At 51.1% G+C, this 493,608-nt stretch overlaps 33 protein-coding genes, 1 long non-coding RNA gene and 6 other non-coding genes across 72 annotated transcripts; 18 read left to right on the top strand and 22 right to left on the bottom strand.

The window, feature by feature from the left end:
* Window positions 1–5,425: 5,425 nt before the first annotated feature.
* ITGB1BP2 (integrin subunit beta 1 binding protein 2) lies at window positions 5,426–11,013 on the top strand. 2 transcript variants are annotated; one of them, XM_039378153.1, is made up of 11 exons: window positions 5,426–5,875; window positions 6,116–6,165; window positions 6,264–6,320; window positions 6,910–7,058; window positions 7,193–7,305; window positions 7,548–7,606; window positions 8,469–8,539; window positions 8,764–8,866; window positions 9,275–9,394; window positions 9,844–9,906; window positions 10,592–11,013. In XM_039378153.1, exons 1-11 carry the CDS (start codon window positions 5,524–5,526, stop codon window positions 10,841–10,843), a joined length of 1,389 nt encoding a protein of 462 aa, XP_039234087.1. In that variant the 5' UTR covers window positions 5,426–5,523; the 3' UTR covers window positions 10,844–11,013. The 2 variants fall into 2 exon arrangements, with proteins under 2 accessions (XP_039234087.1, XP_027581916.1); XM_027726115.2 differs by having other exon boundaries at window positions 5,756–5,901.
* Window positions 11,014–12,428: 1,415 nt separating this feature from the next.
* LOC113990367 (rho-related GTP-binding protein RhoG-like) lies at window positions 12,429–24,933 on the top strand. Of its 4 annotated transcripts, none has more exons than XM_027725746.2 (4): window positions 12,429–12,487; window positions 14,661–14,744; window positions 15,871–15,926; window positions 21,715–24,933. In XM_027725746.2, the coding sequence occupies exon 4, from the start codon at window positions 21,736–21,738 to the stop codon at window positions 22,309–22,311; it is 576 nt and encodes a 191-aa protein (XP_027581547.1). In that variant the 5' UTR covers window positions 12,429–12,487; window positions 14,661–14,744; window positions 15,871–15,926; window positions 21,715–21,735; the 3' UTR covers window positions 22,312–24,933. The 4 variants fall into 4 exon arrangements, with proteins under 4 accessions (XP_027581547.1, XP_027581595.1, XP_027581573.1 ...); XM_027725772.2 differs by lacking the exon at window positions 12,429–12,487 and adding an exon at window positions 12,720–12,810; XM_027725754.2 differs by lacking the exon at window positions 12,429–12,487 and adding an exon at window positions 13,141–13,247.
* Window positions 24,934–26,263: 1,330 nt separating this feature from the next.
* On the top strand, window positions 26,264–55,951 carry TAF1 (TATA-box binding protein associated factor 1). Of its 4 annotated transcripts, none has more exons than XM_027725723.2 (40): window positions 26,264–26,393; window positions 27,292–27,409; window positions 27,969–28,085; window positions 28,822–28,941; window positions 29,377–29,618; window positions 31,557–31,775; window positions 32,213–32,431; window positions 32,601–32,802; window positions 33,083–33,196; window positions 33,523–33,690; window positions 35,081–35,208; window positions 35,315–35,422; window positions 36,259–36,432; window positions 36,528–36,701; window positions 36,796–36,900; window positions 37,872–38,072; window positions 38,938–39,079; window positions 39,830–39,960; window positions 40,481–40,561; window positions 40,970–41,119; window positions 41,247–41,366; window positions 41,522–41,697; window positions 42,476–42,717; window positions 43,923–44,130; window positions 44,416–44,581; window positions 44,750–44,961; window positions 45,205–45,313; window positions 45,518–45,616; window positions 46,347–46,524; window positions 47,796–47,863; window positions 48,256–48,378; window positions 49,441–49,533; window positions 49,609–49,693; window positions 50,216–50,283; window positions 50,366–50,482; window positions 51,529–51,654; window positions 52,890–52,988; window positions 53,228–53,378; window positions 54,175–54,352; window positions 55,355–55,951. In XM_027725723.2, exons 1-40 carry the CDS (start codon window positions 26,268–26,270, stop codon window positions 55,569–55,571), a joined length of 5,874 nt encoding a protein of 1,957 aa, XP_027581524.1. In that variant the 5' UTR covers window positions 26,264–26,267; the 3' UTR covers window positions 55,572–55,951. The 4 variants fall into 4 exon arrangements, with proteins under 4 accessions (XP_027581524.1, XP_027581534.1, XP_027581506.1 ...); XM_027725733.2 differs by having other exon boundaries at window positions 29,545–29,618; XM_027725705.2 differs by lacking the exon at window positions 51,529–51,654.
* Window positions 55,952–56,654: 703 nt separating this feature from the next.
* OGT (O-linked N-acetylglucosamine (GlcNAc) transferase) lies at window positions 56,655–80,711 on the top strand. Of its 2 annotated transcripts, none has more exons than XM_027725555.2 (22): window positions 56,655–56,843; window positions 60,340–60,490; window positions 61,428–61,671; window positions 63,190–63,258; window positions 66,284–66,400; window positions 67,750–67,829; window positions 69,247–69,442; window positions 69,656–69,796; window positions 70,039–70,139; window positions 70,329–70,482; window positions 70,587–70,688; window positions 70,971–71,150; window positions 71,704–71,862; window positions 73,578–73,667; window positions 74,246–74,371; window positions 75,094–75,264; window positions 75,376–75,492; window positions 75,595–75,762; window positions 77,684–77,836; window positions 78,526–78,778; window positions 78,973–79,096; window positions 79,618–79,941. In XM_027725555.2, exons 1-22 carry the CDS (start codon window positions 56,807–56,809, stop codon window positions 79,790–79,792), a joined length of 3,108 nt encoding a protein of 1,035 aa, XP_027581356.2. In that variant the 5' UTR covers window positions 56,655–56,806; the 3' UTR covers window positions 79,793–79,941. The 2 variants fall into 2 exon arrangements, with proteins under 2 accessions (XP_027581356.2, XP_027581350.2); XM_027725549.2 differs by having other exon boundaries at window positions 56,720–56,843; window positions 60,310–60,490; window positions 79,618–80,711.
* Window positions 80,712–80,780: 69 nt separating this feature from the next.
* Window positions 80,781–92,277, top strand: GCNA (germ cell nuclear acidic peptidase). Its single transcript, XM_027725573.2, has 10 exons — window positions 80,781–81,040; window positions 82,742–82,788; window positions 84,065–84,116; window positions 84,495–84,568; window positions 85,086–85,508; window positions 86,533–86,704; window positions 87,284–87,428; window positions 88,841–88,976; window positions 89,904–90,108; window positions 91,037–92,277. Exons 1-10 carry the CDS (start codon window positions 80,790–80,792, stop codon window positions 91,287–91,289), a joined length of 1,758 nt encoding a protein of 585 aa, XP_027581374.2. The 5' UTR covers window positions 80,781–80,789; the 3' UTR covers window positions 91,290–92,277.
* Window positions 92,278–93,086: 809 nt separating this feature from the next.
* BRCC3 (BRCA1/BRCA2-containing complex subunit 3) lies at window positions 93,087–98,750 on the bottom strand. Of its 2 annotated transcripts, none has more exons than XM_039378141.1 (8): window positions 98,610–98,750; window positions 97,754–97,873; window positions 97,076–97,163; window positions 96,313–96,401; window positions 95,801–95,856; window positions 95,425–95,556; window positions 95,048–95,091; window positions 93,087–93,625 (listed from the first exon to the last, which is right to left on the bottom strand). In XM_039378141.1, the coding sequence occupies exons 1-8, from the start codon at window positions 98,712–98,714 to the stop codon at window positions 93,393–93,395; spliced, it is 867 nt and encodes a 288-aa protein (XP_039234075.1). In that variant the 5' UTR covers window positions 98,715–98,750; the 3' UTR covers window positions 93,087–93,392. The 2 variants fall into 2 exon arrangements, with proteins under 2 accessions (XP_039234075.1, XP_027581386.1); XM_027725585.2 differs by having other exon boundaries at window positions 93,087–94,091; window positions 98,610–98,748.
* A 342-nt stretch (window positions 98,751–99,092) lies between these two features.
* On the top strand, window positions 99,093–106,969 carry CMC4 (C-X9-C motif containing 4). 4 transcript variants are annotated; one of them, XM_027725647.2, is made up of 4 exons: window positions 99,093–99,112; window positions 99,385–99,439; window positions 104,334–104,401; window positions 105,530–106,969. In XM_027725647.2, exons 3-4 carry the CDS (start codon window positions 104,344–104,346, stop codon window positions 105,697–105,699), a joined length of 228 nt encoding a protein of 75 aa, XP_027581448.1. In that variant the 5' UTR covers window positions 99,093–99,112; window positions 99,385–99,439; window positions 104,334–104,343; the 3' UTR covers window positions 105,700–106,969. The 4 variants fall into 4 exon arrangements, with proteins under 4 accessions (XP_027581448.1, XP_039234095.1, XP_027581458.1 ...); XM_039378161.1 differs by lacking the exon at window positions 99,093–99,112 and having other exon boundaries at window positions 99,133–99,439; XM_027725657.2 differs by lacking the exons at window positions 99,093–99,112; window positions 99,385–99,439 and adding an exon at window positions 103,134–103,151.
* Window positions 99,379–106,969, top strand: MTCP1 (mature T cell proliferation 1). 3 transcript variants are annotated; one of them, XR_005562312.1, is made up of 7 exons: window positions 99,413–99,439; window positions 101,587–102,669; window positions 102,776–102,946; window positions 103,100–103,151; window positions 103,233–103,415; window positions 104,334–104,401; window positions 105,530–106,969. XR_005562312.1 is itself a non-coding variant. In XM_027725620.2 (4 exons), the coding sequence occupies exons 1-3, from the start codon at window positions 102,562–102,564 to the stop codon at window positions 103,145–103,147; spliced, it is 327 nt and encodes a 108-aa protein (XP_027581421.1). In that variant the 5' UTR covers window positions 99,379–102,561; the 3' UTR covers window positions 103,148–103,151; window positions 104,334–104,361. The 3 variants fall into 3 exon arrangements, 1 of the variants encoding a protein (XP_027581421.1); XR_005562311.1 differs by having other exon boundaries at window positions 99,379–102,669; XM_027725620.2 differs by lacking the exons at window positions 103,233–103,415; window positions 105,530–106,969 and having other exon boundaries at window positions 99,379–102,669; window positions 104,334–104,361.
* A 1,038-nt stretch (window positions 106,970–108,007) lies between these two features.
* FUNDC2 (FUN14 domain containing 2) lies at window positions 108,008–114,492 on the bottom strand. The gene is made up of 5 exons (XM_027725599.2): window positions 114,454–114,492; window positions 113,903–114,053; window positions 112,515–112,590; window positions 111,454–111,588; window positions 108,008–110,767 (listed from the first exon to the last, which is right to left on the bottom strand). Exons 1-5 carry the CDS (start codon window positions 114,470–114,472, stop codon window positions 110,690–110,692), a joined length of 459 nt encoding a protein of 152 aa, XP_027581400.1. The 5' UTR covers window positions 114,473–114,492; the 3' UTR covers window positions 108,008–110,689.
* Window positions 114,493–117,667: 3,175 nt separating this feature from the next.
* Window positions 117,668–140,260, top strand: F8 (coagulation factor VIII). Its single transcript, XM_027725529.2, has 26 exons — window positions 117,668–117,838; window positions 121,421–121,545; window positions 121,826–121,948; window positions 122,413–122,625; window positions 123,255–123,326; window positions 123,677–123,784; window positions 125,256–125,477; window positions 125,747–125,981; window positions 126,100–126,274; window positions 127,232–127,325; window positions 127,547–127,758; window positions 128,059–128,209; window positions 128,358–128,567; window positions 129,649–132,376; window positions 132,646–132,811; window positions 133,628–133,834; window positions 134,113–134,341; window positions 134,438–134,620; window positions 134,825–134,941; window positions 136,154–136,225; window positions 136,515–136,600; window positions 137,084–137,239; window positions 138,038–138,182; window positions 139,045–139,193; window positions 139,496–139,672; window positions 139,864–140,260. The coding sequence occupies exons 1-26, from the start codon at window positions 117,687–117,689 to the stop codon at window positions 140,017–140,019; spliced, it is 6,663 nt and encodes a 2,220-aa protein (XP_027581330.2). The 5' UTR covers window positions 117,668–117,686; the 3' UTR covers window positions 140,020–140,260.
* Window positions 140,261–144,869: 4,609 nt separating this feature from the next.
* MPP1 (membrane palmitoylated protein 1) lies at window positions 144,870–163,742 on the top strand. Its single transcript, XM_027725514.2, has 12 exons — window positions 144,870–145,052; window positions 151,461–151,601; window positions 151,943–152,021; window positions 153,007–153,092; window positions 154,288–154,356; window positions 157,122–157,318; window positions 157,592–157,698; window positions 158,545–158,625; window positions 159,180–159,260; window positions 159,607–159,809; window positions 160,128–160,202; window positions 162,385–163,742. Exons 1-12 carry the CDS (start codon window positions 144,945–144,947, stop codon window positions 162,559–162,561), a joined length of 1,404 nt encoding a protein of 467 aa, XP_027581315.1. The 5' UTR covers window positions 144,870–144,944; the 3' UTR covers window positions 162,562–163,742.
* Window positions 163,743–164,137: 395 nt separating this feature from the next.
* On the bottom strand, window positions 164,138–174,479 carry DKC1 (dyskerin pseudouridine synthase 1). 2 transcript variants are annotated; one of them, XM_027725493.2, is made up of 15 exons: window positions 174,424–174,474; window positions 174,211–174,272; window positions 173,839–173,925; window positions 173,238–173,329; window positions 172,645–172,829; window positions 172,099–172,163; window positions 171,399–171,525; window positions 170,900–171,030; window positions 169,796–169,939; window positions 169,250–169,370; window positions 168,081–168,199; window positions 167,251–167,354; window positions 166,751–166,817; window positions 165,985–166,143; window positions 164,138–165,508 (listed from the first exon to the last, which is right to left on the bottom strand). In XM_027725493.2, the coding sequence occupies exons 1-15, from the start codon at window positions 174,437–174,439 to the stop codon at window positions 165,440–165,442; spliced, it is 1,548 nt and encodes a 515-aa protein (XP_027581294.1). In that variant the 5' UTR covers window positions 174,440–174,474; the 3' UTR covers window positions 164,138–165,439. The 2 variants fall into 2 exon arrangements, with proteins under 2 accessions (XP_027581294.1, XP_027581302.1); XM_027725501.2 differs by lacking the exon at window positions 164,138–165,508 and adding an exon at window positions 166,567–166,630 and having other exon boundaries at window positions 166,064–166,143; window positions 174,424–174,479.
* Window positions 166,932–167,063, bottom strand: LOC113990598. The gene has a single exon (XR_003541675.1). It is a non-coding gene; the product is annotated as a small nucleolar RNA SNORA56 (small nucleolar RNA).
* Window positions 167,702–167,777, bottom strand: LOC113990577. The gene has a single exon (XR_003541667.1). It is a non-coding gene; the product is annotated as a small nucleolar RNA SNORD83 (small nucleolar RNA).
* LOC113990584 lies at window positions 168,794–169,040 on the bottom strand. Its single transcript, XR_003541668.1, has one exon. It is a non-coding gene; the product is annotated as a small nucleolar RNA SNORD17 (small nucleolar RNA).
* Window positions 170,591–170,725, bottom strand: LOC113990594. The gene has a single exon (XR_003541674.1). It is a non-coding gene; the product is annotated as a small nucleolar RNA SNORA36 family (small nucleolar RNA).
* On the bottom strand, window positions 171,120–171,195 carry LOC113990589. Its single transcript, XR_003541673.1, has one exon. It is a non-coding gene; the product is annotated as a small nucleolar RNA SNORD83 (small nucleolar RNA).
* On the bottom strand, window positions 171,749–171,995 carry LOC113990603. The gene has a single exon (XR_003541676.1). It is a non-coding gene; the product is annotated as a small nucleolar RNA SNORD17 (small nucleolar RNA).
* A 706-nt stretch (window positions 174,480–175,185) lies between the features above and the next one.
* On the bottom strand, window positions 175,186–176,867 carry LOC113989900 (40-kDa huntingtin-associated protein-like). Its single transcript, XM_027724870.2, has one exon. It carries the CDS (start codon window positions 176,849–176,851, stop codon window positions 175,781–175,783), a length of 1,071 nt encoding a protein of 356 aa, XP_027580671.1. The 5' UTR covers window positions 176,852–176,867; the 3' UTR covers window positions 175,186–175,780.
* Window positions 176,868–177,517: 650 nt separating this feature from the next.
* Window positions 177,518–184,956, top strand: TRMT2B (tRNA methyltransferase 2 homolog B). Its single transcript, XM_027725809.2, has 12 exons — window positions 177,518–177,966; window positions 178,696–178,750; window positions 179,216–179,335; window positions 179,745–179,844; window positions 180,396–180,466; window positions 180,906–181,052; window positions 181,192–181,286; window positions 181,815–182,029; window positions 182,160–182,261; window positions 182,410–182,529; window positions 182,803–182,902; window positions 183,688–184,956. Exons 1-12 carry the CDS (start codon window positions 177,806–177,808, stop codon window positions 183,812–183,814), a joined length of 1,413 nt encoding a protein of 470 aa, XP_027581610.2. The 5' UTR covers window positions 177,518–177,805; the 3' UTR covers window positions 183,815–184,956.
* Window positions 184,957–185,936: 980 nt separating this feature from the next.
* Window positions 185,937–189,676, top strand: TMEM35A (transmembrane protein 35A). The gene is made up of 2 exons (XM_027725820.2): window positions 185,937–186,388; window positions 189,142–189,676. The coding sequence occupies exons 1-2, from the start codon at window positions 186,269–186,271 to the stop codon at window positions 189,526–189,528; spliced, it is 507 nt and encodes a 168-aa protein (XP_027581621.1). The 5' UTR covers window positions 185,937–186,268; the 3' UTR covers window positions 189,529–189,676.
* A 2,493-nt stretch (window positions 189,677–192,169) lies between these two features.
* On the top strand, window positions 192,170–207,848 carry CENPI (centromere protein I). 2 transcript variants are annotated; one of them, XM_027725964.2, is made up of 21 exons: window positions 192,170–192,245; window positions 193,035–193,389; window positions 194,092–194,229; window positions 195,183–195,301; window positions 196,501–196,608; window positions 197,763–197,811; window positions 198,128–198,174; window positions 198,834–198,923; window positions 199,358–199,486; window positions 199,740–199,895; window positions 200,156–200,276; window positions 200,484–200,572; window positions 200,894–201,011; window positions 201,111–201,175; window positions 201,646–201,731; window positions 202,152–202,287; window positions 202,474–202,598; window positions 203,786–203,834; window positions 203,987–204,220; window positions 206,063–206,104; window positions 206,941–207,848. In XM_027725964.2, the coding sequence occupies exons 2-21, from the start codon at window positions 193,155–193,157 to the stop codon at window positions 207,070–207,072; spliced, it is 2,268 nt and encodes a 755-aa protein (XP_027581765.1). In that variant the 5' UTR covers window positions 192,170–192,245; window positions 193,035–193,154; the 3' UTR covers window positions 207,073–207,848. The 2 variants fall into 2 exon arrangements, with proteins under 2 accessions (XP_027581765.1, XP_039234107.1); XM_039378173.1 differs by lacking the exon at window positions 192,170–192,245 and adding an exon at window positions 192,304–192,329.
* A 9,004-nt stretch (window positions 207,849–216,852) lies between these two features.
* DRP2 (dystrophin related protein 2) lies at window positions 216,853–245,468 on the top strand. 2 transcript variants are annotated; one of them, XM_027725920.2, is made up of 24 exons: window positions 216,853–217,279; window positions 225,019–225,172; window positions 229,105–229,238; window positions 230,046–230,202; window positions 231,099–231,219; window positions 231,686–231,954; window positions 232,450–232,596; window positions 233,136–233,214; window positions 234,374–234,434; window positions 234,819–234,880; window positions 235,150–235,224; window positions 237,157–237,358; window positions 237,578–237,663; window positions 238,325–238,482; window positions 238,618–238,784; window positions 239,102–239,213; window positions 239,596–239,732; window positions 239,996–240,061; window positions 240,824–240,889; window positions 241,183–241,326; window positions 241,964–242,201; window positions 242,337–242,457; window positions 242,604–242,690; window positions 243,480–245,468. In XM_027725920.2, the coding sequence occupies exons 2-24, from the start codon at window positions 225,065–225,067 to the stop codon at window positions 243,497–243,499; spliced, it is 2,817 nt and encodes a 938-aa protein (XP_027581721.2). In that variant the 5' UTR covers window positions 216,853–217,279; window positions 225,019–225,064; the 3' UTR covers window positions 243,500–245,468. The 2 variants fall into 2 exon arrangements, with proteins under 2 accessions (XP_027581721.2, XP_039234092.1); XM_039378158.1 differs by lacking the exon at window positions 225,019–225,172 and having other exon boundaries at window positions 217,177–217,279.
* A 586-nt stretch (window positions 245,469–246,054) lies between these two features.
* Window positions 246,055–250,275, bottom strand: LOC113989893 (aryl-hydrocarbon-interacting protein-like 1). The gene is made up of 7 exons (XM_027724841.1): window positions 250,180–250,275; window positions 249,374–249,553; window positions 248,987–249,175; window positions 248,735–248,911; window positions 248,476–248,617; window positions 247,797–248,045; window positions 246,055–246,125 (listed from the first exon to the last, which is right to left on the bottom strand). Exons 1-7 carry the CDS (start codon window positions 250,273–250,275, stop codon window positions 246,055–246,057), a joined length of 1,104 nt encoding a protein of 367 aa, XP_027580642.1.
* A 536-nt stretch (window positions 250,276–250,811) lies between these two features.
* Window positions 250,812–256,485, bottom strand: TAF7L (TATA-box binding protein associated factor 7 like). Its single transcript, XM_027726104.2, has 11 exons — window positions 256,351–256,485; window positions 255,328–255,406; window positions 255,032–255,165; window positions 254,533–254,659; window positions 254,266–254,324; window positions 253,196–253,268; window positions 252,680–252,796; window positions 252,377–252,565; window positions 252,163–252,275; window positions 251,796–251,855; window positions 250,812–251,228 (listed from the first exon to the last, which is right to left on the bottom strand). Exons 1-11 carry the CDS (start codon window positions 256,414–256,416, stop codon window positions 251,184–251,186), a joined length of 1,062 nt encoding a protein of 353 aa, XP_027581905.1. The 5' UTR covers window positions 256,417–256,485; the 3' UTR covers window positions 250,812–251,183.
* A 75-nt stretch (window positions 256,486–256,560) lies between these two features.
* On the top strand, window positions 256,561–260,531 carry LOC113990410 (magnesium transporter NIPA2-like). Its single transcript, XM_027725834.2, has 5 exons — window positions 256,561–256,694; window positions 256,795–256,851; window positions 257,883–257,973; window positions 258,120–258,280; window positions 259,219–260,531. The coding sequence occupies exons 1-5, from the start codon at window positions 256,571–256,573 to the stop codon at window positions 259,833–259,835; spliced, it is 1,050 nt and encodes a 349-aa protein (XP_027581635.1). The 5' UTR covers window positions 256,561–256,570; the 3' UTR covers window positions 259,836–260,531.
* TIMM8A (translocase of inner mitochondrial membrane 8A) lies at window positions 260,327–262,734 on the bottom strand. Its single transcript, XM_027725848.2, has 2 exons — window positions 262,530–262,734; window positions 260,327–262,051 (listed from the first exon to the last, which is right to left on the bottom strand). The coding sequence occupies exons 1-2, from the start codon at window positions 262,650–262,652 to the stop codon at window positions 261,890–261,892; spliced, it is 285 nt and encodes a 94-aa protein (XP_027581649.1). The 5' UTR covers window positions 262,653–262,734; the 3' UTR covers window positions 260,327–261,889.
* A 99-nt stretch (window positions 262,735–262,833) lies between these two features.
* On the bottom strand, window positions 262,834–273,942 carry BTK (Bruton tyrosine kinase). The gene is made up of 19 exons (XM_027725117.2): window positions 273,645–273,942; window positions 271,282–271,462; window positions 271,059–271,157; window positions 270,741–270,809; window positions 270,113–270,194; window positions 268,561–268,689; window positions 268,387–268,454; window positions 267,730–267,911; window positions 267,402–267,464; window positions 267,087–267,141; window positions 266,677–266,759; window positions 266,440–266,567; window positions 266,215–266,289; window positions 265,699–265,870; window positions 265,223–265,439; window positions 264,522–264,586; window positions 263,919–264,037; window positions 263,640–263,797; window positions 262,834–263,527 (listed from the first exon to the last, which is right to left on the bottom strand). Exons 1-19 carry the CDS (start codon window positions 273,845–273,847, stop codon window positions 263,456–263,458), a joined length of 2,220 nt encoding a protein of 739 aa, XP_027580918.2. The 5' UTR covers window positions 273,848–273,942; the 3' UTR covers window positions 262,834–263,455.
* A 269-nt stretch (window positions 273,943–274,211) lies between these two features.
* Window positions 274,212–277,472, top strand: RPL36A (ribosomal protein L36a). The gene is made up of 5 exons (XM_027725448.2): window positions 274,212–274,436; window positions 274,688–274,793; window positions 275,474–275,541; window positions 277,193–277,315; window positions 277,400–277,472. The coding sequence occupies exons 1-5, from the start codon at window positions 274,227–274,229 to the stop codon at window positions 277,418–277,420; spliced, it is 528 nt and encodes a 175-aa protein (XP_027581249.1). The 5' UTR covers window positions 274,212–274,226; the 3' UTR covers window positions 277,421–277,472.
* An 856-nt stretch (window positions 277,473–278,328) lies between these two features.
* On the bottom strand, window positions 278,329–284,607 carry GLA (galactosidase alpha). The gene is made up of 7 exons (XM_027725207.2): window positions 284,433–284,607; window positions 284,067–284,241; window positions 283,083–283,260; window positions 281,492–281,583; window positions 280,464–280,625; window positions 279,677–279,874; window positions 278,329–279,483 (listed from the first exon to the last, which is right to left on the bottom strand). Exons 1-7 carry the CDS (start codon window positions 284,594–284,596, stop codon window positions 279,220–279,222), a joined length of 1,233 nt encoding a protein of 410 aa, XP_027581008.1. The 5' UTR covers window positions 284,597–284,607; the 3' UTR covers window positions 278,329–279,219.
* A 4,928-nt stretch (window positions 284,608–289,535) lies between these two features.
* Window positions 289,536–300,592, bottom strand: LOC113990062 (glycine receptor subunit alpha-4). 6 transcript variants are annotated; one of them, XM_027725134.2, is made up of 10 exons: window positions 300,293–300,535; window positions 297,859–297,992; window positions 297,416–297,483; window positions 296,482–296,705; window positions 296,289–296,371; window positions 295,976–296,116; window positions 295,681–295,895; window positions 295,242–295,391; window positions 294,319–294,423; window positions 289,536–291,840 (listed from the first exon to the last, which is right to left on the bottom strand). In XM_027725134.2, exons 1-10 carry the CDS (start codon window positions 300,373–300,375, stop codon window positions 291,547–291,549), a joined length of 1,497 nt encoding a protein of 498 aa, XP_027580935.1. In that variant the 5' UTR covers window positions 300,376–300,535; the 3' UTR covers window positions 289,536–291,546. The 6 variants fall into 6 exon arrangements, with proteins under 6 accessions (XP_027580935.1, XP_039234055.1, XP_027580949.1 ...); XM_039378121.1 differs by lacking the exon at window positions 297,416–297,483 and having other exon boundaries at window positions 300,293–300,592; XM_027725148.2 differs by lacking the exon at window positions 294,319–294,423.
* On the top strand, window positions 298,399–301,754 carry LOC120322534. Its single transcript, XR_005562300.1, has 3 exons — window positions 298,399–298,830; window positions 298,994–299,100; window positions 301,122–301,754. It is a non-coding gene; the product is annotated as an uncharacterized LOC120322534 (long non-coding RNA).
* Window positions 301,755–312,485: 10,731 nt separating this feature from the next.
* On the top strand, window positions 312,486–319,682 carry PLP1 (proteolipid protein 1). Of its 2 annotated transcripts, none has more exons than XM_027725337.2 (7): window positions 312,486–312,620; window positions 314,915–315,101; window positions 315,560–315,821; window positions 316,627–316,795; window positions 317,011–317,084; window positions 317,186–317,251; window positions 317,644–319,682. In XM_027725337.2, the coding sequence occupies exons 1-7, from the start codon at window positions 312,617–312,619 to the stop codon at window positions 317,713–317,715; spliced, it is 834 nt and encodes a 277-aa protein (XP_027581138.1). In that variant the 5' UTR covers window positions 312,486–312,616; the 3' UTR covers window positions 317,716–319,682. The 2 variants fall into 2 exon arrangements, with proteins under 2 accessions (XP_027581138.1, XP_027581147.1); XM_027725346.2 differs by having other exon boundaries at window positions 315,560–315,716.
* Window positions 319,683–325,735: 6,053 nt separating this feature from the next.
* RAB9B (RAB9B, member RAS oncogene family) lies at window positions 325,736–329,531 on the bottom strand. 5 transcript variants are annotated; one of them, XM_027725288.2, is made up of 3 exons: window positions 329,494–329,531; window positions 327,998–328,062; window positions 325,736–327,129 (listed from the first exon to the last, which is right to left on the bottom strand). In XM_027725288.2, exon 3 carries the CDS (start codon window positions 327,094–327,096, stop codon window positions 326,491–326,493), a length of 606 nt encoding a protein of 201 aa, XP_027581089.1. In that variant the 5' UTR covers window positions 327,097–327,129; window positions 327,998–328,062; window positions 329,494–329,531; the 3' UTR covers window positions 325,736–326,490. The 5 variants fall into 5 exon arrangements, with proteins under 5 accessions (XP_027581089.1, XP_027581099.1, XP_027581115.1 ...); XM_027725298.2 differs by having other exon boundaries at window positions 325,736–327,176; window positions 329,494–329,526; XM_027725314.2 differs by lacking the exon at window positions 329,494–329,531 and adding an exon at window positions 328,768–329,295.
* Window positions 329,532–339,243: 9,712 nt separating this feature from the next.
* TMSB15B (thymosin beta 15B) lies at window positions 339,244–340,707 on the bottom strand. The gene is made up of 3 exons (XM_027725487.2): window positions 340,600–340,707; window positions 340,163–340,267; window positions 339,244–339,749 (listed from the first exon to the last, which is right to left on the bottom strand). Exons 2-3 carry the CDS (start codon window positions 340,260–340,262, stop codon window positions 339,712–339,714), a joined length of 138 nt encoding a protein of 45 aa, XP_027581288.1. The 5' UTR covers window positions 340,263–340,267; window positions 340,600–340,707; the 3' UTR covers window positions 339,244–339,711.
* A 5,281-nt stretch (window positions 340,708–345,988) lies between these two features.
* Window positions 345,989–359,652, bottom strand: PRPS1 (phosphoribosyl pyrophosphate synthetase 1). The gene is made up of 8 exons (XM_027725222.2): window positions 359,587–359,652; window positions 358,870–359,088; window positions 356,292–356,475; window positions 355,850–355,948; window positions 354,016–354,140; window positions 352,106–352,279; window positions 351,098–351,257; window positions 345,989–348,062 (listed from the first exon to the last, which is right to left on the bottom strand). The coding sequence occupies exons 1-8, from the start codon at window positions 359,592–359,594 to the stop codon at window positions 347,970–347,972; spliced, it is 1,062 nt and encodes a 353-aa protein (XP_027581023.2). The 5' UTR covers window positions 359,595–359,652; the 3' UTR covers window positions 345,989–347,969.
* An 8,691-nt stretch (window positions 359,653–368,343) lies between these two features.
* FRMPD3 (FERM and PDZ domain containing 3) lies at window positions 368,344–426,633 on the bottom strand. 4 transcript variants are annotated; one of them, XM_039378120.1, is made up of 15 exons: window positions 426,615–426,633; window positions 396,843–397,005; window positions 396,503–396,605; window positions 396,098–396,143; window positions 394,751–394,855; window positions 393,605–393,712; window positions 392,925–393,056; window positions 392,267–392,386; window positions 392,001–392,137; window positions 391,086–391,209; window positions 390,349–390,438; window positions 389,258–389,437; window positions 378,785–378,929; window positions 373,570–374,394; window positions 368,344–372,752 (listed from the first exon to the last, which is right to left on the bottom strand). In XM_039378120.1, the coding sequence occupies exons 2-15, from the start codon at window positions 396,991–396,993 to the stop codon at window positions 369,883–369,885; spliced, it is 5,136 nt and encodes a 1,711-aa protein (XP_039234054.1). In that variant the 5' UTR covers window positions 396,994–397,005; window positions 426,615–426,633; the 3' UTR covers window positions 368,344–369,882. The 4 variants fall into 4 exon arrangements, with proteins under 4 accessions (XP_039234054.1, XP_027580897.1, XP_027580902.1 ...); XM_027725096.2 differs by lacking the exon at window positions 426,615–426,633 and adding an exon at window positions 425,736–425,818; XM_027725101.2 differs by lacking the exons at window positions 396,098–396,143; window positions 426,615–426,633 and having other exon boundaries at window positions 396,503–396,647; window positions 396,843–396,910.
* A 30,423-nt stretch (window positions 426,634–457,056) lies between these two features.
* DNAAF6 (dynein axonemal assembly factor 6) lies at window positions 457,057–467,640 on the bottom strand. Of its 2 annotated transcripts, none has more exons than XM_039378126.1 (7): window positions 467,373–467,640; window positions 465,551–465,656; window positions 463,785–463,851; window positions 462,905–463,010; window positions 460,969–461,065; window positions 460,090–460,175; window positions 457,057–457,837 (listed from the first exon to the last, which is right to left on the bottom strand). In XM_039378126.1, exons 2-7 carry the CDS (start codon window positions 465,641–465,643, stop codon window positions 457,702–457,704), a joined length of 585 nt encoding a protein of 194 aa, XP_039234060.1. In that variant the 5' UTR covers window positions 465,644–465,656; window positions 467,373–467,640; the 3' UTR covers window positions 457,057–457,701. The 2 variants fall into 2 exon arrangements, with proteins under 2 accessions (XP_039234060.1, XP_027581240.1); XM_027725439.2 differs by lacking the exon at window positions 467,373–467,640 and adding an exon at window positions 466,080–466,322.
* On the top strand, window positions 467,631–474,277 carry RBM41 (RNA binding motif protein 41). 2 transcript variants are annotated; one of them, XM_027725188.2, is made up of 7 exons: window positions 467,631–467,774; window positions 468,522–468,638; window positions 468,750–468,942; window positions 471,095–471,299; window positions 472,624–473,000; window positions 473,548–473,695; window positions 473,944–474,277. In XM_027725188.2, the coding sequence occupies exons 1-7, from the start codon at window positions 467,767–467,769 to the stop codon at window positions 474,099–474,101; spliced, it is 1,206 nt and encodes a 401-aa protein (XP_027580989.2). In that variant the 5' UTR covers window positions 467,631–467,766; the 3' UTR covers window positions 474,102–474,277. The 2 variants fall into 2 exon arrangements, with proteins under 2 accessions (XP_027580989.2, XP_027580984.2); XM_027725183.2 differs by lacking the exon at window positions 467,631–467,774 and having other exon boundaries at window positions 468,439–468,638.
* Window positions 474,278–475,119: 842 nt separating this feature from the next.
* NUP62CL (nucleoporin 62 C-terminal like) lies at window positions 475,120–481,610 on the bottom strand. The gene is made up of 12 exons (XM_027725125.2): window positions 481,223–481,610; window positions 480,051–480,439; window positions 479,514–479,624; window positions 478,947–479,075; window positions 478,670–478,774; window positions 478,180–478,288; window positions 477,883–478,027; window positions 477,437–477,486; window positions 477,175–477,309; window positions 476,380–476,491; window positions 475,615–475,681; window positions 475,120–475,341 (listed from the first exon to the last, which is right to left on the bottom strand). Exons 1-12 carry the CDS (start codon window positions 481,507–481,509, stop codon window positions 475,250–475,252), a joined length of 1,731 nt encoding a protein of 576 aa, XP_027580926.1. The 5' UTR covers window positions 481,510–481,610; the 3' UTR covers window positions 475,120–475,249.
* Between the last annotated feature and the right edge of the window lie 11,998 nt (window positions 481,611–493,608).

Genomic DNA, 493,608 nt, shown 5'->3' on the forward strand with positions numbered 1-493,608 from the left:
TTAAATTAGGGTTTGGTCATGTAGGTACTCTTTAGTAGGGAAAGATGATATAATCACTCTGGAGCTTTGATTGATTTACCCCAGTCATTGGATGGCTTTTAATTAGCCTAGAATGGGATGATAAGCTGTATTGAAGAGAGGCTGCAGCTGATGCTCTTTGTTTCTTGTTTTGTTTTCCACATTTGGAAGCATCAGCACTACTTGCTGGCTTGCTGAGATGATAGGCATTTAATGGAGATTATCAGGTTGATTGTGAAGTGAAAAACCACCAAACCCTTCATACCTGGATCATTTGCTAGGACAGCTCAATATTGCAAAATGTCAAATAAAGTGGTGAGAATGCTGATTAGATTTTCTGTTGCCCTGGGAGAGAATGGATCTGTTTGTCTGGAATGAAGCTGTCAGACGTTTATTAGTCCCATGGCTGCTGGGTAAGTACATTATTTAATTCCAAAGTGTGAAATACTAGGAGAAGAAACTGTGAAGTTGCACCCAGGTGTCTGCAGTGTCTCTCATTGTCCTGCCCATTGCTCAGTTGGTTGGTGAGTGAGCAGCCAAAGGAGAAATCACTGTCTCAGGGAAACAGCAGAGCTCAAACATTCAGCATCACTCTGCTGCTGTCTCAGTCCTGTTCAACTACCTGATAAGGGTGGGTCTGATTACTGCCTTTCCCTGGGAGGAAAGGGGTGTAAAATTATGGGGAGGGAGGGATTTAGCACTGCTCAAAGCCCATCTAACAAGGTTTGAGAGATCCAAATTGAAGATCCAGTGACAGCAAAGGAAGAAAACTAAACTCTGGTGTGAATGCTAGAGGTAACTATTCTTAATTTGCTTTAAAGGAGGAGACTGAAAACCTGTGGCTGAGGTTCCAGGAAGGGAAATTGTAAAGCAAACCATTGCTAAGGTTTTCAGAGGCATGTGGCAGGGACACACTGTCTAGTGCAGAAGCATTTGCAGCTGGGCAGGCAGGGCTGCCTCACTCCAGAGCCATTCCTTCCTCTGCTGGGGCACTTTGGGTTCTGGTGGCAGTGCCTGTGTCAGGCAGCCAGTGCAGCTCCAGAGGCTGGGCTGTGCACAAGCACTGTTGGGATGTGCTGAGGTTCAGCCAGTGTGCAGAAGGGAATGCTTTCCTCTGAGCGCTTGTCCAGAGTGGTGGCTACTGTGTAGTTGCAGACTGATGCAATATTTTAACTATGCTGAAGAGAAACCTGTGCCTTTTGCTGTCATACCTTGTTTAAAACACAGTTCTGCAGTATCAGTTCATACCAGACCAAGGACTGAGGAGCAGTTTGGTTCTTGATGGTTTGCTCTTAGCTTTAAATCCCCATCATTTGTGGACTTCAGAAGTTACAACTTGTGTTTTTTGCAGCTTCCTCTTAATCAGTAGTGACTGAGTTTGTGAGAATCAAAGATAAATCTGAAAAATCCAGCTGGGACCTGGATAACTTTGTCATATCAAACCAGTAGACAAAACATTTCAATTTTTTTTTCTGGCACGCTGCCTCTCTGGAGCAGCTGCACTTTATCACAGAAAGCTACAAGTGGTGGGATGTGCTAAACTACTCCGGTGAGCTACCTGTGGGGGCTGAAAAAAGGAAGATGTGATTTCCTGTGGCCTTGCTGAAATGCCACATTCGTTCTCTCTTTTGTCTTGGTCGTGATTTGGGTACCTGGTTGTCACTTGAATGCCAGAGGTAAGCAAAAAGAGCAGAAAAAGTGGAGGGGCACAACGCTGCTTTTAGGACATTTTCCCTCATTACAGCCTGGCCACTCTGTTCTAAGTGAGCTCACAGTGACCTTGCTTTTAAGGCAAAGGAAAACATGGAAAACCCCACACTTGCTGCCTGTTCAGGCTATTTCACGCAGCAGATTTTGATTAGGGATGCTGGCTAATGGCAAGAAAATTGAGTCTTGGGGGTAGACTGAGCTCTTCTTTTTGGACTGGTTACTGTTGGGGACTAATTTGCACTTTCTGATGAGGAATATTGCACGTGTTTCCAGAGTGAGCACTAGAGTGAATGAGCTCCTAGAGGAGCAGCTCAGCTCCAAGGAAACTGAATTATCTCTGGAGCAAGATACTGAATTACAGAGAGAAAATCACCATCAGGTGGGTAGCTGGTTCCAGTTTGAAGGTGTAATTGTTCAATGGACTGGAGAGTTGGGGCAATAGTCCTGTAATAACCCAAGCTGCAGAAGGACAGAGTTCTTGAACAGAGAGATGAAGATTGCCCACGTCCCCATTTCTGATACTTTTCTGGTCGTTTTCAAATTTGATCTCTGAATTGTTGAGCACAACCAGTGCAGACCTCTTGGACAACAGCTGGTACTTAACTCCTCAGCAGTGCTATCAGAAGAGTGGCTGGGCAGAACTTCTGATGTAGAATTGCTCAGCACATATTCTTCTGAGGAAGATTTTCATTTCCCAAATAAATAAAACATTAATCCTGCCTGCTAGCATACAAAGCAGTAATATGTTTGTCAGGGATTTTCCTTCTCCTAAGCAGCCTTTTGTATGGAGGAATTACTCTGTGCTTTAGAAATGCAGTGCCTTCCTGCTACCCTGGCTGCACAGAGCATCCTGAATGACTGAAGGGTCAGGGGTGAGCTGGGTTTCTTTCCCTGGAGGCATTCAGCAGTGTTCTCCTCAGGAATGTGAAGGGCTGTTTTACACTGACCCAGATTGTTCAAGGGCAAACACATTAAGCTGGGTTTGAAAATAATTTATTCTTTATTTTCTACCTCCTTTTTGTTCTGTTATATATGAAATTAAGTGTACATGAACCAAACAGGCTCTATTTTTAATTCTCAGCTGGCCCATTCCTTGCAACCTGTTGCAAAGGTGTTGGTCATGATTGTCCCTGCTCAGCTGACTCATACAGTGACTTCTGCTTTACTTGGAGCTCTGCTCAGGAGGAAGGTCACACTCAGCAGCACAGCCCAAGTGCCACTGCCAAAAGCCACAGCTTCAGACAAGATGCTCTGTGATGGGTGTGCAGTCCAGCCTGCTCTTAGCCACCTGAAACTCATCTCTTCCTAATTTTTAAAGCACCAGCTCCAGCAGAGCCTCGAGTCTGCTGGTGACCAACTGAGCAGTTCCCCTGGAGCTCATCTTTGTTTCATGAGGGATGTCTTGTGTCTGCCTCCCAGGCTGCACCTCCTCTCCCTGTCCTCTCTGGGGAGCCTCCCCATGGGCTGGGAGCCGTGGACACTTTGGTTTACCACCTGTCACTGTGCTGTGTTCTCAGCAGGTTCTGTCTTTCCAGCCACCTTGTTCCTGCAGACATTTGCCACAGTGCAGCAGAGGAGCTGGGGCAGAGCAGTTGTGCTGCTGCTCCTCGGGTGCCAAGGGGGTCTGTTCAGCCTCGGCCCCCCCAGGTACCTGCTGGTATCTCTGCAATGTGTGTGAGCCACATCACCCTCTTGGTATTCCCTCTGAGGTGTGCAAGGTAACCCGAGCTCCAGATCCTCGCTGGCACAGGGATGGTGACAGCTGCAGCCCTGCTGACAGCTCATGGAAAGGACAGGGACATCTGAAACCCTAGAGCCCCCAGCACTGCAAATTCCCCTGTTGCAGGCCTCTGCCCTGGGTCCCTAGCCACCCTTCTCTCCTCAGCAGAGCCTCTGGATGCCAGCAGCATTTTTTTACCCACCTTTGGGACTGTTGGGTTAGTTATTGTGTTCTGAGGCAGTACAGTGCCTCGAGGAGGGTATCAGCTTGAAGCCATTGAGCTCACGCTGGTGTGAGAGCTCCTCAGTCCCCTCACATCTCCCTCCCAGCTTTTGGGTGGATGTGGGTTTATACACAGGGCACCCAAGTATAGGGAGGTGTGACAGTGATACAGTCCTTCCTTCCAGTGGGGCTGGAGGTGAAATAGCAGGGCAGTGTGAAATAAGTCTGGAGTAATTTCCCTGGTAAGCTCCAGAATTTCGATGGCAGTTCACTCCATCTCTGAACTTTGGAGATCCCCTTGGGGTGACAGAAGATTCTTCAGACTGCTGCAGGGGGATTAAGTAGGTTAAACAAGCATCACAAGACAGGGTTGGAGTTGCATCAGCCATGGCAGACCCTGGGAGTTTCCCTCTTGTACAGACTCTTTGTGCAGCTTCTGCTTGCAGGAATTGCCCTTTGCACTGTCTGACAGTGCCAAGGACTTATATCAACCCTAGTTCCTGAACAGAAATGGTACCCAGGTGCTGTGTGCTCCTGGAGGTCCAGGCAGCACCCAGGAAACAGCTGTGTCTGCAACCAGGAACAGCAAAAAGAAAATATTTGGTTTAGATGCTTATAGGAACTAAGTAAAACCTTTGATCTCAAGAGGGTTTCCTGTTTGTAGAGGAAAACCCTTAGGTCCCAGAACAGGAGCAGGGAGTCTGGGCAAACCCCTCCTGGGTACAGGGGTGCCAAGTAACATTTTGCGCTTTCCTGTGATGACAGTGATCTTCCAGGGAACAGTTTTCATCCCTGGCATGAGCTCAAGGAAATATAGTCAGGTCTTGGTCTTTGTATGTGTCCTTCCCCCACCCCCACCCCCAAGGTCAGATGAGAACACCAGTGGGTATTGCAGGAGGAACTGTTTGAATGCTCACGTAATTAATGTATTCTGGAGATGGGGGATCTGAGATGCTTGTGATTGTCTGTGGTGCACATCGGCCTGCAAAAGGGTATAAAATGCTGCTGCAGTCTGAGCCAAGCGGGCAAACTGGTCTCCTGAAGTCACAGGCAGCTTCTGGGTGGTGTTTGTCTCTCCTATCCCCTGCAGGGACACCTGCAGGGTATGTCCAGGGCAGAAATGCCTTTTGAGATAACACAGAACATGCAGAACACTCACTTTTGGAGGGGTGAGTGAAAAATGCTAAGATCTGGTCTAATACAGAGATAAAATCCTAAAGTACCTCCATAGGTGCTTTATTGCTTTTTAATTGTCAATTCTGCAAGGCTAAAGACCTAGCCAAACCTGCTTATATTATAATCCTTTAGACACAGACTATGACCTAATCTGAGACTAAGTGGAAGGAGCCTCACTGAGACTTCTCTGAGAAATTTAGAAAGCGAGGGGATCTCACTGAAGCTCAACAGGAGGGACCACTCCTGTATATACTATATTTTGTAACAGATGTTAGAACTGTTATTTAGATAATGCATTGGCAATATTTAGATATTGTATCAGCAATAGATCTCACCATAATCACCCATAAAATCACTGTGTCCTACTTCTCACACCTGGCCAAGAACCTTCCCTTGACTACTCTGTTACACCTGGGCTGCAGAAGACCCCACATCGAAGGATATCTTCACACAGCCTTGGTCTGCTGGTGCCTCTGCTTAGCAGGTGGTTGTGCCTTTTGGGGCCGGGGGAGATCAGCACACATTTTGCCCTGTGACTCCAGGAATTCTCTTCCCATCTGTTTCAGGAAACTTTCAGCTGCTTCTATAAATGCTGAAGAAACTGAGCGCAGTCGGTCCAGAGGAGCCGTGTGTGTGAGTGGGGTGGTGCTGATGCCTCCACGAGGGATGCCGGCAGGATGACAGACACTGGGAGGACCTCTGCACACCCCAGGCCACCCTGCAGTGCCCATTCCCTCTGCTGGGCACCGGGCCAGGACAGAAATGCCTTTCGAGATAACAGAGGCGCCAAGCCCCATCAGCTGCTCTGTCCATCTTTAGCCTGCTCTCCGGTTACCAGCCACCTCCCACGGCTGCCTCCAAAGATAGGCAAAGCCACCTCCTGGAGCCTGGGCTGGAAACCGTGGGGAAGCAGAGGAGGGATCACAGGCAGGGATGAGCCTGGTGGGATTTCTGTGGAAGGAGTGAAGGACGCCGTGAGTTCTCCCGGACGATGGCTTTGCTGTGCTACAACAAGGGCTGCGGGCAGAGGTTTGATCCTGAGCACAACACCGAGGGTGAGTGGGCCCATGTGCCCTGCACCAGGGGGAGTGGGAACGTGTGCTGCTTTCCCAGTGTGTGGCCCTGGCTGCCATGCTGCAGCTGGAGCTGCCAAGCCCAGCACAAGGAGCCCACATGGCAGGAGCTGGCTCTGGACCTGCCGGCTGTCACGGGTGGCTCGTGGGCAGGATCGCTTCCCCTGAAAGCTTTTGCCTGGTTTTCCCTTTTCAGACTCCTGCCTGTATCACCCAGGTGTCCCCATCTTCCACGATGCCCTGAAGGTGAGTGGGACTGGAGCAGGGGCTGCAGCTGCAGGGGCTGACCTTGTGCCCAGCAGGGTTGCCCACACCTGACCAGCTTGTCATCTCCTGCTGCCTAGGGCTGGTCTTGCTGCAAGAAACGCACAACAGACTTCTCAGAGTTCCTCTCCATAAAGGTGAGCGACCCACCAGCCCAAATGCACCCAAATGCTCTTCCTCCATCCTCTCCTCCTGGCCCCTGCCCTGTCCTGTCCCATCCCCATCCTCTACCAAGGCTGCCCCTTTTGCCCTGCCAGCCAGGGATTTCCTATCTGCTTCCAAGGAGCCTGCAAGCAAGGGTGCTGCTCCCAAAGTGCAGGGAAGGTTCTCCGGCAGAAGGGTGCTGGAAGGGGCTGGTATCCCCCACCAGGATCCTGTAGGAGGAACATAAATGCCCAAAGCATCAGCACAGCTGAGAATGTCTGAGTGGTCCTGGGGGAGTGAGGAGGCACCAGAGGCCTGGGAACATGGAGGAGACTCCTGCTGCCATTCAGCTGCCACACTGGGGTGCAGCAGGGCTGAGACCTGCCTACCATGGCCCCAGAGAGGCCTCCACACCATCTTACCCCCGAGAATTCCCATGGACACAGCCCCTGCCCTGGTGTAGGGTCAGAGCCCATCCCTGCAGGACACAGAGCCCCCAGAGAGTGGAAACTCGCAGGGTTTGGGAGCAGCCACCATGTTTGGGAGTACAAAGCAGTCATCAGGCTTGCCTCTGATGTTCAGGGATGCACAAAGGGGTTTCACAGCAAGGAGAAGCCCCCTGAGCCTTCCAGCCAGGGGGAGACCTCAGATGAGCCGAAGGCCAAGCCAGCAGAGGAGCTCATCTTTCAAGGACCAAAATCAGCTGAGAAGATGCTGCGGGAAAGACCAAGGTGAGATAGGCTCAGCTTACAGCGTTGTAAAGCTTCTGCATGTGTCCTGCCCCGCTGCTTCCTCAGGAGAGGCAACAACACTTAAATTGCAAAAAAACCCCAAATACTCAGCCTTTGCTGCTGCTGTTTCCCAGCTCTGATGAGCCAAGACAACTGCTGCCCATTAAAGTATCCAGGTCTCTGGAGCAAGCACTGGAGAAACTGAACCTGTCCTCCAAGGACAAGACCCTGGAGAGCAGTGGCACAGGTAGTGATGAGCTGTTGGATGGCAGTGGGGTTGCACATGGCGAGCTCAGTGGAGGTTTTGCCTGATGGGTTCAGTGCTGGGCCGTGGGTGCTGCGTGTTCAGCCGCCTGCAAACCCGCAGAGCTGGGCCCTGGGTGGGGCACTGCAGTGGGCTGTGCTCGGTGGCGAGCTGAGCACGGGGCTGAGGGGGGATCAGGGGGCAGGTGAGGGTGGTGTGTGTGTGAAGCTGTGCTGCTCTTGCAGGGGAGGTGGCTGCCCAGGTGACAGCTGGCACCAGGTGCAAGAATGCAGCCTGCAAGGCGGTGAGTGCCCGGCAGGGTCCCTGCTTTGCCCTCCTTTCCCCATGACCAGGAGCATCACGGGGCTCATCACCCAGATGACACCATCTGGGTGCAGGGCAGGGTGTCAGGTAGGTGGGAGGTGGCAGTGCCCATCTGCTCCATAGGCTCATCCCGTCCTTGCAGTGGCTGCCTCTGTCACCTCCCAGCCACATTCCTGCAAGAGGCTTCCAGATTGGTGGTACACTCGTGTTTCACTGCTGCCCATTGCTTGCAGTGAAATATCGCACAAAGTCAGGATTGGGCGTGTAAGTAAAATGCATTTAATTAATGCTGCACAGCCCACTTTGTGTCTTGCCCCAAGGCTGCCTCGTGTAGCACTGCCTGCCTCGAGGGAGGGGTGGGAGGGCTGGAATGCTCGGGAAGCAGCAGAGCTGGAGCAAACAGGAGCGAAAGGCAGGAGGTAGATGAGGACATGAGACTGACATGCTCTGGGAAGGAGGGGAAAGGACAGGATGGACAAATGGCCCTTTGCACCTCACAGTGAGTTCTTGTGATGTCCAAACCAGCCCCGGGCTGGGAGCTGGCTGCGTTTGGGAGAGGGTCAACAGAAGGGCTGCTGCCAGGGTCATGGGAGTGACACTGTTGTCCCAGGAAAGCCAGGGTGGCTGCCCTGCCAGCAGGGAGCGGGGATCAATGCTGGGCTGCTGGCTGAGTGTAGTCCCAGAGTAAGTCTTCACAGATGCTGGGCCTGGCAAAAGGGTGATGTTGGGCATTGTGCTGTGCCCTCTGTGTGTATGGGCATCGATGAGTGAACACCTGGCTGTGCCACGTCATGCTGTGCCACAGGCACAGACAGAACTGTCCTCTGCTTCTCTCTCCACAGATCTACCAGGGCCCGGAGAGTAACGCAGAGGTTTGTACGTTCCATCCTGGCGTTCCTGTCTTCCATGAGGGGTAAGAAATAACCCTTTGCCAGAGGGCAAACTCACCCTGCTGAGGGCTGAAAGTGTTGCATTGCAAGGTTGTGTGGCCTCAGCAGCGCAGCCAGGGCAGTTGTGGGTGATGACAGGGGGCAGGAGGAGCTGTTGGTTACAAGACCCTCTCCCTCCACACCACACTGTGGTCCCCGGTCCTGCTCCTGTGTGCACTCCCCACTCAGGTCACCCTGGTCTCCTCAGGATGAAGTACTGGAGCTGCTGTGGAATCAAAACAACGGACTTCAGTGCCTTCATGGACCAGCCAGGCTGCAGCAGAGGGTGCCACTGCTGGACAGAGAAGGGGGTAAGGACAGAGAACTGCAGAAAACTGAATTTGGTTTGAGGCTTTCCCTCAACAGCAACAGCCCCTGCAGTGCCCTCCAGACTGAGTTTCCTGATTGCACACAGCACTTACGAGCTTGTTCTAGAGTGACTCTGGAACAAGAAGGGGATGTCTCTGATCTTAACAAGTCCTGGATCAACCCTAAGCACAGCACAGATGTCCCATGTTGCATGGGACAGCCTGGCAGGGGCTGCCCACCTATGCATGAACCACCTTCCCTCAAAAACCTGCACGAAAGGCAGGGTTGGGTCTTGCTCAGCTGATGCCAACCTCAACCTGGAGGAGATGTGCAAAGGAGCAGGGACATCCCCTCTGTTTGGGGTGTGCCTGAGCTCCAGCCGTGCCGTGATGGGCTCCTCTCCTCGGCAGGACAAGAAGGGGGTGCTGTGCCGGCAGGACTGGCACCAAACCAGCAGCCAGGTGGTGGTCACGGTCTATGCCAAGAACCCCCTGCCCGCCCTCAGCAGCGTCAAAGCCAATCGCACTGTGGTGAGTGGGGCCAGCAGAGCTGGGGTGGGGGAGTGTCATTCCATGGCACCACCCGATTCTGATGAGCCAGGAGCCAGCCAGGGGCCCGGTGCTCCTTGATGGCCTGTTGGACTTACTACAGGCAGGGTTGGCACTGCCAGCCGACCTGCTGTCCCTGAACTGAGAGCCTGGTGGCTTCACTGCTGCAGCAGCATCTGCCTGGCAGCTCTGGCTTTCAGCCTCACTGGGTGGCTTTGCTGGCCTTGAATCACCCAACCTGTGACAGAGGTGAACCTGGCACACTCTGAAGGGAGTGAAATGTTGCCAGGTGCTGAGGGGATCACCAGGCCATCACACTGGAGTCAGGATATGGGATGCATTATGGTGCTGAAAGGAGGCTACACTGTCTGGGGGAAGAGCTCTGGCAGTGCTGTGCTACCCACTCAGATCATTTTCTGTTGATGTTTCAGATTGAGGCTCATGTCATCTTTGAAGGGAATAAGATTTTCCGGGCAGAACTGGAGCTCTGGGGGGTAAGATCCTGTTTATTTTGATTTCCTTATTCCAGCAGTCTGCATGGGGCTGGGCTGCAAGGCTTTGAGGCAGCCTGGGCTTGCTCTTGGTCCTGGGCTGGGTTGCCCAGGTATGGGCATTTATAGCCACCTCTGCTAGGAAATGCTTTAAGGGTTGTGGGGAGGTTGAGGTGGCTGCACTGATCAATGGACTAAGATCAGAGCTGGAGGTCAGATCCCCCTCTCCCCCTGCAACCCTGCTGTGAGTTGCAGGCAGGCAGCAGCGAGAGGGGAGAGACTGATTTTTCAGCTGCTCGCTGGCTGGGGAGGAGCAGTGAGACTCAGGAATTTGCATGTGCATTTCTTGTCTGTATTTCTGGTGCGTGCTGCCTGTGCCTGCAGGCAGCAGAGGGCTGACAGGTGTGGGTATGGCTGTGTCTGAGCACAGCTCGCTGCTGGGGAGAGGCTGTGCCGCAGCTGCGCATGTGACTGTGGTGAGCTGAGCCCTCCTGAGCTCTGTACCAGCACTGTGGTGCTGCTCAGACACAGCAACGCGAAGCTGAGCTCAGCTGCAGCCCAGGTTTCTCCCTGCACACAGGGAGAGATTTCTCTTCTCCTCTGGCAGGGCTCTGCCACTATGGGGAAAGACAAGCATGTGCTGCCTGCCCTCCCCTGCCCCGCTCACTGCACCTTTCCCTCTTTCTAGACCATCGAAATACAGAAGAGCTTTGTGAGCATGGTCCCAACCAAGGTGGAGATCACGCTTTGCAAAGCCAGCCCTGGCTCCTGGGCCAGGCTGGAGCTCCCCCAAAGCAGGTTGCAGCCCTGTGGTGAGCAGGAGAAGGAGGCTGCCAACGCAGAAGAGCCTGGGGCAGCGCAGGAGGAGGACTCTGATGACAGCTTGAGCTGGTCGGAGGAGGAATATGAAGAGCTGGAGATGGGAACACCGAGCAGCTGACAGTCCAGTGCTTCAGCAGCTGAGCAGTGCTGGTTCCTGAGCTGCTGGTGACCTTGACACTGCCTCCAGAGGAGCAGACCTAACCCTGGACCGTGTGCAGGCTGCAGTGTGCCCTCTCCCCTGGTCAGAAGGAACAAGTAATAAACACCCAGAGCAAAGGTTGTACTCTGAAATCCCTGACAGGCGCTTAAGAAACGTCAGCAGGCCAAACCCTGCCTTCTGCCACTTCCTCTCCCGTGTCTGGCTGGGGCAGGACAACAGAAGGAGCTCCCCTCTCTGCACCTCAGGCAGCCTGGGCCAGGTGTCCCTTGGGCCCGGGTGCTCAGAGCTGGGCATCCTGCCTGATGCTGGCATTCCTGGGGGTGCTCACAGCCCGGCATCTTGCCTGACCCTGGCGCTTCTGGGGGTGCCAAGTCCCGGGATTTGCTGGGTGCGACCGCCCTGCCTCTCCCTCGCCCGGCGGTGGGGAAGGGAGCCGGGCCTTGGGGGTCTTTGGGAGGGCGCTGGTGACTGTGGACACAGGGGAGATGCCATCGCTGCCTGCGGTTCCAGCGGAGCCGTGGCGTTCCTGCAAAGCCCGTCACAGGCGTGACAGCGCCCGGGGCGGGGGAGGGCGATACCGCCCGCGGCACGGGACAGGCGGAGGGTGCGGGGGCGGGGGATCTCCGCGGGAGCCGGGCTGCGAAACAGCGCCGGGAACGGGGGAGGGAGGCGGTGCAAGCCGCGTGCCGCCTGCACCTGAGCATCCAGGCATAAAGACCCAAAGGTATCAGCCGCACATTGTATAGTCTTGTGTAGAGAAAGCAAAAGCTATCACTGAGTTTTACAATTCTTTTTAAGGAAAGAATTATTCTTGTTGAGGATGCGTGATGTACATTCGTTGTTCTTTACAGAGACAGTGAGCAGACATTGGAATGGGCTGCCCAGGGAGGTGGTGGAGTCACCGTCCCTGGAGGTTTTAAGAAGAGACTGGAGGTGGCACTTAGTGCCATGGTCTGGTTGACAAGGTGGTGTTGGGTCAAAGGTTGGACTCGACTATCTCAGAGGTCTTTTCCAAGCCGGCTGTTTCTGTGATTCTGTGACTGTGCACACACAGAGACGCGTGCTCTTATTTCCTATTCCTGCTCGTGGAGATTAAAGCGAATCAACTTAAGAAATCATTGAAAACCCGGATCCAAGCTATATTGGGATGAACGCAGAATCAGAAATTAACGGCAGATGCTGCGCGCGGCGCGCAAGGGGGCGGAGGGCGGGGGTGTACGGGAGCGTTGGCCCATCACCGGGGCCGGGGTCGGGACCGGGGTGGGACTGTCCCGGGGCCGGGCTGGGGCCGGACTGTCCCGGGTCGCTGTCCCGTGTCCGGGCGGTGCCGGGTCCGGACTGTCCCGGGTCGCTGTCCCGTGTCCGGGCTGTCCCGGGTCGCTGTCCCGGGTCGCTGTGCCGTGTCCGGGCGGTGCCGGGGCCGTTCCCGGGGCCGTTCCCGCTCCGCCGCCGCGGGCGCGGCCGCTCCGGCTCCCCCTGGCGGTGCCCGCGGGGCCGCGCAGGGCGCGGAGGGCGCGTGCGCGCGGCGGGCGCGGGGCGCGGCCGGGTCGAGGGTCCGCGGGCAGCCGGGGCAGCGGCGGCGGCCGCCGGCACCGCCCGGAGGTGAGAGCGGGCCGAGGAGCGGGGCGAGCGGGCGGCGGGGGGGGGGGGGGGGTCCCGGGGAGCCTCCGTGGGGAGCGGAGGGCGCGGCGGGGGAGCGGCCCCGGCGGGCCCCGCGCGCGTGTTCCCGCCCGGCGGTGCCGGAACATCCTCCGCGTCCGGCCCCGCTGTCAGCGCGGGGCGGCGGCCCCGGGGCCACCGCGGGTCCCTTCGCCGGGAGGAGAGGCGGATTGCGGTACCTGCCCCGCCGGGAAGGGCGAGCTCGGGAGCACCGGGGGCATCGCGCCCCGGCCGCGTGGCCTGGTGGTGCCCGGGGGTGCTGGGAGGTGAGATGCGCGTCCGCACGCCGGGCGCTGAATGTGCTCGTCGGGGGGCCCGGAGAAACCGGGGAGGGGTTTTTAAGCAAACCCTCCTCCGGTGCCGTTTCTCGGGGAGCGGCCCCGTGACCGGTCGTGGTTTTGCCCGTTCCGCGGGGAGCGGAGGTTGGGCCGCGCTGCTCCAGCGCCGGGCTGATGCTCATCCGTATCGGGAGCTCCGCCGCAGGCTTAAGGCGACCTCTGCTCCCGGCGAGTGTCATAAAAAGTTGGCACGGGATGAGTTTGCCTCCGGAAAGGTCTCTTCTTTCACTGCCGAGAGTGGATTTTTCTGGGAGGGATATAAGAAGAGTCGTATTTGATCTGCCTTCTAAAAACAAATTGCTGTCTCGGGAAGAGCAGGGCAAAGTAGCCACCTGAAATATTTTGGAGGATGTCAGGAGTCACAGGTATTGTCTCATTTAGCAGCCTCAATCAGCTTAATGGCTCTCCTCTGAAGTCCTATGAACTTTCAGTTTTTATAACAACCTGCACCGAGGAATTCCTGCTTAACCTCAAACCCCGAGAAGCAATGCTGCTTTTTATTTGTTCTGAACTCCTCTCCTGTGTTTTTTTTTTTTTTGTCCCTTTTGCTCCTTTTTTTTTTTTTTTAAGAACCAGTGAGTAATCACTATCTGTTTACTCTTTATAAACACTTGTGATGCCCATCATAATCTGAGTTATGAAAAAAGCTTTAGGTACTTTAATTTAAGCGTTCTTTATGTGTACCCCATACTTGCAACATGTGTCCTGTGCTGGAGTGCAGTACTCCTTCTTTAGCATCATTAAGCTCTTTGCCCCAAGCTTATTTTTTGATTTTCAAAAGCTCACGTTCTCTTCCGTGTGAGATGTAAAGTACATCGCTCAAAGGCACGGTTTAGGGCCAGTTTGCTGCTGTTCAGCTGCACAACAATTTTCCTATAGGGAATTTAAGATTATGAGACATATTTGGCATTTTAGCTTGCTGTTTCCATTAAAAAAACCCCTGCTTTTGAATGTTCTTCTATGGAGGAATTTTACAGAGATCTTGGAAAAATAATAAATATGCAGTTTGCAATTAGTAAGAGGAAATTGAATGTGCAGTTTGATTTGCTTACGTGGTGAGGCTGTGATTCTTTTGCAGTCTAAAGTGTTTTCACTCAATTTGGTGTCATGCCTTTACAGGGAATATTTTTTTGCTTTGCTGTATGTGCCTGTAATGTGTAAATCTGTCAGACTGCTGAGAAACTCCTTAACTTTTGCTCACATTTTAGAACTGCAATACATGATGCAAATGAGACTTGGCAAAAATTGCAGTATTGTAGTGCACAAGCCATGATGATAACCACAATGAGTGCATGTGTTAACTCTGATCTTAATCACAGCAAAACTCTTTAAAGACACTTTTGAAAACTGTTATTGATTAAGCAAGTGCGTTTTTGTTTGTTTTGGGTTGATTTTGTTTGTTTTTTTTTTCCATTTTGTTTTGTGTGTTTTGTATTTTGTTTTTGTTTGGGGTTTTGTTTGTTTCTGTTTGTTTTTTTGTGGGTTTTGTTGGGTTTTGTTTGTTTTATTTGTTTATTTTTTTGTTTGTGTCTTAACACACCCCTCCCCCCAGTGAAGGTTTCGGGTGGAGGAGGAGAAATCAAAGAAACACAACCCAATGAAAAGTGTGTTGGGGCTTTTTTTTTTTCTCAAGGAAAGAAGCTTAGATTTTCCTGGTGTAACATTGCCCTTTGGATACAACAGTGGCTTTGTTACAACCCAGAGTGCCAGCAAATGCCAGGTGACAAAACATGATAGGGAGACAGACTAACAGTTTTCTTTCTTTCCACCTCAAATAGGAATCGAGGATGCTTAAACTGGATTTATCATTCATCCTGCCACGAGCTGCTTAATACACCTCTTCACCCAGCCTTATGCCTGAGGTACTGTTTGTTTGTTTTAGCCCACAGTAAGGACTGAGGCTGTGTCAGAATCTACAGAAGGTAGAAAGGACATTGTGTCACTAAGTTTTGATGAACTGACTGTGATCCCCAGGACCTGTGCAAGTTGCTTATGTCACCCAGCAGACAAGCAGTGGATGTGGGCACAGAACCCTGCAGTCCTGGCTCCTGTTCTGACACCTTTGCTGTTCTCGCCACTGGAGCTCGTCGGGGTCCCTTGTGCTCAGATAAACTGTGAAGGGTCCCTGCCTGGATGAATCCATGATTCTGTGGGTGGCAGGAGGAAAACCAAGTTTAATACTCAGGGGCTTTTGATTATGGCAGGATACATGTCACATTCCTACACTGGGAATTTCAGATACCTGCTGAAGTCTTGGTTTTTAGCTCCTGTGACTGTGCAGCTGTACCTTGTTGCAGTGTTGTTTCATCAACTGTGCAGCTGTTTCATGACCTAAACCTCTTTTAAAATATTAATTATCCATTAAATATAATCTTAGATTCATAGAATTTAAGGTATTTGATATTTAGTCACTGATATTATTGCTCTCCTATAAAATTTGGAGTATGAGTGCCTGTAGTAAGAGTGTTGTTGCACTGAGGTTTGTGTTGTTGAGGTGCCAAAATACCTCGTGCAGACCACTTTGTTTTCACTGTAGTTCCCTAAGAAACATGGCTTACATGGTAAAGCTTATCTGTGTTTCATCCCTGGGAAAAAAAAAAATCTTTAAATCCATAAACCAATTTCAACCTAATTTGACAGGGGTAGAGGTTTTAAAAATATTATTTGAAAGGTTTTGAGCGGTTTCTTTTATTTCTTTGAAATAGCTTTCTGCGTCAAGAGGTGTAAGGGCTTTGTAGCATTGGCACCGAAGGAACAACCAGTGAGAAGTGCACTGGTGTAAGGCATCAGCGACATGTGCCTGGAAGCTGAATTTCCAGGCAGAGAGCTCTGCAGAAAATGAGCCTCCTCCATTCTGTTGTTCGTGTGGAGCTTGGGTGGTGGAGTGCACAGTTCCTGCTGTGCTGCTGAAATCTGCCTTGGCTTGTTGATTTTTTCCCCCCTCTGCTGCCATTCAGGTTGTTGCTGAGCGTTTTGTTTCTCTTGCAGGTAAATGGCAGGACAGAAAGCGGTGTGAAAACTTTGAGAGGCGCTGGGGAGTCCAAGTAGGTCATTCGTTGCTGAAGGATATTAGGGATGAGGTCTCCTATTTAACTTTTTTTACTCCTTCTTGGCATGCATTCTAAAAGTCTGGCACTTGTCCATTCCTTTGGCACTTGCCTAAAACAATGGCGAGTAAGCTGAGCTGTTGTGGAATAGTGACAGAGGCTTGATTAAATTGCTGAGAGCCCCTTTTTCTTCCCTTTTAGTCTTGGTGGGTAAGCTGCACATGTGAATTAACTCCTTTGCGTGGGTGAGGGTGGTGTGATACACTTGGAGCTGCCTTATCCACCCAATTCTTTGTTGAAAGTTTCTGCCTGACTTCATGTTTCAGGTGGACAGTGAATCGTCTCTGATCTAGTTTTTGTTACTGAAAGATGAGCAGTTAAGTTGTTTATTTTTCCTAACTTCTGCTTGCCCCGGTAAGACAGGAGCAAATGTCTGATCCAGGGGAGGGCTTGGTCAAATGTGGTGGCTGAGCAGAACGACACAGATCAGTACAGCTGATTTCAGCTGAACTCCTGGTGCATTTTTGGCTCGGTTTTGGCCAAAACGGGGCCGTATCCAAACTGTAAAGAGAGATAGGGAAGACCTGGCAAACTCAGTGAAAGTGAGTTTATCAAAGAGCAGTATCAAAGCTAAAATCCACCTAACAAAGAGGTTAGCATAGCAAGGGCAGAGACAAATCCTACTAAGAAGTAGTTTCTCTGCCAAGAGTTTTTAGAAGTGCAGGAAGTATAAAAAGCATAAATCTGGAGAGCTACAGAAGAACTTGGGTTGCTGTTTCCTGTCACTGTATTCCCCCTTCTCTGAGCATGCAGGGAACTTTCCTTCAGAAGTGTTGAGGGGAAGATCGAGAAGTTTTTTCTCTCCCACAAAAAAATTGTGATGCAACGTGAAGTTTTTCTGTGGTTTCACTTGTGATGGGTTTGTGGGGAGGGGGAGTGGGATCCAAATCGTGAATTTCCCCAACAGATATTCACCTGGGTGTTAGGAGAGCAAGCTGTCCACGTTAATGATACCAGAAAAGACTTAATTAGCTCAGAACAGGAGCAGCTCTCCAGATGATGTCTTGACACGCCAGTTGAAATCTTGCACATTCCAGAGGAAGTGCCAGGTGTGCAGGCAGTGAAGTCAGACTTTGCAGCATCTTCTGAGAAGGAAACTAACCCAAACAGGGAATGCCAGTTTTCTAATTCAAAGGCACTGATGGACAAGATAGAAATAACTCTCATCTGCATATTTTTGCACAACACTTCTGTGTGGGGTGATTTTTTTTTTTTTTTTAAATAATTATTATTTAATTTGAAAATTATTCCCATTATGCTGTAGCTGCTAGAACCTTAGCTGTAATAAAAGTACTTTCTCTGGCAGGACTAAGAACGCAGATTACCTCTCACTACTTTGGATTTTCCATTCACTTGCTTCTCTTGTTGCATAACCTTTAAACTTGGCTTTGAAGCTTGTGCCCAGCTTTCTGTTTCTAAATTCTTAAGTATTTTTTTTTTTGATGTGTTGACGTGTTAATCTGTATTTTGCTGTTTTTCAGTTCTTGTTACTTATTGTATGTGGAGTTTTTCTTTCTAAAATTTCCCCAAAAATTCGTTAGAAGGTCACCAGAAGAACCCCAAACAAACCCTAAACCAATTTTCCTACTCTTGTTAATGTTTGTTGGTAATTTTGTTTTTGGATGATGGGTTTTTTTTCAGTATATATTTATATTTAGATAGCATGCAGTGCCAGCTTGAAGGGTGCCATGCAAATTTGAACCCCAGATTTTTACAGTCTTGGGAGAGTTTTCTTGCTAAACAGATTGTTTACAAGAGAAACTAAATTGAGACTTCATATATTTTGGAGAAAGCAGTACCTGGATTTAATAGAAAAGGCCTGATGGAGGTAATATTAGTTTTCTTGGTTGTGACTTATATTAAAAAGATCTGTGTCTTCCATGTGTAAATCTTTTACCAAGCTACACCCGCTCACAACAGACAGGTTTCTGGAGTGTAGTGTCTTCTTTCTACTCATTATTTTTTGATTGATTTATCTAAGTTTTGTGTTTCAGTACAAATATTGTGTGTTCTGGTGCATGTTTGTTTTTCTGTATTGCATGTGCCACACGTGATTCCTTTCAGCTAGAGCAACCTACTTTAAAGGAGCCTTTCAGAGAAATACACTTAAAAGCCTACAAGCTCTTTAGTTGTGTTTGTGTAGTTAATACTTTGCCTGATGCTTTGGCGTGTTTGCATGGAGTTATTTCCTACTGCAAATGCTGCTCTTCTAAAATCCCAGCCTTAGTGGGGTAATTCCAGGTATTAGTTCTGTGAAAGAGCATTTATGTTCCAGGCCTTTTTGTTACATTATTACCAATTTCCAAATTGAAATCCGTAATAACCTCTTAAATAAAGCCCCAACAAAATAATCTTTGGGTAACACACTTTCATGAGACATTTTAAATCAGGTTGTGTTAACTGCTGGTGGTCTGGGGTACTTGTAGCTTTGTAGTTTATCAGTTCATAAAATGCCTGTACTGCCTGGCAGTGCTGGTGTGATGACCCTCCAGACAGTGCCTGTTGTGTTCAGGCTGGATGCAGTTTGGGGATACCCTGTCATTCTGTGGAAAGCTCTGGACAGAAGTGCTTAGAGATGTAAGAGGTGCAAGCACTTGGGGGAGCTTTTGGTTTGTGTTCTAAGGAGAGATCTGTTTACAAGTCTTTGCAACTTGTTTACTTTAGAAACTAGGAGTTGGGCGTATAAAAGGCTTTGTGTTTTTTTGTTCTTCATGGGACTCTTGTTGCTAGAGTTGAATTTTTTGTTGCATGTGTCCAGCTGACTTAGTCCTGCCATCCCTGTGATGTCACTTGTTATGGACTAATCAAAATGAATCGTCTGTTGCACAGATAATTCATTTGGGCAAAAAGCCTTTGCTCTGGGAGCAGTGGTGTTGGTCACCACTAAGGGTTCTGGCAGAGCATGTTCTGGCACTTCAGGGGTTTGATGTCAGTGCAGGAGTAAGCTTTAAAACCTGCTCTGTGTGCTGCAGTCCAGGGACTTGGGCAGCAGCAGCAGCGTGTGGTGATTCATTCCCACCATCTGCTGCCACTGGCTTGGTGGTACCTTCACAATCGATTGTGGTTTCATCCAGTTTAATAAGTAGTTCAACTCCTCAGCCTTCTTCAGTGTGTGATCACAGCTGAGGAGGTGCTGTGCTACCGGGGTGGGAAGGGGAAAGAGGGTTTGGAAACTCCCGGAGGCGGATGGAGGGAGTGTGGCAGTGTCTGAAGGCAGACTGTGATCTGCCCTACACCGAGTCGCTGTTGCATCATCAGGTAGAACAGTGTTACAGTGTTAAAGTACGTCTGCTCTTTTGTCACTCAGACCCTTTGTGTTCAGAAATACTGTTGTGTGCTGCCATTAATAGTGTTCAATCTCGATTAATAATATAATGTCAAAAATGTTTAATTTGTAATGTTTTAAATAATTTAGTATTAAAATGGGCTTCAACCTTGAGGTTTGCAAAATGCGAGTTTTAATTTGGCACAACTTCCTTTTTTGGTGGTTTTGGGGTTTTTTTTGTATTTCCCCCCCCTTTGTTTTTTTTTCTTCTTTTTTTCCCTCCAGTTCTGTTAAATTCCATTCTTGGTGCAACTGTTTTGGAATAATATATTCAGTCCTGCCCTCAGCTTTTGCTGCTCAGTGCTGTTCTTCATTTTAGTGATTACCTTTATGCAGTTCCATACATATCTCTCTTTACATTTGACTGGAGCCCTGAAATGGGACGACTGATTTTTTTGATCTGCGAAGAAACTCGTATGTATGCTCTTCTGCCAAAGCTCAAAAGCACTTGCCAGGTTTCATTTCAGGTGATTCATGCTGTTTTAGAAATCTAGTTCCTGCCATTTTCAAAAGGGATAGTCTGCTTCTGCATTTTTGTTTCCCTCCAAATTTTTCCCCTCCAATGTCCTGCCGGGTTTCTGCACTGCTTCCCACCACTGGTTGGTTTTCAGCAGTGCCTGTTCACACACACTGATCCTTTCCTAAGCACTGTGTGTTGTAGTGGCCACAGTGGTTGTCACTCGAGTTGCCTGTTGCAGCTTTGTGCCGAAGCTTCAGGTAGTCCCATTTTCACTCAGTCCAGCAGAATCCTGTGTACTCCCAGTGGGAACACAGCAGTATGTGGAGACAGATAAAGACTTTGTCTGAAAGGACAAAGCTGAGACTTGAATGATAATGAGTTGTTGATTTGTTTGGATGGTCTTAAGAGGAAGTTGGAGGGAGGGGGTTTCATGGCTGTTATAAGTGACTTACTTCACTTGCCGATTTTCCAATATTCCCTTTTATTCTTTGATGGTGTTGGAACTGAGATCCTTCTGGAATATGCAATCAGAATAGTTTAGTTTGGGAGGAACCTTTATAGGCCATCTAGTCCAACTCCCTGCAATGAGCAGGGACATCTTCAACTACATCAGGTTGCTCAGAGCCCCATCCAGCCTGGCCTTGAAGGTTTCCAGGGATGGGGCATCCATAGTTTCTCTGGGCAACCTGTGCCAGTGTTTTACCACCCTCATTGTGAATAACTTCTACCTTATATCTAATCTAAATCAACCTTTTCTTAGTTTAAAACCATTACCCCTTGTCCTACTGTAACAGGCCCTGCTAAAAAGTTCTTCCCACTATTTTCTTCTGTTTGAAACAGTGTATTTGCTGCTGGTTGCAAGTTGAGGATTCTGATAGTCCCTCAAAGGCATTTGGGTGAGAAGGCAGAGGCAAGTTCCTTCTTGTTCAGACTGGCTGTGGAAGCTCCAACGTACAACAAATGACTGCTTGCAGTTCCATGCTATTTTCAAATATAGTTTAAAATTAATTGTGTTTCAGACTGTATCACTTAGATTATCAAACCTAATCTTCATATAGCAGGAAAGGGATAAGGGAAACTACTTAAAGTGTCAGGTATCTCCTGTGTAACAATTCCCCAGTTTGCCTAGGAATGCTATTTTTTACAGCATATACTTTTCTCATGCTCATTATTTAGAGGACACCAAGTAGCTCAAGCCTATTAAGTTCTGCTTGTTCTGTCACTGATTAGTGAGAGTAATCTGTTCTTGGCTTCTTTAGAAAAATTCTTTATGTAGTCTAATCTGGGTACTATGGCTAGTTATATTTCAAAGAACAGCTTTTCTTGAATATGCTGCTTTTGAACCTTTTATCTGGTGTCCTCTAAGTAATGCAGTTTCTTGAGGTCTGATTGATCTGAGTATAGTGAATTATTATAGTAAACAGTTGCAGTGCAGCCCAGCAATGAATATCTTGGTTTAGCATATAACTTTTGGATCTTTCTTTGTGGTAAACTGTTTAGGCAATGGACTATGTAGGCAAGAAGTGTGAATCTTGGAGAGTGTGTGTGTACAGAGGTGCATGTGTGAACCTAAAAGGACAGAGTATCTTGTTACTGGGTCTGAGGTCACGATCCCTTTCCACTTGCAGGTGCCTCTAAGGGCTTGTCCTTTTGCCTGTGGGAAACAGTCTGGCAGTAAGGCAAGACTGTGGGAATTTGGCTAATTTGTACTTACATGGTTGGAATGCAGCCAGTTGTCACTTAGCTCTCAACTCTTTGCATCTCCATTTCACTATTGTCTTCCTAGCCCCGGGAGCTCTTTAGAATGGCTCGAGACACTGAATGTGTGTCAAGCTGTGATAAGAAATTGTTAGCTATATTAAAAACACTTGCTAAAGCTTATCTTTAAAATGGCCATCGTTGAGCGTGCTTTTCCTGACTCCTTTTCTTGCTTTGTGCAGGACTTTGTTTCTGGGTGAAGGATGCAGACTATAAAGTGCGTGGTGGTCGGAGACGGCGCTGTGGGAAAAACTTGTCTCCTCATCAGCTACACCACCAATGCCTTCCCAGAGGAGTACATCCCGACTGTGTTTGACAACTACAGTGCCCAGATGACTGTGGATGGCCGGACAGTCAGCCTGAATCTCTGGGACACTGCAGGCCAGGAGGAATACGACCGCCTGCGCACGCTCTCCTACCCTCAAACTAACGTCTTCATCATCTGCTTCTCCATTGGCAGCCCCTCTTCCTATGCAAACGTGAGGCACAAATGGCATCCCGAAGTTTCTCACCACTGTCCAAATGTCCCCATTCTTCTAGTGGGCACGAAGAGAGACTTGAGAAATGACCTGGAAACAGTTAAAAAGTTGAAAGAGCAGAGCTTGGCTCCCACCACCCCGCAGCAGGGGACTTCACTGGCTAAACAAATTGGAGCAGTCAAATATTTGGAGTGCTCAGCATTGAATCAGGAGGGCGTTCGGGAGGTGTTTGCTGAAGCTGTCCGTGCAGTTCTGTATCCTGTGACGAAGAAGAACACAAGAAAATGTGTCTTATTGTAGTCACCTTGGGTGATGGATGTTGCTGTTGACTAGAATCTTGGAGGGCTTTCTAATGAGTTAAATTGAAGATTTGCATCTTGCACTAACAGCTCTAAGCAGAAATCGGTTATACAATGAATATTCTTGCAGTCTTACTGCTTCAGGGAAACTGAAACAGAACAGGTTTTTTTTTTTCCAACAGAGAGGTCAAATATCTACTTTATTTCTAAAGTTCCAGTCTCCAGCAGCTTCTCCAGGGATCACCTGGGTTCTGTCCTTATTTTAGCGGAGGAAAATAAAAGAGGAGGCTCCTTTGAAGCCACTTCTTTACTAGATAGCCATCAGTTACTAGGTTTGCTGAAAAGCACCAATTCTGATAACCCCGCTTTAAGTCTAGCCGCTGCTTTTCCCATCCTTTATTTACTGATTGAATTTGTTTTACAAACAGAAGGCCGGTTGTTTTATCAATTTAAAGCTTGAAAACAATTTGTTTACTTGCAAAAATGCCTGAAATATTACTGAGATTCACCTTATAATGAACTGTGATCATTTATATGAAGAGTTAGTGTAAGGCACGATTAATGCAATGAGCAAGACCCAGGGAATACCTGCAATGATTTTATTAACAGAAGCAGGAGCTGATTTTTCCTAATGTAAGGAACTTAGAAAAATGATGAATCACTCAAACGAGTGATTTTCATAGTTTTGAGTTGGAGAAGTGGTAGAGTAGTTTAGATGCAAGTCTTCCATAAGCTTCTAAACTGAGATTTTATTTCACTGTCCAAAGAGACATTGCACCCTGAGAATAAAGTTTTAACAGTTACCTTCCCGGGATGACTGAGATATTTGGGATGACACTTCTCAAAATGAGATTTTCAATGTAATCTCTCTGATGAATCCCAGAGACTTGAAAGCAGCTCTTGAGGAATTAATTGCTTCACTTCTTAACGTTCTTGGGGCCACCACCTGAGATTTTTATGGCAAATTCCTGTGTTGTTTTTTTCTGTGAGAACACTGACAGAAATTTTGGAGGTTCTGATTACAGGAGCCCGCGTTTCTTCCTGTTGTCAGTTCAATCTGTAATGGTTAGCCAGTCACTGGATAGGATTACCTGGGCAGTTTTTTTTTTCCCTCTCTACTGGATGCTCAGTTTTTATGAACTCTTTTAACTGAAGTTCTATTTACATACTTTTTAACTTTCTTCAGCAGCTCTAGTAAGTGGCAGCTGGCTTTTATTTTCAGGATGTGCACTGTTCTTTATGTGTGGTTCCGGGACCAGCTGAGGAGTGAGCGCATGAAACCTTCCTTAGACTTAACCTTCCAGCTCGATGGTATGAAAGCAGCATGCTTCAAAGATACTTTGTGTGAAACCAGTGGTGCTGGACTGGGCTTTGTTGTCTGAAGTTGACAGTGCTGTCTTTGTCTGGCTGCAGCCTCAATTGGTCATTCAGAACTTGCTTTCTTGTGATTCCCACACATGCAAAACTGCACTGGTGTATACCCTGGTCAGAAAAAAAGTGCCTCGTTTTAGCAGGATAACAGAAAATACATCCACAAGGTTGTGAGGGATCTTGTGTTAATTTGAGCTTGCTTTATCTGATGCTGGCAAAAATACCAGGTGGATAGAAATGTTTTTATTTGCGCCCTTATTCCACTCTTTGAAGAGGATGTGCCTTTCTTCAGCTGGTGTAGCTGATGCTGACGCTAACTGCAGTTCTTGTTTATCTGACGGATGCTCACTCTGGTACTGCTTTAGCCATTGATTATAAATTGCAGTTAATCCAAATACTGGTACCTGTGGTTAGTGAACCAACACCGAGTTCCAAACGTTGCCTGAGCTCAGGCAGTACCAAAACCCCCCATTCTGTGGGATGTTTGCAGAAGCCCTACAGACTCTGCATATTTTTCTTCACCAAGTGCCATTGCCTGGAGTGTCTTTGCGTCTTTTGCACTTGTAGAGAAAGTGCTGTTCCAGATGTGGTTCCTGCCACAGTGCCCTGAAGGCTCTGAGGGTATAGAGTATTCTGTGAGATAACCTCTACTTACCACGTTCTGCCTTTGCTTTAGCTGTAGGCCTTTAGTGTGGGCTGGGCTTGCAGGCAGCAATTAACTCTGTGCCTTGTAATTCAAGATTATTTTCTGTAGGTAAATTTCAGTAACTGAGTAAATAGATTTTACCATGTTTAAAATGTATTTATTTAAGCCAGTGCACATGGTTTGTTTTAATGTTGGTCAGACCTAAATCAACTGTCTAGTTATCGTGGTGCAAGCCCTTAACCTTTGCTTTATTCAGAGATGTACTTTAAAAAAAAGTCTGTGACATGTTTGAACTAGTCTTAAGAGGTGCCTGTTATTGAAATTAAAAGTCTACTTTTTTTTTTTGCTACATATATTTGCAGTTTTGTACTGAGGCTACTACTGTTTTAAAAAGTTTTTACTTTTTTACATACTGAAATCTTTTAGTTCTGTGTCTTTTGTGGTTGTTCCTAACTGGATTACAAGAATTTTGTGGAGAGGAAATCTTGTGAGAAAGTATTATTGCACAACCCTTGCCCCCCTGTTTCTGTAGGCTCACAAACAGCCATCCTGGTGTGAACTGGAAAAGAGTATGGCGAGATAAAATTCAACTGCTTAATCAATTTATTTGAATCGGTTGCATTATTGATTGCATTATACCAGAACACTTTATGCCCATTTAGATTACTTAGTAAATGGATTGCACAACAGTACTGAGGAGAATAACACGGTAGTCATGAAAATGAGCAGAGAGTGAACTTTGAACACCATCAAAAGGTTTTTACTGGCTTTGGAGTACCTGGTTATTTAGATGCTTTGTATTTCTGTCACTTCCTGCCAGGAGTAACAGTCCTGGCTGACAGCTGGTTTCTTCCAGCCTCTGCTTTTCCTGAGGATGAGCTTCAGGAGCTCAGGAATCCAGTGAGCTTCTCCATTCAGTGGGCATTCTCCATTTCTGATCTTCCTGCCTTTCCCCCCCCCTCCCTAACAATTTTTGGTGCATTTTATTGTAAGTAGTCCAGTGCTTCAGTCTACAATCAGTTCTGTTTCTCCCATGTTTTATTTTTCTTCCGTTGACAAATACAGACTTCGCATCATCCCATGGCTGGATTTTGTCTTGTTTTGGGAGATCAGAAAATCCGGTTAAGCTGTGTGGGTTTCCCAAACTGTTCAAGATCCTTCAGTTTGTTACTGAGTAGAGATGCAGTGTGTATATCTTAATTCACAGAAGAGGCTCACTGCGAAGAGACAGGTTTTAATCTTTCAGTTTGTGAATGATTTCTGAAGTACTTGTTTTTTTTTTTAAATATAGCTGAAGCCGAGCAGTTCAGGAATTCTGTGTCCAAAGGATGTTACGAGGTGTGCTTAGATGTGGAAGTGCTTTCTTCGGTTTACAGCTGTAGCTATTTCTGTGAGTTTTAAGCTAGAAGAGCCTCACCATGCTTTGTTCTCACGTGCTAAACCTCACTCTGTAGAAACCTTGGTGCTGCTTGGGCTGACCTGGAGAAGAGGATGGATCTCACCGGGGTCCCTGGGTGGGCGGCAAGGACCACCCGCCACCAGCGGGAGCCCAAGACTCTGAAGTGTGGCACTGATACGTACACTGGCGACTTGATTTTATACGATAAAATAACTTGTATCACTCTAACAGTTTTAAAGGATTTTTTTTCCCCCCTCTCTTCACTTTTAAATTATGCACTGCAATAAACCTTTCCCCCCACCTCCGTGGCTTGTCGCATTAACTCGCCCTGCCGTTCCGTACCGCACCTGTGCTAAAAGGCAGCTCTTTCCTGCGGAAAGCCGGTTCCCAAAAGGCCATAAAGAAGGAATTTTTGGGACGGGCGGAGCGCCCGCGGTTCCCTGCGGGGCCGCGCGGGGGCGCTGCGGGCGGGGCCGTTCCCAGGGCGGTGCCAGCCCCGATCCCGCCCCGGCCCCGCTTCCGTGTCCGGGTCGGCGCCGCGATGTCGGACTCGGAGAGCGAGGAGGATGCGGACGGCGGCCGCGCCGAGCCCTTCTCCCTGGCCGGGTTCCTCTTCGGCAACATCAACGAGGCGGGGCAGCTGGAAGGGGACAGTGTCCTCGACAAGGTAGGGCCGCGTCGCTGCGGGGGGACGGGCGTCAGCCGGGCTGAGCCGGGGTGCCCTAGGATGTGCCGGGGTGCTCGGGGTGCCCTGGCATGTACCGGGGTGTACTGGGGTGCTCGGGGTGCCCTGGGATGTACTGGGGTACTTGGGGTGTTATTGGGGTGCTCGGGGTGCCCTGGGATGTATCGGGATGAGCCGGGGTGTACCGGGGTGCTCAGGGTGCACCAGGAGGTAGCAGAGCGACCCGGAATGTAGCGGGGTGAAATGGGGTGACCCAAGGTGTACTGGGGTGTTAGGGGTGACCTGGAATGTACTAGAGTGAGCTGGGATGTACAGGGATGACTTGGGGTGTACTGGGGTGCTCGAGGTGACCTGGGATGTACTGGGGTGAACTGGGATGTACTGGGGTGACCTGTGGCGTACTGGGGATCTTGTGGTGCACCGGGGTGTACTGGGATGACCTGGGGTGTACCGGGATGAACAGGAGTGACCCAGGGTGTTCCGGGGTGCTCAGGGTGACCTGGGATGTACTGGGGTGAACTGGGTTGTACCGGGGAGACCTGGGGTGCTCGAGGTGCACTGAGATGAACTGGAGTGACCCGGGGTGTTCTGGGATGCCTGGGGTAACCCAGGATGTACTGGGATGTTTGGGGTGACCTGGTATGTACTGGGGTGCTCAGGCTGTAGTTGGGTGTTCGGGGTATATCTGGGTGTGCCGGGGTGCTTGGAGTGATCTGGGATGTACCAGGATGACTCAGGGTGCTCAGGCTGTACTGGGGTGCTCGGGGTGTCTCAGAGTGTCCTGTGGTGTTTGGGGTGGGCTCCGGGATTGGACCCAGCTGGCAATCACGGGGCTGGCCTGGCCTTGGCTGCTGGAGCCTCCCAGCTCTGGTCTCCCCAGGAATCCAAGAAGCACTTGGCTGGGCTGGGCGTGCTGGGACTGGGCAACCTGATCACTGAGATCACAGCCAGCGAGGAGGAGAGCCCGGAGAGCGAGGGAGCACACCTGGATGAGGAAGGTTTGGCACTGGGGTACCTGGGGTTAAAGAGCTCTTGCTGGAGAGAAAAAAATGCACCCGGCTCATCAGGGTCTGCAGGGAATATCATGGTGTTACCTGGTCAGAGGGCCTCTGTCAAAGGCCTTACCTTCTGCTTGTCAGACTGAATGTTATGGTATCTCCTGATCAATTTTACGCTTGTTTTCTTTAATTTTTGTAAGTTTTTTACTTGTCTCTCCTCCTTCACAAGTAAGTCTGTGTTTGCCCCTGTATTAGAGAAGCCTGTTTAATACAGTGATATAGCGTCTCTTTTTTAACTTCTGAACATGCCGAGCAGTTTCACTGAGTGATGGGTTTTCCTTGTGCTAAAGTTGTCTGCTTCCCAATCCTTAGGGGAACTTCAAAGCTATGGGAGTTTTGGTTAGAACGAGGGGAAAGGTACTCGGGTGGGAGACCGAATTTTTTCGTTCCTCTAAGTAAAGGAAGCAGAGGAAAGGATTCATATGTACTTAGTGAAGTCTGCAGTTAGTAATATATATTAGGGTGAAGTTTTGTGTGATGAGGTTTCTCTTCTCCCTAGGCTGGGTCAAGAGCACGGAAGATGCTGTTGATTACTCAGACATCACTGAGGTGGCAGAGGATGAGAGCCGCCGGTACAAGCAGGCGATGGGCAGCCTGCAGCCAGCTCGAAGGCCAGGTAAAGAGGGGATCAGCATGACAGCTCTACCTCTAGGAGGTGTTATCCCCTGCAGAGAATACCTAATATCTGCTCATATTTCTTTAAACTGTGTTCTTATGTTTATGCAGGAGGTCTAGTGCCTCTTGGAGTTACTCAAAGATAGAAATATGGTCCTGCTTCCTAAGAGAGTCACCTCAATTTCTTTCTCCTGCTTTACTCTTTTTTTTTTTTTTTTTCTGAGTTGACTTTCTGCAGAAGGCACTTTGGTTCTTTTGTTGGTCCCAGGTATCTCTATCTGGCCTGGAACAGACTTTCAGAAACATGGTGCAAAAGCTAAATCTTTGCATATTCCTTAAAGCTGCCTTACCCTTAATCTTTCTGATGACATATTGTGGTTAGGGACACATAGGTGATTGGGACTTTTTGACCACATTTTTCTTCTGTAATAGCTTTATTTGCTCTGCAGAGTGTGAACAAAAGGAGGTGATAGCAGAATATACATACATTTTAAGTGCTTCAGTCATCTTTATGTCAGTTTATCTTTTTCCCTCCTTCTCACTCTTTCTTAAACTTTCATCTTGCAAACGAGCTTGTGCAGGAAGCTTAACTAGTAAGAGTTTTGCATCTAGTTGCAAGATAAGAATGGTGTCCTTGCCATCAGGTTGGGGCAAATTTGAGATACCATAAGTGGAAAGGGTGCCTGGTTTCCTTTTATTATCTGCTTAATAAGTAGTCCTGTCTCCTCCCTGATTAGATGAAGATGAGGACGATTACGATGCTGACTGTGAAGATATCGATTCCAAGCTGATGCCACCGCCGCCACCACCTCCAGTACCTGGAAAAAAAGAAGATGAAAAGGATGCAGCTGCCACTGGTGAGTGAGGACTTTCTTCTTCTCTCTAGCAATGTGAGTGTCTGAAGGAGGCAAAGGCTGCTGTGCTGCAGCTCGTTCTGCAGCAGGGACCACACGTCATCCCAGCCCCGTCTGCAGACTGCGCCTGAAGGTGAGTGTTTGTCCTGAGGTGTGATGTTACAGGGTGGTCTGAAATGTAGGGTGAAGTTTTGTATTGTTGAAATACCAATATTGACCATGAAACTGCTTTTTTATCTCATCCTCTCAGTTGTGGCTGGGAAATGCACCTGGAACGCTTAGGATAAAATGAAAGGTTAAACCAGAATGGTACTGATAACGTCTGCAAAGGCTTAACTTTTGCATAAGTTGGTATAAACAGTAGATGTGGCATTATGGGGTTATGCTAGGGGAGAGGGAGGAGACCTGTTTGTTTATAAGGTGCTTGTTCTATTGTAGTATCTGAAGATGGAGACGGTATCATTTTGCCCTCCATCATTGCTCCTTCCTCTGCTGCCTCCGACAAGGTGGATTTCAGCAGCAGCTCTGATTCTGAGTCAGAGATGGGACCTCAAGAAGCCAGGCAGGCAGAATCCAAGGAAGGCAAACTCACACTTCCTCTTGCAGGAATCATGCAGCGAGATGCTTCCAAACAGTTGCCAAGTGTTACAGAGCTCTTCCCAGAATTTCGACCAGGCAAGGTATTGTAAGAGATACGTGGAAGAGATGTGTGTCATGTAAGCCCTCTAAATATGAATTGTACAGTACTAAGGGTATGTACTAAGTCATCACATATTCTTGCTCACTCAATACTTCCTTTATTTTCTGTGTGCTGTTGCTTCCAGATTGCTTAATATTTAATACTTTTCCTGCCATTTGCAGGAACCTCTTAAAAAGCACCCTGTAAAATCAGGGCGTGAATGTTTTCCTGTTCTGTAAGACCACAGGCCTGTTGATTTGATATTTTGCCAGATTATTAAAAACAGTGCTAATCTGCCTTCTTTCTGGCTTTTCTGGCAAATATTTACTGCTTCTCTCCTGAACTTGGTGTGCTTTTCCTGAAGCATTTTGTGATCTGTATAATTTATTTAATTTTTCCCTCAAAACTTCTCAGAATATAAATCAGAAATCAGCTCAATAGCAAGTTGGGTGAAAGAGTGCTTGGGTTTTACACAAAGCATATTCATTACAAGACTTTCCTAAGTGCTCACAAATAGAAAATGTAGTCAACGTATTTCAGTAATTAATTTGAAAGTTTTAAAGCTGTGAAGAGGAGAGGAAAGGTAGGAGGAGAAGGTGGATAAAGATGAGCTTATAGCTGCCAAACAGATGGTTGTGACCAAGGGTAACTTGGTTCTACGTGTGTCCTTGTCTGAGGAGCTGAACAATTTGCATAATTAAATGTCAGGTGAGGCTCCAGCACAGAAGTTTCCCTTCTCTTGGCTTTTGCAAACTTGATGTTTCCTGTGCTGTTATATTTTGTAGCAGTTGTGTTCATTTCTTTGATGCTCAGCCTGTTATGTCAGACTTCCTTAGTGCTGAACTTGCAGAAATCAGTGCAAGCAGTTAATGCTGAGCACTTTTCCTAATTAATTAATGAGCATGAGAGCTGGCAAAGCCTAAAACCCTGTAGATTTTGCTGTGAGGGTGGGTTGATGTGCATGCTAATGTAGCATTGTTTTTCTTGAGAAAACCCCTTAAAGTAGCACATGCAGAGGCAGACTTTTGTGTTTCATTAAACTGTTAACAGCTTAATTATGTCTGAGACCTTTGCCCTTTGTGAAAGGTCATTGACACTGGACAAAGGGTTCAGAAGTAAATCTGGGGGAGTTTTGGGAAGAAGGATGACATGGATGTCAGCAGTGATCATATATGGTGGAGTGATCATATAAACATTATTTCCTTTGGGGATTAGTGTAACAGATAAACAGGGAATATCAATAGGAAGACTCTGTAAAAGTCTTTGGTTCTAATTCCTGTTTCCTAAATGTCAGTTACAGAATAATGCTTTTCCTCTTTACAAGAGAGCTTAGACTAAAAAACTTGTAGTGCTTTAAAACCAACAGTCATAACCATAGAAGGAACACAAGAGGAAGTTCGTCATTGTCATTAGTGCAGGTTTTGGAGGAATGCAGTATAGGGGAACTACATTATGATATATTATGAAATAAAAATAAGGGTATTATTTCTGGACTCATTTATCTGTTTTCTTAAGAAATCTCTAATTTATATAAGTCTCTTTTAGCTTGTCTCTCTTGCTAATAATTTTATCAACTCTTCTTCATCCTCCGTCTTTCTGAAGATTGTGGGTTGTTCAAAATGAAAATCAATTATTTCCAGGTGGTATCTAACCACATGCCCACTATGTAAAGGCAGTCTTTCTTCTCTCCAAGTTTCTTTGCGTTTGAAATTAAGAATAAATCCATTTGAAAATGGAGGTTCCATCAAACAGATCAGAAATTTTTTTTCTCCCGAGTGTAACCAGGAGACTGTGGATTGCACTGGGAACTGGGATTGCAGTACAGGCCAAGCTTCTGAATTTCAGAGTGCTCTCTTTCATTACTGTTTTTCAGGGGAGGGCAAGGCAGACAGTGTCTTTTTTTATTTCCCTCTAATTCTCTTGCTTTTTCCTGATTTAGGTGCTGCGTTTCCTGCGTCTCTTTGGCCCCGGAAAGAACGTCCCGTCGGTCTGGAGGAGCGCCCGGAGGAAACGCAAGAAGAAGCATCGGGAGTTGGCGCAAGAAGTGCAGATACAGGAGGGTGAAGTTGTGGTTGAGAGTGGAGTGGAAGGAAAATCTCCCTGGGAGTATGAGTTTGCTGCTCCTCCCCCTCCTGAGCAGTGCCTTTCAGATGATGAGGTGGGATATCTGAGACTTAGAGAGGGTCACCAGCTAGTGCTGGGGGTAGTGGTGGATTGGACAGCGGCTTGTAGAGGAAAGAGCTGTTCCCTCAGAACAAAACTGGAGAACAGAGTTGGCTTGTATTCCAGCTGTGCAGCAGCTCTTCTCCAAACACTAGTCAGTGGCTTCAGGTGGTTGCTTCTTACTGAGAAGGCTGCATCTGTGGTACAGGATCGATAGGAGAGCTTATCCTCTTTGTGTCAAGAAGAAATCTCTGTGTTCTTGGAAGTCTAATTGCAGAACATTCTTAAGGCAGATAGTAAGTATGGCAAAGAACTTCTTAGAAATGCTTTTCTTCTACGAGGATAAAGCTGGGAAACTTGGAAGGAAGAAGCCTCTTACTGACACTTAGATAGAGCATCCGTGTAACCATTCCCCCCTTTGCTGTGCTCCAGATTACCATGATGGCACCCGTGGAGTCCAAGTTTTCCCAGTCAACTGGTGACATAGACAAAGTGACAGACACAAAGCCCAAGGTGGCAGAGTGGCGTTATGGCCCAGCACAGCTCTGGTATGACATGCTGGGCATCCCTGAAGATGGCAGTGGATTTGATTATGGTTTCAAGCTGAAAGAGAAGAGCGAGCAGGAGGTTAAAGGACACACAGATGAGGGGGTGAGAGGGGAACTGGGGGGGTGTATGTGGGGATTCCTGCACAGTGAGAGTTTGGTGATGGGCTGGTGGACAGTTGTGTGCCATGCAAAATGAGACTTTGAATTTTCCTGCTTTAGTTTGAAAGGATGAAGGCAATTCAGGTCTTCCAGCAATTATTATTTCCTTCCAGGACGCAGAGTCAGCGAAGGAGAAGGATGATCTGCTAGCTGATGAGCACTTCCTTATGGTGACACAGCTCCAGTGGGAGGATGATGTCATCTGGAATGGAGAGGATGTCAAGCACAAGGGGACTAAGACACAGCGTGCCAGTTTGGCAGGCTGGCTGCCATCGAGCATGACTAGAAATGCCACTGCATACAATGCCCAGCAAGGTAATCAGTGGTCTGGTACGAATTTTACAGCGGGTAGTACAATTGTACATGGGCAATTCCATGTCTCAAACGCAGAACATAATTCTTCCTGTCAGGGAATGATTTTTGGCAAAATCACAGCTCTGCTCAGAATTCTGAGACTCTCAGATTCCTTCCAAAACCAAAGTGGGCACCTTCTGTTAAAAAAAACCGAGCCCATACCAACTCTGGCTTTTTCTCCATGTGGAATACCCGAGCCTCCCACTCAAGCTAACCTTACTTTTGTTTTCCTTTTCCCTAGGTTTGAACCGCAGTGGCTCTTTGCTCAATTCACCAATTCCACTAGCACAGAAACCCAGTGTAGCAGGAGTCCTGGGCATAGCAAAGTGCAAAGAAAAGGCCCCTGAACAGCAAGGTAATGAGGATATCAATCTTTGCCCGTGAATAGCTGCATGTGACTTGTTTCTGTGGTAGAAAGGCTACTTGTTTGCTCTAAAATTTCTAGAGACTTTATTTTATTTTTGGGGGTTGTGTTTCAAGTGTTGGTAAAGCTCAGACTTGGAGCTCTATTCCTCTTTGCTTCCAAGATGTGTTTTCTTTCGCCTTTTTGAGGTCCTGCCTCAGAAAGCCCTGAAAGATGAGGAAGGTTGAGGGAATAAGATGTGGGGGTGGGCTCTGAAATAGTGCTCTGCCAAGGCTTTGTGTAAAACTCTCAAGGGTTCTACCTTATGATTGTTGCAGTTTCCCTGGATGAAGACAAGCCCTGGTACTCTATTTTCCCAATTGACAATGAAGAGTTGGTGTATGGTCGTTGGGAAGACAATATCATCTGGGATGATCAGGCAATGGAAACCTACTTGGATCCCCCCGTCTTAACACTTGATCCAAATGATGAAAACATAATTCTAGGTAGGTTTGTGGCATCCAGAAATTTTGACCCAAATGGGAAAAGACTAGGGGAAATGGAAGCCAAGGGTTTATAATCACACTGTAGTGGAAGTAAATGGACTGGGGCAATACTTATGGCCTTTCTTTGCTCTGGCTTTTGAAGGTAATTTGCAAGTAATCAAAGGCTTAAGCAGGAGGCAGCAACACTAATAACTTTTAATGATGTGCTGTATGCTTCCGGCTTCCAAGTTAAAGGCACTAGCAGGAAAGCAAAAATTAATACCCTGAAACTTAAATTTAACTTAGTTCATCTGACTCTTGATGTGTTTTAGAAGTGACTGTCTTAATTTTGCTGGCATGCATGTTGGTAAAGAAGTAAACCACAGACTAGCCCATGCCATTCTCATCATTGCTTATGTTCAGAGCCTGAAGAAACAGATTCCTTAAGCCTCTTTCAGACTGCACTAATGCCACACGGGAGCAATGGCATTGTGTAATACCACTCATCACTTTTTTTTGCTGCTGCAAACTGCCACTGAGTTTGATTTGAATGTGTGATTTGATTTGAAATTTGAATGAATGCCTGAATAAGGATATTGCTACACTTTTATATAGCCTGAGTTGCATTTTCTTCCTCAGGAAAAGGGGTTAGTTCTAAGAATCTGAATTTGTGTTGATTGGAAGACTGGAATACACCACAGAATTGCAGATGTTTGTATAAATAGTAACAAAATGAACCCATAGTTATTTTGCACAGAGTGATCTGTGCAGAGAATTGATAATAGCATTTACCAAGCCCCTGTCACCAGGTCCTGCTTCTCGTGTGAAAATCTTACTTGGAGGATCCACATGTCACAAATTGCTACCTTTTGAAATTCATACTGCTTTCCTGGAATTTTTCAGGAATCCCTTTTGGGTTCAGGTCCATACTGTTTTTGGATTGAGACTCACTCTTGTGTTGTATGTGTGTGGGGAAGAAAAGGATTATTACTACACGTAGTTGGGAAATTACTGGCACTCTTGTCACCTTGACTCTCAACTCTTGAGAACTCCTTTGGCAGCACAGATGCTCTTTTTCTTGTTCTTTCATCAGTTAGACTATTAGTAACTTTGTGTTGAGCAGTGGATACCCCGAGCAATCCCCACAGTCACCCTCATCCCACTCAAATCTACTCACTACTGAAGGTGGTAAGGGAGAGATATAAGCATGGAGCTTTTCTGTGTTTTTTGAGCTTATTTCATATTAACCTGCATGGAGGAAAAGGGGGAGGAGTGTAGAAGGAGGGCAGTCACCCCAGGAACTGAACAAAAAGGTTGAAATATCTGGATCAAGAGGCAGCACAGTAGGAAGCTAAGGTACAGAAAAAAAAGGAAACAAATGCCCTACGAGCGAAATTGTTTGTGTTTTTAGAAATTCCTGATGAAAAGGAAGAAATGACTTTGAACTCTCCATCCAAGGAGAACAAGAAAGAATCTTCTCTAAAGAAGAGTCGAATCCTGTTGGGAAAAACAGGTGTGATCAAGGAAGAACCACAGCAGGTCAGCATGAGCTTTAGCATCTTGTAGGCTGGGAATGATGAGGAAGGAGTCATTTTGGTTTGGGTTTTTTCTGACACCTCTTTCTCTGTGTTTAAAATTGAATTAGAATATGTCTCAACCAGAGGTGAAGGATCCCTGGAACCTCTCCAATGATGAGTTTTATTACCCCAAACAGCAGGGACTTCGAGGAACCTTTGGAGGCAACATCATTCAGGTAAGTCACAGGGATGTTCACTTGGAGTAGGAGGTTTCTAGCTGAGAGTATGATTTAGGATTTGTAGACAAACAGAATTTAGATTACAGCAGGTCAGTTAAGTGTTCATGAGACATATTTTTAATGTTGTTCAATTAAAATTAGGAGTTTGAACTAACTTTTCTTGATTGCCCCATCAGAGTGAGGTTTAGGTGCTGGATTTTGCTGTTTCCTACTCTCCATGCTTTTGTTAGGTGTCTGTGTAGTACTCTTTCTGAAGCAATAATGGGAGGGGGGAAAGAGGTGCAGATCATCAAGAGGTGAGGCTGTACTTCTGCTACTAGTGTGTGTTTTAATTTGGATATTACAAAAATAATTTAGATTCTGGTGAGTTTGAATTACTGCTCGCTGACCCTGTGGGAAGAGGTGATATTTTTTTTCTTCCTTCATTGTGGTATTCAGTGACTTCTTCTAAAACCTCATCTGACTCCAGCATCTTCTGTAATGGGAAAACTGTATGTAATTCCAAATGAACTTCTCTCCCATTGATAGGGATAATGGCTTTACATTTAGTTCCTAATTAATAAAAAGATCTTCTCATTGGGTACCAGTTGAAATAGTAGAACTAAAGTCACCTCTGTACACAAAGAAAGTATATATGAAAAATATATGGCATTAAGCACTTTCTGTCAAAAGGCAACATGTATGATAATTGAATTTCAGTGCACTTGTGTTACTGCTACAATACCTCAAGGTATTGCTGGGTTCTGTTAGGTAAGGTGTAACAGGGTGGGAGGATGATCTTGGTTTTGAGATGGTGCATGTCACTCCTAACCCAGATTCTGTTCCCGTGTTAGCACTCCATCCCAGCAGTGGAGCTTCGCCAGCCATTCTTTCCCACCCACATGGGTCCCATGAAGCTCCGGCAGTTCCATCGGCCTCCCCTGAAGAAATACTCCTTCGGTGCCTTGTCCCAGCCAGGGCCCCACGCTGTGCAGCCTCTGCTGAAGCACATCAAGAAGAAAGCCAAGGTACAGTTATTTCTGTCTCCCTGGTGTCTGCCGGGGCTCCCTGGGCACGGCAGATCCGCTGGATGTGCTGTTGCCCTGCCCTGTCCCTGGCACAGATGAGGGAGCAGGAGCGCCAGGCCTCCGGGGGGGGTGAGATGTTCTTCATGCGCACGCCGCAGGACCTCACCGGCAAGGACGGGGATCTCATCCTGGCTGAGTACAGCGAGGAGAACGCCCCTCTGATGATGCAGGTTGGCATGGCAACAAAGATTAAAAATTACTACAAAAGGGTGAGTATGCGGATCTCGCTGCTGGACAGTGATTTTTCTTCCTCTGCCTCTCTCTCTCTCTGAGTCCTGACTGCACCTTCATTGCACCTTGCAGAAACCTGGCAAAGATCCAGGAGCTCCAGACTGCAAATACGGAGAGACTGTTTACTGTCACACTTCCCCATTCCTGGGTTCTCTGCATCCAGGCCAGTTACTGCAGGTGAGAAAAGCAAGCATGAGAATAGAGATAAGATGAATTTGGAGTAATAGGCAGAGTGCCTATTACATGCCCTATTTATTCAATCACAAATAACACTCAGCTTCCAAAAAGACCGGATTCTTTTTTATTTCCTGTTTACACTTCTTTGTTTACTGATAGTAATTTAGTTCTTAGCTTTCTTTTTTAAAAAAAAAAAATCTCTATTGTAGGTTTTTTAAAATTGTTGTAAGGAATGATAGGAATTGCAGGAACTGAATCTTTGATGCTTTGCTTAGTAATGGCATTAGAAATACTGTTAGAGAGTACTGAGTGGAAGGCCAAAGCTGCTTGAATGTTGGGGATCTCAGTAAGCAGGTGTCTTGGAGGGGATAGAAAACATGGATTTATCATGGTCCAGGATCTGTGAGCAAAATTTTATGTGTACTTCCTGAGAATTGCACTGCTAGTTGTCTGTTTGATGCCAGTTCCACTCAGTCTAGTCTGTCCTTGGTGCTGGTTTAAACTCATTTAAACCTTTAAATGCTGAACTCTGCTGCTCTCTGCTTTTCTGGTTAGGTTCTTACAACCTCCTTTCCTGGGCACAGTCTTCAGTCCTTGCTGTGTTGCCTTCTTCCATTCCCAGGCTGTCTGTGTGTCCTGGGTTGGTTTCCATGGTTGTGTTGTTCTGCATGTGTGTTCTTTCTGTCCTTTTTTTAAGTACCTCCCTAAAGGTCCTAAAGTACCTCTAAGGGTCCAAAGAGCCCTTCAATCTCTTTGTGCATTTGTTCTACAGTTTTTTTATGCTTTTGTTCTTCATCCTTGGCTATTCTCTGCATAAACAAGGAGAGTTCTGAGTGCACATCTACACGGATTGTGATATAAATGATGGTGTACCCTTGCAATGAATTCTTTTTTTCTAAGATCCTTTTTGTAGATTGAATTACAGGAAATTTGATCAAAACTTGACTATCAAACTTTATTTCTCTCAATAGGCATTTGAAAACAATCTTTTCCGGGCCCCTATTTATTTACACAAGATGCCTGAAACAGATTTTCTGATCATCCGGACACGACAAGGATATTACATCCGAGAGCTCGTGGATATTTTTGTAGTTGGTCAGGAGTGCCCACTTTATGAAGTCCCTGGTCCCAACTCTAAACGAGCTAACACACATATCAGAGATTTCCTGCAGGTATGTGACAAGAGGCAGTTTGGGGATCTGGGGGATCTTTGGAGAAAGCCCATGGCACAGGCCTCAGGTGGACAGCCTTGATTTGGGAAGCTCATTGTCCTGCTATGACTCCCTTTGTTTCTTAGTTTTGTTGTGAGAGCACTTCAAGAATTGCATATAAACTATACATTTTGGTTGTCATTTAGCCAGTGATTTATAACATGCTGCTTCTGTTTAATTACATCCTATCTGATAAGTATATGATAGAGGCTTTTTATTAAACAAAACAAAAGGTTACGAGATTATATAAAAGTGTAGGAAACTGAAGATGTTAGAATGAATTGGAAGTGATTGTGCTGTATAAAATTACAGTTACATGGGTTTTACTAAGAGACAATTGAGAAATCTTAAAATTAAGAATCACAGTCCTATTACACAGCACAGAATTAGAGTTGCTTCATAGGCCTTTGTTGATTCCCTGGATCTTGTGGCAGTGCAGCTTTGCGACTGTCCATGAGCGTTCAAATAACTATCCCCAAATTCAGATTTTGGAGAAAATCTCTAGTAATTTGCTGTCAGTTTAACTCAAAACTATAACTCAAGAGGCGTTTGCAGAACAGGAAAATCCCTGCTGTTCACAGGTTAACATTTCTAATGTGATAATACAGAACTTCAAGACAAATGTTTTTTTTCCACATCTCACTCTCAAAAGTAGCTGGACCTGAAGCAGACGTGTGGCTTGGAAAACTTTACTATAATAAATTTATGAGAAACAATGGGTTTTCAGTAGGAAGTCTGAAGCAGCCACTAGAAATATCATTGCCTGTGCTGCCTTTGCAGGTTTGTTGTCTTCCTTTGGGCGTCACAGATGAGTCTTGTTTTGCAGGTTTTTATTTATCGCCTCTTCTGGAAAAGCAGGGACCGCCCTCGGAGGATTCGGATGGAGGACATCAAGAAGGCCTTTCCCTCCCACTCCGAGAGCAGCATCCGGAAGCGGCTCAAGCTTTGTGCTGATTTCAAACGCACAGGTATTGAAACCTTTCTCTGGGTGCTCAGCACCTCCCTGCTGCTCTTGCAGTTCCACACAGAGCAGATCCATTTTTGAAAACGTCCACTTGAAGAACCGAAATGTAATCTGAAAGGGGTTTTTTTTGCTCCAATTTTTATAAAAGTGCCCTTTGTTTTGGCACAATTGTGCTTGATGCTGAGAAGTGACTACAGTTCAGACATTTTTAATAACCCTTTGGGCAATGATTTACTCATAAAATAACAACGTACAGCACCAACACACACACATTCCTTTCCCTCGGTGTGTGGCTGTGTTGTTTTGCAAGCATGTACATGCACATAAAAGCTTGTCCCATCTTTGTGAGTCCAGCAGTGCTCTGAGAACCTGACTTTTGTCATTTTTTAATATGCAGAATGTTAAGCAGATGGTAATACAAAGCTTTTTGGGCAGCCATGGGGAAAACTATTTTGAGGCAAGGAAGTGAAAGGTGCATTTAATGCTTTTGGAATGTAGTTTATACATTGAATGAGCATGAATGTGTGAGAATTTGCTTATATAACAGTTGCTGAGTTTAGAGGGCATTGATTTACTCAAACACAGAGTGAAAAAAACCTGTCACTTTTAGTGGTCCTAAATGTCACAGATTTGTCATGCTTGCTCCTTTTGCCAGCCTTGCAGCAGGGTACCAAATCTTGAAATACAGTTAGGACTATGATGGCATCCAGCACGTGTGGGAAACCCCTCAGTGTTTGACCTGTGCATTTTTCAGGGATGGACTCAAACTGGTGGGTTTTGAAGCCAGATTTCAGATTGCCAACAGAGGAGGAGATCAGAGCAATGGTGTCCCCAGAGCAGTGCTGTGCCTATTACAGCATGATTGCAGCTGAGCAGCGACTGAAGGTAAATGGTCCTGACAAGCAGTTCTGTGAAGGTTGAGGTAACTCCTGCCTAAAACTGTTTTTGCTGTGAAGTAGGCAAATTAGATCCCTGGCTGTTGTGCAGCTTGCTAAGTTCTCTGCTGCATAAAAAGGGAGTTTAGTTCTTAAAGAGAGAGACACTCTGTTCTTACCACCTATTACTTATGCATTGAATTAGCTGTTTTCAAAAGTAGCAAAGGAAGGTATAAGAAAGGGCCTATGTTTTTACCTGGCCTGTACAGCAGAAAGTAACCAGTAAGTGGCTGTGAGAGAGACTGATTATTTTTCTGAAGTTGAGTGCAGTATTTAGTTATGGAATCTGTGAAAATACTGGGCAGTTTGGCATCTGTGGCACTGTGGGTCACAGTGAATCTTACAAACAACCATCCGTGGAAGTGTGCTTGTTGAGCATGACAAGTCTCCACAGAGATGCTTCCAGTTCTTTGTCCAGTAACCTTTATAAGACTTCAAGTTCTCATTTTTTCCCTAATATTTCTCTGCAGGATGCAGGTTATGGGGAGAAATCCTTCTTTGCACCAGAAGAGGAGAATGAAGAGGATTTCCAAATGAAGATTGATGATGAGGTACCATACATGAGTGTGCTTGCCAATAGGTAAATCTGCATGGCCGGAGAGAAACGAGGCCTTTATATTGAAAGGGCATGTTTAAAGTAGGATTCAGTGGTTCAAAAGTTCTCACAACTTTCCTGGGAACTTTGCTGCCAGCTTATACCTGTCTTTGGGGTATCCTTTGGGGATCCTTCTCGCCAGGCCCTTTCGGGACTGGGCTTTTTGCCTCAAATGCCTTTTGTGAGTTAGCACTTCGGTTATTCATTGGAGTTTTGTCAGGGCAACCGAAGGATCAAGAAGTGGAATTCACTCTCATTATGTCAGTTGAGAAGTTCTCAGTATGACTGGAAGAGAACAAAATTAAAAGCTTGGAATTCTCCACGGGTGGAGCAGGATTCTGACTGTTTCCCTCCTCGCTGGCAGGTGCGCACGGCTCCGTGGAACACCACACGAGCCTTCATTGCTGCCATGAAGGGCAAATGCCTCCTAGAAGTGACTGGTGTCGCAGATCCTACTGGTTGTGGTGAAGGATTTTCTTATGTCAAGATTCCAAACAAACCAACCCAGCAGAAGGTACAGTTCCCAAGGAGCAATAACTGGAAAGTCACGTGGGAGAAATGGAGGGAAGAGAAAATACCACATGAGCCTGGGAAAGTCTGCTATGTGATGACATTAATAGGCTGAATCTTTCTCTGAACAGGATGATAAAGAGCCTCAGCCAGTGAAAAAGACAGTGACTGGGACAGATGCTGATCTGCGCCGACTTTCTCTCAAAAATGCCAAACAGCTTCTGCGTAAATTTGGAGTCCCTGAGGAGGAGGTGAGCGTGCACCTGGAGCAGGTTCCAGACTTCACTAATGGATTTAGCAGCTGATGGTGGAAGGGACATACATGTTTCTACTCTGCCCTGGTGTGGAAAGGAGCTGAGATCCACGGTCAGCTCCCTCAGCTGTGTGTCTGCCTTCCTGTTCCCAGATAAAGAAGCTGTCCCGGTGGGAGGTGATCGATGTGGTCCGTACGATGTCCACGGAGCAGGCTCGGTCAGGGGAAGGTCCTATGAGCAAATTTGCACGTGGCTCTCGGTTCTCTGTGGCAGAACATCAGGAGAGATACAAAGAAGAGTGTCAGCGCATCTTCGATTTACAGAATAAGTAAGTTCTTATCTGATGTTCACAGCCTCGAACCCCACCCTGTCCCCACCTTAGAAGTCCAGCACTGTGCATGCCTGGGGCTCACTGATATGTGGTGGTGTAGGTGTTGATTCACCTTTTTGGGCCCACAAAATATAGCAGTGAGAAAGAGTCCTCTGGCTGTTAAATAGAAACTTAAGGGTCAGCCTTACTCCTCTTAGTCCTTCTTGCTCTCACAGACCTTTTGGAAAGGTAGAATAAGTTGCATGGTCTGCCACTGTCATGGTTTGAGATATTCTGCTGTTCCACAGATCAGTAGTTGACCACCCTATTTCCTTTCTTTCTTTTTTCTTCCCTTTTTTCTTCTTTTTTTTGGTTTTGTTTTGTTATGAGTGGTTTGCCATATCTGCCTTGGGTAGCAGCTACCAATTCTATGTCCTATTCTTTAGAACTACCAGAAGAATTTGTTTTTATTATTATTATTTGTAATTATTGCTTGTTCTGGCCCAAGACCTGAGAGTGGTGAGGGAATATAGTACTGTTGATGAAGAAGAGATCAACTTGTTGGAGAAGATTGGCTTGGAACAATTTGATCTTTTAGACATGGGGATTACAAGGAGAACTGAGAAAGGAATATATTATGCCTGTTCTTGTAGTAGTAATTCGCAACATTTAATTTTCAAGCTTTTGCATCATTTTTACCTTTTGTATTTCTGGGAAGGTGACAGGCTGGTTTTTTTATTTTTTTATTTGAGTGAGGGGCAACAGTAACTGACTTTCAAGGTGCCTCCTGTTTCAGGGTTCTGGAATCCACTGAGATCCTGTCAACAGACACAGATAGCAGCTCAGCTGAAGACAGTGACTTTGAAGAGATGGGCAAGAATATTGAGAACATGTTACAGAACAAGAAAACTAGTTCTCAGCTCTCTCGGGAAAGGGAAGAGCAGGAACGGAAGGAATTGCAAAGGATGCTTCTGGGAGAAGACAGTGGCAATGACAAAGAGAGGGGCAAAAAGGACAGGAGAGACAAAAAGGGGCTGTGTAAGTAACTGCAACCACCAGAATTGTGCCTGGGAAGGGATTCAGAACTTTGCGTCAGGGTGCAAAATGTGCTGACCTGACCTCTCAAGAGAGTGTGGATTCCTTACAGAGAGAATGTATAGACATAATTATCTGGGGCTTCTCCCTCTTCTCTTGAGCAGAAAATGCATGTGAAGTGTTTTCTTTGCCCTATGGCTTTTGTTTCTTTTGAACTATAAACTTACTCTGGTATTTATTTAGATATTCACTGCTGCATGCAGTGAATGCTTTTTTTCTTTGGGGTGGAGCTGTTTTTCTCAAGATGTGTTCACAAATAGTTCCTGCAACCAGCTTATGGTTCTCTAGTTGGATCTTATGTGTAAACACAGCTCTGTATGTGAACAGATAGGCACAGTCTGCAGCTTGATAGCAGTGTCTGTTACACCGTGGGCTGTGTCAGAGTCTTTGGGGGTGATTGGGCAGCTGCCAGATTTGGATCTCCTGCAGATGTGTTTATTTTAAGTGCATTCCAGCAGAGAATTTGACATGTCCCCAGCTGGCAGGTAAAATGTTTGACCTGTGAATGAACTTCTGTCTGTATGACAGTGCTCATGACCACATGAGCATGTGTGTGAGCAAAGCTGGATCAACGTTATTGTTGCCATTTATTCTCAGATTGGGAATAAATCACTAGTAGATAATTACTGGAATGCTTTAGTAAGGGATATGTGGAACACTTCCTGATGATATATCCAGTGTTATTTTGAACAAAACCTCTCAACCAAAATTATGAATGGTGCTGGAAGGGTTCTATGGTCACATGAGGCAAGGCCAGCTCACTGACTGGAATACTCCTTGGAAAACTGGATAATAGCTGACCTTCAGTTTCTTCTGCCAGATGTCCATACCTATGATGGCAACCACTATAGTTGATCTTCAGGGCCATGTTGCACTTGCCTTGCAAGTTATACTAAAGCACCTGTGCGTCCTTGTTGGCTGTAGATGTTTCTTCTGGCTTTACAATCCATGTGGATAATTCAGTGTTTGACTTCTGTTTCACCTTTATCCACGTCACGATAAGAGAACACGAACAAGACTTCTGTTGCTTAGGTTTTCCTTAATTTGTGTCTTGGAAGTTTTTAAGCCAACACTTGTCTGCTGTATTTAAACAACGATGTTTCTACAGCGTGGAAAAAAAGTTAAATAAAACTCTCTTGTGGCATCAGCTTCAGGAGCCTCGGCAAACTCTCACAAGGATGATGACACTGCCTCTGTAACCAGCCTCAATTCCTCTGCCACCGGCCGACGCCTCAAGATCTATCGCACGTTTAGAGACGAGGATGGGAAGGAGTATGTGAGATGTGAGACGGTCCGGAAGCCCGCGGTCATCGATGCCTACTGCCGGATACGGACCACCAAGGACGAAGAGTTCATGTAAGGCCTTTACGATCTCTTTTTTTTTTCTCCTCTGTTTTTTTTCCCCCTTTTTAACTTTGCCTGTACACTGTTTGATTCCATTGGCAATCTTGTTTAAGTGAAGAAACGTAGAATTGAGTGTGGAAGCCCGGCGCTGTAACTGTGGAGAGAGAGATTTAATGTCTCTCCGTTTGGAGGGTGTTATGAACTTTGTGCAGTGATAGACCTGGCAGAAGAGTACCTGGTAAATCATCAGCTAGGCTAAAAGAACTTCTGTATTTTTATTTTTTTTCCCCCACCCAGACGAAAGTTTGCTCTGTTTGATGAACAGCACCGTGAGGAGATGCGGAAGGAGCGGCGCAGGATCCAGGAGCAGTTACGGCGCTTAAAACGGAACCAAGAGAAAGAGAAACTCAAGGGCCCTCCAGAAAAGAAGCCCAAGAAAATGAAAGAGCGTCCAGACTTGAAAGTAAGCACATCCATACATAAAGCATGCCAGAAAGTCTTGGGTGCTGGAGAAGTTTCCTGTTCTAGTGATGTACTAAAGGTCTCACTAGGGGATTTTAATGATACTTGGCCTCTAAACTAGGAGCTCACGTACCAATTCTGATCTGTCACCTTCCTCATACTTTTGCAGCTGAAATGTGGAGCATGTGGTGCAATTGGGCATATGAGGACTAATAAGTTTTGCCCTCTCTACTACCAAACAAATGCCCCACCTTCTAATCCTGTTGCAATGACAGAGGAGCAGGAGGAGGAGCTGGAAAAAACAGTCATTCACAATGATAATGAAGAACTCATCAAAGTAGAAGGGACAAAAATTGTCCTGGGAAAACAACTGATTGAGAGGTAAGGGAAGAAGCAGAGATACTGATGAATAATAAGAAAAAACAATTTAGAGCTTAATGCAGAACACTCATGTATATTAGTCACAGCAATAAAGTGACAGGGCTTTACATAAACTGTTACTACATAATTTTGATTGTGTATTTGGTATTAAGGCAGATGGAACCAGAGGCAATACTGGGGGACAAATGGTCTTGATTCACAAGAGGGCTGGAGAAAGTAGGATGCTTTTTTCTTTGTCCCTAGTGCTGACGAGGTTCGCAGGAAATCTCTGGTCCTGAAGTTTCCTAAACAGCAGCTTCCTCCAAAGAAGAAGCGGCGAGTGGGGACAACAGTTCACTGTGATTATCTGAATGTGAGTGAAGGTGTTACTGAGCTGATTGCAGCAGCTCTTATTTCCGTTTGTACCAACTGGCTGGGTCCTTTACTACTCCTGTGCAACCCCTGAGTGCCCAGTCACCTGCCCAGTAAACCAGTAAACTAAATTGCCTGGGATTTCTGTGAGTAAATGTTTTGCATCTGGTAACTGCCTTCATTTTTCTGCCTCTCATTTCTTCAGCGTCCCCACAAATCCATCCACCGGCGGCGAACAGACCCCATGGTGACGCTGTCATCCATCCTGGAGGGCATCATCAATGACATAAGGGATCTTCCTAACGTAAGCTTAAGCTATGGCACCCAAAACCTGCGTCTTAAGCAATGTGGTTGAAGTGGGTTCTGTGTTGTAGACACCAGAATTGGGCCAGGCTTTTCTCAGGTGAGGGGTGTGCCACCCCTGTCCCCCCTGCCCTGCACACACACAGGTGGTGTGCAGTATTTCCAGAATTATCTCAGCTCAGAATCTGTAGAAATCTGAGAATCAGTGCAGAAAGTAGCGTTGGATAGTTTTGTGTGGACAAATATTCAAAGCTGGGATGTGATTGTTTTTAAGACTTCTTTTTTTTCCCCAACAAAACCAGAACAAGATGCATGAAACTTGATGTAGCAGTGTGTAATGCTTTTTTTATATATGTGGCACTGGAGAAAATTTGTACTTCGCTCTTTCTGACCATATTTTACCAGAAACTTGCAAAATCAAAAGATTAAATGGAAGATTTGAGTTGAAATGAGATTTTTAATGTCTAGTCTCTTGACTTTCGTGCTGCAACCAAAAATACCATCTGAGAATTCTCTGTGAGATTTTTTCCTTCTTAGAATGGTGTTAAAGAACATTTTGTAGAAGAAAGTGATAGCCACCGTGGGGCTGAGCTTGTTATGTTTTCCCTGGTTCAGTAAAAGAACTGATTGTTTAAAGGTTTTATACATTAGTGCCCCTTCAGCTGTGGAGGGTTAGCTGGTTAGCTGTGCTAGCACTGTGTTAATAATCATTTGTTTCTTGTCATCCTCAGACATACCCCTTCCACACGCCTGTGAATCCCAAAGTTGTCAAGGACTATTACAAGATTATTACCCGGCCCATGGATTTGCAGACCCTGCGTGAAAATGTCCGTAAGAGGCAGTACCCGTCCCGGGAGGAGTTCAGGGAACACCTGGAGCTGATTGTGAAGAACAGTGCGACCTACAATGGTAAAAACACAGGGGAGATTGTGTCCCTGCTAATACATGGAGCTGTGGAACTTTTAGAAACAACAAAAGCAGCGGAAAAGTGGAGTAAATTCTCTGCCGGATGGCAAAAATGAATGTGTGTTTTTCCAGATACACCTGAAAGAATATATTAATGTTAGTGAACTAATTCATAAGTGAAAAAGAAGTGGACCCTGGCATGTAACAATAACTAACTGATGACTGTGAAGTAGTAACAGAAGTTGTTATGGAACTGTCAGTGACTGGAGGCACTGCTGCATGTATTAAACTGCACTGAGGCAAAGTCCTGTCTATCTCCTTTATAGAGGGTGAAACTAAGCAAAACATTGTTTTCATTCTTTATGGAATGAATCTTTCAATACAAATAGGAATAGTTCACACCTGTTGAATCCAGTGCCTTGGAGATGCAGCTTTGAGTGGAGTTTACTGCCATGATTTTGCATATTTTGGTCCTTAGTTGCAATAAATTTTCCCCATTTGGGAAGGTCAGGAAACTAGTTTAAAGAAATGAATGAAAGCTAGTTTAAAAAAAAAGCATAGATTTTGCAGTAGAGCATGTATCTGCTGGGGGAAAGTGCTGATTCACTGAGAGTCAGCTTTATTCTGACTGCTGATAGAAAAGTCTTTGCCCAAAATATATTAATTCAACAGATATAAAAACCTCCCAGCTGCACTGACTCTCTCTGGGCTGTGCAGCATTGTGGGTGACGCAGACAGCACTGGGTTTGTGTCTTTACTGCTTCCTTTATTATTTTGACAGTTAAATCCCTGATTTATCCTAATAAATAAGCTTTATTTTTTCACAGTTCTGTTGCAAATGCTTGTTTCCATGTCTGAGGAATCCTGAAATTATTTAAAGCTGTGGGGTTTTGAATATTCTTAAAATGTCCACCTTGGCTTCCTTAGCAGTTCTGCTTCACTGACTGGATTTAGTCAAGGAAACAGAAATTTCATGATTTGTACTGTGAATGTTTGGCAAAGGTGGAGGGCTTGGAGGCCAATCTTCCACAGGCACAGCTTCTTTCCAAACCTTAACAGAATGTGTACCAGAAGTGTGGATATTTGCTACAAATAACCTTTTTTTATATAAAATCCGTGCTAAACTTTAATAATGGCGTGTATTGAAAATATACTCGAGGATGTAGTCCCAGCTGTGCTAGAAATACAACCAGTGGTGCTTTAGGAGTAAAGGTGAAGTCATGTTGTGACATGGGCCTTTCTAATCAGGCTGTACTTGCTGTGTGTGTTTGCAGGGCCAAAGCACTCCCTGACCCAGATTTCTCAGTCCATGCTGGACCTGTGTGATGAGAAGCTGAAAGAGGCAAGTCTTGTGAATGAGTTGTGATCAGAATGGAGGGGGAGGGATGGTCAGGGCTGGTCGAACACTGAGGGTAGAGGATGTGTACAGGCAAAACACAGGGCTTTGGGGAGAGCAGTAGAAGATTAAGGGAACTCTTCCTCCCACCACAGGACGTATTTGGAGTTTTACCATTTTAAACAGTTCCCATTGGAGTCTTTCTGAAAAAAACAGATGCTTGTTTCTTCCTCTGGTTATTTTATCTTGTATGTAGGCTTATATCCTGGCTGTTATCCCCCCATTATTTACAAGTGTCTTCATAAAAAGGTGATTCAGAGTCTCTCTGGGTCAGAGTGTCATGATATAACAGTTACTGGTTTAGAGTCAGCCACTGATGTCCCCTGCTTTTATTGCAGAAGGAAGATAAACTGGCTCGATTAGAAAAAGCAATTAACCCCCTCCTGGACGATGATGATCAAGTGGCCTTTTCCTTCATTTTGGATAACATTGTCACTCAGAAGATGATGGCAGTTCCAGATGTACGTAGGTTGAGTAGACTGTGTGTGTGATGTGCAAAATGTGCTGATTTATAGTCCTGTGACTGTATTTACATTGTGGTTGGCAGTGCACTGCAAAATAAAAGTGCTCTGTCAGGGAGCTGCCCTGTGGTATTTGACTGGCACTCACTCCCTTCACTGGAGCAAAGGTTCTAAAGTGAATGCTGCTTTTTTTCCTGCTGCTCTCACTTCTGGACAGTTCCTGTGTCAGCCTCCCTTTAGCATGAAATCACTGATTTTCATGGTCGTTATGAAACATACTCTGATGCTGCTTATAGCATTTGCTTTGGTACATCTCAAAGCACTCTGCAAAGCTGCAGTTTTCAGGTGCAAATGAAACATAAGCTGATTCCTAGTTGATCAGGTTTACCCAGTGTTGTACTAGTTTGTTAGTGTTAAAGAAAACCCCTTAAACTTACCAAATAAAACTGCAGACATAAGGATTTTAGTGTCACTTATCTATAATGTGTCTTGTGTCTGGATGCAGTAAGGAACAAGAGTCTGTAGTGGTTAAATGAATGAGAGAGGACTTTTACAGAGGACAGGCATAAACTTTGCTGGTTACATTCTGTCGCCAAGTTGTCATTTCTGATGTTTAGAAACAGATTTTAGAGTTTTTCTATGCCATCATACCGTGATGAACTGTTTAACTGGTTAACTACATAGCCCCTGTTGTAAGATCAGACCTAGGTTTATATTCTTTGTTTGTTGTACAAGCAGTGAGTGTTCTTGCTGGACACTGCAGTTATGTTGTGAAGAAAACAGTGATATTAAATAGAAAATTCTTTTGTAAATTTATTATTATGTGTTACATGTTCGTGCTGTCAGACAGATGTCAACAGGCCTAGTTAAAAATCCAACTGGTAGATCTTTTCTCTGTGTCCCTCCTGAACTAAACTATTGGATTCAAGATGTCTTTTAAATACTTTCCATATATTGTGAGTTTTAATCAGTTGTGGAGACTTGCTTTATGACATTTGTCGCTCAAACTGTAAAAAATTCTACACAAAAGCTTTATCAACCTGCCTATTTTCTTTCTTTCAGTCTTGGCCATTTCATCATCCAGTTAACAAGAAGTTTGTTCCTGATTACTACAAGGTGATTGCAAATCCAATGGATCTGGAGACCATCCGCAAGGTGTGTAGCCCGAACTGTGCGGCCACTTGAGAGATGTTTAGACTCAGTTACTTACTGGGTGACAATCTCTTCCAGAATATCTCCAAACACAAGTACCAGAACAGAGAGACTTTCCTCGATGATGTTAACCTCATCCTTGCCAACAGCATCAAGTACAATGGTAGGTGGTGAAAATAAGGCTTCAGCTGCCTTTTGGACTTAAATTAATTCATCTGGGTACCTGTGCTGTCAAAGTGTGTCGAAGCCCAAAGCTGTGAATCATGAACTTGATGATTGTTTTCCTTTCCTGCTGAGAAAAGAGAGGCTTAAACAGGGATGTTTTCACTGTCACACGAAGCTTTATTCGCCACCTGGTATAGAATGGGGCACTTATATTTGGGGAGGATGTTCTACTTGTTCAGTACACATCTCTGCTTCACTGGTTTGTTTCTGGGGCTTTCCTTGAGGCTGACAGGCTACAACATTCCTGTGTCCTAAATCATGCTTTTAATCCTGGAACAGACTGGTTGTGCTGTGTTAGCCAAGTGTGAACCCTGCTTTGTATTTCTCCTTACATCAGAAGGTGCTGGGATTCAGGAGCCTGTGTGGTGGGAGCTGTGTAACCAAAACCAGTCTTGCTGTCTTGGCAGCTGGAATTAAACAAAGATCAGAAATGCCTAAAGAAATCTGTTTCTTCCTACAGGGTCAGACAGTCAGTACACAAAAACAGCCCAGGAGATTGTGAACATCTGCTATCAGACTTTAGCTGAGGTATGTGGGCAACTTTACTGGAATATTTTTGTATGTTTGAATTTTCTGTTCTGCAACCTTAGCGAGCTTTTTTTGTTCTTAGTACGATGAGCACCTGACTCAACTCGAGAGAGACATCTCCACTGCTAAGGAAGCAGCACTGGAGGAGGCAGATCTGGAGAGCCTTGATCCAATGACCCCTGGTCCCTACACCCCACAGGCAAGTGACCAAGCAAAGCTTTCACTTCTGTTGTTTTAGTTTCATCTCCTGGATGTTTGATCCTGAGGCTCCTCTTTGTTTATTGTTCTCCATCTGTCTGCAGTCTGTCTTTTAATAGAGTACCTTGTTAGGTGGTGTGCAAGGTTATTTTTTAAGAACAAGTATGAGAAGTGGTTCTGATGCTTCAGAGGGTGAGATGCCTAAGACAGAGAAGGTCATTTCCTAAGCAAGTTGTAAAACTGGTCTAAAGTTGAGCTCTGGACTCAGGTACAGCTGAGTGTTGGTTGGAAGGCTGTGCAAGTGTAACAGTTGGAAACCCTCAGGAGACAAGCAGTGGAAAGGTAAGGAGAACATGAGGAAAAGACATGGATAGTTTAGTGCTGGGAAGAAACCAAGGAGCTGTTATTGTGGTGTTATTGTTGGAAAGGCTTATTGCTGAGTGAAGAAACGTACTGATATGGTCAGTGAAGTACAACTCTGCCCTCATTGCTGGGATTCTTTACATCTCTTTGTTCCGGTTCTAATGGAAAATAACATTTTTTAATCGTCATCATTATTTATAGCAGAAATTGTGTCAGGTATTTTGTATGTGTTACAGATCAAGTTGGCAGCACAATTTAATGCTGGGCTGCTTTTTCAAAGTTTGCAGTTTGGCAAAGTTTTGTAAGCTATTTAGATTTTTTTTTTTAAGTAATTCTTCTTATTTCGAGCTGTTTGGTTGTTTTTAACAAAACATCAGTAAAAAACTTCCACCAGGAATGAGAAGTTATTTCCTGAAATATAAAATTGCCTTTGGAATTTGCCTAGTAAAGTAGGGCATGTCATTCTAGTGTCTGAGATGTGCCTTTTGCTTTTTTGGAAAAACTGTTGAAGTTCAGAAGCCTCGGGAAAGATCTCTGTGCTGATAACTGGATGATAAAATGCAAATGTTGTGCTACAGGAAGACAGAGCAAAGCTTTCTTTGTGTTGTTCATCCCAATTGTAGACCAGTAGTTTCTCTATTCTGTGCAAGAGAATGTTGTCTCCTGTTTCCACCAATACTTTAGCCACCTGACTTGTATGATACCATCACTTCTCTCAGCCTGTCACGTGGTGCCTCATTCTATCAAGATGAAAGCAATTTGTCTGCTATGGACACTCCCATCACTACCCCAGGGAAAGGAGCAACTCAGGTCAGAATCCTCCATTTTAAAATCCGATTGGAGAGTTGTCTTGTCTGAGCAAATTACGAAAAGGAGGCGACGATTTTGTAGGAAATGGGACAAAAATCAGGTTTTCCAGGCAATTTCCTTCATTTTGACTGCTCTGAAGGAAAAGGAAAAAAAATTGCAGAGCACTGGGAACTGAGATACTGCAAAACGAAGTATAGAGAATCAAAAGCTGCAAAAGAATCTGCCTAAGGCCAGGTATTTGTTTGCTTCACTACTTCTGGAAGTGGAAACCTGGTGACTCATGCTACAGAGGGTTAATGTGCCATCCCCTGTTGATTCTGAATAGGGAAATGGTGAAGGATAATCTACAGATTCAGAAGATCATAATTAGATCATTATGTTTGCATACAGTGAAAATAGGAGCTAGGAAGAGATGGTTGCCACTGTAGATACCTTATAGTTGTAAAAGGGAAAAAAAAGTAGACAGGTTAAAGGTATTAAATCCTTATAAATGAACTCATCACATTAACCGCAGAATTTTTTTTTCTTAGCCTTTATTCTGTATTGAACAAAAAAAAATGTTGGAGGAGGGGGAATAGCAGACGGAGATGCAGTAAAATGACCATGAAAATAAATTACAAGGAGAATGAAGAGGGTTAGGGGCCACGGGACTGAAGGGGGTACCAGAAAGGGGGTGAGAGCTATTCTGAAGAGTGCAGGCAAAGAGAACTTGGTTGTGAGCAGTTCTGTCTAGTATTGTAGCCATGTGTAGCTCTGTAAATCCCTTCTAGATCTGGAAGTCTTCAAGCTTTCTGTAGACAATTTATAGTCTTTGGGATAGAGTCTGCATGTCCTCTGTATCTTGGACTCATGGTGTCTGAGGGAAGAACAGGAAAGAGAAGGGCAGGAAAAGATTTGTTGGAAACTGCTGTACGCTTTTAAAATACATTATGAAATTTTAAGAGCTAGTGGTATTTTCCAGAAATAGCTGGTTAAACAAGGAACTCTGGTGCTTTGAGGCTGGAGATTCCTATTTCAAGGATGAGCACATCAGGTAAAAGTGTGTGGAGACTGTGTGCTCTCTGATCTTGGAATAAAGAGAAAAAGAATCCTTGCTCAGAGAGTGATGCGCATCCATTTTTCTTTTTGTCTTTCCCCTCCCGTCCTCCCACACCCATCTCTGTGGCCCAGATGTCAGTCACACCCCCTGGTTGATGTCCTTCCTCAGTGCTGTTGCTATTTGTGTTCCCGTTCAGATGCGCCAGGGGCGAGGAAGGCTGGGCGAGGAAGACTCTGACGTAGATATTGAAGGATTTGATGAGGATGATGATGGGAAGCCTAAGACTCCAGCCCCAGTGAGTATATTCACAGAAACCCCAGCCACAGTCCACGTGCTGACTTGCCTGCCGTGTCTGCCACCCTGAGACACAGCGGTGCCCGTTCCCATGGCCAGGCTCTGAAATGCAGTTTGGAAATGTTGGCACTGTGAAAAGAGGGAACATTTCAGGGTGGGCAGCGTGGTAAATGAAACACATATGCTAGAAGTTGGCAGCATGTTGTTGGATCTTCACCATCCCTGTTCTGTATGACCCAGGAAGTGGAAGATGCAGATGGTGACCTTGCTGACGAGGAAGAAGGATCAGCCCAGCAGCCCCAGGCCAGTGTCCTCTATGAAGACTTGCTTATGTCTGATGGAGAGGATGATGATGATGGGAGTGATGAGGAAGGGGACAATCCTTTCTCATGTAAGTGTCCTTCTTTTATAAAAGGTTGAACAGGAACTGGTTGTTCATTAACCCAGCTAATCTCGTGCTTCCACGACAAAAACATGCAGTAGAGAGCACAGAGCATAATTGGGATACACAACTGGGTGGTTTAGTGGTCAAAAAGGGAGACCAAAGGGGCAACATGAGAAAACTGGGTGAGCGTGAGTGGAACAGAAAACACAGTGGAATAGGAATTTACTCTGTAAGTACAGACACAAAAGAAAGCAGAGTTAAGACAAGATCTTGTTGGTTGTATTTCATAAAGTGAAACTGCAAATGGTTCTGAAAAGACTGGGAGTAAGATTTGGTGTGCAGAGCCAGGAATGGGAAGTTTAGTAAAAGCACAACATTTATTTTGATATGAAACAGGGTTGTCAAATGCTACTGTTAAAACAGTGTTATCAAGAACTGGAAGAGGTGTACAGAGGTTCCTTCAGACTGTTTCTGTTTTACTACAGACTTGTCATGCAGAAAAGCTTATAATGGTATTTAGCAATGACTTCTGACAATTATTAAGGGGGAAGAAAGGGGAATTATTCCAAGTAGACAAGACAAAAGACTATTGGAGTAATGGTGGTAATGAGATTGCTTTGGAGTAACATTAGAATTGGGCACTCAGTAAGTGGTATCACCTCCCAGATACCCTTCCTGCTCCCTTGTGGAGACACTACTTCGTAACCATTCCCTACAGTCAACATTGCAGCCTTTCAAAGACAGTAGGTATGGACCTGACAGAACAAACCTCCTATTTGTGACTAAATGGTTTATTGCACAGCTATCCAGCTGAGTGAGAGTGGCAGTGACTCAGATGTGGAGCCCAATGCAGTGAGACCTAAACAGCCTCATGTTCTCCAAGAGAACACAAGGATGGGCATGGACAATGAGGAAAGCATGATGTCTTATGAAGGAGATGGTGGGGAGACATCTCACGTTATGGAGGACAGCAATATCAGGTAATTAGAGCTGAGAACCTTTTTAAAACAATTCCTAAAACCCCTTCTCTTAAAGTTTTTTGCAGTGTTTGTGATAAAAAGCTGAAGAATATTGCACATCTTTTCTTTATTTTGTGACTGTTTTTACTGTTGCAACCATAATTGCAATTTGTTATTTATTGCCTTGGTTCTGCTGTTAGATTTTCACTGATAAAAATGTTAGTTAAATTTAAAAAAAAAAAAAGTTCTTTCTTGTAAGTTAGATGATTTCCTGTACACAGTGGTTTTAGAAAGCAGAGCAAATAAAGGTTTTTACAAGTTATCTGAAACTGCAAGGTGGATTTGAAGTTAAAAGATGATTTAGCTGATTAAGTTTTTTTTCCTTTCTCTAAAAATCTCCTGACTTGAAATGCAGCTGCTTAGTTGGAGTCCAAAAGAATAGGAATATGCATATTCTGTATTTTGGAAGGAGTTCCATTATTGGAAAATTACAGCAATATCATCTTTATTTTTTTGCATTCGAGAGAACACCAACCTACTCTTCCTTCTCTCTGGGCATTTTGTAATGTCAGTTATTTGATTCTCTGTTCTCTTTCTACTTGGGGAATTCAGTCCCTTAATGCTGTTATTGATATTTGCCCAATTAATTATTGTACAGATAATTGTGCTGGCAGGCAATGGTTAGTCCAGCCCAGGACCTTGACAATAGTCAGCAGGAAATGCTGGAGAAGATGATGAGAATGGGCTGTCTGCCTTCTGTCTGCAGTGAATGTGACACATAGAAGGTGTTGGAGGGATCTGTTTTTCCTGCCCTGAGTATATCAGAGTGGGGTGGGGATACTTGAATTTCCTTGGAGAACTTGGTGCATGTTTTTATTTTAGAAAGCTGGCCAGTGGCAGAACTGAAGTGCACAGCAGTTCTGAGTGTTCACAGAACTTCAAGCCAAGGAACTTTTACAGGAGTTAAATACAGAATTGTTGGTACCAGCAGCTCATTTGAAATCGCTCTCTTCTTTCTTCTAGTTACGGCAGCTATGAAGAACCAGACCCAAAATCCAATACAAGAGACACGAGTTTCAGCAGTATTGGAGGGTATGAGATCTCAGAAGAGGAGGAGGAGGAGGAACAGCAGCGCTCTGGGCCAAGTGTGTTAAGTCAGGTCCATCTGTCTGAGGATGAGGAAGACAGCGAGGACTTTCATTCCATCGCAGGAGACAGTGACCTGGACTCAGATGAATAAACTCCCTTTCCTGAGATGCTGGCTGTCCTGGGCCACTCTTGGCTCCTGAATGTCTCCTGTCCCAGTTTGGTGTAAGGAACAGTGTAGCGTGGACTGTGTTAATGAGCAGATTATTTTTTTTTAATATAATATTTTAATTGGTTATAAAACATGTTATGTGATGGAGTGAACGGTGAAAAATAAGCTTTAGACAAACATGTCCTGCTGAAGCCTTGGCTTGTTGTAGCCTGTACGAGCTCCAGCATCCAGATACAGTTCAGTGTTTATAGATGTAAAACAATTCCTCAGAAATACTGGCCTGTCAGATACATTCATGTCTGTCAGGGAAAAATAAAAGCTTGCTCAGAATAAAACACTTGCTGTTGATAAACAAGTATAAAGCAATTTTCACTTCGTAAAGGGGAGGTTTTTCTCTGAGAGAACAAATACAGTGTCTGACATCTCACCCCTGACTCGTTTTGATAACTGCCTGACTACTTTCGACACTTCCCAAACAGCTGCCCTACTTTTAAGTGGCAATTAGTTCCAGAAATCAGAATTTGGTAATTTGAGGCCAAGAGACCCCTCACTTTCAGCCACCCGGGAAAGCACGTGCAGACCCCGGGGCTGCGCGTGGAGCCGTGGTGTGGCTGGCAGAGCCCATGGAAGTACACCCTGAACTGGGGTACAGACGCTTCTGCCGCTGTCCCTCTGCCGGTGCCCGGGGAGTGAGTGCCGGCGTCCCCGTAAGCTCCGATGCCCCCGGTGGGCTCTGGTGTCCCCATAACCTCTGGTGTGCCTTTTAAGCTCTGATGCCCCTATAAGCTCCGGTGTCCCGGTGGGTTCTGGTGCCCCGCTGGGCTCCGGTGTCCCCACAAGCTCTTATGCCCCCCCCGGGCTCCGGTGTCCCCACAGGCCCCGGTGCCGCGGGGCCACGTGCGGCCGTACCCTGTGCCGGGGGGGGGGTGGCAGCGGCGCACGCGCAGTCCCGCCGCCTTTGGCGCAGCGCTGTGCGCGGAGGGATATCGTTCAGGTCTCATAGAGTTCCGGAAATCCCTCCGCCGCGCCGCTCGGCGGCGCTACTCCGGCTCCGCCCGGACTATTTCGCGCGGAGATAGTCCCGGCCGCGGCCATTCGGCACCGCCGCCGCCGCCATTTCGGGTCCGCCGCCTCAGCGCGCCGCGACCGCGGGCAGCTCGGCCTGCCCGAGCGCTCCTTCTGCCGCCGCCGCCACAGCCCCGCCGGGCTCCGTCCCGATGGCGACGTCCGTGGGGAACGTGGCGGACAGCACAGGTACCGTGGGATGCCGCGCGCCCCCCGCGGACGGGCGCGCCGGGGGCAGCGGGGGCCGGGCCGTGCCCTCGCCCCCGGGGCCGCTCCCCGCTCGCCCGGCGGAACTTTCCAGAAGCGGCGAGGCCGTGGCTGCTCCGCCGCCGCCTTTGTGCGGGTCTGTGCGCATCCCCGGGCGGAGGGGCCCGAGCGCGGCCCGCGGTGGGCGCTGCCCGTGGGCAGCCCGGGAGCCGCTGCCGGGGCGGCGCGGGGAGGTGTCGGGGAGGTGTCGGAGCCGCGGGCCCGCTGCTATATTTATGTCACGCTGTCAGGTGACTGCGTTAGAGGACGAAGCAGGGTAGAAAGCCTGACCCAAAAATGTGTGCTGGGTTCTTCAGAATCGCTCACTGCACTCAGGCAGGAGTGATCTAGCGGAAGGTGTTCTTGCCCACGGCAGTGGAATTGGAGCGGGATGATCTTTAAGGTCCCTTCCAAGCGAGGCACGTTCTGTGATTCTGTGGCACGGCCGAGCACTAAAGCGCGTTTCCGAACAGTGAGATAGCGTGTTGTAGCTGGGAGGGATCCTGCCCTAAATTTAGTTTACAGATGTAGAACTTCAGGGACGGAGGAGAGGAGAAATCTTTGTCTGTACACCAAGAAAAAGAAGTGTTGTGCTTACTGAAAGGATGAAAGGACAACACAGCTTTATCCCCCAGATTTTTGGGGCTTTCTGTATCCAGACAGGAGGAGGAGTATGGAAAGCTGAAACGATGTCTGGGGAAAGGAGGATTTTTGGAGAAAGAGACGGGATCCAGTGCAGAGACAGGGATGTGAAGAGAAACGATAGTGATATGGGAAAGTGCTGCAATACGGTGTTCCATTGCTCTTTAGCCAGGACTGTGTGTCTGGTCAGCGAGGCTGCAGCATCCTTTGGTAGCCTGAGAACGACACGTGGGGAGCGCCCTGTGCTCATCCTCACCACTGCCACCACCTCCCACAGGGAGGTGACCGCCGCTCCTCTGGGGACCTAGACTGGACCTAAACCTAAGCTTGAGCACGAGGGTATGGCAAGTGTTTAGGACCGTGCTTCTAGCGGGGAAAATGGCCTTAGGTATGTTCGCGATGGTTCTGTGCAGGTTTTTGTTTTGCTCGTGTTCTCTAGAAGCCTCAGGGAAGGTCGTTGTCACAGCATGTGCTAGACTTTTCCAAGGTCACAGTCAAAGCATGCAGCCCGAGTTAGCCCAGGTACCGAAATTCATTTATGCAGGACTCCATAAGGGTTTTTCCTGGCTGTGACTCTTCGGTGCAGTTATTTTCTTTACAAATGGATTCAATGAGCATCCGTTGATGGGCTGCGTTATGGGTACAAGTTATTGCATAACTTCTTCCAGCCCCTGTTAAAAGTTGAGCTCGTTCTGAACTTTGTGGTGTGCCTGTCATCTTCCTGCTTTTCAGTGAACTCCTTGAGGATCATTCTTGAAACACTCCCTTGGAGGTAGATTGCCAGCAATTTTACACTGAGTTTACTGTTTCTAGGAGTGAGCTGTGGGTTTTTTGTAAATAGAGACGGTTGATAAATGAAAGAACACGTTAGTGTTTCTCTTGTTTTGTTGCTTTGGTTAGCAGCTCTGATTCCAAGGTGTTAAATACAATATTTCTGCACCACCTGCTTTCCTGCCCTGAGAGCTACAACTTCAGTTTGACTTTCATTTGCTTAAAGTTGGAAAAATGTAGCATTTAGTTAATGGTCGGAAACTTCTTTCCAAGTGGTCATGAGTATCAAAGTGTAAACTTTTGGTGGTGGTTGTTTTTTTTTGTTTGTTTGTTTAGCTTTGAAATTTAATTACACAATAGAAATTTTAAGAGGAAATTATTAAGTTCACGAGACATGCTCTTATTCTGTCTGGTTTCCCTGTGTTTGTGCCATCAGCAGAACTTGAAAATACACACACTGCCAGAGGGGCTAAACCTGATAACAGCAGAAGGACAGAGCAAGGAACAGTCTGTTGGTGCTCCAGTATCATTATTATTGTCAGCACCATTTATAAATGGTGTGGTTTGCAACCACGATTCAACATTCTCGTGTTGAATAAAAGTTGTATCTTTTTATCTTTGCCATTAGGTTTAACCAGAGACTGAAGTCCACTTTGCCCTTATTCAGGCTTTGGAAACTGTTAAGATAGGCTCCTAGAAAACAGGAATCTAATCTGGATGAAGATACTTGGTCACTAATTTGTCAAGTGTCTTAATTGAGGGGCTTTGCTAGTTCCAATTTACCATGAAACAGTTGTTACCACTGACAGAGACAATGGAAACATTTATATGTTTCATTTAAATTCAGAATTTTAGAACTCAGTAGGTCCAGGTGGGAAGTGTTTCATGAATGGAATTAAGTGACTGCAGAGTACTGGAAATGCCAGGCTTTAGGAGGAAAAATGAGAGATACTTGCAGTAATCAAACCTTTTGATAGTAAGAGCTATTGGTATAAAGATGGAATTGGAAGACCAATAGTTCTTTCTAGGATGAATGGTTATATTTTTTTTCCAAGCTGCACTTGTTTGTATTTTAATGAAGGATCTTACTTTGTAAGAAATAATGTATTTTTCACATATAAGCTTGTTTTGTCTAAAACAGGTGGTGTTTTATTTAAGTATTTTGTTCTCCACAGTTGGGTATTAAATACTAAAAGCATTTTGTCACTCCTGTTCCAGCTAAGCCTCCAGGAGCAGTAACTCCTTTCCTGTACCCTGCCTGTTTAATGGTTCCTCCTGTAGGCCAGTTGCATAATCATTGAAGTGTGTGTTTGTCTCTCATCAGATATTGTTCCAAGGCCATTTTTTTTTTCTGTGAAGAGATTTGACTCCTTAGAGAAAGTGTAGGAGTATGGAGGATTCAAGGAATGGTAGCCATTCCCCCCCCCCCCCTTTTTTTATTTTTAGGGCTTTCAGTACTCACATCAAAACTTTATTTTGTTAAGTCCTTTGAAGTCTTTGTTTCCTGTCCTTCATTTCCCTATTAAGTTGTTAGAACTTATTTTTAACATTGCAGAGCATAGGACTTGCAGTCTTGGGGGACAGTGAGGAGAATCATTGTTCTGTTAGCAGCACTTCCACTCTTATGAACCAAAGTACCATATCATGACAGGAGTCTCTTTAAAAGTATTTCAGAATACAGGAAAAGGACTGACTTACAGATATTCACAGACGTTACAGTCTGCATTTTCCTGGTTATTAGCTGACAAAGCCATGCACCTGTACAGATAATGTTAAAAATTCCGTGGTAAAAGATTGGTGCATGAAGATTTGAGAGCTCCAACCGTCACCTGCCATGTATTTTATATAATTTCAAACATTTTCATCCTTCATTTGTGTACATTTTTTTTCATTGTTTTGTTTTGCTGTTTTTTTGTTTTGTTTTGTTTTGTTTTTGTTTTGTTCCCATCATCTAACTTTTTGTTTTCCCCCTCTAAATGTTTTGGTGACTCTCCAGAACCAACGAAACGTATGCTTTCCTTCCAAGGGTTAGCGGAGTTGGCTCATCGTGAGTATCAGGCAGGAGACTTTGAAGCAGCAGAGAGGCACTGCATGCAGCTCTGGAGGCAGGAGCCTGATAACACAGGGGTGCTTCTGTTACTGTCGTCCATTCACTTCCAGTGCCGCCGACTGGACAGGTAGGGCTCTTCCTTTCTGAATTTTGTGATGGTAAGAGAAATACGAATTGAACTCATCAGCTTTACAACAAACAGCAGGCCTTGCCAGTATTCTTGTGTAATTTCAATGTTGTATGTGTGAACATCAGAGCGTCAGCCACACTTGTGTGTACTGGCGGGATTTAATGTTCATTCCACCTGCTGTATAAGTTTGTAGTTTGGATTTTGTTTGGGTTTTTGTTTGGTTGGTTTTTTTAAGTTGCAAAACTGATTGTTGGCTGCAAAACAACGTGATTAGTAAAGGGGTTTTGTGATCTGAAAGTTGTCCTCATATTCTTCCTGCTTTCCCATTCCTGATCTTGCTTTCTGTGCCTCCAGCATTTTGAGCTTTACTTGTTCTAGCTGTAAGTTCATGTTTGCTGGTGAAGGAAGTAAGAACTTTTGACTAGACCTGTTTTAGATAGGCTTCTGAATGAAGTTGTTATAACAGCTCAGATATGGAAAAATAAAATGGGTGAGGATATGACAGAATTTTGCATGTAAGCTGTGCCCTGCTTCTTGAAAAGAGCATCAAGTGGAACATAGCTTAAAGCATAAATACATTGGAAGAGGCTTCACAGGATTCCTGTAGTGTTTTCCCCAAGTGTGTTCAGCTCAGGTTTGGTGAGGCACTTCGAACCCTTCTGACTGTCAAAGAGAGCTGTCCTTGTTCAGTCAAATCTAAAATGGGAACCAGGGAGATGAGAGTTTAAGCTGGGAGCATAAACATACAAGACAGCTCTGTAAGTCCAGATTTGTTGGCTGTGTGTTTGGCTTGCTTAAGCATGAATGTTCATTAGATTAACTAGATAAACAGACAAAACACTGAATGTCAAGGGTGAGTTTGTTTGGGTTTTTTGTTTGCTTTGTGGGCTTCTTTTTTTTTTTTTTTTTTGATAACTTGTCTCATTTTCTCCAGGTCTGCTCACTTCAGCACTTTGGCTATTAAACAGAACCCACTGTTGGCCGAAGCATATTCGAATCTGGGCAATGTGTACAAGGAACGTGGACAGCTGCAGGAGGCAATTGAACATTACAGACATGCACTGCGCCTCAAACCAGATTTCATTGATGGATATATTAATTTGGCTGCTGCACTGGTAGCTGCAGGTGATATGGAAGGAGCAGTACAGGCATACGTGTCTGCCCTTCAGTACAACCCTGTAAGTAATGCTTTATTTTATAGAAGTCCATCCTTTACTACTGTCCCAGGGCACAAAAATAGCAGCTTTCAAAGAATGAACAAATGATAACCCTTCCAGTCTGTAGACCATGAACTCAATGATCTAGTTAATACTTTTCTTAAGGATCTTTGAAAGGCTTCTGTCACAAAAAGTTTTGTATTGCAATATATTGCAGTAAGGGCTGCTGTTGTACACTTATCTGTATTGTTCAGACAACAGAAAAGCAAGGAATTTTTTTCTCAAGTCAGAAGTTTCAGTGAGTGGCCTCATATTTAGCTTTGTGTGCTTTAAGGTGGTATTACAGTGAGACAACCAGTCCTTAGATGTGAATGTGAGATCTTGAAAAATTGTCAGGTATTACTTTAGCCCAAAGTCAGGGACTTCATGGTGATGAGAATTTCCTGTGTTAGATTTCTGTTGTGGACTGGTTTATAGAAGCCTCCTTTTTAAATTTCACTGGCTGAAACTGAGTATCTGTCTGTAAGTAACTCCTATAAGATTGATCTGGTGTTTGGATTTTTGGTTGTGACCATTTCAAATTGACATTTTTAGTAAACATTGTCTTGAACTGCTTTCCTCTGTTTATTTTGCATGGTACTCATTAAAGGTTTATAGTACTGCTCAGCATGTTGAAGGTATCTGCTTGCTGTTTGGTCATGCATTTTGACAAAAAGTACTTTAAATGCAGCATGGGTCTGGTGTGCATCTGTCATTTTTTCTTAGGAAAAGCAAATGCAAACCCAGTCCAGCAAAAGCTCAGAATCTTATTTCTCTGTGTTCTTCACCCTACCTGAACTTGTCTACCTTATTATGCTGAATTGTGTGACCAGTTGCTTTCATGCACTGGTTAGAATAATGTGAGATGGTGGTTTTTTTGCAGGAGTTGAGTTTTGTTTAGGTTAGAAAATGGTTTTGTTAGTGTTGACAAAATGTCTCCATTCTCTGTGGTCTTTACTGCTAGATAATGCAATTGCAGCCTGTGCTTTCATTTCAGACAAATGAAAGAACAAGAACATGTGGCAGAGCTGTTGAAAATGGATGGATTAGTGGGCAAAACAGAGAGAAAAACTGCTTTAGGGATACAGAAAGCAAAATCACTTTACATATCTATTTAAAAGCCATAACACTAATGGTGTGTCTTAAGAGTACAGGTTTAAAGTCATGGTTTGGGGGGGGGAAAAAGGTACTTCAAATACTTACATATGGCAGAAGGACTTAATCTGCTGGGGGGGAGCGTTTGTTTACGGTTTTCTTTTACGTTTCTGTATAAAGAGGATTTGTACGTGAGATTACTTTTTTAAGTCTTTATAGTTTATTTTTACAGTACTAAATTCAGTCAGATTGTGTGCTGTCTGAAAAATAATTTACATTTGTGATGTATTTATTAAGAATTTAAAATAAGCTTTAGTGGACTGGGTCATTCCTTCGCAAGTTCTTTGTGAAGACCTGTGGGGCCTTTGAAGTCCTGAAGCTGATGGTGTGACTTTGATTTTTCAGGACTTGTACTGTGTTCGTAGTGACCTGGGGAACCTGCTCAAAGCCCTGGGTCGCTTGGAAGAAGCCAAGGTAGGTGTTGGGTAGAATACATGTAAACGTCAGTGTTTTGAACACTTGAACTTTGCACCAAATCTTCAAAGCTGCGTTGATCTACAGACAGTCCGAGAAACTTCCGAAAACTGAAGGCACTGAAACACCCCAGAGTAGTTGCAGGGCAAGATATGGCATGTCCATGTTTAAAAAGTTGGTTTAAGTCAAGAAATGGAAAATTACCAAGCCTTGCTGCTGAACTAGACTATCTGATACCATTCTGAAGTATTGGGCAGGGGCTCCATCATGCTTTCTTCTGGAAATAAGTAACAATCCTTCAGATCTGAGGCTTGCCTGCTGGTGCCAAGCAGAGAGCCTGTGGTTAGCTCCAGATCCCTGTACGATGCAGGTGCTATTGAAAATGCTGCTCTTCTAAAGTCCTTTGTGGCTTGTAAGTGGAGAAGAAACTTATCCAAATGTTACCTTGTAATATTGGCTTTTAAAGATTTTTATTCTTTTAACTTTTCCCTTCCCTTGATAGTGGAAGAAAGGCTAGTAAATAATCAATAGCTGCAGTATGCGACACACACCACCCCCCTACCCCCACCCCCCAATATCTTTTCTTCATGTCTTCCCTCTCCCCTCCCCCAAAATAAAGAAATCGGAAGGACAAAGCTGGTTTGTTTGGTAAATGAACTGATCAAAAGAAAACTTGCTGTAGTGGAAAGGTGGCTTCTAGCAGTCGTGCGTTTCCTAAACTGAGAATTCGAACACCCAAGATGAGTTTAAAATTCTTGGCACGTTAAAATTCGGATTGCAGAAAGAAATTGTCTTGTTACAAGCCACCTTACGCGTCCGCGCTGCAGGGGTGAGGAGTGTGGAGAAATCAGAACCCCTCTGGACTCCACGTCTGTCACTCCAAGCCCCACGCGCATGCTCAGAAGTGGAGTGTATGAACAGCGTAGCTGTCTGTTTGGCTGCAGCACCGTTTGGGGAGGGGTGGCATCTTTCTGGGGTAACGGGGAGTGCAGGCTCAAAGTTCAATATTGTTTTGATTCCTCTGAACAACTTGGATGCGTGAACCATCCTAGGGCAGCCGGATTGATTTGGTCGGATCCAGGTTGAAACCATTTCTGTAGCGGCATTCGGAGTTGAACAGTCTTTGAGACACTTGGTTCTCGGCCCACCAAGCGGACAGCTAACATGAATTGCACTTCACTGCAGCTTTAGTGTGACTGGTATAGGCCAAGACACTGCGCCTGCCTTAGGTTGCTGACTTCTTTGTTTCAGAGCTCTGGAGACACCCTAGTTTGAAAGTGTTATTCCGTTTTGTGAGAACTTAATAAACGAGGAAAAACATCTTGAGTAAATTGCAACGTGTTTCTTTGGTTATCAGTCCATTTGAAAGATCAAGCCAGCAGATTCCTTGCAGTTTGAACTAAAATTTAATTTCTTTGTAGATATTTCAGAGCCTTTCTTCCAAAAAAAAAAAGTCCCTGCTGTATGCAATTGCCCGATTAACCCTCTCCCTTCTGCATGTCTCCCTTGTTACAGACAGATTATCCTCATTCCCATGTGTTAAGACATATCCAAAAAAATGCAATTGCTTTGTTGAACTCTTACTAATGATCTTGTTTTATTTTCTCTCTTGTTTTTGGTTTTTCACCACTGATATTGTATTTAGAAGGTTTCAGGTGGGTGAAACCTCCTATTCCATGCGTAAGGTGCCTCGCTGAAGGGAGCTCGAGGCCTGGATCTAGGGCAGACACACACCTCCTCCTCCTCTTCCAGCAAGGAACGCACCGAAAAGTCACATGATGAGAAATATGGTAACGGGTTTGTAACTGCCACAGCAAAACCATTTGCCTCCATGCCTGAATCTTCTGTCTTGTGGCTTCAGAAACAGCTTAAAATATTTAATTACAAGCAAGTAATGTAAGAATATTTTATACTATTAGCCACAAATTCTTTCAAAGAAATAAAGTAAAAGTAAATTAAAATATTTTTTAAAGAAATAATTGGAGATAGTTAATAGTAAAAAAAAAAGCTTCTAACTCTTCTGGTTGTTCATTTTTTTCCTTTTTTCTTCTTTGTTTGGATTGCAGCGTTCTGCTCTTCTGATGATGCGCTGTGATCCTGCAGTAGCGCAAAGGCTGCGCAGCGGTAACGCGCATTGCGTGCGATTACAGCCCCCGTGAACGGTTGACTGGATGATTAATCTCGGATCGGGCGGCCGCCCGAGCTCCAGGCTGTGGCCTTTTGGATGGAATTGGGTTCTGACGCATTTTAAGAGTGCAGACACCAAATTTAACAAGCAGAGGTGGTTTTTTTTTGTGGGCCTGTCTGGTAGATTAATGGTTCTGGTTGGCCGTTCACTGCACCTTGGGGCCATCACTAGAGCCAAGCAGTTCGCAGCGATAGCGTGGCGCCGTGCTGGGTAGGATGCGCAGCGATTTCTTGCGCTTGCATTACAGGGACCTAAACCTTCATGCAATCCTGTCATTTGAGGTTTTGAAGCTGCAGGTGACTAAAATGCATCTGGAGAAACCGGGAAACAAGATACGGGTTGGGCATGTCGTCTCGTTTGACAAGGACACTTAGAACTGTGGAGTGGCTCTATATTTTTTAATATTTTTTCTGATTTTTTTTTTTCCCCCCAAAGTAGTTTCTGTCTGATTTAGAGCATTTCACAATTTTGCTCCCCAGTGGTGTTATTTTTTTGCGTGGTAATTTTTTGGTTTTTACGCACTTCAGGGTGGCAGATGGTTCTGGCGAACGACTTGAATTATTTCTAAGATGATTTCCGTGGCGACCTGGTGTCTGAAGGAACGTTTATTTGTTATCAGCATAACTGAAAAATGGTGGGCTTGCACCTGGGTTTTGGTTTGCGCTGGCGCAGGATCAACAACAGTTTGCAGCGCATTAGTTTTGGCGCAAGCTAGCCTATACTGCAGGGTCACTTTTGGCTGGTTAGAGAAGGCATACTAACAATTGTTTTTTCTCATTTTTTTCTTTTTACAAATATTCCCCTCCCCTTGTATCTCTCTTCTTTAACTATTCCAAGGCCTGTTACTTAAAAGCAATTGAGACTCAACCAAACTTTGCAGTGGCTTGGAGTAATCTTGGCTGTGTTTTCAATGCCCAAGGAGAAATTTGGCTTGCAATTCATCACTTTGAAAAGGTAACTACCTGAGGGAGTCTCAGCTTCTCTGATAGATTTTAATGTACATGCAGTTCTCTGCTTGCAGATAATAGAAATGTTTTGGTAGTGGAGAACTGTTAGTTAACACCTTATGTTAACTGGTTTTTTTACTTGCTGATGTTTCAGATTCCCTGTATGCTACTAGAGAGAAACATTTAGAACTGCCCTAGGACTGCACACATGTCAAATATGAGAAAATTAAGTTGTTTTTCAGTCCTTTTCTAGATTAAATTTTTTAAAAATCTGATTTGATGGTAATAATGTTTTGCATGTTTCGTGTGTGAGAGGAAGAAACAACTTTGTGCTTAAAATCACTTTTCATTGTCATTTTTGTTTCAAGTATTATTGTCCTTTGAGTAACTGAGAACAGTTTAAGTGACACAGGAACTCCTCCAAGGTTATTTTTTACCACTGTTGTTTCAGACTTTTCTAGATTAATGTCATTAACTAATTGTCTGATACCTTCCAGTTAATATCTAACTGGCATATTAATTCATTTTGTACTGATCTCTTAAGTTTCTCAAGTCCTCTAAAACTGGATTTAAGTTGTGGCAACAACTGATATTTATCAGGCAACTTCCTGATATTTATGACTTAAGATCTACAAAAAAAATTTTATCTGCTCAGGATTTTTTTTTTTGATCTCTGTCTAGTTCATGATAGATGATGAAGTGTTTTAATGTGGAGTTAATAGTTCCCATGAGGCTGTAAGAGTGGGGCTTGTCAGATATTCACGTCTAGCTTAGTACTGCAGCTTCTGTAACTTCATCATTTCTTAAGTGGTTTTTTTGCATTTTATTAGTTTTGAAGAGAGTGAAAATGTTTTAGTTAAATGGATACAGAATTTTCCTTGCACACATGATGTATTTGCTCTTGTTCTGGTGAAACTTGTCTCTGTTGTTCTGCACTGCTGAAGTTTTAAAATGCTGTCTTACTTTGCAGTAGATAAAGGATATGGTTAAGGTTTTTTAGGTTTTTTTCCATAAAAACAAGTTAAAGGCAACATAGCATCAACAGATAGGAGCGCTAAGTAGGATCAGCCTGGTGTGAAGTAAGTGCTTATTAGCACTTTATTCTGCAGTAGTTGCAGTTGACTAGGTAAACAAAAGAATAAATTTGAAGGTAGTAAATGCTATGACAGATGAATAACTTTGTTCTATGATTGGTTTATATAATTTAAGTTTTTCTTCCTTACTAGGTAATTGATGAAGTCTTAGATGCTTACAGATTGTGTTTATCAAATTTATAAAAAACCAACAAACAACTGAGTTTCATAGAGAATGTTTTTGTGTTAATGCTCAAAACTGTCACTTCAAAAATATTTTCAGGCTGTTACACTTGACCCAAATTTTTTGGATGCTTACATCAATCTGGGAAATGTTCTGAAGGAGGCAAGGATATTTGACAGGTAAGCAGATCAGTACTGTTGCTGTCTCAGTGGCGTGTCAGATGTATCAAGATACAGATTATGTTCCTCCTGCAAAGTATCTTTGGTCAGGGGTAGCAAAGACTTCAGCTGTAAGCTGAGCGAGCAAATGGCTTTGAAGTGCAGACAGACTGGGCTACTGGAATTTAATAAAAATAAAAAACATCCTGTGGAATGTATTCTTTCATGTTGCTTTTTGTAGTTGATACATTGTCAAAAGTGAGAGTTTCTGATTCAGCCTTGAAATTAAGATTGAGGAGGCTGAAGATGTCCAAGAAAGGCACGAATGCTTGAATTCTTTGTTTTCATTATGTGACTCAGGACATGATTTACAAGTGTGTCTCATCTAAACTTTCCCTACTATGTAAGACAAACTGAAATGCTGCAATTCAGCTCAGCATCTGAATGAATATTCTGTATTTGTGACGTGTTGGCATCGTGTTACTGCCTTGGGTTGCAACACTGCTCCTGTCTTGTTGAACTAACTTGTTCTGAGACCTCTAATCTGATACATGAATCTTCTGTTTATGGAAAGAGATCCAGACTGTGACGTTCACATGCAATGTACCATATTGCATCTGTTAATTGGTTTATAATTTCTGGTAGCTGTGGTTTGTGGCCCGAAATTTAATAAAAGCTTGCAGGGAACAGGCTAATTAATTATATCCAGTTGCACTGCATGCAGTCTAAATCATTCAGTGATTTCTGATGTAACCACCAATTAACGGGCCAAACAGGGGCATGTTTCTTCATTTTAGATTTTACATCACCTTTTGATTATTTACTTACTGTGTATACTGTTATGATTTTCCTAGAAATTTGAATACTTCAGCCATTTATATAGTGCTATAGGAGCATATAATTAAAGATCTCTCCTTTGAACAAAGCGACTTTTGAAGTCTAAGTAAATCATGGTAGGTTAGTGCAGAGAATAAAGGCATGATACCGTTTATCTTGTTATAGTCAAATAATAAACTGGAAAAAAATGGAGCAAAGGAAAAAATGTTTTTCCTATTAATGCAGAACGTTTAAAAAAGATAGATGAAAACTTGTTTTCCTGAAGACTTATGTTGTTCACTATGCGGCATCAAGTTGGAAGAAGTCATTCTTGTTTTACCAAGTATTTCTTCTAGTCTGCCAGTCATTACAGAATTCAGCCTAGCTTTGAAATACCATAAAAAATGATAATTCTTTCCTTGATCAAGCTTTTAATTCAGACAGTACTCCTCTGTGTTTTTATTAACATCTTAACAGGACGGATATGTGTGTTAATGATCCGTCTCCCTTCAAGTTCGGGGCTTTTCTGGAGGTCATTTTTATAACAAGGGTAAATATAGTCAATATAATCTCTGCTCTGTGGATGATTGTTCACATTCTCTTTGTTATCTTTTTGTTACAGAGCTGTAGCAGCTTATCTCCGAGCCTTGAGTCTGAGTCCAAACCACGCTGTTGTGCACGGCAACCTTGCCTGTGTGTACTATGAGCAAGGCCTGATAGACCTGGCAATAGACACCTACAGGAGGGCTATTGAGCTCCAACCCCACTTCCCTGACGCCTACTGCAACTTGGCCAATGCCTTGAAGGAGAAAGGCAGTGTAAGGAGCACTTTCTTCCTTTTTAAAATCACAGTGAATGGTCTTTTTTTAGATACCAGCTTTATTAAGATGGGATGCTATCCTCGTTTACTTAGTCAGTAGGAAGAATAATTCAAGAAGTCTCCACCTTGAGCCTTAAAAGTGATTGTATCATGACTTCTCACAAATAGGGCTCTTACAATAAGTGTTACCATATTATCACTTTTTTTGAAGGTGGTAGAAGCAGAAGAATGCTACAATACAGCTCTTCGACTTTGCCCCACTCATGCAGACTCTCTCAACAACCTGGCAAACATCAAACGGGAGCAGGGCAATATCGAGGAAGCTGTCCGTCTGTATCGGAAGGCTCTGGAGGTAAAGCCCAATGTGAGGGAGAGCTGGGTAACTCCAGTTGGGAATGTGTGATAGGACATAGGGTTTTTTCCCCTCTGTGCTTCTAAGTAGAGGACTTCCTGCTTGGAGACCTGAGTTACAAAAAAATGTAAGAAAATATATGAAATGCGTGTATAAAAAAGAAAAGTAATAACCGCACAAGTATTTTTGTTATGGTCTGCTGGTGGTGTTTAAATGACAGTGTCAACTTTGTTTTCTTCCAGGTATTTCCAGAGTTTGCTGCTGCACATTCAAACTTAGCAAGTGTCCTGCAACAGCAGGGAAAGCTACAGGAGGCTCTGATGCATTACAAAGAGGCTATTAGGTAAATGGATGCTCTCTGTAATAGTCCCAGCCTTTCCTAACAGGAAAGTGCCCCAGATATATACAGAAGGTGACTTAGAGTAGCGTGTTTTAATTCATGTGGTTGCTCTGCAAATCAGAAAGTCTGGGTATGGTTTCTCGTTGGAGAAGGAGCTTTTCTTGTTCATGACATATTATTTTTACTTCTCAGAATCAGCCCCACGTTTGCAGATGCTTATTCTAATATGGGAAACACTTTGAAGGAGATGCAGGATGTTCAAGGAGCTCTGCAGTGCTACACCCGTGCCATTCAGATAAACCCAGCTTTTGCTGATGCCCACAGCAACCTGGCCTCGATTCACAAGGTAGCACATGTGAATGATTCACTCCTAGAAAAGTATGGTGGGGCACTGTGAGTTGCTACCCTGAGGATATTTTTACCTGCTGACTCATCTCTGTGTCTTTGCAGGATTCAGGGAATATACCAGAAGCCATCGCCTCTTACCGAACTGCTCTGAAACTGAAACCTGATTTCCCAGATGCCTATTGCAACCTGGCCCACTGTTTGCAGGTGAGGGACATGAGGCTTTGGTTGTAATCCTTAGGATTCCTCTGCAGCAGATGCTGAGCTTGATCACACGAATCAATTACTAATTTAAATGTAAAAGGGTTAGACTTAAGTCTTAAATCAGAAGCTAAGATTATACAGTCTTCAATAGTAACTACTTCTCACTTCCCATTTTTGGAAGAAACATTGGTCTCAACCTGTGAAACATCTGATACAGATAAAAGGAAGCTGTTGTCCTAATATTCTTTAAATTTTTCTTTTTCTTTTTTCTTTTTTTTTTTTTAGATTGTCTGTGACTGGACAGACTATGATGAAAGGATGAAGAAGCTGGTTAGCATTGTAGCTGATCAGCTGGAGAAAAACAGACTGCCTTCTGTCCACCCACATCACAGCATGCTGTATCCCCTTTCTCACAGTTTCAGGAAGGCTATTGCTGAGAGACATGGAAATCTGTGTCTGGACAAGGTAGGAAGTTTTATACAGGCCTGTTGTGATAGAAGTGCTTTGTGGCTTTGCCTGTTCATACTCAAAATTAAATACTCACATAATATTAGCTGTTGTAAGCTTTCTGAGTCACTGACATGTAAAGAGATGGGACAAAGTGTTGCTCATCACGTTTTCCAAAGCACACATGAGGGGCATTTTTGAAAAATGGAGGGAGTAAATTACTCTTCCCTGACAGCAGCTTCAGGCAGCTGTGTGAGAGTATTGATTGGTCAGTTCCAGCATCCACAGTGCTTGGAACCTGACCTTGCCTCCAGTGAATCTTTGCTGGAACATGTGAGCTTTTGTGTTTGATGGGCTCTGGGATTTCCAAGTGCAGTTGCTTTAGTGGTGATAGCAGCAGTTATACAGAGCAAGACTCGACAGTCCTTGAGTATTTGTTGTGATTCTGCTTTGGAGTACTTCATGTAATAAGGCCAGTTCTGCAAACTCATAGGGGGTTTTTTGGTCCCTCTGTTTAGATTTCGGTTTTGGTTCCTGAGTTTGTAAACAGTTGTGTTTGTTTTCTTGACAGATTAACGTTCTTCACAAGCCACCATATGAGCATCCCAAGGATTTGAAAGCCAGTGAAGGTCGACTTCGTATTGGCTACGTGAGCTCTGATTTTGGAAACCATCCAACCTCACACCTAATGCAGTCCATTCCAGGCATGCATAACCCAGACAAATTTGAGGTAAAAACCACAAATTGCATATTTAAAGCTTTAAATATGGCTGTAAGTGGCATTTTTTTTTTCTTGGTGTGGGCAATTAAACTAGGAAAGGGCAATTTTTGTTTCTTGGGGGTTTTTTATGGTTTAAAGAGCTCTCCAGCCTGAGTCATTCTCCTTTACCAATTTGAAGTGTTGTTTAGAAGGTAGGCAGATTAGGTACTTGTCCTTGAAATTGCTGTAAGTAGGATTTGTGGCTCATGGAAAACTTCTTTAAGCTTCAACTGCTGTTCTTTGAGTAAATATCTTTCAACATCAAGGTGCTGCTGCCTGATTACTTGATTTACAGTTCTGCACCTGGTTTTTGTTCGCTCTCTGCTGCTGTGTTTTTTAAGTGCATTTTAAGTAGGATTTGTGGCTCATGGAAAACTTCTTTAAGCTTCAACTGCTGTTCTTTGAGTAAATATCTTTCAACATCAAGGTGCTGCTACCTGATTACTTGATTTACAGTTCTGCACCTGGTTTTTGTTCGCTCTCTGCTGCTGTGTTTTTTAAGTGCATTTTTCTCTAGGGTACCTGAGTCACAAATGTGAACTTCAGATTGGTCTGGTTACCTCTTTTTCAAAGGACAGTGACACATGATGCTTTCTGCAGAAGGAGAATATGCAGTTTAGTAATGCTGAACACAGTCACGTCTATATTTATGTGGGTGTCGTGTTAAGGGATTGAGTCTGTAAATAGAACTCATTTCCAGTTACGTTGTTTGTCCCATGACTGTCTAAAATGCCTCAGTTTTGAGCTCCTGTTTTCCAAGTCACACAAATTTGCTTATTTTTGTGAAAGGTTGTTAAGTATTTTCTTCTTGAAAAAGTACTTTTTATTAATCTTTTTGTTTGTTCTGTTTTGGAGCCTTTTTTCCCCTACCTTCTTGCTTCTTTCTGGTCATGAAGTCTTTAGTCTGAAATTTTTGTGGCAAAACTACATGATTGAATTGTGACTAGTAGGTTTTTTCCTGAAAGAATTAAAGTGGTGGTCTGAATACAAGAGATGTGGGGAGAATGTCCCATTTAACCTTGAATCAGCTCAAGACAAAGGCCTGTCTTCCACGTTCTAGGTTTATAAAACTGTACAGAGCTTAATTTAAATATTAAATAGTTATCTATTATTTTATTAAGACCATGCTTTTACCTTGCCTGTTAAATTCTCTGCATATTGGTTTTTGTTTGTTCTGTGTCTGTATGCTCTTTCATATAGTCTGTCTACTGTCTGTTTTTCAGATACAGTCGCAGTTTCTTAATTGGGAGAATTAGTCACTGTTAAAAAGCTTCCCCACAAGGCTTGTCTGTTCAACCTGAGTCATAATTATGATTTTCACTAATTAAAAATTCAGAGGTGTCCTGTAGAAGGCATTCTTAAAGAATTCAATGCCTGTGCAAATCTGTCTGTTAAAATTACTTTTCCTTGCACTGATGAGAAGAATGTCTATGTGTTTGTGCAGGGTGCAGTGCCATACTCTGGCACCAGAAGTAGGTAAAACTGGACCCTGGTTCAAATGTGTTGAAGAAAGGCTCAGTGTCTTTTTTTATTTATTTATATCTCAGCCGGCAAATGCCACACAAATTAATATGATTTGTATGAAACTAAATATAATTTAAAATTGCAATACCTATGTTTTATAGCACAGGTATTTTGTGTGCAAGCTGTTGCAGATACTGAATTTTTGGTGCCTCCTGTTCTAGGTGTTCTGTTATGCCCTGAGTCCTGATGATGGGACAAACTTCCGTGTAAAAGTGATGGCTGAAGCAAATCATTTCGTTGACTTATCTCAGGTGAGCTTTTTTTGATGCTAACTTAAATTCTTCTAAATGAAGAAAGAGATCAGCCTGTAGTTTTGAGATTTTTGGTTGCAATCATTTCTTGAATTAGGCTGATGTTAGTCTTGAGAATTTTGGAATTTGTAGATGTATTGGTGTTAATGCCTTACCTGGGAAAGAGTGGTGATTGTGTGACTTCTGTGATTATTCAGTTTTGATAGTGTTACTTTTTACTAACTCCTCCATTAGGTCTGAAGATAATAGTCATATATAAATGTCATGGATAAGTCAAGATGTCACTTGCCCTGTGTGAGCTTTGATTATTAATTAGCCTTACAGGAATGGTGGGGGGGTCTGTGCTAGTTTTATAACCTCAGTTTCAAGCCTTTAGCTTTTGTTCTACTGCTGCTGAGTTTTACTGCTGAGTTGAGGACTTAAATGTCTGTAAAACCAGGAATTACAAGATTTAGTCTCACCTAAATTAAATTATGCAGTTGACATCTATCTGTTGGTACACTGGTGACTAACCATGTTTATTGTTGAAAGACTGGAAACAGAAAGAACTTTAATTTATGTATTTGTTTATTCTTCAGATACCATGTAATGGAAAAGCAGCAGATCGCATCCATCAGGATGGGATACACATTCTCATTAACATGAATGGCTACACCAAAGGAGCCCGAAATGAATTATTTGCCCTGAGACCAGCACCAATTCAGGTAACTCAATCATAGGGCTCTGCATCTCCAAAAACACCCCCTTGAGTACAAAGAGTTTCTCTTTTTCTGTCAGAATGGAACGAACGCTGAAGGCTCGTGTTGATTAGTAGGCAAGAGAGACTTGGGGCTTAGAAAATGCAAGACAAATATCATTCTGTTTAAGAACAGCAGTTTGGGGCTTTTTTATGTGCTTTATGGACAATTGACAATGTCCTGAGAGAGGACTCCTTAATTCTGGGGTGTTTCTGTACCACTGCCTCTCTTGCCATAGTGAGAACAAAGAAAGGGTATTTGAAGCAATTGATTGAGTTGTTGGGTTTTAATCTCTTTAGGCTTAATGAAATTCTAGTTACCATAAGTCAGAATCAGAGTTTCTTTTTTAGACTAAGCATTTTCTGAAATGCCTGTGGAAGGAGAATGGGAGCAACCTGAATCAGGGTCAGTCTAGATTCCAGGAATTGTCTCAGCTCAGAGAAGCTGTAAGTGCTGATGGTTAGTGTTCTGGATCCTTCAACTTTTGCTTGAGGGATCAATTTTAAAACATACTTGGACTGTTCACTGTCTTGGTCATGGAGTTTGGAGGTAGTGGTTGATTTTCAGTTGATAAAAAAGAAGGAACTTGAATCTGTAGGTGGAAAATTTAACTTGAAATTAATTGATTTTAGACTTCCTTTATGTTCGCGACGCACCTGAAACTGTAGCCTTGCTTTCTTGTTTTTTAGGCAATGTGGCTAGGGTATCCTGGAACCAGTGGGGCATTGTTCATGGATTATATCATCACAGATAAAGAAACTTCCCCAGTTGAAGTGGCTGAGCAGTATTCAGAGAAATTAGCTTACATGCCAAACACTTTCTTCATTGGAGACCACGCCAACATGTTCCCCCATCTGAAGGTACGTTGGAAGACAGGGCAAAAAGCATTTTTCACAGCTGTCTTTATAAAATGGCACTTATATGGTACCTGGTTGGGGGTTTAACTTTTTTAAATCATTTTTTTTTAACAGAAAAAAGCAGTCATTGATTTCAAGTCCAATGGTCATATTTATGATAACAGGATTGTTTTGAATGGCATTGACCTGAAGGCTTTCCTTGACAGCCTCCCTGATGTCAAAATTGTTAAGGTGAGAGCTGCTCTTGTCTGTGTACAGTGTTAGGGACTGAAGTCCCAAGTTTCTGTGTACAGTCTGAAGTCCTCTCTCTGACACTTGTGCGATATGTTGTAGATGAAGTGTCCTGACAGTTGTGAAAATGCCGATGGCAATGCCGCCCTCAGTATGCCAGTCATCCCCATGAACACCATTGCAGAAGCTGTCATTGAGATGATTAATCGTGGGCAAATTCAGATTACTATCAATGGATTCAACATCAGTAATGGATTAGCAACCACTCAGGTGAGGCGCTTCAGGACACTGTTCTCTTGGGGTTTATGTTATATATGTTTTAACGTAATAAGAAAGAAATGTGTCCGAGCAAATGTGTCTTCTGTCATGTTGATTTGTTTAGTTCTCATATTGAAGAAAACTCATTATAAGCCACAGATGTACTGGAAGATGATCTTTCCCCCCAGAGATACAGGAATTGTATCTAGAGGTATCTAAAGTCCAAAGAAATTAATTCTTGTTGCATAAAGACGACATTTCATTGTTTGAACGCAAGATTTGCTTTTTGCCCTGCAGCCTCCAGAGATTTGTGACCTGCTACTTAGTTTCAGTTGTGTTTTTCCTTTAGAAAAAAAGTTGCTGAATAATAGAATAGAGTCAGAGTTATTCCACTGTATCTCAACAACATTTATTCATCTCCTTACATTTTTCAGAACCGTGCACTACATCACCACCTCTCAGTGCTTAACAGTTAATGGGATTTTTATGACTGCTACTGGTATTGTTTAACACTTCTTCCTTTTTAGAAATACCATATTCTGACACTGGCATAACTCATTATCTTGTGTGCGTTACTCAGTTTACAGTCTCTCAGGAGAGACATCATTTGACATCCTTTAATGAGCCCTTTTATTACTGCTGCTCTATCCATAATCTCCTGCCTTGGTTTCTTTTTGAGTTCTTTTGTTCACAACTGAGACTTTTCCTTTGAGTTGATAATATGTTATGTCTTAGTTTGGTCAGTAAGCTTATTGGCATTTTTTTCTGAAGTTCTTATCCTCATAGAGAATTCTTAATACTCCACCACCACAACGAAACACTCTAAGCTCTGTCTGTGCACTCTTAAAACAGAACTTCTATCTTTTCAGTCACACTGATTTAACACTTCTTTGTGCTGATATCAGCTGCTTTTTGGCATAGTTTTTACCAACTTCTATTGAGCTGTTATCATGTGCATCTTCTAATGGAGTCAGTGACAGTGAGTCATTGTCATTCACATCAGGTGTGTCATCAGTGGCTGCCTGCACTGCCACTACTCTAAATTTTAAATACATACTTATGAAAAACGAGTATTTAGAGAAAAAGGCTCTAAGTAGCTGTGTTGTCTGTCTCTACCGATATTTTTATCTAGTTTTGATGCCATCACTGCATGTCATTATGAAAAATTTAAAATCATACTTCCATTTTACTAATCCTCAAGACTATTGCATGGTATTTTGATTATCCCATCTTCATCCTCTGCTGGTTTTTATTAGCATATTCCTATTCTTTGTGAACGCTGTAAGATCTGTGCTTTCTTGAAAGTTTGTTGTTAACTTCCCTAATTTTTATCATTTCTATTATTTTCTTGTCAGATAGTTCCTTACAGTCCAGCAGTTGCATATGAGTCTGTATCTTTAGTCTTGACTATCTGTTCTGTGCCTGTTGTCTTTTATCTTTAAAAAAAAAGGAGCACCCACAAAAAAAACCCCAAACAGAACCTACCCAAAAATAAACCACAAAAATCCAAACAAACAGAGAAACACCTTTGCTTTTTAATTCTGTCTTTAAGTATTAATTTCATTCTTGATCTCACAGAAATTAAGTTACCTTAACGAGGGTAGATTCCATTTGTAATGCCTCTTTATATGATTCTTCTTTCCAATTATTCCAGTTACTTGGAATTTCGGGGAGATATAGGAAGGGCATGAAAATGCCCAGTGTTTTTTGCCTTGGTGGTTGCAACATTGTGGCATCCACAAGCGTGTACACAAACCAGTTAAATTCTTGCTGTGGGTAAGTAGACAATTTTGTTTTGTATAATAAAACCAAAGATATGCTTACAGTAACTTATGATGCTAACAAATGTTGCAGTGTCTCAGGACAATTCCACAGGGTATGCTCTTGTTTTCTGCAATTTCAGCGTTTCAGTAGCTGTTTTTCATTCCTTTAGATCAACAACAAAGCAGCCACTGGTGAAGAAGTTCCACGGACTATAATTGTTACCACCCGCTCTCAGTACGGCTTACCAGAGGATGCTGTTGTGTACTGCAACTTCAATCAGCTGTATAAGATTGATCCTTCCACCTTACAGATGTGGGCTAATGTGAGTATCTGGGGTTAATACGCTTCTGGAACAGCAGTTCTGTTCAGGTTAGAAGAAACTTCATGCAAGTTAAAACTGTAACTTTTCCGTGGAAAACATTGACCCTGAGCCGTTTTGAATCCTTACAGTGCTTTTGTTGCAGGTCTTACTAGAATATAGAATTTTTTAGATTTATTTCAAATGATATCTGTGCATCTAGTCAGTGAGAACTTATGTCTTGGACAGCTTGAGTATGCTGGTTCTCCATTGTGAAATAATTTTGGTCTTTCTTAATCTCTACATTTGAGTCATAACTGGCCTTGACAGTTGGTAGATTGATAGATCTAAGTGGAGAGCATCTCTGTCAGATTCCAGCTTACAGTGTATTGATGAGAGTTACTTGGGTTTTTTTTTTATATATTCCATAGCGTTGGCCTATGAATAAATGAGATAATAAATTTCAAGACTTACTCCAAGTACTGCCCTATGAACTGTTGCTCAGAGTTGCTGTCTCTTCCAGTGGGATTAGGAGTGCAATCCTAGTGATTCCATTCAAAATTAAGATCTGTTTTATTCCTGCTCTTATACCTCATATTAATGTACTGAATGACTATGCCTTCCACTGCCGTTTGGTATGTGGTAATTTCTTGTTCAGAAAAGTAAATGTTCCTCTCTGAGCTTCCTGTATTTGCTTCTTATTTTTATTACAGATCCTAAAAAGAGTCCCAAACAGTGTGCTGTGGCTGCTACGTTTCCCAGCTGTAGGAGAGCCCAATATTCAGCAGTATGCACAAAACTTGGGTCTGGCCCAAAACAGAATCATCTTTTCGCCTGTTGCCCCCAAAGAAGAGCATGTGAGGAGAGGGCAGTTAGCTGATGTTTGCCTGGACACCCCGCTCTGTAATGGGCACACAACTGGGATGGACGTGCTCTGGGCTGGGACTCCAATGGTCACTATGCCAGGTAACAGGCAGGAAACCTCCACTGAACATGTGGGTTGGAATATTGGTAATTTTTTAATAACAGCAAGCCCAGCAAACTTTGCCTCTTGTGGAGGCAGAAGGAAAGTAACTCATGGTGTGGAATATGTTACTTAATAAACTTATTCCTGATTGGTTTTGTTGGTTTTGATTTGCTCTTTGTTTTCTTCTTTTCAGGAGAGACTCTTGCCTCACGAGTTGCTGCCTCACAGCTCACTTGCCTGGGTTGTCTTGAGCTCATTGCAAAAAGTAGACAGGAGTATGAGGACATTGCTGTGAAACTGGGAACTGACCTGGAATAGTAAGCAAGCTTGGACTATATTTGGGCACAGTGCTGAGACATCAGTAGTTTTAATCCTGCAGATATTTTACTGTTTAAAGTAGCTGGGCAATCCTCTGCTAGAGATGTCTTGTCTTGCACTTACTTCAGCTTTTACAGTAACTTAACAGCACTCCCAGTTGAGTTACAATGCTGCCTGCTCTGAAGAAATGTGCAAAATTGTAAAAAGTGCAATATAGTTCACCTTTAATTCTTTTTAAATTTGAAGATTCGTCAGTTTGTCACTTACTGCAAGTTAAAATCACACTGTAAAATATTACTGCAGTAGAGGTAATGCAACAAGTAATGTCCCAGCTCTTGTGAGTTAAAGTGGTTGTGCTGGTCTGCATCAGAAATGATGAGGGGATAAAACAGTGGGGGAGCAGCTGTTTTTGGAACAGTTGTACAGGTAGTTCTGGGTTAGCTGAAAACAGTAGATTGCAGAATTAAAACAGTATTATGTAGTGTTTGGAACCTCCCGTGACTGCTTTCACTCTTTGCAGCCTGAAAAAAATCCGTGGCAAAGTCTGGAAGCAGAGAATATCGAGCCCTCTGTTCAACACGAAGCAGTACACGACGGACCTGGAGCGGCTCTACCTCCAGATGTGGGATCACTACGCTGCAGGCAACAAACCTGACCACATGATCAAGGCAGTGGAGGCCAGTGAGTCTGCATGAAGGGAGACTGCGTGTGCCCACCCGGAATTCTCCAGGAACTGAGCCTCTCCGACACTTGTGCAGAGACAGCGAGCTAAAAACTGTGCATTTCTACTTAATCCGCCTGGTACTCTGTGGCTGAAGTAATACATGATGGTGATTAAAGCACAGCCAGACTTATTTCTTGCATGATAGGGAAAGACTCAATAGAGCCTGGGATCGTTTTATTCCATGAGGAATTTGGATGGGATTGAGCCGTGTACATGTGAGCCTGTGTGTATGAGTGACAAAGTGGTTGCTGGGGGAAGTTTTGAACTGCCCAACCAATTACGATGCCATGGATTGACTTAATCTTCCTATGAAGCTCTCTCCTTTTATGTGGATTGGGAATTGGAGCATTTTAACATTTGATTTTGGGTAGTCCTGTTGGTATATATGTGGTTCTCCCATGACAAGATTTCCAGCTAGCGAGTTGCTCCCTGTGTTAATTTCTAAACTGCGTGGACTGAAAGGGCATATGCGCTGGTGTAGTCTTTTTTTATAGGTTTTATAAACCACTTGAGCCTATATCAGCCTTTTAATGTTTGACCTCTGTTTTGGAGCTCTCTGTAATGTGTTGGTTAAGATAAGGACTTTTGTTTTGTTTTGTTTTTTAAGCTTCTCCAATAACTCAGCTAATTGGCTTCATGATGGCAGCTCCTATTCTGTTGGAAAAAACCAACCAACCAAACAACCAAATTCGATTTGAAATTAATCCTCCCCACAAGTGTTTGAGGTAAACACAAACTGGTGCCAAATACAGATCTTTCAGGAATGATTGTTAATTATGTATAGGGGTGCAGTCCTAGGTACTGTAGCAAAGACTTTAAACAAATAAAGAAAAAGAAATTTAAAAAAAAAAACACCACAACAGAAGAATAAAGCTTTGGTTTGCCAGTTTGACCGCTGTGACAGTGTTTGTGTTTTGCGGTGCCGTTCGAGGGGCGCGCTGAGGCGCGGGCGGCGCCGCCCTGTGCGCATGCGCGGTGCCCCGGAAGCCGTGAGGGGCGCGGGCGGTTCGAGCGCGATGGAGCGGGCGGAGGGAGCGGCCCGGGCCGCGCTGGGAGCGGCGCCGCCGGCACAGGGCCCGCGGGACCGGGCAGGGCGGGCACGGGCCGGGAGCGGGGCCGGGCAGGGGCAGGGCCCTGCGGGCTCGGACGGTGCAGCGGCTACAGGCGAGCGGAGCCCCGGGAGAGCGGCCGCGTGGAGCCAGGGCCGGCGGGGCGGAAGGTGAGCGACCCAGCCCAGGAGTCCACGGATCCTGCCCTGTTTTGGTTAATTTGTATAGAAATTTTTTTTATATATATGTTCTATATAGAATGTATATGATATATATATTCTATTTTTGTATATTTTATATACATTCTATATAGAATATACATATCATACATTCTATATAGAATATATATATAATATATATACACACATATAGAAGCGTATATATGTATATATATTCAGTTATTTATATTTATATATTTTATGTATTTGTATATACTATATATTATTGTGTATTATATTATACATATTTTATATAATTTTATATGATTTTATATATAAAAGAAATATATATGTTATATATATACACATATAGAAGCGTATATATATGTATATATATTAAGTTATTTATATTTATATATTTTATGTATTTGTATATACTATATATTATTGTGTATTATATTATACATATTTTATATAACTTTATACGGTTTTATATATAAAAGAAATATATATATAATATATATAAAAGAAATATATATATACACATATAGAAGCATATATATGTGTATGTATATTCAGTTATTTATATTTATATATTTTATGTATTTGTGTGTACTATATATTATTGTATATTATACATGTTTTATATAATTTTATATGTATTTATATATAAAAGAAATATATGTAGTTTATAGAAAATATATTATATATATATAAGATATAGTGTATGTATATAGAAAATATACTAGACTAAATTATATAGTGTGTGTATATAGAAAATATACTAGACTAAATTATATAGTGTGTGTATATAGAAAATTTACTATATTATATGTTGTGTAATATATAATGCGTAATTTTATGTACATTATTATTATATAGTATATTTTGCATAGTATATGTTATACTATATTATATGGACAATATGCTATAATAATTATTTATAGTGATTTATATAAATTTTAGATTACGCCCCCATTTGTTCCATGGCAGTTGGTGTCTATTAGCACGTTTCACAATTACAGTCTTTAAAGTTTAAATAGCTTTAATTAAAAGAAGCTGTCTTCCTGTTTTTAAGCAAATTGCTTAGTGTGTTTTCCAAGTTGTTGATGTTTGGTGGTTGGCAGAAAATGAAGTAAATAATTTGGTAAGGGGAGCGCAGCTTGCCTCGACATTTGTGTGAGGATTGCAGGCTGGTGGTAATGCTTCCGTTCTGCCTCTTGAGAGAGCTTTGTGAGAGCTGCTGCACTGTGTTAAATATTCATGGCAACCACATTAGAGTGCATTTCATACACAAGCAGCTGATTACTCATCAGTGCGTGCTTTCAGCTTTCAGCCTTACTGTAACACACTTCTCTCCCAGATCACAGACCATGTGTGAGATAAAAACAAGCTTTCTATCCTTTCTGTCTTCTGATATCCAACTCGAACTGAAAGAAACGCAATATCCTAAGCCTGTGCCTTCAAATGGTTCAGTGTTCCAAATTTTGAGGATTGATTGCTACTTACATGGAACGTATATGGTTGCTAGAACTTATATATTAAAACTTATAACATTTCTGTTTTAAACAGTTAAAATAGTTCAGCCTATTTGTGATGTTCAGTGTTTCTTCCAGTCCATATTTGATTCTGGGTGTTCACAGGTGTTTCAGGCCAGTGGAGATGCAGATCTACTTCCCACTGACCTAATGTTCTGCATTTCATTTTTTGCAGCCACGGCCTGTGCTTGTCTTCCAGCAGCGATGAGGAATTTGAGACGTGTAAGTCATAGCACATGTCAGTTTGTTTTCTGGAGTATGAGAAGGACACATTTCTAGTTATAGTGGAGTGTTTTTACACGTTATTTTCTTCCACTGCTTGTGCTGCAAAGTACATTCTGTCCTTGCAGTGCAGTCTTGGTGGCTATATGCCACAGGGAGTGTTTTTTAATTTGCCTCAGTTTTGGGTGCTTTTTGCCTTGCATTACATTACTGTTGTTGCCTCAGTTTTATCTGTTCCCTGTCACTCACTCGCTTTCTTCTTAGTCTACAAAGCATCTTTGAATAAACCTTTTCTCTGAGTAGTTACTGTTCTAAACTACTCACAATTCCTTCTGACCTGACACAGCTTTTATTGCATTAGTCTTAACCAGTCAGAGGGATGTTGTTGAGTTGTCACAGTGGCTCAAGGTCTTGGTAAGATAGAATTGAATACTAAATTGTACATGGTGGCTTCTGTGGTGCATAACCAACCAATCTTTTTGTTCAGCCTGTGCAAACAAATGGTAACAGCCACTATAACTATCACTGTGTGCTGGAGTAGTTAAGTGCACACTGGTTGGGTTTTTTCCTGTTGCAAGAGTTCTGTTTAGCTCATTTGTTTGCTGGACTAATCATGGCTCTGCCACGTCTCAGTTTCAAACTGGTAAGTAATTTATAGGTTTGTAAATCTTGCAATATGTTCTTCCTTATATATTTAACAGAGATGGTAGAATTGCTAAGGCAGTAAGTTGTACTTGTTTATTTTACCCTTTGCATATCACTGCTGTGCTGGTCCAGCTGCATTTGAAGCAGGTTTCTCATTGCTTTGGAGTTCCTGCTGTGCTCCAGCTCAGTGCCATGTGAATGATCTTAAGATTGTCAGGCCTTACTACCAGCTAAAGCAAAATGTGCTGTATATAGATCCTGCACTACTTCTAGACTTCTAAGTCTGATAAATATTTCCATACTGCCCATTCATTAGGTCATTTTTCACTTTTCTGTAATTTTTATATTTGACAGTCTCCTCCTTCCCCTGGCTTCTTTCAGGGAGGCTGCTGAGTGATGTGCCACCTGTCATGGAAGGGGGCTGAGAGAACTACTTGGGGCTCGGAGCAGAATATTTGCAAAGCCATTCTACTGCCATCCTGTCACTGTAGTGCCAGGTGTAGGAAAGACTGAAGTGAAAATATGTGCCAAGAGAAAAGTTTGTGGTTTTTAAAGACTTTAATTTTTACTAGTTGCAAACTTAAAAATGCCTAAGAAAAGAAATTTCCTAATTAATCTCCTCTTGGTTTAGTTTTAGCCAGAATGAAAACTCCCAAAAGTGTTCCTAAAAAGGCAGATGCAAGGTGGGTGCTGTAATTAATTACTTTTCTGTATTCATAAAATAGTTTTCTGTATCATATTTACTAATCAGAATACAAGAAAAACAATGAAAAGTTCTAGTGATTCGTGGGCAGATCCCTGTATAGGAGTGAGTGTAGAGAGAACTGTTATGTGTCCAGTCTGTATGTTCAGGACAGAGATAAAAATGGGATGTTTGGAGGTGTAAATGCTCCTTTGCCATTCCTATTTATGGATGTAGTTGGTAACATTTGTTGTGAACGATAATGTTATATTTGGAGGCTTTTTTTGGGTTGCTTTTTTAGTAGGGCAGATTTACTCTTGCATTTTCCTCCTTTATCCTACCTTTTTTCACATTTGCCTTTTTTTTTTTTTTTTTACAGTTTGAAAAACTTCATTGATGACTCAGATGATTTCTTCTTGGACTTTAAAGCGAGAAAGAGCACAAAAAAGAATGGCAAGTAATTGTGCAACAGCAAATATGAAGTGGGAATTTTAATGAGTGGAAAGGTGACATAAATCTCTGAGAGAGCTGACCCCTGATCAGGAGGGGCAGGATCTCTTTCAGCTGGTGTGAATGTGAACCCTGAAAAGTGTGTGCCAGCTGCAGACTGGGAAAAGCTGTAGAAAGCCAATGGAATGGTGTCTGGAGGGGAAATGGGTGAAGCAAAATGGACCAGAAGCATCACTAAAAAAAAGTCACCTGTAGATCTGATGTGATCCCTTAATCTTGACAGGACAAATCTGGGATGTCAGAAGCACTGTTTGTTGGCAGGCTATGTTATTTTAATACATCTTTCAGTGACTTTTCATGTAGTAAAATGGTAAATGAACAGGGCAGAGTAAAGCAAATGCAGAGATACCTCTCTATTTGTATTTTCCTGTCTTTCAAGGGATTTTTTTTTGTGTTAAGACAAATGCAGGTCTCCTAAATGCAACTGCCAAAACCTTAAGCTCTTTCTTTCGGATTGCAGCACCAAAGGATCTTCAGACCCCCAGGAAGTTGATGAGTTCTGGAAAGAAAAGCACTTGCTGCCAAGAATTGCATTATGGAGAGAGTTCAAGTGACACTGAGGATTCTGTCTTTGTAGAAAGTCCTTGGCTTGACCACCAAAAAGGGGGAGTAAAAGACTGGAAAGAGAGTCAGAGGTGCACAAAACTTTCACCTCCACAAAATCTGAAAGAGTCAGTTTCCAAAGGCAGTCCAGATTTGCCTGTTAGAAGGAAAGAAAGAAGCTGTGAGAAGAGCACAGAAAATAAATTGCCCACTGTGGCAGTAGAGTCAGACAGCTCAGATGACAGCTTTGAATCGTTAATGGAACGGATAAAGAAGCAAAGTCTGCCCCAAAAACCAGTCTTAGGCACAAATAAAACCATCTATCAGCCCAGTTCAGCAGGTAAGCAGTTGTTCAGGGCTAACTTGCAGTGGTAGTGCTGATTGCCTGACTCTTCCCATTTGTGTGGCACAGACTTCTGGGAGGCAGCCCAGCACCTTGCAGCTGGATTTGGTGCAATCAGAAATTAACTCCTCTGAGCGTTCTGAAAAGTCACCCTGTGGTGTCAAGGTTTAAGGTTTTCACTATTGTTTGTTCTTGTAGGCATTTTTAGTTTTAAATATTATTTTTAAAAATTATAATTTATTTTACAAAATTATTATCTAACTGGTGGTATTGAATTATTCTGATTTTTTTAATGTATGATACTTAATGTGAAGCTGTCATTTCAGCTTTAGGACTGAAATTTTCAGCAGTTCAGAATGCTGTTCGTTTAGTATTTGGATTTATACTTGACTCATCTTTTTTTTTAAAAATACAGTTTATAATGAGAATTTCCTAAATCAGTACCTCCTCCTCTCCTTTGACAAACTGAAATGAGCCTCAACTGAAAAACTGAAAAGGGGGAAAAGGACTGTTGCTGAGATGAGAGCAGATGAAAACAAATGTTTTTCTAGAAAAGTAAACACAGGGTGCCTTTCTTTCTAACAATGACTGGCCAGAGCAAGGAGACCTCTGGAAGAGGATCATATACAGCACAGAAATATGCCCTGGGAAAGAGCAAATTTTTTTTAATTGGAATATATCAATTATGTTCTATAACATTATAACTCAGGAATTATGTTCTATAACACATAACTTAGGAATGCCTGAGTGAGGTCACAAATACTTTTCCTTCCACTTCGTCCTTGCTGAATGTTTGAAAGTTTGGAGTCTGCCACTCCTTCACTGAATGGTAATATTTGTAGTATGTAACAGCAAATTACCTTTCCATCAGTTGTAAAAACCTTTGCCTTCAAGTGTGCACAGCAGGAGTTTATTCTGAGGTGGAATATTTGGCTTTTTCAGTGTTGTCAGTGGGTTGCTGGTGTCTGTGCTCCTGATTCTTGGACAATGTGTAATCCTGTGACTCTTTCTGTTGAACTAGAAAACATCAAGCCACCCTGCAAAGATGCACAGCCTTTGAAAGGGGAGGGAGTCAAGATACCAAGGCCAAACTCCACTTCAGTTGCAGAAATATCTTCCGAGACAAGGACTCCTGCAAGAATTCCTGGGAATGAATTGGTCAGTTGCTCACAATCAGCAAAGACAGATAGAAGGTGAGTGTTTCTCCATTTTTACTATGTTCTAGGGCATTTATAGATGGACATCCTTTGCCTAGGGTGATGTAGTGACTCCTCTGGTACATAGAAACTTCTGCTACTAATCCAGCAATTATGAATGATTAAGTAGCTGGAAATCAAAGTTTTCAGTCTCCAGTATGACAGGGAGAATATAGCTGATCTCTGCCTAGAGGAATTGATGGCAAATATATCTGACAAATGTCAAATCTTCTTTGTAAATGTTTTCTTGCTATTCCTTGTCTTGGTACAGCCCACCTCTAATGTGTTGGCCCCACAGATTGTATATATCCAGCTGCTTGCCTCTGAAAATATATCCAAACTGATTCTATTAACAAGATTGTCTTGATTTTTTTTTTAACCTCTCTAACTTGCAGAATTCATGTTTCTTTTTCTGTATGTGGATGCAGCTTAAGCTTTTCAGAAGAATGCATTTCTCATTTCTAACAGCTGCCTTTATTGTGCCTTCTAGCCATGTGCTGTTTCCTTTGGTCATTTTATAACTGTGTTTACCAACACAAAACCTTCTTTACAAAAGCTTTATGGCTTTTCTTGCAGGCTCAGGGTATGCTCAGTGCCTGGTTGTTTCTTGCAAGATCTTTCAAATCCCACTTCCCACTACGTGAAGTATTTCAAGAAGAATAAAGAGGAGCTGGCACAGAAGCTCTACAGACTGTTTAACAGCACCATCTTTGATCAGAAGGTTGGTTTAAAACGAGAATTACTATTCTAAAATGCTGGTTAATATGTCACACCTCACTTCTTGATGTGATTGCTCTTTATCCTCTTCAGTGCCAAACATTATAGTAATGTCTTATGTTTGATTTAGCTCAGGCGATTGCTCTGGAAGGGGTTTGCCACCACAGTGATGCAGCAGTTTTCAGCGTGGCTTTGCTTTCCCAGCTGTAATGGATGGAGCACCATCCTTGAGTCAGCAGTCTGGGTGGTATCCAAGAGTCTCTGATGGGAGAAGCTGCTGTATGAGGGCCCTTGGATCAGTTCCATCAGATCCTTCTGTTTCCATGGCCATGTCTGCCTTTCTGGAACAGATTAAAAAGGTGCTTATCCTTTGAATAACAATTTGCATGAGCATAAAGCTTCAAGTTGTGTTTCAAATTTAAGGTTAAATTTCAGAGAACTGCTGTCTTGGCCTTCACGTCTGTTGGGATACTGGGGACCCTCCACTGGTGAAAAACACCCTTGAAAGGAAGGATGCTGTCCTCAGTAATTCCAATAGAATTTCCTTCAGGAAGGAAAACGTTTCCCTGCAGATGAGAAGATACTGTTGAGCTGACCAAGGGCAGGCTGAGGTCATGATTTCACATAAAGCTGAGCTGAACAGGTTTATTATTGCTGAAGGCAAAATATCTGACAGCCCTGTGCCTGTGCCTGTGCTGTTGAAGCCTTTACTTAAGCTCATTAATTTAGATGACAGAAAACTGTTAGTAAAAGAACTGAACTAACTAAGATAGATATGATGAGGGCTTGCAAAATCAGGGGCAGCACAGAAGATAAGCAAGGGGGGATTATTCACCCTCTCATGGTGTTAAGGGGCATCAAATTAATTGCAAGTTGCAGGTTCAGCACAACCAAAGCAGATGGTACTTAACCTGTAAATTATTAAGTTGTAGAACTTCTGATCATAGACTACTGTAGATGCTAAAAATACTTATGTATTCTTAAACATACACACTCTTTCTCCCCAAAACACCAGAAACCCACTCTAATGGATATTTAATAGAAAAGAACCACCTGTGGCTTAGTGGTTAGCAGTTGGAAAGAGGTACTTTTTTCTGAAGAGGAAATTGTGGTTTATGCCTGTCCTGTCCTCGTATTTCTTCTTAAGCAGCTTGTTTTAGCCACTGTTGTAGGTAGAACAGAGGAACTAAGGGACTTCTGGTCTCATCCTGCATTGTGGAACTCCCAGTGTTGGTTACAGAGACACTGATTGTGAGAATAAGCAGCCATAGGGGGTGAGTTTGCATGTTAAGTGACAACAGTGTTAGGAGCACTGAGACATCCTGTACCAGCTTTGCAGCAAATACAAGGGGAAGCCAGAGGGCCAGAAGATAAGAGGTAGAGAGGGCAGATTACATGTCCTGTTTTGTTTTTCAGTTACCAGAGACAATGGAGATAATCTGGAATAAGAAGATGAGAAAAACAGCAGGATATTGTGTGACAGGGCAGACAGGTCCTCAACAAAAGCGTTACGCTCGCATAGAACTTTCTGAGAAAGTCTGTGACTCTGCAGGTGGGTAAAAGAACAATTATGTTGATTCTCCTTTAAGAAAGCAAGTTCTAGAGATAAAAACACTAACCTGAGGCCTAAGAGACCTGGAACTGGACCCTGCTTTGAAATTTCATATTACCTTGAATAAATAAATCCATTAATTGATGGATTTATCCACATTCCACAGCACTTCTAAGAGGCTGGGCAAATGTACAAAACGTGAGAACAGAGATGTATTCACACTAACTGCAGTATTTTGTTTATGTTTCTTATTGATTTGAAGACCCATAGGCATCATGTTACTCTAATTCTGTATGTGCTATAGTGGCAGTCTAAAATCAGACTTCTTCCATCACAGCCAGCCACCTTGTTGGTAGTATTTAAAGCTGGAGTAAAGACAGGTCAGGGCCAAATTAACTTCTGTTAAGTGGTACTGTAACTGTTTTTTCTCCCTCATCCCTTCCTAGTTTGGGGAAACAAATCATAAAATGGTTTTAATTGAAAGGGATCGATAAAGGTGTTAAACAGGACTGGCCCCAGCACTGAGCCCTGGGGAACACCACTGGTGACCTGCCCCAGGTGGATGTAACTCCATTCTCCACCACTCCCTGGGCCCGGCCATCCAGCCTGTTTTTTACCCAGTGAAGAAGGAATACACCTGTCCAAGCCATGGGCTGCCAGTTTCTCCAGGAAAATGCTGTAGGAAACAGTGACAAAGGCTTAACCAACCAATGAAAAAAACCCCGAAACACATCAGGTGTGCAGGGAAGTGCAGGATGCTGAATTGGAGCTAATCACAAAGCTGGAAATGCACTAAGTAAAACCTTGCTTTGGAGCATTTTACCAAGACGGTGGTAGTTCTAACCTCCAAAATAACCCTTGCATCTTAGTAAGGCTGTACTTCCCCACACCTGACTGACCTTAATCTTCTGTTTGCTTTCCCTGCAGATCGCCTTCGGGACACGCTGATCCACGAGGTTTGCCACGCGGCCACCTGGCTCATCAACGGTGTTCGTGACGGACACGGGCGGTTCTGGAGGTTCTATGCCAACAAATCAGCTGTAATTCATCCAGAGCTGCCAGTAGTAACACGGTGCCACAGCTACGAGATCAACTACAAATTCACCTACGAGTGTGCTCAGTGCAAAGCTAAGTGAGTAATGTTTTGATGTGCATGTGACCGTGTATTCACTTTCTCTCTAACTTGCCAGTCTCCTGGGTCTAGAAATCATGGGTCTCTTAAACTGTGAAGCAGTTGGGATACTCTGAGTTACTTCATGTTTCCAGAGCCCACAGAACCTCACTGTGTGATTCCCACATGTTTGTTTCCAGGTAGTTTCAGTTCTAGTTCAGAGGTCAGGACAGGCAGAAATGTCTCGTGAGTACCACTGGTGATGATGGAGGGTCTTTGGGATGTATGTCCCTCAGCTTTGAAGGAACAAGTCCCCATAAAAACTGGGCACAGAATGTGTGACAATTAGATCCTACGACAAAGTATCAGAGGAAGCTTTCTAGGGTTTGTATCTTGATGATTTTGAATTAAGACTAAAAAAAAGCAGCTGACAAGTGTTATTATTATTATTATTGTACCACTCCATTCCCCAAAATTTAGGGGCTAAATGCATGCTTAGAAAGCATATGTGGCATTTTTTTTACCTCTCATGATCATGTGACTCCCAGAAGGAAACAACATTTCACATATGGAATTTTCTTGAGGTGTTTGTTAGGACTGTACAATGCATAAGTTGCTTAGATGCAACAGAGCATGGAGAAGGATTTTTGGTGATGGCTCTGAGGAGAAACTCCAAGGGACAGTTGATATGTGGGTTGTGGAGGTGTTTGCAGATGTTGTAGCACTTCATACTCCTGGGCTGAGAGTAAAAGAGACAGAGGGAGGGACCAAGCTCAAAAGGCAGTGGAGTAAGTTCTAGGGTAGAGATGTGCAATACAGATTTGATTGTTCTGCTGTGTGAAGGGGGTACTGTTTGCTCTTCTCAAATACTGGCTTAGAAACCTGACCTGAGTATCCAGGCAGAAGAGAAAGGAGCCCTCTCCCACAAGTCCTGACTTTTCCCTTCCAGGATCGGCCGGCACTCCAAGTCCCTGGACACGGAGCGGTTCGTGTGCGCGTTCTGCGGGGGGCGGCTGGCCCTCAGCCAGCCCCCGGGCAAGGGGGGCACTCCTGCCAGGACACAGCTCACACCCTTTGCCAAGTATGTGAAGGAAAACTACGGACTGGCCAAGAGAGAGCAGCAGGGGCTGAGCCATGCAGAGGTCATGAGGAAACTCGGTGCTGATTTCGCTTTGAAAACCAGGCTTGATGATTCCTTTTAATATCTCAATAGATTTCCTTACTTGATGCCACTTAAATTTTGTATATAGAGTAGTAAATGAGTCTAACGTGAGTCTAAGAATTGTTTCAGAGGATTCCAGATAATTGTAATATTTTAGTGCTAAGTACTTCTAATAAAGACCTTAAGGCCTTTTCTAAAATGGGCAAGAGTGAGCAAAAATGATGACAGCTAGTCCAGGGTGATGCACAAGTCAGGGTATCCTTAGACTTCAGAGGAACACCACCTATGCCTGGGAAGATACAGTTCCAGGCCCTTTGGGCCCAACTCACTAAGTTTGGCTGGAATTTTCTGAGCAGCACTTACCCATAGTGCTCCACAGCATGTCTTCAGTGACTCCAGTGAGCAATGGATTTACTCTTCTACCTGGGTACCTGATATGCTGTAGGCTCTGTGTATATGCTGAGAAACTGCTGGGTGTGCATCTGTCTGGGATTGCCAGGTGAAAGAAAGTCCAGGCCCACCAGCCCTCTGATTCTATCTGAATGACTTCCAGGCAGGAAAAGGGGCAGACTGGAGTTGGGCTTCAACAAGGGTTCAGATATTCTCCCATGTGGAGTCTCTTGAGTGAGTGACCCTTGGCTGGTTTTGTTAAAATTAAGTGGGTTTTGTTAAATTCATTGAAATTAGTGGTTAAAATAATGTTAAAATTAATGGTGGCTTAAATCTCTTAGAAGAAGTGAGTTTTTACAAGGCCTTCTGGCCCTGAGACTGAAGCTCTTTGATTGAAAATGTGAATGCAATGTACCTCAGTCATTGAGATTTCATAGAAACTAAAATAGATGCAAAAGGTCAGGGTAGGGAAAGCAAATTCAAACACTTTCCACCACAGAAGGGGGAGGTCTAGTCAGATGATTTAAATCTTTCACATAAAATATGACTGAATGTGTGTCTCCTGTATGCAAATTGCTCAGGGAATGTAATACTGAATAATCAATAAATGCTAATGTTGTACCAACTGTGGCAATGAACTCCAGGCTTCGTTTCAAATTAATCATGGCTGTATAGTTATACAGAACCCTGGTGCCAGCCCAGCTTTACTGGCTGGAGAGCCAGGCTGTGGATCAGCACAGCCCTTCACTTCCTTTTGTCATTGGGATTATGATTCCAACCATCCCCCTTCCAGCTGTGCTTTGGGAGATTGCACTGGAGGCCCTGGGCTGCTCCCAGGAGCTCTTATCAAGCCTAGGGACACTGAGGCACCACCCTCTCTCCCCAGCAAAGATAAGGGTAAGGAACACTTGAACTAGAAACCAGTAACAAAAACAACTGCACAAACCCACTGACTGTTCAAAAACTAAGGAAAATTACTATTCACTGCACTTTTAAGGGAAAAAACAGTAGTGAGTGTTATACTTGAAAGTTCTACTCTTTGGGGATTGCCAACAGAAATGCAGAAAGCTTAAAAAGTCAAGTCTGACAAAAGCATTGGGGTTATGGGGCTTCCAGATCTGACACCCTTTACACTGCTCATCAGTGCTGGCCCTCTCTGACAGGGAGTGCCTCTCTCCCAGCTCTTACTTTCATTCTCCCACAGCAAGAGTCCAGACAATGAGCTGTCAGGAATTGAACAATGTTCCCTGCAGTAATGCAGGCAGCTCATTTTCATCTGTCTGAGTGTGTAAGAATTTAAGTTAGAACCAAGGAGCTGAAACAGGAATTTTAACTGTGCTTTGCTCCTTTGCTCACATGAGACAAACTTCACAAAACAGAACACAGGAGGATGTACATGATACTCTGGGGGATACTCTGAAATGCAACAGCAAGAACATTTAAAGGATTAGTTCAACAACAGCTATTTTGTTCCAGTCTTAAGAGATTTTTAACAATTAAGTTCAGCGTATAAGAACGACAGGCTTGTATATCTACCAGTTCTCTTCCCAGCATCTTAAACTTCTTCCCTCTGGGGAGGAACCACAGTCCTGTCACTGAAGCAGCAGAAACAGCTGATTTCGCAGAGAACCTCAGTGCTGGGCTCACAACAGCATTACATGAAGAGAGCAGAGATGGACCAAAAACTGCAGGCACTGGCACTTCGTAGCATTCATTTCATTTCTACTCCAAACAGCTCTAGCTTTGGAATTCTTTATTTGGTTTGACATATGCTGAACAGATCCTGTGTCAAAGTTCTTCCAGGTCTCTTTCTTCCCAAGCTTCCCTCCCACCTCTTACCTGCCTGGGTGGATGGCCAGCAGTCCAGAACATTACTAGATATAAGATCATGGTCAACTGAAGCTACTAAAAGAAGGCAGAAGTTGGCAGCATCAGATATGACTGCAGAGACACACTTTTCCCCTCTAACCCTCCTGTTCCAGGGTCCTGGAATACATATAAAGCAGTAAGACTTCTGTCAAAATATAGAGAAGGGAGAAACAACATGTTCCCTACGTGTGCCCTCCAGAACAGGAGTCTCTTCAGGTGCTGCCCAGCCCCCCCACTGCAGCACCTGCAGACACAGCCCTGCTTTGCTCCAAGCTGGGGCAGACAAAGTCCTTATCCTGGAGACGTGCTCTGTGCTGCAGGAGAAGAGGCACAGCCTTCACTGTAAGGCAATGCAGGGCCACCCTTCAGCCTGGAGGAGGTGGTGTAGACTTTTTTACATGTCTCTTTTCTGAAGGGTCTGCATTTCCTCCTCACTCTAAAGCAGCGAGTTCCTCCAGGAGCTGCTCTTTCTCCTGCTGCAGCTCCTGCACCCGCTGTTTGTTCTGCTCCAGTCTGTCCTCCAGCCACTGCAGGAGGGGCCCACTGATGGCAGACATCTGGCTGCAGAGGTTCTTTGTGAACACTGCAAAGAGCAACCACACGTCATGCCAGGGCAGCACACAACACACTCAGTGTGCTACAAACCACCCCAAAGCCAACAGTGTCACAGACAGCCAAGGAAACCTTCCACCACGCTGGCCCTGCCAACCACACATCCCCTCAGGAACGTCAGAACCAGCAGCTTGATAAACAGGGAAATGCTATTGCAGTCTGAGCCAGGGGAGGGATGACAGACCTGCAGCAGAAATCTGGAAACCTGCACACGAGTCATCACTGCTGCTAATTAATCTCTAAATTTAGAGGAATCAAAGAATGCCTCATCTCTTAAACACGTGAGAATGGATAATGGGATAATTATCTTGCAACAGAAGTGGGATTGAGATTCACCCTGTGACACTGGCAAAAGCAAAGGTGTCACATCCACACAGCTCATATGAAGTGCCAGGAGACGCAGGCGTGTGTACAGCTCAGCCACACAACACTGTAACTCTCAACAAATCCCAAATCCCCCTTGCTGTTCCAACAGAAAAAATAACCTAAAGAAACCAAACTCAGAAAACCCGAACAATCCTGAAGTCTGTTGTAATTTTAACCAGTTCTACAAAGGCTGAAGGACACAACAGCATCCATGGACCCCAGGATTAGGTTATTTTACAGCTTTTGATGTTTTCCTATATATAAAGTATTTACTTTCAGTTCTGTTCCTTAACTAGATTTTATGTAACAAGATAACTATCTCAGGGAATTCTCTGGGTTATACAGTCTTTGTGATTCAGAGTGTGGCAAGGGAAAAAAAAAGCTATTATTTGTACTTTTCTAGCTATTTACAGCGGCCTTTTATGGCAAAGGGAGGAGTGTTATACATGTGTAGTCTAAGGCCCCCCAAACTTAGAGCCAAACCAAGCCCTGCTCAAGACTCCACTGTTTTGACTCTGGGAGCAGCACCCTGGATTCTCACATGCAAAAAGGAATCCTTACCTGAGCCATTATGGATCTTGGTTACAGAGTCCAGATGGGTGAGGCTACGACAAGGAACAGAAAGCAGGTCAGGGACAAGCCAGGGAACTGCACATTAAATCCAGGCTGCAGAACCACTGCCTGCTAGTCACTGCCCACACCACAGGTGCCTCCAAGTCTCCTCACCTGCTGCACATTCACAAGGACAACTGACCTGTGATCACAAAATCCCACATTCTGCTGGTAACCCCAGCCTCAGTTATTCAACCAGTTCTACAGAGGCACATGAGCTGCTAATCCTTCTCATCTTCTACAGCTTTGCAAAGGTTATGGTGCAGCAACAGTAGAACATGTCAGCAAACACAGTCCTGGAGAGGTGCAGACCCCAATGCTGTTACCTGTGAATTCTCCTGTAGGCATCTTGCTCTTCTTGGCAAAGGATCTTGGGCAGCTCCACAGCTGATTCCAGACACACTTTCCCAATGGTTTCATGGGGGACAACATGAATAGGAATTTCAATCCTTTCGTACCTGAAAGAGATTCAGATACAATTAACTTCAAAGCAGCAGAGAAAAAACACGACTTTTACAACCTACCACAGTCTGTCCAATACATGGCAGAACTGCATGTCCACTTTTGGGAACACATGCCTAAGTTGGCAGCCAAAGGGAAGCATTTTATACACTTGTCTTATTTTAATTATAAGATGCTGAAGCAACTGGGTGGCCAGTACTGACAACATGTTGCACAGAAAATTTCTTCTGCTGTACTCACTCTGAGCTCTTCTGGGCCTGAATAGACTGGAAACAGGTATAGAGAATCCTGCCTGTCTGAGAGAGACAGCAGAAAGTCACATTTCAAGTGCAAAAACCCATCTAAACCCACACATTCCTTTAGGAAGCAGAATATGCTTTCAAACAGAATTACAACAGGTTGAAAAGGCACAGACCTTTTGCTGTGACTGGAATGCTGGAGTTGCTTAAAGCAGACACTGACAAACCCTCTAATGATAAAAAAATCTGAAGCTACAGCTGCCCACTGGTCCACCTTAGTGTACACACAGTGTAGCAGCTGCTGCAGCCCCCTGGGCAGGCTGTGGGGCAGCACAGAGGATTAAACACTTGTTCATTTGTCACTGTCACAATCCAACCACCATTCCAGCTGGGCTTTTCACGTGCCCTCAGCAGAGCTCTTTCCTTCTTGCAGGTGCACTCAGGGACTTCAGTTTTGCCCTGATGCTCCTCACGAGCACTTGGAGGGTTTGATGCCATTTTTAAGTTTCCTACCTTGGTGTTCTTGTCCTCGATGAAGCAGGAGAAGATCAGCCCTACAAAGCCTTGGTCCATCATCTGATACATGGCCTGTGTACGGACATCTGCAGGCACAGGAATGAGAGAATGAGAACTGCACTGGTCACCTGGAGCAGTGGGAAAAGGTTTGCCACCTTTTGAAGGGTGATCTGGAATTTGGTAACAAGCGTCACAAGCTTTAAGTCCTTATTCTGAGTGACTAAATTAAAAAAAAAATTGATCCAATTTAAAATGTAATTAAATAGCAAATCTTAAAATACACCAGGTGAGTTCACAAAACCAGAAATGATCTCAGGATCAGCCTGGTGCCACAGGTCTCCATAAAGTCCAGCACATACAACATACTCGTACACTTCTTTCATAGAACTTTTCAGTGTTGCATTAACATGCCCAGATGTCAAAAATCACCACAGTAGGCCCAGAATTCCCACAGGTTTTTTTGCTGTTCCCCACACCCTGGGTCTGGTTTTTCTATCTGGAAGAACAGTAGCACCAGCAGTAGCTGCTCTGAGTCATGTTTGAGTCCCTGGGGCACACACAGTTATGGGGCTGCACTGACAGAGGCCCCTGGAGCCCACCCAGACAGTCTGGTCCTACCAGGGAATGTCTGAGACACAGAGTCCTGAACTGCTGGAATGTGCAGCTCTGGAACTTGTGAATCCCACAATCAACCAGTTGGGAGTTCCACCCAGACCCCAGCTCAGGGCTCACCCAGACCCAGGCTCAGGGCTCCTCTTACCCACGTGTGAGGGCCAGACAGTGATGTGGGGGTGGGAGTGGTACCAGCCCACCACCCTCATGGGACGTCCTGTCATCTCAGCCAACCTGTGTGGGAGTCAAGGAGCTTTTGGAACCAGCAGAGCAAAGGGAAGGAGTTTTTTGTACCAGGAAAAACAGCAGAGTTTTTTAAAATAGCTTCTCATCAGCCAACAGAATGACAGGTCCCTTTGGAGGGGTGACAAGACACGTGGCAGGGAGCTGATGGAGCCTCTTCCCCAGCACCCTCAGGAGTCACTGCTGAAGAAGCAAATTGGATTTTGCTTGCACGTGGCAGTAGAGAACATTTCAGCAGCTGAGCAAGCCAGAATTCCCAAGTGTGTGCAGAGAAGAGGCTCCCCAGTGCCCCACCTGGAGACCTGCTGACCTTTCATCTCCCACTATGCCTCCCTGCTGGAGTGCCACCCTCCCCAACAAACACACTGCAGAGTTACTTGTCACCAAACACACAGAAACGACAAAAATTTCATAACACAGCTCCACTGCAAGTGCTGGAACCAACTCCCGGGAAAGGCAAGTGCCAGCACAGCCCTCCCAGCCCAGCAGCTGCAGGAGGAGCAGCTGAGAGCTTCAAGCCAAGCAGAGCAAGTGTGAACCGCAGCCCATCAGCAGAGGTGTGAGGGGAAGCACTAAAGGATATCTCTGCTTCGGTGGAGGCAGCTGAGAGCTGCTCCGGGGAGATCTCCACGCGGTCCTTCCTCTTGTCGGAGCGGCGCAGGATGATCACGGAGTGGATGTGGACGATCCTGCTGGTGTCCACCTGCCCACGGAGGGAGAGCAGTCACTGCCCTGGCAGGGAGACACCCACCCGCGGGGCAGGGCCGGTTCTTACAGGGGCACACGGAGAGGGGAAGCTCTCCTGGCTCTGACTGTCACACTGAGAGCCGAGAAATAAACTCTCCAACCAGTTCGTTGGGTTAGAAAGCCGACATTCCTTTACTCAGCGCTCTTGGGAGCGTGGGGATAACTTCACGGAAATGCACACCCAGCAACTAAACAGAGCAGGGTATAGCCACGAAACTAATGCATATTCATCACGCTAATACATATTCATCACATTTCTGATGCATATTCATCACGCCTCCCGAATACATGCATACGTGCCGACTATTTCACTGGAGTAATTTGAATATGACTTGGGGTCTTTTGAGGTCATACGGGAACATCCCGTTCCCCAAATTTCCCTTTTATGGTTCTAGATCTTCTAACGAATCTTCTCCCCTTGAGAGTATCTCACACATGCGGTCAGGTCATGATGCGCTTCTTTTACCGTTCTTTGTTCTCAAAACTAAGACATCTGCTAGCAGCTATTAATTACTGATACGGGTAAATAAGGCAACAGTAACAGATGTAGGGGGTTAACGCAAAGGTGCGTTAATCCCTGGTATTTGTCCTAAGCACTACACGGTAACCACAGCAAACACTACGGTGCTAAAGAGCCCCAAAGCCGCCGGGCAGCGCCTTCTCCCGCCGCGCCCTTCCCCCCGGGGCGGTACCTCTCCGATGCAGAGCCCCATGACCTCCTCCTTCTCGGTGCTGAGCGCGTGGTTCAGGCACACCAGGAACGCGTCCGCCTCCAGGTGCACGGCCTGCACCGCCATCTTGCCTTCCCCTCACCGCCCCCGGCCCCGCCCCCCGTGCGGCCGGGCCAATCGCAGCGCCGCCCGCGGGCCCGTCCGGCCAATCGGCGCGGCCCCCGCTGAGGCGGTGCGGCGCGGCGGAAGGGCCGTGCCGCCCACGGGAGCGGCGCCGCCGAGGTTCCGCCGCCGCCCCGCGCGGCTCCCAGTCCCCGCGGCGGGGCCCGGGGGCGGGCGGGGCCCGGGGGCGGGCGGCGAGGCCAGACCGGGGCGGGGCCTGGCCCGACCCGGCCCGGCTCAACGCGGCTGGGCTCGGCGCGGGGTCCGCCCCCCCGGGGGCGTGCGGGGAGGCGGCGGGGTGTCGGGGCGGGGGAAGGCTTAGCGCGGCGCACGCGGCGGCGGCGGTCACGGCGCGGGTGCAGGTAGGTCATGGCGGGCCCGGCCCGGCGCCCGCCGCACACCCACCCGGGGCCGCCGCACAGCCCCGCCGGCACGGCCCGGCGCGGGCAGGGGCGCGAGGGCTCTGCCGATGTGTTGCGCCACCACCCTACGCCCCTCCGGCCCTCCTTGTTCGCACCGCCCCCCGCGCCCGCTCCCCGGCCCGGCCCGGCCCCTGCGCCTCTCACCCTCCCCGTGCCTCTCCCTGGCTCCCCCCGCATTATGTCATCCTCTTTTTGTTTCCCTGTCTCTTCAGATCCCACCAAAACTCGACCTGCCCTCGCCGCGCGGCTGGACAGCCCGGCTGGTCGGTGAGCATCCGTACCCTCAGTAGGTCGGGTGGAGCGCAGTGGGGGCAGAGGGGCTCGCCCCGGGCAGAGTAGAGTGCAGACCCCCAGCAAGAAGCTTTAGAGAGTGCCCACATCAGCAAACAGCTCACCAGATGCCTGACTTGTTGCCAGAGCCGGGCTGGGTGTTTCAGGAGAGCCCAGCACCCTTGGAGCTCCCCGGGGGAGCTGTCACACCCCACCAGAAGGCCGGGCTGGGCAGCTTTGCTCTGGGAACTGTAACTGTGTCAGCAGCACCTCTCCTTGCTACCCAAATGGCAGCTGAACCTTTCTAACAGTCTGACCCAGTTACCTTTTGAAACAGAAGGTGATAAAGGGTGCAGTTTGTTCAGCACACTGAGCTCCAGCTCTAGGGTGGCCCAAGCAGCGTCTGGAGCAATTTCTTTCACTGTTTTCATAAAAATATTTTAATGTACCCGATTTAAAAGCAAATAAATTGTCTTCACCACAAGCTGCAGTCCTCCTTCTGGCCATTTTCACATTTATCTATATATTGTGTGGCTCAGAAATCCACCCAGATCCTAGAACAGCATTAATCTTCTAAGACTGATGCTGAGATGGACAGAATACCTGCCAGCATTATTCCTCTCTGCAGGGATCAGGCTTTGAACCTGCTCAAAACAACCCTTTAGACAGCTCAGCCTTCTGCAGTTATGTTGATGGGAACATTAAAATCTCTGTCAAAGGATGATGATGCAGTCCTGCAGATTTCAGCTGATTGGGTTTGTGTTGAGTGTGTTGGGTTTTTAACAGATTATGAAGCAAGAAACCCGAGTTTAAAACTTGTTTAAAAGATAAGTAAGCTCACTTCTCCTTCCACCTATGTCTTCCTTCAGGCTTTGTTGCTGCTTTCTGATAAAAGCTGCAGAAAGAGGAGTTGTGTGTGTGTCCAGGTGCAGTGTCTAAGTGTGTGCTCGTGGCATCTCCTGTTTCTGTGGTGCGTTTGGGTGCTGCAGACAGGCCTGTCCCACCTCAAACCCCAACTGACGGTTCTGCCTGACCCCAAGATTTTCTCTGTGGCACTAAGTGGGCCAGACTGGGCCTTTGAACTTTGAACTCAGAGCTGTGGAGTTCTGGGGAAAACTGGGACAAATCAGGTGGGGCAAAGGGCGAACCGCAAATTAACCTCTGCCCATTCTGCACAGTGTCCTCTGCACGAGAGCTCGTTCTGTCCGTCCTGGGTCTGTCACCGCTGCCATCCTCATACACAGTGAACACAAACATGCATGTTGTGCTTTAGCCCCCCTACCTGTAGTTCAGCCAGGCTGAACCAGGTTAGTATTTGGATAGGAGACCTTCCAGGAGAGTTTACTTGCAGTAGGAAGCACAGTTCACTTACTGAGTCATGTTTTTCTATTACCGGAGTCTTGAGCCTTCTGGTCCTGGGGATGATGAGCTGTCGAAATTCCAGCAATAAAGCAAGTTCTTGAGCATTTTTGGTCATGATGGAACTTTTGGCAGCTTGCTGCAGAGTAGGAGAGTATCCTGGCCAAATTCCACCCGGGGTGATTACATTCAGCTGACTGAAAATGAGCAGTGGCAGTTGCTGTGTTTCACTGCTGGGCAGAGTGATTTCCACACAGGGGTTTAAATTTGTAAAGTGACTTCAGGTAAAGCAGAAAGGACAAGACTTAAAGAAGTGTCCCTTTAACCCTCAGAGCTGATTCCTGAAGGCCTTGTGAGGCTTCTCATCCTGCTGTCACATTTCTTTAAATGCCAGTGGTCCAGCTGCTGGGGCATTGCTTGGAATGGCTGCCCCACGTCACAGGATGGTCTTCAGAACAGTGGTGCTTTGTAGAGTGCACATTCACATCCCCACACATCAAGCAAGGAAACAAAACAGAATGGGAGAAAAAAGAAACCATAAAAGAACATTCAAAGTTTTCTTTGTTAGGAATGAAAATACTGTGACAGTGCTGTTCAGGCTGATCCGTGGTTGGTGTTTTGTTCTCAAGAAAGCTGAGTGCTCCTTTGATTCCAAAAAGTAGAGAAACACTGATGTGAGATATGGAAAGCAACATGGACTTGTATTTCCTGTTATATATGTAACCCAATGTATAACAATTTTTTTTTTTCTCTCCCTGACTTTCCCTCCTTTATTTTGTACCCAGATTTTCTTGCTCCTGGCTGAAATATGCCTTATAACCTTACAAGTTTTCAGAAGACCACTGTGTTTCACGGGGATAAAGAATATTGCATCTGCTTCATAGCAGGAGGATGTTGTATGTGTTACAGCTTAACTTTGTTCTACTTTAAACCTAGATAAAGGATGAAGACTGTACCATTTTGATTACCTCCTCTAGGGCTCAAAGAGAACCATTTCCCCTGCCCTCCATTTGCTAATGGCTCAGCTTGACCTCACTGGCACACAGATAAACGTGCTGCTAAACAAAAAATCCAGTAGCAGGAACCACCTCAATGCCCAAAGCTCCTCTGCCCCTGCTGGTGTTGGAGGCTCTCTGTGACCAGCTAAAAGCCGAATGACAAGAGTCTCCAGAGCTGCTCCTGTGAAGTCTGTGTGTGACTGGACAGTGCTGCCACCCCTGTGAGAGATGAGACCAAGACCCTGCACGGTGATGGCTCTGCGAGCTCCAGCTGCGAGAGTCGTGCACACCGAGCTCCATGCTTTGTCTCCAGAGTGATCTTCATCCTTAAGCTCATCCCACTTCTTGTCACAAGATTTGCTTTTGGAATTTAGACCACCACTATTTCGCCCCCCCACACCCCCCCCGTTTTGCACAAAGACTGTTAATAGGACTGTTAGTGGAATGAGCAAAGCCAGTATTCACAGGGTCTAACTCCGTACCAATAGCACCTTTTGCCCCAGAATGCCTTACAAATGCCACACAGCACCCGTGCCCCGGTGTACAACTTGGCCTGACATTTCTCTTGGCTTAGGCACCACCTCAGCCTCCCCAGCTGACTTTTAGGGACGTTTCAGGCCGTAGCATCTCCTCCAGCGAGCCAGGCACCAGCTGCGTGTCAGGTCCGGGAGCTCTCCCCGTGGATGTGCTCGGAGCTGACGAGGCCATGCGCGCATCCCGCGGGCTGAGGCCGTCCCGCTGAGCTCCTGCAGTGCCCGAGGGATGGCAGAAGGGGGGGAGGCCGGCGCTCCTCCCGTCCGGCTCTGGGTGCGGCGCGTGGGGGTTTACTGCGATGAGCACCGCAAAACCTGGCTCGTGGCTGCGGAAGAGGCAAGTGTGTGCTTTGAGCTTCCCGGTGGTTGTGGCATTGCTGTCTCAGGTGCCTCTGCTGCGCTGCCGGTGACTGATTGTTGCTCTGTTTGTTGCTTTCCCCCAGGAGGAAGGTATGCTGAGGGCTCGGATCCAAAGAGTTCAGGTTCCCCTGGGTGAGGCGCTGCGACCCAGCCAGCTCCCCCCATCCCGGCTGCCTCACATGTGGCAGCTGTCCCAGGGTGAGCAGTACAGGGATAGTAACTCTCGCGTTTGGGAGATAGAGCACCATCTCATGGTAAGGATGGTGGCAACAATAGACCATAGTCATGCCTGTTTGTGAAGTCGTTTGAGATCCCTGAGGGACGGCAAAGGACTGTTGTTTTGTTGAAGTCCATTAGCTCAAGCACAGTTACTGTAGACGTATTGAACTTTTCCTTGTCACTTACAGCTTGGTGGTGTTGAAGAACTGCTGCTTAAACTCGTGCCTGGGGATTAATCTGGTATGTGCAGACATTACCCCTGCTTTGTACTGTGCACTGTTTACTCCCGGTCTTTCTTTAATATGAATTTTTGTCTTTCAGGAGCAGTGGCTCTAGGAAGATGCCATTGTCTGTTTTGTACAATAAAAGATTCTCTCTCCACTGAAATGCAGCCACCTCTGAGGTGGAAGCAGTTAAACAACACACAGCAACATCACACAAGAGTTTAGGACAGGCAGTGAAGAGGAGTATTGTGACCAAGTGAAACGTCAGGGGGAGTTCTAGGTAGGCAGAATGTAATTGCCCCAAGTGGAGTTTGGCCAGGATGCTGGAAATAATGCCCCAGTGATACTGAAAAGTGCTGTGGGCTGGTGATCTGTCAGAAATTGGAAAGGCAGCAGCTCCCTGGCTCTGAGCAGAGGCTGAACTGTGGCTCAGAGGGAGCTGAACTCCCACCACCACTTCCAATGAGAGTGGTGCTTTCCTGTTGAGGTCTCCCATTCAACTGCTCGTACCACCAGCTTTTGCTTGGCTTTGTCAGAGGATCACAGTTACAGGTGTCACAGCTACAGAAAGTCAAATTGAGTGTAATCCTGCTTTCTAGGGATTTGAACAAGGTGGAGCTGCCCTCCAATCTGGTGGTGGGATTTTTTGGACAGAAGGAGGGAATTTCCTGGAACAAACCAAAAAAAGCCCTCCTTGTTGACTTTATGGGGCATATACATCTAAGTTTTGTTGGTTGGTTGTTTTTTTAAATGCCTTCTCCAGCTGTTGTTCCATGACTAACACTGAATCCATGGTTGTATAGAGCTCACAGAGAAGGCCTTCCCTTAAATATGTGGTTTAGTATAAGGTCTAGAGACACAGAACTGTTAAAAACCAGTCAGACGTTAATTTGAATCTTTGCTGGAATCTTGGTGATCCAAGTGGAAAAGACACATTGTGACCAGAGAAAAGAAAAAGGCCTTTAAATGTAGCAACATAAACCTTCCCATATTCATTGTCCACATTATCATCTTTTAGCCTGACACAAAGAGTTCTTGTGTATGTTGGCTGTCATCTGCAAGCAGCAATAGATGTTTTCTGAATGGTGACCGCGGGGGAAATTGGGACCTCTTGAAAGCTTTGGCTTTAAGACACTGTCTTCCCCCCACCCCCTGAAAAGCACCTTGTTTCTACAGTAACATTTTCCTATCATTTTAGTTCTCTGAACATGTCCAAGAAGGATCCGTGCCAGAAACAAGCCTGTGAAATACAGAAATGCTTGCAAGGTACCAAGTGTCTTTTTATATTTGGTGTCCTGATTTTTGGTGGAACTTAATTCTTTTTACTTAACCTTGTTGTCCTTTCACCCTGAGAAGGAAGGAAGCACATTAGGATCACCCGATTGCAAAGCAAACAAAATTATAATGTCTGATTTTAACAGAATTGCCTTAATTGTAACTAATGAGACCCAATTAGTACAAAACAGATAGTTAGTAATAATGTGCTCAGAGTGTTTTCCATGCTGGTGGTGAGATCCCAGGTGTAGTCCTGGGACTCAGCTCTGGGCAGGGGGAGTTATAATAAAGCTCTTGTAAGAGTGGTTAGTGAGGTAGCAGTTGGATTGTGTGAGAAGACTGCAGAGCTGCTCCAGGGGGCATTTTAAGAGCAGGTCAGACAGATACCTGTCAGGAATGGGTTGAGTGTATGTGATCTGTCCTCAAGGGATGAGATGGTCTCCCTCTGGAGACCCTTAACAGCTGTTTTTTATTAGCTGAATGTTTGCAGGGGTGAGGGATGTTCTGTGACGATCTGTTTGGGGACCTGGAGTTGGGGAGAACAGGTTTTACTTGCGGAGGACAATATTTTCATAAAATGTTGGTTGCTTCTTGGAAAAGGGTTTGCCTTTTGGAATGAATAAGAGAATGAATAAGAGAAAACATTCCTCTGTGCCAAGGCAGCTGAGCCATATGGGAAAGAGTTCTTCCTAACTCACCTGGTGGAGCTCTCAGCACATTATGCTGCTGTTGCTTCTTTTAGTCTTTTAAAAGTCAGTGGTGGGGGTGGGGGGCGAGGCAGCTATGTAGTGGTTGTGGAGCTCATCCAGGGCAGCGTGGGTGGCTCTGCACGCCCTGTGTTCCCAGGCAGACAGGCAGGTGGTTATTAACTCAAGCCAGACTCAGCCTGCTCACATCCCTGCAGGGCTTCTCTCCAAGAGCCTTTGGCCAGAGCTTTAGAGAGCTCAACCTAAAGAGAGATTTTTGTAGAGCAGAGAAAACGATGAAATGCCTGTAAGCAGCTCTTGCTTGTCAGAGAAACCTGCTGCCCAGCAGCTGAGGAGCTGGGCTGGGTGTGTGCCCTCTGGGAACAAAGCCTGTTCCTCTCTGCAGACTCAGTGTCTCCTTCATCTCTTCCAGCGAACAACTACCTGGAGTCCAAGTGTGAAACTGTGCTTCAGGAGATGCGGAAGTGCTGCGCCCGGTACAGCCAGGGCAGATCCGTCTGTTGTTCAGGGTTTGAGAGAGAAGAAAGGGAGAGACAGAAGTTTAAGGTGACTTCAGAAGGAATTCCCCCACCACCTCAGTAACACAATGCAGCTCCAGCGGGTGCTGGAGCATGGACTCACCTGCAGAGCTCGTCTGTGTTTTTTCAAGCCTTCTTTAGACTTTCAGGAGAGCCAGACTGCTCCTAGAACACACCGTTCGGCACACCAAAAAGTATAACAGTACCAACAGATGGCCTGGTTAACAAACTGTACCTTCTATACGAAAACATCATCTATGTTGCCTCTGCATCACACCTGTGAAAAGTCAACTCAGTGTTTTTAGAATGCTTACCTTACTCTGATCCATCCTTGCTCTTAAAATGGAGAATTGGAACCAAGTTATTCTGGCTCCTGGAGCGAGAGGTACAGGAAATGAGCTCAGAAGAGTGAGTTTAAATGTGACACATGAAACAAGCCCATCTTCACACAACAAAGGTATTGCTGCCATCATGCAGTAGTTCCAGACAACGTTTGCCTGTCCAGTGGTTTAAGCTCAAGAGTGGGAATCAGGTCTGATGATTGTTCCTAAGTCTTGCATAGATCATGAGTGACTACAAGTCACTTTGCCTAAGTGCCTCCCTTTGCCACTGGGCAGACCTGTTTATTTTATATTTGAATTGCCTACACGCTGCTATTTGCATGACAAAGATGTTACAGGAACATTATTTCAGGGATTGCTACAGGGATAGGATATTTTTTTAAAAAAGCAATATTCATTTGAAAGATCTGACTGTTGATACAAAATTTATAAATTATGTCTAATTGAACACCTTTTAAGCAATATGTTATGAACCCAGTCTAGTTCAACCTGCTGAAACCCAAAGGCCTGTCACAGAGCCCTGGGCTAGATCCAAGAACTGACTTAGGCGCTGCTTACTGAACAAGCAGTTGTAGGCACTGGTTTTCCACACAGCATTCCAGACTCACCCACAATCCGGCTGTGTCTGGACCCCAGGAGAGATGGCTTTTCCAGAAGCTCTCACCCATGCAGCAGAATTTCCTGTGACCTGTAGGAAGAGCTCAGTAGACAGGTTCCTGCACCGCCCTTCAGAGCTGTCTCGCTGTCCCCTGTAGCAGGAGTCCAGGCACCTCAATATCAGGCTCCACACCCACTAGGCCCTAACTCTGTCATTAGATCTAGCCGTCAAGGACTTTGTGCTGTGAGCAAGTACAACTTACTTATGAAATACAGCTTCTATAAACAGACCACTGAGGTCTAGGCACAATAGTGTGTATTGAAGCCTAGAAGAGCAAACCATCTGTATTCACTGACTCTGAAATACCATGATACAAAATAAACGACTGGAACAAATTGTGGTCTCGGCTTGGTTGGTTTGTTGGGCAGTGTGGCTGCCAGAGCCACATGTGATATCATCATGTTTAAATAGAAGCTGCGTGATGTTTTTATAACTGGGGCTTAAGATCAGAATAATTTAGGGTTAGTCTTCCCTTCCCACTGCCCTCCCCGCCCCAAAATAATCCCTTAAGACCAAACAGGGGGGTTTAGTACCCTTGAAAAGTAGGGGAAAATTATGACAATGTTGTGAAGCAGCTCAAATGCTGACAAGTAGCTAATTTTTTTCATTTTGCCCTACCCGAGCAGGAACAGTGAAAAGAAAGTCACTAATAGAAATATATATTTAGGCTTCCGTTGCACCCATGAAGAAGAAAAAGCCTTGCCTCCATGCCCATTTCTAGTTGGGTGGAATAAACTTGCTCAGCAGAGGCTCTGAACCCAGGCTGGCAACAGAATCACCTCCTGCCCTAGAAGCATCCCACTTCTTGGGAATATAGGTGATTGGTGCCAGGATGATCAAGGCAGCCCATGGTTACCCACATAGAAGAAGGAAGGCTGGCGGCCTCATTTATGTTGGAAAAGACCTTTAAGATCGAGTCCAACCCTTCCCCCAGCACTGCCAAGCCCATCACTAAACCCTGTCCCTGAGCACCACATGGGCACACCTCCTAAATCCCTCCAGAGATAGTGACTCCACCCTGCTCTGTTGTGCAGCCTGTGCCAGGGCTGGACAACCCTTCCAGTGAAGAAATTTTCCCTGACATCCAATCTAAACCTCTCCTGGCACAACTTGAGCCCATTCCCTCTTGTCCTGTCACTTGTTACCTGGGAGACTGACCCCCACCTGGCTCCAGCATCCTGTCAGGGGGTTCCGGTGGCCACAATAGTTCTGGCACAAGCCAGGACGCTGTTGGCCATCTTGGCCACCTGGGCACATCCCAGACTTCTGCTACTGGACTGGCTGTAGCTGCTGCCCTGAGTCAAGCACAACACACAGAGTGAGACAAAAACATGCTGGCTCCCAATAATCCAACAGACCTCGCACACAGAAGCTATTAGAGCAAAACTGTTTAATAAAATATCACTTCAACAAGCATTTACATACAATATATAAAACCACTTTAAAAGCTTAATGTGTTTGAAATCTTCTCGCACTGTAACAGATGTCAGAAGTTGTTTAAACAAGACTAGAAGGAGCAGGAGTGGGGAGGGGAGGGACACCTCATCTTGGCACCTGCAACAACAAAAATGCACCCCCACAGAGGCTGATTCAGCATCAAAGCTTTTGAGTGTGAGCCCACAGCATGAAACAGTGCCAGCCACGAGCCCAACACTGGCACAGCAGAAAGATTTGCCACATCCCGATGTCCTTGTCCACTCCCTGCCTACATTCACAGCAAACTCAACGAGAACTTGCTACTTGTTTCTCCTTCCAGCAGCAATTGAGGCGTTTTAGCTCCCCCTCTGGGCCATTTCTCTCCGTAGCAGCAAACTGGGACTCCAGAACCCAGTACACCCTTCCCTAGGGCTGGGCAGAAATAGTGACTTATTTGAGCCTGGAAAACATTCCTAAGGTCTGTTAGTGATTTGCTTTGAGCTTTGTGGACATCAGTGCATCTCAGAAGCAGCTGTGCTATGCCGCCCACCCAGTTAAAGGGCAGCAATGCTGTTTCCCTACAGGAACAAGGGATACCCTGCAAGACAAATGTATCCATTCATGAACACCCATTCCCGCAGGTACTACAGAAAAAAAAAAAACAAACAAACCAAACCCCCAAAACCACCACCACCATCTGTCACTCCACTGCCAAACACCAATTTACTGGAGACCTACTGGCTGCATCACATCATCCCTGCAGTCCTGGATGGCTTTTAGGAAGGCCATGGTTAAAAGGATGTGAGCCCAGATGCTCCCTCATTCTCCTTGGCCACATGTGGCAGGACAGGAGCAAAGACACAACCTGTGTCTCTTGGTTATCTGCAGCCTCTTTTCAGATTCTGAAGGAGAGAAAACCTCAGTTTAATCACTGTGTTGCTACCCTGACACTTCAATCAACAGAGCTGAAACAAAATTAACAACTGCAAGTGCTCATTCCAAAACCTCTGGTGGAAGAACCCATTGTTTCAGCTCTTCCAGCAGCTCTCAGGGGAAGATCCCATTTCCAGCCATACTGAGGGCACCAGCAGCAGATCACAAATGCATCACACAGCACTGGAAATGGGGTGCAGCTGCTGAGCCAGGTGCTGCAAACCAATCACCCCTGAGTGTCACTGTTCCCAGCGTTTCCCATTGAAGGATGGGCTGACTTTCCCATAAAACCCCACGTTCTGGGCCAGAACTCCCACATATACCTGCTGGAGGACATCACCGTGCTGGCCTGCAAATCTCCATGCCTGCAGAATACCTCGGAGGGATTTCTGTTTGTAATTTTCTCTTGTGGAAATTCTAGTAGAGTTCTGCTCTGCACACAGCTGCACTGGGCCAGGCTGTCCAAAAACAGCTGAGCTCTGCACCTGGCTGCCCCATCACCTGCAGGAGAAGGGCTGCAGCTGATGGAATTAAGCAAGCAGCCTTTCTTGTGGAAATGGCAAACACAAAGAAGAAAGGAACATAATCAAGGCAGAAAGTATGCAAATGAGCCACTCCCACAAGACTAAAACCTGGTTTTCCCAATAGTTTTGTCATTTCAGTTGCTTGCAGAGGCCAGGGAGATGGAGTGTGTGCTCTGCAGAGACAGGTAAAGGACTCAGCTCCAGATTTCACATCATCCCCCTGTTCCAGTAGAGCTGGCAACCCTAGCCCAGTACAACGTACCCCAAGCAGGGATGCATTTCCTGTCTACCACCCTGCCTCACATGGTTACACCATTGCTCTTCAATGCCAAAGTGACCAGAGAAGGTCATGGCAGACACAGAAACACCAGTCAGAGGCCCAGACAGGTCGGGCCTGCTGGAAGGAGAGACTCTCAAAGGCTGAGCAGTCAGGTGGCAAATGAGAAGGTGCTCTACAGCACAGGGAGCTTGGTGGCTTTCAGAATGCATGATGAGGAAAGGGCCTGGAGACTCAGTTTCCATCAGCAGTGCAGTGCTGCAATTCCAGTATGGGGAAATTTAACAGCAGAGAGGAAGCAGAACAGCCATCTGTGCAGTGCAATGGCAGGGGGAGGGCAGGAGAATCCTTATTCACCTGCCTTGGACACAGCTCAGGCTGTGCCCTGACACTTCTGCATTCGCCCCAGGACAGCCAACCACATTTTGGATTGCACAGACCACCTGTGTGCAGAGGGAAGCACAGGTTTTCCAGGTACCAGGGCAGGAATACTGAAAGCTAAACGGTGAACAGCTGACAGCTGTTGTGCACATATACTGGCAGACAAGTGTGCATGTAAGAGTCCTGAGCGCCTGTGGAAAGCACATTTAAAAGATTTCTCTGCCACTACATGTTTATGAGATTGCAACTCATCAGAAAATTTGGGACTGGGCATATTCGGTGGGGAAAGGAATCATAATGATACACTGGGAGTCATAAGCTTTCAGACTGATCCCAGCACACTGACAGCCCAGACTGATGAAAAATGTGGAAATCAGAAGCAGCGCTGTAAGAAATAAGGGCTGGAACCTGTGAGCAGAAGGGACTGCGTCTGTTGGCAACATCCTTTGACTTCTAAGTGAGAGATAACAGTAGTACAGGAGGGGAGGGGAGGTTGGGCACGAAAGGAGAGTCGAGTGCAGCTTCTAGGATGCCATTCCGATCAAGAATCCTCCAGCAAACCCTCCAGTCAGGATAACATTCTTCTTTAGAAATATGATCACCTAAGCAGGGCAGAGAATAGGCAACAGTGTTCAACAACAGCAGGTCACCCACCTACCCTCCCCATAAGAAGAAATCCCTCAGGCTCTTTCTGTTCTTCAAGGCAAGTGATGCTCAGAGAGATGCCACTGCTCAGGTTTGGGGAAGTATCCAACCTAATGACCTCCCCTTCCCTCTCACCAGCAGCCTCCCCAGTGCCCAGCACAGGGGACAGTCACTGCCCTGGTCCTGCTGCCACACTGTTGCTGGCACAGGCCAGGTGCCCTTGGCCTCCTTGCCCCCCTGGGCACACACTGGCTCATGTTCAGGTGCTGTGCACCAGCTCCCCCAGCTCCTTTCCCCACGGGCACTTTCCAGCCACTCTGCCCCAGCCTGGAGCTGCAGGGGGTTGTTGTGACCCAAGGGCAGGACCTGACACTTGGCCTGGCTGAACCTCATCCAGCTGGCCTCAGCCAGGATTTAACTCCATTCCCCACCACCCTGGCAATCCAGCCAGTTTCTCCAGGAGAATCCTGTGGGACACAGTGTCAAAGGCTTTACTAAAGTCTAGGTACACAACACCCACAGCCTTTGCCATCTCTCCAGTTTTGCTGCCATGCAGCATCCTTGTATTTGCATAATGAAAGATCCATAACAGCTCAGGAGTCAATCCTGTTTTCCAGCACAAGCCTTGGGAGAGTTGTCTCACCTCATCCACTCTGCTTTTCACTTCTGGAGGCATTCTATTACCACTGCTGTGAAATTTCAGCTGCTCCTTGGCTTTGTTCATGTCCCGTTGTACCAGATTCCAGTCCACTTTGATGTATCCTGTGTGGTTTGCAATCTAGAATTTTGAGGATTGGAAAGAAAGTTCCTGTATGACCATTGCTAAACAGACCCCCTCACCCACTCACGTTCCCTGACCTCCCACACACTAGTCTGGTGGGCACATCAGCTTAAAAACTGGACAGATGGCCACCCCTGGAGCTGTATAAACTCTCCTGCAACATCTGTCTCCCACAGTAGTCCCCAAACAGCAGGGCACACACTGCAGCTCAGCCTGCTTCAGCCTCTATTCTCTAACACAAAGCTGGCATCACCTCCCCCTCACAACTGCCATGGATATCGGTGGGACTCTGCAGTTCTCCTGCTGCTGTGGGTGGACACAGCTATTAATAGCCTGTTCCTCTCAAACTATTTTATCTGCTCAGGGTGATTCAGCACTGGAAGTCCCCCTCCTCAGAGCAAGCTTTTCCCTTTCAGCAGATCAAGCAGAGCCACACACAAAGAGGAGCAAACAGGTAAGTGCTGAACAGGGCCTAAGAGCTGCTCTGCCTGCTGCAAGATGTACGAGCCAGATGCCCACATCCAAGCAGATTCCCTCAGTGCCAGGGTTATTAGAAATCAGGAGAAGTGGCTGAGGACAGAGAGAGACCTCTGTTTTCTCTCCTCTTCCCCAGTGCTTTACAGAGAGCTGTGCTGGCCAGACTCCTGAAGTAGCCAGGTTGAAGGAAGCATGTCACAGATATGGATAAATCCTTGACATCCAGGGCTGTTCCTCAGTGGATCTGCACCTTTTAGCAATCCTGAAGTTTATGCACATTGATCCTGCTTTGCTGCTGTATCCATGTGGTCTGGGGAACATCCTTTGACATCCACAGCCACACAAAGCTCCTGGCAGAGTGGCCCCACATGTCCCAACAGGCCTAGACAGCCCTTCATCCCCACCAGCACAGTTCCTGGAAAGCCTGGACTGCTGTTCATACACACCTGAAGTAGGAAAAAGCCACCTCCCACCGCTGTCGCTGCCAGCTTTCCGACTTTCTGGAAGACGAATCCAGTACACCTGCAAATCAACCAGGATCCAGTCAGGAGAATGAGACACCAAACACACACTCCTTATCATGCTTCCCACAGGCAAGACTGCCTTTGGCAGGAGTCACCCAAGACTTGGAGACAGATGAACAGCAGAAGAAACCCATGTGCAATCAGAGAGAAGGATTTGCACCCGGTCAAAAATTGATGCTTTATAGCTTTTCACTTCCTGCTGTCACAATTCAGCCTTTTGCAGTTTGATTTTTATCTCCTCAACACCACCCTTCTCCTGGAAGAGAGACATGTTTCTAATCAGAAACATGTGATTTCACCAAAATCAGCAAGTGATTTCTGGTTTTGTTTTGGGCTTTTTTTTTTTTTTTTTAACCAGTACCATCTCTGAAGGGAAATTAGGCAGCACATGTGCTGCTCCATGACAGACCATGGGGAGCAGATCACTAGAAAAGCTTCTCTGTTGCCCAAACAACTGCTTGCTTTTCCTTTTCATTTCTTAGAAGAGGAGAATGCTGGAACAAGCAGACAGCAGTGGTCTAGAGCCATACTAGTCTCCAAAACGGGTTACATGCTCCCAACATGAAAGGCATTACCGCAGCCACCAGAACTCAAGCCAGCACCACTCATGCAGCAAAGGGCTGGGGTGTTGTATCACCCAAACCAGACTTCGCCTGGAACACAGTTCCCTTACCAACACTGCAAACACCACAGGCACCTGCCTTTACCCATTTTGGAATACACTTAGGGAAGGTACAAGGGAGAGGTGGCCAGCTCTCATTTCCATCAGAAAATGAAGTTAAACAGTCACCCTGGTGTCAGGTGAAGGCAACGGGCATGCCAACAAGCAAAGCAGTGTGAGTATACAAAGTTTTCAACTCAAACAATGGTGTGGGAATGAAGTTGCAAACAGAGCCACACTCCATCAGCCCCAGAACTTGCTACAAGTGACATGAAACCCTGGGAATCAGGACCTCAGGGAGGTTTTAATGCAGATGCCTGAAGCACCTCCAGATAAGAAGGCATCCTTGTTCCAAGAGGTTCATATCTGCTTGTCCTAAATTCAACACCAGTACCTTATGCTAGAAGTTAGAAAAAATTAAAGACTGGTGCAATTTCCCTCCTTAGGAGACAGTCTCAGTTCTTCAGCTCCAAGTTAGAGATAGCTTTTAAGACGTCCCTCAGCTCAGCAGACCATGCCAGGCTGAGCAAGTTGGACACCTGCCTCCTCTGAATGACTGCCAGATGGCCCCCTTGCACCTGTCAGCGTATTCCCAAGAGCCCAGCCAGTGCCTGCCTGGAGTAGCAAGGGCAACCCCAGCACATCTTACCATCCCGTGACCCCTCCGATCACCAGCTGCGTGGCCACATTGTATTTCTCAGCGCTCGACCCCGAGCTGGGGCCGAAGATCTTGCGCCACCAGGGCCGGTTTTTGGTGTACTCCGCCAGGTCCAGCACGTTGAACGAGTCGTCCTTGGCACCTGCGGGCAGCTGGAGAGGCTCAGTGCCGGGACCACCGTGCCGCAGCCCCTGCAGCCGCCCCGGGGCACGGGACCCGCGTCCAGCCACAGCTCACGGGGCCTGGCACTGCCCCGGGCTCTGGGGACTCACGGGTCCCTCAGCCCCCCCAGCCCCCGTCCCCGGGATCCCTCACGCCCTAAGGACACGGCCTGTGCTGGGGGCGCCGTGCCGGGAGACCCCCGGGCCCTCAGGCGGGGCCAGGCCCGGCACCGGCACCGCCGCGCGGTGCCACCGGGGACGGCCCGTGCCCCCGCGCTGGGGGAGCCCGGGGACCCGCTGCCAGGGGAGAGGGGATGGAGGGACCCGCCGCCCCGCGCCATCCCCGGCTATTCCACTCCCGGTCATCCCGGCCCGTCCCACCTCCGCCCGGCACCGCCATGACGCCGCCGCGCTCCGCGCAGGCGCGGGCACGGGCACGGGCAGGGGCAGGGAGCGCGCGGCACCGGGAGCGCGCGCGGGGGCAGCCCGGCCGTGGCCGTGCGCGGGAGCGCGCCCCGGCCTCGGCTGTGCCCCCACCGGTGCCCCGGGGTGTTCCCCCCAAAGGGTGTCTCCTCTAACGCCGCAGCAGCATCACCTGCCCCGGAGCGGCTCCGAGGGGCCCCTCGGCCCCTTGGAAAGTGAAAAAAAAAAAATAGTTTCTAGTCGGTGAAATCGTAGGATCATAGAATCAACCGGTTTGGAAAAGACCTCCGAGGTCATCCGGTCCAACCCTTGATCCAACACCGATTTCTGAGCCATTACCTCACTTGAGCTCTTGTGGAACAAAAGCCACCTACTTCTCAGCTAGGAGGCAGCTGCCCAGGGAGTAGAAGAGGCAGAAAGCCTGAGACACAACAGGCAAAAAAAAAAAAAAAAAAAATCCTCGTGGGGAGAGTGTAACCCCACTCCTGTGAGGTTAACGGAAACCGGTGCGTGAGTGGGAGCAGGAGTGCAGGCAGTGTGGGACTGGTGGGGGAGCAGATACTGTTCTAGGAACCAACAACACTGTTCTAGGAACTAACAGCATCACTCAGCTGCACTGACGTTCCACTAGCAAACATCCCACTGACAGGCAGGTGGGGACGTGTCAGGAGTTGCGGCAATATTGCACGTATTTCCTGCACTGTCCTGATTAGGCTGGAGCAGTGTGTGCACACTCAGACCCGAGTGGTGGGGCAGCACGTCCCTGGACACACAGGCGTGATGTCCTGCACACACGCAGCCCGTGGGGCCGCTGGCTGCCCACTTACCAGGGCAAGAGCGGCCAACTAAAAATGGGAAAACGGGAAAAATGGACAAGCTGAATGTGGTGCAGGGACACCTTTGGTCACTCCCTGGGGCAGCATCCTCAGACTCAAGGCTTTGCCCCAGTGACAGGCTCTTGCTGGATCGTGTGGGCTCCAGCTTGGCATGCTCTGCTGAGGGGGAGCCAAGCTCCCTTTGAATGTCCAGCTGTCCTTGGCATGCTCTGCTGCACACTGGCTCTCATGTGCCTGCACAAAGCTACTCTGTCTGCAGCTAAGGCCAGGATCTGGGCCCCCTCCACAGATTTCTTCCAAGTGTCCAGTTTCACACCTGGATTCCCTTTCCACAGCCTTGAGTATCTCAATAATATTATTTTCTTTCTGGTCCCCTGGGGTAGACCTCATCTCTCCAGTTTACTCAAATGTCTCTGGGTCAGGAACATGGACCTGCCTCTCTGTAGCTGAAAATGGTTAAACTCAGCAAGTCAGCACTTGCCAGTGTCACAACCATTAATTCCTGACTGTGTCCAGGCCCCTGCCACTGCAGCCTCCAAGGGACACTTTTCCACACAACCCTCTTACCTCCAGTACTGTCTACTCTTCTAGTTCACTGCAGCAGGACAGGTGATGCCAAGCACCCTGGGGCATCCCCAAGTGTGACACACCACTTGTTTTGTCCCAAAATGCTTGCTGAAAAGAGTGGGGTGGATTGTTGATGACTAAGAAAGGGATCCCCAGGCTGGGCATGGAGCCAACCACTGGTGCTCGAACTGGAGGAAATGTGTTTCTTGCTGGCTTTTTGCCTCCCCAGGAGCTGGGTGGATGATGTGGGGGAAACACTTTCTACCCCGAGTCCTGGTGCTCTCTCTGCCAGCCCCTGGGTGAGCACAAGGAGCGGGAGCAGCCTCTTGGAAGGTTGGGTTTTAGCGTGGGCTGAAGGGGCTCCCCCCGGTTCACCTCGCTGCTGCTGTGGCAGCTCTGGCCACACACAGATGCCCAGGATGGTTTTCCCCCTTGTGCCCGAGGCTACCATAAGGAGAGTGGTGGGAAGAGAGTGGGTGTCCCCAGTGAGGTGGTGAGAACTGGCCTTTCTGAGGGAGGGGGGCAGAGAGTGCTCGCTGTGGACATGGGTTGCTCCTGCACAGTAAGCCTGTGGGACTGGGATTCTCAAAGTTGTTCCCAGGCTATGCTAGGCTACATGGGGCAGGGGGACATGAGGGAATGTGTTCCTGCATCTGCTGGGATTGCCCCAGACTGGGGGGCTCAGCTTCTGTCTCCTGTCCCATCCCCTACCTGTCCCACCTGCCCCATGCTAAGGATTCATGTCAGAGACCCTAAAACTCCCATCCCTCCCCTACCTCCACTGTCTCTCTCCATTTCCAGTCACCAAGACCTGTCACATGGATGCTTCTGCACAAACTGGGACTGTCACCAAAGGGGTCACCACCCCTGGTGCACTCCTGCTCTCTCACAACTTGATTTATGGGACATTTCCACGCCTCGCTCTCCCAGTGGATGCTGGGACCATCCGGGGCGTTCCTCCTCATCTTCCTGCCTTCGTGAGCCAAGGGACAACCATGTGCCAGTGCGTGTGCCTGAGCACACGTGTGTGCATCGAGGGGGGAAGGGGATTTCCTGGGCTTTTAAAAAGAGGTATTGAAAATTTGTGAGTAAAATGAAAGAAATTTGCAAAAATGTTTCAGTGCCAGCTTCTCTGGGCTGCAGGACCCTGGGAGGGGAGAAGAAATGTGAGGTGAAGCTGGTGGGAAGGGGATTCCCTGGGATCACCCCAACCCTCTCCCTCCCACGTGGCTTGAAGTGAGGTTGTGTGGCTAAATCATCACTGCCTGGGGTGAAGGGATCCCGGGGACAGGGATAACCCCACGTACGTACGTGCGTATGTGCATCCCTGGCAACCCACTCTCCTCAGTGGTGACAGAGAAGGTGAGACCAGGCAGAGACCACACCTAAATTCTACTTCCTCTGCAACCCTCCCTTTCCTCATCTTGCTCCCAGACACAGGCCAGGACACGGAGCCAGCTGAGTCCTGCAGCGGAACTTACCACTGTGCTTGCCCTCCCTTTCCTTTTGTTTTTTCCTCTCCTCCTGTCACTGCCAGAGGAAAAGTGGGAGAGTCCATCACTCACACACTGCTCTTTGCACTAACCTGCTCAAGAGATTCCTCTCCTGACATCTTTGAGAAACTCTCCAGTTCTCTGAGTGAGTCTGCGGGTGCTGGCTTTAAATCATCATCTCCTGTGGATTACAACAGCTGGATGTGAAGATAAAGGCTTTTCTCTCCTCTTTCCTTTCTCGTTCCTTCCTTTTCACTTTTCCTCCCGAAGTCAGAGCAGTTCCCAGCCACGAGGCATGATGCTGGCAGGAGCCCTGTGCAGCCTCCTGCTCCTCTGCCTGGTTGAGGAGGGTACCAGCAAAGTCAGAAGATACTACATTGCTGCAGTGGAAACCGCCTGGGACTACACACACAGCAACCTGCTGTCCGTGCTGCAAGCGCCTGCAGGGTAAAGCTCTTTCTATTGCAACTCTAGAACTCTGCTCTGGGTGTTCTCCCACCCTGGCTTGGACTGCACTGCGAGCTTGGGTCCAGGCAGGTACATGGGGGGAACTTGGCAAGGTGGGTGCACTGAGCTGCTGGCACAGCTGGGAAGGGGTGGTGTGATGGGGAGTCGCTATGTGCAACCCCGAAGGGGGACTGGTGGAATTGAGAAAGAAGAGAGAGAGGTAATACCCGCTCTGCACTGCTGTTCTGCATTGCTTTATATTAATGCCATTTGCCTGTGACCCTTTAAAGGCTGTGTTAGGAAACAAGAGCTGGTGTTCCAGCCTGTGCTTTCTCTTCTGCTCTGCATCATGGGAGCTTTGGGAAATGTGAGGGGAGATGGGGACCTGTGCCTCCCTGCCTGGGGACTGCAGAGGAAGGTTGGCTGTGCCCCCTCAGAGCAGCAAAGGCTTTTGACTGTGTCTGCCCGCGGTAAAATCCAGATTTAGTTATTTACATCTCTGTGTACATTACATTGCTGGGGCTGAAATTTTTCCTTAAGGAACTGAAAATAATTTGTAGTGTTTGGGCAAAGAACAGTGTTTGTGTACAGTGATAAGAGGGAGGAAGGCATGGTGGTTTTGCCCATCTACTTTGGAGAAGGAAGGAAAACTGGTAGTTACATTGCTCAGGCATCAGGATGGTGTTGTCTGGAGACACAGCTGGCCGGGACACACGTGGATGTGAACGGGCTGTTCTGAGCTCAGCATGGGGAGTGGAGCAGGATGGCTACATCCCCTGTGGGTCAAGCTGTGCCCATTCCCTCTGCCCTGCAACATCAGCCCATGGCCCCCTCTCAGACCCACACTGGCTAGAGCAGTGGTGAGCTGTGGTCAGGCACTGGAAACCAGGATCTAGGGATGAGCCAGGTCAGCCTGACCAGCTGCTGTAGTCACTTTACTAATCACCCCTACTCTGCTTTCACTGATATTACACTATGGTAAGATGATGACTTCACTCACAGTGCAATTCAGCCCTGTGGCTTTCCATTTCAGCACTGGCTTTAGTGATGCACTCGAGCACTGTTTCTGACCCAGAACTGACTCAGGGACCTGACTCCTCCTGGGAATAAGCAGGGCATTGGCAGCAGTCTGAGGTCACTTGTCCTTCTCTAAAACAGGGGAAGATAACTTTGGCTTTCTCAGAGGGATTTGATTGTGCGTTCCACATCAGGGAGGCAGAGTATTCCTGGGCAGCACAGGCTCCTGGGGAAGCCATGGTGGGAACCAGGGCTTGCTCTTCATGGCTGTTCCCAGCTGGATGTCAGAACCTTTTCCCTGGCCCTGTAGACTCAGCCCAGTTCTCCAAAATGTGGGGAGGGCACAGAAAACCAACCAGACTGGGGAGAAGGGAGACCCAGGAGTGAGCCAGGAAAGCATGGCAGGAGCAGAGCTGCCACTGGAGCTGTGTGTGGGGTATCTTCTGCTCCACCCATTCTCCCTCACGGTACCAGCATCTCATGGAAACTCCTAAAGGTGCATCTCCAGGCAGGACCTCCAAAAACCTTGTATGTATGCAGTGGTTTCTCTGACATGCTTGTAGAAAGCTCTGTCAAACTAATGGGCTGCAGCACGCCAGCCCAGAGCTGCTTATGCCTTCCCCATGATTTCAGTTTCTCCTCCTCCCAGACACAGCCCTTTCAGCAGGGTTGGAGCCAGAACCAACATATCCTGCAACAGCCCTGGGGATCTCAGCTCAGACTTGGAGCTGGTGGACACGTAGCAGCCTATTCCTGAGCGCCTCGGCAGCGCAGGATGTCCCCCAGCTCCAAGAGATGAACAGATAGTGTGGCTAACAATGCTGATCCAAGGAGCCAGAAACTTATCTCCCTGCCTCAGCTTCAGCTGCCCTTTGGGAAGGAAGTTCACGGGGACCCCAAGTGCAGACGACTGGCCAGAAGCAGTTGGATCAGATGTCCCTGTGCTGAACTCTGCCTCCTCATCCCCTGTGGGCTCTGCCATGCCAGCTGGGACTCAGCACTGAGCTTTGTTGTCACTGTCTCCTCCCAGCCATGTCCCTGCATGCCAGCAAAATCCCTCTGGCTCCAGAGAGTTTCTGCCTTGTTTACTGCAGAATTAGCAGGACCAGACCCTCATGTCTCAGGGAGGCATTTTCAAATCTGGGCTTTCTGCGAGTTAGAGATTAAGGCAAAGCTTCCCGACAGTGGACAGCTGAGTGCCAGCAATCCTGCAGCACAACTACCTCCAGTGTGGGGACACCCTGGAGAGCAAAGCTGGGTCTGAACCCTGCTGCCATCGAGCCAGGAATGATAATAGTTTGTAGGCAAAGTCAGCTGAATGCAGTGGCACTGCTCGCTGGGGCTGTGTCTGCTGGGGGCCTCCTGCCATCCTGAATGTGGGGTTATAGCTGTGGTGGGAAAGGCAGGAGCTGGATGGGTGTGTGGTTTTTGTGGGCATCCATCCTGCTCTGCCCCTGGAAAGGGAGCACCCTGCTCTCCCCACAGCACCCTCCAGCTGCAGGTGGCTTCTAGCCAGTGGTGTGAGAGTGAGTGTGTGTTGACTTTTCCTAAATTTGAATCACTCTGTCTCCTTCCTCTTCTGCTTGAGCAAGAGTCACAAAGGGAAACACCGCTGGAATGAAGGCTTAGTCAGAGCAGGAGAGCAACCCTCCCTGCTTCTTAAGTGGGAAGAAAATACCACCTGGATTTTGCTCCAAACAAAACAAGGCTGGAAGTAGTCTCTGTGCTTACTGGAAATGGTCTCAGTCCTGAGGCTGATAAGTCAGCCTCTCAAATCCTTGAAGAAATTCATGGCTTTGCTATCCTGATAAATGTGCTGGATTCCTTCTGGAAAATGAATTTGTTAAGCTGCTTACAAATAGAAAGTGGCTAGCAGAGATGATGGGATGTGAAATACATTCAAAGCTCTTTTATCTTCCTGCTGTGAAGCCTATTTTTCAGGGGCTGGCTGTAAATCCCAGTTTGGGCAGAAAAGAAACGAATGTGGGGACATTACTCAGACACAGAGCAATCTGCCACGACCTGCCATGCAGCCCAACACAGTCTGTTTCCTGGGGGGAGCTGGGGGGGAGCTGGGGGGCATGTTACAGTTATATATGATGTGATGTGTCAGCTACACCTGAAGGGGATGGGGTGGGAGGTGGCTGCATGGCAGAGGCCACTGTGGCACTGCTATTGCAGCACTTCCAGTGCTCTGTGTGTCACTGGCTGGAAAGCACAGAGCTGGACAAGGCTTGAGGCAGGAGACTGGCAGCAGTGCTGCTGCTGCTGTGCCCTCTCCCAGCTGCAGCTGGGTACAGAATTGTGCCTGTTGCCCCGGTGTCTTCTTTCATCATGACTAACACCATGACATGAATCACTACCATGCTGTCCCCCCTGAGCCGAGCAAACCACTTCCAATCACACCTGGGGATTGTCAGGAAATCCAAAGGACACAACAGGGTGAGCAATCCCTGGGGCTGGCATGACACAGGCAAGCTGGTGGGAAGGGGAGGAATAGGATGGCTCTTACCCATCCCTGGATGGGGCTGTGCAATCAGCCTTGGCTTTTCCTTCCTCCTGCAGCATTTCGGGGAACGCAGGCCCACGGCCCCCCACACCTGGTGTCCCTCCCCGCTACAGGAAAGCTGTGTTTGTGGAGTACCCCGATGCCTTGTTCATACAGCCCAAGCTCAAGCCAGCGTGGATGGGTAAGAAGCAGCGTGGTGAGCCCTCGCTCTCCCCGACAGCGACCAAACTCATCCTGGTTTGGGTGCTGGCAGCCCTTCAGCCAGGATTAGGGAAGCACCTGGGTAGAGTCCCAGTGTGGCAGAGCTCCTGGGGGTGCAGAGAGCCTTGCTGGAGCCAGAGCAGTCGATGCTGCCATGCTACATGAGGGACAGCCGCTAACTGTGCAGGTGGAAAGTCAGGACTCTCTGGGGCTCATGGCAGGCTGTGAGCTGCCTGACCTTGTTGTCTTCCTTCCTTCAGGTCTGCTGGGCCCCACCATCCGAGCAGAAGTCTATGACACGGTGGTCATCACGTTTAAAAACCTGGCCTCCCGCCCCTACAACCTCCACGCCGTCGGGGTGTCCTACTGGAAGGCATCGGAGGGTGAGTTGGGCAATGGCCACGTGCTGCAAGCCTTTGTGTAGCACCTCCTGCTCTGTCAGGTGTGTGTCCCTCCCTGACCCTCCTATTCATGTCCCTCTATGAGGACAGATGGTCACAGAGCCTGGGGGAACAACATGACCAAGCCCAGCCCAGAAATGAGCTGAGATGAGCAAACCTGTATCAGTTACAGAGGTAACAGATAGGCTAAACCTGAGGTTGGATATTTAGGGCCAACCTGTGCTGTCCAGCATCAGGACAGGTGGTGGATCCACAGCCCAACAAGTGAATCTCTGGCATAGCTCTGCTCACTGCCCTGAAACAGCCACTGCCTGTGGGAGTCAGTCTGGCTCCAGGGGCTGGGGTGGAGGGGGGCTGTGCTCTGGGTTGGAGGAAGAGGCATTTCTGTAGCCATGGTGTGTTGGGGATGAACCTTCAGTGACATCTGGCCATTTCTTTGGTTTTAGGTGCAGGGTATGAGGATGAGACCAGCCAGACAGAGAAGGAGGGTGACAGGGTGGATCCTGGGAAGACACACACATACATCTGGGAAATCCAGCAAAATCAGGGTCCAACAGAGGATGACTCAGCGTGCCTGACCCACTCCTACTCCTCCAACACCCACAGCGTGAAGGACATCAACTCTGGTTTGATTGGAGCCCTGCTCGTGTGCCGACCTGGTAAGGGCAGCACACGTAATGTGTAAGGATGGGGACAGGTCACAGGGCTTTGTCAGAAGAATTAGAGGCAAGTTTGTATTGGCCGGGGTTCAGGATCAGGTAGGAGAGGGGGAGTACACCTGGGACACTGCCTGCTCCACAGTACCTGTGCCTGCTCTCCTTCCTTTCTTCCTTCAGTAAACATGGAGGTGATGAAAACCTGACTGTTATTATTTGCTGGGCACAAGAAGTGTGACTGGAGTAAGACTGGTCATCCCTGGTTGAGACATCCTGGAGGTAGTTGTCCAGACACCTCAGTAGTCACTGGAAATGAGTGGGCACGAGTCACCTCCTCACAGGGCACTGTCTGCAGGTTCCACTGACTCACCAGGAGCAGTTTCTCCACTGAGTGAAGTCAAAGGGAAGGCAGCACAAACTGACCATCTGATGCCTTCTAGTGGCAGCTGCCTCTCAGCCATGGGCTTTTGGGGACAGCAAGGCTGGAAGCAGGGCTATGGCAGTTGTGAGATGTGACAAAAGCAAACCATAGCCTGGCCTCGATTTACCAGTTCTTGGAGGGCACAAAGGGAATTCCCTGGGGAGCCAGGCACGGTGCTTGCTGACCTGATCCATCCCGTTGCATCTCGCAGGGACCTTGTTGAGCGATGGGAATGAGGACGTGCAGAACCAGTTTGTGCTGCTCTTCGCAGTGTTCGATGAAGGTAACGACTGACTGGCTGTGTCAGACCCTGAATTCAGCCTGGGGTGTTTGCTTTGCCGTGGTGTGAGTGCAACTGCTCAGCACCCACACCTCCTCCCAAGGGCTTGAGCCCCCCATCCAATGCAGTCCTGCCATTCCTTCTCTTCCCTGGGTGCAGGGAGCTTGCAGCCCCCCCCAGCTCTGCCATCCCACGCCCTGACCTTGTTCTCATCACACAGGCTAAAGCTGCAGGGAGGTTATGCCCTGTCACGTGCAATGGTCACCACCATATCCATGCAGAGCCATTTCTCTTTGAAGTTTTCTTTGAAACGCTCTCAAGTGAAAGCTGACTGCATCCTCGTCTCTCCGCAGGGAAAAGCTGGTACTCTGAGCCCGGCTCCCCTGCAGCTCCTCAGCCCCAGGCTCACAGCAGGACAGAGCTGCACACCATCAATGGCTACATCAATGGCTCACTGCCTGGTGAGTCCTGGTGGCCAGGGACAGGGATGGAGGGCATGGAAGGTGGAGCCAGGTCTGTAACCTCGAGACGGCTTGTGAAAGGGTGTGAGAAATTTCCAGGTGATGGATCTGTTAGGCTGTGTTCACCCCAGAGGGACTATTACATCTCATCTCCTTGATATGCCTTGCCCCTTTACAGTGGAGCAGGAGCTGTTTCCAGCTGTCTGTGTTGCCACAGCTCTTTGGAGGTCTCAAGGAGTAGTGCTGGTAGCAAAGAGTTTCATCTTTTATAGCCCCATGAACAAGGCTGGAGGAAGCATTGAGGGGAAATTTCAACTCTCACTAAAAAACCTCTGTGAGATCTCAGGAATAGAACCACAGAATCATTCAGATTGGACCGAACAATGCCGAGTCTACCACTAAACCATGTCCATAAATTGCCACATATACAAGGCTTTTAAATACCTAGGCAGCCTGTTCCAGTGTTTGACAACCCTTTCAGTGAAGACATTTTTCCTAATGTCTGACATAAACCTCCCCTGGTGCAACTTGAGGATATTTTCTCTTGTTTCTACAACAGTCCTTGTGGATCCGTGGAGCTTAAGAGCTGAGTAGATCTCATTGTCAGCTACTGTATCTGCACAGTGGGTTTTCCCTGGAGAAGGTATCCACCTGCACACCCCTCTCTGGATGTGGGATCTGGCCTGAGAGGTGTCTGATGGAGAGCTAGAAATGGAGAGCTGAGGGCCTCAGGGTGGAACCTCCACCCAGTTTCCTCTCAGGTCCCTGGGATCTGTTCCAGTCACCTTTGCACTCAGTGCCAAAAACAAGTGCTTAACTCTGTATTTGTCTTTTTTTGGCTTCAGCTTCCAGGAACTTGTTATTCACTTTCCTGCTAGATTACAGAGCCCTTCAGCACACATCAATTTCTCCCCAAGAAAATATTTTTAAAATACGGTCAAATTCTTTCCCATTTCCTAAGCACACTGAGCTCTCTGAGTGTCTCCGAGGAAGGAATTTTCTCCAGCTCTCAAATAATCCTGGTGACCTCTCTCTGCCCTTTGTGGTATTTCAGCTACTGCTGGGGATGTGCTGGAGCCTTGCCCCAGATCCAATATTTTAGTGTCAGCTTTGCCAGTGTTGTGATCAGAAAAATGATTCTCCTTTCCAGTTCCCAATTTCCCTATTTATAGAGTCAAAGAGCACATCTATGTCTTTTGCCACTGCATCCTATTGTGAGGTCCTATGAGCACACCTCCCAAAGGCCTTGCCAAAGTGTCCCACTCTAGTCTTATCTCAGGAGGGCTGATGAGACTTGTGCCTCTGTTTTGCTCAGACAGTCCACGCTCATGTATGAACAGCTTGAAGCCAGCACCTTGCAGGGCATGGGATTCTAGTCAGCTGTGTCAGACCCTGAGTCCATGACACCAAGAGTGGGAACAAGGGGTAAACACAGTGCTGACTCCTGGGTGCTCTCCTTGTCTGCTGGCAGGTCTCACACTGTGCCTTAAGAAGCAGGTCCACTGGCATGTGATCGGGTTGGGCTCTGGGCCAGAAGTCCACTCCATCTTCTTTGAAGGCCACACATTCCTGGTGAGAGGCCACCGTCTCAGCAGCCTAGAAATCTCCCCTGCCACATATCTCACAGCCCAGACCATGCCAGGAACAGCTGGCTGGTTTCGGATGTTCTGCCAGATACCGTCCCATCAGCAAGGTAACCTCATTCTACAAGAGCTCGGGGGAAAAGAAGTTCAGGGGATGTCCCAGGCTCAGGGTTCTGTGCAGTGCTGCAGCCCCAAGGCCCCTCCTGCTCCACAATGCTATATCCAGCTGCAATCTGGTCCATGACCTGATGGCAGGAGTTGACCCATGTGATGGCCCATTTTATGGGACAGTAGTGGAGAGGATCTCCCAAGCAGAGCCTGGGGAATGCATGCCTGTAGCACCAATGTGACCCTTTCTGCCTGGCCTGTCTGAACCCAGCTGGCATGGAAGCCCTTGTGAAGGTGGAGGAGTGTCCTGTGGAACGCCTGTTGAGGATGGGGATGCTGTCAGACGAGCCAGAGGACATGGATTACCCTGGAGAAGAGGAGGAAACTTTTCATGTGATCCAAGTGCGCTCTTTTGCCAAAGACAAGCCTGTGACCTGGACTTACTACATTGCAGCCGAGGAAATGGACTGGGACTATGCCCCTGTGAAACCAGTGTCTCTGGACAGGTGAGAGTGGGCATGTGTCCCCACTATCCCTGGAAAGCTTGAGTGATGGAAGGCCTTGCTCTGTTTCTGACAGTGTCCCACATGTGGCTGTTTGCTCTTTCTCTGCCTTTGCCTGCAGAAACATCTCGAGCCTGTACCTGGAGCCCGGCCCTCAGCGCATCGGTTCAAAGTATAAGAAGGTGGTGTTTGTGGAGTATGAAGATGCAACCTTCAAGAAGCGCAAGGTGTCAAATCAGCTTGACAAGGGAATTCTGGGGCCTGTCATTAAGGGAGAGGTTGGAGATGAGTTTAAGGTAAGAGACGTACTGCTTTCCACCAACAGGGACTGTAAGGGGAAACTTCAAAGCTTGATGCTGTTCCTATAATTGGAACTACTACCTGGTTTGTGGCTAATGTCTGGCAGAAGTCCTTGGGGTGCCTTCTCATGTTTGGTAATGTCCAAAGCTCACCAGAAAGGCAGATGTTACTGGTAGCTAAAGCTAAATACTCTCAGTAAGATCAGCAGAGATACACAGGATATGGCCCAGTTCCTTCGCTTGCAGGTGTCTTAGTATTTGTGTGAATTAATCCATGACCCAGCATCTTCCTCTGAGGCAAGGGTGTCCTCTCATCCTCCACTCTTCTCCATCTGTTTGTTGTTACTTTACAGTACTGGGGGTTGTCACTTGTGCCTCCCCAAGTGCCTCTACTGATCACTTGACTTGTTTTCTGCTAGGAGGAATGGGATGGTTTCCATGATATTCACATTTCTGCTCCCTTCCTCAGGTTCCCTGTGCAGTTGTGGGCATGTTGCAAAGCCCTGACAGAACTATTTAGAGAAATAAATGAAGGGCTTCATGCAGTGAAGTGGAGAGTACTTCAAAGCTGTTTGCTGATGTGCATATTTAGTGTCCTGGTCCTCTGAGGCCTTCTGGATTGACCTCTTCTGGTCCTATGTTTCTTCTGACTCATATAAAGTAACAGTAAAGACAGACACTTTCTCTTTAATAAATCTGGTATTTTCATACCCTCCCTAAAATGGTCACCTCCCAGAAAAATGGACAGTTTAGACTCACCACGGAGAAATAGTAGTTTCTTCTATTCTGACTTTGTGATGCCAGACACGTCTGTGTTCCTCCCTGCTGATCCTTGGCAGGCAGCCCATCCCAGGGCACCCCTGCCCAGCATTTCCCTCCCTCACTAAGAGCAGCCTCAAGGGCTCACACCATTCAGAAATCATTAAACATTCCTGCTGGCTGTGCTTATTTCAGATCGTGTTCAGGAACCTGGCAAGCCGACCGTACAACATCTACCCTCATGGCCTCACCAGTGTCAGGCCATACTATGCCAGGAAACCCTCTCAAGGTAAGACATGTGCCTCTGCATCCTCCCCCAGTCCCTGGGTCTCCTTTGGCCAGATCAACTTTCCATACAGTCAGTGTGCCATCCTGGAGTGGGCACAGTTGGCTCACTATGCAACTTGTGCGGGCAGGAAGCCTTTCTGACCTCTTCTAAAAAGGGGGATCACCCCTTGCAGGAACAGCCCAAGCTTAACTCATCTGCTCTTGGTTTCTGTGTGTTGCCAGTCAAAGACGTGAAGGACATTCCTATCCCCCCTGGCCAGTCGTTCACCTACAGCTGGAGCCTCACCCCTGAGGATGGGCCAACACAGGCAGATCCTCGCTGCCTCACCCGTTTCTACTACAGCTCCATCGACCCCATCCGAGACACAGCCTCGGGCCTGATTGGGCCCCTCCTGATCTGCTTCAAGAAGTCCATGGATCAGAGGGGAAATCAGGTGGGTCCTTCCTTTGTTGCCTCAACTGCCAGACTGAAAGGCTGGAATAAATGCAGTGAGTGAAATATTCAGGTAAAACCAAATTTGTCTGTCCTGTTCTCTTCAACCCTACCATCAGTCCCAATTCCTCTGCCTTCCCCATCCTCCCTTGCATGCCCCTTTTCTCAAATCTGGACCTTAACTCCTGTGAAATAGTGGTAAACTCTTCCCCATGCACCCAGGCTAAGACCTGACAGCTACACTGGGCCATGGGGGTGCTCTGATCAGACCAGGAATAGTTTCTCCCCTCTCCCTTTCCAGATAATGTCAGACAACACGAGGTTGGTGCTGTTTTCAGTCTTTGATGAGAACCACAGCTGGTACTTGGAGGAGAACATCAGGAGGTTCTGCTCTGACCCGGCCCACGTGGATACCCAGGACCCACAGTTTTATGCCTCCAATGTGATGCACAGTGAGTACTGGGCCAGGGGCTCCCTGCAAAGCCCCAGCAGACAGAGGCTCATCCCTGCCCCAGGGAATGAGCAGGGGACATGCAGCAGCTCAGCAGCCATGGAGGGAATGGGGTCCTTGTGTAACGTTTCACCTCTGCCTTCTTCCAGCTATTAATGGCTTTGTATTTGACAACCTCCAACCAAAACTCTGCCTGCATGACGTTGTGTACTGGTATGTCCTGAGTGTTGGGGCACAGACAGATTTCCTCTCCATCTTCTTCTCTGGAAACACGTTCAAGCGCAACATGGTCTTTGAGGACGTGCTTACCCTCTTCCCATTTTCTGGAGAAACAGTCTTCATGAGTTTGGAAAAGCCAGGTTAGTAGCATGGGCTATTCTATAAACCATGGGCTGTGCTATCAACCAGCACAGCAGAGTTCAGTGAGCACCTCCAGCCAGTTCTTTGGTACCTGATTGCATTTTGAGAGGTCTGAGAGCAAAGGGAACCCTGAAACATCCTGGAACAGCAAAGTGAGAGGCAATGACTAAATATTTCAAAGTCTAAATTAAATAAATTAAATTACTGTGTTTTACTTCATCAACAGGGTGTGTTAAGGTCACACATGATGCCAAGGCTGGCTGCAGTAACTTGAACCTGGTGGACATTTGCAACCTTGGCTCCAAGCTCAGAGGTCAAGAGGAGTGGCAGTGCTGTCCTGGCTGTGGGTTCAGCTGCTGGTCACAGCAGTTATCTCCACACTTTTGCAAGGACAGAAATCAGAGCCATGGGGAAGTCCTAGAAAAGATTTACTTCAAAGTTCAGTTACATTTCCCCCCACTCAGCATTTTTCCTTAGCGTTTGCAAAAGCAGTGTTGTCAACCGTGTCTTCACTCCCAGAGGAAACACAGGATTTACCATGTGATTGCAAACACTGATATGATGGTCATGAGCACTGCTCCCCGAGCCAAGCTGTCAGACACCCCAGGAAGTGTTCTAAAAGCCAGCCAAGCATTGCATCCGTTCGAGCTCTGGTATTTGCCTGCTGCTCAGAAGCAGAGAAGCAGCTCAGCCCTCTCCAGTGTCAGAGCCCACTTATCACACACCTCACCCACTCTGGGTGCCTGCTTGCTGCAGGGAGCAAACACATCGACCAGGGATGTGAGCAAGAGGCAGCCTCTCATTTCTCTCTCCTTCAGTGGGAGAGACATGGTGACTGTGTTTGGGAGAGGAGTGTATTTGACAGCACTGGTATGTCTTTGGGGGTGGATTATGGTGATGGTGCTGTGAGTCCAGCTGTAAGATACTCTAGGGACTATGAAAACACAAAATCACTACCATGAACCAGAGGCTGCTTGAAAATACAGGTTGCACTAGCAAGGGAGCAGCATGGGGGTGGCACCTCTTCCGATTTCCCACTGCGGTGAGCTGATGGTGTCCTCTTGTCCTCTCTTGAGACAGGTGTCTGGACACTGGGGTGCCTGAATCCTGATTTTAGAGACCGAGGGATGCATGCCAAGTTCACGGTCTCAAAGTGCCAGTATGAGCAATACCCTGAAGAGGAGGATTATGTGTATGCAGATGAGGAGCAGGACGCCTTTGAATTCCAACCCAGGGGCTTCTCTGAAACAAAGAGGTGGCACAGGCCATGTGTGAGCAAGCAACTGAACATCACCTCTTCCAGCAATGAGACAGAGAAGACAAGATTGTGCTTGACGGAATCCAGACCTGGGGCCCTCCTGAGCAGCGGCAGGACTTCTGATCCCTCTTCTAATGGCACATCAACATTTTTAGGAATGATGCCAAATCCCCCTGATATTTCCATGTCTTCTTCAGAGACAAATTATGAGCCAGTGTCCTATGAATCCTTCCTGGAAGATGAAGAATCATCAAAAATCATCAGCCAGGGTGAAGGATTTGGAGCTGTCCCACCTGGAGAACCCTTAGTGAGTGTCAGTGGAAGGGTCCATGGTACTGTGAGTTCAGAAGAAGGTCAGCAATGGCTGCACCAAGCCATGCCAGCTCCAGAAGATGCTCTGGCAGGAACGAACATGAAAAAAATCTCAGAGGTGCAGGAGCCAGTAAAAAGGACGATGGTCCAGCCTGGTGGTATGAGAGAGATCCTGGAAGCAGACCCTCAAAAGACAACTGCTCATGCAACAAGCCTCTGGGACTCAATTGCTGCAAGCAAATCTCCTCTTCAAGAGAGCAGGAGCTCATTTCACCAGAATGACCTGGAGCACAACCTGAGACTTCAAGACATGTCTTCACAGGGTGCTGAGGACAAGTTGCTGAGAGGGGTTGATAAAATATCCTTTAATCTATACGACTCAGAGGAGACAATCAATACAGAACCAGCTTCAAATATTGATCATAACTTTTCCTCCACACTGACAAATTCTTCTGCATCTTCAGATGAGACAGAACATAACAGGACTTCTCATGCTGTAGCTCACAGTCACACCATAGAAAGCAATTATTCATCAAATGCTCTAGATGCTAGGCTAGAAAAAAGACCTGACAAAGTGATTTCGCAACGCTTTTATGAATCCTTAGAAGAGAAAAATGCTTCTTTCTCAGACAAACCTGTACAAGAAGAAATCTTCACAGAGGAGGGTAACTCCTTGTCTGCAGAAAGTGGCACAGAACAAGAAACCCGTGAACTTGCCAAAGGCACAAGCCTTCTAGACACCACTTTTGCACAGACCAATGACCTTGAGCCTTCCAGCTACATAATGACAGAAGAGAGGGATGAAGTAATCTTGGAGGAAGTGTTTCAGGATAATACAGCTGCTAAGGAATTCTCAGAGCAGGACAGTATTACCTTTCCTCAATTGAATGTTGTGGTCAATGACACAAGGCCATTCCCAAACGGTTTCTTAAAGACCCGTGAGCAGTTTCTGGGACACAGAGCTCCAGCCACAAGCATGAGTGGCCCTGACTGGAGACCTCGACCAGCCAGGTCACTGGGGAGCAGAGGCTTGGTGCATGGTCTGGGTCTTCCCAACACCAGGCAGCCCAGCAGCAGGAAGCCCCTCTCTGATGTTAAGAGAGCAGAGGAGGATCTGGCCAGCCAGACCCCTGAGACAGCAGTGAATAAGAAAGCCCCAAAGGTGTGTGGACCTCATTCTCCTTTTTGCAGCACTCACTTCAAAAAGAGGTCTCTGATATCAAGTGACACCTCGCCTGAGGTGATGGTGGCCCAGCAAAGCCTGGAAGAAAAATCCAACATGGTTGAGAGGAGACTACCCCTGGGTAGGGATGCTCTGCAGGCTGATGAGGTGTCTCCTGAGGGGAGGCCAAGCACAGATGGGGGTGCACGGAGCAGCAGTGAGGGGGTCCAGCGTGGTGGATGCTCCTTGCCCACACGAGGAGCAGTGGGGACTGAGGTGACAGTGGCAGGAAGCAGCCCAGAAATGCAGGTTGCTGCTGAGGCTGCAGACCTGGCTTCCAATTGGGACCCAGTCTCCCTGGGGGCAGCGGAGTACACAGGGGGCTTTCAGAGCCCAGCTTTGGCTGAGCTGCAACCAGGCAGAGCTGCGGTCTGGGGTGCTCCTGGGAGCGAGCAAGCTCAGGGGAGAAGCAGGATGGAGGAAGAGACAAATTCTGTGGAGCAGCTGGGTCAGTTCAGTCCTCAGTCTCAGCAGACCAAGGCCAATGCCACAGAGGACTACGTGCCTGAGAGAATGTCTGGGCAAACCCCAGAAGAAATGCCTATGAAACCAGCCTTGAGAGAGAACTGCTCGCTCTCTCCAAGTAATCCCCCTCACAATGACACTGCCAAAAAAGCAGCCCAATATGTGCAAGACAGTCCTCATCGATGCCAGGTGCTCGGTGGGGAAGATGTCCTCAGAGAAGCAGGGAAGAGAGGGGCCCAGGGCCTAGGAGAGCCCAAGGAGGATGGTGAAAGCAACAACATAGCTGGGGAGAGGAACCATAGCTCAGGACATAGGGAGGAACCAGCTCTGAACAACGGGAGCAATTCCAGCCCCTCAGGGTCAAAGGCTGCCAAGTCAGACTATGATGAGTACAGTGACACAGAGCAGACCATGGAGGATTTTGACATCTACGAGGAAGACGAGCACGACCCGCGTTCCTTCCAGGGGGAGGTGCGGCAGTACTTCATTGCAGCAGTGGAGGTGATGTGGGAATATGGGAACCAGAGACCCCAGCACTTCCTAAAAGCAGCGTAAGTGTGATTGTCCCTCATGTTTTCCTTCTGCACTTCATGGCATGGCTTGATGCATGAGCTGGCATGTGCTGGCAGGCAGGATCACAGGTCTATATGGGTACAACCCAGCCAAGCAGCCCAGGGGGAGGATGCTCCCAGCACCTCCCCTGCACCCTGGGGACTTCTGGAACAACAGAAACATTGAGCTTCCTTGTAAATGGCTCTGTATCACCCCTGCCCTGTAGGGACAGTATCACCTGACTTACTTACCTGCCCTCCCCCCACAGGGACCCCTGGAGCAGCAGGAGGAAGAATTCCTGGAGGTACCGCAAGGTGGTTTTCCGGGAGTACCTGGATGATTCTTTCACGCGGCCAGCGCAGCGGGGAGAGCTGGATGAACACCTGGGCATCCTTGGACCATACATCAGGGCAGAAGTTGAAGATGTCATCATGGTGAATTGAAAGTTCCTGTTTCCTACAAAACCATAAATCCCCCCATTGCTGTCTGTGCTCAGCCAGAGGGGGTGCTGAGGTGGGCCTGCAGGCTCTGCAATGCCCACGGGTTAATCTTCAGGGCCCAGGGGCTGGAGCTGTTGGCATGTGGATGGCACCAGACTGGGAGGCAGAGCCACCATTCAGAGGGACCTCAGTGGCTGGAGGGCCAGCAGGAACCTCAGAGTTCAGGTGCAAAGCCCTGGACCTGAGACAGACCCAGTCTCTGCAACAGCATGGCCTGAGCAGCTCCTGGGCTCCATGCAGAGCCTTTTGGGTGAAGGGGTTGCAGAAAGCAGGGCTCAGTACAGCTTTTTTAGGTGCTCTATGTGGGGGCAGACTTGGGCTTCCTGTACCACCAAAGGTCCTTCAACACCCACTTAAGAAAGAGGTGGAAGGCTCTTCACTGGGCTCAGGACTTGTGTGCCTGGAGGAGTTGCCCAGTTCTCAGGAAAATCTTCATCAGGATGGATTCAGCACCATTGGGCTCCAAAGACAGTGGTGTAGCTGACCTTGCTCCCACAGAGCAGGGAGAGGGCCTCATCCTGCTGGCATGACCGGGATGTGCTTTCCAGTGGGGATCACACTGCACAACCACAGCTCGTAGTTCAGCAGGGGTTGGCCACTGCGTGGGGACCAGGTGGGATCTGGGCACCAGGGACTTGGCTACCTCCTTCCCATCATCTGGCTGGGCCCATCCCCAGGGTCCAGGGCACCCTCACGGCTGCATGCAGCCCCCTCCCACACTGCTTTTCTTTTGCCTTCCCTCCGGTGCAGGTCACGTTCAAGAACCTGGCCTCACGACCCTTCTCCTTCCACTCCACACTGACAGCCTACGAGGAGACGCAGGGCACAGAGCAGCAGGGTGGGGTGGTACAGCCCGCTGAGGTCCGGAAGTTCTCCTGGAAAGTCCTGCCCCAGATGGCACCCACCATGCAGGAGTTCGACTGCAAGGCCTGGGCTTACTTCTCCAATGTGGACCTGGTAGGTGGGAGCCTGCTCCATGGGGCATCCCAGGAAGGAGAGATGGGCAGCACTCCTGGGTCCTGGCTGCGTGATTGAGACATTTCCTTTAGGGCTATGCCGAAAGCAGCCTATGGCTGTGTAGGTTCTCAGGTGTCTAATGACACCTCCCCTCCCCTCGTCTCCTCTCCATGCCCCAGGGAACCCAGCATGTCCTTCCCACCCTGCGCATGCCTCAGAGTGGGATTCAAGCCAGGCCAGTCTCTGAGACAAACTCCTATTTCCCATCTCCCTGGCAGGAGAAGGACCTGCACTCAGGCCTCATTGGGCCCCTGATCATCTGCCGCCGTGGGGTGCTGAGCCTCATCTTCAGGCGGCAGTTGGCTGTGCAGGAGTTCTCCCTGCTCTTCACCATCTTCGACGAGACCAAAAGCTGGTACTTCCCAGAGAACGTGGAGAGGAACTGCCTCCCTCCCTGTCGCATCCAGCAGGACAGCCCTGACTTTAAGAGAAACCATTCCTTCCACGGTGAGGATCTCGCCCTTGCCCTTTCCATCCCATAATCTATATTGGGATGGAAAAGCCCCAGAGCCTCAAGCCACTGCTGACCACTGCCTTTCCCAGCCATCAATGGCTACGTGAGTGACACACTGCCTGGGCTGGTGATGGCTCAGCAGCAGCGGGTCCGATGGCACCTCCTGAACATGGGCAGCACTGAGGATATCCACTCTGTCCACTTCCATGGGCAGCTGTTCAGCGTCAGGACCAGGCAGGAGTATCGCATGGGAGTCTACAACCTTTATCCTGGTGAGAAGCAGTGCAGGCACTGTGCACCCCCCACCTGCCAGGGCTTCGTGTCCGTGCCCTAAGGAAGTGCCAAGCCTGCAGGGGGGGATGCTAAGGAGGGGGACTGGTTCTGGAAGTCTGGCTTGTGTTTGCACTGCACTTGGCACTGTGGCACTCCACTACAGCCAGTAAGTCTCCTCTGCTCTGTTCTCCGTTCCTGACTAGGTGTCTTCGGGACATTGGAGATGTGGCCCTCACATGCTGGGATCTGGCGGGTAGAGTGCAAAGTGGGAGAGCACCAGCAAGCTGGGATGAGTGCCCTCTTCCTCGTGTATGACTCGAGTGAGTGATCCCCCTTGAGCCCTGACTACCTGCTGCCACAGCCAGCATGTGTTTGAGCTCCCTCTCCCACATCTCTCAGCCTTTCTCCTGGGGTGACCCAAGTGGGATCTTCTGACTTTTCACTCTGAAAGAAAGTCAGCGCCTCAGTCCTTGCCACCCTGCACAGCCCAGCAGAGAGCACAGTCAGGGACACAGCTGAGGTGAGGGCTGGGAGACCAGCCTGCAAATATTTAGGCCCAGAGCTCTTGTTTTCCAGAACTGAGGATCCCTGGGTCCCCTGTAAAATGCACTTAACCAAGCTAGTGAATGTCCACACTGTCAGTCAGGTACAGTGCCCAACTACCTAACCATATGTCAGGAGGTAAACTGAGGCATGGAGTGATGACAGGAGGCAGCAAGCAACACTGCCTGACCACAGGCTGATCTGATAGAAACAGCCCAATGAGCAACTGCAAAATCCACAGGAAACCTCTGATTCCACCCCAGAACAACACGTTTCTAACTCACCATGAGTAAGCACTGGGGGAAGTGGTGGTGTGAGAGTAGTATTTTATCACACAGTGACAGTCTCTCTCCTGTTTCTAAAAGAGCATTAAATGTCAGCCAAAAAATGTTGCCATAAGTTAAAAATCTGCTTAAGATGTTGAATTCACGTTTTCCCCAGGAGCATTTGACACACAGTGGAGATGCCAGGATGTGACAAGTCGCTAATAATAATGATTATTATAAGAGACAAACATCCCTGTGCTCAGCACACCAGAAGAGAGACACACAGAGAGAGGGGTGTCAGGTAGACTTTCCTTTAGCAACGTGATATTTGTTTTTAAAAGACACTGCCTAGCAACAAAAAGGCCCGGGAGCAAGACTTGGGTATAAAGAAGAGACACTTGTCTGCACTGCTGGGACATTAGGATGTGGGAATGAGAGGTCATGGACTCAGGGGTGGGAGTTTGGCAAGAGGCCGCTGTGACTGATGCTGGGAACTCTCTGCTGCTGACGTGGGGGTCAGCAGCAAGAACTTTCAGCACCCCTACAATGCAGGGATGGATGTGGAGGCATCTGAAATGTTGTGAGAAAAACAAGCCCGTGAGCTCCTGGAGGCTTGAAAACCTCCCTGAGCCTGGAGGCTGCTACCCAGCCTAGGCTCTTCCTTCAAAAGCCTCGTTATCTAATCAGCTCTCCCTGTTTTTCGCCCTCCCCTGTTCCCTGCAGACTGTCGGGATGCCCTTGGTCTGGCTTCGGGCCGCATTGCAGACTCTCAGATCACAGCGTCGGGGCAGTACGGTGAGTACCTGCAAGGAAGACAGGTGAGGTCAGGGCAGCTTCAGCCAGCACAGCTCATGTGCTTACCTGCCCAAAGTTCTACTACACTGGGTGTCCAGTAGAGTCCTTCCTCCATCCATGCCCGTGTCAGCTCAGGACATGGGGGTGCCTTCCCACATGTCTGGCCCATCGAATCAGTGCTCTGCCACCCTGTAGATGGCTACTAAACTCTGAGGTGATCCTCAGACTCAATCCTGCGGGTGGACTTGGCAGCTCCAAGTGCCCTCATGTCTGTGCTCTCTCCTTGCAGGGCAGTGGGCTCCTCACCTGGCCAGGCTGGGTAACACTGGCTCCATCAACGCCTGGAGCACCGACCGCAGCAACGCCTCGATCCAGGTGAGAGGGGCCCTGTGTCTGGAGGCACCACTGGGGGCATTACAAGGGCATGCTCGTGGCTGATGCACTGTGCAGGACTCATACGGATGGCCAGTGTTTCCCCAACTACATCCTATTGTTTCCCCCTCCCTTTGGGAGGGGAGCACTGAGACACTAATGGCAGTCTGGTCGTGGTTGCTGCTGGCCTGGCCCTATATCCATCCTTGGTGCAGCAAAAGGACCACTTGGTGGTCCAGCTGCATCACTGGGTTGTGCAAAAATCCCCCAAGGACCAAGTGAGAACAGCTCACCTGTCCAAACAGCTCTCCCCTGCCCTCTCCCAGCTGTTGTCTGACTTGTGCCCTTATGAATGAGTGTTTTAATTGGTTTCATAACCAGTGCTCAGTTATGTCAGGAGGAAGCAACATCACAGGTTTATAGTGCATTGCCTGAACATGGCTTGGGTTTGCCACCAGAAGTGAATGCCTGACTTTTCATTCCCAGGTGGACCTTTTGCGTGTCATGATTATTCACGCCATAAAAACCCAAGGGGCCCGACAAAAGTTCTCCAGCTTCTACGTCTCCCAGTTTGTTGTCTACTACAGCCTTGATGGGCAACGGTGGAAGGCATACAAGGGAAATACCACCAGCACCCAAATGGTAAGTGAATGGGTCTTGAGGAGGGTGTCCTCCCAGAATGAGGCCCTGGGATGATGAGGACTAGGGAGCTTTGTACACGGGGCAGAGATCTCCTGAGCCCCTGAGGTTAGGGCAGGAACAGAGAACATTCAGTGCCTGGTAACTGGATTGCAGATCAGAGATCTGCAAGGGACTTTCTGTCTCATTTTAAATTGTCTAAACTATCTCTTTCCATGATCCCAGGTAACTCTGAGATCCACTGCTTAGTGTTATGTTGCATGTTACTTAGAGCATAGGCATAAGATTCTGCCTGAATACCTTTTTCAACTTTAAAGGCAAATTTGGCTTTCTAAAAACATTGTGTAGATGATTTGGAGAATCAGTAGACATTAAAAAAAACCACAACCTAAATATGTATAAGCTGATCATTCCATTGGGAGAACAAGAATATCCAGAAAAGCTTCTGTTGTGTACACCAGCTGTGGCTAAAACTTTTCCCAGGTTCAAATGTTCCAGGAATGGCTTTTTTCCTTCTTTTTCTCCCCTTCGTTGGGTGAAAATATAAAACCAAGTTCCTTTTTACAGACCCTAAGTTTATCCTCCTCCTCTTCTTTCTCAGTGGTTCACCCCGATTTGGCCCACTCACACTTCTCTGGCCTGAATCACAACTCAGGTCATTTCCCTGAGCTACCGTTCCCTGTAAGGATGGTGATAAGACACAGGAGCGCCAGACAGGATTGTTCTTCTCCCCAGAAACCCTTGTCCTGCCTAGCTCTCTTTCCACTGGTACGACAATCCTCCTCATCCCTTTTCCTGCAGAGGTTCCTTGCAAATGTGGATGCAACTGGAGTGAAAGAGAACCGCTTCAACCCCCCGATCGTGGCCAGGTACATCCGCGTTAACCCCACTCACTCCACCGTCCGCGCCACGCTGCGCATGGAGCTCGTCGGCTGCGACCTCAACAGTACGTCCCACCTCCACACACCAAGCACCAAAGCTGGGGGCTGATCTGATGGGGTGCTGGGGGCTGATCTGATGGGGTGCCGGGTGCCAGCTCCGTGTGCTTCAGGACTCCCAGGCAGTTGTGGAGGGGGAAGGAGGAGACTGGAGATGTCGTTGAGATGTTGAGGGAACAAAGCTGGAAAATCTCATTATGGTCTTAGAGATAGCAATTTCAGAGGGAGAGCCTGGGGCCAGCTCTCACCATCACTTTTTCCTGAAGCATCAGAAACTTCCAGCAGCAGCTAAGCTGATAGCTGGGGAGCTGCTGCCTCAGTCTGGGGGAGCAGGGAACAAGCAGGGACAGATGCTATTTGCTTTTCCTCTGGTTTTGCCACTTCAAGGCGAGATTGCTCTGGTCAGCAGTGGTGCTCTGGCATGCTTGCTTTGGCTTTGCACGCAGCGGGACCCTGCAGCAGCTAAAAGCAGCAGTGGCTGTGCTGTCACCCCATGCCCCAAACCTGCCAGCCTGCTCTGAATCACCTGTACCCAGGCACACCTGATCACACCTGTGCAGGGTCTCTCCCTTCCAGGTATTCTTGTTCTTTCCCTGGAAACAGGTTCTCCTAGTGTCTCCTTATGCAACAAACTCTTCACATTCCTCCTAGATAAAATCTCCAGGGAGAAAAGAAGGTGGGACTAGTGGCCAGAGCCATGCTGCACACAGGGGCCCTAAGCAGTGCAGGGACCACGACACTGCAGCAAGACACAGGAGAACCTGTTAACCAGGGAAGGTGCATGGAGGGCAGTTGGAGCAGTGAGCAGGCAGAAGGCATCTCTATAATGGGTCTGTTATACCCCTGACCAGCATTGCTACTCTCTTCCAGGTTGCTCCATGCCTCTAGGAATGGAGAGCAGAGGGATCCCTGACCAGCGTATCTCCGCATCCTCCTACAGCTCCAACGCCTTCTCCAGCTGGTCACCCTCCCTGGCCCGCCTGAACCTCCAGGGGAGGGTCAACGCGTGGATGCCAAAGGTAGCCCATGCAAGGAGACACCCAGGCAGGCAGCTGGGATCCCAGCTGGCAGGATGGGTGCTTGCAGCCTCTCCTAGTCAGGGCTGTGTGGGAAGTGTGTAGAGCCACGTGCACCGTGCAAGCTGCCCACTCACAAGCAGGAGAGTTGCCACACTGATTTAGCACCCAGCAGGTCCAACCAGATGTCTGGTGGGGCAGGTGAAGCTCCGGGCTTCATATGCAGGGCCAGCTCAGCTTCAGCTGCAATGAGTGTGTCTTTCTCATTGCTGCTGAAGGGTTGAAGGCACTCTGTCCTTCCCCAGAGCAACAGCCCCAGAGAGTGGCTGCAGGTGGACTTCGAAGTAACCAAGAAGATGACTGCAATCATAACCCAAGGTGCCAAAGCTGTCTTCACCCACATGTTTGTGAAGGAGTTTGCTGTCTCCATCAGCCAGAACGGCAAGCACTGGAGCCCAGTCCTGCAAGATGGCAAGGAGAAGGTAGGCAGAGCTGCTCCATTGCCATTTCTGAGGCAGCAAGCACAGACCTTGGCACCAAACATGACCTTTTCTCAAGAGCACTGAGCCAGGCTGTGCTTTTTCCTCCCTTAAAGCGTTCCAAAGGGTGTTTGATCACGTCCTTGCTATTCCAGCAGAGGAAAGCACATCCCTGGTTTCTCTCTCCTCTCCAGATTTTCAAGGCAAACCAAGACTATACAAGCACAGTGACGAACACCCTGGAGCCGCCCCTCTTTGCCCGCTATGTGAGGATACACCCCCGGCAGTGGCACAACCACATTGCCCTGCGAATAGAATTCCTTGGCTGTGACACTCAGCAGGAGTACTGACGGCTGCGGGGCCAGGCATGGGCAGTGCCAGCCCAGGGACTCACATCCCAACAGACACTGAACTCACCAGGGCTGGAGCCAGCCCTCCAGGGTCCTGGATGGCTGCCCCTGCTGCTGGGGAAGAGAAGTGCTGCAGAGCTTCACAGTGGCTGGCTCGTTATCTGCGTTTTCCTGTCTCTCATCTGCCAGATGCCATATACTCAGATGTAATGCTAAAGAATTAAACAGTAATTTTCCAGTATCTCCCTGCATTTGCTCCTCTGCTCCAGCCTTGGAGTCTCTGGGGACTCAGTCAACACTACCAGCAGCTAGTAATTAATTAGCCCCAGAGCTTCTCAGCTTCGTTTTGCACAAGTTCCTGCTGCTCCGGGCACAGTCCTGGAGGAGGAGGAGGAAGCAGCAGAGATAAGGACTGGGGGAGGATGGGGGAGGAGGCCCTCCTCCAGGCGCCAGCATCCATTTCACAATCGGTGGGGATCAGCGGCTTGAGGGAGGCAGAGCTTGCTTAACCTGACTCAGCACTGGGCTTTGGCCCTCCACTTCCCTTCCTGTCCTTTCCATAATGCCCCTTGCTGCTGTGACTGGCTGCCATCACCCTGCTGTCTGTCGCTGCCTTGAGCAAGGAGTTCTCTGGGTGCCTGTATCTCCCAGGGACCTAGGTGGGACATTGACTGGTGGATGAGCTGCCACCTTGACATAATCCCCAGCACGGTGTGCCACGGGCCAGAGCCATCTGCCCACTGCTGGTGGCTCTCCCCCTCCCTGGGACCTGCCCCACACAGTGGCAGAGATTTCCCCTCCCAGGAATGACAGTGAGAAGGGGGATACTGGTTCCTGCCTCATGTCTCCTGTGGGGTGGGGACCCTTCACAAACATGGCCACCCCACAGAGGCACAGAGCACCTGGTGGGCTGTGGAGAAGGTGTGGGGTCGTGCCTGTTGGGCAGCACATTTCTCTTCCACAGCAGTGGCAGTGTTGCCATCACTGCTGGCTCCCCAGAACCTGCACCAACCCACCCCTAGTGCTGTAAGTCCTCCCTCTGTGACAGGGAGCTGGGCGGCCCTGCAAAACTTCTGGCAGCTGGTGTGGGTGGGAAACAGGGTTATGAGGGGGCTCTGGAGAATGGCAGGGGTCAGCTGGGTGCTGGCTGCCATCACAGTGGGATGGGCAGGATAGATGCACCAGCTCAGCATCAGCCAGTGACTGCCTTGGGAATTTCCAGAGCGTCTGATCAGAATCAGGTACTCTCTGCTCACACCTGGATGAGATGTGGCCTGCAGAGCTCCCAGAAGAGCTCTGTCAGCAGCACAGACGACGGTCGTGGTGGGGACACCACAGCTGTGCCATGAATCAGGGCGGTTGTGTGAGGAATGGCTGCTCTGGCCCACCCAGCCTGCCATCAGCTGCACTGGGCTGGCTGTGGGGAACACAGATGCTCCCATCCATGGCTTGTGTTTGGAATAAGTAGGGACACACACTGCAGATCACCCCAGGGATGTGATATGTCTGGGAACCCACACCCAGTGGAGATCAGAAGCTGGTGTCTCAAATAAAGCAACCTGAAAAAGCCTCATGTATCTTCCAGGTTCCACATTGCTGTACATGGAGCCTTTGCTGTGGCCCTGGCAGTGATTACATTACAGCCCAAGCAGGAGATGCAATCACCCTTTGGCTTAATTGCATTCTGACAATAACCAGGCACAGAGGTGAGAAGAGGCTGCCTGGCAAGTGCTGGCCTGAAGAGAGGGATTGGAGCCATAAGCTTCTCAAAGGGGAACATCCCTGCCTGAGGCAGAGTAGCCTTCAGCCTGGGAGGACAAAACCTGCCACCTCAGGCCCTTCTCAAGACCACCTTCTTCAGCTCCAAGGCATCTCCATCTCTCCTGAGCACAGTGGCCAAGGACAGCTGGCTGCAGTCACTGGGCCACCACCCCAGGCACATGGAAGACCTTGATGGCAGAGAGAACAGAGCAGAGACATCATCTCAGACCCAAACAGCAGCTGGACTGTAGGCAGAGACCCACACACACTTGCTAAGGATCTGGCCCAGTCCCCCATATTCCAAGGCTGATACCCTTGGATAGGAGCAGACATCTGCACCCTCTGCCCATGGCCAGGCTGGGCCTGACCGGCTGAAGCACAAACAGTCCTCAGGGTCTACACCAGTGGATGCTCAGGATCACCCTGCCACCAGAAACAGGCTACCATGTCGTGGCACATTTGTCCAGTGACACAGGGTTAGATCAGAGGAAAAGCTGTGGGCACCAGAGCCCCCCTCTGCATAATTCTCAAAGAGGAAACACGGCAGAAATCTCTGCAGGTGACAGAGCAGCCTTCGCCAACCAGCCCTGGGCAGTTCTGGATGTTCTCCAGCCAGCCAGGAAGCAGCAAAGGGGCTGTGCTGAGCAAGAGCCCTGGGAGAGGACTGTGGGCAGGCAGGCAGATATGTCAGAGCCTGCCAAATTCTGGCATCTATTACTGTAAGGATGTCTTGACATTTATCTCATGGGGAAGGGAGACCAGACGCTCTTTCCTCACAGCACGATGCAAATCTGAAATGCATCACATCCTCCCCCAGCCACAGACGTTTCTGTGCAGGGGAAGGGCTGGACCAGCACGAAGCCCTCTGCCACTGGGCCACGAGGTGCCCTGCCTAATCTCCATCCCACAGAGAGCCCTGCTGCAGTGGGGGCTGCCTGGTCAAATCCTCCCAGACCCTGGGGATCTTATTCTCTTTCAGGGGTCAGCTGTTACATCTGCCTGGGCTGGGTGATCTGATGATGACACAGCTTTCTGGTGTCTCCAGGAAGACAAAACACATCCTGGCCATCTCTTTCTATTATAGCCCGAGCAGAGACTATTTTGCCATCCAAAATGTGTGAGGTGTTTCAGTGCTGAGCCCCAGCCAGATAAGCCACGGGCCATGGAAGTTTCTGCATCTGCCTCCTCTCGTGCTGGATGGAGAGCTCTTGTGTGCAGCCCCCACCTGAGCCAGACGTGGGGGATGTGTGCAGGTACTGCAGCTGTGCAGGTGGGCAGCATTCTCAGAGGAAGTTGCCAGCACATAAGAGAAACAGGCAGCAACATTTTGAAGAGAGCACCTGAGTGGGGACTATGGCTGATAGGGAGCAAAGCAAATTTGGGCAAGCACATATGTTACATATGTGTATATGTATTCATATATTTGTACATATGTATTCCCCATATGTAACCAAGAGAGAATGAAGACTTGGACTTCCTTTTTCTCTCTGTCAGATGTCTCTTGTCACATTTCTCCCTCCTACTATGTGTTCCATGATTAACTGCAGGGCTGTCTCTATCTGTTGCCTCCTACTCCACATTGCTACCAGCCTGTTTCCAGCCCATGAGTGCAAGAGAAGCCTGGTGCCAAGGTGTCCTGCCCCCGGGATGTGCTCAGGGAAGCACGTTTCAAAGCCATGCCCCACCTATCCCACTGGGTGTCCATGCTTCCCCTCTCCTCCTCCCAGGCCGCCTCAGTGCTGGGTAAGGATGCTACAAAGTGCTCTACAGGCACTTCTTGGTCAGCTGGGCAGGGGTAGGAGAGATGAGGCTCCAAGCAGCATCTTCCAGCCTAGTGGGCACATCTATTGGACCCGAATGCAGTCAGGCACCCTGTGATTTTTCTAGCCCCCTGACCTAGTCCATTATTTTCTCATCCTAATATGACTTTACAAGCTTTCCAGGGAACCTTGCAGACAAAGTCTGGGCCACAGGTTCCACCATGCACAGCTGCAAAACATGGTCCTCTTAGCTGTCTTTCTTCTGCTCCTGACTCCCCTTATCTACCGCCACCGCAAGCCTATTGTGTGATTTGGTACACTACTGATATAGAACTTGCTTAGCATCAGGAGCTAAGTTTAATGAAGATTTAGACCACAAGCTGTGGATTTCCACCCAGATATGCTGAACTTTTACCTAGTTAAGTAAAAGGAGGCTGCAGAGCTGGTTTGAGCTGGAGGATAAGGAAGCAAAGAAGACTGCCACCATTGTCAGCTGACACAACAACCTCTAGATTTCCAGGATCCCAGGGATGGTGTGAATAATCCTTTCAATGATTAACTTAAAGAATATTCCAGCAGAATTAACTTCCCATCCCCAAATAAATCTCTGACTTCACCCAGACTCGGACATCAGTAAGACTTATTAGTGAGAGCACAAATTTTGAAGCAGCCTTTCCCACTGTGCATAGCTCACAAATGCAGGGATTTGCTATCTGACCCATGCAAGGGCAGGGATTTGCCATCCGAGCCATTCAAGTCTCAGGTGCACAAATAGGTGGAAGACCCAGAACAGTGCAAGGAGAATAGGGCTGTCCTTTCTGCAGCACAGAGAAATCCCCTGCACACTGGCAGAGCCCAGGGATGACCGTCGGTTTGGGAGAGCCAGGTATGCACCAGTGCTCCTTTGGAGAGGTGCTGCCCATGCCGTGCCTCTGCTCTGGCCGTGCGAAGAACAAAGCCTTTCCCAGCCCCAGCCTCCCGCCCTGGTTTTGGGGAGAGGGGCGCTGCCACCTCCTCCCCAGCAGGATCCCACCAGCGTCCAGACTTGTCAGCACCCCCGGGGCAGGCTGAGAGCCCTGCGAGTGCTTGGGCACGACCAGGGGCTGACCCGGGCCGGGGGCGGGCACGGCACGAACGCGATGGGGGGACACTTCCACGGGGGAAAAGCCCGCGGGCGGGCAGCGAGGCGGGGCCGGGCGGCAGCCGGGGGTGCGGGCATACCGTGCCGCGACCCTGCCAGCGCCGGCCCCGAGCCCCCGCTCCCGCGCCCGGCCCGCCCCCGGCCCCGCCCGCCCGCCGGCCCCCGCCGCACACGGGCGGAGCTGCGGGCGGCCCTGCTGGAGCCGCGGCCGGGCCGGGCCGCTCCGTTCCGCCGTGCCGGGGCCAGCGGGACCGGCCGCCGCGATGACTCTCAAGTCGGGGCGCAGCGCCGGCGGCGGCAGCAGCAGCATGAGGACGGCGCTGTCCGATCTCTACCTGGAGCACCTCCTGCAGAACCGGCCCAAGCCCGAGGTGAGCGGCCCGATGCGCCCCCGGCACCCCGCGCCTCTGCCTCCCGCCGCCCCCATCCCCGCGCAGGGACCCCCGGCGCTCCCCCCTTCCCTGCGGGCCCTTAGCCCAGCACCCCGCGCCCAGCTCAGGCCCGGCGGGGATCCCCCGGGGGTCCCGCGCCTCCCCGTCCCTCTCGCACACGCGTGGCCCCAAAGGCAGAGACCCCGCCGTGGGTATCCAGGTGCGTGCCCTGCGTGTGGCGTTGGTGGTCCCCAGCACCCCAGGAGCGGGGACGCTCGCTGGGGGACGCGGGGTGACACGGGGAATGGTCAGCCGGCGTGGCCGGCACAGCGTAGCCAGGCAGGGAAGAAGGAGCCGGGTACAGGGGAGGAAGGCTCCAGCATCCTGCCACGGAAGAGATTGTGCTTGTTTTGCTGCAAAGTTGTAGCTGGTCTGAACTGGAACTGCCTGTCACATGAGCTGATTCAGCTGCTCAGAAACCTCCAGGTCCACAGCACGGGCTGGAGGAGGGTGGTGGGTCTCTGCCCCAGAGAAGAAGGATGCAATCAGCCTTTCTCACACCTACCCCGGCCAGGGAGTGAGCCGGTGGTCGCATGCACCCCACCTCCAACAGAAGGAGAGCAGACTGCAACAGCCGTCTTGGTTCTGCTGGGAGGGCTCTTTCCTCAGCTGGTGTCATTTGGGGTAGCTTGGGTGCAGCCAGGAGAAGGTCAACAGTTCCCGGTGCTAAACAGCTGGTGCTTTCTCCCAGCTTTGAGCAGACATCTCTGTTGGAACCATGGCATAATGTGCCTGGGCTGAGGTTTCCTTGCAACTGTGGGGAGCCTCTGAGAGCAGGGAGGAAATTTCCCCGAAGTGCTGTCCTTGGCCCATCCTGTTGGACACTAAAGCATGCAAAAGAGGCTTGTCAGGTCTGTCTCACACCAATGGCTTGTCTGCTTTCTATGGTTCAACCTTGGCCAGGGTGCTTTGAAAAAAAAATAGGAAAAAGAATTTAAAGCAAAGTGTCTGGACCAGGCAGCTGCTGAGAGGAGCTCTCCCATCCCTCTGCCTGCAAGATCCAAGCAGAGGGCCTACCTGGCTGCAGGCAAAGCCAGGATAAATTGCCAATGGCAGCAGGGCATGGAAAATGTCAGAGCTGCCCTACAGCTCACTGGTGTTGCGGTGGGGATAAAGAGAGAGATGGTGAACTGAGATCTGCCTGAGGTCTCTTAAAAGGAGCTCCACAGGGCTGGCTCCCAACAGGGTACCATGTCCTGAGCTTGCCGGTCGCTCCCATGCTCCTCTCCATGTCGAGTGTGCGCAGAGACTGTGCTGGCCCACTGTGGCTGAGGGCCCTCTGTGGGACACCAAGATATTGCCCAGCAGCAGCTCTTGGGAAGGGTGCTGGAGTCAAACAGGGTGACCGGAAGGTTTCTCTTCTCCATTTTCTCTGATAGAGCCACGTGCTGGGAAGTGCCGCCCTGTGTTTCTCGTGTGGTGGCAGGGCATGCAAAACATGGCAAGTGGAAGCCATGGTATTGCTAGGAAACAAGCCAAAGCCTCTTCTCTTGAGCCTCACCTGCCTGCATGTCTTTTCCTTATCTCCTGATTGGCAAATACACACTTACCAAAAAGGTGTGGACTTTATTCCCAGCTGTGTCCCTGGTTGGCAGGGTGATCTTGGGCTTTTCCCCTTATCATCCGTGACTCAGTTCCCCAGCTGTAAAATGGACAGCAAATGTGACCTTTGGGAATCTGGTGGAGAAAAGAAGGGTACTTGTAGAGAATGCTGAGCTTGAGGGTGCAGAGGGAACACTGCACTTTCCTCTGGGCAGCAGTTCCAACAAGCACCAACTCCAAAGCAGACTGAGGCCACAGTCCTCAGAGACCAAATCCTGAATTAACCACAGGTAAAACTCGCTTGGAAGCTGAGCTAAACTTCTGCCTATGAGCAGTGAAGTGGGGAGGGCTGGTTCCAACTTCTTTATCTCAAATGTGTTTTGTCAGGTTGCTGTCTGTAACAGCTACAGGGGAAAAGCTGTTTTGCAGGGCTTGTTCAGGAAGGTGGGGATGGAGTGGCTGGGCAGCTCCTCCTTCTGTCAGTGTTGTGGTTTCACTGACTGTCTCTTGGAGGTGACCGGTTTCACAAACACATCTGGAAGGCTGTCTCAGCCTTTCTGGTGAGAAGATGGTGCCTCAGCAAAATTTACTGTGCTTCCTTGAAAATCTGGCCCACCTCCATTGCAGCACTCTGTGATTTGGAGTCAGTGTGAGGGCATGCAGAGCTGGCACCTTCTGGCTGCCATGACTGTTTTGTATCCCTCTTATTTCTCTATTCCCCTTCCTACAGAGACCTGTTGGTGTTGCCAGACCTTTTCCCAGTGTCAGCAATTTAATCTTGTTTGGTTTAAATGTTTGTTAGTTTGATTTATTTTTTTTTAACCTCAGTCATATTACTAGAGGGGGTTTTAGATGAAGTTGCTCCTGTGGTTGTGCTGGCAGACCTGAGAAGTCAGTAGCTCCTGGCAGAATCAATTACTTCTAAATGTCCACGTGGCTGTTGCTCCCCAGCCTGCTGGAGTAGCCCTAAAGCAACTCAATTTTTTTGCTACTTTGCTTTTTTTTACCCATTGCTGTGGTTTTTTTAAGCTGTGCTGAGACTGAGATGCACACATCTGCTGGGTGGTGGGGAGGCAAGGCTGGAGCACTGGAGGATGGGAGGAGAGATTGCTGGGTCAGGACATCTTTGCACCAAGCAGTGCCCCAACCTCCCTGCACGCATCCAGAGTGATTATAATGTGAGGGGTGATGATGGATGGAGGGAGCTGGGATTTTGTTGCTCACTGTGGACAGCAGAGCGTGTCTCCCTGCCAGCCAGGAGGGCAGTCCCAGAGAAACCTGGCTCCAGGCATCCTTCTTGCATCCCAGCTGCTCTGCTTTGAGGCCCTACTTGGCAAAGTCAGCATTACTTTTCCTTCACGTACTTTCCAGGCAGCCCTGTTATTCCAAGGCTACCTGGTACCAAGTCTCTTGGTTAGAGCAGCAAGGAGAGCCCAGGAACCAAACCTCTGAACGTGCCCTTTGCACTACAGTGCTGCTTTCCCCAAGTGCTGCTTCAGCCTCCTGCAAACAAGCTGCCCAGTTAATGTTTGATTTGCCCATGGTGTGCAGCCTGGTGGAACCAGTGCAGCAGCAGGAGCAACCCTGGCAGACAGTGCTGACCCCACTGGGGGACAGGATGCCAAGCCCTGGGGTCCTCACCGTGTTCCTTGTTGGTAAAGGCTGCCCAAGGAACTGGAGCACTTCCCTCCACCTTGAGACAGAGGACAGAAATACAGGGTCTTAAAGAAAATGCAGGCAGGGAGCTGGGGTGCACTTTTTTGACCCACAGAGCTGGTGGCTCCTCTGTGCATTGCCACCCGGAGCAGGATTTGTGCAGGGTGCCAGCTGCAAGGCACACCTAGGGCTGCTGGGTGCTGGGCTGCCCAGCACCCCTATTGCACAGCCCAGCCCCCCAACATCCTTGCCCCAGGTCTGCCCCAGGGCTGGCCCAGCAGTGACTGAGCCCAGGGCTGTGGCCGCAGAGCCGGCTCTGAGCAGCACCCACGGATGTTTCCTGTGGAGCAATGCACAAGTAGCAGAGTCTGGCCGGCCACCAGCGTCACTCAAAAGGCTCTTGAGGCCACAGACCATGCTGGGCCAAGTCAGCCAAGAGCGTGGCAGCTGCCAGGAGAGTGCAGGGTTGGAGATCCAGCCAACCAGCTCATGTGCAGGGAGCATGAGAGCCACACACGTCTCCTGATTCTGTTTGCTGAGTGCCCAGTGTCAGGGCTGGAATCTGCCACTCTGTGGGTCCTCGTTGTCCTCATCAATCAGGCATTTCCCCATCCACTGGCTGCCCCATGTCATCAGCAGAAGCCCATACCACCCCAGCATGGTTCTGGGGCAGAGAGAGTGGCTGGAGGACCTTTTTGAGTTCAGAGTTGCCATCAGGTGACTGGTGACCATCCCCAGGCACAGCAGCGAGTCTCTGGTGACAAGGCTTGTTCTCAGGGAGTCACTAGGGTGACACTGGTGCTGTGTCAGCATCGAGGACTGAGTGTTTTCTCCAACTCTCAGCAAAAAGCAAAGGTCGGGGCCAGGAGGCTCAGCTGACTGGGGTGGTGGGGATGGGAACTCCCAGTGCTGGTGGCAGACTGTGCTGTGTCCTGGGTCATTTGGCTCTGCTGAGCCTAGAGGTTTGGAAACAGGAATTGCATGGTCTAAGACTTTCCCAAGGCATGACCAAGATAAGTGTGATCTGTGCTGACTCCAAACACCTCATGGGCACTTTGGCCTTGGGTAGGGTCAGAGAAGGTCCTCGTCCTCCTGTTCCTCCTTGCACATGCTGGCTTGACAGAGGTGGGACAGCTGGCAGAGAGCTGAGGGACAGCTCTAGGCACTCACTGCTGGATCTGTTCCTCTGCCCTTCAAATGGTATGGTAGCAGTGTGCCCTGCTAGGGCTGGCGAGCCTGTCTGGAGGGCTGCAAGTTGCTCTTCCTTCCACCCTGTGAGTCCTTGGCCTGGGTGCTGCTCTGGGCTGGGATTTAGCCTTCTTCTCCATGTTTAAGCCACTGGCAGCAGGAGCTCATGTGGTTGTCTTTTTCCTCTGAGTGGGAGGTTGGTTGGCACTGTTAGGAGTTGGCTTAAAAATAAATTACGTGTCTTCCCTATTGCTTCATCAAGGGCACACAGCTCCCTGAGCCCTTCCCATCCTGACCCAGCCCCACCAGTACCCTTTCATGGAGACTGTGACAGTGACTGTGCCTCCGTGCTGGTCCATCCATCTCTGCCAGCATCTCTCCCACTGTTCTGACTCTGCTGCACCTTCCTTTGGCTCCTTCCCTGCTTTCTGCCATTGCACAGAGCTGGATCATTGCCTCAGCCCAGCAGAATTCCAGCACATCCGTACCAAAGCTAATTTTGTTGTGGTTTAGTGCCGTGGCTGCAGCCCAGCAGCAGCTGCTCTTCACCTTGGTTACATCCACACGAACCTTCCCATGGCCTGACCAGATCTGTCTCCCCCCTTGGCAGGATGGGGCTGCAGCTTCTCCTCCACTCCAGGCTGGGTGTCTGTGGTGGGACAGAGTGAGCTGGGGCAGTGGGGTCAGGCTGCCATTCCCCAGCTCCTGGCATGGAGCCTCTGGCCTTGATGCTTGGTTGGCAAGTCAGGATGTGGTGGGCGAGGTGTTGGCTCTGCCTGGCTGGGCATGGCAGGCTATGGTGCTGATGCAGGACTGAAGCCAGTGAGGACCTTGCTGGGTGTCCCTGCAGGTTTGCTGGCCGTGGCTCCCAGCTCGGGCACTGCTGGAAGGGGGGTGCAGGCTGCAAACTGGGCAGCAAGGCCAGCCAGGAGGGTTCCTTGTTTTACATTGTGGGTGTAAAACACCCACACTGCTGATGTGGGAATTTGAGCGTGCTGACGGAGTGGGGAGAAGCTGCAGATGGGTTTTGCTGGGCCAGCGCTGATTTGGGAGAGGCTTGAGGGAAGTCCACTGCACTTGGGGCCAAACAGGGACATCTGTGAGCTGTGCAGAGACTTTGCTCAGCATGCCTAAGGGATTGAACAGGACTGACTGCCTCAGGCTTTCTCAGGCTGGGAGAGAGAAGCTCACTTGGCAGGATCCCTGCTGCATGGCAGGGTGGGTTTGGAGTTCTCTGCCTGGGACCCTGTGCACTCTCCACCTGCCTTGGTGCCAGCACCTGCTGGAAACCAAGAACAGAGGTTTCCTTATGACTGAAAGCCCCTGCTTAGCTTCCCTGTGCAAACCAGCATGAAAGGACCTGTAGCTGGGAGTTGGGAAGGGAAATGGGATGTTTCTGGCTGCCTTCAGTGCCTGAGTGTGTATGTGGCTCTGCACCATGTTGGTTGCCCATTGATGTAGGTGAGGAAAGGTTGAACTTGTGAACTGAGCAGGAGCAAAGCCTGGCTCCAGTTCTCAGGGGTGAGTCCCAAACTGCTCTGTTCACTTGGGGAAGCTGTCCTGGGCTTTATGCTCTGCAACAAGCTGCTTGTGGGCCAAGTACTGCTGCGACACAAGGAATGTTTGTGACTCGTTGCTTCAGAAGATGATCAGCTGTGGACTCTCCTGGCTTCTGCTACCTGTAGCTTTTCCAAAGTTTTCTTACCTCCTGCCTTTCCCAAGCTGGAAAACTGCAGATTAAGCCCACATCCGCATCTTCAAGGGTGAAGCTCTTCTGCTCTTTTTCTTTTCTCGCTCTTCCTGTCCTCTCCTCCAGCCCATTCATCTCCTCCCCTGTGCCCCACGTGTGCCACAGGCACCCGAACACGGCTGAGCAGCTCAGCCCCACAGCAAGGATGCAGCATTCCCAGGCTGCACTCAGGTGGAGCCCCCTAAACCATGGTCTTTGTTTTGCCCCGACAGGCCATGACTCAGTCCCCAAACGCCATGACCGAGGACATTTATACCAACGGCTCAGCCCTGGGCAGCCCCTCCCACGGCAGCAGCCGCGAGGTGCGGAAGATACGCCTTGTCCAGTTCGAGAAGGTCACGGAGGAGCCCATGGTGAGAACTGGCAAGATTCCAAAGCTTGATGGCCCCCAGGGGGGTGGAGGGGCAGGTTGAGCTGTGCCAGGGGGTTGGCCTTGTGGGAAGCAGATCACTGGAGACCTCGGCCACGTGAAAAAGGTGCTGGACGCTGCCTCCGGCCTGGGGACCCGGAGTGAGCCCCGTCAGAGGATGGTGATGCTTGTGCCAAGAGGAGCTGCAGCAGCATGAGCTGGCCAAGCAGGGTCTTCCCCCAGCCACTGCGCAGCCCACCATGGACATGGGCCTGGAGAGGACTTTGCTGAGGGCTGGGGAGCTCTCCCCTGCACCGAGCAGTCATGGATTTTCCTGTCTTCCAGGGAATCACCCTGAAGCAAAACGACAAGCAGAGCTGCATGGTGGCCAGGATCTTCCACGGGGGAATGATTCACAGACAAGGTAATAAGGCCTTCGTAGAAGCAGTGCATGGGGTGCACGTCTGCAGGTGGTTTCTTTCCATGTAGCAATAAGGCAGGTCCTCAGCACTGCTGGCTTTCCCCTGTGTCATGGACATCTGTGCCTGTTCCTCCGCTAGGGATGTGTCAGGAACTCACTGATCTCTCTGCATGGTTGTCATGTTAATATGCTCGAGGTTTTGGGCATAAATAAGGGATTGGGGGAAGGGCTCTCCCAAAAAGGAACTAGAGACTGTCTGTCTCGTGATGGGATCACTGTAAGGAGAGATGGAAGCTCTTCCCATTCCTGAAGTGCACAGGTGGGATGGGCATGCTGTAGATTGGCTCTGCAGGCCAAAAGAAGGTGCCAAAAGAAATAAATAGGTGCTATTTTCTGGTTTTGGGTCTGGCCAAGGAGGAATGGAAATGAAATGTTCTCTGCTTAGAAAAGGCCTCTTTTCCAGTCTTGGATCCAAGTGGGAAGTCTGCGCATACTGCTGCCAAAGTATGACAGGAACCATTCCAGTAACACTCCTGGAGCCTGATTTATAGCAGTATATCTGAGGCTGTAATCTGCCTGGGTATATAAACTGAAAACACACACAGTCAGGAATGCTTGTGTTAAGGGCCCTGTGAGAAGGTTGTCATTGGCTTAGGTGAGGTACTTGGAGCTGGATTTGAGTAACTGAAGCAGGTGCTTTGACCAGTCTAAAACACTGAAGGACACATAGTGGAAAGCTACCTGATGACCTTCAGGCTGGCTAAGTGTGTGTCTTGGGTGGAGGGGGAAGAATTCATTCCCCTTGCCCCTTAGTCCCATGTGCTTGGGTGACATGTGTGGCTCCAGAAGCACTGGCCAGGCAAACGCTGCAGTGTCCTGGCCACAACTTGCCCAGGGGGTTGGAGGGCTGGTGGAGCTGTGCTGTTTGGGTTTGGTGAGCAGCTCTTGTCCCTTTTCTGCACTTTCATGTTTCTCACGTTGCTGACAGGCTCCCTTCACGTGGGTGATGAAATCATAGAAATCAATGGGCAGAGTGCGAGCAACCACTCAGTTGACCAGCTGCAGAAGATGCTGGTAGGTATTTGTGTTTGACAGGGCTGTTCCTGGGAAGGACCCCTTTGGCCTGCATGCTGTGAGCATTCACCCCCTCCTACATACCAGACCCAGCACACAGCTGCCTGCAGCTTTGTGATGTGGCAGAAACCACACTGCATGCAGCCTCGGTGGTGTCTGTGCTTGCTGCTTGTTTCTGGCCTTCTGAGAGCAGCAGCAGCCATTGTTGGCTGGGTCCTTGACGTGTGCTGATGTGTGGGGGGCTTGGAAAACCACCATGGAAGCCACCTCTGTTTGCCAAGGCTGGTGTGCAACTCCAGCCCAAGGCCTGGCTGCTCTTGCAGACCTGGGCCACACATGCATGTCATCTTGGTGCCATTTGCCTGCTGCTGAGGTCGTGGTGATCCTGCCAGGCCCTTGCTAGAGACAGCTTTGGACAGGGCCTCAGGCTTGCCTTGGGTTCACATGGGGGCCGTCCCGATCCATGCCCAACATGTGGGACCTGGTTGGAGGGAGGTGGTGGTGGTGCTGAGGACACCCACCAGCAGCCCAAGCAGGAGGCCTGGCCCTGCTGCAGTGCCACAGTCCTCTCCTGTCTGATGGCAGGATGTCCCTGCTCCAGACAGCGGGACCGAGGAGGAGTTTATCTTTTCCTCTCAAGAAGGGAGGTTGGCCCAGGAGGCCCCTCCAAGCCTCCACGTTTGATTATCTCCACGGGGCCTTGTAGGTCGTGACACATGTGAGGCAGCAATGCCTGCGGCAGACAAGAGAGTGCTGTGCCTTTAATGTCACCAGAAGGGCCAGAGCAAGAGGCCAGCACGGAGGGAACAGATGGAGGGGACCTGGTGGAACCAGCCTCTGTCCCAGGCTCCTCACTGGGGCAGCCAGGCCAGAACTGGTGCAGATCTCCGTGTTCATTCTGGTGGTGCTTAGCAGTGCCCACAGCCAGACCCTTGTGGAGGTGCTGGTGTCACTCCATGGGAATGGGATAAGTATGGCAAAGCTGTGCTGCCACAGCTCTTAGCCCAACCCCAGCAGAGCTGTTCCTAACCAGGCTGTGGTGTCCCCCAGCATCACAGCATGGCAGGGAGCACCCAGGAGCTTTGCCTTTGCAGGTCCTGGCACTCAGCACCTCCCTGCACAGGTTGGTGCTGTTGAGCTGTCTCCAGACACCACCACCTCCAACTCTTCTTTCTCCCCTTCCTTTGTTCACTAGAAAGAAACCAAGGGGATGGTCTCGTTAAAAGTCATTCCCAACCAACAAAGCCGCCTCCCTGCTCTCCAGGTAAGTGCAGCCTCCAGAGCTGTGGGCAGTGCTGGGACACAGGGTGGGGCAGGGTGGAACCAGTGCTGGGGAGGGAGCTGTGCAGAGCCACGGCTACCAGGACAAGGGGATGGCTGCCTTGTCAGCTTGAATGAGCTGCTGGAAGCTTAAGGGACGTATCCTGTGCTTACGTTGCTATGAAGGAGCAGATTTTGGCCCTGTGTGGGTGTATTTACCCGATGTGCATGTAGAAACACGGGCCTGGGATGCAGTGTGCAGTGTTTGGGGATGGGAGAGCAGCAGCACGTGCACACCAGGGAGCACGTGAGAGTCTCTTCCAAAGCCGTGACTGTTAGAGCTGTGTCCCTGTGACAGGGGGGACACAGCAGCCCCTCCAGGGGCAGCACCAGGCCCTGTGCTCCCTGCTACCACAGCCCCAGGAGGGTGTCGTGGGCCCGGATGCCTCCAGCAGGTCTGTGCACAGTGAGTGGGAGGCAGGAAGCAGTGGGGGGAAGGAAAGCAGCTCCTTGTGCCTGCTGAGCTGGGGGCTGTGCTGTGGTAGGGGACAGACAACTGCCTGGCTTTGGCTTTGAAGTCCTGCTGTGGCTGAAATAGAGTAGTGGGGAGGGCTGGGTCCTCTGCTGAGACTCCAGTGCATGGTAGCTGGGATGCTGTCCTGTCTCTGGGTGCAGGAGCCAACCCCAGTGCAGACCCCCTGGCATGGACAGGCAGGAGTGGGAGAGGAGTGTGAGCTGGATGGTGCTGGGATGGGCTGAGGGAGCCCATGTCATTCTTTACCCAGAGAAGCTGAAGTTTCTGAACGTGGTGGCAAGTAAAAATTGTTCCTTGCTCAGCCCATGCCATCCCCAGTCCAGCTCAACCAGCCTTGCACATGTGTTTATTAAACACTGGCCCCTGTGTTCCCTTCCCTGCTGTCCATCTGCCCTCCCTGGCCTGACCCAGCCAGCTCCAGTTGGCCAGGGCAACTCAGTGCCAGGGGAAAAGCTATTTCTGAGAAAAAGCACAGAGTTGCTGGCTCACCTGAAGGCTGGCCTGGCTCTGTCTATCTTGGGGTACCAGTGGGGAGCAGAGAGCTCCAGGCAGGTGCCTGGGCAGTCCTTGTGTGTTCGTGTGGATGAGCAGTTTCCTGGTGCCAGGGAGTGCTTGCAAAGTAAGCATCAGTCCTCATCTTGAGAGGAGATTCCACTCTTATTGTTTTCCATTGTGAGAGATCTCATGCCACAGCTTGATCCATATGCTCTCTCCTGGCAGTGAAAGGGAACCATTGTGTTGTGATGGTTCTGTGCCTCCAGAGACACTGCTGCAGGATGATATACTGTGGGAAATCGTTTTAGTGTGGAACAAGGACAGCATGGTCTACTCTACTCAGGGAGGAGGACTTTCCAGGCCTTGCCTGTGACATCTGAGGACAGGACTGGCATCACTCCATGGGATATCCTTTGCCCCCTTACTACGCGCTGCGTTTCTGGGATAAATAACTTGCTAGGGTTATGCTCAGGGTTCCCTAAACCCTGCCTTTCACTCCTCATCTGCCATACCCTGCCTGGCTTTTGCCCCAACCCTAGTCCTGAGACAGTCCTGATCTTCCTGGGTGTGCTGGCCAGAGACAAATTGCTGCTGCAGCAGCATTTCACTCAAGAAACAACTCATCCAGGCACCAAAGAGCAAGGGGCAATGCAGAACACACTGGGGACACGTGTGGTTTGCCCTTCTCGTGGGGTAGGTGACTCTCATCTATTCTGCTGCTCTCTGAGCCTGTTCTTCCCAAACAGCCTCCCTGGAAAACAGTGTCCATGTGTGAAAACCACATGCCATTTTTCTCCTGACCTTGCAAAGATGCTTGGAGGCAGCAAGAGCCCAGGGATGTCTGTCTGCCTGCTGGCTTCAGGGGGGCTTGAGGCCAGGGGAAGGCAGTGGGGTGGGGTGCCCCAATGGGAGTAGGAGCTGCAGGTTCGCTCCCAAAGAGCTGAGCAAGCAGAAGGGACAGGGAAAGTCTCACTTTCTCACACCTTCTTGGTCCCCAGGGCTTCCCTCAGGAGGGTGCATGGTGGCCTGGGAAGCAGCAACAGCTTGTTTCCAGTTGCAGCTGTGATGAATGTAACTTTGCAAGAGTAGCTGATGCTGAAGGGACTGGGACAGATCAAGGCAGGGATGGATTCAGCACTGCAGCTTTGTCTCCCTGAAAGCCTCATGGCACACAGGGAGTGCCCAGTTCTGGGAAAAGGCCAGCACAGAGCAGCTGGGGATTGAGCCATGGCCTTCCCAGGGGTCCCCAGGACATCATATTGCAGGGTGCACCATTGTGATGTCTCCTCTGTGCTTGCCCCTCTGCAGACCCCAGTTGTGCACCATGGCTCCTCTGCAGCTGGCTCAGCTCACCAGCACTGTGCAGCACCCGGGGCACTGCAGGGAGGCTCCATGGCAGGGTTTGAACACCAGCTGTGGACAGTAGGCCTGCCTAGAGCCCTGTCACTGCCTCCCAGTAGGGCCAAGATGCCATCCTTCTCCCTCCCTCATCCACCCCCAGCACATCTCACTGCAATTCTGTGCCCAAGAGCTTCCTTCAAAGCTTTGTGCTTCTCCTTTCTCTTCACCCAGCCTTGTGGGGCCTGGAAAGCAGCAGGGGCTGTGGTCCCTCCTGGAGCAGGGACCTTGTGCCTGGAGCCATCTCTGCAGTCACCGTTGGGGAGTGCAAGGTGGAGGCAGGAGCTGGACACGACCAAATTCAGGGCCATGCTGACTCTGGTCTGCTCTCTTTTTTGCAGATGTTCATGAGGGCACAGTTTGACTACGACCCCAAAAAAGACAACCTGATCCCCTGCAAGGAAGCAGGACTGAAGTTTCAGATCGGTGATGTGATTCAGATCATAAACAAGGATGACAGCAACTGGTGGCAGGGCCGGGTGGAGGGCTCCTGCACCGAGTCAGCAGGACTCATCCCTTCTCCAGAGCTGCAGGAGTGGTAGGTGCCTGGATTTGACCAGAGGGGCTGGATCTTGGAGTGGAGGTGGGAACAGTGACCGTGTGCTATCAGGAGTTTGACTGTGATGGGTAACACCAGTGTCACTGCTGGGACAAGGAGGCAGATGTCCCCTTCATCTGCTGCAGGGTGAGCCTTTGCCTGTCCCAGCAGCCGACCTGCTCCTCTAGCCTTTGCATGTCTGAGGGACAGTCCTACTGCTTCCCCAGGGCTGGGGTGACAGCTGGGCCGTGGTGGTGTCTCCTCTCTTGGCAGGCGCGTGGCGAGTGTCACCCAGCCCAGTCAGAGTGAATCCCCAAGCTGTAGCCCCTTTGGGAAGAAGAAGAAGTGCAAAGATAAATACCTGGCCAAGCACAGCTCAAGTAAGTGTGAGCAGGGCAATGGGCTCCATCCCCAGCCCTGGGGGATGGCATCACTACTGCCTCTGTCCTCTGTGGGAGTCAACCAAACAGCCCAGCTGTCTTGGCAGTGGAACCTCGGAAGGATACCCCACAGCTGTCAGCTTTTTTGAGTCCCTTCCTTAGTTTTCATGCCCCTCAGGTGGCCACAGCTGTGTCCCCATGTAGTCCATGAGGCCAGGGCTGGCTCAGCACCAAGCTCCCGTGCTCTCCTGTGTTTACAATCCCTGGCACTCCTGGCTTTGTGAGTCAGGCTCCTGGGCCTCAAACACCACAGCCTGCTGAACACAGGGCAGGCAGTGGCTGTGCTGCTGCTTAGCTGCCAAATTGTATCCCTGGTGGGGCAGGGAACTGACCCTGAGCCACCCGTGCAAATGCCCTGAGCTGGCAAGGGTGGGTGCCTGAGGACATGCTGGCTCCTAGCCCGGCCTGCAGCTCCAACCAGCCACAAACAAGGCTGTAAATCACCAAGATAAATAAAGCTTCCCCAGCAACAAGCTCCCTGTAGCATCCTGCTGCCTCTCCACCCCCCTCCCAGGTCCTGCTGTCCTGAGCAAAAGCAGCCCTGGCTTCTTCTTCAGCAGCTGCTGGTCCAGCTCCCCAGTGCCCACTCTGCCCCTCACATGGTGCTTGCTGTTGAGGCTGCTGCCTTTTCCCCAAGCAGCCAAACATGGGTGAGCTCCCAGCCCAATCCTGACCACTCTGTCCATTCTGCCCAAGGACCTGGCTTTGGTCTGACATGCACAAGGTCCTGTTTCTGTGGCCAACCCAGCTCTGACCATTCCATGCCTTGTTTCTCCTCCCTCCCAGTTTTTGACCAGCTGGATGTTGTTTCATATGAGGAGGTGGTGAGGCTGCCTGCCTTCAAGAGGAAGACTCTGGTGCTCATTGGTAGGTCTTGTCCCAGGCATCCTCTGCAGCACAGGGGCTGTGTGGTGGGTCGCAGGGGAACCAGGGGCTGGGGTAGCATGGCCCTTCAAAACCTAGTGAGGTCTGGGGAGCATTTCTTCTGCCTGCAGCTGACCTCCTCCATGCAGCATTGTGCATGGTCTGGCATCTGCACTGCAATGCTGAGGTGGAGTTAATTCAGGCGTTTGCAGCTCCTCCGCATCTTCATGGAAAATCTTTATTAAAAGCAGCTCTGGTCTGCACAGCTGCACTAAAGCAAGGACTCCCACTGAGCTCTTGGTGGTGGACTCCACAGGCATGGGCAGCCCACCATGTCCAGCTGTGCTGGCTGCTCAGTGGGCAGCAGCCCTGCCTCCAGCTGGGGCTGGAGGTGAGCATCCCCAGGGCAGGGAGAGACTCTTCCAGGGCTGGAAGACACCACAGACCAGCTTAGAAAGCACATCCTGGGCCCAGGCCAAGCTCTGCACCTTTCCTCAGAGCCAGAGCTATGGAGTCTGCTCTGAGCCTAGCTCGTGTCCATCTCTCTGTCCATCCAGGGGCCAGTGGCGTGGGCCGTAGCCACATCAAGAACGCTCTGCTCAGCAACAACCCAGACAAGTTCATGTATCCACCCCCATGTAAGTACCCAGGGCACAGCACAGGATGCATTTCCTCTCACCTCTTTGATCCAGGACCTTCTGACAGCAGATGGGAAGTGGGAGATGTTTCTCCAGCACCACCAAGCCCCTGAAGTCAGGGGCTCCCACACGGGGCACTGCAGGGCTGCTGCCACCCACTCTGCTGAGACACCTCAGTCAGTCTTCTCATCTCAGTGTCTGTCCTTGGGCTGGCTGAGTTCCATTCTTGTCCCAAGTAGTAAAAAGGGATTAGTACAGCCTACTCTTGAGGTATGCAGGGCCTCCATGCCTGCTCCACTCCCTAGTCCTTCTGGCGGCCAGCACTCACCTCTCCCTCCCTCCCCAGACACCACGCGCCCCCAGAAGAAGAATGAGGTGGATGGGAAGGACTACTACTTTGTCTCCACTGAGGAGATGACCCGGGACATCTCAGCCAATGAGTTCTTGGAGTTTGGAAGCTACCAGGGAAACATGTTTGGCACCAAGTTTGAAACAGTGCACAAGATCCACCAGCAGGACAAAGTTGCTATTTTGGACATTGAGCCCCAGGTAGGGAGCAGGGGAAGGGGTGGGCAGGACAGGGGCTGCCACAAATTGAACTCCCTTTGTGCTGGCTGTGACCGTCCCTGCCTTCCCTGGTGCACTGTCCACCTGCCCTTCCCAAAGGAAAAAGCCAGCGAGTCCTGGGGTGGCATTTCCCTTCCCAGAGAGGGCATTCACTGGCTGTGACACACACCTGGCTGTGACAGCAGGGCCACAGCCAGGCTGGTGTGGGCAGCATGAGGAGTGGGGGACAGCAGCCTTGGCTGTGCTTGCTCCCACCCTGGGGAAGGGCACGCCCTGGTAACTACACCCCTCTCTCCACAGACCCTCAAGATCGTGCGCACAGCAGAGCTCTCCCCGTTCATTGTCTTCATTGCCCCAACAGACAAGGCAGAGGAGGTGAGTGGCAGAGGGTGCCAAGGCTGTCCCCCTCCTGTCCCCCTCCAGCTGAGCTTACCAGCCTGTGGCAAGGGGGATGAGCCCGCTGCAGCAACCCAGGGCTCTCCCTGCTCCACATCAGATCCTTCCCGTCTGCTTAGATTTTGGTGGTCCAGGAGAACTCAGACCTGAGAAACAGGAATTCCTGCAGCCATAGACTCCCTGTCTCTGACTGACACTCCCCAGCAACCATCACCCTTACAGCATAATCAGCCTCTAACACTTAGTGGGGAGCACAGCCCAGCACGAGGGGCAGGGTGATTTATCCTCCCATCAGCTATGCAAATGGACACACAAACAAAGGCTGCTTTCATTCTTTGCCTCATTAAGATGCTGATCTCTTTAACGTTAGGATGAAAGCAACAATGATACCGCAGTTAACTCACTCAGCGCCAAGCATGAGGATGGAAGTCACAGGCTGCCACTTCCCAGGAAGCCCCTTAGATGCAGGGAGCAGTGCTGCCTACCCTGCCCAGCCTGGCAGGGAGGTGGGAAGTGATGGGACAATGGAAACCCAGAGCTGTGCTCCTCCTGGACTCACAGGCAGCCAAGGCCACCTATCCCTTCCTATTAAATTTGGGTTCCTAAAGCTTAAGGTACAGGTTGCAGGGAGGGTGTTTATGCATCCTTCAGAACGAGGATTGTGCAGGTATTTGGAGGCACATCAACTTGCAGAGGGTTGCACAGCCAGATGCAGCAGGAAGGGGGAAAGGTGGGAAAGTCTCAGAGCAGAGAGGGCCTGCTGCCCTCACCTCGTGCTGTCACCCACCGCTGCCTCCAGCCAGAGGAATTACATCCTGCTGCAGTAGGCAGGGCCAGCCCTGCTGCCAGGCACTATTTATAACCCTGCAGCTCGGCTCACTGTTACCAGAGGGATGCAGCAGCATTAATGTGACCCAGGAAAGCTCACATGACCAGGCAAACTGCTCATTGCTCTCCCCCCTCCACCCCCAAGAGCTGCCAGCTTCATCCATAACATAGAAAAAATTAATTTTCTAAGAATAGAAAAATATTTTCAGTAACTCTTTCAAGATGAAAGTAGCTAAGAAGTTATCTCCTTTTTTTTCCCCCCCTGGGGTAATTGTTAATTACATTTAAAGTTTGTCAGTGTTGAACTGAACACCTTCAAGACAGAAACCTGCTGTGCCTTCAGGGAAGGTGTGGTATTGCAAATCTTACATCTGTAATATGGTTTTAGTGCTGACCACTAAAGGTGTCAGTGCTGTGATTCATACCAAAGTGGCCTAACAGAAAAGGGAAAGACATTGACTTGGTCTGATTTAGGTCTATTAGTATCTGTTGAGGTCCTTTTAATCTATTAATAATAATTATGTACTAGATATAGTAACTAGTAATATAATCTAATATTATGTTTAGGTCTATTAATATCTGTCTAGGTCTGTTTAATATCTTAATGCATACAATTATATAATAGATATATCATAATTAATATTACAATCTAATAATATCTGTTTAGGTCTGTTAATATCTGCACACAGCAGAGCTCAGTGAGCACTGCACCCCAAGCTCTCCCCCTGCTCCCCAGGCACAGAAGCTGCCTGCCTTTCAAGATCCATTAGGGAAATATGTAGAAATTGCCTGGAATTCATTGTTGGGGGCAGAGCTGCCTGTAGGGGTACACTCCTGGGATGCCCCTACTATCCAGGCAGGAGGGGGCAGGCAGCTTTGCTTTTACTATCAAAATAAAGCACTAAAAAACAGCCAAAACCGGTAGAGAGAGGCTGGTAAAGCTCTGCCAGCTGGTGCTGTTCTGTTGAAAAGCCAGTGGGAAGGGAGCATCCTGCAGGGATTCTGCTTCCAGCACAGCCTGAGGGAGGCCTTGAGCTGGCTACACTGCCCAGCACAGCCCTGAGCACCCTGCTGCTCCTGAATTCTTCCTGGCAGCTGCCACAGAACTTTTTAAAGGTAAACAGGAGACCAAGCAGGTTTGGCCTCGCTCCAGCAGGTGACCTGATGCTCACAGCATTGCATGGGAGTTCAGCTAGAGAAACTCAGAGATCCTGGCCTGTCAGATGAGCTGAAACGATGCTCTTTGCTCTGGTACTTCCCAACTACAGTTCTTGTTTTGGTGGGAGTTTCCCAGTTGGGATGGGCTGTGAAATTCCTCTCCTGTTTCTTGCAGTCTGAGGCTCTGCAGCAGCTCCGGAAGGACTCGGAGAGCATCCGGAGCCGGTACGCACACTACTTCGACCTCTCCCTGGTCAACAACGGGGTGGAAGAAAGCCTCCAGCTGCTGCAGGAAGCCTTTGAGCAGGCCTGCAGCTCTCCACAGTGGGTGCCTGTCTCCTGGGTCTACTGAGAGGGCAACCAGCCCCATCCGCTTCCCATCAACCATCCTGCAGCCATGGGGAGAACCCTCCTCTGCTTCCCCCGGTCCACACACAGCCCAGCACAACTCCCTTCCTCTGCTGCTCCATGGACATCGTCTCAATTGGTTGACACACACACACACACAGAGGGTGCCCACATCTCCTCTTCTGGGGGAAGGAACGCAGGACAGGGGCTGCCTGGGGGACAGCCACCTCCCATGGCACTGCAGGGTAAGTCAGTGGCTACAGCAGAGCCCAGGGCACCCCGTTAGCTCAGAGCACAGCTCCCTGCCTCACCAGGCAAGGGAAAGCACAGTCCTGCTGTAGCACCCACCTGATCTTCTCTGCACCAGTCCCAAGGGAAGTGGCAGGACAGGGGCTTTCCAGGCAGATGTCTTCTGACATTGCAGGAGTGCACACAAACAACCCAGACCCCTGCCTGGTGTCCATGAGGCTTCAAGGAAGCCCCACAGCTTAGGAGACCTCACACAGACAACCTACAGCCAAGGGTTTCCTCTCACTAACAGGGAAGAGTAGAAAAAGGCAGGCATGGATTTGATGGATGTGGCATGGAGCACCCACCCCCAGGCAGGCCTCACCCTGTGTTCCAAGGCTGGGGTTTTCTGATTCACCCTGTGCAACCATAGGTGTAAAAACTCACTCTATTGAAATTCTCACCGTGCAGCTTGGATTGTTACAGCCTGGCCAGAGAAACTCAGCAGCATCTGAGCAAGTCCCACAGACCAAACCCCAGAGGGACTGTTCAATGGGTAAATTACATCCAGCCACAAGTATCTGTTGCATGCAGTAGAAAAGTCTCTACAAAGATCATCCAGGCATGTTTTCCAGTCTAGGGTGTCTCGCACTCTGTATGCAAACATGAAAGCCATCCTCACCACGGGGTTCCTCCTGCAGGAGTGCACTGATGCACAACCCCCCCCCCCACGTCTGGGAAGTATCACTGTGCCTCCTGGGCAAACCACAGCCATCATGTAGGTGAAAATCTCATTTGTGTGTTCAGCTATAGGGGCAAGGGGAAGGTGGTTAAAAAGTCTTGTGCAATTTTTTTTTTTTTAAGAATGCCAAAAATAAAATCTATGTGCAATAGGGACCTTCGTTCTGATCCACTGCAGGGAAACAATGAGCAGCAATAAATGTGCGCTGAAACATTGCCATGGCTGGTGTTTTACCTCTTAGGCTGGGCACCTGCTCATGGCTGGTGCTCTGTTCCCACCTCCCTGACCCTAAAACACACTCAAGATGAGGCAGGCCAGGACCAAACAGTCCCTCCAGGCACCATGAGACCTCTCCAGCAGCTTCACAGCAGCACAGGCAAAGGAACGGAGAGAACACCCAGCTTCCAGGCACGTGCCCCAGGTGGCTTTTGCCAAAGTGGAGGGTGGCCCCATGGCACCTCCAAAGTCCTGAACAATGACAAGACCCCTGTAGAGATGGTCCACACCATCATAACCATTTCTCTGCACGTGGGAAGCTGCCTCCCCTCCCCATGAACAGACCACTGACCTCTTAAGAGGAGCCAGATGAGCGACAAAATAACACGGTTAAAAACAGGACTTTTATTTTTTATGTAAAAAAGAGGAAATAAAAATGGACCTTTTTTATTTTTTTTTTCCTGCTCAGGTTCTGACAGCCACCAGCTGCTGTCCCCACTGCCTGCATTTATCTCCAGCTATGGAGGGGAGGATAGACAGTTAAAAACAATGAATGAGGTTAAAAGTCACAGAATCTCTGCGGGGATGAATCTCAGAACAAAGCAGCCTGGATCCTTCCCCATTTAAAAGGAGCTAAAATCCTGGCACACTACCCCTGTGACTGAGAGATCTTTGACCCCCAGTAAGCCATTCCAGATAAGGAAATTAGGAAAAGTCTTTCTGAAACTGCTTAAGCCCAACACCCAATGCCCCTTGCAGAGCTGCCTCTGACCAAGCTTTTCCTGACAAGGACTCCAGTCCCAGTAGCCCTTTAGAAAAGCACACAGGCCAGTCACCCCCTGGTCACCCTCTGTCCCTCAGCAACATCCCCACTTTTAGCCTTCAGAGCACACTGGGCATCAAAACCAGGAAAGGCAACCCAAAGCCCTGCAGTTGCAATCCAACAAGTGGGTAGAGAGGAGCAAAGAGCCAGCAAGAGGTACACCCTGGCAAGGGCACTGGGTTTGGGGATCAGCTGACAAGCAACAAGCATATCCCTGGGCAATACAGCAAAAAGGAGGAAGTAAACGTTTTAACGTTTACCTTTTGTGAAAAAGGTAAAAAGAAAAAAGAAGGTATTGAAGAATATCTGGGTGGACTATTTCATTTCATGTAGGTCAAGCCAAGCTTGTGGTCAAGTTAAAAACAAAGCAGAGCCTTTTCAATAACTGATCTGACTGTCCCCATCCAAACCCATTCAGATGGGCTGTGACAAAGTCAGTCCTCCAGGCACCAATACATTCATGTAACTGTCAGGTAACAGTTTCAGCCTTGGAAGAAAAGGAAGAGGCAGTACTAGAAGGGGGAGAAAGATTATTCCACCCTCTAGGTGAAAACAGACATCAAGTAAGAGCTAGAAGCTACAGCTTCCCTGAAGATATCACTTCTATTGGCATCACGGTGCTCAGCTTTAGAGATCAACCCAGTGCAGGGACAGCCAGGCACCCCACTCCTCTGGCAACCCTTAAAACAGGATGAAGAGGGGCACCTGAGCAGGGCACATCCTGGGCAAACACACCCGCTCACTCATACACAGCAGAAAAGAACCTGGAGCTTGCTGGCCCCTCTGCCAACACAGCCAGTCCTCCTCTTCCCAAGGCCTCAGATTCCTCCTTCCTTAATGATGAGGTTGCCTGCTTTGGACAGATCCAGTTGCTTACTCAGAGCTCTCTTCGACCTCCTTTTGTTTCTTCTTCTTTTTCTTCTTGGTGCTGATCTCACTGGTCTGTGGAGAGGTTGGAAAGGTCAGGAAGAAATCAAAAAGGAATCCCTCACTGCTCATTCCAGGAGGAACAGCCCCACTCCAGAAGCACTGCAGGCTCCCCATTGCCACAATGCTCCCTCACCACCATAAAAGCACTCAAGCACAGACTGAATGCCAGCACCATCCTCCACCCAGGGCCCACGACAGGGCACTAGAGCACAGAGGTGGCCTGGCAGGAACCCATCAACTGTCCCAGGGCTGCTCACCCCATCCCCGCCCCACTGCACATCCACTCCCACAAGCCTCACCTGCCCTATCTCCCAACAGCCATTTCAGTCTACAAATGCACCTCTGTAAAACATCTTTCTCTGCTCTGGGAGCCTGGCACTTTGTGGACATGCACAGCAGGATGCTGATGTGTTTATCTTGGAGGTATTTGGGACACACAGCAACCTCCCCCACATTTAGACCACACCACGGCAGCACCCATTACATACCACTTCTATTTGCTCTCCCCCGCTCTCGGCTGCCTCTTTGGCCTTCTTCTCTTTCTTCTTCTTTTTCTTTTCCTTTTTGCTCAGCTCCTCTGGTGGAGGGGTGGCAGGGGACGGGGGGGTCACAGCTTCATCACTTTCACTCTCCGACTCTCGCTTCCTCTGTTGGGGGACACGTTGTCAGACACACCAACACCTTCCAACGGAGCTCAGGTGAGGGGAAAACTGTTTGCAAGCCCACTGCAGTATTTTGCCTGATTCAATCCAACTTCAGTTAACAATGCTTTGGGCAGGTAGGGTGACCTGCAGACTGTCAGTGGCCCCTCCAGCATACGCTGTCCAGGATTTGCTTCTGCCAGTATTGCACCCTGTACTTCTCAAGGTTTCCTGTATCCCAAATATTCATGTAAAACACTGCTTCACCTTTTCAGAGGCATGCAAAAGCCCTGACTTAGGGAATTTTAGATGCAACTCTTGCATGGACCTTTCTGCAACTGTCTGTAGTCTCCAAGAAGGTTCTCTGCACTCAAAGCACAGAATCCCAGAGACAAACACCCAGGGAGGGTAAGGCCTTCAGGAGGTCACCTTACAGCCAGCTTGTGGGCCACTGCACATGTGGAGGGTCTAGGCTCCCACAACATGGAACACCCTGTGAAACAAGCAGCACACAATCCATCACCCAATACAAACTGCCTAAAGGAAGTGGTGCATATCCATTCTTCATCAGGGCCCAAAAACGCTACAGCCAGAGAGCACTAACGATACTCACTTTTGAAGCCTTCTCCAGCTCTGACACAGGTCGGTGATCAGCAGCTGCTTCTTTCTTGGAAGAATCCCTGAAAGGAAAGATGCCCAGGCTGAACAGGACAGTTGTTGCCTCACGCTGCTCTGCACATGTACAAACCCTCACAAGGGCTCCACAACCCACCCCAGGAGCTGGGTGGGGAAGTTGGTGTGGGGAAGACCTGCAGCCTGCACCAGGGCCAGCTGGGCTGGGCAACAGCAAGGCCTTTCCCATTAATTTAGCAGACTGACTCCCTCTAGAACCACAAGACAGGCTAAAAAGGGATAACTGTCTGCTCGGGCACTTTCCTTCCGACACTGCCCAACATCTGCAAGAAATGCAACTGCACCACACAGGTCAGGACAGCCAACAGCCCTGGGCCAAGCCTAACGTGTTCCACGATCAAACAGCAGCACCCAACCCTGCCCTTGCTGCACAGTGTTCCCCTCTGAACACCACGAGGGAGCCACACACCCTGTACCCACCTGTAATCCACATACTCCTTCTTCCAGGAATCTGGTGTGTTCTCGTTGGGCTTTCCATGCTTGTCCAGCAGACCCTTCTGGATCATCATCTTCTTCTGACTGGCCTGAGAGCAAAGTACAACAAGTCAAACTGCAGCTCCAGGTAAGAAAGATCCCCCTGGGGCTTCAGCCATTCAGCCTAAGAGAAGGTAACCCAGGAACAAGCCAAGCCAACAACTACAGCGTGCTTAACGCTTTTCCAAGGACCTTCTAATAAGTCACACAAAACATGCCCTGCACAGCAGCCTAAATCTCAGACCAAAGGCATCTTCATTAGTAAATAAGGAGCCAATGGAAGTTCCCACCCTTCCTGTTCTTCAGGCACAATTTAGTGTCTCACAAGACAGTTTGCATTTAAACAGTGTTGCAGCTGCACCAAAAGGAAAAGCAGCTCCTTGCCCAGCCCCTCCAGAGCCATCAGCATGGGGTGATAGATGAGGGTCATCTTTGCACAGAGTGCTAATGCCATCCACTTCACATCATTTGGCTCTTTACCAGAGGAGGGCTGGTGCTGTACAGACCCAAGGAGCCCATTCCTTAACACCTGCAGTGGCCCCAGCTGGACCTGGAGCAGAACTGCCCAGGCTCTGTTGGGAGGGAAAGCCTTGCTCCCATCACTCCCTGGCACCAGGAAGTGCCACCCCCATGGCTCCAGAAGGCTGCAGAATTACAGGAAATCCCTGAAGAAGACACAGGCACAGCTCTGCCCAAGGGGGACCCCAGAGTCCCACATCCCACCAGCTGGGCTCCCACCACTGCACTGGGACAGACTGCAGCCCCACACCACTCACCTTGGGGCCCAGACCCCATTTTCGGGGATATGTGTCTCTCTCCATGATCACTCTCTTGATCTTTGCTACGATGCCATGGTCACAGGTAGAAATGACTGCTGTGGTCATCAAGGCAATGGCTGCAGAAGCAGGCAGGGAGGCCATTAACTCTTTAATAGCAAGACTATCAGCACAAAGAGGACCAACACCCCCCACCAGGGCTGTCTCACCCCAAAGACTCACTGGAAGCAGGTTCTGGACTAACACTTCCACAAGCTGCCCTGCTCAAAGGCAGCAAGTGTGCCAGCCATGGAGTAACAACACCACTCCCAGGCATCTCAAGGAACCACACCACCACAGGAAGGAACAGAGCTGGTCCTTTGTCAGCTCCCAAAGTCTTGCAGAACCAAGCTAGAGGAGACTAATCCTACCAATAATTTATGTTTTTCGCCCCAGGACCCCAAGATGACCAGAGTGCAGGCAGTACAAAGAGCAGGGTTGAATGGCCTGGCTGTGTTAGAGCTCCTAAGGCTCCTCAATCCCATGGGTCTGGACAGAGCATGGGGCCATGCAGCACTGAGCACCATCACTGCGTGTCAGCACCTGTCACCTACACAGCTTCTCTGAAGGCCCTTTAAAGGGCACCCTTTGAAGTCACTGCACAAAAGGTGAGAGTTGCTGGAGTCCCTTTGCACTGATCTGCTCAGGTAGTGTGATGTGCCAGGTGGCAGCGTGTGATCAGACACCATCCCTCGTCCCAGTGAGGATGGAGCCCCCCAGAGAGGGGCTCCAGCCCTGCCAGCACTGCTCCCCTCCTGCAGGCAGCCAGCCACACATCACAGCAGCCCCCAGCAGGACACTGGGAGACTGCAGGATGTCTGGAGGCTGCGCAGTACCCAGACCCTAGAACAGGAACCGGGGTGCTGCAGGAGGGCAGCACCACTGCACTCAGAGAATGGATAAACTGCGTCATCACCTCACACACACAGCACACCTGAGCACCACACACAGCTCATGAACCCTTCACACCCTGCCCAGGACTGACTGTGTCTAAACATCAAGTGCCTTGGGCTCACAGTCCCCATTAGGAAGCACTAATCAAACCTTCTCTGCACGGGGACTCATTCACTGTCACACAGCCTGGTATTTCTGCAGTTAGCTGGGCACAAGAAGAATGAGGAGTTTCATACCTAGGCAGATAGCTTCTCCTTTCGTGGTGATGACAACAATCTCCTGATTAAGCTCAATACCATCTTCATACCTCAGAACACCAGGCAGCATGATCTTGGCTCCATAGCAAATGGCATTAACCTGAAAATGTAGAGAACAGGAGGGCTTAAAGCTCTTAGAAGAGTAAAAATAAGGTAACGAGTGCCTCTAATTTTTAGCTTCTCATTGTCATTACCATCCCAGCAATAATACCCCTAACTATTTATTTTTGTCCACTACGTAAAACTTGGGAGCTTTGGAAGAAGCCAGCAAAGCATGTATCACAGTGGGTGAGGCAGATCTCTCATAACCATCATCCTCCTCCTCAAGGGAGGAGAGCAGATTCTGTCACTTAATTCTTGGCTCTTGCATCTCACTGCTGATCTGGCAGTGGTTCTCACTGGGTTCTACACAAGTCACAATCAGGACAGCATTGGACGTCACACGGCTCCTGGTTCCCCACATTAAATGTGTACAAGTCAAGAGGACGCTGTGCACTGTCAGCTGGCCCTGCCTCAGGAACTCACCGCACTGTCTTTCATGACGAGCCTCTTGTGTGAAGTCAGCAGCTTCTCCAGGGGCAGGATGACTCTCCTCAGGTAGCTGTCATCCTTGTTGTTGTCGTACTGCCACTGTGCATCCAGTACGTCGTGCATGGTCACCATGTTGTCCTGCCAAGACACAACCCCTCTAAACTCTCTCACCAGCCACCAACTTGAAACACCAACACATACACAAAAAAAGCAGCTAAAGTCCAACAGCAAACGTGCTGAAGGGAGTGAACAACAGATGAGATGCCCAACTCAAGCATTAAAATGCATTCTAAAAGAAGCAAGAGTACTTTCCATCTGGAGCTTGAGGGTAGCCTGACTTGGGCTACCAGACTTCAACCTTCCTAATCTTAGACAGCACTTGGATCTAGTGTACAAGGTCTGTCCACAGGAAACTCTAAAATACGACCTAACGCAACTTCCTGGGACTTCTAGACAGTCCAAATTAACCAGCTCTTCCAACTGTGATATGGAATAAATCTTGGAAGCAGCTGTAAGCACCCAACACTTGGAATTCAGAAATGACTGCCAGTGATTACAGCTGTGCTAAGAGCACAGATGGGTGGGGAAGCACTTGCATTTTGATACTGCAGCTTTGCAAAGAGAGAAATTAGTTCTGGAGGATCCATCTATGACCTGACTGAAAAGACTGTACAACCATTCAAGATCACACTAGGCTGCATCTCCCAGGCTCAATCCAATGGAACACATTCCCTGGGCTGTGCCAATGCCAAGCTGACAGCTCACACTCCTGAACCTGTGGAATGTGTGGTTTGTAGGCTGAGAAACACAGGTGACATAAAACAAACCTTCAGTCACCACGGTGCACTTCCCAGTCACTCGCTGTCCCAAAGTTTAATTACCAGAACAGGAGCAACATCCTGAACTGAACTCAACACTTTGGTTACAGACCACCTATGGAAAGAGCTCCCACTTTTCAGGGGCTTTTCACAAAACTCCTCCCAGCAGCCACGTGCCTAAACCTCCTCCTAACACTGTAAAACTCACACAGTTCCAAGAAATCCTTCGCAATTCTGATCATTTCAAGGGGGCTGGTTACAGTGAGAGCTGCCACTCTACCTTCTCTCCCAGGACGCCCGAGCGGACTCTGCGGAGCTCTTGCATCTGGCCCCCCACACCCAGCAGCAACCCCAGGTGGACACACAGAGTCCTGATGTACGTGCCTGCTTCACAGCTCACCCAGAAGATACCTGGAATGGATGACAGAGGAGTATTTAAAGCTGTCATCTAGAAATGAACCACATCCTTTAAGAGAAGCCGTATTTCCAATCCTTCACAGAGCCATCAGAATGGGGTGATAGATGAAGGTCATCTTTGCCCTGAGAGCTAGTGCCATCTAATTGACATCATTTGGCTCTTCCATGAAGGATGCAGCAGTACAAGAAACAGATGGGATTTGCTTCTCAGCACACAAAAACAATACATGAAGCACTTACTGCTTCATGTGGGGAGAATTTAGGTCTTAAGATATCTGCCAAGAATACAAAGCAGCCCATTTCACAGAAAATTTTATCAGCTGCCAGCTTAAGAGGAAGAAGGTAGGAAAGCCCTGTTTTACCTAATCTTCTCTCAGGATCATACTCCACCAGCTTGCTCTCATAGATAGTTCTGACTCTCAGTTGTCGTTTGACAGCAGCAATGAGGGGTGGTCGCTGAAACAATGCGCCTGTCAGAGTTTCTACTGCCTGAGGGAGGAAGGAGAAGCAATAGCTCACACCTGTGCCCAAAGGTAGGAGCACCTTGGAGACTCCAGCAACCATGACCATTCCCATGAGTAAGAAAACACAAGGTTCATCATAATTTGGTGACGTCATATTTAATAAAGCCAATCCAAACCTGTGATGTGCTCAAGATGCCACCCCAGCTGCCAGTGAGCACAGCCAGGCTTTTCCCATCAGGTGGCAGCGTGTGATCAGACACCATCCCTCGTCCCAGTGAGGATGGAGCCCCCCAGAGAGGGGCTCCAGCCCTGCCAGCACTGCTCCTCTCCTGCAGGCAGCCAGCCACACATCACAGCAGCCCCCAGCAGGACACTGGGAGACTGCAGGATGTCTGGAGGCTGCGCAGCACCCAGACCCTAGAACAGGAACCGGGGTGTTGCAGGAGGGCAGCACCACTGCACTCAGAGAATGGATAAACTGCGTCATCACCTCACACACGCAGCACACCTGAGCTCTATTCCTACCCCCTCATCTCCCACCAGTGCCCAACACTTTGCATGCCAGGTGTCAGCATGGCTGAGAGCACGGGAGACTTACCCTGGCCAGCTGAGCCTCACTCTCAATTGCATTGTGCAGCCGAACAATTCCCACATACTCTTTGCCTGAAAGAATGACAAGAGCAGTCAGGAGCGGCCACTTGCATTTAATGTTGACCTCCAGGTCCACACTCCCTCAAAGCCACATGTCCCCAGGGCCCTGAAATCTTAACAACCACCTCTCCTAGGAAGTTTATTCTGGAGCCGGTTATTCTTCCAGGGAAATAAACCTAAGCTACATTTATTTCTTCACCAATTTTTATTTCACTGGACTGGTAAGAGGCTGAGGCTGTAAGTTCAATTAGCACATAAAACCTTGTCAGAAGTGTTTTCGCTGACTTAAAACAGTACAAGCCCCAGAGGAGCAACCAAAAATCACTTGTGACAGCATGGATGTGTCCTCAGTGGCTCAGAGTGACATGCAACCCTTGAATTCAAGGCACTGAAGGCCAAGATCGGCCCTTTCAGTACTGGAAATCTCCACTTTGTCTCCAAAAGCACTTCACACGTCCCCAGTCACTGTAAATGGCCTGGGCAACAAACATACCTGCGCTCTGCTGAGATTTGACCAGGCGTGTTGCCCTCTCAATGCACACAATGAGGCACCCAGTCACCTTAGGATCCAGAGTGCCACTGTGTCCGGTCTTCTCCACTCGGAGGATGCGCCGGATCCACGCAACCACCTCATGAGAGGATGGATTGGAAGGTTTGTCGAGGTTAATAAAGCCAGACCTGTAGTGCAAGATGGCAGAGAGCAGGGGCTAAGCATCGGGGCAAACACAGCAAGAGTGCACACACTGAGCTGCTCCGTGCACAACAGGTGATATATTCCATGGTCAAAGAGTTCTCTTCTCCCCTGACTGCTCTATACTTAAAAGACACCAAACCCCAAGCAGTCTCAAAGCCTAGCAGGCCAAAGGACTTTTCCAAAGACCCCAGAGAGTTCCTCAGGCGTTTGCATGTTCATCCATAGACCAGTCACAGCCCCAGAAAAAAAGCAAACTTCACATCAGATGTTCACTGATTACTGGCAAGGCCCTGAGTCAAGCAGAAAGGTACAAGGGAAACCCAGACAGAAAACGTTTTTAAGGTATTAACTGTGAAAGAAAAATAAACTACTCTGGCCCTTATTACACTCACCTAACATAATCAGAAATCTCTCTCTTCAGAGGATTAGCACCGGAAGGAAGAGGTGTGTAGTGTGCTGTCCTCACATTTAACTTGTCAAAGTTCTACAAAATCCAAGCAGAAGCAGAAATTACAAATCTCCTTGAGCTCACCCTGGTTTCAGCACTGCTTTCCTACAATACATCTCCCCCAGGCACACAAGATCTGATTTGTAAATGTCAGGGCCACTTCCAAAATCAAACACACCCAACAATGAAACCACAATGTTTCACAGAAAAAGAAACAAACGAATCTTGCGCAGAAATAGATGGGAAAGCAGCAGAACACACATCTTTACAGCAGAGGATAAATCCAGTATGCCCCAGAAACTCAGCACAAGCAACTTGGGAGTCTATACACATCACAAGCTATGGTCATACCCAAATAAAAAGCTCAAGAAATCTGGCACGGTACACTTGTAAAACAGGCATGAAAATGATACTGCTGGTCAGACTCGATAACACGATTTCTGCATGCAGTGGGGTTACACAAAGCAGCAGTGCATTTCCACGGGCAGAGGACAAAAGGAGCGGGAGCAGGGACGGACCACGAGGCCGAGCAGAACCCGCCGTACCTTTAGCAGCAAGGGCCACTGCGACGTGTCCAGCTGGGGCACTCGGGACTCGGGCTTGATGAGAAAGTCCTCCGTGTGCTGGATGTCCTGGGGGGGGGGGCGGAGTTCACCGGGATCAGAGCGGGAAAAGCCGGCGGGCCGCGTTCCCGCCGCCTCCACGCGCCCGCTCCACGTGGCCCGGGAGGCTCCGCTGCCGCATCCACGTGGGGCGGCCGCGCTCCCTGCGGGAACGGCGCGGGAGAAACCCATCCCATCCCAGCCTTACCCACCCTCCCCATCAACCACCCCACCGCGTCCCCACGGATGGGTCTGGGGGAGCCCCCCTCGGCACCCCAAACCCGGCCCGGGCAGACCCCCGCCCCCGCCGCTCACCGCAACATCCTCATCGGCGAGCGCCCGCTTCTCCTTCTTCCTCTTCTTCTTCACGCTGGAACCTGCGGGAGCGACACGCCGGGAGTGAGCGCGGGGAGCGGGGCAGGCCCGGGAGGGGAAAGGGGGAACGGCGAGGGGAGGGGGCAAAATCGCCCGCAGACCCTTCCCCCCCGTGTCCGCCCGGAGCCCCCCGCCGGTCCCACCGCTGCGCACCGTCCCCGTCCGCCATGGCCGCGTGGTGTCCCCGCCGCACGCACCGGAACGGCCGCCCCGTTCCGACGGGCTCGCGTCACCGGCCTCGCGTCACCGGCCCCGCCCGCCGCCCCCCTTCCACCGCCCCGGCGGGGAGGAGCATCCCCGCCCGGCAGGAGCATCCCCGCCCGGCGCCGCCGCCGCTGCCATTCACCGCTGCTACTCAACTAGATACAATTCTAGTAACAGTTTCGTCTGCCCGAATTTAAAAAGAGAGGGTCATAGAATCAACCGTGTTGGAAAAGACCTCCGAGATCGTCAAGTCCAACCCTTGATCCAACACCGCCCTGGCTACCAGATGATGGCACTAAGTGTCACATCCAGTCTCATCTTAAAAACCTCCAGGGATGGTGAGTCCACCACCTCCCTGGGCAGCGCATTCCAGTGTCTGATCACGCTCTCTGTAAAAAATTTTTTCCTAATATTCAACCTAAACCTCCCCTGGCAGGGCTTAAGACCGTGGCCTCTTGATAGCTGCCTTGGAGAAGAGACCAACCCCTATCTGGCTACAGCCTCCTTGCAGGGAGTTGTAGAGAGTGATGAGGTCTCCCCTGAGCCTCCTCTTCTCCAGGCTAAACAACCCCAGCTCCCACAGCCTCTGCTCATAGGACTCACAGGACTTGTGCTGTTCCTATGTACTTTTTGCCACACAGATTTTTACTTTGTTTCCCTGACAGACAGAGACAGCACCAGAAAAGAAATAAGCTAGCAGTCCATTCATCCTTTTCGCCCTCCACCATTACTTTAATTCTCAAATTCCCTCAGCCATAGTGGAGTTGCCACTGTGCAGGCTCAGTTCTTTGGGTTACCAGATGTTACACAGAGACTGACCTCAGGCCGCCACCATCAGTCCCCAGACTTGCTGGTCAGCGACAAACTCCCTTCACCCACCACAAAATGCAAAGCCTCGTGTTGGCTGCAGCATCTATTGTTTTCAGGAGGGGAAAAAATTAAAATCTTTTTTTGTGTTTTTGTTGGGGTTTTGTTTGTGTTTTGTGTGGGCTCTTTCATTTTCTTTAAAAAAACCAACTACAGAAACATTTGATCCCCAGATGCCCAAATCCTCCAACACACACAAACTGCAGCCAGTCCTTTAATGCACAGCCTCGTTCTGCCCCGAACTGGCCCTTCCGCTTCGGGATTACACTTTTTCCAAGCAGGACAACATCTAGTACATACAGTGAGCAGTTTACTATGACACAAGGTGAACACATCTGCTCATCAACCATGGCTTGAGTGCATTACAGAGTCGGTATTAAAAATAAATAGCGGGACAGTCCATGTTGAAGCGACCAGTCCGAGCAGTCCCTGCAGGTGCTCAGAGCCCCTGCCCGGCGGGGCTCAGCATCTCCTGCAGCACCAGGTGCAGCAGGTGGTTCTGCTCGGCGCTCAGCAGCGGCCACAGCTCTGCCTGCAGTGCCTTCAGCGCCTCCACGTCCTTCTCCTGGCATGCCAGCACGGCCGATTGCAGCAGCAGGAACAGTTCTGCCGGCAGGTAGCTGGCGGCCGGCGGTAGCCCGCCCGCCCCGGGGCCGCCCGCGCTGCCGGTGGTGCTCGCCCCGCCGTCGGGCGCCTCCCAGCAGTACTGCTCCAGCGTGCGGGCGTGCTCGGGCAGCAGCTTGGCCGGCGGCGGCTGCAGCAGCAGCAACAGCAGCACCCGCGACACCTCGCAGCGCGCCAGCACGTCCAGGAAGGCACCTCCAGGAGCCGCCCCGGCTCCCGCCCCGCCGAGCCCGGCCCCGGCCAGCGCCTGCGCCCGTGTCAGCGCCGCCAGTGCCCCGGCGTAGTCGCGGGCGAGCAGAAGGCAGGACGCGCGCTCGGCCAGGCAGCGCAGGGCCTGCAGCGGCAGACGGGCGGCCCCCAGCAGCTCCGCCGCCCGCTGCAGGGGCGCGGCGGCGCGGGCGGGCTGGCCCGTGTCGCGGAGCGCGGCCGCCAGCTCCAGGCACGGCCCGGCCGCCAGCGCGGGCTGCCCGCGCTCCAGGTGCAGGCGGGCGGCGAAGGCCCCGCAGCTCTGCGCCGCCGACACGTGCTCGCCGAAGCCGCCGCGCAGCCCCAGGCGCTGCCGCAGGTCCCGCTCCTGCCGCAGGAAGAGCCGCGCGGCCTCGGCCAGCGCAGCCGCCTCGGCGGGGCCGTGGAACAGGCTCTGCGCGCAGCGCGCCACGGCCAGCTGGCACCAGGCGGCGTAGGGCAGGCTCTCCTGGGCGCGCAGCTCCCGCGCCAGTGCCGCGAACTGCTCCGCCGCCTCCGCCACGTTGGGTTTGCGCAGGAACCGCCGCCGCAGCTTGGCCGACACCAGCCGGTACCGAGATAGGAAGTCGCCGTCGCCGCCGAGCCCCGGCCCGGAGCCGCCCGGCCCGGCGGGGCCGGAGCCGCCGCCCGCCGCCAGCATCGCCCGCTCCGCCGCGGAACTGACGCGCCGCCCCGCCCCGCGCCGCCGCCCAATCAGCGCCCGCGCCGCTGTCGCGTAACAGAGGGGCGGGGCCTGGAGGAGGCGGGGAGGGGGCGCGGCCACTGCAGACTGCGCTAAACACGATTGTCCCCGCCCTTAATAGGCGTGGTTAAGACGGGCCACGCCTATTAAGGGCGTGATTCTGCCCGGGGGGCCCCGCCCCGGGTGCGCAGCGGGGCTGAGCGGCGATTGCGCCCCCTGGCGGCCGGGCGGACCCGCCCTCCTGTCCCGCCGCCGCCGCCGCCGCGGAATCGGAAGCGAGACGGGGATGGGGCCTGGGACGGGGGTCGGGATGGGGACCGGGATGGCGACGGGCTCTGAAGCCCCCAGATGGGGCCGCAGCAGCCAGGCTCAAACAAGAAAGGTTGACCCAAGTAGTACCAAGTGGGTGGGTGAGCCTCCTGGCCGAAGGATGTGTGGGTGCAGGAATTTTAGGTGAGGTCAAAGGGATAAGAGAACTCTTGGGGTCCCTAAATAGATAAACCATGCCTGACTCGGGAAACCCCCAGCAGCGCCGAAAATATTTGATGCCCGAGAGGGTTAAGCGGGCATGTGAGATCACGTGTGCTTGCCCGCTTCCTGCTTTTCCACGACCATCCGCAGGAGGCACGGCCTGAGAGAGGGGCTGTTCCCGCTGTCCTGACGTCCCTACACGTGTGAGCACACGTACCCACCTGCACCCACCCCGCCAGCTGAGGTGACACGTTCTGCCAGACATCCCTCCCGCTGCCTCCCCAGCCCCGAGCATCCCACCGGACAGGCTCGGTGGCGGGGGGCACTCCGCTTTCAGCGTGTCCCCAGAGAGCTCAGCACAGCCACGTGGTTGCTGTGACACGGGCACCGTGTCCCACCCGTGTCCCACCAGCACACGGGTGAGGCCCCTCGCCCCCCACCATGGCTCTGTGCTGCCTGTTGAGACCCCCGCGCTGGCACCTCCGCCCGCCGCCGCTCGCCCTGCTCGGCCCGGACCGCAGCCTTCGGACAACGACAAAGGGGAAAGGGAAGAAAAAGGCCAGGGAGGGCTGCAGCCTGCCAGATCCGTCCTGGGAGGAGAGGTACGGCTTTCCCAAAATGACCGAACGCTCTTCCGAAGCGGCAAGTGAGAGCGGTGGGTTTGGGGTTTTACCCTCGTGCAGCTCTTCCCAGTAGAAATAGAAGGGTCAGGACTCAGCTGTTTTTTCCCGCGAGTTTGGCCCGGGGATAGGAATAATGGAAAAGACAAATGGAAAGGTTTAAGAGGAAAGGAGCAGACAGGTTGCCACAGTGGCAAGCAAAAAGTGATAGTCCGTTTGATTTGCAGTTCTCTGTCTGAAAGTAGTTGGCACTGGGTGCTTTTGGAAGCAGCTCCAAAAATCCCAGTAACCAATACCAGCAACTTATCCAGCTGTGGGGTGATGTTCTCCATGGGCTCAGTGAGTCAGTAGTTGATGGATAGTTATGATTGTTTGAACCACATCCACCTCACCCCTTACTCTGCCTTTTTTTTTTAAATCAGCTTTTATGTGTTTTGTTCTTACTTGTTCTGCCTCAGATAAAAGTAATGGCAAGTTCTGAGGTTTTTCTCTAAACAACTGCTGTGTGGGTCAGCGAGGGGTGGGCAGCTTGAAATTCCCTGCCTGCTCCACACAAACTGTGCATTTCTCTCTGGTTCACTGGGAGTTTGGGTGTTCACAGCCAGCTCTGTCACCAGAAAGTCCTGTCCGTGAAGTAGCTGTCAGGGATGTTATGCCATGGGTATCAGGGGGGAGTATCTCTGGGCACTGCCATGATGTTGTGCTTTCCAGGTTAGCAAATGCAGTGACTCCACTGTGGAGACTTCCCTACCAAGAGCAGCTGCAGGTAAGATGTGCTTACACATATTTTTCTTTGCTGTGTTGCCCCGACTGCCTCTCCTATCCCCTTAAGCAATAGCCCTCATCATCTTAATGCTGTAAACTCTTCAGACCCCATTTACTGCTGCTTTAATCCTTCACTTATGGTGAAGGATAGAACTGGGAGGTTCCTTATGGTACAGAGTATGGGCACTTGCACAGTGATCCTGTCCTCTGTGGGACAGCTGGTTCACTGGGGCTTCAGGTTGGACCAAGTGCTCCAAGGTCAGCTCTTGGGGACCATGGACACGGGATTTTTCCCTCTTCCTGTTGCCCCAAGCAGCTTTGGTGATGAAAAGGGCAGAGTTCCTCTGGGGCTATATTTTCACTTGCAGTATTTCCTCCTGTTGGACTTCCCAGGGGTGGGTGATGAAGAGCTGCCCACCGTCATGTGGTCCTGTGAGAGTGTTTCTGGCTTAGAACTCCTCTGCAGGTGAAGTATGAAAGCCAGAGGAAGATTTTGCAGACACTGGCATCTCGTCTTGAGGAGCTGGGCATAGATGCACAGAAACCTGGTGGGCTCTGCTGTCCTCTCCAGCCTGTAGTCCCTTCTGTGAGTATCCTGTGGGAATGCTCTCCCCTCTGAGCCACTCACAGCCTCTCACTCAACAACTGAAGAGCCTCATGGTAGGCATTATTTGCTTGCAGAGAGTGTGCCTGTGGCAGTCCTTGCTAGCTTCTGCTTTGCAGCCTGTGATTGCCTGAGAGTGAAATAAGCCCAGTGCTTAGGAACCCTTTTTTTTGTGTCCAAGGCTGCCCTGATAAACCTGTCACCTTTCTGTCACAGAGAGCCATTTCTTCCTCCCCAGGGGAAGTACTGGGCTTCTCATGCACAAGCTCCATTTCTGTGTTTTGCACATTCACGTGTATCTTCCCATGTTGCCAACAGAACAGGGCAGGGTTTTGGCTTTCCTCCATTACTTTTAATCTAAGGCTTTATTTTTTCTTCTTTTCTCCCTCAGCCCATCATTAATGGCTACCGAAACAAATCTACTTTCTCTGTGAACCGAGGACCAGATGGGAACCCCAAAACTGTGGGGTTGTATGTAGGAACTGGCAAAGGTCAGTGCAGGACAAGAAGCTCAGTAGAAAACTGCTGGCATGAGCTGGGCTGGGGCAAGGCTCTGCTTGAAAGCCTCCTCTCAAGTTAGAAGCCTGAATCCTTTTAACACCTCAGTTCATTAGCTTCTTAAGAAATACCAGCTCCTAATTTGCAAAATACAACAGGAAGGACGATGGATGGGGCATCAGCCCCTTTAGGATTTAGCTTTGTTATTCTTAATTATGCTGTTCCCACATTTTTGGCATGCTCCAGGAGCCTGTGCTGAGCAGGAAGAACATGGAGGGATGTGCACTTCCATAGGCAGCAGAGCAATGTTGAAGCATTTGCAGTGCATGAGGCAGTTTGGTGCTGTGCAGTGAAGATGTGAACACTGTGCTCCTTGCAAGGGGCACGTGGATACCAATTTTTTCTGTTTTCTTCTTTTTTTTTAAATTTGTACCATGGGAGAATTCAGGGGAAAGGCCTCTCCAAAGTTTATCATGTTTAGATGGTACAGTGGTTTACTGTTCCCTGAAACAGAACAATTAAATACCTGTCCATCTCTCTCCAGCAAGAAATATTGTCTGTGTGAAAGCCAACCACATGAAGAACATGCCCTCAACACACAAACAAGTAGCCCAGGTAAATAAAGAAGTCATGTCTGTCCCCAGACTGTGGAATAGAGGGACTGCAATAACTCTTGTTTGGGAGAACATTGTAATTTTAGTTACTCCATGTTTTCAAGTTCATATTCCTGGTCTGAAAAGTTTCATGCCTGACTCTGGTTGATGGAGAAGTACTTTTTTAAAACTTGCATCTTAATATTGCAGCTTCTAAACTGTTCCAAAGAATGAAATTAATCAAATGAGAACGAATTCCTGCCAATCTATTAAAACACATAAGAACTGCAAATTGAAATTGTTAAAATGTTTTGTCTTTCAAGAGCCTGGAAAGAGCTTTCACTTAGTCTATTGAAAACAGAGAAACCAGATCATGCTGGTGGAAGGGCTGCCTGTCTTGGGGGTTAAGACCAGGGCAGTTGTCTTTGTGGTACTACAAATGCCCTTTCCCCTCCCCTCAGTGCTATGAAGAGTTCATCTCTCGTTCCCCCCTGGACTCCTGCATCCTCTTCCATGAAGGTGGACACTGGCGGGAGCTCGTGGTTCGTACCACCAGCCGTGGCCACACCATGGCCATCATCACTTTCCACCCCCAGGAGCTGGGCCAGGTGAGTATGTGCAGGACAGAGCCCATGGCAAGAGGCACATCAAATACCCGGCTCACCTGAGCCTTCTGGGTGTATCCCTGGGAAAAGGTGTCTAATCAGGTTACCCAAACAGCAGGTTTTCCTTTCTTGCTCTTAACAGGAGGCACTGGCTACTCAGAAAGCACTGCTCAGGGAGTTCTTCACGTGTGGACCTGGAGCAGTCTGTGCCTTGACTTCACTTTATTTCCAAGAGAGGTATGTGTCTTGGCACAGAGAATGAGTGGAAACAAAGCCACCTCCTTTTTATCTCCCTTCTCTGATCAAATTCAAATTCTATCAGTTCAAGGAGTGCTTAAAGAGAATGACAGATGTTTGGATCCCACATAAAGATATGGCTTTAAAATGGCCCCATCTTTTTTTTTCCAAACCTGTAATACTTGAACACACTGTGGCTCTACCTCATGGGAATTAGAAGACTGGCAAACTAAAGTAAAAGCCTACAGTGACTTTTCCAAGACAGTAAATCATACTAGAAGCAAAAGTGGGGAATAGACCCAAGGACTGCTGCCTTCTGCTAGGTCATTTTGATCCTTTTAATGAAATCTAGGCTGTGCAAGTCACAGATCCCTTACAAAGAATCAAAATTCTTGATCTTGTTGAGAGGCTCCCACAAAATAGAGGTTGCCTGGGGAGAAAACCATCCTCCCCTGCCCACGAGCACCCTGGGAATGGCAACCAGCTCTCTGCTGCTTTCTAAGAGCTGTTTTTTGTGTGGTCTGCCAGCACCATGACACGCTGCTCCCACGAGCAGTCTCCCTACCAGCTGCTCCACGGGGAACCTCACATCTTTGAAGAACTGCTCGGCCTGAAGTTTCGCATCTCTCCAGATGCCTTTTTCCAAGTGAACACGGCTGGAGCAGAAGTTCTGTACCAGGCAGTTGGGAAGCTCTGTCAGACTACTGGGGACACTGTCCTCCTCGACATCTGCTGTGGAACAGGTGAGTAGTGGCCGTGTGAGCCCAGCTCCTAGGGCTGGTGCTTTGCTGGTGCCAGAACTGATCCTTGCTGTGTAAAGTCCTGCTTCTTCAGCATGAATGTACAGGGTATTTTTGTGTCCCGTGTTTCCAGGCACAATTGGTCTCTCTCTGGCTCACCAGGTGTCCAAGGTCATCGGTGTCGAGGTGGTGGAGAAGGCAATAGAGGATGCTAAGTGGAATGCAGTGTTCAATGGTGAGTTCAAACTCGCCGTGGCAGAAAGTTTCAAACTAACTGCTGAAAAATCGGAAGTAGTAAGTGAGCGGGGGGGACCCTAACACAGCAAAGGGTGGTTCATGTTATACCTAACACTTGGTGGGACTCTGTTCTTTTTGCTTCCCAGGGATCTCAAACTGTGAGTTTCACAGTGGGAAGGCAGAGGCCGTGTTACCACAACTCCTGGCATCGTGGGAGGATGCCCGGCCGCTTGTTGCTGTGGTGAACCCATCTCGGGCTGGCCTACGTGAGAGAATATGCTATTTATTTTTTTATTTTCATCTTAATTTAGTAACGATTTTTCTCTCATCCTTCATCCCTCTGGGAAGCAGAGGGATTTCTCCCGCTGCTCTACCCTGCTTAATGTGCTAAGCTATCAGCAGCATGGGTCTGAGACAGAACATGGCAAAATATGTGTCTCTTTTTCCCCTGTATTTTCGACAGTTCAGGGCAGTTCTGTGAGGCTCTGTGTGCAGTCATTCCTCCTGGGTCACTGGGAAAGCGGGGTGTGTTTTTGCAGATTACAGGGTCGTGCGGGCCATCCGGAATTGCAGGACCATCCGCAGGCTGCTCTACATCTCCTGCAAGCCAGAGGGTGAAGCCATGAGGAACTTCCTTGAGTGAGCACTCTCCTCCCCTCCACTTACCTTAGTGACAGACCCTATTATGTCCAGACAAGGCTTGGGAAGGTTTTTGTAGTGGTTAAATTTTGCTGGATGAGTTCTGCAGGTGAGATGCAGGACTAAGTGCATGGGCAGGAGGGGTTTATGCCTCTGTGTTACTTTGGGTTTCCCTGCAAGCTGCACTCGCTGGTTTAAGGTAGGGGGGTATTCTTTGGGTTTTACATACAGCAGGATGCATTATTGCATCAGTGAGGAGTAGAAAACAGTGCAAACATGTTATAATGGCATTGTGCAACCTTCCCCAACAAAAGAACGCATCTGGATGTGGGATACAGAATCCACGGGGATCACTGCAGGAAGGTTGAGCCCTAGCCAACAAAGTGAAGCCAAGGGGATTAGTCACCTGCTTCGGGTTACTCATGGGGCTTTATCTGGGGTAGGCCTGTTTGCAGGTGATAAATCTGTCTGCAGGTGACCATGAAGGTAGTGCAAAACTGAAAATTGCTTCTTAAGGGTATTAAGTGTCTTTCAGCTGGGATGGCTTGTGAGAAAGGGAGCTTTAAACTTGCCACTGGCTTTTCAGCTTGTCCCTGAGGTTTTCAGAGCTGGTTTAGGATTCAGTAGTGGTGGTCCCACACCTCAGCCAGTGTCAGCTGCAGACTCTGAGGGACATTAGCCAAACAAACAATACCCCTTCGGTGGATCTTCTGTGCTATTGTGCTGCCAGTAATGGTGGGAATGGTTCTGCTACTGGTCTAAAGGTTGCTCTTTGCTTTCCACAGGCTGTGCTGCCCACCTGACCCACGGAAGAAGCTGACAGGAGAGCCATTTGCCCCCGTGTTGGCAATTCCTTTTGACCTGTTTCCTCATACTGTTCATTGTGAGCTGGTGCTGCTGTTCACCCGCTGACAGGGAGGCAAGTATGCCAGCTGTGAGAGCTTGGGAAGCAACCTCCTACTGTGCTGGAGACTCGAGTCAATGGAGTTAGGATTTTAACTTATTTTCTGGATAGGTTGTATAAAAATAAATAATTTTGCTTTTTCTCTTACTTTGGGTTGCCTAGCAACACTGTTCTTTAAGGAACCACTTGGATTTCTGAGGTGAAAAGGTTCTCTGTAGCATTTCATCACCCTTCCTTCCCCTGCAAACCTGTTCTTGGGCTGCTGGTTAAAGCAGCCTGAAAAATACACTCTCCCTGTGTTGAGGAGTATGCCCAACTTGGTGTTCAAGCTGCAAATTGTGCCCTGGGTGGTGGAAAATTGCTGGAGCCCCAGGCAAGGAACACAAAGACCATGGGGTGGGTGGCTCCTCACCCAGACACTCTGCAGAACTCAATGAACAATGAGAAGACCCCAGACCTAATTTTCCATTGGTCAGAACTGTTGTGCAAGGGCCAGGAGATTTAGGGTGTAAGGGTATGAAAGCCCAGGGATTCCTTTGTTGGGGCCCTTCCTGGAGGCACCAGCTCCAGCTGTTGTTATGTTGCTGTGCCACAGTTAAAATACTTAAAGGATCCAGATGTCTGGAAGCTCTGCTATGGGAAACTGGGGTCGATCCAGTGAAGGGAACTTGTCTGATTCTGTCAGTGGAGTGTGTAGGGAGTTAAGGCATCTGTGGGTTCACTGGAACCACTGATGCAAAGGGGCTTTGGTCCCAGCAGTGACATTCTGGGCTGATGTGAGTGTGATCCCAGGAGTGGCATCTGAAGGGTCAGACAGGAAAGGTTCCATAACACCTGGTATTGTGGGTTTCCACCATCAGCATGTGAATACATGCAGTAAAATCCACTGCATTTTCTAATACTGCCATGCCATTAGTTCTATGCCTGCTTCAAGGATATTCCAGGGCTTTTTCAAGTTGATATTGAACTGGCTATGAAGAAACCGTAGGAACTAGAAATCCTCATGCTTCAACGGGAATATGTTGACTTCCGGGGGTCAGGGAAATATTCCTGTATAAGCTTCCAAACCCAATATTGAATCACTGTCAGTCACGTGGATAAGTTGGAGGCAATGAGATTTTTCTGTAAAATAAAATGAAAAGAGAACAGATTTCAATGTCTCTCCTTTCACAACTGCCTCCTCTTCTCCACTAACACGTACCTAAATATGAAGTGCCCTATGAAAATGTCAGCAGCAACATTTTTCCTCCTCAGGATGTTCTGCAATAGCTAATTAAAAGGATTTCTTGTGTTTTGTACTTGTCCTGTCCTGCTCACTGTGAAGCACAGTGTTATGTGAAGTTCTCTCCAGCTCTTCCAGAGATGTAGCTGCTGTAATGGGGAGGGAGGTGTGAATGAGCAGTTCCCTTGCATTTTGTAAATTCCATGAAGTTTTGAATCAAGCCTGATAAACTCCTAAGGAAACAGGGAGAGCTGCCTGTATTTTTCATACTTTAATTCCAGTCCTAATGAAACCTGAGCTTGGAATAGTAACAACCAGCAGTTCTCAAGCCACGGGGGCTTAAAATAGATGCATTTAGGACTTGAGACTTATTAAACCAGTGTCCCATGAGTGTAAGATTCTTGCACACTGTTACAGCCTCTTGCTTTCGTTTTATACCAAAGGATGCAGTATTCCAGCAGTTCTGTGTTGTGTAATTATACCTTGGTTTCTTGCTGCAAGATCTGAATAGATTTCTGCCTAGCCTATGGTTTGATCAAAAGGAAATTTGTTGCAAATTGCAGGAGAGAGAGAATGACTTTAAATCAGAAAGTAACAGAAGATCAGAAAACCTTTACAGTAGCCTCTGGAGAGCTGAACATATACAGGACAGGTTTTATCTGCAGTGGAGGTGGGTGACACAAGTGGCTTCACCTTCCCTTTTGGGCATCTGGTTCCAGGAGAACCACAGGGACAAGACATCTCTTCTGCTTTCCTGGTGCAAATACATGAAGCAATATGTTGTTTGCTGTGTATGAGCATCTGGATACCTGGAACTGAGAGCTGTCTATGTACAAGAGACCCCTGGCCGCTTTTCCTCCACAGCACGTCCCTCCTGTGCCCTCTCCTAACATGTTCTTGTTTTCCCACTAGTGAGCAACTGTGCTCTGCCTTTGGCTGCAGTCCCACATCCCTAGAACTGGCTCAGTTTTGGCTTTCTGTGGGCGATTTATGGAACATGCAAGGAAACAGAGGATGACTTGCTGGCAGGAGCGCTCCAGGTGCTGGAGCTGCCTTGGCTCCGGCTGCAGGGCATTAGGACCCAGGGGTTGCCGAGTGGAGGAGGCTGAATTCCCTCCCGCTGTCATCCTCCTGCCTCTGCAGCTTTATCCCTACAGCCTTCAATGGTGACGGACTCCCTCCCACCCGGGCTGGCAGCCAGAGCCAGAAGGCCTCGCTAGGACCGGATCCCTGCAGCTCTATGGCATCTCCCAGGACTATCACCATCGTCGCCCTCTCGGTGGCCCTGGGGCTCTTCTTCGTCTTTATGGGGACCATCAAACTGACCCCTCGGCTCAGCAGAGATGCCTACAACGAGATGGTGAGTCGGGCGGCGGCAGCACGGAGTGGGGGGGGCATCAGGGCTCTCTCCCTTCCACCCTGCAGCGGGAGCAGTGGGGTACACAGAGGGGGCCTGCCCTGGAGCCCCGGGCGATGGGCAGGCGAGGGGAGAAGCTTTTCTTTCTCCTCATTTGATAGACATGGAGAGAAGCCAATAATACGCAGTGCCCAAGATATCCTGGCGGCCCTGTCCCTGGAGAAACCTCTGTGGATAAGGATGGGGAGGGGAGGCAAGGAGGACGGGGTAGTTCAGCACACTGATGCCTGCAAAAGGTGGGGGCACAAGGGTCCCTAAAAGCAAGGTCTGTAGAAGCACCAGACATGCAGCAGGCAGGGACAGCTGATCCCTGGGAGAAAACCTACCCCCTGGGTGGGGGGTAGGAAAAGCAGATGCCTGCTTTGGCAGCCAGCTGTCCATCCTCACGATTCTGTGCTTTAAAGCAAGGATTTAAAGACACTGACTGTCTCTACCTCACAAGACTTGTGCTGGGATTAATTCATGATTGTGAAATGCTTTGAGATTCTTAGCTGGCAGAGGGAGATATTATTAATAGTCATCTCATTATTCTTTTTAGCCAGGGAAACGATCCTCTCCACCTCTTGCCTAACAGGAAAGGGGTGAGGAGAGGACGGAGAAGTCAGTGTGTGTGCATTTCTCACCTGGTGAGCTGGTTGATGCTCCTCTCTGCTCAGGCCCAGCCCTGCTGCAGAGCTTTGCCAGCTGAGAGCTGCAGGCAGGTGAGGGACTGGCTGCCACATTTTGCTTCCTTGTCTACGTTTATTTATTCTCCTGCCCCCCTCCCTTTTCCCCATTATTTATTGCAGTAGTTGAAAAGCATTGGTTGAAAAAGCATTTTTGTGTCCCTATAAAAATAGTGCTGGAAGTTTCCAGCACATTCTGTTCTCTCCCTTTGCTCCACCTGCCCAGCTGCTGCTTTTCCTTAGCTCTCAAATAACATCTGAATAGCAGTGCCTTGTCTGCAGCCCAGCATCGACATCTCACAGAGGAGAGTCCCCAAGAAGTAACTCATGAGCAAGAGACTGAGATAAAACACCCAGAAAACAAAGCCCTTAAGCTTCTGCAACAGAAAAAAAAAAAGGCACAGACTTTAGAAGCGTTGCAAAATGCTTGCTTTATAAAATATTCTGCTTCTCTGTCCCTTTCTGCTTTACCAAGAGTCAGGCCTGCAGGTAGGAAAGATCCCTGGTTTTATAAGGAGAAAGCAGATATTCAGCAGCACCATTATTCTTCATAGCCCATATTGTCCATATTGTCACATATTCATGGCTCGTTAGGCTCTCCTGCCTTTGCTGTGCTGCATACCCTGGTGGTCTGTCATGCCATGGAGACAGTGGAAACCTGACCTTGCTAATCCATAGGGATGGCTCTTTGCCCCCAGCAAATAGAGAACCTCTGTTACCTACCTACAGCACCAAACTTGCAGTTTTTCATTCAGCAGAGAACACAGTAGTTTGTCTATTAAAATACTCTGGGACATGCTTATGGTACATTTCTTAAAAAAGCTGTGTTTTTTTACAACTGTTTAAAAATACTCTGCTCTGAGGTTTTAGTCATTGATGGTTTAAAATTCATCCTTCCAATGCATACTTAATCTTAGATTATTTTGTAGCAAAACTGACAACACTGTATATATTTTAACCACACATGAAGTGTCAGATCCTCCCAGAAGGAAGCATCAAAATCTACAGAGAAGTGAGGAAGTTCTGTGTGCCCATAATGCAGTTTTCCAAAATCATAGGGAAGTAGATGCACAATTTATCAGTGCCTGTGAGAGCAGAGCAACCCTGCACCTGAGATTTGGTTTCCATTTCCCTCTCCCTGATTAGAAAGCAGAGAACACAACAGCAAGAATACCTGCAGGGATAGTATACCCAAGTGTAAGTGGAAATAATTTCAGTGATGACTCAGAGCTTTATTAAAATATATATAGAAAAAGGAAATACTTGATTGCAAAATAAACAAACAAAATAATAAAAAACCCCTAAACAAAACAATAAGCCCACAAGCACCTAATGTTCAAATGTAAGAACCTGAACCTGTGTAAGGACAGAGGTTGTCTTTTTCCAAAAAAAGTGAGGCAGCTGTGTAAGCAAGTTGAGTCTTGCAACTTACACTGCTTCTAAATCCAGCATAAAGCAGGGAGCAAACAATGTCAAATGTCAGCTTGCTTTCACCTGAGGAAAGAAAGGATCATAAAGCACAGGCTAGGGCTGGTGAATCTCAGCTTTGATACGTAGTCCCACATGAAGATTGCACTACTCATGAACACTGGGATATGGTAAATTGCTTTGAGGTAAAAAGAGACTTTTTTATGCACTTGGTGTGCCTTGGCTTTGCTGAGTGTGTTATTGAGTTTTATAGGACAAACTACTCTTAGAGGTTCCTTTTTATAACAACATGGTTCTGCACTGCTAATTCTAGGAATCATAACTTCAGATTTCATCTGGGCTGGTCATAGTTCCAAAGAGGGGTGCTGTGTTGCAGGACTGTTTTCCAGCAAGGAGACAACATCTTATAAAGGGGGAATTGCAGGTTGATAGTTTAATATCCCCCCAACGGAAGCTTTACAGATTGGGTATTGCACCAGAGGGGTCTGTGATGTTTGAAGCCATCTTTGGGTCATATTGCACATCAGTCTCTTTCAATGGAAGTCACCTTGGCCTTCATTTTCTCACATGCTGGTGTCATACCCTATGACTGCTTGATTTCAGAAACGAGCCTACAAAAGCTACGTGCGGGCCCTGCCCATGCTGAAGAAGATGGGAGTCAGCTCCATCCTCCTCCGCAAGACCATCGGCGCCCTGGAAGTGGCGTGTGGCATTGTCATGACACTGGTGCCTGGTCGCCCCAAAGACGTGGCCAACTTTCTCCTGCTCCTCCTCGTGCTGGCTGTGCTCTTCTTCCACCAGCTCGTGGGGGACCCCCTCAAGCGCTACGCCCACGCCCTGGTGTTTGGGATCCTGCTCACCTGCCGCCTGCTCATCGCCCGCCAGCCCGAGGAGCTGCCGCCCGAGAAGAGGATGCTGTCGGTGAACGGGGATGAGCAGCCACTCATCCACGAAGCAGCTCCCGAGAAAGGCAAGATGAAGGTATCCTAGTTGAGTGCATGTGAGAAACACGGACCCTCGAGGCAGCTCTCTCCAAAATCACCCGGAAAAATTTGGTTTTTATTTTAAACCTATTTGCGTTTTTTTTTTTTTTTTTGTCTGTCTAAATAAAGTTGCACTTGGGGTCTGAGAGATACAAGGTATGTCTACACCGTAGTCTTGCTTTTGCTGCTGCCCTGTAATGTAGAAAAACACAAGCAGCTTTCCCGGGGACAGCTTGGAGGCAGTCAGCAACCTGGCTGGAGCAGTGCCGGCCGCAGCAGGAGCTGCAAAACCAGCCTGAGACCCTGGGCAGAGATTTGGGTGGGCAGTCAGGCTGCCCTGGCACTGCTGCAGTGGGGAGATTAGTCTCTGAGACCAGCCCCGAGCCCCAGACCTGGCCTGGAGGCTGCTGCCTGGCAGTCTGGAACAGCAGCTGGGCAGGACATCACCAGTGTCCCTGTACTGGCCTGTGCAGCCCCACCCACACACCTGCATTTCCTTTTCCATAGTCAAGGGGCAAAAGGGACCCTACTGTCCATAAAAGTGCAGTTGCTTGTGTTGGAGAGAGGGATCCCTTCGCTTTTGCTGCCTCTGTGCCCAGTCCTTTCTTTGGACTGGTCATCCAGGGAAAACGTGAGATGCTCTGTTTGCATCTTCCTTGATTTCCATGTAGAGGCTCTAAAACTGGGACAGTGGCCTGATAACAGTAATATTTTGCCTGCTTCACATGAGGCAACGGCATCTCTTTATCCTTCTTGGCAGAGAGTAATGATCCCTGGAGAGGGGATGGGGAGCAGAACTGCCCAAAGAACTCCAAAATATCTGTCCGATGTCGGCAAATAGCATCGTGCTCCCCATTTCCTTGCAAGAAAAAACCTTTTTTCCACAGCTACTGTGACTTTACAGAATTGTTGTTTATTGCTGGTAGATGAGGGTCTGAACAATTCCAGGTACCTCATTGCTCATCCCACATACAGCCTCGGTGAGCTGGGAGAACTGTTACCAGAGCCTGAATCCCTGTGTTGTATCTGAAATCTTAGAGTGTCATAAGGAGCATGTGTTACCTCTGAATTTGTCTGGTTTTCTTAATGTTTGTCTGTTTTCAGTTTTTCCTTATTTTTTTTTTAATTATTCATGAAAATAAACTTTTTGAAATTTGGAGAAAAATGTCTTTACAGAAACAAATTTCTTTTTTTGAGAGACACGTCTGAAAACACCTCCATGTGGTCAAACACTGCACCTAAAATGGGCAGAATCATTTCAGGCAATTTGAGAGAGAGACAAGGCGATGCCTCGTTGAAGGCAGCTGAACACTATTTGGCTACATATTAATAATAACAGATACTTAAAGGAGACATTTGGATATTTTAATGAAACAGTCTCAGATAAATTTTGCTACAGTGTAATGTGGCCCTGAGAAAAGGTAACTCCAATAAACTGTTAACGTTGTATCTGTATAAAAATTGATGAGGGATGTTCACATGCAGTTCTCTTCTTGAGTTTGCTGCTGAAGCAGATGCAGCCCCATATATATATATATATATATATATATATGCTGAAAAAGCCTTCTCTCAGAGCCCCGGAGGGACTAAATTTCTCTTATCAGATGTACACCCTGAGCAAAGGAACCAAGAGGCCACCTCTGCTACACAATCTCATCCTCACAGACTACCTCAAGGTCATCCCAAATAGATACAGAATTTGCTTTACTCCCCTGAAGACACTTTATCTGCCATGCCCTGACTGGGGTTGTTAATCACATTTTAGCTCAAAACCAACTCAAAACCACCCCATGATGTGTATTTCCTACACAAAGTCCTCACAATTGAGCTGCTGCAGCTCTTTCTCCAGTCACTTCTCACTGAACATCCAGCTCAGCAAACCTTTGGGAACAAGTATTGTGTTTATATTTTGTGACATTCCTCACCGAAGCCTGTACGGATGCCCCAATAATACATCATCCCATGGAGGAAACCCTATCACCGCAAAAGCTTCTGACCACTGAGTGAATACTACAATACGTCCCCTCTTTTCACATTTGCAGCGAAATGAGCGGCTGACCTGCAGCAGTGGCTGCGTGGTCTTTGTTACAGAGGGAGCCGGGACTCTCCCTGCAGCCCAGCAGCAGGAATTCTGTATTTCTCTGTGGCGGCCTGACCTCCATCACTGCCCCCCAGCAGGAACAAGCTATTTTTGGATGCTGTCAGCCATCTGTGCTCGATAAGAACTGCTCCACTCCTTTTGTAAGACCTCGATGCTAATTTACTCTTTTCTTTTTTTTTTCCTCTTTTTTTTTTTTTTTCCATGTTTTTATCTCCGAGTCCATAATTTCATTTCCCGGCCAGCCTCATCCAAGCGTCACTGCTTAGAGCCTCGGGGTTACTGGATCACCTCCGCGCTCGCTTTATATGTGCCTTTTCCCCCCCAACTCCTTTTTAGGATGTGGGTTTAGGGCTAAACTTTGCACCCCCATGGAGGAGGGGACACCCCAGGACGGGCCGCACTTCCCCTCACGGGGATTTCCCGCCCCTCCCGCCGGGCACGGACCGCGCATGCTCAGAACCGCCGGGGGGGGGCGGGCAGGAAGGGCGGAAGCGCCGCCGTCATTCCCGCCCAATGCGCATGCGTAAAAGGCGGGGCGGTGGCGGGCGCTGCGCACGCGCGGTGTGGCGGCCGCCAGGTTTGAACGGCGGGACGGTTGGAGAGGCGGGAGGAGCGTGAGGGGGGTCAGTGCCGGGGGCGACAATGCCCGGGGGGGACAATGCCCGGGGCGGACAATGCCCGGGGCAACGGGGGCGCAGTGCCGGAGGGTCAGTGGCCGTGCCAGCGGTGGTCAGTGCCCAGGGCAGCGGGAGGGGCCGTGGCCGGGGCTGGGTCAGGCCGGGCTGGGCTCCCTGCTTCCCCTCGGAGGAAGGACGCTCCGGGAGGCCCGGGTGTCCCGGGGGAGTCGCGGTGGTGGCTGAGAGAGGGGCGCTGGTGCAGGTGGAGAGGAGGGCGAGGGGTGTTTTCCAACCCTAGCTGCTCGGTAGAAAGGCTGCAGAAGAATCCAATGTTTGCGAAATAGAAAGATAAGTGTTGTTATGATCCTTTAAAATCTGTACACAACCTTGCAGGGGATCATGGCTTGTTGACTGATGACACTGACATGCACAATACAAGTAAGGAAAATAAAAATGCGCAAAACAAACTGAGGAGAAAACTGTTGGTTGTGTTATTCTATCTTTCTGGTTATGTTAATTTTTTGGCTCACAACGCTATCTAAAATTTTATCAGGTCATTTTTAAATTGAAAGGAGCTTGTGTTAATTTTTTGCCTTGTGGATTTTTTTCTTCCTTTTTCTAATGTAAGACAGAATAAAGTTTTGATACACTGTTGTCTGTGCATCTTCTGAGTATATTGTCTGACCTGTTGGAGGGCAGTCAGCTCTAAATTAGTTCTGCTGCATTCAGTCTAGTGTTATGCAGGATGCCTCTAAAACCTCTTTGTCAGGAAAATAAATGTTTCTTTTCTTGCAGGGAACCAGCTCTCTGATGTTCTTCAGCTGTTGGAGGTTGATCTCTTTTCTTGCCTAGTGAAGGACTGGATCTCGTGACAAATGAGGAAAATTCTCCAGTCTCAGCTGGGAGACTGAAAAGATGAATCAAATACGGAGTTCTAGGACCTCAAAGCGGCCTCTGGAGGTTGACCATAAAAGCCAAACTGATCTCTCTGCGTGGCGAAAAAGAGAGAGAACTGACCCTGAAAAAAGTTCCCAGAATCATCAGTCTCTTGGAGGTCAGAAAAATGATATCAATCAGAAAAACGACGTCAGTGGGAAAAACGACAGCCAGGAAGTCTCCCTGGAGAAAGCTTTGAGCTACTTTGAGAAAGGTAAGAGCACTTTTAAGGTTGGCTCTCTAAGACTGAAAACATAATAATTACATTCTTAATAAAAAGAATGATAATAATATAAAAATAATCTATTTTACGTCTGGTTTTCCTCTTCAATGCCTGAGCTATGTAATATTTTTTTAATGTATTAAAAACTTTCTGTCACTACTATGTAAAAAAAAAAAGGAATATCATAGAATCATGGAATGGTTTGGGTTGGAAGGGACCAAACTCCTGCCATGGGCAGGGACATCTTCCACTATCCCAGGTTGCTCCAAGCCCTGTCCAACCTGGCTTTGGACACTTCCATGGATAGGTCATCCACAGCTTCTCTGGGAAACATGTGCCAGGGCCTCACCACCCTCACAGTAAACATTTGTTTCCTAATACCTAATCTAAGTCTACTTTCTGTCACTTTGTATCTATTCCCCCTTGTCCTGTCACTACATGCTCTTGTAAAAAGTCCTTCTCCATCTTTCTTAATAAAAATAATAATTTTAAAGTAATCTAATTTTACTTCTGTATTCCCTCTTTAATCCCTGGGGTATGTAAATGTTTCTTTAATGTCTTGAAAGTTCTTCCCCCTCTTATTACTGTGTAAAGAAAAAGGAGTATACGTAGGGGCAGTTCAGAGAAGCTTAAAGCTCATTTTCGTTTCGGAAGTTGTTACATTCCCGTGTTTGTCTCATTTGTTTTTCCTAGTTCAAGGCCGTGTTTCCCTGAGAAACAACAGTGCTCTGCAGAAACACTTGGCTGCTGTGGAAAGCATTGCCCTGCAACAAGGGCTGCCCCCTGAAGCTTTTGAGATACTGTTGAACGTGGTGCTCAGTGGCAAATTTGGTAAAACCTTTATGTATTGCTGGTGTATCTTCTGTGAACGTCTCCTTCCCCTCCAATCAAACCTGCTTCAGATAATGTGTTTGTGGTGGCTGTATTGTTGGGTACTGTAGTGTAAAATTAATTTTTCTGGCATGCCTTGGTGTAAAAAACTAACCTCGGTTCTTGCTCCAGAGGAGTGGTGCCCAGTTAAATATTATGGCTTGTTACAGATTTTGTTTTAAATTTTTTTCCTTTGTTCATAATTGCAGGTTTCCGAAAGGCTTGAATTGTGCCCTCACCAAGCATTGTGTTTTTTCTTTGCTGTAATTGTTTGTGTAGGTTTCACTTCCCCAAGATCAAAATAACTAAACAAACTGACATAGTTGTGTCAGTGAAAGTTGCTAAAATTAGGTTGTCATCCCCACAGTCAATTCAGCAGTCAGTGCAGCCCTCGTGCTGCTTTCTTAGAAATGTTGTTCACCATTTATACTTCTAAATAATGAAATATTAATTGGAAAAAACCCTAAACTTCTACCTCCCTCCAGGTCAAGGGGAGCACGCGGAATTCTTTCCCCATTATGCAAGTAGTTTAGTGCTTCTCTTCGTTTAAAATGATCAGCTCATCTCCAGATCTGCTGATCTTTGGCTGACAGTCCCATACCCTTTTGCTGAAGGCATTGGTTGTTTAATGTTAACAGAATCTGTGTTACTTTTGGTTGTCTTGCCAGGAGTCTGAAGACTATTTCAATACTAAAATACTCAATATTTTATTTTTTTTTTGTCAAGCTGGGAGAAATACTTCTCATAATTTTTTGAGGTATTGGTAAATCCTTACCAGGTTCTTGTACACTGTTACTTTGAGCAATGAAGCTCTGAATAATTTTGTCCAGAGGGAATTTTGACCTAAGCTGCAAAACCACATCTAGGAACTTGGTACAGGAGCACCATCTTATTTGAAACTGTTTGTTTTTCAGCTGACACAGTGAATACTCGTTTATTGAAGAGCCTGATCCCAGCCTCAGTAATACCAGAAAATTCTGTGGTTACAGCTGTGTCTTGGCTCTGTACCAACAAATCCTCAGGCAGCATCCAGGTAACTTAGTAAGTGCTGACAATAGTTATTGCTTCTGCACAGGAATGATAAGACCGGGTTATTTTCAGGGAGCAAAAATCCCGAGGGTTTAACGTACATGGTCTTACACAAGATACTGTCATTTACCAAGAATGGCAGAGACACCCATTGCTGGAACAGCAGCAGGAACCAAGAAACATTTTATAAGTGTGAGTGGAAAGTTGCACAGTTCCTGCTTGGCTTGAATCTATGAAGTCCTCAGGAATGGTTTCTCCACCACCATTTCTGTGAAGTACTTCTGCTGTGTGAGGCATTCTTCAACTTCAGCAAGGTATCCCTTAGGTTATGTGTACCTTGCTCATGACAGCGTGGCTTAACGTTAGCAAAAGTTTGTTTTGGTGTTCACATAGTCTGCTCAAAGGTTTACATCACAGAACCACAGAATTTATTTCCATCGTAAAGTCATTGAGGTTAGAAAAGATTTTTAAGACTGTAGAGTCCAACCATGTGTTGCCAAGTCCACCGTGAAACCGTGGTCCTAAGTGCCACACCTGAACATCTTTTAAATACCTCTAGGGATGGTGGTTCAACCACTTCCTTTGGTATCCTGTGCCAGTGCTTGGCCACCCTTTTGGTGCAGAAGTCTTTCCTAATACCCAGTCTAAGTCTCCCCGGCACAACTTGATGCTGTTTCTTCTTGTCCTATCACTTGTTGCTTGGGAGAGGAGACTGACTCCTACCTCACTTCAGCCTCCTTCCAGGGTGTTGTAGAGTGCAATAAGGTCATCCCTGAGCTCCCTTTTCTCCAGGCTGAGCTCCCCCAGCTCCCTCAGCTGCTCCTCTTAAGATTTGTGCTCCAGACCCTTCCCCAGCTTTGTTGCTCTGCTTTGGATGCCTTCCAGCACCTCAATCCACTCCTTGGTGAGGGGACAACACATATTCAGAAGTGTTTGTTTCCCATACTTCGTGCACTGGTGTACAGGCACTTCAGCAAGGTGTTGGAGTGTGCCTGTTTCCCAGGAGGGCTGCAAGAGGACACCCTTGGCAGGCTTTCTTCCACAGCTGAATTATCTCTGAGCTGTTGTTCTTCTGAAACTCCCTGGTTGTCCTTGTGAGTGGTTTGTATCCTTACTGATTGTGTCTCTGGAGTTGGCTACTGACTACTTTTCTTTGCTTTTGCCCATCACTTAAGGTAATAATGGCTTTTTTCCTGTCTGCAGTTGCTTTTTTTAAGGTGGCTGATCACAGTGTTTGACTTCATTGATAACAAGGAACAAGTTAATGCCCTCTATGGTTTCTTCTTCTCCTTCCTGCAAGATGAGAAGCTGGTAAGGAGAGCTGAAGAACATATGGAATTGACAAAATAAAACCAAGTGTTCATTAGTGTATTAATGCTGGAATTAGTCTGGTTGTTCAGAGAGAATTTTCTAATGGCTAGAACTTTTCTCTTTTTTTTTTTATTTGCATTATAAGGTTGCTGGGTAATTTAGATCCCTAAACAGGGAAGTACTGTAGGATTGCTGTGGTCTGACTGTTTAAACAAGAATTGCTATTTTGTGTCACACAGAGGTTGGGGATATATTCTGTCTAAATTCTCAAGATTAACTGTGGTGCTGCAGTCTGTGGGATTGTCAGACAACAGCAGGTAAAGTCTCCTGCTCCTGGGAAGAAACTGGCTTGTATACCTTGGGCAAAAAGAAAAAAAACCCAAACTTTTAGAGCAGTGTTTATTTAAGGGTGATGTTCTATTTAATTGAGTTGAAATGTAACTTAAATGAGAGCAAGCATTCAGGAAATTTCTGCTATATGGCAACTGTAAAATCCAGGTAATGGAATTTTGAAATGTTTGGATTCAGTGCATATTGAAATGATCTTGGCAGTCATGTTAGATATGAAATTGTTAATATTCTTTCAGTTTAGGATATTTTGTGGTTAAGTTCCCCAAATTCTGAGTTATATGGTTTGTAAAGTTGTTAATGGTTTTAGGTTAACTTTAGTTATAATCTTTTCATAAAACTGGATTCAAGTTCCAACGGTTTAAAATAGCATTTTGAGGCATGATGGGTCAGTTGAGAAGTGCACCAAGAGTTGGTGTGAAACTAATTTAAAGCTCTTTTACAGCCTCAGCTGTAAATAGAAGCTCTAAAACAGTATGTTGGTTGAAAAGTGCCTTTCTTTTTGAAAGTATCATTGTAGTTTTACCTCTGACTCTTGAAGTTTCTAGACCGTCTTCCAAAAGACACCATCCAAGCTTACTGAATAGCTTGGTTACTGCCAGATAAAGTTTCTAAATGAAAGGGACATAAGAGACTGTAAAAACCAGGCTGCTTCCTAAGGGAAGTGAGGTGTGCTCTGCCCTGGGGGGGCTGCAGGGATGGCTTGAGGCAGCCAGTGGAGTGACACAACAGTGTCCTGTGAAGCCTGTGTGATTTCTGTGTGTCCTCCAGCAGCAGGAGGGTTCATTGCTACCTTTGCTTTGCAGTGCCCCTACATCTGCCACGTGCTCTACCTGCTGACCAGGAAAGAAAATGGTGAGTTTCTCAGCTATAAGAGCTGGAATTCCATTTTGTTTCTGATTTTGTTTGCTGGTACTGCCTTTTCTTCCAATGCAGCCACTGCACTGGTAAGCCAATATAGTGCTTTTAAGGCAAGGAAGCACGAGTGATAGTTCAGGCAAAAATTTGTGTAATACTTTCTGAACTAGAAACCTGTCTGTTAGCCTAGAAATAAGAGTGATTGGTTCTGCTTGCTTTGTCACGACTTCATGATAAAAGTGATACTGCATTTTTGCTCAGATGTCTGATACAGTGTTTTTTAAATTCTTTATATTATTGATTGTATTTCCAGTCAAGCCTTTTCGGGTTAGGAGACTGCTTGACCTCCAAGCAAAAATGGTGAGTTTATTTCAATTCTTGCAGAGTTTGAACTGTGGTTAATAATGCACTTTGTAAGACTAATACCCTTACAGGATGGAGAAGAGTGACTGGACTTGGAATTGTAGGTTGTAGTCTTTGTAACATCAAAGCTCATCTCTCTTGCATGTGCATCCCTAATTTTCACGTGTGTTTTGTGAATTCTTGCAATGATATGCACAAAGCTCTTTGTTTTAGAGCCAGGTGTGGTGAAATCTCTGAAGCAAAGGGCAGCTTCATTTATCTATTGCAGTCCTTAATTTTGTATTCATCTTCCTTTTGCAAGTGGTATCAAAAATGACTGAAAAATATAAGATTGTAGAGGGTCTTGCTCTTTTTTGTAAGAAAAAACGTGCTGTAACATGTTTTTTAGACAGCAGAAAGACTATTTTTCATAGTTTTGATTGCTAAATTACTTTTTTTTAGTTATGCTCTTTCTTCAATCCCCTTCTTATGGTGTTTCATTGACACAGTTTCTGTTCTTTCATTTTCAGTTATTCATCTGTGCTTACTCACTGATATGTAGCTCTAGAAATTTAGCTTTTACTCATCACTGGGTTTTTTTGCTTCTAAAATACAATATTGAGTTTCTGTATAAAAAACATACCCCACGTTTTCCCTCTTGTTCTGCTATTTGACAGGGAATGCAGCCTCACCTGCAGGCTCTACTATCACTTTACAAACTCTTCTGTCCAGAACTGGTGACCATAACTCTTCCCACAAAAACAAAGGTAAGGAATTAGATTTAGTCTGTTTGGAACCAGTACTTATGATAGTGTTTGTACTGAGCTTTGCATTTAAGCTAGAGCACGATTTAGTGGTGAAGATGAATTCTATTTCCTCTTCACTGAGTAAAATTAGTATAATGTATACTTGAGATTTAATCTATGAATTGATGATTGATTTGAATGAAGATTATAAGACAGAAGTGTTTTATCCCTTTTGAAAAAGAACATAATTTCAGAAGGAAATAAAAGCCCACTACAGTTGAACTGTAGTCAAAATGTGATGAAACTGAGGAGTGATAAGAGTTCTGTTCTGTGAAAATCTGTCAAGCAGATTGTCTCTACATCACTGTGATGCTGTTTATCAGAATAGAAACGGATCTTTCTGTTGCTTTGTCTTAGTTTGGCTTCTTGCACAGATGTCTGATTTCTGTTTCCAGACTTACTTCAAGAGTTCAGAGGGCCCATGGAAAGCAGCAATGAATGCAGTAAGGCAAAGAAACCAGGGAGGCACTCCCCTGACCCAGGCAGTGTTTTTAGGCACAGCTCAACCTCAGTCACGAAAGAGGGTATGTTATGGGCCTAAGGTAGACCCTAGAAGGTGCCAAGCAGCATTTTTCATTATGAATATTGGTAAATAATGGGAGTCTGGCTTTATTTCAGCACTGGGAAGGGTGGGAGTACCTATTCAGAAATGCAGCATTCCCACTATAATGAAAGCCTGGATACGTTTTTTTGTAAAACAGGGTCTTTCTGGGAACACTGTTCCTGAGTGCACTCAATTGCATTGAAAGCAGAGTCATTGCTATGCATTTTCTACAGAAATGGAATACTCAGTTGGTTCTACCTGCGAGCAGTGCAAGTAATTCAGAAGTGGGCACGGAAAAGTACTGTGATTTGTTCAGTACAGATGAGACTTTTCCAGTGGAGCAGCTGCAGACCTTTCCTCAGCTCCTACAAAATATCCACCATCTAGAGGTGAGCTTCAACAAGGTCTTGAAAAGCTGAATGAATGTTTTGAGAGATCAAAGGATATTCTTTATTCCTTGTTTATGTGTGAATAATGTGTGGACTACCTGGTTCTAACACAGCATCTGACCCAACTGAGGGTGATGAGTTCTGGAGATGGTCTTGTTGCTGGTAAAAGGATTGGACAGCTCTGATAGAAGGAGATTCTCTGGCAGTTTGCTGGTGTAAGTACTGAATAATTCTTTTCTTTTCTTTGATTTCTCTTGCAGTTTCCTTCCCAGATGGGTTCAGTGCTAACAAACCCTTTATTACTTCACTACATGAATTGTGTCAGAGATGAATCTATTTACCTGAGGCTCTACTATTGGATGGGCCAGATGCTCCAGGAAGGTAGGAAACTCAGTATTATCTTGCCATGCTAGGGAGGTAAAGGATGTCTGAGGGCTCTCATTTTTTAGTAATGGTACTTTACTATTCAGATTTGTAGTGACAATCATATGATGTTAAAGCAAATACTGGAAGAGAACCGAAATTGGTTTCTCTTTATGTTTTTTCTTGCTGTGCTTGTATTCCAATACAATATTCTCTCCTGTTTAGAATGTACCTGGTGTGTGGTTGATAACACAAATGAAACAGAATTCAAGAGCTTCCTGGAAACTATCTACAAGGCAGAATGTTTTTTGCAGGTAAGTGCATGTTTTGTGGAAACCAAGGGTTTCACAAAGCCTTCCCTTAAAGAACTTCTGGGACTTACCAGTTTCCTGTAATATTTCTGAGGAGTGACAGTGTCTCAAGTAATAAAAATACCTATACCCATGGAAAGTCAATATTCTGGAAATGGCCTTGTTTTCTGCAGGAAAAATAATTTGAGAATGATAATTTGGATGTCCTGGCAAATTGTATGGCAGGAAGGAGGTGTCAGCCTCTTTTTTCCTTCAGGGTGAAGTAGCATGGCAAGGTGCAGGCATATGAGGTGAGTTTCTGAATGTTCCTCTTCTGCTTTGTAGGAGGGATTTCCTGCCTGTGAAGAGTTCCTCTGTAAGAGCCTTCCTCTCTGGGATGGCTCCTGCTGCCGACCAGAAATCCTCAAACTTGTGAGTTGGATCCCCCTCAGCAGTTCCCCTGGTATGTGTTGCAGATCCTTTGGGTGAGGTTGGACACCGGGGATATCTTGGGGGATAGAATTTGTTCACCAGTATCATACTGCTTTCTCATTTGTTTCAGAAATTAAGTCATATGTCTATGGTCCCCTGGCACAGCTCTTTTTCACATCATCCCTTTACTTCAAGGTAATTTGAGTGAATACAATGGCTGTTTACTTCTAGTTGATACTGCTCTCTGCACTTGTGTTGGGTGTAGCAGACTAAGGGATTGGATAGGAAAGTTCTTTTGGGGAAGTCTGTGCCCAAATGAGGGTACAATATATTCTTACAGCTTAACTTCTTTAGGAGTATGAGTGCCTTAAAGATATCTTCTTTTTTGACTGGGACATTGGAAATAAAAAGAACTGACAGTACACAAAATAATTGTTTCTTTTATTGCAATTTTAACTCGGTATTTGAAACTTGCATTCTCCAGGAAAAGCTCAGTAACACATCCATTCAGTTCTAGGGGATGTGCAATTATCTCACTGCTCCTGTTGGTCCTGAGAAATTCTTGGTACCTTTCCTTGTATATGTCAGTTCTCATGGTGTTTTTTGTTTAGTACTACTTGCTTACATAAATTGTTATCACCCTGATTTCTTTTTGCCTCTTGCAGTGCAGTGTCCTTGAGAGCCTGAAGGAGCTGCTGGAGAACTGGTTAAATTGCAGTGTGAATGATATGGATCCAGAGTTTCATTCTTTGTAAGTTCGTCATAAAAAAATGCAAACCATGTTGTTTGCATTGCTCACCAGTGCATTTAGATATATATTCTAGCTCTATCACCCAACATGAAGACCAGCTAGAAGGTTGATAACACTGTTATGATTCTGCTATATTGTAAGCTACCTTGTCAGTCTTGTCCTTTGTCTTTAAAAGTACTTCTGTTGACACTGAAAGTTGCAATGCCCAGAATTCAAAATCCTCCTAAGGCTGACGGCTGGGTCGTGTTTGTAATGGTGTTGATAACAATGTTACTGGCTGTATTGAAGAACAAGTGTCTGTTGCTGAGTGTTGGGTGGGGCAAATGCACAAACTTCAGTTTCTTTTCACTACTTTTCCACGTTGCCCTTTGTGAAGAGGTGTATGTACTAATGTTGTGTTGTGTCATGTCATTGCTGCAGGAATACCACCCTTTCTGGACTAGTGAACATGGTGACTGACCTGATCCACTTTGTTGGACGGCTGTCTACTGTTGGACTGCGTTTGGAAAAGAATTCCACGTTATTGCTCTTCTTCATCCTGGATTTCTATGAGACTGTGTGTATCCCAGTCATTTTGGCTTTCTTTTGAAATTCTCCAAGGCTTTTTGTATTTTTTTAAGCTAGAGCATAAAAACATCTTCCTCATTATAGTTTACAGAACTTTGTGGTTAAAAGCAAGAATAGTCCAAATAACCGTTACTTTGGCAGTAACAATCAGCCCAGATGTGCTTCATTCCTGCAGGTGTGTGACATGTACCTGAAGTACAACCTGCCTTTGTTGATATTGCCTCCTGCTGGGGTTTTCTACCCAGCGCTGCTCAGCATGGATTCTGTCACCTTGAATCAGCTCTGCTACATTATGTACAGGTACTACAGCAAGTGTGGGCTGCAGGGTCTCCTTGTCTTCTCTTTCAATCTTCTGGAAATGAAATTACTTTAGTGTAAAATCTGAAATCTACTTTTTCTTACGATGCAAGGCAAAGGTGAAAGTTCTGCTCGTGCCCAGCTTTCATGATTCAGGATTTTATAGCTGTAGTTACTATTCTTTTTTTTTTTTACAGTCTGTTGCCCAAAATAGCAGGATTCTGACTTCTTTCCCAGAATTATTTCTGTATCTTTGATATGTGGAGGGGAAGAAGTTCCCATATTGTTTTCAGAGAACTTAAGCCAGCTAGCTGGAATCACAAGTAGTAACTACAGCTTCTTACTCCTATGCTTTGACCACTAAACTTGAGCTTTTCCTTACAAATTCTGTCATGTGCTGAGTAGGAAGCACTTCTGCCACCTCCAGACTCTGTGGCAATTTGGGACTGCCTTGTGCTGCTGGCAAGTCCAAAGACAGCACTGCTTAGTGCTCTGCAGGATCCACCAAGGCTGTGGTTCGTGGCCTTGTTACTTCCAGTGGCTGCATCTGAGGAGAAGAGTAGCCAATAGCTGACAGCTGGTGCAGGGCTTTCCATGTGGCTTTTTCTCTAAGGAATCTGCAGGGTAATTAACATGACAGGATGGTCTTGAGGAAATAAGAGGAGCTAGTGCTTATTATATAGAGCAACTGTCAAGTTGCATTACTTCCAGTGACTTCTGTTTCTTTGCTTAGTGAATGAAAGTCTGCCTTCTTAAAAACACACTTGAGTTTTTCTGCTGATTTTAAGGCTGAATGTCCATTCTTGCATGTTGCCTTTATGAAGGTGACTGTCCCAGGGAAACCGGTCATGTCTGAATCATTTAAGAGATTAATATTATCAGATGTGTCCCTACTCTACCTAGAAAGAGTGGGCCTATGCCAACTGATAAAGTCCCTTTGAATTCTTTTTCATGTCTCTCTTTTTTTACCAATAAAGTTTGATCTCTCTCGTGGCAGGAATAAGTTTTCTTAATACGTTCCTTCAGCTTTTTTGAATAGAGGCATGTAAAAATTTACAGGCTTCCAACTTTCTCTTATGTTTTTTTTTTTTTTTTTTTTTTTTTTTTTTTTTTTTTTTTTTTTTTTTTTTTTTTTTTTTTTTTTTTTTTTTTTTGTTTGGTTTTTTTTATTTTATTTTATTTTTTTTTAGGTATCGAACCAACTTGGTGGCTGCAAAAGAAAATGAGGAGAGTAAAAAGGTATTGTGGACACATCTGTTGTGTGCTAGAACAGACCTTAGCAAGGAATTGGGTTGAATGGAGGGGAGGTGTATTAGTGGCATTCTTTTAAGGGCTGAGGGAACACACAGCTGCTTTGAGGATGCTGTTCACTGATTTGTTTTGTCCCTCAGAAAATACTGCAGTTCAAGTTCAGTAATGAGACATACAAAGAGTACAACCAGTACATAACAGCTATGGTGGGCTGCCTGTGGACATCCACTGTATTCCAGAAGGATACTCATCCTCAAGGTCTTCGTATGGATGAGGAGCTGCTGAACAAAACTCTAGTGAAGGATTTTAAAACCAGCTTTAACATTGTCTACCACCCAGCCATGTTGGGCTATTCTGTCAACTTCCTGAAGGAGGTAATGGTATAGGCTGAGATTTGGGCCTTTGAAGGCACCAAATGTTCTGTCTTGACAGCTTCTCTAGAGCAGTGTCTCTTGGTGTCCTGGCTGACTTGTGGAGCCAACTGAGCTTTCAAAAGCTGCTGTGGCATTCTGTGTTTGTGTCAGATCAGTGGCACCATCTGAATAGTCTGTGTGGTGTGAAAGCACGAATGTAGCAGTTTTGGATATGAATTTGTGCTTAGGATCATTTTGAAGATAGAACTAAAATAGCTAATCAGTGAAATAAATGACAATTCAGTAAAAGCTTCCCAGTAGTGCATCCTGCCCCACAAAATAGGGAGCGTGACCTAAGTATTTAAACTACAGGAAGTCAAGAAATACATAGTTAAGTTGTATACAGCTGTTCACTGAACTTCTTAGCAGTGCATTCTGGCTCTTGTGGTAGCTTTTAAGAATGGCTTATTAAAACAGAAATGCAAGTAGCTACTTCAGGTAATATAATCTTTATTGTCTGGTGTGAGTTCTGCCAGTAGTTGTCTTGAATTAAGGGTGCCATCGTGTGTTCAGTGCAGCTGCTGAAGAGTGGGGGGAGCAGCTTGCCAGAGCTGTTGTTCTGAGATGTGTGCCCTGCTCCAAAAAATCAGGTCTTATAGGCTATTCAGGGGGTGCATAAAGATGCCATTTTGTTGTGAGAAACCCTGGCAGGCTCAAGGCCTGCGTAGGTGTGACTCCTGGAATGAAGCAAAGGATATCTGAGGGTAGAGTTGAAGCAAAGAATGCTGGTTAGGAACACTGCACAGTGCTCAGTGTCCTGAATCGGGCTAGTTTGTCTCTTACTGCTGATTAAACCCCAGCTTTGCCTCTGCCAGAGGAGGCTATTTTATTTTTCTTATACACAACTTCTTTTCCTTGGTCTTTCTCATATCCTTTGCTCACATAATTTTTGTTCTGAGGCTTCCTAGAATCGTAGAATATCCTGTGTTGGAAGGGACCCACAAAGGATCATCGAGTCCCACTCCTGGCCCTGCACAGCACAGCCCCAAGAATCCCGCCATGTGCCTGAGAGTGTTTTCCAAATGCTCCTTGGCACCCTTGGGGCCGTGACCACTGCCCTGGGGAGCTGTTCCAGTGCCCAACCACCCTCTGGGGGAAGAACCTTTTCCTGAGATCCAGCCTAAACCTGCCCTGACACAGCTTCCTGATTCTTCTTTGGAGGCTTTGCACACTAAAAAAACAAACCCACAAACAACCATAAAGCAAAACAAAAACCCCCAAACAAAACACTCCAAACTAAAATCCCCTAAAAAAAAACCAAACACCAACCTCCAACCCCCAAAACCTTCTGGTGGAGAAACTTTGCATTTTTCCTACTGCAAAACTAAGAAATATTTTGCCTAGCAGTGGTCACAAATGTGTTTTAAGGCAGGAGAAAATATTATTTAGGGGCAGGGTCACATTTTCCTCAGCACTGTGGTGCTGAGCACCAGAGGGCACTGCTCTGCAGCACACTCAGGGAACACAAGCAGTAGTCTGAGTGTCACTAGGTTCTCTTGTCTTGCTCTTTCTCATTGTTGGGAATTACCTTTTTAATGTTTTGAAGGGGAAGCTTTTGCACTCGTGAGAGACAGTGGTTAAGGATACCTACAAATATTCCCTGTTGCTGTCCAGTAGTGCTGCAGCACAGGGCAAGAGGGTCTAGATGTTACCTTGCCACTTAGGGACAGAGTATGATGCTGGAAGGCCCTTCTGAAGCATGATTAAAAATCTCTGAACTCCTTTGCACACCTAAGCAGAGACCCAGCAACGCTGGACATGCTTTTTATCTGACCTGATATTATTTTATTCCTTCTCCTCAAGATTTGTCCGGAGGATACCACCTTGAACTTCAAATTAATTAAGGTAAGATTTCTTGTTTTAGTGAAGTGAAAGCAGGCAATTTCCAGCAGGTATGTAGAAGAGGATGAGGTGATAATATTCACCAATTTCACAAATGCTCTATAAAAATTTTGAAAGGGAAAAATTCCAGCTGTAGGCTTTGATTCAGTCTCTTAACAGGGCCAAACAAGAGGGCATCAACACCCGAGAAGTTATGTATCTGCCCATCTGTGGCTAGCGGGCTGAGATTTTATGTTTCCTCCATGACTCAGTGCAGTATCAGCACAAAGCTGTTTATTGTTCTCTGCAGGCTCCAAAAAAAGTTACATTCTTGGTGCACTTGGAGCAGAATTTCTATTATCAATGAACTTAATTTTAAATTTCTGAGACAGGTATGTAGCTTTGTTACAGCTTTGAGCAGGAATCCTCTACTGAGCAATACAGTGGCAATTGGTTTCCTTTCCTGTATCACAGGGTACTTAAAACTTGATCTGGAGAAATCACCACTAGTGATGGAAGGAATGCTTCAATATCCACATTCATTTAGTTCCTGACATCTTCCCTGTTGATCCAACAGACTCTGCTCTTTTCAGAACGGGGATTTGTAAACATTTTCAATAGTAAAAAAAAAAAAAAAATCACGATTTGTCATGTTCAAGCTAAGAATGTGTGTTGTGTAAGTTTGGGCATTTGGGAACAGAAGGTACCCACAGCTGAACAGGGGCATTTACGGATGTTGTCAAACAACACGTGGATGTTGTCGGACTGTGGAAGGCAATGTTTGCAGAGCTTTTCAAACTGGTCTAAGAAAGAGACAAAACTTTGTCCTGCACATCTGACTATCCTTTCTGGTTTTGTAGGGGAAGAGGTGGGACTGGTATCTGGAATATCTCTACTCACAAGGTTTGGAGGGCCTGAAGGTCTTCATTGAGAGCAGCATCAATCGTGTTTCCCAGGCCTCTCGCAGAGAAGCGGAGAATGTGGAAGCGTGACCCTGGGACTCACTGGAGCTCTTCTGTCCTCTGGAACAGATTAGCAGAATCTAAAGGACTGTGCCACTGGTTACTTCCTGAGGGGAAAGAAACAGAGCAATTACTCTTGTAGTGACATTTATTTTGTGAAAGTGAAGACACAGAAGGAATGCTTAGGCTGTCTCTTGTCCCTGCTGAACTCTGGTGTGAAATTGGTGAGCTGTATGTTATGTCCCATTCGTATTTATCATCCTGTTTTCTCTCTGTTGGAGTATCTCCTTGAGAATCAGACATTTTCCATCTCAAAACTGCAGTGAGCAATGCTGCTTCATTTATAAGTAATGTTGATCTCTGACCTGATTTGCCTTCCTCAGAATCAGGTAACTCAATCAGCCTTTAGGGGTACTGTCTACGTGTTGGATTGGAGCAACGTGTGTTTCCCAATTCCCTGTTGTACCACGTGTGTACTGTCTTCTAGCAGGCTGAACAAACTGACCTTCCTGAAATTCATTTTCATTTTGAAGCTTCAGAATGGACTTTTTGCCAACATTGCTTATAATGATGTTCTAATGCAGCTGGAAAAGTCGGTGCTCAGTTGATGGTTTGTTGATGGTTTGAGGACTTGTACAATATTGCCACCAGTTCACCATTTTCTATTGGTAAGTGCAAATGTAGCTTTTCTTTTTGTGTTTTTAGCTCTGTAGGTGTTGTGTATTATACATGTACTATATATATAATTTATAATATGTCAAATGTTTCCAACGTACCACTTTAAATAAACTCTGCCACAAAAGTATCATCTCCTGTCATTTCATTTTAACACTGAATAGCACTTGGGAGAAGCTGTACTGAGGTTTCCAGAATTTGAGTGAATGTTATTTTACTGTGGTAAAACGAGGTTGTAACCACTTGAAAGTTGGGTCAGAGTATATTGAATTTTGCATTGTGAAATCTGTAGTTTGTGAATTTGTAGTAAAGGAATCAGTCCTGAGAGTGACCCCAGAGCCACTAAAGATGTGTTTGGTTCCTTCATCCTCTCAAAATCAGACTGTGGTTGAGTAACACAGTTCTCAGCTCAAACTGATGGTCTGTTAATACGCCCTTTCTCATCCATCTGTGTTATTCCAGATAGTGTAAGTGCTGCCTGCTAATTTTTGTCAAGAGGAACAGATCTTCAATATCCTGATTATATTTTCTCAACAGGGGACGCTTTACATATTACAAATTCCTCCAAGTGGATATGTTTCAAGACGTGGCCCTAACATATAATGAGTTTTATAATTTTTCTGTGAAGCTGCCTTCAGAAAGGTGTTAGAAATGCTATTTCCACTTATGCTGGAAAGCCTGTGCTCTGTGTTCCCCAAGGACAGCTTAATCCTTAGCTTTTATCCTTAAGATACTGACCAGACTCGTACTTCCACACTGTTGTACTGGGATTCTCTATAGGAATAAGGCTAGAAAACAGATGAAGACATGGACCCACTCACAGATCTGTGTATGGCAGGCTCAGTCAGGGGGGAAAGGAGCAGGTACAGAGCATCCCAAAGAATCATTAGCCAGGAAGACAAGGCTTCATGTTGCCTGGGTGCTGTTTGAAGTTTGTGGAAGGAGCAGAGCACTGGCATTCCTGTCAGACTGGCAGGTGCTGCCAGAGGCTTCATTTCACTTGTGAGAGATGCTTAGATTCTTAAGAGTGTGTGTGATGTATGTAAATGTATTTAAAGGAGCTTACAGCAGAATCCTTCAGGATATACTGAGTATTAGGTAGTTGTTGGTCCCTTATCCCTCAGATAAGTTTTCCCTTGATGTTGGTGTTTGGTTGAGAAAACATAAGATCACGTCATGGGAGACTTGTTACATCACAGGTCTTTTATTATACCCTGTGCTATGAAAGAATTTAAGCAGACTGTGCACAGTTTTGTCATTCAAGTGTGCAGACTGGACACTTATAGCTGCAGAATTACAGTAATAGGACAGATAACTTTCCTTTACTGTCAGCTTTGTTGGTCAAAATGGCTGTTTAAAATCCTTGCCGCGCAGCAATGGTGTCTGGTATCATTGGGCACTTGAGAGGACTTCTAGCCTCTCTGTGTGCTGTGGCAGCTCTTGTTATTTTTGACATTTGGACATTTTTCTTATAAATATCTAACTTCACTAGCATTGCACTTGAATGGAAGAATGGCCTTTTTAGGGAGGAATGATGCTACTGTACCTTTTCTATTTTCTGGTGGTTTGTTTTCGGTTTTTTGTTTGTTTTGTTTTGTGGGTTTTTTGTTGATTTGGTTTGGTTTTGGTTTTGTTTCCTGCTTGCTCTTTGCATTCTAATCATCATGGTAAATCTTATAAACCATTTCCTATCACAAGCACGTGCTCAAGGACTTGGCTGACCACAGCATCTGCTCAGAGCACAAAACTGGAGATAGTCAAGACCCATTCATTTCCTGGTAAGTGACAAATGAGTGACTCACCTCCAGTGCCTGTTTCTGCCCATTGTAAGGTGTCAGTGGATGTAGACAGTGAAATTGTAGAAGAATTGTGTTGTGGTACTACATGATAGAAACAATGCAGGCTGAAAAGTTCCTTTAAGGGTCACATGTTGTCAACCAGCACCCCACAGAGTATTGAGGTTTAGGTTAGGCCTGCAAGCTTCCTCGGAAGGAGTGATATTCCACACAATTCACTAGAAGGAAAGTGTATTATTTCATATGACTTGGGTCTGCTCTTGAGTGTGTGTTTTCTTTCTAGAGGATGATGTTTCGAGATCCAAATTTCTGCTGTTGGCTGGGAATGCTGGTTTGTGTCCTGTCTCCCCATGAGAAAAAGTTGTTGAGAAGCTCTACTTTCTGTCTGTCCTTCCTTGTCAGGAGGCTTCTACAGGCTTTTGGTGTAGGGGGTTTGTAATATTACAAGCCAGGCCATGGCAGTGGTTGTTACAATTTAACCACATCCTGTAGCATTACTAGTAACCTGTTCAGATGCTTTCAAAAAGTGAGGCCTTTCCCTTTGGAAAAATCTGAGTGAAATCAGGGTATTAGATAGGATTTCAAGGTACAGGGCCAGAATCCTATCTGGGCTAAGTAGGCCCAGCTCCACTAATTTCTAATGGATCTCTGTTGAGTTGTACCAGCTGAACATCTGGTCCCCAGTTCACACAACTGAAGCCATTAACCCCTCCCTGTCAGACACATTGGCCTGAACATTATGCATCTGAAAATACAAATGCCTTGGGCTACAGTTAATCTGAATTCTTTTTTCTGAAGCCATGTTTGTTTTGGGTTTCTGTTAATCATTATTTTATTTTGGGATGAGAGACTCATTTGTGCATCTTAGAGCAACAGAGTCTGATGCATTTCAGAGAGCGCTTGCTCTGAAAGAGTTAATAATTTCAACCTGTTTTCGGCTGAAATGAAGAAACTGGTTCCTCTGTATCCCTGCTTTCTATTCTTTTGTTGGCCTACTTCCCTCTGCTTGCATTTTGCATTCCTAATGCCATGAATAAATCAGGACCCAAGGATTTAGAAGGTGGTACAGCTGTAACCACTCAGAAAATTGAATCTATGAGGCTTGTACCGCAGCTCTAACAACCGCCAATATATGTGCTCCTGAACTCTTCTAACAACATTTAGTTGGTACCAAAATAAAATTCACTTTTGCCTTTTTTATGTAATGTTTAAGATTTTTGTGCCTCTACCCAGTGTCTCCTCACTTGGTTCCCTTTGTCTTTTAGTCAAAGCTCAGTAATAAGCCCTTCAGGGCAGGGTAATCTCCCCCTGGCTGCTGTGACAAAATGGCTTATCACAAATCTTTGCACACAGGAGACAAGAATAAGGGAAACTGAGGGCTCTGACCTGGCAAAGGATTCATTTTCTCTACAGTCACAGCACAGTGAAACTCCTGTCTGCCTGTTGTCCTAGATCCTCTGATAACTTGTCATTAATAATACACACTGGACTGATTTTATTTGTAGCTCTGTGGCTCCTGAGAGTGTGTGAGGGAACTCTTCATGTGCTTTTTAGTCAGAGGATGCATCCAGTCTGGGTGGAAAACAGCAGATATTAGTAACAAGCTTGCTCTGGAAGAGGAGTATCTTAAAAGAACAAAGTCCTCAAGTATTTTCTTCTAGGAAAGATGATTTATGTTGTACTGATAGATTTCCCTCACTGCTGTGCTTTTTAAAAGAAAAGGAATTATTATGATCTGACTGAGGTTTGATTTCACCAAACCTTGTTTTTGACTGAGAATGCCTTTTATGTCTTTCTTAGCATTTGGTGACGTGGTTTTCAGCACCGGATTCCTGAGAACTTTATCTGTTAGACCTGTCCAAGTAACTCCCAAGTAATTATAGTTGGCAAGGGAGGTGTTGAATTACATATATAAAGTTTGGTAAGGTGTGTATCTTGTGAGGATGCCTCTCTGCCTCTCAGTTTCCTGTCTTGTAGGAGTAAAAAGTCTGCATAACAGAGGGTAAGATTTTTTTTTTTTTAAAAGTGCCATAATCTCCATTTTCAGGGTCGCTACAGTCTTGCACAAATGTGGAAAGTGAAACAGTTGATCTTCCAAAAAAAAAAAAAAAAAGCTGCAGGTGCTTCCACAGACTCTAAATACTGTTTTAACCTTGACAGCATTTAGAAATCTGTAGGCTCAGACATGATCCCTTTCTGCAGCTTAATGAGTGAACACGCACCAGGCAAGCTGTGGTACCTGCCAGAAATGTGACACAGAATGGGCTGTTCCAGTCCAGGCTGTAGGTGATGGGATATTTCAGTCACTAATGTGGCTGAGCTCCTGAGCTTCAGGCACTGGATTTAGGCTGCAAATTGCCTCAGATACTTGGAAAAATTTTATTTTCTGCCTGAGTCATTTGGGCTCTTCCTTTAAAGAATTCAGGGATAAGCTTCTTGTGTATAGGTATATTTTTATATGCAACTGTATCCCCGTGCAGTTTGACTTGCTCTCCTCCACTGTCTGTGCTGCCTGTGAGTCTTGTGTGTGATCTCTGCAGGAGGAGGCTGCTCTCTGCAGGTTTTCTCCCAGCCCTCTCTCTGGAGTCTCCAGGCCTTCATGGTCGGTTGTACACGGATCACTAAGCAGTTTCCTTTCTCTAAGGGCACCTCTGTTCTATGTCGAAGTGAATCTTCAGCAGCTCCTGTGTGATTTGCTTTCTGCTCCTTTGTGTGCACAGCCCAGTAAATAAGGAAGGGGATGGAAAGCACATTGTAAATGTGGTGACAGCTCTTGAAGAACGAAACAGTCTCTGAAAGCTGCCTGTCTGTCTTAACCCTTCTCCTGCATAGTTTTACTTTCTTTTCTACCATTTTCTCCTTCTTCTTTTCTTTCTCCATCTTTCTCCATCCCTCCCCCAAATTCTTTAACACTCTTTTCACACCCACTCCTTCCTTTTTGGTGCTTGCTGCTCTGACAAGAGTTCCCCTCTCCCCTATGACCCCCATTTCTCATTCAGGGGGGAACTGTTTCAATGCCTGTTCAGGAGCAAATGAAAAGGGGGATTCATTCTGTTTCTGAGTGCATGTCAGCTGTCTGCTCGTATCACTTCTCTGCCCATTCTTCTCTCTAACCCCAGGTACCATGCATTTAGAAAGCATCCTGCTGTTTTTCTAAATGCTTTCAGCAGGGTAGAATCTGTTCTGGGAAGATTTTAGTGCTTATTGATGCCAGCAAAGGAGGGGCAGTTTTTTATTTGACATCAGTTGTTTAAACAAACAAACAAACAAAAAAGGAACAATATCCAGTCAACTATTCTTAAGTTCTTCTCAAGCTGAATTTAGGGCCCTAATTCTAGTTTTGTTCCTGCTTGTTGAAGAGAGGCTCTTTGTGCTGTGCTCACAGGCCTGCTGGCCTGACTAATGTACTGGAATTGATGGGCAGGTCTGTCCCTTTGTGCAAGATCTGTTCCTTTTGGCTTTCCCTTCACAGGTGGGCACAGCACAACTATTGAGATCAATGATCCTGCATCAAAGCTGCTTGGATATGGACAGCTGTGTGAGAGTCCTGTCTGTTACTCAATTAAGGGATCCAGATGAGGGAGCCCTGTGGCTCAGGAAAATGGGAATTTGCAGGCTCTTGGGGAGGAACAGGATTTCTTCAAGCCATGAGGGACCTTGTCTTGGCTCAAAAGCCTTTCACCAAACTCTTCTCCAGCAGCTGGATCCGCAAGAACACTGTGGGTGTATGGCTCTAGAGAAAGTGTTCTTCCTTTTGGTCTCTTCCTATATTCTCCTTTTAGCAAGGATTTGCTTCCATATATATTCTTAGTCAATGTTTAACTCTTTTCTTTGGTGTAGGCATTTGGGGTTTGGAGGCTGTTAGGATATCAATGACTTTCTTTCTGCATGCAGGAACTTCACAGCCTCCAACAGCTTCTCCAGCACTAGTTCAGGAATTACTCTATAAGGCTCCACCTGCTTCTCTGTTGGGAATGCCAGGTGGGTTCTTCATCAGAGGTCCCTTGACAAAATGCTGCTGTGCTCTGTACAAGGCAAAAATCAGTTGGATACAGTTCTGTGATCGTACTCTGACCTACTGCCTTCCTTGCTGCTGCTGCCTCCTGCTCCCTGAAGCCTTTCTTCACTTTGCATTCCCCGTGTGTGTTCCTGGCCGTGCTCCATAGGAGACATTTTTGAGAACTTATTCCACACTGGTAAATTGTAATCTACCTTGCCCAGTCTACATTCTGTGTTCCTGGGCAAAGCATCATCCTCTAAGATACTTCTATTGGGATAAATTGGTAAATCTGAGCTTTACTCAGAAAAGGAAAGAATGTAGCAAAATTTCCAAGGGATAGTAACAGCATTTCCTCTTCTGTGCAAGAGGGAAGGTGATCCTTCTGTTTCAGGAGATGTTTCAAAGGAGGGAAGAGAGAGTGCGCATTCCCTGTGACAAGGACTATTTTAGAAGGGAAAGTTAATTGGTGGGAACTTATGGGAAGCAAAAAAGTAAAAGTAATAGCCTTTAATTGTATTGAAACCTGAGGTGTTGCATTGAAAGTGGGAATGCCAGAATTTTAGTTAATGTTTTTATTGGTTGGTGATGCAAAATATTTAGTGTTATGGATGTTCCAGCTTACAAGTGATTAATAATGACTTTGCATATAAAGAATGTAGTAGAGACCTTAGGGTGAGACCAGAGACAGCCCTTACTTCTAGCTTTTTAAAATTTTCAAACTAAAACCACTGTCAGTATATATATGTATATAGGTCACTTTCATGTTCATGCCTTATAAAACCTGGCTTTAATTTTTGTGTTGATACACTGGTTTATGTATTTATGTTTGTCTACTGTGTTTAGCATGGTGCATATAGAGATGTCCCTGATGGGGAACATCCTAAAAAGGTACATGTATACGATTTAATAAAACATGAAACGTCTGAAATGTTTTGTTAGGCAAAGGCATGTGATAGGTACCACTGTATCTTTTGGAAGCTGGGCTCTTGGAGTTCCTTGGGAGACTTTTTAGGATTAAGCTCTCTTCAGAACCCAAAGCACACCAAATTTAGCATCTCATCTCAAAAACCTTCTCATACACTTAAAAAAGTTGTAGTGTTTATGTGAAAACTGTGATTAGGACAAATCTGAGTTTGTCTCCCTGATTCCCTTAGAGCTCTGAATTCCTAGTTATATCCTTATACCCCCGTTATATCCTTAGAACCGTACGGGGGGACCTGGGAGGGCGTTCCCAGCCATGGAAGCAGCTCTCTCACCAGAGATTCTGGTTTGTCTCACAATTTAAACTAAACTGACACAAGAGATTTTGGTTTTTTCCTGCTGCATTTTGCTATCCTTAAACCATCAATAATTTAGGATGCATGTACTGCAAAGCACCTTGTTTTTGTGGTTCATGCTGTCTGTTAATGCCTCTGTGCTGATGTCTGTCTTGTGTGCATGTGCAACGGGGCTTGATATGTTTATCCATGTTGTCACGTCCCTTTTAGACATTGGTGGTGACAGATACATCCTGCCACTGGATTTGGCCGTGTCTCTCTGGAGAATGGTGTCTTTGGAGTTGCCTGGATAGCCCTTCCACCGCTCTGTTATTTCCCCCCTTGCTCTCCTTACTTAACCCAGGACTTATTATTTGTGTGTTTGTATGTATGAACAAAAATAGCCCAGCAGAGTCTCTGCTCATTTTTGTCTTCCTATCCATATCTATTTTTTTGGTCTAAATACAGCTTTTCAGACTGGGTTTTGTTGCATCGGTACAGCTGTTGTGGAAGCAGCAGCTATTGAAATGGCTTTTAAAAGCAGAAGGTGTCTGGAGTGGGTACATATTTTTGGGTTGGTACTTGAAGTATTCAGTGTTGCTCCTTTCAGGACCAACTATAAAGAGGTTGCTATTTAAAAATCTCCTTTCAGTGTAGTTACATGAGTTCTCTGTGCATCTTGCCTCACTGTGTGCTGATGGGCTCTGCTCCTGACTTCATCTACCCAGGATGAAGGAAGAAGTTCCTCAGGGTCAGCCACACACCTGCTGCAGGTTCCAGCTGGTCCCATCAAGAGGAGCTCACTGTTTTTTTGAGGACTCTTTCAAATGTATTTTACTGAAGACCAACTATATTTTTACTGCCTTCTCCAGGTTTCAGTTGGTGACCTAGAAAAGCTTTTTGGTCCGTTCACATCCACCTCCCAGCAATGGTGTGGCATCAGAAAGTTTTGCTCTTCAGGTGCCAAAACTGGCTCAAGGGTAGTGCCCCCCACACCACACTGGGCACAGCACTGGGCAACTGAGGCAGGTTGGGCACAGTCACTCTGTGCAGCAGCATTTCCTGACCACTGTTCCCCAGCCCACAGGAAGCCTTGTGGCTCTGCAAAGAGTTTGCCAGTTGTGATTTCCACAGCTGAGAGAGAGGTGGCTTGGCCAGAAGTGATTTTCAGGAGTGTAGTGGGATTGTGAAGCTGTTACATGTCCATTTGCTGGGTCTGAACGAGCCAAGTGAACCTGCATTTTGGGGTTCACCTGAGGTGGGGAATGGAAAATGGACAACGTTCATAAACAGCTCTGATATTTCTGTTTAACATGAATGTATGAGTAGAAAATTAACAACCTTAATCTGTCGACTCTGGGGGAAAAAGCACTAAGGCTCATTAGAGGTTTTTCTGACAAGGATCAGGAAAATAGTGTTTCCTAAGTTTTAATTTTCCCATGGAGAGGCTGAGAAAGTCTAGTGGTTAAAACACAAGGCTAGCATCAGGTTGGAATTCTCTTTCTAACCAAGTAATTTAATTGTCTCTTCTTGTGTTATATGAGAATAACATCAGTGGCAATTTGAGTAGCTTGAAATCCTTGGGTGGAATGATCTGAAGAACTGTAAACTGTTATCTATGAACCAAAATCCCAACTCTGTGTCTGCCTGTGTCCTCAGCCAATTTAGCAGCTCAAGTACTTCTGTGTCTTGTGAGCTGAGACAAGATACCCTGACATTTAAAAAAATCTCCCCACCCCAGCTTGAAGAATCGTCTCTTCCTTTACTTATTTTTCTTTTCTAAGAAGAATAGGAAGCATAAAATGAAGTGGTTATGCTATTTTTTTTCCTCTCTAACTTTGATTTTTGAAATGGGCTATTTTTAAGTTATTAAATCTTATGCCAGATACCCAAATTGTGGTTAAGAAAGGAGGTGAATGTGTCTGGCATTTTCCAGCACAGGCAGGGCCATATCCAACCTAAAATGAGAGCTGCCAGCCCTGGGAGGCGGTGGGAGATGTCGGCAAGCAGCGGGCAGCGTGTCTGAGCCCAGCAGCCCGTGTCAGCTCTCCAGAGGTCAGACCACAGCGCTTTTTGCGTTCGTACATCTCCTCATCTCCCCTCCTCCCTTTTCTTTCTCCCTCTCCGTGTGTATTTTGTCTCCTCCTCCCGTGCGTGTCTGTCTTTCCATCCCCACTCTTCTCCCTCCCCTCCCTCCGGATCGATTGCTGGCCGAGATCTCCAAAGGGCCGGGCACTTGGTGGGATCGTCCTTGTTCCTCCCGTGTTTTGCCGAGTCAAGGGTATCTCTTCGGAGGCTCGGGGAGATGCTGTTCCTGGGGATGTGATTGCATAGCAACACAGCAGCCGGGGCGGTGGAGGAGGAGAGGCAGGCGCGTGCAGCAGTGCTCAGCCCCAGCATGAATCCCTGTCACCGGGGCTCCTCTGCTGATTCACACAGACAGCCCCTCTCCCCGCTCCCGAAGCCCGGTGGCCGCTGCCCCTGCGCCTCAGACCTGGTGGACTCGGAAGGTAGGCCATGACAAAAATTTGTTTCGCGCTCAGATCCTGGCTGGGCTGGAAAAGGGGGAAAATATGGACAGATGGTTAACCTCGGAAATACGCTCCTTGGGCGTGTGCGCGTGTGTAGATCCCATCACAGCAACGCTGCCCATGCCTGTGCGGGTGAGGAAACTTGTAGAGAAGAAGAGAAGGGTGTCAGGGTGGGAGCAAGAGAGGTGGCCAAGACCATTTCCACAAGGGAGAAACTGGAGACCAGTTAGAGATGCGGATTCCCAGAGCAAACAATAGTAGCCGGCATCCCGGCTTCACCGGCTTTGGTGCTCTGCACACTGAAGGCTTATTTACCCTGGCAGTGTTTCCGCCTGAGCTGAAGGACTGCTCTAGGCAGGGTGCGTGGTGGCCTTCCAGCATCTTCTTGGGAGGGTTAGACAGCAGGACAAGGCAGGGACCCAAATATTTCTAGAGTAGTAGGCAAGGATCAGGCTATAGTCCCAGCTCTGCCCTTTTCATTCATTACCTTACACAGTCCAGCCTTGCTCCTTTATGTGTCCACCCTCCCCTCCCCCAGCTTCTCCCCACTCCCTTTCACTCGTTGTTCCTCCTCCTCCCTTCTCAAGGTCTTCTCTTGCCACCACTGACTGTCCCTTTGATGCAGGCAGCCCTGACCGACTGCAGAACTGCCTGCAGGAAGCACGGGACCTTTCTTGCTCCCCAGGGCTCAGCACTCTGCCTCTCTCTCCATACCAGACAGGGTAGCCTGGGCTGTGGTTTGTCAAGGCTTAGTGCCACAGATTATTATGGGTCCCCAGTCCAGCCTGTTCCCTTCAGTCTTCCCTCTGGCACAGCATCCCAGCTGGTGGAACTGGCAGCATTGTGTTTGTGGGGTTTCAACACTGAGACTGCCCATGTACAGTGACAGGGGTGTGGAGCAATTACTCCCACACTTCTAAATGCCACTCTGTCTCTGGGAGAAACCAATGTTTGTTTGGATTTTGGTTTTTAGTGTCGGGGAAAAAAAAAGCCGAGTCAAATTTTTGTCAGTCTGTTTTCCTTCTGCCCTAATCCAAGGTTCTCCTCACCTCCCTTCCTGCGCCTGTCACCGACCTGTCTGGACCCCTGAGAATTATTGTTTGATTATTCTCTGTAATGGCCTTCCCTGTCTGACCAGAGTACCCTTGTTGAGGAAGCTGTGTGAGGTCCCAGCTACCAGGTTCAGTTGTGCCAGGAGGGTTCCTGTTTTCCTGGCACTTGTGTGTAGCTCGTGTGCCTGCCGTGGCTCTGGTGCCATCTCACATCCTCCCCTGCCAGTTCCCTGTGCTGAAAGCTGCCTTCTCTGCTGCTGTGGGAGTTGTCCAGGCAGGGCTCTGGAGATGGCACTCTGGACAGGGACTAGACTGTAGCCATGCAATTTCAAACTATCTCATTTTGCAGCACTGTGTCCGGGAACGTGGGTGCCTGGAGTGCTGGGATGGGAAGGTGTTGGAGTGGGTGCTGTGATGTGATGCTCTGTTTAGGTCCTCTTTCTCAGCTGAAGAAGCTGAGAGGAGGACCTTGTCTCTGTGTTAATACCTGAGGTGGATCAATGCTGCTCACTAAAATTGGCCAGGACTGTAACTGTGAATGGGGGCTCAGGCTGGAGTGGCTCTTTGCAAAACTAAACAAAGTGAGATAGGGAAGGGATTAAATGAACAGGTTCAAACAAAAGCCCTGAGTTCTGCAGACACACGGTGAATTTCTGAATATAATCACATTTTGAGAAATGTATTCAAGGCTTCCACTTTAGCCTGCATGCCTATAATAAAAGCATAAAAAAGGAATTTTAAGTCTCATGAAGCAAGACATACTGACCAGAAAATGTTCAGTCTTAAACCCCCTCATTTTCACAGGTGTATAAAGATGAAACTGATCTTTTCAGAATTGAGACAAAAGAGCTCCATCCCATTTTCCTCTGTTGTTTCCCTTAGCACAAGAATAAGGTCACTGACACATCTCAAGCAGGGAAAAGAAATGTGATTTCATGGGGCATACAACCTGCTCATAAAATTCATGGCCTCAGAAGCCCAGAGAACCTGGTGCTTCGACTGGGAGTTTATCATAAAGACAACCCTGAGGGAAAGGTGTAATATTCAATTTAGAGAAATTGGTACTGGTTTTATACTGAGAACGAGAAACAAAGTGCCAGGGAAGGCAGAAGCCAGTGCAGCATCACCTGAGCCATCCCCGAGTGGGGAGTGTGCTCTTCCCACTGTTGTTGATCAGTGACACAGTGTGGCAATGGGGGCTGTGCTTTTCACAGTGCAGCAAGTCTTGGTTCCTGCCTCCAACAGCAGGGAAGGGAAAGTTCAGGCGCTTAGAGGAGAAAGACAAGACTTGAGATTTTTAGTGGGTGTAAGTTGGCAGGATTCAGGGCTACAGGAGCCAAGTTTCTGAAGAAGTGTTTTCAATTTTTATGGCTGGTCCAACCTTCTTTCAATCATTAGGCAAGTTCTTGCCCCCTCCCCATCCCTTTTGTGAGGTTGCTCCTTCCCCTTTTCCTGCTCCCTTTGTCTGTCAGGTCAGTCGACAATTTTTTCACTAGTACAACGGAGCTGTTGGCTCACAGCTGGGTCCTCTGGGTGCTCGAGTCATTATCCTTTAATCAAAGGAGGAGAAGAGATGGGAAGAATTCCTAGGAAAAGTGAGCTTTGGAGAGAGCAACTTAAAACCCAGCTGGGACTCTGAAATGATGTGTGAAAGAAATTTAGATTTCAGTCTTCCTAAATAAATTCCCGTAAGATATTTTTAAGCAGAGAGAGGGGTAGTCGGTTCTGCATGGCTGTGTTGTGGGCATACACCCACACTCACCTGGTTAGGTGGAGACATCATCATCACAGTTTCCCAGTGCAAAATGAACTGGTGAAATTTTTCAGCTTGAGATTTTGTGTGAACGTGCATGTTCTGTTGCTTGGGAAGATGGAGAGTGACTGAGCCAGCAGAGGAGATGCTGCTTCTTTATTAAGACGTGTGGGACCTGCTTATCCCTTGAATTAAAATAACATTTTGGCTATGAGTTAAAAGGCTAAGTGGTCATTTAAGAAAGCAACTCATTAGATGGGACAGTCCCCCCTCCACCCACCCTCAGTGATTAAGACATCTTTTGTGCCACTCACTACCAGACACAGCAAAGATTTTATGTTACTTCTTAAGGACAGGTGATTAATCCAAGGACCCTTCATTCTAATTAATAAAGGGGACCAGGTTCTTTGGCACCTGGGATTTTTAGCCCTTGGATGAAGGGGTTGAAAATGCCTGGCTATGTGAAAGACAGCTGATAGTCTTTTTCCCCTTTTGTTGTACACAGGAGCACGTAAGAACCAGGAGAATTTTGGTGTTTTTGTTTGTTTGTTTGTTTTTGTTTTTTGGTTGTTTTTTTTTGGGGGGGGAGTGTGTTTGGGTATCTATTCCTGGTTTGTAAAGAGATGGAAATTAAGGACCCACACTCTAAGAGGAAGTTGTGTTGTTTGTATGTTGGTCCCAGTGGGAGAAAGATTTCTCTTCCTTCTCTCTCACCAAACCCTGACCAGTGGGGCCTTGGGAAGTAGGTTGTCTGGCCCTTGATCTCAGGCTTAAACTAGTTACTTACATGTGCAGAAAAACAACTTTTGCTGAAACAGGATGTGCTATTGGGCAGTCCAGGGAGTCCTGCTGTCTGACAGCCTGGGAATGCTCCCTTTGTTAGCGTCCACACGGGAGCTGAACTCTGAAATATCCACAAGCCTCCCACCTTCCCCCTTAAAGGACACTGAGCATGCTGAGCTGAAATGTTATTACTTCTCTTGTACAGTAAGTTAAACAACAACAAAATCATTAACATTTCCAGCAGCAGGGAACATGCTTGTATTTCCATCCCCCTCATGGGATAAAGGCTGAGCTGCCTTGCCTCAAAATTTTCCCATATTTTTTTCCTTATAGGCCAAGATCTGAAGTGGAAAGTTTCCACCCGGAAAGAATGTTTTGGAGGAAATTAGCAATTCAAAGCATAAGCTTGGTGATCAAGAGACCTCTTGACTTATATGCTGTATTTGCTGCTGTTAAATGTAGTAGAGAGCCAGAAATTCAACATCTGATGTTAGACTCTACCTTCTGTGTCAGGTTCCTAATCCTGGGGTTACCTTGAGCTGCAGCGGGAATTCCCCTGATGTTTGGGAGAGTTTGGATATGGGTTTGTGTCAGGAGGATTTTAAACAAATGCAGCAAAATTGCAGAATTAGACTGTGCAACACATGCACCAGTGGCAGGCTGTCACCTTCCTGTGGGCTGGGATGGAGAGGAGATGCTGCAGGAGATGGGACACAGCCTCTCCAGCCAGCCAGGGTTGCTGTAAAGCAGGAAGAGAACAGAGACCCCCGAGCAGAGCAGTGAGTTGTGTGGTAGAGCTGAAGCAGAACTGGCTGAGCAAAGGCCATTCCAGCTGCCTTTGCCAGACTGCCTGTAAAGCAGGGAGTGAGGCAGGCTCTCCAGTGCTGAATTTGTAACAGATACAGTTCCTGCAGGAAGAGGAAAAAGGCAATTATTTTGGTTTTAATACACTCTAGTGCCCAAGCATTCAATTGTTGAAATGCAGTGTCAGGATTCTGGGCTTTCTTATTTTTCAACTAAAGGATCGTGGTCTCAGCTAGGCTAAATAGTGGTGGCTTAGTTACTAAAATGTTTGGAAGCCCTAACACAGCACTGTGAAACATCTAATGCTTCGTTTCTTAAGGTGGGCTGAGAGCAGAGGCAAGTGTTGGGTGCTTTTAATGTGGGAGGATGCAAAAGAGTATTATATAATGAGGCTGCACCTGATCCTTCTGAGGACCAACCTGACCACCTTTGGGTGAGGATCCTCCAGTGAGGATCAGGTGAGACACACCAGTGGAAAAGGTTTCACTCCTTGCCCTCTCCACTGTGTGAGTGCAGTGCACCAGTGCCTGCCCCGTGGTGACTCTAAAACTGCTTCCTGCAGTGTCCTCCTGTGGAAATTCTCACCTGCTTCTACTTACCTCGGCCTTGATGTTTGTTCTTCTTGCACAGAAATGTGTCCAGGAGACCAACTTTGCTTTATAACTGTTTGGACAGCCTGACCTGAGTCCTGTGAAGGAGGATTTCCAACTCCTTTTCAAGTAGAGGCTTGTACAAGGCTACAATAGGACGATAGTTTTAGTTGTCAACACCTAAATCTGTTTTGATTGATGTCCTGCTGGGGTCTCCAGCACCAACCTAAAGCAGAGTGCAGAGGGTGAATGGGGGTGAGGAGGAGGCCAAGTGGGTCACAGGTGTGGTTCTTGACAGATATAGGCATCAGCAATAGGCATTTAGCCAGGAAGCACCCACAAGATATCTGCTCCACGTGCTGCAGTGCCCAGACACAGTGCTATAGTGCAGCACTAGAGCAGAAGTGCAAGATTTGAAGCTATTTTGTGTCTTGACAGAAAATCAGAGCAGATCAAGAGCATTTCTGCTCTCCTGGTTCCTGTAACAGCAGGGAATTTGGCAAGGGGTTGTATGAAGCTGCTGGTTTGCTTGCAGACGTGCCTCTCTGTCTGGTTGTCTCTCTCTCCCACCGAATGTCCTCCTTTGTGCTGGCTGCTGTGCAGGTCAGTTAGTTCCACATTACTGTGGGTTCTCCACCTCTGGGCTTTTTCTTTGTTTTTGCAGAGTGGCAAAGAGCAGATGAAACATTACCATCACTGCAACTTCATTGCAATGGGCCACAGAAGAACTGAGGCCTCAGGAGGGCACCTGCAATGAGATGACACAGAACCTCACTGGCAAAAGCCATGGGTTTCCCACTCGTGGGGAAGAGCTCAAAGGCATTCCTGTGTTAGGCTTTGAGGCAAAATAACTTTTCACGCCTTGAAAATCGTGTCTCTGCTATGCTGACTGTCACCCAGAGGTCATTTAGAGGAACAGAGCCCATATAGCACAAGCACTGGAGGAACAGGGTGTGGTGTTACCTGCTGGCAGAAATCACCCACTAAACCCTTGGAGTTGAATGAGGTGAATTTGCCCCAAGGGGCTGCGGGGCTTTGAAGACCCTGGGTTTTGTAATTATTAATGTGTCCTCATGATCCCCTGCCTGCATGAGGAAAGGAGCTGGGTGAGGGTGTTGTGATGCACAGCCTGTAGCGTTTATTGGTGCAAATGGGCGGGAGGGAGAGAGGACAAGACCTTGGATTGCTGGCATGTTGGAGAGCTCAGCACAAGCTGTTCTGCTGGAAAGGGAGAGAATTATGGCTGTAAAAAACTGCTAAGAGATTAAAAAAAAATCATAACAGGATAATCTGTTCTTTTAATGTGTGTAATGGAGGGGAGAGAGGCAGTGAAAGCTCAGGCAGGAAGAGTGAGGGATGTGAAAGTGTGAGAGATGGGCAGTGTGTGCCAGGGCTGGAGGGCTTTCTCCTCACCTGTCTGTCCAGTGGGATTGCTGGCAGTGCAGGATGTGCTGCCTGCTCCTGCCCTGCAGGGCCAAGCAGGAAGATTCTCAGCTGTCCAACTGAGTTGGGTGTGAAGGACCCAACAACCTTCTTCCATCAGTGTTCTGCCTGTGCCTGGAAGCCACCTCATCTCCACTTAGACATGAGGTCTGGCTGCTGGGGCAGGGGATTGTTACCTTCTAGAAGCAGGAAAGCAATCACTGAGTTAGGCAGTGGGTTGGACAGGAGGCAGCACACTGCTGTGGACCCATCACAGGCAGTTTTGGTCACTCTTGATTTGCTCATCTGACCATGTGCTGAGTCTGGGCTGGGTGAACACCCTGTGTGGTGTTCACAGATTTTGTATGTGAGGTCTCCATCCCTCTGGGAAAATGTTGGTGCTCAGCTCCTCTCATGGTGCTGCCACTGGTCAAAGGTAGAGTTGTGGGATTGTGCTCCAGTTGCAGGAATGTCAGATTCAGGTAAATACTGCCTTCTCTGAGCTTTATTTCTTATGGCTTTCTGTAGAGCTGAGATGATGCTGGCAGTGAGATAAATCACTATTTTAGCTTATTTTATTCAGAGTCCAAACAACAAAAACCAGCAGCGTTGTGACCAGAGGTTGTATTTTCAATCTACAGAATAGTCAAGGGGCCACTGCTAACTGGCTTTGCGGGTCATACCGTTCAAAAAAATGGACATAACAAAAAAGGGAATTTTAGAACTTGTAATGAGTAAAATCTCATAAGGAGATGTAGCTGATAGTCTGAGATGTGTGTATGAGATGCATGAGGCTGAGTGTCTAGGCAATTTGCCTTCTGAACATAAAAGAAAAAATAATGTGTTTGGAAATATTGTCTATTATGGGGATATGTCTATTATATCTAAACATAATTTGTTGTCTGGGATTAAAAACCATAGCACTGTACCACACACTAGGGAGAAAATTAACTCTAACCCAACCAAAACTAGAAGAGAGGTAATAACAGTGAGATCCTCTCTTCCGTCTTTTCTGAAACCATAGACATCTTGTGTAGTTCAAAAAATCCAACCCTTTTTAAAAATGCATAATATTCTGTGGGGCTTAATAACAGAGTATCAACACAGCAAATTGCATAATCAGGTGCAAAAAAAAAAAAAGAGTTGGACATTTAGGTGAAATAATATTGCAACATTAGGAGAAGTATATTAAATAAAAAGTTGCTTCCTTTTAGTCTCCAGCTGCCGCAAAAGCAGCGCTCCAGGCAGCTGGGAAGGGGCTCAGCTCCACGAGGAGGTGCAAGCTGACCCAGGGACTCTAATGCTGCTTTTCAGGTGCTCGTGCCCAGAGTTGCCTCCACCCCCATGAACATCAGTTCTGATGCAGCCCCTGGTGATGCAGGAATGGCTCTATGTCCTCCCACGGTGTCCTGAGTGGCACGTCCCAGGCCAGGCGCAGCACAGCAGCACTGCCCCCCCGCTGTCTCAGGTAAGAGCTGGCTCTGGGAGCCTTTCACGGCTGCGAGTTTCTGTGGGGCAAACCAGGGCCTCTGTTCCTGTGGCAGGGAAAGCTGTCGGCCCCAGCCTCCTGTGGGCTTGCACTTAACGGGAGCGTGAGCTCTCCTTGAGCGTTCCAGCTGCGAAGTGCTGCCCAAAGTAGAGGAAGAGGGACAACCTGCAGAGCTGCATTTCAAGCTTCTTCCAAAATAAAGAGCGAGAGGCTGCTGTTAACAGCTCTTACGTATTTGGTTGGTTTTTTTCCTGGAAACTTGGAAGAATGTCAGCTTTGGCTGAAAATGCAGATTTCTAACCTTCCTGGTTGCAGAGAAGAGGCTGGAAATGAGCCCTTGGTGAATGCTGTAAGGCAGAGGAGGAGTCTGATCTCTTTCCAGTCTGGTTATCTTGAGGAATAGAGAGTGTGCTCCCACTGTTGGTTTCTCTCCTCCTTCCCCAGGGTCTCTGAGCCGACAGACCAGGCTCCTCACTGGAGGGAAGGAAGGTCTCTGGGGATCCCTGGGCAAATGGCAGGAGTGAAGAACAGAAAGGTGTGCTGGCAACTGTCTGCAGAGCTGCCTGTGCTCTGCACTGAGCTGTCATGAGCTGGTTTAGCACCTTTAGAGTGAGGAAATGCTGCCTCAGCTCTGCCAGAGAACGGCTCCCACTTTACCTGTAGCTGTTGGCCCCAGGGTACCTCTCAGCTGACTGGAGACTGATGGACAGTGCCAAAGTTTCCCTTGGGTGCTGCCAGTGTTATTCCCAGGACAAATGAGGTCCCAGCTTTGCCTTTTCCTGTTTCATTGTGCTTCAAACATGGAAAGCAAAGGCTGATGCTGAGGCTCCTCCCTGCTGTGGTGGCCATCAGCCTGGCCCCATCCTGCCCCAGAGAGCCTGGATCTGAGGGAAGAAGGTAGAGCTGTCTCTGGAGAGGCTCCAGGATGCAAGAATGAAGCAGTGGGGCAGGGTCTTGGTAGCTGAGTCAGGGCTTATTGGCTCCAGGGTGGCTGTTATGGTGCTGCTGCCCAGCCAGTGCATGAGTGGTTAATAAAGAGCAAATGAAGCCCCCTCCTCTGCCTGGGAGCTGGTCTTGCATCTCTTGGGCCTGAGAGGTGGTGAGAGGAGAGAGGAGGAGCTGTGCTGTTCTTGGAGAGAGGGACAGCAGCAGTCAGATGTGCAGGCAGGGAAGGAGGGGAAGAGAGGGAGAGATACAGGGAGCTTTTCTTTCCCTCCTTGTAGGTGGAAGAGAGCATGGAAACAATTCTGGGCAGCAGGACTGTGGGGGACATAGGAAGCCAGCCCAGAGCCTTCTGGCAAAAAGAAACTATTTGCACCCAGTCCAGACTGGCAGGAACATCTGTGCTGGCACCCATCACTGTGCTGGGGCATGAGGGGGGGGCATCTTTGTCCTGGAGCATGTGGGGGACAAGGAGGGCATCTTTTGTTTTGTGGGATTAGGTCTCAAGAACGTGACTATTTACCTTCTGGATAACCAAAGCTTGCTGGGACCATTTCCTGGATAAATCTCTTTCCTGGCAAATACTCCTGTGTGCTCTGCATGTGCTCCAGCATCTGAGGGTAAAGTCTCTGCTGGTCACCCCATCCCAGCCCATGCCCTTGCAGAGAGAGTTGTTCCCCAGTGCTGGCACCAGTGACTCTGCACACACCTGATTTCCCACGGGGGGGTTGCCCTATAGTGGGCAGATATCTGCCCCCTTTGTGCTTCAAGGGCAACCACGAGGTTAAGGCAGGTTGGAGGCTGCTGGAATGCCACTGGACAAAGCTGGGATTGAGGCTGGCTGTGAGGCACTGCCGCCCCCCTGCACATTCCTGGGGGGTCAGTGCTCGGGGCATCCTGCTCTGCTGGGCATCCAGTGCTTCCCTGCTGCCCTCCTGGGTGCTGTCTGTGGCACCCGGAGGGCTGGGGGGCAATGCTGGTTCCTTTGGAGAAGCTGGGGGGCCCTGCAGCGGATCTGTGGCTGAGCACAGGTAGATGCACTTGCCAGAGCCTGCGTGAGTGTTCTGCACCCAAAAATAAAGCTCTTCAGGGGTGGAGGGGGAATGTGGGTCCAGGCTGCTGCTGCTGCTGGGGCTCTGGGGAAAGAGTGCTTAGGGGATGCTCAGAGGGCAAGCACTGTATTGTGCTGTACTGGGCTTTGTCCTGGGGAAGCAGATGTTCAGCACCTGCACTCTGCTTGGTCACTGCCATGGGCTTATCTGCTGGGCTTGGTCTGTGAGTCACAGGCTCGGTGGGCTTTTAATTTCTTAAACAAAGCTGGAAGGACTGTGTGATCTGCACAGCTGTGTTGCAGTTGCCCTCACACCTGGGTAGAGCTGCTCCCCTCCTTTGGTATCTCCTGGGATAGAGGGGAGGGCTGGAGCATTCCCTGGCACTGCTGTGGGACTGACCTACTTCAGTGCCGTGAGGATCTGCACATGCAGAGTATTGATTTTTCTATGTGCAAGCAGCAGTTTTAGCTTGAGTGGATTATTATTCATGGCCCCAAGAATCCTGTGAACTCTGTGGGTGATGGTTTTCTCTGTTTTCTTGGTGCTCCTAGAGTGGCAGGATGGGGAGGCAGAGAACAGCCTGTTAGATGTTTTTGGATGAATCAAACTTAGCACCAGTCCTGGCAATCATTTGATTTCTCTCTGAGAACTGGTGTGGAGGGGGTATTTTTAGCTGTGCAGCCAAATTCCTTGTCTGGTGATTTTAGTTCTGCCCCTTGTTTTCCTCGGCTTGGCTGGATCTCTCCTCTCGACACCTCTGTGAGCCCTCGGACAGGACAACTGACAAGTAGCTACACATTCCCCTTGGAAGAGCTGCTGCTTTCCCCCAGAGGCAGCTGCCCTTGTCTGGCAAAGGAGTTCCTGTTGTATGCTCTGTTTAGAAAGCGCTAACACAATTAATTATGGCTGATTAACCACCTGGGGCTGATTATCACAAATGAACTCCAATATCGAAGTAGCATTCGATCGAAACGCTGCCGTTTCCCCAACAGAACCCATCGTTGTCTCACTTGGGGAAATGTGTCCATGTGTTTTGCACAGGGAATGATGTTTTTTGGAGAAAACCCTCTCTCACTCACTGAGTCCTATGTGAGGTGCTTCTAGTCCTGCTGGTGTGTATCATCACCAGCAAGTGCAACTGTGTCTTCACTGCCACTGTGAGCAGGGATAGGGCACAGCGCTCAAGGCTTAGGAGAGGATTCCACCGAGGATTTGTTGTCCAGGGATCAGCAGCCCATTTTCCCAGCTGAGTGGCGCAGTGCAAAGTGTGCTTCCTTCGAGTGGCTGGATTAGGATTTGCTATCACCTTCTCCATGGCTTTTTGGAGCACCCTTCCCACTACTGCTCACTCTGGAGAGGTGTGGAGGAGAAGCAGCATCTGTGGAGGAGAAACGGCTTCCCAGATTTGCTGTGCAGGAAGGGAATATCCTTGAGCTTCTGTAGAGGAGCAGGTGGCAACTCCCAGTATTGGGGATGACATAAAGGAGGTTGGCAGATCCCCTTGCTCCTTAGGAACAGAAGGACCAGTCTCCTCTCGAAGCACAGAAGCCCTGTATAGCATGGAAAAAATCATCATTAGCCCTGCAGGGACTGTGACACATAAGGACCAGCTCCGATTTAACAGCTAGCAGTGAGCTAAGCTCATTGCTGGATAACTGAGGAGAGCAGGAGATGTGCAGTAAGCCCTTCCTTCAACCTTTGCTCTTAGTTCTGCTGGAACTGGCGCTGCATCCTTCCTCCGGGCACAACCATGGGCTTCCTGGGAGCTGCTGAGAGACCACTCAAGGAGCAGGGCAACCCCTTTGTGAGTTGAAAAATGAGTCAGGGTCAGGACAGGGTGGGGTAGGTGCCCCCAGGCAGGTACCCAAAGCCCTGGGCAGTGATGTCTGGATGCAGCATGGTTCTGTTTCTGCCCAGGTTGAAGCCTCGCAGGATGGTGCAGGACCTTCGTGTGTAACCCCCCGGGCTCCAAGCAGTGCTGCCGGGCCCCAGGCCCCTCTGGAGATGAATCTTTGCTGGAACGAGATAAAAAAAAAATCCCACAGCCTTCGGTAAGAATCCCTGCCTGGAGCAAGCCTGGCCTTCCAGCCTTGCCTGCTGCTTGTGTTTGTCAGGAGGCTTTGGAACTTTTTCGCTTGATGAGCCACATGAATTCACAGTGACCTTGGCTCAGTTCTCCCTCCTGTCCACAGACTTCTGAATATTTCTCCTTACGCTGAAAAGCATCCACTCTGTTTCCACCCATCCCGTCCTCTCCTCCCTCCCCTCCTTCACTTCTCCTTGCTTTCTGCTGCTCCCTCTATCCTCTGCCATCTCTGCAGCTGGTCTCCTTTTACCCCACAGCTTTGCCTCCACACACTCTGTACTTGTTCCCTTGCCGGCAGCCCTTTGCACTTCCACTGAGGGGAACATGCCTTCCAGACTGTCAGAGGTTGCAGCTCCACAGCCAGCATGACAGAGAGCTTAACTGGGGCGTGTTAATTGTGTCCTGCCTTAATCCAAGGCTCCTGGAAGCTGCCCAGACATGTAAATGCCAACCCAAGCCCCCCGTGCTAGCCAGAGCACAGTTCCGACCCACAGGCGAACACAGAGTGACTCTGTCCTCTGCTCTGGGCTCCGGAGTGAGGAACAGCTTCAGGGTTTCCTCTCCCCTGTGCCTCCATGTTTCACCCCACTTGGCAGTGTAACATCTATGCTGCCTGAGGGTCACGCACAGCCCGTGTTAAGGTGTGCTGACACTCACTGGTGGGGTCCTGGGGGTCCCCACCCCACCATGGTGCTGTGCCTCCCCTCTCCAGGGAACCCGCTCCTCTCCTGTCTGTCTGACTGCCAACTCACTGTCCTTGCTCTCCTACCAGGGCTCGGCTGGAGGCCTTTTCTGACCACAGTGGGAAGCTGCAGGTGCCTCTCCAGGAGATCATAGACTGGCTGGGGCAGAAGGATGAGGAGCTCTCAGCACAGCTGCCCCTGCGGGGCGACGTCCTCCTGGTGCAGCAGGAGAAGGAGACGCACGCGGTACATCCCCTTGCACCTCCCCTGCCACTGTTCTCTGCTGGGATGAGATGAGGGTGACTGGAGGGAATTGCCTCTCACTGGCCTCTGCTTTTGGGATCCTGGGGTTTGAGAAAGCTAGTTGGTCTAAGGGCAACCCGGTGGTTGGGACACGAGTGATTCCTGCAGTAACACATTTTCATCATACCTGAAACTGGGGTAAACACAGACAGATCAGATTTTCCTGCTCCCATGATCAGAGAATTTTCTTCTCCCTGCCGGTGGCTGTTGGATTATAGTTGTTTTTACCTTGAAAACAAAAATGAACTGTTTATTGTTGTTACCCCTCATCCCTGCTGGAGCCACTTCCCTGGTGCTCAGATAGCCCATCCAGCAGACAGCACTGGTGTGGGAACTGCAGTTGGAGGGGAGGAGAGGACATCTTAAACCAGTGTGCCTCTGAAGTCTTCCTTGGTAGATGTGCTGCTTTGAGGCATCCTGCTGTTCCTCTCCTTGCTCCTGCAGCAGCTGGACCTGTTGCTGAACAGCTGCTGGAAGGACTGTTTGCATGGCCATGCTCTCACTGCGTGAGTGAGGAGTGTCTCCAGTAGTGCCTGTGAAAGCACCATAAATAAAGCAGTTCCCCTTGTGCAGCCCTGGCTCAACACAGCCTTCTGGGCTGGCTGTTCTGCCTCCCCACTCCAGCAAAGCTGCTGGCCAAACCTCTGCAGGGGCCACCTTCTGGTAGGGGGTCATTCCTTCCCTGAACAGCAAAAATATTTCTCTTAATGTTAACTTCTGTGTCTCCAGTGTGATTTGGGCCCTGGGGTGAATAAATAACTGCTGCTTTTGGCAAGGGGGCAGCAGGGCACAATTTTCTGTCTCAGCCTGCTGTCTCATCTCTGTGCTCTGCTCTCCAGGCGTTCATGGAAGAAGTGAAGTCTCGGGGACCATACATTTACTCTGTCCTGGAGTCAGCACAGGCTTTCCTTTCCCAGCATCCATTTGAGGAATTAGAAGAACCAACTTTGGAAAGCAAAGGTCTGTGGAGCTCCCCCTTCCTCGTTCTCTCATAGCACAGCTCCTCCCATGCTGGAGTGCAGGTGGTTGGCACAAGGAGGCACATCAGTGCTCTGCCTCACACCACCGTGCCTCAGGCTGCTCCCAGTCCTTTGGCTGAAGGTCAGGCTGGCACAGGGCAGTGTCACTGTCCCTGGCGAAGGCAGAAGCTCATTAGACAGCATCAGATGTGCTCTGGGGCAGGGTTTTAAAGGGCAGCAGGGCTTCTCCCTGTGAGGAGCAGTGGGTACGAGTCTGTGGGCAGGCTGGATGCCTAGGGGAGCTAGTGCAGAGATACTATTATTATTTGTTTTCCCTCCCTCTTTCCAGTTTTCCCTGGATTTTTTAATCTTCCATTTCCCCGTCCTCCCTCCATCTCTTGCCCCGCTCTCCTCTGGGCTGGGGTCTCATTTTTGCTCTCTGTTCCCCTTCTGCTTTGCCCTCACAGATGTCTCTCCCCGGCACCGGATCCAGAACATCAGCCGCTTTGTCTGGAAGCAGGCGAATGTGGCCAGTGAGCTGTGGGAGAAGCTCACGGCCCGGTGTGTGGACCAGCACCGCCACATTGAGCGGACGCTGGAGCAGCTGATTGAGATTAAAGGGGCCATGGAGGAGCTCAGCACGACCCTGGACCAGGCTGAAAGCGTGCGTGAAACCTGGGAGCCCATCGGGGACCTCTTCATTGACTCCCTGCCAGAGCACATCCAGTCAACCAAGGTACTTTAGGCTCTGAGAAGGCTCCAGCCTTGGCCCCAGAGGTGATGAAATGCTGCTTCCCAGGAGGACAGTGCTGCCCTCCTGGACTGCTCAGTCCAATGTAGCCTCGTTACCTGGGATCTCAGGGGCCAAATCCTCCCTCCCACAGCTCCCTCACTTTGTGAGGGTATTTTTGGCCCACAGTGTCCTGAGCAACTGGCTTTGCTGAGTACCTTGTCATGGCCTTACACAGGCACAGTGGCTCAGCACAGATGATTCATTGTCCCCATCCCAATTCTCAGGAGATTTGAGTAATCTGCAGCCTGGTTGTTTTGGTCTGTGTTTTTTTTTCCCTTGTTAAGGTATCCTGTGGGAGGGTTACTCAGCAGTGGCTTGGCAGCCACTGGCCCACCCTGAGCTTGTAGCAGAGGAATCAGATCCAAGTTGTGACCACTCACCTGCTTCTTTTCCTTCTTCCCCTGCTCTGTGCCTGTTTCCCTGGGCATGGGATTCCAGCTGTTCAAAGAGGAGCTCTCCCCTATGAAGGATGGGGTGAAAGTGGTCAATGATCTTGCACACCAGCTTGCCATCTCAGATGTCCACCTGTGCATGGAGAATTCCCGTACCCTGGAGCAGATCAACACGCGCTGGAAACAGTTGCAGGTGGGAAGGAGTCAGCACCAAGCACTGCAAGTAAACCATGGGCGGGAGGATGGTGGGGAAGGGTCGCCACTGCTGAGCTCCAAGGATGATAAAGTAAGGCTTGGCATAGAAGGGATGTTACAGCTGGTGTTCCTAGTGGATGAGAGATCAGTTCAGTGTGAGGAAAGCGGCTGGTAAATCTGTAGAGGTCTTGTTCAGGAAAAGGCAATGGGAGGAACAAAAAATGCTGAGGAGAATCAGGGTCTGATGGGTGGAGGGAGTTGGGAAGTGTCAGTACCAGCTGTGGCTGCTTGGATGTCTGTGAAACTGTGGATACAGGTGATGTGTACATGCACATGAAGACGTGCCCCGTGCTGCCTCACCCTGGGGGAGGAGGTGTAGAGGGCTCAGCAGACTGGGGGATGCAAAACCCAATTAGGAGAGGAAGGAAGAGGACCTGTGTGCCGGGGCATGTCTGAGTCCACCCACAAGCCTTCCTGAATGGGTCTTCAGGAGCTGCCTGATGGATTGCCATTGAATTATTCTGTCCACTTCTCCAGGCCTCCATAAATGAACGCCTGAAGCAGCTCCAAGATGCCCACCGGGACTTCGGACCAGGCTCCCAGCACTTCCTGTCCTGTACGTGAGCGGGTCCTCCTGGCTTCCTGCCTTGAGGCTGCCTCTGCACAGTGGTGTGGGCTGTGGCACAGGAGAATTGGGTGCAAAGTCCTGTTCCTGAGCCCAGGGCCACACATACGGCTGCAAAATGGCCCAGGCTGGTGCCTGATACACAGGAACCAAAGCAGGAGGCATCTCCCAATGTTAGCACTGTGCTACCTCACCTGGTGGGATCAAGGGCGTGACGTGAGCACAGAGCTGTGACACTCACAGCAGCATCTCCCAGGTGATACTGGGGCTGTGTCAGCCTCAGAGACTGGGTGGCCAAGACAACAGATGGCAGAAAAAGGCAGTCCCCCATATCCCGTGTTAGTCATTTGGAGGCTAAAAATGTGCCTGTTAAGGTGGTTTTCATTCATGTGGTGAGGCAGAGAGATGCTGTTTCTACAGAGCAGAGCTGCTGGCTGACAGACCTGCCAAGGATGGGCAGCAGGTTGTGCTCCAGAGCCTGTCCTTGGAAAGGCTGAGCCCTGCAGGGTCTCCAGATGTCGGTGGGATTTGTTGGCCTGTGTTTCTCTGCAGACCACATACTCCCATCTGAAAGAAGGAATGACTTTTTCAGTTGCAGGGATTGATAAGCTGCCTGTGAAAAGGGAAAATGTAACCGAGGGCCATAAAAGGGCTTCCATCCTCTAGATAACAAACATAGGATGGGACATAACTGTTATGGGATGTGTCCTTATCTTCCCAAGATACTGCAGCTGACACACAGAGTGGGAGTAATGGAAACAGCTGATGCTTTGGGTGCCTGAGCCTGGCCACGACAAGTAGTGCTGTGTGTGTGCACCCAAATCCCACCTGCTATGAGCTCTGCCCACTGGTGTCCACAGTGTTGCCTCAGGCATCATCAAAAGCATCAGGAAGTGTCTGTTCTTGAGTTATGAGCTCAGCCAGAGAGCGAGCCCCTGTCTCAAGAGACAAGATGTCTCTAACAAGACCAGCAGTCTTGTGTTTCTTATGAGCAGCATCCCCTTGCCTGCACCAACACCCCCAGTTGGTGATTTGGGAAGGCAGAGCCTCTTCAGAGGCACCCACCTGTTGGCACAGTCCTACTGGGTTGACATCAGAAACAGCTTGGAGGAGTGTTTGGTGTTGATCTGACACGTCTCTCTCCTTGCAGCCTCTGTCCAAGTCCCCTGGGAACGAGCCATTTCCCCCAACAAAGTGCCATACTACATCAAGTGAGTGTGCTCCCAGTCACAGCCTTCTCTGGCCTGGTGGGAACAGGAACTGGGGACCAGTTAGGGGTGGGGGGCAGTGAGAAGAATGTTCTAAGCACTGACAACCAGTGAGATGTGTTGCCCCCAGCCTGGTAGAGCCTGGCTTTCCCTGCTTACAGAGGTTCCCAGATGAGAGGGAACGCTGTCTGGAAAGGGAGGGAGCTGGTAGCAAGTGAAGGCATCCTTCTGTGGGCATCTTCCATGCTGCTGTCCTGGGGAATGTGCTCAGAGGGGTGCAACAGCCCCAGTTTCCACTCCCAGCACCAGCCAGGTCATTTCATAATCTCTCATGGCAGCTGCTTGAGTGCCAGCTTGACTCCTGATTTCCATCTGTTTCTCTTCCAGCCACCAGGCCCAGACGACATGCTGGGACCACCCAAAGATGACAGAGTTGTACCAGACGCTGGGTAAGGAGACTGTCACACAACCACTCAAGTAGTACCCACCTTTTTGCAGCATGGGGTGCATGTGAAATCCCCCCAGGCCGCCCTCCCACCTCTGGCACAGGGTCCCCAAAAGCAAAGTGACTCCTTGCCAGACTCTGCTCCTCATCCTCCTGCACGTAGTCTGCTTCTGCTGGTGGGGCTGGTGCCTGGGAACTCCAACTGCTGCTTCCTGCCCTGGAGATAAGGATGTTGCCCCGTGGTTTCATTCTCCTTTTCCTGTGTTATTGCAGCGGATTTGAACAACATCAAGTTCTCGGCGTATCGGACGGCCATGAAACTACGGCGGGTGCAAAAGGCCCTTCGATGTGAGTGTGGGAAGGGTTTCCCTCCTGCTGCCTCTCCCCCTGTGGAGGCATTAAACTAACACAAGCTTTTATCAGTACATCAAAGGCAGGAGGCACCAGGGGGCAGGGAGCTGAGGTGAGAAACCAGGAAGAGCAGTTCACAGCTGGAAAGCCGAGCAAATTCACCAGTCTGTGTCAGTGCCTTTCTTTACAGGCTTAGGGTGGAAATGTGTCAGAGGCAGGTGTTAGTCCAAGGGATTTGAGAACAAAGTGGTCCAGCTCAGATTTACAAAGCTGTGGGATCACACAGGGGCTCACCAAGTAGCTCAGATCGAGCAGAGAGAAGTCATGGATGTACCAGAGAGCAGAAACCAACCACGCTGGCAGGGGCAGAGAGGGCTTCACTGCTTGAAGAGGAGGAAGGGAGCCAATAAACTTGAAGTCTACGCTGTTGGTAAAAGCTGGGGGATTAATAGCCAGGTGAATATAATGCCATAGGAGTTCAACACAATGCCCAGCTCTCCCAGAGGGAGGTGCTCCCCGGAAACTGCTGAGGAGTTTCCGGGGGAGTTGGCAAGCAGGCAGAGGGGAATCTGATAGATGCAGCATCCTTGGCTGCTTGGAGCTTTTGACAGGGCCTCTCACCTAAGTCTCTGTCAAAATTAACCAGCAGCAAGATGAGGGGGTTTTTCCTAAATTAATTGTTCCTGACAGGGAAGAGGTACAGTCGGGTCCCGTGCTCCTTGACATCTTGGGAAAGGCCTGGAAGAAGGCAAAGAGTGAGGGTGAGAGGAGGTTGGATTCTCAAGGGAGTTGAACCCTGACTGTAGAGTATTTTCCTGATGTTGTGGTGAGCAGGCTGTGCCATATCTGGGGACATTTGGGGCTGGTGTAGTACAAATGGAGCAAAGCAGCAGTTGTCTTTTGCCATCCTGTAAAGGTGTCCATGCAGCAGCGGCTACAGAAACACAGGGTGTGGTCAGAAAAAGGGCAAAGAACAAAGCAGAGCTCTTCCACATGCTGCTTGGGCATCTTTGGTTGTGCATCTTTTGCATCTTACCTGCTGTGTTGGCTCCTCCTCTCCAGCCCAGAAATGACTTGAATAAGTGCTCCTTATTCAAGACATACCTGAGAAAAGGGCAAGGAAGTTGTCAAGACAGCTTCCCCATGGCAAGGAGTTTGGTGGAGTGGCCATGTAGGAAAGAGGCAGTGGGGGACAGATCAGAGCCATGTGCAGTTGTGGGCAGTGTGGACACGAGGGTGAGCAGGAGCAATTCTCACTGGCATGTGAACTGGGGGTACCCAGTGCAAGTCTAGCAGTTTTGACAGAAGAAGAGAGGATTTTTCCACAGAATGAAGTTAGAGTGTGGCAATGGGTTCTGAGATCATAAGTGGTCTCGGAATGGAAAGACTTTCTGGAAAGAAAGATTACTGGCTGCTAAACGCAGTAGCACATACAACCTGCAGCCACAGAGATCTGAAAGCAGGGCAGCCAGGGTAGCTCACGCTGTGCTAGCCCTGTTTTGGGTTTGTGCCTTAACTCCTACACCCTGTCAGAGCTGGAGACAGGACTGATCCACCCCTGGCAGCTGCTGGTAGGGTCTGTGAAGCTCTGTGCCCCCTCACCTCCCTACACCAGCTCCACAGGGACATGGCACGTGCTGAGAGCTTGGCTCTGGGTGCACAGGGCTCTGCACAGAGCCTTCCATGGGTGGACACATCAATGAGGAAAGAAGGTCACAGAGAATGGTGGCTCAAGGTGGAGATGTAGTATTTTGGGAGAGGTTTACAAACAGGAGAGAAATTCTAGGAGCTGTGCCCATCCTGCCAGCATCTTATCTGCTGCTGTGGGACTCACACTGCCCCAGGTCAGTGCAGGGCTGCCCCTCTCCCCTCTTGGTTCTCACTTGTCCCGTTTTCCCCTCTTTCCCTCTGCCCGTGCTTTCTGTGCAGTGGACATGGTGACCCTGGCAACAGCCTTGGAAATCTTCAACGAGCACGACCTGCAGCCCAGCGACCGGGCGATGGACGTGGTGGAGGTGATCCACTGCCTGACCGCCCTCTACGAGCGGCTGGAGGAGGAGCGGGGCATCCTGGTGAACGTGCCCCTCTGTGTGGACATGAGCCTCAACTGGCTGCTGAACGTCTTTGACAGGTACCACTCCCCCAGGGCTCCCCTGAGCTGTGGGGCTGCCACGCTTGGAAGGAGACCTCTGTGCTGCTCCTCTGGCTGGGAGTGCTGCCAAAAACGCTCTGGCTGTTAGTGAGGGGGCTGCCTGGTGTGCGCTTGCCTTGCTGACCCCCCTGAAAAAAAAAACCAACCAAACCCAACCTCCAAAGCATTTTCAAACCTGTGCGATATCTCTCCTTGCAGTGGCCGCAGCGGGAAGATGAGGGCTCTCTCCTTCAAGACAGGCATTGCGTGTCTGTGCGGGACAGAGGTCAAGGAGAAGTTTCAGTGTGAGTCCCTTGTCTCCCTTCCCCAGAAACTGGTGTGGAGTAACCTGGGAAACCAGGAGTGCTTCTGTTTTCTGGTTTAGACCTTCTTTGCCCAGGAAGAGCAAAGAAACATCTTTCCTGCAGTGACTAAGCTGCTTGCATCGCCACCTCTCCCTCCCTCCCTGGGCCTACGCCACCTAAATTAGGAGGAGGTTTTTTTGCAGACTGACTGGTGCTGCAGTGTTCTTGCTTGTATGGCACTGTAAGGAACAGAGCAGAAAAGGCACACAGGCAACAGTTATCCAATACTTCCCAGAAGGGGAAAAACCCGGGGGTGCATGTTGGGGAAGTAGGTTTCAGACGAATTAAAGGGAGCTGCTCTCCTTGCTGCATTTTAGCCCTGGTACTCTGCCGTGGAATATTGTGGAGGAGGTGGCATAGGAAGCACCAAGGGATTAAATAAAGGGATTGGGCCAATTCATAGAGGACAGGCTAGCTGTGGCTGTTAAAGAAAAGAGGTGTGTAACCTCTGTCCCAAGAAGACGCTAAACCCCTGGTTATTGAGAGCTGGAAGGATAAGGGTAAAGGTTATTTCCTCTTATTTGAGCTGTCTGCTGGAGATGGTCAGATGGGGTGTGGGATCAGCTGGGTATCAGCCAGGCTGTGTCTCTCCTGCCCGCAGATCTCTTCAGCCAAGTGGCCAACGCTGGGGGACTGTGTGACCAGCGGCACCTCGGTGTCCTGCTCCACGAGGCCATCCAGGTCCCACGGCAGCTCGGGGAGGTGGCAGCGTTCGGGGGCAGCAACGTGGAGCCCAGCATCCGCAGCTGCTTCCGCTTTGTGAGTGCAGGGCCACGGCCACGCTGTCCCTCCGCAGCAGCCGTGCTGGGGACAGGCTCACAGGGGTGCAGAGGGACCTGCGTCCCCCACGGCTGGGTCCTGGCTCTGAGCAGCCCCTTCCTCTGCCTTCCCCAGAGCAACGGGAAGCCTGCCATCGAGGCGTCCCAGTTCCTGGAGTGGGCCAACCTGGAGCCACAGTCCATGGTGTGGCTGGCTGTGCTGCACCGGGTCACCATGGCCGAGCAGGTGAAGCACCAGACCAAGTGCTCCGTCTGCCGGCAGTGCCCCATCAAGGGCTTCAGGTAGGGTTGTGATACGGGACATGGGCCCCCAAGGGGAGGGCATGGTGTCCTGCAGGAGTGAGCTGAGTTTGTTCTGTGCTGTTGGGGAACCTAGAGCTCTGCAGCCAGCAGTGTTTTGGGCAGGGGAGACCCAGGGTCAGCTAAGGGAAAAGAGCAGGATGCTTTTCTGGGACTTCAGCCATCAGCACCGTGGGTCACTGGGATGTGAGAGCAACACAGGCCACCTCTGTGCCCTCCTGCTGACCTCTTCTTGGGCTTCAAACTTGCCTGTTTTTACTGACTTCCACTGCCTCCCTATGGCCTCTTGGCCTCTCCAGGTATCGGAGCCTGAAGCAGTTCAATGTGGATATCTGCCAGACTTGCTTCCTCACCGGCAGAGCCAGCAAGGGCAACAAGCTGCACTACCCCATCATGGAGTACTACACCCCGGTACGGAGCTGGGCAGGGCTGGCAGAGTCCTGGCTCAGAGCAGGTCTGCACTGGCAGCAGCAGCCTTGTGATGTTTAGGCTGGTACAACACGAGAAGTGAATCCCTTGTATAGTTTTTTTATCCCTCTGCATGCTGAGAGTTGCCTGTGTCCCTGTTATTCTGGGGCTCACGGTGAGAGGGATGCACAGCACCAACCAGTGTCCAGCTTGGCTTGTGCCAGATCCCATGTCAGCCTGACAGATCTTCCTTCCATGTGCCCTTAGTGCCTCTTCCTCTGTGGAGCTTGTCCCCAGTCTGAGGGGACTTCTCTACTGTAAGAGCTGACCTGTGCTGCCCCACTTTTCATTAAGTAGCACTTTTGTAATGTTTGTGTCTCTGCAGACCACGTCCAGTGAGAACATGAGAGACTTTGCCACAACGCTGAAGAACAAGTTTCGGTCCAAGCAGTACTTCAGCAAGCACCCACAGAGGGGTTACCTGCCTGTCCAGTCTGTACTCGAGGCTGATTTCTCTGAGACGTGAGTTGGCTGTGCCCTGGGCTGTGTCTTTTGACCCAGCCTGACAGGTGGGCTCCATGGATGGAAGGAGCATTTCAGCTGTGAGACAGAGCTCCCATGGGCAGGCTGGAGGGGGCACTTGTTCCGGGGATGATACAGCACCTAGTTCTTGAAGGAACAGAGATGTCAGTCTCCCTCTCCAGCCTGTCCCAGGCTCTTCTCAGCCCAGTTGAGATCAGGGCAGCCTCTCCAAAGCCTTGCTGACCAGTGTGCCTCTCTTCCAGACCAGCCTCCTCCCCGATGCTGCCACACGCCGACACACACTCCCGGATCGAGCACTTTGCCAGCAGGTACCACCACTGGGCACTGCGGTCACACCAGGGCATGGAGCATGACTTCCATGGGTGTGGAGGGGTTTGGGGGCAGATGTATGGTGAGCTCTTGCTGCTTGCAGCCCCTTCCACCCTTCCCAGCATGCTGCACCTCAGGCAGGGCCAGGCAAATCTGCCTGGGACGTGGCTGATGCCAAGTAAATTGGCAGTAAAGACCATGCACCTGACAGGAGGTGTCGAAGTGATGCAGCAGCTTCCATGGACTGTCCTGTTCTTCCCAGCACTAGCTGCTGGTTGGATTCTCACCAGGCAGATCCCTCAATATCTTGCTCTGTCTGTGTGCTCCCAGTGCTGCTTGCAAGCTTCCCATTGCTGCTGCCTTGTGGTTTGTGGTGCCTCTGCCCTCGCCATGGGGACCCGAGGAGACAAGGAGTTTGTACTTGTAGCTCATGCCCCAGGCTGGACCTGGAATGCTTTCACCCCTTTCTTTTGCTTATGAGAGCAGAGGCTGAGCTTAGTAGGAGCTCAGGGCACAGCAGCAGCCCTTTATTCCAGAGACTGTCATCAGAGCAGCAGTGTATTTTTGTTTTCTAAAAAGAAAAAGCTCTGTAGAACCTGTGAAGAGGGGCAAACTGGTGCAGGCCAGCTGGGAGACCCTGCCAGAAAGGGGTCTTGCAGGGGATGAAATAAGGAGGGTAAACTGAGCAGACATTCTCTGTGGTGTCTCACCCTCAGCAGGGTGTCTCTGACCATATCTCAACCTTTTCCTCTTTCCTCTAGGCTTGCAGAGATGGAAAGCCAGAACTGCTCCTTCTTCAACGATAGCCTGTCCCCTGATGACAGCCTGTGAGTTCTGCCTCCTTTCCCCTCTCACCTCCTGATGAGTCAGAGCTCCTATGGCTCCATCCATGCTTAGCCAGGGCACAGAAATGCTTTCCTTCCCAGTCCCTTTGAGTAAGAGGCTCTTGGGCACCCCCAGCTAGCCAGGGATGCCGAGCCACTTCTGAGCTCTAGGCCTGGAGCAGCCAGAATGAGCTCCCCCACATGAAACCACCTCCCTGCAGGTCCTTCCCCGGGGGCACACAAATCCCATCAGACTGATGTTCTTCACTAAGCTCTTTCTCCCCTTGCTGCAACAGGGATGAGGACCAGTATCTGCTACGCCATTCCAGCCCCATCACTGACAGAGAGCCTGGGGGCAGCCAGCAGGTTCCAGGAAACCTCAACATGGATGACAAGGGAGAGCTGGAGCGAATCCTGGCCCACTTAGAGGATGAAAACAGGTAGAGGCACAGGCAGCTCTGAAAGTGGGGCTCATAGCCTAAGGAGGGGAAGGGACTGGAGAAGCCTGGTGAAGCTGAGTGGAGAAAGGGAATAGCTGCTGGATCTGTAGGTGGGGATTGGAGATGTTGAGTGGGCTGCTTTGGAGGGTGTCCAGGCTAACACATAGGAGCGCTCAGTGAGGGTGTACACTACAAGGAAGGAAAATAACTCTTCCCCAAAATGTTCCTTCTCACATCCCCAGAAGCTGTTCCCTTCCTGAACCACAAACTGGTTGAGTTGAGCTCAGGGCACTCTGTATTTCATGTCCCTGAGCCCCTTGAGAACAGTGGTGGTGCTGCTGCTCTGGACCACATGAGGTGAGGTTCTAGGCAGGGCAGATCAGCTCAAGAGGAGATGATGCTTTCCCTGCCTTTGTTTTCAACCTCTTGGGAAGCATTTGCATATGTGTTTGTGAACTCCCCGAGTGGGGCAGAGCCGCAGACAGGCTGCCCTGCAGAGGAGCATCCTGATCCTCAAGCTTCACAAGCGGCAAAGGTTTGTCTCCGAGTCGTGGGCCATCCCCCGTGTGCAGCTGCCGGGTGTTTCCAGCACTCCCTGGGAAGGAGCGTGGTGATGCTGACACGGACTGTCTTACAGGATCCTCCAGGGAGAGCTGAGGCGTTTGAAGTGGCAGCATGATGAGGCAGTGGAGTCTCCAACCTTGGCTACAGGCTCCCCTGAGTCAGTGCAAGACCCACACAACGACGAGCTCCTGGCGGAAGCGCGAATCCTCCGGCAGCACAAGAGCCGCCTGGAGACCCGCATGCAGATCCTGGAGGACCACAACAAGCAGCTGGAGTCCCAGCTGCACAGGCTGAGGGAGCTGCTGCTGCAGGTGTGCTCAGAGCAAGGATCTGGGACCTTGGGGCAGGCTTTGCCATATCAGAGCTGTGACAATGGCAGAAAGGGATGGTCACAATTGGGGGAAGAAAAGGACAGGGGACTATAACAACCTCCTTTCTCACTCCAGCCTCCAGCAGAGTCAGATGGCAATGGCTCAGCAGCATCCTCCTTGGCTTCATCTCCACATCAGTCTGAGGGAAGCCAGGCAAAGGAGAAAGAGCACAACACCCCTGACACCGAAGCTGCAGGTGAGGATTGGGTTTGGGCTGAGCTCCTGGCCCTGTTCCCTTGGTCCGATGCTGGGGGATGCTGCTTGCACCCTACCAGAGTACTGGTGGTGAGGTGGCTGTCCAGAGAGCCTGCTTACACCCTCCTGCCCTCTTTTCCACTGCAGATGAGGTGGAAGCCAAAACCCAGGAAGTCAGCATGTGCCTGGAAGACATAATGGAGAAGCTGCGGAGCGCCTTCCCCAACTCTCGAGGTACTTGAGTGAAATCCTCCTCTCTCGCTTCTTGCTGCTCCCTCAGATGAGGTTTTCCCCACAGAGCCCTGCCCCGATCCCAGCTTCCCTGCGACAGCTGATGACCCCCAGTGCTTACAGCCAAGAGCTCTGCTGCTGCAGCGCTGCTGGGACTGGTGCGTGGCCTGGGAGCAGAGAGGAGGAGGAGGAGGAGGAGGAGGAGGTTTCACACCTGCAAGGAGAGGCCATCAGAGCTGCCAAGAGTATGGACCAAATAGATGCCCCCAGATGAGGTGCAAGGCAGCCTCCTGCCCTGCTGAAAACCCTGCACCCTGCGGGGTTCCCCACCGTGAAGATGGACAGACCTGCCAGGATCCAGCCTGTAGTGATCACTTTGAGCCACCTCTTGGCTTCCTCCCTGTCCAGACCCCTCCAGGAGAGGTTGAGGCCCCAGTTACCTGGTGAGATGGAAGCGATGATGCAAGCTCTCCTGACTGCTCATGGACAGCTGTTCCCAGCAGGGTTGGAGACTGGGGGATGTGTGTGTGGAAGGCACTCCACTCACCCAGTGGGTTTGGGTGTTGGTCATTCTGCTCGTTCCCTCTTGTGCTCCAGTCCAGGAGCAGCACTTGGTCTTTCACCTTGGGGAGACAGCTTGGTGCCAGCACTAACACGAGGTGGTGGTCTGCCCGTGCAGACTCTTGCCCACTTCCCGCCATCCCCGAGCAGGATCCTGCTGGCTCTGTAGCAGCCCCCTTTAAGCAGGTGGCTCTGGGTCCTATTTTCCTGACCTGTCTATTTCTCTTTCAGGTATGACCTCCCTTATCTAACACCTCCTGTGAGCCAGAGGCTTTTCCTAACCAGCTACCTGGCTGCTTTCCTCCCCCTCCTCTCCCTGCCATGCTCCCTGTGCTGCAGCAGGCCTCGCACAGACTCCCTCTGAGCAGGTTGTGCAGGATGCTTGCCAGCTCCAGAAGATCTCAGGGGAACATAGGCCATGCAGGAGTGGGACTGTGGGCTTCCCAGGAGGCTGGCTTGGTCACTTGGCCACAGTGTCCGAGCCTGGGTGGAGTGGTTTGGAAGAAAGAACTGAAGCCATGAAAACTGCCTGTCTCCCCTGGCACCCAGGGGTTGCTGCCTTTGCCTGCAGCGCTGAGGGGGATGCAGAGCTCAGTCTCCCACTCTTCATTTTTCCCAGAAGCCTCCAGGTTTATGGGCACCAAAACACTCCTGGAGCCACCCAGTTTTTAAAATAACTCTTTATAACAGCATCCAGCTGCCAGCCTTATGGTTCAAGCTCTGCCACTCAAGGCTCTACAGCCAGCCAGGCACGTACCACCTGGAGAGAGTCTGTGAGGTTTATGGAGTAGGGATGAGTCCATGTTAGAGCTTCAGCCCAGCTAGTAGCCTTATATTGAGAGGGTCTTTATAACAGAGCCTTATTGTTTAATGTGCATATATTTCTATATATTATTTATATATTCTGTACTTAAACACTCTCATGGACTCACTCCATTAAATTCTAATACTGGAAGTGTAGCTGCCCTTCACTTTCAGACCAGCCCAACCTGCTCCCCTGGGAACCAGCACCTTCCCTGTTGCTGGTGTTGCAGCAGGGCTGCTGCGAGGGGAGCTCTCGGAGGGCTGGTCCCGCAGCAGGCTCTCCATCCCACCTGGTTTCCTGGGGATCTGTGCCTTTGCCGTGGCACAGAGAGCCTGTCCTGCACAGACCCAGCTCCATCCTTGGGGAGCCTCAGCTCCCGCAGGAAGGGGTTTCTCCAGCTGTACTCCAGCCCTGGGGTTGGTCTGATGCAGGTGCACAGCAGGACAGGTAGGGCACCTCCTTTCTGCCCCCAGGGAGCAGCTGCCTGGCTGCTGTCCCTGCCTTTGAGCTGAGATGGGGGGCTGAAGGCCCCTGTTGGAAGCAGGTGAGTCCTGTGGGTCAGTGGACGGGGGCTGTTGTGCAGGCTGGCAGGGCAGCTCGGGGGTGGGGGTGGCTCCTGGTCCCAAAAGCTCCCTCAGACTGGCTGTCTGGCTGTGTTATGTCGAGAAAGAGGCAGAGTCAGGTGCTGTGGGGTGACCGAGAATGGGGGCTGAGGTGGCTCCGGTGCTCTGGTGCCAGGACAGAGACAGGGCTGTTGTTGCTGGCTGGGATGGGATGCAGTGGTGAGCTGTTTTCAAGGAAGCTGGGACCAGGGCAGTGTGCTCAGGTCCAGGGCTGTGCAGTTGGCTTCAGTGTGCTGGCAGAGACGAGAACAGTGCCCACACCAGGGGTGAGGTGGTGTGAGCCTTTATGCCCATGTGTTCAGCATGTTGTGTACAGTGTCTGCTGGCAGTGGCATGGGTTGCTGTCCTCTCACAGCCGGGTGAGCGGCAGGAGGGCAGTAGCAGTGGTGTTAGGTGTTGGTGTTAGGCTGGCTTTGGGCATGCTGTGTGTCAGCATGGTGAGAGGGACCACAGGCCAGCCCCTGAGACCTGGCTGGACCCCTCTGTTATCCCAATGGCAGGATGGGTGCAGTGTGGGGAGGAGAGAGGTTTGGCCTGAGGATGAGGTGAGAAGTATCCAGCCTGGGGGGAGCTGGAGAAGAAAAAGGGGGCAGAGCTGCATGTCCCAGTGCCAGGTGTGGGGAGCAGAGGTGACCAGGTTGGGCACTTGGGCTGTGTCTGGGAGTTGGGATACGAGATGGGAGCAGGCTGGCTAATGTTCTGGTAACCATGTACTGTGGTGCTGCTGTCCTCACTGCTTTGTGCCATCTCTGCTCTGGAAAGAGAATAAATTTGTATTTATACTGAAACCTGGATGAGTGCTCTGGCCTCTTCTATCCATGCATCTCGTCTGAGTCAGCTCCCATTGCTGTGCCACCCTGGCACAGCTCCTGCAGGGCTGCTGGGACACAGCCTGCACTGTCACCCTGGCTATCAACACCACTTGAGGCAGAAAAGAAGATGAGAGCAGGGCTCCAGGTTCCCCAGACACAGGTGTGTCCCCCAACCACCTTCTTGGTCCTCTCACAGCAAGGTCTGTCCAGAGCCATGTGGCACCTGGGGGCTGGGACAGGGCCTGTGTGGGGACAGTCCCTCTTTCTCATCCAGGAACTTTTGCTGTAGGAAACCCTTCAGCCCTGGGAAGGATGTGGGACAGCAGTGGGATGCTGGGCAGGCAAGGTAGTCCTCTCCTTCCATACTTTCTTTCTGGAGCTGCATTAAATCTTCAGTGCCCAGAGGTGTCCGGGTGCCTCTGCCCTGAGTGCTGCCCGTGTTCACTGTGCCCAGTGAGGAGCTCAGGTGAGGAGCAGCTCAGGGTAAGGCTGGGGGCTCTCAGGCCCTCCCCACTGTGCAGGGTGCAGCCCAGACTGATGGTAAAGCCTGGACAGGACTGATACTTTTATAGCTGGACCTGCTCCACCCCTGTCTGGAAGGGCTGGCGGTGCTGGGCAAAGTCCTGATACGGTGCCACTGCAGGGAAGTTTGGGGACACTCACACAGGAGAGATTCAGGAGCTTAAATGGGTGTGGGTGCTTAAATGCAACCTCCTTAACTGCCTCTTTCAAGAATAACACGAACTGCCCCATCCCTGTGCCACGGGCTCCAGGGCAAGGCGGGAGGTGTGGTCTATGATCAGGGAAGCCGGTCACGTCCAGGAACAACTCCAGCACATGGTGCCAGGGAAGAGCTTTTATTTCTCAGCCAGCAAAGCTCCGTGGCGCCCAGCTGAAAGGCGCTGGAGCCCATGAGTCGGGGCAGGGGTGCAGAGGGCACTGCTGCACAGCAGGGACAGTGGGCTCAGTGATGGCAGGGTTAGGACAGCATTGTTCCCTTGTCACTGCTGGGCCAGACCGAGCCCCAGGGCTCCCTCTCAGGGCACAGAAGCCCTGCTGCCTGTGCTGTGTCTCCTTGTCAGTGCTCTAGCAGCCTTTCCCCCATGCAGGGGTAACTGGCCTTGCTCATCACTGCACTGCCCACTGCCCCCTTCTCTGGCTGCCCCAGAGGTGAAGCTCTCTGGGGGGATGTTCCCTTCCCCAGCATTTTCTCATCTGCTGCCTGCTCGCTGCTCCCTGCAGCTTGCCTCTTCCAGAGCCTCTCCAGGTGTCTCATCCTCCATGTCCTCCATCTCTGGGGACCCCTCAGCTGGCTCCAGCCCCTCACTGGGAGGCCCCGGCTCTGGGGCTCTGTCTGGCTGAGACTGAGCTGCACTCCCTGTGCCAGCTTCCTCTGTCCCACTGGCTCCTTGCTCCAGCCCCTGCTCAATCCCTGCTGCCTCTGTCCCCCCTGATGCCCCACATTGCCCTACACCCAGCCTTTCCATCTCTGCTGATAGACTCTCTTCCTCTTTGTCCTCCTCCACTTTTCCCTTTGCTACCTTCTCTTCCTCTCTCTCCCCTTTTCCCTCCTTTTCTTTTTCCTTTTCCATCTCCTCTCCCTCTTGCAATTTCTCATCTTCCTCTTTTGCCCCCCTCTCTCCCTTCTCCTGCCTCTCCTCTTTTTCTTCCTTTTCTTCCACCTTCTCCACCTCCTCTTCCTCCAATTTTTCATCTTCCTCCTCTGCCCCCTTCTCTACCTTCTCCTCCTCCCCCTCCTCTTCTTCCTTTTCTTCTTCCTTTTCTTCTTCCTCTTCTTCTTCCTCTTCTTCTTCCTCCTCTTCTTCCTTTTCTTCTTCCTCCTCTTCTTCCCTTTCTTCTTCCCTTTCTTCTTCCCTTTCTTCTTCCCTTTCTTCTTCCCTTTCTTCTTCCCTTTCTTCTTCCCTTTCTTCTTCCCTTTCTTCTTCCCTTTCTTCTTCCCTTTCTTCTTCCCTTTCTTCTTCCCTTTCTTCTTCCCTTTCTTCTTCCTCTTCTCCCTCCTCCTCTTTCTCATCTTCCTCCTCTGTTCCCAGGCTCTCTGGCTTTGCCCCACAGGTGCCCAGCTTTATGTCTTCCCCCAGTCCTGTCTGATCCCTCGCTTCCACCTCTGCCCCTGCAGGCTGTCCCTGAGCTGCTTCTCCTTCTGGTGCCACCCCTTCACCCTCAGCCCTGGGGGTCCCTTGTTCTGCTTGGGCAGCCCCTGGTTGTTCTGTTCCTTGGGTCCCTCCATCCCGCTCCCCCTGCCCAGGGCTCTCCTGAACCCCAACCTCCCCCTGAGGTGCCCCATCACCCGCCTCCCTGCTCTCCCTCCCCTTGCTGGCCCGACGACCCTGGGACGACTGGAAGAGCCCCTGGTAGCGCTTCCGATCCTCCACATGCTTCTTCCTCATCCTCTCCCCCAGCTGCTTCAGCTCCTTCTTCACGGCGGCCGCCATGGAGGGGTCAAGGTGAGCCACACGCATAAAGTCCTCCCGCGCCTCCCGCTCGTTCCAGACTGCAGCATGAGCCTTTGCCCGCTTGAAATAGGCCTTGGCATTGTCTGCCAGGAGAGAAGAGCCCCCAGTGGGGGTCCTGCAGCTCAGGGCCACCAGCCACGGGAGCTGGAGAGGCCCTGGGAACCAAGGGACATGAGGCACGAGGAGCAGGGGGATGTGGGGTGAACACACCTGTAAGGGAGGGTAGGGAGACCTGGGCAGCAGGGCACAGGGGGTGCAGGAATCATCATGGAAAGGGGAAAACTGGTGTGGTGGTGGTGGTGGGGGACCTAGAGGTGCCATTGTGGGCAGGGGAAACCAGGGTCGTGGGCACTGTCACAGGCAGGGGAAACTGGGTTCTGCAGTGGATGTGGGGATCCAGGTGACATAGGTACTATCACAGGGAGAGGGACATGGGATGAGCATTGCCACGGATGGGGGATCCAGAGGACAGAGTCCCCGGGAGCAGAGGGTTGGGATGCAGGGCACAGGTACCATTGTGCTTCTGGAGAAGCTCCGTCGTGTGCTCCAGCACCTCGTAGTACTCGCCGAGCTCCAGCTGGCACTGGCAGTAGTTGAGCACCAGGGGTGTGACCAGGCTCTCCAGCTTCAGCCAGTCATCCTCCCATGGCTTCTCCTGCCCCGGGGAGAAACACTGGGTGCTTCGGGGCTATGGTCATCCCCTCCCAGGCACCCAAGACCCACAGGGAAGCGCTCTGAGGCACGACCCAGGCAGGGTTGTCAGGAGGCTCACCTTGGCCTGGAGGTTCCTCAGGCAGATCACAGCCTCCTGGTACTTGGCGGCCGCCTGTGCGAACTCTCTGCGGAGGACGAGGCGATTGCCCTCGCTGTGCAGCACAGGCACTGCTGCCAGCTTCTCCTCCTTGTTCATGGCCCAGGTGTCACGCTTGTACGCTGAGGGCTCCTCCACCTGCACAGGCGGGAGGAGTTGAGCTGCCTGTCCGGGCCGTTCCCGCTCTGGCAGCCATCCCTCCATCCCCCTTACCCGGAACAGCTCCATGATGAAGATGAGGGGCTGCGGCGTCCGCTGCAGCTCGTCCAGGTCAGCATAGCCCGTGCTGTGGTAGTCAAACATGTTGCCCATGCCACAGCGGTGCTTCTGCCCTTCCAGGGGGTCCCGTCCCTCTGTGATCCTCCGCATGCCCCTGGAGACCAGGGCATACATGCCTGTGTGCTGCAAGGAGGGGGAGCACTCCGCTCAGTGCATGGGCACAGTCTGTGCCCCTTCCTCTGGGGCAGCCCCCCTGGTGACCTGTGGCTAAGTGACACCTGTGCCCCCTGTGCTTGCACCAGACAAAGCTGGAGCACCTGTGGGATGCACGGTCCTGTGCCCTGGCTCTACAGGAAGGAGGGAAATGGGCCCCTCACTCACAATGATGTCGCACCAGAACTCTGCCACCTCCCCAATTCTCATGGAGCTGAGCAGCGTCTCCCATATCTCCAGCTTGAACATTTTGCCCACGATGATCTCCATGGGCATTCCAGCTTCCCGGCTGTCATCGATCACCGTCCGCTCAAAGTTGTCCTTCAGCGTCTGGAAGTGGAAGGTGAACTGCCCCGGAGAAAGCCCAGTGTTCAGTCCCCTTGGCAGTCCCAATGACCTGAGCTGTGGGGTCAAGCCTGCTCCCAGCAATGTGCTGGTTTGACTGGCAGCTCTCCCCGTGCAGCAGGAGGTTGTGACTGCTGCCCACTTGTCCGAAGACAGCAGGCGGATGGTGGAGCATCTTAACGCCCATCTGTGCTGCTCCCTATGGATCCCCCTATGGAGAGCCCAGTACAGAGGGTGCTCTCGCAGTATGCATCAGGACCTGGTGGAAACAACAGTGATCTGCCCATACCCAGGGTCTGGGGAATCTCCCAAGAACAACCCACTGGCCCACTTCACTCCTGCTTGAGGAGGAAAGGCAGGAAAGGCAAATTTCAGCAACTCATGGGGACTGCTGAGCTCTAACGGCACCAGGACAGAGGGAAGAGGTGTCACAGGCCCAGTGCAAGGTAAGGCCGTGGGCAAGGTGGCTGCCTGTGCCCAAACCAGCCCTTCCTACACTCTCTTGTGAGGGGTCTCGCTGTACTCCAGACCTGGAGCTCAGCTTACGAACTGTAATGGGCAGGACTGGTGGTGTCAGACCCACTCCCTCTCCCAGGGCCTTGGGGGAACAACAAACAAAGACAATTTACCTTGCTCCCATCCTGCAACTTCGGCAGCTCCCCATGGCCTCCATGCAGAATCTTCTTTTTGACCCCTTCCACGTTCAGAAGGTAGGTTTCCTCCATGGCTGCTCCTGCCAGCCCCCAGGAGCAGCTCACAGGCACGTGCACGTGAGCACGCTCTTGCCCTTCTTGAGCTCCACGTCTTCCTCAGGCTTATCTCTCTTTCTTGGCTATCTGGACACAGCTGTCATCTCCCAGGGCTGCTGCTGACCTTTCCTTTCTGTGCAGGGGGCAGTGCTTGGAAGCCTTCTCCCTTTCGCTTGCCCTTTGGGTTGTGAGAGGGGTGTCCTGCCGTAGCACACACTTGCTGAAGCCCCCGGTGTCCTCCGTTGCCTCCTGTAACCACCGTTCTAATCCTCTTCCCACCCTGTCAGGTTAATCTGGGATTTGCCTGCCTAGTCTGTGAGGAATTACAGAAACTCCCTGTTTAGGAGGCCCTCGTTCCTCCCCCAGAGTGATGGCGCACAGTCACTTTTGACCCAGCCCCACACGGAGCATTTTGAGGAAGGAGCCCAGCAGTGTCCCAGAGGTGCCCAGGAACAGCTCCCTGCCAGGGGCTGTGTGTAGCCAGACCCTCAAGAGACCACACAGGAACAGAGCAGGGCTGGAAATGGTACTTTATTAGAGTTTGCTTAGAGTTTCCTCAAACACAAGAACAAGCTCCTACCAGGCCACAGCCCATCGAGCCCCAGATTCAATAAGATGCAGAAACCAACACTGTGCTGTCCCAGGGTGATCAGTGAGTATTTACAGTAAATCCGGTGCTTTGGCTGCTCTCACAGGCACAGTCCAGTTCTTCAGCTCCACCAGCCAAACCCAGCACAATGGATGCGGAAGCAGCTCTGGACATGGAACCTCTAGCACTGCCCAGCACCACTTCTGGCAGCAGAAGTGTGTGAGTAAAGCAAAGACTTCAGCACGGCAGGTGACCACCACTTTCAGCTCTGCTCACAAAGACCCAAGCCCACTCCTCATTTCTCCATGAGGGACTCCAGCTGCTCCTGCAGGGATGCCATCTGGGAAGAGGGAGAGAGGATTACAGTCAGGCATGGCTGGGACTCTGGGCAGCCCCAGCCTCAGCATTTCTGTGTTCCTGCAGATCTTCTACCCGTGCCAGTGGCTGCTCTGCCTGTGTGTTGCCCGGAGCTGTGCCTGGGCACCTCTGGAACAGAACTGGCACTGCCCACAGGAACTTGGGAGAAAGAACCTCCTGCCTTGGTACCTGGCTGGAACAAAGCTGCCCAGGCAGGAAATCTGCCAAGAGTCTACAGCCACTGCCTTTCTGGTACATGGATGCCAGTGGGTCTGTGTGTCAGCAATCCTGGCAGCTTTAGACTGCTGACTGGACATGTTTTGGCTCACTGCTCCTTAAGAAGGAAGGCTGCAGTCAACCCACTCCCTGTATCTCCTTGTGCCTCAGGAAGCTCCATGCAACTACAGGTGAGGTACAACCCCACCTGACCTGTAATACTGGAGTTCTCAGCAGCTGATGTGGTACAGGATTGGGGAAACTTTGTCAGAGGCCAAGCCTAGAACCACGTTGTGCCCCAGTACTTTCCACTCCACTGTGGGAGCTTCCTCACCTGCTGTTTCTCTCGCTCTTCCTGTTGCTTGAACTCATCCAGGACAGCCTGGAGACGGGTCTGTAGAGACAAACATGCCAAAGCACAGTTACCAGTGAGATCTCAACTGAATGGGTGCTGGCACAACATGTCAAGTAGTGCAGCAAGCCCCAAGCTGCACTGACACCCCCTTATCTCCTCCACTTCCACAGACTGCTTTGCTTCCACAGGGAAATGCTGGAGTGTGTATGACCACACCATAACTATTTTTAATCCAGCATGCAAAGGCCCCTGGCTTTTCCAGGGCAGCAGCTAAATCAGTCTGCTGGATCTAATGGCAAGCCAGTGCTAAGCAGAGGACTTGAAGAGACCCCAGAAGAGCTCTCACCTTGAGGGCCAGGTTCTCCACTTTCATGATGAGATCCTCCTGGCGCTTCCTCCTGTCTTGAGTTTCCTGGAGTTTACTTTTCAGATTGTCAATCTGTTTCTGGATCCCCATGGCTGGAAGGGAGAGTGAGCTCACACCCAGAGCAGCAGCAGAGCTGGGCAGCGCAGCCTGCCTGGCATCCCAACAATTCTGCTGTGCTCTGCCACCCACTCACCAATCTGGTTGGACCCCTCATTCTCCTGCTGCTGCCCATCAGACTCATTCAGCTTGTCCTGCAGCTGTCTCTCCAAGTCTTCCTCAGTGTCCATGATGTTCAGGTCTTCGTCGTCATGATGATCCCTCTCATCTTCGTCCTCGCTGCTGCTGCTGATATCATTAAATATCTCCCGCAGTTCATCGTGTTCTAGGTGGGGGAAAAAGAGTTAAAACACAGCTGATGACCTCCCAGCACCCTCTGCCTGCCAGGGACCACATTACTTAGTAGGTAGGAAGAAAACAAGAGCCCTCCCCACTGCACCTGAGGAGCCGTGGCCTTGCTTGTGTCCCGACATCCCTGGGGAAGAGATGTCCAGGCTGGTGAGTGAACCATGGTTGTCCACTTCTTTTGTTTCATCTTCAGCAATGACTTCCCAGCCTGACAGCAGGAACAAGTGAGTCAAGGGAAAAAGAGGAACGTGGAAGATGTGGTATGATGGAAGAATGCTAAAAACTGCAGGAGATCACTGCCCCTTCAGCAAGTCTGGCCTTGTAGCTAAGGATACCCAGGATGAAACACCCCAGACTCCTTTTTTTGATGACTTCTCCTCTGCTGTTATTACAGTTCCTGCTCAGCACAACAAGAAAGATCACCATGAGGAAACAATAAGCTTTGAACATGGCAAAGATGGGGCTCCCAAAATTCAGTGCCTCTTGTGCGCTTATCTCCCAGTCTCCCCCACCCACGCAGAGCTCAATCTGTCTGTCCTTTCCAGAACCCCCAGGTCACACAGTGTCCTGTCCCACTCTTGAGTTTTTTTCCCCACTGAAAGGATACGGACACTGACAGCTTCGGCATCGGTGCTCAGGAGACGCTTCACCTCTTTTTCCACATCAGGAGACTCAATATACTGGGCCAGAGAGGGGAAAGAGAACAGAGACACTGCTAAATGCCTCGTGCATGTTGCTGGTGCGGGTCAAACCCAACCCTCCACCTCTGGACAGAGCCCTGTTTCAAGGCTCCCTTTTCTTAGAGTTTTCTGCTCAGCATTTGTTTATGCTCAACCAAGAAGTAATTTGTGCACCCCTAAAACAATCCCTCTTTTTTCTGTACAGAGCTCCTCGGTGGGTTGTGTGCTCTTGTTTTTCTGCTCATACTACTTATGAAATAAGACTGTCCATGTGTATGCAGAAAGTCCTTGAGGTGTTGATGGTCAGCTCAACTCCTTCTGATCTCACTCAAAAGATGGTTTACTTTTTCACTTTTAAATTAATCAGGAATCTTCTGCTGTGATCTCTCTCCTGTGGGCTATAAGAACATCTCAAGTAATTTGTTTCCCAAATGTCATGCAAAATCACACTCCATCCTGTTCTCAGAAACTGCAAAGGAGAGAAGAACAAGTCTTCCCAGCCTCAGGGTGCTGCATCTCTCCAACACCTTGCCTGGCTTGTGCATATGCACAGAGACAGTCTCTGAGCTCCATCTGTTGTCACTCCCCCTGCTGAAGTGACAGTTGTACTATTTGTAGCACTGCCTGTTGGGGAAGGGAAAGGGCCAGGCAGAGAGAGAAGATTGGGAAAGCAGGAATGAGTGAAGCCTCATTTCCATGCGAGTCTCCCTTCCTTTCCTCTCTATGAGCAGGAGGAGATATGCTATGGCAAGGCAGCCACAGGAATGAAGTCCAGCAGCAATGCTGCCCCTCAGGAGCATCTTGGAAAACATGGAGGAAGCACTCAAAGAAGTGTTTAAATTTACTACCCTCCCTTCACCCTCATCTCAGGCAAGAAAACGTGCAGGAATGTTAAGAAATCCCATGTTTTCTGGACCAGTAGACAGTTATAGCTCTAATGTCTCTGCCTTCCCATCCCTTGGGTATTGCATCTGCATCTGTGTGAGAAGCAACTCACCTTCTTCTTAGCTGTCTTCCGGAATCGCCTCTTCCGCACGTTTTTCAGGGGAAGAGTGACTGTGACAGAGGAAACAGATTGCATGTGTCAGGCAGATGGCCCAGTGAGGGAAGTGCATGTCAGAAGGGAGGAGACCCTTCAGCAGCAGAGAGAGCCCTGGAAATGGAGCAGCAGCACAGCCAGTACCTGGCAGCTGTGAGTACCCTGCACAGACGTGGGGTATTGAGGTGGAGGAGTTTGGAGGGGTTTGGCACAGTCTCTACTCACTGCCATGGTTCCATATGAATTTCTTCTCTCTGTCCTTGTCCTTCTTCTTGTTTGCCTTGGGGTCAGTGCTCACAGTCTGCTCTTCCAAAGGGGGGTAGAGATCACCATCCACGGTGCAAACAAGCATCTGGAATCCCCACAGAAACGCAAAGGTTTATCGTAAGGCAAGGACACGAGGATGTGAAGGAACAGCATCTGCCCACTGAATGTTGTGAGCCAAAGGGATTCAGGGGCGCAGGGTGTGGGAAACACAGTTTCACACCCAGCTCAGCTGGACACAGCAGCAGTTAAGGTGTCACAAGGACAATCGTATTTCATGCTCTAGAAATGAGGTTTCTAAACACCAAGCGGAATGGGGAATTTCAAACTGCTAATACTGTGAGATACAGAAATTGGCCAAGTTATACTGGATGTCCAGCTGCCAGAGTGTGCAAGGGTTCTCCTGGGGAGGGGAGCAAGGAATTAAGCTGTTGGGGCAGGCAAGAAGGACAGCCCATACCTGGCAAATATCCGCTGTCTTGTAGAAGGTTTTCTTGTCGATGGTTTTTAAGCTCTCGATGATGCAGGGCAGATCCACCAGCTTGGCTGCCAGTGGCACCCGGTCCACACGGACAATCCCATGGCGCCCATCCGCTGTGGAGAGCCATGGGAACAGGTCAGTGCTGTGGCTAAACAGCCACACTGGGCAATACATCCCCAGGCACAGAAACTCCAGAAGACAACACATGCAAGTGGCACAGCTTCACCTGCGGACAGCCAGAGGAGGTTTAAGATGCCCTGGTGCTGCTCACTCACCGTGCAGCTCAATGGTGAGCCTGTCTTTCAGGTTGACATTCCCGGACTGGACCGCTCGCCGCACAGTGGAGGCATATTCCTGGCAAGGTTGGACACACTTACTTCAGGAAAGGGTGTGCTTCCTCCAAGAATCCCCAAAGGCTTCTGCACAACCCACCCAGCTTTAAACACCTGCCAGCCCCATGCAGAATGGCAACTGAAAGAGCCACGATGACAACTGCACCCTCCTCCCAACATCACGTCAGTCCTGTGACTTTGCTGCTCCTGGTGCTCTCCATAGCCCTGGCATGACACAGTGGTGTGAGGGCCCTGACAGACACACCTGCCAGAGCAACGTAGAGTTGGGGAAGTTACAGCTCCCTGCACCAAGCCCTTGTGGTCTCAGCAGGACAGTCACAGAATCCCAGAATGGTTGGGGTGGGAAGGGACCTCTGGAGATCATCCAGTCCAACCTCCCTGCCAAGGCAGGGTCACCTGGAGCAGGTGACACAGGAAGGCACCCAGGTGGGTTTGGAATGTCTCCAGAGAGACATGTCTCCACGACCTCCCTGGGCAGCCTGTTCCAGTGCTCTGCCACCCTCAATGCAAAGAAGTTCTTCCTTGCGTTGAGGTGGAACTTCTTGTGCTTTGTTTTACGGCCACTGCTCCTCGTCCTGTCGCTGGGCACCACTGAAGACAGACTCTCAGCTTCAAGCAACCTAACCAATATCATCGAGGCCACTTACAGCCACAGCAACTGTAGAGCCAGCACTTGCTAAGTCTCCACAACCTAATCCTCTCGGTTATCTCCCGAGCCTCCTGCTCTGTGTGGCAGGAGCTCCTCTCCAAGGGAGGCCTTGAAAAACCCGTCCAGAAGACTGGGAGCGGGCCACCTCGGTCCCAGAGCCTCCAGCCCGCTTCCACGTCCCTGGCCGGACCCGCAGATCCCATCGCTGACTCGCCAAGCCCCCCCAGACGCGGCGATCGCCGGGCAAACGGGGCTGAGCTCGCCGTGACCCGCGCCGGCACCGAGCGGGCTCTCACCGGCGGCAGCCGCAGCACGAACTGGCTCTCGAGCTCGTGCGGGGCATCGTCCTTGCCCTTGCTCATCCTTCCTCCTCCAGCTCGGCAAACGAGACGCGCTCACCCCGCCGCCGCCGAGGCTCCGAGCCCGTCCCCGTTCCCGCGGAAGCCGAGCCCGGTGCCCGCCCCTTCCGCTCCATCCCCGGCCGGTCCCCGCCCCGCCGGGGAAGGCGCCGGGGCCATGGGGGCCGGGTTCGGCCTGGGGCTGGGGCTGGCCCTGGCCTCCAGCGCCTTCATCGGCGGCAGCTTCGTCCTGAAGAAGAAGGGGCTGCTCCGGCTGTGCCGCCGCGGCCGCGCCAGGGCAGGTACGGCCGCTCCGGGCATCGCGACCTGCGAGCCTCGTGTGTCGCTTCGTCCGTGTCGCTTCATCTGAGGCTTTCCTGTTTCTCTTTCTTCCGCACTCAGGGCAAGGAGGGCACGCGTACCTGCGGGAATGGCTCTGGTGGGCAGGGCTGCTGTGCAGTAAGTACCGCGCTCACCCCGCGGTGAGACACGCTTGTGACAGAATGGGTCGTGGCAGGGGCCTTAAGGACCACGAGCAGGGACACCTTCCGCTAGCCCAGGCTGCTCCAAGCCCCGTCTCACCTGGCCTTGGACACTCCCAGGGATGGGGCAGCCACGGCTTCTCTGGGAAACCTGTGCCAGGGCCTCACTGCCCTCACAAGTAAAGGATTTCTCCCTGATATCTAATGTAAACCTGCTCTCTGCCAGTTGGAAGCCATTCCCCCCTATCCTGTCACTACATGCCCTTGTAAACAGTCTCTCTCCAGTTCTCTTCGGGTACTGGAAGGCCACAATTAGGTCACCCCACAGCCTTCTCTTTTAAGAGTGTTTATGGTTGTTTCTAGTCACTTTCATGTTTTATTATGATGGTCATTGTTTGCTTGATTTTTATCCAAGTGTCTGAGGATGATGTTGATCTAATTTTAACTCTAAAATATCCTTAAGTCTCGTGCATTACCAGGTTTCTCTGCTAAGCAGGACCTGAGGAGCTGGTCTAGCTGGGTTGGGTTGAGTGCTTCTGAAGTGGCCTGCACAGAGAATGTTGTGATAACAGAACATCCAGCACTGTTTGATGCTACAGCAATTTCAGCAGCTCCACTTTACACCTTTCAATGTTAAGAACCAACTGTACTTGATTTACCCTTAAAAAAGCTGTAAAAGCAGTTCCAGGAGAAGAACACCTCTTAGAAATACAAACTCCTTTCAGCTTTGTGGCTGTTGTGGCAATAGTTTCCTGTGGTTGCTGCTTGCTGTATAGGCACATGTGACCAAGGATCACCATGCATAACACTGAGCCTTCCCTTCCCAAGAGAACGTGTGTGGGGCTTCTGGTTGTTCTTGCTGGTGCTGTTCTTTCCCAGTTGCATGACATACCTCAGAGAAACACAGGATGCTCAGGTGGAAACCGAGGCTTTTCTGACCAGACTCAAACTTGTATTATGGTAAATTGCTCCTACTTCGATGCTCACCCAACAGAATTTCTCTTCCAGTGGGAGTTGGAGAAGCTGCAAATTTTGCTGCCTATGCCTTTGCCCCTGCAACACTGGTAACTCCGCTGGGTGCTCTAAGTGTCCTTGTTAGGTAAGCAGCCTCAGAAACACCCTCACCTCACCTACTACCCCTGAGTGACGAAAGCAGGTGCTCTGCTTTCCTTCCTCTCTTCTCTCAGGTACTCCCATCTCTTGCCTTAATTAGTTTTGAGTGGATTTTTTCTTACTATCTTTCAGTGCAGTTCTGTCTTCCACCTTCCTCAATGAGCAGCTGAATGTTCATGGGAAGATTGGCTGCATCCTGAGTATCCTGGGCTCCACTGTGATGGTGATCCACGCTCCGCAGGAAGAAGAGGTTTCCAGCCTGGAGTCAATGGCAGAGAAGCTGAAAGATCCAGGTACTAAAATAAAAGGGGTCCTGTCAACTTCAGGCTCAGAACTGACAGTAGAAGGTGGGACACAACTTGGCTAGATTAGTAAGGACTGAACTAAATGGTAATGGAGGTGTTTCTTGTCCTGCAGACACAACTGGAATCATTAGCAGTTACCAAGTGGGCTTTTTTTTTTACTGTCTATGAGGTATAGATGCAAAAATTGAAGAGCAGGGGTGGAGCTGTCAGCAGAAGGGGTTGGCCTGTGGCAGTGCCAGGATAGGAGAGGGAATTCCTGGACACAAGGGTGGCAGTGGTGTGGCTGAGGGAAGGCAGAGGAGGACCTTCAGGCAAAGATGAATGAAATCAATGAGTTACATCCAAGATCAGGTAGTCTTGGTGCTTATGTCAGAGGGTAAATCAAGTTGCAAGGCTTTGATGTGGGCAATAGCACAAATGGCAGAATAAGCCACAAGAGATGGAGGGAGGAAGGAAGCACAGGCAGAAGAGCAAAGCAGAGTAACAGGTAGATGCTGCTGCTCATTAGAAGGAACACTCTGGCAGGGCCTCGCACTCCTGTTATGTGGCACTTTCCTTTTTATCACACCACAGTCTCCAGAGTTCAGCCAGGGCTTCCCAAGCCTTCTGCCACCCTCCTGAGCCTCCTGCAGAACTGGTCAACAAGCCTCCCACCTCTGCTAGTGCCCTGGAGCCTGGCTGTGCCCCTGCCACTACCAGCATGGGCTATATCTGACAGCCTGACTTGTGATTGCACTGTAAAGAGCTGCTGCTGGCTCTGCAGCTTTGCTCAGGCTGCAGACTGACTCTGTTTCCCAACCCCATTCCTTTCAGATGGAGCCAAAAAGACAGACTGATGGGGCAGTTACCCCGTCCTCTGTCTCTGCTTGCTGTCCAGTTACATCTGTCACTGTGTTCTGACAGAGCTCTTTCATTCTTTCCCCAAGGATTCATTGCATTTGCTGTTTGTGTCCTGGTGAGCTCCCTTCTGCTTATCTTTGTGGCTGGACCCCGTTATGGACAGAGCAACGTGCTGGTTTATGTTTTGGTCTGCTCTGCCATTGGCTCACTGTCTGTATCCTGTGTCAAAGGCCTGGGCATTGCCCTCAAAGAACTGTTTTCTGGGAAGCCAGTCCTGAAAGAGCCACTGGGCTGGGTGCTCCTGGTGTGCCTGGTGATCTGCATCAGCATCCAGATCAACTACCTGAACAAAGCCTTGGACATTTTCAACACATCTGTAGTCACACCCGTTTACTACGTGCTGTTCACCACAGCAGTCATGACGTGCTCCACCATCCTCTTCAAGGAGTGGCAGCACATGGTGCTGGACAACGTCGTCGGCTCCATCAGCGGCTTCCTCACCATCGTGTCTGGCATCTTCCTCCTGCACGCCTTCAGGGACATGCCCTTCCCCCCCAGCCTCCTGCCCCTCTTCCTGCAGCCAGGCAGGGCAGACCTACATCCCCCATGGAGCAGTGCAGACAGACACCAGTCCTGTCAGCACCAGCCTCTGCTGCCCTCAGAGGACAAAGGTTCTCAGAGCGCAGAGGAGGAGGAGAAGTGAAAGCGTGTGAGGATGCCTGTGAACTGCTGGCTTTCTGCTCCCACTGCCAAGGCTGAACATGCTGCCTCAGCTGCTGCTGCACTAGCCCGACCTGGCAGTCACCCTCTGCCTGTCCCAGGTGCCACATGGGTGATGTGCCACTGACAGGAGTCTGGCAGAGCCAGCAGCCTCCTGTGGCTCCAGACAGGAGCCCTGGGAAGCGCCCAGTTCCTTGGATCCTGTGCTTCTTCGCTATTCTTTTACGTGAAGAATTGATCTGCCCTCATCAGGACCCAGAACCTGGCTGTGCAGAGACCTGCAGCACTAACACAGTGCTAACCCTGCATGGCAGACCACACCTCTGGGGAGGCCTTGTAGCATTTTTTAAAAACAGGATTAACAGCTACAAAATGATCTAACATGGTGCTAAGGTTGCACAGAGAGAAGATGGATGTCTGGCTTGAAAGGTGACACACACAGAATAGTAATTAAAGATTCCTCTGTCCAAGTACTTGTTTTGCTCACTCTGCTAGAATTTATTTACAGATTCACATCCAAGAACAGAATACAGCCCAAACTGGGAAACTTCAGTGGTGCTGCCACGTGCTGCTGTGGCTCTTCAGAGGGACCAACCTCTTCATGCAACATCTGCTGTGCAGGTTGATGAAGCACCTGCTTACTGTATTCTATTAAAAACTGATCTGTTCAGTTCCTCAAGTGGTGAGTGATACATTTGTACCGAGAGCTGGGCTAGCTGAAAGGTGTGAAGAATCACAGGGGTAGGAAGAACTCTGCGAATGCTCCAGAGAAATTCAAGTTAGGACAGGAGAGGGAACCACTTACTCTGGGAACCTAGTCCTTAGCTATTGAGGTAAGTTTCTGAAAGATAACCAGACAGCTGTGTCCTCACTGATGTGGGTTTATATCAGCACAGCTGTTTAACACATCCTGAATTTGTTCCCAGGAAGGCTTGCTGGCCACAAGCCACTCACAGGTGCTGTCCAGCCCCAGGCTCCCCAGAGCCACACTGCCTTCCCAGAGAGCGGATCAGTTGTTGGTTGTTTTTCCAGTTAGAAGCTCCTCTTTGTGTCCTGGGGGCAGAGGTCCAGAAGACACACCCACGGGCCTCCCACCAGCGACCTCCACAGGTAAAAGTGCACGAGGTGATAAAGCAGCTGGTTAGTTATTTCCTGCTTTCAGTCTCTCTAAAGAAACTACAGGACAGCAGGAGCTGTTAAACCTTTAGGGAAGAAGGGGGAAGGCCACAGACTCTCCCAGAAACAGGTTTGATTCATGGGACCAAATTAATTCAGCAACAAATCACAATTCAGAAAAAAACCCTTCTAGCCAAAGACAATTATGCCCTCTTCCTATTAATTTTACAACAAACAGGATCACTGGGATGGAGGGGGAGTGACAAGAAGGCCAGATTTTCCATTCTCAGCCGTGATCTACCTGAACAAAGGAGAATCTCATGTTAAAAATTGACCCAGTTATTATTTATTACATTACCCAGGGAAAGCAGTTAATGGAGCAAGTCAGCATCGACAGAGTTGTGCTGCAGTGTGAAAATTGGTCACTTGGGCATATGAATGATTTACCTACGGAAGCCTGACAGTATTTTCCAGCGGTGACACTGCCTGGGATGATCACTGTTCCCAAGGAGCTCTTCTGGCTCAGGTGCCTGTCCCAGCCTGGGATGGTGCCTGGGGGGATGTCAGCACGTACCCAGGAGGGCTGGTCTCTGCAGCACTGTTTAAGGCAGCAACCACAGGCTGGCCTCACCCAGAGCCCAGCTTCACATCAGCACTGGAAACACCCATGGAATGAGCATCACCACCCCTCTCCTCAGCCGAGGGGGCACGTCCCAAGTGCAGGGTCCCAGCACAAAGGCAGCCACCGGGAGCGGCACATCACCCCGGCATGGAGCGTCCGTGTCTCTGTTGTGGGCTCTCATCTGGCTGCAGCTTCCCCGAGATGGCATTTAATTAAATCCTAACCCCCTGAGCTGATCCTGGCTCCTTCGGGAGGAGTGGGCCTGGGCCAGGCCTGGCCTGGCAGGGGCTGGGTCCAGCTCAGTCGGACAGGCTCTCCGAGAAGGCCGACTTGGACTTCTGCGTCTGCTCCAGCCGGTTCAGGATGAACTGGCTGGTGTCGATGAAACGCTCCACGCAGTTCACGAAGCACGTCTCGGCCCGGCTGTCCAGCTTCGGGCCCGGCTTGTCCATGCACTTCTCCTGCACACAGGACCTCCTGTTGGTCCCGGGGGCACCGCAGCCCGACCCTGACACCCCCTGCCCCCCCTGCACCGGGGCCGTGCCCCCGGGCATCGCCAGCCCTCGGACGAGATGGCGTCACCCCCCTGCTCGGGATCCTTGTCCTCCCGGGATCCTCATCCCCTCGGGGTCCCCATCCCCTCGGGATCCTCATCTCCTCGAGGTCCTCATCCCCTGGGGGGGTCTCCATCCTCTCAGATCCTCATCTCCTCGGGAGTCCCCATCGCCCCGGGATCCTCATCCTCTCGGGCGCATCTGACAACCCCCTCTCCCTCTCTCCCTGTGCTCACCGGGCCCGGGACCGCTCCCACGGCGGTTCCATTGTGTCCCCATCAGCCTCCCCCTCCTCCCCCCGGCGACACAGCTCTGCGCGGCCTCCCAGCCCTTCTGCCCCACCAGCGCGGCCGTGTCCCCGGAGCCGCCCGCGCCCCGCCCGTACCCAGCACAGCTCGGTCATCTGGTGCACCAGCTGCTGGAAGCGCTGCTTCTGCGTCTCCACCTCGATGAAGCGCTGGAGCTGCGGGTCGGCGCCGCCCAGCCCGGCGCCGGACGGCGAGTCCATGGCGGCCCTGGAGCCCCCCGCTGTCCCCGCGGTGTCCCCCCGGTCCCTCCCGGTGCCGCCGCGCCGCGACCTTCACGTGCCGCCGGTGCCGCGCCCGCCCCTTCCGCCCGCGCCGCGCGTGCGCCCCGCGCCGCGCGCGCCCCCTGCCGGCCGGGAGGACCCGCGCAGCCCGGACGGGATGGGGGAGTTTATTGTCCATGAGCGGGGGAGAGTGGGATGGGGCTCCGGGGACGGCATGGGGCTCCAGGGGTGATGGAGCTCCGGGGGTGCGATGGAGCTCTGGGGATGTGATTGAGCTCCAGGGCGGTGACAGAGTTCTGGAGATGTGATGGAGCTCCAGGGATGTGACAGAGGTCTGGGGTGTGATGGAGCTCTGGGGATGTAGTGGAGCTCCAGGGAGGTGATGGAGCTCTGGGGCAGTGATCGGGCTCCAGGGTGGTGATGGGAGTTCCAAGGCAGTGATGGAGTTCCAGAGTGGTGATGGAGTTCTGGGGATGTGATAGAGCTCCAAGGCGGTGATGGAGTTCCAGAGTGGTGATGGAGTTCTGGGGATGTGATAGAGTTCCAAGGGGGTGATGGAGTTCCAGGGTGGTGATTGAGTTCTGGGCATGTTATGGAGCTCCAAGGCAGTGATGGAGCTCTGGGGCAGTGATAGAGTTCCATGGGTATCCCCGGACTCCCCCGGGCCCCAGGTCCCCCCGTGCCGTGTCCGTGACAGCAGTGCCGCGGTGCCACCCGGCACACGGGTCTGTCCGGGCGGGCAGTGCCAGCGCTGGGCAGGGCTCGGCGGGCGGTGCCCATGGTCAGCACTCCTCGTCAGCGATGTCCAGGATGCTGCCCAGCAGCGCGGTGAAGGTGGGGCGCTCCTCAGCCTTCTGCCAGGCGAGAGGGGAGCAGTGATGGAACCGGGTCTGCCCCTGCACCCCGGGGAGCCCTATCACCCACCGGGGCGGCTGGAGGGGGTCTCTGGGGGTGGGATCCACTCACCTCGTGCCAGCAGCTATACATGATGGCGTAGACCCGCTCCGAGGCCGCCTGCGGCCGGTACAGGCGCAGGCCTTGGATGACGTGCTCCGTTGTCTCGCTGTTGTTAAACCTCTCATAAGGCATCTTCCCCAGGGAGTAAACTTCCCACATCAGAACGCCTGTTGGAGGGAATGGCAGGGAGAGCTTGTGGCATGGGAGCGCCTGCGCCTGACCCTAGTTTGCAGGGGGGTTCGCTGCTGTTGGGGTGCTCTTCCCGAGTCATTAATTCCATGCTCTTACCAAAGGACCAGACGTCAGACTTGCTGCTGAACTTGCTGTACAGAAGCACCTCAGGAGGAGACCACCGCACTGGAAACTTGGACCCCATGGAGCTTGTGTACTCGTCATCTAGAACGTACCTGCAGCAGATAAATGGATCAGGGTGCCTGCCTTGGTTTTCCCATTTCACTCCTCCATGCAACCCACCAAGCCCGAAAGGAATGGGCAGCTCTCAGAGTGACAAGGGGTTTCAGTCAGCATGGGCTTCAGCAGGCAAAAATCTCCCTTTGCAAACAAATGTGTGCTAGTGAAGATTGGGGAAGGGATAGGGTGGCACAGAGGCACAGCCAAAAGGGGATGTGGGGAGAAAGCTGCAGCCAGGAGACTAGAGGTGGGGGAAAGAAGATGCAAAGAGGAGGGGGAAAGGGCTGGGGTGAGTAAGAAAGGGACAGTGGAAAGTGAAGAGGCAGAAGCTTGAGCCGGGCAGATGAAACAGAAAGACAGGAGAAGACAATGGGAGAGCAGAGCTGGAGGATGTTGGGAGCAAAGACTAAAGTGAAGACTAGACTGAAGGAGGAGATGGGGGATTGAGGCAAAAAAGTGACACAGACATGTCTACCAGACCTGGAAAGACCAAAATCTGATACTTTCACAATTCCTTGGTCATTCACCAAACAGTTTCGAGCAGCCTGTGGACAGAGAGATAGAGGCAATTACTCCTGCCTGATATTGCCTCTCCCATCCCCCTGTACCAGCTGAACTCATCCCCACCCACTTAACACTTCACTTCACTTTGTCCTGTAAGTTCACCTGGGTGGGGGCAAGCTACAAAGTCATCAGCCAATAGAGCAAAAGAGGCCTCCAAGCATCCTGTTTATCTGTGGAGGAGCGACTTCCCTCGTGGGATTTTCCCTGAACAAAGCAGCACCAGGAGATCAGGTATGGCAGGATGGCCAGTTGGCAATGCTAGCCCAAAGCCTGACAAACTGCAGGCCCAGCTTTTCATGGGGGTCAAGAGGAGGTCTCTTTTCATGTCTGAGCCAGTGATGCCTGTGCTACCGAACACAAACCCTGCCCCAGCCACAGATGCATTTCACATCTCCTGGAAAACTATCTAGTCCTGCCTTTTCTGCAATCTCTTCCTGCCTGCAGGGAAGGGACTGCAGAGCATCCCACCCATGGGTGGGCAGGGAAGCTTAGAGAGGTGTTCTGCAGAGGAGGCTGCAGAGCTGCCTCTCCTCGTATTGATGAACTATCTGGACCCTGTCCAGGACGCGCTGTGGCTGTTGCTAAGCTGGACGTGTGCCCTTCAGCCACAGCCCTACCAGGTCTCGGTGCAGGAACTGCTTGGATTCCAGGTACTCCATAGCTTCACAGACATCCTTGCACATCTCCAGCAGCTCGGCAGGCTGGAACCGCTGCCGAGTTTCCCTCAGGAAGTTCAGGAGGCAGCCGTTGGCCATGTACTCCGTGATGATGAAGATGGGACGCTGCTTAGTGCAGACCCCGTAGAGCTGCACCAGCTTCTCATGAGACAGGTTCCTGTGTTGGGGACAAGGCAATTCTGAGCATCTAGAAGGCCAAGCAGCAAAAGAAGCACCTGTGAATAAAGAGAGTTTGGGAAGGGAAGGTGCTCCAGATCCAGCTGACAGTGGAAAAACTCACTAAGGAATCAACACAAAGTCTCAGATGCATTTTGCAGAGTGTGGCACTGCCCAGGACTGTCCCTGACACCACCCAGGAGTGCAGCCACTCTGCCAAGGTGTGCCCAGCACTGACCTGCACTGTGCTCACCACTTACATCATGACTTTGGCTTCGTCTATAAACTCATCCTCTGACATGGAGCCCTCCCTGATCATCTTGATGGCGACGTCGTACTGGCCCCTCCACTTCCCGTACTTCACCACTCCAAACTGCCCCGTGCCGAGTTCCTTCAGGAAGGTCAGATCCTTGGGGTCGATCTCCCATGACCCTAGGACAGAGTGTGAGCATAATGTGGCTGGAGGTGACCTCTCCACAGGGTGCTCCCAGTCATCTGGTCTAGCATGGCCAAGAAAAGCTCACGAGCTTTTGCTCCCTGAAAAACCATCCACAAAAACATCCACAGAAGAATCTGAGACCTGTTCCTCCATGGGATGGGGAGCAAGGTAGATTGTGGGGTCTCTTGGTCAGTACTGTCACCAGAGGGCAAGGGAGTGTAGAGAAGTGATTCCTGGGAATGCTATGAGCCCTGCTGCCATGGAACAGCCAGGATCCCAGTCCTGGAAAATTGCTGCCAGTAGGGACAGACCCTGCAGCCAGCCCAGGCTGGCTTACCATAGCCAAGGCCAGCTGTGGAAGGGGCACTTTTCTGGTGCTGGGACACGGGGTACTTCAGTCTGGATATGAGCCCTGAAAAACAAAAACGTGGATTGCCACACTAGGCTTACCTGCCACATTCCAACAGGGAACACGAGCCTCCTGCCTTCAGCACAGGAAGGTGAGGGTACCATGGTGTCAGTAAAAACACTGCTGGCTTCAGTGTGTCTCCCTAACACTGACCTGCAGAGTTGTGCTGGTGGTATGTGATGAGCTCTGGGATGCTGTTGAACAGGTGCTTTTCTGCCAGGTAATACTGGTTCTGGGGGGTGCAGCACACCACGTAGTGGCGGATCGTACCCTGGGGGTCTCTGGAGAGAGAGTATGTAGGGTCAGTGGCATGGGGAGGACAGGCAGAGGGTGAGGGTTGCCTGGGGGAGCCCTCTGAGGGAGGAACAAGCTGTTGTGAGATCCACTTACACAGAGGACTTGGCATAGACGGAGACAGTGTATTTCCCTGTCTTGCTGGTGGAGTCTCGGACGATGAAGCCCCCTTCCTTACCCTAAAACAGAAGGGGGAAAGGGCACTGGGTGGTTGTTGGGAGGTGTGACTGTAACAGGCAAGACTTGAAGTGAGTGAAGATCACAGCATGGCTGGAGAAGGTGCAGTGAGTCAGAGGAGTCCTAAATCCAGTCTCTGCCTGTGGGGCCACCTCCTGAAGTGACTGCTCAGAGGAGGTCATGTTAGGATAGAGATGGTTCTTGGGGCTGTTGGGGCAACACTCCCTCCCAGCACAAGCCAGGCTTGGTCCCATGCTGGGCACAATGTGAGAACAGCCCATGGAGGGCTGGTGTGTAGAACAGACCCAGGCTCAGGAGGCAACACTTACCTCCTGTTTCAGCAGTTGCTCTGCTTGGCTCCGAGTGATATTCTTTGAGTACCACCTGAAACAGGGACACAGCCATCAGGGAAATCCCAGCCACCATTGTCCCCAGCCTAGTCTGACCCTGGCCCAGCCAGGAGAGGTGGTGCAGAGAGCACCATGGGCCTGCCACGGGGCTGGAGGCTTCCAAAGGGTGTGCGAGAGGGAGAGCGACCCAGCCAGGCTGGGTTAGCAGAACTGAATGGAAAGCTGAATGGAAGAACTGAATGGAAAAAGTCTCCAACCAAGTGCAACTTGCCAGGCCCCCGTGCCTTCTCTTACTCAAAGATCTCCAGGGAATTGCTGGTTTCAGTGACGTAGTTGCTGGGGATGTATCCTTCCCTCCTGTAGGAGAAAAGGGGCTGGTTACACACTGATGGAGGAGGCCAAGGGGATGGGGTGTTCCTGTTCCAGGAGGCTGAGTAGAAATGGGCTTAAAAACCTTGATGCAACCCCATCTTTGTTCATGTCTGGGCAGGGCTGATAGCCCAGCCTGCTTCAGCCTCCCTCACCCTCCTCCCTGGGGAGGCCACAGGTGGGCAGGCAGGGATGTGTTTGCCCACCAGTGCCTGGGCACCAGGCCAAGTGCCAGGGCAGTGGAAGCTCTTACCCGTTCTTGTCTAGGGCTTTCCACCAGGGCAGGTGGCTCTCCTCCAGGATGAAGTACTCCTCTCCCTTCTGCAGCTGCAGGTCCTGCGCATTCATCGGCTGGTAGTTGTAGAGGGCCACCACCTTCTTCATCTCGCCCGCTGTGCTGGGGGCCGGCTCGCGAGGCAGAGGCTTCATCACCATCTTCCCACAGAGAGGGGGAGTGTGGGACGTGGTGAGGCTGGCAGACACACCGGGAGAGACCCTCCCCAGCCCTGGCAGGGCACTGGGCTCAGGCCAGCTCAGTGCACCATTTGTCTCAGCTCTCACATGTCTCCTTCACCACTTTTTATCACAATATTTCTTCATGCCTTCACAAAAGGTAAGTGTTTTCTCCCTGCGTTTTGGCTTAACCCATGACTTCTCCAGCCTACATTAGGGCTTTATCCTCCCAGCTGCCCCAGGGAACCTCAGAGTTGAGATCATTTGACTTTCCTACAGGCCTTTGAGTTCCACCCCTTGCTTCAAGCTCCTTCTCCCTTAGGACACCACCTTGTCATCGGTCCCCAGAGCTGAGTCCTGTACATCTCTAAGCAGTCACTGGACATGTTGGCTTTTACTAGGCAGACCTTTTCTCAAACACCTTGGAGCCAACCCACATGCTGAGGCTGGCCCTTACCTGGTCCTCCTCAGGAGTTGGGGGAAGAGGCTTCTTTGTCTTGCGATGCGACCGCCCAGTTTTCAAACCTTCAGAACAGAGGAGGGACTAAGGTGAGAAGAGATCCCCAGGACTATGCTGTGGTGGTCACCGAGGGGGGGGAATGAGGCAATGGGAGGGTGCCCAGTGTCTTACTGCCATTCCTGCTCTCCAGAATTTGGCAGCCCATGGCATTCTTGGCAGTCTGGGAGCAGCACAGGTACTGGCCATCGATCCAGAAGCAGGGGTGATACTTCTGAACCAGGTCGCTGTTGTACCGAATCACTGTGGCAGAGGAGGGGAGATGCGTGTGACCCAGGGCTGTGTCCCCAGCCTCCTGTGGAGACCTCTCTGCTCCCTGAATGCAGACAGGCAGCCCTATTAAATCATTCCACCCTCAGCTGTGTTACTGACACAGTCCCCTGTGGCCCTGCTGCCCAGGTTTCCCTCAGCTCGTTGCCCTCGTTCCAGAGCTGTGGCTGTGAATCGATCCCTGTGCCACAAAGCCCCCAGCCCAGGAAGGGCCAGGCTTGCCTCTCAGATTTGATCAAAGCTCTTGAGCAGCTCTGCAAAGGGAGTCCTGCTGGGACTGGCCCTCCTGCCAGCTGAAATATCCAGCAACCCCCTAGGCCCATGGTTCACAGCTCTTTTGAGCCCTATATTTGAGAAGTGGAGAGGAAGGCCAGTGCTGTGCCTGGATTGTCATGGGGAGAAGAGGGCACTGCTACCATACCCTGCCTGCTTGGAGACTTCCCTTGCTAGGACACCACTCCCTTGCCAGGCAGGCACCAAACAGCTTCCTCATACTTCTCCTCAGTCTAGAGGGACGACTGGATGTGCCTAAACACCAAGGCAGCACAGGGCTGGCCCACAGCAGCTCCACGGGGTACAGAAAGCCCCTTTTCTGGATGAGGACATCCCAGCAGCAAAAGGCCAGCATTTTCTCTCCCCTTTTCCCTGTGGATTTTACACTGACTTCAGCTGCCACAACAACCCTCCTCCCAGAGCAGGGAAGTGGGGAGAGGGCTGGCTGCCTGTCAGGGCTCTTGTGAGATAACTGACTTCCCTGTTATCAGCCTGCTCTTCCGCCTCGCTCGAGCCAACTTCCCTGTGTCAATTCAGGCAGCTAATCTCACCCCACCAGCACAAAGCCACAGAAAGATACACACGCCTGCCCGCAAGACACACATACAGGCAGCTCCAGCAGATTTTGGCTGATCCAAGCCCCTTGGCAATGCTGCTTCAACACACTTTCAGCTTGGCAAGGCAGCACCAACACAGCTGAGCATTAGCTCTGAGCGAGGCTCTGGATGGGTTGGGAAAGACACTCCCTGGTTCCCAGCAGGCTTGTTGTCCATGTTTCCTAAAGCACCCAACCCTCCCCTTGCAAGGCAGTACAGCTGTGTGGCCACATCTGCTGTTTCCTCTTGCCCCCAATCATTTCTGAGTCTGCCTGAGCTACTTTGGAGCAGGTTTGTGAGAGGACAAGAAGCCTCAGCCAAGATAGGTGAGGTGCTGCAGAAGTTAGAGGGTGACAGAGGTGAGTGTCCACCCCCTCGGGGCAGGAGCAGCTCCCTCCTCCACGGGCATGGGAATACATAACCATGAGCCAGCAAGCCCCTGGAAGCATGATGCTCTGGGTCAGGCACAGGCACAGCTGAGTGCCTCTGTTTGCTTTCCAAGGGAGCTGCAGAGCCCCCAGACTCACCACTCTTCAGCTGATGGATCCAGCGCTTGCGCAGCTCCTCCGTCGGGGAGAAGATGTAGAGGGGCCCTTCGTCATAGACCACCTGCAGGACCCCACACCTCAGCACCCCAGGCCACGGGGCTCACGGGGGGAGCCAGGGCTCGTGGCCACCCTGAGCAGCTGGTGCAGGGCAAGCCCGTGCTGGTGCCTGCTGGCCCTGCACGCTGCTCTTGGGACCGTGACAAAAAGGTTATAAATAAGCCCCCTCCCCTGAGATTTTTCCACTTCCTTCTCTGACTTTCGGTGTGCTGGGGGCCGCACTGGGTGCCAGCAGGGCAGGCAGCTGGGCTGGGGCTGAGCAAGCAGCTGGCAGATAGCATCCCTCCAGCATCAGCCAGGGGACCGAGAGGAGTGGGACAGAGCTCAGAAGCAGGTCTCCATCTAAGCAGTCTCTTTAAATAGATCTGCCTCGGGCTCAAAGCAGCTCACCTGGCTGCCCTGTGCAGTGTGGGTAGCAGCAGGGTGTCCCCAAACAGCTGAGTGACAGCTGGCACGGGGGCAGTGATGCCATGTTTGACCCCAGGTCCCTCTGGGGTCCTCCCCCCAGCACCCTGCACAGCCCAGCAAAGGGAGTGCAGTGAGGACTCACCTGGAAGGGGTAGGGGAACCGTTCGATGATTGAGATCTGCTCTATGTTGTTGTAATCCTCTCCTTTTCTCTGAAAGAGAGAGGCAGAGATGGACATTGGCATCCTGTGCTTGGCTGCTGGCACCTCCCCTGGGACCCACAGCCTTTGGCATCCCCCTGCTCTGCATCAAGCCAGACCCCCTGGAATGGTATGGGCAGAGCGCCCCATGCAAAGCAGGGCTGTTCCCCACTGCCACCATCCCAGGGAAGGGTAACTCTCCCTATTCTCCCAGCGAGGGGACAGGGGGACAGATGCAGGGAACGCCGGGACCCTCCTCACCGGGACCTGCCGCTCAGGGGGAGGGTTGTTCTCAGGTGCCACCATCTCCACACAGGTGATCTTCTCAATGTCCACAGAGCCCTTCTTACTGCCCCGGCGCTGCAAGAGACAGGCTTGGCTCAAACGGTCACCAAACCCATGTCCCCATCCAACTACCCCTTGGGCTGGGTGTTGGAGACCCCTGGGCACTGCCATGGCACAGTCCCTGTGGCTGCAGACTCACCCCTCGCTCAAAGTCATACTCGTAGTAGGACAGCTTGCTCTCTGTCAGCAGGAACAGGCGCTTCTTGAAGTTGAGGGGAGAAGTTTTCTTTTTCTGCTGCGAGCGCTTCAGGAAGATGCTCTCCAGGAGGACACTGGCCATGTCACCCCCCGGCCTCCTCCGCACTGTGCTTGTGGGGTTGCTGTGGGCAAGACAACACTGACAGGGCACTTGCTCAGCCCAAAAACTGCTGGACCTCTCTCAGGTGCCCTCTCCTCCCTGCCCAAAGGGCAGGCAGGGTCGCTGGGACCCCCGTGGCGGGGAGAACCGGCTGCAGAGGGGTGTGGGCAGGTCAGTGTGGGTTATTTGCGGTGTGACCTCTCCTGGGCCCTGTCCCACAGTAGTCTGCAGACCAAGCCACCACCCGAATGGCTTCTGCTCCTGCTGGATGCTGGAGAGGCTCGAAGGGTGTGCAGAGGGACGGACAGCTGGAGAGGGAGGGAGACTGGGAAGCTGTGAGCAGCATATCCCCGGGGAGGAGCGTGGAGCCCGAGCAGTGACACCCCGCAGGCGCCTCCTCCCCTCCAACACTGTGCATGTGCACTTGCGTGGGCCGTTTCCTCCTGCCCCACCGCAGGCACTCTGTGCTGGGGACGTGCTGACTTGGCAGCACACAAGGGGTGGTCACGGGAGGCCAATCCCTAAAATGTGCTGGGTAGGTCCTGGCCCTCAATAGTCACGTGCTGGGCTGTCAAGAGCACGGAGTAGCCCTAAAGTCATCCTTCACCTCTGTGTCCATGGACCCTGCAGGAGTGCAAGAACAATGCTCAATCCCCTTTCCTCCCCTGTGAGCAGCACTTGTTGGAGGCCAGACTTCAAGAGCTGCCTTTGGCTAGCAGACAGAGCGGTTAAATCCTCCCCAAACCCTCTTCAGCAAAGCTGTCCTGAGCTTCTCCAGGGCAGGCTGGGGCAGGAAAGGGCTCAGATGAGAGCCCTGCATCCCACTGCTGCTCTGCCTTCAGAGGTTGTAAATCATCCCAGCACCTCTTGAAGCCCATCCATCTCACTCTGTCCCTCCATGCTGTACCCAGGACCTGTGACATCCAGACAGTTCCAGCAGCCCCCAGAGCCCTGTGGCTGGAGCTGTGGGCTGTGACCAACACCCGACTCCAGTCTGGACCTAATGGGGAGCTGTTGTGTGAACTCTGTGGAGCCATTGCTGAACTGTGATCCCCTGGAGCCCTGCTCCATGTCTCCTGCCCTGACCACCTACACTCCCTGCTTCCCCTTCACCTACACCTTGTTCCCTTTTTTCTCCTGCAAACAGCTTTGGAGGTCAAACTGGGAGAAGCTGTTTTTCTCCCCTGCTCCCCACAGCTCGTCTCCTCTGTGGGAGGCTCAGAGGTGGGCCAGACCTGCTCTGTCCCTGCCTGTCCTTTGGGGTGGTGGGTGCGCCATGGGACTCACCCCCTCAGCCATCACTGTGTGCTCAGACAGCTGAGGTGGTGAGTGGGTGGGTGGAAACATGTCCTGTGCCCCCCCAGCTAATGGGATTTCCTGCCACGCTCACACCTCAGCCAAGCGTGCTCTGAGACCACCCCCAGCCTGGCACTCACTGCTGGCCCCTCCACCATGGTCCCGGGGCCACCCCTGCACAGGCAAACTCTGCCCCCTGCCCGATTCCTGCCAAGGAGCTGAGCCACTGGTGGATGGGGGGCTGGAGGGCGGCTGGCACGCTCGGGACAAGAGAGAAGGGTGACAGGGTGTCTGGGAATGACACACTTCACAGCCCCCATGGTTCAGGCTGAGCACGGAGGGTGTCAAAATCGATGGGTGGGAGGGACAGAGGAGGAAACCTCCCGCGCAAGAGAGATGGGTGAACAAACCCAGAGCTGCACCCCAGCAGTGCCTGCTGCCAAAAGCACAAGGAAGGAATGGCCACAGACACTGTCAGCACCCCAACCCGCTGCTCTGGAGCACCCCTGGGGCCCCTGACACCCCTGTACTGCTGTGCCCCCCTGCTCCAGTGCACCCTGCAGCCCCTGGCACCCCCACAGCACTGCACCCCCTGCCCTGTGGCATCCCCGGCCCCCCGGCCCATGCCCAGGGTCAGATGCCGCCTGCTTGGAACCGCTCAGGCCGTGGGGACAAGGCTGAGCCTTCCCAGCTCAGCTCGCCCGCACCTCGGCACCACACGGCCTGTGCCCAGCACGGCTCTCCCACCCCCAGCACCGCGAGGAGGCCAACAGAGGTGCGAGGCCACCGGGATGGGCCACATGGAGCCTCCCGCCGCCATGGCTCTGCCACGGCCACACCAACGGGGCCCTGCCGGCTCCCGGGGCACCGTCACCCTGGTGCTCCCAGCACGCCCCGGCTGCACTCACCAGCCCTCCTGCCGCTCTGGCCAGCCGGGCTCCGGTGCCGCCGCTGCCCCGCGCCCACCCCGGCGGGTTCGGGTTGGGGTGGCTGTGGCGGCAGGAGCGGGGAGGGATGGTGGGCCTGCCGTGCAGGGAGGGAGGAAGGACGGGGCCGGCCAACCCCACCCTTTCAGTTCCCCTTTTTCTGGTTTCTGACTCAAAGGCAGCATCTGTGTTTCCTCCTGCAGGCAATGGGGATATCACCCTGGGGCTACTGGGCCACCAGCCATGGCCAGAGCCTGCCCCGGGCTGTGGGCAGTGCCAGGCTCCTCTGGGCTGCCCGTCCCCATGTTGTCCCCAAACGGGTTCTTTCACCCTCTGTGCACAAGGCTGATCCCCGCACAGAGCTGAGATATGTGGTTTATTTACACTTCTGAGCAGACAGGGGGGCCAGGCGGCAAATCCACAAAGCCGGCACAGTGACTTGCAAAACTTTTCACTGTTTATAAACATTTTAGCAAATGAAGGCATTGAGCTTTATTGGCTACAAGTTACATCGTTCTCTTATTAATTAATATTCTATCTTCTCAGTCACCCCCAACACCCAGCATGGTCACAGACCCCAATCCCAGTCACCCCCCAGCCCCAACACCCCCCGCATCCCTCGACCTCCTCAACCTGCCGCCCTGCTCTCCTCCGAGCGGCAGGGGGCGCTCACGCCCTGTGCCCTCCCTGCCGCCTCCTCTCTATGGTTCCCCCGCTCCCAACTGCTTCCGCTTCCGGGCCAGGCCTTCTTTTTGGGCCGCCGCCGCCAAGATGGTGAGTGCGGGGTCGGGTCGGGCTCCATCCGCCGCCATCCGCCCCCGGGACAGGCCGGGACAGGCTCCATCCCCTCCGCCGGCTGCTTTGCCGGCGGCCAGGCGGGCGCGGGGGCGCCGCAGGCCCACGATGGCGGCGCAGGGCGTGGGGTGGGGCAGGGCGGGCGCGGGGCCTTGGAGCGGGATGCGTCAGGTCGTGTGGTGTGGTTTGTGGTGTGTCCCGCGCCCCTGACCGAGTTTTCTCCGCCCCAGGTGAACGTGCCGAAAACCCGCCGGACCTACTGCAAGAAGTGCGGGAAGCACCAGCCGCACAAGGTCACGCAGTACAAGAAGGGGAAGGACTCGCTGTACGCCCAGGGTAGGGACGAGCACGGCCCCGGCGGTGCTGCCCTGCACGAGGGGGGTGGGTTGGGAGCGGGTGTGTGTCTGTGGGGGGAGAAGAACAGATTGAGCTAAAGGATGTGGAACTAAAGGAATAAAAAGACTAATGACATGTCCAAACCAGTTTGGGGCGGTCGAGGTGTAGAAATGTTTATAGAGATGGTGTGCTCTGGGTGAACTTGGCTCATTCTGATGTGGAGGCACAGCTCTGGAGCCCAGGCTGCCCGCCCCGAGGGAGGGCCCTGCCCACTGAGCACGGGCTGGGAGTTGAAAAGGAGCGGGACCCTCAGATCGAGGTGAGAGAACGTGAACCCGGTGGCAGCTCAGCCAGAAGTGATGTGGGTTAATGATGCAAGTATCACCTGAACAAAATGTATAAATATGCTCCTGATTTTGGCCCTTCGTGTGCTGGCTTTGAGGATTTACCAGCCAGCAGAACTCTGAATAAATCGGGTCCCTCGACCTCCTGTGTCTGTTGGCTTTGCACAGCGAGGGGAAGGGTCCACTCCTGGGGACAGCATGAGGGTGGGGGCCGTGGGCTGAGGAGGGGACACTGGTGCTGGTGGGCTGTGCAGGGGCAGGCTGGATCCTAAACCTGGTGGGATTTAGGAAGCACCTCCTGAGTTGTTGCCTGACCAGGGCCATCTCTTCCCCCAGGGAAGAGGCGCTACGATCGGAAGCAGAGTGGATATGGGGGCCAGACAAAGCCCATCTTCCGTAAAAAGGTGAGTGAGTGAGTGCTGCTCCTGGGACAAGGACAGGAGACTCCCCTGGCAGCCCAGGTGCCCAGCTGGAGGAGGATTCCTCAGCCTTGTGCCCTGCCCTGTGTTAGGGCAGCTCCATGCTGGCAGTGCGAGCTCCCACTCCACAGCACAGACTCGTGGAATGGTTTGGGTGGGAAGGGACCTTAAAGATCACCTTGTTCCAGTGTCCCTGTCATGGGCAAGAACACCTTCCAGTATCCCTCATTTGCAGGGGTGTTTGCAGAGCAGGTTCTGCAGGGGAGTGGGGTCTTGCTGGGAAGGATACTTGCAAAGAAAGGAATGTTTTCTTCATTGCTTTGCCCAAGGGGAGGGTATGGCAAAGGGAAAGGAGCCTTCTGCTTGCTTTCCTAATGTCCTTGGAAGTGCCAGTAGTTTATCACTGAAGCTTTTTGCTGGGTTTGTGAGGCTGCCTTCACTGACAAGGGGATGGGGGCCAAGTGTGTGCAGCTCCTCGAAGTACTGCAGAACACAGCATCATTTTCTCACAGCCTGCTGTCTCCAGGGAAATCTGTACTGCTGAGCCAGGGAATGAGAGCTGCTGTGCTGGGCCTTTCCTGAGAGCCCCAGAGCAGCAGTGGAAGGGCAGCAGTGCATCCTGTTACTCACGAGCTGCAGAAACCCGCTGCTGTCACCCTTCCTCTTCAGTGTGGGTACCTGTCACTGCAGTCTTGCAGCATGTTTTCCCTCAGTGCATCTGTGAGTTCCTGCCAGGGAGCTGGGGCAGGAAAAAAACTGTAGTGTTTTGCAGCAGGGAAGCAAAACCAGTGGGTCGATTTGTTGTTTTGGGTGAACTGTTTAGTTCAGCTCCTAGGGCTCGGTGCTGGAAAGCCCTGGTGTCCTGCTGGAGATGTACAGGAACTCTTCCAGCAGGAAGAAAAAAATGAGGCAGCAGGTTTTCAAGTTGAATTTGTGCCAGGAAGTGGGGAGACCTCTCAGAAAGTGCTTCTGCAAGCAGGGTGCACCAAGCAGCTGCACTCTTGGCACTCTGCACCAGTACATTGCCATCCCCATTTCTGTTTTTTCCCAGTCAGCATTGTATGGATGATTGGCTGAGGGTTTTAGCTGGTGGCTGCAGCCCTGTCCAGCTGCTACAGCACCCTCACAGCTTTGAATTCTTCCCACTGCAGTCTTCTTTGGGTTTCATCTTGCTTCCAGGAGCTGTGGGTCTGCATTGAGCCCGTTGTGTCACTGCTCCTTCCAGAGAAAGTTTGTCAGTCATTTTGCTTCCAGGTGTTCCTTTTGTCCAGTCCTCTGCTGGGCTTCTCCTGAGCACTGCCAGTCTGTTCTCCCACAGTGTACAAGTGCCTGTTCCTGTGTTCCCTGGCACGAACTCTTTCCAGCAGGGCTGATCCCTGCAGAGACCAGCCCTGCCCACTGAATGCTTTTGCCACTGTCCTTTATTGTAAAGATACAGATCCACTGTATTCCCTTGCTGATCCTTAAGTGCCTTCTTGTTTTCAATGGAGGGAGCATCTGTTGGCAGTTTCTCTTTACACTTTAGGAGAACAAACTGCTGAGCCTTCAGGAGTGCAGGTAACAAGGTTTTCTGAGAGCAGCAGTTTGTCTGCTTGGGGATGTTTGGTTCATTAAAGCACTCTGCTCCTCCTCCCAGGCCAAGACCACCAAGAAGATTGTGCTGAGGCTGGAGTGTGTGGAGCCCAACTGCAGGTCCAAGAGGATGCTGGCAATTAAGAGGTGCAAGCACTTTGAACTGGGAGGAGACAAGAAGAGAAAGGTGGGTTTGTGTGCTCTGAGTGGCTGAGAAAGGGGGGCAGTACTCAGTGGTGAGTAAACTGACTGTGTCTCTTGCTTCTTACAGGGCCAGGTGATCCAGTTCTGAGCATCATCCTACTCATCACCATGGACCATATTAAAGTATTTAGAGTGAGCCATTGCTTGTTTTTATGTGTTTCCTCATGTTGATGGGGCGAGAATTGTGAGTACATCAGCCTGGCAGGGAAGATGTTGGCTTGCAGGACTGTTTACTAAGAGAACAATTTGAAACCTGAAGGCTTTTGAAAAATCCCTCACAGTAGCTGGGATCTCCTTACTGTGTTACCTTGTAAGAGGCAGGTGAGATTTGCTGCAGCCAGCGATGTTTCCACCACAGTGGGGACCAAAGTAACCTGAACAGCCCCTGCACTTGGCTGGAGGCCCCTTTATGCAAACAGGGAACAGCTGTACTGCCCTAAGGAGCAAAGGCTTTGGAGCAGCCAGTGCACCATTAGGCAGGTGCCTAATGAGGTGCTGTGGTGGCTTAGAGATTTGAAGTTTCAAATAGGCATCAACCACAGGAGTGTGGTAGGTTGCAGGACAGCCTTCCCTTCTACAGGATAATCCCTGTGAAGCAGCAGCTCCCTGTAAGTAGGGAATCCCCCTGTCAGCAGGTGCTGGGAACGCCAGGCTGAGCTCTCTCTTCTGAGAGCAACTTTCTTTTAGTGAAAATGCAGCTGGAGGATGGAGAAATGCCTCTTCAGATCTTCGCAGTGACCGAGACACGTGGTTACTGAACTGTCACAGAATCTGTGTTTTTCCTTATTCAGTATAGACTGATGTGATGGGCATTTTCAAAGTTCTGTAGGCAGCAGTGGCTTTGGCCTGTGGGATGGACTGTATGGCTGTGGCTTGTCAGCTTCACTGAGTGCAGTTTCTGGCAGTCCTTTCACAAAACCTTATGTGACTGGAACAAACTGGCCTGTCTTCTAAAACCTGATTTAATTCAGACACCATGCTGTCCTCCAGCAGAAGTAAGAAAAAGCTTAGCCTTTTAAAGGGACTTTTAATCAAAGTGCTTAATCACAGAAAAACAAATTAAAAAATCCTGATTGTGTAGTGGTCAGAAGAGAACATACTTGTACATGCATGGCTGCATAAGCGATGATCCATCTCCTGTCCTGGAAGGACCTGTGACATTCAAAGGCTGCTGCCAGCTCTGGAAGCAAGCACACAGCTGTTTCTGGAAGGCAGCTCACTGAGGAAGGGAACTCCAGTGGCCACATGAAGGGCAGAGAGGGAAGTGACAGCCACTGGTGAGAGGAAGATTTCTGGTGTGAGGAAAAATTCTCAAAAGCTGAGTCCTGCAGCATGCTACTTAATCCTGTTTATACTAAGCAAGTAGCTGTCAAGGAAGTTGCTAAGTGCAATGATTTAGGCCAGTCTCTCAGTTGTCAGAAAGTGAATGTCCATGCTCTGAGGAGAGTGTTGGGTTTCTTTAGTGGGGTAGGAGCAGCTTTTCTTGGACTGTGTGCCCTGGTCTGGAAAAGAGAGCAAGGTGGCCAGGATGTTTCCCTTTTGTCCCTGAAATGCTCAAGGTGAGCTGTAGGATGCTGCAGGTGTATCCCTTGCCTGTCCTTGCATGGTAGTGTCAGTGGGCAGAAACAGGAGTTGCTGCCCTGCTGGAGCCCTGCCAGCCCCTTGGAGAAGGAGCTGGGTGAGATGCCAGAGAAAAGGTAAACAGCAGAGCAGTGCCCCTCTCTTTGTTCCCTCTGGTGATGGGTATTTGCCACATTAGGCTGAGTGTTCAAGCAATGAACACCTGAGGAGAGAACAAAGGCACCTGCTTGGAGGAAGGAGACTCCTGCCACAAGGAGTTCCTCAAGGAGTTCAGACAGAGTCTAAGGCTTAGGAGAAGACTGCCTGCTATAGTGCCAGGACTTTGAGCAGCACGGTGCCTGTGGGGTTCACCTCCACGCTCAGGAAGGAGGTCCAGCTGTAAACACCCCAGTCCCTGCTGGCTGGCAGGACCTGGCGCACAGAGCACGCTGGGTTGCAGGCCAGCCCATTGCCGAGGAAGGTGAGGGAGAAGGTGAAGTTCTGGGGTCCTCCAATCTCCTGCTGGTTCAGCACTGCCACAGCGTAGGCTCGGCCAGACAGGGGCCGCTCCCACAGCTCAAAGGTCTTGTCCTGCCAAGGAGAAAACAAACCTGGGGCTCAGGGGAGGCCGGAGCGATGGTCATGCCTGTTGGGAACAAACAGGCTCACTGGGCTCCTGTCCCCAAACCCTGAGCACCTCTGTCCCTCCTCCTGTGTCCCCTTTCTGAGGGGCTGGCTGGCTGCCTGTGCCCCACACTGCACCCCCAGCCCGGTCCTGCTGTACCTTGAGGATCCGGTATCCCTGCCTGCCCAGCGGGTCCTGGTTGATGGCGATCACCTCCTTGTTCTGGAGCAGACACTTGGCCTCGGGACTGATGTGCCGCAGGTCGTTGGACATGAAGAGGGGAGCTGCCATGATGGCCCACATGGCCATCTGAGTCACTGACTGGTCCCAGCTCAGCCCGAAGTTTCCAATCACCAGCTGTGACAGGTAAACAAAAAGCACCTGGTAACGCTTCCTGCAGAGCAGAAACTGGGCCACCAACCCAAGCACTGGGAAATGACAGGATGCTGAGGGTGGGCCCCCTCTCTGGAGTGTGGCTAGATAGGCTGAGTGCCAGGAGCAGGACCAGCTGGTAGGGAAAAATGAGGCATGACTAGTGAGGCAATTTAGAATGAGCCACTGATGGAAGTAAAGGCGGCTCTGTAAGTGGCTAGGCAGTGTTTAAGGTATTCCTTCCTTGCAATGCTGGCACCCAGGGGTTTTCCTTCTGGTGGGACATCAGCCCTTTGGAGACTGTCTCCCAGTGCCACACTTGTTTTGAACTGGTGCTGTTTGTGGAGGCTGCATTACACAAAGACGGTGCTTCCTTGGTACTGTCTGTACCTGCAGTTCTCTTTCCCTTTCCAGCCAGGACCCTCTCATCAAGATTCTCATCATAGGGTCCCATCAGACCTCTTCCCCTCAATGTTTCTCCCCTAGTTCCCTCCTTTCCCATCCTTCCCATCCTACAGCTGAGGGAAGGAATTTTTGCTGATGCTTCAGCAGAGGTGGGTGTTGCTATACTTGCCATGTCAGGATCATTCCAGCCCCCCGGCCCAGCTATCTTCACAATGCTGTCCTGGTGAAGAGCTGTCCATTCTAAGATACTCTTGATGCTGTTCCAGGAATCGTAGACATCATAAAAGTTCCTCCAGTGATTGCAATACTGTTTGATCTCTGTGTAATTGGGCTGCCAAAACAATGAGTGTGATTAGCCAGAGAGCCTGGCTGTACAACAACAAGAGTGTAAACAAGGCTAAATGGATCAGGGGTAATTTGGGGGAGTACTAGGATAACACCTTCCATCACCAGCTATGTGGATGGTCTGGTGCATGTTGATTCCCTAGGAAGCTTTGTGCCCGGTGACTCCAGTGTGCCATGTCCCAACACAACTGCTTCCCTTGGGAGAACAGTTGTGGCCACCAGCTCTGTTAGAAAATTCCTTTCAGCACAATTTTAGTGAGGGTGTGACAGGGCCAGTGGAATTAAACTGTAATATCCCATTACTTACTGCCATTTCTTGGGTCTACACCCTTTGCTGAGTAATACATTTAATTCAAATGGGAGGGAATGGCACAGGGGAAACCAGCTGAGGGCAACGTGTGTGTCACGGACCCTGGCTGGCAGAAATGTGCCACTGAACAATGTGGAGGATGTCACAAAGCCTCTCTCCTGGTCCCCAGAGGTAACTGTAAGGCCAGGTCTGCAGCACTCTGTGTCCAGGAGGAGTGACACTGAGACTGTGTGTCTGCACTGCCAGAGGTTTGCTGCTTGGTTCCTTGGAGCCAAAAGCAGATGGATGCTGCTGTGTTTTCTCTGGCATGCTCCAGCTGGGCTGTGCCTTCATGCTGCAGGATCCTACTGAATCTGTTTCAGCAGAGCAGTGACTCACCTCAGGTATAGTTCAGGGTTCTAGAGGAAAAAGTCTTTTTCCTCCATCTTACAGCCTTGGTCTCTGCCAGAACAGAATTTCTCAGGACGCTGTTTTGAAGTCTTAATGTTTTTCTGTTCTTCCCACTTTTAGCCCCAGGATAAGCCTTGAGAAACAGATCTTACCTGCTGCACGGGCCTCAAGTAGAAAGGCCACTCGCAGGCATACACAATGCTCCTTCCAGTCTTGTTCAGGGCCAGAGACATGCGCCTGTAACCTAAAGCAAGGCAGAGGTTACACAACCTCCTTGGGGGTCAAAGTCTCTGCAGAACTAATCCAGTGTCACGGGTTCAGGTTTCAGCTCAACTCTCACAGAATCAAGGCTGAACACATTATCATGGCTGAGACACCACAGGGAGGACAGGGGAGCTCACAGTCTGCAGCCAGTCTCCTGCCTCCCAAGGACAGGTGAGCTGCTTCACAGCTTTGCTTGGGCAGGCTTATTGCTCCCAAGACTGTTGATCCCTTCATACATACAGCCATGGGAAGAGGCTGAAAGCTTTACTGTGAGGCACTTTTTCCTCTAGATACCCAGGATCTAGATACCAGTCAGTATCTATCAAGCAGTGCAGCTTTGCTGGGTAATGTTGCAGGAATATGTTCTCATGAGGCAGTTGCACCATATGGACTGGGCAGGAATGCAAAAGCACTAGTTTTTCCTGTCCTTGTCCCCAGACAGCCCTGTTAAGTCCCTTCTAATTGGCAGAGAGGGAATGAAAAGTCTGCTCTCTCCTCTGGAACTGCTTCAGTACAACTGGATTGTGTCTGAGCTACACATATGATCCAACAGAAGCTTTCAGCTCAGCTGTCACTCAGGGTGCTGAGCTGTGCTCCTGTCTGTGGCAGCTGGCATATGCCCCACCATCTGGCTTCGATGGGATTGTCACTTGGGCAGGTTCTCCCTGCCAGGCAGAGACAGGACTCCTGATGCCAAATGCTGTGGTGCTGACTGTGCCAGCAGCCAGAGCCCAGGCAAGAGAAAAATGCCTTCCAAGTTACAGTGTTCTTCCCACAAATCTGCTCCTGTGGCACTGGGATTTGCTTGTGCTTCTGAAGAGTCTGTAGCCAATCCCCCTCAGAACAGGGAGCTACTGAGCTTTCAGCTGCTGCCTTGCCAGCCCTTGTGCAAATAACTTTTGAAGTGATATTTATACCAGTGTGCTTTAAAATGAAAACCCTGGTAGGATTATTATGCCATAATTCCCTTCATTTTCATCTGTTAAAAGCCCTCACAGCTGCCCTTTTCATGGCTGACACAACCTGTTCTTGCTTCAGGCTGATTCACGTTGACACAGCCTCGCCACGGGGATTGAGGGGTAAGTGTGTGAAACGCTCTGAGCTCTCCAGTAAAGGCACTGCAGGAGGGCAAAGCCTCTGCTCTGTTAAGAGCTGAGGAGCAGCCTGCACAGCCATCCCCCAGAGCACGCAGCTGATGTGTCTGTGCTCAACGTGATCCGGGCTCTGCAGTGAGAAAGCTCCTTTCCCAAGCTGTGCTCTCGGGAGAGCTCCAGGAGACCGAGCAGGTAAAAACACTGGGGCCAGCAACACTCATCACCTTGGGAACAGAGCCTCACACTTGCTTTTATGAGCAAATCCCTTAAAATGGGTATGCTCAGGGAAAAGCAGCTTCCTGGAGCCCCACCCTGGGCTTGGGGATTGCTGCTGCCCGCAGAGCATTCCCACCCATGGGAATGGCTGCCTGGAGCCCGTGCCTACCTTCTGCCAGCTGCTCCAGCGAGCCAGAGTTGCAGCCATCAAACTTGAGCAGGTCCACGCCCCAGGAGGCAAAGGTCTGGGCATCCAGCTCGTAGTGGCCGTAGCTGCCAGGGAAGCCGGCACACGTCTTGCTCCCCACGTCACTGTAGATCCCCAGCTTCAGGCCCTTGGAGTGCACCTGCGCTTCCAGGGCAGAAAAGAGACCTGGGCATGGGGCAGGAGGGTGAGGCAAGGGAAGCTGAACGTTGGACAGGAAACTGAACATGAGCCAGCAGTGTGCTCAGGAGGCCAAGAAGGCCAATGGATCCTGGCCTGGATCAGGAACAGTGTGGCAGCAGGAGCAGGGAAGTGATTCTTCCCCTGGACTCAGCGCTGGTGAGGCCACACCTCGAGTACTGTGTCCAGTTCTGGGCCCCTCAGTTCAGGAAGGATACTGAGGTGCTGGAGCAGGTCCAGAGAAGAGCAACAAGGCTGGGGAAGGGACCTGAGCACAAGTCCTATGAGGAGAGGCTGAGGGAGCTGGGGGGGCTCAGCCTGGAGAAGAGGAGGCTCAGGGGAGACCTCCTCACTCTCTGCAACTCCCTGACAGGAGGGGGGAGCCAGGTGGGGGTTGGTCTCTTCTGCCAGGCAGCTATCAGTAAGACAAGAGGGCATGGTCTTAAGCTGTGCGAGGGGAGGTTTAGGTTAGATATTAGGAAGAAATTCTTTCCAGAGAGGGTGCTGAGCCATTGGAATGGGCTGCCCAGGGAAGTGGTGGATTCTCCATCCCTGGAGGTTTTTAAGATGAGACTGGATGTGGCATCAGTGCCATGGTCTGGGAACCACGGCGGTAGTGGATCAAGGGTTGGACTTGATGATCTCGGAGGTCCCATCCAACCCAGCTGATTCTATGATTCTAAGAAAACCCCACTGTGGCAGGGCAGGGGTTTAGCTCAGGAGGTGGTGATGGCAGTGCCCTCACCCCTCCCCGCGGGTGGCACTCACGTAGTCGGCCAGCCGGCGGATCCCTCCGGGGAACCGCTCCGGGTCCGCCCGCAGCCTGCCCTGCCCGTCGCGCGTCGGGGCCATCCAGCAGTCGTCGATGCAGAGGAACTCGTAGCCGGCGTCCCTCCAGCCCTCGGCCGCCATCCTGTCCGCCATCTCCACGAACAGCTGCTCGCTGGGCAGAGAGCGGGCAATGTGGCAGCCGCATTCCTGCCAGCGAGTTTGTCTCTACCCACACCCTCTGCCAGAGCCACAGCGCCGGGGAGAGCCCAGGGGTAGCGCAGGTACCGGCGCGGGCACATCCGTGCCCGCGCCGGTACCTGCGCTGCCCTGGGCTCTCCCCCCCTGCCCCGCAGCCCGCCGTACCTGACGCAGCGACTCGGGTGGTCGGCACAGTCGGTGCCGCAGAGGAAGCGCTCCCAGTGCAGCCACCCCATGGGCGGTGTCCGGGCCAGCCCGTTGTCCAGCGCTATCACCGCCGCCACCATCACCGCGGCCACCATCACCCCCGAGACCCAGCGCGGCGCCATCGTGCCGCCGCGTTGACGGACAGCCACGGGCGGCCAATCGCCGGCGAGCTGGCCCTGTCCGCGCAGCCAATCGTCGGACGCGGCGCTGCCGGAGGGCCCGCCCTCCTCTCTCCCCTCTCTCCCGCGGGAGGGTCACGTCAGGGCCGCGTCACGTGAGGGGCGCGCGAGGCACGTGGCGGGGGCCGCGTCGCGGGATCGTGGGATCGTTGGATCAGCCGGGCTGGAAAAGACCTCCGAGATCGCCAAGTCCAACCCCGCCGTGGTTCCCAGGCCGTGGCACTATGTGCCACATCCAGTCTCATCTTAAAAACCTCCAGGGACCGAGAATCCACCGCCTCCCTGGGCAGCCCATTCCAGTGTCTGGTCACTCTCTCTGTAAAAAATTTCTTCCTGTTATCCAACCTAAACCTCTCAGAGCTTAAGATCGTGCCCTCTTGTCCTGCTACTGGTTGCCTGGCAGAAGAGACTGACACCCACCTGGCTCCCTCCTCCTGTCAAGTAGTTGCAGAGAGTGATGAGGTCTCCCTGAGCCTCCTCTTCTCCAGGCTGAACAGCCCCAACTCCCTCAGCCTCTCCTCATAGCACTCGTGCTCCAGTCCCTTCACCAGCCTTGTTGCTCTTCTCTGGACCTGCTCCAGGACCTCAGTGTCCTTCCTGAACTGAGGGGCCCAGAACTGGACACAGTACTGCAGGTGTGGCCTCACCAGCGCTGAGTCCAGGGGAAGAATCACTTCCCTGGACCTGCTGCCACACTGTTCCTGATCCAGGCCAGGATCCATTGGCCTTCTTGGCCACCTGGGCACACTGCTGGCTCATGTTCAGCTTCCTGTCAATCCGAACTCCCAGGTCCCTTCCTGCCTGGCTGGGTCACTGTGGCACCAGGAGGTGCTCAGGGGGATGTTGTGCCCCTGGGGTGGGAGGCCCTGTGTGCCTGCCTGGTGGGCAAGGAGGCCAATGGCACCTGGCCTGTACCAGCAATAGCGTGGCCAGCAGGAGCAAGACAGTGATTGTCCCCCTGTGCTGGGTGCTGGTGAGGCCACACCTCAAATCCTGTGTCCAGTTCGATTCACAAAGGACATTGAGGGGCTGGAGCAAGTCCAGAGAAGGGCGACGGAGCTGGGGAAGGGTTGGAGCACCAGGAGCGGCTGAGGGAGCTGGGGGGCTCAGCCTGGAGAAAAGGAGGCTCAGGGGGAACACCCTGGCTCTCAGCAACTCCCTGACAGGAGGGGGGAGCTGGGTGGGGTCAGGCTCTGCTCCCAGGGAACAAGGGACAACTGGACATAGTCTTAAGCTGCACTAGTGGAGGTTTAGGTTGGAGATTAGGAAGAATTTAATCACAGAATGGGTGATTAGACATTGGAATGGGCTGCCCAGGGAGGTGGTGGAGTCACCGTTCCTGGAGGTGTTTAAGGGAAGACTGGATGTGGCACTTGGTGCCATGGTCTGGTTGACACGGTGGTGCTCAGTCGCCGTTTGGACTCAATGGTCTCAGAGGTCTTTTCCAACCTCAATGGTTCTGTGATTCTGTGTGTGCCTCATCCCTGCTGCCAGGCCTGGTCCTGCAGCTGTGTGTCCCTGTGCCTGGGCTCAGCAGTGCTGGAGCTGCCCCAGGGTCTGGGGGCACTAGGGGCTGTCCCAAGCACAGAGTGGTGGGTCTGTGTGTGCTCTGTGTGTCAGCACAGGGTCCTGGGGAAGGGGGGTTGTACCCCGCGGGCCCAGGACTTGGTTTTGGCTCTGATCTTTCAGCCCTGCCTCAAAACCTCTGTGAGCAGCTCCTGATAGAGCCTTCCTTCTTCGAACACCTTATCCCCTGTGCTCTTCCCCTCCGTCACTACCACCCTCATAACACCAGTTCTTCTCCCCTGTACTTCTCCCCAAGGCTGGACCAGCCCCTGCAGCCCCCTGGAGCTCTCGTGGTGGCCCCCAGCACAGCAGGAGGAGGAGAGCAGGATGGGAGCACTGCAGGGCTGTGGGTCATGGCCCTGGGCTGCGGGTGCCTCTGGTGCTGGGGCCATCCAGGCATCTCGCTAGGTGTCCTCCGATCCCTGCTCTGGCACATCCAGGGAACAAAAGCCCTTCAGAGCCTGTGGGTTGATAATCACTCCTTGTTCCAGTGCTTGGTCCTCCCCCTGCCCCTTGGGGAGCCGAAGCGCAGAGATTCCTCAAAGTCAGACAAAACAAGACACTCTAGGGGCTGGAAAACCTCATGGCTTTGTTTTCTCTTGTGCAAAACGGCAGTCTGGAGCTGGGCTGTTATCCTGTATTCCCAGGGCTCAGGAGAGCTGCGGGGCTGATCCCTGCTTGCCTCCAGGTTCCAGCCCTCCCTCGCTGTTGCTTCCTGTTGCTTGTCCTGTTGTCCCCAGGAGCACCTGGCACACTGCACCCCTTGGGCTGGGGAGCTGTAGGGTGCCCTGTGGGCTGGCTGATGTGCCCAGAGCGGTGCAGGCTGGTCCCAAAGCTGTGCTGGGGGTGGGGTGGATGAGGCCGTGGTGGTGTGGGGTTTGGCAGGGCCCTGGTGGGGGTGACAGGCAGTGGTGTTGCCGCAGCTTAGGTGGCAGAGGGGTGCACTGGGACTCCTCTGTTGTGGGGGCATCACTGGCAGCGCTGTGCTGAGGGCTGGGGTGCTGGCACAGCCACACTGCCAGAGCACCCTGCGCCTGGACCTTCCCTGTGATGGAGGGTTCCTGTCCCTGTGGGTCTGTGGTCCTGCAAGGGCCCTGTGCCCCTGGCACAGCCTATCCCAGCGGCAGCTCCTGGTGCTTTCCTCTTGTGTCCATTTCCCCGCTTGTAAGGGGCAGCCCTGGCCTGCTCAGAACTGCTTGGCTGACTTTGGAGCTTGGTATTTTCTTTAAAAAAACAATTCTGTGCCCAGGCAATGTGCAGGGGTTGCTCAGAGCCCCAGCAGAGCTGTTGCCTGTTCCTTATGCATTGCACTCCCCTGGCTCCAAACCCAGAGTCCTGATCACTGTGGGACATGTTGTCCTGCAGGCATTTCTGCATCCAGACAGGATGGTTGGCTAAACCTCTGGAAGCTGGTTTTGCCCCAAGGGAGCTCCAGGCTGTGGATGAGTGAAGGAGAGGGGGAACAAGGGAAGATTGGGCACCCTGATGTTGCCCATGGAGAGCAGCAGAGCTCAGTTCCAGCAGGATCAGGCCCTCTGTGGTTGGCAGAGCAGGGGCCTGGCTGGCATGCCACTGCAGTGCCCAGCCAAGGACACTTTTCCTTGGACCCACAGAGGGCCTCCAAAGAGCCCTTGGGGCTGGCAAGGGCTGCCCCAAACCCGTGTGTGCTCCTGGCCCTGGACATGCTGTTGGCAGGCTATCGGGAAGCTGCCTGTGCTGATGATGCTCATTTTGCTGTTAATGGGAGCCCCATTAACCTGGTGTTAACTTCATTAACTTCCTTTTAAACCAGTAATTAACTCGGCCCTGGCTGTTGGTCCTGTGCCCAGAGCTGCCTCCTGTGGTGGCTGGGATGCACCCCCCAGTGCACAGCCTTGGGTGGAGAAGGGAAAACTGACCCTGTCCAAAGGCTGTGGGCTTTGCTGGGGGATGGAGCCACCTGGGCTGGCCCCTGGCCACGCTGTGACCTGTGGGAGCACATGGGGCTCAGCACCCCAGCCCGGGTGCTGCTGCTGTCCCCAGGATGTGAGGAGCTGAGTGCTGGAGGGCAGGGACAGCCCTGCAGCTGTGTGGGTGTCCCAGCAGCTCCCAGTCCAAACTGGGCAGGGACCGAGTGCTGCTCCTGACCCTGAAACTTTCCTGGGGACACCCAAATCACAAGGATCTGTGGGGCCACAGAGCAGTGCTCCCCTCATGCCTTTGGAAGTGTTTAATGCCAGTGATGAACCCCCCCACCTTGCAGTGACCAGTGCATGGGACCTGGGGGCTTGGGCTTAGGCTGGATGTGTTGATTTTTTACATCATTTTCCATTTTTTCTGGGATGCACTCTTTCCAGGAGCTGAGTGGCTTGGGGCTTACGAAGCAGCAGAATTTATCTCCAAACAGGCACTGACATCCAGCAAGAGAGGAGAAGGAGAGCAGGGAGTGAAGGATCTGAGTGCACTGTACTGCTGTGAAGTATCTTATGGCTCTCCCCTTGGCTGTGTCCCCTCTAGGTTTGGGGTGGGGACGAGATCAAGACCCCGGGGAAGTTTCGTTTGTCCCCTCTAAAGAACAGCCCCCGGACCCAACCAGCGCGGGTGCAGTTTGCTTTCTCTCCTCCCTGCCTCCGACGGCCTCGGTGGGGCCGGGCGGGCGATGGGGCTGCGAGGTACCAACAGAGCTGGTCTGTGAAACTTGGCTGGGAGGACAGAGGGAGATTGATGTTTGCTTGGGCGCTCAGCCCTCAGCTGCGGGCTCTGCCCGCCCATGCACCAGCTGGGGACAAAAGCCCTGGCCCCGGGTGGCACTGCGGGGCTGGCGTAAGCCCTCCAGCACAGCTGGCAGCTCTCTAAGGCTGGCGCCTGCCCAGCGAGCAGCCCGGAGGGGCCGAGGGGCCGGGCAGGGAGGTTTATCCATCGGGAGGCTGCACATGCTCGGGTGTCTGAGCTCCACCGCAGAGTCAGAGCCCCCCTGTCCCCACCTCTGCCTCATCCGGGGTCCTGTCTCCTGGCCAAACCTGGATGGGGTGGAAAGGGGCTGGGGTGACCGTGGGGAGCACCCCGCAGAGCTGGGTGGGGAGGGAGAGTGACAGGGCTTGGGGCTGGGAGCTTGTGGGGGGCTCCTGCCCATCCCTGCTGGCGTTTCCCATGGGGGAGATAAACATGACGTCCGAAAAATCACCCGTGGAGGTAATGACATTTGTGACTAATGGCAGGTCAGGGCTCCTGTCCCCACAGGGTGGTTTTGCCCTTGTTCCCCCAACACACTGGGGCCCCGCTGGGAGCAGGAGCTGGCTGCAGGGTTCTTGGCAGAGACAAATCACCAGAACACCACTGAAAACCCCAGAAAGCTTTATTTGCGTAGGAAGATCAATGCTGTTTAAAAACCCACCACTGCTGGAGGTTGGCGTGGCTGCCCAGTGCCTGTGGGTGCTGCTCAGACTCTGGTACCTCCCCATTTGGCACTGCCTTGGCTGCTGGGGAGCCGAGGGACACCCCTTCCTCTGCCTCCAAATAGGGCCTCCCCAAAAGCAAGTCTGGCCTGGACACGGGGTGGGGCCCCACAGGGAACCCCACGGTGGGGGAGGCATGCACAGAGGTGGTGATGGGATGGAGCTGACCCAGCCTGTCCTTGTGGGTCCCTCAGTCCTCTCGTGGCATGGCCTGGGGCCAGTTCTCTGCTTGCCCAATCTGTGAAATGGGTGCATGTGGCTGAGGACTCTATGGGGTTCAGGGGGTCGGGTGGGGCAGGGCGATGCTGCCAGTCCTGTGAGGGAAAGGGTGATTCCTGCCTGAGGAGCCAGGCCAGGGGTCATAGCAGGGGGTTCTTCCTGGATCTGGCTTCAGAAGGCAGTGCTGTCCTCCTGCCCACATCCCCCTGCCCTGCAGGGTCCATTCTGCCATGACAGGTGGGTCACTGCTGGGCCATGGAGGCACCACAGCCTTCAGGGAAAGGGGAAAATCCTGTTTCCATCCTGCCCTACCTGGAAGACTCTGGGCCTTTGCTGGCTCCCATGCCATGGAGGGGATGGGCTGCAAGCCCCCCCAGGCTGACTGTGGGCAGAGGAAAAGGAGAGCATCAACACGTTTCTCTCTGTAAGACCTACATAAATGTTACCTACTGCTTTTATTTCCTGCTAAGCATGGAGGGTATTCAGGTCTGGAGGGCTGGAAGCCTTGCTGAGCTTGTCCTGTCAAGGTTTCAGCTGCTTTCCTGTCCAGGAGGGGTAGCAGGGGTGAACATGCCCAGGAGATGCTGCACTCAGGTGCCAGGCTGGGGAACAGGCTGGTTTCTACCTCCGGCTCTCTGCTGGCACTGTGGTGCTGTGGGAACGCAGCAGTCTGGGGTTGCCACCACTCACTCTGCTCACCCAAAAGGATCAGCCAAGCTGTCCCCACTGCTTTCATCCTGAAAAACTCCCTTGGAAGATGGGCTGTGGGCCCTACCCGGCTGATAGTGCAGTGCTGGCTCCCCAGTGCCCAGTGACTGCCATCTGCAACTGCAGTGGCCATCTGTGCCCCCTCACCATCAGCAGGACTGGGCTTGCCTGCTGCCTGCCTCAGAGCTGGCACTGCCTTGGAGCAAACAGAGCCTCCTGTCCAGTGCCCCTGGCACAGTCCTGCCTTCAGCCGTGGGCACCATGGGCAGTTCTGAGCTGTGCAGGAAGGGAAGCATCCCTGATCCACTGCTTTGCTGTGCGTTGGAGCTGGAGGGGGGCTGGAAGGGCCCTGTCCACTGCTGGGCTGGGGGCTATGGGGCCGTAGCCAGCACCCCATACAGTCCAGCCTTTCCTGCAACCGAGCTCTAGGCTGGAGGAGAGAACTGCAGCCTCTCCCCTCACTGCTCATGGCCCTCAGCTCCATGATGCAGCCTGGAGAAGCCACAGCCTAACTGGGTAGGTGTGGAGGGGGAGAGTGTTTTTCTGGAAGGTGATGTACTTTGGCCACTGTCTGTGCAGCATGCCAGAGTACCAGGGGCTCCCCTGTGCCATCCAGCACTGCATTCCTGGGTAGTATTTGTTCCCCTGTGCCCTGACAGCACAGCATCCCCGGGTACCTGGGGCTTCCCCAGCAGATCAGCATCCCTGGGTACCTGGGGGTGACACCATGCAGGAAGTAGGAAGGGTCCCTCTCTCCAGCTGACTGTGGGGACCTGCGGTTGTTGATCCCCCCGCTTGGTGCCCTGGGATCCAGTGGGGAATGGGCTGCCACGTGTCCAGGCTCTGAGGCCCAGCCCAGCTGAGCCGCTGCTCCGGGACAGAGGCAAATACAGTTCTGGCTGAGCTTGTGTTGCCTGGGCACACTGCAGGGGGTCAGACAGACAGGCAGTCGTACTTTTCCAGTCCTCAGGGCACCAGGTGGATGTCCTCTGAGCGCAGCACTTTGTAAACGACCCAGTAGAAGATATTGAAGACCAGGAAGGTGAAGGGGAAGACAGCTCGGGAGATGGTGTCGATGCGCTTGGCCCGGTCGATGTAGCGCCTGTGGAGGGCCTCCCCCTCCCGCAGCAGCGTGGCTGGAGTGGCTGGAGCGGGGCTGTACATGCTGGGGCCCTCCCCAGCCCCGTCCTTGGGCTGCAGGCAGTGGCCCAGCCCGTAGCCTCGCAGGTAGAAGCGGCTCTCACGGACAAGCTCTTCCTCCTGGCGAAGGGAAAGGCTGTCAGCCAGGGCACCCACGGGTGCTGGTGCTGCAGGGTGAGCAGCTGCTTGTGTCTGCGTGTCCTACCCACCCTGTGGTGCTGGGTGATGAGTGCCTGATGTGAGGTTGGGTGCTTTTTCAGAGAGCCTGAACCATGCAGGCAGGAGCACGGGACCAGCAGTGGTGTGCACAGGGATGGGGGTGAGTGCTGCCCCATGGCCTTCCCAGCCAGCACGTTTTAGGGGTGCATCCAAAGGCAATCCTGGCCCTGCCAGCCTGACACAGATCCCTCCAGCCTCCTCCCAGCTCCAGCTCGGGGGCTTGAGAAGCCCAGCTCTTGGGCATGAGGGTGAACTGGTGGGAGGGGGAGGATGGGCACATGGGGGTGCAGGGTGCACTGGGGTGCAGGGGTCTCAGGGGTGCAGGCACTGCTGTGGCAGCTGTGTTTGCTGCGGGGTGGAAGTGTGCCTGTGGTGGTGAACAGGAGGGGACAGGCATCTTGCTGGGGCAGAGCCAGGAAGGGATGCAGGAACCTGGCTACCACCAGGGCTTGCAGGGCTCCCCAGTCTTTCCAAGGGCCCAGACACTCGTTTCTCCCCATGTCTGCTTGGTGGGGGCTGACTGGTGCAGCAGAGGAGGGAGGCTGAGAGAGCTTGTCTCCTTGCTGAGCTCTCTGCCCTTGCTCAGCCTGTCTCCTTCCATGCTGGCAGGGGGCTGCAGAGAGGGCAATGTGCCCACAGAGCTGAATCCCCATGATCAAGGCTGCAAAAATGCCGTGAAAATCTCCAGTCACAGCCCACTGCCACTGTTCAGGGCACAGCCTTGCTTGCCTCACAGTCCCTCACAGCAGTGCCTGCACTCCTCCCCACCAACAGCTGTGCACTGTTAGCCACGTGCCTTGTCCTGCTCTGTTATCCTTGGAGAGGGTTGTGTGTGCAAAGATTTGGTGAGGAACAGGCATGTGCAAGCACAGGCTGCACATCTGATGTTTTACTGAGTCCCTGGGCTCATTTGGACTCATTTGGTCTCCATGGCTCGTCTCCCCTTTGCCCTGCCAGTGCTGTATCTGGCCGTGGAGGGTCCCTTCTCCCAGGGCCAGTGCCTCTCCCTGTGCCATGCCCACCCACAGCCTCAGTGCTGGATCCCAAACGCCATCTGCAACCGGCACTGCCCTCCAGGACACGGAGAGCAGCCCTACTCGCTGAGCTCAGCCCGTGCAGGCGCCCGGCTGGCACGGGGGCTCTCATGCAGAGAGTTTGTCCCCTGCCATCCTTATTTAACTCAGCAATCCACAGGCTAAGCAAGATTTTTCAGTAGGAGCAGCAGCAGCGGCTCAAATTGCTGAGATTAGTTCTTATTTGCAGCGGAGTTTTATTTCCCTGCCCCAGGCTGAGTGCTCGGGCTGCCCAGGCGGGGGGAGCCCCGTGTGCCCTGGGGGCCAGCAGCTACTCCCCCAGGACACGGCAGACTGGTTCTCCCTGCTGGAGGGTCCCTCTGGGCTGGGGCAGCCCCAGGATGCTTACTGGGGGCCGAGGCTGGGTGCGGGGAGCTCCTGGGCATGGATTTGGGTGGTCTGTGGGAGAGATTTGCTTTGTCAGGCACAGGAGCTGTGTGCAGTGGGGCTCTGCTCCGGTCTCTGTTGGAGGAGCACCCCGAGGTGCTCCTGGCTGCACCCAGTGCCATGTCAGCAGCACCCCGGAGTGGCTCTGCAGCCTCCACCTCGGGGAGGTCTGTCCTAAGCCATCAGATGCCCCTGGGTTCTACAGAACGCCCCCGCTCCCTTCCCTGGCTGGGTGGGTGTTGATCTCCAGGGGTCGGTGCTCAGGGGCTGTGAAAGGCAGGGAGCACAGGACCGTGCTGGGGACAGCCAGGAAGCCTCTCCTGGCGTCCAGAGGTTGATGAAGGTGGAGGGGAGGCAAGGACAACCAGGCCTGATCTCCCTGGAGCTTCTGCACCTCCCCACCATCCTGGGAGCCTGTCCTGCCCCACGCTCCTCCCTACGCCTCAAGCTGCAAAGTGCCCGTGTGCCCTGAGCAGCTGCTGGAGTGACTGCGGGCAGCCCCGACTGCCTCAAACCTGCCTGCACCGAGGCAGCCAGGCAGGCAGAGAGAGCCCTCACCCTGTCAGAGGAGTGGGCATGGCCTGGGGAGCTGGGCAGCAGCCCAGGAGCAGCCATCAGTCTGCCTCAGCATCACTCAGTCCTCAGCAAAGGGGACTGTTTTACAGAAGGAGAAACTGAGGCACAGAGTGGGGGTGTCTACAAGGGAGATCTGCTCCATTCCCATCCCTCTCTCAAAACTCTTTTGAGCCCAGGGAGCGGCAGCTCCATCCTACGGGCACATACTCTGTGCAAATCACTGGTCTGCTTCTTCCACGGGCCCTTGTGGCCCCCCCCGGGGCCAGCTCCTGGGGGGCTTGTTTTGGGGAGGGGAAGGTGAGCTGCGCTGCACGGAGGGGCTGCCAGGGGGGTCGTGCTTTACCCGGGAGCTGGAGAGCTGCGAGAGCGTCGCGTAGGTGTGCTCGCTGCTGTGCCGGCTGCTCAGCTGCCGCAGGGACTCCAGGCTGGCCGTCCCGCTGCTCAGGCCCTTTTGGCATCCAGCAGTGTGCACCAAACAGAAACAGGACAGCGGGTGACCCATGGCCCTACCCCGGCCCCGCGGCAGCGGCTCTGGGGGACGGTGGGGACACGGGGGTCTGTGTGGGGGAAAACCCCCCCCTCCAGCAGTGCCCTGGCACCGGGATCTGTCTTCAGCACAGGATTTGGTTGCATAGGGCACTGTCAGCCTGTGTGGTGTGTACATGTACTCATGTTTTCTGTGGAGATCTGGTGCCTCGCGGTGTGTTTATGGCAAGGAAATGAGAGTGGGGCAGCCACATGCCCACCCCAAGCAGGCCTGATGCCTGTGTTGGTGGGCTGACGGAGGGGAGGACCATTTCCATGAGTGAGGGACCCTGCCTCTCCACATCTGCAGCCCAGGCCTGTCCCTTGGTGCCACCAGGTCCCCTTGGTGCCTCAGCACCCTGACACAGCAGTGAGCCCCCGTCACCACTGAGGCACAGCAAGGAGCCCAGGTTTGGGGCTGCAGGTAAGGGGAAAGGCTGTTTTCCCCCCATCCTCACTGTTCGTTTTTCTACTTTTTGAGAGGAAGCAGAGCCTGAGGGCGTCCCTGCAGGAGAAGGGCAGCACCCTAAGCAAGGCCTGGGGCATCCAAGGGTGCTGCTCAGGCAGGCAGGGGGTCCCTGGTGTGCCAGAGGAGCCGGCCACAAGCCATGGGCAATGAACACAGCCCAGCGCTGAGCCCTGCGCCGGGGGCTGCTGGAAAGTGGCCCTGCAGCCCTGGGGTGTCCCCTCAGGGGCTGAGGATGGACAGATGTCAGTGAGAGTGGTGGTGGGGGGACTCACCATCCTCTGGCGGCGCTGGCGGCGGCGCAGGCGCATGAACTCCTTGTGCTGGCGGGAGACAAAGTTGACGGCTGCATATTCCAACAGGGCAGCAAAGACGAAGAGCAGGCACACGGCCATCCAGATGTCAATGGCCTTCACGTAGGACACCTGCCAGGGGGAGAGGGGGCTCAGGCACCCACTGGCCCCTGCCTAGCTAGTCATCCCTCCCCCCCCCAGTTTCATCCTGCTGCCAACAGCCACAGGAGCCCTCTCAGCTTGGACACATGGGCCGGAGCTCGCTCAGCCAAGCAGCACCGTGTTCCTCCTCAGCACATGTGGTGTCCCAGCCAAGCCTCTGAAAGGCTCTCCCTGCTCCTGGAGCACTGGGGGTGGCAGTGGCACCCCGGGTGCCTGGGCAGGCTGCAGCAGGGGAGCCCAGCACGGAGGCAGCACTGACCTTGGGCAGGGAGGCCCGGGAGCCGGCGCTCTGTGTGGTCATGGTGAGCACCGTGGTGATGCCCAAGCCCACTCGGGCTGGCGCCGCATCCATGTTGATCCAGAAGGAGACCCAGGAGAGGATGACAATGAGCAGGCTGGGGATGTACATCTGGATCAGGTAGTAACCCATCTGCCTCTCCAGGTGGAACTTCACCTCAATGCAGGTGAACTTGCCTGTGGGGAAAGACAGCCCTGATGGGTGAGAGGGACTCCTGGGCCAGGAGGAGGGGGTGGCAGGATCCTGGGGTGCTCACCTGTGTTGTAGTACTTGGTGCAATAGCCCAGGTCCTTCTCATCCCTGAGGATGAACTGTGGGAGTGTCAAGCCCTCTGCCACCTGCACAGCCTCCTGTTCCTCCAGCCACTCAAAGATGAGGTCGTTCATGGTGTAGCCAACTGGAGGGGATGTAGGGAGCCATGGGATGGGGAGGGACATGCACCCTATTCAACCCCACCCTGAACAACTGTTCTTTCCTGCTCACCTCCCTCAGGAAAAGGCAGATGCCAGCTTTTGGGATGGGATGAGATGGGGGGAAGAAGCACAGCTTGAACCCCCCTAGGTACTCACAGCTCTCCAGCTGCATGGTGCATGTCTGGATGTCCATGGGGAAGTTCTTGAGGTCCATGGGGCAGGACAGAATCAGTGTCAGCCTGGAGGAGGCAGAGGAAAGGAGGGGGTTGGGGCAGTGAGTAGGGAAAAGCTGCTCCATGAAAGGCCTTGCCTCCCCACTCAGGCACCGCACCAGAGGAGAAGGTTCTACCTGATGCTGTAGAGCACATTGCCATTCTTGAAGATGCGCAGCAGCTTGTTGTCGGTGGTGACCTCGTGGAAATTGGCCCCTTTCTCGTTGGCAAAGAACAGGTCTGGCTTCCAGATGGAGTCGAGCATGGAGGGGTCGAGGTCGAGGGAGTCGTCGGGGTACTCGCGGTAGGCCAGGCGGGGGTCGTTCCACTGCTGCCGCAGGAACACGTTCACCCGGTAGTCCTGGGGCAGAGGGCACCCCGTCAGCTGGGAGCACCCCCTGCTGCCCAGGAAGGGGGAGGAAGAAGGGATGGAGAAGGAGGTGGAAGGGGCTCCCCCCACTGAGGCTCAGCCCTGCAGCTGCCTCCTGCCTGCTACTAATTGTGCATGGGGCAGGGGCAGCTCTGGAGCCTTTCCATGCTGTTGGCAGCCAGGAGAAATTAAAAAAGCCAAAGCCACAGCAGCTGAGAGGAGAAGGAGGAGGAAAAGGAGGAAGACCAGTAACTGCAGCTTGCAGCACTCTGCATATGACTCTGTGGCCCTGTTGATGTGATGGTTGATGGTATTAAGGCTTTGCAGAAGCACAAAAGCTGAATTTTTAGCCCTAGGGCTTCCATAGAGGAGTTCCTCGTGTACCCAAGGAGGCTGGGGATGGCAGAAAGCTGCCTACAGCTGCCTCACTGTGACCTCCTGGGGGTCTTTCTCCCAGCTCAGGAACAGGGAGTGTGACCCACACAGCCAAGCTTGGGTTAACTGACCCCAAAAAAATTCACAGCCATGTGCTATGGCTTTGCATGTCCCCACCTTGGTGCTAGGGAAGGGCCCCTGTCAAAGGATCACTGTAAGCACGGCCATGGGCTTGGGCGCTGGGACCCACACGCTCCTGGGCACAGCCACAGCCAGCCCCGAGGCACTGGGGGAGGAGCCCGTGCAAACCCTGGCAAAACCCTCACCATGGTGGTCTCGGTGACGGAGCCAAAGCTATTGATGAAGATGTTGCACGTCACGTTGACGGGTGGACCTGGAAAACAGCGTGAAGCCTCCTCTTGCCGCTGGCTGCGGAGACACAGGCACTGCGCAGGCACACGCGGGGACACAGCTCCTGCATGTGCTGTGTGGATCAGGGCACACGAGCGTCCCCCTGCCTGCTGGGGCCACCCCCGGGGGGTGTCGGGGTGAACTCCAGTGAGCCCTGCAAGCACTGAGCCGCCCGTGCTGTCAGACAAAGCGGGCACACACAGAGAGGCCGTGACGGCAGGAGCAGCCGGGACTCAGGGAAGGGTGCTGAGACAGAGGAATGTGGGTCAGGGTCCTGCCCCCAGAGCCCATTCCCTGGGTTTGGGCAGCCATGGGCATGGATTGCTGCCAGGTTTGGGACCCTCACATCCTCTCTTACCTTTGAAGTTGGGTCGAATTCGGGCATCATACCCTGATGTTCGTCCCATAAGCTTGTCCAGGAAATCAGAGGGTGACATGGGCTGGGGTGAGCTTCGGGAAGCAGCTTTAATCTCCTCCCGCCCTGAGACCAGCCTGTGGGGCAGAGGAGGTGGGTTATCTGCCTGCCAGCACTGGGGGTCTGCAGGCACACCTTGGCACCCCGTGGGATGCCTGCACTGCATCCGCTCCATTGCCAAGTCCACATGCTGAACCTGGGGTCCCTTCCTTCTGCTCTGATCCTGGTGGCTTTTCCCCTCACCTGCCACAGTCTGAGTGTCATATATCCCTTGGCATGGTGTTGGGACCCGCGTGCCTCCCTGCTCCAGGGCTGCAGTGGGGACAGGGCACAGCAGGCCATTCCTTGTGCTCTGTGCTGGTGCTGGAGAGGGAAAGCAGGGAGGCCCCTTCCCAGGCTCCGTCACCATCTCCAGCTGGAGCTGCTGAGCAAACAATCGTACCCCGCCTTGCACAGAGTCATGGCCTGGGGACTCGGGGGACACAACAGCCCTGCCTGAGCTGAGGGCTGGCCTGGTGTGGGCGAGGAGGTGTCTGGAGCACAGCTGAGGTTGTGACACCTCGTCAGGGGCCAAGGCAACGCGGCAGGAGAGGAGCAGCAAAGCCCACCTCCTCACCAGCCGTGCTGACATGAGCTCTCCCACGCAGCGCTCCCAACGATGATGGAGATTTATTTAAGCTGACTTTAGAGGGGATATTTTTGTGAATGCATCTTAGCCTGCCAGCTTCTCTCCTTCCGTCAGTCTGTAATGATAATTTCAAGGAACAATGCGAGAGATGTTCGCTCACCACATTGCCAGGCATGTGGCTGTGATGGAGAGGAATTAGCCAGGGATCTCTGGACACAGAATTAGCTTTGAGCATGTTGCTGGTGCTGCTGCATGCTGCCTTGTAACTCCACCAGGTCCATGCCCAGGTGAGTCTCTCTTCTGGTTGAAGCTACAACACCATTACCACAAGAAGAGGACGATGTTGGGAGCTGAGAACCCTGGGGTTCTTCTTCCTACCTGCTCATTCCTACCCTTTCTCAAGGGAGTGAGATTCATCCTAGAGGGGCTTATGTGCATCTTTTCCAGCAGGGCTGGATATCTCCTTAATTGAAGAGCAGCAGAGAGTACCTGAGACGTGTCCTGACCAAGAGCAAAACAGTTGGAGAAATTCCCCATCCAGGAGCTGCAATAGCAAGGTATGGTGCCTTGGGGAGGAGGACTCCAAGAGGCCAGGGTAGAAAGAATTTAAGTCAGGCCCCTCCCTACCACATTGCTGTAAACCACTGACACTGCCTGCCCTTGGGGCCTCTGCCACAGGATCTGGGTGCTGCAGGGAGCTCAGCACCTCTGGGGAGCGAGTGGGTGGTAGGGCTGGAAAACGCTAAAATGGTCTGCCTAAAAATGCCCCCCCCCCCCCGCAGAGACAAGCAGTTTCTGCATGTGAAGCAATACCATTTCCCCCCTCCCTGCCACAAATGTTGCGGTTCCCTCCCCTGCCGTGCTGCTCCAGCCACTGGCCGGGTGGTGGGAGGGACAGTGGGGGCAGGGAGCAGGCTCAGCCCAGGAGCACTGCAGCCCCCCAAAACCCCCCTGCCTGGCCCACTCTCCCCTGCATCCCACTCCATCCCAGACAGCACCCAAGGTGGACAGAGATGGAAAAAGGCACATGGGGTCTTTAGATTTTCCACCCAAATGGGCCAACGGTTGTTCCTGCACCCATGGGACGTGGGGCACCCACCCACTGGGCCAAGTGACCAGGGGCTGCGTCAGGGACTGTCCTGAGCTCTCCTCCCCCCATACACCATGAGCCAGGAGAGGGTCTGGACATAGCAGGGGCTTTGCAGCACCAGAGAAGGAGCTGCCTGGACTATCACCTGGCTCAGCTCACCCTTTCTCCCACTGGGACAAGATTCCCCAGCTGGCCCGGGGCCAGGGGGACATACAGGGACCCAGCACTGGGGCAGGGGCTGCTGGGGAGAGGCAGAGAGCCTGGCTGTGTGTGTAGGGGGCCTTGAGGGGAAAGGTCTGTTGGGTCCTCCAGGATGCTGGGTCAGAGTCCTGGGGAATAGGGGGGTGAGACCAGATTTGGGGAAGCTCCAGTGGCCCGTGGGGAGGTCCAGATAGGGGCTGAGAGCGTTCTGGCTGGGAGGATCATGCTCTGGAGGGAGGTCTGGATCGGGGGTCGGAGTACGGGTCCCGAGGCTCCTCCGGGTCAGGGAGGGGATGCCCAGGTCCCGCAGGAGAGATCTATCTAACTGGGAGGGGATGATACCCAGGTCCCGGAGGGGAATCGTGGCTCCCGGGGGTTGGGGGTGCCGAGGGAGCGGCACGGAGAGCCCCGGTCCCCGCAGCCCCGCCAGCACCCGAGCACCCGCGCCGTGCGCTCACCTGAGCGGGCCGCGCCGGGGCAGGAGGCAGCCGAGGAGGAGGAGGAGGAGGAAGGCGAGGGCACCGGCCCGGAGCGCGCCCATCCCGCCGCAGCCCGCAGCCCCGCCGCCCCGGGCGCACGGGCATGACCCGGCCGGCGGCGGAGCCGTCCCCGCTCCCGCTCCTGCTCCCGCTCCCGCCGCACCGGGGCCGCCGCCGCCGCTGCCGCCGCCCCCCGCCCGGTCCCGCTCCTCATAGTCCGGGCGCCCGCCGCGGGGTGGGCGCCGGGCGGCTGCGGGCCCCGGGAGCCGGGCGGAGCCTCGCCCGCCGCGGTGGGAGGAGGCGGGAGCGGCGGTGGGGGGCTCCCGGCCCCGTGCCCGCCTCCTCCTCGTCCCCTCGGGGCCGCGGCCGCCCTGCCCAGGCTCTCCGGGAACTCCGTGGGGGCTCCTCGGGCGGGGCGGGAGGGATCCCTTTGGGATTTGGGAAGGGGCGCACCGGTGTCGGGGCTGGGGGATGTGCGAGTGTGCTGGGGTCGAGGGATGCGGTGGGGTTTGGGGATGTGGCAGGGCTAATGGCTGTGCGAGGGACGCTCCGAGGACGAGAAGCGCGCTGGGATCGGCGGACGTGCCGCGCTGAGGGATGTGCTGGGATCGAGGGCTGTGCAGGGGCTGAGGGATGTCCCAGAGGTACTGCCCGTCGGATGGAAGGGAGCGGCTGAGAAAAGCCGGGCTTCTAAATCCTTCCACCTGGCCTTGGAGCCGCAGCTCAGGGCCGGCCCTTGGGCAGGCAGGGGCCTCAGAGGCCGGGGGGCTCAGCCCTCCCGCTGGGACTCCGCGCTTGCCTTTCCCAGGGGCTCAGCACATGTACAGTCGTGTCCCTCGGCAGAGGCAGAACATAAGATGGACAATCATGTCAGCGTGGTGCGGGAGCTGCAGCGGCTGCCAGGGAGAGGAAAACCAAGGCAGAGAGAGGGGAGCTGCTTGTTAACCCGGGCGGCAGAGGCAGGGCTGAGACTCGGGCTGCTCGGCTGCCTTTGCCCTGTCCCCTGGGGTCACCCAACCAAGCCTGTGGTCCTAGGCAATCTGTGATTAATTTGCAAGGAAATAAATAGTATTTAAAAAAGATAAAAGTCCAGAATAAATGATTCCCGGAGGATATGTCAGTCAGGTTTCTGTTCACTCTACTGTGGCTGGCTCATCTTGTTTATTTATATTAATTGCAGCTTGATAATGGCTCGGAGCTGCTGTACAACCGCTGCTGCAGGGGTCCACAGAGGAGGATCTCAGAGGAGGAGGAGAGCATTGTGCCCCTGTGCCCGCTCTCCCCATGGCAAGTGAGGGGCTGCACAGGATTTTGAGAGCTCCCCGATGGATTTGCTGTAGGGAGGCAACAGGAGTGAGGGCTGGCTGTGCGAGGCTGAGCTTGGGGTGCCTTGTGGGCAGCAGGCATTTGGCTGCAAGGCAACGTGCAGGAGCCCTCATCTCCACTCCCTGGCTCTCCCAGCACCAGGAGCTGGGAGAAGTCTCCTCTGATTACTGTTGATATTAATGTTTACGGGGCCACGGTGCTGGGAGGCGCAAGGAACAATCTGGAGCCCCGGGGCGCAGAGCAAGCACGCACTGTGTGACAGCTCCTCTCCCACAGACTGCCCGAGCTAAATGGACCTGACACTGTCGGGAGGAGGGGAGCCAGTGCATTCTCTCTGCTCTCTGGGGAAACTGAGGCACTGGCACAGTGTGCCTGCATCAGCCAAGGGGCCTGGGAGTGCTCAGAGTGGCTGTGGAGCCAGTGGGGCAGGTGAGCATGAGCATGGGCTCTCAAGATAACCAACCACAAACCACACATACTGCGGTCAGCAGAACCCTGGGGCAGAGACAACAACACCCTTGGAGAAGCTGGTGAAGCCAATGTGGTTCCTTGATGCATAGGACTGTGGGAAAAGGTGCAGCCATAGCCCTCCTGCCCACCTTGCAGCTTTGCAGGCAGCTTGCACTGAGAGGAGTGAAGCAGTGCTGAAAAAAAGCTCTAAGAAAATGAAGGCAGCGAGGATCCCATCAGGCGGGCGAAGGCAGTGCTGATTTGTTGCTGGCTGGGTTGGGGGGATGGAGCAGGAGCTGCAAAAGCAGAGCCCAGCTGTGCCCAGGGGATCCCAGGCACTGCGCCTCATCCTGGCCAGGGGATTTTTGGGAGTGACAAGAATAGGTTTCTTCCCATGTTCCTCAAATCAGAGCGTGAGGTGAGTCTTCTCTAAGCAGCAGAGATGCCTGCAGCAGGCAGCTGCCAGTGCTGGGCTCCTGGAGACAGGCATCTACCACCAGGTTGTCCTGTGGCTGTTCTTCCCAGAGGCAGCAAGACCATGCAAGGGACATGGGACAAGGACCATGCCCTGACTCAGGGTGTGGGCAGCAGCTGCCAGCCTGGTGCAGACCACAGACCTGGACTTCCCTGTGTCCCTGCCCCGGTGCTGTCCCTGTCACAGTGCCAGGCTCTGCTAATGGGGCAGATACAGGCAGCAGAGACTGGGGTTGCTGAGACAGGGAGACAAGCGTGATACCTTTTTTTCCCCATTCTCTCCACTGCCCACATCAAACTGTTTCCCTGGGGCCAGATACTTACCTGCCTCAAATCTGCCTTGCTCCAGAGCCTGGAGAAGGGCTGTGCCAATCCACACTGCCTGTGTCCCAACCCCTCTCTGCTGCTCAGACCTGCACTGCCACATCTATATATTTAATCCTGCCTGATAAATTAAACCCTGTAGTGCATTTGCAGACAAGACAGTTACAAGGGGTTGAGTGATTCAACTCCTCTGAGGTTTGAGGTTTTTTCCAGAGAAAAGGTTGAGGTACTTAAGCTCAATTTTGGGATGAACAGCTACCTATAAGATCTATTTTGTGCCACTTGTGTTGAGGGGTGAGTGAGAGGGAGGACAGAGGGCAAAGGAGCACACTTTGCTCCTTCCTGGGCTCCCCCAGCAGCAGCATCATGCCAGGGGCTGGGGGCCAGGATACTGCTGCCCACGCTGCTCCTTGGCCTGTCCTTTGGAGTGAGCACAGGGAGCCAGGAAAAGCTGATGCATCAGGAGGGACAGAAGGTTCAGGTGGGCACAGGTTTGTGGTGGGTTTTAAGTGACCTGTTCCAGCTCCCCTCCAGCAGGCCTGGAGGGCAGGGGGCTCTGGGGAGAGTTTGATAGCAGCTTAGAGGCAGCTCCCATTTTGGGGGCATCACTTGTTCTGCAACTTTCAGCCCCAGACCCAGTGAAGGGCTGGCACAGGATAGGATAGGACAGGACAGGACAGGACAGGACAACAACTCTGCAATTCATCAGGCGCAGAGGCAGATGCTCTGGGAGATTCTACTTATTGTAATTGGAGAGCACCACACAGCAGGCACCTCCATCCTGTCTCCTAATTTTCTCCTGCTTTCCTTCCCCTCTCCCAAGGCTCCCAGCCAACCCAGTCACCTTTGGACATCCTCCTGTCTCTTTTGCCCCAGGACTGGGATTTTCTTTTGCAGAAACCAAGGTGTGAAACAGAGCTGCTGAGTGCAGAGGGCTCTGCCAGTCAGCCAGCGTGCAAGTGCTGCTGTGTGCTTCTTCTCTGGACCAACTGCTTAAATGCTTAATGAGCCCTGGGGACCAAAGCGCTCCTTGTGAAAGATTCAAGGCCTCTGTGCCTTCAGTTTAGGGCTATGTCATCTGTCCTTTCCTTTTTTAATCCCCTGACCAGTGAAAGGAAGGGAAAGCAGACACAGTCTCATAACTGTTTCTAAAGGGAAACAGCAAAACGAATAGGAAAACCCCACATGCCTGCATTCAGGACAGCCCCTCAGCCCTGGGGTGGACATGGTGATGGAGTCCCCCAAAGCAAACATTTTGAGGTGTTTAATGGGGTGTGAAATGAATGCTGGACAGAACACACTCTCATGGGTGGCTGTGCATTGCCCTCAGCCCGCGGCTCCCCGTGGCGTGAGCGCAGTGTGGGTGCTGTGCTCTCATGCAATGTCACATTCCTCTGGTTTTCCAGTGTCATGCTGGTCCCCATCTTTCCCTGGAGAGGCTGTATAATAGACTGTGGGTGCTTTCCTTTCCCAGCAGGAGCAGAAATCACCTCATAGCAATAAATGCGTGACTAAGGGATGAATAACTGTCTTGGTGCTTTGGTGGGGGGACTGAGGCCCCACTGGCAGCAGAGCATGGGCAGAGAGCCCAAACCCCCCCCACATCTCAGCAGGGGAAACGGGCACTGGGTTGGGTGTAGCCACCAGAGGGACAGGGCAGGATGTACCCTTCAGTGGCTCTGGAATTTCATGGGTTGCTGGGGGAATTTGGGGCAGCTCTTAGGGGAAGGTGCCACCATGGCATGGGAGGAGGGGACAGGTGGCACAGGGAGCCTGATGGGTGCTCAGTGCTTCTGCAGCAGTGCCAGCAGGACCCACTGCCTTGCCAAGCTGGGCAGGGTGACCCAGAGGGGATTGCAAGGTGAACGGAGACATCGGTCCCAACTCCAACTAATGTTGCTCTATGATTTTGTGGCACTTTTCCAGGCTAAAAATACCCCGATGTTGGTGCAGCACGGGTGGGCTCTGCGTGCAGCGGCTGTGAAGGGATGTGCTGTGCTGTGCCACTGGCCAAGGGCAGCTGGCCAAGGGCTGGAGTGGCCCTGCCAGTGGCCGTGGGCTGGCCCTCCTGATCCCTGAGCAGCCAGGCACAGAGGTCACCTCTTCTCTCACTCCAACATGACTTGGCACCTCTCTCCAGGGCTGTGCCAGATGCAACCACTCAGCCAGCCGTCCCCAAAATACTGAGCGGGGCCAAAGCACCCTCAGTGACCTCTCTGAGCTGTATTTCAACCCAGCACTGGGTCCCTTGCTGATCCCAGAGGGTCACTCTGGCTCATCTGGGTGCTTCTTGGGGTGAACCTGGCCCATCTGGGGACCAGCCTGGGGATGGGATGTTGCAGCAGGGCTCATTTTCCTAACGAGGTGCAGAGAGGCCTGAGGAGCTCAGCCCATCTCTGTGGCTGTGGGGCTGCTGGATGTGCTAAGGAAATGTGCCCCCAGACCCTCCTTCCAGCTGTGGGGGTACACTGTTGGGCTGAGAGGGCCTTTACCTGTCCCTGTGTACCCGAACTGCTGGAGAGCTGGATTTGGGACACGTGAGGGGGTGGCTGGAGGGGATTGGGTTCCAAGGCTCTCCTAGGCTTGGAGGCAATCCCAGCATGACAGGATCCAGCTGTGTCAGCCCCATCCAGGTTCACAGCCCTCCTGGACATGGGGGGGGGCAGCTTCTGCTCCACTCTGCTGCAAGGAAACCACTCAGGGCTGGGCGATGAAGAATGCAGGATCTGGCCCTGGGTCCCTGTCTGCATCCGTGACAGGACTTTTCAGGGTGGTCCATAAAGATTCAGTCCCCTGTGCCATTGTGCAGCCATGGGGTATTTTGTGCCCATGGGGACTGCTGTGACAGAGGCAGAGTGCAGATGCCATCAGGGCCAGATGCTGTGCCAGGAGGGAGTTGGAGGGCAGCTGAGAGGGACAAGGACATGCTGCAGCAGCAGCTGGTGGCCGTGTGCTGCCCTGGGGAGCTCTGCTGTGCTCTGTTGAGTTGATCAGCTCCTGCACAAAGGCTGCCTGAGCCCAGCATCCTGGAGCTCTTGGGTGCCCTCTCTGCAGCCTGGGACGTGTTTCAGGTGTCGCTCTCCTGAAAGCTACCTAAGAAAAGAGCTTGTTCTTCAAAACCACCCAGTCATCAATAGGTGCTTATCCTCATGTGTCTAACGTATTTCTGATATTTTATAGCAAGTTCTCAAGGAAATATTTCATGTACATCCTTCCCATCACGTCTGAGCAGGGGACTGCCATCTTGACCCGAAGACATGGCCTGGATGGTCCTAACTTGCCTGTTCCTGCCCATGGGCTGCAGACCTTGTATTTCCAGGCACTGATGGTTCTCTGCTTTGGGCAAACTATGTGAATTGTATTTGCAGATAGAGCAACAAGCACGGAGGGAACTGCAGATGGAGGGAAGGCTGGAGCAATGGTACTGACTGATCCTGTGACCTTGGCAAGCAGGCAGGATGAACAGGGAGATTTAATTTAGATAAGTGTCAAGCAAGACTCTTTGGGACAGCAGCAAAGCTTGGCACAAATTCCAAAACCCTCAGTGGGCACCTCGCTTCCCCAAGACGCTGACCCGACCCCTGCTCTGATTGCCTCCAGCATTTCCAGTGACTCCAGAAAAAATACTGAATTTTGACAGTGCAAGGCCCCACCCCTAACCTCTGCCTGCCCTAGTCCCCTCACCCCTGCAGCTCTTTGCCCTTCCTGAGCATGGGCAGGAGAGGAGCTGCTGGGCTGAATTGATGCGTCAGCCAGTGCCGGGCTAAGGAGTGGCAGGTGGGGAAGCAGGGACAGTGTCAGTGTGGTCCCCAAGTCTCCTCCCCCTTTGGGGTACCCAGCTCTGTGCATCCTTGGTCACAGTTGCCATGGTGATGTTCATCTCTCCCTGCAGCAGCACTAGGGTTTGATGAGCTCCATTCCCTGCTCTGGCTCCCACAGCTCTCCTGCCCTCAGCCCCAGCAGCCTCCAAGCAGGAAGGCAGAAGAAGATCACTGGGAGCAGATTGTGGGTTTTTATCTACAGGCTGTCTGCCTCAGGGTGGGATTTCTTTTTTTTTCCTTCAGCTGAAGACCCCCAGGAGGGATAAGTTTAGAAAAGAAAGCATTACACATCTGCAGCATCTGGCAGGAAGCACAGGGGAGAAGGAAAAAGAAACCAGACTCCCTGCCCTGTGCCCCCTGCTCTGTGCCACTGCTGCTTTCCCCCTCCAACCCCAGCATGGCCACTGTGGTGGAGATGGAGGATTTAATTAGATGGCAAATCCTCCCACTGCTGCACAGAGGCAAACAGCAGCAGTTCAGCCAGCTGCAGTTCCAGGGGGAGTCGGCTGTGGGAGTCAGTCTGTGGAGCTGACATGAAGGCACCTTCATCCCATGGAGCTGGTAGATGTCACCATGCCAGTGAAGCCATGCCTGGGAGGGGACAGCATGCTGGGTGCCACTCCCTTGGTGTTGGTTATGTGGCTGCAGAGGATGGTGCCATGAGGAGCCCGGTGTGATCCCTGGCACTGCCTCCACCCTTCTTTACAGAGCCCACTCCAGCTTCACAGGGGCACATAGAAACAGTGATCCTGGGCTGTATTTGCTGTTCTCATATACCACCCACTCCAAGGAGGTAGAATGACATTTGTGTTTCCCTTCCAGGATTTTTCTGAAAAGTAAATGAGAACAGTTCAAGAATATGACCCTGTGAATGGCAGAGCGAGAGGGTAATGAACAGCTCTGAGAACATCAGAGTGAGGCATCTGTTTACCCTCCAGAAAATCAAGGAGAAAAGCAGTGGATGTGAAAGGCAAATCTGCTGGAAAAGCAGCCAGGGGAAATCACCTTCTCCACAAACCTGTAATTAGTCTGAGGGGCTCACTGCACTTGGAAGCTTGCTGGGAATTTTGGGGGGAAATTAGAAACCATAATAAGAAAGTCATTTGGACCATTGTATTATCCCTAATTTCTGCAGTAAAGAATGGGGATGTTTGGTGGGCAAAAGGAGCAGCAGGCAGGCAGCAAGCCTTCCAGTGCCTGGGCTGCCTCTCACATCAGCTGGGCCCTGGGTTCTGCTGCCAGCAGCTGCCTGAACCTCTGATTTCTCCCTGGCACAGGCACAGACTGCACCCCTGCGCCCACCTGGGCAGCACAGCCTGTGGGAGATGTGGAGGCAGCAGGGTGGCTGCAGGGCTCCTGCATGTGTCACCTCTGGGATGCCAGACAACCTGCCCCAAGCACGGCTGGAGAGCTGGTGGCCCCCCTGCCCCCCAGCGAGTCTGGACAGGGTGTGTGGGCTGCACGAGGAGATCTTCTGAATTTAAAAACTTGGTACCTTTAAAAAACCAGGCTCCTGCATCATCATCCAGGCACACCAAAACAGAGCACAGATATCTGCTCATCACCTCTAAAGGACGACTGGGTTAGAGGTGAGCTCATCTCGGGTGTCATCCCAGCTGGCCAGCACCTCCCTCTGTGGTGCCAGGTAAACTCCAGCAACAGATGCAGACAGGAGGTGAGTGCTGGTGCCAGAGAAGAGGGCTCTGCTTCCAGGTTATCCAGCAGGGTGTTGCACTGCCTCCAACCCTGATTGCTGGCGGTCCTGAGAGCCCTGGAGCATCCCTGGAGGTCTCAGGGTGCAGGGTCTCACTGCTGCCAAACCCCACACTCAAGGCTGGTACCCTTTGCCCAGCCCTTGGTTGAGCCTCACAAGGGTTTTAGCTGCTCCTCTCCTGAACAGCCCCTGCCCTTCTTCTGTTATCCTGCAACACTGGCCTGTCTGTCTGTCCTTCAGCATGCCTCCCCTGTCCTCTGACAGCCTCTACCAGCCTCTTTTCTTTTTTTTAATTTAATTTTTATTAGCACATTTTGCAGCCTTGCAGCAGCCCAGGAATACAAATAGGACAGTGAGTACAGCCAGGCCCGGGCAGTGGGAGCAGGGCTGGCTCTGGTGGGAGTCCTTGGCACCCCTGGGAGGAGGCAGCTGGACAGATGCTGCCAGTGCTGCCACAACCTTCCCATGGTCACCAGGGCCCCCCCGGCCACACTGTGGTCTGAAAAACTCTTGAAGTGACCTTAAAACATTCATTCTCAACATCATCTCTTCTTGGGTTGGATGGGGCTGCCTGGGAAAAGAGGAGATTTTGCACGGCAGGAGAATCCCTGGCTGCTGGGGAGAGCAGAGCCAGGACAAGTCTCGGGTTCCCCAGCTGAGGTGTTTTTACCCTGCTGATGGGTGAACCAGGGCAGTGAGCTGGGTGAAGAAGGACAGTTAAAATCAGCAGCAGAGAATGAGAAATTCAGCCTGACCGGGGGAGCAGTTGCCTAAAAATAGCAGCAAGGTTCTCAGCTGTGACAAGATACACTGGGATTTCTCCTGCTGACAGATGTATAATGGATAAGGGCACTGCACGTGCCATTTGCTGGCGCCTCTTGGGTGTCCTGGGGCTGTGCCTGCATTTTGGGGGATCGGGGTGGAGGCACTTTCCGTGTTCTGCAGAGTCAGCACACGCTGATTTTGACCACTGTGCATCTTTGAATACCCAGCCCCATGCCCTGGGGAGTGCAGAAAACGAGCCTGTGGGATTGTAAGCAAAGAAATTAATTAGTGGGGAAAACAAATCCTCCCTGAAACTGCAGGAAACCCCCTTCTCCTAGCTGGCCCCTCTGCAACTGGTCTCCCTGACACCTCCTGGCTCACCACAGGGAGGGTCACCCCCATGCCCAGTGTGTGCCAGGGGGACCAGGACAAACAGGAGGCTGTTCTGTGCCATCAGAGTGACGGGACAAGTGTGACAGTCAGCGGTGATTACGGATGAGGTGGCTGCCTATGGGGATGGGGACAGGGAGGATGCTTTGGTCCTCTGTCCTGTCCCACATTCTGCTGCTTGCTTTTCCCATCTCACTTCTTTGCCCTAAAGCAGTGGAGTGGCATGGATCAGTGGTGCCTTTGTGGCTCTCCCTTTGCCATTGGTGTCACCTGTTTGTCCCCCCAGCCCCAAGCTTGCTTTCCCCATGGCCCATGGAAAGCCTGAGTCTGAGCTGCAGTGGTGGAGAGGACCAAAGAGAGAAACACACAAACATTCCAGAGAGGCCTTTCCACACAGGGGGTTGTATTTAGAGATGTGTGTGTGTGTTCCTCTCAATACTTCATTTTGGTGCAGCCCATTGCAGTGTCTCAGTGCAGATTTCATGTGGCTGGGAAAGGAAAACCTTCTCCAAGCTTTGTCCATGTCAGCCCCTAGCTGACACCTCACAAGGGGCACCGTGGCTGTCCCAGGGTCTACTGATGAGGGCAGGTAGCTAAGCCCTTAATTGCTCTGGGGGGAGATGTGGCAGTTTTGGACATAATTGGCCACTGCCCGAGGGTCAGAACAAATCGCAAGGTGATCCGCATTGATTTATAAGCATGTTTATTTTTACCAGCCTGGAATGTCCCTCTCCTGGCTGGCAAACAGGGATGCATCCTCCCTTCCCCACCTGAGAACCAGCAGTGTTTTCTCTGGCAGGGACGAGCCAACAAGAAAATTTTGATGAGGGCTGGCAGGCTCCCTGCAGCCACACACTCCCCCTGGGGCCTCCCCCGGGAAGGGGCTGAGCTGCGGGATTGCTCCAAGCACGGGGAAGTGCGAGGTTGTGCACTGAGGGTTTGCAGCAGAGCATCTCACAGGCTCTCCTACTGAAATGCAAAGGGAAAGGGATGCAAGAAGGCCTTTCCAACACCCCCGTGGCCACGGGTACCCCAAGAGCTCTGGTCCCTATTGTGTGGGCACGGGGCAGTGTTTGGGGTGTGCTGTTGGCTTCCCCCCCAGCTGCCTAGTGCAGGGTACCCACCCTGCTGGCAGAGGAAAGGCAACTCCAACCACTTTCCTGCACATTTTCTTCTCCCTCAAGCCTTAGAAATCCAGGGAGGGGATTTCCCCCTTTTCCCTGTTTTGCATCTCTGCTCTGGAGCATCCGTGGAGCACTGCCAGGAGGTGGCTTGTCCCTGCTGCCAGCAGGTGATGCCCGTGGCAGGGCCAAGGGTTTTCTGTCTCAGGAGGGAAACCCTTGCTGATGAAAAGTGCCCAATAACCAAGAACTGAAGCCACTTCTTGCAGAAATCACAGTTTCTCTTAGTTGCTCACTTTCTGCCCAGTGGACTAAAGCTGCCACTTCCTTCCAGGTTGTTCAGGAATGGCAGAGTCAGTAGGACTAGAATTTCTATGAAGAGAAAGAAAAGGGCTTATATGTTTTTCCCCAATGTCATAATTTATTCTTTTTCTATGGTGTTATATTTTATTTGTTGTATTTATGAGGGAGTTTCATGTCATATTTTTTCCTCCTGGTGTCCAAGGGTCCCTCTCACTGCCCTGGGATTCAGGCTGGGTCCTGCTGGTTTCCAGTGGCTAGAGAGGTTATGGTTATTTCCAAAGGGTTATTGCAAGGCTGTCACCTTCCCATGGCCATTGCAAGGTGCTCATGGCCAGGTGACATCACTGCCAGGCCACCTGGGTGCCACCTTGAGGGCTAAGGGAGGTGCCCAAGGTGTCAGAGGCTCTCCCTGCTCTATTGTCCCTCCTCAGGCCTTCCCATCCCACGGTTGGTTGGGGATGCCAGGATTCCCTCTGCCATCCTGCCTTGCAATGGGAAACTGAGGCAGGGAATGGTGTTGGGGGGGTCAGGCGCTGTGTCCCCCTGGTGCAGGGTGCAGCTGGCCACCATGAAGCCCCAGCAGCTTTTGCACAGAGGCCTAAGTGGTGTTTTCCCCCCAACTTATCTGTGGGCCAGCCGAGGGGTGGCTGTTTGGGTGGGCAGGGAAGGGACAGGGGTCCCCACAGGGTGCCCACCCTGGTTCCTAGATTGCCACAGCCCACCAGTGTCCCCAGGACAGCCAGGCCCTGCCACCTCGCTGCCTGGCACAAAGTGGGGCATTGAGGGACACAGCGGGGCTTTGTCCACCCTGTGCCTGCCGGGAAGGGGCCGGTTGCCCTCTGCAGGCTTCCCTGGCCCTGTGCTGGCTCCACAGCTGCAGCACACAGGGGAGTGGGGGGCACCCTTGGGAACTGGGGTGCCCCTGGGACATGGGGCACCCAAGGCACCAGGATCCTCCTGCTACAGCCCTAAAGCCACGAGAACCCCATGGCTGTGCCCACCCGAGTGCCGTTCCCCAGTCAGGGTCATGGGGTTGGGGACAGTAGCTGCGGGATTCCTGCCAAAAGGGGGAAAGCTCCCAGTCTGGAGCCCCCAAAGATGAAAGCAGGTCTCTGGGACAGGGAACCCTTATTCCCCACTGGTCAGGGAGGTGACAGAGGGGCATCAGTGCTGTCCCATGGGGCTGGTCTCCCACACTGCCACAGTGGGCAGCTGGGACAAGCACAGACCAGTGGGTCGGGGGGGGCATCCCCAGAGCCACCGAGGAGGGGGGACACCCTCACCACTCCCCCTTGCACCCAAACTTCTCATTTTCTTTTGCAAAAGCCTTTTCCCCCAAGAGCCCTGAGGGGGCCATGGGGCAGCTGTGCCCAGGCAGCCGCCGGGCACCCGGGAGCTGGCAGCCAAGGGGTGCTGGGGGGGCCGGGGGAGGGCGGGGTCCGGTCCCTTTAAGGGGGGTGGCTGTCACTCAGAGAGCCCTTTTCTTTGCTGGAGAGCGGGACAGGCACCCAGAGGGGGGAATTCAGGGCGTGGGACCGCCAGGCAGGCGAGGGCTCCGCAGACAGCACCGAAGCAGCCGAGCGGGCGGTCGGGGCAGTTCACCAAGTCCAGCACCATGGGTGAGTATGGGGTGAGGGTGGCGGCCACCCGAGGGGCTGTCATTGGGGCCCCCTGGGGACCCTATCCCTGAGCCAAGCCCTCTGAAACTTTCCTCTGGCACCAGTGAGGTCCTGGTGACCCCGGTGTGGCCATGCCGGCCATAGGAGCTGCTCAGGGGGGATGCCTTGGCGTGGCAGGGATGGCGTTTTCTTTCTTTCCCAAAGCAGTTTTCTGTCCCCCGTGTGCTCGTGAGCTGTCTGTGGGGACAGATGCCATTCCCACAGCTTGTCCCACCCAAGCTCTCAGCTCATGGGTTGGAGAGATGAGAGCTCCTGTCTGGGGGCTGGCAGGAGCTGGGAGGTCCAGGCAGGGCCCTGAGACCTGTCACAGCTCGTGCCACTTGTATGCCAGCAGCCTCGGGAAAACGGAGACACTCCTTGTGCCTCAGTTTCCCTACTGATACAGCAGAGCTAATACTCACCAGCGTACCCCCGGGACATTGGGGGTGCCCTGTTCCCAGGGGTGCCTTGTGCTCCTGGCACGCCGCCTCCTCCTCCTGCCTGCAGCACATTGTTTGGTGCTGGCAGCAGCTGAGCCTGTGTACAAGACTCAGGACTGTGCGGCACAAGGGCTCTTTCTCTCCTCCTTTGCCCTCCCTAGGCATCCCCAGTGCAGCTTCCCAAAGCCCAAAGGGCTGTGGCAAGAACCTGTCAGGCACTGTTGCATCCCGGGACTCGGAGTCTCCTGGGAACGGAGCCGTTCCCTGTGCCCCAGCACAGGCACCTGCCATACCACTTCCCAGGTGGCTAAAAATAAAAGTAGGAAAGGCAGGCTTGGCCCAGCACCCCACTGGGTGCACAGGGCCGTCCCCGTGGGTCCCAGAGAGGTTTAGGAGCAGCTCTGGCCAGGCTGAGTGGGGCCCCCCCTGGAGCTGCTTCGTCCAAGGCAAACAAGAGGGAGGGGTCCCAGCACTCCCCTATAGCGCTGCCTTTGTTCCCTGTTTGCTCTTGGCATGGGGCAGCCACTGGGGTGGCAGTGCCAGGACAATCCCCCATTGTCCTCGGTGCCACTGCGCAACCTTGCTCCCAGTGGGGAGGGGACAACGCTGCTGGCCAGGACCCCATGGCTTCCTTGTCCTTTGAGGGAGGAGATAAGCACTGTGGGATTCGTGGAGGGAGCGTGGGTTTGGCGTGGGTGCCTTCTTGGCATTCAAGGCAGAAATGCTATGGCCAGATGGGATGTGCGCAGGCAGCCACTGTGCCCTGGGCAGTGGGGTGCCAGAGCCTACATCTTGGGGAAGGGGAGCAGCTTCCCTGCACACAGCCAGGGTAGCAGGTTGTCCCAGCTTAGCTGAGGCCAAACTGATGCTCTGGACCCAGATGCCAGTGGCTGCAAACCCACCTGGCTGCCTGTCCCCAAAGCAGGCAGGACAGTGGCTGGCTGAGCGCTCCAAACCCAGCCCACTGGGAATCTGAGCTAACCCTCCTGCATGTTAGAGCCCTGATGTGCAGAAGGAGCAGGTGCCCATGGCCCCACTGCTGAAGAAAAACAACATTTAGGTAATCCAAGCAGCACGCTGGCATGTGTCCTCGCTTTCCCTCCCCACACACAGGTCCTGGAGGACTAAATCTATTACACAAGTGCTGTCATTGAGGGAACTGCCACAGCTCCTCTCTATAAGCACATCTGCCCACACAAAGGGGCTGCTGCAGCCCTGGCTGCCCGCAGGGTGCCAGGCGAGGGGACAAGTGCAGCCCAGTGTGCCACCTGGAATCCTGGAGAGCTCGGGGTACATGCTGGCTCCTGCTGGGCTGTCCCAGACTGTGCCACATTGCTGGATCTCCACTGAGGTTTGCCTCTGTGGAGGTGCTGGGCTCCCCTTCATCTCTGATGGTAAAAGAACAGTTGCAGGCAGCTGGCATGGCCACTGGGCTGTGCTGGCAGTGGGGAGCCCATTAGCAGCTTGTTTGCCAGGTCCCACTGGCATTACACTGTATCACGCTCTATTTCCATCTCATTTCTCACAGGTCAGCATGGCTGGCTCGCCTTGGCCCCTCACAGCCCCACGCTGCCATCACCCCCATCCCCGGGCACCCTTGGGTGGGCTCCTGCGTGCTACTTAAAGAGCTCTCAGGGAACCTGCTGGGTTTGGCTCCCCAGCACCATGAGGAATCATTTCTGGGTTTTCCTTTAATGTGCTTCCCTCTTCCTGCCAGGCACCTTTCTGCCCCTGAGCTTGCCTGCCCCTGAGATGTAGGCTCCAAGCAATCCTCATCCTGGCAGTCTCGTCCCACCTCCCTTCTTTTCTCCATAGGTTTACTGGAGTGCTGTGCCAGATGTCTCATCGGGGCACCCTTTGCTTCGCTGGTTGCCACTGGCTTGTGCTTCTTTGGGGTAGCGCTGTTTTGTGGCTGTGGGCACGAAGCCCTCACAGGCACTGAGCAGCTCATCGAGACCTACTTCTCCAAAAACTTCCAGGACTATGAGTATCTCATCGACATGTAAGTACCCTGCTGCAGGGCATCTCCCTCACACTGGAGCCCCTCGTGTCTTTGTCTTGTTCTTTGCCAGCACAGGGTGTCCAGCTGGGCTGGCCAGGGCAATGGTGTCACCAAGTGACATGGAGACCCCAAGCTGCCTTTGCCATGTGCCGGTGCCACAGCTCCATGGCAGGGTTCAGTGGCCACTTGTTTTCACTTCATGCCATTTTTTATCTGACCCTCGCTAGGTGCCCTGGGTAGAGCTGGACCTCTGCACTGGGTAGGTATGGAGGGTATGAGGGAGTTGGTGGCAGCCCACAGCCTTGCTTGCCACAGCTTTGCCCCAGCTTGCTCCTCTTGTAGCTTCACCCTCCGTTTCGGTCCCCCTGGGGCGGCGTGGGGAGGGGTAAGTCACGGTGGCCACGCAGGGCTGAGCTCTCCATCACCTGAACATCCCTGCCCACTCCTCTCCCTGGCAGCATCCATGGTTTTCAGTACTTCATCTATGGCACAGCCTCCTTCTTCTTCCTCTATGGATCCCTGCTGCTGGCCGAAGGGTTCTACACTACCGGCGCCGTCCGGCAAATCTTTGGGGACTACAGGACCACCATCTGCGGCAAGGGCCTCAGCGCTACGGTAACTGGGGGCCCGAAAGGGAGGGGAGCGCGAGGCCCCCAGCGAGCTCACTCGTGGCAGCGGGTGTGTCAGTGTTTGGGAAAGTGGCTAGGACATCCTGACAAGGTGATCTTAACCGGGGTTTGACACCCCTTCGCGCGCCCCAGCGGGTTCGCCACGCTCGGCGTGGCCAAAGGGCAGGAGACTGGGGCCGTCCGGGTTTTGGGGTATCCCAAAGGGAAGCGCAGCCCGGTCGCCCTCCCCCAGGCCTGCCGTGGCCCCTGGGGACCAAAGCAGCACAAATGGCCCCATTTAGTCCAATCGCTTCATGCTTAAGCATTGGCAGGGAGAGCCATGAGCATTCCTGCTGCAGTGCTTGGCAGCCCAAAGCTCTATGGCACCTGGTACCCCCGGGATCGTCCTCTCTGCTGAGCTTGGGAACCATGACAAAGTGCTGGCAAAGGGACCTTGTGGCCTGGGGGAGCGGAGGGGCATGGCTGTGGTTCCCTCGGGGGCTGGTTGGGGTGGCACCATGGAGGGAGGGCAGGAGAGCCACATTGACACGCCAAGGCAGTTTTGCAGCTGCCCCCCCGCAGGGACCATACCCTGCTTGGCCGTGGCCACGGTTATCCCTCCCCCCACCGAAAGTGGCAGCCATCCTGCTGCCGCTGGTCACCCCCATGCACACGTAGCTGGGCGTGGATCCGGGACTGGCACTGTCCCCGTGAGCCACAGGAGCTCCCGGCTGGGGCTGCTGCCCTGTGCTGGCTGCCTGGGGACACGCTGGGTTTGGCAGAGCTGGATGCAGCAGCATCGCAGTCCCACACCTGCCCCACACCCTCCCCTGCCTGGGGAACCTCGCGCTCCCCTGTCCATGTCCCTGGACCCTCGGTAACCACGGCTCTGCCCCGGTTTGTCCTGCCCCTTGCAGTTTGTGGGCATTACCTATGTCCTGACCATCATCTGGCTCCTGGTCTTCGCCTGCTCTGCGGTGCCCGTCTACATCTATTTTAACACTTGGACCACCTGCCAGTCCATTGCCAACCCCACCAAGACCACGGCCAGCATTGGCACCCTGTGTGCCGATGCCAGGATGTACGGTGAGTGCCGGGTTCACCACCCAGGAGCCAGGGCTCAGGGCAGAGGAGAGGGGATGGAGGAGAGGACCCAGGCACAGTAGGCTGGGATAAAGCAGGGCAAGTGCTTAAGAGCCCTGAAACACCAGGGTGTGCATGACACACGTGGCTGTGGGAAGCTGAGCAAGGAAGCCAGCTGGCAGCTGTGCCCAGCTCACCTGGCTCCCACATCTCTCCAGGTGTCCTCCCCTGGAATGCTTTCCCTGGCAAGGTGTGTGGCACCAACCTGCTCTCCATCTGCAAGACCAGTGAGGTAAGTGCTTCCTGCCGTTCCATGTGTGTTGCCCTCAGTTCTCCTGGCCTGCCCAGGCAGCACATGGGACCCTGGGAGCTCACTCCTCTCTTCCCTTGCAGTTCCAGATGACTTTCCACCTCTTCATCGCAGCCTTTGTGGGGGCAGCTGCCACGCTGGTCTCACTGGTGAGTCAGTGCTCCCCTTGTCCAGCCGTTCTCATCCGCCTGGCACGGAAGTGGGGGCAAAGGACAGCAGAGGTGGTGGGCATGGATGGGACAGAGCCTGTGCTCGTGTCATTTTCTGGCACGTAAGTGCAGATGGTGAACTGAGGCCGTAAGAAGGTGGAGGTGGCTGCTGGAGGGGATCTGGAGAGGCTTTAGGAGAGCTACAGGGAGATGTCCTGCTGCCAATGCACTGAGTCCCCTGCCTTTCCCCAGCTCTCCTCTCGCTTTACGCCGGCGAAAGGACACTGCTGTGTCCTGATGGTGCAGTGGGGCCATGGGGCTCTGTAGGGTGCTGCCCTGTTGGGGTGTGGGGCTGGGGGACGCCCCCTCGCTCACTCTTTTCCCACCCACAGCTCACCTTCATCATCGCCGCCACCTACAACTTCGCAGTCCTCAAGCTGATGGGCCGAGGCACCAAGTTCTAGCCCGCGCGGCGGAGCACAGCCAGACCAAGCGCCCTTCTTTTCTCTAACCCCGAGGCTTTAACACTGCAGCCACCTGACACCAGGTCTCCTGCCTTAACTCTGCCTTCGCTGATGACTCCCCTCCTCTTCCTCCCTCGCATCCATCGTGCTGAGCGTGACCAGGAAGGAGAGCTTCCCACCAATGGACACCTCTTCATGCACTTTTCTCTCTTTGCTCATCCGTAACCGGTTCGCTCTAGAGCCAAGCCCGTCAAAACCAGCCAGAGAAGAGGAGGGACTTACTCCAGTGTCCTGATTGTTGCCTAGGGATGAGCAAACGCCTTCATGCTCCTGGGAGGAAGAAATCCATGTAGGTTGCTCCGTGAGTAGCAAGAGGCTACCCAGAGAGAAAAGGAAGTTGGCCCAGTCCTGGTACCATTGCTAGAGACTCTCCTGGAGCTGTCTGCTGTCACCACCCATGGATGGAGAATAAGAGAAGGATTTTTTTTTTTCCTTAGCAGAGAGAGATGAATTTAACCTAAATTGCCTGCTGCAGCCAAGGCAAAGGGAGTTCAGGGCAAGGATCTTCCCAGTGTGGAGAAGAGAGTGCTGACCCCAATGCCGATAAAGCCCTAACCCAGCTGCCCCTATTAAAGCCTAAAGGAGTTTGGTGTCTCTGTAGACAAAGGGGTACTCTTGGCTTTACCCTCCAGGCAGCAGAGAGGCAGCAAATAGGTTTGACTGAGAGGGGACATCTCTGCAGCAAGCCCTGGGAGTGTAGAGCCAGAGCCATCCCTCCGTAGGCAGGGGATAACCCTCAGGACTGCGTGCCCTGCCCTGCCCTGCCAGCGCCGCGCTCGCCGCCCGCTCTCGGCCCTTCACAATGGTGCTCTTCTCTGGGGTGATGTCTGCTTCTCTAACCTCCACTGCGCCGGAGAGCTTCCTCTGCTTCTCACCCACGTCAGATGTAACCGTCCCTCGCTCTGTCCCCTTCGCCCCCTCATTCTCTTTTCCTACAAGTCAGTACAGCTGTCTGGTGACTGCCAGGGTGGGAGGGACTGGCGGCATCTCGCTTCCAGGTGAAACCCGTGGAGGAATTGAGGAGGGAAGGAAAGGTGGTGGTTTGGGGCAGAAACACAGCCAGTCTCTGCAATCCAGATCCTTTCTGGTGTCAGTTCAGTCTTTCCCCATGGAGTGGGGCAGCAGGGCAAGGGGTTTGGTGGAGGTGGCCTCTCCTCCACGACTGTTCTCCAGTTGGAGGAAAGCCCTCTGGCTGGGTAGCATGGCTCCAGCCAGACCTGCCAAAATGCTGCTTCCAGTCCTCCCCCAACAACTGGTATTTTGATTTGCTCTTCCCTGCCTCTCCTTAATGCTAATCTTTGTGTTTATTTATTGGAGAAACTACTTTCAGTGGCAGACTGTAGCTCCATCTTGCATGGATTTCTTTTTTTTTTTTTTTTCCTGTGTCTGTATTATTGTGATATATTTTTTAAGTGCTGGTTTCAGCAGGGGCAAGGATAAAGAGGCAGATCTGCTGAGCAGTGAATTTGAAGGATCCTTGCCGCCGGGAATGCTGAAATAGGTTGGCCAGGCTACCAACGCACATGGGATGGGGAGGGGGGAGATGCCAGGACGGGGTGGCAGGGTGGGGAGAAACCAGTCAAGATCTGGAAATTCACATCAATGCTATCTCTCTTGGGGTTTGCTGGGGTTTTATTTGATATCCATTTAACAAAAAATAACCAGATCCTCCTTCCCACTCGTGGCCCCAGACCCCACACACGCACACACACACGCACACACACACACAGACAAACACACGGGCAAAAAGAGTTAATCGACTGAAAGTGTTTCCTTCATTTCTGATCTAGAATTTCAACTTGTTAACAAGCAATAAAAAGGAGCAAGTTTTTAGAGACTTATCTTACAAGATGTATTTTATAAAAATTAAAGAAAATAAATTAAAATTAAGAACATTCTGAACAAGGTATATGTCTGCCTGTCCGTTTGTTGTGCTGGCTTTCCCAACCCTGCCCTGCCCACAGCCAAAAAAAAAAACAAGCAGAGAAGGGGAGGCTGCAGAGGAGAAGGGCTCAGAGGAGCAGCACTTTTCAGCCCCACTGCTGGCCAGCAGTCCCTTCAGGAGTTAATCAACTCGCTCCAGTCATGAGGTTCATAACCCTGACTTCAAAATCTTTGTTCCCAGCTGGGGAGCCCTTAAAACCTCTATTTCTCTTCCAGCCACCCAGAGGAAATCTGGTGTCTTGTAGCAGCCGCTTGATTGTGTTTGGTGATGTGCTGCTGCCCTTTAATACTCAGCCCACATGGTGACAGCCCCTGTCATGTCTCCTTACGCAGCAGCTACAGCACAACCACAGCAAAATCAACCTGCACGGCTCAAGCTGCAACATGTTCGGGACAAGCATGTCCAGAGCCACACAGAGTGTGCAATTCCCTCACTTGTAGAGAGTCTTGTGTGGAGTGGGATGGTCCCGGTTAAGCGCAAGGGCACACTGGACTGTCACAGGGCCCTACATGTCCAGCCTCTTGCTGCAGGATTGTTAACAGTGTGCTGGTGCGTGGGATGGCTGCTGCCTTTCTGCCCCGATCAGACACATGCTGCTCTTAGGTGCATGTTTCCACAGCAGCTGCTCAAAAATTATTGATTCAGATGTTGCTTCTCTTGGAAATTCTCCCCAGGAGCTGTGAAGGGAGAGAGACCACAGAAGGATGCTCCCAGCCCCACGCTAAGACCCCTGGACCACTCCAGTTTGCAGCAGGTCTGTCTGAAAGGCAGATTTCAGGCACATGGTTATGTGCCCAGGAGCAGCAGAGTGGGCTGGGAGCTGTCAGGCTGATCCTCACCCACGGCCAGGACCTTCGCTGCTCTTCCTAAGTGGGACTCAAGCCCAAATCCCACCCTTCCCTCTCTCCCTTGGCTTCAGCCCCCTGCAGGCAGGCAGCAGTTTCCCATGCATCCTGGCCAGCAGAGGTTTAGCTCATGGGTTGCTGCTGCCCCAGCTCAGTGGCACAGCTGTGCCTTGCCCTCAGCTCACAGAAACCCGTGGGGCTGCAGCCAGCATCAACGGGGCCCTTTGTTCCCGGCGTTCCCAGATGCCACCACCCTCCTCTCCTCATGCTGAAAGGGCCCTGTGTGTACACAATCAGCCACTGGGCAGGAGCGAGCTGAGGAACAAAACACCATTTCTTTCCCCTGGCGGAGACTGGTGCCCACCCCGGCCGTGGTGAGGGCTGGGGACACACAGTAGTGTGTGAAAGCATGGCCAGGGTGCCGGGCAAGTCCGGCGGTTGAAGGACACATGTAGCCTCCTCAGGTGTGCCCTTGGCTGTGCCCGGCTGCCACCCCCCCTGGGCACATGGATCCTGCCCTCACAGCTCCTTTCTTGGGCACGCAGTGCCCTCCAGGAACTGGCTGAGAAAAGACAGGGAATAAATAAACTCTGATTCGTACCAAAGCACATCTCTGTAAAGCCCATCAGGAGAATTCCCAGGAGGAGTCTAGTGGCTGAACTGTGGCTGCACTTTGCTCCCACAAAGGCTGGACCAGAGAAGGGGACCCTGGAGCAGGTCCCATGGGCTGCCTTGCCGGCAAAAGGGCAAGGTGACTCCCACCCCTCCATCCTGTGCCCGGCCGCTCCGGGAGATGGCCCTGCGCGCCCCTGGGAGAGGAGAGGAAAGGGGAGAGAAGGGGAAGGCGGCACCCAGGGGTGTTGGTGATGACCATGGGTCCCCAGCCCTCCCCAGGGGCGAAGGGCCGTCGGGCTGATGCTCCTGCCGGCCGCCCCCGCATCTCCCGTCCTGCGGCCCCGCATCCCCGGTCCTGCGGCTCCTCCCCGCGGCCGCCGGACGCAGCGCCGGCTGTCCGGGCAGGGGACAAGGCGGGGACGAGCCCTTGTTCCCCCCGCGGCCCCGATCCCCCTCCCTGCCCTGCCCGGCCCCCGCGGCGGCTGACAGTGCTCCCCGGGGACCCCTCCCTTGAGCCTCGGGAGCCCACCGGGACACACCAGAAACATCACCGGCGGCTCCCTCCAGAGCCTTTCTCTACAGTGGGCTCGGTCCTGCACAGCTCTCAGCATGGGAACAGTACATAAAAGCTACTCTGGACATCCAGCCACAGCCATTCCTAGCCCTGACCACAGAGCACATTCCTCTGAAGCCACACAGGCAGGTACAGTCTCTTAGCAAGGGCTTGGGCTCAGCCCTGGAAAGGTGGTGTGGGATGAGCAGGAAGGCTCAGGGAAAGGGGGCAGTGCTGGAGGCAAACCCAGGGCTGCCCTGGCTCGGCCCTGCATCCTTCCACCTGCACTGACACTTGGCAGAGGGGACAGAGGGCACAGCGGGCACAGCAGCCAGGGCAGGGCACACTCAGGCTGCTCCTCAGGGCAGCTCCCCCAGCCTGGTCCTGACTTCAGTTCAGGCAGGGAAAGGGCTGTGAGGGGTGAGCTGTGCCAGGCAAGCAGTCCTGCCTGCCAGAACCATGGTGTGGTACTGTCACCTCCCTGCCCTGGAGGAAGTCCTCACCTGCCACTTCTCAGGCACCCAGCTGCTTTCTCTCCATCTCTGGGCACAGTCTGGCTATACCAGGGAATTGCCTGAATACCAGGCGGGAATAGCTGGTGGGAAGTCATAGAATCATAGAATGGTAGAACTGCCTGGGTTGGAGGGGACCTTAAAGATCACCTGGTCCCAACTCCCCTGCCACAGGCAGGGGCAGCTTTCACTAGACCAGGTTGCTCAGAGCTCCATCCAGGCACTTCCAGGAATGAGGCACCCACAGCTTCTCTGTTCCAGGAGTGGAACAGTCTCACCCAAACCCTGTGATGCTTCCAAGGCCAGAATCATCTCCCTCCGGACCCTGTTCACTGTCTGTTTTCAGCTCTCTTTTGAAATGGCCAAATTAAGGGGCTGGAGGCCCTCAGATACTCCAGCCCACATTTTAAAAGCATGATTTCCAAGGACTTTGGACCCTCCACTGCCTCCTGGAATCGTGGATAGGCAAGACCCATGAGGAAAATAAACTAAAAGGTTCTGCCAAAAGAAACAGCAGGCACAGGCTCTGCAAACACAGAGAAAGCCTCCCAAAATAAGCAGCCATCCTGGCAGGACAGCGGACAAGAACAGTCCCCATATGCTGATTTCCTTCTTGGCATCCTATGGAAATCATGCCTGGTTACAACCCCCTGGAGCCTGAGGGATCAGTTCCAAGATCACAGGAAGAACTCATAGGAAAGTACCGGGCTTGCTGCTGAGAGCCCAGGCTGAGAATTTAAAATGTAGTGACAGAAGGAAGCAATGTGGAAGGTTTCTGTTATGAAAGTGTTTTCTGATACACTCTTGAAAAGGCAAAACTGCTCATTGGATTCAGCTCGTGAGTTCTATTCCTTCAGCTCCTGGTCTAGTTAGGCACACTAAGGAATAACGAACCCCTCTGATCCCTGATCCCTTAGTGACTTCTCTCTGCCAAATGCTGTAACCAACCACATCCCTCAGGAGAACAGAATAAACCAAGCAGGCAGCCTCTTCCTGATAAAACACAAAGGCAGGTCTCTGCTGGGATGTGCATGTCCTTCCTGGGAAGAGATGCTAGAAAAGAGTATATCCCAGCTTGACATTAGCAGGGAGGTGAATCCGAGCTGGGAATGCTTCTGGGTTTTATTTTTACCACTGCTGTGGGAAAGCCTGTAAAATCTCCAGAGCCACGGCAACATGGATGCTCCTGTTCCCCCAGGCTCGGCAGGGCTGGCAGGGCTGCGTGTGTCACCTGCACAGGGACAGCTCCTGCTGCAAGCTCTTGGTGGCTGCCATTAACTTGTACTTAAGCCCAGACAACTACTGATTTTTGGGGTGGTTTATTTTTTTGGTTTCTTTTTCTACAGTGTGTCTAACAGCCATCAGGATTTTTAAAACTTGAGCTGGCAACAGGTTCCCACAGTTGTAGGAACTCCTGGAGCAGGAGATCTGTGCTGGGTACCTTGCAGATGCTCTCAGCAGCTGCTGTTAAGGCAGGAGGAGGCGAGACCCGAGGTCTGCTGGATACGAGCTGAGGGAAAACCTTACGCTGCTTCCCTTATAATGTGGCACTGTGCTCTGGGCTTGGGAGGTGGGTTTGGGACCTCCAGGGGGAGGTACCAGGGATGCCTGGAGGTATGGTCTGGCTACAAGCCCTCATCAAGAGCCCCAAATTTTTCCCCATTCATGCACAAGAGCTCACCTTGTCCTGCTGCCCTGCCCTGCTGATGGACAGGCAGGGAGAGACCTCAGCTTTACAGAAGGTCCATCCTTCAGCCCTGGCACAAACGGTGCATGGTAAAAAATGGCTCTTGCCAACAGCAAATGGAGCCCAATGCTGTTTGCAGAGGCCCAGCCCTGGGGACAGTGGACAGCAAGCACAGTGCAGTGACAGGCAGAGGGAGCCCCAGGCTAGAAAGCAAAGGGATGAGCAGGGAAAGGTGTCCAAGCCATCCAGGAGATGTGCATGTCCCTGGCACAGCAGTGGGAGCCAATGCTGCCGCCTCTGAGTGGTCCCAGCCTGGCAGAGCTGTGATATCCCCCCCTTTTGAACACCTCTGCTCTTTAGGAAACTTATGAAAAGAAAACGTCTCCTGGCTCCTCATCAGCCCCCCTGGCAGGGCCAGCCAGCACAAAAGGACTGGAGCCTGTTCCAACCCTGGGCCCCTGCAGAAACCAGCTCCAGGGGAACGGGGCTGTTCAGAGATGGAAACTGGAACTGCAGGTCAGAGGCTGGGATCTTGAAGGAAATATCAAGCAATGTTAACTGAAGAAAAATCTAGAGGCCTGGGGAAGTCAGACATAGGTAAATAAACAATAACAATAACATCCTATAAAAATCTCTTGCACCAACAGAACCTTCTCCTTAAAGAACCTATTTTTCCAGAGATTGCAAGGGCTGCTCAGATAGCATTCATTCCCCATGAATACGAGTGTTCAGCCCCGTTCAGAAATCAGATCCCTCTAAAGAACTTTGCATTAATTCTCCAGCCCCTTCCATGCACAGTTGGCCTGCAGAGAAAGGTAGGAACACCCCGGGTTCCCCCAGAGGAAATGGGGGAATGCTCATGCTCTGCATGCTCAGAGACTGCATCGTGATGGCAGCAAGCTGCTGGCACAGGGCAGAGATTGCCCTGCTCCAAAGCACAGCATCACTGCTTGATCTGAGCTGCAAAATTTACCATCCAGCAGCTCATCAGAGTGGGAGTCACACTCAGCAGCTGGTGTTTACGTGCTCAGAGTGGGCTCCTACGTGCCCATGGGCAGTCACAGCTTTGGCCAAACATTTGCAGGGGAAGTTGTAGGACATGAGGTTTGAGTGGCAAAGGCTGCAGTCAGCAAGCACTCATCTCTTTGCTATACAGATAGCCTGGAACTAACACCTATCAGGGGGCAGGAGCCTGGCATCCTTTCTAGAAGGTACTTTGGGCCCCCATCCCCATTTTTCAGCCACCTTGAACAGAGGTGGAACTGGTGCAGCTCTCTCCCCTTTGGACTGAGCACAGCAGCCAGTTAACTGACCAGACACTCTCAGTGTCTTCTCTCAGTGAAGTCTGTCATAGGAATTACAGATAACACACACTGGATTTCCCATGAGGGAATGGCATGGGTTAACTGTGCTCAGCAGCACTGCACCTGACACAACAGGGGATACACTGAATGGTTCCATGTTGCAGCATTCAGATGGGAACATCTGTGCTGGAGCAACTGAAGACGTGGATCCATCAGCTAATGAAGCACAGTGGTGACTGGCACCAGACAGAGAGGGGATTTAACAGCTGACCATGCCTGAGTCCCCCAACCACCTGCACACCTAAGAGACAGCCCACCCACCTACCATCTGGTCTGCCAGAGCACATCATCTGAGCACAGCGATTACTTGTGACAGAAACCAGCTGAAGTTTCCCACTGCAGATCTCCTGAGTAGCTCCAAACACTCTGACATGACCTGGCGAGTGTCCACATCAGTATTTTTCACCCAGGGCTTCAAGGTATGAGAAGTGAGATCTGCTGTTGAGCCTCCACAAGAGACAAGGAAACATATATTAAACAACAACAGACATAAATAACAAAAAATAACACTCACACAAGACAAAAAAAGGTGAGGAAAAACAGACCAGAAATAGGCAGCTACAAAGAAACAATGCTGTCACATTCAAACACAGGCCCATCTCTCCTTCATATATTGCTCCAGATCAGAGCTCTAACAATTCTCATCACAAGTCAGTCTCAGGACACAATGCACTTATCCCAAACAACAGATACACACACCCCAGCCTCTCCAGTATTTGGCTTTTTCACAGTCACATGGGCCAGAGTCTTTACAACAAGGTTTTTCAGGATGCTGAGCAGGCTTTCCTTTGGCAGTATGGTCATGAGTGGGTCTAGTATTTTTTTTGAGTTCAGGAATAAAATACTTCAGAGTGCTCTCAGCTTTGCTCTGCAGGCAGTTCTTGGTACAGAACAGATCACTACTGTCTTTAGTGAATTTAAAGGACTTTAACCCAGTCCTTTAAACCTGCTAAAACAGGCAGAGATGGAAGCAAGACTACGCTCACATGCTCTGTTAAACAGCTCCCTCCTGCGGATACATGCTCTGTGCCTGAGAACTCCAGGCAGGATTCAGACGGTGAGGCTGCAACTCCCCAGTGAGCACAAACCACTTATTGTCCTCGTGGCCACTCTCCTCAGAGTGCCCCAGGGCTGCCCACGCGTGTTCCCATCCAGCCGCTGGCTCCAGCAGTGTTCCCGAAGCAGCAGCCACTCTTAACAACAGGAAGACCCCGATTTGGAGCTGGAGTGCAGGTCAATGGTGTGGCCCAGCATGCAGTGCTCCAGCTGCTCCTCCACCGCCAGCACCTGTCGCACAGCTTCCTCAAAGGCCACTGTCACATTGGTGTCGTCCTTGGCACTAGTCTCCAGGTACGGATAGTTACCATTCTCCATGCACCAGGCCCGGGCCTCCTCCGTGCTCACCTGTCTCTCCAGTTTGTCTATTTTGTTGCCCAGGACTACAAATGGGAAGTGTTCGGGGTCCTTCACGTCAGCGTAATAGACAAACTCCTTCTGCCAGTTACTGAGGTTCTCGAAGCTCTGCCGGTCGTCCACGCTGAAGGTCAGCAGGCAGCAATCTGCCCCCCGGTAAAAGGGCGTCCGCAGGCTCTTGAACCGCTCCTGTCCCGCCGTGTCCCAGATCTGGAGGGTCACAAAACGCCCGTCCACCTCCAGGTCCCGGTTTAGGAACTCCACCCCGATCGTGTGGAACGCCTGCGAGTCAAACTTGTTGGTGACGTAGCGGTTCATGAGGGAGCTCTTCCCAACTCCACCATCCCCGAGGAGAATGACCTTCAGGAGCAAGGACTTCCCACTCATTGCAGCAGGACGGGGGGGGTGTCCCAAGGCAATCTGCAGGGTTCAGAAATAGTACAAAACACCCATTTGACTTGTGGATTCTGCAGAAAGACACATACAGAAGAATAGAATATGGCATTTTAATCCCCATCTCTGAACAAGTTTTGTATATAGGAGGTAATCTCCTATATAGGAGGTGATCTCTCTTTTTAGAGAGAGATCTTATTATTCTAATCTCTCTTACTAGAGAGATTACAGCTGGGGACTGGACGAGCTTTCAGGCACATGAGTCCTCCATCAGGTCCAAAATGGATTCAGTGGGTCACCACTGTAAGTGCAAGATGAGAACAATGTCGACAATTTAGTACCGATTATACCACTTTTAGTGAAAACTCTGCATCTATAAGCTTGTCCAGTTTTTCTAAACAGATCATCACTAGTTAAACATCTCTCCTGGCCTGCATCCTCAGGCTATCACAGGAACAGCAAAATCACCAGGGGTGCCTATCACCAGGCCTTCCTTCCCACTGTACCATCACCAGCTAAATAATTTCTCCTATCTGACTTGCTCCACTGGAGGGATGTAACAAACGTGCAGGTCTGTATCAATGCAAGTGATTCGTCAGGCCAGCTCTGGATCACCCTGAGGATGCTGACTCACCAGCGGAGCTGCGCGTGATCCCACGGCTCAGAAGGGGTTTCCCAGGCACAGGGACCAGCTGCTCTGCTGCTCCTTGCTGGTAATGCTTGTCACAGCCCAGTTTGCTCGGGCTCAGGTGCAAGTTTACACTGCAACAACCCCGACACCACAGGCTCCTTAGTCAGCAGCCTCCAGGCCAAGTGCCAACGCATCCTCCCCCTCCCAGGGATGCTCTACAGGCCTGACATGGAATAAGAGGTTTGTTTGGCTGTTGTACTGTACCTGCTCTGGTGATACAATTGTCTCTGGGAGTGTCCAGGGAACACTTTCCTCCAGTGTAACAGTCACTAAAAAACAAACATCAGTCATCCAGGTTGCCAGAGCTGCCCTCGGTGTCTTTGTTTGTGATGCTGATCCAGGATGGAAGAACAATAGCAGAGCTCTAGGAAGCTGCAAGAGCCATACTGATAGCTGGAGTAAAACAGGCAAGAACAAAGCACCAAGGAGTTTCCCTTGCCCTAAGTGAAATGGAACAGAGCCCACACCTGGACAGGGCAGAGCCAGTACCATGTAGATGCTACACCCAAAATAAGAACAGAATAAACTGAAGGGGCTCTGACATGACTGCACAGGCTGTGCACTCTGTGCCTCCCCTCAATCCAGGGCACATTGATAGCTGTGATCTGCTTGGCCTGCCTACTCACACACTCTGCAATCTGATTTAAGGATAGAACATGCACCTGAACCTGCTATCCAGGAGAGTGAGCCAGCTGGCAACAGCCTGGGACCTTGCTTACACCTGCTACCAACATTCCCGGGAAGGGTGTGGATGAGCAGTGCTGCTTAGTGATGACACCTCCAACCCACCAAAGCAGGAGCCCAGAACAGCACTCCTACTCTGTCCAGGCCAAACCCCACTCTCTGCACTAATTGTGGGGAGTCCTGTTCAACTCGGATTCTGCACCCCTTCCAAACAGTGTGGTAACCACAAAGCCAAAAGCAGAAACTTCTGCTTCTAGCGAATTTCTGCACTTTCTGCACAAAAGGCTCACCAATTTCACTTCCCTGCACAGAAACAGCCCAAACCCAAGCATAGCTGAGCTAACTTGATGGGACATCTGTGTAGCAGTGCACGGTCCAGCAGTCCTAAAGCAAAGAACAAAATGCAAATGTCACAAGAGACAAACAGGACGTGCAGCACAGCTCCCTGGGGCCGCTGGCTTGGGGGAACCCTCCCCTGGGCAGGTGAGCTGCTCAACACCCTTGTTCCTTTCCCAAACCTTGCTGAGGGCGGGTTGAAGATGGTCCGGCCACAGGCCATCAGCCCAGAGCAGATTTTCTGTTTAGAGATGGTTTGTTAGCAAGTGACTCGTTTTAAGAATGACCAGTAGGTGATGTCGGGCCGCTCCGGAGCCCGCAGGTCAGCGGGGCGGTGGAAACCATGACACAGCCGTGACACCGACAGCACATCCTCGTCTGCCCCGCTGTGAGCTATTCCAGCGGCTGACCCCCACTGCAGCAGGGCCGCCAGCACCTGTGTGCAGGTAACAACACAGGGAACACCAGCAGGGCAGGCATGCAGGGCCCGACTCTCCCCCCTCCCCGCTCCCCAGGCCCCGGCTCGGCGGAGGTGAGACCCCCCGGCGGGTCCCACGGGAGCGACCAGGGGAGGTGCCCGCGGAGCGGTACCCGCGAGGTGCCCCTCGGCGGGGGCAGAAGGGCGGCTGTCTGTCCATCCCCGCCGTCCATCCCCGCTCCCCTGCCCTGCCCTCACTCACCCTCAGCGCCCTCCGCCCGCCCGGCCCGCGGGGCGCAGGTGCCGCTCAGCCCCGCGCCTGCGCCGCGCACGCGCCTCCCGCCGCCTGCCGAGGGCGGGGCGGGGCCGGGACCCGCCCTTCGACCCGCCCGGCCCCGCCCCCCGGACCCTCAGTGACCGGCTGGGCGCTGTCCTCACAGTGCCCACTGTGCCCCCCGGCAGTGCCCTCGCAGTGCCCACTGTGCCCCCTGTATCCGGCAGTGCCCTCACAGTGCCCGCTGTGCCCCCTGTATCCGGCAGTGCCCTCACAGTGCCCTCACAGTGCCCGCTGTGCCCCCCGGCAGTGCCCTTGCAGTGCCCACTGTGCCCCCTGTATCCGTCAGTGCCCTCACAGTGCCCGCTGTGCCCCCTGGCACTGCCTCACAGTGCCCACTGTGCCCCCCAGCACTGCCCTCACAGTGCCCACTGTGCCCCCTGTATCCGTCAGTGTCAGTCCCTGGCACTGCCCTCACGGTGCCCACTGTGCCCCCCGGCAGTGCCCTTATGGTGCCCACTGTGCTCCCTGTATCCATCAGTGCCCTCACAGTGCCCACTGTGCCTCCTGTATCCGTCAGTGTCAGCCTTCGGCACTGCCCTCACAGTGCCCACTGTGCCCCCCGGCAGTGCCCTCACAGTGCCCACTGTGCCCCCTGTATCCATCAGTGCCCTCACAGTGCCCACTGTGCCCCCTGTATCCATCAGTGCCCTCACAGTGCCCACTGTGCCCCCTGTATCCGTCAGTGCCCACCCTGTCACTCCTCTCACAGTCCCGGCATGTCCCCCCGTGCCCCCTCACTGCCTGCCCCTGTCCCTCCCTGCACAGTACCCACATGTTCTGCCTGTGCCCCCTCAGTGCCCCCCATCACCCCTCACAATCCCGCATGTCCCCCCTTTGTCACTTCGGTGACAGCTGCCCAAAGGAGCGCGACTTCTTCCACCCTCCCCATTGCCAAGCGGGACCAGGAGCAAGAATGTCTTAAAGAAAGAGGTTTCCTGGGAAGAGCAGCAAATACAAACATCACAGAGAGCTGAAGGGAAAAAATAGTGACAAGGTCACCCCAGCCCGGGCCAAACAGTGAGGGGAGATAGGAGAGGGAGGGTGAAACCAGACCTCAAGGTGGCTGCAGAAGGGTTTTGGGGAGCAGGAGCCACTTTTGTGGTTCCTTCTGGCAGGCATTGTCAACTCTTCTGCCTGCCAGTGCCTGGTACCCCCTGAGATACACCTCCGAAACTTGGGGACACATCTCACTTTGTCCCCCAGACATCTTCCCCAGGGGGACAAGAGCAGGGACCCCTTGCACGGACACCCAGAGCTTATGGCTGTCTAAACCCAGCACCAGCTCCAGGGCCAAGTGAATGCCACAGGAGTGCACTGATTCCCTCCTCCCCCCTGGAAAGGCATGAGATGGGAGGAGGATTTAAATTAAGCCAGGGATTATATTAATACCAGCCTCGATCTGTCAGAGGAGATGGGGGACAAGGCAAGCCTAGGGAGGTAAGCAGGGGGTGGCCAGGACGAGGACCCATGTTGCCAGCCTGGGATCAGGGGAGCCTGGGTAAAAGGGGGGTGCTCCTGGGACCTGTATTTGGGGCACCAATATACACACCAGCATCAGAGCCAGAAGCTCAGGATGTTGCTAATACAAGGGACAGACCCAGGCTGCACCACGTGCTGGGGCTTTCTCTGAACCAGTCTGGGTCCCCATGCCAGCCCTGACAGGACCGTGCATTGCTAGGGTGAGCCTCTGAGCATGGCACACTTGCCCCTGCCAGCTCCCTTTGCCTGGCAGCCGTTTAATCCTGTTATTTGCCAGTACTTATTAATTAGAGACCTGATTTAGCATGTAAGGGGTGAGACACCTCCTGAGGAAGAAAGAGCCACCACAGCAGATTCTGCTAAGGCAACTGGGGCACGGTGCTCTGCAGCCATTCCCTGACACCCTGGACCAGCCCCCTAAGGGCTGGCAGACACCAAATCCTCAGGGGATGCTGCCTGCAGGGTTTGGGGAGGGCAGCACAGCCAAGGACACCGCAGGGCCAGTGACCCCAGCTGACTGTGCCCGTGCCTGAGGGGCCCCCATGTATCTCCAGGTTAATCCTTGGGCACTTGCAGCTGTTGGGGACTCACTTGCCCATCTGAGCAGGGATGTGCCTGGTCTGGTTTGACTCCCAGTGCTTCTTCAGCCTGGTTGCCTTGCTGAGCTGGGCAACAACCTGTTTGGCATCTGTGGTGGACTGACTCTGGTGCCCACCAAGCTGCTCTATCATTCCCCTCCTCAGCAGGACAGGACATAGCAGACAGAAAAAACTTGTGGGTCAAGACAAAGGCAGTTTAATAAAGCACAAGCCGCATGTAAAAGCAAAAGACTGCAAAGGATTTGTTCTCTACTTCCCATCAGCAGGCGATGTCTGGCTGCTTCCCTGGAAGTAGGGATTAAGCACACATAGTGGTTGCTCCAAAAGATGGTTGCCTTCTTGTATCTCTAGAGCAACTACGCTGAAAGCCTTCTTGGGTGTCCTCTTAACAGCTCTCTTCCCTCTCAAATCTCATACATGGGCTTCCAGCTCCAAGGTGGGTTCCCCATTCCACTCTCTATTGTCCTCCCCTGGTCAGGCAGGGAGAACCTGTAGAGTACACCACATAGCATGCACCTGAGGCTCTCTTTCCCTCTGGCCAGGGCAGGAAGGGACTGACTTCTTGGAGTGCCCCTGACAGCCAAGGCACTGACCTGTAGGGATGAGAAGGGATAGATATTTCTCTGAAGTTCTGGAGCCAAGAAGATACTGTCTCCCCAGCTGGTGTATCCACCGTATCCATCACTGCCAAGCTGTTAGAATTACACTAGTGCACTCTGAATCACCTTCCTCCACACGGTTCATGTGCACAGGTCATCCTCTGGATCTTTGGAGACCTCATGATTGTCTAGATCACTATACGTGACTCTTCAGCACCAGTTAATTCTCTCACGTGCTGGGTGCCTTCACTTGTGGTTGTCCACTTTCCTGAGTAGTTCACAAGATCTTCCTTGAATTAATACCTTACCCTCACACCTGAGAGGAGATGCCTGAAAATACTGCAAATTGTGGCCACAAATAGCTGCAGTGGTAATCAGTAGTATTAAACAGCTCACATAGTGGTGAGCAGGGACCTCAGGAGCCTGCACAATAAAGCCACCCACACCAGTCCCGGCTAGGGAGAGGGAGATGTATTCCCTGATCCACTCCACGAGACAGCTCCCCCAGCAGAGCAAGGCCATCAGTGTACAGGGCAAAGCACAGAGCAGTGGTTTGTACTAACATGTTCCCAAGCCCAGGAAAGCAAAGAGATAAGCAGTGCAGCCAACAAACTGTGACCTGACAGGAGCTGCCTGCTTAGTAAATACTACAGCTATAGCACACTTAGCACAGGCTAAGGAACAGGCTTATCTGGGCACTGCCTTGTGAGCACAGAGAGCTGGCACTGGATGGGACCTCGCTTGTGGGTCCTGGGCACCCCTGGGCAGAGGGATTTCTCTGGAGGTGGTGTTGTGACCCAGGAGACATGTGCTGGGTGGGGAGTACAAGGGCTGTGGGGGCTGCACGGGGCAGCAGGGCAGGGACTCTGCGGGGTGCTGGGATCCTGCAGCAGGAGAGGTTTTACTCCCCAGGGCTCAGCTGCAGCCATCACCTGGCTCTCACTCTCAGCTCTGGGTGTTACGACAAATGGGAGAACGCTGGTGCCAAGGTGAAGGAGCCCTGATCCAGCTTCGAGCGACTGCCAGCCCATGGTCACACAGCACTGCCAGCTCATGCCCCGATTAATTCATCCCACGTCCTGTGCTGCAGCTGGGGCTTGGGTCTCTGCCTTTGTTCCAGCCCCGGTGCAAGGCTCCACAGCTGCTTCTCCAAGGGCTATGCCCAGCAGCAGCTCCTGCCCATGGCATCTGCTCTCAACACTCCCCAGCACACAGACCCCATGAACAGCCCTGCCACCCTCTGCCTTGGCAGCCCCTGTTTTCCCCAAGCCCACAACTCTGAGCAGTGGTTGACAAGCACCTCACCACCCATTAACCTCCCCAAGAAGGAACTCCACAGCTGGAGCAAAGCTGGAGAAGACACCCCGATGCGTCCCCCTCCACCCCACACAGCTCAACACGCCCTAGAGAAGTGACCTGTGCAGTTCCTGTGAGCTGGTCTGAGGCAGCAGGGAGGGGCACATGCCTGGGCTGCAGAGCTGCCTCTCTGAGACACAACACTGCAAGCAGGGGCTTGTCCGACCATCAGTGCAACCGCAGGCCTCTCAGCGGCCCAGCCACTCACCACTGCCACAGCCTCTGTCCTCACCTGCTTGTCCATCCCCTGCTCTTCCCCTTGGCCAGTTATCAGGGACAATGTCGGATGACAAGGCGGTAGAGCAGGTAGCACCATAGGAGGAAGCACCAGACATAGTTCTACCCTGATGTAGGTGCACAAGCAGGCTGGGGCTTCAGGACACATCATGAGGCATCTGTTGCAACATGTTTATCTGCTGCCCATGGCTCCTGAGCTGGTTCCTGGAAAGCCGCAGAGGCGTCTGGCAGGCACCAGCTGACGGCTGCATGGAGGGGAGTTCGCCCTGTGCTGCCATGGGCTCTGCTCTGGGACTCACAGCAAAGGCACATGGCAGCAGGGACGGAGGAGGGGGACAGAGGGGCATATGGCACCCTGGCTGCCTCTTGGTGAGGAAAGTGCCTGGACAGAGGGACAGAGGGAAACTGCTCCTGCTGCTGCTCTGGAGGTGCCTCCATCCTGCCTGTTGGTGATTCTGGGTGAAGCAGCAAAGGACCATATTCCCAAGCTGACCCCCCAGCTTGTACCTGCGCCCAGCCCAGCCCATACCCTGCACCATGCTGTCCGTGCCCAGCCTGCCCCCAAGTTCCCTGCGAGCAGTTGGACATTCCTGCACGGGTTCATCCGAGCGGGTTTGGGGCTCTGACACTGCAGGGTGACACCAGCATTGGCTGTGGGGCATACAGGCTTTGGGACAGCAGTGTCCCTGAGGAGAGGACACCAACCTCTGCCTTGTCCAGATGGAGTGAGGTGACATTGCCTTAGAGGTGACACCAACACAGAAGGGCTTGGGTTTTGTTTTTCCACCCCTCGAGGTCTCCTCATGTCACACAGGAGCATGAGCAGTGTCAGGTCCCCCTGGCAAACCCCAGCCAGCTATGCCATGGCTTGGGCGCTGGGTGCATCCCTACTGCCATCAACCCCATGGGTTTGAGCCCCCACCATTGTCTCCCCCCGGCTTCCCAGGCTGCCATATCCCAGCTGTTTCCTGTGGAGAGGAATAAATCATGGAGATAGAGCTATGCACTGGGAACAGGGAAACAAAATGGCTTTTCATGCCATAATCCTTTGTAATAAAACACCAGGGGCAAGAAAGATGATAAACAATGTCTCCTGTGTGAGGCAGCTGCTTCCTAAAATAAAGCACTCCTCTGCTCCATCAGCTGCCCCAGCTCCGGTGCGAGTGCGGGCGCTGCCGCACGACACCGGAGCCGTGTTCCCGCAGGAGCATATGCTCCCGCAGCTCTGGGCACGGCCCCTGGGGCCCGCGGGAATCTGCAAAATGCAACTGGGGGAGGCTCAGAAATGAGCGATGAGTTCCAGCCGCTCTCAGGAGCGGGTGGGAGCCCCCGAAGGGCTCGGCATCCCCCGGCGCCAGCAGCGCGTGTGCCGCCCAGCGAAGGCATCCAGCAGGGCTGCTCCCACCTGTGCCCCGTGCCAGCAACAGCCCCGGCAAATGCAGGAGTGAGGGGGGTGCAGGGGGGCTCAGTGCATAACTTCCCAGCTTTGTTTAGGCTTGGGTGCTGGCAGAAGCCTGATCCTGAGCAGGAAGCTCTGAGTGCTCTGGGTTCATCATTGCTCCGGCTGAGCCCTCGCTGGCAGGGGATGAATAAGCTCCTGCTGGTAAACCTGACCTCCTGGGCATTATTTAAAGAGCAGCAATAACTTCTCTGCTGCTGGGGAAGACGTTGGGGTGTGCTGAGTGTGGCAGCCTGCCTGTGCTGGCCACTGCAGAGCCCGTGGGCCAACTTCCCAGTGCAGGTGTCCTGAGGTGCCCAGCTCACTGTGATGGTCAGAGACAGCAGCTTTCCCTCCCCATGGCTGTGGGGCTCTCCAGCACAGTGTTGCTCCCCTCCACAGGATGGGGACAGCTTGTCTGTTCATCCTCCCCCATGTCACCAAGTGTCCCCATGACACACAACTCTCACACCCCACGGTGGCCTGCCATCAACTGCTTTGCTGAAGGTCCGTGGTCAGTACCCCACACAACACTTTCATTTCCCCATTAGTGCTCATTCTCTTCTGCTTTCCTCTTTCACAGCCAAACATACAACTATCCCTATGCACATACGTATCCTCCCCAGTCACTCCCAGCAGAGGTTTTCCCTGGCAGCTCGTGATTGTTGCCCCTTGCCTCTCCTCTCCACCCCTGCCACCACAGGGTGGTTTGAGCTCTGTGCTTGGCAATGTGTCCACACAAACAGCAGAGACCTGGCAGGGAAAGGCTGATCCGAGTGATGCAGAAGTGGTGACACGTTTTCCCCACGGGTGCAGGGAGTGAGGGGTGGGCAGGATCTGCCTCACCTGGCCATGCAGCTTGGCTTCACCTTATCTTGCTTGTTCTGGTGACAAACACACACCTTACAAGGTGGGGTTTGCTTGCACTCTGACCACAGCATGGGGCTGTGTTTGGCAATTTCCTGCCATCCAGGAGTGCCCCAAGCCCTGGTCACTGAAACCCCTTGGTTCTCACCACTTTCTGCAGCAAAAGCCTCCTCTGCCCTGGGTGATCTGAGCTGCAAACCAGAGTGGTGCTGTGGGAGGTGAGGAGGGTGCTGCAGCTGCGCAGGGAGCACTGGGGTTCCCGGTGCAGGGCCATGCACAGGCTGAGTCAGGGACCTCCTGCCAGAGATGGGGTTATGATTCTCCACACAGGGGTATGTGGGGCCAAATCCTCTCCTGGCTGAGTCAGAGGGGATGGAGCAGTGGCAGGGGCAGACACCCATCCCAGCCGCAAGCCTTGATCTGAATTCACCTCTGATCTGAATTCACCCCGTGCTGCTGATCACCAGGTATTTGCCCAAATTCCTCCTGCCAGTGACTCAGCCTTCTCCTCCCTCCTCTGCAGTGGGGCCACAGCTCACCACCTGATGGAGCGTAGGAGGAAACCGCCCACAGGAGCAACAGGATGGGCCCCATGGATTGTATCCTGGCATTGCCAAGAGGGGCTGACACAAGTAACTCACCTGCTGCCCAGCGAGGGAAGGGGCATCGAGCCCTGCCAGGAATGTCCAGTTCCCAGGATGGCATCCTCTGTACGTGGGTGGCTGCTGGGGCAGCCCAAGCTGCTGAAGCCACCACATTTCTAGGGGACAAGAGTCTGGCAGCTGTCCTGGCCACCCACACCACTGGCAGCTGTGGGCTGACGTAAAAAAGGGAAGGTCTGGGGTAGGGAGGGAAAGTGTTGATATAAAGAGCTTTTCTGTAATGTTCTCCCCTTGCTGGCTCATCCTCTGCTGGCAATATTTCGGGCGCTGGGTTTCAAAATGCCTGACTCTTTACCCTCAGACCTGAGGACACAGAATATGGGCGGTGTCTGGTGCTTCCCTGTGCACCATTCTGGCAGGGACGTGGGTGCCCTCATTTTAGGTGGACTCAGCCACATTGGCCACACAACCCACTGAGATGTGTGTGCTGGGGCTGGGAAGCTGCCCCCAGCTCCAATCGATTCCCTGCTTCGGGCTGGGACTGCCAGCCCCTGGAGTGGCTTCCTCAGGGCATAGACCTGGCTGTGCCAGCATTTGACTCCATGTCTAAATCAGTATTGCTGCATCCCTGGGGTGGCCACAGTGAAAAAGCAACACAAACCCGGGTGCACCAACAACCCTATCCTCACCCTGCAGCTTCCTGGGGTGCACGGGGGTCCTGTGGGCCACTTCCATAGGCTTGGAGCATCGCCAGCTGCTGGCACCAGCCACCCTCCCATTTAGAGCAACTGCTGGGGAGCCACAGCCCTTGCCCTGGCTGGGAAACCAGTTGTCCCGATAGGAAGAGGGTGCCCAGCACCCTTGGGCAGTCTCTGCTGCCTGCGTGTGCAGCACAGGATGATGGGGAGGCTTTTGTGAGCACAGTGGTGCCAGGGATGGGGCACTCCTGCTGTGGCCTTGCAGAAGTCCATGTGACTCAGGGAGAGATAAGCACACTGGTGCTTTTCCATGCCTGCAGAGGGGCCCGTTGCAGCATGCAGCAGGGAGGGGCACTGGGGTGGTGTCGGGAGCAGCCAGGGTGCTGTGGGCAGCCACTGAGGAGATCAGCGATGTCACTTCTTGTTTCCATCCATCTCTTGGTTCAGCTCAGGCACTCAGGGACAGGGAAAGGGTTCAGGCTGGCTTTGCCTGCCTGCCCCAGCCTGGTGAGAGAAACCACCCCCAAACAAGGACGCAACCCCTGCTGGGATGATGAGCAGCTGTTGCCACCCCTGTCCTGGCAGGTGGCACTGAGAAAAGGATTCCCATGTCCAGGATAGGGTTCTGTCTTAACAACATCAAGGTGCTGAAGGGGAAGGGAGACAGCCACCAACATGCTGGGTTTCCCAGTGCTAGGCCCAATGTAGCAGCAGCCCCAGTTGGGCCTCAGCATCACTCCCCACTGCCCTCACCCCACAGAAAACCCTGCACACTGCCCTGATAGCACACAAACATCGACCTCTTACCTGTAGCTCCTTCGAGTCTACTTTTTAAGGGGTGAAGGCAGTGGCAAGCACACAGGCAGGTTATTTGCAGTCCTTGGCAGGCAGCGTGGGTGGAGGCAGTAGGCAGATAGGCACCGTGTCCAGACAGGCACAACAGCCTGTGTTTGTCCCAGCTGACCAGGCTCACTAAGGACATTGGCCAAAACTGTTAGCTGGCAAGTTTAGGCCCGTCTGCCTCCACTTTCTCCATAACTGGCCTGGTGCATTCAGTGACCCTGCAGGCCAGGTGGAGGTGAGGAAATCCTGGCAGCAGCCAGAAAGCCTCAGCATTGACCTGGAGGCACTGTCAGAGCTCACCCACACTGTGCTGGAGGGCAACTGCAGGACCCAGAGATCTCCACACCTGTAAGGTAGGGCTGGGATCAACACAGAGGGTACCCAAGGCACTTACTGCATTAAACCCCATCTTTACAGGGCTGCAAAAACCTCCTTCCATCAAGGGCAGGGGCAGAGACTGGCTCAAGGGGAAGAGAAGGGCTGTGCCAGGCAGTGAGGGGAGAGCTCTGGGTGGGCAGAGGTGGCCTGGCCACCACAGCAGCAGGACTCAGGCCAGCATCCCCACTGCCAGCACCTCCAGCTGTGCTGATGAGGAGCCAGCCCAGCTCCACAATGGTTTTAGGCAGGGGACACCAAGGTTTTCAAAGCAGGAGGCTCAGCCTTCACATGTGCAGTGAGGTCCAGTTAAACCTCTACCATAAGAAGAAACCACTCTGGTGGTGGAGCACAGTGGCCTCGGTCACACCAGCAGTGCTCCCAGCTCCCCCAGGCCACCAGGAACAGAGACCCTGGCAAACACCAAGCTGGATTCACTCTGTAGGGAACCAACCCACCATTCCTCTGAGCAACACAAAACTGCCAGCACTGCTGCAGCAGCAGGCAGAGACCTCCCCACCCTCCAGGGCAAGCCAGGCTACAGCCAGACCCTTTGCCAGGGAATAAGCCACAAGCCATAGGTAAGTCATTACATTTTTTTATTTTATAATAAACTTCTCATTTTTTCCCCCAAGGAAGACAAAAAACTGTGAGTGAGGCTACAGAACACTGTCAGTGAAGAATATGCAAGACAGACCCAGGCCAGAGGTGAGGCCAGGCCAGAAAGGGTCCCCACTCCCCTAGGCAGAAGGGGTCCATCTCCAGAAGCCTCCATGGCCCTTGCTCATCTCCTCACTGCACCAAAGCAGGATTAGTGCTGTCACAGGAGCCAGCTCAGCAGCAGAGATGGCATCGGGTCAGGCTACTGATGGACTGAGAGAACCACGCTTTGTCCCTGCCCTGCCAAGGCTGCCAGAAGGGTGGGACAGTGTGTTAAGTGATATAGCTGTCTTCTACACATGTACATGATGTAAATTTAAAAAAACCCACATGATTCATTTTAAAGCAAAATAATTGGAGTAGTCGCTCTTCCTGCCAGGCAATCTCCCTCTAGGAAGACTTCACACATTCCTTCTCCTGCTCAATAGCTGTAAGAGAATGGAGGGCCGTTAGTCTCTAGTGCTTTTTTTTTTTTTTTATTGTGGAAGTACCCACTGGAGAAGGTTTCAGAGGATTCACTCAGGTCCTAGTACCTAATTTTATAATTTGACCCCAAGTGGGGTAGGCGAACGCTCGACTTAGAAGGTGATGAGATACCCACGAGCATGAGATCAAAGATGGGCACTTGTCTGCATCGGTCCTCGGGAAAGCCATGCCCTGAGGCATCAGCTCGGAGCAACAGCCCTTCCCGTGTGCCCATGCCCGGTGCCCGGGCTGCACACACCTCTGCCAGTGCCTTCCTCCGACTCAGAACCCCGCTGCCCCCAGTCGCCCCTGGCCCTCGAAAGGGCGGACCGGCCCCCGAGGGCACTGCCCCGCCAGCCCCCGGCCCCGCACTCACTCTCCTTGGAGGGCAGCGTGTTCTTCTCCTCCGTGTTGGTTTTCTTCAGCTTCTTCTTGTCGAATTTCTCCACCTCCGAGAGGTCTGGTTTGTCGCACATTTTGCCTGCGAGACCCCCCGCCGCAGTCAGGGGTCGGGCAGACAAAGGCGGCGCGGCCCCCCCGGCCCCCGCCGCGGACAATAGCGCAGGGCGGGGCGGCCGCCGCCCCGAGCACCGCGCCGCTCCCGGGGCCAGGAGCAGCCGTGCGGGACGGCCCCCCAGTGCCCGCACCCGCCGGGGGAGCGCTCCCCATCCCCGCACCCGCGGAGGGGAATCTCCCCGCGCCAGGCAGCCACGTCCCCCCGGGCACCCGCCGCCCCCACCCCGGGGCGCCCTGGCGAGCCCCTCCTTGCAGCAGCGGTGCTGCGCGCGGCCCCTCCCGCGACACAGCCCGTACCTGCGGTGCGGAGGGCGCGGTGCGGTGGATGCGATGTGCTGCCGGTGGCGGTCCCGCTCTTTGCGCGTCCAGGTGTGACTGGGGCGCGCGCCGTGAGGGGCGGTGCCTTATATACCTCGGCCCCGCCCAGCCCGCGCGCCCATTGGCTGCCCGCCCGCCGCGCCTGCCGGGAAGCGCGGGCCGCCAGGGGGCGGCCGCTCCCGCCGTGCCCCGCGGCGGGGGCGCGAGAGGGGCTGAGGGGAGGGAGGGAGCGCGTGAGGGGAACGGCGAGTGAGGGTGTGAGGGGGGCACCCGGGACAGGGGCACGGACACGGGGCACACAGCCCCTCACAGATACGGACACGGGGCACACAGCCCCTCAAAGATACGGACACGGGGCACACAGCCCCTCACAGATACGGACACGGGGCACACAGCCCCTCACAGATACGGACACGGGGCACACAGCCCCTCACAGATACGGACACGGGGCACACAGCCCCTCACAGATACGGACACGGGGCACACAGCCCCTCAAAGATACGCACACGGACATGGGGCACAAAGTCCCTCACAGATATGGGGACACACACGGACACAGGGCACGCAGCCCCCCCCTCCTCTCCCCCCACAGCTCCTCCTATGGACAGGGACACACACCTGGACACAGCCCCTCACAGATAGGGACACGGGTCACACAGCCCCTCACACACACGGACACGGCGCCCGCTGCTCCTTGCACACACACAGCCCCACAAGACACCCCTTATGCCCACCCAGCCCTGCACACGCCTGTCCTATGCACACACAGCCTTGCACACCCATCCTGTCCACACCCACTCCTGCGCGCACAGCCTGCCCACACCCAGCCCCTCACACCCACCCTGCGCCCACCCCCCTTCCATGTACACATGCCCCTAATGCAGCCCCTGCACACCTACCCTGTGCACACCCACCCTGTGCCCTGCACACCCCTCACACCCGCACAACACTGGTGCACACACACTGCAAGCACGAACACCCAGCTGCACCCCGCAGTGCCCCCCAGCATCACAACAGGCCCTGCAGCCACCCCTGCTCCCCGCGCCAGGTTGCCAGCTGTGGAGGCAGCAGGCTGGTCCCTGTGGGACCGAGTGACCCACTGTCCAAGCCCCAGAAGCAGGTGCCCCCCAGCAGTGGGAGGCAGCTGTGCCCCACATATGTGCCCAGGGATGCGCCTGCTGCTGAAGCAGAATTGTTAAGAAAGCAAACCCGTGGGCTAAAATCAGCACCATACTCTCACACTTGTGAGAGATGCTCGGCCACTGTGCCCACCTTACGGCCATGGCATTTCCTGGGGAGATCGGGTTGCAGAAGAAGCAGCACGGGTGGGCAAGAAGCTGACCCTGCTCATAAGGTCTTGCTTGGCCACAGCAAGGCAAGGGGTGCAGGAAGCCTGGGAAGCAGTCAGGACAGTGCAGATGGGCTGGAATGCATGTGGAAAAAATACCTTTGGTGGGAAAAAGCCAAGAGTCAGTGCAGGCAGCGTATGTGATCCCAGCAGGAAGGGTAGCAGCAGCCTGGGGGCACCTGGCCACCAGGATGGAAAGTGGTTGGAGGGCTAGGAGGCCTGGCAGTAAGGTCCTGTAGGTATTGAAGGAAATGAGGGGAAGAGGAATGAAGGGATAGAAAAAGCATCCTGACTGCATATGAGGTTTGCCAAAACCCTTCTACGGAGATCCTGGTGTATCCATCCTGGTGTCGTGGCATGCAGGAACCTCTTATAGAGCACCACAGGTAGCAGCTGTGCTGCAGCAGCAGCTCTCACCTCCACCTCCTCCCAAGCCTGGGTTTCTCGCAGGACTTACTGGAGATTTTGCAGAGCAAATCCCTAGCAATCCGGAGGAAACACTTGCTTTGTGTTCTTTAGCAAGACGGCTGCTGTCTTGGCAGGAGGGCCTGGTGCCTTCCAGCGACAGCAGGTCACGGCCGGAGGTGGCCCTTTGCCGCAAGCCCTGAGGCACCTCCTTGCTCCCGCCAGAAAACTGGCTCTGAATTCAAGAAACACCAAGAGCTGGCAAATGCTGAAAAGGCAAAGGCCAAGATCTAAGGCCAGGTTGCTCCTCTGAGAGAAGTCTGGACGGCAAACTGCCTCCACTCCCTGTCCCCCAGGGGAGGGAGGAAGAAGCCACTGATGAAGCCCCAGGCCAGGCTGCTCCCAGAGCTGTTCTGATTTGGTGGTGCAGCCCCTGGCAGGGCCAGGTTTGGGGAGTGCCACAAAGCCAGAAGCATCCTTTAAACCCACCCTGCAGAGCCTGCATCACACAGCCCAGCCCGAGCTGAGAAAAGGCTCATTTTCCCTGCACAGCCAGCAAGCAAAAAACCACCCATGCAGTTTCAAAATGAGTGCAGGAAATCCTTTCTGCCTTTATGCAAAATAGACAAGTGTTTTACTGCGTGTTTACTCTCCGGCTGTGCACACCTTCCCCTCAGCTTCCCCCTCTTTCCCTGCCTGTTCTCCACACACTTCTTTATGGATGCTGCAGTCTGCTGTAGCTTTTGTCCCTGGCAGGCAGGCAGTCAGTGCAAAAGAAGCTGATGCCCATCCTCCCTGTGCACAGCCCCTCGCCAGCACCAGCTGCACCCAAAAACCTGATCACCCCCCGTAGCCGAGGCACAGCCCCTGGGCAATGTGTTGCATCTCCTCGATGCTGCAGCACTTTGGAAACCCCGGGCCTTTGTTTGGGCACAAAGCCACCACGGTGGCCATGCAGGCAGGGGAAAGGGATCTCCCCCTTCCTCAAACCAGTCACGGCCACACAGGCACCACCACACTCCCACAAACCACGACCAGAGCAGCTTTAAAGCCAACCCTGTGCGTTGCCAGCAGGAGAGAGGTGGGGCTGCTGCTGGGGAGCTGTTAAAACCCATCTTGCACAAAGAACAAGAAAGGAGCTTATATCCCAGCAAGAGCTTTTCCCCCTGACAAATTAGCAAAGCCTCCTGTAACCGCACAACCAGCTTCTTTCTTACGTGTTTTGGCATTTCTGCTTTCAATAATTTATAACTAAGGAACTGAGACATCAACAGATGGGGGGAAACAGCCCTGACCTGAAACAGCATAGACTGACTGCCAGCCATTTTAGATGGGTTTTAAATCTCACACAGAACAAGGCTGCCAGAGCTCAGATACAGCCTCCCCAATGGCCATTTCCAGGAATGCCTTTTCCTCTGTACAGGAAGGAGGCAGGAGGCTTTCTCTGATCAGGGAGGTGTTTTCAGCCTCCTGACCTCTCTGCCTGCAGGACACCACAGCAGCCAGCCACCCCTGCCAGGCTCTGAGCCACTCTGCAGGGCCAGTTCACTTTCTTCTGTTCATTTTAAACCCCAGCCTCCTGCCATGACCCCTCACATCCATCAGGGCAGGAGCAGAGAGCCCCAAGAAGGCAGCAGCATACTGGAGCTGTTGTCTTATAGCAGGGCTCATTCCTCCCATGGATTTTGCTGCTCTTAGCAATTTAGGGAAGGGCTGGTTGTTAGCACTGTTTCCCCCTTGCCCAGTAGCAGCAAGGTGCTGCTTTCTCTAGATCATAGAAACACTGACTCCAAGAAATAAGGAGTCATCTGTACACCAGCAAGGCCGGAGCGAGCTGTCCATGACAATTATTTTGAGACGTGTCTCATCGTGCTCCCAGCAGTGGACAAGTCCTGCTCCTTGCAAGGCAGACTTGGTAAGCCCAGCTCCCACCCTGTGCCTTAGTGTCAGCTACCCAGGAAGATGAGCTGGGCAGGGATACAGGACTTCTGATCGATGTGTTCCCTGATCCTGCTGCATTAACAGCAGGCAGCAGACAGACACAAGGTGGCTACTGGCACCAGTATCAGCATTGTCACACTTGCAGCCACACTCCAGCTGTGCCCGTGGCACAGGGAGCTGCTCTTCCAGGTCTCCAACTGCAAAATCCCAGCCAATGACTTGGATGGGATTTTCTCCTGGGGAAGTAATGACTTGTTTTCTACCTCCAGAGCACCCTGCATGCTCCATGCTCACCCCAGCAGCTCTCCAGGACAGGCTGAAGAACCACCTCCACCGCAACAGGGAGCTCAAGACAGCACGAGCCCTTCACAGCATGACTGGTGCTGCTGGAGCTGAACTCACCTGGGCTAAGGGATGAGCATCCCTACACCACTCCCAGACCTGGAGGACACTGCAGGAACTTGGCTCTCTGCCATCCACCCTTCTAGGGCTGGTTTTCCTCCCAGCCCACGCTACAGTGAAGGGACACCCTCCCCACAGCTGCCTGGTGCTACATCCATGACTATCCTGGGCAAGGAGAAGAGTGCTTTGATTTAATACACCCATTTGTTAAAGGCAGACACACTTGCTCTAATAGCACAAGTCAGCCACAACCTACCTACCTACAAATGGGCTCAGTAATTAAAAAGTATCGGAGTATTTTAATTTGGGGAAGGAAATTTGGTAGAGTCTCCATCCCTTCTGATCTGAAGGTTCCAGAGCAGAACAACTTTACCTCCTTGGGACAGTACTCATACCTACCCGTGCATCTCCCATACTTTTTAAGAGTTGCAGTGCTGTCACATGGAACTTGAAGTTCGTGCTCTCCCTCACTCCAAGCTGCACATTTAATTAAGATAACTAAGAAAACATTATATACACACCAACACAAATGGTTACCTGTGTACAAATCTTTGGCTGTAAAGCTCATGTTCTGTTTCTTATCTAAGGAAGGTGAATGTTACATCACCCTGACAACACCCACCCTGCTGTTTGAGGAGAAACTTACTCACTGGCCAGTACTGAAGGACATTTTAACAGATGAACGAGTTATGATCCTCAGCAAATGTCTGCCTGAGGCCATGGTCATGTTAAATCTAGGCCTGGAAATCTACTGTGAGGCCAAATACCTTTCCCTAGACCTGTTATCTTTCTGACTTCATTTACACTTTCCCAGTCTGCAATACACAGTGAGAAAAAGGACCAGGGTTTAGTTACAAGTGCTTCTCAAGACATAATCCTGCTGCCTCTGATCATCAGCTCTGTACAAGACACTTAAAAATTCTTCATTTGTACTTGTTAAACTATTCAGGCTTCCCCCACCTGAACATTATGTGAACAAATCCGCTCAGATACATAATTAAACAGTACAAGAGAAACTGCACTACCACCTCTAATAATTAAGTCAAGGAGAGCAGAGACAGACAAAAGCCACTGCTCACTAAGAGAAGCAGCTTGGTCCCATGCTTTTCCTTTCATGCAACCTGAGCAGAGCCAACCCATGCACGAGGGTTAAACCAGACGACCTTCCAAGGTCCCTTCCAAATAGAACTACTTCATGATCTGCCTGCCTTTCAAGTGACCCGACTCACACATCCCCTTAAGGTTTTTCGAAGCACTTACAGGCAGAGGCCGTGGTTTTTAAATAAAAGTTTAATTCCTTCATCAGGTCTTAACTTTGAACACAAATGCTGCTGAAAATCCTCTCAGCGCTGCTCTGCAGTCCTGGCTCTCAGGGCAGCAGCAGGGTGGCAGCAGGGGCTCCCGTACAGGAGGCGGAATCACGGACTCTCGGGAGAGCTCAGTGCAGGATGCAAAGCAAAGAAGCGAGAGATGCACAGTTTCCAGACAAAAACACCAATTCTTATACAAAAAAAAAAAAAAGAAAAGCCCTATGCTAATAGAAGTGTTAACGTTGCCACAGGACAGGAGTTTAGGAAGGGAGAGAAGTCTTCAGTAAAAGGCACAACTAAAGAAGTACTTCCCTAGATTTTAACCAAGTCTTTCAGTTAGTTCCACTTATACCCCAGCCCCCAGCCTCTCAAAGCCATGCTGGTTACTCTAGAAAGTAATTTCAAGTTCTTTCTTTTCCCTTTTTCCCTTCCTCCAGCTCAAAAACAATTAAAAGAGGAGTGCTTATAAAAAAAACCCAAAACAACCAAAAAAAACCCCAGAATAAAAATGCTTGGTCTATAAACCGGTAAGAGTTCAAGAGAGACTCAGCAGTTTACCTTACGATTGTCTGGTATATTTACTAAGTATTCAAGTTTCAGATGATACTTATTACATCTAAGAGCCTCAGCCAGCTCTAGTTTTGGTATTTTTCTTTCAGGCACTTTGTGGCCTGTCAGGTTGGTGTTAGATCTGCAGTTTTCCCAGTACTTATGTATCACCAGCCTCTTCAAACCATTGCTGCGAGCACTCCTGAGCAGCATCACACCTACTCCAAAGGTTTCTTTGAGTTCCATAGTCCTGCAACCTGCAGTGCTCCTTGCCTTAAGATATTTTGTGAGGAGCAACACTTTGAAGGCAAGGCAGACAATGAGCAGGACAAACAAACAATGTGTCAGTAACTTACAGGACTGCAGGCAATGAGAGGCTAAGCCAGCTGGACACAAAGCTGTTGTGTATTAGGTCACCCCAGCGTCTGAGCAGGCACTTGCTAGATGCAACAACCATGCTACTGTGGCATAAAGAGGCTTGGTTTACTGCTGTACTGGTAAAAAAGGGTCAGGGCTTTGCACAGCAGGTCAAGGTGCAGCTGCAGTACATGACAGCAGTCCTCTAGTTGCTAGCAGGGCTAACAGGAAGCTGTGAAACTGAGAAGCTGGTTTTAGCCTGCACTAGAAACTGAAGCACACAACCACCAAGGGTCCTCTATGTAAGAGAGAAAAGAACACTTGTCCAGGATGCACCTTCCCCACTGAGCTAACACAGCCCTGCACAGACTCTGCTCTCACCTTCACTTTGCTGTGTAGCACACTAAAGGGCATTTAATTTCATCAGCAATAAGAGGAATTCAAGTTTGCAAGCTACACTGATCTCCTTTCATGGGAGGAAGCTGTAGCAGAACCACCTCCTAGGTTTATCCCAGGGCTTCAAGTAGGGTCGAGCTTGGCCAAGACACAAACCTTCCCCACCACTCTCCAAGGGCTGTCAGGTACAGAGTGGTAAAACAGCCAGCAGTCTCTCAGGCTCTTGCTGTAGATCCAGATCAACATGTCCTAGGGAGCTCTACTTCCCAAACAATTTAGGGTGCACATGCCAGATCATCTAACCCTGCCCACAGACAAACCCTCTCCCTCCCCCCCTCAAAATAATTGTGGCAATTAGCCAGGTGTCAGTCCTGCTCTCCACAGACCTGCAGAATTGAGTCAACACTACTGATAAGCCCCATGCACAGGGTTGCTGGTGGAGCTGGAGTGTTACAGAGATGAGCTTCCCCCCTCCAGCCTCCCAGTGTCGGGACCAGGGCCAGTAAGCCTGACTTAAGCAGGAGCTGTGGAGAACTGCACTGGAACAAGCAGAGTCTTCTACTGAACTTTACAACAAGCTGAACAACTTTTGGTTTTTTTAAAAAAAAAAAAGCCATACAAGCAGCAGCTGACATCTGTTGTTATAAAGGGACATGGCTGAACAGGTAGGAAACAGATTCCCCGTTATGAGTCCTCCGGATGGCCTCTGCAAGGATCATTGAGATGTCAATCACCTGGAGGGGAAGAAAGGTGGATCAGCATCACTGGGAAGAGACATCAAGCCTAGAGGAACACCTGGGAAGTTAGGAAGAACTTAAAGAATAAACTCATCACCGACATTTATAACACACCAGATGGAGGCAAATAACTTCTACACAGAATTGGGATTTAATTACATATAAGCCTGAAGATACTCTACATATAGCACTACAAATATTATTTGACTGTCAGTGTTAGAGTCTATTGCCACTTTGCTTTGCTGAGACTCCCTAAGTCTGTGTACCCAGGCCTCACTTTGTGTAGCTTGCAGAGAAGTTAGAGGAATCTAAATCGAGATTAGAATCCTTCCTCTGCGCCAAGAGATTTTACCATCGCTGCCAGCAGTCTGAGAAATGAAGCTGCTGTGCCACAGCTCAGCTCCTGGGTGCTGTGCTGGCTCCATCTGGTGGGGTCAGACAGGAACCAGGAGGGAAAGTCGAGTCTTAGTCAAATCCCAGCTCTGAGACCCAGGAGCTACAGCATTTCTATATATGTACCCTCAGTAAGAAGCACCATGTTCGTGGTATGTTAAGGAAACTAAGTGAAAACCATATTTAACATCTCTGTCTTTCAGATAGTTTGTCTACGAAGGGAAGCAAAAAAAACCTCAAAAGCTGCAGAGCAGACAGAGCATATGACTCATGAGAAATCCTTTAGTTCTGTATTCCTCAACATGGAACATCAGACGTCAGAGTAAAAGAGGTGTTAAATGAGAGCCTAGAAAACTGCTCCATTGCAATCTTTGGCTACAGCTATTTACACACTGATTGCCAGTTTAACATTTTGCCTACACCAGCTGTAGTGTGGAGCTTGGAAAGAAGTTGAAGCATCAGGTATGCTTTAGATGTTGCAGGAATATCATCCAGAAGTTAGTGCTGACAAAAATGCAACCCAATAGCAGTTTGCCATCAGCTTGTAACGTACTTCCAAAAGCTTAAAACTGATTGCAGCTTCAAACAGTTCAGCTTCCCTTCCACCAGCAGCCCAGTAGTGGGGAACCTGCTACACTCACACCACAGTACCAGCTGAGTCTGAGCAGTGCCAGTCACTTTCCAGAGCTTCTCCAAATGCCTGTGTCCTAGATATTTGTGCTGTGAAACCAAGGCCCATCTGGAATTAAATCTGGCCAAGGATGTCAAGGACAAGATGAAAGGCTTTTTCAAACACATCAATAACAAAAGGAAAACAAAGGATAATGTGGGCCTGTTACTAAAAGGAAGGAGGACCCTGGAGACAGGGGATGCAGAGAAGGCAGTTACTGAATGCCTTCTTTGCACTGGTCTGCACTGACAAGCAGGAGACCAGGGTAAAGGAATGCTGGAAGGAAGACTTTCCCTTGGTCAAAGAGGATTGGGTTAGAGAACACCTGGGCAGACTTGACATCCACAAGTCCCTGTGCCCTGATGGGATGCACCCCCGAGTGCTGAGAGAGCTGGCACACATCAGAGCCAGGCTATGCATGATCATCTCTGAAAAGCTGTGGTGATCAGGAGAGGTGACTTGAGGGCTGGAGGGAAGCAAGAAGGAAGACCCAGGAAACTACTGGCCAGTCAGTCTTGCCTCAGTCCCTGGAAAGGTGATGGAATGCCTTATTCTAGAGGCCATCTCTGTCTGCAAGGATGACAATAAGGTGACTGGGAGAAGCCAGCCTGGATTCACTGAATGTAAGTCATGCTTGACCAACCTGATTGCCTTCTACAATGAAACAACTACCTGGGTGGGTGAAGGGAGAGCAGTGGCTATCGTCTAGCTTGACTTCAGCAAGGCTTTTGACACCGTCTCACATCCTCATAGGCAGCTCAGGATGTGTAGACTGGATGAGTGGACAGTGACATGGACTGAGAACTGGCTGAAGGGCACATCCAAGAGGGCTGAGATCAGTAGCACAGGGTCTATTTGGAGGCCTGTCACTAGTGGTGTCCCTGGGTTCTATATTGGGCCCAGTGTGGTTTAACTTACACATCAGTGACTTGGAGGAAGGCACAGGTACCTCCTCAGCAAGTTTGCTGGTGACACAAAGCTGGGAGGAGTGGCCAATACCCCAAAGTGCTGTACAGCCCTTCAGAAGGACCTCGACAGGTTGCAGAGACGGGCAGAGAGAAACTATCTGAAGTTCCACAAAAGCAAGGGCAGAATCCTGCACCTGCCAAGGAGTAACCCCTGGCACCAGCACAGGCTGGGGGTGACCTGCTGGAAAGCTCTGCAGAGAAGGACCTGGGGGTCCTGGGGGACAACAAGCTGTCCATGACCAGTAGTGTGCCCTGGGGCCAAGAAGGCCAGTGGTGTCCTGGGGTGCATTAGGAAGAATGTTGCCAGCAGGTCAAGGAGGTGATCCTGCCCCTCTGCTCAACCCTGGTGAGGCATATGTGGAGTGCTGTGTCCAGTTCTGGGCTCCTCAGTACAGGAGAGACATAGAGCTTCTGGAGCAGGACCTGAGCATTGTGCTGTGGAGCTGCGTCAGCTGCTCTTAGTCAAACCAGCAAGGCATGCCCATGGGACAAGGCTGGGACTCCCAGCTCATCTGCACTGCTGTTAGGAAGCATTCACCTTCCCCAGACCACACTCACTTTGCTTCACAGGCCAGATATTCTGTTTAAAGAGCTGGGCATTAAGTGACAGATACACAACAAAGCCGTCAGCACCGATGTCAGAAGTTCCTATTTACTTCTGCTTCAGTACTGCAGGTCATCAGCACATCACTGCTCCAAAGGGCACACAGCCAGCTGCTTGCTTACACTGTGGCCCCATTAAATCAGAGATCTGATCTAGGTAAGACAAGCCCTGAAAAAAATTTACTTTAATGAACCGTTTGAGATGAGCTGGATTAGAAGCTGCATTTTATCACTGTAACCTGTTACCCCACGCAATAGAACCGAGAGAACTAGTCAATGCTGACTGCACTACCAATAAAACTGTTGTCAGCATTAGACAGTATTATGGGATTTTCACCCCCAACAGGTGAATAGCCAAGTGTTACCACCCCCAAGGAGTGACAGAAGTAGATGCTCACCTGGATTTTAGGGCACTGCTTCATCTTGTCCTCCTGGGGTATTGTGTTTGTGACTACAACTGCCTCAAAACAGGCATTGTTGATCCGAGAAATTGCTGGCCCAGAAAAGATCCCATGAGTTAAGATGGCATAAACTTTGGTGGCTCCAGCTGACACAAGCCTGCGAGGGGGAAGTAAAGGAGAAGGATGATTAATTCTCAGCAGGTATTAAGCTGACATAAATGCTTAGGAGACGGGCTACCTTTGATTCCCCTCTCCAGCCCACTACTGACTTGGGGGGAAAAAAAAAAACCCCAAACAGTTTAACAAGTACCATGAAATCCACCACAGGCAAAGCACACATTGAAAAGAACATTGTTCTTAGCTCTGGAATATTTGGAACAGATCATACAAATCACCTTCTGTGATTTTGCCTACACAAGGCAGCAGATATTTAATACCGTGTTAATACTTTTGCACTGTATTTAATAGAGTATTTAACTCTGTGTTAATATTTAACTGCATTAATATTGAATACTGTATTTAATAGAGTCTTTAACACTGAGTTAGTATTTAACTGCGTTAATACTGAATACTGTATTTAATAGAGTATTTAACATTGTTAATGATGCTGCATATGCTGGTGGTTTCTAGTGTAGAAGGCTTGAATGATATCAAAGTTTGAAAAGCTTACTTGTAATAGAAATTCAGATGTATGATCTTCAGCTGATGGACCAGACAGCACCTGGTTCTACCTGGCATGGCCAGTGATGGTCTAGTCTCCTTTCTACACAAGTGATTGTCTCCTTTCAGCACAAGTATTTTTCAAATAATAATAAAAAAAAGGCACTATGGTTTTCTGGCAGAACTTTAACCGGGTTTTTTACTCGTTTTGTATGACACGAGATAACCAAGGAGCTGTAGGAGACTTGGCGAATCCTGCCGTGCAAATCCTCTGATTAACTCATTACACGGTGTCCCCTAACAATGGGGTTCTGAGTTAGCAGAGCAGCAGGCAGCCCCACTCACTTGTCTGCAGCGTGGCAGATGGTGCCACACGTGTCTGCCATGTCATCCACCAGGATGGCCACTCTGTCCTTCACGTCCCCCACCAGCACCATGCGATCCACCTCGTTGGCCTTCTTGCGCTCCTTGTGGATGAGGGCAAAGTCTACATTCAACCGATCTGCAATGGAGGTCACTCTGAAGAGAGAACAGTTTCCAGACAACACTTAACTCCACAAAGCAGCTCCAATCAAATCCCTCTTAATATGAAGCACAAACTGCACTAAGAGAAGCTGTCACCACATCTGTTGCTGCTCCCAAGCAATTAATAAAAGGCACTCTGCCACCTTAGTTTCCCTTCGAGCAGCTGAGCTTGCAATCTCTGGTCTAATCTCTCCCAGTGACAGCAACTAGATTAAGATAAAGGTCTTTCATCATGACCACTGTAAACTAATTTGCATTTAAGGTGAAAACAAACATTAACCAGCAAGTTCAGCAAACCTGAGGTGATCCAAACACTTGGGAAGTTGTCATAACAGTACACTGTAAAGGCTTAAGGCTATGACAGGAATCTACTTGCACTCTTGTAAGCATTCAATCATTGTGCACAGAAGCACTGGTACAGTGACAGTGGCAGGAGTACACAACCAGGAAATTCAAGTCCACCACCTCACATTTATTTATTCCTGTTAAAGTGACCACAGAACAACCTTACCAGAGGGACCTAAACTTCATATATTGATACTGATGAACAGTGAAGAGTTTGAAAGCATTAAGACTGGAAGGAACAAAATACACACAGCACTAAGAAATTCTGCACTTGAGATAGGTAGACTCCTACCCCCACTAGATCAGACTTATCACTCTGGGAGTCCTACACAAGACTGTCAAACTAAACTCTCCACTGAAGTATTTGGCTTTGCATATCTCCTTAAAGTATTGCACCAGCCAACATTGACACATTTCAGTTTAAGTGGCTTTTGAGAAGATTTTTTCAGGATTCAGATTATATCTGGCTGACTTGGCACTTCCCATACTGTGTTATGTAACAAGCTACAGAAATAGCTGAATATACAGGTCTTGACCAATACATGGACCACAATGAAGCTGTGGAAGATGTTCAGGGACCTACAGTGTTAGTGCCTCCTGGCTGTTTGTAACACATCACTTAAAGCACTCTGAAGATGTGAATCAGATCAGCACACGTTTTGGTGTGACAGTCCTGGATTCAAGGACACATATGCATCCCTTTGCTGTTCACATGTAGACCTTACATAAAAGCATCATGGAAAAGCCTAGTTTCTCCCCAAAAGCACCTAAGAACATTCTGAACTGCCCACAAACTGGCACGTTTGTCTGCAGGAAGATGGGAGATTGTCAGGCTATCAAAATAGAAGTGTGCTATAACATATGTTGCTGCTTTTTAGAAAGCAACCATCTATCTTCTTCGCTCTCAGGGAAGAGGAAGAGTGGCAGCAGGCTTAAGGCACAGCTAGATATTCAAATCCAAGGTAGTACAGTAAGAAAAGGCCTCAGTAGATTAAGCTTCATTCTGCAAAGAAAACAGCCTGGATAAAAATGCATGATTAACCAGCAGCAGTCACCTTGTCTTGGCACAGCTACACTACTTCCTTCTTCTACCTGAGTAAAACTCGTCTACAAAAAATTGTTTCAGTCTGAAGGATGTAGCAATTGCACAATTTCTACCTATGCAGCTGTAATCCTAGAAGCTACTTAATCCCCCATGTAGCCCAAGAAACCTTCTAAACACTCCCTAGAAAGCATACCTGACCACTCTTCACTAGCTGTCACAGACTGTCTGGGAAGGCAGCCTGGCAGCAGGAACACCTCTCTTAAAAACAAGGTCACGAGCACTCCTAGGAATTTGAGTAGACACAGAAGCAGCACCTCCAGCTGCCTGTCTGACAGCTTACCTCTTGGCTCCACCAGCATCTGGTGAGACAATGGTGCAGTTCTTCCACTCTGCAATATTCTCTTTGATCCATTTCAATACAGCAGGCTCGGCATATAAATTATCAACAGGGATATCAAAAAATCCCTGCAAGGAAGACAACAGGAACAGATGTAGCTGAAGGTCACGTGCCAGAAAGAGCTGTAAGAAGCCTTCTGTGTGGTCAGCTATGTAGTCATCACCTTTCCACAGCTTTCAGCTTTCCTTTTTACTTCCCTTAATGTATGGGCAGTAGCTTTTGGGATACACAGAATAGTAATGTAAGAAGTCTTCAGAGCCAGGAATAGTTTAGCAGCGTAAGTAACACTTTACATCTAACACCTCCACAACATGGAACTACTTCTGTCCTAGGGGAGTGCAGAAAGCCAGCATCAAATGCACTCATTTCCAGAGCAGCTGGCTGCCTGTTTACAGAGTCAATCTCTAAAGCTCATTACACAAACTGTTCACATATACAAAACAGGCTTGAGTAACATCTGCCTTTAAACTAATGCAGCTGGTTCCACAACATTACAGTGACCCTGCAGAGTCCTCCAGGTAAACTTCAAAGGTCGCTAAATGACAGAAGTTAATCCTGGAGCAATAGGCAGGAGAGTGGGGGGCACTTAATCCAAGGTACAGGGGTAACAGATCCTTCCTACCATTATTCCTTCTGTGCTCAGCAACAGAGCAGCTACAAGAACCAGGCTGAAACCAGCCAGATGTTGGAAGCACATATACACAAATTATTCCTTTAAATCTCACCACTGCTGCTGGTGAGAGGTCAAGCCTGTGGCACACATCAACTCCGAGCTCTTAAGGAGGAGTGTACCCCCCCTGGGCTCGGTTAGTTCATGATCTTTCTGAAAGTCTTCTCAGCTGTGTCCCCCATGGATTTTATTTTTTTTTCATCCGAGACAAAGTATTTCTGGGCAAATCATACTCAAGTGTGAATGACTGCACTTTCAACTGTTAAAAAGACAGCCAGGCCACCTCCTTCACCAGGCAGTAGATACCTTACCCCTTCTGGATTCAGAGTTTTCAGCCATACAACAGACATCCCTCCCTCGGCCACACCCCCTCTCAGTTGCACTGAGTTTTCTTGGTCTCAGGGCATTTGCTCAAGGTGGAAAGAAACAAGACTAAAAATACAGCTTGCAGCTGCTCCTCTCCCTGGCACACGCTCTTGAGAGTTTCCTTACACAGCTCTGGTCGTGACTTAAATTGCTTTGTGAGACTATTCTGTTCATAAGCCAACAAAGCCTATGAATGATTTTCAATTCACCAGCAGCTCAGGGGAGAACCAAAGCCAACTTATGTGGGAGGGTGGCACTGCTTGGATACCAGGGGGATTGCCCATCTTGCCAGCAGCAAGTTATCAAATCACTGTCCTGGGCAACAGAACCCTCACAAGCAGCTGTGCCAGGACATGTGGGGGCAGAGCTAACTGCTCTCTTCTCTGTGGCAACCCAGTAAATACCAGAAAGCTCTACTCCCAAATTCCTCAAAGTTCTAGTTAAGAATACACAGTGTCACTGAGTGGCAACAAAGCTGCAGTGATCATTTCTTAGCCCAACTTTCATTTACATAAGACTCAATATGCTTGGTCTGATCAAAAGCAACTATAATTTCATTGACAGATGAACCTGTTACCCACCTCCCCACCCTCTTCTGACTGATGCTACAAGTCCCTTCCAGTCCCAAATTCCCAAGTTTGCACTGCTGTGACTGGAAAAAAAAAAGCAATGACTGGAAAGCAGAGCAGTCCAGAAGCTCAGCCTTGAGCTGGTAAATACTTCCCTGATTTTAGCTCCTACCTGAATCTGAGATGCATGCAGGTCCATGGTGATTATGTGGTCTGCACCTGCCACAGAGAGCATGTTTGCAACCAGCTTGGCAGAGATTGGAGCTCGACTCTAGTACAGAAAAAAAAAACAGAATTTAAGACAAGTTCAACTCCTCCATCAAGATGTCAGCCTTCTGCTTCCAGGCAATGATTCACAAGCAGTTACTAAAAGGAGCACTCATTAACATTGCATCTTTTCATCAATTGGTGATTAGAACTTGGTGTATTTTCAAAAAGAACTAGATCTTTATGAAAAGATGAATTTGCAGTCCGACGCCCTGAAGTTCAAAGAAATTAAAACAGGTTATACACGCAGGAGAGGAGATAAAACTTCATCTGAAGCCCATCCAGCAGACAGGACTTTCAAGGTGTGCATTCACCCTCCCCACAGAAACCCTCTGCCCCATCCTTACCTTGTCCTTTTTGTCCTGCCGAGCGTAAGGGAAGCAGGGTATGACAGCTGTGACTCTGCTGGCTGAGGCAATCTTACAGGCATTGATCATGATGAGGAGCTCCATCAGATTGTCATTGATTTCACCACAGCCACTCTGCACGATGTAGACATCCTCCCCTCGCACACTCTCACCTATTTCCACGCTGGGAACAGATGAGGAAGGGAGAGTTGTAGCCAAACACACAAATTAAAAACATAGCCATTACCTGTGCCTGCAGAGCAACCAGGGCACTGCATTGCCAGGGGTCTGTGGGGGACAGTGTTCTATAATCAGGGCTGTTTAGCAGCAACACTGCTGTTTGTTTGCTCGGTAGCTATTTTACAGCACTCACTCATCAAATCTAATGGTCCAGCCAGCAAGGCTAAAAGCCTGTACTCTTGATCTCAACACAAGCTGGGCATGCAAACACCCCAGAGCAGGCCTTGTTCCCCCTGAATCACAAGTACAACCACCTCTAAAAGCAGCAGTGTAAAGGAGGCAAGGACCATGGCCAGTCAGCAGACAAAGCAGGGTCAAACTGCTACCAAAGCTACGCTGCAGCCAACCATCAGATTTAGAGCCATAAAAGCCTTTCACTGGCTCAAATGGAGAAGCCCTCCAGCCATTTCCCTCTGGAAAGGCTTTTGGGGTTAATTTCCTTCTGGATGCAATGCACACTAATCCCTGCTGATGAAGGGACTGAACACAAGCCAAAGGTCCTGTTTGCCAGCAGCAAAATGCCAGTTCCAGTGCTCGTACCGAGACACCTGCACCAGACAAAGACTGGGAAAGGCAGCAGCAGTCTTGGGGGTGAGGCTTCATATGGGGCAACGATGCCAAAAACAGATTAAACACTGAGCATTTCCATCGTCTTAGTTCAGAGGAGCCTGCTACAGATCTGGAAGTAACCAGAAGTCAGACCACTGAGGACAAAGCTCTTCCATGGTTACTTTCCTGTTGCACTGGAGGTGCTCACCCACTCTGCAGACTGAGGCTACATCCAGCTCCATGAACAATCACCCACTCCACTCCTAATGGCTTCACTTATAGAGCTCCTCAGGGTGGAATTCTAATTTTAATATTTCCTTCTCTGCTCTTTCTCTCCTCTTCAACCCGTTTTTGATGACTTTTAGGTATTTATAGTCTTACTGCTCAAAATCCACCAGTGAGCTGCTGTCATTACTGCACACTGACCTACAGCATTCATTAGTCTTTTATGGAGAGTTTCAGTCAATGAGAACTCTAAAATGTAACAGCAATTAGCACACAAATGTCAGCTCCAACTGTACTTACTAGTAGACTAATATTAAGCTGATTCAAGAGACTGCTTGTCAAAAGTATCTGAATTATTCCATTAAAACAATCTTACTCTTTCTGGGATGCATCTGCTGTCAGTTTATTGGGCTAAATAACATGTCTGTTAGGTCTTTAAGTCACATTATCTGCTGACATAAGAATCTTCTGGCCAGCCAACTGGGTGGGTAAAGAGCAATTAATAAAGGACAGTGAAACAGTGCAAAGGCTGTAAATCAAACAGGCTCTTTTCCCATCTCCTCTACAACTCTTTGTACCACCCCTGAAGTTTTCAATTACAATCAATACCCATGCAAGAGAAACTTGATATTCTATGCCACCTGCACATCCTGGATTCTCCTGGAAAATAAAAAATACTGTCTCCAGAAGAAAGGAGTGGGCTGGGACAATCAGTCAAGGTTCTTCATACTATGCTGCGTGCTGTAGACATGCTCAGTGTACTTCTCCAAAGCAAGCTTTAAGAGCTCTGAACAATTTTTAACCTCTTTTTTAGCTTCATGTAGGATGCCAGCAAGGCTTACAAGGCATAGATACGTAACTTAAGATGAATCCTAGGTTTCAGAGCTTGGGGGGAACACAGACTACATGACTGGGTTGCATGATGGTGTGAGCCTTTCCTCTTTCTTGAACAATTTTATCAACACTTTTGAGTAGCATTTATCAGTATTTTTAAGTACCAATACTTTTCAAGACTCTGATGCTCTTCAGAGTAGTTTAAAGCCATCAGCTACACGCTAAGCACAAAACTGTCAAGCATCAAGTCAACGCAGTCTGCTCGGGAACCGTCCCATCAGCTCCTGGCGTTGGGGCGGAGAGGGCAAGGTCCGGCTGGCCAAGTCCACGGCTCCAACACAAATCCACGTGCAGGAGCCCCGCACCGCCCCGGGGAAGCCCCAGACCCGCCGGTGGGAGCCCGTGCGGGGCAGGCCCCGAGCGCCGGGGCCCGCACATGGCTCCGAGGTCAGGGAGCACCGCGGCCCGACCTGGCCCGCACGGAGACCCGTCTGTGCCCGCAGAAAGGGGGTGGGATGTCCCGGAGGGCTCCGGTGCAGCGGGATCGCGGCGGGAGCGCTCCAGGGACGTGTCCGAGCGCGGCCCCGCCGCTCGCCGGCCGGGCCCGGCCGCAGGGCCCAAGAACTACAGCCCCCATGAGCCTCCGCGCGGCGCTCCGCGGGCCTCCAGCGCCGCAGCGCCGCGCGGCCCGCCGGGAGCTGTAGTGTGGCCGCGCCCCGCCCCGCCTCACCATGTCTCCTGGTTGCTGAACTTCTTGGTAACCACCTTGCCCAGCTCCAGGCCGAGGCGGTCGGCGATCTTCTGCGATAGGTCCTGGTGCGAGCTCCCGCTGAAGATCTTGATGTTGGGCATGGCGGCGGTTGCACCGGCGGCGCCGCTCTTCCCCTCGTGCTGCTCCTCGCTCCACCTCGCAGCGCCCGCGGCTGCCGCGCGGGGACCCGCCCGCCTCCTGCGCGGACGCAGCACAGTGGGCGCAGATCACGCCGGCCGTCCCTACGCCGCCATCTTACCCCTTCCCGCCCGCCGCGCCAACCCTTTATAGCCTCCCCGCCCCGCGGACACGCCCCCGCACGCTCCTCATTGGTTTCTGGGTGTTAGGGGGCGTGGCCCTAATCCGTCGCGTCGCGCCGGTGGGCGTGGCTTGAGCTCTACCCCCGCCTCTTGGGGGCGGGGCGTAGAGCAGGAGACTGCCTGCGATTGGTCGCTACCTGCCGGCCTGGGCTGCGATTGGCCAGGTCGGCCCGCTCCGGCGGCGCTGCCCCACGTGTCGCGCGGCGGGCGCCACCGTCCCCCCCCGGCGGCCATGATGGCGCCTCGTCATGGCGGGGGGAAGGAGGCGGAAAATGCCCCCGGTGCCGCCTCAGGGCGCTGTGCCCGCGTCCCCCGCCGGCCCAGGGGCGTCCCCGCCGGCGGGAGCGGGGCCCCGCGGCGCCGCGGCGGTGTTTACCTCAGCATGCCGGCCAGCCCGCGCCCGCTGCGTCCGTCCGCCAGCGCCCTGCGCGGCGCTGCGCGGAGCTGGCGTCACCCCGCGGGCCGCGCGTGAGGCGGTACCGGGTGACACCGGGTGGCACCGGGCCCGCCGCGCCACCGCCGGGCCCCGGGAGCGGGCCGTGCTCGGGGGCAGCGAGCCCGGCGCTGCGGCGCCCCCGGCTGTGCCCTCCCAGGGGTGTTTTTATTCCGGATCAGTGTTAAAACCCGCGTGGGTGCTGTTGGAACAGGCTGTTTAAATTCTGAGGTTTTTTTTTTTTTTTACACTTATAATCGGGGTTTTGTATTCAATTTTATACCCAGTTATATATAATATATAGTTTATACCATCATCATCATTATCATCATGGCTAGGCTTCACAAACGAAGATTTAGGAAGGCTCTGTCCACATTTATTACAGGCACACTGGTGGCTAATGAGGCCAATACGAGATAGACATATCCAATATAATTTATACACTTACATAATTAAGGTACTTATATATAACTAATATATATATACATACATATATAGGTGTGTATATATATATATTAGCTATAAATCTATCTCGTATGTCTAATTATATATATATAATACATACCAAACTACTGACTAATACCCAATTAGCCTTCTGTGAATGATCAGCCTGTACGGGGTTATATTATGCAGATTAGTTTATCTTTGGCAAAAAATAAACGTGCTTAACGGCTTTTAACCTTTAAACCTGGATTTTTAACCTTTAAACCTGGATATCATAGAAGGTTCTGAGTTGGGAGGGAATCACAAGGAATGTGAAGTCCAACTCACAGGAGACCCCCCCCGGCCAAGAATCCCACCAATGTGATTTTTATTGTGGTTTATTCTTGTTCTACATTTCTGATCCAGTCTCCAGTCATTGTTAATAGGCCAATATAGTCCTGTATGTTTTTTAAGGCTTAATTGATTGTCTCAACTTACCCTTTACTGTTTTTAAGGAAATAAAGTAATTTTAACTTGTATGTGTTATTATAAACCCCTGCAAAATAAAAGACCCCAGTGGTTCATCACAGGAAATGCAGGAATTGATAATTGCTCACATTTCCAGTGTAATGATGACATTAAATGAGTGATTATTTGTTCCCTGTCTGTGCTTGTTTGTTTCCCCACACAATGAAGGAGGAAGATTGACATGTATATATAAATATACAAAAAAAAAATATACAAGATAAGCCACAAACAGCTTCTTTAGAATTTTCAAGCAGTTGGGTAATTCCTACTCGTGTTACCTGACTGTCTCAGAGATAATAAACCCCTGCAGTGAATTTAGCAGGGATAAGTTATTACTTGGAGTCCTTGAGAATTCAACCAGAAGAAATAGTCCAGAATTCTCAGAGGCTGGTCATGTTTTCATTATTTCATCTTGCAACTATCCTGGCCCCAAATGCTGCTGCCACTATCTCCAAAGACCTGTAAATTAATAACTACAAAAACATACTTTGGGGAGGTTTTCTGTAACACTTTGTAGAGCATCATTAAACTTGGAATTTGTCTGGACTAAAATGGATTTTAATTCCCAGGTTTGGCATTAATGGAGTTGGAAATCAATATATGGTAATTTTGATTTTTTTGGTGTAACTGTCAGCAGTTGTGAAATGCTGTGACAGGCAACAAGTCCAAGGAATGGGGAAGGAAGAATGCAGCCCTTTACTTCTAATTTGGTAAACACTGGTCATATTAACAAGCAAAAATCATCTTAACAAACAAAAACCATCCTAACAGTGAAGAAAAGTTCACTGTTGGGTGGCGACCTGGTGTTTTGAGTGATGGAATTTGCGGATACCTCCCAAATTTCTAGCACCACATTCTTGCCCCAAATCCACATCACTGTAGCCAGGACTCCCAGACTTTGGTCTGGAGGGCACCTTGATTTTGAAATATTTGCTTCACTCTTGGTTTAAATTCCATTTCCCCTCCTCTGCTCTTGAATACAGAACGTCTCCTGTGCCCTGACATCCCAGTCCCCTCCCAGTTCAGTTGTGAACCAGGCACTGGGAACCCGAGCCTGAAGGCAGCAGAGGGTATATTAAAACATGCAAATGATGCCTCTCCTTGATGAGCTCTGCCTGATTTTCCCTGCACAGGACTTTGGAAGCAGCATGTCTACCAGGTTCCTCCTGGCACCACAGAGATGGGATTTACAGGAGTGAAAAATCTGACAAAAAAAAAAAAAATTAGATCCTTAATCCTTGAAACCAGAAACTGGCAACCTGTTACCTGTAAAATCAAAGATTAATTGGGTTTTTTTTGCCTGTTCTGAGCTGGAGGCCAGGTGTGTTTTCACACACACCTGCTCCCCTCAGTGTTTCAGCCTCCGAGATGCCTTTGTAGGTCAGACAGCACTTTATCCATGAGGACAAAAGTCCACCTCCCCTAACAATTCATCACTGTTGCTCACAAAGCTCTTGGAACAGGATAACTTCAGGGATTTGATTAAGGAGAAGCTCTTAATGCATCAAAGTCCTAGTTAAACAAAGCCAAAAAAACTTGTCAAGGAGGTTCCTCAGCCACAGCTTGTCTTTGAGCAGTTTGCTTTGACATTAAGTGAAGAAGGGACAAGGAGAACCAGCTTTGAAGAGTGAGATGTTTATCTGGTTCTTGGCCTTAATGGGATTAAAGTAGAGACTGTGTGGTTGAATCCATTGAAAACCAAACTCAGTCTGGCTTGTGAGTCAGGTTTTCTGCCAAAGGATGCTCAGGAAAATGATCACAGCCTAAAGTCTGGATGTGAAAGTGCATTGAAATGCCTCAGCTCTTGTTGTGGATACTCTTATTCAGAATTAAAGCATCTCATTCCAGCGGGCTTGCTTCATTCTGAAAGCAAAATATAATGAATTGAATTATTTACTTCCAATCTAAACGATTTTATTTAATTTTCCTGTGGTTTACAGTACAAGCAAGCAGACTTGGTTTTGGTAGCAGAAAGGACAAGCTCATAGCCTGAGGTGCTGTGTTCCCTCCAGTTTTGTAAATTGTGAATTAAATTACCATCCAACTAAGGAGAACCTGAAAAGCACAAAAATGGGGGGGGGGGAAATTATTTACCTGATTCTGTGGAGATGCTCTTCATCAGAAACACCTTTGCGTGTCACCACCTGAGAATGTATTTTCCAGGAAGTTTTAAGCAGCACATTATACAGCATCAAATTTCATGGTGATGTCAATCAAGACAAATAGCCCTTGTCCCTCTCTTGGCACTTTCCTGCATACAATAGCCTCTCAATTACCACCAGTCACTAATCAAGGACACATTTTCATGCAAAAAAGCCTGTGGGTGAGGGTTTTTATTTCTCTCTGTTGCCTTGTGACTCCCCTGCCTCACAGCCGGTTCCGTTAATGAATGGTACTTGAGGGCAATAACACGAGGCTCTGCTCTTTGCCTCCAGCAGAAGCTGGAAAAAAGTGAAGGTCAAAAAGTGAGGGAAGGTGGAAAGAAAAGTAGAGGCAGAGAAAAGGTGGGAGGATGAATAGGAAAGGAGAGGCTGAGAAAAAGTTAAGGCCAAAAAGGGTGGAAGGGGTGGAAACAGAGGCTCAGCACACCATTTGTCAGGAAAAGGTGAGAACTCTGGTAAATAAATGGTATTGTCAAGTGTCCACTGGAAACAACACAGACTTAGGGATGAAAGGCTCTTTAAAGGATCCTGACTGGTCCCTGCTCCTAATCCTGGTTCCTGATCTCTCTACTCAGCACTTTTACTGCACCTTTCTGAGGAGCCCAGGTAAAACTGAGGATGGACCGCTGTTGCTCTAGGAAGAGGTTAATATTCATTAGATTCAAGAGTATTTCCAAGGTGCCTTTCAAAAGTGGGATTTAGTAGAGAGTTGTAAAATGTCCCGACAGTGGGTAGACCTGGTGCATGTCCCTAGCCCTCTCATCTCTTCCCCCAGCCCTCGGCATGGGCAACAAACCTCAGAGAGGCAAAACTGGAATTACTGCCACAAAACCACAGCTTTTAAATAACTTTAATAGTCCAGCTGCAGGACCTCCTCCCCCTCCCTGTTCACTCTGTATGTGGGGGACAAGTGACAGCAAGGGGCACCATCTCAGCTGGGCTGGGAGGTTGTGCAGCAGCTGCAGTGGGACTAGGCATCTGCTCATGCCCTGCCTGACAAAAAAACCTTCAGAAAAGTTTCATAACAAGTGCATGGACTGTTTTCATGTATACCAGATATGGTTGGGTGATGTAAACAGGCTGAGATACTTGTCCTCCCTGGCAGACTTCTCCCATGTCCAATTAAAGTCATGGTTGTCCTGGCCAGCTCCACTGTGACTGCCTATGTGAGGAATTTGTTAGGATATTTTACACAGAAATCCAGACACTGTGCTTTAAATGAGGATAAAATTTAGACATTACTCACTTCTATTTGACTGTCGGCTCCCTTGGTCATGATGAAAGCAGCAGTGGGTCCCAGCTATTCAGCTTGCTCTGCTGTTGTATCTGGGGCTCCTGCAAGTCCTGTGTAGTGTTGCCAAGACCTTGGAGAGGATGGAAATCCTGACAGGAGAATGTGTCTGCTACGCCATGGGGATTAGAGTTCAAAGTGCTTTAAACCATGGTGCCCAGTTGTTGTCTCCAGCTGACAATGACCAGCAAAGTCCACCGAGACACAAAACCTATCTTGGGACTCCTGCTTGAGGCCTGCTGATTTTCCAGCTTCTGCTTTTGACACTTTAACCCCTGACAGCCAGGTGTTGTGGTTTAACCTCAGCTGGCAAATAAGTCATCATTACATATTGTGGAGCCTTGGGAAGACAAAATGCCATCACTCCAAACATCCCCCTCTTCCTCCTTCTCCCCCAGCTTTGTATGCTGAACATGACACTGTGTGTTCTTGGGTCAGCTGGGATCAGCTGTCCTGGCTGTGTCCCCCCCAGCTCCTTGTGCCCCCCAACCTCCTCGCTGGTGGGGTGGGGTGAGGAGCAGAGAAGGCTCTGGCTCTGTGTAAGCCCTGCTCAGTGATAACTAAAACATCCCTGTGTTATCAACACAAATCCAAACACAGACCCATACCAGCTACTGTGAAAAAAATTAACTCTACCCCAGCCAAAACTAGCACACCAGAAGGTCTTCTGCTTTTCTCCTGTGTTTTAGGGGGACCTGCAGTGGCCGAGTCTTTGTTCCTTTTCTGTTCATTGTCACTGGTAGAGCCTTGGCGAGGACTCCTTGAGAGTAGACATAATTTAGAGGAGGTTAAGGGAGGGAACAGGCTATGGGGGTGCAGTGACATCAGATGGCCAGGAATACATCCTGTGGCTGAGCAGTGCTCCTGGGAGCTGTGAAGGTTCTGAAGGAAATCTGCATCATCTGTAAGGCTACAGCAGAAAACTCAGGGCCAAGGCCGTATGAGAAGGGCAGGTACTGCTGGTGCTGCTCTGAGAAGGTGCTAAAGGGCAGCAAACACAACCTGCCACGCTCAGAAGATTGTTCTGGTGGGAGGGGATGCAGAAAAATTCATTTATCTTTCTGCACACACCCCTGCAAACAACACTGACGTTTTCCTTGCTTTGACTTCCTGGGGCACAGTGGCTTCAAAGTGAAGAGCTGGATGAGAACTAGCCAGTCTGCAGGTAGATAAACTAGATGGGAGGTAGATTTGGGAAAAAGAAATTACTTTTAATTCTCTGTGTTTTACCTGGACCATTTCCTTTAAGAACACTTACGAATGCTGAGGCTGCAGGGACTACACCTAAAAAACGAGTACAGCAACATCATCCTTCCTGGGTATGTACCAGTCCAGCTCCTCCATTCACAAAGGGACGTTTGGCTGATCCTGGAGCACCTACTGCCACAAACAGTATCTCGGTACAAACAACAAGAGGGTGCTGTGAAGAAGCCATCCCTTTCTGACAGGGTGCTTATTGCCCACTAGATGGTACTAAGCACCGACTCCGAGATCGCCGGTTACACTGCCTGCTGTCAATAATATTTTCAGGCTCTGGGGGGTTGTTAGAAAACCTCTTGGTTTCGATCCATATCCAGCTTTATAAATAGGTGGGTTCTGTCCCTTTCGGTGTCATCGTCAGTTCAGCATGGGAAATGGTGTGATGCAGATTAAAATAACAGGCCTGGAGGCACCGAGAGCATGTGTGAGTCTCAAGTGCTGCCGCCTTTGCTTTAGACAACACATTCAACCCCCGTACAGAGAATGACCCAGTTCCTCTAAGGATTTTTTTTTTTGTGTTGAATCCTTATTGCACTTGGATTTTATAGTTCCTGGGGGCTTTGGGGTGCATAGAGCACACACATCAATGCTTTCCTCCCTGATAAACACAGCGGGGTTCATTGTGCCAGGTGAAATGTGTACACTGGAAATCATCTGTGGCTGGGAAATTGTTTGCCCGGCTCAGATTTCTTCCCAGCTCTGACATTCTGCTTTTGCTGGGCTTTTCCCTGCAGACACACCTGAGCAGTCCCATGGGGCAGCAGAGCCACCAGGCCACTGACAGGTCACACAGTGTCACCTCTTCCCAGGCAGAAGAGCCAGGGAAAGGCTGGGACTTGGCTGAAAACATGGGTTGGAGCTGGTCAGTGGGTGCTCTGCTTGGCTCACCTGGAAGGGATCAGGAGTTTGTTAAAGCATCCTTTTCTCCCCTACTTAAGGGGCAGGAGGGTGTCCCACACTTTCCCCAGCAAAGCCACAGTGCCCAGTGCCAGCGCTGAAGGGGTGATTGCTGCTGCCTTCCTCTTCTGGAGGGAAATTAAACCAAAACTAATAACAGAAAAGTGACCTTGGCAAGTCAAACAGTTCGTTTCAACCTGCATCCTTGATGGCATGGTACCTTAACTGCTGTGGAGCCCAGCAATGCTGGAATCTTTAAGCTGTGCCCCTCCAGTATGGAGATACGTGCATTTCCATAGCAACAAAAACAGGTGGATTTGCTTACAAACAGTGTTTTGTACAGCTGAGAATAGCCACATTTCCACAAAATTCTTAAAAAAAGACACAAATGCTAGTTTGGATATTAAGATTAATATATTTAATCTTTCTTGTTTGTAAAACAAGACATAAATTTTGTGTATAGATATAATTTATATATTTTTTTAATTTATATATAATATATACAGACAATAAAAAAATTTTCCTCTGTATTAGACTGAGAGATTTATGGAGGAATGATATAGGCATAACGGGGAGCTTGAAGAAACTCAGAGTTTCATAACAGGTTATTCCCAGGGAAAAGGAAAACACGTCTCCCTGTCAGCCTTCAGCACTGTAACAGGCCTGGCACACCACGGGCTGACGTCCCAATTGGCTCTTCCACTGGATATTTGCTACATGGTTCTTGAAATCAGGAGGCTGTCCCACAGCAGGATCCTCTCTGCCTTGCTGACAGCCCAAGGCCAGGACAGCCACGGGCCAGGGGAGGTTATTGCACTGGGCCGAGGGCGCGCGCGTTAAAAGCACATTGTGCATTCCCACAGCTCCTGCGGAAGAACGAGACGTTCCGAATGTGCATATTTGTAAAAAACGACAGAGGTGGGAAGCGACTGATCCTACGGAGATCCCTGATCGTTCCCCAAGCACTGGGGCAAGCGGGCTGGGTTTGATCAATGCCGTGACCTCCCTTTCCAGCCGGAGGGGGTGGGATGGGGAGACGCGGGACCCGCGCTCCCCGTGCACGCGGGAAGTGCAGTGGGTGGCAGGGTAAGGGCAATGCCATGTGTAACCTTGCGTTTTTCTCCTTGCTCTGTTTTGGAGGTGACTGCAGCGAAATACCAATTAAGGCTGTCTGATTGATTATATCTAGTAGCTAGACTGGGAGGAGGAGGAGGGGAACCTTGGGGTGGGAAGGAACGCAATTAGGAATCATTTTACCATTCACCTGCAAGTGAAAAAAAAAACCAACAAAACCAAACCCAATCGAAAAAACCCAACTTCAAACAAATAACCATCACACAGTACTGAATAATGCTTCTTATGGCAGTCAGCCTGGTGAAGACAGCAAAAGAACCCCAACACCCTGGCAAGGAGGACAGCCCCTGTCTGGCTCCCAGACAAAGCTGATCTAGGGTTCCTCTCTAGTGGTCACGGTGAAAGGAAATAGGAGAGGGTTTGGGGCAGAGCCTTGGAGGCAAGAACCTGACCTCTAGAGAATGGTGTGAAAGAGGTTTCCTCTCAGCTGCTAGCCCAGCTTCTGGCTTGCGATGGTCAAAGATCAGTCTGGGTTCCTTGCAGGGTCTCATGGATACAGGCATCCAGAAGAGGAAGGGGAACACAGAATTGTTTAGGCTGGAAAAGATCTCTAAGATCATTGAGTCCAACCGTTCCCCCAGCACTGCCAAGCCCACCACTAAACCATGTACCCAAGGGCCACAACTACACATCTTTTAAATACCTCCACAGATGGTGATTCCACTACTTCCCTGGGCAGCCTGTCCCAAACCCTGACCACCCTTTCAGTGAAGAAATTTTTCCTAATATCCAATCTAAACCTCCCCTGGCACAACTTGAGGCCGTTTCCTCTTGTCCTGTCACTTGTTGCCTGGGAGCAGAGCCTGACCCCCACCTGACTACAACCAGGGAATTGTAGAGAGTGAGAAGGTCCCCCTTGAGCCTCCTTTTTTCCAGGCTAAACACCCCCAGCTCCCTCAGCTGCTCCTCATCACACTTGTGCTCCAGTCCCTTCCCCAGCTCTGTTTCCTCCTCTGGACACGCTCCAGCCCCCCAATGTCCTTCTTGCTGTGAGGGGCCCAAAACTGAACCCAGGATTCGAGGGGCCTCCCCAGTGCCCAGCACAGGGGACAGTCACTGCCCTGGTCCTGCTGCCACACTGTTGCTGGCACAGGCCAGGTGCCCTTGGCCTCCTTGCCCCCCTGGGCACACACTGGCTCATGTTCAGGTGCTGTGCACCAGCTCCCCCAGCTCCTTTCCCCACGGGCACTTTCCAGCCACTCTGCCCCAGCCTGGAGCTGCAGGGGGTTGTTGTGACCCAAGGGCAGGACCTGACACTTGGCCTGGCTGAACCTCATCCAGCTGGCCTCAGCCCATGGATCCAGCCTGTCCAGATCCCTCTGCAGAGCCTTCCTGCCCTCCAGCAGATCAACACTCCTGCCCAACCTGGTGTCCTCTGCAAACTGTCTGAGGGTGCCCTCAATCCCCTCGTCCAGATCATTGATAAAGGTGTTAAACAGGACTGGCCCCTACACTGAACCCTGGGACAGCACTAGTGACTGGTCCCAGCTGGATTTAACTCCATTCCCCACCACCCCCTGGGCCCGGCCATCCAGCCAGTTTCTCCAGGAGAATCCTGTGGGACACAGTGTCAAAGGCTTTACTAAAGTCTAGGTAAACAACACCCACAGCCTCTCCTTTACCCACTAACTGAGCTTCCCTGTCATAAAAGGAGACCAGGCTGGTCAAGCAGCACTTGCCTTTCACAAACCCACGCTGGCTGGGCCTGATCCCCTTGTTGTCCTGTACATGCCATGTGATGGCACTCAGGACTATCTGCCGCATGACCTTCTCAGCACTGAGGTCAGACTGACAGGCCTGTAGTTCCCTGGATCCTCCCTACTTGCAGGCATTAAGCCCATGCCTTTTGCACAGGCAGTACCTGTGCTCAGGACTAGAGCACTGGTGCCTAAGCTGTGACAGTAGAGCCCAGTAGGGTGACCTAGCTCTGTCCCAGGATCATGGCATCCTGCCTGTGCTAGGACTACTTCCCAAGCCCTAGCATAGCAGCAGGGACTTTCACCCCTGCTGTATCCCTGTAGATCCCTTCTGCTGCTAATGATGTCGTGTTTGTGGACCAGGAAGATCCTGGAGGCAGAAGAGCTGTTTACGTGGCAAGACACTGGTTTGGCTCCACACTGCCCAAGTGAAGCCAGAAGATTTCAGCTCAGCATCTGATAACTCACTGGCCCACCACAAACTGTGACAAAGGTCCTTGCACCAGTGAGGCCCAGAACCCCATGGAACCAAATTAGTGTGGAGATGGGGCAGCTGTGCCTCCCAAGTACCGTCACCGACAAGGCCAGCGCGGGAGAACAAGCAAAGAAGCTGCTTGAGCCCCACAACGAGCTGGTTTGAACAGCTTGTGACAGGGCATGAATTCACCCTTCAAAACCACCACCAACACCACCACCATCCATCCTGCAGAGATCAAAGAGTGTCTTGGCTACTGCAAACTCCGGTGGATGTGGGGCTGCAGACACGCATCCTCACCAGACCCGTGAGACTGGAGAACTGTCAGCACGTGGCCTGGCACACACTGGCTTGTTGGTCTTCACAGCTGGCTTACTTATTGATCAGCGTCTTTAGGGAGCGTGTCAGCGTGCTCATGACAGTGGCAACCGTGGCTGACTGGCGGGCGAGCTGCTCCACGGTCTGCTGGTGGCTCAGCATCCTGGCCGTGGACTCCTCCGCAGCCTTCAGGAGGAAGGTGTAGTTTCTCACCACTTCCTCCACCTTCGTCAGCAGCTCTTGGCGCTGGGACTCCGAGCGCACGACGTACACCAGCCTCACAAAGGTCTCGATGAGGCTGCTTAGCACCTGGAAGCTGCTCGTGATGGCAGAGAGCATGTGGGAAGGGCTCTTGTCCACGGCTGCGACGCGGCGGCAGGACGCCCGAAACTCCTTGAACTTGAGGGCGAGCTCTTGCTTGTACTCAGCCAGCTGGGAGATGTAGGGTTTGCAGTCCCGGACATCAGGGCTCAGCACACACTGCCTCAGGATAGTCAGGAGCTCATTGGTGTCCAGCTGCACTTGCAGAAACCCGTTGGGAAAGCTGTAGGCGTGGCCTCGAAGGGTGTTGATCTTTGCCAAGCTCCCCTCAAAACTGGAGGTCCTTAAATCTATTTCCTGGGTCTGACTGTCATTGGGACTGCTGCAGGCTGTTGCATCTAGGACCTGGAGAGTCCTGCTCATGACTGGGACCATCTGATTGTCCAGCTTCATTCCCGGGAGTATCTGCATGGGGATGGAATAGGACAGCTCATCCTTTTCACTCCCATCATCTGCAACATCACATTTCCTGTAGTAGAAGCAGTACCGGATGGAGCAGCACTTCTCGTCCTCCGTGTCTTCATCCCGCAGCTCAGCAGGACTTGGGTACATCTCCTCCTGGACAGAGAACACTCCTGAAGCCTTCTGGTTCTTTTTATCCTGTGCTATCTGGACATAGGAGGGGTCAGCCACTCCAGAGGCTTCCAGGATTTTGCTCTTCAGAACAGGACAGATGATGCTGGGCTCAGGCTCTTTCTGGGGGCCTTTCTGCTTGGTCGTATAGATGTTCTGGTAGATGTCAGAGGACAAGGATGTCCTATCAGTCTTATCTATTTCACTGACACTGTAGCGACGCAAGAGCTTTCTGTAGTGCGGTGCTCCCATGCACTCCCCTGGGGAAGTGCACGTTGCCAGACAGGACACGCCGTTCTCTGGATCTGACCGGTAGTCTCTGGACTCTAAACTTGTGGATCGTATCCGTTTGCCTTTGGAAGGGCTGCTCATGCTTGTCAGCCTAATGGCTTCTACTTGCTTTTGGTCATCTGCAACTTTATCCCTCCCTCTCCTCTCCAGTTCTGGTATCACCAACTGATTCGGGGGTGGCCTCATTCCCCTGCAAATCCTCTTGCAGTCACAGCTGCGCCTCTGCTCCCTGGACATCCCCGGGACTTTTTGCACAGGACTGCTCCTTAGCTGGCAGCTGCAGCGCCCAGGGGCAGGTGGGTGCAGATACTCCTGTGGTGGGAGGTCACCTTTGCTCTTTGGCTTGAGCAGCTCTTCAAGGAATTCCAGCTCGTACTGCTTCACCTTCTGCAGCTGGGCCTGCCGCTCGTCCGTCTCCTTCTTCAGCCGGGTCGGAAACGTTGCAGAGAACAGCTTCCTGAACCTGAAGGGAGCTTTTGGGGCTTTGGGTTTAGCTGGGACATCAGCATCTTGTTGGGTCACCTCCGGTACTTTTTCTACTTTTTTAGAAGGCACAGTGCTAATCTGCAGGCTCTCAGATCTGGGCATCAGCTGGATTGGCCCTTTGGCTTCCTCACTGGTGCTCCTGAAAATGCCACCAGGTGATGGAGAGTGCACTTTGCCGCTCTCAGCTTTTAAGATTTTGGCTGAACTTTCCTGTTGCACTTTCTGTCCTGGGTTTGAAGGAGCTGTGTGTTTCTGCAAGACGAGGCTCGCAGCTTCCCCACCTGCCTTCTGCCCTGTCTCTACACCTGCAGCTTTTCCTGGAACATCTTTACTCACTTTTTGCTGGTAGCTTTTAGAGGCAAAAGTCTTACTGGACATCATTTCCTCACCTGCTGAAGCGAGGTGGAAAGCTTCAGCCTGACTGCCGTGAGCTTCTTTAGGGCTTGGAGAGACTTCACAGTGCTGCTGCTGAGAGAGTTGCTGCTGCTGCTGCTGCTGACAGTTGCATAATGTCTCTGCAGTTTGTGGACCTCCTTTAAGTGTCAAAGGCTTGCTGCTGGCTAATGCACAGCTGCTGGTACCGTTCACATTCTGGTCCTCTTTTAAGGCTGATACCACTTGGGGAGCTGAGGCTTTTGCATTTGCCACTTGCTGCAGAGCAGCTGAAATGATGGCTGGAGTTACACAGCTTTTTTGATCCAGGAGGAGCTTGGAGCTTGGCTGCACCTCTTTGGGCACCTTCTCTTGCAGATCCTGTGACTGCTCCCTGCTCAGGGCTGCTGTGGGATGCAGAGATACCTCAAAGGCAGCTTTTGTGTGGCCTGCACCTTTGCTTTCAGTGCTTGGCACTGGAGCGCCCTTGTTCTGCTCACTGAGCTGGGGGGTCAGCCCTGGCTGGACAGCTGAGGTGTAGCTCTGCTCAGCATGCTGCTGCTCCTGTTTGCTGTTGCAGCTGGTAAGGCCAGGACTTTGGGGAGAGGAAGCTGGCTTCACTGAAGGGTTTGGCTCCTGGTGGCTCAGGGGGTAGGGTGAGGTGAGAACAGCCTGGGCAGCACAGCTCTGGATTCGGAAAGGCAAGTCCTTCCTGGTCAGGAGGTTTTCTTTGTTGATGTGTTGCGTGAGGAAGTAGGCTGCGTTCTGATGCTGCTTCATAGCAGAGACCATCTCCGAGACATCGGTGAGCTCTGAGGAGTTCGTCTCATGGCCAGAGTCCAAGGAGGACTCGGGAGTGATGGCAGCCAGGACAATAAGACCTGAGGAGGGACACAAAGAAAACCCCACAACAAACCTCACATCACCCCTGTGTGGAGGAGAGGGGAACTCCAGGTGGCAGGAGGGTCTCAGGAATGCAGGACACATGATTCCATTGGAAAAACTTTCGTGACTTTTCACTAATAAGAGTTAATGCTTTTAAGTGAGGTCGCTTTTCAGCACTGAGCTGTCTTGCTAGATAAATTCAGCAAGAGCTCCTGGCCCAGGAAAAGGTCCTGGGAAGTTTTCTAGTGTTAGTGGAAACACTGGACCACCCTACAGGGGCTTCTCTGGTACCAGAAGGAAAATCGGGCAACAGCTATTCTGCCATAGTGAGTAGGGCAACCAGGGCAGGGAGAGGGACAAAAGACTGTGATGCCAGCAGGCTGGTCCTAGAGTCACCCATCTGACAGCAGGTTTGCCCTGTGAAGGCCTCACACCCTGCAAAACCCGTGGCAACCTGCAAAGACTGATGGCCAAATGTACCAGCTGAGTGGGGTCACAGTGGGGAGGAACTCATGCTCACAGTACTGGTCTGTTAGTGACTCGCCCCAGTATCGTGGCATGTGGACCACGGCAGATATGGGATAACCAAGAGACTCCTTCAGCCACTGCCAGGGAGAGGAGTCCCACCTCAGCTTCTTAGAAATCTTCTGAGCAGCAGCTTGGCTGCTCCTGCTAGAGCCTGTTGCCACAACTTAGTTTTTACTAGAAGCTGCTCCACAGTCCCATAGGATGGGAGAAGGAGACTAAAGGGAAGGACGTACAATAGGAAAGAAAGGCTACAGGGAAAAAAGGGAGTCACAGCCACTGAAATACCTGCTGTCTGCTGTGGTGGGGGATGCGGGCAATCCTCTGAAGCAGCCAGGGCTTCCAGTGCCTGCAGGGTGGACACCAGGGCATCATCCAGCTCTTGGGCGTGGTCCCGGACCGTCCGTGGTTGCACGCTGTCTATCAGCGTGACAGGGATCTCGTCGTAGAGGATGCCACAGAGGTGCCGGCCCTGCTCCTGGCTCTGGGCAGCTGCCGCCCGGCGCTTGGGGTCATCCTCGTCGGAGCTGTTGTCTCGGAAGCCAGGAGGAGGGGCGGCGATGGCGGGGAGCAGGGACGTTGTCTCGTCTTCTTCCTCATCGTTCCCGGGAGGGGGAAGCGACATCAAGTCCACCATGTTGTCCCGGGTGGTGCCAGGCTTGCCCCCCATGCATGAGGCCAGCCGGCTCTTGATTTTGGCCTGGCAGGACTCGCAGTAGAAGTGCGAGGCGTCGCTCCGCAGGTGGGTGTCTATGGTGTGTGCCCTGGCCCTGCTCGCGTGCCTGTCTTGGTCGAGGCCATCCGGGTCATACTCGTTGGCAGCCCCGTTGTAGCCTTGGCCAGAGCTTTTGGAAGTGGGGTCAGATTTGGTCCTGGGACGAGTTTCCTCAAAAAAAATCAGGTTTTCATTGATATCCGTGCCGCTCTCTCTTTCCTTCCTCTGCTCTCGCATGTGCAGGTAGCAAAAGCGGATGAGCTCCGAGTCAGAAGCCCTGGTGGCGGAAGCCCCGGCTGCTCCGGTGACAGTGGCAGAGCCACCCACCAACCCGTTCTCTTTCTTTCCCACGTGCCCTGCCCCGGCAGGCCGGTGGAAGTTGTGTGTGTTGATGTAATCTAAACCAAAAACACAACAGGAATGTTAGCAGCAGCACCCGGGGGAAGGAAAAACAGCATGGGGAAGCTCCTGCTCACCCTGGAGAAGCACCCATGTACTCTCTGCCCTCCATTCCCCAGCAGGCTGGACTGCAGTGGGACACGTGTGTGCCCTGCAGCACAGCCAGGCCACCTTCCAAAAACCTGCTGGGCCTATCTGCCCAGGGAGAAGAAATGTCCTGCATGTACAGACCATAGAATTATCAAATGGTTTGGGTTGGAAGGGACATTTCAAGGCCATCTAGTCCAATCTCCCTGCAATGGGCAGGGGCATCTTCAACTAGATCAGGTTGTTCAGAGCCCTGTCCAACCTGACCTTCAATGTTTCCAGTGTGTGGGTCTCTCAAGAGGAAAGGGATAAGCCTGAGAGGTACCATGTGTGGCTACCAAGAGCAGGAGGGAACTGCTGACACTGAAGACAAGGGACCTTCTGGCTCTGAGATATCAACCCCTTCCTACAATAAGAAGAAAAGAGAAGACACGGAAGAGGCAGAAGGGAGAGGAACATACAGAGATTTACAGGGTGCATGTGGAAGGTGGCCAGCTCAAAAAAAGCCCACGTGGTATTGAAGGAGCTGACTTGCCTTTCTTTCCCTAAATGAATAAATCTGGATTCCCATTAAAGAATCCCATTAAAAGAGTTGTTAAAGTGTATTAGTGAAGCCCTTAGGTGTGGCTGAGCTGCAGTGATGGTGGAGGTCAGAAGAGCCTAGAGGGTGGCTGGACAGGATTTAGGTGCCAGCAAAAGCCCTGTGACACACTAAGGTAGCATGCCACCTGCTTGTGGGGTTTGCTCCATTATCTCCAAAATTATCACATGCTATAGAGTTTAATGATATAAATTTTATAAAGCAAAATATTATGACATTTATGATAAAAGAGTATTGACTTTAAAGCTTTTTCTTTTTGATGAGGAATTAGATCAATGCCACCATGGACCACCAGCACAACTGATCAGTGCCCTTTCACAGACAGCTTTGAGGCATCAGAAATACTGTTCTGTTCCTTCCTCTCCATCTCCCCGCCCATCTCTTTTCCAGACTAACCACGGCAAATTCCTTTAACCTTTCCCAACAGGTCTGTTTCCTAAATGTCTCAAGCTTTCTTACTGCTCCAGGCAGGATTCTCTCCCTGTTAGCTACCTGGGAAAATGCCTTGTATCTGTGCTGCGTGACAGCAGCAAGGACAAGAAGCAAGATGCCAGTAGGTTGCTGGGGGCAGAGCTGGGCAGAGCCAGAGGAGGGCTGGCCAGCACATCCAGCACTGACACAGGGACGCAGGTGCCACATCACTGATCCACCAGCCACATCCAGAGGGCAGCAGGAGCAGCCTGGCTGCATGCACCAACAAGGACCTTCAGCCTCAGTCTGCCTGCTCACTGGCAAGAAGAAATTGTCACAATTTTTGCCTAACATTGGCCAGACCAAGCAGTGCTCCTCAGGAGACTGCTAAATGTGGTGCAGTATTGCCTTTTGGGGAGGCATCCAATGTAGTTTGGCTGTGTTTAAGTGACAGACACACCCCCAGCCCCCTGTCCCTTGCTGCCCACGATCCATGTGTTATTTCTGTCTGGCTGATGGCTATTGGATCAGGCTGGCTCTGAAAGAGCCTGCTGCTCTTGCTGTGAAGCATCTACCTGTGACAGCCTGCCCTTGCTCACTTGGGCAAGGCAAGTGGCTGAAATACTGCTTGGCCAGTAGTCCAGCCCTCAGGAGAGGCATCTGTCTGCATTGCAGGTTGAACTGTGCAGCTGTGCTGAGAATGGCTGCCAGGGGATGCAGGTTCTGTCTTACCAAGGATAAATTAAATCAAACAAATCCTAATTAAATTCATTAGCTCAACAAATTGGACAATTTGTCTCCCCAAACACACGTTTTTATTATACTGTTGATCACCTGCAGTGCTAAAATCCCCACTCAACCCAAAGTCTCTTTCATTTGTGGCCATGCCAGTGCTCGGAAATGCTGTGTGGGGGAACACATGAGGGGACATGTGGGATGTGGCAGGGTGGCACAGGCTGAGGCAGAGGCTTTCCCAAACCCAGACACCTCCAGTGGATCATGTCCATGCCTCACTGGCTGCTCATGATGAGCCAGGGCCTGCTGCTGAATGGGGCCAAACCCCTCAAATCCATAATCCAGCTGCTGGATGCTCGGGGGGTAAAAGTTCCTGAGAAAGAGCTGAGAGAGCAATTAAGGGCAGAGAGCTGCTTGGCTGACAATGGCTCCTGATGGGAGTGGGGGAAAGAAGGGGCAGGGACGACGGAGGGCAAGGCTCTGGCATATGGCTCTGCAGGGAAATGCAGAGAGATGGATCTAACTGACAACACTGGGACAGCCTGTGCATTTCTAAAAATGTCTGCAGTTCAGCAGGAGGTTTTAATGGGCCTCAGGGAAGATGGATGTGCTCCTCTTCTAGGTAAAAGCATGGGCCAAGGCTTGATTTTACATTTAAGATGCTGGCACAGCCTGCCTGCAGCCTGGGAAGTCAACCGTCTGGGCTAACAGTTCATCCCAGTGGGGCTTTCTTATCACTCCTGCAAGGATGTGCTAATGATCAGCAGTCCCTGCTCCCTGTGATCCACCCAGCTCCTGACAGCTCAGCCTGCAGCCCTTTGAGACCAGAACTGTGAGCAGACTTTTCCCAATACACACTAAATTCACTCCTTCTGAAGGACGGCTGAGCAGCTGGGCCGAGTGTGCAGGGTCTGCAGGGAAACTGCTCCGCTCCACTGGTCACAGAGGTTTTCACTGCACCTCTGAGGATAGAACAGGCCATCCAGGGAGGGGCTGGCTCAGACCCATTGCTCCACTGCTGTCCTACCCAGACTGTGACTCCCCCTTACCCCCAGCAGAGTGACATTGGCTTCTTGAGACTGTCAAGAAAAGGGCAAAGGCAGAGGTTTGGACCACACCCATGAAGGAAAATCTCCCCAAGAAAAAATCCTGGCTATTGTCATCATTGCTAGAGTGTGGAAAAACACCACTTGCACCCTGTGGGTGCCACCGGCCTCCTTCCAAGCCCTTGGGTATGTTCTGGGATGCTCTCCCCACCCTGTGACTCCCCACAGCCATGTGCCCCATGTGTCCCAGTAGCCCATGTCAGGGTGACATGAGCCAGGGAAGGACCACTCTGATGATGGCCAGTTAAGTTGGAAACACCCTCTGCTCACAGCATATGAATATGTTCCCATAGGGCACCCAGAGCAGGGAGCACAGTGACAGCTGTCAAACGGAGCCACAGGGGAAGAAGGAAAAGGAAACTGCTTATACTCACACCATCATCAACTGCCAGGCCTTTGCCTGGATTCACTGAGGTTGCTGCAGGTGCTTTCTTGATGCCTCTTGTGAGGGTGTCCTCCCACATGTGCTGAATCTGTGTCCAAGTGCCTTCCCCAATGGCACCAAGTCGTCTCCCAGGGACCCTGCTAACTCTCTGCACTCCTCCCACCTCCCCAAGCCAGTCTCACCTCGAGGAGGGAATTGTGACACTGCCAGCTAAACTAAAAACTTGCCTGAAGCTGCAGCTTCACTTGGGAGGTCTTGGGGCAACCTTCCATAGAGCTCTGGGTTGGTATTTTACCCATATTTTGTATTTCCCAATACAAAACACATCTGATGTGAACACCTGCATGGAACAGCAGCATGGCTGGCCCTTGTTTGAAATCACTCCTGAGAATCACTGATCTTTCCTGAGCATGACTCACACCTGTAATCCATCCTCAAGGAACAGCATTGGTGCCTGTCAGGACAGAACCTCCTGTTGTGCCCAGACCAGCCTTCTGCTCCTTGCATCAGGCTGAAAAGCTGGGACATCAAAGTTGCCTTCCTGATTTGGGAAACAGCAGAGCAGCCATGCTTGCAGAGCTGCCCGTGCAGCTCAGCCCCCCAGGATGGAGGCAGCAGTATCCAAAGGCAGCAGAAATGCAGTCCAATGGACCTCATGTAGGTCCCTGGAGCCGGGATGCCATCCAAGGAGCATGTGCTGCATCCCTGCGGCAGCACACAGGCTGTTCTGTGAGGATCCAGCATTTAGCTGGCAGCATTACAGGTCTTCTCAAACAGCACCTCCTGGATCTGCTCCAGGAGTTGCCAGAACAACACTCACAGCGAGCGTTTGCGGCTTGAGCTGACACCGCAAGCCAGAGCCTATCCAAAGCGAGGACTTGTGTCCCTGCTCCTTGCCTTCTGGTTAAAAGGGAGGCTGCTCGTTCTCGGGGTGAGTGGGAGCAGAGGGGAGATGCCAGAGAAACCCTTCACCTTCCTAATGCTGCAGAGCCCTGGGTGGAGGGAGGAGAGGGAGGGGGAGGCTGGGGAAGGGGCTCGCACAGAAAGCAGAGGCTGAAACGTACCTGCCTTGATAATCTGAGGTGGGGGTGGCTGGCTGGGGGCCCTGGACAGGATCATCTTCTTGGAGTCCACCAGCAGACGGCAGTAGCCCGCGATGAGGCAGGCAAAGTTGGTGGCTTCAGGCCACTCCATCAGCAACACCAGCGGCTGGAAGGCAAGAGAGGCAAAGCACGTGAGGGCCACGAGGCTCAGCTGACAGGGAGCAGAGCTCCACAGGGGCTGCACCAGTCACTGGTGTGACTGGTGAGCTGCTGGCACTTTCAGCACTCGCACAGGAAAAAACCAGCCAGGTGCACATCCTTGCTCCAGCCCACCCACAAGAAAGTGCCTCGCTGCAGCTGTGATTCCTGCTTGCTGACTCCCCTGAGGATGAGGAAAGAGCTGGAGCCCCACTGGGCACAGGCTGTGTGTGGCAGAGCCCCCACACAACTGCCTTCTGATCATTTGTCTGCCTGTCGATGCTCTAAGCCTACCTGCAAGCACCAGTTTAACCTTGGGAGCTCAGGGAGTTTGTGGAGTCTCCAGCTGCCAGAACCTCTGTTCCACTGCAGGCACCACGTCTCCCCCCCCATAAACTAAGACATCTGCTTCCAGCAAGATGCCAAAGGGGCCAAGCCCCATGACAGGCTCCCCCAGCTACCACTCCGTGCCTGTGGGTCTTATTTAAATCTATCCCTTTGGAAAATTAAATTTGTGCTTGGGAGCAGATGGTGTCTTCTCTTTTAGGAGAGTGTTTATTCGCATGCTAAAAAAGATCTTTGCTTTAAGGAGAAATAAAAATCAGACATGATCTGTGTGACATGTCACCTCACGGCACAGTCGAGCAGCAGACAGCACAACTCCCTGACTCCCAGCTTGTCCCAAGGAGAAGACGAGCTATCCTGGGGAAGCTGTTGGGGTGGGATTCACTCTCACCCACCCCTGTGAGGTCTCCTATGCACTGCTGGGACCCCACACAGCTCAGTCGAGTGGTCCACGCTCGGCCTGAGCCCCCAGCACTGCTCAAGGTAGACCCATGAGATGGAAAAAAAATTGACAGTGCCTTCAATAAAGTTATGGCAAGGCAGCTCCTGCCCTCATCTACCCCTTACACAAAGCACCCCTACCCAAAGGACCTTTGTATCCCGTTACAGGGCTTATCTGAAGCAGCTGGGGGACGTTTAGCTGCTGTGTCTCAGGCTGCCCCTCCTGCCATGCCCGGTCTCTTGCACACTGACAGCCCTCCAGGACTCTGAGGAACTCATTTACCACATTCAGGGCACACCAAGCCTGTTTTAAAAACCGCTCAAGCCTACGCAGTGTGAAAAGCATTAAAGCTATTTTGGTTTTCTTGTTTTATAACCACAGGAGGTTCCTGGTACCCACTGGCCAGTTCTGTACTCTGCTCAATATTTGCTTTTTTAAGCCACCAAGCCAATTGTGGCAGAGGAAGACCCGCCTTAGGCCAGCACGTCACACTCTGGACCACACACTGCAATAAACTTGTGTGTGAAGACATCAGCCCTGGGCAGAGCTGCATGTGATCCCCAAGCCACGCCAGCCCCTGGCAGGGGCAGATTTTCCCTTGGGCCAGGGTAAAAAAGTTCCCTCTTTGGCTGTTGTGCAGGAAGAGAAAGGAAAAGAAATAACTCGATGTGGAAGAGAAAGAGCCTGACAGGTGAATGTCCTCAAGACAGAGTAGTGAAGAGATTCTCCACATAGCTTGAGGGAGGCAGGCGTGCAACGGTGAGGGGGGTGACACCTCCTAGCCCAGCTCCAATCTTGACACAAGTGATGAAAGGAAACCATGTGTTCCATTTCTGTGTCTGAAGTACCCTTAAAACAAGTGTCTTGGCTAAGCTTCCTTGGTTTTTTCAAGCCATCTGTTGAATGGAGAGATATTTGTGCATTTTCCCCCCTCTGTTTTGTGGCAGCCGATGGTTGGAGTGCAACAGTGAGGAAGGGAACAAACCCCAGCGGGAGGGAGGCAATGGCTGATAAACATCCACTACCAGGAGAATAAACAAAGAGGCCAAGGTGGGTTGAGAATTCCCTTTCAAATGGAAAATTAGGAGGCAGTTTCCACCAAGTGTGAGTCCCACACCAGAGATTCACAGCCAGCTCTTGGGGACACCAAAGCAGAGTGGCACAGAGTTGTGGACCCTCAGTGCCTCCCTGTCAGCACTCACAGTCCAGCCCACAGTGAAGCCTCAGTACCCCAGCTGGGTATCTTTATCTCTGAGACCCATTCCCAGATTTGCTCAGCTTCCTCTGCTTCAGGATTTTTCCCACCCATCCTGAGATGGGACTGTAGGTTCTTGCTGGCAAGAAGCAGCCCCTGGATCAGTCCTCCTGAGGTACAACCACAGGACTGAGGGACAACCACCCTGACTGTAGTTTCTTGCCTACAAATGAAACAGAAGCACCAAGGTGCTGTGACCTCCCTACCAGGTGTCCAAGCAAGTCCAGCCTCCAGAACAGCTTCCAGCAATCAGTGCTTGGCATGCTGGGGTTAACTGTGGCACTCTGCTCTGAAAAAGAGGGATCTTAATACTGATTAGCATTACAGCTTAGAATGGGGTCTTAGAAATGATTACTCTCACATCTTGACAAGGGAGCTGCGTGAAAGTTCTTCTCTAATTGTTAAGCGTTCAAATATTGTTATTAGGGATTAAATCACTTAAGCTGCAGCACTCTGGTGATCTCCACATGGCCTGGGAGCCCACACTGCTGGGGCTCTGTGTCCTGCTGATGGATTATGGGCTGTTTACAAAGACACTGAATGTGAGCAAAGCTGTTTCAGTCAGGCTGTGCATCTCCCCTGGCCTTGGCAGCTTCTCTGCTGCTCACTAAGAGAGGTCTGGCCATAACACTTTTCCATGTGGGGTTACAAGACAGAATCTCTCTCTCACCTAGGTGGTTTTGCTGAGATTGCAACAGCTCAGCTACCTTTGAGACATCCACCCTGTTGCAACAGCCACTGCTGAAAGTGGCCAGCAGATCTGAGAGTTATTTATGGGGTCAAGAGGCAAAGAGGCAACATGATCACAGCAGCTTTGTTTCATTGGGAAATCAGGCCACAAAGAGGAGGTATCAGGGATGGCAGCTAATGGAGATGTTATTTTTAGGCATCAGCAACCTTGGTCACCCTGCTCCACGTAGGAAAAGCAAATGAGACCGTGCAGAGACAGCCAGGCACAGGAGAGCTGAGCAAACATTGACTTTGTGAACAGATGCATGAAAAATTTCCAACTGATGGTGCTAAGGGTTTTAAATGGTAAATTCAGGGCAGCTTTGCACGGAGCTGCTAAAGTAAGTACCACACAGGGCCGTGCTTTGGGCTTCTTTGTGATAGCCATGGCTTGCAGCAAATGGGATTGACCCCCTTTCCTTTGGAAACATCCTGCAAGAAGCAGCGAAGGCTCGTGCCTGTGGTCAGGACTGGCCTGGTCCCCAAGGGCTGGTGCACTTGAGGTGCACATGCAACACTCCTGTGTCTCCCTGCAATTGTTTTAACTTGCTGCTCAATCTCAACCAAACCTGACAAAAAGGCAGCAACCTGGAAGAGCACGAATCTTCATAAGTTTTCTAAACCCAGTGGTGCAGTAGAGCAGAGAGACTTCTGTGAGCAGCTGGAAGGCAGGGAAGGATGCAGCAGGAGCAAAACCAGTGCCATTCTTCTAAGACCCTGCTCCCTGCCCTGTCAGCACTGATTCAGATTTCCAGTGGGATGCCCAGGAAAAGGTTCGTCTCTGACCTGTAATACGCCAACATGTAAAGAAGGTAATTTTAAAGAGAATGCTCTTTCTACATCTAAATGTGTAATACCAGCCTGAAATTATTGGTGTTTTGGTCTTTCACTCATAATGGTTTTCTAGATTTTCTAGGCCTTGTGAGGAAAGGACACTTTTTCACTCCAAGTTTCCTGCTCGGCAACCAGTCACTCTGGAAAGTAAAACAAAATACATTTATACTGGATGGAAGAGATAACTTTTGCATTAGCTTATTAATGATATAGTGCTTTTTCTATTATGCCCTACCTTTAAATCAAACCTCAATGTCCTTCTGGAGGGTATTGTCTTGTTCAGATAAAGGCAAAGGTTTCATAGAAGGACATGTGGAGGAAATTTTATGTCCAGGATTATGCTAGAGGATTTTAATAGTCCTCATATTTAAATTAATTTATGACCTATGCAGGAAAATCTATGCATATGATAGCCCTTAAGCTTATGTGCATTTCCTTTTAGTCTCCCCCCCTTTATCATGTGCTCTGGGTCTTACCCTGCTTTCTTTAAAACAGTGCAGTATAAAGATGGGAGATGAATTTACATAATTTATGTTCCCTGGTTTACTTGAGGTGCACTGCCAAGTTTATATAATATAGGCACCCGGGCCTAACGAGACAGCAGTCGATTTTTCACTTCTACATTGACCTTTCCTTGTCTCCCCTTAAGCATTATGAACTCAGCTCTATCAATACCAGGCTGCTTGTGATTAGGACCACAATTTCCCACCTGTTGATCAATAAATGCCCTGCCTTGGTTTCCAGCAGACCTGCAGGTCTCTCCTTCCTCAGGGTTCAAGAAGTCGTCACCTCTGCCAGGTGAACACCCTCCTTGTGCCTTGCAGTCCTACAAAACTGGATGGAGAGGTACCTCTAGAGACTGCAGGCTTGTGGGGGGGGGTCTCCTCCTCTCTGCTTCAGTGCTGGTGCCGTGTCCCCTCTCTGTGCTGCTGTGTCCTGGGAAGGTGCAGGACACCTCCCCATCCTGCTGGAGCTGCCACCCTGGCTAGCTTTCATCTTCCCCCCCGGCTACTCAAAAGGCTCGGGGGATTTCTAACAACCAGAGCCTGCTGGTGCTTTTGGCATCCTCCACATTTCCTATCTGCTGAAGGAAGGCAGCTCTCAGGCCTCCCCAGGCTGCAGCACACCCAGGCTCCCTTCACGCCCACTGGGTGCCCGAGGGCTGCTTGTTTGGTTGAGGAGTTTTTAATTTCTTTTTTTTTTTTTAATTCCTTTTTAAGCGAACAAATCAAATTTGGCTTTGAGGGCCTTGGAAACTCATCCTCTCCACGTGTTGTCTGACTCTTGTGTTTCTGGCTGGCTCCCGTCTTTCTGGCTGGCTCCCGTCCTGGGTGCCTGCAGGCAGCGCTTTGGGTGGCGCCGGGGCTGGCACCACACACTGGGACGTGCTTTGCTTTACATCCCACTGCTCTGTTTTACATCCCACTGCTCTCTGCTTTACATCCCACTGCTTTGCTCTACATCCCACTGTGAGCGGGAATCTGCGCCCGCCCCTCCCACCCCATCTACTGAGCCAAAGGAAATCTCAACCCCTCCCTCTCTCCCACGAGGTGACAGTGTTTCAGCACGGCTTAATGCAAATAAAGACGAATCCAGCGTAAGGAACCAGAGCCTCCAGGTCCATCGTCACTCTGAAGCCTTGCTCTTCATGGAAACATCTGATAGGATTCAGCCAGTGTTTGCACAAGCAGGAGTAATGTTGGCCTCGCCTGCCCTTGTCAGTACGATGGGGCTCCCCACAGTTTTCAGACCACAAGCTGGCAAATACACAGAGGCCATTGGCCTGGGCACCCATGGCATGTCCCTGCAACGCTCAACTGGGGGAGCACCACTGGGTTCGGGGCTGGCTCCAGCAGGGAGGGCTCGGAGGGGTCACCATCATATCTCCAGTGAGAGGAAGGGGCTCTGTGGCTTCTTCCAGGGGGAGAGGGAAAGGCTGAACCCCAGCTGTGCATGGTATTTATTTTCATGGCAGGCTGGAAGCACACTGGGGGCCCCTGGGACACCAAGATCAATACCCAGATTCCAGGCACAGCAGCAGCCAGGGACCTTTGTGAATTAATTTTGCCTTTGTTTTCCTCTGTCAAGTCTTGATCTCGACTTAAGCACTGGCTGGCTGCAGGCCCTGCTGGAGACTGAAGTCAATTACCCAGATGCCTTTGATTGAATTGTGCCTGTCCAGCAGCCAGACACCCTGTGCTCATGCCCCACAGCCCCACACAGGGACAGGACACAGCCTGGAACAGCTCCTCTTTCAAGCTGCACACACTTGTTTTTGGGCTCAGGCGATCCAGCTGTCCCCCAAACATTCTTCCTTCATTCTCATTCAGAGTGCTTCAGCAGCCTTTTTTCCAAAGTCAAGACTGTTAATAAGAAAAAGCCCAGCGGTGTGTAGCTGTGTAAATCAGAAAGCAGAAATGCTCCGTTGGAAAAGGCATTTCAGTAAAAAACAAACCTTTTGTTTCTGCGGGAGCTGTGGAGCCGCACAGCCAGGGGAGCCTGGAGCTGAGGCAGCTCTCCCCACACCTCCTGCACTGGGGAGCCTTGGTGAGCGTGGTGGCCAGTCATCCACCCCTCTGTGCCCCATCGGGGCTGCTGGGCTTGTCCAGGTGCCAGGCAGGAGATGCTGACACTGTCCTTCCTGGGATACTGGGAGGTAGAAGAGGACTGCACTGGGGAGGGGAGGAGATGCATGCCTGAAGCCCAGTTCTGAGCTGGAACATAAGCACTGGCCACTCTCAAATGCTGGTCCCAGCACTGCCAGGCAGCAGGAGGGGGAAGCCCCTGGGAGATGCAGGGCCCCCTGAGCCCCACACAGTGCCCCCTGCACAAGCTGCACTTAATGCATAAAAATCACAGGAGACACCTTTTGCCACCTGGCTGCCCCCAGCAAATCTATGAGCTTCAGAATCAATGCTTGAACGTCAGCAAGTCCAGAGCGCAGGAGGAAGAATGGAGAAGCAACAGTCACAGCAGAGAGGAGACTTTGCCAGGCAGGAATGACCACAAAATCCTGCAAAACACCTGCACCACTCAGGGCAGCTGGGGGAGTACTGTCCTGCCCCCAGCTACAGGATGTGACCTTTCTCAGCATTCCCAAGCAAACCTGCCCTGCTCCCTTGTGACTGTTGAGATGAAACTTGCTCCTGTCCTCCCAGCAGCTCTCACGGACCTTGCAGGGAACAAAAATCCTTCTTGGAACCGGTAGCATAGGCCTGGAGGCTTTTGTTCCTCTGCTCCTCTGTGAGGGGTCCTGTCAGCATTGGCCCCCTCCTTGCCACACTCGCAGTGGCAAAAAGCTTAAGAAGGCAAAGCAGAGGTACCAGCCCTGGGTTTGTATCCTAAATGTGCTGTTTTAAACAGAAATGGAAGCCCAGGCTGGAAAAGCTCCAAAACAAACGAATTAACTACCTAGTGAATAATTCATAAGACAAACACCATTTCTTTTTCTCCTAAAATAAATGCAAATGGTTTACCATCTCCTCAAGCCTGCTTGTTACCTGAAAATCTCCCCCAGCTCCTTCCTGGTGGGTGAGTCTGGGCTGTAGTTGCAGGCCAGCGGGGGATAAGGACTGGCTGGTTCAGTCAGGGTGTTCAGACCTCCAGCTGATGGATGCTCCGTGACCTGACCCCTTTTTTTAACCCATCATTTTAACTGCCCTGAGAAATTCAAGATGGCCTTTCTGCACAAATCCCTGAACCATGACTGACCATCTGTGTTTCCACAGTAACCCAGCGAGCACCTCGTACGGATTCAGGCTGGGAGCTGCCCCAGCACCAGCATCCCACGGCACAGCAGCACCAGGCACAACAGCCCAGGTGGGCATCCCCTCCTGCACTGCAATCCATGGGGCTCCAACAGGCTTCCAAGGGTGATATGGATTTGACAGGTCCCCAGAGCAGTCAGGACACTACTTCGAGCACAACCCTCTAATGGTTTGCGACTCACGCCACAAACAGATTTATTTGCAATCCAGGGCTTTAGCCAGCGACACGTTCAGTGCAATAGAATAATTGTAGAAAGCAGATTAGCACTGCGAGGTAATGATCTTTTTGCCTGCTTTTCTTAGCCTGCCTCATCCATCGCTGTCCTGCGCAGGATTAGCATATGCCTCGTTTTGGAGCAGACATTCTGGCTTTAAATCCCAGCCCTTTGGATAAGGGCTAAATGAAGACAGATAACAGCAGCCTCTGTGCTGGCAGGGTGCTGCTGAGCCTGCTGAGATCCACAAATGGGGTGCTCCAGGCAGGCAGAGGGGCTTTGGGTGGCTGTAGGCAGCCGCCTGGAATTTCTCACGGAGATAAAGCCACTGTGCTTGTGGGAAGTATGTGAGCTGGCTTTTCTCCAGCCTTTGGGGGGCTGGACAGAGGGGACACAGGAGAAAATCTCCTCCTCCAGCAGGAAAGGGCTGGTAGTGGCTGATTGCTGCTGCAGAGCATGGCTGAGGGGAGCAGCATAGCGGGATCTGTGGACAAGCTGTGTGGGAATTGCCACCTAATTCACAGCAGATGGACTCCAGCGTCACCTAAGCCTCCAGCACATCTGTCACTCCTGGGGACAGTCTGTGCCGGGGGGGACACTGCCCTCTCCCACGCCAGGGAGGGGACAGCAGCACCCCACCATGAGCCCATGGAGCACAGCCAGTGCCACACATCTTCCTGCACAGCTCTGGCACATGTTGGAACAGCCACGGAGCTACGTGACAGCAGGGACAGCTCTGAGCGCTCACAGGGAGCCACGGGCAGTCACAGGGTTGTGACCAGCGTATTATTAATGCATTAATATGGTGATTTTATACACACAAATCCGAGGGGTGCAGGCACCAGGAGGAACCAGCAGGGTTACTCATGGTGCAGAGGGTGTCCCTTGGTTATTTCTGCTCTATAAGCAGTAAGGAGGAGACCAACGGGCATCTGCACAGCCCAGGCAGCTGGAGGGGCTGGGCAAGAAGGGTTTCCACCTGCCCAGGCTGCAGTAGGGGAGGTTGAGGGTTTTGAAGGGTTGGGACAGCCACAGCAGGACACCAGGACTTAACTGGGCAACAACTGACCTCAGTGGGACGCAGAAGAGGAAATATTACAGATATTACAGTTGACCAAATACCCACTGAGTTATGAATGCAAAAACATGAGGCTGTTGGAAGGGAGAACTGAAGCAGAGGGGATGAGGATTAATGTGGCTCTGGCAGAGGCTACTGGGGTGTTACTGCAGTTCAGCAGATCTACTGGACCAGGCACAGTGGCAGCAGGAAAACAGACGTGGAGGAATTAATGAGCCTGGTGGGAAAAAGTACTAAAATCCACCGGGACAGAAGGCAGCAGAAGAATCCTAAACAAATCCACCATGATTACATCTGCAAGACTACAACAGAAATGGTGCAAGGAAAGGGCTGGAGAGAGGGCTGAGGCTTAAAGACCTTGCAGGAGATGAGGAAACACAGAGGCAGCAGCAAAGCAGCTCAGCTTCATCAGTCTCAGGGGAAAAAGGGATGAATGTAGGGGCAGCAAAACTGACCCACAGCCAAAAGCTCAGAGGGCTTGTGCAGATACACCAGTGTGCTGCACAGCAGCACCTCTGTGCCCCACAGCTGTCCTGGCTCCACTGTGCCAAACAGCCCCTGCCAAGTACTGCTCCTGTCTAACTTAGCCCAAATTCACTCCTACCTCTGTCCTGTTGAATTCAAGGTGGGAGAAGAGGAGAAGATGAGGTTTGGCATTTATCTGTAATATCTCTGCCTCTCAGCTGTCCTTCCCCACGGGGCAGGGAGGCAGTGACACCAAGGATGCTCTGGAGCAGGCACAAGGTTATCTGCCTTTGAGTCTGCTGGGGACATGTCCCAGCTTGCTAAAAACCTGAGCAAAGGCCAATGGAAGATCTCCTTAGGATCTTGTGGCTGCTGGACCAGACATCAAAAAAGCAAGTACGGCTCTTGCTGTATTGCTGACAGTTTTTCTGAAGGGTTTGGGACCCACGAGGGGTGAGGAGGGGTGGCAGGGCCTGACCATGGGGACTGACTATCAGAAACAGCACTGCACCACACAACAACTAGCAGGAGATGGAGGATGACAAGACACAGGGCTCAGGAGGGCATGTACACCAAGGAGTGGGCTCTGTGGGTTGAAGGGGAGGATAATGGGGGCAGTTGGCAAGATACCAGGGGGGAGCTTGCTGGACCAGTGACACAGTGGTTTCTTTTCACACTCTGAGCCTGACACCCATGCCCCACATAATTTCCAGTTCATTCAGCAGTCTTGCAGGGCTCAACAAGTTTCACAAGTGCTGCTAATGCAGGAACCCCCCCAGTCCCCTCCAGTACCTGCACCCAGCCCAGGTATGGCCACGTACTGCTCCTCTCCAGCCCTGAGCTGTCCTGCCTCCAGAGGACTCTGCTCAAACCATTGGGTAGGGGTTTGGGTCATGGCCAGAACACCACCACCCCTGCACCATGGCCCTTGGCACCAGTCCCTGCCCGTGTGGCACAAGGAATCAGATGGGCAGGGGAGGTGCCACAGACCACACATCCTGTGACCACAGCGTGAAAGGGGCTTTGGAGCCTCTAGAAATCCCCACGGAGATGCTCCAACACGCACCTGTGACCTGAATCCTCTCAAGGCTGGCTCCAGACCCCCAGTCTCACACTGCACACCAGCCCCTCTCCCCAGTGCCTGCCTCTATGGCACTAGTGCCTACCTTGGCATCCAGGATGCTTGTCTCCACCCGGGCCACCCCCTGGTTCTCCCTGAACAGCTGGATCTTGCTGACCTTGCTGAACTCCGACAGCACCGTGGTGAGGTTGGTCTTCAGGTCGATGACGTGGCTGATGCCGTGCCGGGGTCCCACCAGAAGGGTGGTGGCTGGCTGCTTCTCATCCTGGGGGCACAGGCACATGGGGAAAGAGAGACAGACAGACAGGGGTGAATAAATGCACCCTGGGGCTGTACAGGCTGTGCCTGGCTCTCTCCATGGAGCCAAGCCTCAATGTTGGCACCTCGGTCGGGTGCCGATGGCCTTTTCAGAGCAGCAGGTGAAGCTGGTGCCATGAACCTGCCTCCCTGAGCCCCTCTGCAGAGCTGGGAATGGTGTGCAGGATGCCATGGCTATTTAAAATAAAGCTCTGAACTAACTGTCCACATGAAATATTCAGGCTCGCTGGTGTCACTCCACAGAAGTGAGAGCGTGTTACAAATCTGCCTGATCTGACACTGCCTCTGAGAGAAGGAAGCAAAGGAGGGAGTGAATGTATTTTAGAAAAGAAGAAAGACCAAAGCCTTGGCTGGATATAGGGATCTTTCTTGCTCTGGTCTAGAAGGATGCTTCAAGCCAGACATGGAGGAGAAGAGGAGCTGGGCAGAGCAGTGCAGAAGAGAACAAGGGAATACTTTGTACTCCTTACACGTAGTTCAACTCATAGGCTGGATGAGAGTCATTGCTTTGGTGTCAGAGATGGGAGAAAAAAGGCAAAGCACCCACACCAGATGCTGCCAGGGCACGATCAAGTTACAAACACGTCTGAAACTACTCCAACCTCACCGAGCAGGTCATCTCGTTGCCCAACAGGGTGGCAAGAACAGAATTGACCCTGACCCTGCAGAGCTGAAGATCCAACCTATTGACAGCAGAGGCTCTGAAGGCTTTACTGGGTGGGTTTGGACCTTGTCAGGGCAGAGTAAGAGACTGAGGGAAATAATTTCTGTGGGAGCCACACCTCCCCTGTCTCTCCCCTCCAGCACACTCTCAGGACCACTGCCAGGCCCCTCCCAGCCCACCCTGAATTACCGTACCAGCCCCACGGTGTTGAAGAGGACCCCAGCAAAGGTCGGCAGCTCGTTCAGGATCCTCAGGTACTGCAGCTTTGCCTGGGCTGTGGAGACCTGACAAGACACATCACAAAGATGATAACCATGAGCACAAGGGGAAAAAATGCAAGAGACTGGTGCAAACTTAGGGGGTCTCAGTAGGAATGGACAGCAAGTGGTCAGGCAGCTCCAGGCATGGGCTGTACTGGCAGGAATCTGAGACATGGGGTTGGGGGGTCTCCACTCCTCTGCCATCCTGGGAGATGCTGGGAGCTAACTCAGAGCTGAGGCACAGCCAGGAAGGAGCCCCAATGCTTGATGTATAACCCACACCTCAGGATGTATAACCCTCCTGGGGGATATATGCCCCCCGTCCCCAGGGAGCTGCAGGGTCCAAGGCAGTGGCTCAGCAGCCGCCTCCAGAGCTTTCCAAGTCCAGAAACAGAGATAACAATAAACTGATCTGTGCCACTTCAGCCAAGCTGAGAGCTGGATCTCAGCTGATCTCACCCCTGAACTTCACCGCACTCCCTGAAATCCAGAACAGCGTTTGGAACTGGATTCAGGAGAGAGAGTCCATCTGGCTGTCTCCCTAGGATTTATCTCACATCCAAGGGGACTTAACAACAGGAGCCCCTGAGCAGCTGGGGACAACAGGCTGGGGTGGAGGGCAGGCTGACACCCCACCAGCCCTGAACCAGGGCAGCTTGTGCTGGGCTCACCTTGGTGCCGCCAGGCTGGTGCTGGTAGGCTTTGAGCTGCTGCGAGAGGGATTTCCGGAGGCTCTTCTCTTTGATGAGCTGCAGGAGTGAGGGGGGCAGGAAGGGCTCCAGGCCCCACTCCTTCCTGTGGGGAGGGAAGCCTGCATGAGCTGCCAGGCCAGAGACCCTTGCTGACGGGTAGAGAGGGACAGAAACCAGGGATGCTGTCCCAGAGCATCCTCTTGCCGTCAGAGGGAGCTGGAGCCACACCAGTAGTTCCTTGGTGTCACAGCCGGGGCAGCAGCAGCCCCCAGCCTGGGTCCCCAGGGGGATGGGACCCCGGGCTGGTGCCATAGCTACCAGCACTGAGTTGGGGAACAGCAGTGCCAGGCTCTGCAGCTGAGCCCAGCTCCCCCTCACCTTTATGTAAGGTTAAGGGACGCAGGGCAAATTCCCAAACCTCTTTTTGGGTCCTCCTGGAGTGCCATCTCCCTCCTTCCTCCCTGTGCCCACTGGGCAAGGCCAGCCTGCACAGATGGACTATGTATGGATTTAGGTCCCCCAGGAGCTGCAGGAGGGCTGAGCCAGGTCTGAACAGCTTGGTGATGGGCTGAGATTACGCAGTCACAGAGCTTTCTCCTTGCCCAGGTTCCCATGGAAATGATCCTGGGCTCACAGCAAATATCCCCAGCCCTGGCATGGCTGCTGCACAGGGCTGGATGTCAGTGTGAGGGGGTCTTACACGTGGTGGGACCAGGGGCTGTGTATCACTGCTGCCGAGGCCATGAGCCAGTGGCCAGCTCAAGGTGGGGCTCTCAGGGCATCTCGTGCTCTGCACCCCAAATCATTGCTTGGAGCACGCCAGTTACACGGGGGAACAGGGAAGGAGCGCAAAGGAGGGCTGCACCGAAGGTGGGGACAGGGAGCAGGACTCACTCCACATTCTTGAGGGAGACCTTCTGGCTGGGGCGGGTGGCTGAGACAGTGATGTAGATGTGGAGGGCAGCCAGCCCCAGCAGCATCTCTGGCTTGGGGTCTGTGCCGAAGCGCTCTCTGATCACATCGTTGCGGCTCTGCGGGAGGGAGGAGAGGTGTCCTCAGATAAACACAGGGACAGGCATCTCCCACCTGAAAGATGCCTCCACAGGCCCAGCCTCGGCAGATGTGTGGGCCATGAGCACCATCAGCTCCCAGTCCCCTACCTGGATGTACAGGTACTCGAATGCTGCAGGATCCCGGCGCAGCAGCTCCACTGGGTCCTTGGGGAAGAAGCTCACACGTAAGAGGCATCTCATGCCATGGTAGTGTGTCCTCTGCACAACCTGTGTCAGGAGCAGAGGGGAGCAGTGAGCCCAGGAACTGTATATTTGCCTGTAGGGCAGAAGACCCCCTCTCCTCTCTTTTGGGGTGATACCCGATTTCTTTCCTCATCCTTTCATCCCGGGAACAGCCCAGCCTTCCTTGGTGTGACAGCTTTGCCTGGTGCTGCAGGGGTTTATGCCACACAAGCTAACACTACCTCCATGATCCCCATTTTATCCCTGGTCCTGTGCAGTGCCAGCTTCCTGGCTCTCCTGGGCAGGTCAAGGATGTTCATAAAGGCTGTCTGTAGCTCCCCTGGCTGGAACCTAGAGCATCTCCATGGTGCTGTCAGTGTGGAATGGGTAAAACCCTGCTTGTCTCCCTCTCTGGCCACTCTCTTCACCCCTGAGCGTGCAGGACCACGCCAGAGGCAAGGAGAGGCTATGCCACCGCACAGCACAACCCCAGCCAAGCCCCACACTGGGGGCAGAAGAGCCGCTCTGTGCCCCGGCCCCTGCCCAGTGCCATCCCAACACCCTCCCACACCCAGCAGCTTACATGGGCCAGTGGCTGCTTGTCCTGGAGCAGCAGGAAGCGGTGGCTCTGCTCCGGGCTGGAATACTCCAGGACCAGGGCAAAGTGCTCGATGTGCCTCAGCGACAGGCGGTCCTGCAATGTCACCATCACGTCCTGCAAACATCACAGACATCCTTGGCTGCGAGGCACTGGCTGCTTCCCAGGGTGGGAACTGGCACCCCAGTGAGAGCCCAGCCCCTCCCTGGCAGCTGGGGCCATGCTGGTGAAGGATGAGGCCCGGCAGTGCTGAGAGGGGCTGTGGGGTGGTACCCAGCCACTGCTGCTCTAAGTGACATTGCAGCAGGAGGTGACCAGCGGCCAGATGCCCAGCACCTCGGGTAACACCGTGGTGGTGCTGAAGGGATCTGCAGGGAGCTGGCAGGGGGACTCGCAGGAGCATCCACCCTGGCTGGAGAGCAGGCTCACGGCAAGGAGGAAAGTCAGGAGAGGGAGAAGGAGAGCAAAATCCCATCCCTGCCAGCTGCAAAGCGTGTCGCCCGGGGAGGCAGACGGGCTATCCATCATGCCAGAGCAGCTCCCAGCCAGCCAAGCGCTGCTGCGGCGGCGTTTGTGCGCGGAAGCAGGAGACGAGGAAAAATGGAATTGGGCAGGTGGGAGGAGAGAAGTGTCACGGTGCCGCGGGGGGAGGCAGAGGGGTTCACCTTCACAGTGGTCCTGCCGTCAAACGTGAAGGATTTGATCTGCCCATTCTCCAGGAAAACCTTCAGCACATTGGGAATGAGGAGGAGAGCTTCTTTCTTCAACATGTCCTGGCATGTGGGGCCGGCAAAGGGGGAGGCGAGGAGGATGGGGGGGCACGGGGAGACAGAGGGAAGACGGGGAGAGAGAACGAGTGTCAGTGATGGAGTGCTCGTGGCATCCTCCACTGCTCTGGACTTTTGCACTAAGAGGCACATTTCCCCTGGAAACCCAGCACTCTGCTGAGCCATTGAGAAGCGCAGAGCTGAAGCAATTTGGAGCTGCCTGACAGATTTACCCCGCCAGCTCCCAGCAGCTGCACTGGGAACAGAGCATCCCGCTCTGTCCAGCACATCCCAGTGCCCATGCCTGGCAGCCTGTCCCACTCCCCAGCTGGTGTCCCAGAGGGGAGGCGGAGGGCAGGGTGGCTCAGAGCCTATCCCCTTCTCCTGACCCTTACCCCAAGCCTAACCCCCCTCAACCCAGCCCGTCCCCTCTGCAGGAAGTTGGGGGAAGGCTGGTTTTATTTAGTGAGAAGTGTTTCAATCAGATAATTACCAAATTGATTTTGCTTAAAAATAGAATTTGCTAGAAGCACTTTACAGGGTTGGGTTTTTTTTCAATTTTATTTTGGGGCTATTTTTTTTGTATGCTCAGTAATAAAACCTTTCTGATGAAGAGATAAAGGCACTGGGCTGGAACATTGCAGCCTCCATGGCCATGTAGCAATGCCCTCGTGACCCTGCCCCACACACAGGCATTCCTGTGAACCCTCTGGCATCAGGCTGGAACCCACAGACCTTCCTTAGGGCAGGCGCTGGCAATGCCTGGATGCTTCCCTTGGGTGCCCAGGGATACTCAGACAGGAACCAGGTTTCTAAGGCCAATTTCTGGGGCTCTGTCCCACAGAGGGATAGGGGATGTCCCCCCAGCACTGACCCAACATGCTGATTGTGCCCAAGGGCATCTGCCCTCTGGGGCTCCCCAGGCCAAATGGCAGAGCCCAGACTGGGAGAGGAGCCCTGTGCCCCCAGACACCTCACATCCCACGGTCCCAGGGACACCTCAAGGGGGTGGTGACACACAGAGGAAGGCAGGGCAGGACTTACTGGGTCCGTCTCGCCGACTGTCACTTGCTCTGAAAATCGGACTTTCGCGGGGTTGGACCTTAGCTTCGCCTTCTTGGCTGCGCTGATGAAAGCAGATTTGGGAGACTGGAAAGAGAGCACTGGGTAAATCACCTGCCTGCCCTCGGAGCTGTGGTACGTCTGCCTGCCTTTGGAGCCATGGTGTGGGGAAAACCAGACACTCAGCCCAGAGGAAGCCCCTCTGAAGCCAGCATGATGATGGGGAGTGGGCAGCAAACCATGAAATGGGGAGTGGAAAGCAAGTTCCCTTTGTTGTGGTTTTACGGTGCTGCAGGCGGGGCCAGAACGATGAGCAGCAGTCCCTGAAGGCACACCAGCAGCCTCAGCATGACAGGGGAAGCTGCACCCCCAGTGAGCTCATGTGTCCAGCACTCCTTGTGCAGGCTGAACTCTGGAGGACACCAGCCAGGTCTTGCTTGGAAGCACCAGCACTGGTTCGGATCAGAGAGACAAACCCCTTGGATGTGGGTCTGCAGCCACAGGGAGATGGGAGAAGGCAGGACCCTGGGCATCCGTGCAGGACATTCTGGTGGCAGTGCTGGGGAGCCTGTGCCTGCACATGTTCCAGCATGGAGACTCGTGCCACAGAGCTGGGCATGCCCGATGGTGCCAGCATCAGCTGAGCAGCTTGTCCTGGCAGGTGGCCATCCAGGGCCAGGAGGAAAAGAGCTTTTTTGGAGCCTGGCACACATCCCCGCTCTTGATGGGGCCGTGCTGGGTGGTGGCATCTTCCTGGCGAGGAAGGGAGCACAGGGGAGCTCTGCACTTATCTCCTTCCCTGACATCAAAGGGCTCAGTGAAGCAGAAATGGTGCCCTGCCACCACTGCCACTGGCAGTGGCAGGATGGTCCTGTCTGCTCCAGCACCACGGGTGCTGAGCCCCGGTGCACCATCACCACTGGTGCCAGCACCACCACCAGCCACACTGCAGTCTGGCACTCCCAGCTCCCAGAGGACGACCCCTCCCTGCCACCTCTGGCATGATGATGGGTCACTTCATCAGACACATGGGATGTCCTCAGCAAACCGCAGGGGTTTGGGTGTATTTTTCCTCCCTCACTCTTGCGAGGAGGCAGTGGCAAGGACAGGGAGATGGCTGCACACCCACACTGACCCCAAGGGGCTGCGGCAGCTCTCAGACCCCACAGCTTGGAAGAGCCTTGGGGTGGTGGGACACTGGTCCAACAAGTCAGTTGAGCTGCCTGAGTGGTTTCCTGGGGTCTCTGGGGACCCCACCTCAGTCTCCAAAAGGGCTTTTAACCCCTGTCCTGGCTCCCCTGGAGCTGGCTATGGCCTCGCCAGTCTCACCTGGTGGGTGTGCAGGACCGTGAGGATGATGAAGTCCTTGGCCTTCCTGTGACAGAAAGGAGAAATGAAGGTGGATGGGACCTTATGGTGATGACCTCAACATGTGCATTTGGCTATTGAGAGCACATCCCACCCTTCCCAGCCCGATGGCAGCCAGGACCTCTGTGGGCTCCTTGGGGTGCTTGATAATACGGCTGTGGATGCTTTCCCAGTGCTGCCCACTCCTTGGCCAGCTGGGAACAGGTATGGCATTTGCTCCGAGGCACTCCCCCTGCTCCGGCTGAGGCTTCCCCACCCCAGCAGTGACCATCAGTGTGCATCAACACCCCAAGGCTTTGGTAGGGGCACAGCAGACTGGCATAAGCCCCCTCCCCAGAGGTGATGGGGGACAAGTGTTGTCCTCACCTGACAAGCTCGATGAATCTCTCTCTGGGGGCTTCACTCACATCCTCATCGTTGATGGCCAAGATCTGGTCTCCTGGCAGGAGTTTATCCTCAGAGGGGCCGCCTGCCAGGAGAGAGGGTCAGGGCCAATCCAGGCATCCCGGAGCTGCGGGGTGGAGGGGAAGCAGGAGGGTCCCAAGCATCCCCAAAGCATTTGCCCGTGTATGTGGCCGTGGAGCACACCCTGCAGGCCCACAGGAGGGGACAGGAGCACAGGGAGGGGTCCCGCCGGGGAAAGGTGCCGCTGTGCTTCCCGGCACGCCACGGCCGTGTCCGGGGATTGCCCCCAGCCCCTCCGTACCTGCTGCCACCGACCGCACCACCACCGGCCTCTCGCTGCCAGCCACAAAGCCGAATCCGTAGAAGGGGTGGCGCTGGACCGTCACCTGTCGGAGCGTGTCCGAAGGCAGCTGCCCACATTCCATATCATCGCCACCGCGCTCCTCCGGCATCACATGGCTGCGCTGTGGAGCAGAGGGACAGGCTGTAAACGCGCCCCACCACGGCAGCTCTCCCCGCTCCCACCGAGCCCCCTGCGACCTGCACCACCCACTCCACCTGCACCCTGCCCCAGCACTACCAGTCCCAGCAGCTTCCTGGGACATCCACAGCCCCCGCCCTCCCGTGCAGAGTGGCACTGCTCAGTGCCTGTCCTTGCCACAGCGCCAGCAGCTCAGACAAGGGGACATTCATGGAGATGTCCTCCAAGGGTAAATCATACCATCTACTCCCAGCATCTCACTGTCTAATCTCTGCTTCAGCATTTCACTTCATTAAATGGAAGACCTGTGTGGGATAAACTACTGGTGGTGTGGCTCTGGACATTCCCTGAGGGATGGCACTGCTGTGGGGTTCAGAGGAGACAGTGGCCTTGGCACAACAAGAGGGCTGTCTCTGCCGCTCTGCAGAGGTTTAATAGCAAACTCAAGTGTTGGCTTTTTCCTGCTGTGTAACATGGCTGTACAATACTAGAGATAAGTGGAAAGAAGTTCAGCCAGTCTAAAAACTGGGATTAAGGCAGGCTCAGCCATGGCACTTCAACCGAGTCTCCACTGCCAGCCCAGGGACTCCTTGAAGCACTGACAACGAGGTGGGAACACCCATCCCAGAGCAAGGTCATGTCAAAGCTGCCCTTGGCATCCCGGAGCAATGCCAGCCGTGGCTCCAGGCTGCTCAGCAGGGCTGTGAGCCTGCGATGAGGGAGCAATCCCAGCACCATCGGGATGGCCACAGAGCACAGCACAGATGGCAACAGGCACAGCCACAGCCAGGAAAACAAAGTGATGAACGCGCTGCTGTTTCTGTGCTGCTCATTGCCTGCGCCTGTCCAGACTATTTAGTCTATTTAAAAAAGATCCTTCCCGGCCTTTTGACGACACTCCAGTTGTTTCATCTCTTATCAGTTTAGAATTTGATGCATCATCCATCTCATGCTATCTGTCTGCATTTCTGACACCCCCACCCGCTCCCAGTGCCCTTACACCTGCTGCAGAGCCAAGGGGGACGGCACGTGGGGCTGGAAGGGGACGGGAGCTTCTGGCAGCTCCACGCCAGCACACGCAGCTTTGGGCTTGAGGACATCACTGCCAGCAAAGACAGCCCTGTGCCAAGCCTGATCCCCAGCTGACTGTCTTAGTTTAACAAGATTACAACTTGGAAATTAAGAAGAAACAGACGGGGGGGTAGGGGAGCGACACTGGGAAAAAATTCCAACATCTTTTTTCAAACCTAATGACGGTGACCTACTCAAAATCCTGTAAGAGAGAGCCTGGCTCTGGCCCTGCTGCCATGTGTCCTACAGGAGCCCAGGAGAGCTCTGAGCACCAGGTGCCTCTGCCCAGTGTCAGGGATACAGCGCTGGCCCTGGGTGAGCTGTGCTCTGTGGTGATGGGGTGTCACCACAGCCAGGTCCACTGTGACCCATTCCCAGTGCCCAGCTGGACAGGTACCCATGACTTTCCCCTCTCTCATGCAGCTCTATGGCTGGTAAAGCAAAACAGTGAGACCTGGGGAGGGGAACTGCTAAGGAGAAGAAGGGTGCGGGCATCTCCTGGGGCAGGGGACCCATCAGCAGCCCCAGCAGGAGCAGAACCAGCTCCATCACCAGGGGAGTGCAGCTGTGGGGAAGCACAGACGAGACCCTCTCCCCTGTGACCATCTCTGTGCTGCCTCATTAGCTGCTCTGCTACTCCCATGAGCATTGAAAAGAACAACAGTAACAACAACAACAATCACACTATTCAACCAATTTTCTCGAACAAACATTATCTAAAGCCATTGTGTGCAGCTGAAAAGGGGACTGAATGTAGCACTGCATCTCCACAGGCCTGGTGTGGCCGACAGGAACACCTGGAATGTGCGGGGATGGAGCTGGCTGCCACTAGGCAGCAGTCCCTGAGCTGCTGGCTTCCCAGGGGACACTTCTGTTTCCATCCCCCCTGCACTGCTCACAGCAATTCCAGCCTCCACATCCACAAGCCCCTGCAGCACATGGACAGGAGGATGAACGGCAGGGCTCAAAGCACTGGAATGACTCAGAGGTGTGGCTGAGCTCAGTGCGACTGCTCTGGGGAAACAGAGGCAGGGGTTTGCTCACCAAGCCACAGCAAAGTGGACGACAAGTCCCAGACCAGAGCTGCCCAGTCAGACCTGCTGCAGTCCCCAGATCTGTCCTTTTGTGTGCAGTCTGGGGGTCGGTCTCACCCTCACTCCTCCCCACGGAACCCGCAGCCGAGCCACCACCGATGACCGCCCAAGGACCAGGGACAGCAGCCTCTCACACAGCCCAGTTACCATCAGAAAAGGTTAGCCAGGAAACCTTTGCAGCTTAAACAGACAAAAGGAAAAGAAAGCACACCTCATTTCAGCCACAACCAGTCTGCCATCCAGCGTCAAAGGGAAGAGGGGAATAAAGAGATGGATACTGACAATAAAAACTCCTTTACCAGGCTCTTAAGCTGCTCCTCTCCTGATAAGACTTTGACGCTGCAGAAGCATTACGAGGAAATTAAATAAAAGAGGACGAGTGTCCTCGTAAGCAGGACTTATCCACTCCTGGAGAAGCAGTAATGTGTTCAGCAGCAGGTACAACATGCCTTCCCCAGGCTGTGGCTCTGAACTTCCTTCCTGCAGCAGCTCTCCCACGCTGGGCTTGGGGCACAATGTGAGCTCACCCTGGACCAGAGCAAGAGGTCAGAGAAAACCAGCAGCAGCAGGTAACTCTCCCTTGCACAACACCACCAAGGCACAAAGTCAGTGGAAAATAGCACAAAGTAAAAGGACTCTCCAAGAGAAAGCCCCCTGTGCCTGTCAGCAGCAGGAGACCACCACAGACATGCCCCTGTGGGAGGATGTCTGCCCCTGGCTCTTCATGGTGTCTCGACTGACATGGCATGAAGATATCCCTCTCCTGAGGCTTGGGCACTCATCTTCTGTACTCAGAGCTCAGACACTGATCTGGTCACGCTCTGCCACACAAGGTAAGAGAGACATCATCTCTATCCAGTCACTCCCCATCATTATACACCACCAAGGGATGTGCCTTCAGCTTCCTGAGCACCTTCAGACCTCCATGCCACAGAGCAGGGCTGAACCAGGTGTCCTCATCCCCCTCAGACAGAAAAAGGCAGAGCGGGAGTTACTCCAAAAGCTGACATGCTCATTTTTAATTTCCTACTGCAATAAATTTCTGCTTCCTCTGAGAACTGGTTTTCTCCCTTTGCTTTTAGTGCTGACTGGCCATCTGCCACCAAAACAAACCAGTACCACCTGCCCATGAGGAATGATGGTCTCCATCTACCCAGACACTCATTTCCAACCGCCTTCAACCAGGATGGCACCAGGTGAAAACACTCCCTGCGGCTGAAGAAGGGCTTGGGGCTGAGCTCCAGGATGGAGACTGGATATGGAATGTCTTGCTCCTTCTGCAGAGGGGCAGTTTGCAGGGGTGGGTGCCAGCTCTCCTCCCCCTTCCTCTGCTGCCGTGAACAACCCAAGAACAAACAGAGCCTCTCCTGCTGCAAAACCATGCCCAGCTCCTCCATCTGCCAGGCTGCAGTTGGTGAATGGCTTGCGAGGCATGTGGGATCTGGAGCACGTGTGGCAGCGGCAGGAAATGCTGGGGAATGGGCCAAGAAGTGTTTTTATGTGGAACATATGGCAGCTCCAGCCTCGTACCCTGGTCTCCATCTCAGATGGAGCCCGTGGGGCTGCCGGGGCGCGTGGGGACCAACAGCAGGGGCAAAAGCAGAGTGGGAAAAGCTGGCTGGCACAGGACCCACCACAACACACATCCCTGCTCCATCAGCCCTGTATCTGCACCCAGCAAGCATCTGGTCACCTTGGAAGATGCCATTTGGCCCATGTTAATGTGTCAGACGTTCCCAGCAAGGGCAAACAGATGCTGTACTTCCAGAGCACTGCAAAGCTGCTTGGACACGCAGTGCACACAGAGCTTGGCAGTCTGGTAACGGCTGCCCCTGCTCTGGCAGTGTTTAACAGCTGACTGGAGTGAGGAGGGCTGGGCTGAGGGGTGCCAGCCTGGCTCAGACCAACATTAAAGGCAGAAGAATGACTCAGACCTTCACAGCTGAAGTCCTTCATGGCCCCAGCCTGAAGAACCGCAGCCTGCGTACAAGCTCTGCCATATGGCCCACGACCCTACCCCCTGGGCCCCAGCTTGGACTTGCTGTCAATATCGGGAGTCAATTTAAAAATCAGCAGAGCTGCTCAAAAGGATTAGCTTTACCATTGGTGCTGGCTCTGTCCTGAGCTGGAAGGTGAGCCAGGTACGCTGCTGGTACAAAGGTCAGGTGCCAGATGGCACCCCTCCCAGGGCACAAACACTCCTGGCCCTCAGTGCAGGGACAAGCAGACGGTGACCAGCGTCCCCCGGCACTGCCAGGGCTGAGCTGCTGGAGAAGCTCGTGAGTGGCCAAAGGCAGCTGTAAATAAGGAAGCAGGAGCCGCAGCCTGGCTCCGGGCAGCAGCTGCAGCTCTGCCGCTCAGCCTGCAGCCTTTTAAAGGGTCCTGGCACTTCAGCCAAACACAGGCAGAGCAGCCAGGAGGAATGGGGGCTAGCTGGGAATCCCAGGTCCTGGGACTGTGGCAGAGATGGGCTCAGTCCTCCCTGGCCAGGAGTGGAGCCAGCTCGACCTGGTGCTCAGGGGGTGAGAGGGGCCATCCTCAAAGCAATGTTGCTTATTACAGAAAATACAGTGTGAACGTGGCTAACAAAGACCCTGCACCCCAACCTCCAGACATGCTCAGGTCAACAAATGCAGCAGCTTCTGCACAGGGAGAGACTGTCCTGAAACAAGCCCTGTGAGGCACAATCAGATGCACCACTGAGAACCTGAATCTCAGCCTGTATCGCACCTTCCACAGGCAAACACTCACAAACATTGTCTTCCACAGGTAAGACTTGGGTTCTCCAGGCTAGAAAGGAGAAGAGGGACTGTGATGGGGCCCCTAAATCCAGCCTGATACTGGGCAGGGAGTCTGGCACTGCACGAGAACTGGAGGGCACCTGTGGAAGGAGGTTTGACACATGGAAAAGGCAGGACTTCGCCACCCAGGAGCCAATTAATCCCAGGAGCTTGCTGCTGCAGGATGCTGGGGAGGCTGTAAATTCCACTGGGTTTGAAAAGCAATTTCTGGAGCCAGAGGCCTCCACAGCTCCCATGCTATAGCTTGCCAAATCCTGAGAGAATTTACACCAAAAAGAGTCTGACTGGAATGAGCCCTCTCCCTCAATACTCAGCAGGAGAGAGGACCTGAGCCCACCCTGCTGGCACAGTGATAGGGCACATACCCCCCGTGCGTGGGCTGCCCGGGGTGCACACACCCAAATGTGCCCCTGGCTGCCTTCAGGAGGCCCTCAGGCTCCAGGGCAGGCACTAAGCAGTGGTGCCACAGGGCACTGGGTACCTGTGGGAGTGAAGGATGCTGAGTGTGAGACAGTGACAACCTCCAGGTTGTCCACATCCACAGCCTGGCCACGTTCACACAAACTGGGGACAGGCTGGGGTGCTGTGCAATCTGCCTGAATGCCCCCCAAAGGCAGTGGGTTCCCTTATTTGTGCAAGTCTCCACCCTGTTACAAACACCATTCTGTTCTCAGTGCAAAATGTTTTTACCAGGGGCTCCCACCCAGGTAAAAAATGTTCTCCTCCAATATTCCCTATGATTTTTGGCTGTTTAAGGGATTTTTGTTCTCCCCAGCTGGAGAGGCACCTTGCCGAGAAGAGGATCAAAGCAAAATCTTTTAGCAACAGGGTCAGGCCCAGAAGGCTGGGCTCACTCAGCAGAGGAGCCATTGCCCTGGGGCTGCTGGCAAAGCTGAGCAGAGCTGGAGAGCCTGGGCCAGAGGAGAGGAACTTGAGACAGGCAGGGCCTCCCTCACAGTGCTCCAACCAATCTGCCTGCAATGAGAGAGAGATGTGGAGAGGAAAGCTCGTCTCCTCTCTAGTGCATTGAGCACATGCCCTGAGCATGGGCTGCAAAGCCACACCGTGGGATGATTTTTTAGGGTATTTTTCATTCCATTTGGGGATGCCCAAGCAGCTGAGCACTAATCCAGGGCCTGAGAGAAACTGGTCTCCAGCCCCTACTCTAGTACCATCTGCTGTGGTGACCAGGGGCACTGTTACCTTGGTCCTCTCCTCCATGGTGGTCCAGTGGAGCCCCCCTTGCCCAGCCAAGGGCAGGGCTGGGGAAGACGTTACAAATTCAGAAGGAATTTTATCTCTGCCAGGACTATAGGAATACATTAAACAGACAGTGAACACTGGGCTAAAAGGAGATGAACACGTAAGAGGATTAATCAGAGATAAGGAGCAACAGAATAAAATTTGCAGCACTTTTCTCCCTTATTTGTGTGACACTTCAGCTGCATGACGGGGGGCTAGGAGTGATACCAGCTCCCCACCACAGCCTGGCCACGCTCTGCCACTCTGTAACTGCTGCTGATTGCACCACTCAGCTCCTGCCTTCCCCAGTTTCAACTGTGTTGTATTAACTTTGCTTTCTGGTGGTACTGGAGACAAACAGCCTCTGCCCCGTGGGGAGCAGGGGGCTTACACCAGGCAATGGGTGCCAGCCCCAGGTGCTCCTGCCCCTCTCCTGTTGGCACAGGCAGCTTGGACCCAAGCTGAGCCTTTCCTGCAAGAGACCCCAAGTGCACACAGTGTGTCCCCAGAGCCTCATGTTCCTTGGGGACAGGTTCTGGCTGCTGCATGGCACAACACGGCAGCCCCTCTCTGGCAGTGAGGCAGCAGGAGCTCCCCCCACACTTGCCTGGGCACCTGAGGCCCACCTTGCTCCAAAGGATTTTCAGGAGGAGGAATTTATTCCTGTATATAAAATTCAGAGAGGAGTTAAATAAGGGGGGAGATTTACACATCCTTTACATTCCATTAGCAAGAGGGCACAGCCTGCATCCCCTCCCAGGCAGCAGTAAGGAAGATTCAGGGAGGCTGTCAAGCTCCCCTCTCCCACAGCTGGCAAAGAAGCTTGAAAATCCAATCAAGCACTTTCCTTTGGGCCTTCAGGAATACCAGGACTTTCACTCTGGATTTACAGAGAGCAATTTCCTCAGCCGATGACTTGGACTGCTATCTCCACCAGCACAGCACAGAGCAGGGCTGGGAAGGGGCCTGGGGGAAGGGATGCCGAAGCAGGAGGCAGGACAGCAGGAGTGATAACAACATCCCCAGCCCAGACGGCTGCGTGACAGCCCCCGGGTGCAGAGGGAGCTGGGTCAGACTCAGTGAGCTCACCCAGCAGCTCCAGCAATCCACAGCCCTGCCCTGCCAGCCTGGCCAGGGGGAGAGCTCACCCTGACATACAGGTGGCAAATGCTGGAGCATTTCTGGTAGCACAACACTGGTGAGACAGTCCCCCAAGCCATGACAGAGCTGGCCCACAAGCTTCCTCCGTGGCAGCAGGGACTGTCCCACCAAGCCCCCAATGCTGTCACCAGCTACTGAGCTTCATAGGAACTTGCTTATGGAAGGTGACAAACACAACCTCACAGGATCCCCCTCTATCCTTGCCTTTTCTAGGACCCCTCTCCATGCTCCAAGGCTCAGTACAGCTCTTGAGCTGGTGACAGATAAAAGCAAAAACACTAAAAAAAGAAAATGCAAAGGAGCAGGGGAGCCTTTGAGTGTGACGCTTTCAGCCTGGGGCTGCCGGCATTTCTAGCAGAGAGTCTTAGTTTATACTTTATAATCTCTTCATAATCAGCTCCCAGCTCTGCTGCCTGTGCCAGTGTGCCCCGGGGGGTGCAGGGTGACGAGGGGACTCTGAAAGCAGCAGCGAGTGAGGACAGCGTTACTTCCCAGGTAGCCAGGCCTATATTTAGAGCCACACCTGCCCACGCTTACTCTGTTTCCTACACGTGTGTGTACTAATGTTGTACTGAAGAAGAAGCCTCAGAACATAGCACCTGTTTGTTGACAGGAGATGTGCATCTCACCAGCCACGTGCCTCTTCGCCCACGGGGCACCTGAAGGTGCTTATCTGGGGAAACGGTGCAGGAATAGAGTCACAGAATCACAGAATGGCCCGAGTTGGAAGGGACCTCAAAGATCATCCCATTCCGATCCCCCTGCCATAGGTAGGAACACCTTCCACTTGAACAGGTTCCTCAGAGCTCCATCCAGCCTGGCCTTGGACACCTCCAGGGATGGGGCACCCACAGCTTCTCTGAGCAACCCGTGCCAGTGCTTCATCACCCTCACAGTATTGTTTCCTAGTATCTAATCTAAACCTACCCTCTTTCAGTTAGAAAGGGACAGGGGCTCACAGAGCTGCTCCTATGGCAGCAGAGTCTGACACGCACACCCAAGGTCCCCTCGGGATGCACACATGGATGGGCCCCCATGGCACACAGGCACCCGGGGTCCCTGTGGGATGCGTGCACACACTGCCCCCCCCGTGGGACAGAGGCAGGGGTGTTGGGAATGCCCAAGGGACTGCCTGCCCATGGCACAACTCCGTGCTGGTCCCCCAGCAGGCCACTCGCCCACTGGCACACAACCCCCCCACCAGAGCTCCCAGCCAGCACCCGAGGTCACACTCACCAGGCTGTGGCAGAAGAAGGGGCGCAGATGCCAGAGCAGCCCTTTGGTCCCCCTTGGGGTACCAGATGGGACCAGATCACCAGCAAGAGCAAGGTGCTCACTCCCCATGTGCTGCGTGGGTGCCCACACCACGGGCGCTGCTCCGCAGGGCTGCAGCACTGCACACACCAAGGCATTTTGGAAGCATCCGTAACGGAGAGAAACACTCCGACAGGGACTAGATGACTTATAAATATTGATGTCGTGAGTTTGCCTCCCCTGCCAAAAGAGAGGGAGCGACAGCTCAGGCTGCTGGTGGTACCAGCAGTGACCACCTCAACCAGAGCCAGCACACCGGCCACGTCCTGCGTGGAGATGCTGCTGTGGCTGCTGCTGAAGGCACGGCCATTCTGTCAAACATTACACACCAGGCTTCATAGCAGCAGACCTCAGCACTCCTGCTGCATAAGAATCTGATGATTTTCTGAGTTCCTGCTGTAGTAATGAGCTTGATCAGCCCATGCAAATCAGCCTCCATTTGAAACCAGTTTTCTCTAATCGAACCCACTCAGTATCTGCCTCCTGAAGTTTTCACACAGATTGATCTTCCCCATTTCAGGTGTGAAAGGCAACTGGGGAAGGGAATGGTTTCACCTGCCCTGGCATCGGACCCAGCTTGGAGCTTGATGGCAATCCTCAGCCTCATTTCTCACGTGCGAGTTGACATCATTTACAGAAATAAAGGGGCTTAGGCTCTGAAAACCCATCTCCTCTGGCAATGGATTATGTCCTTACATCATTCCAGTCATTGAGAGGAGCATTTGGATAACGGAATTTACACAATTTAGCCCTTGGTGTCAGTGGGTTCAGCAGGAGAGCCCCTCCACCATGGCCTATTTTGAATATGCAAATAAACCACGCACAAGGAAATTAATTCTGTTAAGTGCAAGTGGAAAAAGCAATGCCAGTTCTCATCCATTTCTGGCTGACATTTTATTTAACAGGCTACTAATTTGCCCCAGTGTCCTCAGCAGCAGCAACAACCACTTCTGTAACCTTCCATAACTCACTGCCAGCACCTTTCCCAGGAGCCAAACTGGGGAGGGCCAGTGCCTCCTCCTCCCTCCCAGAGGCAATTAGCAACGGTGAAGGTGTTACACAGCAACCTGCCCCTCGCTGTTCAATGCCACAGCTCCAGCACGGGCTCCAGGAGCCCTTGGACAGCACCCACTGACACCTCAAATGGACAGGTAAACCCCAAACCTCATCCCTCAGGCATGATCCTTCCAGGGATGCCTGAGCCCTCTTCAAACTGTTGGAACAGGGGCCCCCTGAACTCCTAAGAGAGCCTGGGCTGGAGCCCAAGCCAACCTATGCAAATCTGTGCTGCACACACCTCCCCCAGCTCCACGGACCACAGACCAGATGTTTTGGGGTGCTGTACCCCGAGACATGCACAAGCCCACTAGTGAGTGAAAGCCTGGGGGACACACACAGCTCTGCTCTGAGCCCCCATCCAGAGCCAGGACCGCTCTTGCTGTCCGTCCTGCTTGGGTTTGTCTCACTCCCTCCTCCCTCTTTTTTGATCGTCTCCAGAGCCCTGCTACGGTGTCCCAGCTGGACTGCAGGGACCAGCTCACCATCCACAGCCAGGGCAGAGACAGAGAGCAGGTCTTGGAGAGCCTGTGCTCCTGGTGCTCCTGGACCAGGCTCACGCTAAGCCTAAATGAGCTTTGCCGAGGGGGAAAAGCCCTCCTGCAGAAGTTAAGGAGGGTGTCTGGAAGGGCGTCTCAGCCCTGCAGAGAAGGGGACAGGGCTGCAGGGAGGGAGCTGCCTCTGGAAGGGGAGAGTGGGCTTGGAGCAGCCAGCTGGTCAGGGAGACCACAACCAGCATGGCTCTCCCACCAACTGCACTGCACTCTTTCTTTTTTTTCCCTCTCCTTCTCTCCAATTTATCTTTTTGACACGTTCAATGATGCTTCTGCAGACTGAAAACAATAGAGACAGAGTTTCAGCCAAGGCAATTTCAGAGCTGAATCAAAGCTAAAATAACCTAGACACAGAGCAGCTGAGCAAAGGCAACTCAGTGAGGGGGGGACAGAGCAGTGCAGGTGCCCTGTCCCCTCCACAGCTCCCACTGCCTGGCTGGCATGGGGGACAGCAAGTCCCACACAGGAGCTCAGTGTGTCTCGATCTCCCCCTTTTGCCTGCCATGCCTTCTGGACCTGGTGACAACATCTCCCCCCTCCCACGGAGGCAAGTCCCCACCCCAGTGCAAAGTCAAGCCTGGCAGCTGCAGCTGATTAAGTGCCCCCTTGCCCGGCACACAGGCTCGTGCTTCGCATAGCAAGCACCAGCGTTTGCTGTCCTGACCCTACAGCCCTGCAGAGCAACTCAAATCTTCCAGGTAGAGATTTAAATTTTTTTTTTCCCTACAGATGCTACTCTGCTGCTACGTGAAGGAGGTGGGGAGAGGGGGGATGGATGGACAGACACACGGGCGGGGAGAGACGGAGGATGAGCTGATTTCTGCCAAGTGAATATTCTAACTGGACTCCTAACAAGGAACAAGACACAATCCTCAGCATGACTCAGCCTGGAAACACATGCTGCTTCCCATCCCCACTGCCAGGACTGGCACATCCCCACTGCTCAGCCATTGTCCCACAAAGGAGCAGCCCACGGCTGTCACCCCAGCACTCACTCCAAATGCTTTTCACAGCCAGGACAGGTAAAGCCAAGCAGCTCTTGGTACATGGACAGGCTGATCATGCCAAAGGCAGCCAGGCAAAACTGGGGCTGATGCTGTACAGGACAAGCTGTGCATGGCTGACACGTTGCTTGGTCTCTCACAGACCTCCTGAAAGCAGCTGTCAGAGCCTGTCTTGTTCCAGCTCCCTGCCTCTCCAGACACACCGGTAATTCTGCTTCACCGTCCGTGTTCCCTCCTTTGTTTCTCTCTGAGAGAAAGGGTTTGAGCACCCTGAGCCTCACTGTTCTTGAAAAGCATCAAAAGCAGCAGGCAGAGCAGAGAAATGGGAGGTACAGGATTGCAAGCATCTCCCAGGGCTGGTTCAAGGACACCAAGTGCCCCCAAGTTCCTGCCAGGGGGACAGTGGTCCATACAGGACACTGTTGACATCCTGGGTCAAGCTCAGGGGGCTGGAAAAGGCAGCATTATATCCTTCTGCTCCTGCATTTTACTTGTGAAATGCCACATCCAGCTCCAGGGTTAACTGTGGGGCTGGGCAGGAGCTTCCTCAAGTGCCTTGTCTGGGTGAGCACCACATGAGCATCCGCAAGGGGTCAGTGGCTACCCCAGCCCCAGGGAGCCTGAGCCACCCCCTTGGCTCCCCAGCCAAGGCACTGTGAGCAACTGTATGCCACAGCTTGCCCAGGTGGGTGCAAACCCCCACATGGGGTGGGAGGCAACGCTCGGCTCGTGCCAGAATCTTCTAAGGGAGGTGCTTGGCATCACTTTCTTTGGGCTCTTCTCCGCCCTCCCCCCAGTCGGCTCCACCTCTCTGGGTGATACAGCCCAGTGCCAACTGACACGGGGCTGATCATCTTCCTGAGGACACGTAAATAAACCCACAGCCCTTCTCCCTCCCCAAACACCCGGGGAAAGCGTTACCCTGCTTACGATAAACGCCGTGGTGCGGAAGCCAGGGAGTGACAGCTCTTAGATGGCATGTCAGCTCCAGCTGTCCCAGGAGGACGTGTCAAACTGTCACACAGCATTAGCTGCGACACGTTTACTGCACAGCGCCCTGCAACCCACACCACCACCACGGGGCTGTGGCACAGCACCCACAGCCCCTGTGTGTGGGAGTGTTGCCTCCACTCTGGGACCTCTCCGGGCAGTCCCCTGGTCAAGGGGTGCCAGCCACTGCTTTTGTCACCTGGCTCCTTGTGTATCTTGTCCTGCAGCAGGACACCCATGGCCCGCTGGCCATGGCCTTTGATAGACTGGTGGGATCAGGCTGAAACAACCACCTGGCTGCCACTTGAGCACCAGGAGTGGGGCAGGCATGGGGGGCCTGGGTTATGGGTATGGCAGGGGGAGGGATGGAGACACCATGCTACAGGCCTGGGCCAACTCACATCCACACTGCAACAGCTCTCCAGGAACACATCCCCAGTAAGGGAGCTGGTGGTGGCAGGGAGAGCTTGGCATGGGGCAAGACACCTCCCCATGCCAGTCCTGGTGGGGCTGGCTGAGTCCCCTGACACAGCCCCAACTCCCCACCGCCATCCCCTCCCTTGCCATGTGCTATCTTGAGCTGCTGCAGCATGAAGCAAACAGATCTGCCTACACCACCACTACTTTGCCTTCACCAAGGGGGACTGGAGCAAGCCCATTTCGGGTTGAACCCTCTGCCAGGCAGCGGTGGAGTCTTGGAGGAGCTTCAGGGGAGAGGCAGCAAAGCTGGCACAGCAGCAGTGGCTCCCCTTGCCCACCCTGCCTGTTCACAGCACCACATTCCCATGCAGAGAGCCTCGCAGAGCCAGGACCGACACTGCTCCTCGTCTGCACACGGAACCACCGCCCGTGGTCTCCACAGCTGTCACCTTGGCGCTTCTGGAGAATGACAGTTCGTAGCCGCTGGTGGGAACGCGTCAGATGACTTTGTCCTGAGTCACAAGAAGTGGGAGAGAGAGCTGAACTTGGCCTCAGGATTTCGCCTCCCCTTCCTTCGCCTGCTCTCATCGACGCTTCGAGGCAGCGACTGGCCCTGGGCAGCTGCGAGGCCGGGGTTAAGCTGCTTGGGCACCAGCTGGGTTGTGGATAACACAAGAGGCAGCTGCAGTCCTGCAACACTGGGCCAGGAACGCCTCTAACCAATACTCTCGTTTTGGCCAACAGCATCAAAATCACCTCCCAGATTTTGGAGGTGATTGGCCAACAGCATCAAAATCACCTCCTTTGGTGGACAAGGAGCCACCAGCTCCTGCTGCCTCCTCGGCAAGCTCCAGGCACAGCTTCCTCCATTTCCTGCTTCAATGTCCAGATTAAAATCCTTCTGCTAGCCTATAAAAAAGGTAATCAAAGCGATAACAACAACAATCAAATGCTCTCAGCTGCCTCCTGGCAGCTGGCAGCTCGTTGTCACTGGGAGACGGGAGCTACAAGCTTTGTCCTGGGGCTAGGATGGACATCCACTTGGGAAAGCTGGGGCTCCTGGGGTGAGGAGAGACAGGTTGGGCTTTCAGCTCCCACACTGGGATGCTCCAGCACCCTCTCAGCACTCAGCTTGTTGGCAGGGAGCTGCATGGGCACTGGGGAGGAAGCTCATGGGCTTCCCCTGCTCAACCACAAAACCAATTATCTTTGTTGCAATTAAAAAGGAGGAGAGACAAAACCCTCTGACCAAGAGCCTCTGCAAATCCTGGCACCAGCGCCCACGGCAGAGGAAGGAGGAGCAGATCTCCTGGCAGAATGGCTCTGAGCCAGTTCACACCTGGGGATGGATTACCCTGCACTGTTGTGGCAATGACAGGCGGTACCAAAAATTTGCAGGACAGAGATGAGATGCTCCCAAGCCCCTGGTCACCTTCTTACAGCCCCATCAGTCCTGCTGCTGCTGCAGAGTGGTCAAGGTATTTCGGGGGCTACAGGCAACACGAGGCTCAGGGTTTGGGGCAGTTTCCAAATTGTGCCTGGGGCCACCAAGGCAGAGGCACGGTGTTGGTGACTGAGATGTGCTTCCCAGTCCTGTTGGAGGTGTGGCTGGAGGCATTGCTTACATTATGCAAGACTGGGAGATCAGAGACTTATCTGCTCCTTCACAGGCAGGGGCAAGGCTCTGCAGCCAAATCACACAGGGGTTGTGACACCCACAGGTGTTACACCCGGCCTTTGCTCTCCATGCCAAGCAGGGCCATTCCTGGGAAAGCAGCCTGTGCTGGACCTTGGGTAAGAAGCTGCTACCTCATCAGCAGAGGAGACTGCAGGAGCTGTGGTTAGCACACCTGAACTCAAGCCATTCCACAAGGACCCTCTGCTGAACAAGAGCCAGGTAAAGAAGCAAGTGATGAGACGCTGTCATCTCAAACTTCCCCACGTGCCACTGACTCTCTGGATGGGTGCCAGCATGATTCCCCCTGGCCACACGCCCCAGCCTTGCTTTATTGGTCCTGTAAAACCCACATGCAGCGGCTGGAACAGCCAGCATCCCTGCTGACACCTCATTTGCAAGAATACTGCCAGGGGCAGGTAAACACAGGCAAGTCATTAGTACCAGCGTCAGCAGAGACAATCTAACTTGGATCTTATCCTGCTGAACAGGTAGCAAGGGAAGGCACTGCCATAAACAGATCTCCTCTGAGGAGCTGAGACAAAGCAAACCCAGCATCTTCCTTTTACAGAGCCAAGGGATGGGAGCTGAGACTGGAGCATCCAGCTTCTCTCCTACCACCTTTCCTCCTTCCTGGATGAACCTACAGGATGGTCCCTGGTCTCTGGGGAACACTCTCTTCCCTTCCCCAGCTCAGACCTGGGTCCCCTCTGCGACTAGAGGATTCTGACTGAGGAAAGCACCTTTTTAAATAAATAAAAATAAATTAAATCAGTGTTCTATTGCTGTTACACGAGTGAGGCACACGCTGTGCTGTGCTGGCTGTGATCATACAAACCACCATGTGCACACCCACAGCTAACAGGGTGGGGATGCAGCTCCCAAAGTCTTTTCTCTCCACCCCAGGCAGGACCAGGTATTGAATGCCTCCTGAAAAATGTCTCTCTAATCAGTAGGGTTACAGCAGGAGCAGACCCAAGGCTCTTCTGCTCGAGTTGTCTGCACAGCCAGTGAAAAGAGGAGTCTCACGAGAGTTGCTCAAAGGTGACGTGGCAGCAGCCAGAGGAAGAATTACCAGCTGCTCCATGCACGGAATACAATTCCCATTAAAGAGAGGAGAAAAAAGAAAAAAAAAAAGGCAAAACACAAAAACCAACCGAGCACTGAAGTGCTTCAAAGTGTCCTCTATCCTAGAAGAACGGATCCTCTCTCTGCCACCGAGAACCCACAGCCTGGGAGATGCTCCGGTGCAGCCTCCTGCATCCCACCACCCACACTGCTCCTCAGAGGGTAACAAGCTGCCTTCCAGGGGGCCACAGAGAGAAATCTCCCCGGGGTCTGTGGGGTCCATGGGGTCTCTGAGGAGAGGTGTTGGGTGAAAAGCATTTTGAAGCCCTACCTCCCCCTGGAAGGATTCAAAGAGAGGGGGTCTGCAGGGTGTGGGGCAAATACTGCTGAAGCATCCCAGTGCTCCAGGCTCAGTGAGCCCCGGGCTGGACTGCCTGGGGAGAGGACATGGACCACAAACCCACAAGCCTCATGCAGCCAGGACCTGACAGACCACTTCCATGGGGAAAGGACCAGGAGAGAAGCCATATGGGGTTGTTAATTGGGCATTCTGCTAATGGGAAGGAATTAAAGGCTTCCCAGAGAGGCTATTCCTTGAGGATTGCAAAGACAGTGTAAACTCCCAGGGGATTAAATCCTGAAGAGGATATCCAACTAGCAGGGAGAGAGGAGAGGCCAGCACCATGGCAGGGATGGTGATTACAGAATTACCTGCCAGCTTTTTAAGACGATAAATGGCATGAAATTTTATACAGATAAATTGAGACTTGACAGAGCTGGAGAAATGGTCTGTGCTAGGGCAGGAGCAGCCTGTGCTCTCTGGCTGATGGCAGCACAGAAGCAAGGCACGGAGGATGGAGCAGGCAAAAAAGAGAAGCCGAGTTTGCACGGCAGAGCCCCACTGGGAGCAGGGACAGAGAAGGGACAGCGAGCACTGAGATCAGTGCTGCAAGAAACCTCAACCCCTGCTTAGCAGTCAGGTCAGGCAGCACCAACGCTGCCCCAGCACAGGAACAGGACACGCTGTTTTTCCTCTTGCAGCCAGAGAGCACAGGGATGGTTTAACCTTTGCTCCACGGGCCAGGCTGGTTCCTGTATCACTGCCTGTCCCAGACCCATGGGCACTCAGGACCTGTGGACAGCACACATGGGCTTTGCAAGAGCAAGACACAGAAGTAATTCAATACCAAAATAAGCTGAATGGCAGCAAACCTGAGAGCCATCTTGCAAGCCTGCAGAGAGCTGGCTGCCTGCCTCTCCTTCTCCAGGACTGTGGATGGCTGAGCACTCAGAGCTGGGCATTTCCCTTGCTCACTGCCACATTCCAGCCAGCACCCAGCTGTCCTCCTCACGGCCTTTCCAACCTTTGCCAACTCTGGGAAAGACCAGGCTTTGCTTCTTTTTGTTCCAAGGAAGGCTGGCCAGTTTGCCCCTCAGGTGCAGGGGTCCTGCCCCAGGCAGCTGCTTCCCGGCTCTCCTTGGCAGGGAGGGAGCACACAGCCCACTCAGGCCCCGAGGACAGGGTCCTGGGCTCCCCGTCCAAGCCACTGCCATCAGAGACATCTCCTCCGTCTCTTGGAAACGCTGCCGAGTGGGAGCTGCCACTCAGGGAGTGAGTCACGCTGCTGGGAGGGCGAGGGTGTCTTGCTGGCATGCCAGGCACTGGCTACCACTCGCCCCCCAGGACCCCCCACTCCCCCGGGGGCTGGGCACAGGGCAGAAAGCCAGGCTCTCCCCCCTGGAGCAGCATCTCCTGCAGCTGGACAGCAGCCCCACGCCTCCCACCCCACTCCACTGCGCTGGTGGAGCTGCTGAAGCACTGCAAAGCAATTCCCAGTGGCTGCTTTTCCGTGTCGTGGCATCAGGGAGAGAGGGAGCAGCCCTGGGAAAGTGGCTCTTGCAGAGACGGAGACCCTGTGTCCCACTGCATGGAGGCATCCTCTGCCCCAGCTCAGAGACTTTGGGACTAAGGGGAAACTGAGGCACGGGGGCAGGAAGGGACCTGCAGCAGGACATCACTGAGAGTGCAGAAGCTCGTGGGCAAAAGACTCTCCTGAGCCTCCTCACCCTGGGGGAGGCATCCCCCAGGATACAGGGCAGCAGGCCAGTCATCCCTCTCTGGGGACCTCCTCCTCACCCGGCCTCAAAGATAGCACAAGCTCCTCCAAAACCGATGGGATGATAAGCACCTCTTCTGAAAGGGAGCAATTACCACAAAACACAGATTATGCAAATACCTTGGTTACCAAAATGATGCTCCCTGAATTCTGAGCAGGAAAGAAAAGAGCCGTGGAGAAAATTCATTTAGCCCAGAGCTGCATCACATCTATTTAAAGTGCCGAGAGGCAGAGAGGGGCCTCCCTGGGCACAGGGGCTGTAGGAGGCCACCACAGCCCACTGACCATCACATCAGGGATGGAGATGGCATGAGGCATTTCCCTTTCCTCCCAAAGCACTTCAGAGATGTTACTATCACTCCCCTTGCAAGAGGAAACCGAGGCACAGAAGCAGGAGGCACTTGGCCAGTGAGACCCAGTGTGCAGAGAAGAGGCTGAGGTGTTGCCAAGAACAGAGCAGGGTATCCCACTGCTCCCCAGTCCCCCAGGAGTGCTCCCAGGCTGGCACTTGCTACTGTGGTGGGACGGGCTGGACTTCCAGAGTTGGCTTCGCATAGAGCTGAGGTGTGGAGAGAGGCAACAGCAGCATGGCTTTGGGGAAAAAACCTCTGTGGGATACTCAGGATGGGCTGGGACAGCAGCAGCCACGAGGTTGGTTAGGGGAGGGCTCAAGGGGAGTCCATGAGTCTCATTTCAACAGGTAGGGACTGTCCTGCCTCAGCACATGTTCCCTGGCACAGAAGCAATGGTGTTCCCTGATGTTACTGGTTCAAGAGGAGCAGGGCTCAGTGTGCCACCCACTGCTGCACAGCCCTGGCTGTGCTCAGCTGCTCCGGGCTTCCTTCTGCTTCCTTCACTGCCATGGTGGGTCAGTTTTGCAGCCCCAAGCCCTCGAGTGGGGTGCAGAGCTGGTGCCACAGCCACAGGGGTGAGAATGGCTACCCCACTGCTGAGAACACAGTGCCATCCTTTGTGGTGGCAGAGGACCCCGAGAGCCATTTCAGCTTTGGAAGGACCAGGTGCCGATTTGGAAGGACGGAGGGTAACACACACAAGAGACAAGGGCCATCAGGATGCACAGCAGGGGTGGCACCATTGCACACCGGGCCACCACATTTTCCCCAGTGCAAGGTGGGTCTAACAGCAACAGCTGATCTGATACTTCTGGCTCTCACAACGTTGCTGGAGCCACCAGACCTTCCCATGGGTCTGAGCTGCCAGCACACCCTCCCAGCCCTTAGCACGCTCACCTGCCTGGCAGCAGTCACTCAGGGTGCCTCACTGACGTCGCGCAGGGAGGAAGGACAGCTCATGACGCAGAAAATGCCAGCAGAGCCAGCCACGCTATTTCCTACCCTCACAGAGCACAGAAGCCATAAGTCAGCGGGAACGCTCTCTGCATTGATGCCAGGCAGATTTATGATAGCACAGGCACTGCTGTGCTGGTCCCAGCATCCCCTCCCGCAGCCAGCGGCAGGAACAAGTCCCCAGGGAGAGTGTTTCCATGGGCAGCACCGGTGACACCCTCCACTGCCAGCACTGTCTGGTCAGAAGGGGTGAAGCATCTCCTCCAGGGCAGGTGAGGACCCAGACTTTGCAAAGTCGCCCCTGCAGCACCAGAGGAGATGCTGGACTGCAGCAGATGAACAGCTCACCTGCTCCTGGTGTCCTGGCTGTCCTGGCATGTGGGATCCTGTGCTCCGAGGCAGCCCTTCGTGCTCCCAGTCCCGCGGGAAGACCCTGCCTTCCCTCCTCTTGTCACAGCCCCACTTTGGGCACCTTCCCAGCACAGCCTGTTTGCAAACAGCCTGCTGCAGCTCTGGCACACTCAGACAGCGCCACATATAGTCTGGTGGCATCGCTGGCCCAGGAGGCATGGGGCTCCTCCAGCTGCTGCCCTGGTGAAGGTGGACACACTGGGGACTCAGGCAGCAGGTAAGAGCCCAACCCAAACCAGCACCCAGAAGAGATGCCAAGTCACCTGAGTGTTTTCCATTTCCAGGGTGAAATGCCTGCCCATGACAGCAGTTGCATCTCAAAATCCATCTCTGGATTTGAGTGCCCCAATGATATTTCCAGTTTCTTCCCACACCCAGGGAGAGATGGATCTTGCCCCTGCAAGCCCTTGCCTGGCTGCCCAGCCCTCTCCCAATCCTTTCTTGCCCCCGGACAGATCTTCTCCACCGCAGAAATCTCTCCGTGGTGCCTCTGCACTCCTGCAATGCCAGAAATTGCTCGCAATGATGTGTGTGTTGGATTTGCTTTTGATCAGCAAAACCCCAATTTGTCCTCATCTCCCCTCCCATCCTGAGCTCACATCACCTCAGGAAAGACAGAAAGTTAAATTCACAGACAAGGTAAGACAAGCCAGATGCCTCCTGCTAGTGTAACCACAGCAAACAGCACAGGCACTTCACAGTTCCCCTGAGACACCAGCAATCCCACCTGCTGCCAGTACGGCTCCTGACTTCTCTCAATTAGCTCTAAGTCTCTTACTCTTTCCCAAAATCAAGCATCCTGTGCTCTGCTGTGGGCAGGAGCCCTGCTGATGCTGCTGGCATCTCCCACTGACATCAGCTGGCCTCAGGAAGTGTCCTGGCACACACTCCATGTTTTGCTGATGGGGATGAAGGCAGAGATCCCGGTTGCCTCCTCCTGTGACCACACAGCAATGCCACAGGGGCTTTCTGCAGGCACCCCAACCCCCCAGCTGCCCACACACCACCCATCTCCCCAGGCCAACAACCTGCAGCCTGTATTTTTGCTACTCTCAGGAAAAACAGCTCAGGCATTCAGGCAGTAAGATGACCCTGGGCTGTACCTGAACTTTTCCAGGCACCATCATGGTTCTCTGGAGATCTGCCTGTGGGCACTGCCTTCCCACTGCTCTCTCCACCTGCATGCAGAGCTGCCTGGAATTCCCTGTACTGACCATAGTGCTCTTCAGGTGGGCAAGTCCCCCCATTACAGCCCAACAGGAGCAAGCAACAAGAAAGATGAAGAGAAGGGGATGGGTGCTCAAAGGTGTCTGCTGACAGCGACAGGATGCAAGGGAGCACTGAAACCTTGGAAATAGAGAGGCAGAGCAAGGAAATATGACCTGAAAGAGACAGTTAAGCCTCCAGAGAGGAAATGCGTGGCAGGGACTGAGGCTGGCTATCCACACAGGGAGGCAGACCCACCTGATCCACCCAGTGCCCTTCTCTCACCTGTTCCCAGAAGAGCAGAGCACCCATTGGATCAGGCTGGGAAGCAGAGCTGCCTGCAGTCCTGCCAGGTCTCTACAGGCATTTCAGCTGGTTTGTCACAGCACTCATGGTACGACGGCAGAAGGATATTGGCTACACCACAGCAGCTGCCCTTCCTGCATCTCTTTTAGCACTGCTCCTCTCCATAACTCCCTTAATATTACATGCCTCTATCAAGAGTCCTTTTAGACCAGCAGCCTGAGTTGCTTGGAAACTGTTTGCTGCAGCGACCGACAGCCACTGCCGGGAGGGCTCAACGCCAGCCCACTCCCCAGGGCTGCCAGCGTGGAACCTGAGGGAACAGCCACGCTCCCCTTCCTGGCATGTGCTGGGAGCCAGAGGAAGTGGAGATGAGATGGGAGCAGCTCCAACACGCACCAGGGATGAAGGAGCCAGGAAAGGCTTGGGGACCATGAGGCTTGGTTTAGGACTTGGAGATCCTACAGCTGCGCTTCAGAACGTTCCTGGCCAGAGGGGAAGGGCGAGCTTCCAGAACAACATTCATGGAAAACGTGCTCAGCCTCACAAGATTCGTTTGGCCAAATCTGGACATTGAATTCAATCACTGAGAAGTGAGAGAGAGGATTTTGCTTTATGGACAAGTACTGCTGTGGCCTTAATGGTGAAATCAGTTACTGACACCTCCATAATATTCTATGAATAATTAGGTATCTCTTCCAATTTATGGCTTACCATAAAGTACTGCTACAGTTTTGGAGACAGTACTTTTTATTTTTTTATACTGTAGCACTGACAAAAAGCATATTTTATTGCAGGAGTGGCAGTGTAAGTATGTTTATCCATCGGCCAGGATTCTGTGGTATACTTTCCTCTCTAATGGCTGTACAAACATATATACATCCCAGATTTATACCCAGATTTTCCATACTTTGCTTTGCAATTTACATAATATGCGAAAACTTCTATATAAAATGGAGAAGAGCACGGAGCTGTTCCTGCCAACCCAGCCGCTGGAATTCGGCGCTTCCCCGTCTCGCGCCGCTCGTGTTTCCCCACAGTGACAGCGTTCCAGGGATTCTGGAACTGCCTTTGGGATCCCACCTTTTAGCTATGCGCTCCCAGGGAGAACGAAGGCTGAAGGGGAGGTGGATGAGGCCCCCCAGGGTCAGCTCAGCACGGGAATCCCCAAGGGAAGAAGCACGAGGGGAGCGGGTTCTGCCAACGCTGGTGAAACGCATCGCCAACACTATCCCACCTGACAGCTTCCTCCATTGCCCTGGTGAAGCACTGCCTTTTCTTCTCAAAAAACATTGTGGAATTAGAAGCCTGATTGATATGAATATGTAACAACGCTGCTTTATTAATAGCAGCTGCATTATCAGTTTGCTCCCTGCTATTGGCAGGAGATCTGGGACAATATGTGGTTTGAAAACTAAAGAGAAATGCAACCCGCAAAGGCAGCAGCAGAGAGATAATTTCATTCCTTTTCCCGGGGAGCTGGCCAGGGAGACACAAACACGATGGTCACGGATGCATCGCATCACTCCTTCTGCCTGGTCATGGGAACAGGCACTGGGACGGCTTCACAGTGTGGATGGTCCTGAGCACACCCGCAGCCATCTGCAAGAGGATCTGCATTCAGTGCCCCCAGCACAGGCAAGAGACACCCCTCCAAGGCAGGGACCACCACAGCCAGCTGTAACCTCTGCAAATTGATGTCATTTGGTACAGAGCATCACGCAGATCTCCCTGGCACGGGCAATAAACTGCCTTCGCAGTTTTCTTTCCTTACTCCCCCCCCATCACCACCCCGGAGGCTTAAATGAAAACAAGATTACAAAGGAGATTGGATTGGACATACATCTCGTGTGCTATTTTAGCTGTAAATTATGCCAGCTTCATAAAACCCCAACTGTTCTTCCCCGAGATCCCTGCATAGATTGGCTGGCGAAGATCAAGCAACCGGCGCTCGCTGCGGGCAGGCATTGTCTAGAAAAATGCTGATAGGGTCCAAGCAGGAGCAAGATCTTACAGTGCTACATATATATATACACACACACACTCGCATTTATATGCAGGTACACACAGGCATGAGCTTCCCATGCCCATTGATTAGCCAAACAGTGACACACACAGAGATCTTACAAGCCCCTGTCCACCGGGCTTTGGCCACCTGACCGTACGGATCATCTGTGCTGCTTCAGCTGCCTGTGCCAACACAGCTGATGCTTTCCTCAGCCTTAGCTAATCCCAGGAGAGCAAAGCATCAGGCAGCATAGTCCAAAGCAAGGCTGGGTGCAAGGTATGGGATGTGGAGCCGTGCTCTGTGATGCTGCACGGAGTGAGTGTGAGTTAGCACACGTGGTGAGGGGAGCAAGGCTTGCTGCTGTGGCAGCCACAGGGCTCCCAGCCCTGGGCAAGGCTGGAAAACAGGGCTCTGCAGCACCAATGCAAAACAGCCATAGCCCAAACTTTGCTACAGCAAACCTGGCAAGAGGTTTTGCAATTCCTCTCACGAGCATCACTGCACCTTGGCTGTGCTCCACGACCCTGGAGGACAGAGCAGCCAGGCTCCCAGCACACAGTGCTGCTTCAGGGAGAGTAGCGGTGCTGCCCAAAGCTGGAAGGACAACAGCTTGGTGCACACTCAGCTCCAGTCCCCTCTCCTAAGGTGCTACTAACACCTTCTCCCCCCCATCAGGGAGTGGTTCCATGCTGTGCTGCCTGTGATGTGAAGGCACGTGCAGTGCAGGCACCTTGGCAACCAGGACCTTGAGCAGCAAGCCACCACTTGGCTGCTACAAGCACTCTACCACCTCCAAGAGCCACTCTGAGCCCCAAAGAGATGAAGTCAGTGAAGCCCCCAGAGCCCACAGGAAAACCTCCTTCCCCCAACAGCCGTTACCTGGCGGGAGACAGCTCGAGAGTGGCAGCACACTTTGCCTTTCCCCGAGCAGGCACGGCAGCGAGCTGTCTGCCCTGTCACATTCCCATGGCTCCAGCTGCTCAGAGCTCAGCCAGGTCCCACCACACTTCCCACATGTGTGGGCTCACAGCCTGCACCACCAGCCTGGGGTATGCACACAAGGAAAAGCTCTCCCTGGCAGGACGGGTCCAGCCGGTCTCATCCATCTTCCTCAGTCCCTCTGGGCAATGCTACAGCAGATTTAGTTTTGTACATCTATCCCAAGTCTCCCACGTGAAGAATCCCTGCAGGGTCAATGACCTTTGAGGAGACCCCACAATCTGTGGGCAGACATCTGCATATCTTCCCCAGAGAAAAGGTACAGCCAAGCAAAGAGGCAATGGAACCTGGCAGAGGTCCTGTATCCCAGTGTCACGCATTAGGAAGAAAGGAACAGACGCCCAGGAGAGGTAAGGGCAGCACGATAATGCTGGTCAAATGCAAAGGGTCCATAACCAAAGACCCCAGGGTGTCTCACTTTGCTCTCCAGTGGAGAGCTGCACCTCCCTCACGTGGACACACACCCGTTCCCACCTGCAACAAGCCATTCCCGCACGTTCCTCCACGCCTTTCACCACCGAGACCAGGCACGGGGCTTGTCAGCCTGTGTACGTATCTATTGATACAAACCCAGGCTTCCTGGGCAATCAATAATGCTATTTAAGAGATAAGTCTTGCTATTGACTGGCTCCTGAGCCCAGCTCCTGATTAATTGAAAAGAGAGAGAGAGAGAGAATGGCGAGGGAGCTCACAAGTGTTCCCAACGTCACCAGGCGTCAGTGTGCGTGCTCAGGCTGTGCAGGCAGGGATGGATTGGGGCAGGGATGGACTGGGGGTGCTGTCTCTGTGTTACAACAGGATGGGGCTATGCAGGGACCTGTCTTCTAAGGGGGATACAAGACCACCACCAAACGTGTCTATGACCTGAGAAAGGAGTTGTGGGTCTCTCTAATCCCAGCAGGAACCACAAGGTGTGTCGAGGCAGAAACACACTGATTTTTACACAGTGGAGGATCTGTGCACCTTTGGGGAAGAAAAAAAAGGCCCATCTGTGAATGCATGTAAGCATTCACTGTGCCATGCACAAATTAAAACTGGGCATTGTGTTCCCTGAGTCCAGCTGTGGCTGTGCCAGATTTGAGGCTCTTCTACCATCCTGCACCCAGCCATGGTGTTTTGATCATCACTTTGAGTGGCTTGAAAGAGCTTTTTGGCTGCCAGGCCCTCAAAGGTGGCTCCAGCCCATCATGTCTCTGTCCTGGCTGCAGCAGTCTCTGCTCTGGTGCATGTAGGGCCTCCCCTCCTTTTTCAGAAAAGGACAACTTCCACCAGAGCAGGTCGGAGCAGGGGATGAGCAGAGCTCACCCAGTCTCACAGGGGAAAGCTGTGAAGCTGCCATCCCTCCTTTGGAGGACAGCAATCCCCTACGAGCATTTGAGGGAGAACAACAGAAGGCAGGCAGGGCACTGCTGAACCCAAAGGACAGTTCTGCCACACCAACTATCCAGAGATAATATTCATCCAGATCTGAGATTTTCAGCCCTCCGAGAAGCAAGGGCTGAACAGACCTCCAGCATGAGCCACAGAAGAAGAAACACTGTTTTAGGTAAGCTGGATCAAGTGGAAAAAATGTGTGCCTCAATAACCCAGAGGCATCTTCCAGCCCACAGCGCCCAAGGCCATGACTTTGATGAGCTGCAAGACTTGAAGGTGCCATATTTCCTTCCACGTTCCCAAGTGTTTCTCCCTGGTTGATGCGGATCCATCATCTCTGTCCCCTAATTCCAAAGCTGGAGCAACACAACAGCACCGGTGCTGTGGATGGCACATCCAAACAAGCCCTGCTCTGCCAGGGAGCAAAAGGCCCCATTGCATCAGCTCATCTCCCTCCTCCCATTGAAGGCTCTGAGACATCACCCAGCGATGCAATGGTTGTGCCCTGGGAGAGGCAGGTGGCATCAAAAAGCACCTCAGCCCTGGGAGATTTGGAGTGATTTCTGCCCAAATGGGAGAGATGGGAGCAGTTTTGCTGCAGTGGTGGGGGGCCCATTCGGTGGAAGACCCTCAGATGATCTGAGCCTTGTTCATTAGATGTACACTTTTTCACTATAAAACCCCAGTGCCTCGGGGCTGGAGCTGCCCTGGCAAATGACACTGAACTCACGGGTATGAATCAGGAGAGAAACTTGCTGATTTCAGCGGGAGAGAGGAAGGACCAGTGCTAAGGCAGAGCTGAGGATTTCTGGCTTTGTCTGTCAGTGTCAGGGTGCAGCCACCAAACAAACCATAAAAGCATCTCCCTGGTATCACAGGGCTGCAACTGGAGGTAAAATTCCAGCTCTGCAGGTCCACAGGCAAATCCCAGAGGCCTATTTACCCCCAGCATGCAGGTCAGCTCCCAAGAGCTCAGGCAGGGAAGCAAAACACGAAGGCAGCTGGTGCAGACAGCATCGTCTCACCTGACTGCTTCCCGCTTGGGGCCCTCTCCTGTGCTAGATGGGGCTTTATGCTTTGCAGTTTCAGTTCAAAGCTTAGACTGGCTTAGACCGAGACAGAAATGAGCTCCAAGCTCACTGTTGTTCACTGCAGGCATGTGGCTGCCCTCCTGCCTCAGGGAGCTTGAGGCCAACAGGTCCCTGTCCACCCTAACACGTGTCGCAGCACCTCTTTCATTCCTCAGCCTTTTCTCCAGCACCCCACTCCTTGGCTTACAGAGAGGGACCAAGCCTGAGCCCATTTTATTTGCATCCCCACTGTGCTCCCCATACCTGGCACTGCACAAACAGGATGTGCTTTTCCATCTGTTCCACGGGCCCATCCTTAACAAGTGATCTCAATTCCCCTGAGGTGGGAAAGGCTCACAGGCAGCCGAGTGAGCTGCTGGGAGCCAGCAGCACTGGCCCTTGGGACACGGCAAGGGACACCAGGACGAGCCACAACAGCTGGGGCTGCTGCAGGGACAGCCCCTGGTGCAGCAGCGCTGGAAGAGGGAAGAGGCAGACGTGCTCCAGCTGTGGGGTGCTGGTGGCTCGGTGCTACCCATGCTGGAGCACCCAACCAGCTGCACCCCGGGGGTCCTGCAGCAATTGCCTACAGCAATGCTGAGGTCGGGGCTTCAAAGCAGTGCTGCAGCACAGTGGTGGCTGTTGCCATGCCAATCAAGCGGGCAGTTGGCACATGGAACTGCCAGATGAGGAGAGCAGCCACTCTGGTGTCCCAGGGGGCTGATTTCCCCCACAGGCTTCAGCAGCAGCATGGCAGAGCCTGAGGAGATCAGCTGCTCTCAGCACCAAGCACCAGGCACTCCTTGATGGACACAGCCCCAGAGCACCTGGAGCCCACTCCCAAACCCCCCACAGCCCTGCCACTGCCACTCTGGCCAGCAGCTGTTTGGCACTGCCCTGGTGGCTGCCTGGCCATGGCCACAGTGGAAGGAGGCAGTGAACACGGCAACAAATGCAAGGGAAATTTCAGCATCACAGAGGGGGGGGTGAGCACGGTAGGAGGTCCTCAGCCAGCAGCCAGAGAGCAGGAGGCTGCAGGCTCAGCCACACACCAGCGCTCAAAGACACAGGGACAGGGCACTGTCTGGGCAGGCAATGACTACAGGGGACGTCAGAGTGAAAAAAAAAAAAAAAAAGAAAAAAAAAAGGATGTTGTTTTGTCTGCTGCTCAGGTGCTGTGTGAACTCCTCACTGCAGGACAACATGGATGCCAGCAGCTCGCTCAGGGGCATGGATGACTATGGAGAGCTGCTAAACAGAGGAGAGCACCCTGCCCAGGTCTTGGCCCGGAACAGAGGCAGTGCCAGCCCTCCCCTGCCCTCAGCACCTGCCTCCACGCAGAGAGAGGCCACAGGCTCAGCCTCCCTTGGGCTTGACCCCAAACCATTCTTGCCCTCGAGGCAGTCTGGTGCCAGGCGAGCTTCTCACACACAGGAACGCACATCCAGCCTGCCCTGGTGCAAACCAGGTTTTCTCTCCTCCACCCTTCCCTTGTAAACATGGGGAAACTGAGGCACCTGAAGATAGAAGGTGGCACACAGGTTGTCATGATGGAAGAAAAAGGTGAGAATGTTTTCAAATTCCCCAATAGCAAGCCATCTCTCTACCAGTCCTGCTGCCGACAAGAAGGAAAACTTATCCCATCCAAATTGCTGTAGAATAGGGAAATGAGGAAAAAAACCCAAACAAGCCTCAAGCCGGGAGCCAAGAACATTCGTCTCTGTCCTTTCAGCTCAATCAGACACAATTCACGATGGCAACTGCCATGATACCAGACTAATACCAAGAACGTTGCCACCCGGGAGCATGCCAAGGTGACCTGGGGGGGAAGTGTCAGAGCTCTCTGCCCTGAGCCCCACTTTCTGTGCTCAGCCTTGTCCTGCCCAGGGGCCCCGGGATAGGGAGAGCCACCCCAGGCGTGCACGGTGCTCAGCTGCACTGATCGGATCCGGACACACGAACCCCTCGCACAGATTCCTCCTCCCGCGCACCATGTCGGGAAGCTCCCGCACACACACCGTCCCAGGGCTACCGGGGCTGCGACAGAGAGATGGGGCAGCGGGACGGCCAGGAAGGGGGCACCCCATCACCACGCCGGCACCAGCACAAGGCCACACACACGTCTCTCTCGCCGACCGTGCGGTCCGGGCTCCCACCGGGGGACGAGGCAGAGCCCTGCTCCAGCTCCTCCACGCTAGCGATGGATTCGGGGCACCCCGCGCCCGGCGAGCTGGGCATCCCTCCCGACACGCCGCGGGAGACGCGGAGCGGCCGGGACTGGGGTGGCGAGGAGGTGGCGGGGAGGGGGCGGCCGCTGCCCGCCCCTCGCAGTCCCCTTGCTCCCGCCGGAGCATCCCGGGGCAGCCGCCGAACTCCCGCGGACGGGCAGGCGCGCGGGACCGACGGGTCTCCCCGCCCCGATCCCGGGGCATCCCGGCGGGCTCCCCTCGCCCCGGGGGAGGGCTCACCTGGGGTCCGCCGCCGCCGCTCCCTCAGGAAGCCCCGCGGCTCAGGCGGGCGGCGCGGCGGGCGGGCAGGGCAGGGCACCCGCAGCCCCCCGCCGCCGCCGCCCCCATGGCCCGGCCGCCGCTCTCAGCGCTCGGACGGGCCCCGCCGCCGCCGCTGCTGCTGCTGCTGCTGCTGCCGCCGCCCTGCAGCGCCCGCCCCCGCCATGCCGGCCCGGCCCGCAGCTCCCGGCCCCGCGGCGGCGGCGAGCGCGGTGCGCGGCTCTGCGGGGCGAGGGCGGGCGGCGGCTCTGCGGGGCGGGGCGGGACGGGACGCGGGGCGGGCGGAGGCGGGCGGACCCCCCCAACCCCAGTCCGGGGGCTGCGGAGCCCGCCCGCCCCCGCCCGGGGCAGGCGGGCATCGCCCCCCGTGTCCCTGCCGGGCGCGCACGGACGGGCGCCCTCGGTGGGTACCGGAGGGCCGGGACTCCGTCAGCGGTCACCGGAGGAGCCCCTCGCCCACCTCCTCAGGCCCCCCGCGGCGTGCGCTCGGTCCGCAGCCGAAGCATCCCTCCGGTCCCTCCTGCCGGGTGTGCCCGCTCCAGCCCCGCACCGCTGGAGCCGGCCCGGGCGGGCTGCGGGCAGAGCGGCGGGCGAGCACCGCAAACCCCCGCACCTCCCGCGCCCCTTCCCGGCTCGGCAGACGGGTGCCGAGCCAGCCTGCCCAGGCGCCCGCCTGCCGTTCCCCGAGCAGCCGCCCGCTTCGGGCCGCCGCTGTCCTGCCCTGCAAGCCCCTCTCTGCCTGTGGCACTTCTCCTTGAATGCCGTTTGCCATGTTGTCACCCGCTCGCTCAACACCATGAGACTCTTCTGCGGTGCTTCGCTGGCTTTTTTGTTAATTACCTTTAGGCATTACGTACGATGTGCAAACACTGACACCTTACTCTTCGTCCCCTTTTCCAAATGCACGGGATCGTCTCCTTGCTGCTCCATAGGTAACTCCATGGTAACCACTCTCCCAATCTTGGCAGGGGGAAATCAACAAAAGCTCTTAAGGAAACTACATTATCAATGCATAAGAAGAGGCTCGTGTGTGTTTCATACGAAAAGATTGAGAAGCAAGGACTGGGAGGTAGGTTACCATGGATTTGGGGAATTCAAGTACCTTATTAGCTGGCTAATGTCCTCAAGAAAGAATAATAGATTTACAAGCTGTGAATTCCTCCTTTGAAAATCCAACTGACTTCCATTATATTGCTTTCCACGTCTTCCCATTCTATTCTTTATCAGGACTCCAAGCAACTCATTTGCTCTATACAGAAGTTGAACTTGGACATAGCTTTCTGACTCTCAGCTTTTACCAAAATTGCAGTCACACTTGCTGCCTCCCACCTATATGATCCCAGTGTTCATTCCAGGGTACCCAGCCCCACTGGTAGCTCAGTAACTCCATGCTGCTGCTCCTCCTCCAGAGCCCATAGGGAAATCCTGCCTGATCCTGGCAATCCCTTGCTCTCCATTTCATCGGTATTTTCCAAGAGCACTTTCTGACATTTCTGTTTCGGAGAGTTCTTTAGCTTTATCTGCCATAGGAAAGGGCAAAGTATGTGAATTTTCCAACATTGTCCACGGCAGATCCTGATGTAAAGAAATTAATTTTGGTTTTATGCAATGCCCTTAGAGTTTTTTAGCAGCCACAGAAAACCAACAATCCAGCACAGCACTGGCTGTCTTCCTTCTAATGGCCTTGGCATTGTCTTCATGACATGTCCTTATGCTTTAGGCATGTCACACCTTAAAACTTGTCTCATCCCAAATTTATATCCTCTCTTGTTTTCCTCGTTTGATGCAACATGCACCTTCTGAAGCTTGTCTGTTGACATCTGTCTCCATTACGTGTCTATTTTAAACCCGTTGGCATTTTTCGGCCCTTTATATACACAGCTATGAACTTTTAAAAAGTATTTCCAGAATGAAGGTTGAGAAGATATAGCAAATCTCAGAAGGTTTTCTAGATTTTAAGATCAGAATTTATTCCACACACACACACAAAAATAAGAATGCCCCTCTCTCAGCATGCCTGTTCACGAAAACATCCCTCATGAAACATAAGCTGTTCCTTGCAGAGTTTGAGAGTTTGTTTGTTTGCACCCAACTGTTTATATACACCTGTCAGTTTTCCTTTCTTTCCCTTTGGGTGCTGGTATAGAGCCTCCTTGAAAGCAGGAGGGAAGTTCCTCCGAGCAGCAGTATCATCTGTGAGAGTTTTACTCTCTAAGCTGCGTTTTTGGCCAAGTTTCCTTATTTTTGCATAGCTTATTTCCCAGAAGGCTGTTCCGGAGTTGGTGTTGGGTGAGAGTTGGGAAGCAGTGGGAAACTGTAACATGTGCAACTTGCTCCCTGTGCTGCTCACACTCTAGGAGGGAAACAGAGGGTTGTTTCTCTTCCTTAGGCACCTGAATAGTTGCTCCAGGGCTATTCTTTGCCCTCTTCAAATACTTTAAGACTCACTCCCTGGTACAATTAATTCAGAGACTGTCCTCTGGCATCTCCTAATCTACAGTGTGATGACCACACACCACATGCTGTGGGCTTGCCGTGCCCTGTGCTGCATGTCCCCAGCTCTGTGCTGCAGGATGGGACAAAGACTGCTGGGTTTGCACTGCAACACTCTCTGCTTGTGCTGGATTAGCCTCTCCTGAATTAGCTGCTTTATTGCCCTTCCTCCCCTAGGGACACTTACTGTCTCTGATGACAAGATGAAAGTTTCACAGCTGAGTGCAACATTGGAAGAGCCTCAGATGAGACTCTGCTGAGGCTTTTGATAGTCAGAAAAAAGAGCAGAATGGAGGTGAGACCAAGATAACAAACCTACACCACAGAGCTCACGGAAAGCAAGGAGCAAACTTCCGAGGGGCTCTTGTTCTCCAGTGAAATGCATAGCAGGCAGGCTACCCCCGTGCTGGAGCAAAGGAAGATGACAGAGGTATCATGGGGCCAATATACACAGCCACTAATCAAACCAGTGATGCTGCTGGTACCAGTTGCAGCTGCAAGAACACCTGCTCTAGTACAACCCTCACTGCCCCAGGAGCAGCACGCAGGCGGATCAGATGAAAACAGAAGGTGGGGAGCACAAGTGTCACCCTTGTGTAAGGGGGGCAGATGAAAAAGGCATCTGTGCATACCTGGGTTTTCTTCCTTCTCCAAGAAAAGCAGAGCAGCCCCCTCCTACTCTGTCCCTCACTCCAAGTCAGAGCGAGTAGGAGAAATCACGACTACCTGCTGCCTGTTTGGCAGTTGTCGTGGAACAAGCCTGGCAGCTGTCACGCCACATCCCTGTCGCCCGGGTATCGCTGCGCTGTCACGACATGGCAGGACTCCGGCACACCCCCCAGCCTCAGCCCTGCCTGCCCAAGGCTGGAGAGTCCTCAGGCTCCAAACCACACAAGGAGCTTCTTCTCTGGGGCGGAAATGAGCTCAGAGGAGCACAAGATCTCGTGGTGGGCTTCAGGGACCAGCATTCAACCCCAACAGCGCTGGGAGGTGAGGCAGGGAGGGAGCTCACGTTTGCTCCCGGCTTAGTGGGAAAGTCAGAGTGTTGTTGGGGTGATGGTTCAGAGTCCCTCCTGCTGAGTGTTGAGGGAAGGCTGCTATGGAGTGAACATCCCATGAAGCCAAGAAAAAATAAAATGACTTGCAGAGCCCAGTGGGGTGGGAGGCAAACAGCTCTATCAATGCTCAAGAGTGAGCAGTTTATATAAGCAACAGGCTCACCAGCTGGGAGGGGAGCAGCAGCTCAAGGGAGCAGAGCTGGGAGCAGGGGAGACCATTGCCTTTTCCAGAGGGTTTGTCACCAGCGGGCAGGACATGCTGGCATCTGGAATTATTTCAGGGGACTGTGGAGATCACAGAATCATAGAATATCCTGAATTGGAAAGGACACACAAGGATCATTGAAATCCAACTCCTGGCCCTGCACAGGACACCCCACCAATCCCACCATGTGCCTGAGAGTGTTCTCCAAACGCTTCTTGGACTCTGGCAGGTTTGGTGCCATGACCACTGCCCTGGGGAGCTGTTCCAGTGACCTCACATTGTTCCTTGTGGGAAAGCATCTTCAGCAGCCCAGGCACTGCCATACAGGTGAGACAAGGCAGCCTTTGCATGTGGCCATGTCACAGCTTTGTGTGAGAGGCAATGGACACTCCACTTCTGGCCACCACAGCAAGGTGGAGGGCTCTGGCTGGGTCTGTACAGGAGATGTCAGATCAATGCTATTGCTACAGGTGTGCCAAGGAGCCTTTCTGGTCCAGACAGACTGGGACAGCCCCAGATTCACATCTTGTGCTCCTCCCAGGACAGGGATGCTCTGTACCAGTGTTGCTGCAGTCACTCATGTCTGGGCCAGCTGAACAGAGTAGACAAACAGGGGTTTAACAGGTACCAAGGAAAGACATTCCCCTGTGGATTTGTCTCATACTTGAAACCAGATTTTTTTCCCCACTGTGGAGGGCAGGAAAAAGGGGGTTTCTGTCTTCCACTCAGTTGCTGATTTTCAAGAAACCTGTCAGATATCATCTTTGGGATTCTCAGATTTAAACAGGTATCGGGTTTCACCCCAAGGCTGAAGGCAGGCCAGCAGGGCAAGCATGCACAGGCAGCACAGCCACCCAGGAAAGCCAGGCTGGGAGAGTGTGAGCCCCCACAAAGCCAGGAGCACTTCCAGCCCAAAGCCCTGGGGCAGAGCAAGCTCCAAGCCCAGCCCCTGCAGGGATGCAGCACCCAGGAAACACCTACTCCGTGGGGCTGCCATGGGTGCTGACCCACCAGGAGATGCCAGCAGGATGAGGCTGGGTACAGGAGAAGCGATGGATACCGGCTGTCTGTTCCCAGATGCAGCAGCAGAGAAATGCCAGAGCTGGCTGGGCAGTCAACAGCTCTCCAGCTAGAGACTAGATGGATCCATCTGCACAAAGCTGCTGGAGCTGCCAGTCATCTCATCCAGCCCCTTCCAAAAGCCAGCAGCAATGGGGAGTGGTGCTGGGAAGCCAAATGCCTTTGCTAATTGGACCTGTTACCATGTTTGGTTTTTTTGTGGTTTCCCTTCCAGGCTGTAGCAGGAGCCTGCTGGGGATAGAATCACAGAATGCTTTGGGTTGGGAGGGACCTTAAAAACTATATTACTCCAACACCCCTGCCATGGGCAGGGACACCTTCCACTATCCCAGGTTTCTCCAAGCCCCGTCCAACCTGGCCTTGGACACTTCCAGGGATGGGGCAGCCACAGCTTCTCTGGGCAACCTGTGCCAGGGCCTCCCCACCCTCACAGCAGAGACTTTCCTCCTAATATCTGACCTTCTTTCAGGTTAAGGCCATTCCCCTTGTCCTATCACTCCATGTTCTTGCCCGAAGTCCCCCTCCAGCTCTCTTGTAGCCCCTTTAAGTACTGGAAGGGGCTCTAAGGTCTCCCTGGAGCCTTCTCTTCTCCAGGCTGAACAACCCCAGCTCTCTCAGTCTGTCTTCATAGGATTATCTGGGACCTGCCAGGTGCTCTAGCCCAGGCTTGGATGTAAGACCTGGAGGGCAACAAGTTAAATTATTCTGAAAAGCAAATTCCTTTGCCCATCCCTTTCCCTATGCCACTGACAGGGAATAAAGGTCACTTCCCCAGCAAGTCTCACTTCAGGCCAGTTGCTTCCTAGACTCGGGACAGGCACTGTCCTCTGTTACCTCTGTGTAACATGGGGCTCCTGATTCTGCTAAAAGGAGCTACAGGGGGTTTTCCCTTCCTTGTTCCTCCTGCTCCTTCTCCCAGCTGTTCAACTAGTGGTGAAACAGAAGCTGCTGGATCTCGAGGAGAGAATAAATAACTTGGATTCAGCCATGGAAAGGAGATGGAGGCATTTGCTGGAGAGCATCTGACAGCTTGGGCAGAGCAGGCAGAGCTGGCTCTGGAGGAGCTATGGTAATTAGGATCTGTGTTTGCACTCACTCTTTCATTCAGAGGCTGCCATGCAGAGAGCAGTCCTGTCAGTCCCAGATTACAGGGTCCTACAGCTCACCCCCCAACCCCCAGGATGCCCCAGCATCTCCACAGGGCTGCCTGCTGGGAGGCACAGTGGCAGCTCTGTCCTTCCCTGCTGCACCCTGGCACACCCCCGGGGCACCCCTGGGACCCAGCTGTGCTCCCCCCCAGCATCCTGCACCCACCGCAGGTCAGACGAGGAGCGAGGCAGCCGGAGCTGAGTTACCACGGCACCTCGCTGCTCCTCCAGCAGCGATTCCCCTCTGCCATGGCCGGATTGATTCCCCTGCCCCCTGTCCCTGGAGGAGCCGGCAGTGAAATTACACCTTCTGCTCCACGCTCCCGCATCCCTGACTGTCTCCTGGACAAACTCCACTGCCTGGTGTTATTTTTAGCTCCCGAGAACTCTGATCTTTTTTCTTAATGGGACACGTGTACTATGAAACGTGCACGGGCAGATCACTCCAGCCGCAGCCTCGCGTGAGGAGCTGCCGGGCTGTCGCTCGTCTTTCCAGGCACGGGGAGGGAGCAGCGGGATCCGCCCCAGCGAGCACCTCTGGGCAGGGCCCAGGATGGTTTTGTTTTGCCCCCTTGGCTTTGTTTCCGCAGGGCAACAGCCCCGGGCTGAGTCTCCACACCGCTCACAGCGTTCAACATTTTCCTCCTGTGTCGGTCACTGGTCGTGGGATCGAGAGGGGACAAACCACTCTGGTCCCTCCTGGCGGCTGCGGGGACCACACGCAGCACGGAGGTGCTACAAGGACACTACTTTGGTATCAGGAAACCCTTAGGGCGTAGCCAGGCTGAGACGCAATCCCAGGCCACCCTGGGCAAGCTGAGGCCCGGGACCAGGATGCTGTTTTATGATGCTCATGAACAGCTGCTGGAGCAGCCACTTGCCAGCCACCAGGCTCCTGTAGCACCAGGAGGGCTCCCCCCTCCAGAGATGGGAGACCTGCAGCAGCACCTCTTTTTTACTCAGGGTAAATCAGGGATACAGGAGGATTTGGGCTGGTTACACCTGGTGCTGCTGGATTGCTCCAAAATGCCCAAAACCAGAGCATCTCCCTGGAAGTCTCTGGATGCTGAGCAGTGCTAGCAGAGGGAAAAGAATACACAAATGAGTCTATTTTTTGAAGTACCTAAATTAGGAGATAGGAGTCTAATTTTAGGCACCTGGTGCTGCCCTTCAGAGTGATGAGTTAAGGACTGCAAGTCCTTGGGTGTGCACTGCCCCTCTCCTGACGCTGTGGGACAAAGCCTGTGTCTTTGGTGCTGGGGCAGCATCCCTCTGAGAGCAGCCCTTGCTGCCAGCCTGGCCCACTGCAGGGACGCTGGAGCTGCTCAGACGTGCTGTAATGGACCAGGGATCCCATAAACCCTAAACAGACACTTTACAGCCTGTTTTGCAACAGAGCCTGGCTGTGACTCAGCAGCAGGGGAAACTGAGGGCTATAACTACCCAGTGCTGACAGCACCTTCCTCCTGTCGAGCCTCTCTCTGGGGCTGGAGACACCTTCGGCTGAGCTCCTGCAGCAGAGCCAGGCACACTTCATTAATGCTAATGAATTAAATCTCCCAACACCCAGTGAGGAGAGGAAAGCTGAGCTGCTGTTGTGCCGGGGATGAAACCAGCACACAGAGGTACTGAGGTCAGGGAGGGAGATAGCAGGAGTGCAGATCTCTACCACCCTCTGCATCCCAGCCAGGGACAGCTGCTGCTCTGGCTCGGTGCCACCTGTGGCAGGACAGACCCTTCCTGTGTTTTACGTTCCTTCACGATCTCCTGGAAGAGGTTTGCTGCCCAGAACCCAGTGAGATGCCAGACCTCTGCTGCTGAAGATTTCCACCTTGCCCTGGCCCATAAGAGGACTCCAGGGGCACCCCTGGCCACCTCAGCACCCCAGGCAGCACAAGGAGCTTGAAATCATCTCTGGCCAGGCAGAAAGATAAATGGGGACGAAAGCACGGTGCTGGCAGATTGCTGTGCAGCAATTGCCCCTTGGAGGACACCTTCTCTGCAGCTCTGCCAGGCTGCTGCTCTCGTTTGAGACTTTCCAATCATTGTAATAGAGTGAAACTTTATTTACTGCCCTCACCCGGCTTCCTAACGTGGCCATGGGCACACAGCAGGCGTCCTTCCGCTGTACTAACAAGAAAGCCTTAATGGCTTTTCTGCCACAGCACAAATCAACCCCAAATAAATGTGGGCACTGGGGGAAGGCTGTAAGTGGGGGATGGAGCAGAGATGGGGAAAGGGAAGGCGGGGGGGTGGCTGGGACCCACAGGTAAAGGTCTGGCTCTGATCAAAGGACAGGGAGCTCGGCAGGGTGGCCACAGGATTGAGCAGCTGCTGGGGTGTGATGCTGAGGTTCATCCATGTTTGAAATGGTTCAGCTGGGACTGAAGAGGAGCTGCTGGCAGGCACCAGCAGGGATGGGGAGATAGGGACTCTGCCCCATGCTGAGCACACAGACTCGTCACACATGAGATCACCACTGGATGCTGTTTTGGGGAAGGCTCAGGCATAGCACTGTGTCCATGCCAGGTAGCTGGAAAGCCCTGGAATGTGCACCATGTGTCTCAGGGATATGCTGGGACAGAGTGGCTCCCCGAGGCTGGGAAGTGCTGGTCAGGGAGGACTTTACCCCAGGCAGATGCCAGGAGGATGGAAAACATGATAGGTAGCACTGCCTGCACGCAGCCCCCAGGGCTTTCTCCCAAAATGGAACTCATCAAAGCCTCCTTTCCCAGGATGCGTAAATGGATCTGCAGCTTCAGAAATGGCAGGGGTAAAGCTGGGCAGCCCCACTCTCCCATCCATGCTCTGGTCCCATGTGGGGCCATTGTGATGAAATGGAAAAGTGGAGGTGTAAAGAGTCACCTGTGTGTCACCACAGCAGGAACATGGAAGCACATCCCACCGGAGCTGCCCACCTGGGACAGAAACACCACATTGTGCAAGAGCATCTTGAGGCTGCTGATTTCCTCTGAGGAGCTGCTTGGCCCAAATCTCTGCAGTGTTAGAAATGCAAGAACATTTTCCTGATCAGCTCGGTCAGCGCAGGGGACGCCAGCTCCTGTTTGGTATGACATAGTCTCTCACTTGCCCTGCACTAACCAAGGCTCCACTGAGGGCCTCACCAGGAGAGAAACTTCCCAGCAGAGCTGGGGAAGGAACATCAGTGCAGAGAAACACACTGATGTCCCTGTCAGGGCTGGGCCACTGTGGCTGAAGAAGCAACACCTCTGGCTCAGCTGTTTCCGTACGGGGCAAAACTGCTCCCAAATGGATTAGCAAATTGGTGCTCAGAGGGCAGAGACACCCGAGAGGGACTCCCAGCCCAACCCTGTCTGTCTCTGCTGGGGTTATTGATTTGCCAAAGCTCATCCTTGAGAAGCAGGATTTGCTCAGTGGAGCCGTTCTCCGCGGGTTGCCATGGTGATGTGAGGCATTGCCACCTCCCCATCCCTGTCCCTGCAGTGGGATAACACCATGCCCAAGCAGCAGATCTCCCTTGGGGCAGGTTTGGGGCTCTGTGTGCCTCCTGTCACACACCTCTGGGGTGCATCTTGAATCCTCTGTCCCACCAGCACAGCCAGAGATGAGGGCTCAGTGCTGGCTGGCCTTGCTCCTGGTTCAGGGAGCTGCTGGAGCTGGAGTGGAGGGAGAGCAAGGTGCTGGGGTGAGCCATGCAGTTTCTCTCCATTTCCCTTAATTTCCTTTCCATGTTTTTCTCTTCCTCGTTCTTGCCCTTCCCAGCCCTGTGGCTGGACCAGCTTCACTCCCATCAGACGTGCATCAGAGTTGCCAGGAGGAGAGTGGGCTTTGCACAGCTGTGGATGGGGCCTGGAAAAACAAAATGCTCTCATGCACCAGAGAGTGATTTCTCCCTCCAGTCAGCTAACAAGGATGGTTTCCTCCAGGATTCCCCCTTCCTCATGTGCCCCAAAATGCAGACATATCCTGGCTAGATATGATCAGAGGAATGGATCCCATCCTGTGCATTTCATGGATGCTTTAGGGAGCATCTGACCTGCTCTGGGAGGGGTGGCCCAATGCCACAGGGCTGGAGACACCCTGGCAAAGCAGGGAGTGCAGATCCTCATTCCCCCACCAGCCAGAAGCAGGGGTAACATGCAGCCTGAGGTGACATCCTCCCCTTCTTCCTGGGCTGTAGTGACATGGTGCAGCACCTTCTCACAAGAGGGGGACAAATTATTATTCAGCAGTAGCCACTCCTCCTGCTTGCCTTGCTCCTCATGAGTCACAGTTCACATGTGCCTGAGCTGCAGTCAGGGATGTAGCCAGGGGAAATGGGACAAGCACTTGGATGGATGGATGGATGGAATCGATGTGGATTGCTCCTATCAGCCCAGAGGAGCAGATGGTTCACATCTGGTGCCCAGTGGAAGGAGTGTGTGTAGGAAGCTGGGCTGCCTGGCCAGGAAAGTGCTGTGGGGGATGGCACCAGAGCCACCAGGGACCCACCCCCCTGCTCAGGGCTTCCTTGCCCTCATTTTGCCTTCCCCTCTTCTCAGCCTTTTTTCCACCTGGCCTGTGCTACCCTGGTTAGACGGAATCATGGTTAGATGGAAGCTCAGTGGACATGTGTGTGCTCCATGTCTTCTCATCCCTGGACTCTCTCTGCTCCCTCCCCTGCCCGCACATCCCTTTGGGACCCCATGACCAAGGGCTGCCCAGGTCCTGGGAGATGCTCTGCCCAGATGCACAAGCACTGGCCAGCCCAAGTGTGTGTGCACTTGCCCCTTTGGGTGGACACTGATGCTCCTGTGAGCCTTCCATGTGGCCACAGGCAATGGGGGCTGTGAGCCCGATCCCTGCTCCTGCTGAGCACCACAGCAGTGGCCAAGGCACTGGAGTAAGTGGCCAAGCTGCCATTACCCTGCAGAAGCTGCACTGTAAAAAAAAAAGAGGAGAAAAGGTTCAGACTCTGCAGCACAGCTCTGAGGCCGTAAGTGAAATACTTTCACAATAGTTGAAGATTCAATGCAAACTAGGCACTGAAGGCCAAAGGCTCTTGTAGCATAAAAAAGACATTTTCTGAATGCAAGAGCTGATTCATACCCCCAGAGGTGGCCATTTGTTTAGGAAAGCTTAAAACCTGAGAAACCTCCACTTCTGTCACATCTAACAGGGTTATAAGCTCTGCTGTAACCTGTCTGTCCAAGGAAAATAATACATTTACAATGCAATCGCCCTAGTCTTGCTGTCTAAACAGCTGTAAATCCACAGCCAGAGAAGGTGAAGTGGTGAAATCAAACACAACTCAGCCAGAGCTGGACTCCCAGTCAGTGTGGAAGAGCTCCTGATACAAGCAGTGCTGCTGGAGCCCCAGCAACCAAATTTCCCCAAGCAAACCAGAGCCTGCCCATGGCCTCCCTTACTTTAATCTCCATTGCAATGAATTAAACATGTTTTAATATCAAAAATGAAAGATCAAGGATCAGCAGTAATAAATCCTCCACACTCATTTTCCGTATTAAGCCGGTGTGTACCCAGGGCAAGTGTAATAATTAGAGTCACGCAGTGATTTATTTGGAGGAAGGAACTGCAGGCACTCAGATATTGGCATTCTCAGTCTTGGCACGCGTTTATGCCCCAGTTCCCTGCCTACATTATATGTCATCCCTCCACAGTGGTGAGCCTGCGGGATGGGAGTGCTGGTGGGGGGGATGTGTGGGCCGGGGGTGTGCAGGGAGCCTCCAGCCCCGAGTGCTCTCTGCCAGTGGGGATCAAAGGGCACCTGATGGGCAGTGCCTGAAAGAAAGGTTGTGCCTGGGGTTAGGAGTGGCCTTTGCCTGTCCCACAGGACCAAAGCTGCGCTCCCAGGGGACAGGTGGGAGTAACACCATCCAGGAATGCCCCTCCACTGAGAATGGGGAAGGGGGTTGGCTCTGGCACGAGCGGCCTGAGCTCATTCAAGCAGCCCTGGGACAAGGGGTCATTACTGTTTTCACCTCTCTGCCCCTTGCTCAAGCACTCCCACTTTTGGCAAAGGGACTCCCACTGTGTGCTGAGGATGCCACCATCCCCAGCATCATTCCCAGCCCCAGGAATGGAGCATATTCCTGGCCATTTCCCAGGCTCTGGCTCCAGCACAGCAGGGCCAGCAGTAGGCACCTGCATTTCAGGCACACATACAGCAAGGAAGCCATGGTTACACACCCATATTTCTGTTCTCAGCTGGCATTTTCAGAGTTGTTTTTAAACTTTTTCCTGTCTTTTAACCCTTTTGGATAGGAGGTGGCATGTTTTTCTCAGCATGGGTGTGAGTTCTTGGGGGCAGTTTGAAGGCTGGGGAAATGAGGCTGCAGGCTTTGCTCCTCAGCTCCTCCAGCCCAGCAGCAGCAGGGCTGCGGAATGTGATGGGTGTTCCTCGAGTGGCAGGTGGGTTTTTTCCTGCTAAAAATCCACAGATTTACCAGCAGCTGGATGAGGCTGTGGGCTTGAAACTGTGCACAGAGGGAAAGGACCTTCAGCTGGGCTTGTAAGCATCTGAAAGCTTCGTGCTGATGATTCTACTACAGCTCAGGAGCTGCCTCATCCCTTTGCAGCCAGAAACCACAAGTGAAAGGCTTTGTAGATGCCATTGAATCTTCCCAAAGAGGCACAATCCCCTCTGGAAATTCACCCTGCACATGCACAGACTTCAGACACTTTATCTTTTTCCTTACCCCAAGCAATAACCCATGGACACCCCAGGTCTGTGGATCACAAGCAAAGTCTTTGCCCTGAAGAAAGTGGAGGTTTTTGTCTCCTCTTAACACAGGAAAAGGAGGAATAGCTTTCACAGCTGTTCAAAGGCTATGAAAGCACAAGATCCAGAGGGATCAGCGTGATGCTTCTGATGTCCCAGTCCCACCTGCACAAAATGCTGCTGGTTCTCACTGTCTCATCACGGGTACGATGTTTGTTTCTTCCCTCAGACCTCAGAATCTGAAATCACAGAACTGCAAAAGGAACTGAAGTTTTAATGTATTCTTTAAGGATTAAATTTCAAGACCTCACAAACACCCAGTGAGGCTTGGGGATACACCCCTAGAAGCAGAGGATGAGAATCCAAGAGCTGGTATTTAAAAATGAATTAATCTGGGATTTCAAGCCAATCCTGCTATGTTTAAGAGCTTCATTCTTGAAGTAACAAGTGTGCCACAAAAGCACTCCATCCTTGGTGTCAGTGCTGGCACACAGTGTGACACCCCTGAGGGGCACAGCACAGATGTCCCACTGCCAGCAGTGAGGACAAAACCTGCTGTAAACACCGGGGAGTCCAAATCTTCCCAGAGGATGGGGGCTACAGCTTTCCCTGGCATGGCAGTGTAGGATAATAACTTGGTATAATTCCTGCCAAGGACAGATCACTTCAAAGATTCTTAGGGAGAAGCACAATTTAGAGCAAATGTTCTCAAGTCTCCTCAAGACCCCACAGGGGAAAGGTGGAACAACCCATCCTCCTGAGCTGTGCTGCTGGTGCACCTAAAGCTGGATGGTGTCAGTTCCTAAATTAACTCAGAGATTTTTTTTCCGTTACTTAAAGCAGTAGCAGCCATAAGGAAAGTCCAGAGAAACCTTGCTTTTTGGACAGTGCCTGCACAGCTCCCTATGGTGACGTTCTGGCTGCTGCTCAGAGCAGGGAGTTTCTTTCCCTGCCCTCAGAGGATGGAGCTGGGAGAAACCTCCCATGGCTGTCCAGTGGAAGAGACTAGGTTTCTTCCAGGTTTAAAAATTCCCATTAATTCTTGTGACTCCAGGAGCTGGGACTCACTTTAGCCACTTGATATCACAAGACTGATGTTTCCAGGGCTGACAAAGGTGCACACAGCTTCTAAATATCCTGCCATTAAATCACAATCTCCTTTAGCTTGTCTTGGTAGATCCAGGACACTTGGCACTGCTGGGAGCCCAAAGGACAGCACTGCAGCAGCACAGAGAAAGAAAAGGAATGCATTATTTTTAGCTGCAAAGCATTTGGTTTTCTCCTCTTTTGCAGAGACGGGTTGAAAACTGAGAATAGCCTATTGAACTCCCCACCTAACACTTGAAATGTTTGCCATCAAAATAGAAACTTATCTGAGATCCTACAAAAAATGGATGGGGTTGGGTCTGTCTTTCCAGCACGGAGGAGGTGAAGCCCTGGGCTGAGCAGAGCTGGCTGGGGATGGTGGGGAAAGGGCTGGGCTGCTGCACTTGGAGCAGCTGCTGTGTGTGGCTGGGAGCATCTCTCTGTGCCTGTTACTTAACACGCCAAAATGAATAGAGGTGCCTTTTGATGTTCCCTTTGAATTGCTCCTCTCGCTTCCTTCTTGTCCCCAGGGTGTTTTATTGGACTTCATAATAAAGCTGGAGGGGGGGCAGAGCGGGGAAAGTTCTTTGAGCTTATTGTAAATGAGCAGAATTTTATAATCTGCCTGCTCCCATTTTAGATTTACCCTGTAATCTTATTTACAAGCTGAATACCAAGTGCTGGAGTAATCAGTAGGTGATCGATAACCAAGAGAGGCTCCTTGATCTGCAACCATTAAAAGTCAGTCTGTTCATGTCCATGAAGCGTGGCAGCTGCTTTTTGAGTGGAAAGATGCTGTTGTGAGAGCCAAGCATGGTCCCCCCTATGCAGATTGAACCAGGGGTCTGACAGTCCTCCTTCAAGGAGCCACCAGCTTTGCCACGAACTGAATCCTCAGCACAAGCTATGGTCTGGGGGTGGGACGCTGCGAAACCTTCCCCAGTGGACATCCCCTGCCTTGAAGCACAAGCCACCACCTCTCCTCCTCAGCTCACTGTAAAGCAGGAGCAATGCTCCCAAAACACAGTGATGTGCTCCTGCCTGGGGAGGTGGGACCAGCCACTGGATCCACAGGAAGTTTGGGCTGGTGTGCCAGGGAACACGCCAGCCCCCGCCTGCTGCTAATTACTGGGAACGCCCTCCCGTGAGGTCGCTAATCTTGTTTCTTGCTGCCCTCTCTTTTGCATTCAGTTTTGCCTTTCATTTACCCGAAGATGCTGGCAATCCCAGGGCACTTTTAATTAAAAGTAAATAAATATATCTGAGTTTTAAGAAGGGCTGCAGGGAGGAGAGAGAGAAGACTTGCCATCTCTTTGTTACTGTGTAGCCCAGACCTGACAAAAATCAGGTGGCTAAACTCAGAGGTTGCCTCTTGTGTGGCCACCCTGAGCAGAGGAGCTGGGACACGGATACTTGCCGAGCCTGCCTGCCCACTGTCTTCCCCCTCAGACTTCCACACTGGCTGGGGAACAGCTGGGAAAGTGCCTGCTGGGTCCCAGCCTGTTGCTGCCTCCTCTCCTCTCGCTGCCTTCTCCTTACTCAGCAGTAGCATCTCCCCCAGCCCATCCATCATCCCGGATTAGCCATTAGTACAGTCGCCCATCTGCGGGGCTGCAGCTCAAATGAATTGTGTTAGTATTCCAGCCACCGCAATGAATGGGCTGACATCGAAACCCTTTTGGATCCCAGGGAGAAGCCAATCAATTATCTCATTCCCCTGCCTGCTGCCAGCACCCAGGCACGCAGGGCTGGAGCACGCTCTGATCCCTTAATGGCATTTTGAAACCCCGTCAAGAGAACAGTGCATTTCATCTCGCTCTGTGCACGGCCAGCGCCAAAAGGGTGTTGTCACAAACCCCCTTTGTGGGACAGGCTGTCCCCTGCTGCTGTCTCACCCTGCCTGCTGCTCCCTGCACCCCTCCTGCTCCCTCACAGGGACACACATCTCTGCTCCCCCCTCAGCCACCTCTGGCCACAGGGAGTACCACAGGTAGTCCAGCCTCCCAGGCAGGGGAAAGAGGAGTAATCGTGCGCAAAAGGAAAAAAAAAAAAAACTTAATTAGAGTGCCCTGTGTCTCAATTCACCCACTTAAGGCCATCGAGTTCCCAGCACCAGTATGTATCTCTTGCTCACTTCCCCTCTCTCATGTACAGATATAGCACAATAATTAGATGAGGGCTCTTTGCCCTCTCACTGGCATCTCATCCTGCACGGAACACGGTCAGGCAGACGGCACAGCATGTGGTCCTTGGCAGAGAGAGCCAGCCATGGCACTGCAGAGCATCTTCTGAGCACACACTCTCCTGCTGCAGCCCCAAACCCTCCCCCTGTGTGGGAAATGCTATGACAGGGCTTCAGTCACTCACCAGCTCAAAGATGACACCACATGTCCGGGCTTGCCAATGGGAAAGTGTCCTGTCTGCTGCATACAGGTCCCTCAGGACCAAAGGGACAGGGGGTGAAGGTGCAGTGTCTTGTTTTAAGGCCCTGTGTCCTCCAAACACTGTCTCTCCCCAGCTGCCTGTCCCAAAGCCACAGTCACTGGGAGGGGATGAGTGGGTAGGACAATTTCCCTGCCCACTGCCTCAGTTTCTGTGGTGCTGGTGAGACCACAGCTCTCACTGGTGGAGCCAGTGCTCTCTGAAAGCAACTTCTTGCAGCAGCTTCTGTCCCTCTGTGTAAAGAAACAACAGGCTGGGGAATGCTGGGTCTGCTCCCAGTTGCCTTCAGATTGCATTAAATCCAAGGAATAACGATTTCAGGGCAAACAATCCCATTTCCTGGCTTACAGCACTCATTTTTACAAGTCTCCAGCTATTTGGGATCCAGAGCACCTTCTCCCCTCACTGAGCTCTGCTTTTCACCCCCCAATGATCTTTCAGATCAATACAGAGCTGCTCTCACACTCACACAGGGAGACTCTCGGCTGCTCTCTCCTCTGTGTGGTGGCTGTGTGAGCTTTAATGACTTTGCACGTGCTTAGAGGACTTTTTTCACTCCATAAAGATGATCAAAGGGAAGGAATTGCCATAACTGGGCTCAACATCAAGGCAAATACTATGGGACGGGACATCCTTCTTGACACTGCACTCCAACTCAGCTGCAGCAGCAGGGCTGGAGGAGAGCATTCAAACCCTTCTGTGAACAGCAGGACTGCATGGCTTTGCTCTATGCAGCATGAATGGAAGGCACCAGCTAATATAAGCTCTGATTTAAAGGATAAGTGGTGGTAAGTGGCTTCATTGTTTGGGAGCAAGGACCTCCAAACCATTCCCTGGAAGAGACATAACCAGCCCCAGCAGAGCCAGCAATTAAAGGTAACTGTAGCCCAAAGCAGTCACAGCACAAATAAAGCTGTGAATGAAGATTGCACTCCTGTGGCGAGTTGACCTTGGTTGGATGCCAGGTGTCCACCAAGCTGCTCTATCCCTCCCCTCCTCAGCATGAGGGAGAATGGCACGGAAAAAAAAAAAAAAATCTCACGGGTCAAGATGAAGGCAGTTTAATAAAGCAAAAGGCTCACAACCAGCACCACTGAACAACACAGCAGCCTCCTAAAGATCTGTGTGCCCTGGGAGGTCAAAACACACATGGCAGGGCACTGTCCAGCTGCCACCAGCCTCCCCTTTAACAGACTTGGCACCTCTACATGGTGGGCAACCCCCAGCCCCCTGCCAAGAAGGAAAGCTGTAATCTTCATCACCCTCACTCAGCCTTATCAGGTTTTGGAGTGGGCTGCAGTATTTAAATAAGGTGAACAACACGATTTAAGAGGCAGCAGGAGGCCTCTTGAAGAGGATGAAAGGAAGCAATGGAGATAAGAGACAGCATCTGAGCAGGGAAGGAAAGGAGAACTCTGACTTTGTGAGCCATTTAAACACTCCAGCACAGGGGATGCTGTACACTTGTTTCATGTGCCAGAGACCATGGCCCGACACAAGCAGAGAACATCCACCTTTGCTTCTTTAAAGGGTTATCTGACACCCTGTCCACAGGTCAGAGGTCCACACAGGTCCTAAGGACAGAGGACTGTCCCTTTCAACTCCTCTCCAGTGCAATCAATGCCCTTTAAAGCCAGTTAGCTTTGCCACAGGGAGAGTTTCTTGAGCAGGGTGGCAACACATCAGCTGCAGCAGGTACACACCCCCAAGCATGACAGCACCTCAGCACTCACAGAACTGAGTCCTCTAGACCTCTGGCAGCCCTTTTCTGCAGAAGGTAGCAGTGTTGTCCCTGCTTCACAGCTGGGGAAACTGAGGAACAGAGCAGCTCCAGGGTTAAAAAAAAATAAAACCTCAAAAGTGAAATCAAGGAATCTGCAGCAGCAAAGGGATAAAATACATAAAGGCAGTTCCAGCAGGAGGAATGCTCCCAGCAGGCACCAACAGCCCAGAGCTCCAGGGCAACTGTGGCACCCAAGGGGTCTGTGTGTGCTGCTGGGGGTCTGCATTACACATCCAGCAGAGCTGTGGCATGCCCAGCTCCAACCCTGCCTGCCACAGGGAAGCAGAAAGCTCTGAGCACCAGCATTTTCTCACCCCAGCCTGGCTCCCCTCCCTGGGATCTCCAGGGAAGGAGACATTGCCTTGGTGCACTGGCCACACAGAGCATTGTGTTATTGCCTTGGAGAACAGGTAATGGCTTTAAACTGACAGAGAGCAGGTTTAGATTAGACATAAGAAATGTTTTACATGAGGCTGGTGAGGCCCTGGCACAGGTTGCCCAGAGAAGCTGTGGCTGCCCCATCCCTGGAAGTGTCCAAGGCCAGGATGGACAGGACTTGTAGCAACCTGGGATGGTGGAAGGTGTCCCTGCTCATGGCAGGGGGATGGAATGAGATAATCTTTAAGGTCCCTCCCAACCCGAACCATTCTATGACTATGCAGTGGCCTCGAGCTTCCCTCCCAGTTCCCTGTGTTCTCAGCCACACTTTGCCTCCTCTCTCCTCTCTGCATGGATGCTGTACCCTGACATCAGCAAAACTGAGTACCTGTCCAGGACAGGAAAGTAAGATTGATTTGACTCCAAATGCTGCCAAATGCATAAAGCCAACACACCGGGAAAAATAAGGCAGGCAATTTCATCCTACTTGCTTTCAGCAACAATGACATTAGGTGTTATTTGATACAAGAGAAGAGCCAATATTTCCAAACTGAAGGGCAATTATTTAAACCTGTGTATTTAGAGGATCTGGAAGCTGTTCAGAGCAGGAACACTGGGAAACAGCCTCTGACTTGGGAGTGTGTTTATCAAGGGCCTGACACCTTTCTTGATGGCTTCACCCTAGTCCAGACTTTGCATTTAAAGAAAACCCAGGGCAAAGTTTCCAAAAGCAACGTTGTCCTGACTCCTCTCTGCCATCTATAATCATCAGCTGGATCAGTGCTGAAAGTCAGTGCCAGAAGTTTTTGCAAACCCTGTATTTCCAGCTAGGAGCACAGGAAGGATCCCGCTCACCTCACCGAGCTCCAGAGCCCCAGCCTAATAATGTAAATGTCAGTGGCTGAGCCTCCAGCTGGCCTTTGTGGGTGTCTCTGGCACAGCACCGCCTTGCCGAGATGGTGAAATATTAAATAAGGCGTTGGAGTCAAAAGAACAAAATTACACATCCGGAGACTGCTTTCCAGTACCCTCAGGGTTTGGCTTTGCCTGCCTGTGATGTAAACGGGGATGGATTTACAGCAAACCTGCCCCAGCACAGGCGCCAGTGCTGGCAGGGAATGGGAGGTGCCTCCTGCTCAGTCCTGCATCTCCCACCTTGCAGAGCTGAGTGCACACTCCCAAACCTCAGCCTCCTGCCTGGTGTGCTGCTGCACTGCCCCTGGCTAACACCAGGTCCATGGTGATGCTCAGAGCCCTCCTCACCCTCTCCTGCTTCAAACAGGAGGCTTTCAGGATTCAGAGTTCCCCACGGAGCCTGAGGCAGAGGAGGATAATGGGTGAAGGGTCCCCAGTGCCAGGCTATTTGCTTTCTGGTAAGTCCACTCCATTTTGCCACAGGAACAGCCAGGAAGCCTCAGCAGGAGCCCCCAGGCAGTGCCTCAGTACATTTGCTGGCACTGGAGCAACTCTGCAAGACTGAGCTTCACAGGCCTGATCTGCCAGAAATGAAGTAATGAGATCCTGGAGAGCAGACAGGAAAACAGAGCAGGTACAGATCCTGAGATACTGCAGGGATGGAAAACCAATTCTTTGTTTACTTGGAAAAAGGCAAGGCTTTGAAGATAATGGTGATGGGATAATGCCTCTCAGACTGGGATGAGGCTGCAGGAGAAAGGCACTTGTGTGTACACATGGACACAGGGAGGAAGAGGATTGAGAGACCTCATAAGTGTATTACTGGAGAACATGGGAATTAACACAGGAAAGAGCCTGGGAAATTCAAACCACCAGTGCCACGCAATGGGCTGATTGTGTCCTGAGCAGCAAACTGGGTGCTCTGCAGCTACACAGGAGAGATGTGGCACCCAAGGCAGTGGGAGCAGCCCTCAGGATCACTCAGCTTCTGAGGCTTTTTAGGAGCTATTTTTGCCATTCTGTATAGTTTTTCTGCAGGATGTTCAGCGCTTTCTCTTCCCCAGAGAGGCTCATCCTTTCCTCTTGGCATAAGCTCTCCATTTGTTTGAGGGGGAATTTGGAGGGCTGGATCACACAGCCATCGGAAGGGCAGGAATCCTGGCCTCAGATCTTCAGCTCCTTGCAGCAGCAGAGCCCAAGGAGACCCAGAGGCAGGTCTCCAATCTCATCCCAGGGGATGAGGGCAGGAGGGAGCTGTGCTGCTCTGTACCCCAGCCCTGCCCCACCAGTCCCACCTTACAACCCTGTTATTCACAGGAACCCCTCTGCCATGATGTTATGGTGGGAACACGGAGCCGTTATCCATCAAGATCCTGGCAGAGAGCTGGGAGCTCCCTCCTCTACTTCCTCTCCTATGCCCCCATGGGTCCATAAAAGTTCCCATGCAGCACTTGCACTGTGGCAGACAGAGGGAGGAGGGTGGTGGGCCAAAGAGACAAAAGGATTCCCTGGGATCACCAGTCACCAAGGACTGAGGAAGTACTGTCTCAGCAGCTTGAACCCCACAGGGCTCCACAGTGCCAGGGAGGCCGTCCCAGCAAGAAAAGGTCCATCTGATACCTGACACCAAGAAACCCCCTGACACCAGAGATCTCCCACCCTCAGAGATCCTTGCCTTGCTGTCTCTTGGAAGGGTGGTACCTCAGCCTGCAAATCTCAGGAACTTCTGCTCTCAGAGCTACAAGGGCAGTGGCTTTAAGAGGAGTGAAGAATTTACAAAGTGCAGCACAGACATTAAGCACAAAGCCCAGGGCTGCCTGTGGCAGTCAGAGCTCTGGGCTGCTGCAGAACAGATGCATTACAGCTTGAGCTCTGCTCACAGGAGAAGAGCCTGTGGGTGAAGAGCTTCCAGTCTACCTGTCTCAGCTCTAAACTGGTGCTGCAGGTCTTACATCAACCAAGAGAGCTCATGGGGTTGAAGGGAGGGAAAGATTTGAGTGCTCTTCTTAATTATAGTGTATTCCATGAAGCTGGGCCTCCCAATGCTAAGATTGAGGAAACCCAATGGTGGGTTGGGCTGGATGATCTCCAGAGGTCTCTTCCTGTCCTAACAAATTCTGTGATTCTCTGATAGTGTCAGGATACTGGGACAGGAGATCCAGGCTTCCCTGGAAGAGGCAGCAGCTGTCCTAGACTCAAGGAGGCAGGAAAGCAGCTTCCAGGAGTCCATGCAATACAACTTGGGAATTTCAAGGGGGGTGAGGGCATACCATGTCTACCTAACCCTAATTCTTTTCATCTGGCTTCTCCTAGGAATGAATCAGGAGCAAACCCCAAGCAGTTTTCTGTCTGCCCAGCTGAATTTACTGCAAGGGCTGGTGAAGCTCCTCTCTGCAGTCCTGTCTCAGCCCCTATGTGGTCTGTGAGCAACTGTCTTGCTGGCTGTATGTCATCCTAACTACGGGCTCACGTTGTGCAACTGGTCCTGATTCCTGCCAAGCATCTTTTAGGACCGATTCCTTCACTTACAGAGCCCTCACAAGTATCTTTGTCACTGGTTCTCACACAAAATAATTGCTGCATAAATAGTCCCTGTTCTCTTCTTACAAGTGTTGTTGTGCATGGAAACCCACTGACAAGGGGAAAGAAGGTCCCTGCAGCCTTGACAGCTGTCCTTTAACTTGAGAGCACCATTTCTGATCAGTGCCAGACCCTCCCCAGCCTAACTAGGTCTGAGTAAAACCAGTGCTTCCCTGTGGGGCCAGATGCTGCAGTGTGGTGCCAGCCCAGAGAGAAAGCAAGCAACTTCAGTTGTACTGACAAAATTCCTAATGGAATAATTAAACCCAAATAATTCAATTAACATTGCAATTGAGTAATTACATTTAGAGCATCGCTGTAATTGAGCAATATTTGTATTGTCCCAGCAACGAGGACAGGCACAGTCGCCTTTCAACAGGCAGGAGGAGACAGATGGTGCTAATAAAGGGTAGAAGATGAACGTGAGGTCACTAGATTAAGTGCTATTCCTTTTTTTTTTGGCTAGAGAAGAAAGTCAAGCCACTGTGATCCTGTTGCCTTTAAAAGCCTAAGTAACAGAAATAGAAGAGACTGCAGGACTGCAGGAGTCTGCTTTACCATTAATTGCTTTTTATTGAAAGCTCAGAGCCCACTTGGCATTGCATCAGCAAGAGGGCAGCCGTGTCCCTGCCCACAGTCCCTTATCTTAATCGAGTTCAGACAGCAGCAGCAAATGGTGAGCTAAGATTTGGGGAGGAATGTCTGCCTCCCGAGGCAACCTGAACGAGCCTGCAGCTCGTGTCAGGCCAGAAGTCAGGAGACCAGATCTCAGCAAGATAAAACGGAGGCAGAAAAACAAACCCGCGTCCCTCGCGCCGGGCGGAGCTGCATCCCGAGACTCCGAGGGACCGACACCAGAGGGGGGGTAGTTAAATTAACACCCATCCCACCCCCACTTGCACTGCAGCCCGGTTCTGGGGAAGAGGGTCCAAAGTGGCTGCGCCACTATCCACAAACTCTTCTTTCCCTAAAAAGCAGAAGTGATACTGCAGCGAATAAAAGAACCGGTGTCTCTGTTTGCCTATGAGTACAGGGGCTGGAGGTGCTGCGTGTTTGTCTTCCCTTTGAGGCTCAAGCTGATGATCAGCCTTGGGAATACAGGCGCTGGGGCTTTAATGGATTAACCTCCAACCAAACACCAGCTGCATTGTACAGCTTCCACGCCTGTATTTGGAGATAGGGGTTTTCCCTGGGGACCTAACTTCACTTTGTAGCCTAAGGTGTTGGGAATGGAAAGGTTAGCACGTGGTTAACCCCTTCTAGTCTGCAAAGTCACTGCAAGCATGATATGTATCTCCTCTAGCTACTCTGAGCTGGGTTCTTGGCAGCTCTGTTAGAGTACCACAGATCTGCCTCTCTTTCTTCCCTCGAGCAATTTCAATTTTCTTTCCCACTCCCAGGGCTTTCTAAGCAATTTAAACTTGTTTGGCAGATTTATTTATTTTTTTTTTTTAAAGAAAAAGAGACAGCTGATGGTAGTAGTGTGCTGTTTGCAGCTCCTCTCCCACTCTCAGCAACATCTGAGCTTGGTGGTTAATTACTGTGAGACCTCTACGCCTCTATCAGTGTCAGCTGGAATGATGGTTTTTACACCACACATCAACAAGCATCTAGATGGAAAATAAACCTACTGATGGATGCTCCCGCTGGTGGGGAAACTAGTGTGCTGATTCAGGCATCTGAATCCATGTGGATAGTAGACACATCCTGCTCTGCAAGAGAACTCTGATCACCAAGGTCCATATAAGATTCTCCCATGTCCACTGCGAGACAGATCCACAGAAACGAGACTCAGTTTGCTCATTTCATGGCTCTCGTTTGAAAGATATTGTCCACACTGGCAAAATTGTCTCAGTTTAACTTTTCCCAGGCAGGAAAACCATGAGACCCTCTCTGGGTGGGAGAGGGCTGATAACAGCCCCAGGTTCTCTTCCAGCCTGCGCCTCAGGAGGGCAGCTGGCCATGGGCATCTCCATCCCCACGCTGCCACCTGGGTTTGCAGAAAGAAAACTGAGGCAGGTCTGTTCCCTCAGGCACAGAGTGTCTTGCTGCAGACCTGTGGCAGAGCAAGCCACAGGACTGAGCTCTGGCTCCTTCTCCTTGAAGGAACACAGCAATGCAAGTATGAGAGGGGACAAACACGTCCTTGTGACGGGAAAGCCACATGATGGTGACAAGTCTGGGTCTGACTCATAGCCCAAGTGATGCTGTAATGTACCACCACTGGCCTGCCCTGTCCCCCCCAGCACTGAGGCAGAGCTTTGGCATTCAAGTCCATACTTACTGTAGGACCCCATTTTCCCACCACAAGAGCAATCCCAAGTCTAGGGGGAGAGTTATCCCTGTTTACTATAGCAGTTTATCTTCTGATAAAGATCTTGCACACAAACTCATTCCCAGCTCCCTCAGGGAGTTACCACCAGGGTTTCTTCAGTTGTGCTCGGGCTCTCTGTGTGCTTTGGTTTTATCAGGTGTTTGAGCAAGAGCAGCTAGCATTAACATGCTCCAGAAAATCCCAGTGTGCAATTCCGAAAAGCCCAGACACACACGCTGTGGCATCATGAAGGGAGCAGCCCTGGCAGCTCACTCTCTGCACACTCCCCTTGAAAGCAGGGACTGCACTGACAACAGAAGCAAAATCTCTGCAGTGGCACTGTTTCAAAGGGAGCTGACTGATACCTCCAATAAACTTTGGAAAAATCTCTGCAGGTGTGATGAACACTGCCCTGGGCTTGAGGGGTAGCGAGGTCTCGTTGCCTTAGGAAGGACGTGAGCAGACTCTTATCAAGAGCTGTGTGCTGTGACAACCAATTCCTAAACTCATTAAATGCAAACAACAGTTGGGCTGCTCCAGCATATTACATATTCCCTGGAAAAGTATATATTTGGGGGTTTCAAAGAAAGGAATCTAGCCTGGTAAATGCTGCCCAGGAACTGCCCTGATCATCCTTATGCTGCACTGCACAGCACAGCTGTCATTAACTTACAAATGAATTCCTGTTGTGTCTCATGGATTTCTTCAGATATTATTATTACAGCTTCCAAGGACAAACAATTCTCTTGATTTAAGCTGTGGTTTGAGGGGCAACAGCATTGGAAAACATGTTTTATCCAAGAAAACAAAAATATTACTTCCAAATAGAAGCAGAGGTACAATTTAAATAAACTCACAGAGCATAAACTTGGGAATTCATGGAGAGAACAGAAATGGAGTTTTCTATGACTTCAACTATTCTCTTCATTCAGGATACATATCAAACAAAGCAAACAGTTAATCAGCTTCAACCCTCTTATCCAAGCCCTGGTTCAGGGCAACCTTGGGGAATCTTTCTAGATGATGAAACCCTTTTCTACATCCAAGAGATGCCCTACCCCTGGTCTGAAGGTAGCACCTGGCTGCAGAATAACAACAACTCTAATTCCCTCCTTTATCTATTGATCCTAGAGCAACAGCTTGTGGTGGGTTTTTGTTTGTTTTCGTGGGTAGGTTTGGTTTTTTTTGTTTGTTTGGGTTTTTTAATAAACACGGGCTGCTCTAAATAGGGAAAAGGATAGAGACAAGCAGGCATGTGCATGTAGGCCTAAAACTAGATGTGACATCCACTGTTCCAAGTCAGGGCACAGCAATCTGTCGCCCAGGCACTGCACACTAACTCAGCTTACCCAGAAATAGGTACAGCAAGGACAACACAGACTGAGGCTGTTGGGAGCACTTGAGAGGGTTCATGAACTTCCCACTCCTCCCACTCCAATTCCACTTTCATCCACTGTTGATGAAAGTAATTGCCACGTGCCCCCTTGGGCTGACCCCTGGAGCCAGACAGGGTTCCCAACTCAATAGATCTACGTGACCTCAGCACTCAGGCCCTCTTGGAGGCCTCATAGCTATTCCAGGCACAGTCCCCTTCCCACAGTTTCTTTTTGCACAGATTTTCTAGTGCTGGTGACACTCACTTGCCCTTAGTTCAGGACAATTGTCTGCTCTGACCTTCCCCTTCAACACAGTCATTTTAAAGAGACTTTAATAATGTCTTTCTTCTCCCAATTGTGCTTTTGCCCAACACACATTGCTCCCCCACTCTCACTGTCTCACTCCACCCCCACGATTTAGCCTGCTGCTCTCTGCCTTACAACACAGCTTCAGTCCTACATGCCCCCCTATTCCCTAAGCCCCAAATCCCCACGTAGCTCTGCCTGCCCCCTCCAGCCTCACTGGTGCTCTCAGCACCAAGTCTCAGAGCCTTGCCCAGCTCTCCACCACACACAGCAGCAATGGCCCAAAACACCTTCACCCACATTAGTCTCTGGCCCCCAAGCAGCTCCCCAGATCCACCATCATCCAGCTCTGACAAAGTTACTGAAGGCAAATCATGATGCAAGTTGTACTTGGGGCCAGGGTGTCATTTTCAGCGTTTTCCTGTGACCTCCTGTAACTCCTCTCAGCATCTCAGGCACCCCCAAAGCTTGTTACAGCTCCTACAGTTGCTGCTGACCAAGAGCCACACACCAGCTAAGTCACACTGACACTCCAGCCTTCACACAGTGCCCATAGCCCAGAACAAAGCCAGAAACGTTTCTCACCTTATCAGAGCTTCCCACATCCTTCTGTTGCCCAATTGCCTCTTGAACTTCCCAGGCACAGCACAGATAATCCAAAAGCCAAGATGAATCATGTGTCTTCCATTGACCTTGCTGTTTCTTGTACAGTAGTCATGCAACTTTCCATCCTTTCTTCCTCACTCCAGGAGTACCACAAACATGGCTCACGCTGCTCCTGCTCCCCTGCCTAGTTTCTCACAGCACTGCTCCTCACCATTTATCTCTTCCTGGGTGGAGTCCTCTGACCCCTCAGTGACTGGGATCAGCTCAGGTGAGAAATATAGATAATTAGATACAGCTGAGTATCCCAGGTGAAGTCAATCCCTCGTTCCCCTCTATACACTTGCCAGCTTGCCACAGTGTCACCCAAGGCTCTGCTTCAGGGATATGGCTGCAGGAATTTGGGTTAGGAGGTCTCATCACCAGGGTCCCCAACCAGAGAAACCCACAGGGGTGGTAAACTCTCATTACTTGGGCATATGTGAGGGGTGGAACCCACCCAGAGCTCACAGCATCATTAAACTCGAGCATTGGTGCTTACATTTATTACAGTTCCTAATCTGCCACTGTTTGGCAAATGTCTGTCTTGCCCACATGATCTTATGAGTTAACAAAATCAGCTGTGTCCATCTTCATTCCTATCCTGTTCCTTTTTACACAGCTTTCCAACATGAAAGGAATTTTCCAGAAGTGTATGGCTTTTTTTTTTTTCCTCTCTGCTGAGCAGCTGCAGGAGACAGGTTGCCAATAGAATCATAGAATTGTTTCAGTAAATACACAACCTAGCTGTCCTGACAGTCTCTGCTGGGCTGTGATACCATCAAGTTAAAACAGCATGGTTTGGAAAAAAAATGTTGATCAGCACCAGAAGTGAGCTGTCAGGCTGCTGGGATCCATGAAGGAGGCTCCCAATTAAATAGAAATGGTCTCTAAGGATTGTAGGTGGACAGTATCTGCCATCATTGTGGCAACTTCCTATGATCTTCTCTTCAGAAATGAGTGTGTGAAGGCAGAGAAAAAAGATGAAAGGGAGACCTTGAGATGAGAAAGCCCAAAATGATGAAAGATTTCAGTGGATTGAGAGAAGTACTCCAAAGGCACTCCTGTGTTGCCTGTATCACTGTTTCCCTGGAGTGGATTTCTAAAACTTCTGTAAGTACTCATCTGAGACATGGAGACACACATCAGGAAGCAGAGAGAAACTTTTCAGGCCTTGGGAAAGGCTGGAATTCCGAATGGTTCTGACTTTTTCTGAATCGGTTCATTTCTTCCTAACCAGAACTTACACCAGGGACCTGTGGGACTGGCTGTGTCTGAAGCAAAGACTCAAGAAGCTCCTCCTCAGTTCTGCCAACCCTCCTCACACAGCCCTGCCTTCAGCTGCAGCATCTGCTGCTTTTGTTCATGGTCCTTCAATGTAAGTGCCTGAACACACTCTAGGATGTGCCTGTGGTGCTCCCGCTTGTGTCCCCTCCCCACCCACCCAGACTGGACACGCAGCAAGGAAGGACAAAGCTCTTCACCCAGCACTGAGCTGAGGGAGGGAGATGAATCACACACTTCACCCCCACTGGGTACATCCAGTAAGGATCAGATATGTCAGCTGAAATCTGTCAGGAGACTCCGGTGAGAAATGTCCTAATGTGGGAACAATCGAGGGAAGGGAGATAAAGCACTTAGGAAAGGAGAGAAGGGATCAAAGTCCCTTAAAATGAGCACAGAACAAACAATCGTGAGGGAAAAGGAAGAGCAGGGATGCTGTTCAATCCACTGAATTCATCACGACCTGGAAGTAAATTCTACCCAAATATGAAGGCAGGGAGTGAAGAGAGACACAAAGAGAGAAATCATCTCCTGTTTGTGAAGATTATACAAAACAAATAACCCAACCCCCAGCATATTCCAGGCACCTTCCCTGGAGCCAAGACCATCAGCAGAAAACAATGACCCTCAGAGGCAGCAGTTCTTGAAGGGGATCCCAGAGAACAAGGATGAATCCCAGCTGCAGGTGCTGTAGAGCAGAGGGTAAAGGTCTGCCAACACCAGCAGGTTTAAAGGCAACTGCTCCAACATGAGAGGAAGAGATTTTTCCCTACATATAAATACAGCTCAGTTATTTTAGGTGAACTTTATCTGGAGGGAGGCATATACCAATAAAGCAGCGTTTCACACAGTGGAATAAATATGTGTAAATTTTGGATACAAACTTTAAACTGAGCAGCAGAAAAACTAAGTGGTCTTCCTTTTAAAAACAAATAGAAGGGATATATGATGATACCGACAACAGACCTGGAGGAACATGGGAATGAGAGCAGCCCAGAAGCCTGCAGGTTTAAAGGAAAAATGTAAATTTAAGTTCTTGAACTGTCTCAGGTGTTCATGCAGAGCAACTGTTCTGGGTTTTCTCTTTCTCAGGCTCTAGAATGAGGCAAGTAACTTGGCCCTGGGGCAGTGTGTGGACAAAGGGGAACACGAAGAGAGGTGAAACTCAGAGAGCAAGCTGGGCCATGTACTTTAGCACACCAGCATAGCTCTGAGAGAAGGCAGGAACAAGCCAAAATGGGGATGGTGGCTCTCCAGCCACAACTGGAGGAGACAATGTGTGAACAAGGAGAGATGACAACCTTCAGTTTACTGGGATACTACTGCAGACAAGCCTCTATCTAATTTCCACATCTACAGTACCCTCTCCTTAACTGCAATACATTTAATCAAGTTGTTTCTCAGAGATCCAAATAAAGCTTGATGATGCTTAATGGCTGGGTTGTTTAACTGGGCTCATAATTTTGATTAATTAAGATGCTTGCAGGTGTTGGAGTGGCACTTAGGCAGCAGCCTTGATGTTCAGAGGCAAAGGGGGTTCTGTATCCCCTTCTAAAGGATTTCTGCCAGTGCCAGTTCAACAAAGCAAAGCTGCCCTTAAGCCCTTGCAAAAAAGTCAACTCTTGTAGCTGGCAGTAGCCTCCAGATTTCTGGGATGTTTGACAACCTGCATGTCCTTTTAATCAGTTTTATCTTGGGATAAAACTGGAAAAAAAACCCAAACAACCTAATCCCAACCTTCTGCCTAGGGCAGCCTCTGTGTCCTTGATAGGAAGAAAGAATGTGAGAGGATCTCCAGGTGATGATGGTGCAGTCAGGGGTGGACCCGACCAGCACAGCAAACACCAGAACAGTGTTTCTACCCTCCTGAAATGTGCTTTGGAGCAGTGGAACACACGAAGCCTGGCTGCCTATGAGTTTGTCCCATGTCCATATATCCTCACAGTGTGATTTCAGCTTCCCCCTGTCAGCAAATGTCCCTTTCCCTTTCCTGCTGTGTCACCAACTTGCCATCCTCCCTTCATGGAGTGGTGTGGATGATCTGCAGTAACCTGGAGTGTGGGTGCACAGGGTGGGTGGCCAGCAGGTACAAGAAATCACGCCAGAACGTCCCCCTTAGGCAGTACGAATTTTTATTTCCCTTTTCTATTCAGCAGCTGACTTTCTTATAAAACATACTTACCTCAGATTTTTGTCTCTTGAATGCAGATAAAAATGTCCCCAGGTTAAAAAATACATGGAGAGGAATCACGATACAGATACCAGTGTGACATATGCTCATTTCCATAAGAAACTAAAACACTGGAGAGAGGCACAAGGAGCCAAACTCACCATTGTTTTCAGTATCAAACACTGACATTAAATTAAGCAGAGCTTGATGATGTAAGGCTTAGTAAATTACTACTGCCAGCTATAAAGGCAACATAACCTTGTGGATAGAGCACTGGAATAGGGCTCAGAAGAGCATCTGCTTTGCCATGGAGACACTGAAATAATTTGGACAAATGTTATCTTCACATGTGTATAAATATCAATCTTCCACTTTTCTTGTAATGTGTATAAGGGATGCAAAAACGAAGCAGCATATTGTCTAGGGACCATAAAGATAACCTTTTTCCAAGAAACAGCTTGTTTGGCAAGCACAGGAGGGAAAAAGTGAGTCAGGAGGAATGATCTCAGCCTTTTTGTACATCTACATTGTTCCCCTCAACCACAGCTTTGGAATAAGAGACATTCAAATGTAATTTATGGAAACTTAAGCAAATACAAATTGGAGTAGCCCCTGAGTGTTATTGGCATATTTAATAGCTTGTGATGAATCATAACTGAGGCATCTGCTTTCCAGTCCATTAAAGCTAAAGCAGAAGTTGATTAGAATTATTCTGACCCAAGCAACGGGTCCACTTTTCAGGGCAGTGGTTGAAATGTCCAGACACCAGCTTCATTTTTCCTGGTGTTATAATGCAGTCTTATTACAAAGATACTGCAAATTCTGAAAATTCCTGAAAAAACAGAAAATATACCTTTAAACTCACTATTAGTGTCTTCAATCCATCTTCTCATTACAGCCTGCCACAAATTTAGCTGCATGGGTGCTATCTGCAACCTAGATGGTCAATTATTCTCCTCTACTTCTGCACCAGAAGAATGCAGGACTCTGAGCCATTTTGCTCTGAAAGTGCTTACAAGGTTTTGGTTAAGTGTACCATTAACATGCCAGGGCCTGCTTGTCCTCTCCACTTTGATCACTGAGCAAGTACCTTTGTATTCTGCAGGATTAACAACGTTAAAAGAATATATTTGCCCCGAAGCTGGTGAGAGAAACATCTTGGTTACCCATCTCTGTAGCTCTAGATTGGTTCTGAAGGCCAAAGAACAGATTTTGCAGCCTTTCAGCCCTTTGAGTAATGCTTTGTTATGCAAAGCTCCTCTTATCTCAAATTTTAGGAGGTCTCTGGGGACATAATAGAGAGAAGGCAGAGTCAGAGGTAACTGGAACTCTTCCTTAGAACATATTATTTTATTAATCAAGAAAGATCAGAAAAATAGCTGGAGGGACAGCAGGTGAATGGAAGACACTGAACATTGTCAAAAATTGTTCTAAAGAGCTGAGACGTTCAACAATCCAACTGTAGTTGGTTAACTTGTTCTGCCAGGGTAAAGGAGCCTCAGATGTGGATTTGGATCCCTGAAGAGCTTTGATGATCTTCTCACCAAGGGTAAAAGGAGATTCTGAACTGGCCCCAGCCACAGCACTGGGGACCAAGCAAGGATATTAACACTTGAAAGTCTTGAAACAGTAGCTGAGCACTGGACTCATTGACCAGACACTCACTGTGCTACCTCTCAGCCACAACCACACAAAAGGCTTTCTCTGGCTGACAGAACTGTAATCTCCCACTGTCTGATTCACAGAGCCTGTATCAGACTGAAGGAAGCAGAAAGTTAACCAGAGCAGCACGAGAACCAGACCGGCTCAGCTTTTAGTACCTGTGGGTGCCGTGTCCCTCCTGACTCCTTTCTCCAGAGATATTCCCCCTGGACTGTTCAAGGGAAACAATCTACTCATGACAAGTTGGGTTTCAAGGAGACTTCACACCAGAAGATTAGTTTTTTCAAACTTTCTCTATCTCTCTATCCGTCAGAAAAATTTATGAAATCAAACTGCCTTGATACTCTCAAGGTGACTTCCAAGATCTCCTCTTCAGAGAGAAAACGAGCTCTACCCTCCTTGCTGTTCACAGGGTAGGGGAGGTGCAGCAGCAGCTTCCTGTAAAAGAAGACACAGTGACTTTCAGTGTCTCAGACCAGGTGAGCAACTGAGATGTCATTGCAAGTTACTGCTGCAATTCTCCAGTCAGTATCCCGGAGAATGTTCCAGGATATCTCGTTCCCGTGACAGGTTGTGGGGTTCCTGCAGTGCCTGCTGCACAACTACATGGTCCCTGAAACATTTCCAACACTATTCCTTCCCTTTGGCTGTGGCTGTGACAGTGGTTTCCAGTGATGGATTGCAGGCTCTCTCCACTGCTCTTGCATTTGCACAGTGCTGCATTTTAAATGCAGGGGAAGGAGGAACTGCACTGATAATGCACTGTAAAGCACAGTCCAGGGATGGGAATGGACTTGTGCTGATGAAGGTGCTGGGATTTTAAACTACACTGGAGATTAATTCAGTGATCCCCCTCTGCCTGTGGCTCAGGGACATTATACAAAAAAGAAAGGCTGGGTCTCGGGCTCAGGAACTATTCCACAGTCCAATACTATGTCAGACACATTCCCTGGAATGGCTGACAAGCCTCCAGGTTTCTCTCTTCCCAAGGATGTCTCAGTCTAGATTCATTCAGCTCTTCTCACTGATGACAGTTCAAACTTACTTGCTCATGCAGAGTCTGAACTCTTTCCCCTCTTATCCCAGGGTTATATACTAACATATGAATGATGGGCCAGTCTTGGATCTCCACTCTATTGACAGTGCAAAGAGAATCCAGGACACTGTAGAATCAAGAGATCTGCCCAGGCAAACTCTACAAAACCCAGCAAAATAAAATAACATGGTAGCATAGATGAGGGTTTCTTCAAATTGGGGTTTAAGCTTTGTTGATTCTTTTTCAGACCTTTTCAGCTGTCTTGTAGGAGCCATGGCTGAAGGAGGTACAGTAAAAACACCTTTGCAGCACAACTATTAAAGGAAGACATTTCCTATTATTTGAAGAAGTCCTTAAAATCTGCTTGGCTTAGAAGCAGCCCCAGGACTACAGAGTTGGGAGCAGTTCCTTTGAGTCTTCCTACCCATCTGTGAGAGAACAGTGTTTTTCAGCACATAGAACTTGAAATCTTGGTTGTTTCTTTCATACTGAGAAGGCTTGCACTTATATTTGTGAAAGCAGCACTGGTTCAGGCTGTACCCAAGCAACCATTAGCTTTACGGTGAACTTTTTATTTGCCAGGCTTGTGACTAGAGACAGCTGGGTACTGAGAAGGTAATGGCAGATCTGAGTCACCAAAAAGATAGAATTGCAAAAGGAAAAGGATGCTGAGGTTTTCCTACATCTGCAGTATTGCATTAAGCCACCTTTTTTACTGCCCATAGGTTCTGCAAGTCATTAGCTGAACAATTATTCCTCCCAGTTTTCCACTTCAGAACTAGCTCTTCCAAACTTTCTTCTGCCTCTGTTGCATCTTTGGGTTAAAACCAAGCACGGGGTAACTGACTTTGCCTGGCTTTAGCTGTGAGAAAAATGGCTTTTCTATAGTACTCTACTAGAGACAAAACTTATTTTGGCCTTAATCCATGGCCTGCACCTTGAATTTATTTGCAGAAAGCTATTCACATATAGATCTTCCCACATCCCTTTCAATACAGCAAGTCAGTCCAGAGAGGATTTAGCTTTCTTATGACAGCACTCTTTCTGAAAAAGGACTTCAAGCAAAACAGACATGGGAATTATCTGGCAATCTCAGGCAGGACAATTGTACACTGAGGGAAAGACAGAGGAAGGCTGAAAAGTCCAACAGTCAGTGGATTATCTTCGTAGGCTTGAAATAACCCCATAAAAAGAACTCAAAGGAAATATCTTTGGGGAAAACTTGTAATTTTTTCATCTCTGCATCCATGCCTGGATATGTCCATAATTTGGCTTTCAGCTTCTGAAAATGTATCTGCACATTTTTTTCCACCTTCAGTCACGTATTGGCACAAATTACTGTTTAGAAATACTAGACAAGATGTCCTTCAAGAACCTGGGCAGCTTTTTGCCAGATGTTTTGGGCCCTTGAGGCCTTGTTGTTTAAGTAGCCAAAATCTGTCTTAAAGCTGTTTTTTTACTTGGCAGCATCAGAGACTCAAAGCCAGCACAGTGCACACCTATGGTTGCTTTTGTCTGTATCTGTTTCTCATGTGCAATTAATAAATCTGATCCCCATCTCTTTCCAGACAGCCTTTACTTGAAGGCTTGCTTAAACCTCATTTCAAACAAGGTATTAACTGTCCTGCACTTCTATCAATTGTGTTACACTTACTTTTTGGGAGTTCGAAGGTCAAGAACCTTGTCCTGGATATCTAATGTGATGTCTGAGTACTTTGTCTCTGGCAGCTTGATTTTAATCTGAAACGATGGGTAGAGGCAAAGCTTTGATTACATATGTAGCCCTACAAGCCATAAAAGATCTCATCTTCATGAAAATTTTGATGCTAGTGTCAAAGAGCAACATTTTGAGTAGGTAATTTGTATCACAGAATATATGAGGGTGATAATCATTGCTTTCAATAGCTTAGTGATGTCTATTGACATCCTATTTTCTTAAAAATCCTGAGCTGCTAATGTGCTTGAGAGATATTCTATATCTAGCAAAAGCCTCGGGCTTTGTGTATTGCAGGGAAAGTTTGCTTCTGCTAGAAAAATAACACAGCAGTTCCACCCATCCTGAAGTTCAAAAACCAAGGAGGTATCTGATTATATAATGATGGGACAGGATCTGACTCCTGTAACTTTAAGGACTGTCAGTATTGTAGCATTCTGCTAACCTATATATATACCTTGTGAAAAATGCAGGCAGATGAAAACAATCTCCTTCCCAGCCCCTCTCCCCTCCAAAATTGTATCCAAGGGGAAACTTCCACTTAGAGCTACATTCTATTTCCCTTAAGTCCATAGGTGGCACATGCATTTGCACAGATTCCCTGGAGTACACTTGGTTCATAAGGAGATACACAAGTTCCCAGGTTAGCAAGTGTAAATATCATCCACAAATGCTTGAAGAACTACAAGAAAATGCTACAGGAGGCCAAAGGCAGAAGCACAGTTTGGTGTTTACAGTCTGTCCCTCAAGCAGTTGGGAAGAGGGAAAAAGGCAGAAAAAGAGCAAAAAGAAGGGACTGAAGATCCAGGCTCAGCTCACCACTATATCCTCACAGCAGGCGGTGGAGGGGTCCTTCCCTGTCATCCCAAAGAAGACATCCTCTGTTCCCACAGACTGTTTGAATAAAATCTCATACCTGAGAAAGAGAAGTCATTGCCTAAGAACACTGGAGAAGGGGCGGGAGACTAAAGGAGGTTGTCATTTTCAGAGGACTGTAAATATCTCCATCATGTTGTCTCTCCTCCTTTTCAGTCTCCCTTCAAGGCTTCAATCCATCTGCACTGGGTTTCTGTTCACAGCCGTGACTGAGGGAGTCAGAAGACAGGTGAATATCTTTCACTCCACCTTCCAAGGCACTCTCCATGCTGCCTCTACTTCCCTAACCAGCCTTTGTGGGATCGGGAAACACATCCTAAGTGAATACAACACTTATCAACTAGGCAAACACCACAAACTCTTGGGAAATGGATTTGAAAAGGGGGATGTCACAATTACCACCTGTGATCTGTTCTGCCCTTCAACATATTCTTGCAGCCTGAGCACAACACTCTTCAGTCAGATTGCAATTGTTTTGCATTCAGCCAACATTTATTTTCTTCCCCTTCACATCTACAAAATGTACAATCACAAACTTCCTTGCTCTTGATAATTAATGAATGAGGAAATACAAACTAAATTTGTATTTATAACATATGTTACTCCTACTAAATTCAACAAAATAAGTGGGGTGGATCACTTGTCTAAGCTGTTAGAAAGAGTGTATGGAAAGTCTTTCACATCTCCAGTGGGCATCTGCAAATGTAATAATTCCCAAATCGATGACAAAAGTGTCTCATAGCTCTGGATGCACTGCTGTAGCCATCTGTTTTCCTTGTGGGACATTTGCCCTACTTCATTTGATGAACTGTTATAAAGACTTATATGCTCTCTTCATCTGTGCAACGAGTCACAAATGTTTGAGGCTAGAGAAGCACTGGGGAGGGGAAGGGTCAGAAAAAGGCACGGGAAAAGCTTCTGTTGTGCCCCTAACACAAAAAGGTGTGAGGTCACCTCACAGGTGACCACCTCAAGAACAACTGTGTGCAAGGGTGAATGCCAAATCATTGTGAGAAATGCTGAGTCCAAGTTCAGGTGTGTCTCCTGGGTTTAGATCAGGAAACCAAACACCTCACACCATGACTCACATGCAGAGAAAAAGGAGGATTTTGGCCTACAAACCAGTGTACAATGTGCAGCTTCACAGGCTACAGTCCATCTGCTCCAGCATTATACACCCCAGGATATGGCATTGGAACACAACAATTACAAATGCAAAAGCTGCTTTATGCCTTGACCCTGAGGGCTTCCTGACCTCTACAAACTACAAATGACATGCCTGATTGTATCCATTTCAAGAACATTTTTGTTACTGTTTTTCTACAAGCAAGAGAAAAAGCTCTGGTTTTAGGTTGTCCCTTTGACAGACCAAGATGACAGAATTTAAAAGCTCAAAACTGCCTGCATACAGCTTTCCTTCCTGCAGTACTATTTGTCTCTACAGAGCTTAAATCTTTGAAATGCAAATACAAGTTGGAGTACTTTATGAATTTATGAGTGTGAAAAAATGGATCCATCTTGGTTGCAGCAGGAAAAAAGCAAGTATTTCACATAAATGGCATATTTTCAAGCTAGTAAATCATTTTGCTGACCTACTTCCTCTCCTGATCCCACTTTATACAAGTAACTGACGCTGCACGTAAACTTATGATGGGAAAAATCAACACCATGTTTCTGTTACGAGATCAGAAGGTTTGAAGAGAAGCATTAAAACCACTCCTCACATGTTGCTTTAGATGCAACACTGATATCCTTCCTTTCTTCCTCTGCAACACGAGCTCTTCAGAAGGCTGTGCCACCCCAGTGCAGTGGATGCTGCTTAAATCTCATTAAATTTAAGGCTGTGTAAAGCCCATGCAGGCAGTCTCAGCTCACTTACTCTGGCTGTTCCCTGGGGTCCCAGGTATCATCAAACTCAGATCCTTCTGGGACCTCCTCTGTATTCCAAATAGTTTTCCTGTTTTCAGATTTCATTTGAAAAGTACCTGTATGGGATGAGGAAAAATCCCACTGTCACCTTTTTGAAATGTCTCTGTTCCTCTAGGTTTGTTGAAAACTTATAATATTGTTCTACAATTAAAAAAAAAAAAAAAGAATAGAAAAGCCATTTCTAAAGCCTAGGAAAAAATATTTCTGGGTTTTAGAAAAATCTTTGCATTAAAAGCGTTCTAGTAATTACAGTCTCCTTTACCTCAGTATCTTATGAATGAGGATTGGCAGAGGGAGGATGTTTTCCTTTCACTTAAATCTCCTTTACACAACCTCTAGGTCCAAGAAATCCTCCTTTTGGGCACGAAACATCAAATGCTTCAAAATGGATAAAGTGTAAAAGGACAAAATACTAATCTCCCCCAAGCCCCCTGACATGAGATTTTTTCAGTGAGCAGAGATTCACAAGAGGACCTTCTCCTCACACAGAAGTCCATTTTTCCCCATTAATTAAAGTGCTGAAGAAAGTTTATGGGCAGAATAGTATGATTTATGCCTGTCCTGCATGGAAAAGTATTTTTTCTAGTAAGGTGGTAAATTTTAAACTCGGAGGTTTTTAGAACCCTTTCTGCTTCTCTTTGCATATTTTACAGTTAAGCTTTCAGGAAAAGGATAATTTAAAGTGTAACTGTAAAAATGTGGTGCAAAGTCCATCTCAAAGGTCGATGACCACTCTTACTGAAGCAAACCCTTCAGTGGTAACTTACTACAGCTGTTTAAGTCTGCTGACACAGGACTGAATGCTAAAATACACAAACACTCCTCCTTACCAGTGGTCTCTTTCTTTACTGGTCCAATACTCCCAGGAGTCATGGCACCGACAGAACTGCAGCGTGACTGCAAAAAAGGCAAATGGATCAACCAATTCTGGTGGAGCCAAGCTCAGTTATAACCATAATGTCAGTAAATATAAAATGCTATCTGTATTTGAGGTCAAACAAATCCCTGCTGGAATCCACAAAACATTATCCCAGAGTTTCATGACTGAACCACTGAATATTTTTTTCTTCACTCTCACACAGCAGAAAGTGACCTTGACACACTGGGCTTAAGCAGGACTCCAGAAGCCCAGTTATACAGACAGATGTGCTTTTTGAGTTTTAGTTTCCATGGCATTCTGGCAAAATTTTCATGCTTTGCCTGCCATGAAAATATTACAGGAAACCAAGGGTTCTACATGAAAACCCCATCACAGCATTTGGATTCCTTTTGACAGTAGAGATCATATAAGGCAACAATATTTTCCTCTAATTATGAATCAATTTAGTGCTAATAGGCCAATGTGAGGCATTTCTCTATATATGAAGATTCCTTGGTTCGATAAAAGTGCCTCATATGCACAGAGCATTAAATTAAATCAAAATAAAGATTTCAATTTACCCAGATTGACTCAGACTTAATTGACATCCCTCGTGGCAATTTTCCATTTCTGTCTCTGAAGTGCCATTCATTTTATTAATAAGATGTAAACAAATACTTTTAGAATCAGGATGTTTACTGCAGAGATGTACAGCAATAATGGTAGTTTTAAAAGGCAGGCATCAAACAGCTGGAGGGTAGTTGGAGTGTGAAGGACAACATCTATACCCTACTAAAAGGAAATTTCAAGGGACATGCACCCCCTTTATCCCAAATATTACTCCCATTTCCAAGTTGTGCCCTGGGGCACAACTGCTGGGTCAGCCAGCTGTCTCTTTGTTGAGGAGTGATTTGGAAGAGCACTGAGGCATTTGCCATTTTTGTCATCCATGTCATAACATGATTTGTTCAAAATTCCAAGAAACTTGGCAAAGTTTTGAGCCTTCACAGAGGCCTTTCACATCATTGGCACCTGTGGGGCTCCTGGGAATATTTCTCCCCAGCACACAGGCATTGCTGCAGGAACAATGCAGTTTTTCCAAAAGCTGTGTTCCTCATCTTCTCCTGAGATGAATTGCTACAGAAGAATGGAGAGATATTTCTCTCATTATCCATTCAGATTATTCATCTTAGAATGATTATTCACCTTTCACTATTCTACAACCACCAAAATATCTATTGCACTTCAGTGATCAATTTTCTCTGCAATTCTTCAATGCCTGACAAACACAATTAGTACACTCAGTTGCCTCTGGATATTTTAGTCTTTACTCAGAAGTTGAGCAGCAACTTTTTTCCCATCATATGAAGTATTTAGCTGTAATTGCCTTCATCTCCAGCAGGCTTCAGGGAAAAGTAGGGAGAAGCCTAAAGTTTCTCAGGCTCTTTCAGCTAGGTGTTCTCATTTCCTTCAGGCTGAAAAATTAAACCTCCTTCATATTTTGTGCTCACAATCTGTCCTTGCTTTCCTGGGGCATCTTCCTTATTCTCTCCCTCAAGAGCTTGTTACTCTAAAAGTATCTTCCAGCTATTCCAGTCAGTCCAAAACCTTCTAGAGTTTTCATTCTCTTTTTACACACTCTGGGGAAGGAGAGATTTGCTTTTCCTCGGTTAACGAGGTTAGGCTATGGTACAGTATGTAAAAGAAGCAGCAATTCTTATGAATTCTTATTCTCACCACATCCTCCTCCTCCTCCTCTTCTTGAGCATCACGGAGTAATTTGGCAAGGCACTGCAGGGAAGAGCCTGAAGAAACACTGTCCATATCCATACCCACTGCTCACCTATGCAGGAAAAAACAAGTGACAGATAACGAGAAAACCAGGTGTGTTTTGTACAGTCTGTAAAGCACATTTTCTCAGCTGTGTGTCCTGGAAGGATAACTTTGTGTGATGACAAAAAACATATAATGGAACACAGAATCATAGAATGGGTTGAGTTGGAAGGGACTCATGAGGATCATCGAGTCCGAGTCCTGGCCCTGCACAGGACACCCCAAGACTCCCACCATGGGCCTGGGAGCATTGTCCAAACCCTCCTGGAGCTCTGGCAGCCTTGGGGCTGTGCCCACTGCCCTGGGGAGCCTGGTCAGTGCCCAACCACCCTCTGGGGGAAGAACCTTTTCCTGAGATCCAACCTAAACCTGCCCTGACTCAGCTTCGTGCCTTTCCTTCGGGTTCAGCGAACCCGAGGAAAGAACAACCAACCTCTTCTCTCCGCGCCCACAGCACGGACTCTTTTGCTCCGCTGGCTCTGGTTGCCAGCACGGCTCGGGCCTTACAGCAGACACCGCGTCACACGTAACCCGGCAAAACTCCCCGAAGGATCTCTGCCCAACCGCCAGGCTTCGGACCGACCCAGCTGCGGTCCCGGCGGAGGGCGAGCGGACCCGAACCCCCGAGGAAAACCCTTCGTCCCCGCGGCCCCGCTGCCGGGCGGCCACGGCCCCTCAGCGCCGGGCCCCTCACGCGCGTCCTCGTCCCCATAGCAACGCCCCGCGCCGCGCCGCCCGGCGAGCCAATCGGAGCAGCGGGACCGTGAGTGGCAGCGAGACTGACCAATGGCCGCCGAGAGCGGGCAGGGGCGGGGCGGGCCGTGTCCGCCCGGGAGGGTTCACCTTCTCCAGAGGCAGCGAGACCCCCGCGGTGTGCCCGGAGTTTCTGTGTGTGGCCGTGCTGCTGCCTTTCACGTTGATAACCAGTCAACGTGGATGAGGGAGGGGCAACTGCTGTCATCTACCTGGACTTGTGCCAGGCATTTGACACCGTCCTGGGTGACATCCTTGTCTCTGAACTGTTGAGACGTGGATGTGATGGATGGACCCCTCTGTGGATGGGGGATTGGAGAGTTGTGTTTAAGGGCTTGATGCCCCAGTGGGGAGCAGTGATGAGTGCTGTCCTCAGGGTTGGGACTGGCACTGTTTATCAGCTGTGCTGGTGACAGGGACAGTGGGACTGAGGGCACCCTCAGCCACTTTGCAGATGACACCACCTGTGTCCTGTGGTCACACACTGGAGGGAAGGGATACCATCCAGAGGGACCACGAGTGTGACTGTAATGCACATTCCAAACTATTTTTACTAATCGAGGGAGGTGAACGGTCACATACTTAGCAGAGGTGCCCTGATGCTCAATTCTTTGCACTTCGAGCTGTTCTGCAAATTACCAAAGGGGTGCAAATGTTATATTTACTTTCCTCTGCTGCACCACACCTGCCTTGCCTAGCAGTGTCCCTGAAGGAGGGGAAGGCACTGCTCACCGCAGTTACTGGCAGCAGCAGGGGTTAAACGGGTGCGTGGCTCTCCCGGCTGGTCCTGACACCGAAAAGCAGCAGAAACAAACTTCTAAACACCACTTTGTAGGTGTTGAAGAGAGCATTCTTTATTCAGCACGCTGGAGGTTCGGAGGATAGCTCCTGTAATCGAAGGTGCCAGATGACAGGTAGATAGGGCTTTTTATTACACGTACTGTTTACACGTTCATTAGATATTCTCGCTTACCTCATCAGTTTGGTTTACACAGCCGCACCCTTATTCGAAGTCCTTTTTTTTTTGGTCCTTCCGGGTCTTCTTCGTCGTCTTGACCTCGGTTCTGGAGCAGGCACAGCGTCACAGCGTTCCACCGCCCAAACCCGTCACGTTTGTTCTTTATCTCGTCTGGGTCACACAGCGCTCAGTTCGCACCCCGCTTGTTCGCGTTACACCCCTCACCTGACCTCTCTGAGGTTACAGCGCTCCTTCATTCGGGCATGCCGGGGCAAAGTCCCTGTTTCTCCCAGAAATAGAGTTCTCCTATTCCTTCCGGGCCGCGGCTCCCGGCGCTCCGCGCGCGGCCGCGGGCGCTGCCGGGGCTTGGAGTCCCGGGATCGGCGGGATCGCGGGGAGCGCCGGGGCCATGCGCAGGTGAGGGGGGGTCCCTGGGGTCCCAGACTGCACCTCCGGGGTCCCAGACTGCACCTCCGGGGTCCCAGACTGCCCGTCCGGCCTCGGCCCCTCCGCCGGGGGGTCACCGACAGCCGCCTTTGCGGGGCGGCCCCCGCGCCTGGAGCTGCCCCGGCACGGGGGGGCTGAGCCCGGCACGGCCCCGCTGTCACAGCCGGGTCTGACCGCCGGACAAGGCGGGGGATGCGGTGGGAAGGGGAAAAGGGAGCTTGAGCTTTCCATGGAGCGCTGCCGGAATTCAGAGCTTCCCTTCGCCCTCGCGGTTTTCTTTCTTTCGCGGCTCCTTTTGAAGCTGACAGTGCCCGTTTTAGAGAGTGATGCAAAGCACTTGTCCGGCAATAAAAATTATTGCATGTGATCTAAAAGAAGAAAACAAGAAACCCCCAAATAATAACAACAACAACAACAATAATAATAAAGCTCTACCGAAATAATAATAATAATAATAATAATAATAAAACCTCTACCGAAATAAAAACACCCTAAGAGTCCCTAGGGTACTTTAATGTTCTCAGAGTAGTCCCCGGTCTGTTGGCTTTTCAAGTAACATTAGTGGGAGCTTTAGTCGAGTAGTTTTGGCTCTGTGTTGTGCTTTAATTCCCATTAAAACAGCCGAAGAGGTAGAGAGGTTGTAGGGGGGATGTGCTTTGAGCAGTGTTCTCCCCATTGCCTTACTGACCACCTCTGTGCTGGGCTTGTGTGCCTCAGGGTCAACAGCAGCCTGTCCAGTGATGAGCTTCTCCTGGAAGACTTGGAGACAGAAGGGGAGAGGCAGCTGAAGACCCTCCTTCAGCAGCAGCTTGATACCACTGTCTCCATCGAGCAGTAAGTCCTGGTCTGCTCCGGGTGTGGCTGGGGAGGGAGTCCAGCCCCTTCCTGTCCCCCCAGTTTGTCAGTGCTGAGCTGTTTGTGCCGTCGTGTTGCTTTGGGTCACAGGTGCAAGTCGAAGCGAAGATGCTTTGCCCCTGCAGCTTTTTACAAGCCTTTTGGGGAGGAGGCTGCGGGGGCTTTGACCTTGTCACAGTTCCAGGCCCTGGAGGAGAGCAACAAAGAAACTTCCTCTCTCCGGGAGCTGGGGCTCTCCGACTCGGAGATTCTGCTCTGGAAGAACCGGACTTCAACAAGGAAGGTGGGCATGCTCTGCTGTCGTGTGAGTGTGGTTGGATCCCTCTCTCTAACCCTGCAGCACCCAGGTAGAAAATTCCAGTCCTTTGTAAGCCCTCTGGTAAAGAATGGCTACTGCTTATATCCAGCATGATCCCACATTTCTTCTGGCGTGTTTTCTTTGCTGCAGTGGTCTATGTTAAAAGCCACAGTGGAGTGAGGAGTGGGTCCTTTAGAACACAGCAGGACCTGACTATATTCCTGCTTCTGCTTTGATAATCTCAAGCAAATAATTTCACCTGCTTATACCTGTGTAAGTAGGACTTAAAGGCTGGAAGAGAAGAAGGAGGAAACATTTCGAAGCGCCTCAACCTCCTCCTTTCAGTATCCTGATACATCCCTGGATCCCATCACTGGCTTGGGATAGCTGTCTGTAAGGGAGGATTTTGTGTGTTCTCCTTAGGGGCTTGCAGGTGCTTCAAGGGCCTTGGAACAGCCCTGTGAAAATAGCAGTGCAGGGCTTTCAAACCCAGCGTGCGATGGCAAGGCCAGACTCCTCTCTGGGTGCTGTTTGCAGCAGAGCAGTGCCAAAGCAGGTTTATCCCCTTCCCCCACCTTTACCCTTTTCTTTCACATTCCTGAGACAAGGGGCTTTTGGGGTTGTCCTGTGTCAGGTGCACTGGAGTGTGCTGCTCTCAGTTTGGTAAACTAGAAGGTGCAAACCAGGACTTGGGCTGACCCTTGGATTCCCTCTGCCTCGTCTTCCTGAGTGATAGCTGTGTGTGGTAGAAAGGTGTTTCTGGTAGTCAGCCTCCCTTCAGCTGAAGTCATTGTTTGCTTTGGTGTTTAAATGAAACCCAGCCCTCCTGGGGCCTGATTAAAGCCTGGTTTAGAGAGGGGTGGTGTTAGTTCAAAAATGAAAATTATTGTCAACAGTACCAGTTGTTACATTTAGTATGCAATCAATTCTGGGATGGTTAGAAATAAAGATTAGCATGGAAAACACTACTCTGACAGAGGGAACCAGTGACATTAGGGTATGTCTTCTACCACTTGTGAGAGAAGAAGAATATTGTGAGAGAGAGAAAGCCCAAGTCAGGTGGTGATGTGCAGCTTTGTACATGGAGGCCCTGAATGAAAGATTCCACCAAGAATGATGAGGAATGTCAGCTGAGACAGAGAGAACTTCAGATTGCCCGGGGAGCTCTTGGCAAAGTACTGAGTGCAGATTTCTGTTATTTTCAGCTGCTAAGTGGCAGCTTTTTTGAAAACAAAGTACTACAAATGATTTCCGGGAATTGCTTTTCCATGTAAACAGGCTTTTGTGCCTCAGGGAAGCTGTGAAATGGTGAATGGAAGCCATGCAGATGTGGGGCAGAGGTACCTTGGGAAAGTCTTTGTTAGGTTGTGCTAAGTGCAGGGAGAAAGCCTGGTTTCTTGCCTGAGGCAGAAGGATCTGCCACAGTAATTCTCAAACTGAATTTGAAAAAGAAAATCCATCCCATAGAAGTGTGTTGCCTGGATTCTGATCAAGGTGGATGGAGGAACAGAAATGCTCTTTCAGCAGCTGTGCTTTTGGCCTGGCCCCGTGCAATGAGGTTTAGTTATCCAGGGATGCTCATGTGCAGCCAGGTGAGGTCTGTGCTGCACTCACTGTGTGGTTCCTGGAAGTTGGCTTGAGTGATGCTGGTCAGGGCTTAGTCCTCAGCATAAATCTACCCTCAGGTGCCAAATGGCAGCTTGGGGTCCACTTTCCAGCAAATAATGTTCTCTCAGTGAGGAGGTCGTAGAATAAAAGGTCATAAAATAAAAAGCTTGATGGAAACTTGAGTTGGGGAGTGCTGTAGGAATGGGGAAGGAATTGCCAAAGGGGTTTGTGCAGTTACTGAAGGTGGCTCTGTAAAATGGCTGTACCTGTCAGAGGCAAGGACTGCAGGGACAGAGGGAGTCAGGCCCGGGAGCAGCACAGAAAGGTCAGGAGGAAGGGGCTGTTTCTCCACTTCTCTCAAGACCTGAGCTTTCTGAGTGGTTGCAGTAACAGGACCTGTTGGTGCCCTGCTCTCTGGGGGTGGTTCCTGGTTGCACCCACTGCAGGGCTGGGGGGTGTGAAGTTTGGCTGCTGGCCGAGCCTCTGAGGAGGAGGCCAGTTCCTGAGCAAAGCTGTGCTTGTCTTCCAGGGCTCTGGGCTGGGGGCGGCCCCAGAGGCCACGCAGGACCGGCTCCATGCCATCCAGGAGAAGATGGAAGAGCGTCAGCGCATCCTGGCTCTGCCGCAGAGGTTTGCTGGCAGCAAGCAGCTGAGCCGGAGGGAGATGGAGATTGAGAATGCCCTTTTCCAGGGAACAGACCGCCACTCCTTCCTCCGGGCACTCTACCACGAAGGTCTGGGGGCTCAGGGCTCTTCCTGCCTCGGCTCCAGCACGGAGAGCCAGGCTGTGTGGGAGTCCAACACGTCTCTGTCTGGCCTTCTGTCCCTGAAGATGTGGTTCTGTTTTGGTCCTGTGTGGGAGGGGATATTTTCCTCTCTTACAGGAGAAGAGAGAGAGTTGGTTCTCCAAAGGGTTTAATATAGAGCCTTGTAAAATGCATCTTTTTGGGGAGCATGGGTCTCATGGATGTGCTGCACATACTGCAGAGCCCAGCTCGGGGTGTGGAAGAGGGGCTGGAGTTGTGCTTTGGTAAAGCCTAAAGATCTGAAAACTGCAGTCTAACTAGGGGGGGAAGGAAGCAAAGGCACAGAGCAGGTGAGAGTAGGAATGACTTGTTAAAGGCTCCTCTCTGAAGTGGAATTGGATCCAGTTGTGGATTCCCTGTACTGTGTCCACGGGACGACAGCACTTTCTGCCCTAGTGGTGGTGTCCCTAAACCTGTGGCTTAATGTGACTTTTCTAGACAAAGACTCAAGTGTTGTGCAGAGATGGCAAAAGCTGCTCCAGGCTGCTTTAGCTGGAGAACACGTGGGCATGAAGCTCAAGCCCAGGCTGATTTTTGTATGTAACAGTGTTCAGTAGAAGGTGAGGGGGAACGTCTCTACCCTTAGCTCCCAAAACATCCCTTTGATAAGTGGGATAAGCTGCTCAAACTGTAATGTCCAGCTGACCCAGAATCCTCTGACCCCTATTCCCTCCTTGGGTGTCACTGTTGTGGCATTTAGCAAAACCAAGAGGCAGCAAGGCTGAGGTTTGTGGGCTGGGAGATACCCCTCTCACCTTTGTCCTCATTTCCATTAAGTGAATCATAAGAGATCACTGATCAGTCCATGCCATGGACCTTCTTTACACCCAGGAGCTTAATCTGATGTCTCTGGAAGCAAAAAGTTTCTATTGCATGTAGAGGTGTAGAAAGGCAGCATGGCACATCCTGGCCATGCACGCAGGAGGAGGAAGGTGTATCGAAGGAGTCACTGGAATGTGCTGAAATGTGTCGGCAGATAAGCTGGTGAGGACACCTCTGGAAGAAATGACCTCTGCACATAGCAATGGTGGAGCTGCTGCTCTCTGCAGGTTCATCCTGAGCTGGGAGACCAGCACTTGCTGGCTGCTGGGGCTGCTCTTCTTGTTTTAAACAACCTGCAGGGCCTGGTTGACAGGTGCTCAGAGGCTGGGCTGAGGCAGGGTTTCTCCTCTCCGTGTCTCTTCCTGCAGACACTGTGTTTCCCAGGTTCTTGGTGGTAGTCACGTTACCATGTTTCTCTGTTATGAATTAGATGACACTCAGAAGAAGGGAACAGATGAAAAGGACCCCATGGTTCATCTGGAGAGCGTTTACCAAGAGCTGCTGAGCAAGAAGTGCCCTGAAAAAGTCCAGCCTGCTAAGAGTGACCCCTGCTTGTGCCCTTCCCTGGCCCTGCAGGGGCCTGTGACCGGGGACTCGTCACCTCCAGACCAGGAAGAGCAAGCAGAACAGGCAGCAAGTCCCAGCGTTCCTGCAACAAAGCCCCACCAGTCCTCTCCAGGGCCAGTGATTATCAAGGAGCCTGTAGAGTTTGTCCCAGAAGAGGAGATCCTCAAGAACCGCCTCTCAGAGGAAGAACTCCGGAAGATACCCAGGTTCTCGTCCTACCATCCAGGGGAGCCCAGCAAGGTAAGCTGAGATGGACCAGGATTTGTTCTGGCTCACTAGCACGCCCTGAAGCTGTGTCAACAAGAGAAGGCTCCTCTGCTGTTGCCTGGAGGTTGCTTGGCTGATCCTCCAGACCAAGGGAGAGAAGCCTGCACTCTGGGAGGGAAGGGGACCTTGGGCTGTACTGGGAGGTCACAGGCCTGGCAGAGAGTTGTGCTTCTCAGCCCAGCCTTCCTGGCCCCAGCGAGTCACCAGCTAAGATGTGCTCTCTCTTTGGACCTGGCTGAAGCCAGCTGTGCTTAACTGATAGCTGAAGCTTGCTGCATTTTAAAAGTAACTGAAACTGTCGGCACTCGGTGCAGGTAAGCACAGGGATGCCTTGAGTTCAGAGCTGCCTTTTTCTGTGCACCCACCCATCTTCCAAACATCATCGTTAGAATGCGGGTGTGAGGGCTCTGGGGTGGCAGAGGGGCTGAACTAGTTCACACCCTTGATCTGCACGGACTTGGGACCAGGCTGAAAGGTGTCTTTGCATGGCAAGGGATGACCCTCTGTGTCCCTGGATCAGGTGCTGTATTTGAAGAACCTGGGCCCTCGGGTGACGATGAAGGACCTGGTGTCCTTGTTTGCCCGGTTCCAGAAGGAGGACAGCCCACTGATCCAGTTCCGCCTCCTCAGCGGGCGGATGAGGGATCAGGCCTTCATCACCTTCCCTGGTGAGTTGCTGTGTTGCTTCCCTTGTGCCTCTCAGTTCTTCCCCGACCCCCAAAGGTGCCACATCTTCCCCCAGGCCACTGGGCTGCTGCCCAGCCTGCTCTCCAAGGAGAAGGAGGAGAATTCACTCCCTCCTCTCCCTCTCACATCATAGTCTTTTCCCTAGATTGGAAGAGGATTTATCAGAGCAGAGGTGATGCTGTGCCAGCATGTGCTGGGTGACCTGTGCCCACTGTGTTCTGTCTTGTAGATACTGAGTCTGCCCAGAGTGCCCTGCAGCTGCTGAACGGGTACAACCTGCAGGGGAAGCCACTGGTGATTGAATTTGGGAAAAGCAAGAAGCATTTGCCAAAGGCTGACGCTGCCATCCCCAGCTCCTCTGCTGCAGAGAACCCCCCTGCCACGTGAGGGTGGATAACCAGGAGCCTTGTGGAGTTCAGTGAGCCATGGGAACTCCTTGGTTGTACCTGGGACAGCGAAGGACTGTTGGAATGTGCAGGTCCATTAATCTCAGGGTGGGGAAGGGAGAGAGATGGGCACTGCCTTTACACTGTTGGGGTGGACTGGCTTTTTCCTCTTGTTCCACAGGAGGCTTTTTCCTCTTGTTCCTCAGCCTTTTGAGGCAGGGAGGGAGAGAGGAGGCCGTGTAAATAAATGCACTTATTATGGTATTTCCACAGCGTGTGCTTATTTACATTTGTGCTCCACAAGTGTTCTTCTCCAAGTGTCCTGCATCAAGAAAAAAACCTGTCCCTTTTCTTCCAGGTGCTGTGGCTGCACGGGTATGTAATTACATGGGTGCTTATGATGGGAAATACATGTTGGCTCCTCACTGTGGATGCCCCTAAAGCCCTGTGGCATGGAGGATGGCTGCTCTGTGGGGTAGCATTAATGGCAGACACTGTGGTTTATCTGCTGCCCTGCTTTACTGCTTTTTTGTGAAAAGCACTTGTGTGGGAAGCACATGCTTCCCACAGCATGCCAGTGTTCAGGGGAGAGCAACATCCCAGCTCTGGGGGATGGTGGGTGAGGGAACCCAGTTTGCTCTTGCCCAAAACACAGAAAACAAGGCTCACTTTCAGAAGTGGAAGGATACTTAATTTAAACACCAACTCCAGCGTGCCAGGGACTGCAGTCTCCCAGACTGCTGCAGCTCCTCTGAGGATGGCTCTTCATCCAACCATCTCTTAAAGACCCAAGAAAAAGCTTATTAAGTCACAATTAAACATATTCCAGTTACATTTAAGCACCAAAGAACTCGGCCAGGGAGGCACAGCCTGCCCAGAGCCCTCCTAGGCAGCATTTGTGTATCCCACCAGTCTGCAGGCAGTGCTGAAGGACAAAGAGCCCACACTTCCTGCACAAACTTCACACAGTTCCTCAGACTGGGGTCAGTGAACTCCCCTCCAACACCACAAAGACTGGCTTTGGAACAAACAACACATTTTATTGCAATAAAAAGAAGCAAAGGCAGGTCATCATCTCAGACCTCAGTTCCCAAACAGCTCTGTTTTCTGGGGAGGCTTTTATGTTAACCCGTTAAACTTGGGAGTCCTTCAGTCAAAGGTGATGCGAAAACTGCGCTCCTGCTCCTTGCGGCGGCTCTCGCAAACCTTGGTCACCTCTTCCACCTTCCTCTGCAGCACAGCTGGGGGAGAAAGAAGGGATTAATCTCACAGTCACCCCCAGAACACAACCCTGCACACTTGTGCCCGCAGAAGGAGAAAGAAAAACATTCAAGCAGGGCTTCTCAGCAGAGGCCCCCAATCAGGCACATCAGGGGAACTCGAGCACAGAAGGGACAGTGACATTGAAGGTGAGGAGGAAAAGATTCCTCAGGGATCTTCAGCAATTCAGTGACTCCCACACATGCTACCTGCTTTCCATTTACATTCCCAAAAGGCTGCAAGATGACACTCACCTGAGTTCTGGTCAATCCACTGCAGGGAATCCATGTGTGCATTCAAAATTTTACAGATCTGCTGAAGCTGAGCAGAAAGAGAAGGTGCAAATCAGTTGTTACACTACATAAACACTAAGAGGAGTAAGAGAGAGCCTGCCTGTCCCTTCCTTTGGAACAGGCTGTAGCCAAGTTTTTCACTGTTCAGCTCCCCTAACTGAGCAGCCACTTTCCCAGGGAAGTCTGGGCAGCAACCCTGCTGCTTTCCTTCTCTTTACCATCAGGAAAACTAATTTAGATTATATGTCTGTGGCTTATTCTAATTTAGACCTGGGAACCATCAGAACATTCATCACCCTAGGCTTCTGGTGGCAAAATTAAAAATAAATGTGGAAAACTCAGTCTACAGTACTGAAGGGAAATTTTTACTGAAAAATAAGCTTCTCAGTAAAGCCATAAGGAGTATCAAGATTAATTTAATATACATCAGAAAGAGCTGGTTATTCAGATCTTGTTTTCATGAGGATACAAAAATGGTATAAGGAAAATGTATCAACATCTGTGGGGGGTATTCTGAACAAAATTTAGATTTGGCACAGGACAGATGCAAGTGGTGGAGCCTGATCAATGTTAAATGCCTCTGAAACAAAGCACAATTTAGGCAGAAATTAATCAACAAGCAAACCACCAGAGTTCATACCAGAATGAGATGCTTTGAAAACTGTTAACAGAACTGCAGGGTAATTAAACGTCCTTTGCCAAAGTTAAAAAAAAGCTTGCATTTACCGGGTCACTCGTGTCTGCTGGGCCTCTTGATGTGTTCAAGTGCTCAGTGATGTCCTTCAGGTCTTGTGCCATGCGCTTCAACTGAGCATCGATGTTTTCAGCCAGTTTGTAGCTGCAGAACACAAGGCAACCAAGATCAGAACATTTTAAGTGACCTTTGAAAACCTGCTCCCAGTCACACCAACTATGGGCAATCACAATTAGCCTCCATGTCTTGCAGCCAAGGCTGGCAGAGATGTGGGAGCAGTACCCTGAGAGGCTCCACCACATGCATGAAGAGACTCTTAAACCACTCTCAACAGATACATGGAGACAGACAAGCAATACATAGTGTGAAGGGCTTCCTGGAAGGCTTTGTCAGAACTGAAGGAAGCAATAAGCCTGCAGTCTTCAAGATTCATTCTCTCCTGAGAATGAATCACTAACTACTCTGCTACGATGCATCGCTTAGGGCTCATGAGGATGCCAGTGCCACACCTAGTGTGTTCTGCTCTCATCACTTCCATCACTAAAGAATCATTAATTTTCAGAAATCATGCAAAAATTAGTAAGCTCTTCCCAGACAGCTGATTAGACCAACATCCAAAGAGCTTTTCATGCTGACTCGAGGGCTTCCACTCACAATTCCCATTTCTAACGAGTAAAATCTAAGTTGCCATGCACAAAACAGGGTTAAATATCTGACAGCAGCCACTGAAGGTTCAATACTGTCCTGCATCCCAACTCCACTTTCTGCTGACTGGTCATCACCCCAGGAGTCTGGTCACACACATCCCAAGCAGGTTTCTGCCTTACGTCCTCTCCCGCTCTTCATCCGCGTGCTGCAAGTAGATGGTCCCGCTCTGTTCCTTCACAGACTCCTCCAGAGGAGTCAACAAGTCCTCAAGCTCCTTCTGCTGTGACAGAATGAAGTCGAGTTCCTGATCCAGTCTGAAAAGAGGAAATGCCAATTTTAATAAACCCCTACAGGTTATAAACATTCTAGAGCTGTCATACAACCAGACACGACAAAAAAAAAACCCAACCAAAACCATCTCAGGTGTTCATAGTTTCTTACCTCTTCTGATCAACCTTCACCTTCTCTACTTCTCTGTGTAATGAAGTAATCTGGAAATTGAAGACACTTCGTTAGACCTTGTAAACTCAAAAGACAACTCCCCAAAGAGGAGGAGTGGGAGTGAGAAAGCAGCACCACACAAGAGACAGTTACGTACAGATTTACAGACCAAAGATGGACTGAGGGAGATTCAGATTGGAATGCTCCCCCAAAAAGAACTTGTCATCAAAGTTCTGTGACTCAGCAAAGTCACAGAACAGATTCCCAAGCTCCAATGCATCAAGAATAGAAGACACAGAGATTTGTGAAAAACACCCAGACAGAATTCACATCTATTTTTTTTCACAAGTCGAAAAGTGCCATGCACTGGTTTGTTGCATCTGTAACACTGAAGGCCTTAGAGGATGTAAGCAAGCAAAATCAGGTTACACTGGACATGTCCTCACCTTCTCTCCATTCTCTATCAGCATCCGATCCCAGGCATTCACTTGTGTCGCTTGATGGAGAAAGTGTTTCTCTTGGTCTTCCAGTTCCAGGCTCCACTTGTTTATCAAACTCTCCAGCTGGGCATAAGTCATCACTGGAGGTGTGCTGAGAGGGAGTGAGGGGCAGGACAGAACACAAGGTCAGAAAAGAAAAGAGAAGCACGACAACACTCCTCTCCCCTTCCTCCATCACATCCCTCCATCAGCACTGCAGCAGCTCTCGCCCCAGTCAGGAAACAGTGGTAACAAAACACTCACCTGGTCGTGGTGGTCGTGGTTGTGGCAGCTGTGGAGGTCACAGCTCCAATGGCACCAGTTGTAGTTAATGGCTTCAGATTCAGAGGAAAGCCAGAAGCAGAAGTAGTACCTGGGAAGAAGAGATTCAAGTCAAGCAACAGAAGAGGTAGGTAACAACTGGTAGGTAACAAACTGCAGCAGCTCCAATAGGCCCCTCTGAAAAAAAAAAGCAAACCCCACATCTGTCATGAAGGGAATGAAAACATCACTTGCCCACACCACTCTCAATCTCCTCATGTTCTACTACCAGACCTAATAACTACCAGCACACCCAGTTACACTCCTGCACCTTTGCAGGAGATGAGACTTCTCTGTTCCCAAAACAAGATGGAATAGGAGGATCAAAGAAAGAAGGGCATGTTCTTTTCAGTTACTGGAGGGCTTTACAAGTCAGAACTGCTGTGCTGCTACTCTTTCTTCTTTTCAGCTACTTTCAGCATCTCATTCCTACCAGTGGCACTGCTTGTTGTGGCAGCTGTTGTTCCAGGAACTTTTAATCCAAACCCAAGTGTCCCCAGACCGGCAGTCCCAGTGGAACCAGTGGAAGGGGCACCAACTGTAAACAGAAAACAACATTAAGAGGTTGGAAAAGCTCTGCCCTGCCTGCTCATGCCTCTCACCCCAGCAGCAACAGCAGAGCTCCAATGCCCACAGGTACCACCAGCCCTGCTGCTCATTTATTCCTCCAGTAAATAAAACCTGGATAAAGGCTGTCTGGAGTGACTCACGTGAGAGGCCCGTGGTGGTGGATGACGTCGTGGCCGAAGAACTCGTGACGGACGCGAACAACGTGGGCCCCGTCGGAGCCAGCACAGAGGTGGTGCTGGTGGAGGCCGTTGTAGCAGCTGTGGATGTTACTGCAAAGAGAAAAAGCTCTATCTTGGACAAGCAGAGCACATGGAGCTCCCATCCACTGCAGGACCCTCCTGCTTAGAAGGCGACACAAACTGCCCGGCTGCACCAGGTTCTTAGGGATGTCAAGATTTTACCGGCTTTTCCTCTTATTCTGCCTCAACACTCTCTGCTCTTTCCCAAGGAACCCCTTATGCCTGTGGCTCCCTTCCACTATGCTCCCACAAGTACAGAACAGAATGTGGCATGTGGGATGCAATCAAAGACACAGGACACCACATCCAATGGCTCTGTGAGCTGTCACCGATCTCCACTGCCAGAGCAAACCCACAGCAACAAATGCTTCTACAGCCCCTTCCCGGACTCCAGCCTAGAAAAATATCCCCAGAAGGACAGCAGACTCACAAACTCTTAAGGAAATATTTCCCAAAACATCCTCCTACCTCCCAGCTTGGTTCCAAAGGACAGAGTGGGTGCCTGGGTGGTACTTGTGGTCAGTGTTGCTGTAGGTACACTCGTGGCTGCTGTTGAAGTCAGTGACCCAAAGGTTAGACCTGGAACAAGTAAAAGCAAAAGGATAAGATGAACTTTTTCCTAGAGGACACTGAGCTTTGGGCAGACTCTGCAGGAGGGGGCAGGTTCCTGCCCTCAGGGAGGTGGAACCACGGTCTGGCACTGTCAGCCAGACTCATCCTGCAGCACCTGCTCCCCTCCACTCCCAGCCCTTTCCCTCTGCACCAGCAAATCACCCAAAACACATTTAAAAAGTGCTTCCCAGGCAGCTGGCACTTCTACCCACGCTGCCAGAATTATTCAGCCTCACTCTCCAAACCCAAAGGCTAAAGAGCCATTGTTGCCCACCCCTGCAGACCCTGCACAGGCCTGTCAGACAGCACTGACTCCAGCTCCTGCTCCATTCCGGAGGCTGCAGAACCTCCTCTCCCTCCCCAGCTGCCGCCCCCAGCCCGGCGCTCACCCACCTGTGGGCTGCCCCCCGAGGCTGAAAGGGGTGGCAGCTGCCGGGGTGGCAGCTCCCAGGGGGGCCGTGGTGGTGGCAGTAGCTGCAGGGCTCGTGCCAAAGGTCAGCCCTGTGGACGTGGCCTGCGGGGCCGCAGTGCCGATGTTAAAGCCGGCTGTTCCCGCCTGGGTTGTGGTGCCACTGGAGAAGGTGAACCCTCCTGTCGTCCCAGTCTGAGCCGTGCTGGTGCTGCTGGTGCCAGCAGTGCCAAAGGCAAAGCCAGATGGGGCTGCTGCTGCTTGACTGGAGGGCGTGCTGGTTGCCACAGAGCTACCGAATGCAAAGCCCCCTGTGATTCCAGGAGCCTGAGTTGCAGTGCTGCTCCCAAAGTTTACTTTTGGTGTGCTTGCCCTAGAGAGGGAAAGAAAAGAAGCCAACCTGCTTGAGACACAGATTCAGTCGCTACTCAGTCACCTTTCTCACAGACCGTTTGCTGACAGCATAAACCACCTTACAAAGAGATGCACACCTGGCCAGGTTTGTGTTCCGATTCCGACAGGAGACTGTATCGAACTCCTGTCACCTGCCATCCTTCCTTAGGGCTCTTTAGACTGACTCTCCCTTCACTACCTCCACCCACCACCCAGACACTACAGAACATTTATGGCAGTGAAAGAGAAGTTGCTCCTTCTCACACCTCTCAGTCACTCCCTCTATACAAGGCTGGTTTTTTTCTGCTCACTTTTACTGCTCGTCCCCATCTGAGCTCCCTTTCCCACTGCTCCCATGTGGCAAAGCTTCGACAGCAGCAGTTCTGAAGAGCCACTCCAGAGCTCACAGCCTTTCCTAAGGACAAAACGCTCCCAACTGGCCCAGGAATCATTCTGGGTGCTCCAGATTTGGTCAGAAAGGACAAGACTTTTTATGCTTGCGGGCAAAGCTTTATCATATCTCTGTCCGGGCGTCTCTACCCCAGTCACAGAGGGAAGCGTGGAGCAGCTCATTCCCAGTGCCCACCCGGAAACATCAGCGGGGACGAGTCACGGGGCTCGCTGAGCACTTTCCCAATAACACCCTACAGGGCGCTGGGAACTCCCGGGCACCAGAGCCAGGGGCTCGCTCCCTCCGGAACCCCTCTCCAGGCCCTCCCGAAGCCCCGAGCAGGACACCCCCGTCGCGGCCCCCCGGTCTCACCCCAGCGGGAACGCGGCGGCGGCGGGGGCGGCGGCGGTGGTGGCCGGGCCGAAGCTGAAGCCGGGCTGCGTGGTGGAGACCGGCCTGCTGAAGGAGAAGAGCCCGGCGGGCTGGCCGCCGCCCGCCGCCGCGGCCGCGGTGCCAAAGCTGAATCCGCCCGAGGCGGCGGGCGCGGGGGCGGAGAAGGAGAAGCCGCTCGTGGTCGTGGTGGCGGCGGCGGCCGCTTTGGGCGCGCCCAGGCTGAAGGCGTCGCCCGGCGCGGCCGTCCCGAAGTTGAACTGGCTCATGGCGCGGCGGGAGAGGCGGAGAGGGAGAGAGGGAACGAGGGAACGAGGACAAGAGGGAAAGAAGGAAACAGGGAAAGAGCGACCCGCGGACTCCGGGCGCGCTCCCGCCGCGCGCCGCGATGGCGTCACCGCGCCCGGCGCGCCCCCGCCTCCGCCCGCCCCCGCGCTTTTTCCCGCCCTCATCGGGCATTGGTCCGTCCTACCGCCACTCATGATTCCGCGGCTGCGATTGGCTGGCGGGGCGGCGGGGGGGCGGGGCGTTGCTGTGGGGACGGGGACGCGCGTGAGGGGGCTCGTTGCTGTCTGGGCAGGAATCCTTAAAGCAGGGCATTTAAATTAAGAACATGCTTCGCTTGCTTTGCTCGCTTCCTGACCTCTTTTTTTTTTTTTTTTTTTCCCCCTGATGCCTTTAAAATAACAGCCTTTGAATCTCGAGGAATCTGGCCATTTTAATTAAGAGCTTTCCTGGAGGGTTGGGTGGGTGTAAGTTAAATGTGCTCGATGAATTACAGTCCAATGGCAAAACTGTAAATAAAATACAGTTTCTTGTTGAGGGCTCCTGACCTGTTGGAGAATAAAAAAAGCTTTACTTCCTTACTGAAAATTGCGGCTCAGATGCCAAGCAGAAAGAAAGAACAGGTAGAGCTGGGACTAAGAACAATTATCTGGATGTTACTGAAGGGAAATTCTTTTCTCCGATCAACAAATTCCAGGGTGCAATGGGTTCATGCATCTGGATTATGTTTATGTGTTGAAGCTCAGCATTTCACAAAGATAGATAAGATAGCCTTTATCATAAACTAGAGAGGAAATCAGTTGGCTCAGAAGGCTGATAAGTAGGTTTTTACAGCCTAGAAACTAGATAATAAATTAGCTCCCTCCTCAACAGAGGAGGGAGCTAATACAGGACTGCCTCTATTTAAAGATCATTTCTCAAGTTTGCAATATTGTCTGAGGGTGGAAACCTAAGAATATGTTGGGCAGTTCAGTGAAAACACCTGTGCAATACTTGTGGCTGCCAGAAAAGTAGCAGTCACATTTCTGTTTTAAACCTATCTATGCTGGATTTTTATCTCACGCTTCAGGACATCACTGCAAATGTACAGTGATGCCCAGAGGGAACTTTTCCTGCAGACTGTTTCCATATAACTCCTGACTGTGGCAGTTCCTTCCCTCGGAAGCAGCTGTTATGAGTGGTCTGTGCTGGCACGCATGGGTTACACGGCACTTCTATGCTGGAGGTGTCGCCAAGATCAAGTTGGCCTGCACCTCGCACCAAAGCAACCTCCACTGAGAAAAAAAGACAGGTTATTGTTACAGAGGTCTCTTCTGAGGGGAACAGAAGGCCCAACATGCCAACCAGTTTGTAAGGTCCCCAAGGAATCTGCTGTTGAAGGTACTTTTTAAGAGTCACTTTTTAAGAGCCACCTCTTCAGACCATAGAGCAAGCAATTCCAAAGTGTCAGAAGTCAAGGAAGGCCACCTTGGATAAGCAGGGATCTTCTAGAACTCTGGTGGAAAAGGAAAGTGTGTGGACATTGGAAGCAAGGACAGGTGGCACAGGAAGACCAGAGAGGTGTGCTGTTCATCATTGTAAGGAGAAAATTCCTATGGACAAAGCTCAGTTAGCATTTAAGCTGGCCAGTAAAGGACAGCAAAAAGGACTTTTCAAAACATGTTGACAGCAAAAGGATGATCAGAGATAACATTGGTCCATACTTGACAAGGTCAGTCACCTCACTTATGGGGGCATAGTCAAAGTAGAGATGTTTAATGCCTTCTTTGCCTCTGTCTTCAACACCAGTGATGGGCCCTGGGACCCCCAGAGCTCTGTGCTGGAAAACTGTCTCTGGAAGGATAATAAACTCCCAGCCAAACCTGAACTTGTCTGAGACTTGCTGCTCCAGCTGGATGCACATGAATCAATGGGGCACGATGGGATTCATCCCAGGGTACTGAAAAAGCTGGCTGATGTCATCATGGGACCTCTCTCCATTATTTTTCAAGTCTTGGGAGTCTGGAGTTCCACATGACTGGAGGCTGGAAAATGTCCCAGTTTTCAAGGAGGGTAGGAAGGAAGACCCTGGTAATTACAGGCCTGTCAGTCTCACTTCAGCGCCTGGTAAAATGATGGAGGGTTATTTTTCTGGGCATTATTGAAAAGCACTTGAGAGACAACACAGTCTTTTAGCTTCCAGCATGGAAGCAGGTTTCTGGCTGAGGGAATGTCTCTGGATAAGTCTCATATTCTCATTAAGTTTGGGGATGGGAAGGGGGAGTTTGAGACACGATTTATTTGTTTCTCTTTTTTATTTGTTCATGTATTTCCAACTGCTCTTTCCCCCTCGAGAAAGCCTTGCTGCCCATGTCCTGAGAGAACGAGGTGACCTGCTCCCACACGGTGGCACTGCTGGCCTGGCTGTGTCCCGCACGTCCCTGCTGCCTGCCAGGGAAGGGTCTGCAGTGAGGCTGCTGGGCTCTCCTGAGAACAGGCCAGTGGACCTTGGCATCCCTCTCTCTGTGCCCTCTGCACCCGATCTGGGTGACTTTCTGCTCCTCCTTGCCGGATCTTGGGGAAGGAGAAGGGCGTTGGGTTACACCAGTGTTGAAAACATTGTGTGATAAGAACAGTCCTGCTCACCCCTCGCTGGCTCAGGGCACTTATTCTCAAAGACGCTTCTCTCATCATGATGGTGGGGCCAAACACCTACCGTTGCTCCTGTTTTCCCTGCCTTGGCTCAGACCCCTCTTGTTTCTCCTCACTGCTGCCGTGCTGAACGACTCTTTCCAAACATAAGCTCTCCACAGCCCCTCCAACGAGCTCCATCAACATCTTTACCTTCCAACCTTGCTCATCTCTCCCAGCATCCCTGCGATTTCCCCACACCCTGCTTTTTTCTATGCTTTTCCTTGTGCCCACATTCCTCATCCCGTTTAAGGACTCTGGGAACCCGTCCGAGGGCCTGGGCCATAACACAGACTTGCAGAGGGACTGGCCTTTCCCTTCCTGAAGTCAGACTTTGGATTGTGTTACAAATGGGTCAGGTATCCTCTGCTTTCTTCACCTGTGCTCTAGGTCATCATTCTGGCGGGGCAGGGGGCTCTTCTTACCCTCCTCTGGCCTTGCAGGACCAGCATGGCTCTTCTGTGGCCAAACTGGAGTCTCCTTGTGACTAACACAGTGCCTGGCTGGGGCTAGAGCGCCGTGGTGCCAAGGTTTGGGATTTGGGCCCTTGCACTCTGTGAGGCAGCCTGGCATCCACTGGTCTGATCGGCCCACGCAGCAGCTAAACTGGGTCCCTGCCTGTGTTTTCCTATTGAGTGTGTCTGTTTGTTAAATAATGTAGCGACACCAGGTCCCTTGAACTCAATTTATCTTCCTGTGTAGCTATGGGAACGGCCGTGGCGTGGTGACGCTGGGGCTCGCAGTGAGATTTGCTGCAAGGCTCTGGGTTAGCCTGGCGGAGCCCAGCTCCTTCCAGCAGGTGCTGTCCTGCCTGGCAGCTCTACCTTTAGGCTTATTTTCTTAGACTTCTCTTCAGCCAGCAGACTGACTCTCCTTTTAACCTGGAAAATGCTGAGGACTATGGGGGGTTTGGAGGAAGACGAGGGCTTTGAGAGCAACCAGATGTGAAAAGGGAAGCAGTTACACTCAAAGGATGCTGCAACTCCCTGTGCTGCCTGCAGTCCATGGTTCATGGGAAGAAGCTAAGGACAAGTGCAAGTAGTTCAACGTTTTTTAAGTCTGGACTTATTTCCAGCTCAGAAGCATCTTGAGTCAAATCTGATTTCTCACAGGTATAAAATGACTTGCTCAAAGGAGTCGAGGAGAACCTGCCCTTACAGTCACATGTTCCCTGTCCTTCCTGAAGCACATTTCCTCTTCCAGGTCATGGGCATGGAGGACAAGGTGTGTGGGTGGCCAGCACAGCATTGCTCCTTTGACTCAAACACTTCATTTTACCTGAAAGGGCACAAGACCATGAGACAGAAACTAGTGGCTTAGGTGGTATCACCAAACACGTGTAGAATATATTGCCCGAGAGTCGGAGTTGAGCAACACGGTGATGTGAACAGAGAGTGCCCCATCCCGCGTGGTGAGGACTTTGCCACGTCATTTCTGCCAGGGCTGCACTTGCACATGTTACTGCAGAAGTGACTTTCACGGTTGCTGGTGGAGGTAGAAAGGATGTGTCTCTACAACTGTGTTTTTTCTGCAGCCTGTAGGTGCTGTCTCTGTGTCTACCATTTCTGATGTCCTGCCTGGTTGAATCCTGTTTCATTTTCAGCTCATGTTTCTAGATCTCAAAGCTGTTTCTGTGACCTCTCTTGACATTTTCAGACTGTGTGGTTTAGTGGGTTTTCAGGCCAGTGCTGCAGGTGTTAAGACTTGAGCTTGAAGGCAGCTCCCTTACCTCCCTCCATTCATGGTTTTCATTCATGTTTGTTTTTTTGCTTTTGACATCTCTCCAGCTGGTCCTCAAACCAGAGGCCTGCACTCCCACCTTATTTAGTTTTCAATAGAGCTGTTGAAGAGATTGAATCTGTGCCAGGATATCACAGTGAGATGAAGTTTTCCTTTATTCCTATATGCTTGCATTAGTTTTTATGGTTGCATGAAATATGGTTTCTGAAGTACAAAATAGCCAGTGATCTCGGGGAGCAGCCATGCTTCTGATCATTCTAGGAAGTTTTATCCCAAAAGCCAGTCATCCTTTGAAGCATCTACCCTGGGTGGGTGAAGAGACAGACCTTTATTTTCTCCTCCAAAGCTGCTTCTAAAGCAGGAAATGTCCACACCTCCTTCAGACTTGGTCTCAATGTTTTTCACAGCACATATGTGTTGAGCCAGTAATCTTAGCTGCTGCTCCTCCTCCTCTTTGCACCTTGTTTATTCCCTATTAGCTATTCTACTTAGCTATTCTAGCTAGTTATAGCTATAATATAGCTATGCTAGCAGTAACTATAATAGCTAGTTATCTATTCTAACTAGCTCTGGTTTCTGAACTTTATCCCTAGTATACTTTACCTTACTTTTTTAGGTTATTCACAGATAACACTAATGTTTTTCATGGCATGTGCAGAGCCCTTGAGCTAGAACCTGTCTCCGTGAGGGAGCTGTGGCACAGCCTGTACAACTCAGAGCTCCTCCTGGTTTATTCCTGCCACCCAGGGAAAGGAGAATATATTTGTGTGATTGCCATGGTTTAACCCCAGCTGGCGACTCAGCCCCACACGGCCCCTCACTCTCTCCCCACCCTGGTGAGATGGAAGAGAGAATTGGAAAAGTAAGAGTGAGAAAACTTGTGGGTCGAGATAAAGACAGTTTAATAAGTAAAGCAAAAGCTGTGCGTGCAAGCAAAGCAAACCCAGGAATTCACCCACTGCTTCCCATGGGCAGGCCGGTGCTCAGCCACTCCCAGGAAACAAGGTCTCCAAGGTCTTCTTGAGGCCTTCACCAGTGAATTGAAGACAAACACCATCACTCCAAATGCCTCCCCTTCCCTCTCCCCCAGCTCTGTGTGCTGAACATGCTCCTGTATGTCTGGGATATCCCTTGGGTCAGTTGGGGTCAGCTGTCCTGGCTGTGTCCCCTCCCAGCTCCTTGTGCCCCCACAGCCCCCTCGCTGGTGGGGTGGGGTGAAGAGCAGAAAAGGGCTTGGCTTTGGGTAAGCCCTGCTCAGTGATAACTAAAACATCCCTGGGTTATCCACCCTGTTTCCAGCACAAAGCCAAAACCCAGCCCCATACCAGCCGCTGTGAAGAAAATTAACTCTGCCCCAGCCAAACCCAGCACAGTGATGTACAGAAAACAGACGCTCAGACGTTAGTGACAGAAAGGGGCTTTGCTGAATAAGGAGGTGTGAGCAAAGGGCAGCTTTGATGCAAGCCTCCATCAGCACAGATCCAAGAACCTATGGAAGCATTCAACAGCCTGTGAACAGCTAGCAGCCTTCATATTCTCACCTCTCTGTGTCTGACATCACCAGCAAGACAAAAATACACGCTCCTTACAGCAATACAGGGGTCTTTTGGCATTTCTTGTGCTGATTTGTTTTCCTCAGCGTGAGGAAATAACATAAAGCAGTTCTGTGATGGAGCATTTACTAAATGGATGTAGCTTGGCAAACTGCACCTATTAATTTTCCTTAGATAAGCTGGTGTCAGAGTACCTGGTTTCGAAACCTGGCACTTCTCTCCTGCATCTTTTCAAACTCTCTCAACAGTGCCCGTGCCAGAAGGTTGCTGCCAGAGTAGTCTGGGGGGATTAAGTTGTGTAGTGGAGATAAACACTTATTGCAGGTGAGGAGGTCAGAAAAGCATCTTCAGAGATAAGGCTGTTTGGCAAAGCTTTCTCCTCCCAGAACTCTCCGTGTCCACCATTCTGTGCCCCATGAAGTCCTGGGGCTGTAGCCAGCAGCCCTGGCAAGACTTGGTGGGGAACCCAGCCTGTCCTGCCCTTGGTCCCAGCATTGTGTGAAGGGTGTGCAGGAGCAGGCAGCGGTGCAAGGAGCCAGGGAAGAGGAACACTGTGTTTCCCCTCAGCTCATGCTGCCAAAGGCAGTGTGGTTCTCTTCATTCCACTGGCGAGCTGGAAGCTTTAGTCCTGCATTTTGTGGGCAGCCTCTCTCTGCTTTGCAAAGACCTCCCATGGGAAAGGGCAGCTGCACTCAGGGACAGCTGAGGATAAACTTGTCTCTTCACATAAGACTGGGCTGCCTTTACACTGTGTTTTGCTCTGGTTGTTTCCTTTTATTGCCCATGAGGCTTTTACTCAGTACTGAAGTTGGGTGGATTAGCTGCATCTGCTTGTGACCTGTGTGGTAAAACTTACCTATTTTCAGTTGCAGAATTACAAGGCACAAATCAGCCTGTGAGACTTACGTGGGGCCCTAATCACTCCAGCTCATCTGGGAGATGGGATGTTTCAGCTTTGGGAAGGAGGCCATAACTCACAGCAAGACCCTTGTTGGTGAGCAGGCCCTGGGGTGTCAGCTATAGGGACAGGTCTGCCTGGGGAGGTGGATATTTAATGTGTGTTAGCAGGCTCCTGGCAGCTCCCTGGGCTGGGCTGGGGGGGCTTTTGCTGGGAGCCACTTTCCCCTTCCAGGGGCTTTGCTTTGCAGCAAAGGAGAGGTCCTTCCCTCTCCGAGGATGTCCCTGGTCTCGAAGCGTCTGCTCTCCTTGCCTTGAAAACAAGGAGTGGATTGTTTTTGCCCCCCAAGTCTCTCCCCTGCCGCCTCCCCCGGGCAGTCTGTGCCTGCACGGAGGTGGAGCGAGCAGCCTTGCACTGGCCAGCAGCCAGGCCTGGGGTGAAACACTCTGCCAGTTCACAGTCTGGAAATACCACGAAAACAAAGGGTGTTTGGGAAGAGCAGAGGGCTGATAAGGAGGCATTCAGTCATGGGGGGGATCAGAGGCTCCCTGGGCTTTGTGAGATGTGTGCCTGGCTTCTGCGGCAGCTGGGGGAAAACTAAAGACAAGGAGCCCAGCCTTCATCCCTGTAAAAGTGTACTGGAATAGCCTTCATCCCTGTAAAAGTGTACTGGAATAGCTCAAATGGCACAGGAGCATGATGGCTGAGGACCCAGCCTGCCCTTAGCTCTGTAATGCCTGCAGACTCCCTGGGCTTTTCCACTCCTTGAGAAATACTAAAGGCTGGAATTGTGTCCACCTCCTCAAAGGAAAGGGCTAAAACTTTGAGTAATGAAAATCCATCTCTTGGAGCAAACTTAGGAGCACCTGCCAGGTAGTGCTGGTGGTGTGGGACTTTGCTCCAGTGACCTGAGAAACCTAGAGAGATAGCTTTTCTTGGAAAGTGAGTTCAAGGCAGTCACACTATTTGTGACGTAGGTCTTGTCCTGCTTTCAGCCTTTTTTAGCAGGCTGGACATCCCAGAAATACAGGGTGTTGCAAGTTCTGTGAAAAAAGGCACCTGCCTTGAGGAAAGATTAGTTTGCCTGTGTAGGAAAAGCTTCATCAAAGCACACCCTGAAATCCTGAGCTGAGAGGCAACCCCAGAGCTGGTCAAGCCCCCTGATTTCTCTGCTTAGGGGGTGACTTGTTTCTTCCAGATTCCTGGTGCTCAGCAGAGAGCTTGGAGGAGCTCAGCTGTGTTTGGAGTCTGAGTGTCTTCTAGGTATGACCCTAGGTTAGCATCTGCCAAAATCTTGGTGCCTCCCAGTGTACCTGAAGCATGGAGATGACAGGCTGGCAGATTGGATTTCTTGAGGTGACTCTGTAGACTGGCTGTTGAGGTTGCAGCAACATTTGTCCATGTAAAGGTGTTTCAGATCCTCTGGTCCTCCTCTCTTCTGTCCAGCGTGGTGCTGTGTAACCCTCAGTTGGCTCTGGAGCTGCCAAGGGTGCAGGACAATTTCTCTACACTTCTCTAGGCCAGTTCTTCAAGGCAGAGCTTAGCTAGAGATGGAGTCTGTTTTCACCAATACTTCTGTAAAATCCCTGGAAGAGCTTATATTTATATAATTATAAAAGTGTGTCTTGCTCATAAAGCTTATTTTGCTTGCTGAATTGTTGTAGGTTCTACTACAAAGCCTGCTCTTGCTTCTACATTGCATGTGCTTGAGGTTTGCTAAGATCACTAACTGGAAGCTCCTGCAGTAGAGCTTAGATTCAAATTACAGAACAATCTGATTGTGATGTTAATATAATGCCTGGAAGATCAAACCTCCATGTCCTCTTCATGACTATCAGGTTTTCTGAGATAAACACCTTTTATAACCCTTCTGGCAGATTTCTGAGCTGCTGTTCAAAGAGGAAGTTGCTTTCCAGCAATCTCCTTTGGTGCACCCAAAGGCCACTGTCCCCTGCACTGCCATGGAGTTCATTCCGCCCTGTTTCCCTCATATCTTCCTTTAAAGACCAAAAGATCCTTTAACACTCCTTTAAACAGGTGTCTTCCAGGAGGCTGTGAAAAACCATGAGCTTGTGCACCAGCTTTTCCTCTGACTGAAGGTGTTTTCCAAAGAGGACCTCGTTCCTCAGCACCCCTCACCTCCATTGCAACGTCTCCCATTAAGAGCAGAAGAGCCAGGCACTGACAGTCTCATGGCAGTGTGCTGCCTGCTCTGACTCCAGACGGGGCCATCCCATGGATTCAGGAGGGCAGGAAGCCTTTGGAGGTAAGATGTGAGTGCAACTGCCAGCTGAGCATCGCAGGTGCCCTGAGGTAAAACTGTGAGGCTGTTTTTTGGGCTGGAGTGTGACCATCAGCAGGGATATCAGGTGGGGCCTGGGGCATGGCTGGGGCATGGCTGGGGCAGGGATTGCATCTCCCATTCCCACTGGTACGTGACTTGAGCCCAGCCCGGGATTCAGGATTTGAAGCAGCCCCTTTCCATAATGCATCCTCTACTGCTCCTGAAAAGGCTGCTGTAAGGCCATGGGCAGTTTCCCACACCAGCCCTGGCTTGCTGAAGGACCAGGAGGCTCTGGCATGGTGTGGGAGGCAGCTGGGAGTGTGCTGCAGCTGGGGACAGGGTGGAGGAATGTGCAGGCCCTTTCCAAGTGCCTTGGCCCATCAGGAACTTGGCCTGAATTTTCTTCCCCCTCCCGTCTCTCCTATCTGAGCAACTCCTGTGGGCTGTGGGCAGAGATAGGCTCTCCCAGCACCTGGTCTGATACTCCTCAGAGGGCTTGCACAGATTCTTTGTTGCTGCTTCAGGTCAGCTGTGCCAGACAGAAACAAGAAGCAGGTTGGGGGTGTCAGAGGGAGCTGTGCTCTGCTTGCCTGGAGGGCTCCAGGGAGGCAGGAGGTGTGTGATCCTGGTGGGTCTGGAACAAACCTGTGCCCTTCCAGCCCCAGGCATCCCTTCCCAGTGCTCTGCATGAGAAGAGGCTCCATTTGCATGGGGCAGTGGCCAGGCTCTGCTGGGCCAGGGGTGCTCTGGGGGAGTGCCTGGTGGGCAAGGGATTGGTGATGGGCTGTGTCATTCCCTCTTCAGGAGTCATGACTTTTTACATGTTCCTCATGACCAGCTGATGAGGTCGTAGGTCCTGACCTAGAATTGGAGTGTGCTGGGCATTTATAGTGCCTCCAATTGCTTTTGAAGATAAGGGCACATTAGTATTTTATTGCCCCCTTTCTTCATCCAGGGCATCATCCAGAGCGAGAAGAAGAGAGGGGAGGAACTCGCTTCCTTATGACAGGGGATTAGTCACTGCAGCCTGGCCTCTGGTGAGGGGCTGCAGGGCTCCCCACTCCACTGCACCATCCTACAAGGGGAGGGCTCCAGCCCAGGGTCTTGGCACAGCCCTTCCCCATCCAGCCCTCTTCCCACCCCAGCTTTCCCCCTGGCTGGCCCTTTCCCTTGCATCCTGCCCGTGTCCTGAGGTGGTCTGTGCTCCTCTGTGGCTTTCCTGCAAGAAATCCTGGAGCACCCTCAGCTTTTCCCACTGAGCTGGTGAGGGGCAAGAGGCAATCTGAGGGGCCGGCTCTGTGCTGTGCTGCCTGGCTCAGAGCTGGTTCCCTGGGCAGCCTGGGCTCCTGTCCTCTCTGGCCCTGGGCTGGGCCACATCCAGTGTGCCCTCAAGGACTTGGTTTATCGATAATGGGGAACGTGACTATTGCGTGAGGCAGAGATAACCACTGCCACCGCATCCGTGCACGCCTCGTCCTCCCCTTCCCTTCCCCATCCTCTGCTCCTGCTGCTTAAAGTGGAAAATCTTTGTCAACCTGCCTTGCCCTGTAGCCAAGGTTCACATCTGTGAGTGCATTCACGTTGAAGGCCAGGAAAGCCAGAGGGAAGAGACGTTCCTCTCCCTGAGCCCACCCATGCTTAATGTGGGGCTCCCCCTCGGCGGGGCCGGCAGCACAGGGACCTGGGGAAAGGCTCATCCCAGTTTCAGTGTGAGGAGCTCTTCAGCTCCTCTCCTGCTGTGCCACAGCTGGAGCTGGCACGCTGCACCCACAGAACAGGGGTCTGGCATTGCACAGTTGAGAAAGAAGCCTGAGGGGCTGTTGGGGACATTGGGGCCCATTGCCCTGCACTCGTCTGTCCAAACCATGGGTGTTTCTGTACCTGAGCTCTGAGCTCTGCCTGCCTTTGCCTGTGCCTTTCTCCTTCAGGGAAAGCTGTGCAACTCCTTTGAAACCAGAAATCTTCCCTTCTGCTGCTTGAATTGAAATGTTAATAAAGCCCACCACCAATCAAACTATGAACTGAGCATTTCAAATGCCCCTTTGTTTAATTAGTGCAGCCTCTCCCTGCAGACACCGCCAGACTGGAGTGGGAGGCGAGGGCCAAGGACACAGTGCCCAGGAATTCCTCCTCCTCAAAGTGTGACCCCTCATATCAAATATTTTCTTGCTCCTCCCTGCATGAGCTGCCCAGAAACAAAACATTTATGGACGAAGGACCTTTAGAACTTGCAGCATCTCCTGGGGGGGCTGTAGCAAGCAGGTTAAGCCCCTTGCATGACCCAGGGCTCTCTTTTCCCCAGAGCAGCAATAAATAACCCTTGGTAATGGAAATGGGGTGACTGGCCTTTGCCTTGAGATCCAGCCTGGTCCTCTCTAGTGAGCATCACTGGGTCCCTGTGTGGCTCCTTGCTCACTGGGGAGGGGAGAAAGCGTGACCCCCTGTTATCAGGAGCATGCTAACCCCGCAGCAAACATGATTTCACTGGTGCAAGGGTAACAGTGGTGACGTTTCTGTGGGGAACATGGTCCCTTCCTCTCTGGGACCTAATCTAAATTGCTTTATGAGAGGTCAGTAGGTAGAGTAAAACTTGTCCCTGGAGGACAGGGAGCCAGAGCAAGGGTGTCCCTTCTGTGGCATGGCAGGGCAGGGGGTTCTCTTGCATCTGGTAGGGGTACATCAGATGTGTTAAAATGTACTTGGTCCTTGGGGGGCTGTGGGGCTGGGCTTCCTGCACCTCCTCTCCTCCTGCCATGCCCTGGCACGTGCCCAGCATCCCCCAGTGCCACTGGCAGCCTGTGTGACCTGTTATGCTGCTGCACCTGTGTAGGGCTGCAGCTACACAGTGTTGTCCCATCACTGCCAAAGGGTTGTGTGGAGCAGCCTTAGCTCCTGCCTGCCCATCCTTTGCGGCTTTCTGATGTCTCACTGGTGGCAT

The sequence above is a fragment of the Pipra filicauda genome, unplaced genomic scaffold, assembly GCF_003945595.2.
Source record: "Pipra filicauda isolate LSUMZ 115617 unplaced genomic scaffold, ASM394559v2 scaffold9_size5747161_pilon, whole genome shotgun sequence".
In the NCBI taxonomy this organism is placed as follows: Eukaryota; Metazoa; Chordata; class Aves; order Passeriformes; family Pipridae; genus Pipra; species Pipra filicauda.

Bases quoted from the DNA above. Each gene is read 5' to 3' on its own strand.
- LOC113990367 (XM_027725746.2), top strand. From the start codon at position 21,736: ATGCAGACTATAAAGTGCGTGGTGGTCGGAGACGGCGCTGTGGGAAAA.
- ITGB1BP2 (XM_039378153.1), top strand. From the start codon at position 5,524: ATGACAGACACTGGGAGGACCTCTGCACACCCCAGGCCACCCTGCAGT. The intron at 6,321-6,909 runs GTGAGCGACCCA...TCTGATGTTCAG, and splicing joins CAGAGTTCCTCTCCATAAAG to GGATGCACAAAGGGGTTTCA. The intron at 7,306-7,547 runs GTAGTGATGAGC...CTGCTCTTGCAG, and splicing joins CCTGGAGAGCAGTGGCACAG to GGGAGGTGGCTGCCCAGGTG.
- FUNDC2 (XM_027725599.2), bottom strand. The intron at 112,591-113,902 runs GTAAGATGTGCT...GTTGATTTGCAG, and splicing joins ATCGGAGGGGTCACGGGATG to GTGTACTGGATTCGTCTTCC. The intron at 111,589-112,514 runs GTGTGTATGAAC...TCAAAATTCTAG, and splicing joins GTGGCTTTTTCCTACTTCAG to ATTGCAAACCACACAGGATA.
- MTCP1 (XM_027725620.2), top strand. From the start codon at position 102,562: ATGGCAGAAGGGGGGGAGGCCGGCGCTCCTCCCGTCCGGCTCTGGGTG. The intron at 102,670-102,775 runs GCAAGTGTGTGC...GCTTTCCCCCAG, and splicing joins GGCTCGTGGCTGCGGAAGAG to GAGGAAGGTATGCTGAGGGC. The intron at 102,947-103,099 runs GTAAGGATGGTG...TGTCACTTACAG, and splicing joins AGATAGAGCACCATCTCATG to CTTGGTGGTGTTGAAGAACT.
- RPL36A (XM_027725448.2), top strand. From the start codon at position 274,227: ATGGTCACAGACCCCAATCCCAGTCACCCCCCAGCCCCAACACCCCCC. The intron at 274,437-274,687 runs GTGAGTGCGGGG...TCTCCGCCCCAG, and splicing joins GGGCCGCCGCCGCCAAGATG to GTGAACGTGCCGAAAACCCG. The intron at 275,542-277,192 runs GTGAGTGAGTGA...TCCTCCTCCCAG, and splicing joins AGCCCATCTTCCGTAAAAAG to GCCAAGACCACCAAGAAGAT.
- DRP2 (XM_027725920.2), top strand. From the start codon at position 225,065: ATGCAGCCCCTGGTGATGCAGGAATGGCTCTATGTCCTCCCACGGTGT. The intron at 225,173-229,104 runs GTAAGAGCTGGC...GTTTCTGCCCAG, and splicing joins CTGCCCCCCCGCTGTCTCAG to GTTGAAGCCTCGCAGGATGG. The intron at 238,785-239,101 runs GTAGGGTTGTGA...TGGCCTCTCCAG, and splicing joins TGCCCCATCAAGGGCTTCAG to GTATCGGAGCCTGAAGCAGT.
- LOC113990410 (XM_027725834.2), top strand. From the start codon at position 256,571: ATGGGGGCCGGGTTCGGCCTGGGGCTGGGGCTGGCCCTGGCCTCCAGC. The intron at 256,695-256,794 runs GTACGGCCGCTC...TTCCGCACTCAG, and splicing joins CCGCGGCCGCGCCAGGGCAG to GGCAAGGAGGGCACGCGTAC. The intron at 256,852-257,882 runs GTAAGTACCGCG...TTTCTCTTCCAG, and splicing joins GTGGGCAGGGCTGCTGTGCA to TGGGAGTTGGAGAAGCTGCA.
- TMEM35A (XM_027725820.2), top strand. From the start codon at position 186,269: ATGGCATCTCCCAGGACTATCACCATCGTCGCCCTCTCGGTGGCCCTG. The intron at 186,389-189,141 runs GTGAGTCGGGCG...GCTTGATTTCAG, and splicing joins GAGATGCCTACAACGAGATG to AAACGAGCCTACAAAAGCTA.
- TIMM8A (XM_027725848.2), bottom strand. From the start codon at position 262,652: ATGGACTCGCCGTCCGGCGCCGGGCTGGGCGGCGCCGACCCGCAGCTC. The intron at 262,052-262,529 runs GTACGGGCGGGG...TCCTGTGTGCAG, and splicing joins AGATGACCGAGCTGTGCTGG to GAGAAGTGCATGGACAAGCC.
- DKC1 (XM_027725493.2), bottom strand. The intron at 172,164-172,644 runs GTATGTTTGTTG...TCATTCTTTCAG, and splicing joins CAAATCTCAGCAGAGCGCAG to GCAAAGAGTATGTGGGAATT. The intron at 166,818-167,250 runs GTGGGTACAGGG...CTTTCCTTTCAG, and splicing joins AAGGAGTATGTGGATTACAG to GGATTCTTCCAAGAAAGAAG.
- TMSB15B (XM_027725487.2), bottom strand. From the start codon at position 340,262: ATGTGCGACAAACCAGACCTCTCGGAGGTGGAGAAATTCGACAAGAAG. The intron at 339,750-340,162 runs GTGAGTGCGGGG...ATTCTCTTACAG, and splicing joins CACGCTGCCCTCCAAGGAGA to CTATTGAGCAGGAGAAGGAA.
- PRPS1 (XM_027725222.2), bottom strand. The intron at 352,280-354,015 runs GTAAGCTGTCAG...TTCTCTCTTCAG, and splicing joins GATGCTGGTGGAGCCAAGAG to AGTGACCTCCATTGCAGATC. The intron at 348,063-351,097 runs GTGAGCATCTAC...CTTCCCCTCCAG, and splicing joins AGCAGTGCCCTAAAATCCAG to GTGATTGACATCTCAATGAT.
- MPP1 (XM_027725514.2), top strand. From the start codon at position 144,945: ATGACTCTCAAGTCGGGGCGCAGCGCCGGCGGCGGCAGCAGCAGCATG. The intron at 157,319-157,591 runs GTAGGTGCCTGG...CTCTCTTGGCAG, and splicing joins TCTCCAGAGCTGCAGGAGTG to GCGCGTGGCGAGTGTCACCC. The intron at 159,810-160,127 runs GTAGGGAGCAGG...CTCTCTCCACAG, and splicing joins TTTTGGACATTGAGCCCCAG to ACCCTCAAGATCGTGCGCAC.
- DNAAF6 (XM_039378126.1), bottom strand. From the start codon at position 465,643: ATGGATATGGACAGTGTTTCTTCAGGCTCTTCCCTGCAGTGCCTTGCC. The intron at 463,852-465,550 runs GTGAGAATAAGA...CCTTTTTTGCAG, and splicing joins AGGAGGAGGAGGAGGATGTG to TCACGCTGCAGTTCTGTCGG. The intron at 460,176-460,968 runs GTGAGCTGAGCC...CCATCGTTTCAG, and splicing joins CCTGCTGTGAGGATATAGTG to ATTAAAATCAAGCTGCCAGA.
- TAF7L (XM_027726104.2), bottom strand. From the start codon at position 256,416: ATGAGCAAGGGCAAGGACGATGCCCCGCACGAGCTCGAGAGCCAGTTC. The intron at 255,407-256,350 runs GTGAGAGCCCGC...CAACCTTGCCAG, and splicing joins TCGTGCTGCGGCTGCCGCCG to GAATATGCCTCCACTGTGCG. The intron at 252,797-253,195 runs GTATCCTTTCAG...TCCTGCTGTCAG, and splicing joins TGCCGAAGCTGTCAGTGTCC to GCTGGGAAGTCATTGCTGAA.
- TRMT2B (XM_027725809.2), top strand. From the start codon at position 177,806: ATGGCTCTGTGCTGCCTGTTGAGACCCCCGCGCTGGCACCTCCGCCCG. The intron at 177,967-178,695 runs GTACGGCTTTCC...TGTGCTTTCCAG, and splicing joins GATCCGTCCTGGGAGGAGAG to GTTAGCAAATGCAGTGACTC. The intron at 182,530-182,802 runs GTGAGAGAATAT...GTGTTTTTGCAG, and splicing joins CCCATCTCGGGCTGGCCTAC to ATTACAGGGTCGTGCGGGCC.
- BTK (XM_027725117.2), bottom strand. From the start codon at position 273,847: ATGCTGCCTTTGAGTCAGAAACCAGAAAAAGGGGAACTGAAAGGGTGG. The intron at 271,158-271,281 runs GTGAGTCTGCAG...TGTCTCTTGCAG, and splicing joins AGTATGACTTTGAGCGAGGG to CGCCGGGGCAGTAAGAAGGG. The intron at 263,528-263,639 runs GTGAGTGGATCC...CTCGCCTGGCAG, and splicing joins TGTATAGCTGCTGGCACGAG to AAGGCTGAGGAGCGCCCCAC.
- LOC113989900 (XM_027724870.2), bottom strand. From the start codon at position 176,851: ATGCTGGCGGCGGGCGGCGGCTCCGGCCCCGCCGGGCCGGGCGGCTCC.
- NUP62CL (XM_027725125.2), bottom strand. From the start codon at position 481,509: ATGAGCCAGTTCAACTTCGGGACGGCCGCGCCGGGCGACGCCTTCAGC. The intron at 476,492-477,174 runs GTAAGGCAGAAA...TGTGTTCTGCAG, and splicing joins GATGAAGAGCGGGAGAGGAC to CTACAAACTGGCTGAAAACA. The intron at 475,342-475,614 runs GTGAGTGTCATC...TTTCTCCCCCAG, and splicing joins GTGGATTGACCAGAACTCAG to CTGTGCTGCAGAGGAAGGTG.
- RAB9B (XM_027725244.2), bottom strand. From the start codon at position 328,285: ATGGTACTGGCTCTGCCCTGTCCAGGTGTGGGCTCTGTTCCATTTCAC. The intron at 327,130-327,997 runs GTACAGTACAAC...TGAACCCTGCAG, and splicing joins CAATTGTATCACCAGAGCAG to ATTGCCTTGGGACACCCCCC.
- LOC113989893 (XM_027724841.1), bottom strand. From the start codon at position 250,275: ATGGAGGAAACCTACCTTCTGAACGTGGAAGGGGTCAAAAAGAAGATT. The intron at 248,912-248,986 runs GTAAGGGGGATG...CCGCCTGTGCAG, and splicing joins TCATCATGGAGCTGTTCCGG to GTGGAGGAGCCCTCAGCGTA. The intron at 248,618-248,734 runs GTGAGCCTCCTG...TCCCCGGGGCAG, and splicing joins TGAGGAACCTCCAGGCCAAG to GAGAAGCCATGGGAGGATGA.
- OGT (XM_027725549.2), top strand. From the start codon at position 56,807: ATGGCGACGTCCGTGGGGAACGTGGCGGACAGCACAG. The intron at 60,491-61,427 runs GTAGGGCTCTTC...CATTTTCTCCAG, and splicing joins CAGTGCCGCCGACTGGACAG to GTCTGCTCACTTCAGCACTT. The intron at 71,151-71,703 runs GTAGGAAGTTTT...TTTTCTTGACAG, and splicing joins GAAATCTGTGTCTGGACAAG to ATTAACGTTCTTCACAAGCC.
- PLP1 (XM_027725337.2), top strand. The intron at 315,822-316,626 runs GTGATCTTAACC...TGCCCCTTGCAG, and splicing joins GGCTAGGACATCCTGACAAG to TTTGTGGGCATTACCTATGT. The intron at 317,085-317,185 runs GTAAGTGCTTCC...CTTCCCTTGCAG, and splicing joins CCATCTGCAAGACCAGTGAG to TTCCAGATGACTTTCCACCT.
- FRMPD3 (XM_039378120.1), bottom strand. From the start codon at position 396,993: ATGCCGGAGGAGCGCGGTGGCGATGATATGGAATGTGGGCAGCTGCCT. The intron at 393,057-393,604 runs GTGAACCCCTCT...TGATGTTTGCAG, and splicing joins ACGGCAGGACCACTGTGAAG to GACGTGATGGTGACATTGCA. The intron at 378,930-389,257 runs GTAGGCACTAGT...CTTGCCTTCCAG, and splicing joins CAAGCATCCTGGATGCCAAG to CCGCTGGTGTTGCTGATGGA.
- RBM41 (XM_027725183.2), top strand. From the start codon at position 468,454: ATGTGCTTTGAGCAGTGTTCTCCCCATTGCCTTACTGACCACCTCTGT. The intron at 468,639-468,749 runs GTAAGTCCTGGT...TTTGGGTCACAG, and splicing joins ACCACTGTCTCCATCGAGCA to GTGCAAGTCGAAGCGAAGAT. The intron at 471,300-472,623 runs GTCTGGGGGCTC...GTTATGAATTAG, and splicing joins CCGGGCACTCTACCACGAAG to ATGACACTCAGAAGAAGGGA.
- GCNA (XM_027725573.2), top strand. From the start codon at position 80,790: ATGCGCGGTGCCCCGGAAGCCGTGAGGGGCGCGGGCGGTTCGAGCGCG. The intron at 86,705-87,283 runs GTGAGTGTTTCT...CTTTTCTTGCAG, and splicing joins TCAGCAAAGACAGATAGAAG to GCTCAGGGTATGCTCAGTGC. The intron at 87,429-88,840 runs GTTGGTTTAAAA...TTTGTTTTTCAG, and splicing joins GCACCATCTTTGATCAGAAG to TTACCAGAGACAATGGAGAT.
- TAF1 (XM_027725723.2), top strand. From the start codon at position 26,268: ATGTCGGACTCGGAGAGCGAGGAGGATGCGGACGGCGGCCGCGCCGAG. The intron at 32,803-33,082 runs GTAATCAGTGGT...CCTTTTCCCTAG, and splicing joins TGCATACAATGCCCAGCAAG to GTTTGAACCGCAGTGGCTCT. The intron at 35,209-35,314 runs GTCAGCATGAGC...AAATTGAATTAG, and splicing joins TCAAGGAAGAACCACAGCAG to AATATGTCTCAACCAGAGGT.
- GLA (XM_027725207.2), bottom strand. From the start codon at position 284,596: ATGGCGCCGCGCTGGGTCTCGGGGGTGATGGTGGCCGCGGTGATGGTG. The intron at 280,626-281,491 runs GTAAGATCTGTT...TTGTTTTGGCAG, and splicing joins ACTTGAGGCCCGTGCAGCAG to CCCAATTACACAGAGATCAA. The intron at 279,875-280,463 runs GCAAGTATAGCA...TACCTGTCACAG, and splicing joins GCTGGAATGATCCTGACATG to CTGGTGATTGGAAACTTCGG.
- CMC4 (XM_039378161.1), top strand. From the start codon at position 99,351: ATGTCATCCTCTTTTTGTTTCCCTGTCTCTTCAGATCCCACCAAAACT. The intron at 99,440-104,333 runs GTGAGCATCCGT...CTATCATTTTAG, and splicing joins CTGGACAGCCCGGCTGGTCG to TTCTCTGAACATGTCCAAGA. The intron at 104,402-105,529 runs GTACCAAGTGTC...CATCTCTTCCAG, and splicing joins AATACAGAAATGCTTGCAAG to CGAACAACTACCTGGAGTCC.
- LOC113990062 (XM_039378121.1), bottom strand. From the start codon at position 300,527: ATGAGGAGCGGGACCGGGCGGGGGGCGGCGGCAGCGGCGGCGGCGGCC. The intron at 296,706-297,858 runs GTAAGAGAGGAT...CCTCTGCCCCAG, and splicing joins AATTCGACCCAACTTCAAAG to GACTACCGGGTGAACGTGTT. The intron at 294,424-295,241 runs GTGAGTCCCCCC...GGATGCCAAAAG, and splicing joins GCCAGCGCCGCCAGAGGATG to GGCCTGAGCAGCGGGACGGC.
- CENPI (XM_027725964.2), top strand. From the start codon at position 193,155: ATGAATCAAATACGGAGTTCTAGGACCTCAAAGCGGCCTCTGGAGGTT. The intron at 201,176-201,645 runs GTAATTTGAGTG...TGCCTCTTGCAG, and splicing joins CATCATCCCTTTACTTCAAG to TGCAGTGTCCTTGAGAGCCT. The intron at 204,221-206,062 runs GTAATGGTATAG...CTTCTCCTCAAG, and splicing joins CTGTCAACTTCCTGAAGGAG to ATTTGTCCGGAGGATACCAC.
- BRCC3 (XM_039378141.1), bottom strand. From the start codon at position 98,714: ATGGCGGTGCAGGCCGTGCACCTGGAGGCGGACGCGTTCCTGGTGTGC. The intron at 97,874-98,609 runs GTACCGCCCCGG...CTCCGTGGGCAG, and splicing joins TGGGGCTCTGCATCGGAGAG to GTGGACACCAGCAGGATCGT. The intron at 95,092-95,424 runs GTAACAGCATTG...TCCTTGTCGTAG, and splicing joins GCCTACAGGAGAATTCACAG to CCTCACCCATCTGGACTCTG.
- F8 (XM_027725529.2), top strand. From the start codon at position 117,687: ATGATGCTGGCAGGAGCCCTGTGCAGCCTCCTGCTCCTCTGCCTGGTT. The intron at 121,949-122,412 runs GTGAGTTGGGCA...CTTTGGTTTTAG, and splicing joins CTACTGGAAGGCATCGGAGG to GTGCAGGGTATGAGGATGAG. The intron at 132,377-132,645 runs GTAAGTGTGATT...CTCCCCCCACAG, and splicing joins CAGCACTTCCTAAAAGCAGC to GGACCCCTGGAGCAGCAGGA.